Here is a 523942-nt window from a genome sequence, read left to right on the forward strand (position 1 = left end):
ATGCCCCACAGACTTTCCTACAAACAAATCTCATAGAAACATTTTCTCAGCTGAGAGTCCCTCTTCCCCAATGACTCCAGCTTGTGCCATAAAAACCAGCACAATTGACTTCTTGCCAAGCTGACTACCAGTATATCACTTATCTATAACCTCTCCTCTCTTCTTCATCCCACGACCGCATACGCTGATATTAAATCAGCAACACAGTGTAAGATATTTGAATTTATGAAAGTATCACAGTCTTTAAGAGCTGAAACTTTAAAAGTTCAATCTTTTAAAACATCTATAGTATTTTTGTCAAAGTTCAAAACTTCTCTAAATAATGCAGTTTCTAAAATACCCACCATCTTTCTAAAATAGTCAAATCTCCCTAAAATTCCAAAATCCTTGTAAAATTCCAAACTCTCCTAAGTGTGTGCTCCTATTAAAAAAAAAAAAAAAAGTCACACACTTTCTTATTGGAATGCCCAGGACATTGTCACAATCATAGCAAAGAAACTAAAATCCAACACAGTAAAGCTCAGCCTCAGACTTCCGGAACTCATGATCTTCTGGTCTCCAAAGGGCTCCCCATTGCACATGAATGCACTTCAAAAAGGGTGAAGAGAGAGTTGCTGAGAACAAGCAATGTGTGTTGCTAAGAGCAAGCAGCTGTGTGTCTATGTCTGCCTCCCAGTGGAGTACACTACAGCTGTATTTTTACATGGACGTGAGGGGTCAAATTACCAACTGGGCCATCTCACCAACCACTTACTTACCATCTCGCTCAGAAAGCAGGAAATATCTAAGCCAATGACTAACCAGTGCATTTCCAGTCACTACTTTTATGGATCATAAACTTTTTTTTCTAATTTATTCATTGAAATTTTAATACATTTATACACTATATTCTGTGGATTGTATCTATCTACCATTACCTTTCTGCAACTTTCCTCAGTGCCCGCCCACTGTCTTCCCCCAACTTCCTTTTTTAATTAAATTTTTATTTTTTATATTAGTTACAGTTTATTCACTTTGTATCCCAGCTGTAGCCCCCTCCCTCACTCCCAATCCCACCCTTCCTCCCTCATCTCCTCCTTGCCCCTCCAGTGATAGGGGAGGTCCTCCTCCCCTTTCATCTGACCCCAGCTTATCAGGTCTCTCCAGGACTGGCTGCAATGTCCTCCTCTGTGGCCTCCTTGGGGGTGGGGGAGTCAAAGAGCCAGCCATTGAGTTCATGTCAGAATTTTTTTTTTCTCCTGAGGCCAATTACTACCTCATATGAATATTGTCTTGGTCATTGTTTTATTGCTGTGAAAAGACATCATGATAAAGGCAACTCTTGTGAAAGAAAACATTTAGCTGGGGGCCTGCTTACAGTTTCAGAGGCTCGATCTATTATCATCACGGCAGGGGCATGGCTGCTTTCCTGGCACTGGCTCAGTAGTTAAGAGCTACATCCTCCTTCTCAGGCAGAGAGGATAGAGGTGGAGGGAAAGGAGACACTGGGCCTGGCTGGGGCTTTTGAAATCCCAAAGCCTGCTCCCAGAGACACACTTCCTCCAAGGCCACACATACCCCAACAAGGCCCCATTTCCTAATCCTTCTAGTCCTTTCAAACAGTGGTGCTCGCTGGTGACTAAGCATTAAATACATAGGCCCATGGAGGTTATTCTTATTCAAACCACCACGAATATGAACTTGAGACAGGGTCTTTCTATGTAGACCACTGGCCTTGAATTCAGAGAGATCCGCCTGCCTCCACTTCCCAAATACTGAGATTAAAGGAGCCTGTTCAGATTGAAAAATTACTTCATACATAGATTTTCTTTTTTTACAATGTTAAGGTGTTGTGGCCAATATAAATGAGTGCTGGGCTACATATTATATATTATTAGCCCTAAGATTATCAGGGCAGTATTATCTAACCCATTATCACAAATAATAAAACACAGACACATGTTAGATTTTATAATTGCCTTATTTACCTTGGGCTGGGCAGATACTTCATGTACGCTGTCTCAATAACCTCACCATCAATCTCCTAGCCCCCCTCCAATGCCATCTATCTTAACCATCTTCATCTGGGCTACCTTTCATCCATGATCTTATAAATACTTGCTTGTGTTCTTCATCTGGCTGTTTATTTTCATTCATGCCATCCTTAGAGTCCTTCCTCCTCACCCACGTGGTTCCTTCTTCACCTAATCCATTGTGGCATTCTCTCCTCCTCTCTTCCTGACTGTTTCCCATGATTCTCCCATCCTCAAAAGCCTGGGAACCTTAGCCATGCCTATCCCATTCTGTCTTGTCCAGCTGTAGGCCACTTAATCAACCAATCAGGTATTAGGCAGGTTTACATAACAAGGATAGGTATATCTGAAGAGTAAACAGATCTTGAGGGCTAGCATCAGAACAACCCCCAACACAGAGGATAAAACCCTGGAACATCTTGCATTTTAGATAGGAGCTCTACCATTGACCTTTAAACTCCTTACATTTAGTTTTTTTATTGTTTTGTTTTGTTTTTCAAGTCAGAGTATCTCCATGGAGCCATGGCTGTCCTGGAACTCCCTCTGTAGACCAGGCTGGCCTCAAACTCAGAGATCCACCTGTCTTTGCCTCCTCAATGCTGGGATTAAAGGCATGCACCACCACTGCCCAGCTTCCTTGTACTAAATTTTTAAAAGCTGACCAAAACCTAAGGATCCCTTTATGTATATATAATAGAAAGAGAATATTTTATCATATGATCCCTGTTATGGCACTTTCTAGCTATGTAACTTCGGGCCAAACAAAACAAAAACAATATTCTCTGATCTTGTGAGGATGAAATAAAGGTACTTTACATGAAAATCCGAGAATCCCAGTACCTCTTATTTTCCACCTCACTTGATAAGAATAAATGAGTCTTATTTAATTTGTGTTCTTATATTCAACTAGATGAGCAATCAATGAACAAAGATGCTTCATTTCCTTTCCAGTTGTTCCTAACTCCAACTCTAAATTAAGAGCTACCTTAAGAATAAACCATTCCCTTAAAAGGAAAAGAAACTAGGATCATGTGGTATCACTGAGAGACCAGAGAGTCTATAGGGGAGAAACGCCCAAATGGGAACTTGTGCTCCCCCTCCAAACTGAATTGCATTTTAAAAAAGCATATTCGTGGTCCTTAAAATTTTATCCCACTTTTTAATCTAACCTTCCAAGGAGAATGAATTCTTGGTTCCTAGAATCATGTCTCCAGACTCCCTTCCCTTTCTTTTGATTCCCCTCATTCCCCAGAGCTATTTTAAAATCTACCATTTGTCAAATCCTAAAATACCACAAAGTCCACAAAATAGACTCTCAGTTCCCACTTAAATTTCCTGCATGCCTAGAGATACCCAGCTTCCTCAGCACTGTTTGGTAAAGAAGCTGTTTCCTCCAGTGTATAGCTTTGATACCTTTGTCAAAAATTAGGTGTCTAAAGCTATGAGTATTTATTTCTGGGTTCTGCATTTTGTCCCATTGGTCTATGTATCAGCTTTTGTGTTATCACCAAGCTGCTTTTGTTTCTATAACTTTGTAGCATAATTTGAGATCAGGAATCCTGATGCCTTGGTTATTTGACAGTCTGTTGTGTTTCCACATGGACATTTAGGATTTGTTATGAATCATTTTAAAGCAAAATATGCATGTGGATATGTCTGTATGTGAATACGTACAGATGTTCACAGAATCCAGAAGTCTGAGAGCCCCCTGATGCTGGAGTGACAGATAGTTGTGAGCTGTCCAACATGAGTGCTGGGAACTAAACTTGGATCCTCAGAGAGGGCAGTCGGGCTCCTAACTGCAGAGACATCTCTCCAGTCCCCGGCAGTAATTTTTACAATTCTGTGAAGAATATTGGGACTTTTCACATGGATCGCCACTCCGTAGATTTCTTTTAATACAGCTTTTTTCACAACATGAGTTCCACCAATCTAAAATATGAGAGGTTTGCCCGTCTTTTTGTGTTTTCTTTCATTCCTTTCTTCAGTATTTTAAAGTATTTTTCCTTCCTTCCTTCCTTCCTTCCTTCCTTCCTTCCTTCCTTTCTTCTTTTCTTCTTTCTCCTTCCTCTTCTTTCTTTTCTTCTTCCTCCTCTTCTTTCTTCCTCGTTTTTCCTTCTCTTCCTCCTCTTCTTTCCCCTCCTCCCCCTCCTTTACTTACGCCTATCCTAATCCTCCTCTCTGCCCCATTATCATCCTCACCGCTGCTTTGTCCTCTTCTTCTCTTCCTACAGAATCTTATGTGGTTCAGACTGGCTTTGAGCTTGTTTTGTAGCCAAGGATGGCCTTGAACTCCTGATCCTCTAGCCTTGCCCTCCAAGTGTTAGGACTACAGTCATGCATCACCATGTCTGAGCACTCTATTCTTTCTCATCCAGACTTTCTTTTCACCCTTAGCCCCCAGAGTGAACTTTTGTTCTGTCTTCTTACCGGGAATGCTGACATCTGGCTTAACTTGACTTTAATTATCCATCAAAACCAGGATATTTATTTATTTGGTGTGATGATTAATTTTAGGTGTCAACCGAACTTCGCAAAGGATTTCCAGACATTTTGACGGACACTATTTTAGGTGTATTTGTGAGGATGTTTTTGGATGATATTACCATTTGAATCAGTAGATTCGGTAAAATTAATAGTTTCTTTTAATATTAACAACTCTTATCTGATCAACTGAAGCCTGAACAGGATAAAAAGGTAGGCCTTCCTAGAAGGAAGAGTGAACACTGGCTTCTAAGTTAACCAAGTCCTCAATAGAACCAGAATCTGCTGGCATTCAAGCCAAGACTCACACCGTCAGCCTTCCTGGCTGTCCACCTTGTTACAAATGTTGCGACCTCTCAGTGATCATAGAGCCGATTCTTCTTAAGGATGTAGAGTTTACAGATGTGTAAGTGTTACATTGTGTAAGGACAGCAGATTGCCTAACTGCCGGCCCTGTGGTTTTCCGGTGAGCCTCACCACCGTAGTTAGTGAGGATAGGCTATTCATTTTGGCACAGCAGATCTTCAAAGTGTTAAGGCAGAAGAATGATGCCTCTCACCCTGGGAAAATGGCATCAGAAAGCCATATATTCTGTGGCTTCTAGTCAGTAAGGACTGGAAAATGTTGAAACTAGATCAATGGCTATCGGTTAAAATTAATATTGAAACCACCTTGATGTCTAAAGAACATCTTGGTGACCAGGGCTCTCGTTTGGAGGAGAAACTCAAGCATTGTAATACTTTTTGTTTTCCTGGATGATTCCAGTGCACAACCTGTGTCTGGTCTCTGGTGTTCTGAGATGTTATAGAATTCGCTCCTAACCGGAAGAAGGAAAATTGGCAGCAGAGAGGAGCTAGCCAGGGGAAGATGAAACCTTAATCCTTGCTTTAAAGTTTGTGTGAAGCTTGGCATTCTGCTTATCACAAATTAAATATCCACAAAAATATATTCAATAAAGAGTTTTGATAACTTGTATTATTAATATCAAATTGTCCATACTTCTGACTTCTTTCATGGATGCTATAGGGTTAAATCATATAATACCACATTGTTTTTTTTTAAATACCAAAAACAAGTGACTTTCTAAACTATTGAAAAGTCAGCCTTCTGTCAGTCCTGACTAAGTTCTTGGGAGAAGCCACATTCAGGGATTAAAACACCCAGACAACTTCTCGCCTACCGGTTCCTATCAGGCAACAGTCTCCCAGGCCTGAGAAATTTAGAGAGAGAAAGCAAGAAAGACATGGTGGTTCATGCTTCTAACATCAGCTCCCAGGGTGCCGAGGCAGGAGGATTACTGTGAGTTTGATGCCAGCCTGAATTCTCACATAGTAGATTCAGGTCAGCCTCAGCTACAGGCTGAGACCCACCGCAAGACAAAAACAACAAACCAAACAAACAACCACGTACACACAGAGATTAGCTGGCAGAGAGATGGAAGGTTATTGCTCTTGAGTGGCCATTAAGGTTCAATTCCCCTGCCGCATGCCTCTCCCTCCACTCGCTCAGCTCCTCTAAATGATTTTTCTGATTTGCAGGGCAGAGGAGGGGTATTCATTTCCTGTGTATTATTCCATTACTAATATCTGAAATCAGACTGGATGATGGCATATGCTGAGTGAAAGGGCAGGGAGAGTTGTGAGTGCGTGGCTTTGTTCTGTTGGATGCATGCTTTGCTTGCTCTGCCAGTAGGCCCAGTTCATCTGGCATCGTCTGCGACAACTCCCTCCACAGTAAGAGAAGTGTAAGAGAAGTGAGAGAGAAAAACCCCTTTTCATTTTTTCATTTTGTGTGCCAGCAGAGGAAAGTCTTGGGACTGATCACTTTTTAAAATTTATTAGGAATCCAGAATCTGAATTAGGATGCATTTCCAGGTCTTTCCTAGGCTGTTCCTCAGCTAGCATTCCCATGAAAATGGGGGCTTCTTTCAAAGATATCCAGGGGAATCGGGAAGTGGTGCATCTCTAGCTAGACCCAGCAGGGTTAAAGAGATGTTGTTAGAACACACACCAACACAGGCTAGAGCTGGCTAAAAAAAAAAAAAAAAAAAAAAAAGGAAATGGTATAAACTCAGCTACCAATGAAGTATACCCTGAAGAGAGGACAAGCTGCAACCCCCCTCCCATGCTAGCCTGCCTCTGACTTGTTTGGAATAGCAAAGCCCAACCCATCAAAGAAACCAAAATTTAAAATGGTGAATGGTTGACAGGAGCTGTGTATCTTGTAAGTGATCATAGAATTCTATTTGAATGGATAAACATTGTTGGCTAACTGTTTAGACGGCCATTTCAGAGGACCCATATTTCACAAGACAGAAGCCTACCATTGCTGCCCAAGCCATTAGCTTCAGAAGGAGACGGGAAAGTGGCCTTTAGTCAGATACATTTTGCTGTCCTGTGTTGCCCCACCTCAAAACCTTACCATACTGTTTAAAACCGCCATTCTGCAGGGCAAAAGGAATGTTTCTTGTGTACAGAGTATGTTACTATATGTGAACACATACAAAATATCTTAGACACCATTAGCCAAGTATGTTAACAGATTTGCTCCATTCTCCTGTGTCCTAAGTATTGAAGCTAGTTTTCTTAGTCACTATATGCTTGGCTGCAGAAAACAAATCCTCGTGAGTCCCTGGCCTTATAATACAGCTATATCCACTTGTACTAAATATTTATTTTCTCAGATTTTCTAGGAGTTACTTGAGTCTATTTGAGCTGGTTTTGACCAATCAGAATAAGAGGGAATTGTCAGGGTCACCCTGGATAACGGTTTGCTTTCTGACAAAGGGGATAGATCTTCCAGCCGCCTTTCTGAAGGTGTTTCTTTTATTCTGTCTGTGCTATTGATGTTAGTCTTGAAGCTGAGGCTTGGTGGTTGTTGCCCATGAGATGACAAGTGTGATGGAAGACAGAGAGAACATCCAAATGCTGACTAAGGGCTGACACGGCGGACTCGCTCAGCCAGCCTTCAGTTGCCCACAACTACACTGTTGTTTTGTAAAAAAATAAATATTTTAATACAGTGTTTTCAGATCTTCTGACACTTGCCACGTAGTCACTGTAACTGCTGTCCTTTTAGGACCTAACGTTTTACTGCCATCATTCTGCAACAGACACGATCCCCTTCAACCCGCCTCGTTTTGTCTTTTTACTTAGTTTGATATGCTTTTTAAATGGGTATTAGCCTCCTTAGGAAAAGAAATAGAATTTCCTTTCCATAAATTCTAATAACTCTTCCCTGAAGAGCTAACTAGGTCTGTAGCAACATTAGCCTTGGACAGGGTGTAACAGTCATTTGCAGTGAGTGAGTCTGGTAAGCACTTTGCACCTGCAAAGCTGGTGCCATGCACACAGTAATGTATTGTTTCCATGTTGACGAACAGACAGTGCTGTGTATTTTTTTCTAAAATACAAGTTTTTACTTGACTTCAAATTTAACAAAGTGCTTTCACGTGTATTAGTTGAACTGAGTCTCACAACATCACAAGGTGTGTATTATTTTTAGTTCTGGCTTACAGATAAGGACAGGAAGACTGGAGGAAGCGAAATGTCCTCCTCTTCTAATTCAATTCATAACTCTTAGGTCTTGGATTTACATCAAAGCCTATATTCTTTCCGCAAAAGCATGCTAAGAGGAGCAGTCACTCGAAGAGCTCTGAGTTCCCTGCCTCTAATCTTCAGCCCACACATCCCAAAATGTATTTAGCATGTTATAGTAAATGTCCTTAAATGTAAAAAAGTATGTGATGTACTTGCCAAGTCAATACCAAGTCATATAGTCTAAAAAGAAAAAAAAAATCAATGTAAGTTTGGGTAAAACTGGCCAGGAAAAAAAAAAGCCCTAAAAGACCTCTAAAACAGACCTCCAGTGCTCATTCCTCTTAATGTATTATTGCCTCTATCATATAAGGGATTAATCACCCAGGTCATAGACCCTCTAACACATCAGCTACTGATCTAATCATCCACAGATCTAGAAGCATTCTCTTCTCTCTCTCTCTCTCTCTCTCTCTCTCTCTCTCTCTCTCTGTGTGTATTATTTATCATGCACCCATGTGGAAAGGGAGCTTGTGCTTGTGGGAGGCCTTGTCCACATCGTGAGTCCTCCTCAATCTCTGTCTGTTTGAGAGAAGATCTCCCACTGACCCCAGAGCTGAGCACTTCAGCTAACCTGGCTGGTCAGGGAGCTTAGGGACCCTCCTGTCTCGTTTCCCCAGAGCTGGGGTTAGACGCATGAAGAGCAGCACCTGGCTGGGGATTGAACTTGGGGCCTCCGGTTTGCACGGCAAACATTTTACTACTTAGCGATCTCTTAAGCGCACACGCAGTCTATCTTCTCACAAGGTTGCTTTGGATGTTCAGGGTTCTCTGTAGTTTCAAGGAAGAAACACTGAAAGCAGAAGACGTGAAGATTTTTCTCCTTCTTGAACTAAAGGAAAATTTAAGAGAGAGAAAAGCAATCCGTTTTCTTTTTCACTGGTAATGGCAATTTCTAGGCATAGCTTATCCATCTTCCACAGGGAATTGTCTCTTTTCCAACCGCTTTTCTCCTCCTGCTAGGCTGGCTTAGCCACACTATTGCCATCTTTTACTGCATGCCTTTGGAGCTCACCATGGCACCCACATCACCCAGGGCAGTAAAGAAAAGCACGTGCACTGAGAACAGCTAGACACCTGTCAAACAGCCTGAAGAGTAAAAATAAAGCTCAGAGAACCCCAATATTCTGTGTGAATTTTAAAAAATATTTTAAGATGGAAATTCATATTCCCTGTGCACAGAGCAGGGCCTGGAGGCCATAAGGTGCTGAGCAATTAGGATGCCCACACAAGATTTGTCTTTTGAACGCGCTCGGTCCATTCACACAAACATTCCTTATGATAGCATGCTGATGTAAGAGTTAGACAGAGGGCTGGAGAGACGGCTCAGAGGTCCTGAGTTCAGTTCCCAGAAAGCACATGGTGGCTCACAACTGTTTATAATGAGATCCGGTGCCCTTTTCTGATGTGCACGTGTACAAGCAAACAAAACATTGTATACATAATAAATAACATTTTTTTTTAAGTTAAACAGACATTTGCCCAGTCAGGGAGCAGCTGTCTGAGCAGAAATGCTGCTGCAGGGTTCCACTGGGGAATCTCCGGTGAGGCTATGGAAGCTTGCAGACTCGACCCACGTCTGCTGGGTCCTTCAGCTCTGGCAGGCAGGAGGATGGCACTGATGGAGGTCCAGAAGGTCCTCCAGAGCACAGGCCAATGGCTGGTGCTGGCAGGCAGGTCTATGTGGGCCCAGCTGTGACAGTTGAGCGGTCACTGAAGCCAGGGCACTCGCAGGGTCTCAAGTCCATTTTCCAATGCGTATCAACACAGAGGGTGGAGAAGCCAAGTTTAGGGGGCACAAAGGTTCAATCCTAGGGACCCAGGGTTGTAGGTGAGATTAATATTTACTATTGATGTATCCTCTGGTAAAGCTGCTGTTAGTCCTAAACAGCTGTATACCCAAATCACCACACAGAGACTGGGTTTATTTAGTTAACCTAGAACACAATGCTGGGCAACAGTTACTCCCTCCTAAACCTCCAAGCCCTCGTAGTTTCCTAACATTTTAGATTTCACCCATTATACTTGCTTTTACAGATATATTAGGTCCAATCCATCTCTCTACCTCTTTCCAAGATCTCTCCAGCTCTGCTCTCCAAGCTCTCTTCTGCTCTCCAAGCTCTCTTCTCCCCCTTTCTCCTCCCACTCATTTCCTGCCCTCTGGCTCCTCCCATTGCACAACATTGTGTCTAGTTGCTTTATTTTGACCTATTTACACAAAGTTGAGACAGGATGCTTAGAATAAGTATCACAATGCACTATCTGGATTGAAACCAGAGAGTTGGGGGGGTGAGAAATCAGCATTTGAATGAACAAGGACAACGTATATACATTTCAAAAAAACATTGTACCAACAACCTGGATTCCAATTTTTGTAGCATCTTGTTGGGAGGTAGCTTTGGGCTCTCAGGGCCCCCAGTTTGGGGCTGGCTTATCTGCACACCAACACCTCACTGGAGTTAACGGCATAGTGAGGCCTGTTCTGCTCTAGGCTCACCTGAGCTGCCCAGCAACCTGCCAGGGACTTACTTCTGAGACCCGTCTCTTACCAGAGCTGCCTAGTGGCAAGCTCAGACATCACATTATTTCGTGTCACCCAAAATGGCTTTTGACTTACTCAAAGTGGTTTTTAAGTCACACAAAACGGTTTTTTAAATTATGTTCCTAACACCTGTGTTTTTAAATTAAATTCATTTTCATTTTAATGAATTCAATTACTCTAATAAAGCAAGAGTTTGAAACTAAAACACATGTGAATCGTGACTATGAAAACAGGTGTGTTAATGGTGACAACAACCCAAAATGTTCATACTCAGATTTATTTTAATACTCTACTCAAATTTATTTGGTTGATCAGGCCTCCATTTTAGAATTAAGAAAAGACAAATTATTAGAAAAAAGTTTAGACATTAAATAATCTGAACAAACTTCACAAACACCAGGTAACTAGAAAGCTAGAAAACCCAGGAAACGAAACTACAGGCTATTCAATATCCTTAAACAACATGGAGAGCTGCTGTCATAATGTCAGAAATGGAAATCTGGTTACAAATAGAAACATGAAAAAAAAAACAACAATCAAAAACCTGGGCGAACATGCTTTGTAAATCTCTCCACCATGTTTTACTTCCGGTGAAGAAGCTCATGGAAAGGAATGGGGCTGTGAACATGAGCATTCCTGTTCCCCGACACTATGGGTGAAGGGCTTCCATCCATTTACACTCAACAACACATCCTGTCTCCACCAGGCGAGATCTGGGTAGTTTACTGCAACCTACACCTGTTTGACTTTTTATCTCTTCCCCGGCATCTACCATAGTTTATTTCTCTACATCTGAAACAGCTAAATAACATGCTGGCCAAGTCAAGAGGGGGGTTGTGAAGCTAGCAAGACAGGGATTTATCCAATTTTCTCAAGGACATCTTTATCTGTGGGAAACATTTATGAAACATGTAAATATATGAAATTCAAATAATTTGGAGCTTTACACTATTATTGGCTAATTGCTACAGGGAAAAATCCATCACTAAATGGTTGAGGCAGGGTTACCAATATTTAAATATACATGTGCATTTTAATACTGGGATCCTTCTCTCTAACTTTTGTCCTTAAGTGGAGCCACACTTAAGTTTCTGTAACACCTGCAGATAGTGTGCTTCTAGCTGAAGAAAGGAGACATCATCATCCTAGGGAGGCCCTAAGTATCTCCTGAGCCCCTACCATGCCTGAATGACAACTTGAAAATCTTGAGAAGTTACCTTCACCTTGAAAGCAGACATTCCATCTGGCTCCATTGCCAGAGATGTGTATCTGCGGGAAACGATTTTGCCCTTTTAGGCAGCATAGCATGAATAATTTTTAAAGGCCTCATACTAATATTTTATTCTGATTTCTAAATATAACTGCTTGTATTAAGTCCATGTTCTGCCTCAAAATCTATTGGGATTAAGATGTGGAGAAAGTTTAAAGTCTTGGAGAGATCACGGATATAAGGCACATACCTTAACATGGTAAAGACAATATACAGCAAGCCTATAGCCAACATCAAACTACACAGAGAGAAACTTAAATCAGTCCCACTGAAATCAGGGACGAGGCAAGGCTGCCCACTCTCTCTGAATCTCTTCAACATAGTACTTGAAGTCCTAGCTAGAGAAATAAGACAACTAAAGGAGACCAAAGGGATACAAATTGGAAAGGAAGAAGTCAAAGTATCATTATTTGCAGATGATATGATAGTATACATGAGCAACCCCAAAAATTCAACCAGAGAACTCCTTCGGCTGATAAACACCTTCAGCAAAATGTCTGGATACAAAAATAACTCAAAAAAATCAGAAGCCCTCCTGTATACCAAAGACAAAAGGGCCAAGAAAGAAATCAGGGAAACAGCACCCTTCATGATAACCACTAATAATATAAAGTACCTAAGTGTGACTTTAACCAAGCAAGTGAAAGACCTGTCCAAAAAAAAAAAAAAAAAAACTTCAAGTCTCTGAAGAAAGAAATTGAAGAAGATATCAGAAGATGGAAAGATTTCCCATGCTTATGGATCAGTAGGATTAACATAGTGAATATGGCCATCTTACCAAAAGCAATCTACAGATTCAATGCAATTCCCATCAAAATAGCAACTCAGTTCTTTACAAACCTTGAAAGAACAATTCTCAACTTCATATGGAAAAAAAAAAAAAACAAACCTCAGAATTGCCGAAACAATCCTATAGAACAGATCATCTGGAGGTATCTCCATCCGTGATCTCAAGGTGTACTATAGAGTAAAAGTAATAAAAACTGCATGGTACTGGCATAGAAACAGAATGGTGGATCAATGAAATAAAATAGAAGACTCAGAAATAAACCCACACACCTACAGATACTTGAGTTTTGACAAAGAAGTCAAAACCATAAAATGGAAAAAACACAGCATCTTCAACAAATGGTGCTGGTCTAACTGGATGTCTACATGCAGAAAAATGAAAATAGATCCATGTTTATCACCCTGCATAAAACTAAAGTCCAAGTGGATCAAAGACCTCAACATAAAACCAGACACACTAAATCTATTAGAAGAAAAAAAAATGGAGAAAAGCCTAGAACTCATTGACAACCTCCTGAACAGAACACCAACAGCACAGGCTCTAAGATCAACAATCAATAAATGGGACTTCATGAAATTGAAAAGTTTCTGTAAAGCAAAGGACACTCTCATCAGGACAAAATGATGGCCTACAGACTGGGAAAGATTCTTCACCAACCCTATATCTGACAGAGGACTAATATCCTCTGTATATATCTAATATAGATATATAGAGGACTAATATCCTCTCTATATATCCAGAATATATAAAGAACTGGAGAAGTTAAAAAGCTACAAATTAAATAATTGAATTAAAAAATGGGTTCCAGAGCTAAACAGAGAATTCTCTGTAGAGGAATATAAAATGGCAGAAAAACTCTTAAAGAAATGTTCAACAACCTTAGTCATTAGGGAGATGCAAATCAAAACGACCCTGAGATTTCCCCTTGCACCCATCAGAATGGCTAAGACCAAAAACTTAAATGAGAACACATGTGGAGAAAGGGGAACCTTCCTCAATTGCTGGTGGGAATGTAAACTTGTACAACTACTTTAAAAATTAATCTGGGCTTTCTCAGACAACTAGGAATAGTGCTACCTCAAGATCCAGCCATACCACTCCTAGACATATATCCAAAATATGCTCAAGTACACAACAAGGACATTTGCTCAATCATGTTCATAGCTGCTTCATTTGAAATAGCCAGAATCTAGAAACAACCCAGATGGCCCCCAACTAAGGAATGGATACAGAAATTGTACATTTATTCAATGGAATACTACTCAGCAATTAAAAATAAGGAAATCATGAAGTTTGCAGGCAAATGATGGGAGCTAGAAAAGATCATCCTGAGTGAGGTATCCCAGAAGCAGAAAGACACACATGGTATATACACACTTATAAGTGGATATTAGACATATAATATAGTATAATCATACTAAAACCTGTATACCTAAGGAAACTAATCAAGAAGAAGGACCCTGGGTAAGATGTTCAATCTTCATTCAGAAAGGCAAATGAGACAGACATTGGAAGAGGGAGAAAATAAGGAACAGGACAGGAGCCCATCACAGAGGGCCTCTGAAGGACTCTACCCAGCTGGGTATCAAAACATATGCTGAGACTCATAGCCAAAATTTAGACAAAGTGCAGGAAATCTTATAAAAGAAGGGGGAGATAGAAAGACCTGGAGGGGACAGGAGCTCCTCAAGGGGAGCAACAGAACCAAAAAATTTGAGCACAGGAGTCTTTTCTGAGACTGATACTCCAATCAAGGACCATGCATGTAGATAACCTAGAACCCCTGCTCAAATGTAGCCCATGGCAGTTCAGTCTCCAAGTGAGTTTCCTGTTAAAAGGAGCAGGGGCTATCACTGACATGAACTCAGTGGCTAGCACTTTGATCACCTCCCCCAAAGCAGGGAACAGCCTTACCAGGCCACAGAGGAAGACAATGTGGCCAGTCCTGATGAGACCTGATAGGCTAGGGTCAGATGGAAGGAGAGGAGGACCTCCCTTATCAGTGGACTTGGAAAGAGGCATGGGAAGAGAAGAAGGAGGAAGGGTGGGATTGGGAGGAAATGAGGGAGGGGGCTATAGCTAGGATACAAAGTGAATAAAGTGTAATTAATATAAAAAAATAAAAAAATTAAATTAAAAAGATGTGGAGAAAAGTGTTTGTGGTTTGCATTGACACTAAATTGTGTTGCTGTGAAACGCCATGCCTGATAAATAAAACAACCACCACCCAGGCCCTCGTAGTCACATGTCTTCCTCCACGATTGTTAATTCTGCCTTCTGCTTAAGCAACACACATTACCAAAGCCCCAGAGTGAATATTCGTTACTTACTTCGTGTGTCTAAAGTCATCAATGGTTTGTGATTCCATAGATGTCACTGTCAGCTTCATATTAACAAGTTGACCAATGTCTCGTTTTTATCTGAAAACATTGCTATTCTTCTCTGTGGTTAATATATGATTGGGTCATTCACGTGGTCATGACACAACATAATAAAATACACACACTTTTATTCTATAAAGTGTGTCCTCCCCTTGGAAAATTCTTAATTAACTCTTTTTGTTTCTCTCTAACTGTCCTATATTACGCAGCTCTTTTATATGGTGTTTGGCTTGTAAATAATTGTCCAAGTGTTCTCGGCGTAATTACAAGTGCTGATGTGACTGTCCGAGGGAGCAAACAATAGACACACTCATAAGAAACTGATGACTAGATAGCGACAGAAGAACGTGTCAAGGGGTTCTTTTTTTCATCACAGCACAGTTCAGGAGCAATCAGAGGCTGGAAGAGGGTTAGGGAAGAGCCGGATTCTGAGTTCCAGGAATCAGCACTCAGGTGCACTGTCAAAGAACGGGAAATGGCGGTGCGAGGGAGGACTTCATAGACTGTCACGGAGAGCCTAAAGCTGGCCAGCGAAACTTCAGAAAGACCGCAACTTGATCATATTCCTCAGGGACACTCAGTCTAGCACCTGAAATTCTAAAGTCCAGACAGATGAGATTCTACCTCAGGTGAATGATGGTGGAATGCATATATATTTGTGTAGTTATATATATATATGTAGATATATGTAGTTATATATATATATATATATGTAGATATATGTAGTTAATTTTATTTTGCACAGGGCGTAAGCACTTATAATGAGTAGTGAGAGTGATCTAGAATAATATTTAGCAATTAACTGCAGACGAAATTAACCTTTAAAGTGATGGAATTTGGAGTTGGGGAATGTGGCTCAGTGGTAGAGCATTTGCCTATCATGTGACCAAGTCTAGGTTCAATCCCTGCCACTGCCATCACGAAACAAAAACAGTAAATTAAAAGTCCAATCTAAAATACAGGGTTTTAAAGATTCTAAAGTTCTGTCTCTATTACGCATAAGAGGCAAATCCAGGAAGGTCATATGATTTTCTTAAGGTCCTGGGATACATTTGAGGATTCTGGTCTCTGGATTAATCTCACTCTTACATTTCATGATACTGCTTTTCAGCCACTGATCTTAGGTGTTGGTTTACAAATTTGAGATATTAGACACTAATAAGCTTGTAAGATCTGTGTGAACAAAGGAAATTGTGGATTTGAGATAATCTTACAGAAAATCCTATTTTTCAACATGTTAAAAATGTTTTAATGAGGGAGGGAGGGTGGAATTGGGAGGGGACGAGGGAGGGGGCTACAGCTGGGATACAAAGTGAATAAACTGTGATTAATTTAAAAATAAATAAATTTTAAAATGTTTTAATGAAATTTAACAAATAAGTTTGAACTTTAAAAAAAGTGCAATTGCCTTATTTTCTATTTTATTTTACTAAGTGTTCAGCACATGCAGGTTGTGGCCTTATGTTTGGGAAGCTAGCCCAGTAAATAATTCAGCTGATAAATATAAGTAAAGGGAGGGAAGAAGAGAAAGACAGATCCAAACAATAGCGCTGATGGTGGCTGTTAGTTAGTCAGGGCTGCCCGCTGACTGTCCTCACAGACTGCCCAGAAGTGTGTCTAGTAACCAGTTCTGAGTTTGGTGGAGATGACCAGAGGAGCCTTCACGCTTCCTCCTCAAAAGCATGCCCAGGAGGAAAGCACTCTTTCGGTTTTTAGACAGCGTCTCACTGCATAGGTCTGCCTGGCCTAGAACTCTCTATGTGAACTAGGCTGCCCTTCACATACAGAGATCCACCACCTCCCTCTGCCTCCCAAGCTGTGCGATTATAGGCATGCTCCACAATGTCTGGAGAAACAAGATTAAAACAACAACAACAAAAACCTGGAATTCTTACCTAAACCACTTAACCTGAGACCAGCACCGAGATAACCAATGGAGAGCATTCTACCAAAGGAAGTTTTAATCCCTTACAAATACTGATGTGTGACTGCTGCTGAGGGCTTATTTTACACTAACAGAAAGAAAACCAACAACCAACAGCAGCTAAATGGAATGAACAATTCTTGCCAACCTGAAGTTGAGAAGGAAAAGTTCAAAGATAAGAATCAGAACAGTTATTTCTTCAGAACAGAAATCTGAGCATAGACTCAGGCAAGCTGTCGTATTGCTGGTACATGTCTTGACAACAATGACTGTGGAAAAGGAGCCTTGTTATCTGGATACACGTGCTAACGGATGACGTGATGAAACCATGACATCAAACCATGTGTTTTGATGGGGGAGGGGCATACAAGAAAATGCTAATAATTGGCAATTCTGTAAAGGGTTTAAGTATTCTTTGAACTTGAAAATTTTTTAAATAAAAGGCTAGAGGAATTGTTGAAAGCTCTGTGGATGCTCATTTGTCAAATAAAGTATTCAGTGGGCGATGAATAAAATGAGATCCTCATACCTTTCCCTGTAACTTATTACTGGCCCTTGGTGACCATCAATAATAACAAAGCCTTTAGGAAGCATTTTATAAACATGACATTTAAAGAAATGCTAAATTAGTGACAGATTTAGTTGTGTGTGTTATAAGGAAGTCTCTCTGGAGTTGTTTCAGATTTCAGCTTGCAGAACCATGCATGTTAGAGATGGTGTGTAGGAAAACACCCAACCTCTACCACTGCAGGCCCCTGAGGTCCCTGAGCCCGTTTCGGTGCCTCCCAAACGTCATGTCATACTCTGTCCTCTTCTAATGTAGGTATGTGTTTAGCAGGCAGCATTTTTTTGCCTCTTCCCCATGCCGTTCAAGAAGAGGTTTCTCCTTTAATAAGAATATTAGAGTAATCTGGCATGGATGATCTGGCATGGTGTGTGTGTGTGTGTGTGTGTGTGTGTGTGTGTGTGTGTGTGTGTTGGTAGATAGCTGGGAAGTTTTCCTAGGCTAGCTAAAGTAGTAGAAGGTGGAGAAAGCAACAGACTTGGCAAAACAAGACAGAAAAATAAAAAACAGCAGCTGCTGGCTAATCAATTTATGAGGAACATGAAACAAGATTTAGTCTACCCAGAATGCCACAGAACTTTTTTTTTTCCCAGCTTCCTTTATAATGGGTAGTGTTTTTTTGTTCTTGTTCATTGACAACAATCTAACAACTGTTTTCTTCATAGATTCGACCAATATTCTGTAAAGAACTAAGTAGACATTTTTGAGTTGTTCTTTAACAGGAATTATAGTAATCAGCTTAGTATAGGTAAATCAAGGCTTTTCCGAGGAAGCTGGTGACAGGTTTTTCTCAAGTATCTAGCATTTGAGAGTCATGTGGAGTCTTGAACAAAACTGTGGGTTTGTTTGTTTATTTTATTTCCCAGTGAAGGAAAAAATAATGTTTTGTGGGCAGGTATCCATCACTGTCTGCTACAAGAATGGCAATCAAGTACCTAAATATTTTAGTGGTTGTGGAAGGGTGGTCAGAAGGCAAAAATTATTCTCACAATATCATTTGCATGGGTAGGCAATTGTGTGTTACAAACTGATCCTGAAGGCAGTCTTGGGAGCATGATAAGCAGTTGTGTTTTAATTAAGTTGAATTGGGAACATCCTTGGAACATCAAGGTATGATATTTAGGAAATATTTGAAGTTCTACATAGAGCACTGTATTGCATTTATAGAGATCTGAGTACCATCAACATAGGCTCAAAAATTCAAACACCATGGGGCAGCAGATCACGCTGGATGATCGATGGCGTGAGAACAGGGGAAAGTGGAGAATGTTGTAAGATGCAGAGAAGGGTTGCATAGGAACGTCTGTTGGGCTGGTGTCAGAACCTTGGAACAAGGTAAGCGTGTGACAGACACTGTCCAGTGTAGAAGTCCAGCTAGCTTCAGTGTGGAGATGTCCTTAGACTTCCCAATGGCCTCGGGGTACTAAAGGTGAAAGCTGTCAACAGAGAATGGAACAGAAGGTGAGGAAACAAAATGAGTGGTATAAACTGGCATCCTGAGTAGTTGGGTTAAAGAGAGAAACGCTTAGGCTAGGGGTAAAGGACCAGTCAAAGAAAGCTGTTGAAGGTGGAAGACAGAGCATAAACCACAATAGGAAGTCTGCGACATACCAGCGCAAAGAGACAGAGAAGCTTGAATGACAGGGTGCGGAATTCTGGGGAAGCGGTACATTAGAAGCTACTGCTCAGTGGGTGAACGTGCAGAGTTAAAGAGAAGGCCAAGCCTGCCGCGCCTCCGTCTAACCTCTGCTGCTGACAACACAGCTTCAGTGTTCACTGTTCAAGCCAGTGGGGTTCTGCCCAAACCACTCTGAGGCCACGGGGCTGTCACAGGCACCCCATCAACCAGCGCTAGCTGTACCCCAAGTAAACTGCTCGGAGGAGTGGCAAGGTCTGGGCTCCCGAAAAGCCAATACGGAGAGCGGGCTGGAACAGTATCAGCAGAAGAGTGCTCAGCGGAAGCGCGGTCAGGGAGCTTGACCCTGATACAGCCAGAAAGAGGAAGTCCTCCCCACCACTGCCAGGCGTGAGGTCGCTGTGAAAGCCTGCGCTGTGCTCTGCCAGCGCGCGGAGGTAATGGGCCTTCCGAACCTCTCAGGGGCTGAGACACAGAAACCTCTGTCTGCAGAAACTTTGAAACCTAATCTACTAAAGACAAGATGTGACTTCCTGGAGGGAGGTGCACACGGGCGACTCTGGCCAAGGAATTTTGTCAGGAAGTAGCGCAGCCCCACCGGAAGCCAACCCAGGAGGGCGTACTGAATTAACGTGTGGGAATTACCAAGACTAGCGACCCTCCCCAAGTGGACAGAGCCTGATAGGAACGAATATCCAGGGAGAGCGGGAATCGAACCATCCCCCATGAAGACGCACCGAGGGCAAGAGTTCTTCTGTTTCTTGTTATTTGAGAGATCTTGGCCAGAGAATGGGACACTGGAATGTGACACTATGCAAGAATTTCAGATACATTTCTTCCTAACTTTCATGCCTGTCTTTAGTATCCAAAAAGATAACATCAGTGTCATCCAGACCAAGGTCTCTGATTGCATTCCAGGTGAGTAATCTTGAATAAGAAATTTAATGCCTCCGAGGATCCTTTTCTTTAGCTATAAAACTAGAGGTGGTAAAATGCCCTCGGTGGTCAAGTGAGAATCAAGGGGACTGACGAATGTGTGGCCCGACACTAAAAATATAGAATGTATAGTATAGCAGTCTGAGCCACTGCAGCATGCGGTAGTTTACACTATTGCCTTACGGACGCAGTTACCCTCACCGTGCAGGAAAGGGAAGTTTTAGCAGCAGCCTGAGAGCAAGCCTCAGTGTGTGTCACTCACTACATATCCTTACGACTGAGCTGGGAGCCTGGCACCTGAGAGATCGTCAAAGAATGGATCTGTTACCAAAATACATGCTGCCTTCTACTTTATGGTGCTTCTACCTCAGTATATTTGGGATAGAATTGTTTTTTGTTTGTTTGTTTGTTTGTTTGTTTGTTTGTTTGTTTTTTCCTGAATATATACTTCTGGTTTAGTCCATATGCAAGCCCTCCTGCCTTCACTCTATCAAGACTCACTTTGTATCCACTGCCATGCTAGGAACTTGGGATATAATATTGCAAAAATGGGCAAAAGCTTTGCCCTCATAGAGTTTGCATAATTAGAAGATCATAAATAGGAGAATCTAATTTAATAACTTTATAAATAAACCACTAAGGAGAGACCCCCTATCTGTCTGTCCATCCCTCTGTCCGTCCATCCGTCTGGATTGGGGGTGGGTGTAGGGCAGAGGTCAACCTCAGGTACTGTTTCTCAGAAACAGTCTACTTTTTTTGAGACAAGGACTCTCAATGGGACCAGAGACTCACCAGCTCAGCTAGGCCAGCTAGACAGTAAGTCACCAGCATCCTCCTGTCTCTGTTGTAACCTCAGCACTGAGATTACAAGTAAGTACCATCGTGCCTGAACCTTTACATGGTTTGGGGGACTCAAACTCAGCTCCTTATGTGTGTATAAGTATATCCATGTATGCCAGTAACCGCAGCATTTGGGGGCCTGAGGCAGGGGATCAATGACCAGTCTGGGCTACAGTGTAAGACTTAGACTCAAACAAAACAAAAACAAACAAACAAACAAACAAACAAACAAAAATAGAAGAGAACAAAGGGTGAGGGTGAAGGAGGGGAGGGGATAGAGAGAGAGAAGGAGAAAGAGGCAGAGAGACTGGACCAGAGAGAAGACCGACATTAGTCAGCATAACAAAAGAGCAGTGAGGCCTTAGACAAAGGTGTTGGAGAAAGGGCTGTACAGAGAAACCAATCAAGGATAAGACTTGTGTGGTTAGAACTGAGAAATGCAGTGTGTGGTGTGCTGGACAAAGCTGGAAAGGAAAGATGCTCAGAGCTTGCAGAGCCCAGAACCTTCACTGATACCAACACAGCTCACACATGGAATGGTGGCGCCATCTTTCTCCATAAAGGTTCTGACCTTAGCCAAGAGAAGTGAAGGCAGGCCTTCGTTTGCCCATTCTCCACCTCCCTGTGTTATTATTACCAGATGGCCACGAGGCATGATGGCACGATGGCAGAGCTCTCCTAACTCGTGGAGAAATGGAGGAAAAAGACAGCATCATTTATAACCACAGAATCGCACAAACCAAGCAACAGGCACCATAGCTCAGAAGCCGGCACAGCTAGCAAGCCAAGCTGAGTTCCCTCCCGGCATGCTGATTCAGAAGCTGCTCTTGCTGGCTGTGTTTGATTCTTCCCTCTCGGGGTGCATTCCTTTAAAGATGTTCCGAATTTATTCTTATTGTGTGTGTGTGTGTGTGTGCGCGCGCGCGCGCGCGCGCACAGGCATGATGGGGAAGTCAGAGGACAACCTTCTGGGACTGTTTTCCCCCATCCTCGCGGGTTCCAGGAATTAAGCTCAGGACTCCAGGCTGCGCTGGAGCACCTTTACCTGCTGAACAACCTCACCAGATTATGTACTTTAGCAATGCTGATTCTACTGCAGATGAAAGTAGGAAACTTATATGCATAAAAGCAGGTTCTTTTCTTCAAAATCATGTCTTTCATCACAGTGAATGACAAGATTCTAGGTTGGCTGACTGGAAACCAGTGAGATGACCTTGTACAACCCAACTCACTTTAATAAAAAATAACCTACATCACGTAAACCTTTTCATTCACTTAACAAGTGTTATATAGTGCTTAAAATACGCTGTAGGCTTTGCTGGTCCGTGACATACATAAAGATAAGTAAATCACAGCGTTTGGCCTAGAAGAGCTCGTAAGACAAATCACTGCAGCTTCTTGCCTGTACCAGTGCTGTAACCCGGAGCCACTGTGTTTTCTGGGAGCCCAAAGGACAGTTCGTTGCCCTTGGGAAGGGGGATGAGGGGCCAGCAGGCAGAAGGCCTTGAGGCCTGAACTGTAGCTCCCAGCAGGAAGCTGTGTTCTCAGTTTGGGAACAGGAGCAAAGCTGTGCTGTAGAGTGTTGGAAGTCCTGTCTGGGGAGATGAGCCAGGAACAGCAGACAGACTTTATGGCCTTCATAAAGCAATGATGGAACCAAATCAATTTCTTAAAACCGGCTTCAAAGCTCTAGAGAGACCAAGTAGTATCACAGCTACTTACTATTTTTCTTTTAAGAAATTGTGGATTTTCATGTACATTCATTTTGAGTGTTTAGAAGTGATTTTCAAATATCATCCAGATCAACACTAAACAAAAACAGCAATGAAGTCTCACTTTTGTGTGTGTGTGATTTATTTTTTATTTTTTATTTTTATTAATTACACTTTATTCACTTTGTATCCCAGCTATAGCCCCCTTCCTCCTCCCCTCCTAATCTTACCCTCCCTCCTCCTTCTCCACCCATGCCCCTCCCCCAGTCCACTGATAGGGGAGGTCCTCCTCTCCTTCCTTCTGATCTTAGTCTATCAGATATTATCAGGAGTGGCTGCATTATCATCTTCTGTGGCCTGGTAAGGCTGCTCCCCCCTCAGGGGAAGGTGAAAGAGCAGGCCAATCAGATTATGTCAGAGACAGTCCCTGTTCCCATCACTATGGAACCCTCTTGGACACTGAACTGCCATGGGCTACATCTGTGCAGGGTTTCTAGGTTATCTCCATGCATGTCCTTGGTTGGAGTATGAGTCTCAGAAAAGACCCCTGTGCCCAGATTTTAATTCACTTTACATCCTGGTTGTAGCCCCATTCCTCCTTGCCTCCCAGTCCCACCCTCCTTCCCTCCTCCTTCCCCCTTCCCCCTTCCCCTTTCCTCTATTCCTCAGAAAAGTGGAGCTCTCTTTCCCATACACCCCAGCTCATCAAGTTGCATCAGGGCTGAGAGGTGTCTTCTTCCCTTGTGGCCTGGCATGGCAGTCCTGCCAAGGGAAAGTGATCAAAAGCTGGCAGGTGAGTCTGTGTCAGATGCAGTCCCTACTTCCCTTTCTAGAGGACCCAAATGAAGCCTAAACTGCCCATCCACCACATCTGTGTAGGGGGCCTAGGTCCAGTTTGTGCATGATCTTTGGTTGATGTTTCAGCCTCAGCAAACCTTTCTGGTCCTGGTTAGTTGGCTCTATTGGTCTTCTTGTGGACCTCCTGTCACTTCCAGGTCCTTTTCTCTTTCCTCCCACTTTTCCACAAGACTCTCTATGCATCACCCAATGTTTGGCTCTGAGTCTCAGCATCTGTTTTGAGGTACTGCTGGGCAGAGGACAACTCTTATAGGCTCCTGTCTGCACACTTAGCAAAGTATCCTTTATAGTGTCAGGGGTTGGCACTCTGATAGGGTAGGTCTTTGGCTGGCCATTGGTTGGACATTCCCTCAGTCTCTGTTCTAGCTGCTCTATCTTTATCCCTGCACATCCTGTAGGCAGGGTAAATTTTGGGTCGAGGCTTGTATGGGTGGGTTAGTGTGCCCCTCTCTGTTATGAGCCTTATCTAGTTAGAGTATGTCTTCTTCAGTCTCTATGGCCTCTGCTACTAGGAGTGTCTGTTTGAGTCCCCCCATATCCTCCCAGGAGCCTACCTTGACTGAGGTCCCCACATTGTCACAGAGATACGCCCACCCTCAGTTTCTCTTTTCTCTACAGGCCTTCTGTCTGCTCTCCCCTGCTCTCCCCACATCTGATATCTACCTTCATATTTCTCTGTGCTCCTTCTCCTACCTTGTTCCCTCTCTTCAGCCACTACCTCTGTCTATCTATTTCCCATTCTGAGTGAGATTTAAGCATCCTCCTTTGTATCTTCTTTTTACTTATCTTCTTTGGGTCTGTGCCTTGTAGTCTGTTTATCCTGTACTAATATGGCTAAAATCCACTTTTAAGTGAGTACATGCTCCTTTTATCTTATCAGACCACCATGGATTAAAGCTGGATTTCAATAACATAAGAAACAACAGAAAGCCTACAAACTCATGAAAACTGAACAACTCCCTACTCAGTGATCACTGGATCAGAGATAAAAGAGAGAAAGAAATGAAAGACTTTACAGTATTCAAACGAAGTCACAACATGCCCAGACTTATAGGATACAATGAAAGCAGTGCTAAGAGGAAAGTTCATAGCACTCAGTGGCTTCATAAAGAAACTGGAGAGATCCCAGACGAGTAACTTAGCAGCACACCTGAAAACTCTAGAACAGAAGGAAACAAACATCCAAAGAGGACTAGACAGCAGGAAATAATCAAACTCATAGCTGAAATCAATAAAGTAGAAAGAAAGAGAATAATACAAAGAATCAATGAAACCAAGAGCTAGTTCTTTGAATGATCAACAACATAGACAAACCCTTAGCCAAACTAACTAAAAGGCAGAGGGAGAGTATCCAAATTAACAAAATCAGAAATGAAAAGGGGGACATAACAAAAGACAATAAAGAAATCAAAAAAATTGTTAAGTTTTACTTCAAAAGCCTGTACTCCAGAAAATTTGAAAATCTAAAAATAATGAATTATTTTCTTGATAGATTTCACCGAGCAAAATTAAATTAAGATCAGGTAAACAGTTTAAACAGTCCTATAACCCCTAAGGAAATAGAAGCAGTCATCCAAAGTCTCCCATCCAAAAACAGGCCAGAGGCAGATGGTTTTAGGGCAGAATTGTACCAGATATTCAAAGAAAAGCCAATACCAATACTCCTCAAACTATTCCACAAAACAGACACTGAAGGAAAATTGCCAAGCTCATTCTATGAAGCCATACTCACCCTGACACCTACCTAGCCCACACAGAGACTCAACAACAAAAAAAGAATTTCAGACCTATTTTACTCGTGAATATTGATGCAAAAATACTCAATAAAGTACTCGAAAACTGAATCCAAGAACACATCAATTACATCATCCACCATGATCATGTAGGCTTCATCCCAGGGATACAGGAGTAGTTCAACAAATGAAAATCCATGAATGTAATCCATCATATAAAGAAACTCAAAGGAGTCTGGCTTTGTGATTTTTTTCATCCCCTGTTTACTGAGGTCTCAAATGGGAGTGCAGTATAGAAACCACAGAATAACTTCCTTATGCAATCTATGAGTTAAGATAATTTCACCCAACTAAACTAGTAGAGGTTACACTTAATTAGAGCACACTGATTAGGGCATCATGTCACATGCCTGCTTTGAACTTTGAACTTTCTCACTGGACCTGACCTAGACACACTGTCTCACCTCTCTGTGCCCATTTTTTATCCATACAATGGAATTAGCACATTTAAACACTTAAAAAGTTGAATTTGGTATATTTTTATTATAGTTGTATTTATTATATATTGTATCTTTATATTATAGTTGTTAGTGGACAAACTAAGACATTTCATTAACTGTCTGCTGCCAACTATTACCAACATAAAGTTCATCCTATCGGAGGGTAAACAGAAAGAAAGACATCCCACTAAGCGGTTATAAAAATAGCAGAAGGAAGCAAAGCCTATTTTTCTCACGAGTTAAGAAAAATGAAGATGGTATTTTTTAAACTATGCAGCTCTCAAAATTCAGCATATTTAAAAATCCCCTAGGAGGTCTCCTGAAACTGAGTCCTGACAAGCCCTCCTGACCACGGTCAGGGTCTGACGTTAGGTATGACCTGGCTTGCTCGGTGACACAGGGTCTCACCACGTACCGATCTGGACTTAACTCTTGTCCCAGCCTACTGACTGTTGAGTTTGAAGCATGTGCGACCTGACTGTCTGGTAGCTACTTCCAGAGAATAGGAACACTGTTCTCCAGGTAGTGATGTGAGCCATCAGCTGAAGGCTTCTGTTACTCCTAAGCCCAACTGAGATCTGCAAATCCTAGACTTGATCCTTTTCCTTGTTCTCTTGGCTCCAATACATTGCCTACATTCCGCCAAGGAAAGTTCTGAGACAGGCTGGTTTACTTCCTTTAGGAATGAAGAAGAATGACTTTTCACCTTTTCATTTTTAAAGAAAAGGTGCAGTGGCTTCTATCAACAGCAGACATGTGTCACAGAGCAGGAAAGGGTAGTCTCACAGCCTTTCTGGGTTGTCTTGCTGCTGTTCCCCTACGTGTGTGTGTTTGTGTGTTTCCTTATAAAGCTAGGCTAAGAAGTGAAATGGAGAAATGAAATAATAGGAGCAAAAGATTTCCTCCCTTTTCATTCTTCAACAAAGCTTCTTAGTTTGGGGGCTAGGACGTCCTAACATTTCACATACATTATCAAGCAGAGGGGCACTCAGGGAAACCCTGACCTTTGGACCCACTCACTCAAAGAGCCAGCACAGAGCTGACGCTAAGCTAGTCTGAGACATCCTATTTTACTGAGGGGCCAACGTTTTCTCCCTGGTAGGGCAATGCCCTATCCCTCCTCCTGCCTCCTTGAGGTGGGCCACTGGGCCTTTTCCATTCCCTGGGCTGTACCCTACTTTCAGCACACACCTCCCACAGCCCCATTTCCAGGCAGTAGGAGACTCAAGGGTCCATCCCTGTTGCTGGTAGGCTGATCAAACCTACTGAGACAGCATCCTGGCCTGCCTGGTTTCACTCTTTCCCCGATCTGCTCAGCTCACTTTCCTGTTGCCAAGACTGCTCTTTTCTCCCGGCTCTGAACCAGTGAGTGCCCTGGGCAGGGGCCCAGCCTCTGGAGCCATGCCCAGTGCCTGGCCCGCTGCTTGGCCCACAGCCCAGGAGTTGTCAAGAGTGTGGCCTGGGTATGTGTCCTTTCAGCTGCCTGTCCTATAGGCCTCTCCTTGGGGTGGCAGTGGGGGAAATATCCATCCTTGTCATTTTTAGCCTACCCAAAGCTTCTTCTTGCCCTTGCAGTGGAAGTGGGCTTGATGTGGCTACAAGCACCACCTAATCGAGGTACGGGAACTTTTAAAGGCATGGGGGGATTCATTGTGAGCCCTCTAGCGCTCATAAAATGATTTAGAGGGCTTTGGGGGCCCTGAGTGGTAGATTTTCCAGGAACCACAGCTGAATGTAGCCTCAGTTTACAGGCCTATTTTAGAACTTCTCCTCCCTTGAAATCCTTTGGTAAAAATAGCCTTTCTGATATTAGGGAAATAATGGCTAGGCTGGGCCTTAAACAGCATATAAGTGGCCATTGAACCTATCAATCTGTGTCCCTAGGGTGGCACCCACCATTTCACAGCCACCTACTGGAGCTCCAGAGGAGGCCTGATGGGACAAGCGCAGGGGTGGTAGTGGGGTGCTTCAGTAAGGACAGATGGACGTCGAGGGCATGGCCTTGAGAAGGAGCCAGCGGCCAGGAGAAGATTGACAGGGCTCCCGAGCACAGAGACTTGCACAATGTGTGTATCTCCAGGGTTGAAAGACTTGAGGAAATTATAGGAAATAAACATACCATGTGGCCACTAGGTGGGTGGCCTTCGCGCGTGCTGCAGATCTCAGAAACTGCAGCTACGGCAGGCTAAGCTTCCCCGTATCTGATTCCCAGGGGCAAACTTGAACTGAGTTAGTGTTGCTTATTAACAAACCAATGCTTCTTTTGTTTCTTTCCTAAAAGAGGCAGTTAGCCTTTCAGACAGAAATCTATATGGAAAAAATACTTTCCCCAAAAATCATATGCAAGAGAGCCAGATTTCATTCCTAATCGGGACTTTTCATTTCCAGCTGTGAGCGGAGTGAGATGCCTAGTTTGGGTTTTTAGAAAACAAGTCTAGCTTGCAAAAAAAGACAATTAGAAAAAAAAAAATCTCATTTTACCTATATTCAGCAATTTTGGAAAGAAAAGCACTATAGCACCCCCAAACACGTCAAGTGCTCACAAATAATTGCCACCATGACTTTCATGATGGCCACAGTGAGAAGACAGTTCAAACTCTAAAGCCACAGTGTCACCTGACTTCTGCCCGTCTAACAGTCACACGTATCAGTTCCCACAGGAAAGAGCCCTGAGCACAGCGTCGTGGGCGGCAGGATTTATCTAATCCCCACTTTTGCAATGGGCTGGAGATACTTTCCACATTCCACTTTTCAAAAGTCACTACAAATTCTTTAGGTCGCAGGAGTGAAATTAAACATCCTGCCATGGGTAACGGGAAGTGGAACCACGGCCCTTAGCCCCGCGTGCAAAGACTAGCTTCGTTCCAGCCCAAGTCCTGCTGAAAGAAGTCCACCTTGTAAACTTTACACTCTTTATGGACAAACAAAGTTCACGACAACTTTACGGGGGAAATGGTGATTCCATGTGGTACTAAAATGTCGAACTACAGTTGTGATTAAGGGTTTGCTAGTCAACTTCGGATTTTAGAATATTTCTTGTTTAACTTTACCATCTAACACATAAACTAATCATGTACTAATAAACTAATCATAGGTTTGTTGTTGATTTTTTTAACTGTAGCAGCAACCCTGGACATGTAAAAACATGTTATGGGATATTGGACAGCAACAGACCTCAAGAGCAGCCAGAATAATCTCGGATTAAAACTGGCATCAAGTCTCAAACAAGCGCGTTCACTCAGTAGATAGCACTGAAGCCTGAACTGCTTATGGAAGAGAACAAACACAGAAGCCACGCAGTGCAGAGCAGCACACAGACCACAGTGTGCACAGGTGTCTAAAACACAGACTGACGGTCCAGAAAAGCGTCCCAGAGAAGCAGAACTCTCTGCCTTCCTTCCTCCAACCCCTTCCTCACTCACATCCCGCCCCCTCCCAACAGCTTTCATTCTGACCCAAATTTGCTAGCTTATTGAAAACGATTCTACCTTCCTCATTACAAAACTCATTTGAAGTAAAGCTGCAGAATTTTGAATTTAGAGTATCAAAAATTATGATCTTAAAAGAATGGATTTGTGATCATTTAAATTCACATGTTATTTCTTCTTTGTCTATTTGGTGTTTAATGATACAAATCTAGCCTAATGCCTAGGAAACTTGTCTTAGCAAGCTAGGCAAAAACACAAAACAAAAAACCCACAGCCTCGCCTCTATCATGGAAGAAATATGCACAAGTGTTAATTTTATACAAACAAGGTTGAAATGGGCGGGGTCTTGTGATTGACATCCATTTGTCACTTTCATTGGAAAATGTTATGGATAGCTTCCAATACACTTAGACAAATTTAGATGAATGAAAGTGCTGACTAACGATGCTATTATCTGTATACCAAATATAAATGAAGCCTGAAACCCTGTGTGGGTCACTTGACCACCAAAACAAGGGAGGAGGGGAGCTCAGGAAACTGAGAAAGAAATGTGTTGAGATGGCAAATTAATGAACAGAAATGGCATTCAGACATGTCAAAAGATAAAACAGATTTAGTTTTTGGAATGAAATCTAAATCTAGTAAACAGGGCCAAGTCTCATGAATTGCAAAAATTACATCATGTACAATCATTTTAGCAAGAAATGTATTTTAACCATCAATAGCTAAAGGTGGTTATTTTAGGAGAATGGAGCCAATACATTTGTTTTCCTGAGGCAGGCAGGGGCAATATTGAGCTACTCCTGAACTTCATTAATATTCATTAATTTGTAAAGCACTTTGGTTAGCTTTGGCTATTATCTATATAGATACTTTGCCCTTAAATAAAAATAATTACAATAATTTCATTATTTAAAATGTAATTAGCATGAAACTAAAAAACCCTACATTTTCATTAGTGGACTTTATTCATTGGAGAGTTTTGTTTTGTTTTTTTTTCCAAAGGATTCTGTTCTAATTGAATTCCTGGGGTAAAATTCTAATAATCATACTTACTAAAATAACCTAAATGTAACCAAAATTAAACTGAAAATACTTTTTAAGTTTTTTTTAAATTAATCTCCACTTTAAGGAATACCATAGTTGGCCCAGTTCGCTCTGTGAAGGGACCCGGTTGTCTGACGTTGTTTTGCACTGCATCCCCAAGTCTTTCCCAGAAGACTGTCTTTTCAGGTCCAGTGCTTTCCATCCCGATGCACGGTTACTGATATTTACCTTAGAGTAACCAAATCCAGATGCGCACAGAGCTCACTTGCTGTAAAAAGAAATTGTTTCCTTGTGCTCACTGCTCCCACTCTTGAGGAGAAACAGAAAGCTATGAAAATCATCCTTGTACAGCTAGGAAATTGCAGACAGAAATGCAAAATAGTTTTATTTGTAAATAAACCCAACTGTATGAACCACTTAATACTTTATTCTGCCAAAGCCCTTCGGCTTTTATAAATCAGGCTTTTTACACTGTGACGGATTAACAACCAGGACAAAATATTCATGCATATGCAGTTAGAGGTGGGACCTTCCACCTCTCCTTGATTCACAGCATCCATTGTTTACGTGTTGAGTCACATTTGTAGATTATGAGAAGACAAATAAATAAGATTAAAATATAACCGGGAGAAAATAAGTCTGAATTACCTGAAAAATTTTAAAGCATGGCCAAGGGGAAAATTCACTATAGGAAGCAACTACATTCTTAAGAAGGCATGCCCCTCCCCCCAGTTTTGGGTATGGTATATATGTGCGAGACCACACATGTGTAAGGGCATCCTGGCATGACTGGCGTTAAATCCATTTATTTACTTGTTTGGCAAGAGTAAATTCCAATCATGAAACATACCTCAGCTATCCAGAGTCTTCAGTTTTGGCATTCTGTTGTCTCTGGTTGTTACTTGGTTTTGGTATATGTCTGAGATAAACTGGACCCTGGAGTCTAGTACAATATCCCCGTTAAGGTTAGTTTGAAAAGCAGGGAAAATGTCTTTTTGTTATTGAAGATACACGCCTACAGGCTAATTTTTCAAAACACATAGTCATTAAGAGCAGACCATGGAGAAGAGAAACTCAGCTCCTGGCTCCCTAAGTGGATTCAGCTTCCTCCCCACTCTAGCAATGCTACAGTTGGATAATTCTCCTCAGAGATGTTCATTTCCACTCAAGTTTATTTTGGAAGCCGGGGAACAATACTGCTGTGTCCTTGGTGGCTACATCTCCAGTGCAAAGAGCCACGATTTGCGCTGCCCACTGTTGAGACACGAGGTCCTTCAGTCGCCCACGTATAATCTGGCATTGCAGGACGGCCATGCAGTGTTACACCGTGTTCTGAGGTCCTGGGTTTGAACACGGTGGGTCCTAGCCCTTGGAAATTATATCTAAAGTTAGAATCAGCAAATATCACCAACCTCGCTGGAGAAACTGGATCCCAAACAGATCCACTTGAAGAAGGCCCATTCCTCTCAACTCTTTCAGGCCCACCAGCCTCAGCAGGATGGAGTTAATGGAAGAGAAAGGGTTAATCCCAGCTGCCCTGTCCACTCCCAACTCCAGCTTTAGGGGGGCACCAAAGCATCTCAGCAGGGAGCAACTGCAAACCACAAACACCAAACCAGGTGCCTGGCAACTTCTACTAACGCGGGTTGCTGGCCGAGGAAGGAGTCCGAAGTTTGGACAACCGGCCGGGTATCCGAACGGACCCACTAAAGACAGACACGGTCATATCCCAGGATTCCCCTTGAGTGGCAGTCCAAGTCTCAAGATGCATTTTATGACCTCAATGCCCTTTATTCCGAAGGAGGTTTAAACGTCCTGTGAGAGCGTTAAGGCACAGCGGGCATGGGGTGGGGGTGTCTCCCCTGCTTTGCCTGGCCACCGCTTCCACATAACCTTTGTGGCGGGGTTAGGATGCAAAGCCACCTTTGCCCAGGTGGTGCAACCTCAAAACAGGCGGAAGCCAACAGGCTGCAGGACCAGCCTGCCGCTCGGCCCAGCTCCCTCTGCAAGCCCTCCGCAGCCCCGTCCCCACTGCCCTCCCGGGCCGGCCCCTCCCCCACCAGCCCCCCAGAAGCCCACAGGGCTCTCAGAGCCCAGCAGCGGTCCTAACAGCACCCCAGCCTTTCCGGGAGAGGGGGGATCGTGACATCACGGGCAGGTTTATTTGGGTTTGTTTGTTTGCTTGTCGGCTCGATTAAATACTCGTGGAAGGTGAACGTACCCCACACAGGAGAAGTTTGATGTTGACAAACTTCTGGTGGCAGCGAGACTGTGTCAGCACAACTTCCGGGATAATGAGAGCTGCTTTGCAGGGAGCGCGGCGGCGGCGGCGGGAGGCTGCCGCAGGACGGAACAGCAAATGCTATTCAGCCCGAGCAGTTTCAAGTCGCCCGAGCTGGGGAATTACTGTAGTCGAGCTTCGGCTCTTACCATCGGCGCTGGATCTGGGCGCGCGTTAGGGGGGGAAGCTGCAGGCACAGGGCGCCGAGAGGGGAGCTTTCAAGTTACTTTGCTCCTTGCCTGCACCCGGCAGAGGCTCGCAGGCGGCGTGGTAACTGCAAACATCTTGTTCCCTGCTTCTTTGGGCGGCTGCCCTGGAACCAACCAACTTTTCTCTCCCCCAAAACTCCCTCTTTGTTTCAAATAGGACTCTCCAAAATTTATTCTTGGGAAGACTGACAGCCGGGGTCAAGAAACAGCTGTTGAAGTTAATGTTTCTTCCTCCCACTTCGTCTGATGGTTGTGCCCTGCCAAGACAAAGTGAGAGGCACTGCCTGGTGGCTTTTTTAGACAGACGAGCATTAGCCACCCCAAAAATTTTAAAAAGAGGCAGGGAGGGGTGCGGGGGGTGCATTTTCCTGCCTAGCATACAATCTGATCAGAAAGGCAACAGCATGTGCCTTTCAACTTGAGTTGATTACTTGCTGAAAAGATGCAGCAGCTTTTAGTTCTGAGCACTTCGGGCATGAGGGTGGGAATGGAGGTGGGGGTGACTGACACTTTACATTTCGGTAAAGGGGGCAATGCTTTTTTTCTCCTCCCGCCAGACCCACTTGACCCTCCAGGAGAGATAGAATGGCGTGGGGAAGGGGCAGAGGAGTAAGGTGAAGTCACATTGCAGCCCTGGAGGTGGCAGAGAACTTGACAAACCATTTTTATTCAGAGATGACCATAACCCAGCTAAGGATGCCATCCCGTCTTAGAACCTCTTGGTTCATCTTTCAGACCAGGCCTGGCTCCTCTTCCTTTCCTTAACACAAGCTAGTCTTTACCCCAAAGGTATCCTAGAGCAGACGCCTTCCGCCTTCCGCCTTCACCTTCAGCGTGCTGCACTCTCCAGCGGGACAGTGGTGAGGGCTGTGAAGGGACGGCTTAGGAGCGTCCTCCTGAGTTGTCTTGCCCTGACTGAGCAATGCCTGCCGAGGATGGGTGAACTTGAGTCTTCCCACGCAAGAGAACTAACCACTCTGCCACATGGCCTGTTCTCTGCTGGGAATGCTGGGCTTATTGGGTCCAATCCTGTGAAGACACAGAAGGCCCCTCCACATCACCACATGGCAATGCAGCACCATCACAGACTGCTATTGCATCAGCCCCAGGGATATTTTAGGAAGCTCTCAAGCTGGGTCCAGCAAGGCAGGCATCAGGACCATGCTGCCAAAACCGGAGCTGCTGGACAGGTGGCCGGTTGCCTTCTCCATCCTCCTTCATCCGGGCCTTCTCCGAAGCAGGCGGCTCTGCTGGGGGTCTTCCCCACCCTCTCCTGCCCAGCTCCCAGACGCCATGACCACTGTTTCCTCCAGCCCCTTTGCTGGGTGGCAGCTCTTCTCCCTCGGTTCCCCCTATGACACGCACTCAGGGAAGTCTTCAGGAGTATTTGTTCCTGTTGTAGTAAGACAGCGGGCTGCGCTTTGAGTCACAGCCCCACACACGTAGCCCCCAGCATGGGCGCCCTCACAGCACGGGCTGCGTTGACTTGGGCGAACTTTTCCCATTCCCCCAACTGTGCCTCTGTCTCCCAGGGGTCTAGTACCAGGGTGGTGGCGGGGAATCAGTACGCCATCAGCAAGTGCCCCTTCTCCTGGGCCCCGCTAAGGCCATACAGCAGCCAATTGACTTAAATTTCTTCCGCTGTTTTGTTCTTCCTCAGAGAGGTGGCCTTAGCACTTAGGAGGGTTGAGGAAGGCCTCAACCAATGATTCTGGAGTTGTCAGTACCTACTGCTAGCTCCTGTCGTTTTATTGTGGACCTCCTTTGTTTGTAGGATGACAGACACCACCCTCCAGTGTGGAGGCCTGAGACACCCCTCTTAGAAAGGCTTCTTTGTATAGAAATGTACCCTCAGGGCAAAGCAGGCTCAGCTCCAGGAAAGGCGCAGTACTGAGTCCTGGGTCTGACCTGGGGGTGGTCCTAAGGCTTGGAACTGTGAGCCTCCAGACACAGAGCTTCTGTCTGAGGATGGGGTTGTTGTACTTTGGGGGAGGGCAGAAGAGGGGAACTGTGAAGGTGGAGTCCTTCCCTGAACTGTCCAAAGAACTCCATCGGCAATCAGAACACACCCATTCTTTAAGCTCTTCATACCCAGGGGCCTAAATCTGGGCATCCCAACTTGGGGTGAGGTTCGTACTCTCTCTCTCTCTCTCTCTCTCTCCTGGAACTGACCTTACCATCCCAAGTGGGGTAGCCTTGAACTGCTTTGAGGATCTCATCTGCTTTTGATGGTTTGGGGATAGAACAGTTATTCCAAAGATGATGATGAGAAGACTCCTAATTTACCACAGAGGATATAGGATTTAAATCAGATAGTATACTTAAGGGATTTACTGGCTAAGTGTTTTTTCAAAAAAAAAAAAAAAAAAAAAGAAAGAAAAAAAAGGGGGGGAGAACAATCTACTGTGAATGAAGTACAGTGAGGTCAAGAATATAGAAATTTAAGTCTGGGCTTGTTTTCCTCCCTGGATCTTTCAAATGTTCACTTATACTTTCAAAAAGAATAGTAACCAGAGTGTGGCTTGATGGACATTTTTAGCATTAATGGTTTTATAATGACAGTTGTAAAACTGGAGAGGTATGCTCTCTTAGAGACTTGGGCTATGCCTGGATTAAGGGAGAATGAGAAACACCTAGTGAGAGATGATGACACAGTGAGAAAGGCCTGAGTGCAGTCTCCACAGAACATACATTAGATGTGGGTGCTCTCCCTCTAGTCCCGTGAGCTGGAGTGTTAGTGCCGTGAAGTCGGCACCGGGCTTCAGCCCATGCTTTTAAAAACATTTTCTCACAGAGGAAGAGCATGGAATTGAAGGGAGTAGAAATGAGGGCAGCGCTTCAGATGGCATTTGAGATTACAGAAAGTGGACAGAAATAAAAATGAACCTGGAACTATGGCCCTTTTTACTTTCTAAGTCTAGGCAGGAGCTTAGCGTTGAGCGAAAGGGCTCCCTGTTATTTCTGTGTTGGTTTCTCCTCTAGCTACCCCATCCACACTCCAGTTCTGGTTTTGGGCAGAGCTGTAATTGTCCTTTGTATGGGATCACATGAAATCCTGTGCTGGTTTGCTAATGTGGGAAAATGTCTACTGCAGAGGCGAAGACCACCAAACTAGTTTCATTACTACCCAAGGTGCACTTAAATTCAGCCCTTTAGTGGTGGGCGACTGGCCTGGCTCACTCTTCCACAGTGCTCATTAAAATGTTATTTACATTTTACAATATGGTCTCAAGCCATAAGTTGGGATTTTTCTCTTGGCAAAAAGAAACAAATACTTCTGTGACATCCGGGCTGCAAAGTTTTAACTTTTGCTATGGTCCTGATGGTGGCTTGCAAATCAAGGTCATAGCCTTTCAGGGAGACCTTCCTCCTAGTTCAGCTCAGAAGAGTTGTAGGAGAGGCAAGAGCACACACAAATTCTGTGCTCACCTGAGGATGCTATGCAGCCAAAAAGACTTTGACTTTTCTCTTTGAGGTGAATTTATGGAAAGAACAAGAATCAACACTGATGGAGAGAGCACATCTTCTGTGTAGAACCTGCATGTATGGTGAAGGCGGGGGCTCTCCCTGCACCTCTCACAGCCATCATTACAGTGACGCACATCCCACTCTCAGGGTTAACCATGTTCTCTAGATTCTTACCTCAACAGGTCAGATCAAATTAACATTTTAATGATGTGTTTCTGGCAGTGTTCACGAGGAGGATACATTTTTTAGTGTAAGGCAATGGAGCTAAACAAGTTTTGTTTTGTTTTTAATGGATCTTTGCTGGCTCTGGAAATGAAGTTTCCTTGAGTTCTGGGACACTGAAGATTTTGCAGTATCTATAAAACTACAGGATGTTCCACCTTTCTAAGACAAGCTTTAAGAATTACGGCAAGAGGCAGTTTGAGAAGGCTTTCTTGATGTCCTCACGAAGGATGAAGATCAGAAGCCATTTCTCAGATGGCAACAGGCCAAACATCTAAGCCCTCTGTAGATGCTTGACATCTGGCCACGTCTCGTCACAGGCCGGTCCTGGATGTGGCATTCTCGGCTGAGTTTCACTGTCTGCCGGTAAGGGGCATGTGTGGAATAGTAAATGATGTAGCTCAGTGTTCCATTAGAATCTAAGGGGCCTCGGGACAGTCTCAGGAAGACGATGTGGGGGAAATGCATGAGGACGGCATCGCCGTTCCCTTGTCACCTGCCTGGTGACACCGGATGGAAGGGCCTCCTCTCTCCTGGGGCTTGTCACTCCTGAGACGGTCTGTCAATGAGCCCTTTCTTAGGAGCACGATGGTGGACCTCAAGGTCAACCTCATAGAATTGTTTTAAAAGAAAATTTTAGGAGAAAGCGACCAACTCACTGACCCAACAGAACTTTTATTACAAAATAATAATTTCAGACTCTGGCAGTTACACAACGCAGTCAACTTACCAAGGTGCTGACTCCCCTGAAAGATCTTAGTAATTTAAGACTTTTTGTGTCTCTCTAACTAACAGAGGCGTCTGTTCAAAGAAGATATCCCAGGCTGCGTATAAATATGTGAATATGCAGAATCTTCAATTTCACAAAGATAGTCAGAGACCATCAACTTCAGATATCTAATTGTAATCTAAATATAAATATAATTACACAGTCATCTAAATATAGTCATGCAAATTAATAAATGTCAGCACTTTTGGGACTAAGGAGAGAACTTTGTTTGTTTGTTTGTTTGTTTGTTTGTTTCATTGGTTGGTTGGTTGGTTTTTTTCAAGACCATTTTTCCCCAAAGAAATAAACAAAGTATCTGTTCACAGGATTTACCGCATATGTGACAAATAGAGATGCTACAGGATTTTTCTTGAGAAGTAAACATCAGATGGATGGCTAGGCCCATTCATTAATCAAGTACTTTGTTCTCAGATAGTAATGCTTTGCGTCCTCACGTTGGTTCTAACCTAAAAGTTATCATTTCACACTAACCCTTGGGGTGTCTATAAAACATTATAGTTTTCAAAGCTATGTCTTCACCTTCTCAGATATAAAAAGGAGAAAAGATGTAAAAGGGTTTGTACTCAGTGTACACAAATTATTTTCACACATGTTGAGGGCATTTAAAAAAAAAATCTTTCAAGACAGTGACTTTCAAGACAGTGGCATTTTCTTAATGGGGATTATGCATGTACTACTCCCAAAGACCCAGAACTGGCCATTGCACGAGAATGAGAGACTACGGAGTATAAATGGAACATTTATATTAGGCTAGCTCTCCCCAAAGCTATCATAGCAGAAGGAAAGGTGCGAAGATCACAGCCAAAGGCAGGAGCTGTCACGGTGAACTCATGGCAGTGAGATTACATGCACACGAGCAAACCACCCAAACCTCAGGCATGGACGGTCTAGCATAGGCCCACAGGGAGCAGCACAATCAGGAGGTGCGGTCTGGCTGGAGGCGGTCGGTCTTGTTCGGGAAGCACGTCACTGGGGGCGGGGCTGCTGATCCCCTGTAGAGCTTACGGCTCCTTCTCCATCGGCAATGGACTCAAGCCTCTGAGCTGTAAGCCGGCTCCAATTGAATGTTCTCCTTTATAAGAGTTGCCATGGTCTTGGGGTGCCTGCACAGCAGCAGACCCCTTTCCAATAGGGGAGGGGAACTCGTGCAGTTCTGCCGTGGAAGGGCTGCCCTCACCGAGGAGGCCCGGAGAGGCTGCCCATGGTCCAGCAGATCATGCACGTGAGCAGCACCGAGAGGACCAGGTGCAGCACAGGTTGCTGGAGGGGAACCAGGATAGGGAAAACGGGGGAGGGATGGGAGGCGAGGGGATCGGGACACATCCGATCAAAATACGTATGGGAAATTCTCAAACAAAACAAAAAAATGAGTGCATCTAAGAAGCAGTTTATTTTCATTTACAAGAAGTGAGGTCACAGGTTATTATGTTTTCCATGGCTGGGGTGGTGAACTCAAACCACTTTTCAAACTAAAACGAGTCTCTGATGAACTAACACACGTAACGAACTTTGCCTCATGAAAAAAGAACTTTTAAATGAACTCTTTCCTACAAATGCTTCTCTTTTGGAATGGGTCACAGATCTAAATTATACTACAGAGTAGGCAAGCGGCACTTTCCTTGCATTTCTAAAATTCTAAAGAACAACTTGGCCCACGGGAGTGCTACAGGCATACAATGTGGCCACAGTTGGTGTTGCTGGCGCACGTACCTGTGATGAGCCTACCTACCGTTGAGGTTTCTGCGGGAACTTCGCAGAGGCCACTTGTTACAGCTGAGTACAGAGCCGGCGGCCTCCGGATTGTTGGCTGGGTAACAGAGACGTGCTGCCCGGTTCATGCTCTTCAGCTCTGCCCGCCAGGGATCCTTTCCGGGGAGGCAGGAAGCCTAGCGGGAGCTCATGGTGGAGCTGTGTCTGTCAGTGGGTAGAGCTTGCCCCAAGTTTCGCTCCGCAGCTGCTTTCCTCTCTCCAGGGCTGACCTGCCTGGCGAAATGGATAGCAATCCTGCTATCCTGACAAACGGATAGCAAAAAAAGAGCGTGTGCTCAAGAGTAAGGATCCCGGGTTCAAATCCCGATTGCATCGTAAGCGACCGAGCTGCGCTGATTTACTCTCAGGTTCCCCACTCCTAAGAGGGGCAGAGAGAATAGAAACTCAGCATCAGGCCTCCTGAAACTCTTGTGGTGCTCTAGATGGAACTGTAAGTGGCCTTTGAACCAGTCCCTGGATTTCGCTTCCTGTGGAAGATCAAGGATCTCGTTTTCACTCACCGAGGAGGCTCAGCACCTGCGGCTCCAGCCTTGGAGCAGGATCTCCACTCGGCGGGTTCTAAGACTGAGGAAGGGCCGCACACTCCCCGGACCCAGAGCCTCCCAGCGGCGCTCCCAGCATGGTGAAAGCCGCAGTCTCACCCAGTGTCTGCAGCTTGGCCGTGGTGAAACACCTGGGAGACGGAGGGATCCCTGGTTTGACCGGCGCACAGCCTATTTTTCTTATCTTGGTGTTTACTTTTTTGCTTATTCTTTCTCTCCATTTCTTTGGCTCTCTCTCTCTCAGATAAGCCATTGAAAAAAAATACTCTTAACTTATTTTACTCTTATCTTATTTTAAAATGTAAATGCTCATTAAAAATGAGGCTACCCAGACAGGCCCTCTTCCTTGCCACACCAGCCAGAGTGGCCACTGCTCCTTTGCCGTTCTTTCAGGTCACTTCATTTGCGAGCTTTAGTGTTTTACCGCTGTCCATAAAAGCGCAGTTAGACTCTTCACTTGGAGCTGGCTTTTTTCTGTAACAATACATTGTGAATGGCTTTTCATGTTCACATACGCTGCATTCCTTGCCAGCGATGCACAGTATAGAAGTTTCTTGTTATTCAACTATTCATTACCGTTACCCGAATCCCAGTAGTTGCTAACTTCTACAGGGAAGCAGAAATTAGTCATAACAGGAAAATGTCCAGTAATGAACTGACCACTTACTAAATTACCCCCACTTGAATGGACCCCTTGACATAATTCCAGCATCTACCCCCACCTTCCTAGCTAATTCTGAGATTGCAGAGGTTGTAAGCATCCCATAATAGGATGTAAATAAAATGCAGTTCAGTTGCAGTGCAAAGTTGCTAATCATGCAGAGGATGCAGGATGTTATGAAGCCACCTGAAGTGGTTCTGGACAAGCGTTTCCTAAGCAAATGAGTGTCTGGCCGTGTTGGGCCCGCTCACAGTGAGAAAAACAACATGATGTTAACAGAGCGCATGCTTCCAAAGGAGACTCGCTGGAGTCTGAGGGGGCTAGACGAGGCTCTCAGGAAACCGGCAAAACCTCGACATCTTCTTCCAAATGACCCCAGTCTTCTGCTATAAAAGTCAGTATGAAGTGAAGGGTGTCAAATTTTGCTACAAAATACCTTTGTTAGGAAAATTTTCCTCCACTAGATCAACGCTTGAGTCGTTCTAAAGGAGTAGAGTGTTGTTTAGGTAGAGTATATGTTCAGTTTTGTTGTATACATTCTTCAAAGAAAAATCATGTCTAAAGATAAGTAAGATAATCTTTCCTTTTATTTTTCACAAAACCAGTCAACCCTTTTGTCCCCAACCTTATTTTGAGATGCTAGTCCCTGTTTATTAAATTTTCGGCTTTCAACAGTTGTATTATTGCAAGCAGGAGCAACAGACGCTGAAAACAGGGCTCCTCATGGACTAATCAGATTCTCCAGGAGGCTTTTGGAAGCAGGATTGACCACTTTGCAGGAGGAAGGCCTCCGGGTGGTTGAGCAATTCAGGGGACAGACAGGCTTGCTGAAGGAGACAGGCAATGGGCTTTCTCTGGTTCTAATCTGGCACATGGATATTTGGACCCAAAGGCACTGAAAAATAAAAAAAAAATAAAAAGACATAACTTCATCTGTGTCCAAGATGGTAAAGTGAGTTAAATGTAGTCTCTTGGAATTGGTTTTAACAATTACAGACTGATTAGTATTTGAATTGTTTCCAGGATTAACTGCTACCATCCATGTGGCCATCAACAACTCTGTACGTGGATACCTTGAGGCAGCTCTAAAGATGTATCAATGAGAGAAATTTCTAGATGTATAAGTCCTGAATCAGGAACAAGCCACACTGAACTTGTAATAGAAATAGCAATGGCTTTACTATTTTTCTTTTCTTTTTCTTTCTTTCTTTCTTTCTTTTTTCTTTTTTTTTTTTTTTTTTTTTTTTTTTTTTTTTTTTTTTTTTTTTTTGAGACAGGGTTTCTTTGTGCAGCCCTGGCTGTCCTAGAACTCACTCTGTAGACCAGGCTGGTCTCAAATTCAGAGATCCACCTGCATCAGCCTCCCTTGTTCTAGGAGTGAAGGTGCATACTGCCAGGCCCAGCTACTATTTACTGTTACCTGCAGAACCTGAGACTATGTTTATCTATTTTTTTCTCCCACATCGCTCTCCATGAGACTATTACTAGTTTTTGGTGAATCATCTGGCAAAAACATATGCCTATCTGCATTGGTTGTGTGTGTGTGTTTCATGCCAATGATAAATCCTTGATCCATAAAATGAACTTTCCCCACTGCCTGTTGAGACTCTGGAAAGTTTGCATGTTGGATGTAGGGAGAGATCAGTTCTTCCGGGCAATGAGGAGTTGAAGTTGAGTCCCCATTCTTCTGCCTGTGTCCCTCTTTGAAGCGGTGTGGTAGTGGCCTACTCAGGATGAAGTGTGCATAGCCAGTAGGGGAAGAGGGCTGGTTAGCTTTGCAAACTCCTGGCCTGTGTTGTGAGAGCCGTGAAAGATCTCAACGTGATGCTGGTAAAAGAGGAGTGGACGGATTCTGTCTTTGGATGCTCTGATGTCACTAAGCCCACACTTCTCACTTTGGGATTCTGCTCACAGAAATGATCAGTTCTCTGGCTATAAAAGATTATCTTATCTATTGATCTATTGAGGAACTGAAATTTGAGAAAAATGGGGGGGGGACTATTGCATGTTTGTCACAAGTCATCAAATGCTGCTCTGTAGTAATGTCCATTTTCTATGTTTTATATAAAAAAGAAGCCACAGATTTCTCAAAAATATTAAATGTAGACTTAGTGCATGAGCATTAGGCTTATAGCACTTCCGCTTTAAGGCATACACCCAACTTTGGTGAAAAGAGACACTTGGACACAGCAATGTTATCTAAGCAGCTAAAAGAGAAGAAACCTATATCCACTCTAAAAATTAAAGTCTGCAAGCAAAACAGTGGATGCAACCGAGAATCTGATGAATAAATGGATAAATAAAATTGCAGTATATACATCTGATGCGATAGTGTCTGCCCTTAAAGAAGGCAGTCCTGCCACAGAACCAACAAACCTTAAAAACCTTACACTGAGGGAAATGAGCCACTCATGAAGGACAAGACACTGTGTGAGCCTACATATAGGAAGTACCTAGAATAATCAGCTTCATAGAGACAAGGCACAGCATGTGAGTGACTCCAGGCTCGGCAGAGTTGGAACCTAACAGACAAAGTTTTACCGGGCAAAAAGGACAAGTTCTGCATTCGAATGGAGAGGATCATTACACAGCAATGTGAATACATGTGCTACCACAGAACGGCAAATGATTACAATGGGAGTTTCTATCTTATTTGCTTATTTTGATACTTTTTCTTTCTTTTCATTTTATTTCATTTCTTGATGATGCGGGTTCACACCCAGGATGCAAGCTGATACCAGGAGTGTGCTGTATTTTTAGACCTTCATTCCAATAAACTGAGTAAAAACGTAAGTAACTACTGAACTCTGGTGATGTAAGTACTGAAGTGTTTAGGGGTGAAATGTGCTGCTGAGAGTATCAGAAGCGGGGATGAATTGACTGAAGCAAGCTCAAGGCCCTGGGTTTGGTCCTCAGCTCTGGAAAAAAAAAGACAAAAGAATTAAAAAAAAAAAAGAAAAAGAAGAAGAAGAAGAAGAAGAAGAAGAAGAAGAAGAAGTTTCCTCTCCACCCTGCCCAGTGTGCTAGGAATAAAATCCAGGGCCTGGTATTTGTTAGGCAAGCGCTCTGCTGCTGAGCAACATTTCCAGTGAATTTTCTCTTAGTCAACAGTGACCTGGGAGAAATGGCTTAGACTAAAACACTGGCAAATGAAAGATTCTTTTTACGACAAATGCAAATTTTGCTCTTGTTAATTATGGGAAATAATTTTGTCATGGCAAGATCTTTCAGCTGGGTTAAGGAAACGGGACCTATTTTTGTTTGTTTTTAATAACTTTCAGATAAGGACATTTATTAGACAAGAATTGGACAGGTATTGATTCACAACTGACTCCATGATATTAAAAATGAAGTCAATATCACTAAAGTTGATAAGCATCTCTCTGTATACATGGAAGGCTCAGGTCACGGTTCAGCTTTTTCTTCCAGGACCCGAGCATGTTCGAAAGGAAAGAACCTCAGACTCCTCACAAATGGAAAAGGTGGTGCCAAGAGATTGGTGCCATGACAAGCAACTTAGGACCTTTGAGAGATGATGGTCTCCTGACAAATACGAGCTCAATGTAGAAAGAAAGTGAAGGATAAATAGCAGCCCTTTGGGTCATTAAAAAGTAAACAGAGAAAAGCAGCATCCATTTTGTCCTCAATCTACATTGCAGGCATGCAAAGACAAATATATCATAGAGGTATGCAATTCTCCTGTACCATCACATTCCTATGGCCTTGGAGAAACATGCGAAGGTTCATAGGTACAAACTCAATGCCTAAAGGGCAAGGGGGTAATGCTAATGAGTAACGCAAGCAACCCCAGTGGGGCTTGTGGCTTCTCAACCCTGGCTACAGGAGGAAATTCATCCTTACTCAGCTGGCCTACAAAAGTCACATCTGTCAGGTTTTTCCCTTGTTTTATCCTTTCACTTGCTTGTCACAAAACAATTATACACAGTGGGATGTTTCTACATGTGTAAGCTGTATTAAGGAGCAGATCAGAATAATTAGCATACTCACTGCTTTAAACCTTTATCATTTCTTGGTAATGAGAACATTAGAGATCATTTCTTACAGATATTGCTATAAGTAGATGATATATAGAGATGATATAGATACAGATATAGATAGATGTAGGTATAGATTTAGATCCAGACATAGATGATAGAGATATAAATATATCAGCCTTTTAAGAGCAAAATACAACTTGTAGTTTTATATAAGTGAACATTTTTGATGTGGGCTAAGTTTTGCTAATTTTGAAAAATGTTGCATGTATCAAACAAAATCCTTTGGTGTGCTGGGTGGCCCCTAACATACACACCCAGCGTGGGACAGAAAACTCTTGGAAGTGACAACCGCCAACAAGATCCAACTCTGCTTCTGTGTTCACATTCACAGTCCTGTTCCTCCTTTGTAGCTAAGGGGAAAGAGTTGTCTATACACTCATCATTTTTTTAAATTTATCTGATTTTTTTTTCCATTTTTGAGACTGGGTCTCACTGTGTAGCCCTGACTGGCCTGGAACTCTCCATGTAGACCAGGCTAGCCTCAAAGTCACAGAGATCTGGCAGCCTTTGCCTCCCACATGCTGAAACTAAAAGTACATAGTGCCAGGTCCTATCACTTTAAATAGGAAACAATTAGCTAGCTGTTGGAACCTTTGCAAAATCCATACGGTTCATGTCTTGAAGGTTTGCTTTAACCTGGGAGTACAGATCAGTGGTAAGTGTGTGTTTGGCGTGAACAGGGCCATGGGCTTCTTCCTCAGCACCCTTACAAGCCACTTTGTATCATGAACATTTGTACTCTTCCAAAAGATTAATTGAAAAACATTATAATAATTTTGGAACCCTCAATTTATTTGTTCTTAATAATCCCAAAATGCATGTGTTTTGAACCACATACAGATTTTCCTTCAGGACAATTGCTATCATTTATGAATGCCACCTCTCCATCATTTTCACTCCAGGAAGACTCACACATTTAGTTTCTTAATTCTTGAATGCTGTTCTGTATGGATGAGAGAACAGGCTCAGAACCGTAGCATATCTTGCCAAAGTAGTAGATGTTAGAGCCAAGAATCAAGCATGGGGGGTGTAAGGCTCCAAGGCCTACTGCTCTTTAACCCTTTAACACTGCAGCTTCTATAATTCAGTGTAGCCATGCCATTAAGACCCCTGGGATGGGCTACAAACACTATTGTCTCCATAATGAACTTGCAAGACTATGTTCTTGGTAATGAGCTTCTAACAAAATCCTACCTGTATGGTTACGTATCTTAAAAACAAATAACAACAACAAAAAAATAAGCTTAATTACCGACATGATGCTTGGGTCCATTCTTAGTGTGATGTGTCCAAGCTGCACAGTAAACTATGGAGCTGGGGGCAAAAATTTTTGGCTTCTTCCCCTTCCCATAATCCTGTTCCTCCTTCATATTTCTCCTAGATGTTTTTTACACATCAATACACATTATATACCCATGTAAAATGTGCATAGCTATGTTCTATAGTAAATAGATTCACAATTCCGCCCAGATATGTCAACAGTCTCCAGCCGCATTCCTACAACTTGCCAGAATTTGTGGACCTATTTGAAACCCACAATGGCTATGTTTATGTGGTCAGAAAACTGGGGATGGGGAAGAGTTCAAGACCAGGGTGGGAGACTGTGAGTGATGAGGAGGCAAGGGACGGTGCCAAGATCATGAGATAACACTGTAGTAAGAGACAGAATGGCGTGGTTGGCAAACCTGGCTGCACAGTAACATCACCTGTGGAAATTTAAAAAGCCCTCATCCCTGGGCCCCAGTGATGATTAATTACTGTAGTGTTCCTAGGACTGAGCCCAGGTATCAATATTGTTTAATATCTCTTCAAGTGATTCTACTGTGAGCTATATAATCATGGAGTCCACCTGGATCTGGGATCGGGTCCCAGCTCTGCCAGGTAGCTACTTGCTCTTTGGAAAGTTAGTGTTCCTGTGTAAGATGGGGCTAAGGCTCTCAGCTCTTCATAGGATTGGCGTGAGGTTGACCTAAATTAATGTTTCCAAGGAAAATCTGTGGAACTGTCCTGGGCACAGTGAGTGCAGTTTAAATGTCGTTTCTCTTCTGCTTTCTGCGCCTTGGAAACTAGCAGAGAATGTGATTTCTTAGGTCCTGGCTCTTAGCTTTTAATCAGAAGGTGCAGTCTGCCTGAGCTCTGCCTGCCCTCAGCCAGCGTCCATGTGAGCCCAGACACTGGGCCGCTGGTTCGGGAATAGAACCATCTGCATTCTCGTAGATGGGAGAGCAACAGCCACGTCTCTAGGTTGTGGACAGCGAGGGAGGGTGGCTGCACACAGTCTGGTGATCCTTTTAGACCCTCCCCTGACACCCTCTCGCCACAGGGATTACCTGTTGCCTTTTATATGTGCTCATTCACCTCTTGTGCTCCCCCTCCTTTAGACAATAAGTCTGTTTACAGGCAGGGATATGCTTTCTGGGATAGATTATCAGTGAGATAAGGATGTTGAAGAAGAAATATGATGTCCTATGTGGCTCCTCAGGCAGACAGACAGTGCTGTTCCCCTTCTTCATACCAATATCACTGTAACCCCAAACACCTTCCCTGGCCACTGTTTCGTGGACAAATGGAAAGAGTGCTCCTCTTTCTGTTTTTCCAGCAGCAGTCAGCACTGTTATAGAAAGCTGATGTGGCAAGGACAGAGGCTGGTCCTACAGAAAAATGGGCTTCCCAAGCATAAAAGTAATATTTTATAGAAAATATTTCTTTTTTTTCATGCCTACAAGGGCAGATGGATGGGAAATTTTTAATTAAACTATTTAATTATAATCAGTAGCAAAGCTTTATTACAAATTTTATGGTAGTAATAATTTGAATAGTTTTATATTAATATTTCTGTTTTTTGTTTATTTTTCTGTTTTGTAACTGTTGTTTTACTTTGTTTGGTTTTTGCATGTCCTTTTTTTGTGCTTCCTCTGTTCAGGCTTAGGACTAGCTTCTGGAAACTAAAGATCTTTTAATCTAACACATGTAGCATATTTAAAGCCCTTGCTTAATTAGTAAACAAAACTAACAGAAGACAACACCATAGCAATAACTACATCCCTAACACTAAGGTGCATCAGACTTAGTCCTAAAATACAGAGAGAGGGTCAGCATGACCAGGTCACAGCAGTGTGGCTTGACATAATCTTAGTACCTGGGATGCTGGGACAGGAAGATTCTGAATTTGGGGCCAGCCTGGGCTGTGTAACCAACCCCTGTCAAAAAAGCAGAAGATGGGAGAAAGAGAAAGACAGATGGGGGAGGGGATGAATGGAAGAAAAAGAAAGGAAGAGAGGAAGGAGAGAGGGAGGAAAGGAAAGTGAGAGAGCTGGTGCTGCATTCCAGAAGTGTCAGAGGTGGCAAGCATCCAGATGCTGGAGGTCCTCTAACTCTGCTTTCTCCTGGCTGAGCATTCATCACTGCTAACCCAGGGACGCCAGGATTGTAAAGCCTTACAAGCTTGAAGTAAAAATAGCCCTAAAAATAAAAATTATTCCAGGGAAGTATGGCCATGGTGAGGTTCTAATAACTGTTACTTACATAAATAGATCATTTTATTGGGCTGGTGAATGATTCCCTTGTGTCCTTCAGAAATGCTCTGTACTCTTCAATGGTGGCCACCTCAGCAATTACAGAAGAGAAAGTGAACTCAAGGTTTCTTGTCAGTGAGCTCAGCCCAATAGAGGGCTCGGGGGGCATTGCTGACCTTCCCAGGAAGGCTTCCAGCGTGAAGACTAAAGAAGCATGGCACAGACACACAGCAGTATAATTCAAGCGACTAAAATAAACTCAGTGAGCTTGCCTCATCCCTAAACACTGCATACATTTAAGTGCTATTTTGACAAGAGAGCATGGCGGCTTTTTAAGAATTTAATTTTTCAAACTCTGGTACAATTCTGTTCTAACAGCATCACCCTGTGTCTGTGTTGGCTCCTAGTGAGAGCATTATTAAGTGAATTGAGTTATTGTTCTGTTCAAATGACCTGTGCATTCAACAATGTGTGCTGGGCTCCAGAAAGAAGTGTTTTATGTATTATTGGGAGATGGCCATCTGTGGCACAAACCAGGCCTCCCAACATGCAGAAATGCTGCGAGATAGTTTATGTTCGGTTTTATCTATGATCTGAATTCCATTTATAAGCTTTTTTCAGCCACTTGTCAACACTGTTCACTATAGCAACACTGAAAATGGCCAGAAATGAACAGATTTATCAAGGCTCTGTGAGGTTGGACGGTATGTTTCAATTATTGTATATTGGATTTTTATCATACATTTTAAATTCTGTCCATAAAAATAGTAACAATGTCATAAAAATGGAAGCAGTTTTCTTTGATCAACTTCCAATTATTATAAGTCACAAAATGAACAAGCTAAATTTCATGACTTTTATTAGATAATGGGTCTCACATTATATATGTATATTTTAAATATAACATTATCTGCCGATGCCAAGAAACATGGATTAATTTTTTTCAAGTCTGAAAAACATCCCCCTTCCCTTTCCTGCATATGTAATGGAACAGCATGGCAATGTGTAAAATTAAAATTTAAAATTGTAGAATATATTTAAACCATACCCTCCCAACCTTTCACTATCTTTTTAAAAGTAAACTTTTGATAAGGCTAGGGGCATGTTGGACCAAATACATGTTTTTATTTAAAGCAAATATACTCAAGTTATCCCTGTCACAGAATTAAAAGATTTTTAGATATCTTTTGTTTGGTGCTTTTATTGTTTCTCTGATGCCTCTGTTGGTGTTAGGTATTTCTTCTGTTGTAGAGTATTAAATTTTCCAATGGAATATAACTTTTACAGCTAAGACTTCCTTCCTACCATCCTTCCTTCTCTCCATTCTTTCTATTGTACAAAATCACATTTATGTTGAACACATGGCATTATAACTGAAATGAATATAGGTTTGGATTTCATCTGTGGAAAGGGGTATTTGTGAGAAAAGACTGACTATATCAGTAGACAGATGGAGAGGTTGGGGACCTTCAGGGAAGGTCCCTGGGGTCACCTTGATCAAAGAAGGCGGGAATGGTGGTGGCATTATTGCATTATTGCATAATGCCACCTACCTCCAACTGAGAGCTGAGGGCTTCCTCTGCAGCTCCCCTAAGTGTGCAGGGAAACTGAGTCATTTGTTCTTTGCAGCAGCCCCATGAAGGCAGGCGATTTCATCTTTGCATGGAGAACCAGAAGCTTCCGAACCGGAGATTTGCCCATGGCCATTTGTTAAGACTTACTTTAGACAGGTGTGAACTGCTGAGACTGGAAATGGTAGAACAGGTGGGAGCTCTTCCAGGTGGGCAGGAAGTCAGGCCACGCAGAAGCCTCTGCCAAAGAGGGCTGTGGCAAGCAAGCAGCACATGCACACACACACACACACACACACACACACACACATACACACAAACACACACACAAACACATACCACACTCACCCCCAGCTTAAAGTACCCAACTAGATGGTTCCGCTGTTCCCAGAACTGGCTGTGCCCCGGAAAAGCTCAAGTTCCTGTATCTTCTCCTACCTGCTCTTTTCTGGTGTATTATACTTCTTCAGGTGGGAGTATTTTCATTTGGTTGTTTGATAATTCACACAATGACATGGTTCCTGTTGTTTTGAGACACACGTTTGCAACATACACATCCTGAATCCCAGGTTTTTGCTGTCGCTCTTTGGGCATCCCCAATGGAAATGAATTTGGTGCTTCACCCAGAGAGGTTAGCTGGCAGCCCACGAAGGCCAGAAACAGAAGGTTCTGTACAGCAAGGACAACATTATACTTAACATTCTGGGTTTCAGACTGAAACATCTGGAAAGCATTGGTTGGGCAGAAGCGAGTGGAGAACTGGAGCCATGCTCCAAGATGCCGGGTCCATGATGGCACAGAACCCATGAGAAGGAGGCCTGAGGGTTCTTGGCAAGGCCAGCTTAGGGCCATCATACGCCTCTCTGAACTTTATCTTAGAGTGACCTTTGTGTGACCCTGAGGTTTCGGAGCATCAAGAGCTGGACAGCCCTTATGGGGTCTCTCAAGCAACACAGCTTCCCATGGCTTCTCTTTCCCCGTCTCCTCCACTTCCTTTAATCATAATGTGGATACTGCTTAGGGGTCGCTCCTTTGCTACTGAAATCCAACTAAAAAACTTGAGGGAAAAAAGGAGGGTGGGTCGGGTAAAACATGGTGCTAAGAGAGGAGCTGGGACAGAAAGATACTGGCAGAGAGCCCACAGAACTGAAGGAGCAGTTCCCAGCTTTACCCACAGGCAGCAGGGTCCTGTCCCCCTCCCCCCCGCCCCCATCTGTCCTATTGCCTTTAGCCTTTTTCTTCTCTCATGCACACTCCTGGTGAAAACAAGATGCCGCTGACATCAATAACATTCTGTCCACTCTGTAGCCAGGAACCAGGGCCACCATTCTCCACCACGGATAAAATTTAGAAATTTCCCGAGGTAGAACTCTGATTGGCTAGGCTTTGGTCACGTGCCAAAGAGATATTTGTCAAGGGAATAAAGTCACTTTCTTATCCCTGAGACCCAGAAGCACATACTAAGATTCTAAGCTTATCCTGGGTGGGGAAGGTGGTTCCCTAAAGTAGAGCAACAATGCTTCAAGCAGATGATAAAATAACATAAAAGCTGCTGGCAGGACCAGAGATAAAGTTGTGCAACTCTAAAAGTAAACCAGAAAATGGGGTTGTATGTGTCTGATTTCCCAGGGTTGCGGAAGGACAGCCTCTCCTACAATCCCTGCTTGCTCTTAGGCCATTGGCTGATCACAGGCATTAGAATTCGAATGCTTTGCCTGAGTCCTTTAGTCACTTCCACCTGGCAGCCACAGTCACCACTGGACCCAGCAGCTTAAAATAACTCAAAGGCTTTACAAAATGACACTGGAGGCTTTCTTGTCTTTATAGTGTGAACTCTTATTTTGTGGTCCCTAGATCAGCAATATGCACCACCTGCAAATTTGAGAGAAGTGGAAATTATTAGTCCTTACCCCAAACATGCTGAAATCTGAAACTAGGGATGATGCCATCAGAGAGAAGGAGAGAGAGAGTCTTCAAACATATCTGACAGGGTTTAGCCTTTCTCTACCTTAAGCCACTTTTTCACATTTTTCCAGCAGCCCCTGTCTGGATGGCTTTTCTGAACCATGCTTAAATGAAGACCACTGGCCAGTCATCACTGCCTGCCTTTTAGCCGGCCTCTTGCAGGTTGTTATGATATATCCGTCCACTGTTGCCTGGACCACTCTGGTGGACGCTGGTAGAACCGGAAGGTGAAAAGAACGGTAGGTAAGACTATGCTGTAAGATTCTCTCATTAGATTAACGCACAGCACTGTACTGCTGTGTGTGACAGCCGGTTAGATGGCACCGTAGCTTCCCTTAAGTAAGCTTCATTTCTGGGTGTGTCTTTAGGATGATCACATGACATCAGTGATGGTCTCAGAAGAGTGGGTTGTCCTCAGCATGAATGATCTGTTGAGGACATGAATAGGTTCAAAGGTGGAAGAAAGAGGGATCCCACTCTTTGCTTTCTGCTTGCTCACATGACTCGGCATGGGTCCCCTCCTGGTCTAGAACCAAACTGGGATTCACACCAGCAGATCTGAGCCTCTCACTTGCAGGAAGGAGATGACAAAACTTCTCAACTTCCATATTCCTGGGAAACAATTCTTCATAAGTCTCTTTATTCACACTTATATCTAATCTATGTCTTTTGACCTACCAACCATCTGTCTGGATCTCCTATTGATTCTGTTTGTCTGGGGATCCCTACCTTACATGACATGTGAGTGAAATGTATACTCATGTGGTGAGTAGGGTACCTAATTTCCATCGTCACCTTGACTTAGAATCACCCAGGGGACACATCCCTGTGCACCTGTGAAGACGTTTCCAGCTAGGTTTTACTTCAGAGGGAAGATGGCCTGTATTGTAGCAGCAGCATGCATGGACCAGACTCCAGGACTTCATAGAAAGGGGACAGGGAGAGAGCAAGCCCAGCACCGGTGTGTCGCTCCCTTCCTAACTGCAGGCCCTGTCTGAGCACCGTTGTCATTCTCCACTGCCATGCCTTCCCTAATGATGGGCCGCATCCCCAAAAGGAGTCAAAACAACCCCTTCCTCCCCCCTTTTCTTTTTTGTGACACTAACAAGAAAAGCTGTCACCAACAAATACACGGACACCTCTTTGTGTGAGCTCCGCTCCCTTCCTGTGGCCCCAGAGACTTCAGCACGAACTCCTGGAGGAAGCTTGTCTTCCCTGCATCTCCAATGGGACCTGAGGAAACCTCAGGAGACTGGAGGGAAAATTGCACCCCAAGTGCTTTCTTGGGTTGTTTTCCTTCCTGGGGAGGTAGAAATCTGAGCTCGTGTTTTTTCCAGAGCATATCACGGAAGTGTCTAATACATGAACTGGTGCTAATGCATGAAACCTGTGCTGCAAACCCTCAGTGCTGACTGCTGACCCACTCATTCGCCACGTTATTTTCTCTACACATCTACAAGTCCTTAATATTAAAGTGGAAATACTAAAATATTCCCACTCAGCCAAAACCAAGTATGTTAGGTTTCAAAGCTCTATATTTACGGCATGAAGTCATCCAATATAAGTAATATAGATGCACATTTCAGTAGTGTAAAACTATTAAGAAGCCATAGATCATAAATTTTTGTTGCATGCATTCAGTGTGTGTGTGTGTGTGCATGTGTGTGTGTGTGAGCCATAGCACATGCGTGGAGTCGGGGGATAGTTTGTGGGGTCAGGTCTCTCCTTGCACCGTGTGGATTCCAGCACGAGTGAACTCAGGCTGTCAAACTTGGCGGTAAGTACCTTAATATGCTTTGTTATCTCTACAGCATTAGCAATTATTACTATTCATAATAACCACCATATTTTTATTATTATACATCTGAAAACAAATGAGTTTTAATTTTTGTTCTTAGAATTTTCTAGATGCAAAGCCCTGTGTCTGCTCATCTAATCTAAAGCATCACCTTTAAACTGATACTGCTCCTGCCAGGAAGGAGTTCTTACTCCAAAGTAAAGGGATTTGCAAGCAAGGATTCACAACAGAAGTGCCACCCCAGCCTTATTGGTGCAATTGCAGAGTGCTGATTTAATTTAATTACACTGTAATTTAATCTCTCCTGTTCTCAGCGAGCACATTGAGGACAGTGCTGGAGTGGCGGCTGGGCCTCTGGTCACTAGTAGATGAGGTTTGTGTTCCTAAGCACTACCTACGAATGGGAACTGTTTCTTGGTTGTTGTTGATGGTGTTTTTTTGTTTGTTTGTTTGTTTTTTAATCTTAACCTCTGAAACATTTAGCTCATGTTAAATTTTTACATAAAATAATAGCATTCTTTTTCAAGTCATCCATTTGCATTTTCATAAACAGAACAGGACATTCCAGAGAACAATTTAGCACTTATTGGCAAGACCAGTGATTCAAGCTTTCTTCTTTATAATAAGAATTAAAAAATAGCAGCTTTTCCTTCCTTGGTTGTATCCCTAGTCCCCAGCCCAGGCCCTAAAAACTGCCTAGAAATCTGTTGTCTTGGCTTCTTCAGTAATTCAAGGAGTAAAAGACAGATAGGACTTATGCCAGATTTCACTTTGTAGTGAATTATTTAAAATAGTTTAAAAGGATAAATATGCTGGAAATTAAATGTGACAGACTGTTAAAAATCGCCCAAGGCAATTTTTAGAACTCCTAAGATTTCCATTCTACTACCTTGGGTAAGGAAAAATGGCGAAGCTGATAACAAAAGAAAGTGGGATGGGATTTAGCTCGTTAAGAAGGGCTGGGTTTGAAGCTACGGTGGGCTCTGTGGTGGGCCACCCATGCTCCAGGCCTTCAGCACCAGGGCTTGTCTTAGGGTGGTCGGCCCTGCAGCTCACAGCTGCATCCCTCCCTAGAGGCGGCTCTTAGCCCAAATGAACTGTCTTGCTCAGTGTTAATGCTTTTCCCTTAGAGTAACGGACACCCAACAGCTGGTTCAGGAAGGGTATCCTGTCCTACCTTGCTCCCTTTGTGTCATTTGGGAACTGCTTTGAGAAGCCATGCGCTTTTAGACACCCAGTAGGACTGGCTGAGGCAGCAGAGCTCAACACCTCCTTCTGCCCAGCGCTGCCTCCCCACCAACTATTAAGAACTGCTTTTCAAAGCACTCTCAATAAACCTCCTGCAGCCAAACCGTCAGCATCTCAGTCTGTTCCTGTGGCTGGGGCCAATAGCAAGCATAGACTTCCCAGGAACCAACAGACAGGACCAAATGACGGAAGAAAACAAGCAGAACTTATTTTTATTTCTGTATTTTTTTAATTGAAAAATATTCATACACTATATTCTGATCTTACTGTGGTAGGAATAAACACGAGTGCTGTACTCAGTACATGTGAAGCATTCAGTAGATTGTTGGTTGGCTGTGGGGACGGTGTTGTACAGCACATTTCTAGAGCATACTCGCGTCACCTAACTGAACCTTTCTGTCTGTCTATTGGCACCGTCTCTCCTCCCCAAGCCCGGGTAATCGCCACTCGATCTTTGATCTTTCTGGGGGTGACGACTTTAAGTACTTGGCCATAATCACATGGTACTGTCTCTCTGTGTCCGGCTTATTTCAGCATAATGTGTCCATGTTTATTCGTGCTGTTACGTACAGAAGAATATCCTTCTTTTTAAAGGGCTGCATAGGCCAGGCCTGGAAGCGAAGATCCCAAATCCCTGCTGCTCTGAAGGCTGAAGCAAGTTCAAGGCCAGACAGGGCAGTTTAGTGAGACACTCTATCAAAACAATAAGTAAACAATAAAATTAAAGAAAAGTAAAAATAAGTGGCCGGAGAGCTCAGTGTCGGATGATGTGGGTAAGTGCAGGGAGCTGGGGCAATCCTCAGAAGAGAAATGAGGCGAATCAACACGAGAAAGACCACGGGGGGGGGGGGTGTCCGTGTTTGCGCCAACTGAAGCCGGTCTTCTCTGTATTAGTACTTAGCACCCACCGCGTCTCTTAGTTTCCCCAGACTATGCTCCCATCACCCGGAGAGTGCTCATAACCTGTCTGAAACGTTATTTCCAGCCTCACGGAAAACGCATAGACTGTCCCTTGCTGTTTTCCACAGCGGCTGCAGGCTCTGCTTTCCCAACAGTATGCCAGCACTCCCATTTCAAGGAGCTACTTCTGCACTGGAAGGCCATCTTAACAGAAAGCAAAATCCCTGTAGGTTTTGATTCTTAGCTTGTGCCTCTTTTAAGGCTGCTTTGCTACATTAAAGTATATACACCAGTGCAAATTAGACACACATCCATAGCATTAGTTTCTGACTGAAATTCCCTGTGAATAGTCCAATTTGTTTATAATCTAACCTGTTAGTACTATTCAGATGGCTTTCAGTTTTGATGATAATGAGCTCATTTTCAAAAACTTCACAGATAATAAGATCATGTGATTTCAAGAGCTTAAAAGTGAGTTATCGACCCAGGGTGCACCTCATCTGATAGTTACCCATAAGCAAGCGGAGTTACATACAATTAGCTCCTCATGAAATCTATTAAAACTGTACTTTTTGTTTTTGTAATTGCCTAACGGGATAGGTCACAGTCCTCTGTGTAATGATTATATGCACTGTGATCAAGACTCGCAGCTCAGTTTTCATAGATAACGTACGTTGTATGGGTCTCGTTTAGAGGCTGAATGGAGTCTCTCATCTCCTCGTTCTTCCTCATTAACACTTGTCCCAGGGCAACTTGAGCTGCCTCCGTGTTCTACTGTTACCTCTGCCAGGGAGCACCCAGCATAGCTGCCCGGCAGGAATGGCGGGTTCGCAACACTGATGCCCAAAGCACGCAGTACGAAGATTTCGTGAATCATTTTATTTTCACAAACCCAGCTGGCCAGGTCGCTCTCTTCCCATTGACGTCCTGCAGGCATAGGTTTATGGACTCCCCCGGATAGCTAATTACCCCAGTTTTTACAAATGATGAAGAGACATACATTCCCTAGACCTCCTTGTTATTTCAAGTCTGGGGCCTCCAACTTCTGTGGCGTTTCCTGTAGAACACAGCACCTCCCAGCAGAGACGGACCACACGAGTTAGAATGCTGCAGAGAAAACGCCCTGCACGGAAATGAATCCAAGCAGCCTCTCTCTGTCTTTTTGTAATTTGATATTAAAATAATGACTTAACATTTTAATGTGGCATAGTTGACAGTGCAGGTTTGTGCAATGAAAAGATAATTGCTATAACGTTTTAAAATATTTCATTATGGCACTTTTTAATAATAAAAAACAGTAAAATGCTTTGCATTTTAGACTGAGTCTAAACTCGAGTAATCATTCTTATTCAAATAACAGGATGTAGAGCACACATATACCCATGAACGATTTGGGGGAACTATGAATATACATTAAATTTGAAGAGTACAGTTTAGTGTATAAGGGAGAAAAACCCTAATGATTTCACAGGAGAAATATTTACTGGAATATCGTGTTACCTTAGTTTGTAGCATAATGGTCTCAGAGGGAACTAGTGAGATTGTTTTGATAGTGAATTTATTACATTTTTTTGGGGGGAGCCTGGGCCTGAGGGATCTTGTTGAAAAGGGTTTTGTGATCCCTGAAGCTATGAGGAACTTTGGCTTCTCCAAGACAAGGTCTCCAGAGTGAATGAATGTCCTTGGAGACTCAAAACAGATGCTGCCCAGGGGGAGCAAATGTTTCAAGTCTGTGTCAACTCACCAAGAGAAGGGAGCCCATGGCACATAATTCTCTACTGTCAAAAATGCAGCCTCTCCTTTAAGAATGCACCCCAGCATTCTTTGTCCCTCCCTCAAATGCTCACGCACTGCTATTGAATGCCTTGGGCTGAAATCCACATTCTGTCCTTTTCTGGTCATTTAGCCTCAACCCTCCTGCATGAGTTTCCTCATTTGCAAATAGGACTTGATCTACAAGTTGTTTTTTAAGGATCCACCGGGAAACATGCATTGGCACACAACTAGACTCGCAGATGGCAGACGCACCAGCTGAGTCTTATCTCTGTGTCCCATGGAGGGACAGGGCTTGTGACACTCCTCCTAGGTTCACCTGGGGACCTAGGAGGAGGGCCAGTGTGAGGCCAGAGACATACTCTGTGTTTTGTAAGCTACTGTGTGTCCTGGACAAGAAGATGAAACGGAGTCAGTGTGCACCATTGTCCCCAGGGTAGCAGAGAACATTCCAGGATGGCATGTTAGACTTCTTTTTTTTTTTTTTTTTTTTTTTTTTCATCAATTACACTTTATTCATTCTGCATCCCCCCATAAGCCCCTCCCTCCTCCCATCCCAATCCCACCCTCCCTCCTCCCTCTGCTTGCATGCCACTCCCCAAGTCCACTAATAGGGGAGGTTCTCCTCTCCTTTCTGATCTTAGTCTGTCAGTTCACATCAAAAGTGGCTGTATTGTCCTCTACTGTGGCCTGGTAAGGCTGCTCCCCCCCCCAGAGGGAGGTGATCAAAGAGCAGGCCAATCAGAGTATGTCAGAGGCAGTCCCTCTTCACATTACTATACATGGCCTCAGGGAAGCCATGGGCTCGGAGCAGGAAGAAAATGCTGGTCTCCCGACTGCATTTGCAGGAATCTTCCTGGCCCCTTGCCTCTGTGGCTCTCCTCTACCACTTTGCCGCTATTGGTAAGCGAAGGCCCATCTAGCTCTAGAGCCAACCTGGTTCTTATTCAGAGAGAAACAAGAAGTCAGCCATGCTGGTGACTCTGCATCAAGATAACCCAGAAGTATCTTCCTTCTAGTATCTATGCCAGTTCTAAGGATAACAAAACTAATGCTAATAACTAGCATTGAAAAAACCTGTGTAGCCAGAGCACTTTCTGTAGTCTCACTCGTTTTTATAAATACTCTACTGTGCGGTGGCATTGTTAATATTCTCACTTATAACCATGGAAGCTGCCACAGAAGAAAGCCAAGCATCCCAGCCAAATCCATATGAGAGTAGGTGACAGACACGATGGCGGTTTGAGGTTGAGCCCTAGCAGCTGGCTCCACACTCTTCATGATTCCTCTGTCTCAGCCTCCAGCCCATTCTACTGTGAAATGGTGTCCCCAGCTTTTCTGCCTCTGATTACTCCTGGCAATGAGCACCCTGTGGCCCTAGGTCCTTGCCACAGATGTGCTAGCAGCTGGATCTCTGGCCAGGAGAGCGAGGTTCTTAGCCCAATCCTCCCCTGGTTTTGTTTCTCTGCCTCGAACTCCTTCTTGGGTTTCTCCTAGCACCTGTCTTGGACGGTCTCCAGTCCTAGGCTTCCCTCCATTCTCCCCATTGCCCATGAGGACCTATCCCTCCAAGACCATTTCTTCATTGGATGTCTCAAATCTGGGCTCCCAGTCCTTCAGGCATGACTCTGATTAAGAACCAAATCTCCTTTCTTAATAGTTCCATGCTGGCCTCCCTCTACTAGGCCTCCCTGGTTTGGGAGGGCAAAGCCTTGAACTGCCAGGGATTTCCTCAATACCTGTTTGACACTGCCATTTTCATGATTGCTATGTTTCTACTTCCTTCCGGAACACCTGGGTCTGAGAGAAGGCCATGTTCAAGGAGCTCCCATCTGAGCGTTCTAGAAATACATAGAGCAGGCAGACAGCCCTCCAGAAAGACGCTCCTGGGGCCTAGTGCCTGATAGGATCTGTGCTTACAGACAGGCTTTTGGGCCTGCTAAAGAGTGAGGATGGCTGGAACTCAAGGTCCTGCCTGCCTTCAAGGTTGTACCATATCACTGATAGCAGGTTTACCGCACAAGGAAACGATAGCTAGACATTTTCCTGTTTAATGTGCAAGCTACTGAAATGTCAAGTGTTCCATGGTATTATTAGATAGGTAAATTAAAATTAGCTGCATTTTAAAGTGCTCCTAAAACAGGAAGAGAGTTAAAGCACTTTTTGGTCATGAAAACAAGTATTTGATGAATAGGTTTAAATACACACACACACACAGAGTACACTGTCTGAAAAATAGAATGTTAGATATTTTGAGAGACAACAGATTCCTAACTACCCACATGTCTCAGGTCAAGGTCATCTCTGACAAGAGACAAAGGACCAGAACATCGCCACTGCCTGAACCCACAAAGACAGCCTGCAATGCTCTTACAGACATCTAAAGATGAAAAGGTGTAAGTCTATGTGGTTCAGCTGGAAGAGTACAGGAAGGCTTGTGAATGGGGCTGGCAGAGTCAGAACCCATCAGGAAACACATGTTTAGACTGTGATTTTTCTATGAAAAAAAAGATTTTTCTATGAAACAAAGGATAAATGGATGATCAACAACAATAAAAGATGTAGAGTAAGTGGTTCCTGGGCTGTCTTGTCTGCCTGTGTCCATCTGTATGTTGTGCATTGTATTTGTGGTGTTGAAAATATCCTGATTATGTAAATGAGTCTTACAAATTCAAGAGGAGGGATGCTCCTTCAACAGACACCAGGTCAAAGGCCGTGTACATACAACGAGCTGAGGAGAGACTAGACATGGCAGCACACAGGGAAAGACACTTGCCCTCAAGCTGGCTTGCATTTTTCAATGTTGTTGAGATGTTCTCTTTCTCATATCACATCGGCAAAGGCTGAGCGTGCCGGCACTAGTGTGATCTTCTGAGGTAAAATGATGGAGTCTTTCTTAGAGGAGGGGACTGCTGTTGCGTGCCAGGATTGTAAGTGTTCTTTTTGTTTTGTTCAGTGTTGCAGATAGGAATTTATCCTAGGAAAAAGCCAAGGCTCATGATATTCCTCCCCAGATAGTGTCTTTGAACAAACATACAGGTCACGAGCTGGAGAGACGGCTCAGTAGTTAAGAGCGCTTGCTGCTCTTGCGGGGGACCTAGGTTTGCTTGCAACAGCCACACAGTGGCTCACAATTGTCTGTAACTCCAATTCCAAAGGCTGACACCCTCTACCAACCTCAGTGGCCATCATGTATGCATGCCATCACTCAAATCCATTAAAAAAACAGTAAGAAATTCATATAATTTCAAGTAAATTCACGGTTCAAGATAATAGCAAACGAACTTAGCATTAGGGTAGACTCAGTTCTGTATTATCACGTATCACTTAAGGACAAGACAGGTTTTGAAAGATGTGTCAGTGTTGGGCTATTTTGTCAGTGTGTGGACATCACACTGTACTTTCAAAAGCCTAGCCTGTGCAGTCTATTACACCAACAGGCTGGATGAAATGTGTACTTATGCATGTGGTCCTTTTTATGTCAAGCCTACCAGCTTGATTTTCATATGACACAAATAGTTGGTTCACTCTGTATGAATGGAACACAACCCGAATCACAGCTGGCAGATACTAGAGCTGCGTTTGCTCACTTGAAGGCTCCCCGCTGGAGCTATCAGGACAGACGGCTCTTCACAAAGCAGGTGTTATTTCCTACACGAGACACTCAGACCCACCCCCAGGCTCGCCCAATTGCATACTTCTGATAAGGCCCAGAAAAGGATCGTGACAGATGAACCTAAATGCAAATCGCACATGGGTGTCTTTCCTCCTAGACTCAGATCTTTTACACAATGACTAATGCTGTAGACAGGCTGTGGCCAGCAGGCAGACGGTGAGTCCTGGATGTTCCTTTTTGGTTGCAGAGTGACACAGCAGGGACCAGGCCTTCAGGAATTCCCTCTGAAAACTGAAACTCCATGGTCCAAAGCAACTTTCTCTGACCCCAAGACTGAGGAGTCTCAGCTGCCACCAGGTTTACTATGGGCAGGGAGAAGGATGAGGCTGTCTCTGTGCTTAGAATCCAGTTAGCACCGAGAGCAGGCCACGCTGCTCTAGCATTGACCTGTCCTTGACTGCCCTGTAACCTGCTTAAATGATCCCGTTACAGCTTCCTCCTGGGGCCCCATAAGGATTGCCTCCTCGCTTGAATGTTGGGAGCAAGACTATGTCACTCCATCGTTACATAAGGAAAAGCACTGTCCTTGGCTTTCTAAGCTCAAAAGTTTAATCTTCCGTCCCCAGAGTCTGAATTCGTGGTTGATTAATTCACATCAAATTCTCACTCTTTCAACAGTCTTCTCCTTTTCATTCCAAATCCATATCTCAAGGACAATACACAGAAATTAATTTTTGAGGTAGAATGGGAGAAATTGTGTTAAATTCCTTTGGAGAATTAATGTGGAGCTAAATATAATTTTTCCCAGTTTTGTGGTGCCTTTGCTTGGGTTTGTCCATAATATTTTTATTTTAATCTTTGTTCTCTAACTTTTTGGGAAACTATTTTAATTTGAATTTTTGAAAGATTTCAAAATAATGTTAATAAAGGGGGAAAGTATCTGGAACACAGAGAAAGTTACTTATATTGGATGATCACTGTTGAATGGGCTAGATTTTCAGTAGGGCCATCAGAGATGTCCTTTTTGTAATGAGTAATTCAGAGTTCTAGAGAAATAATCTAGTTAAATTTTTGATAGCAAATCTTTGATTTGCCCCACACTTAAGAACACATACAAAGTTCTCATGAATCTAGAATAATTGTGGAAAACTGTTTGACACTCTGGGTCCTCATCCTCACGGCCAGTGTGTTCAGTTTGTGAAAGTCGAGGGCTTGCTTACCACCTCCAAGTACCCCCAGAACAAGGTGAAACGATGAACACAAATTTAACTTTTAAGCTGGAGAAGTAGCCTCATTTTCTAATCGTTATGGTCTTGATCACCACCATCACCACCACACCTCAGCCAAGGTCAGGTTGAAGTTTTTCCTCCTTGCCTTTGCCTCAGTAACCCCAAAACCCTCTCTTTGTAATCTCTCTCCCATTGCTCCACCTTCAAGTCCTGCCTCTGTCTTCCAGATTAAGCAGTCTCATGGTTTACCAAAAAGATTCATTTCCTCCTCTAAGTTCCTTGGCCATCACAACAGTCTCAGAAATGCCCAGTGTCAGTGATGACAGAAACTAATCTTTCACCCTGCTGCCTGTTGGCTCGTCTCTGTGTAAATGCCTCCTATTTGAATGGAGCGTTTCTTCAGAGGACAAACTTTGCTGATAATTCGGCATCAGCAGCATCTGTGCTACGTCAGGTCCTGCTCTGGAAAGCTGCACTGAGACTGGCTTGCTTAGGCGGCCCGCTGAGGTTGACGGGGCTAGAGGTGAGTGGAGATAAGCCATCTCCATGTGGAACGTACTCCTGCCCACAGGGATACAGTCGAGAACACGTATGTGTCACCCCAGCACAGTGTCTCTCTTTGGGGGCTTTCCACACTCCTCTCAGGCCCTCCGGAGTCCTGCCACGTCTGTTACCAAGAACCCCAATTCCAACAAGTGGCTGGCTGACCTTTGATATGAGGAATTCCAGTTTGTAGGTGTTTAAAATGCATCTCAATTTAGAGAATTGGTTTCAAGTCTTTTTGACTACACTTTTCTCCTCCAGCTCATAACTGTGGATTACACAGTCGCCGTGTGCCAGCCTCTATGCCAAGTAGGTTACATATCATCTTTACCAACATCCTGCAATTTATAAGATCATGATTTTATGGTTGAAGAAAATGGTTGTTGGAGGAGTTAAGAAATTATCCTCAGAATACAAAATGTAGTGACAAAGCCTGGGTTTCAACCCAAGCCCCACGTTGCTCCACACCACTAGAGACCTTTCCTAAACCCAAGTGTGGTATCCCACAACAAAACATTTCATTCCTCCATAAGTAATCTTTCTTCCCTCTGAGCTCCAGTCATGACAAAGGAAGACTGCTGTGCAACTAAATTGTTTTATGCCAAAGTATCACATACAAAGTTCTCACACTCATACCACACACATACATACATAAAAACACTCACTCACATTAGACACACACATAGACACATTCACACCACATATACACTCACATCACACTCATACACACATACACACATTCACACACACTCACACTACACATTCACCCACACATCACATCACACACTCACATCATACACACACATGCACACACACACTCTTTCTGAAAAATAGGAGGTTAAAAATGTGAAGTCTGATTTGTGCTGACCTTAGGTTTACCTAATTGCGCTAAGTGGCTCAAAAGTATTGACAAACTAAGATATAGGCCTTGGCTTCTGGACGGGATTCCAGGTTCATTTTAATATAGCCTCTTCAAAAAGCTTCTGGCCTTTCCAATTAGCCAGAGAACACTGGATGCTTTGTGTTCAATACTCTAAGTTCAGCCACTAGAGGAAAAGTATGTATTTTTGAGAAGAGAACTGCAAAGGCTCCTGACAGAGGAGGTTGCATTGACAACATTTCTCCGTCTCTCTCTTGGCAACCCCATTGAAGTCTGCTATTGAAAAGTTTGAATCATATACATTAAGAATATGTAGCTAGCATTAACTCTACCTTTGAAAATGGCTTATTTTAAATTATATAGGAAATGTATAACAACTGTAGGATTAGTAAAGGAATTAATACAGAAAGTAAAAAAAAAATCATCTTTATTCCCAGTTCATCTCTCCCCCAAATAAGCCAAATATACACCTATGTATGTATCTCTTTGTGTCATATATATACAGATGTGTTTTAGTTTCTATGTGACTAAGTTTATACTAGACACAAGGGGAAATTCACCTGTTTGTTAAGGCATCTTGAAGATGCTTTCTGCCACACACGGAAGCACACCTTGTTCTTTAAATAGCTACACAACAGTCAATTGCAATGGATACATGGTTTCTATGGCCAATTCTCAACAGACAGATTTGGGTGTTTCCAGATCTTTTCTCTGTCACTGGCACCACTTAAGTAAACAGCATACCCTGTGGGATGGTATCATACTCTTCAAATGTTCTTCCTGTACAGCATTAGAATGAAAGGCATCTTTGGTACAGCGGGGAAAGGCAATAACAACTGTGATAACAGTAAAGCCAGCGTTTAGTGAGTGCTTGCTTTGTACCAGGCACCTTCTTTCTGCTTGTCTATTTAATCCTCTCAAGAAACTCTGAACGCTGCCCTTTAGAAAGCTTGCATTCTCGGGCAAGGTCTATAGTCACTGCAAGCCTCAGTTTCTTCCTTGCTCTTTAAGAAGGCAAGCACACTCTGACTTTGGTTCCTGAAAGCTGATTGTGTGCCTACCTTCCCTACGTGTTCAGATGCTGGTGACAAATAAAACTGTGGTGCAAGTATTCATACCATGGAAATTGCCAAATGCTACATTTCAGGGCTTTTCCAGGCCGGTGAGCCACCCCAACCCCAATCAGTAGTCTTCCTAGCATGGTCATCCTAGCCCCTCCACTGTCAATGTATTCTGTATGGTTTCCACCTACCAATCTTCACATTCAAATTTGGTTCCTCCACTCTGGTGGATCATTCTCTCTTTCCTGTCTCCCCAGGCACAGCTCTTTCCTTCACCTCCACCTTCATCCTAAAGTGAGGGATGAAAAGACGGAAGCAGAAACTGGTAGTGTGATGCTGAATATGCATTGCTGAGCATGTTTCCCAGGATTCATTGAGTAGTGCAAATTCAGTAGAAGGGTTTCTGTGGGGAGGGGGTACTTATATCTGTACCCCATGCCGATTACGGGAAAGAAATAATCAGAGTATGTACAGGTTTGCATAGATACTGGGTGGAACTAGGGAGTATCACTTCAAGGCTCTGGGTCTAACTATGCAATATCAGCTACATTTATGTGCAGCTTATATCTAACTTTAACCAATTATTGGTTGGTAAAACACAAGTCACACAGCCAATGTTCTGATCAGTGAAGAGGAGATGGTGAAATGGCACTGACTTACAGCACTGCAGCAGTCAGGTGTGGAAGTTACTCTGAAAGGTTTTGTCAATGACAAAATTTCAACAATGTATTTCCCAGAACACACTCTGGCCATTCAGCAACATGTGGCTGTTTACCACAAACAATGCTTGCCACGAAGGCTCGGGCAGGCAACCAATGCACTGTGCTGAAGACACTGTGCATGCTCCACACGATACTCCCTTTCCTTGGTTAAATGAGGAGGCTGCGGTAGTTCTGTGACCTGCCTTCGCAGAGCTGCACAGGTAGCTGTCGACAGAGCAGAGAGCAGGACATAGGCTCCACAGCCATTCTTCAGGCACGTTCTTTTTCTTTGCAGTGCTGTGGCTTAACCCGAGAGCCTTCTGACCAAGCAAGCGCTCCACCACTGAACCACATTCCCAGCTCTTCCTGGACTGTAATCAAAATGGATAGCATGACACATAAGTGCAGGAGGAGGCAGAACTCCGTCATCAGTAAAAAGATTCACAAGCACACACATTCTCATCAGTTCATCAGTTATTTTAGAAAACAGCTATTTTTACATTTCAATGGTATCTACTATAACATTTATTACCATTATTGTGTTGACAGAAATGCCCCAGAATTTTGAGAATAATACCCCATTCTTCATTTCTGCAGAGCATGGTGTCTAGAGACAGAGTCCACACAAACAAAAGCGCATCCAGTGTTTGTTTGTTTGTTTCAAGACAGGATTTCTCTGTGTAGCCTTGGCCATCCTGGACTAACTTTGTAGACCAGGCTGGGCTCGAAGTCACAGAGATCCACCTGCCTCTGCCTCCCTGAGTGCTGGGATTACAGCCCTGTGCTAGCACGCCTGGCTGTATCCAAATTTTTTAAGAGTCTAAAACTAAAATATTTGAGTACAACTTTATGGTCAAAAAGAAAGAATTACAACCACAAACAGCTTTTAAAATCTCAAATAATTTACAGCATGCTAGAATACAACATTTTGAATCTGGGAATTTTAAAAAGAGCACCCAATTGAAAGCTTGGTTAACATCTGTAAATTCTGCCTGTATTAAGACTTATTCAAATCACCATAGCTAACTTTACGTGTCCACTTGACTGAACCATAGCATCCAGATATTTGTTCCAACACCATGCAGGTTGTTTCTGGTAGGTATTTTTTAATGAGTTGTGCATTTAAAATGGTGGCCTTTGAGTGAAACGGGTGACTCTGGATACCATAGACTCCCATCAATCACACCTCCCCATCTCAAGAAGATCTAAGAAAGGACCACTGCATGGACAGTTCTTTCAGGGTCTCCAACTTTCTATGCACCTTCTAATTTTGGACTTGCTGGCCCCCAAAGCTGTGAGTCAATTACTAACACCCCCCACGTACACCCATCCCCACAGACCCACTCTGTTGAATCTGCTTCTCTGGAGAGCTCCGGCCCAGCAGGGCCATCAAACCCAGCAGTCGACGGCAGTCGAAGGTTTTCAGTATTGCAGGTCGACAGCCTGCACCCAGCCAGAGTGAAGCCATCTTTTTCTACTTTAGTCTCCCTAGCTATCCAGCAGTGTTCAGCTCAGGAAGGCATTTCCTGAGGGAAAACTAGACCATGGGCCTAGTTCTACCCTGAACTCACCCACTGTCCTACACTTGAGGAAGCTAAATTAACTCTCCTCAGCTTTCTTGTGTATATTGGAAATTTCTGTGTGGAAGATTTTGTTTTATCTACAAAGTACAAACATATATGTGTGTGTGTATGTGTGCACATGTATATATAGGCCTAAGACACAGACATTGCTGCCTTCACATTTGCATAGGGTCAGTTAGTTCTGCACACGAGTGCCCATGGAGTTGTAATTAGGGGCAGTGTTTTGTTGTTGTTGTTTTTTTTTTTTTTTTTTTTTTTTTTTCCTTTCTAAATTCATTGTGAATATGTTGGGACTCATTTCCTGGGGGATTCATCAGTTGAGATATCTTAGACCTTTGGCCGTGGGCCATAAAACACACTTGACTGAGTATGATATAAATACCTTCCAGTCCATTGATGTATTGATTTGTTTTCATTTCGCTGTCTCTGTGTTCCATACACATCCATCTCCGGGCTAAGCTCCCGGAGAGCAGGGGCCGGCTTGGAGAGAGTCTTCCTGAGGAGTCGAGGAGCCAAAAGAGGGAGGCTGTGTGCTCATTCTGTACCTAAGGGGTCTCAGGCATGTAAGATTTTATAGTATGTAAAAGGGAGCATAGGCTGGTCTGATCTCTGCCACACACACAGATGAGAAAAGCCGAGCCTCGGATAGAGCATCTTTGTGGTGGTGTCAGTGTAGGAAGCGTTTCCTGCTGTCCTTCCTTGTCTAGGTAAGCTGACTATTGGTTTGTTTGTCTCCCTGAAGCTATAATAGCATTATGACACACACTGAGTCCAGCCTAGGACAGGACAAGAGACATCACTAAGGGAAAGGGAAGCAAGTAACAGGGGGGGAAGGGAGCAGACAAAGATATTCCAAAAATGGTCATTTTGAATCTAAATGATGCTGAGCAGTGTTGAATGTAAAATTTTAGTCTTTTCCTCCCTCTTTTGAGTAGAACTGGAGCAAGGAACCAAACTGCTTTCAAATTTCTAAGATTGCTCTTCACAATATGAAGAATATTTGACCTTCTGGCCTGCGAATGCGCAGTGAGCACACATGCACATGTTCGTTATAGACACTAATGCATGACTGAAACAACTCTCAAGGGCCATACTGGCCCTGCACCACACACAGGTACCACTTCATTGCCTATTCTGTTCTATTACTTTAAAAACAAGTTTGTGGATCCTATAAATCAAATTCATGGCTGTCAGTTAAGCACATGAGGAAAACCACAGAGATGTAGTAGAATTATTCTGTGACTCATCTCTGCTAGTTGTTCAAGGTCATGGGGGGTCCGAGATTTACCCCACAGCGACTGTGCTGAGACGGGGCTGCCTGTGCTGGCTGGTCCCGTCTCCACTTCCTCCAGTCTCCATGGGGCTGAGAATCATGACCCAGCACGGAGCAGGAAACAGAACGAAAGCGTGTTCCTTCACTGACTTACTGCAGCCCCTCCCCAGTTCTGAGCCTTTTTTCTTTCTGCTACTCATTTCTCACAGTTTTCTTCCTGATAATTTTACTTTGGAGCACTCTCGTTGAAAGGAAAATGAAAGCAAATACTCTTTCCATGAGACTTAATGAGTCTTTCTGCCAAGAAATGCTTCTCGCCCAGGAACCTGGTTTCCCAATTTTCATTTGACCAAACTGGACAGTATTCCCTTCAACACAGAATCCTCTCTCTGTGTGTCTGAGGCTCTCATTAGCGCTGATGGACAGCACAGGGTGGGAAATTCCCTTCCTGTTTCCTGTTGTGTTCTGTCCTGCTCGTTCCTGTGGATTCCTTTCATCCCTCCAGCTGAAACAGGGAAAGGGGTTTGCTGGATGAAAATGTTCACTCAGGATGCACCAGCCCCAGCCAAGCCAGGCACTTCATTACTTCCTGTCTCGGAACTCCAGCGGCCCTGTCTGGTCTCGAACAAAGAGTTCTTTCCTGTCTCAGCCTTTGCAGAAACGATCTCCCTTCCTGGAAATTCTCTCTGTCTCTCTGTCTCTGTCTCTCCACATAGGTACCTTTCATTTATCATTTGGAGTCAGTTTAAGCATCACATTTTCAAGGTTTCCTGAATTACATCCTCAAAAGCAGGTCTTCTCCATTGTTCTCTGTGTGGCCAACCACAATCAGTTAACTTTACTTATCTTTTTTTCCCCTGCCCCCTTCACTATAACAACAGTTCCCCAAAGGCATAATCACGTGAGGCAAGTCCATTGCCCCCTTTTCCATCCTCCGAAATCTCACTGGCCTCGTGATAGACATGCTCTTAGCAGTGGCAGGCACAGAGCCAAGCTGAGGCTCTTCTGTAGCTGAACTGATTTACTTGTCCAGTCAGTCAGTGATGCTTCGTGAGCACCTGCTTAGTTCTGCCTCACCGGATGCTGTTTCTATGGGAGCTGGGGCGGGGGACAGGGAAGGGCCACTTCCTCCATGGTGCAGCCAGCCATCTACAGAGAATTTGTCTGCTGGAAGTCCTCATCAGCTTCCAGATACTTCTGGCGGAAGTCTGTGGCCTGCAGTCAGGGGAGCAGCACTGGGCCCTAGTACAGGTCCCCTCTTCTTCTCCATGTCTTCTAACTCTCTTCTTCCACTGGAGGCTTTGCTCACCAAACACGGGAAAGCCTCAGCACGAGTGGCAACAGACATGATTCTAATTACTTTCTGTGTGTGTGTGGGTGTGTGTGTGTGTGAGAGAGAGAGAATCAGTAACGACAGTGGCTTCTGCATTTCTCACAGAGAATTGTAGCAGGTGTATTTCTAGCTAGCTGCTCAGACATTCTTGCTAGCTGCTCAGAGCTTCTGGGTTCTTCCATGTGAGGCTAGTTTTTCCTAATTTGTGATTTCAACCCAGGTGCAGCAAAGTCAGGGGTCAACCCAGTCCTGTTCTCTAGGACAAGACTCCATAAGAAACCCCCACTTTGCAGGTCATGTTGTGTCCGGCATTGCCGACAGTGATGGGGATGTTACTTGCTGTCGAGGCACTAAAAGTAGCTGGGCGGGGCAGCCACGGCCAGAATCCCAGCGCTGGGAAGGTGGAGGCAAACGGAGACGTTCCCAGTCTGAACTACAGGAGAGCCTGCCTTGGAAAACAAAAAGAAAATAGAAAGCAGAAAACCTTCAAAGTGCGGAGCAAGAAGACGCTGGGCTGCAATGGTTGGGCTGTGCTAAGATCCTCTGGATGGGGCTGACCGAGAGATCATAGCTGTTTGAAGGGCCGGAGAGAAGTGTGGAGTCTTGGCTGTGTTTATTATTCTTCTGATTCCACATCTCGTCAGTGTCGTCCCCTCTGTAGTTTGTGCCCATGGGGCTTACTGTTGAGGTTCCCCTTGGAAGCTAGGGAGATAATTTCTTCTCCTCTAGAACTTTGCTGCTGTTTTAATGCTTTGTGCTCCAGTTTCTTCATCTATAAAGTGGGAAATTAGCAAAATTAATGAACCTTTGTCTTTTATAAAATGTCTTACAGAATAAGTGCAGGGCAAGTAAAACGCTATGGAATGCTAGCATGTTGCTAGTGTTTTAAACATAATTTGAATTTTCCATTAATTAGAATTAGTTCTGTGTATTAAAAAAAAAGACCTTTCCAATTAGATCACTGGTGTGCAACATGAGTGTCTACTCCCTTGTTTTGTTTGACTTTTAATAAAATGGGTTTCTACACCATTTAGGGTAAATTTCTAATTTGAGTCTTCCTTTGGCCAGTTTCAAAGAAATAGTATTACCTTAGTCTCTCTAATTATTCTTATTTGTGCTAGAAAATTTTCTTTGATATTATGCCTCATCTCATTATTGAAAATCGCTTCACAGTTGAAGGTTAATAGCAATATTTATTCTAGGTAATGTTACAATGTGCTTTTATAATACAAACAAATAAACTTTCATTAAACTACTATTTTAGTGAGTCACATTTTATTTTTATTCTGGATGCATGATGCCATTCCCTTCCCTTATGAATGAAAATTATCCTGAATGCCACTTGCCCAAAGTGGTAACAAATTACAAAGCTACATACATTTTAGTTTTCTCGTGAACAAATAGCCACCTGGCTCTAATATTGAGCTGTGTACTAGTGCTGTTTCTTCATTTGTGAGCCTGCTAGCCCGCTATAATCCATTTTCTACTTGAAGAGTGGATCTGTGAGACCCTAGGTGTGCTCTGAATCTACATATCGCTTTGTTTCTAAACAACGTCTTTGGAACACTGTTTGTCCTCCTCTAAGTATCATCGAGAACATAACCAGCCACAGAAGACTGGCCAGAATGCCCAGTCCTTGCTCACATGATGACACCGGATGTTTGGAAATCAAATGCATTGACTCTGAACCTTGGAATCCATACATTTCTAGAATCACCCAATTTTAGTATGATTTCTTTTGACTGAAAAAGGCCCTTCGACAAATAGTGGGGAAGTCTGCTTATCTCTCTCCCAACCTAAAAGAAGTCCACCAAATCAGTCAAGGACAGGTTTGTCATCTGTCCTCTGTGATGTCCATCATGTCCCAGACTCCACAAAGTGGGACTACAATCCTGGGAGCATGTTTCAAGGTGAGGTTTGAGAGACGGCCGATAGCTATCGATCTGGAAGGCCTTGATAAGACAAACTCTCTAATATTTGCCTGGACTAAGTTTCTCAGGATGTTTCTAAATCCAAAATGGTAATTTGGGTCTATTTATGTCAACATCTTTCTTTATATAACACAGTCAAATAATCAGCCTACTGATAATCTTTATGTCTGGACAGCTACAAAATCAGTCAGTAGTCTGGATGGTACAGAGTCAAGTAAGAATCCACTATTTGTTAAACCTAGGGAGAGAGAGATGTAAGCCTAAGGGGAAGTCGTCTAAATGTTTAGCACCATACCATGGTCATAGATGTGAAAGTCAGTACTATCTCATTTTTTGGGAAAATGGTAAAGTTATTGACTATATTTAGCTCCATTCTACTCTTAGGAAGAAGAGATCCTTGGCATGCTTGTCTCATGCATGTTGGTACAAAGATACCAACCTCAAAACTCTACTGGCTGCCACTGAGCTGTGAGCAGAACATGGGAAAAGAAGGGAACTATGGCCCAGAAAAGAGCTCTCATGGCAAATCTGGGATGAGGGATCAGAATCAGATAATGTTTAAAGGAGACACGTGTGACAATGTGGTGATCATTTTCTGTCATCTGAGAAGACAATGGGAACTATTGAATGAATACCATTAGACGTCCATTCACAAAGCTTCCATACCGTCTTTACACTCATGCTACAGTCATAACATTGAATGGAGTAAGATGTAATCTACTCAAGCAAAGAGCATCGGCCAATAACACAACATTTGCTTACATTTTAGGGAAGGAGACTGAGGGAAGCCTCACGCTACAGCCACCTCTGGCACACACTCAAGAACTCTCCACTCAGCATGACCTCTCCCCTCCCCATCTCATCATGAACTGTGCTCCAGTCATAGACCTTACTTTCTTTCTTCCTTACAGCGTAATGCTTAGCCTTCAGGATCCAAGCTCTTCCTCCACCTCTTAGTGACAATTTTTTGTTTTGTTTTATTTTGTTTTTCAAGACAGAGTTTCTTTATATAACCTTGGCTGTCCTGAACTAGCTTTGTAGACCAAGCTGCCTTGAACTGCCAGCAATCTGCTTGCCTCTGTCTCCCGAGTGCTGAGATTACAAGCATGCACCACCAAACCTGGCTTCTTAGTGGCAATTTTCGAATATCCATTTCACTAGACTTCTCCAGTGTCCCCAGACTTGCATCCACATGCAAGTTTTAGCACAGAATCCTTATCAGTGAGAGGGAGGGAAAGTCAACAAGAACAACCCACCTCCAATTCTTGCTCACATACATTTTCTATCCATGGGGTCTGATTAAAGTTCCTGAAGTCATTGCATGAAATGATAACAGCGACAGAGACAAAGCTAAGCTTAGAGTTTAAGATCCCCTAAGTCCACACTTCCACCGTGGTTGAATAGTCTGGGGTATTTTTTTTTCCCTGGGGATGTAGGCAAGTAAGAGGGCTGATCCTTGCTGAATTCTGCCTCCCAAAAAAGGTAAATCTACATAATGACCTGAGAGTTTCTCTTTCCAGCATCTGTTCCATGTAGGCTGTTGGGAGCTGAACTTGTTTGGAACTCCACAGAGAGGCACAGGAAGACAGGATCTTTAGAAAATGTGTGCTGACTACATGCTGGGGTTCCCCTGACCTCTTAGCATTTGCAAATTACAAAGCTTTTTATACAAAGCATTAATTGTCAAAGCAGATCTATTAGGATGAATGAAGGAAGGCTTCCATAACATGCTACTTAGAAAACTTAATAAAAGGGGTTGGTGTGTTTTCCCCTAAGTCCCTTTCTACATGGGCCTTTAGGTAGAATCTTTCTTTTGATCCCATCACTCAGGAAGACCTCGGGCTTGTACCTGCCTGCTCTGAATCCTTTGCTAGGCAGGGTATTTTGCACTAAGCTTGATACCGGCTAGAAGTTTGACTTACCAGATCTGCTTTTAACAAGGCAAGCCTCTTCCTACAGAGGGATTCTCACACCATCTGCAAGAACATAGAATCTTTTCCATATGTGCATCTTCCTTATTATTTGAAAGGTAAGAGTGTGCTTCTGTTGAATTTAAGTATAGATTCAGATTCATCTATTTCTCAGATAATTAAGGAGTCTTCTTTAATGTCAGGCCGTGGGCTAGAAACTGAGGCCATGAGATGAGCCTGACCAGATAGGTGCCTGTCGGTGGTGAGCTGACAGTACAGTGGGGAAGAGGATTTAGAAAGCAAGCCTTAGCCTCGAAGCCTTCGTGTGACTCTAAGGTATGTGCTGACTGTGGCGAGAACACTCAGGGGAAGCCCACCTGCCTGCTGACAGGCAAATTTAGGAAAGCTTTCTAGAGAAAAGATCCTTACAGGAGCGGCCGGTGCGATGGTGTGGGGCCTTGGAGGAAAGCAGAAGCGCTCGTGGGAGGAGACTCCGAGTTCAAGGCCTGTGGTAGGAGGGGGAGCGCAGCTTGTGCCCGCTACCTCATTTATGATGGGGGCACAGTAGAAGGTGTCGCGGTTGGCTGAATCACTCATGTGTGAGGAGGGTAACAGAGTGTTGGAGGCCAGTCAGTTAATGTACTTAGATTTTGATTCTTCACAAGGAGCTTTACTGGATGCAATACAAACCCAAACCATACAAAATAGCCGTGTGGTGATTGCTGTTTTGGTTGGGTTCAAAGTGCTAACAGCCCCAAATGGCCAGGCTCCCCCGTGCTCGGGGTCCTGGAAAGCCTCGCATAGCAAGCAGACTGGGTGGTAAGGGAGAACCCCACAGCCTGAATGTTTTGGTTTTGTTCCAAAGCACTTCCTTTCATTCTGGAAAACTTTGAAGACAGTATTAGTCCAGCATCGTCTAAAGCCACAGTTCCATTAATTATGCATCTGAAGTTCTTGGTGGCTTCTTTCTTGTCAGGCATATGAGTCTGAAGGAACAGACGAGATGATAACTCTTTGAATAAATTATTATAAAATATTTAGCTTCAAGGAAAATACCAACTACAATAATAATGTTAAGTGTCCAACACTAATTTTGGACTGATTTCCTGTATAATCTACAATATTCCAAAATAGTTTTATCTATTTTGGAATCTACAAAATTCCAAAACAATTTTAAAGACTAAACTTCCTATAATTGGTAATTTGGTTCTTTTTCAATAGATAATAGGTTCTACCTAACAAAGCTGTGATTTTTTAAAAATTCTGTATCAGAAAAGAGATTGGGATGTGCAAAATAAGTTCATGTCAAATTTTAGTTTGTGTATAAAACTGTTAAAACTAACAAGACAAGTATAGTGGCTCATGCCTATAATCCCAGCATGAGGGCACTGACACAGCAGAGCTGAAGTTCAAGGCTAGCCTTGGCTACAGTGCGAGATATAAGTGAGCTTGGACTACGTAACAAGACTCTGCCTCAAAAACCAACCAACCAAACAACAAAACACAGCTACATACCACACACACTGACACACAGAAGCACACACACACATCTAGACACACAGAGGCAGACATACAGAGACAGATACACACAGCTATGTACACACACACAGAGAACACAGACACACACACACACACAAAACATAGAACAGACATGACGACAGAGAGAGAGAGAGAGAGAATGTGTTAAGTGCTGGCATGTAATTACTGTGTACCAAGTGCAGTTTTGCTTTCACTTTGCCATTTGTCTTCAAATAGACCCCGGTCCTGACCACTATTAGCCTTAATTCTCACTACTAACAAGGCAGCCAGGAGGCTATCCTGACTTGCCTCACAATCTGACTAAGCACCAGGGCTGGAATTTGAACCTGAGACTCTATAATACAGAAGTCTTTTGTTGTTGTTGTTATTGCAAGGGTAGCTGCTTTTAAGTGATCTTGGGGCTTTCAGTCCCTTCTTTTAGACTAGGTATTGGATATTAACTTTGGGAGACAGCTAAACTGTAGACAATACAAGGAGACTAGAATAGAAACGATAACTCATCCTTGATAATCCCATAATCCCCACCTGTGTCAAGCTGTGGGTTGTTGTCACTGAAGCAAGTCTGAGTGCTTCTGCCAGCACCAATTTTTTTCTGCAGTGGAAAAAGTATAGTACAATGATAAGTAGCAGCTTAGCTTTGAATTCCCAATCTGCCATTTACTAGCTGTCATTTACATACTTACATAAATATGCACACACACACACATACACATGCACATACATGCTGCTAAGTTTCAGTGTCCTCATCTCCAAAATGAGGATACCTTATCTACCTTGCGGTGGTAGTGAAGCTTACATAGTCAGCATCCGTGGGTATGTGCCAAGTGTCAGGTGAAGAATGGCTTTAGTTATTGTGAAATCTGCTGCCTCTAATGCTAACACATCAAAATAAAAGTCGCCACAGGTTCAAAGGATGCAATAGGTTTCTCAGTCCTGGCACAGCAGTTTGTATACAGACATTTCCTCCTCAAACATTATTCACTCAGCCTTTCTGAATCTGTGTTTGAGTTTAAGGTCAACTGTTGGTTCTGGTAGTCATGATTAGGCGGAGGGTTTGCTGGCTCAAAGTGCCTTCTCAGAAGCAAAAGCGTGTCTCTCAGAGTCAGGTGTCCACTTGGCTCTGTTTCACACTCAGAACCACATGGCTTTTTAGTCACAGGTCATTTGCTCGACTCCTGGAGTCCACAGTTGCTTCACACCTGCTCAGAGCCCTGTCTGCTGGATTGAACTCATGCCACAGGCTCAAAGATTATATTTGCCTTTAGAGCCCAGGAAACAGCTTGGCTTTCAGGCCCGACACCACAGGTCTGAGTGCAGTGCTCACTTGAGTCACGCAGGCAACAAGTTTATCCTCTTGCTTATTGGTTTGTCAATTGATTGATATTTAAAACTTGAGGCTTCTCAAGATCATCCAGGCTTCCTTCTCTGGCAATCCCCAGGGCTAGGCGCTACTTACAGCCTAGAAGGGCCCCGTAATTCCTCTGTCACATTTTTTGAGATACAGCAGATACCACAGAAGCTTCGTTTTGTAAGAAATAAATCATTACAAGCCATTTTCAGCATGGAGTGTATTTATTGCTCACCAGAGAATCCCAGACAAGCAGGAAGCACTGGGCCCTACTCTCCTTAGCTGGCATCTGGCACCTACTTGTCCCAGTTCATAGGGTTAAAAGCTACAGTCAGTTGCTACACAGCTGAGCAGACATAGTAGAAGAGAGAAACATTGGTAAGGTTTTGTGTCCTGAGCCAATGGGACAGGGAATTTGGGGAAGAGGCAATAGTAGATAACAGGAAGGTTATATATCTCCCCTAAAAAACTCAGCCAATGAGAATTAGAGAGGGCAGAGAAATTTGATTAGAAATATAAAATCCACTATTTTATGCCAAATTGGCACACTAGTCATTTTTGCCTTTTGTCTGGGCTAACCCCCAACTTCTATAGAACCCAAAATAAATTTCTCTAGTTTTTGATGTTCTGAGTCTCCAGTGATCTTATTATGAAATGAGGATCATTATTTCTCACAAATTTCAAGCATACAATTCATTGGCAATTATTAATATATTCTCAAAATTGTGAAATAATCACTAGACTGAATAATTCTTTTTTCATAATCCAATCATTTAATAATGAGCTATCTCTACCATTTACCTATCTTTCTGAATACAGTGAATCTTCCTTTTCCAAATACATGCACACAATGAGAGAACAACCTTTTCGCTTAGTATCAGCTCACCTGTGTCTAACTTGCTGGTGTGAAAACTCCTGAATTCTGACTGGACGGCTTGCTCTTCGGGCTACTTAGTGCACACTAATGTAGGACTATTAATACTGACCAAGTTGCCTTTTTTTTTGGATGTTTCCTACCACGCTCAAGAGTGAACGGAATGAATGAGATGACTGTGAAACGCAGATTCCTCCTCACTTGCTCACGCTCTCTTCGCACCTAGCCCTTCTCTTGGTGAGTATGTGTAACACACACTCAGAAAAGTCTCCTTGCAGGGTTATAATCAGTCTTCCCAACCTCACTGCGTTTGATATTCTTATCAAGTAGCAGTAGAAATGTCCATCTCCGCATTGTTCTCATGGCAAAGGTCTCCCATTTGGCAAGAACCAAGTATTTTTTGTCAAGAGTTATAAGGAAGCTGAGGGCGGACGCCACACTAAATAGCCTTTTTTTAATTATGTTTATGCCTTTAAATTTATAGTGTTTTCAATTTTTATAAAGTCATTATGGTGCTCTTTTTAAATATATGGATTTCCATTGCACTGAACCCTATTAAACAAACAATATTCTAGTTTGTATCGGACCCTCTCCTTCAGCCACTGTAAGTCCTGAATTGCTGAGTGTTGAGCACTGTGACAACCTGCGGTAGGCTATCCCCAAAGGGCCTTCAGCTGCCTCCATTCTAGCTCCTTAAATGAAGACTTCATTCTGTGTCACAGACACATACTCACACACATACACAAAGGATCCCTAAAACAGAAGACAAATGCATACATAGTTTATGTATAAAGAAAACGTCATGGATCACTGGTGTCCATGTAGAGTTATTTTTCATTTGTAACACAGTATTTATATCTGCATAATAATACGTATGTTTGAACACATGATGAGAGCCAGGAAAGCACCAGCCAGTTAATGCTCATATGGACAGAATGACACTGGCAGAAACAGCCCTTCTCTTATTGGGTCATATTAAGGCAGTGGTTTTGGGACTCTCTGGGGAAAAACAAGACTCTAGAATACGTCAGATCAGGCTACAGTTTTTCCTTCCTTTAAATGCTGATAAAAGATACCTGAAAAGAATGAAAGCCGTGCTAACAGCCACTCAGCAATGTTAATGATGTCATTACTGTAGGCAAGAGCATCTAGCTTAAAATTTTCATTAAATTCCATCAGAAATCGTTCAGATGCTCTGGTGTTGTTTATCACGCACGCATCCAGATATTTGCAGCTGCTAGAGACCATGTGGTTGAGTGTCTCATGGTCTGGACAAAGGTCCCTTGCTCTCTTGGATGATGATCAGTATAGTTATGTGTGCAAATTCCCTTGCAACAGAATCAAATGAGCATTGAAATTGTTACATATTGCTAGCCCTCCATTGTACCGAATACACCTGAAATATGCAAGTTATTGGCTAAAGTTGGGATTTTTTTTTAATTGAGGTTTTCATCATGATGGTATTTATTGTAAGGGGATCTGAACTGTAATATAACACAGTTACAGTCATAAATATAATTATGAGTGTGTGAGTGCTGAGGGAATACAGCAGAGGAGATTAATTAGAGACAGGTAGTTCCAGCACTTCCTTCTCCAAGGGCTTTGGGCTGATGCACGGGGAAGTCTTGTTTCTCACCAGATTTCTCTTTACCCCTAGGGACTCTCCTACACCAAGAGCTATAGACAGAAGGGGAGGTCTTTCATCTGCTCTCAAATCAGAAGGACCCTCTGTGCCGTTCGTAGGAGTCTCATGTTACTCCTTTAAAACTGCCACTGGTACTGGAAAATACTGTCAAACTCCCAAAACTGTATTAATAAAAAGTATGTTTAACAATGGACCTAAAGAATTATGAAGCATGCGTGGGTGCTGACAGGGCTGTTGCTGGGACACGTGGCCACTCTCATGTGTCTGCTCACACATGAGGTCTTATATTCGAGTAGGGATGTGACACGCTATCACTTTCTGTCTCTTGGACCCTGTAACATTTTATGGTTTCACATATTTAATCAGAGTCTCCTAATGTTGAAGAGCAGGTCGATTAGCAGGCATAGGATTTGCGTGTCAGTAAGTTATCTGAATAGATCTAAACAGTATGATCATCGCTGACACTAAAACTAACTCAGGGACATAAAGGCGGGCGCTCTGATATTTGCTGATACCATGAAGGGATGCAATGGACTCCAACAGCAGTTAGAAACTCCTGGACGACTTGACTGCAACCCCTTGATCTCAAGGTGTAACGGTGTATCAAGAAATATTTAATTGCCACCAACAAGATACATGACAAACTAGCAGGGGCTCACATTAAGCCACAAATGAGAACTTTGTGCTTGCAGCTCCCAGGGTAAGATGACCAAGCACATTGCCCTGACCATTAACTGTCCTGACTGTAGCACGGGGAGGGGGGGGGAGGAGGAGGGGGAGTGGGGCGGTGAGTCTCTGCAACCCCACAGGAGTTCCTTGAACCCTTGGCATTTTGGTGTCCCAGGTTGGCTTCCTCTAACTTGCATGTGAAAGCCTCACAGGAGGGTGTTTCAAATGAGCAGTTTCCAGGTAATCCTGCCTTTAGGAGCAGGGACTTTCTTAAAACTCAAGTCGATATTCTATCAGTACCAAAGCACAATCAGTGACTACTGAGAGTTGGAAGTCATCATCAAGCAATTCCAATCATCTGCATAGTTACAGTGCCAGCGAGCACTCTTTATACTACTGGAAAGGTGAAGCACGCTGAAGCACACAGCGAGGAAAACCTTGGGTGGGATGTAGCAATCCAAGTTAAGAGGAGGAGTAAGGGTGATGTGGGGTCCAGGGCTTCACACAGTCATTAATTGTCGTCATGTGATTCAAATGCTCATTTCTTAAATCCTCACTCCAGACTGAGGTGTCCTCATTTCAGCTACAGATAAGTAGTAACGACAACAGGGGAAGGAAAAAAAAGAAAAGAAAAGAAAAAAAAGAGAAAAGAAAAAAATGAGAAATGAATAAAAGGAAGGAAAGGGCTAGGGTTGTTTGCATGTGATAAAGGATCAACAGCCTGTTGTTTGAAGTCGTCAAGAACATTTCAACTGTGTTTTCCAGCCCCAGACCCCAGCAGAAACCCCACCCGAGGCTCCAGCAGCGTCACTGCACAGACAGCCTGGGAAACTTTCACCTTCAGGATGACAGCCAGGCTACAGAGCATATCACCCTGAGGGTCGTCCCTGTGACTACAAAGAACCAAGGGAACTTGGTCATTTTTTGGCGTTTTAATAACACTGATGCAAAATGTGAGTAAAATTACAGGTGCCAGTTCCCACTGCAGAGTGCTGATAAACAACTCCCCATTTCGCAGTGGCTGGTCACATCTGGAGCCTTTAGGGATGCGAAAGTACTGGAAGGATTATTGCAAAAACTTAAAGACACTTTTGCTGCCATTACTTTGTTTTTAACCTAAATTAGTGGGGTTTGGGGAGGAGAGAGGTGCTTTTTTTAGAGAGCTGTAATGCTTATATCATACACCTATTTAAACACTAATCAAATAGCAAGATTTGAAAGGGGCTTAGGTATGGACTAGTTGCTTGGAAACTTTTCCAAATTGACCTTAAATAATCAGAGAACAGAATAAAACTATGGAATTGTGGATTATGGTTCTTAATAATGAACACTATCAAATTCTTCAGTTAAAATAACCTGCCTGGACTTGCTTGATCGTTGTTGATAAGCTCTTTTATAATGTAATCAGCACGCAATGTGGACAGTGTCAGAGTCAACATAAATAAGAGAGCACGGTTCTTATTCACGCAATGTGGACAGTGTCAGTCAACATAAATAAGAGAGCACGGTTCTTATTCACCATGGAGTTATGGATTTTGATAACCACAAACATATGATGCAACATCTTGGGAAATAGTTGATATTTAGACTTATTTTTGAAGAAAGCTCTTCTTTTAGTATAAATATTTCTTTATGCCTGCTGTCTGCTTTAAGGTTATTTGGTCTGGAGACAGAACTAGGGACAGATGATGCCGACACTGGGTCATACCCTTCATGATCTGTGCGTTTCGCCTCAGCTCTCTTGAAGACTGATTACATACATGTATACTTAGTCATGTTAAATCCTTTCACATGCTTCTCTGTCCCCCACCCCTTTGATTGAGAAAGCAACAATACAAATCCTCTGACAGAAATCTGACATAGCCACTGGAGTCTGGCTGGCAGGATCCCTTCAATGAATGCACATGCTTTGCCATGGTATGACATAGAATGACAGGAAAGCAGATGTTTGCAACAATTTCGGTGGACTATTACAGGACTTATTTATAAAACAATACTCATTTTGGACCAGCAATATTGCTCAATATTGCTTGAACTGGTTTTCAAGCCTGATAAGCTGAGTTCAATTCTCAGAATCTACGTGTTGGAAGAAGAGAACCAATGCTCTCAAGCTAGTCAGTGACCTTAATACACACACGCACACACACCACACTAAATGTAAAACTATGTCTCTTAAAAAGAACACTTAAGCCTGGTAGTAGTGCAGGGAACATAAGAGATTTTATCCCTGGACACTGAAGCATTTCAGTGTGCTCAGTATGGGAAGCATTCTCTACTTTTTTTTCTTCATGTAAATGAGCGGAGATGCAATACATGTTGATCTTGAATACATTTGGTGAAGAAAAAAAGCCGCCCCTTTGATTGTGCATCGCTAGTGCATGCAGACACAAGCACACACTGCCTTGGATGTGAAACGTCAGATGTTACTTCACTGAGAAAGTAATCTGTCGGCCAGAACATGCCAAAACGAACGAAGAAAGGCCTGTGTGGCCTGCCCTCCGGCCTAGTCTGCTGTGGTTTGAAAGGTCCTCCCTCTGTAACACACATGTTGAAACCCTGTCTTTCAAGGTATTAGGATTTGAAAGATGATTATTCAGGAGCTGCTCTGAGTGAAAGTACACCTTGAGAAAGAGGGGTGGGGGAAGGGAGAAACAGACAGACCAAGAGAGAACCCTAGAGAGCTTGTTTGTCCTTTCACCCTGAGAGAACAAAGTGAGAAAATTCCGCCCTTGAGGAGGGGACTCTCAGCAGACACCAAGTCTACCTGCACCCCAGATCTTGGAACTTTCAGCTTCAGAACTCTATGGAATAATTCCTGCCATCCATATGCCACCCTGTCTCTTAGACTTCTTTATCAGAGCACAAACGTACTGTGAGAGAGGAGAAGCATAACTTGCTGTGTGCTTATCGTTCTGGGGATGATCCCCATATTCCTCAGAACAACCTGAAAAATGAAACATCACTCTCCCTAACGTGGAGATGAGGCCCTGAGACTTCACATAGCCAAAGCCAGAATTTCAAGAGGGCAGGTCGAAACTGCTGCTTTTGATACAATAAAATCTACAACACCCCTGGGGATGACCTTTTCAATTGTGGTAGTGTTGTTTTAGCCAAAGCTTCCCTGGTTGCCAGGAAAAGCAAGCCACTCAAAAGAAGTTAATTGTGAAGTTAAAATGGGCCATCTTCTAGCCAGCTTGGGCGGGGGGCGCCATGGACAGGCCTGTACAGTCCTTGGACTGGACGGAGGGTTACACCACGCTGGACTGAGGACCACTGACTGAGGAATTTCCTGTTTCTCTAGCCACCGGTGATTTGCTTTGCTGTTTTCTGTTTGTCTCCACCTTCTCCATTGGCTTCTGCTGACTTATCGGCATGATCACTGTTGAAGGTCACTGGAGGTCTCAAATTTTTATGACCACCAGGTTGCCATCTGAAAAAAAAAAAATCTTGAGTTTCTTCAATTCAGGAGAAAAAAAAAAACCTTGATTTTTCAATGCTATTGAGTGTCTCTGGTCAGGTGTCCTCTATAGCGGACACCACTAATGTCCTTGTGAAGAGTGGCCATGCCTACCTCTCTAGCAAGGCTGCAGATCCAGGCAGCTCTTGGAGGAAGGGGTCCTTGGTAAAGCAGGCACTTCAAAGACATCTCTACCCTTAAATATGACATATTCAGATATGGTCTTGTTATGAGAATATCTTCATATCTTCTTTGACTTAGAATCATTTGCCTTCATTTTGCTCTTAAAATTATGACCAGTTGGGTGACTGTCCTGATGTCATTAGATAAAATAAACTAGACAAAAAGCCTAGGCTTTCTATCATAGCAGTGTGCATCATCTTCCAAGGAAATGCAGAGAACATTTGAACGAGAGTTGTCTTGTTTTGCTTTCAATCTACAGTTTAATTTACACTTAGTACTCACGAATGCACTTTTTAATTTGAAGCCACAGTAGGTATTGGCTTCTCTTCACAGAACTACGTTTTTGTGTTTTACCTAAGATTGGTGCTGTACTCTATTAGAAGTTTGTAATGCGCGTTCCTATTTTGCTAGTGTGTGAACTTCCAGGAATGACGCACACCATGAACAGTGTAAGTAGGGTAGAATGTTTGAGGCTGAGGAATGATTGTAGTTCAAGACTGAATACTCCTGAAGGGAGCAGTGGGCAGCAGAACCATCTTTCCAATGTTTAGAGAAAGTGAGGTGCATGCCTGTCATCTCCGAATCACTGCATCTAAGCTGGCCTGATCTACTCACCAGTTTCTAGGACGGCCAGGGTTTCATAGAGATTCCATGTCTCAAATAAATAACAAGTAAATGAGACGTATAGTTATATAACTTTTTTTATGTCTCCTAAACTTCAAACTAAAAGCTGCGAGGGGGTGGGGAGAAAAAAGAAGGAAAGAAAGGAAAAGAGATATAAAGAGAATGGAGAGTTATCTTCTTTGCCTAGATATAATGTAATTCCACTGTACTAAACTTTGTTAAATTTTCCAATGCTTAAAGAGTAGTAGTGTTTGAAAGATGAAAGGAATTTGTTGCTGTCCTCAAGAAAACAGTCTGATACAGTGGACAAAATAAAATGCATCCAAATATAAAGCATTTCTTTATTCTATTCATAATGAGCATATCTGTTGGCAGTGGTCACTGTAGCAAGAAATAGATGGCAATTTTTCATTGAGGAACATTACAAATACATTCCTGCAGTGCTTCACATGCCTGGAAAAGTCTCTGGAAATGGACCTTAAATGGTTACACAGTTAACATTCAGATATGAAGGAATTTGGGAAAATAGCAACTGTTTAAATATTAAACATCAAATTTTCCTTCTTTCAAAGGACTAATAACTTAGCAATAAAAATTGTCTTTGAATCTTGCCATCACAAGGTCTCAGGCAGGCAGTGGATTTTAAATAAAAATGTGCAGACAGTTCTTATTTAAGTAAAATTAACGGCTGAGCCAAGAGGAATGAATTAGTCGACTGCCCCAAACTCACCTTGGCCAGACAACACCCCTCCTCCCTGGCAGTTTCTCCTCTGTGGCACTGACTGCAAAGCAAGCTGCCCAGGATCAATGCTGTCAGGAAAATGCCTCCACACAGAGGCAAGGCCCTAAGCAACTTCTCCTGCAGCTGCTGACCTGACCCTCGACGGTTAAAGAAGAAGCATGCAGCCATGAAAGTGGAGCAGAATGTGGCTATGGAATCAGAGGAAGGGTAACAATGAAGGAGTCACCCTTGGGCATGAGAACAATGGGCCACCCAAACAAGAAAAGCCCCTTTGTCCGTGGTAATTAGGAAACATTTTACTAGCATGTTAGTAGACTCACCCATGGGCAGGAGGGGAAAGAGAAGGTGACCTGCTAGGGATCTAGACTCTTGTAGAGTCTAGAGGCTGATTTCTAGCTCCCAAATGATGACACTCTTAATGCCCCAGAGAAAGAAGACAGATCCCAGGAAAAAGTCACAGATGGAGATAGAAAATGGTTCAACATACAAAACTCCTATTGTCCTGCAAGAATAGGACCAGAGTTAGGATCCCCAGGATCCATGTGAAAGCTAGGTGGGTGTGGCAATGTATCTGTGACCCTGACAGTCCAGAGACAGAAACAGAGGCTTCATACCACCCCTCTCCCACCCCGGAAAGCTAGTTAGCTAGACTAGCCGAAAAGGCAAGTCTGAGTTCAATGAGACAACCCGCCTACATCCATGTAAGATGGAAAGCTACATGAAGATACTCAACATCAACCTTGGGCAGGTGTGCATGCACCCACACAATATGAACATGCATAAACACACAGGCATCCACCGCACACACATGCAAGAAAACACAGATTAAAAAGTGGCAGATGGTGTCATAACCAGGAGTAACAATCTAAAAAAACAAAACAAACAAAACACACAAAAACATGCTTCTATTTTTTAACTATGCTGTGTCTCCTGCTGAACATAGTAATACTGATTGTCAAGAAAATGTTCATAGGGAAGGCATCATGGCATTATAGAATCTTGAAACTCAAGATAACAGAGAGTTCTGGTCAACCCATGTTATAAATAAAGAAAAGGAAAGTCAGCAAGATGCCAGAGCTCCTGAGATCACAAGCAAATTATAGACAGAGAATTAGTAACAAAAGATACCTTCTCCTAGATGTAAGGACAATGCCTTTCCACTCTCAGCCCACTTCACTCTGGAATCCATCAGCTCTAGCCAGAACACTTCATCCCCATAAGCCAGCTGAATCTGAACTGTAAAACTGGTACAACAGTAAATGGCGACTTCTACAGAAAATACAAATCTCTCTGAAGATCATCTTAGTTTTGCACATGATATAGCCATGCCCCTGCCGGAGTCAGAGATCCTCAGTTGCTCTTACTTGGGTGAGAGAGCAGCACAAATGGCCATTTTCCTGGTGTTTTCAACAGCAAGAGTAAGGACCTCAAAGGGTCTAAATGGCCTCGTAGCCAGCACCGTTACTCTGTCTTCCCTCCTTTGCTTGATGAATACAATCACAATGGTACACAGGAGGAAACAGGATGGAAGTGGCGTCGCTGGACCTGGTACTCATGGTCCGCTCTATCCTTAGAGAAGATCATCTCATGTTCTCATCTTAAAAAGAAGCAGAGCGTGCAGAGACTGCCCCTTTTTATTTTAAAGACATGTGAAATCTAAGTTCGTTCGCTAACTAAGGCAAGAACTGTTATGATGTTGCAACAGAGCCAAAGGTGGCAGCACATTAGATATGCCACACGGGATGCTGAAACGAGTTTTAAAACAGGGAGAAAAGCACAGTTCTCTCCAGAAGCAAAGAAGCAATTGGATTTCAACAGACCTAACTTGGATTTTTATTCTCAAGACTTACATTATGAGCTGGGGGCATGGCTCACGATAGAGCACTGTCCAGTACTCAAGAGGCCTTGGGTTCAAACGGGCTAAGCATGACCATACACATGTTTATTTATGTATTTTTTGCTTGTAGATTTTATTTTTTAATTTTTTATAATTTTAAAATTTTGGTTTATTTACTTTACATCCCTCCTCTCCTCCCCCAGCACAGCAAGTCACATCAGGACTGAGCATATCCTCATCCCCTGAGGCCAGGCAAGGCAGCCCTGCCTGGGGGAAGTGATCCAAAAGCAGGCAAGAGAGTCCATGTTAGAAACAGCCCCCCCTGCACTTGCCAGGTGCCCCACATGAAGACCAAGCTGCCCATCAGCCACATGTGTGCAGGGGCCTGAAGCCCAGACCATGCATGCTCCTTAGTGGATGTCTCAGTCTCTGTAAGTCCCCATGGGTCTGGCTTAGTTGTTTCTATTGGTCTTCTTGTGAGGTTCCTAGCCCGCCCTCCACTCCAGGTCCTTCCATCTTTCCCCCAACACTTCCACAGGACCCTTGGAACTCAGTCTTCATGCCCTCCCCCCCTCGTTAGGAGTCTCAGCTAGAATCACACCCGTATTCTCCCAGGAGCCAACCCTGTCACAGGACTTCAGCTTGACAAAGAGATGCCCCACCCCTTCAGTTTCTCTTCTTGTTCCCAGCCCTCTCACCCCCCAGTGATATCACAGGTTATAATATCAACACTCAGAAGTCTGATGGAGGAGGATCTTGAGCTCAAGGTCAGCCTCGTATAGGGAGATGATATCTAAAAAAGAGAAAGAAAAAGATTTACATTATTCTCAGTTTTCTATAAGTTACATGGAATTATGAAGACCTCAAAGACAGTGAAAATGAGACTTTATCCAAGTAGATGACTTAGAAAGGCATGCTAGATCTGTGTGTGTGTGTGTGTGTGTGTGTGTGTTTTCTGAAGACCATTTAATCTTTAGACTTCTCTCACAATTTTACCTAAGGTTTACTTTTACACATTAAGAACAGGACATAAAGAAACAGTAACTGATCCTGGATTCCACCAGGTACAACTTGGACAGAAATCAAGGTCTGTTCAGTTCCAGGGACACTTTTTTTAGTGCCCATTTCTTTGTGAGAAATGGGGTAGCATTTCTCACACAGGGGTGGTTCTGAGCCTTAGTCATATTTTCTTTCCTCTTTTAGATTTTTTAATTGATTTTTTTTTTGTGACTTTCACACATTGTTTCCCAATCCCACTCATCTCCCAGTCCTTCCATATCTGCCCTCTGCCCTTGCAACCTCCCCCCCACAAAAACCAAACATGCATCTTGAAGAGGAAGATGTGGGGTGTGTCATACAGACCACTCTCTTGCCCAGCTTTACTTGCAAATGTTCATTGCAATGAATCATTGGTTGGTTAGAGGTCTCTGGTTTCTAGTACATTATCAATACTAGAACCTCACCTGTTGTTGCCCTGTGTCATGACGATCCTGCAGCTTTGGATCTGCTGGACACACCCTCCATGAGCTCCAGCTCATAGATGGGGTGGATGCTGGGACAGGCCAGCTCAGAGCCCTAGATCTGAGTCTGGGCGGTAGCTGGGTTGGTCACCCCACCAGCTCTCTCATGTTCTCACCACCGGGGCCAGCTTTGCCCAGGCACCGGGCAAGGCCAGCCCTTCTGGTACTGCAGGCAGCGAGGGGTGGTGCGCTGTGGGGGCTGCTTCTACCTTCTGATAGGCAGACGCTCCAAGAAACACACACCACAACGACAACGACAAACCCACCACCTCTTCTTTACAGTGTATCTGCTATTGAAAGATACTTTCTTCCCTCATACCCAGATGTTAGGAGAGGCAGTCTCCTCCTTAGAGGCTCTTCTCCTGCAATGTAAATCATCAAAACATTGAAAAGGCCAAGAAGAGCAGCAAGTGGTAGGAAGTGATGAGCCCTTGCAGCCACCATCAAGCAAATGCTGTCAGTACACAATCACATTTCTGTTTCACTTGCTTTTCCTCTTGTGCCCCTGGCTCCATGCTCCAGCTTTTCTAGACTCAGCTCTTCAAAATCCTGCTTAAAAACACATTTCCCCTCTAGTCACATCCCAAACCCTTTTCTACATCTTTTTTCCCTTTCTTCCTGTTCTGCATTCCTTAAGCCCAAAGCATGTTAGCAATGATAGAATCCTTTCTGAGCACACAGTAAGGATGCTGGGAAAGCCCACACATTAACAACTTGCTCCCAACCTCTCTGAATGGAAGGTCTCTAAACTCAAAAATCCTGTGTGACTCAGAAGACTTTTCAAAGATCCATGTTCTGGAAAGAGAGCGAAGTTATTACTAAGAATGTCTGGTTTATCGTTGGGAAGAAAAAGATGCATAGCTTTCATCTCTCTTTGCTCTGAGCCTCCTTTCTAACCCACCCGGGTTGGCTCCACAGTCCTGTGGTCCAGGGCTCTAACGGAATTTTGGGGGAACTGAGGGCCAAAGGGGAATCAGTTTAACAGCCCAAAGCAGGGGAGCCAGCACCGTGGCCTTCTGCACCGTGTTGATCCTTTGGTCTGATACTTGTTTTTCGTTTCATTTTCTTTTAATTATGTTCACTCCATATCTGACCTGAATAACACCATTTTTTTTTTTTTTTTTGGTTTGTTAGTTAATTTTAATGATACCAGCACATTGTCATTAGAGTGGTGTCTCAGGTCATAGTATATTGCAGAGAACAGATTGTTAATTAAATGGTAATGTTTTCTGAGTTTGGATGTGATTCCTAAAGTTAACAGCTATTAGTTGCCTTGATGTGGCAAAAAGAAAAGAAGAATCAGTGCTCTGAGAACCACTGTGTTTGCAGGCTTCCCCAGTAGAAGCAGATCACATACGCTGCTCAAAGCAGCAGCTTTGCTGACGAGGCACTGACATAGTTAAGAAAAACCATGAATCACGAGGGGCCAGGAAAATGGTACTGCCCGGCTTACATTCAGAGGCAGCATAATTTATAAAGCACCAGGACAGTGGGAGGTAGGCTGTCAGAAATGCTAAGTTCTCTGTGGAATTATTACATTCTCTCTGAAAGATTCGATGTCACTGGAACGAGGTAATCTGGGGGAGCTCGGGGGTTCTGTGCAATTGGGAAAAGTGCAAAGATACTTGGAAATGAAGCCAAATTTCTTAGCAGTTTCCCCACTGGAAATCAAGCCCAAGGTCTTATGAAAACAGGCTTTCTTTTCTAGCATCAGGAGAAAATACTGCAAAGATGCCTATGGCACTTTGAAACTTCCATAGTCACCAATACCAGAAAGGTCAGAGCTATGCAGAAACAGCATCGACTGTGCCTTTCAGATCTATGTCTGCTCCTATACTCTTTTCAATTATTTAAGATTGGATATTGTCTACAAGTTCAAAGAATAGAGACAACAGAATAATTAGCAGTATGTGCTGATGATGTCAGCAAACTTATTTCAGCTATTATATTTCTCATTACTTTTGATGACTACTAACTTGTAACATCATCTAGTCTTTCCTTAGGACTCTGTTAAGTACTAAGTGCTAAGTACTGTGATAGGTACTTTGCATGGGTTATTTTATTTAACTCTCCAAAAATGGAAATGCCACCTGCAACTTGGAGACTTAGAGAGACCTAGCAGTGTGCCCAATGTCACACAGTGTGTTAGTGGTGAAGCCTGTGTTCCACTTCCCGTAGCTTTTTATAAATGTATCAGGTTTTAATCTAATAAAAAAGATTAAAATGACTAAATCTACTTGACATTTTGGAATGGAATATGATTCACCTTGAAGAAGAACACTTTGGATTTTGGCATTGCAAACTGGCTATTTCTTTTTCAAATCATTTTTATACAATTCCTGTCTGCTCCCTTATGCTGCCGTGCATGCATTCTCTGAATACGGATGACATCACTGCTGTTAACAGCTCCACGGAATGTCCCTTGAATAAAACGTTTATCCAACTTTCAGAAGTGGTATCTGCACAGTACTCCCAAGCCTCCCTAACTACCACCGGCTCACGTCCACCTCCTCAGCTCACCCAGGGTATCTGGAAGCAGAGAGCTTTCTTCTCATGGATCATATTATGTCTGTCTAGTACCATCTATTTCCTTCCAAGTCCACTGTATCCACTAAACAGGTGGCCCCATTCCTGAAGCATTTGTAAGGAGACTTCTAATGGTTTCTATGGCGATAAAATATGGAAACATTACTTCAAGCCATTTAAAATGATAATTGGCTGAAACAAGTACATGTATTTTTGTTTCTTGCCTGACTATTGAAAGGTCCATGGAAACTTGGTTAGCAGTTTGCAGAAGCTTTTTCCTCCTCACTTTTGGGTATCAGGCAGCAAGCTGGTCACAAACATTGATTTCATGATGAACGGCTGCAGAGCAATTTCTCTAGCGGAGTCTTTGGTGGCAAGTATTGCCATTTCGTGGGTACAGAGCGACCCAAAATGACCCGTCAAGCCCATGGGTAAGCTTAATGCAGCAGGCAGGCCTGTTCTTCAGGCTAGCAGCTAGGCTGTCTCTCTTCTGAATCAAGTATTAGAAGAGAGTCTTTCTCATTGCATATGATGCCAGAATAAACAGAGTTTCCTCACAAGGGAAGCTCTTTGATTCAGTCCCACTCAGCAGAGGGTCGTGGATGTAGCGGGCCACTGTGGGAAGGGAGCAGGCTTCAGGCTCGCCAGAGCTGGATTCGGGGCTGGGAGCCCCTGAAAACCTTATTTACCCGCTTTCATCCTTTCTTGACCTGAAAATTCAAAACAATAATGCATGTACAGTCGGGGTGTTTTAATCTAATACCTACATGGTCCTGTGTTATTTTATTCATCATGGTGACCAGATACCTGATTAAACAAATAATAACTGGAGAGAGGAAGAGAGTTCTTAGCGCATGGCTTGAGGGGAAGGACAGTCACCTTGATGGGGAAGGAATGCTTCCAGTGCTCACTGCGTCCGCTGCCACTCACTCATGTCCTACCTGACAAGGAAGCAGAGGGAGCAGGGTGGGCTATAAATCCGAAGCTGGTCCACAGCGATCTACCTCCTCCGCCAAGGCCACACCCCAAAGGGCCCACACCCTCCCCAAACAGTGCCACTCTCTGGACCAAGTGTTCAAACACACAAGCCTCGGGGGGACGTTTCTCACTCACACCTTGATGGAACCTTTCTTGCGGAATTCTCAGAAGCCAGAACCTGTTCCAAGTGAGTCATGTCCCTCACCTGGGTTTGCCAGGACACGATAAGGGAGTCCTGTCTAATACATTGATTTGCCGAAGCATGCGCAGCCATTCATTTGCCCGTTCTTCGCCCCTCTTCCTCCTACGTCATCAGCTCTCCCTTCTCATTGGCCAGTCCTGTTGGCAACTCATCTCACTCTACCGCTAGTGTCGCGCAATCTGGAAAAGCCGGATTCTTCTCAGAGAGTAGAGAAGCAAAGCTACGGAACAAATGTCAGAATTCTGCCAGGGAGCAGGAGGGGAGTTGTGAACACACACAGTGAACACACACCGTGAGTGCTTTGCTTGGTCAGACATAGTATTGAACTTAGTGCTTAGGACCTAGGAGAGGCTCCATGCGGCGGACACACCAGATGCCCCTCTGCTAAGCAGGGATGTGGAACGTAGTGATGAATATGATAGGACCCTCCGCCCGGGAGCCCTCAGTGTCAAAGTTATGACAAGTTTTGCTTCAGATTCAGTCTGTGTTAAGTACCTACATCATCATTAAAACGATAAGCACAAAGTCTGTTATTTTGCTCAAATATCCTATAGTAGAACATTCACACGACATGAATGGCAAATTATATTTTCATTACATATTATATATAATTACATATTCCAGAGGACTTAAGTTCAAAACAAGCAGGGAACATTTCATTAAAAGGCAACAAAACAAAATCACCAAAATTAAATTATTCACGATACATATTGATTAATATGAGATATAGCAACAAATGCTATTTGTGGATTCCGTAATCGCGGTGCAATCAACATCCATACATTTTGTCATCACCTTTGCCTGTCATTTCACACATGCTTGGGTCAGAATGGTATAGAAATCAGTTTGCTTATTCCTTCCTTCCTTCCTCTGTTCTAACTGCCATTCTATTACAGCCTCAAATAGGTAATATTGGGTCTGAAATTAGCTACTTAGTAAGTGTAAGGTGTAACAAGTTACTTAACTTTTCTGACCTTCAGTTTGAAATCTCTTAACTGAGGCTGAATGTAATAGTACCTTACCTTATGGTCTATGGCCTTATGGTCTATGGCCTTTTGGTCTATGGCCTTCTGGTCTATGGCCTTCTGGTCTACGGCCTTATGGTCTATGGCCTCATGGTCTACGGCCTTATGGTCTATGGCCTCATGGTCTACGGCCTTCTGGTCTATGGCCTTCTGGTCTACGGCCTTATGGTCTATGGCCTCATGGTCTACGGCCTTATGGTCTATGGCCTTCTGGTCTACGGCCTTATGGTCTATGGCCTCATGGTCTACGGCCTTCTGGTCTATGGCCTTCTGGTCTACGGCCTTATGGTCTATGGCCTCATGGTCTACGGCCTTATGGTCTATGGCCTTCTGGTCTACGGCCTTATGGTCTATGGCCTCATGGTCTACGGCCTTATGGTCTATGGCCTTCTGGTCTACGGCCTTATGGTCTATGGCCTCATGGTCTACGGCCTTATGGTCTATGGCCTTCTGGTCTACGGCCTTATGGTCTATGGCCTCATGGTCTACGGCCTTATGGTCTACGGCCTCATGGTCTACGGCCTTATGGTCTACGGCCTTATGGTCTATGGCCTCATGGTCTACGGCCTTATGGTCTATGGCCTTCTGGTCTACGGCCTTATGGTCTATGGCCTCATGGTCTACGGCCTTATGGTCTACGGCCTCATGGTCTACGGCCTTCTGGTCTACGGCCTTGCCACCCTGAGTGAACAGTCTCATCTAATCGTATCCACATGACGGTGTTGTTGTAGGGACCAAATAAAGTGATGCATCTTCAACACCCAACAGAGTCCAGCACAAGTACACTCAACAAATGATATTATTATTGCTGTTATTATAGTTGTTTATTATTGCCTTCATATCAATTCATTATTGAAACTGGATTTTATGAGCTACAAACAGGAAATAGTTTCAATTGTTTTGAAATTCCACTGCTCTTGAAAACATTCTTTCTGATTTCACTTTGCTCCTGCGTATATTTTCTTGTGGCGTTTGGATATTAAACAAGAGCCTTACTAACAGAATTTTCAAAGTCTAGATTAATTTAAAGTAAGACTTCCACTTACCCAGGGTGAGGTCATTCCCTCAACTAGGTGATCATGCCAGAGGGTCTGCAGGATTGAAAGGAACCTCATAGACTCGGATCCTTCCTTAACCCACTTTGTCCCTCCTTCTCAGTCGGCTGCTTCTGGCTTCTTTGGGGCTGACAGTCCAGAGGAGACATGGGTGGGAGATGCAGCTGGAGAAGAAGCCAGCTGCTGCTCCCGGGACCTCTGTGGTAGTCTGTCTGTCTCTCTAATGACCTCCATCCTGACAACTATCCAGTTGTAAGTGTTCTTTCTTAGAGCAGAGCTGTGGGCTCTAAGACCTTTGTACTTCCTTGTGAAGGACATTGAACACAGCAGAGTACATCCTAGCACTAAAGAAGACAGAAGCATGTGGATCATGAGTTAAAGACTAGCCTGAGCTATTATACAAATTGAAATAATATCTTTAAGTGTCAAACAACATAACCTTTCCCCATTAAAGCAATATTCTCTCTGATTCAGGTTTGACCATGGAGTCCAAATACCTCCTCTGTGGTTTGGTTTTTGAGAGGGAAATTCATCCCCTTTCATTTTCACACTCTGAAGGAACCCATTGATTTCTTTTCTGCCCTTGCCAAAGCCCATGCCAGAGCCTGCTTCTTGTTCCTTAGAGTCCAGGAGCTTTTGGTGTGAGAGGGGACAAAGCATAGATGCCCTCCCTCTTCACATCTTCCCTTTAGTGATTCTCTAACTTTTTTCCTAGAAAATGAGGGCAGTCAAAACAAAGCAAAACCCCTAGCTGGCAGATCATGCATGAATGTGTTTAGCAACAAACTTTAGAATGTGTAGCTGTTCCTGCCCATTGTCCTCAGCCCTGGAGCTGCAGCGGAAGCCTGCAGACTACAGGAAAGGCCCTATCCAGCATCTGTTACGTTTTTATTATGCCTGAATTTTTACAAGTGTTTTGATTGGTTTTCCTGCCTCTATCCCCACTGTTTCACTCCTTCTCATGCATAACTGTTAGATTAATTTTTTTTAAAATATTGGTTCTTGTCTCTCTCTCTCTTTCTTTCTTTCTTTCTTTCTTTCTTTCTTTCTTTCTTTCTTTCTTTCTTCCTTTCTTTCTTCTTTCTTCAAAGATTCATAGCTTGGTTCCCATCCGAACAGCGCCTTTAAATAGTAAAGGAGTTCGGGCTACATAGTGAGACCCTATTCCAAAAACAGAGGGAGAAGGAGAGAGACAGAGACAGAATGAGAAAGAAACAGAAAGACAGACAGGTACACAGTGACAGAAAGAGAGACCCCAGACCTCATGGTTGCAGTTTCTGTAGCTGTAAAGTTTAATGCAGTATTGGATACTTCAAACTACGTTTGTCAAAAGTAAAGTCCCTCAGCTACACATAGTAACTCTATTGTAGTATAATCAGAGACCCCAAGGCATAGACTGTATCCCTTTAATTTCATATTCCCTTTACAGGTGGCCTATTGCTGTATACTCCCACATTGCTCAGGGCTGGTTTATTCCAAAGCCACATTCTATATCAGAAACCATGAAGTGTAAAGTCTAGAAACTTAGAGTTTCAGAACGCAGTGGACACCTAACTCGCCTTTCCTATTTTATGCATACAAGACTCAAAAAGGTGGCGACTCTCCTAAGTACACCAGGTTATTTGAGAGCCAAGGGGAACTGGATTCCTCTGGACTCCCATGCCCAAGCTGGCTGCTGTCCCACATGCAAACCACTTTCGAGTTAGGCTTGTAGTAGAGAAAGTTATCTCTCACTGCAGTGGAAAGAGAATACTTGCTCTAAATCTGGGGTTAAAGCCAGGTGTGCTAACACATGCCTGTAATTCTAACTCTCAAAGCTGAAGCAGGAGTATGCCCTATCTGAGGCCAGCCTAGGCTACATATACACTATCTCAAAAGTGTAATGAAGCTGGTGTTAAAGCCTTCTCTAGTAGTATGTAGGGAGATTAAATACTAAAAAGAGTTCAAGTGGATTGTAAATTTGTCTCAAGATGCTAATGAATCTTTTGAGGCACAGGGGATTTCTTGGAGAGAACAGGTTAAGGACAACATGAACCAAATTATGTTAAATAATAATGCATCAGGAAAGAAGATAAAGAATAAGGACAGGAAGGATGTCGGCCAGCCCAGGGCTTGGAAAATAAAGATGGAAAAAAAAATCCAGGAAATGGAGCAAGCAGGGAGACTGGAGGAAAACATTGGCTAAAACAAAACTCCCCTAGACTAAAAACTTTAGAAAGTTTAAGCACTTTCTTAGACTATGTTGTGATCGACACTCATGGCCCAATAATCTTTACTTGAAGCCTCTTACATACACACCACTGGACACTAAGAATTATGGACAAAGCAGTTTGCTCATGCTAGGAGATGAGGGATAACAGAGAGTGGAGGAAGAGACTGGTAGGTTGACTAGCAGAAGAATGGTTCCCCAGACATGTTCATGTCCTAATCTCAGGAACTTGTGAGTGTGTCTTTTACAGAGTAGAATTAAGATCACTAATCAGGGCTGGAGAGATGGCTTAGAGGTTAAGAGCACTGGCTGTTCTTCCAAAGGTCCCAAGTTCAATTCCCAGCAACCACATGGTGGCTCACAACCATCTATAATCAGATCTGGTGCTCATGGAGGCAGAATACTGTACAATAAATAAATAAGTAAATCTTTAAAAAAAATCACTGATCAACAAAAATGAGTTCCCTTGGCTATCCCTGGCTTCCAGAGGCCACCTGCATTCCTGAGTTCATGGCTTCCATAGTCCAGTTTTAAACCAGCAATGCTGGTGGCATCATTCTCACGCCCTGATCATTCTGGTCTCTTTGCTTCCCTCTTCACTTTTAAGAGACCTATGTGGAGAAGATAAAGGACATTCTCCCTCAAGCTTGGGGAGAAGGAAGGGGAGGCGGTCCTGTTGGCACTGACTTTAACCTCTGAAGTCAATGCTAAGCTTGCAACTCCAGAACTACAAGATGACATATTTGTGCTGTTTCAGGCACTAAATCTGTGGCTTACAAGACCAATAAAAAGCTAATAGGCCTAATTTAGGTTTGATAAGAATTTTAGTGCTAATATTTAGCCCCAAACTCTTCAGGTCCCTTGTTTTTCTGGAATCAGTCATGTGACAAGGCCAGGTATGGTTGCTAATCTCGGCTCTACACAGCTGGCCTGAGCTTACTTCTCACATTCTCTCCCATGTACCTCTTCATGGATGCTTTTCTTGCTCATCTGGAGCACTGGGGTCCCAAACTTGCTTCTTGTGCCTTTCCTTGTTGCTTGGAAAGCTGTAGCTTCTTTGACTTGTGTGCTGCATGACAACCAGCTTGCTAATAATTAGTTGGGTCCTCAAGATCTACCTCCCACATTATCATTTAAATCCCTGAGGCTCTCTCAAACTTCCCCTCAGAGCTTTCCCAGTACTTTGTTCTTAGCACTATTACAACCACTTGTGATAACTTGCTTACAGCTTGGTCATCTGAGTGTATCTCTTAATTCATTGTGTTGACTAGAAGCTCCTTTGGGGCATAATATATATTGTCTTTATATCCATAGAAAATCAATCTTTTTATATCATAGATGCCTAGTTCATTATTGTTGAATAAGGTCATACAGTATTTGTTTATACAACTTAATTAAAGTGGAATACATTTTAGTATATACTATCAATGCCTACCTACCTATCTTGTACACTTTTTGAATGCCATGATTTACTAACATCCCCAAATAATGCTTTCATATTTTAGGGTATCATTCAATCTTCAATGAAGTAAACACAAATTTTGTTGTACCTGTGACATTCCCTGTTTACCTCTGTTGTTGTCCCTGACTTATTGATGGCACCTCTTTCCTTTCAAGAGCATCATCATGTGAATGACGTCATATGACATCATATGCATGTCCAATCAGGTGATGGCTAAACTTTCTGAGGGCACAGGTTACAAAGAGAGCTTCCATTATTTCTGGGAACGACAACTGGAATCTAGTCACTCTCGCCAAACACCCTTTTGGCTCCAGTTGGCATGACTCTTTATTCTGTCATTTTATTCTGTCTTTATTCTGTCATTAGACACTAGATGTGCCCCTCCTTGTCTCTGTCTCCTTACATCTCTGCTTCTTGTCCCTGGCTAGGTGATCTGCAGTGGTGAGATCTAAGGAGGAAGGAAAGCAAAGAAGGCAGGGTAACCCTCAGATTGGCTGCTCATTCCTCACTCTCACTGTTCATGTACTCTACCTCCATCATTCTGTTCCTGTGTCTATTCCCAGCACTCTACTCTCCATTGTTCTGTTTCCTCTTACCTAATAGACGGCGATACTTTATATGTCCCAATGCCCATAACCAAGTTTAGCCCCTCATTCCACAGGAATGACCCCTAACCTGTCTCACTTCCAGCCTAAGTCACTGCTTCATATGAGAGTGTTTCCCAATGTCTCATACCACAATTCAACATATTTCCCTGCTGCAGGTCTGGAAAATGTGTCTGGGGAGCTATAGATGGAGGCGTTAAGATCTTTTACTCAATAAAAGATTGCAAAAGTCAAAGAAGATTCACAAATTCTTGATGGAACCACTTTAAGCATTTTCTTTCCTATGGAACTTCTTAAAGTCTTTAATATGCAAATTTACAACACGAATCTCTGAAGAGAGAGATATGTGATCTGCTGTATTTCATACACTTATTTGACCTTGAAACTTTTTCCTTTGAAAGTTTCTTAAAGGTATATCATTCCATGAACACATTAACATGTAGGGGATTAAGTGTCAGTTCCTACGAATTGACACAGGGATTTGTGTGGACACAATTCTAGGGATACAATGCTGCTACATTCTGTATTTCTTGCTCATGGCAGATTGCAAAATGGGTAGGGGACCAATCCAATTAAAGACTGTAAGTATAGGTAGGGGGCATAAGGATGGGTGGGACTGGGAAGAGGGCAGGGAGGAGGCTGGGACCAGGCTGTAAAGTGATCAAATAAATAAATAAATAAATAAGAAAAAATAAGGAGATACATGATCAAGGGGATGCCTTGTAAAAGCTGGTACTGATGAATGTGCGCTGTTAAAATCAGAGAGGAGAAAGTAGTAGCGTGCAGCTGTAAGTAGGGTGACTATAGCAATGCACTGTGCATTTCAAAGTCCGAACAAGACAGACAGAGGGCACACGCCGTCATACCAGTACCTGGGAGGCTGATGAAGGGCTGTGAGTCATAGACTGTTCTGAGCTATGTAACAGTAACCCCATTATTAGCAAGAAATGCTAGAAGAAAAAGATTTTCTTTTTCTTTTTTCTTTTCTTTTCTTTTTTTAGATATAAAACATGGTAAATATTTGGCATGTTTATCCTCATACAACATAAATATGTTGAAAAAAACATATTAGTCTCTTAATATGGTCAGTTTATTTTGAGATAGGTCTCAGTATATAGCCCAGGCTGAACTTGAAATGATGACCTTCCTCGCGAAGCCTCCGAAGTGCAGAGATTGTAAGCATGTTTCACTGTGGCTCAGATAAAATACATAATTCTTATGTTTTGTGTTTTTATGTTTAAATTAAAAATACTTTTTAAGAGGAAAGAAAGGCTAATCTCTATCTGATTTCAGCTTTGTGACCATTAGCTGGGAATTTCTGCATAAGGGTCGATCATGTGTGTCTTCTGCTTTTTCAAAATCAGCGTGGCCAATGGTGCTGCTAAAGTACAAATAAATAAAGCCTTGCCCAACGTGCATCCCAGGCTCAGCGTGCATCCCAGGCTCAACGTGCATCCCAGGCTCAACGTGCATCCCAGGGTTCTTTCCTTCTTCCTTCTTCTTCTTCTTGTATTATTATTTTGTTTTTGTTTTTGTTCTTTGGAGGTGGGATAAGGTGGTAGGTTGGTCTTTTTGTTTGTTTTGTTTTTTGAGACAAGGTTTCTCTGTAGCCTTGGCTGTTCTGGACTTGCGTTATAGACCAGGTTGGCCTTGAACTCACAGAGCCTGCCTCTGCCTCTGCTGCCTTTGCTGAGATTACAAGTGTGTGCCACCACACCCAGCTGCATCCCAAGAATTTTAAGAAGATAAAATTAAACAATTAAAAGAAAGAATTTTGGGAACAGTCAGGTTTTTTTATTATTATTTTTTATATTAATCACAGGTTATTTACTCTGTATCCCAGCCGTAGCCCCCTCCCTCCCAATCCCCCCTCCCTCCCTCATCTCTTCCCTGCCCTTTCCAAATCCACTGATAGGGGAGGTCCTCCTCCCCTTCCATCTGACCCTAGCTTATCAGGTCTCTTCAGGACTGGCTGCCATGTCCTCTTCTGTGGCCTAGCAGGGCTGCTCCTCCCTCAGGGGGGAAGGGGGTTCGAAGATCTCACCATTGAGTTCATGTCAGAAATAGTCCCTGTTCCCCTTACTAGGGTACCCACTTGGATACTGAGCTACCATGGGCTATATCTGGGCAGGGGTTCTTGGTTATATCCATACATGGTCCTTGGTTGGAGAAATAGTCTCATGAAAGACCCCTGTGCCCTGATATATTTTGTCCTTGTGGAGCTCCTGTCCTCTCCAGGTCATACTAACTCCCCCTTCTTTCATATGATTCCCACACTCTGCTGAAGGTTTGGTTATGAGTCTTAGTATCTGTTTTGATACACTGCTAGGTAGAGTCTTTCAGAGGCCCTCTGTGGTAGGCTCCTTTCCTGTTACTTGTTTTCTCCTACATCAAGTACATATAAAAGTACTATGTTTTTTTTTTTGTTTTTTTTTTTTGTTTTTAAAGCCTGGTGGCACAAGCCTTAAAAAATAGGTTTTTAAAATTTTTATTACATTTTATTTCTTTTTATTTTTATTTTTAAAGTAATTTATGTGTATTTCAAGGTGTGTGTGTGTGTGTGTGTGTGTGTGTGTGTGGTGTGTGTGTGTGTGTGTGTATAAGTCAGAGGATAGCTTGAAGGGGTTGGTTCTTTGCTTTCACCAAGTTGGGCCCAGGAATAAAATTCAAGTCCTGCTGAGCCATTTCACTCACAGGCTCATGTTTTTGAATTGGTCCCTAGTTGGGGGAACTGTTTTGAGAACTGTTTAGGAGGTGTGCCCTTGCAGGAAGAGGTGAATGGGGCCAAGCTTTGAGACTTCAAAAAGCCTCAGGTTTTTTTGTTTTGTTTTGTTTTGTTTTGTTTTGTTTTGTTTTGTTTCGTCTCTCGCTTGTGGATCAGGACCTGAGCTCTCTACTGCTCCCGCACCTTGCCTGCCTGCCTGCTGCCATGCTCCCGCCATGATGGCCATGGACTCACCCTCTGACACTGTGAGCACTCTAAAAACTCTTCTATAAGTTGCGTTGGTCATGATGTCTCATCAGAGCAACAGAGAGGTAAAGGACAAGGATGCAAATCCATAGAAAACTTCAACCTTATTTGGTTCAAAGCAATTTCATCTAAATTGTTTTCCCCAATATATAGAACAATTCACACATTTCCATGGCAACTTTCGTTTTCTTCCAGGCATGTCCAACACTATGTCCAACACTGTGGGGCCAGGGTAGTTATAGTGCATGCAGGCCTTATATTAAATTGTAAACTTACTTAAAACATTAAGATTTTTGTCAATTACATTTATCTGTGTGTTGTGGGGCAGGTGAGCAGTGTGACTATGGAAGCCGGCCAGAGCAAGAGTGAAGTCAACACGTGTCTAAACCCCGAAAATCTCACTTTGAGACAGGCAAGAGTAGGACTGTTCCCTCCCTGTCCTGGGCCTGCATATCCCGGCGCATGTAGTCTTATGAACCCCACCTCTGCCACCTTTGGGGTGATCACATAGCCTGGTGTCAGGGTTACAGGTTAAACTTCCTCTCCTCTTTCAAGGGCATGTCCAGCAAGCACCTGGAATTCCTCTTCATGGGAACATTCTTAACACCCCAGCCTTAGCCAGTGATGTACACTCGCCCTAAAACTCCTAACCATCCCTAAGGTTTATATGGCCCTTGTCTCACCCTTCTCCCCAATAAAAAGAGCTGTTTCACTGAAGGCTGTCTCCCCCATCCCCAACTCATGCTGACCAAGATCCTGCTTAATCCACCCATCCAGGCTAAGCTTCTCTCCCTCTGGTCCAGCTCTATGCACAACACGCCTTAAGAGAAAAAGCAGACCAGGGCGGCAGCATGTGAGTGTGCACAAGTGTGTGTGTGTGTGTGTGTGTGTGTGTGTGTGTGTGTGTGTGTAGCTTGAAGGCATTGTTGATAAGAACGGACACTATAGCTCTGTAGCCATTTTCTAATTGGATTACTTGATTTGTTGCTTTTTAACTTCTTGAGTTCTTTATATATTCTGGATCTTAGCCCTCTGTCAGATATAGGGTTGGTGAAGATCCTTTCCCAGTCTGTAGGCTGTTATTTTGTTCTGACAACAGTGTCCTTTGCATTACAGAAGCTTTTCAGTTTCATGAGGTCCATTTATTGATTGTTGATCTTAAAGCCTGTGTTGTTAGTGTTCTGTACAGGAAGTTGTCTCCTGTGCCAATGAGGTCAAGGTTCTTGCCCACTTTTTCTTCTAACGGATTTAGTGTGTCTGGTTTTATGTTGAGGTCTTTGATCCACTTGGACTTTACTTTTGTGCAGGGTGATAAATACGGGTCTATTTGCATCCTCTAATGTAGACATCCAGTTAGACCAGCACAAACAGGATAGACATTGGAAGTAGGAGAAGACAAGAAACAGGACAGGAGCCTTCCACAGGGGACCTACTTGCCAGGGTATTGAAGGAGATACTGAGACTCATAATCAACTGTTTATAGAAGAAGAGGAAGACAGAAAGACCTGGAGGGGACAGGAACTCCACAAGAAGACCAACAGAGCCAAAAAACCTGGGTCCAGGGGGCCCTACAGAGACCGACACTCCAACCAAGGACCATGCATGGAGATGACCTAGACCCCTGCTCAGAGGAAACCCATAGGCTGCTCATTTTCCAAGCGGGTTCCCTAATAAGCAGTAGAGGGGCTGTCTCTGACATGAACTTAGTGGCTGGCTCTTTAATCTCCCCGGGGAGAGGGGGGTGTCCAGCTTCACAGAGGAAGATGATGCAACCAGTCCTGATGAGATCTGATAAGCTAGGGTCAGATAGAAGTGGAGGAGGTCCTCCCCTATCAGGGGACTAGGGAAAGGGCATAGGGGGAGAAGAGGAAGGGTAGGTGGGACTAGGAGGAGATGAGGGAGGGGGCTGCAGTGGGGATACAAAGTGTATAAATTATAATAAATAAACAAACAAACAAATAAAAAGATGGTAGTATCAGAGGCTGGACAACCACGTGGCTTCATGGAGAGCTGGTGCATCAGCTAAGAGAAAACTAGGAACGTAAGAGGAAGTGAGATCCTCAAAGTCTAGCAGACTGGATGATCAGGATAGGTCACTGACATGTTGAAGCTTTAGCTGTTGTCTGAATGGCCTTGAGACAGTAGAGTTGGGGAATGGTTCTCAGTTTCTGGAAACTTGGGATCCAAAATTGTCAATGATCACTTGAACAAAGTGTGTGTGTTGGGGTATACCTCTGTTAACAAAACCTAAAATGCCTCCTGTTGCATCTGTGAATCACAGATGTTTCATGGATGTCTTTGTCAGAGTTTTGTTACTGAGAAGAGACACCATGACCAAGGCAACTCTTACAAAAGAAAGCATTTAACTGAAAGCTTGCTTATGGTTTCAGAAAGCATGGTGGAAAGCATGGCAGCACACAGGTAAAAATGGTGCTGGAGACCATCAGTTCATAGCTCTTAGCTGCTATGAACTGATCCACTGGCTGAGAGAGAGAGTCTGGACTTGGCATAGGCTTTTGAAATCCCAAAGCTCACTTCCTTCAGTGAGGCCACACCTCCTAATCCTTTGAAATAGTGCCACTCCCTAGTGACCAAGCATTCAAATCTATGAGCTTCTGGGGGCCATTCTTGTTCAACTCTCCACATAGAGACAGAAAAGAGAAAAGAGCCAGAAGAGTGGAAACACACAATCAGCACTCTTTTTCAGTCTCCATTTCACCTGTGATTGGGTCATTGGGCAACAGGAAGTAGGTCTCTTTCTTGACCCCTGCAGCTCCAGAATTAATCCATTAAGCCATCTTTTGAGGTATTTTTAAACTCTAGTCAATCTCTTGATTTGGGAACTAATTTAGAGAAGGGGGACTCTAGGTCATCAATTAGCATATCATTTATCCAGAAGACTCTGATATGTTAAACCTAGCAATTAAATTTAATTCCTCACTCTATTTGCTTTAGAAATGGGACTTGTAACAAAGATGAGTGCTCTGCATCTATAGAGCATTGGAAAGGAATCTGTGCCGCTTATGTCGTGGCTAGAGTCACGGGCAATGGTGAGGAGGAGGATGGATGAGGGACTGCCTCCTCATCCCTGACTTCAGGGGTGACTTCAGGATGAGTACTTTCTCAGCAATGACTCAAATTGATATCTGACCTAGAGATTGTTATTTATTTTCTGGCTGTTTTTTGTTATGTAAATGCACTTTGGGTATTTTTTCTAATTTTATTATTTGATATGAAGAGAGTAGTGATGTTTAATGAACAAGTATGGCTTACTTGAGTTTTATTCATATATTAATACTTTTCTTTGATATTTTTATTTTTAAACACAAAGGACCTCTGAGTACATCCCAGGAGCAAATTCATGAGCCTGAATACATGATGAACTATTTATTTGTCATTTCCTGTATGTCAAATCCTCTTGTCTTTTTCCTTACCCACCATGATTTTAAAAATGATTCAGAACATGGCTATCCTTTATTCATCTGCTTCGGGTTCTACCTACCAAGTCTAAAAATTAGAATGAATTTCTCAGCAGTGAATTAATTAAGCATTCGCTGCTCTGCTAGCGGAGGAAGAGTCAACAACAGAGAAACACACCGAGAAGTGTGGAGGGATACAGGTCACTTCATCTTCCGAAGACAAAATCCTGTGGAAGAAACTTCGTGGTGCTCATTAACAGAAGCCTCCACAGGCTCATGGAAGAATAGCAGCAAGAAGAATTCCAATTGCTTTTTCACGAAATCTGACCCAGAGTTAACAAAGAGAATTGCAAAGCTTTTGCATATGCCATTTTAGAGAGGCATGTCAATCTCTTTTCTTTCTCTGGTGTTGCTTGAATAAAAAGAATTATTGAAACTGAACTAGTTCAGGTTTTTATAAATCAAGATGTCAACAAATGCAAGCATTTGTCTGGTGACAAGTTTCACTAGACAAATTGTCTAGTTTGTCTAGTAAACCCAAGTTTCTAGAATAAAATTAACAGCCCCCCCGCCCTCCTTTTTTATTTAAAACTCTACAATGAATACATTGTTTATTTTTGAGTAAGGATACCACTTAAAGAAGCTCTCTGACAGGTTTTCTATTTTTATTTAGCTGTTTCACAACTCAATTATAATGCTCCTTCCACCTAATAATTAGCACATAGCATAGTGACAAGCCCGGAGACCCTGGTCTTTCCCTGTCTTGTGCTGGTTACATTTTCAGATTGTTCTGGGGAGCTGAGAACAGGGCCTGTGTAGGTGAGCACCGCTCCCTGCTGAGCTGGCAGCTTGCCTTTGCGCAGGAGTTGAGGGTCGGCTCTTGGAGAAGGGCCCAGCCATAGGCCTGAACAGTGACTCCCTGCCATCTGGAACAATCCAGACACAAGCAAGGAAAACTTGAATGGCTCCTCTCTACCTCCTCTACGGACTCCATAACTCAGGAAATATAATGCCTACCCCTGGCCACTTCTTGCTTAAGCCCAGAGCTCTGCATTTTTTTGTGTGTGTTTCACTTTTACAGTTACAAGCTCTCCCCTCCCCCGACACACACACACACACTCTGCTGCTTACCACCTTTTGAAAACTCTTATGTATGAACACTTCCCCACAGAAGGACTCAGGCCTCTCCAAAGCATTGGTCCCATGTTCTTCCCCCCTTACCTTGTAGCAAGGTCACCAGTCAGTGACCTTCAGTCACCCAAGCTACCTTGCTTTTAGGACAATTGTTTTGGTAGAAATGGAGTCTCACTAGACCTATTTTCTGGCAAAGGTGGCATTGGAGGTGCCAGGCTGTGAAGGACAGTAGTGGTGGGGGTTCCAATGTGCTGCATGCGATCCAGGGTAAGCAGCAGTCTTGGTGATGGCGGGAGAGGGCCAAGGTGTCGTCCTCTTGCAATAATGACATATACAGTATATGTCATTTTTGTTAAGATTTTTGTTACAAGTAAAACTATCATAGGCATTTAGTACAGTTGTTCCTTGAGCATACACTCTCTGAAACATCACAGCATTTAACTTGATTTGTTGGTATTTTTTAAGCTCTTGAGATGTGATTTTCAAATACATTATTTTCCATAGAAAAGTAATGTAGCTTGTGAGCCATAAACTCAAAGACCAAAATGTCTGTGGAAAAATACCTAGCACAATTACCCTCAGGATATTTTGGGGATACCTACAGATTTGTATTTAGTTTAATTATTAAAACGGACCCCTTTTTCCATTCTCTTTCTTCTCCATCCTCTTCTCATATACATGTTACTGGACTAATTTGATATTTCCAGCCCTAGATAAACAACCTGGACAGAGTGGAGTATGGTAGTAGGTGTGTAGGCACCAATGACGAACTCCTAGCAGGTCTGGGGGAAGGAGTTACGATAGGATCCGTGAGGAACCTCCCAGCATGGGAAGGAGGAGGGGGAGGAGGAGGAGGAGGAGGAAGTAAATCATCTAGACCTATGGGCAAGGAGGTGGCCCAATCCATAAAGTGCTTGCCACGCAATCATGAGGACTTGAATTTGATCCCCGTAGACAGGTGAAAGCCAGGTTCTGCTGAGCACACTAGAAGACTGAGGCAGCTCGCTCAGCTCGCTGGGCTGCTAGTCTAGCCAAACTGGTGACCTCCAGATTCAGGGAGTGACCCTGTCTCTGAAAATAAAGTGGAAAGCCACAGATGAAGACATGCAGCATCAACCTCTGACCTGCACATACCTGATCATGCATGAAAAAACGCACAAAAAAACCCAGTGACTAATAAGTTTTTAAAACTGAATCCTGTTTCGTTATTCTCTGTCATAATTTGAAATAGATCAATCACTTCAAAATATGTCATTGGAAAAAATATGTAAGTCATTATTAACCCATGGTAATGTATCGTGTCCACCCTTGACACTATTGAAATAATTTGTAGACCTGGAATATGACAGTATGGTTGTAGATTAGTAAGCCCTTTCTTTGCAAGAGAGACTATCATTTTCCAAGAAAAAACACTATCAAATGTTTTCTCAGATGAAGGGTGCAATATAATTCTATTATCATTGCATTACAAATTTATGGAATTTAAATCAGTTTGTTTGAACTGTGTAGATAGTTGGAGGGTTGAGGATCCATGTGGTCAGTGCTAGTACCAAGTCACAGGAATCACATATAAAGGTCTCCTCTGCCTCTGCTTAGCTCTGTTATGATGTTGCAACAGACTGGAATTCTAAACTGGAATGGGGCGTTCTTTCTTTGTCCTATTAGTTTTACACATTATTTTCCATTTCATCAGGCTGTATCATAATTTTGACAAGAAAGCATTTTTTATGAATATAGCTCAATTATTAGTATTTGAAGAAAACGGTTAAGTGTTTCAGGAAAGGTCTCCCAGGTTTGCCTGCGATTGTCTGATGATGAAGCCACCATTTTTTCCATTAGGTTAGAAATGTTCTGAATCCCGTTATAACATTCCTTCTAATTGCAGGACTTCCTTGTATTCAACGTCAATTCTGCCATCTCTATCATCTAGAAATGTAAGGAAACAATATTCTCATATCAACATTAATTTTTTTGTTTTCTTCTTTTAATGTCCACTAGAATCTTATTAGTAGTAAATTATTTTAAACCTGATTTTGAATTCTTTTTGCAGCACCGTTTATGTCTCTACAGTTTTAAAATAGCACTTCTAAGTATAGGAGAAAAAGCCATCTGGCCAGAACAATCTAGATACAGTTCTACCAAGACCAGGAATACAGCCTGGTTCTATCTTTGAGATCAATCAGAGCAGGGGTGTGTGGATGTGTGCTGGGGACTCACACCATCCCAGGGGCTGCCCAGCTGCTGAGAATCACTTTTTCACAGACTACACTTGACCCTGTACATCTCAGGTCTGATGGCGAGCCTAGGTGAGCAGGCCTGGCTATTGTGTCAAGGGACAGGACTCTCAGTGGACGCCAGGTCCTGCAGAGACATCCGAAGACTACTTTAGTCTCTGTCAGGCCTATACTGCATTTTCCTGTATTTGACAGGTCTGTTTCCTTGACCTTCCTGTCCCAAGGTGGAACTTTCAGACACAATGCATTCAGGTTACTCCAGGTAGAGGTAACCTAGGAGCTGCAAGCTTCTCCAATCAAGGTCTGAAAGAGGTAAGCCAGAACTTTGAAAGATTCCCTGTCTTGTCTTGATTCTTTCTCTTTCTTTTCTTTCTTTCTTTCTTTCTTTCTTTCTTTCTTTCTTTCTTTCTATAAAATTCTTTCTTGTTTGGTTCCTGTGTTGATTTTTTATTTGTTTTCATTTCTTTGGTGTTTGTTTCAGGGAGAGATTTGTAGGAATCTCTTTACATATTAAAAGATTAAGGAGTAAAAAGTTTATTTCTTTGTCTTCTGTGGTTAATAAGATAGATTCTGTAAAGTATATTTGGCTCTTTCACAAAAAATAATTAACAGCTAAATAATGCATATGTGCAACATAACTTGTGAAAAATTACTGGGGATCAATCTTTTGAGAATGAAGTTAATTGAATAGGGGCAAGTGAGATGAGTAGAGGTGCCTGCCGACAAGTCCGACAGCCTGAGCTCTGTCCACGGGGTGGAAATGAGAGCTAAGTCCTGAAAGCTTGTCTTTGACTCTCATAGGTGCAGTGTGTGGCAAAGCCCAGAGGTTCATCACACGCGTGCGCACGCATGCGCGCACACACACACACACACACACACACAAACACACACACACACACACACCCCAATAAATAATGAATAAGAATTTTTAAATGCGATTGAAGGAAAAAAGTTGGTTGACCAGTCTTGGCCTAGCCCTTTACAACCTTCTCCTCTAGCACAGGATCCTTCATCTTTCACTCCTCACTCCTCCTTGCCAGGTTGCTTCCTCAGCAGTGTGCATATGGATCTTTTAGTAGTTTTCCTTCTGTCTCCATTCTATTGCTTCTTCTTGTAGTTTTCAAGCTAATTTTTTTTAACTGCCAACCGAATCAGGGCATTCTTGAAATCTGCTGTTGCCTCCTTCAAAGCTCTTCAAGGACTGTTTCCATTGCCCTTGTACATAGTTTCTCCTGAAGCTGTTTTTCCTTCCTTTCTGGTTTGATCTCCAGGATTAGCTCTCAGTCACTCCACTTCTGGTGAAATCTGGAATGTGCATGATGTCTCCTGCTTTTGCAGACACTACTCTTTTTCTTGAAAAATTTCCCTCACTCTTATTATTTTATTTAGCCGCGAGTCAGCCTTATTTTTCCTTCAAGGTCCACTCAAGCCCTGAGGAAGCTCCAGGCAGAGAAGCATTTCTTCACGCCCTAGAGTACACGTTGCCACCGACGTCTTCCGTTGTGCTCATGTGATCATATTGAATTTATAGTTAACTATAGTTCTAAATAGACTGTGAGTTCCTCAAAAGGAGAAATTTCCTCTCTGTGTCTTCAGCATTTATTGTGGTGCCCAGTCCTAATGGGTATTCAGTACAGATTTGTACCTTTCTCTAAGTTTCTTTAGAACAGAAATGTCTATTTCTTACAGTTTTGTATCCTCTCTGCTGTTTAGCAAAATACCATAGAGCTCAGTGCTGCACACTACAACTATTTGTTGAGTGTTCCAATGAGCAGGGTAACTTGAGAAAAGAAAAGTCTGAAGTGTTTATTGACCAGAAGCCTTGAGATATGTTTGTTATTCCACTCCGGAGCAGACACTGAAGCCATAAACTACAAGCTAACGTTAGTCACAGGAAAGCAACTTTGCCTGTGCACCTATGCTGTTGTGATATTAACTATGTAAATAAATATTCTGATTGTTCTTTTGGGAGAAGATGATTATTTGATGGACCGTCTCGTAGTATTTGTCAGCTTCTTAGGAGGCTTCACCCACTGCTTTGGCTGATTCAGTGAGGAAAGTATGTCTAGCCAAAGATAAGAAAGAATTTCTTCACTGGAATCCAGACCAGACATTTTGGCAACTCTCTCTTTGTAGATGTGACTAGATGACACCAAAATTCCCATTTTCATCTACTAGCCTGTGAAATCCAAAACATTACGGTGAGCAACTGCTACCAATACAGAAGCTGTTGAATTTGGTATTGTGTTCACCATTGGTTGCACAGAAAGAAAGAAAGAAAGAAAGAAAGAAAGAAAGAAAGAAAGAAAGAAAGAAAGAAAGAAAGAAAGAGAGTGGACAGGAAAGCAGACATCTTGGGCACTGCTGGGAAATATCATTTCCTGCTCTTCTGTTTGTTTCCCTGGGCTGAGAAGGTACACAGAAACTCAGTTAAATAAAGGCAACACAACACACTCTCTCTCACACACACCTCTTTGTCTCACTTTGTCTCTCTCTGTCTCTCAATCACACAGAGACATTCATTCGCACACACTGCCCTGTCTCTGTCTCTCATGCACACATGCTGACACACACACACACACACACACACACACACACACACACACACACACATTGTAACCGGTTGCCAGAGACAGCGAATGGAATGCTTCCCAACATCCTGGAGTTCATAGCCGTGCAGTCCACACAAATGGACTCATCTGGTTGTGTGTGGCGACTGACCCTGCAGGCTGTGACCAGCTCTGCTGAGGAAGAAAACACCCACAGCTACTTATTGAACAGTCAGATTGTACCAAGCTCTGGGCTAACCCAGTGTAAGAAATTCCCATATGACCCTCAGAACAACCTTAATACAAAGGTAGGAGGGTCGTTTCAGCTTGCAGCTGGTGAAACTAAGGCACAGAGAGGGTTAGAAACTTGCCCAAGAGCACATAGCTGATAATGATCGATCCAAATCCATGTCGCTGGGGTTCAGCAAATGGAGCTATAATTTAATTCCAGAAACATTAGCGAAGCACCTTCCCCCAAAACAAAGGACAAATTGAAGCAGGGATTGTGGTTCCTGGAACCCGGGACTTTGCTTCTGCTGGTGCCCCCAGCTGTAGGTACACTGCAAATGTCTGGGAACGAATAGGTAATTTGCAAGTGCAAGCAGTAGGAAGGGAGGTTTCCCACCCCATAACTACAGTCTGCCAGAGGCTGCAGGCACTAAGAGGTCAGCCTGAGTAAAATCCGAGGGGGTAGACACTGGCCTGTGAGCAGTACAGACAAGAGAGACATGATGAAAGTGTATTAGCAAAAAAAAAAAAAAAATCTGCTGACTGTATGCTGCCTGTTTCCTTATTGTCAGCAACACTGAGTCCCTTTGGAACTCCAAGCAAGGTAAATCTGTGACTGAAAATAGGAGGGAATATTTTTCTCTCTTATGTCCTGGAACCCCCAAATTCTGCTAAATCAGTTTAGATACTGGAACAATGAATTGGAGTCAGAATCTTTAACATTTAAGTGGGTGCTGACATTTTCTGTCCATTTTTCTTGTTTTTAAGAATGTAAAAATCTTTGGGCTGAAGGAGTAGGTAAAGGCCTGGAATGATTGTTGGAAACATGTAAGAGAGCTAGAGTCTTTAGAATCATTCATTCATTCATTCATTCATTCAATGCATAGTTATTTATTGAGTGCCATTGTGTGCTAGAAGCTGTCCTGTATCTTAGGGTATAAGGACCCAGTCCAAGAAGAAGATCACAGAACTGTTGCCTCCATAGAGTAATTCAGAGCAGAGACATTTCTGAGAGGAGACATGACTATAAAGAGAAGGAAACAAGAAGGAATGACTGTGGATCTGGAATTAGGCATCTTTTAGGGACTTTCAGAGGAGATATCTCTGGAATTAACATTCCAGGATTCTTGAATAATGAGAACAAGCAGAGGGGAAACAGCTAGGGCAAAGGCCCTGGGGCTAGAAACTGGGAAAAGAGGAAGCAGGAACTCTTTTGCTGTTAGCCACATTCAGAACTTTGAAAGCACATCTGAAGTAATTCCTGCTCAAATATTACGCCAGAAAAACATCCCAACCCTTAACTATCTGATGCTCCTCTTTCTCATTATTAATGTTTGCTCTTAGTAAGTAACTTAAAATTTCTGTCTTAAAAATTAATTTAAGAATTGCTTGGGGTATAAGCTGCCAGATAACAAAAATGCAACCATAAAGGTCATAGATAACAGGTAAAAAACATAGATGACAGGTTCCAGATCACCTTGGTGAGGGTGGCAGTGGGGAGGTTTGGAAACGAAAGACTGAAAATCATGTACTATTTATTATTTTAATAAATCTGTCTTGATGTCAATATAATCAAATGTTGCCACAAAATAATGGACTCTGCTGTTACCTAAATGTTTAGGCCAAGCACTGATGTTTGTTTCCAAGACAGGAGACATTGATCCTTTCACTAATAGAGAATTACAAGTTTATTGTGCTAAGTAACCAAAGTTAATTTCATTGTTTGATTTGATGGATGTTGGTGTTGTCGAGAGTTCAGAATGGTCTGGGTCTGGAAGACCACAAGGATGATTTTTTTTTTTTCTCCTTAATAGGCATCCTTGGAATTCATTCTAGGACAAAATCAATACGAGGAAAACTTTGAGATACTTAGTGTCCAGAATCTTTCTGTGGGCTCCCTGGAGATTGGGATTATTTGGCACAAGATTGCTCTCCCTTGAGACCAAAATGAGTCTGAGGCCAGACAGTGTGAGAGTTGGATGGGGCCCCACTGGGCTGGAAAGGCAACAGGAAATGTGATGAAAGGAAAAAGACAGCTATAACAATAGAAGGAGGAAGTGAAGCCATAAAAACAAGAGAAGGAGGAAAAGTATCAGTGAATTACACAAAGTCCAAGAGGAAAGGAAAGTCAGACAGAAGCAGAAAGCTAAACAACAGACGTCCTCCGGGGAAGACTGCAGCCTGCTGACTGAGGTCCAGGGCACTTGGTCTTTTTTATTTTTGCCAGTCCCCAGAGGAAGGGCATCTATTGACAATGATCTGATGAATAAATGGACAGAGAAATGCACAGCTTTCTCTGTTCCTACATGGAACGTGAATTGAAGACTGTCATTTTCAGGCTTCATGTACTACAGACAGCACAGGCACACAGATGTAAGTATGATCAGCTGAAACAAGGAACAAGATTAAGAGTGCAGAGGAGAGGGGACTGTTTCATTCAGTAAAAGAAGAAATGCATCTCCTTTAAATATGGAAAGAGAAACAGACAGCTGCCAATCATTTCTCCTTCAATATTTCATAGCAAGCCACAGTATGTACTTCACTGTAGTGAAAATGAGAAGGAATAATGAACTTGCTGAAGAATGGGGCTCTGAGAAAGCAGAGTGACTCAAGATTCTTGCCCAATCAGAGGACCTAACTTCAGGAGCTACATCCGATTACACTACTGAAGCATTAGCTTCCACATCTGCATCCTGCATTCAGAGATGCTTGCCCTTCCAGAACATATGATACATAATGGAGTACATGTTACAGACATGTTACAGACCATGTTACAGAGGGTGGTGGGCACGGTCTGTGTGACAGATTCCTGACAGGTCATGATAAGGCACCCTGGGTGGAAATCACAATCCTGTCATTTAATAGTGTGTGAAAGACTATTACCAACATAATATCTACCTTCAGCTAGGGATGCAGCTCAGTTGGCAGAGTACTTGCCTAGTTTGCACAAAGGCCTGTGTTTGATCTTAGTAACATATAAACTTGGCCAGGGGTGTGTGTGTGTCTGTAACCTCAGCCCTTTGGTGTTGGAGCCTATTTCTTGATCAGAAGTTCAAAGTCATCCTTGGCTACATACTGAGTCTGGGGCCAGACTAAGCTATAATGAGACCTTATCTCAGACAGAACAAAACACAATCATACAAACAAAAACCTAACCAAATGTTTGAGTTAATACATGGGCTACAAGAATGGAATTTCTTGCATGGTTGGGACATAGAGTGTTGTCAGCAACTGAACTTTTTTGGCTTACAAAAATAGAGTTTTCCAATGTAGTATAGTCCCACTAAACTTTCTTATTTCTTTTTACATTTTGTGCATTTTTCAAGGTTTAGAATAAAAAAAAAAAGGGGGCGGGAAATAAGTGAGAAAAACAGCTGGGAGAAGGAAGGGCCCAGAGGTGGAGGGCTGTGCACAGAGGCCTGGAAGGCCTGCTGGGGCCTCCTCTTCCTGCCCTTCTCACAGCCTGTGGCACTCTCCAGCACTTCCCAAGTTTCCTGAGAGAACAGTGTGGCATATATTCCTTGTGCTAGAATGGCAAATACTTCTCTGAAGAAGAACTCAATCCTAAAACAGAGCTGGCTTCTCCTAAAAGGATACAGGTCTCTGGCCAGTCCACCCTGAACACTGAGGATGCAGCTTAGAAGGGCTGCAGGATCCAAGGCATAGAGAATGGAAGTAGTATGAGGATCTGGAGTTGATGTCTCCAGAACGGCAGGGAGATGTCACACCTGAGTTCCTCCTTCTCTGTGGAAAAGACCACATCTCATCCTGGACCAGCAACTTTCCTCACCACAGTGTACTTCAGCTATCTTGCTTCTGGAAACGGGACCAAACTAAAAAGCCAGGGGAAAAAGATACAGCACTATGGTACTTCCTAATTTCTGGGAACTTTAGGATCAAACATGGGATCAAATAAGACTATCTGGGAAGCCAGTCCTTGTTAGAAACTTCCCTTCATCCAATGAGTACAAACAGCATGAACTGTAAATCAATCTTCACTAGTGCAAATGGTAAGTTTCTCCTCAAAGAACCAACAATTCTAAGAGTTCAGAGTAAGACAATGTAGGAAGGAATTAAGCCCTAAAATGGAAATGTATTCCATCTTAACTTTCTTAATCTAGGCTCTTCCAACCAGAGACCCTGAGAATCTGGGAGTAGCTTATAGGGACTTGCCCTGCTATTGTCAAAGCTTAAGCAGCAAATGGCAAGGAACACCTCTTCCCCACCCACTACTTTAGAATTTAGGTTCAAGAGAAAAGGTCCACAGGATCAGAAAACGTGATGACAATGAAGTGATAAAAATTGTCTAACTATACCTATCCCTGTGTCACCTAAGGCGCATGATAATCCTGATGAGTGGCAATCAGCGCCACAGAATGGGTCCAAGTCCTCCGAGCTGCCAAACTAGGATACATAGGATACCACCCAAGTGTTTTGGCTTTTTTTTTTTTTTTTTTTTTTTTTTTTACTCTGAGACAGAATCTCATGAAGCCCAGGCTGGCCCTGAGCTACTGATTTCCTTGCCTCCCACTTCTGAGCGCTGGGATTACAGTCATGAGCCACCACACCTGGTTTATGCAGTGCTGGGAATCAAAATTAGGACTTCCTGCAGGCCAAGCAAGCCTTCTACCATCTGAGATACACCATAGCTCTTCAAACACTTGTTCGAGAACCCCTAAATACAGTATTTAAAGTGCTCTCTGCATCTGGCATATCTGTCAAGTATATATGACCAAAATAAGATTGTTTAAGGTAAACAGAGTGTATTTGTATCTTAGTAGCCCCTTATTCTCTTCTGTTTGGTTGGCTGGGTCTTTGTTCTTTTGAGACAGGGTTTCTCTGTGTAGCCTTGGCTGTTCTGGACTCACTCCCCAGTGCTGGGCTCACTGGCGTGTGTCATCGTTCCCAGTTTATTCTTAAACTATAAGGAAGTAAGTGAAATGCATGGGTGGGATAACTTCCTCCCCACAGAGTCCCATTTCCAACAGGAGGGAGCGCACTGCCGGGAGGCGACGCAGTCCTGTCGACACTGGGGCTCTTGTTAGCTCTGTGCACGCCAAGACACGGTATTGGCAGAGCGTTACTAGGTTGAAAATTATTATGAAGATTAGAAACGCACTAAGAAAATACAGTAACGCCACTGAATCAAGCATACTCTCTGGCATACTTCCTATTACACAACTCTCAACATTTAATGACAAACTCCAGCTAGCAAACACTGTAACACTTGGAAATTATTTTGCAAAATGGGCTAAAGTGTATGAAATTGCCATACATGGTAGCACAGGTTTTAATTAAAAAAATTTCCCTTATCTTCAGGCTGTGTGTAATGTTTTGTATCAGGGATTATTTTATTCCAAGTTTCTAGCTTTCAAATGTTTGCTGATGTTAAGAAAGACTGGGCAAGGGCTTCAGGGATGGCTCAGTGGTTAAGAATGGCTATCGTTCTTGGAGAGGACCCAAATTCAGTTCCCAGCACCCGTGTCAGGAGGCTCACTTGTAACTCCAGCTCCAGGGGATACAAAACCTGGGGGAACTATGAGCATCTGCACTTGTGTGGGCATAGCCACGTGCAGACATATCTATTGATTAAAACTGAAATGCATATTTTCAAAAGGAGAAGAGCTGAGCGCTACAGAGAGGAGCCACTGGCCAGGGCAGAGCTCAACCCTCGCCCTCCAAACCCGCTGCTGGATGTTTATGAATATGGAAACCGGAAGTTAAAAACCCGAGCAATAGGCTGAGTAAACAGTCACTGAGAGTCAGATTAACAAATGTTAAAGCACCATCACCGTGTCAAATATTAACTGGGGCCCTTTTTATCTCATTCTTATCTGAAGAACCGAATTTGCACAGTATTTAAACTGCTGTCTCCCCCACGCCCCCACAAACACACATACACACACACACACACACACTCGCTCACTCTGGTCCATGGCATTTGACTACTTAGTGAATCAGCCTCTAGTCTATTGCTCCAGAGTGAACTTTCGTAAGGGAGTCTGAGTGACAAAAGCCTGAGTTTGCTCATGTTCCTCTAAGAGAGAGAGGTGTGGCTTTGTGGTCTGGAAATGCTCAGCCAGGAACACGGGGTTCTCATATTGGAATTAGTTTTGTTTGTTTAGTATCTCAGAATATGCTGACAAATTTTTCTCCGGACTCGCTTTACTCGGCTTAGCTAGAAGGTTATAAAATCTAATTTACTGGGATATGTTGGGTGCTAATGAACAAATTAAATGTTTTGAGATAGAAAAGGATATGAGAGCAACTGAGATATTTTTATAAACTGGCTTTATAAGAAAAAATAGAACAGTTTTGTCCTTTGGAAAAATTACCCCTGCCCCAATTTCAACTTCATTGTTAAAATATTCTTATTTTTCTAAATAAATATTTTCAATGTTAATTTTTAAAGTTAACATACTAAGTGTTTTACACAGTGCAAATAAATTCATTATCAGTTGCATTTAAACATAAAAAGTCAGTCTCTTTGTTCTACATGACACAATGAAATCCTTCCAGTGTTCTGTGACTTGTGAGAAAAAAAAAGCATTATAAACCTTAATGTCTTAGGAAAAAATACTGGTATAAGAGAATTATAGAGTCAATGTAAAGGAGAAACAGGGTTGCTTGTTTTAAAATGATGAAGGCTTCTTAGAATAAGATTCAGCTTCCAGAAAGAGAAAATTGTGCAAATGTGCCCAAACAAAATAGGGTGTATGTGTAGCAACCTAATGATTATCACTGATGTTCTATGTTTAAAAGGATAAAGCTTAAAACATTATCCTCAAATGTAAAGGCTCCATTTTGGTTGGCTAAACTGGTCAGTATTTCCCTATTGAAATTCAAGTTTCCTAAAATTAACCAACCACTTATGGGTTTTAAAAAGTCTTTCAAAGTGTATCATGATTCTTTACATCATGAAGCTTTCAATTTCCAATCCCTTCCGTCTTTTCTAAAAAAGGGAACAAGATGCTTGATCTTCAACCCTATGTCTGGGATCTCAAATTTGGCTCTGAATATGTGTTTCAAATCTCATTAATTACAATATCCGTCCCAAGAGGTACAGCTGCAAAGAACACTCTTTGTACTCACAATAATTTGAACGAGGGCAAAGAAGCATTTTATTTACAGGTGTAAACATTAAGAGAGAAGTGGCACAGTGCTGGCTCAGGTAGCTGCTGAGAGTTTTAACGATAATGGATTTGATTACGTAAGTTTCAAGGTCACCACATCTAGGCACACATGCATGTAAAAATCACTTATATTTCTTGGATGCTAACAGTCTTACAGTGTAACTCTGACATTAATTTGCCAAGTTCTGAACTAAGACCTTTTAACATTTTATTCTTTCTAGATATTAAGACCGCATGGGTCTGGTTTCTATATCATACTGTGCAGATCTGTAATTTAATTTTTAAATATCAGAAAATATGCCATTAGCCACAGGACTTTCTAATGTAACAAATTTGGGTAAAAACCAATCACATGAACAAATTACAGCAATAGATATCAAAAGTGTCTCTAGTTTTCCTTTTTCATTTTCTTTTCTCTTTAGGACTTACCAGGGCAAGCTGCTGCTCTGTGGTCCTGTGTTATCAGGACAGGACACTGCCACCCACCATATACTGCCATCTTATTAAGGACTCTGCCGGCTTGGAGGCGGAAAGTCAAGTGCACTATAAAGATAACTGAGTGCCTTATGGGAGGAGGGTCATCTGCAATTTACCAGGACAACCTAACATCTGGGTTTAAGCTCCGACTGGCCATCCAAAGAAGCAGCCCTAGTTGTAGGAAGAATCATTTGGGAGCTGAAGTATGGAAGTGCTTGGGCCCTGCTCAAGGTTGCGTTGGTCATTCCTTAAGCAAACAAGCACACACAGATAAGAGAAGCTCAACACCAGTTGAAGACTAACAGTCTATTCTTTTGTTTTGGTTGCAATGGGAATCTTTCCCTTTTCCAGGTGTAGGGAAAAAGTAAGCTCCTTGTCACACAAACACTTGCAAATCGAAAACTACCTGGCAAGGCCATCTCTTTTTTTGCAAATGCCCCCCAAATGACCTACCAAGTAGCAGCACACCTGGCCAAGGCGGCCTCATGGAGGCTTTTCTGCTTGACAATAGGTGGTGACTGCATCTCATCTCATTGGTGGGTGCTTGATTTACTGTCCGACACAATCGTCTAACTGGTATGCAGCACAAGGGGATGGTGAGGAAATATAGGTCCTTGTGAGGTTAACCACCTTTGGTAGAAAAACCAAAACGTTTCTGACAGTTGTGGACCTGAAAGCGGTTCAGCCGTTGCCAGAGGCTTCTTCTCGACAGTATTCTAAGCAATATTCTATACGCAGTATGCCATTTGTAATGGAATCTTAAGACAGTAAATATTTTCTGGGTGAAAGCTAACAACTCCTCTAGGCTAGTAGCAACTTTATATATCTATCTGAGCATTTTGGGCAAGATTTTTGGAAGAGAGGATTGCTGGCTGTCCTAGTCTCATTTCTTCCAGTTCTTCACAGTCCATGTATGCGATGTGCACCAAATCGCTGCAGGTTATTAGAACCAGAATGGAGGACATGCAAGCCACGTCTCTGCCACCATTGTGGGTCATTTGAAACAGAAAGGGAAGTTTTAGAGTTTGAAATGGCAAATTATTTCTCTTTGGAATTAATCTAGTTAAGCCAGTTAATGTAGTTAAGCCAATGTCACCTTTCATATTTCATTCTTCTTTTATTGGCTTGTTATCTATTCTACAGAAATGTGTATTTTTAAAACCATGTCTGCCCCCTATTATTTTTGTCATTTAACTGTATTTTTTCTATTCTTCTTTCTCCCTTTATAGTTCACTTTCCCTAACACCAGAAGAAGTCCGTCCTCTTAATTTTCCTGCAACCTTTGATTAATATTTGGTTGCCAAGCCGGTTTGATTCTCTACCTCTTTCCCACTCAGTGCCTTTCCCTAACCTTCTGCTGCTTTATTTCTGTCACCGGCTATCAAAACCCACAAACTCCATTTCTTTCCTTTCCATCTATCAGTGCTTCTCCATATGTATTTTTATGATCCTACTGCTAAATGCTTGGAGTTGTTTGCAATAGAAAGGTGTGCTTCCTCATTTGAATGCCATTTCCTCCCCCCAGCGTAACCGTTCCTTCCTCCTCTAGTCATCCTTTTCTGAGGTTTCCCTGTCCTACCCCAGTGGCACCTCTCTCTTCCCCTGTCACCTCCCATTTAAAGCTCATCTCTTCTCCCAACCCGACTTCCACCCTGTCTGATTTTACAGCCAAGGATCTCCGACAAAATAAAGGATGGAGTCTATCAGAAACCAGGTTGCGTGTTTCTTGAGAAACTTTTGCGCATTCACTGAAATGAGATTAGGGACTTGGATCCAAAAATATTCTCGGGGACTTTTCAGCTCGGGCACGGCTTTGCACCCCTTGAGCTCTGCGGCCTATTCTGCTGGGCAAGTCACAGGGCTGTCAGGGCCTTCTCTGATCCTCTCCAGTCCAGGGGTCAACCTGAAATGACATTGCCCACCCGAACTATTAAACCAGGCTGAGGGGAGAACGCCTGGGCCCCGTGCCGGCCGATCTGTGCCCGGTGCAAGGGGCAGGGCCACGGGTCACCGCGACCCAGGGGTCGGTCGCTCGGCCTCTCTGAGGGTGTGCTCCCCTCCTAGGAAGGAGGCCACACCAGCGTGGGGCTCCCTGGGGGTGCAGGGCTCGGGCCCGGAGCCAGCGACACCAGGTCGGCGGGCAGCCCGAGAGCGAGCGGGGTGCCTCGGGCGTGGGCAAGGGACGCTCGTCCGGCCCCCGGACCAGGAGGTCGAGGGTTCGGGGCGGGCGTGCCCGGCCGGCCGGCCCTCCGGGAGCCGGGCTGGGCGCCCCCCCTGCGCGGGCGCGGGGTCGACCGCGGGTGCGGGCGCGGCGGGGCGGGGGAGGGGCCCCCGGGGCCGCGGCCGCGGGTCTCTCCCGAGCCCGCCGGGGCGCCCCGCAGTCTGGGGCCGCCGCGGCTCCCGTTCCGCTGCGGCTGCCAGGCACTCCAGGCCGCACTTTCCCCTCCTCCCCGCGCCTTCTCTCCAGTGAGGAGCCGGGCGCGGGCGGCGCGGGGGGCGCGGCGGCGGCGGAGGGAACAGCCAGTTGTTTAAAATCCTTCTAGAGCGGTTTCTAATTCCCCGCTAGCGCCGGGCGCGGAGGGGGAGGGGGAGGGGGCGGGCGGCGCGCGCGCGGAGGGGAGCGGGAGGGCGGGGCCGCCGCGCGCTCCGGCGGCCGCGGGGCGGGGCGGCCCGTCAGTCTCTCGCGTTGCCGGGGCGCGGGGGGCGGAGCTCCGGCGCGGGGCGGCCAATGGTGGGGGTGGCTGCGTGGGTCGCCATGGGGACGGGGCCGTTCCCGGGGAGGCGGTGATGGGTTGACAGGTGCGTGACAGTGGAAGCTGCTCTCGGCACAAGCATGTACGGCAAAGGCAAGAGTAACAGCAGCGCCGTCCCGTCCGACAGCCAGGCCCGGGAGAAGTGAGTGTCTGGGCGCCGCAGCCCGCTCCGCCCGGCTGGCGCGCACGGCCGCCCGCCCCCGCGCGCTCCGGGCCCCGGGCCGCGCGGCCGCCCCGCCGGAGGGGGCCCGGGGGCGGGCGGCCGGGAGGGGGCGCGGAGCGGGGCGGGCGGGGGGCGGCGGGCGGGCGGGCTCGCGGCCCGGGGCAGCGGCCGCCTCCACGGGGCCCCGGGGCGGGCGGCGGGCGGGACGCGCGTGGCGGGGTCGGCGGCGGCCGCGGAAACTTGTCCCGGCGGCTGCGGGGAGCCGCCCGCGGCGCGGCCTCCTGGCAAAGTAACTTTGCGGCCGGGGTCCGGGCGGCGGGGCCGGCCCGCGCGGGCTGCGGGGCGCCGGGGTGCGGCGGGGCGGCCCCCGGGCGCGGGGCGCGGAGGGCGGGCGGGCGGGCGCGCGGCCCGGGGCGGCGGGGCAAGTTTGGGAGCGGGAGCCCCGGGTTCCCGGAGGGCGGGCGCGCGCCGGCCCGGCGGCCCCGCAACTTTTTGAGACTTGCTGCGTCCCCGCCGAGCCCCGGGGGCGGTGGCCGCGGAGGGCCGGGGCCGCGAGGCGGAGGGACCGGGCGCCCGCCGGGTCGCGGGAGACACAGGTGGCAAGTTCGCGGGGCCGCGGAGGACGCCCGGGAGCCGGGGAGCCGGCGGCCGCACTTGTAACGGCGACTGGGTCGTTGCTGAAAGGAGCGGGTGGTGGCTGTGACACTGGGGAGGAGCCCTCCCCCTTCCCGTGTGCAGATGTTCGGACTGATTCCCCGGAGCTGGGGCTGCGCCGAGGGTCAGACTTGCCCTGGTCGTGGAACACACGGTCCTGCCGGGGGTCAGACTAGGGAAGCCAGTGGATTTCGCAGAGCTACTTTGGGTCCCTTGTACACGAAAGGTAGCTTCGTAAATAAAAACACAAGGGTAGCCTACCGAGTCTCCCTCCTTGCCTTAGGCAGTTAGGCTTCCCCTTGAAAGTTTGTTGTGCCCCGGGGAGGGGAACATTTTATAATCCTTGTCTTGGCAGCAACACATACACACACACACAATTCCCGTAGGATTTAGAGGTAGCAGGCCTTGATGTAGGAAAACAAAACACAACAACAACAAGAACATTAATGGAGAGATGCTATTGGTCCCTCTGCCACTGATATTTTTAAGATCTTGCTGTAACAAGGAGTATATAAAACAGTGTTTATTGCCTGGTTAAGAAATTGTAGTTACTGGACTTGGAGTTTTAAAATACTAGTTTGTGCTTATTAATCATCTGTCTGTAATATATCTGATACAGACAGCTGAAGGATGATGAGATACGTGGATTTCACGTTACGGGCAGTGAAGGAATTGTGATGTATTGAAAACAGAATCTTACTGGGACTTGACTGAATTTGGTATTAAAGTAATTTGGGTTTTACCTGCACTCCCAGAAATGGCTGATATTTAGCAGAGTCGATTCTATAGTCTCATGGCTTAAAACAAAACAAAACAAAACAAAAACAAAAATAAAATTGATTTTCAATGCTGATACAACAAGGAATTTCGACTTGGTATGTTTTGGTTCTTCCTAGCTCTAATTCTGTGATTCTGTCAGAAAAACAAGCCATTGCCGCTTTACTCTCAGATCTGCCAAACTGAACACCAAGTAAGATCAACTCTTAGGAGCAAAGTAATGAGGGTTCTGCTAGATGGTGCTGTTTGATTTAAATATTTCTTCTGTTTACTACGTTGGCAGTAGGAATTCTTAACTGGCTTTGCCTTATGGGCTAGACAGGTGAAGAAGCCACTTTTGGAGAATTGACAGTGCCTGTTCTGGGTTCATTGTTTCTGCATTAATTCCTAGCAAATCTAAGACAAACATTAAAGCACACCCTATTTTTACAGAATCAGTGTCATTTGGATGGGAGAGTTGATCTGATCACTATTGTCTGTTACCGACATGGGTATACTGAGTACAGAAGATAGGAAACTTGAAGTTGCCATTAAAGGTATGGCAACGGATTTTTATTTTTAATTTTTAAGTTGGCAGATTTTAAGAGGTAGCTGAGAGATAAAGAATTGTCTAGTAAGTGACTTAGGACTTCTTCAGTCTTCAAAATCACAAATAATTTTTTATTTCAGTAATAAGTATGAGTGCATTTTAATAAAACTATTCTGCAAAATGAGTCATGAATAATGGCAAGCAGCACATGAACATAGTTTTATGATCAAGAGTCTTTTCTCACAGAGCTTCATAATGGATGCTGCTTATCTGCACTAAATCTTTGCTTTCTCTTGCAGCAAGAGATCACTACATAAAATACTTGAAATTAATTTGTGGCTTGTATAATTTCTAAAATTTTGTTTTGTAGTTCTGAACATAAAAATTGGCTAGGGTCAGGTTAATACGTGTATTTTGTTTTACAAAATGGACAGGTCAGGCCTACTCAGAGGTTTACAGTAGGTTCAGTTAATGAGAGTGGCTCAACAACCATGGAGGAAGGTGGGATGTTTACTTAGCAATTCTAATTCTGTCCTGTTAGATTATTGCCACTGGCTTAGTTCTTTCCTTATCAAATTGATCAAAATGGTAATTAAATAATTGTGTAATTAGTTGTTTATATTTAGCTTTCCCTATAATGTTTCTTGAGTAGGAGACAATACTTTTTATTTCTTAAGCTTTTTTTTTTTTTTTTTTTTTTTCTGACGTTAAGAACCCTGCCTTCTAACACTGGAAGTACCAGTTTCTTGCTGATGAGCCTTTCCATTGTGAGGACACACAAGGTTGAGTTTTGTATTCTTTAACTTAGTTTTATTTTAAAAATATTCCCAAACAATAGTACAACAGAAGTAACTTGTTTTTAGCCATGTGGATGCCAACACTATGTTGAGAGTTTCGTGTTTATTTTCTCCTTATTCATATTTTTTCATATGTTTTTTCCCAACAACCCTGATAGGAGCTTAACCGCTCCTTTGCTGAGGTAACATGACAGAATCCCCGTCTGATTAAGTAACTACCCAGGGATAAGATACTTGAAAGTAGGAAAGCCTGGTTTGGAACAAAGGTTTCTCCAACTTTGGCTCTTGTTATTGAAACCGAAAGACACACTTTCAGTGCCCAGGTTACCTTCCCTGTCTCTGACAGGGGGTCACCGATGTAGAGAGCGAGCATTACATCTTTAGAGATTACAGAATCAAGATTTGGTCAGCTATCTCATCTTGACCATTGCTGCATCCCTGTGCTCTTGGCTTTCCATGTTGGCAGGTTGTAATTATGTATGTAATGTGGGAGGCACAGAACATTCAGAGAAGGAAGTTAGAGTCCTAAAATCATGAAGAATCCTTGTCTCTCTAGACTTCCCAGAGATTTTGTTTGATCGCTGACAATTTTAAGTTAAATATAATAGTTGTGAGCAGTTTCTGTATGGAACTTTAAACCACATTACCAATAGTGATGAGCTTATCAATACTGATACTGTTTTTCTTGTTGTTGTTGTTGTTGTTTTGTTTTTGAGGTGGGTCTCATGTAGTCCAGACTAGCATCAAGCTCAAGCATGACCTTGAACTTTTCACCCTCCTGCCTCCACCTCACAAGTACTGGAAATGGAGGTGTGTGCCACCACCCCCACCTTTATGGGAGGCCAGGCAAGCACTGCGGCTTCTCACTTGGTAACATTCTGTTCTGATCCTGACAGAAGAATTTGCTAAGAACTGAAGATGGGCACATAGCAAACAGTGATTGAACACAGAAATGAAACTTCACATGGGACAGTGACAAGGAACTTCGGTGTTTACATGTCAGTTCTTATACTTGCAAATTCTGAGATGAAATTTGCTGTATGCTCCTTTAAGTGGTTACGACAGGAAGAACATTTAAATGCTACTGAGGTTGAGTTTTTAGGGGTTCGTGTCTGCCGCCCATCACCTTCTCCTCTCATCATCAAAACATACATACCAAGCAAAAATTATAAGTCTTCTTCTTTTCCTTTCTTCTCTCTCTGAATTAGAAACTTGTTTGATGAACAGTTGACACAATCTAATGTTGCTAGTTTACTCTTTTGGGAGGGAGGTGCTAAGGGTCAAATTCACAGCCTTGTTGCCTGCAAAGCACATGCTCTTCCCTCCTGACATCCCAGTTCACAGGGTTTCTAAGACCATTGAGAGATCTTTATGGGAACCAAACATACCCACTCTCCTTTCAGTTTCCGCCATGTTTCCTCTAACATGACGAGTAATTTGGATCTGAAATGTCATTTTAGCTGTGAAAAAAATTATTTTGATTGATGTCTTTTATTTTAGGAAAAGAATAAAGCCCCTGGTTTTTAAAGGAATGAATCTAAAGAAAGAATTGAGATGGTCAGTTACAAGATCTCCCCCATGTAACTCCAGCTGGCCTGGAACTTTCTAGGTGGTCCAGGCTGACCTCAGGCTCACAGAGACCCACCTGCCTCTGCTTCCCAAGCTTTGGGACTAAAAGCGTGTGCCACCAAGTCAGGCAAATTTAAGTATCTTATGTAGAGATTTATTGTAATTCTTGAAAATAATATTATAAATACTATATACTTTAAGAGCTAGCAGCAAATATGAAAAGTTTACTTTCATACTTTCAAAGCCACTTTGCCCATAAAAACAATTCAGGATAAAGAGAGAAATCATTGAATTTGAGTCTGTAGTAATGTACCAAATGTGGGTTATATCTCTAGTTGCTACTAGAGAACAGAATTGTATTGTTTAAAATAAGACCATCTTCTGGATGCCCAGGTAGAGGCTGGCCTGTGGTTTCCGTTCTACCCTATAGTTTACAGTTCCAAGTAAGATTTAAATTTAGAACCTTCCCTCTAAAAAGCATGGAGATAACCATATATTAGTGTTGGATCGTAGGATCAGGACCCACTTACAGCCTTACAACTCTGAAACTATCTTGATGCATATGCAGTTTAAGACACACAAAGTTATAATTATGTTTTGGCACACATGGGATTGTTCTATACTCCTGCGCATTTACTGCTTTGATGCCACCGTGAGAATTACATTAGGTATATGCACACTCAATCCTTGGTAAACATATGTTAAAATTTAAGTTTATCAAGAACACATTTTAAAAAACTGGGCTTAAAACAACTTTAGAATAATATGGATTTTTCAATTTTGGAAGATAGTTTTGAATAAAACTTAATTGAAAATATTCCCATTCTAAGAGTGCTTATCAGATTTTGAATGTATTTTATATCTGTGACAGCCATTTGACAACATTTGCTAAGTTGACGGATGATGACTACTACACTGACACCACATACACACTAAAAAGATAGCACAAGGTAAAGATGGCGGCCCACCATGCTCTTCGCAGAAGCTGTGCCAAGCTGGCAGCATTACTCATTGTGCCACAGTATGGCAAAGCAGGCTCATTGGGTCACAAAAACGAGTTTTTTTCATGAAGGTTTTAGATTCAATGCTGGCCATGATGGATGAGCAGTGATTTTTGTCAGAGTGAGTTACTAGCTAAAGGATTCCCAAGAGTGGAGATATTCATATTTTCAGATAGTTCCAAGAGCAGAAACTTATCTGAAGCAGCCTAAGCAGTGCTGACGTAGTGGTGTGTCACCTGTCTATTTCTGTATCATCTGTGCTTAATCTTTACAGTCCTTTACCTTTTAAGAGATAAACGCAGTTGATACCATTTTCTGGTAATAATGATTTTCATGTTTTGCTTTAAGAACCTGATGATTGGATGTCACTCAGGACCCTACCAGCCAATGAGGAGCCGTCATGACACTTTACATCATTATTGAGCCAAAGTGCTCTTCAGCCAATGATCTGGGAAGATCTTATTTTATATTCTGTATTAACTTTATGTTATAGGCATGATTTAAAAATAGTTCAGCATTGTGGAAACTGAAGCACAGCACTTTATTTGTTTTCCTATTTTTAAATGTTTTTGTAGTTGTTGCTATTGATAAGTATAGTTTTAATTACTAATACAGTTTTAATTTTAATTTGTTGTAAAATCAAGCCATATTAAAATACCAACGAAATATTTGTGATGGAAGGCAAGAATGGAACATGAAAGTTGTTCACTTAAGTTAGAAGAGTTGATGTCAAAGCTAGCCCCTGACACCATGACTTTTGTAAGTGATCTGATACTTGTCTGTTCTCTAGTTTACATACTTCAAATCTGAGATTAAAACATGAACCAAAAGCTACTTTATAGATGGCCCAAATGTAAGTGAAAGACTTACTGTGTAATAAGTTATCTTACATAAAAATTAAAATGAGTGCTCCTGCAAAATTACAAATAAAGGCTGTGTACATTACTGTCACAGAATGCCCACTGCTTAATAGTAACGAAACCAGCAGTGCTCTGATTTGACTGTTTTTTTCACACTCTGCCCTCATTTCATTTTACCCTCTGGAAATCCCACAGGCCCACCACCATGTCCTACCTCTTAATGAAACAAAAGAAATTTAAGAGTTTACACTGTTTTTGCTTGTAAGTATCAAAATAGGGTGTAGAAAATGGCTAAAAGTCAGTCCCTACCCCACAGCATCTGAAGTAGTAATTCAGGTGTCGTCATGCAGAGTTGAAGGAAGTAGTTCAAGAACAGGACAGCTCAGGACCAGCTTTTCTGTGGCCCCTGCAGTGTTTGTCATGGATGGAATAGGTCTGCTGCATTGCTTCTTGTAAAAAGTGAAAGGCAGGAGAAGGGTAAGTGTTTTTTCTGCATGTTTCCTCGGGAAGGAAAGACTGTTGTGAACTGGGAGATCACTAGAAAACGTAAGGCTGTCCTCTGACTCCGTGGCTGATAGAGGTAACAGTCTCCCGGCACTGTTGATGGAGTGAACAGTTGCCTTCATCTCTCCCCACTCCCTGAACAGCAGGAGGAACCGGGAGGCTGATAGAGAGGGTAAAGCGAGGCTTCCTTTCTCGGAATGGTAAAGTTGATTGGAGTAATGTGTACTAGTAAGTAAATAAACAAATGTATTAGGCAATTTTTGGCCATAAAAGTAATAAAATATGTGGTTGTGATAGAGAAAAACTGGAAAGCTGTATTAGAGTAGGTAGCCACAGAGGAGGCTTCTTGGAGAAGAAGACGTTTAGACAGAGACCAAGTAATTGATACTGAAAGGAACAGTCAAGTCAGGAGGATTTCACGCAGGTCTGAGCTACCGTTAAGGAAATGTCTGCCTAATTGTTCAAGGACATATAAAGTGTGAGTGAAGAAAGTATACTCAGCATCCCACCCCCACCCCTAACTGAAATGTGAATCCAGCTGGTACAGTCTCCCTGGGTGGTAGGGGTGAGGTTCTCTAGTCTCCCAAGCCCTGGGGGTGTGTATAGTTGTTCCTGAGGAAAACGGTACTACTTTTACAATGATGACGTTTTTAGAGAGGAAGGGCCAAAGTTGGGGTTGGGGAAATAGCCAGGTCTATGAAGTCCTTGCCATGCAAACAGGAGGATCTGAGTCAAGTCCCCAGTACTCGTGTAAAAAGCTGGATAAGGTGGTATGTGTCCCATACATAATCCCAGTGCTGGGAGGCAGTGGCAGACTGTCTGGCCTACCGAGTGAGCTACCAGCCAGGGAGCAACCCTGCCTCAAAAACAGGGTAGACAGGACCTCCTGAGGAGTGGCACCGAGTTTGTCCTCCAGCTGCCACAGTCACATGTACATGCGTGCACACACATACCCGTGAACGTGCACACACGCATTATCACACACACACCAAACAGGTTAGTGAACAGTTAGGGCTGTTGGGTTAACAACAGACGGTACAATTGGTACAGCCACTTTAACCTTCCAGATAGGGTTGGATGATTTCTTAACAACTCTCACCAGCCATTTTTGTTACAAAATTAATTTTATGTGTTCTGTTTAGTTTAATGCCTCATTTCTTTGTTATATTGACATTATATGAGGACAAGATGGCCTGTTCACCAATGCATTCCACTGTTCGTGTAGCACAGTGCTTGGATTTATTATATTTCTGGCATAAATAAATTAAAGATGCAATAAATTTCAAATATCTCTTCCTCCAAATATCTAGCTCATTTTCTCCCAAGTTTTTAGTGTTTGATACTAAAATTACATAATTTTTAAATATTAAAAATATAAAGGTAAAATAGTCTTTCTTTGAATTTCAGAGCTGGGAAAATTACCTACTGATAATGAATATATATGCTTATTTTCACAGAAAAATTGACATAATCTATACAATAAAATTTAATGATATAAGTAAAGTTGTGTTTTATATTTTTTAAGTATTTTAACATACTTTAAATTTTCATTGATTATCAAGATTTGTAAATGAAAATTAAATTAGCTAGGATAATGCAAATAATATGTTACAGAGCGAAGTTATACCTACAAATACATGCTTTTACTTTTTAACTAGCATGTACAACCTGAGTCCTAATTTGACCATTTTGCTTCCAGGGCTGGTTTTCCTTCCACTAGAAGTTGGCTACCCCTTTGGGGGATGAATGAAGGATTAACCATCAGTTTGATTCAACAGAAAATCATAGGTCAGGTGTTACTTACAGGTTTATCAGTACTTTGATGAAAAGAAAAAAAATAGATATTATAAAAATATGCTAAACACTATTTATACAATTACATAATTTCAAAACTGCCATGTCACAAATAAAATGAAAAAAATCTGATTTAATTCTTTATTTTAAAAATAAAATTTACATACAATATACTTTGCTCATGTGATTTTCATCCCATAACTCCAAATCCTCCCTACCCACCCAATTTTATGTTCTCTCCCTCAGAAAGCATAAAAGATCAAATTTATCAAAAGATCATAAAAGATTTGAAGCGCAAAACAAATAAAAAACTGAGGCAAAAAAAAAAAATGAAACAAAAAACGTACACATAAAACTATAGAGTCCATTCTGTGTTGGCCAGCTGCTCTTGGGCAGGGGTCTGCCTAGAGAGTGGTCAGAATATACCCAGTGACACACTGTTGGAGAAAACTGATGTTGCCGTGTTGGGAAGGGGACTTAGTGTCTGCTTCCCCTTCACCATGCTGGATTGTCTCCTTTGAACCTGTGGTTCCCAGTCTCTGTGAATTTACATGTGCATCAGTCCTGTGTCTGAAGAGGTTTTTTCCTCTGGCACTCACCACCTCTGGCCCTTACACTTTTTTTCTGCGTCGTCTTCTGCATAGATTCCTGAGTTTTGAGGAGAGGAGTTTGGTGAACACGTCCACAGAGAGCTGAATGCTCTAGTCTCTCGCTTTGTGCACATTGTCCCGTTGTGGGTCTCCATGAAAATGACCTCCTACTACAAGAAGTTTCTCTGAGGAGGGTTGGCTGATGCACTGGTCTGTGTGGAGAGCTGTCATTGGACTTATTTATTTTGCTATTCCTTTAGGAGAAAAATAATAATAGGTGTTCCCACAGGCCCATGACCTGCATAGTCTCCTCTTTTGGCCACTTCAGCATTACAGGTGGGCTCCATCCCATGGAAAGGGCCTTAGATACAGTCACAGGTGGTGAGGTACTTCCGTAATATCTTTGCCACGATTGCATCGGTGGAGGCAGCCAGTGTTGTAGGCCTCTGGGTGATATTGAGGGTTGCTTCTCAGCTGGCGCTTGCAAGTGCCTCCCAGCACCGTGGATTCTTGTCAGCAGGGTGGAGCTTCTAGGCAGGCACCAGCTTAGTTTTTCCATTCTCTGTGCTGTAAGTACACGGTGTCTCCAGCACCAGGCTCTTTGTGTCAGGCTGGACTTGGTAGCCAATAGCCTGTGCTATCTGAGGAGTATCTATGGAAACCCACAAATCTGGTTGTTTTTAATTTTATTTTTTTATTATTAGTTACATTTTGTTAACTCTGTATCCCAGCTGTATCCCGCTCTCTCATTCCCCCTCCAATCCCACCCTCCCTCGCTCACCTCCTCCCTGCCCCTTTCCAAGTCCACTGATTGGGAGGCCCTCCTCCCCTTTCATCTGACCCTGTTTTATCAGATATCTTCAGGACTGGCTGCAAAGTCCTCACAAATCTGGTTTTTATCTGTTATATTTTATATTTATGTCTATATACTGTTCTTACATAAATAGATAGATGGAGGGTTTTGATCAGGGTGGTTTTGAACATATTGTTTGTTTTTGTTTTCTGAGATAGGGCCTTGCCATACGGTTCAGGTTTAGACTTGAACTAGTGTTTTTCTTGCCCCTGTGTCTCAAGTTCAGGAATTATAGGTATGTATACTATATCTGTTTAGTCTTAAGAGTTCTAATTTATGAAGACATAGACAATTTTTTTTTCAATGAACGCTTAGCCATTCATCTTCCTGTTATCAGTTGTCTAGAGAGCTACAATAGAGGTACTGTGTTAGCATTTAGGGGAATGAAGATTAGCTGCGCTCATTGTTTGGAGAGGTTCAAGCCAAGGTTACCTGGCCCTGTGCAGGTACACAGAATCAGGTGGCAGGAGTGTGTGCTGGAGAAGTTTCTTTATCTTAGGCTGGAAAGGAAATGGAGGATATGCAGGGCTTGGGGACTAGGTATAGCTGACTACTGAAAGGTATCTCTTTCTTGGTAGGCTGCACCTCCTAAAATTTCCAGAACCACTTGGAACACCAGCTGCAGACAAGTGTTCAGCGCGTGAGCCTGTGGAAACATTTCATGATCAAAATATAACACATACCTCTCTCTCTAAAAAGGAAGGGAAAGTTTTTCAATATAAATGATCGATACTCTCTTTTACTATGGTATATAATATGCAGAATGAAATCTACCATTTTAACTAGTTTTCGGTATGCAGCTCTGTGTCATTAATCATCTTCACATTGTTGAGTAGAAATCACCAGGACTTTTCATCTTCCCAAGCTGAAACTCTAACCACGAAAAAGTAACTTCCCAGTCCCTTTTCCTCCCAGCATCTGGTAGCCACCACATATTTGTCTGTCTTTGTGAATCTGACTATTCTAGGAGCCTAGTAAATGGAATCAAATAGTATTTGTATCTGGATTCCTTCTTGCTTAATCCTTACAGCAACTCCTGAAGTAAATCTCTTTCTGATTTTAAAGGGGAAACTGAATCTCCAGGGATGTTTATATGCTATCCCAGGACACCCAGTGAATTGTGTAGCCTGTATCCAAACTCTGTTGCTCATTTGAACCATTTTTATTCTTTGTTTGGCCCAGGAGACGAAAACATTGTATGTGTGGTGGGAATGGGGAAGTGAGAAAAAGCCTGGGTTTGTTCTGGTGGTGGCATATCCACCATGTTTACTTGGGATGGGACCTAATAGAAAATACAGGAAAGGTTAAAGATAAGAAGCAATCTTTACCTGCCAACAGGGTGCATAGAATCATATGTTTAGCTGGCCTCTGAGGCTTAGCAGCTTGGGTATGAATGATGATGAAAAGAAAGATCCTTATTAGGGCTCAGACATCATTTTTTCTATAAGTCATGACAAGTTCACTGTTATGTTACTTTGTGAACTTGGAGTAAAAAATAAATAGAAAATTAATAGCTAGAAAAGTCTGTAATTATGAGTTTCCTTTATTGTCTCTTTCAACAAGCATATGGCCTGTTGATTTTGTTTGTTTGTTTGTTTGTTTTTGAACAAGGGATTCTGGGAAGTTCTGTAACCATACTGAGTCTGTTATTAGCCACTCCTCTAGAAACAAGTACTAGAATAAAAACAATTCCTTTTTGTTTTTTTTCTCATTATATACTATTTGTTGCTGATTAAATTTATGAGATAGTTACGATGTACCAGAGCATTTAAAGCAAGAGCTGTTAATAGGAAGCTATTGCAGTGTTTCAGTCAGTATTTTAAACCCTGAATTAAACTTAGTGATTGATATTATTCTTTCATTTAAAATTCTGATAGAAAAACTTGTATGAGGCATCTGCCGTAAATACCCATCACACATATATGTAATGGATAGTACACAGTTCACTTTGGGAAAAGCTTGCTAATTCATTTTGAATTCAGATTGCAGCAAGTAAGTTATGTGAATTGCACTTCAGGGCCAGAAAGATAATATAGGCAACTTTTTCTTGAAGCATTTGAAGATGTCAATGGAGTTCCTTAGTGTGGTATTAAAACTGGTTAAAGACCTGATAGAACAGCAAGTGTTGTAGCAGTGATACCAGCTAACAGGTTGTTACATTTAGGTCCGCAGCAGGATGGATTCTTCAAAGGGACATTGAAATATGTTTAATGAAGATATGTGCAGGATTAACACCTCGGAAGGGGAGCACCAGAGGTCAGCAAGGAGAGGCTTACTATTCCTAGGTCTGAAGGGTCAGTGAGACAGCTATGAATGTGGTGGGAGCTCGCTGGAGAAAGGGCAGCCTCCTGGAGCTGGGATTCGGAAAGGACCCCTGCCCTGTTAACCAAGCTGGAGGCCTAGCAGGGCTGAGCCTTCTTTCTGCGGCTCCTGCTCATCTCTGGACCCAGAGATCAAGGAATTTGGTGATGTATAGTCCTTAGGGATAAGCCTCCCAGGTCCATGGAAGGGTGGAAATGTGAGAGCAGTCTGAGGAGATGAGGGAAGCAGGTAGCTCAACAGTCAGTCTTTACTATGTTTTTAACTCTGGAACAAACCCTTCAGTTCTTTGTATAAAATAATCTTAAGGCTCCTGTCCTGTTCCCTGTTTTCTCCCTCTTCTGATGTCCATCCTCTTTGCCTTTCTGAATGGGGATTGAGCCTCTCAGCCAGAATCCTCTTTCTTGCTTAGTTTCTTTAGGTGTACAGATTTTAGTAGGTTTATCCTATAGTATATGTCTAGTATCCACTTATAAGTGAGTATATACCCTATGTATCTTTCTGCTTCTGGGATACCTCACTCAGGATGATCTTTTCCAGTTCCTACCATTTACCTGTAAATTTCATGATTTCCTTGTTTTTTATTGCTGAGTAATATTCCATTGTGTAGATGTACCACAATTTCTGTATCTATTCCTCAACTGAAGCACATCTGGGTTGTTTCCAGCTTCTGGCTATTACAGAAGCCTACCACAGAGGACCTCTGAAAGGCTCTCCTCTGCTCAGATGCTGAGACTCATAGCCAAACTTTGGTCAGGGTTCAGGGAATCTTTTGAAAGAAGGAGGAGATAGTAAGACTTGGAGAGGACAGGAGCTCCACAAGGAGAACAATAGAACCAAAAAATCTGGGCACAGGTTTTTTTCTGAGACTGATCCTCCAACCAACCAGTTCTCTGACATGAACTGATTGGCCTGCTCTTTGATCACCTTCCCGAGTGGGGAGCAGCCTTACCAAGCCACAGAGGAAGACAATGCAGCCACTTCTGATGAGACCTGATAGACTAGGATCAGAAGGAAATGGAGGAAGACCTCCCCTATCAGTGGTCTGGGGGAGGGGCATGGATGGAGAAGGGGAAGGGAGGGTAGGATTGGGAGGGGAGGAGAGAGGGAGCTACAGGGGGGATACAAAGTGAATAAAATGTAATTAATAAAAATTAATATTAAAAAAGAAAAATGAAATAAAAAGTCAATTTTACCGAATTAGCATTTAAAGTGTCTGAGTATATATATTTTATGTGTTTTGTGAGATGGGGAATATATTAATCTTGCTTTCTATTATCTGTTTCTTTATCCATTAAGAAAAATAAAAAAGTACTCTGTCGTCATGTGTCAGCTCAGTTATGTCTCCTCAGTCAGATCAGTTAGTTGAGGCGTCTCAGCCGGCCAGTGTGCACACTCTTCAGAGGGGCTCACTGTCAGCAGTTATTCCTGCTAGCAGGCGCTACGGTATGTGAGCAGAAGGTTGAGGGAGGCTGAGGAAAGGTACTGTGGCCTAGAGGACAGTCTGGTGGGGGCTGGTCAGTTAAAGAGACTCTAGAGACAGAAGCATGTACACAAACATGAAGACACTACAGGGGACTGGTATACAGTCTCAGTTTACTGTGCTAGGGACCCATGGACCTGAAAACCTTTGGAAGCTCAATCTTTTATATGATAGGATATGTCTCCATGGAATGTCCCCACAATCTCTCAGGTATTTTCATCTTTAGATTACTTATATTATCTAGTGCAATGTGAATGATATGTCATAGTTGTTATATTGTTTCTGGAATAATGACAAAAGAAGTCCATATAGATGCTGTAGTTCTGAGTGTTGTCACTGTGAGGTTGAATTACAGACACAGCAGGGCCAACTGTACTTGGTAGTTTGCTGTAAAGTTGCTGTGATTAGAGGTACCAGAGATGAAGTGTTTGGCAAGTTAAAGTATTTCGATTACAACCATAAATGACAGCTTGATCTATGAGATAAGGAATTTTAAAAAGAAAAGCTACATCATGAAATGTAGAACAATAGCTTTGGAAGAAATGTGGAGAGCTGGGTAAGGGACAGCTGTGATAAGTGAGCTGCTGTAACAATGCAATTTCATGTGCTTATCTTCTTTATACTTTAAAAAGTTTATTATATATATATATTAATTACATTTTATTCAATTTGTATCCCATCTGTAGCCCCCTCCCTCAGCCCCTCCCAATCCTATCCTCCCTCATCTCTTTCCATGCCCCTCCCCAAGTCCACTGATAGGGGAAGTCCGAGTCCTCCCCTTCCATCTGACCCTAGCCTATCAGATCACATCAGGAGTGGCTGTATTGTCTTCCTCTGTGGCCTGGTAAGGCTGCTCCAAACTCAGGGGGAGGTGATCAGAGAGGCAGCCACTGAGTTCATGAGTTCAGAGACAGCCCCTATTCTCATCACTGTGGAACCCACTTGGACACTGAACTGCCATGGGCTACATCTATGCAAGGATTCTAGATTGTCTCCATGCATGGTCCTTGGTTGGAGGATCAGTCTCAGAAAGGACCCGTGTGCCCAAATATTTTTGTTCTGTTGCTCTCCTTGTGGAGCTCCTGTCCCTTCCAGGTCTTTCTATCTCCCCCTTCTTTCATAAGATTCCTTGCACTTTGCACAAAGTTTGGCTATGAGCCTCAGCATCTGCTTGATACCCTACTGGGTAGAGTCTTTCAGAGGCCCTCTGTGATAGGCTCCTGTCCTGTTCCCTGTTTTCTCCCTATTCTGATGTCCATCCCGTTTGCCTTTCTGAGTGAGGATTGATCATCTTACCCAGGATCCTCCTTCTTGCTTAGCTTCTTTGGGTGTACAGATTTTAGTATGTTTATCCTATATTATATGTCTAATATCCACATATAAGTGAGCCTATACCATGTGTGTCTTTCTGCTCCTGGGATACCTCACTCAGAATGATCTTTTCTAGATCCCACCATTTGCCTGCAAATTTAATGATTTCCTTGTTTTTAATTGCTGAGTAGTATTCCATTGTATAAATATACCACAATTTCTGTATCCATGCCTTGGTTGGGGGGCATCTGGGTTGTTTCCAGGTTCTGGCTATTACAAATAACCTGCTACAAACATGATTGAGCAAATGTCCTTGTGGTGTACTTGAGCATCTTTTGGATATATGCCTAGGAGTGGTATAGCTGGATCTTGAGGAAGCACTAGTCCTAATTGTCTGAGAAAGCACCAGAGTGATTTCCAAAGTGGTTGTACCAGTTTACATTCCCACCAGCAGTGGAGGAGGGTTCCCCTTTCTCCACATCCTCTCCAGCATGTGTTGTTACTTGAGTTTTTGATTTTAGTCATTCTGATGGGTGTAAAGTGAAATCTCAGGGTTGTTTTGATTTGTATTTCCCTGATGACTAGGGATGTTGAGCATTTCTTCAAACGTTTCTCTGCCATTCTATATTTCTCTATTGAGAGTTCTCTGTTTACAAAACTCTGTACCCCATTTTTTAATTGGATTGCTTGATTTGTTGCTTTTTAACTTCTTGAGTTCTTTACATATTCTGTATATTAGCCCTCTGTCAGATATAGGGTTGGTGAAGATCCTTTCCCAGTCTGTAGGCAGTCGTTTTGTTCTGATGACAGTGTCCTTTGCTTTACAGAAGCTTTTCAGTTTTGTGAGGTCCCATTTATTGATTGTTGATCTTAGAGCCTGTGCTGTTGGTGTTCTGTTCAGGAAGTTGTCTCCTGTGTCAATGGGTTCCAGGCTGTTCCTCACTTTTTCTTCTAACAGGTTTAGTATGTCTGATTTTATGTTGAGGTCTTTGATCCACTTGGACTTTAGTTTTGTGTAGGGAGTTAAATATGGATCTATTTGCATTTTTCTACATGTAGACATCCAGTTAGACCAGCACCATTTGTTGAAGATGCTGTCATTTTCTGTTGTATGGTTTTAGCATTTTTTGTCAAAAATCAAGTATCCATGGGTGCATGGGTTTCTTTTTATTTGTTTATTTATTTATTTAGACTAGTAAAGTAGAAGTTTCAGGGAATAGAACACAATGGACTCAGGGGCCTCAATGTATAAGAAGTAGGATTTTAAAATGGCTTATATGTTTTAGTTGCAGACACTGAGGAAGGAGGAAGGAAGGAGGCTGGGAAGGTGTAAGGAGGGAGATGTTCAGCTCTAGAGCTGGAGCGTCTGGGGGAAATTATATATTCAGGACTTTGAGTTCAGAGGGTAAATCTAGATTGAAGATGCTGGATTCGAGAGGATAGGGTCAGAAGTACTCATGTTTTGAGCATTGTTTCTTCTGATAGTTGAGTTCTTGTTGCTGATGAAGGAAGCCAAGGCTTAGGTAAGCTTAGTTGTCTCACAAACCACATTTGTCAGAGCTGGACTGCATGCCCAGGCTTAGCTTCTTCACTTAATAACTTCCTGGAGGTATGGGATTCAAACAGAAATTCTACATTTATCTTTAGTGCATAATTTGATGAAGCTTAACCAAGTGAATGAACACGCAAGTGTGAGGAAGCACCTGCATAAAGAAAAGCCCCAGGAGCATCGCGTACTTTCCTAGCTCCCACGAGTATAGATTATTGTCGGCCTTTTCAGGGCCCAGGCTTCCTTCTGGTACGTGTCATTTCAAGACATGAACAGGGGAGTAAATTGGGAATGTGGAGGGAGAAGGGGAGGAAATATTTAAAATATTTAAAAGGCAGGTAGAAAGAGAGATTGAGATTTACACTGAAAAAGATGATCAGCAGATAGAAATGAGGAGAGCCAGGCATGGTGGTGCACACCTGTGATCCCAGCACTTGGGAGGCAGCGGCAGGCGGATCTTTGTGAGTTTGAGGCCAGCCTGGTCTACAAAGTGAGTCTAGGACAGCCAAGGCTACACAGAAAAACCTGTCTCAAAAAACCAAACCAACCAACCAACCAAACAAAAACCCTAAATTGAAACTGCTGGCTGTGCCTACCAGTTAGTAGGCCATCAGTGTTTAAACCAAACACATTATGGAAAAAATAACTTAAAAAATACAGGTAATGAAAATTTTTTTCTTGTGTTACCATTTTCCCCAGGATTAAAACATTCTATCCCTCAGGAAGCTCCCCAGGCAGGAGTTCAAGAGAGCTTCCGGAAGTCCCTGAAACAGACGGATTTCATTAGACCCCCTTCCTGTCAGGGTAAGCTTTATTGCTCAGCTTTTATTAGCTGAGCTGCCAAGAAGACTCTGAGGCCAGAGCAGCTGCCCGGAAGAGGTTTAGGTCAGAGTCAGGTTGGAAGTCCACTCTTTATACTGTAGAGCTGCCTGGAGGCGGGGCGATGTGCTCCAGGTTCCCAGCCTTTGTGGGTGCCGTTCATGTTGAGGTGGGCCTTGGTGATGCAGCTGTTGTTGAGATGGTTCTGCTCCCGTAGGTACCCCACTAGAACTCTTTGGTTCGCCAGTTGTATTTTGGCATTCTCTGTACTCCGGTTTGTAGTGGGTTCCCTGTCTGAGGAGAAAAGGCGTATGTGCTGCCCCTCTCTATCACCCGACAGGAAGGAAGAGAGGTCAATAACCATGGGGCCTTTCAGACCACTGTTTTTACATCCACCATGCCTGGGAATTCTAAAGTATTGCTTAATGAAAACAGAAACAAAACAACCCAAAAGCCGCTTAAATAAAATCCACCCTTTATTTTAAAGTTTACTTATTTTACTATCAAGCAACACAGTTGCTTGTGCAGTAAGCCTTGTGAAGACGTGAGTACTCAACAGAAAGGACGGTCAGATGAGGAGGCCCTCAGGTGGCCTATGTGCTTGCGTCCTGGGACTGCAGCTTTCTGACAGTCTCATAGTTATCATCCTTAGGCGTATGGTCTTTTCGCTCTTCCCTGCTTCAGTCAGAGCACATGCAGCCAGAGTGAGCCCTACTGGGGTGACAGAGAGGACTAGGACAAAGCAGTGAAGGCCCCAAAACTGTGAACCCCAGAGGAGCCCGGTTTTATTTGATGATTGTCTATAGTTCTGGCGAGAGAACTCAGGGCCTTGAACATGTTAGGCAAGTGCTCTGCACTGAGCCGCACCCTCGAGCCTGAGAGCCAGCTCTTCTGAATCTCACGCCAGCTATCTTTCTTTCTTTTCTTTTTTTTTTTTTTAAATATAGTTTATTTATTTTTACTTCATGTGATTTGGTGTTCTGCCTGCATATATGTTTGTGGGTATCAGATCTTGGAGTTACAGACCCACATCTGTGGGTCCATCATGGCAGGTTGTGAGCTGCCCTGTGGATGCTGGGAATTGAACCTGGGTCCTCTGGAAGAGCAGTCAGTGCTCTTAACCACTGAGCCACCTCTCCAGCCCCACCAGCTTTCTTAAACACACCTTTTAACAAAGGCGTACTTTAAGGCCAGGTTTGGTAGTGCATAGTAATCTTACAGCATTCAGGAGGTGGAGACTGGATCAGGATTTCAAGAACAGCCTTGACCAAATGGTCCCAGGTCAGCTTGGACTACAGGAGACCTTGTCTCAGTGTCCCTCCCCTCACAGGAAAGTCAAGTAAAAAGTGTGTCTGAGTGAGGGGAAGAAGGTAAGAAAAGTTAACACACAGGATTATGGCAGGCCAGAAACAGAATGGTCATTTTCCAAGTTCCCACTAAATACTTCCCTCAAAAGCAAAAGTTAAAAAAATGTTGAAATTCTGTCATCCATTTCCATTAGGTATTTCTTCAGGATCTTGCTGTTTGCCCCCAGTGCTTGGCACAGGAGACGGGTGTGTGGTGTGGGCTTGGGAGACACCACAGCCCCCCCCCCCACGAGCCAGATCCTGTGAGAAACAGAGAGTTCAGTAGTGCTGTGGCCTTGGCTCAGGGAGGGGCCTAGGGAAGGGTCTGAGCACTTCAGAGAGGAGCCAGCTGCAGCCTGTTTTGGGAAGCCAGGGGTTAATATAGAATGCCTTCCGAGGCTGGTGGGGCCCACTCTGAAGTTCTTAAGTAGGCAGGGACCCAGAAGTTACCTTTCACCGCCCTGAAAGCAGGAAACCGCATTGTTAAGTAAAAGCAACCTCATTTTATCTGGTGTGGTATGACACAGGTAAATGGTAAATACATTTGTCATCTGCAACAGTGAGAGTTTATGCTCGGAGGGAAACAAATGCATTGCATAGGTTTACTTTATTCATCATGAGTTTTCTGACAATGATAAAGCTTCTGTTTTGTCGTCAGTAGTGATATTTATATTATGTATTGTGAATAACTGGTAAGTGTCAATTTCCTACTAAGCACTATTTTATTGTTTGAAGGGATGTTTGAATTAAAAAAACGTAAGGTCTAAGTTAGAAGAAGTTCTGTGTCATTAAAGTACAGAATATACACTTAATTCATCCCTTGACTGAGTAGAGGTTTGAACTGCAGCTGAGAATATTTGGGCTACCTTTTTATATTGTTATAAAAATACGACAAGTTCAGTTGTATCATCTTATTTAGTACAATGTGTAGTGTCCAGCAGGAGACAAAGCTCATGCTCACTGCTCTTCCAAAGAGAACACATGTAGTTATCGTTAATAACTTAATAACTTAGCATGCTTATATTCTCTTAAAATTAACTGTAAGAACGTACAGATAATTCAGTTTTTTTCCTGAGTAAGGTTGTATGTTTGTTTGAAAGACATTCCTCAGAGGACAATGACTTTGATGTGTTTGGTGAATTAGTGCTGACAGGAGAGGCAGCAGTGCCGCTGTTTTCACACCGTCTTCACTTAGTACAGAGTATAGGCCCCGTTTAATTAGAAGACATTCCCACTCAATTTCACCAGCTTTCTAAGTCATTTCCTATGCAGAACAGTAGGGTTTTTGTGCACAGTCTCATTACTTTGACTGTCCTTTTGAAATGTGTTACTCACACATTTTCTGTATGACAGTGGCCATTGTCACTCAGAGTAGACCCGAGAGACAGATATTAAGTGAAGCTGCAAACTAAAACTGAGGGGAAGAATGTCATAGTCTTGCTTTGCCAGCCCTTTAAGACATTAGATATTTAAGGTTGTTGTTATATTGTCTATTCTAAGTTTTCCTTGGCTATCGCCAGTGGAGAAGCCGCACAGCAAATTAAACATTGGCGTGTTTTACCCATATACTTAACACAGTATAAAAGGCAAAGAGACAGCTGTAGCTTGTCTGTGTCATCTACTACTTTTCTTATGTATCTTTAACTTAACAAAAACAGGGTGTTGCGTCTAGTCAGAAAACGCCATCCTTATATCTGTTTACTAACACGTGGACATTTTTGTTTGGGGATAGGTATAAGGCTGATAAGGCTGTAATAAATTTTGGTTTCCTTTTTTTCTTTGACAGAGTAGAGAATGGTTTCATATTTTTTCTAGAAATGCATAGATATAAACTAGGTTTTAGTAAGCTCTAGCTAGTACTTTGGGCCTGTATCCAGATGGGAGTCACTGCTCTCACTGGCCTATGGGAGAGCTTGTGCTAATTGTGTGGTCCAGGGGCTTTATTTCCAGCTGATGGTGTTGGTGAGACTTCACACAACTGTCACTTACTGTAACTAAGAGGGATCCATTTTTCAGCTGTTCGAGTGTCACAGGAGCCCTGTCTTTTCCTTTATGCCTGTTTATTACTGTGACCTCCACACTATTTCTTTCCATTCAGTAGGATCTTGGGGTTGTTTTTCTCTACCTATGACTGATAGGTTTTTATTTTGCAATTGACATAGAAATGAACTTATACAACAGACATTGTCTGTTATTGAGGGATTATGGAGTACTTATCTTGCTCAATGAAGAAAGATTACAATACTTATGTTTTAAAATGTTATAAATTTAAATTTTTTGAAATTATGCAAATTTAAGAGTTTCACTACTTTAAATTATTTTCTAAGAGCCCCTTCTAATGGTGAGAAAATTATTTATTCAGAACGGAAAAATTTTTGACATTTTTGTTTTTTTTATAATGTTTTTTATGTTTTTAAATTATAATTGAATCCTTTCTTCTCCCCCAAGTCTTAAATATGATATAAAAAGAGAAGTTCTTCAGGGCCTGTCTCTGACATGAACTGATTGGCCTGCTCTTTAATTACCTCCCCCTGAGGGGGAAGCAGCATTACCAGGCCACAGAAGAAGACAAGGCAGCCACTCCTGATGAGACCTAACTGACTAGGATCAGAAGGAAGGAAAAGAAGTCCTCCCCTATCAGTGGACTTGGGGAGGGGCAAGCATGCAGAGGGTGGAGGAAGGGGGGGATTGGGACGGGAGGAGGGAGGGAACCACAGGGGGGATACAAAGTGAATAAAGTGTAATTAATAATGAATAAAAAAATAAATCTGAAAAAAAGAGAAGTTCTTATGAAAAACAACAGAAGAGAAAACAAATAAATTGTCCTTTTTCTGGTGGATAGAATTTAGAGTTTCATTGAGTAAATTAAATTTGTGGGATTCCACTTAATCTTCACTTTTGATAGGAAGCTGAGCATGTAAAAACAAAACAGTTTAATTTAAAATAATGAAGGTGTTGTTTACAGCATAGTACACGGAAATACAGAAGGCTGAAGTGCTCTTCTCTGCTTGTGTGACACTACACTGTAAAGGTAGCTGCTGAGTTTATCAAGAACACTCACTCAATGTTTACATACTGAAAGAATTTACATAGTTTATGGGTCATGGATCTTTATTTTGAAGAAGGTAAATTATAGTTTTCATAGCTAAAAGCACCAAAAAGAATTAAAACATTGTAGATAAGATGGTAATGCCATTATTTTAGAAATTTAAGTTTCTGAACTACTGTTATGTTTTGAGATGTCTTTCCACTTTGAATGTAGTGTTTTAAATGCTCACACTTTTCAGTTCCTGTAAGTGGTATAAGGGTCACTGTGGCTACATATGCACTGTCAAATCAAAGACTACCTTGTAGACCATGTTAAGACCTTGAGCCTAGCACCTCAGGTCTCTGCAGGGCTGAATCCGCCAGCTTTTGTTAACCTGCTATGGTAACTGAGATGGGGACATACTTTTCATTATCCATTCAGATCTTATCTTATTACATTACCAACTGTATATAACTAAAAGCAAGTCAAAACAAAACAACACACACACACACACACACACCCTAATCTATTAGATATTATCTCTCCCAAAGATTCTGCAAACAGGTGGTTTATGGTTCTTGAGGGAGAAGAGAAAGTGTATCCTCACTTGGATGGTTATCTCTTCTAGAGATTTATTGAAGCTTAGCAAAGAAAATGATATCAGTTGAAGTCTACTTGGATAAGATAATTAACCTATTTTTAAGGTTCTTATTAAAATGGTTGCTGGAGTGCTTGAAGCAGACAAGCCATTTTGTCTCAGAACTTAGTAACTAGCTAAGAACTCTTTCCTCCTACTTGGCATAAAGATAATTTTCTAGGGAATGAGGGAGCAGATACAGCTGGAATACAGAGTTAATAAAATGTAACTAATAATAAAAAAAATAAAATTAAAAAAAAGATAATTTTCCACTGGATATTGCCAAAGATTCATTTGGCTTAGTACCTTTGTAGACTTTGAAAGTACTGATAGGCTCGATTACTTTTTTGAGAGCAACACTTCCATCCCAAGAATACATAAGTGACTTTTCTCTAAATCTGTGGTCACCTAAAAAAAGATGAAGGACAGGTGTATGAGATTTTTAGTAAACTCTTAAGGTATTTTAGGTAATAGTTGAAAAAAAATGTTAGCTGATAACTCCATTATTTCAATGCTAATTTTATGACCTCTGATTAGTATTTATTGAATGAATCCATTTTGAGTGATGGGGGAATCATTAGGAAGTTCTCAGTTTGTATTCAGTCTTGAGAAAGGTGTAGACATATGTAGATAAATATTTCTAATAATTTATAATTAACATTTTGGTGCATAGTAGTAGGTGGAGTAGGTACAGCTAGGATTTAAGGTGCTTGCTACATACTTTGCTGTAAGCTGTTGCTTGCTACATACTTTTCTGTAAGCCAACAGCTTTGTGACGGTGGTAATATTTCCCCTTTTTGTAAGGTGATGTGACAAATTTGGAGATGTCTATTGACATTTGCTGAAACTTAGCTCAGAGTAACAGACTTGTGATTTGAATTTAGTTCTCTCAGTAACTACAGGTAGCACTGTTTTCATTCTACTTTTTGCCTCCTAAATGAATGCTTATGTTGCCTGGAAATTCACTTCTGATGAACACTTTGTTTTACCAATGGTGCTGGTTAAACGAGGTGTTAGTATAATAAGGTGCTAATTGAATGGTGTGCAGAGTAAGTGAAAAAGGAGTTAAAGAGGAAAAAGGGTGTGTGCTGAAGTCGGCAGGGAAACTCTTGGGACAGCTGTGGGAGTTTGCTTCCTTCAGCCAATGCTATGGAAGCATTCTGAATGCTGGACCTGGTAGGATATGCAGGATTCAAATAAAAATAGAGTAAGACAGACAGAGCATAGTTCTTCTGGAGAAACAAATTATGAGATGTTTAAAAGTGTGCTCATCCTGAAAGAAGCAAGGAAGCCTAGCGTGAGCAGAAGAGAGCTTCTCCACTGAAGAACAGCAGGGTATTCCCTGGAAAAAGCTCATGAGGGTGATGGGCAGTATTTAAACCAGGTAGCATTTCAACTGCTTCGGTGGTTGCCAAGAACAGTGGCACTGTGGGACTACATACTGTTTTAGGAACCTGAATCCCAGCAGCCACGTGCAGGTCACATTACAGCAGTGGAGCCTTGGTGCAGCCGGAGGTGCTGGCCTGCTCCCTGGCGTGGCTCCGGCCTCTCCGCGTGCTGGGTTGGCAGTCCGCGATTTTGGACTACCATTCCACTCTCTGCAGTTAGACTTCTGGAGTCTCGTTTCTTGCCTCTATTGACATTCATGCTGACACGTTTGGAAGACGCCTGTGTTTTTAAGAGAAGGTACTGTGTGGCACATGATACCTTTATGTGCCTTTAGCTCCAGCTTTTGGCAGAGGCAGGCAGGGAGAGGCCAGCCTGCTCTCTGTAGAGCTCCAGGTCAGCCAGGGCTACACAGAGAGACCCCCATCTAAACAACAAACAAAAGGAAACAAAAACAAAGCAAAAGGTTTAAAAAAGCTACGGTGGCGCACATGTTTATAATTTATATAAATAGTGTCTTGCTAAAGATTTTGCAGTTTTTTTCCCCTTGCAACACTGTAAAGCAGCTGGTATAGGAAACTTCAAGTACTTTAATGTGTGGAGAAAATGCTCTAAAAATGTGTTCTCCAAGCTCAGTGCTTACAAGTCAGCCAGTTTTCTCTTATAACTGGTTTCAGCTGCTCCTGCCCCTGGCACCCTTTCTGGCACAGCCCTGTGTGACAGACGTTATTATTCTGAAGCGGGTCTGAGACTTTTCAGTGTCTAATGCTTACTAACACTTCTGTGTGGGTCTTTGTGTATGTACTTCCTAAGTTGGACCTGGTGGCTTTTCATCTGGTCCTCAGTTGCCTGTAATGTCTGTCGATTTGTATATACATATGAGGTAGCGGGGATGAGACTCACTTAGAAATTGAAATTTATTTTTCATATGCACTTTAAGCATGTAACCTAAAAGGTAATTTTACCCAGTGGTTTTAGTATAGCTGCATTTTGACATTAAGACATCACATGAGACACATATGGAAATATCTGGTCACAAAATATGTTGGTACTAAAAACATTTCTCATTTTGAGGAACTTCAGATTAAAGTTTTGTTTTGTTTTTCTTATTTTATTTTTTTATATGGTGGTGTTTTGCCTGTATGTACGTCTGTATACCACATGTGTGTAGTACCAGAGGAGGCCAGGAGAGCGTGTTGGGTCTTCTGGGACTGGAGTTACATTTGGGTGGTTGCTGGCCACACAGGTGCTGGTAGTCACAGCCAGGTCCTTTAACGGTGCTGCTGCCTCCTCTCCAGCCTGCGCAGCTCGTGTTTGGGCTAGGCGTACTCAGCCTGTGTGACCCTGGCCTCCACTAGCTGCATCTCTCTTCCCTTCCTTTTCACTGACTTTTCATTACATTCATTCATTCATTCTTGAGTGTGTGCATATGTATGTTTTCATATGTCACAGCATGTGTGGAGGTCAGAGGAGAGCTCACGGGAGACAGCTCTCTTCCTTCACCCTTCACCATGTAGGTCCAAGGACTTGGATTCCCCTTTGTCAAGCTTGGTGGCAGGTGCCGAGATGGCTGAGCCGTCTCATCTGCTTGGCATTTGGTGCTACCCTCCCCGTTCCAGTCAGGTGTTGCAAGTTTCTGTTGTTACGTCAGTGCGCATCTCCAACAGTCAGGGAACTTGATTCTCTGCACAGCTTGTCTGTTACTGCTTCCCTTGCTATTCTTCTGTCTAGAAACCCCGTATTCAAACAATAGCTCACCGTGCTCACGCTTCTGCCCCATGTCATGGCCCAGGAAGAACTCTATGAGCACCTTGAAGTCTGCTGTAGCCCTTCCTTTGTTCTGCTTTATATTAATACATTAATTGTATTTATTTGTTGACCTCATTTGATCATGTTCTTGAAAACAGGGAACTTTCCTCTTTGTAGTTTTGTTAGAGCTGCATCCCTAGTACAGAAACCAGTAGCTGCTCAATAATGTTCACAGTGCATTTGTTTTCTTGGCCGTCATTTGCTTTGCCTTTTCTCATCCTCACAGGGTATCCATGAATATGAGAAACAACAATTTTTATTGATTTTAGATGTTGAATGTAATGTGTTGGTTTCATTTCTGGTGTCTTCCTTTAGTAAGAAATCTTAATTTTCACCTGGTTAAGTCGCCACATTGCAACATATGAATTAGCACTTCATGGCTTGTTTGTGTTCTGTAGAAAACTTTGTAATGTGATATCACAAATCCCTTGCATTTTGTTCAGCTTGCTTTACAGTTTCATTTCTTATGGATAGGTCTATAATCCCATGAGAATTTGCCTTGGTATGGGTAATAAGGTGTGGTGTTTAGTCTCTCTTGGAGAATGCTGCAGTTGGCACAGCTGCTGAAGTAGAGCCCCCCCCCATGGATCCTTTCTCACAGTTTATCCAGCAACCCTGCGTTTAAAAAAAAGTTATTTTTATTTGTGTGTATGTATATGTATATGCATCCGACTCTCTAGAGTTGGAGTTATGGGCAGCTGTGAGCAGGTCAGTGTGGGTGCTGAAAACCAAACGTGGGGCTAAAGAAAGAGCAGCAAATGCTGTTAGCCGGTGAGTCATCTAGCCAGCCGCTCGGGAAGACTCTATCTCTGAGTATTGTATTAAAAGTGTCAGGAAATGGGTATTGGTGGGTTTAAATGAAACTGTCAAAGGTATGTCTATACTTTGGTGGTACTTCTTTTCTAGACAAAAAGGAGCAGCAATTTATTCCTTCAGCCTCCAGAGTCGAACTTGTTCTGCTTATGTCTTAAAAAAAAAACAACAAAAACAAACATATGTTCTATTTGTTTATGTGTAGATGTGTTAGTGTGCACGTGTATGCGGGTGCCCTGGGAAGCCAGAGGGTGTAGTTGGAGTTGGAGACAGGGAAGGCTGTGAGTCGCCTGACATAGTGCTGGGAATGGAACTCAGCAAGTGCTCTTCATTGCTGAGTCACTCCTCCAGCCTCCATTCATCTTATACACACGTACAGCATGTATAGGAACACTGAAAACAGAATACAAACACAGATACGGGGACTACAGGTAGAAGCAAAATAGAGTAGGGGAAAATAACTTCCTATTCCTTCAACAATAATCTTCTGGAAAAGTTCTTCATAAGGCAAATAAGGTGTGTGGAAATATTTCAGGTTCTACATCAAACATGGTCTAGGACAGTTACAACGATGATTGATTATTAGCCATAGGAATTGGAACAGCAAGTACAGATGCTCTGACCAGCCATCATCAAGTAATAGGCTTCATGTTGTTGTGAGAACTATTCAGGGTTAATTAGGATGGGTTGTAGGTGTACTGTTGTTTTACAATGATAGTGTTTTTCCTGAGTCAGATATAAGATAGTTTATTTTCATTTAGTTTTATTTTTAAATTACTATTGTAATATTTTGTTTCATAATGAATATACTAGCTAGCAATCAGGCATGTGATTATGAAAATAATATAGTTAGATGAAACTTCTTAATGTTGTTGAGCTATATTTGTATATATGCTTAACCTGATCCGGTTTTATTTTTACATGAAACACACAGTGAAATGAATGATCCCAGTAAAAAAATCAATATGGAGGTTTAAAACTTTTCTCTGCCTAAACTGCTACTGTATTGAATGATGACTAAAGGCAAATTGTGAATTCTAAAAGTGAATAATTGATAGCATTTTAAAGTAAAACAAAAATTTCATTTAGAAGCTTAGATGTGAGGAGAAAGAGGAGAAAGGGGAATGTCTAAGCAGCTTCTGCTAGATGATAGACACTAATGATGCCTTGAAATCTGGGGACATTTTGTGTGTGTTCCTTTTGTGGCATTTTTATGCAAATATTTAAACAGTAGCTACTGGTGTCACTTGCAAAGCTTAGCAGATGTGAGCCTCTAGTACCAAAGTTTTTATATTTTAATGATTCTGATCCAATAGTGTGATTTCTTTAGTTGTAGCAAATAGTTACCTTTTTGATGAACTTGGATATAGATTTCAAGTTTGGATGTAAATGGTGGAATCAAGGGAAGACAATTTGTAATGACTACTCTACTGCGTTTTCCACCAATTCATGGTAGTGGTGACCCCAGGTGGAGGGAGGGTTGCTCTCAGGGAAGAAGGCCGCTGTTCTTTAGTTGGTGGCTTTTGCTTTGGCCAGAGCTCATGTGTGGCAAGGGTGTGTGAGCTCTGGCCACAGAGGTGCAATCTGGGCATGTAATTATATTTTTATTTCCTGTCATTCATAAAGCTGTGGCATTTTCAAGTCCCGCTGTGCGGGGACACTGCCCCTAAAGGGCTAGCTAATCCCTACTGGTAGCAGACGGTTCCCTGTGGCACCTGTGGATGTAAGGCTGCCCATCAAGAACTGCCAACTTGACTGAGCTCGCACAGGCTGAGCTGCTGTCTCAGGGCCTGGTGCCAGGTAACAGGGCCAGGACTCACCGCCGGAGCATGTTGGCATTATTTGAGCTAGCTAGCCCTAACCTTCTTACCTCACCCTGATTTGCTGTTCCGGCATAGATAGCGTGAAGGCGAGTACCACACCTCCCTCGCGGTCCACCTCCTGACTGACCCTGAAGCTTTCTAGGCAGCCTCGGGTAGAGTGGCATGCCCTTTCCTCTTGGATATAATAGGATAGCCAACCTTCCCTCCCCCATCCTCTCTCCTTCCACTCCTGCCCTATCTATCTATCTATCTATCTATCTATCTATCTATCTATCTATCTATCTATCTATCTGTCTGTCTGTCTATTCAAATTTTATTTATCTTTTTAAATGTAAATTTTTATTAATTACAATTTATTCACTTTGTATCCCTCTTGTAGTTCCCTCTTTTCTTCCCTCCCAATCCCACCCTCCCTCCTCCTTCTCCACCCTTGTCCCTCCCCCAGTCCACTGATAGGGGAGGTCCTCCTCCCCTTCCTTCTGATCCTAGTCTATCAGATCTCATCAGGACTGGCTGCATTGTTTTCCTCTGTGGCCTGGTAAGGCTGCTCCCCGCTCAGGGGGAGGTGATCAAAGAGCAGGCCAATCAGTTCCTGTCAGAGACAGTCCCTGTTTCCATTAGTATGGAACCTACTTGGACCCTGAACTACCATGGGCTACATCTGTGCAGGAGTTCTAGGTTATCTCCATGAATGGTCCTTGGTTGGAGTATGAGTCTCAGAAAAGACCCCTGTGCCCAGATTTTTTTTTGGTTCTGTTGCTCTCCTTGTGGAGCTCCTGTCCTCTCTGGGTCTTACTGTTTCCCACTTCTTTCATAAGATTCCCTGCACTCTGCCCAAAGGTTGCCTGTAAGTCTTAGCATCTGCTTTGAAACCCTGCAGGGTAGAGTCTTTCAGTCTGTGGCAGGCTCCTGTCCTGTTCTCTGTTTTCTCCTTCTTCTGATGTCCATCCTCTTTGCTTTCTGAATGAGGACTGATCATCTTACTCAGGGTCCCCCTTCTTGCTTAGCTTCTTTAGGTGTACAGATTTCCTATATTATATGTCTAATATCTTCTTATGAGTGAGTAAAACCCTGTGTGTCTCTCTGCTTCTGGGATACCTCACTCAGGATGATCTTTTCTAGATCCCACCATTTGCCTGCAAATTTCATGATTTCCTTGTTTTTAATTGCTGAGTAATATTCCATTGTATAAATATACCACATTTTCTGTATCCATTCCTTAGTTGGGGGCCATCTGGGTTGTTTCCAGGTTCTGGCTATTACAAATAAAGCTGCTACAAACATGGTTGAACAAATGTCCTTGTTTTGTACTTGAGCATCTTTTGGATATATGCCTAGGAGTGGAATAGCTGGATCTTGAGGAAGCACTGTTCCCAACTGTCTGAGAAAGCACCAGAGTGATTTCCAAAGTGGTTGTACAAGTTTACATTCCCACCAGCAATGGAGGAGGGTTCCCCTTTCTCCACAGCCTCTCCAGCATGTGTTGTCACTTGAGTTTTTGATCTTAGGCATTTTGATGGGTGTAAGGTGAAATCTCAGGGTTGTTTTGATTTGCATTTCCCTGATGATTAAGGACATTGATTGAGCATTTCTTTAAGTGTTTTGCATTTTTCTTGTCATTGTTTTCTGCTATTTTTCTCAGCTTTTATATGTGCTCTTCTTTTTCAGTTATCACTTTATTTCTGCTTATTTCCTTTAGTCCTCAGAATTCTGTGTCCATTGTATATGATGTACAGTATAGTCATAATTTATATAGTATATGATTTACCGTATAGCCCAAGTGAAAAACTGATAGTTTCTTTTCCCACCCCCTCTTTGTGTGAGTTCCTCAGACATACTTTCCTGCTGAAAACATGTTGCTGTGAGGGTCTCGTGTGCTTTCCTTGCCTTTTAAAGGAATCATTTCTCAGTAACTTAGTAATTTCTGGAGAGAAGAAGGCCGTTCATCACAAACAAAACCTTGTAAGTAGAGTTAGAAGATGGCTGAGCCAGGTGAGGTGAGCAGCAAGCTTCAGCTCTGGATTTCCTCTCAGGGGCCAGGACCATGTAGGCCTCCATGACTGGGTCTGGTGCCTTTATATAGACTTCACGAACAGTTGAAGTGCAGGCTTTATATTTTATGGTTGAAGAGATATCTGGGGAAGTCCTAGGGAATGTGGAGAATGAAAGAATAAAAAGAAAGATAAATAGAACTATGAAGCTTGTTTTGCTCAGGACAAAGTGATTATAACAGTATAAGAAGATTAAAATCAATGGAAAATTGAAATGCGTAGTAAGTTTTACAGCAAAGTTCCAACTTCACACCATTGTGCCCTGTGCTGCTCCTGGTTACTTATTTCAAAAATGGTTTTAATTGAAATAGAATTACATTACTTCCGTTTCCTTTTCTCCCTTCAGTCTGTCCCAGGTACTCTATGTCCAGCCTTTTCTGTGTCCTCAAGTTGATAACCTCTTTTTCTCAGATTGTTAATGTTAGTACATACATAATGCATGCATACACACACACACGCGCGCACGTGCGCAAATACATCAATACAACCTGCTTATTCCATTTTGCTGCTTCTGTACAATGTTTCAGGGCTGACCACACTGCATTGACAACCAGTAAGGGACCTATCTCTGCGAGAGGCGAATTCTCCATCTCCCAGTAGCTGTTTGTTGCCTGTTAATCTTTGTCTAGAGATGAGACCTAAAATTTCCCCCTTCACAATGTCGCCATTGCTGTGGTCCTGTTTATGCTGTCCTTTCTAGGAGAGAGTATTTCACAGCAGACTTTGTGTTTTGGCTCCTATGGTCTTTCTGCCCCCTGTATGTAGTGTTCCCTGAACTTAGGTGCAGGAGCTGTGATATAGATGTATCCATTGTGTCTGGTTTCCCCACAGCTCTTTACTTCTGCATTGTGTCTAGTTGTGGTTTTCTGTGATTTTCTGTAAAGAGAAGCTTTGTTGATGATGGTGGTGGTGATGAGGCTTCTCATCTGTGGGTATAAGGGTGAGATTTAGAATGTAGTAAGGAGATATACTGCTCTAGAAAAGTGGTGTAGTGATTCCTTTCTAATGTCCATGACCTCATTAGCCCTGGGAAGCTGTCTAGGTTTCCAGTACCCAAGCATAATTTCAATCTCACCCCAGTCAGAATGGCTAAGACCAACAAAATAACTGACAACAAATACTTGTAAGGCTGAGGATAAAGAGCTACCCTCATTCACTGTTGGTGGGAATGCAAATTGGCACAGCAACTCTGGAAATCAGTATAGAGAATTCTTAAAAATGAACAATCAATGTACCGTGTGACACAGTTATACCACACTTTTCATGTGCCTAAAAATCTAGACAGCACACACCATAGATACTTGATTGGCAGGCTTCACTGCTGCTTTATTCCCAATTGCCGGGAGATAGAGACAACCGAAATGTTCTCCAGCAGATGAATGATAAGGCTCTTAAGTTGGTACATATACACAATGGAATACTAGTTAGCTACAAAGCAAAGGAAGTCCTGATGGGTGCAACTTGTAAGGTAACCTAGACTCAGAACGACAAACGACACATTTGTCACCTGTGGCTCCTAGCTCAAATCCTCAGATGTGAGTACACAGTGTGGAGTAACCACAGAAAACAGGAAACTATAAAGGGACCGTTGGGGTGTGCGTGTGTATGAGTGTGTGTTGGGTATGAGAGGGCAGTATAGGATGCAAGTGGTATGAAGAGGGATATAGAAAAATGGGAGGTTCCCATGGAAGGAGGGAGGGAGGCCAGTACAGATGAAGAGGAGGGCTGAGGACACATAACACCAAAGGTGTTCTTTAAGCCTCACTACTTAACTAGAGCCATGCACGATGTGTCTGTAAACACACGACACATAGCTGTAGACCTGTATGTGTATATAGGATACTGTGCACACACATATATATACATACAGATATCTTAGAGGAAGCTAAGGCACTTGTGCTGACAGTACTCTCCACTCGATTCACAGACTAACAAAATCCTTAGGACCAGGCATAAGAAACCTTTCAAATGGTTGGTTGGGGTCATCTCAGTGACTCCCCAGACAATGCAGAGTATCACTATAGCCTTTGCCTCTTGTTTTTGGGGCGGGTCCTGATTACTGAAGATGGCGCACACTTTGGATACAGAACTCAAGATTGGAGCTGGATATGACTCGAAAAGCTTCCTTCCTGCTGCCTAGATTCCAGTGTACCTGCGCAGTCTGCCAAAGGGATGGGGCAATTGAACAGGCCTACCTAGTTGTAACGTCTAAGGACCACAACAGTGATCAGCATGATAAGACATTTGGAAAGATGTAGTGAGTGGCAGTGGTAGCCAGTAGTTAGTGTCTTATTGATTTCTATTAGTAGGATTCAACCACACTTACTACTGACTTTTGTGTACTGAGGAGCAAGGGGAGAGACGAAAGTAAATTGTGGTGTAGCATATTAGTACTGCAGTGGCGATCTTTCATATGTGGCAATGCCACTGAAAAGTTCAAATGGGAGTGACAGATTTCACCACAGAGGCTCTGAGGTTGATGACGGTTCAGGTTGATGCTAGAGAAAGAAACGGCTGGTTATGGTGTAGTGATTGGGAAAGGTTGGGTATAGTTGGAGGCCATCTAAATAGGAGGTGCAGAACCAATGAGGTGATGTCAGAAAAAAGACTGTCTGGGGAAGTAATGTTTGACTAACAGGTTCATTCCTGCATATGCTTAGTTTTCAGTACTTACCGATATCTAGGCAGAAATGGTACTTGATCTCAGGTTTAAAAATTATTTATTTTGTTATATGAGTGTTTGCATGTGTGTGTGTGGTGCATGCCTAATGTCCGTGGCCATCAGATGAGGGTGGCGGATTCCCTGCGTTGTGGTTATAGGCCAACATGTGGATGCAGGAATCAAACATGGGATCTGTGGCCCAGCAGCCAGTACTTTGTCTCTTGACTAGATGGTTGATTTTATACACATAAACACACAAACACGTGCACACACACTCACACACATGCATGCATAAAGTTAGATTTTAGAATTCTGAATGCTAACACACAGATAGGGATAATAATTATTTTCTCAACGCAAGGAACTGTGCTAGTAACAAGGGCCAAACATTAGATCAAAGGTGACCTTTATGTACTTTCCATTCTCCTAAGGCACAGACACAAAAAATTGCAAATCATTTTATTAAAGAGATTCTCGCCTTAGCTCCAGAACTCCAGTGTTGTCCACTCAGGGGCCTGTATATGTAGAATACAATAAGCCACGTGATGGTCTTCCTCAGGACAGGAGTTAGTCAAGGAGTCAGAGAAGGGAAGAAAGAATGCTTCCCATCAGGAACCAGCATGTGCCATGAGTGAAGGCGAGAAAGAGCCAGGGTGGGAGCGTGTGACCTGAAGCTAAACATGGCGCCAAGGATCCCATTGTGTAGGGCTTCACCAGCAAGGCTGTGTTTCTCAACAACCATTGTGATTGTGTGATGGGAAGTGCCTCCATACAGTACAGACCCTTGAGGAGCACGTGAGGAGTCTAGCCTGGAGATAGTAGTGCTGCTGACAGTCGGAAGAGCAAAGTGTAGAACAAATGAACTTGGTAAGTGTTGTTTATCAGGCTGTCATATTGTTACTGCAGTCTTCTGGAGAGCAGAGGGGAGGAGAGGAGAGAAAGGGAAAGCTAAAACCTTGTAGTTTCCCAACACATAAGGCCTGGGCTGAAGGTTAGGACTCCCAAAGGACATACAAAAGTGCTTGGCAGGAAAGAATCAGGAAAAGATACAAACCAAGAAATGGGAGTTTGAGAAAGAAAAACTTTTAACTATCCACATCAAGGAATATGTAGAAAAATGACTACGTGATGGTAGGGTGTACTACAGTTTAAAGGAATATTTATAATATTAAACAATGTTATCTTTTTGTTTGTTTGTTTTTTTGAGACAGGGTTTCTCTGTGTAGCCATGAGTGTCCTGGCAGAATGTAATTTTTATGTTAGTGATATAATATTAATTTTAAAAGAAAGTGCTATAGAAATTTTCAGATACAGTGTCAATGCTTAAGTTTTGTTTAAAAGAACATTTACATATCTTATGTGCATATTGCAGCAGAAATATTCAGAAACAGTACATCAACAGTTTTATCTGAGTGGAAAATTTGTTCATAGTTTTTTGTATAATTTTTAAATTATATGAACATATATTAATAACTAGAAAATTTATTTTATTTTTCTCAATGTTTTATATACATCTAACCCATGTTTTATAAGCACATTGTTTTTAAAATGCTGATGAAATAGTTCCTTGAGCTGTACTGGAAAACTTTTGGGTCTTTGATTATAATTTTATCTGTAAGAAAAGTCTACCCTCAGTCATTTTAGCTGATTATCTTGGTATTTGCAGCCGTGTTTCCATATAACAAGGCTATATTGCTGCTACCTGAATTGTTTTAGATTGTCTTGATTTTCCATAGAAGAATATAAGAATTTTGTTCCCTTTCTGTCCTGTTTATAGTACACACATTTCTTGCCAAGCACAGATATATTGACTTTGATTTGAATAGTTTAGTTTACATTATTATGACTGACTGCTATTTTTAGCCCTCTTGTGTATTCTGTGACCAAGTTTTCTGGTACAGTTTTGCTACTGGAATGTAGCTGTTAGAAAGTAGCTTAGGTTTTATGTTCTGTCATTGTTACTTACTAATAAACACAGTTCTGTTACATTTATTTTCCAGTGAGGTGGTTCTCATACTCCTCTCATGCATCCTAGGATATGCTAGTTGCTCTTTTGGCTTTTTGCATAGTTGTTATTTTTGATCTCTGTCTTCCTCATCAATCTATCATCCTAATGACCCATTTGAAGTTTTTCTTGTCCTGGATCCTCTCATAGCCAGAATTCCACCACTGATGAGCTACCTTAGAAAAATCTGTGTGTGAGGAATACCTTATTTCTGATGTGGTTTCAGAAATAAGAAGTGAGGTTGCTTGTCCTTGCACCTTTGTCTGGAGTTGACACAGGTGACCATGGTAGGTCATGTGGCATCCTAGAAGCAAGAGAGAGAAGAGTCTGTGATGGCAACAGCCCATGCATGAGCCTTCAATGGCCTGTTTAGGCCTCATCTCTTAAAGGTTCCCTTATACCCCAAGAATGACCCAAGTGAAGTGACCAAGTCTTTGCCATATGGTGACAAATAGGTACAAGCTGTGGTAGCGCTCTTGTCACCTGTTTTTCCTTCTGCTGAGTACTTGCTGTGAGGGAATGCTCTCCCTGGTGGCAGCCTAAGTGCTTGGTGCCTTGGACTGACACAATAATTTCCAGTTCCAGCAGTTTTATTGGGATAGTTCTTTTACCTAATTTGTGTGTTATAAGTCTTATTTTCGTTGACATAGGATTTTGGTCTAGGAGTTGAATTATTTGATCTTTTCAAGTATTATGCACTTAAAAAATTGACTTTTCCGTATTTGGTGATAGACTTGGTTTTATCTTTTAAGCCTTTGTACATTAAAACAATGCTCTTGTTATTGGATCTATTCTTAAACATATCACTCTGTTCTTGTTTAAGGGTTGCTATATTCTTTCCTCGCTTTGAGAATTATTAATGATAGATTTTAGAGATGCTCTCTTTCTCTCTCTCTCGCCTATTTGTTTCTTCTTAGACCTTTGATTTGCTTCTTTTAACCTCTCTTCTTCTCTTCCTGTCTGCTCTTTACTGAGTGGTGGTTTTTCTTAACTTGTCTATACCAAAGAATTCTGAGACATTACTGGTAGTTTGACATCTTTGGATGAAGCTTGCATGTCACTTTAGGGTAATTTGGCCAGGCTATTTTGTTGGCGGGGGGCGGGGGGAGCCTCTGATGTCCATATTTTTAGGTCTTTTATTTTAGACCATTCAGATTTCCTGGAAATTCCTGGAGGTGTAGGACTGACCCTCAGTACTGTGGTATCCAAATCGCTGCAGAAACAACTTTTCCTTGACTTTGTTCTTTTAGTGCATTGTGTACTTGACTCTAATACTATCAGGTCATTGAGAAATCTCCTCTAGAAAAGGACCCTGCTCTCCTGCTGGGATGGGACACCTTGCTGGAGTAAATTCTAGGCAGGGAAAGGAATGGAGAATCCAACAGTGTTTAGTTTAATATAATTTAACCAAACCTTCTGCGTATATCCTTCTCTCTTGCTTTTGTGATTTACAAATTCTGTCAGATAAATCTAACCCCATTTTCCCTCATACTCTCGTAGAACTCTGCTTTCTTGGTCCTGAGAAGTAATTTATGCTCATTTATCACTGTGCAGTTTCATCTTGTGGAAAGGAGTGTCTTCTTGTCTTCTTGGGGCATAGTGCCCCAGTAATTGTGTTATCAACCCACCTGTTTTACCAGAAATTTGTTAACCTCTATGTTTTGAAAATATGACAAATAAGGCCTTTCTTAGTCTTGCTATATCGCCCATAAAGCCTTATTGCTAATTGAAAGCTCTTTTGTTAGTTCTTTTTTTAAATTTTTTTAAAAAATTTTTATTAATTACACTTTCTTCACTTTGTATCGCCCCATAAACCCCTCCTTCCTCCCCTCCTAATCCCACCTTCCCTCCCTCTTCTCCACACATGCCCCTCCCCAAGTCCACTGATAGGGGAGGTCCTCTTCTCCTTCCTTCTGATCTTAGCCTATCAGGTCTCATCAGGAGTGGCTGCATTGTCCTCTTCTGTGGCCTGGTAAGGCTGCTCCCCACTGAGGGGGAGGTGATCAAATAGTTCTTAACACTGTCTTACCTATCCATATACTCTGGCTTAGCTTAAATAAACATCTTACTTCTTATTTTGACCATCACTTTTGATATCTTACCTAGGGAGTTATTGTTTACTGATAATAGATAGTAATCTGAAAAACATCTGGAGATTCTGGAAGCGAAAGAGAGAGGAGGGCTGGAGCGTGCAGCTCCGGCCTGCAGTGGTACTTGCAGGTGCTGTGCTACGGCCTAGCGTACAGCTGGGCAACACTGAATTTAGGCTCACAGATTAGCTCCTTTGAGCATCAGGCCAGCTTGTAAAATGGGGCTGGCTTATTGTCTGTTACAGATGAGGAAACCAGGGTATAGAAATACTACATAGCTCCTTCCTAGCCAACTCAGCACAACAGGAAGTGGACAGGGAGCGGAAGAGTAAACACATCCTGGGCTGGCTGCAGAGCTCCCAGATGTTAATCCCTGTCTTCTCTGTGTCCTTGTGCTGTTGGCAGGCTTGCTTCTGGTGGCTATGAAAAGGGTTTAATTTGCTCCTTTATTTGTCTATTATTATTTGTTTCCTTACACATTACTTATTATATAATCTGCAAACTTAAAATGTAACTTTTCTTTTGTTGATTTGTACTAAGGAGAAGTTGTCTCAGACTTTTCTGGCACATCCTAAAAGGTTTGCCTTCTTGCCTGCTTATCAAGGATGTATTTCTGTGATCCTCTGCAACAGAGCTGTCACTGACATCAGGTTTCCAGTGCTGCCTTCTTGTGATATTGTTGGGCTTATGGTAACACTCTGGCAAAATGGTGGCTCTAGAAAAATGTTTCTTTCAGGTACAATCAATTGTTATCTTGAAGGGGAATTGTTCATATTGTGGTATTTTGGAACAGGTATTTAATTCGGAACATATTAAATAATTAGCTGTTTAGTCTTTGAAAACATAGCATCTCTTGATTTAGTTCTGAGGAAGAAACTTAAACACAGTATCTACTTAGCTCACACCCTCCATTAAGACATAATACATAACCAGCTGTATAGAATGAACCTCATTTCACTCTGTAGACTTTTAACTACTTCAGTTTATGCCTGAAAAGGATATTTGTCATTTTTATTGTTAGTAAATTCGAACAAATTAAATATACTCTTACTCATTAGTATACACGTATAGTGATATACCTTGAATATATGCATTTGCTTGCCTTGTTCAATAAATTAAAAAAAGTTATTGTGCTGTTAAAGTAACTACATGGTTATTTTAGTAAATCTAGAAATTTTATTTTATTTTTAAAATTTATTTTTTAAAAACTTTTATGTATTTATTATTTATTACAATTTATTCCATTTGTATTTCCGTTGTAACCCCCTCCCTCGTCTCCTCCCAGTCCCACCCTCCCTCTCTCATCTTCTCCCATGCCCCTCCCCTAGTCCACTGATAGGGGAGGTCCTCCTCCCTTTTATTTGACCCTAGCCTATCAGGTCTTATTAGGACTGGCTGCATCATCTTCCTCTGTGGCCTAGCAAGGCTGCACCCCTCAGGGAGTGGTGATCAGAGAGCCTGCCACTGAGTTCATGTCAGAGACATCCCTGCTCCCCTTACCAGAGCACCCACTTGGAGACTGAGCTGCCTATGAGCTACATCTAAGCAGGGGATCTAGGTCCTTAGTTGGAGTATAGGTCTCTGCAGGATCCCCTGGGCTCAGATTTTTGGCTCTGTTGGTCTCCTTGTGGAGCTCCTGTCCTCTCCAGGTCTTTCTGTCTCCCCCTTCTTCCAAGATTCCCTGCACTCTGCCCAAAGTCTGGCTATGATTCTCAGCATGTCCTTTGATACCCTGATGGGTAGAGTCTTTCAGAAATCCACTGTGGTAGGTTCCTACCTTGTTCCCTGTCTTCTCCCACTTCTGATGTCTATCCTGTTTGCCCTTCTGAATCAGGATTGAGCATCTTCCCTAGGATCCTCCTTGTTGTTTAGCTTCTTTAGGACTATAGATTTTAGTATATTTATTCAATATTATATGGCTAATATCCACTTATACGTGAGTATATACCATGTGTGTCTTTCTGCTCCTGGGATACCTCACTCAGGATGATCTTTTCTAGTTCCATGTATTTGCTTACAGATTTCATGATTTCTTTGTTTTGTAATTGCTAAGTAGTATTCCATTGTATAAATGGACCACAATTTCTGTATCCATTCCTTGGTTGAGGGAAATCTGGGTTGTTTCCAGGTTCTGGCTATTATAAATAAAGGTGCTACAAACATGGTTAAACAAATGTCCTTGTTGTGTACTTGAGCATCTTTTGAATATATGCCCTAGGAGTGGTATAGCTGGATCTTGAAGAAGCACTAGTCCTAATTGTCTGAGAAAGCACCAGATTGATTTCCAGAGTGGTTGTACAAGTTTACATTCCCACCAGTAATGGAGGAGGGTTCCCCTTTCTCCACATCCTCTCCAGCATGTGTTGTCACTTGAGCTCTGGATCTTAGCCATTCTGATGGGTGTAAGATGGAATCTCATTTTGATTTGCATTTCCCTGATGACAAAGGACATTGAGCATTTCTGTGTTTCTCTGCCAATTCTCTGTTGAGAATTCTCTGTTTAGTTTTGTACCCCATTTTTAATTGGATTATTTGGTTTCCTGGAGTTTAATTTCATGAGGTTATTTATTTATTTATTCTGGATATTAGCCCTCTGTGGGATGTAGAGTGGAGGGAAGATCTTTTCCCAGTCTTCGGGCTATAGTTTGTTCTGTTGATAGTGTCCTTTGCATTACAGAAGATTTTCAGTTTCATGAGGTCTCACTTATTAATCATTGATCTTAGAGCCTGAGCTGTTGGTGTTCTGCTTAGAAAGTTGTCTCCTGTGCCAATGAGTTCAAGGTTCTTCTCCAGTTTTTCTTCTAGTAGATTTAGTATGTCTGGTTTTATGTTGAGGTCTTTAAACCACTTGGATTTTAGTTTAGTGCATGGTGATAAATATTGATCTATTTGCATTTTTCTACATGTAGACATCCCACTAGACCAGCATCATTTGTTGAAGATCTGTCTTTTTTTCCATTGTATGGTTTTGGCTCCTTTGTCAAAAATTAAGTGTCTGTAGGTGTGTGGGTTTATTTCTGGGAGACAAGCTACCATGAGGTGTTCAGAAGAAGGTATATTCTTTTGTGTTTGGGTGAAAGGTTCTGTAGCTGTTTGTTAAGTCCATTAGATTCATGACATCTGTTAGTCATTATTATTTCTTGTTTTAGTTTCTGTTTTGTTGACATGTCCTTTGTTGAGAGTGGGGTGTTGAAATCTTCCACTATGAATGTGTGGGGATTGATGTGTTGTTTAAGCTTTGTTAATGTTTCCCTTACAGATGTGGCTGCTCTTTTACTTTGGGGCATAGATGTTCAGAGTTGAGCTGTCATCTTGGTGGAGTTTCCTTCGATGAGTATGAAGCATCCTGGGTGCAGTTAGCCTCCTTGGGCTGCAGTTTTCCTTCTAGGGTCTTCTATAGGGCTGGGTTTTTGGATAGGTACTCATTAAATTTGGTTCTGTTGTGGACTACCTGTGCTCTCTTAGGGTTTGCAAGACATCTACCAAGGCCCGTCTGGCTTTTATGTTCTCTGCTAAAAAGTCTGGTGTGATTCTGCTATTACATGGTGTTTTTCCCTTGTGGCTTGTCATATTTTTTTTTTTTTTTTTGATCCTATACATTTAGTGTTTTGATTACTGTGTGGTGGGAGAATTTTCTTTTCTGGTCTAATCTATTTGTTGTTCTGTAGGCCTCTTGCATGTTTATAGGCATCTCTTTGTTTAGATTGGAGAAATTTTCTTCTGTGATTTTGTTGAAAATATTTTCTCGTCCTTGGAGCCAGGAATCTTCTCTTCCCTCTATTCCTAGTATACTTAGGTTTTGTCTTTTCATGGTGTCCTTAATGTTTTGTGTCAAGTATTTTTTAGTTTTCACATTTTATTTAATGGATGCATCAGTTTCTTCCATTGTACCTTCTATACCTGAGGATATCTTCTCCATCTCTTTATTCCGTTGTCAGTGCCTCTGTAGATCCTGTTTTCTTCTTTAAGTTCTCTCTCTCTACATTTTCTCAGTTTGTGCTTTTCTTATTGTTTCCATTTCCGTCTTCAGGTCTTGAACTGTTTTATTGATTTCCTTCACATGTTTGTGTTTTCCTGTTTTTATTCGAATGATTTATTCATTTCCTTTCTATAGGCATCTCTACTGGCCTCAGTCTGTTTGGCTGTATCTTGTATGTCTTTATGGATTTTATTTGTTTCCTCCCTTATCATCTTCACAAGCAGAAATTTAAGGTCATTTTCTTGTGTTTGAGTTGTGTTAGGGCATCCAGGGCTGCTTGCCTTCAGATAACTGAGTTTCAGAGATGCCATATTGCCTTGGCTTTTGTAGATTGTGTCTTTATGCTGGCTTTTAGCTATCTGGTTGTCTCTGGCATTGGCTGATAGATTCTGTTGCCTGATGGAGTCCTGTGGGGGTGGGGTGCAGGAAGAGGCCAGGGCAGGAAGCTGGACATTCCTGAAGGAGCCTTCCTCAGTCAGACTGGAGGAAAATTCTCAGGGAATTGTCTTCTGCTCTCCCCAGGTGTATGATCCAGTGGACTAACTGGACCCCTCAGAAGCCCAGGGACTCTCTCACTAGGGGAAATCTAGGAGACTTCCAGCCACTGACTTTCTTGCTCTGAGGTTAATGAGCTGCACCTGCCCACTGTGTTTGCTGGCGCAGCCATCTTGGAGAACTGGCAAGCCCAGAGGTTTCGTCAGTGTCTCAAGGGAGTCGGGTTGAGCGTTAGAGTGGTGTCGGTGGTTATTTCTGTGGCTTCCAGGTGTCAGAGGCCTGAGAGGAGAGCTTGAAGAGAGAGCTGGAGGAGAGATCTGGGAACCAGGTGGAGAGATGGACTGGTCCTAAGATATCACTAAAAGCAAGTATAATGTGGGAAATCTAAATGTTAGGAAACTATGAGGGCTTGGAGGTTTAGGATGGAGTAGCTATTGTCAAGCATTGTGTTCTAGGTTAACTAAATAAACCCAGTCTCTGTGTGGTTCTTTGGTTATACAGCTGCTTAGGATTAACAGCAAGCTTTACTAAAAAAATATCAATAGTAAATATTAATCACGGCTTATAACAGAGGCCCAAGGTTGAAAATGTGTTCCCTATGTCCTGGAACGCAGCAGGTATTCATGGGCTGGAGAGGGCACCATGAAAGCATGTGGCTAGATGCTGGCAACTGAGCACTGGCAGGAATTTAGGAACTTTTTCTGGGGATTAGCTGGATGACCTGAGGTTAGACCTGCTTTTTTCCCTATCCTTGGGGTCTTCTGTCACTTGGGAAACACAGTTGCTGGTGATTTGGTGCTCACAGTTAGGTCTGTGGGTCCTTGTGCAGTCCTGCTGATCAGAGATGGTGTTCAATCGGTGCCACCATCTTGGATCTCCACCCTATCTATCTTTCCAGTCATCCAACACGCATATCTATCTATCTATGCACACACTATCTTGTAAAAAAATTATAATTTCTTAAGAGGGTTCAGTTATATTTTGTGCTCTTTAATCATTTTATGATTTTTTAAAAGATTATTAACTTTTAAAAGCCCCACATATCTTACTAGATTAATATAAATTCCTGAATGATAAAAAGTGTTAAATATGTTTCCTAGATTTTTTTTTTTATTTCTTATGGAACCAAACACAATAATATATGTATAGTACGTTCATTTTTTTCTCTCTCCCTCTCACTATGTCTGTCTCTCATGCACACACACATATTCGCTGATAATTGGCTAGTAGAATTGGTGGGTATATAACTGAATGAATTAATATTTTAAATTTTGTGTATGTATGTATATACGTAGGTAGATAATTATATATATGTATTTAATCTTTTTTGATTAGTGTAAGAGTTTTCCAAGATTTATTCTATAAAATATACACATACACATATAGTCAAATACACCTATAGTCAAATACATTTAGAAATGTGGCGTGTCTATGTAAAAAAAACCCTTAATATATTAGCTCATTAAAGATTTTGAAAAAAGAAACTAGTAGTATAGCATTTTCAAATGTACGAAATGCTGTATAAAACTGTGTGTATGTGTGCGTGCCTGTGTTTATATGTGTGAAAACATATATATACATACATATATATATTATATGCTTCTCATTTGATAAGTGGTAGAACTAATCTCATGATACAGCAAGAAACAGAAGCATTTGAAGCTGCTTTCATGATCCATTATAGAGTTGCAGTACATTTATATTTTAACTAAAGGCCAAGTTGCCTCCTTGATTACCTGGGTACCACTAGTATAATGCTGTTGTGGACAACTGTACTCTTCTGTTTTCCTTGTGTCTCATCCTAGCTTTGTGCTGGCTTGTGTACTCCCTTACTGTTCCTGCCCAGTTTCTCCAGCCTCTACTTCTTTGTTTTCATCCTTAAGGAACTAAAGTAGCTAGAAAGCTTAATACTCAGCATTCATTCACTGTAGACATTAAATTGGTCAGTTTTGTGTGATGTATTTATTATACAAGGAAATGTAATGTTATTCGGCATCAAATTCTGCATCTTGAATTACAAAGAAAACATTTAAAATCCAGTAGAAAGGAGTTGGTTCTGTTTGGCTAATAGAAAAACAAACTGTTTAACCACCAACTGAAAGAGAAATTGAATTTAAACAGTTGCATTTAAAACAGTTAGTTTTCCATCCCCGACCTCAAGCTGTACTACAGAGCAATAGTAAATAAAAACTGCATGGTATTGGCATAGAAACAGAAAAGAGGATCAACTGAACTGAATAGAAGACCCAGAAATAAACCCAAACACCTATGAATACTTGATTTTTGACAAAGAAGCCAAAACCATTCAATGGAAAAAAGACAGCATCTTCAGCAAATGGTGCTGTTCCAACTGGATGTCTACATGCAGAAAAATGAAAATAGATGCATATTTATCACCCTGCACAAAACTAAAGTCCAAGTGGATCAAAGACCTCAACATAAAACCAGATACTCTAAATCGGTTAGAAGAAAAAGTGGGGAAGAGCCTAGAACTCACTGGCACAGGAGACAACTTCCTGAACAAAACACCAACAGCACAGGCTCTAAGAGCAACAATCAATAAATGGAACCTCATGAAACTGAAAAGCTTCTGTAAAGCAAAAGACACTGTCGTCAGAACAAAATGACAGCCTATAGACTGGGAAAGGATCTTCACCAACCCTATATCTGACAGAGGGCTGATATCCAGAATATATAAAAAACTAAAGAAATTAAACAGCAACAAATCAAGCAATCCAATTAAAAAATGGGGTATGGAGCAAAACAGAGAATTCTCCGTAGAAGAATATAGAATGGCAGAGAAACACTTAAAGAGATGCTCAACATCCTTAGCCATCAGAGAGATGCAAATCAAAAGGACCCTGAGATTTCACTTTACACCCAGCAGAATGGCAAAGGTTAAAAACTCCAGTGACAACACATGCTGGAGAGTTTATGGAGAAAGGGGAACCCTCCTCCCCTACTGGCAGGAATGTAAACTGGTACAACCAGTCTGGAAATCAATCTGGCGCTTTCTCAGACAGTTAGGAATAGAGCTTCTTCAAGATCCAGCTATACCACTCCTAGGCATATATCCAAAAGATGCTCAAGTACACAACAAGGACATTTGTTCAACCATGTTTGTAGCAGCTTTATTTGTAATAGCCAGAACCTGGAAATAACCCAGATGTCTCTCAACGTAGGAATGGATACAGAAATTGTGGTACATCTACACAATGGAATACTACTCAGCAATTAAAAACAAAGAAATCATGAAATGTGCAGCCAAATGGTGGGATCTAGAAAAGATCATCCTGAGTGAGGTATCCCAGGAGCAGAAAGACACACATGGCATAGACTCACTTATACATGGATATTAGACATATAATATAGGATAAACATATTAAAATCTGTACACCCAAAGAAGCTAAGCAAAAAGGAGGATCCTGGGTAAGATGATCAATCCTCACTTAGAAAGACAAATGGAATGGACAGGGGAAGTAGGAGAAAGCAAGTAACAGGACAGGAGCCTACCACAGAGGGCCTCTGAAAGACTCTACCTAGCAGTGTATCAAAGCAGACACTAACACTCATAACCAAACCTTTGGCAGAGTGCAGGGAATCATATGAAAGAAGGGAGAGTTAATATGACGTGGAGAAGACAGGAGCTCCACAAGGACCAAATATATCTGGGCACAAGGGTCTTTTCTGAGACTGTTTCTCCAACCAAGGACCATGTATGGATGTAACCTAGAACCTTTGCTCGGATGTAGCCCATGGTAGCTCAGTAACCAAGTGGGTTTTCTAGTAAGGGGAACAGGGACTATTTCTGACATGAACTCAATGGCAGGCTCTTTGACCTCCCTCCACCCCAAGGGAGGAGCAGCTCTGCTAGGCCACAGAGGAGGACTTTGCAGCCAGCCCTGAAGATACCTGGTAAACCAGGGTCAGATGAAAGGGGAGGAGGTCCTTCCCAATCAGTGGACTTGTAAAGGGACAGAGAGGTTGATGAGGGAGGGACGGTGGGGTTGGAAGTGAATGAGGGAGCGGGATACAGTTGGGATACAGAGTTAATAAAATGTAAGTAATAAAAAAAAATAAAATAGTTGGTTTTACCTTTTCTCTCTGGAAGAGACTATTGCATTTCCCCTTGGGCCTTCCTTGATTACATGCCATGTTGGCTGGTCTTCCAGAGTCACCATACAACAACTAAATTTTTTGTGTGTTTGATGGCTATTAAGATTATTACTCAAGGTGCTTGAGGGTTTTCTTGGTTGCTGGTGCTACAACTACTAAAATTATTTTTGTAAAACTGTGTTTGTTTCACAGTTTCTCTCTTAACCTGGCTATCACATAAATAATTGAGACTTTTACGTTTGTTTAATAATAAGCTTCACAACACAATAACTGACCTGTTATTACTCTATTCTTAGCCCTTTAAGCTAATCTGGTTTCCCCTCAGCATGCATCCCAGGTGTGCTTGCACTTTGTAGCTTTTCTGCTCCAGGTTGGACCTTTCCTGTGGCTGAATTCCCTTCTTCCCTGGCTGGCAGGAAGTCCATCCCTATTCTCTCAGCAATTGGCTGTAAGCTGCTTTATTGGCCTACTGGGGACAATTGGGGAACTTTGAGACAGAAGATTATCAGAACAAGGATAACAACCAGATTTGGGAGATACAAAAATCAGCATTTGAATTACACAATAACCTTATGTCTACATACATCAATGTTTTACCATGGTGCCATTTGTTTGTTTATTTCAACCACTTATTAGTATCTTCAACATAACCAATGTGTTCCAAAAACTCACTTTACCTCTAATTTTAAAATTTCTATTAAGTTATTTAATTAGAAGATATGTCAGCACTGATAGTTTTGTAATGTAATAGGCAAACTGCCTTACCATATAATCCTTAATTAAATATTGAAGTACTTTAACAAGGTTCCCCTCACATAAAGAATACTGAATAAAATATGTACAAAAAAGAATGAAAAAATCCCTATTAAAATGATAAGCATATTTCTTTTTTGAATTTTTAGTAACTAGTGGGGAGAGTGGGCAGTGTCTCCTCTTATCCCAGGTATTGGAGTTTAGGTGTATTAAAGTTCAGCCTCAGTGAGGATTCAAAATTCTTTTACTGCCCACTAGTTCAATATAAGACTTGAATGGCAACTTGGAATAGGTCACAGATCTTAGCTGGCTGAAGGCTATGAAGATACTATGCTACTGTTCAAGGGGACGTAGTGGAAAAGTGGCAAAAATACATTTTGGTTTTAATTCCCATATAATAAAATGACAGAAAGCGGTTATGACCCAGTTTGAGTTGGCATTAATGTTGTCTGACATAGGGACACTGGATTTTGGGATGGAATACTGGCAAAAAACTCATTCTCAGATGTGTGGATGAAAGGGCAATCTGACAGGCGTAAATTCACAACACTAGCACACTGTATCTCTGCAGAGCGTATTGTGCTGGTTTTACGCTTTACTCTTCAGATGCCTGTCTGAGAGCTTCCATTGTGTGGTTTCTCTGGCGGTGTATTTAAACTCATGTATAAACAGGACTGAGCACTAGCAAGACTATGTCAGTAGTTTTGTTCCTCTTCTAAATAATGGAAAATCTTTTTGTTATTAAAAATTAATGGTATTGATAGTTTTAGTATGCCTTATTAGTTTCATATAACTTTGTTTCTGAATATCCCAATTAATGGTAGTTAAATTCAAAGTTTAATCTTCTGTGAACAATGTATTTTTTCCCAGAGTTTCTATTAATTGGTGTGCAAATTATTTCCCTAAAATATTTTTGAGATCAGCTAGGTTGATGGGAGGAGATTACCTTCAGCCTGTCTGTGTAGCCCAGGCTGGCCTTGAACTCATGACTTTCCTACCTTAGTGCTAGGATGATAGGCATATGCCACCATGCTCGGTTGATGGGCTTGTTTTGGTATCATCAAGGTAAAGGCCTTAGGAAATAGCAAAGAATCTATAGGTTTAACTTAATTTGAGATACAAAGTACAATGACTCTAGAATTAGACTGAACTTTCGTGTTGTTTGTTTTTATGTAGAACCCTCTTCCTTAACTTTTTTAATGGGAAATAGTTTCTCTAAATGTATTTCTTTGGCTTTCTTTTTTTGTCCAGCTTCATGTACTGGCTGGGTAGATTGATGGCGGGTAGAGAGGCGTGAACTCTGGAACCCTGGACTTGGACATACTAGGCTTTAGCAGGCTTCATGTTGGGCTGATTTTTTTTCTTTTATTATACATGGAATGTACTGCCTGTGCCATCATAAAGGAGCAGCTGGAGGTCAGGCTGGATTGGCTCTGGTCAGGCTCATTATGTACAACCACTGTTTTGTGCTACATTAGATCACTGAAGGCTTTCGTAACTTGTGAGAGTACATTTAGGCTTCTTCCGTTCTGCTCAAGCCACTTTCATAATGTGGTCAGGCTTACCGACTTGTTACTATGTCCAGAATATCCACCATAATATAATCATTCATTTAGCCACAATGTGCCAGATACTCTGATCTATAGTTCTCCCAACCCCAAAGGCTTGCTAGTAGGCACTTCAGTTTCACAGATAAGAAGTAGTTGCCGGGTTGGAGAGATGGCTCAGAGGTTAAGAGTACTGCCTGCTCTTCCAGAGGTCCTGAGTTCAATTCCCAGCAACCACATGGTGGCTCACAACCATCTATAATAAGATCCAGTGTCTTCTTCTGGCGTGCAAGTGTATATGCAGATAGAACATTGTATACATAATAAATAAAATATGTATTTAAAAAAAAAGTAGTTGCCATGCACTCTGAATCTATAAGTGTATGTGTACCTTGTTACAGTTCCTTCTTGACTTGATAGGCCAGGGTCAGATGGAAGGGGAGGAGGTCCTCCCCTATTAGTGGAGTTGGAAAGGGTCAGGGAGAAGATGAGGGACGAGGGTGGGATGGGGAGGGAATGAGGGAGGGAGCTACAGCTGGGATACAAAGTAAGTAACCTGTGATTAATATAAAAAATAAATAAATTAAAAAAACAATTCTTTCTGTGGAATCATCTGTAATTCATTAAAAATATAAATTTAAAGACCTTTTCCCAGTTTTATATTTTAAAAAGCATTTAAAATATTTTATTCGTTTTTTTTGCAAATTTCATACAATGTATTTTGATCATATTCATCCCCTCCCCCAACTCTTACATCTCCCTTCATGTTCATTAAATCTCTGTCCCCCTTCCCCCTCTGCCTGCCCTGTTGCTCTCTCCCTCTCTTGGTGTCTCTGAACAGTGTTGAGTCCAGCAGTGTTGTTTGAGTACTTCCAGGTCTGCCCTGACTCGTAGCTCTTCAAAAAGCTGTCAGTGTTCATTATCCCTCCCCACATCCTTCCTCTACCCTGCCCTCCTATCTCTTACTCTATTAATGCTTCATGTTCCATTTCCCCTTTTCCTCCTATAAATTCTATTTCCTCTTTTTTGAAAGATTTCCTCCTTTCTCTTGGCTCTTTCATAGTTACCGAGCCTCTGTGAAGCACACACATCCACATATGGCAGAAACCAGTGGAGTTCTGTCTTTATGGATCTAGGTCCCCTCACTCAGGAAGACTGTTTGCAGTTCTGACCATTTGCCTGCAAATATCATAGTTATATTTTCTAACTGCAAGAGTAGTCAGTGCACTTAACTGATGGTCCATCTTTCCAGCCCCCAGTCAGTTTTTTCTTAATAGTTTGAATTATAAGTGAGTATATACCCTGTTTTTCTTTCTGCTCCTGGGATACCTCACTCAGGATGATCTTTTCTAGATCCCACCATTTGCCCGCAATTTTCATGATGTCCTTGTTTTTAATTGCTGAGTAGTATTCCATTGTGTAAATATACCACAATTTCTGAATCTATTCCTCCATTGATGGACATCTGGGCTGTTTCCAGGTTCTGGCTATTACAAATAAAGCTGCTACAAACATGGTTGAACAAATGTCCTTGTTGTGTACTTGAGCATCTTTTGGATATATGCCTAGGAGTGGCATAGCTGGATCTTGAGGAAGCACTGTTCCCAACTGTCTGAGAAAGCACCAGATTGATTTCCAGAGTGGTTGTACAAGTTTACATAACCACCAGCAATGGAGCAGGGTTCTCCTTTCTCCACATCCTTTCCAGCATGTGTTGTCACTTGAGTTTTTGATCTTAGGCATTTTGATGGGTGTAAGGTGAAATCTCAGGGTCCTATAAGATAGGATAAACATACTAAAATAAACAAGATAAACAAGAATGAGGTTCCAGGGTAAGATGATCAATCCTAACTTAGAAAGACAAATGGGATGGACATTGGAAGTAGGAGAAAACAAGAAACAGGACAGGAGCCTACCATAGAGAGCCTCTAAAGACTCTACCTAGCAGTGTATCAGAGCAGATGCTGAGACTCATAACCAAACCTTGGTTAGAGTACAGGGAATCATATGAAAGAAGGGGGAGTTAGTAAGACCTGGAGAGGATGGGACCGCCAAAAGGACCAAATATACCTGGGCACGGGGGTCTTTCATGAGACTGTTTCTCCAACCAAGGACCATGCATGGATATAACCTAGAACCCCTGCTCAGATGTAGCCATGGCAGCTCAGCATCCAAACGTGTACCCTAGTAAGGGGAACAGGGACTGTCTCTGACATGAACTCAGTGGCTAGCTCTTTGACCTCCCTCCGCCCCCTGAGGGAGGAGCAGCCTTGCTAGGCCACAGAGGAGGACAGTGCAGCCAGTCCTGATGAGACCTGATAGACTAGGGTCAGATGGAAGGAGAGGAGGACCTCCCCTATCAGTGGACTTAGGGAGGAGATGAAGGAGGTAGGGTGGGATTGGGAGGGAATGAGGGAGGGGCAACAGCTGGGATATAAAGTAAATAACCTGTAATTAATATAAAAATAAAAATTATATAGAAAAATAAAACTAAAGCTCACATCCATAAAAGTAAATTCATCAAAATGAAGTAAAAATGACTGTTCTTTCCATTGAATAAAAAGTAAAAAGAAAAAAAATTAAATTGGGATAATAATAGACAGTGATGAAAGAAAAACACCATTTATTTCTAATCTTTTGAAAGTCTACTTGGTCCTATTTTACTCATTTACTTTTTCTACCTTTTAAACTCACACATTAAATTAGTTACTGGATTAATAATTTTGGCTTCCTGTTTTGTGTGTATTTTGATTAAGAAGTGACCCAGTTCAGAGAGAGGTCCTTTCTCAGCTGAAGAATTAACCTGTTTTTACACATCTTCCACTGCTTTTCAGCCCTGTGAGTTGTCACAGGGTAAAGATTGCTGAGCATGTAGAGGGTGTGGTGCTGTAAACATCCTTCTCCAGGGCAGAAGTAGTAGGGAGCGTTGGCTGATCTGGGAGGTCCTGGCAAGTTTTAGATTTTCTTTAAAAAAGCTTCTGTTTGTCTGTCTGTCTATCTATGAATTGAAGAATGGCTATCCAAGGTTACTTGATTTTTGCAAGAATAACCCCTCTATCTTCCATTTTAGTCAGTAATTGTTTATTTGAACTGTTGGCACTGATTTTCCTGTTTTGATCTCTATTCTTCTCAAACTATTATGTCGTCATGATAAGGTCTTCATAGTTGAGGCTAGGTGTTATGCTAGTTTAACTGGCTAAACTGACATGCACTGGTATCCATAGCTCCAAAGCTTAGTAACGCGTACTTGCTATGCTTGGTGGTAGACTTTTATATGACATGCTACTGCTCCTTTGTTTTATTTTCAAGCTGTTCCTGGCAGAGTAAGATTATATAGATTTGTTGGTCTCTGTTTTGAAGAATTAACTCTGTCTTTTACATAAGCTGTGCTGTGGGGTTTAGCAAGTGCACGGACAGTTTGCATGAATGCCTCTTGTTGTGTTAGCTAGTTTTTGTCAGCCTGGCACAAAGTGGAATCACCTTGGACAGGGGAACCCTCAGCTGACGAATTGTCTCCCTCTGCTTGGTTTACCAACATGTCTGTGAGGATGTTTTCTTGATAAATGATTGGTAAGAGAAGGTTCCGCCCTGGGTGGTGGTCCTGGACTGTTTAAGAAAGAAAGCTGAGCATTGTGCAGAACAAGCCATTTAGCAGTTGTGGAGTGCCTGCCCTGAGCTCTTTCAGTGGAGGACTGTAATATGTATTCCAAATACCTATCCCCAGTTGTCTTGGTCAGAGTTTTATCACAGCAGCTGAAAGAGAAGTAAAAGTTCCTTCTCACTTTCATTGTTGCCATAGAGCTCTTCCTATTGATAAAAGCATTGTTAAACAGAGGGTAATTTTGGTATTCTTTTTTAACATCTCATAGCTGAGTTGAACCATTGTTTTTAAAATGGTATAAATTAAGAAATTTAGAAATAGGTGAAATATCCATGTTAAAAACTTTTTAGGTGCTTATGGTATATTGCAGATTGCGTTACACCATCAATTTTGTTGCTTACATATAATATGAAAGATTAAGCATCTTGCCACAAATCTTACCTTATTAGCTGTAATCCGATTTCATGTTGGGGCTTTATTAATAGGTTAAGATTGCTTTTTTGTTGTTCATTCATATTCTATCGGTGATTGTCTGAGTAGCTTTTTAATTTTTATTCATTATAGTTTATTCACTTTGCATCCCCCCCGTATCTCCCTCCCTCCTCCCCTCCTAATCCCACCCTCCCTCTTCCCCACCCATGTCCCTCTCCCAGTCCACTGAAAAGGGAGGTCCTCCTTTCGTTCCCTCTGATTCTCATCTATGAGGTCTCATCAGGATGGGCTGCGTTGTCTTCTTCTGTAGCCTGGCAAGGCTGCTCTCCCCTCAGGGGGAGGTGGCCAATCAGTTCATGTCAGAGACAGTCCCTGTCCCCATTACTATGGAGGCTACTTGGATACTGAACTGCCATAGGCTACCTCAGTACAGGGGTTCCAGGCCATCTCCATGAGTGGTCCTTGGCTGGAGTATCAGTCTCAGAAAAGACCCTGTGCCCAGACTTTTTGGTTCTATTGCTGTCCTTGTGGAGCTCCTGTCCTCTCCAGGTCTTACAATCTCCCACTTCTTTCGTAAGATTCCCTGCACTCTGCCCAAAGTTTGGCTATAAGTCTCAACATCTGCTCTGATACCCTGCAGGGTAGAGCCTTTCAGAGGTCCTCTGTGGTAGGCTTCTGTCCTGTTCCCTGTTTTCTCTTTCTTCTTCTGACGTCCATCCTTTTTGCCTTTCTGAATGGGGATTGAACATCTTAGGCAGAGTCCTCCTTCCTGATTAGCTTCCTTAGGTGTACAGATTTTAGTATGTTTATCCTATATTATATGTGTAGTATCCACTTATGAGTAAGTATATACCCTGTGTGTCTTTCTGCTTCTGGGATACCTCACTCAGGATGAACTTTTCCAGTTCCTGCCATTTACCTGCAAATTTCATGATTTCCTTGTTTTTAATTGCTGAATAATATTCCATTGTGTAGATGTACCACAATTTCTGTATCCATCCTCATCTGAGAGACATCTGGGTTGTTTCCAGGTTCTGGTTGTTACAAATAAAGCTGCTACAAACATGGTTGAGCAAATGTCCTTTTTATGTACTTGAGCCTCTTTTGGATATATGCCTAAGAGTGATATAGCTGGATCTTGAGCAAGTACTATTCCTAGTTGTCTGAGGAAGCGCCAGATTGATTTCCAGAGTGGTTGTACAAGTGGTTGTACATTCCCACCAGCAATGGAGCAGGGTTCTCCTTTCTCCACAACCTCTCCAGCATGTGTTGTCACTTGAGTTATTCATCTAAGTGATTCTGGTGGGTGTAAGGTGAAATCTCAGGGTCATTTTGATTTGCATTTCCCTGATGACTAAGGACGTAGAACATTTCTTTACCTGTTTCTCTGCCATTTGATATTCCTCTATTGAGAATTCTCTGTTTAGCACCCATTTTTTAATTGGATTACTTGATTTGTTGGAGTTTAACTTCTTGAGTTCTTTATATATTCTGGATATCAGCCCTCTGTCAGATGTAGGGTTGGTGAAGATCCTTTTCCAGTCTGTAGGCTGTCATTTTGTTCTGACGAGAGTGTCCTTTGCTTTACAGAAGCTTTTCAGTTTCATGAGGTTCCATTTATTGATTGTTGCTCTTAGAGCCCGTGCTGTTGGTGTTCTGTTCAGGAAGTTGTTTCCTGTGTCAGTGAGTTCAAGGCTCTTCCCCACTTTTTCTTCTAACAGGTGTGTATGGTTTTATGTTGAGGTCTTTGGTCCACTTGAACTTTAGTTTTGTGCAGGGTGATAAGAATGGATCTGTTTTCATTTTTCTGCATGTAGACATCCAGTTAGACCAGCACCATTTGTTGAAGATGCTGTCTTTTTCTGTTGTATGGTTTTGGTATCTTTGTCAAAGATCAGGTGTCCATAAGTGTGTGGGTTTATTTCTGGATCTTCTCTTTTATTTCATTGATCCACCATTCTGTTGCTTTTTTGTTTGTTTTAGTTCTTTTTTATTCTTTTTAAATTATAAAGTGAACTATTTTTTATTATTAGTTACATTTTATTAACTCTGTATCCCAGCTGTATCCCGCTCTCTCATTCCCTCCCAATCCCACTCTCCCTCCCTCATCTCCTCCCTGCCCCTTTTCAAGTCCACTGATAGGGGAGGACCTCCTCCCCTTTCATCTGACCCTGTTTTATCAGGTATCTTCAGGACTGGTTGCAAAAAATATGGAATGCTTCACGAATTTGCATGTCATCCTTGCGCAGAGGCCATGCTAATCTTCTCTGTATCATTCCAGTTTTAGTATATGTGCTGCCGAAATGAGCACACCATTCTGTTTCTATGCCAGTACCATGCAGTTTTTATTACTGTTGTTCTATAGTACAGCTTGCGATCAGGGATGGAGATACCTCCAGAATATCTTTTATTGTAGAGGGTTGTTTTAGCAATTTTGGGTTTCTTGTTATATCTGAGTATTTTTAATGACCACCTCTGCTTTCTCGTATCTTTAATATTTGAGAAGAAGTGTGTTAAAAAGAAACTCATCACAAAATTAATTAGGATAATAAAACACAAATACAAAGAGTAATTTTGTAAAAAAATTTTAAATTTTTTTAAATTTAATTTTATTTTATTGATTACACTTTATTCACTTTGTATCCCAGCTGTAGCCCTCCCTCCTCCCCTCCTGATCCCACCCTCCCTCCCCCTTCTTCACGCATGCCCCTCCCCAAGTCCACTGATAGGGGAGGTCCTCTTCTCCTTCCTTCTGATCTTAGTCTATCAGATCACATCAGGAGTGGCTGCATTTTCATCTTCTATGGCCTGGTAAGGCTGCTCCCCCCTCAGGGGGAGGTGATCAAAGAGCAGGCCAGTCAGATTATGTCAGAGGCAGTCCCTCTTCCCATTACTATGTAACCCGCTTGGACACTGCCATGGGCTACATCTGTGCAGGGGTTCTAGGTTATCTCCATGCCTGGTACTTGGTTGGAGTATGAGTCTCTGGAAAGACCCCTGTGTTCAAATTCTCTGGTTCTGTTGTTCTACTTGTGGGGTTCCTGTCCTCTCCAGATCCTACTATTTCCCACTTCTTACATAAGATTCCATGCACTCTGCCCAACAGTTAGCCATAACTCTCAGCGTCTGCTTTGATAGTCTCCAGGGCAGAGCCTTTCAGAGGTCCTCTGTGGCAGGTTTCTAGGTTGTTTCCTTTTTTCTTTTTCTGATGTCCATCCTCTTTGCCTTTTGGGATGGGGATTGAGCATTTTAGTCAGGGTCTTCTCTCTTAATTAGTTTCTTTAGATGTACAGATTTTAGTAGGTTTATACTGTTATATGTCTATATGAGTGAGTATATACCATGTGTGTCTTTCTGCTTCTGGGACAGCTCACTCAGGATAATCCTTTCCAGGTCCCACCATTTACCTGCAAGTTTCATCATTTCCTTATTTTTCATTGCTGAGTAATACTCCATTGTGTAGATGTACCCCAATTTCTGCATCCATTCTTCAGTTGAGGGGCATGTGGGCTGTTCCAGCTTCTGGCTATTACAAATAAAGCTGCTACAAACATGGTTGAACAGATGTCCTTATTGTGTACTTGAGCCTCTTTTGGATATATGCCTAGGAGTGATATAGCTGGATCTTAAGGAAGCGCTAGTCCTAGTTGTCTGAGAAAGCGCCAGATTGATTTCCAGAGTGGTTGTACAAGTTTACATTCCCACCAGCAGTGGAGAAGGGTTCCCCTTCTCCACTCCAGCATGTGTTGTCGCTTGGCCCTTCTGATGGGTGTAAGGTGAAATCTCAGGGTCCTTTTGATTTGCATTTCCCTAATGGCTAATATTGTTGAGCATTTCTTTAAGTGTATCTCTGCCATTCAATATTCCTCTACAGAAAGTTCTCTATTTAGCTCTGTTCTCCATTTTTTAATTCAATTACTTGATTTCCTGCTTTTCAGCTTCTTTACTTCTTTATATATACTGGATATTAGCCCTCTGTCAGATAAAGGGTTAGTGAAGATTTTTTCCCAATCTGTAGGCAGTCGTTTTGTTTTGATGATGGTGTCCTTTGCTTTACAGAAGCTTTTCAGTTTCATGAGGTTCCATTTATTGATTCTTGCTCTTAGAGCCTGTTCTGTTGGTGTTGTGTTCAGAAAGTTGTTTCCTGTACCAATGAGTTCTAGGGTTTTCCTCACTTTTTCTTCTAACCGATTTAATGTGTCTGGTTTTATTTGAGGTCTTTGATCCACTTGGACTTTAGTTTTGTGCAGGGTGATAAATATGGATCTATTTTCATTTTTCTACATGTAGACATCCAGTTAGACCAGCACCATTTGTTGAAGATGCTATGTTTTTTTCCATTGTATAGTTTTGGCATCTTTGTCAAAGATCAGGTGTCCATAAGTGTGTGGCTTTATTTCTGGGCCTTCTGTTCAGTTCCATTGATCCATCATTCTGTTTCTATGCCAGTACCATGCAGTTTTTAAGACTGTTGCTCTATAGTACAACTTAAGATCAGGGATGGAGATACCCCCTGAAGATCTTTTATTGTAGAGGATTGTTTTAGCAATTCTGGGTTTCTTGTTATTCCATATGAAGTTGAGAATTTTTCTTTCCATGTCTGTAAGGAATTGTCTTGGCAATTTGATGGGAATTGCATTGAATCTGTAGATCGCTTTTGGTAAGATGGCCATTTGTACCATGTTATATCTGCCAAGCCATGAACATGGGAGATCTTTCCATCTTCTTCTGATTCTTTCTTCAGAGACTTGAAATTTTTTTCATAGAAGTCTTTGACTTGCTTCGTTAATATTACAGCAAGGTACTTTATGTCATTTGTGGCTATTGTGAAGGGTGTTGTTTCCCTAATTTCTTTCTCAGCACTTTTGTCTTTTGTATACAGGAGGGCTACTGATTTTTTTGAGTTAATTTTGTATCTGGTCACTTTGCTGAAGGTGTTAATCAGCTGTCAGTGTTCCCTGGTTATGTTTTTGGGGTCACTCATGCATACTATCATATCATCTGCAAATAGTGATAATTTGACCTCTTCCTTTCTGATTTGTATCCTTGATCTCCTTCAACTGTCTTATTGCTCTAGCAAGGACTTCCAGAACTATGTTGAAGAGATATGGAGAAAGTGGGCAGCTTTTTCTTCTCCCTGATTTCAGTGGGATTGCTTTATGTTTCTCTCCGTTCAGTTTGATGTTGGCTCTAGGCTTGCTGTATATCGCCTTTACTATGTTTAGATATGTGCCTTGTATTCCTGATCTCTCCAATACTTTAACCATGAATGGATATTGGATTTTGTCACATGCTTTTTCAGCATCTAGGGAGATTATCATGTGGTTTTTTTCTTTCAGTTTATTAATGTGGTAGATCACATTGACAGATTTCCGTATATTGAACCACCCCTGCATACCTGGGATGAAGCCTACTTGGTCATAGTGGATGATATCTTTGATGTGTTCTTGTATTCAGTTTGCAAGTATTTCGTTGAGTATGTTTGCATCAATATCCATAAGGGAGATTGGCCTGAAATTTTCTTTCTTTGTTGGGTCTTTGTGAGGTTTAGGTACCAAGGTGACTGTGGCTTCATAGAATGAGTTTGTTAATATGTTCCTTCTGTTTTTGTTTTGTGGAATAGTTTGAAGAGAATTGGAATTAGCTCTTCTTTGAACGTCTGGTAGAATTCTGCACTGAACCCATCTGGTCCTGGGCTTTTTTTGGATGGGGGACTTTCAATGACCGCTTCTATTTCCTTGGGGGATATAGGACTATTTAATTGATTTACCTGGTCCTGATTCAGCTTTGGTAAGTCAAATTGATCAAGAAAGTTGTCCATTTCATTTAGATTTTCAAATTTTGTCGCATACAGACTTTTCAAGTAAGTCCTAATGATTATTTGGATTTCCTCAGTGTCTGTCATTATGTTCCCCTTTTCATTTCTGATTTTGTTGATTTGGATGGTGTCTCTCTGCTTTTTAGTTAGCTTGGCTAAGGGTCTGTCTATCTTGTTGATTTTCTCAAAGAACCAGCTCTTGGTTTCATTGATTCTTTGAATTGTTTTATTTGTTTCTAATTGATTGATTTCAGCCCTGAGTTTGATTATTTCCAGCCGTCTACTCCTTTTTGGTGTGTCTGCTTCTTCTTTTTCTAGGGTTTTTAAGTGAGCCATTAAGTTGCTTGAATGCACTGTCTCAAATTTCTTTTTGAATGCACTTAGTGCTATGAACTTTCCTCTTAGCACTGCCTTCATTGTGTCCCACAAGTTTGGGTATGTTGTGTCTTCATTTTCATTGAGTTCTAGGAAGACTTTAATTTCTTTATTTCTTCCCTAACCCAGCTGTCATTTAGTAGCAAATTGTTCAGTTTCCATGTGTGTGTAGGCTTTTTGCTATTTCTGTTGTTACTGAGGTCCAGCTTTATTCCATCGTGATCAGACATGATACAAGGGATTATTTCAATCTTCTTGTATCTGTTGAGGCTCACTTTGTGACCAACTATATGGTCTATTTTGGAAAAGGTTCCATAAGGTGCTGAGAAGGTAAATTCTTTTGTGTTTGGGTGTAAAGTTTTGTAAATGTTTGTTAGGTCCATTTGATTCATGACCTCTGTTAGAGACATTGTTTCTTTGTTTAATTTCTGTTTAGTTGACCTGTCCTTTGTTGAGAGTAGGGTGTTGAAGTCTCCCGCTATTAATGTGTGGGGATCTATGTGTGGTTTAAGTTTTATCAATGTTCCTTTTACAAATGTGGGTGCCCTTGTATTTGGGACATAGATGTTCAGGATTGTGATATCTTCCTAGTGGAATTTTCCCTTGATTAGTATGAAGTGTCCTTCCACATCTCTTTTTATTAATTTTGGTTCAAAGTCCACTTCATCACATATTAGAATGGCTACTCCTGCTTTCTTCTTGGGTCCATTTGCTTGGAAAGCCGTCTTCTAACCCTTTACCCTCAGGTAATGTCTGTGTTTGTGACTTAAGTGTGTTTCTTGTATGCAACAGATTGCTGGGTTTTGTTTATGCATCCATTCTGTTAGTCTGTGTCTTTTTATTGGAGAATTGAATCCATTGATGTTGAGAGAGATTAATGACCAGTGGCTGTTAGATCCTTTGATTTTGATGTTGGCTGTGGTCATCAGGTTGTTTGTTTGGTTTTAATGTAGAGAAGTTAGTTATTTCCTGTGTTTTCTTGAAAGTAGCTAGCTTTCTTGGGTTGTGTTTTCCCTTCTAGTGTGTTCTGTAATGCTGGATTTGTGTGTAGGTATTGTTGAAATTTGTTTTTGTCATTGAATATCTTGTTTTCTCCGTCTATGAGGACTGAGAGTTTTGCTGGGTATAGTGGCCTGGGCTGACATCTGTGTTCTCTTAGGGTCTGCATGATATCCGTCCAGGCCCGTCTGGCTTTTATAGTCTCTGTTGAAAAGTCAGCTGTGATTCTAATAGTTTTGCCATTTTATGTTACTTGGCATTTTTCCCTAGCAGCTTTTAGTATTTTTTTTCTTTGTTCTGTGCACTTACTGTTTTGATTATTATGTGGCAGGAGGATTTTCTTTTCTGGTCTAATTTATTGGGTGTTCTGTAGGGCTCTTGTATTCTTATTGGCCTCTCCTTAATTTGGGGAAATTTTCTTCAATGATTTTGTTGAAAATATTTTCTGGGCCTTGGAGCAGAGAATCTTCTTTTTACTCTATTTCTATTATTCTTAGGTTTTGTCCTTTTATGTTGTCTTGAATTTCTTGGATGGTCTGTGTCAGGAATTTTTTAGATTTAACATTTTCTTTGACAGATACATCTATTTCTTCCATTGTATCTTCCACACCTGAGATTCTTTCTTCCATCTCTTGTAGTCTATTGGTTATGCTAACCTCTGTAGTTCCTCTTTTCTTCCCTAAGTTCTTTCTCTCCACAATTTCCTCCATTGTGTTTTCTTTAATTTTTCTATTTCTATCTTCAGATCTTGAGCTGTTTTTTCGATTTCCTTAACCTGTCTGTCTTTTCCTGTTTTTCCATCAATTCCTTCAGCTGTTTGTTTCAACAATCTTCTGTTTCTTTTATTTCTCTCAGTGATTTAAGCATTTCCTCTCTAAAGGCCACAAACTGTTTGGCTGCAACTTCCTGTATTTCTTTACGGTTGGCCATAATCTGTTTGAGTTTATCTTCTTCTAGGTCTTTACGCATTTTATTTGTCTCCTCTGTTATCCTCTTCATGAGCATAGATGTTAGGCCATCTTCTTGAATTTCAATTATGCTGGGGTGTCCAGGGCTACTTGCCCCTGGATAACTGGTTTCTGGAGATGTCATATTTCTCTGTCTTTTGTTGGTTGAGCTTTTACGCTGGCCTCTACTCATTGCTATCTTAGGTGTTTGGAGTTAGTTTCTGGTGGTTCCTGGAATCCTGTGGTGGAGAGAATCCCTTTGGCAGGAAGATGGTTTTTCCTGAAGGAAGCCTTCTCAGCTTTTTGGATATAGTCACTGGACGGCCGGTGTCTTTCAGGAGTTGCTGCTGCTCACCGCAGGCATAGAGACCTGAGTGGTAACTGTGGTCCTTGTCAGTCAAGAGGACTCTCCTCTCACCCGGAGAAGTCCTGAAGACAGCTGCCCTGTTTCCGGGTTTCTTGCTGCAAATTTAGTGATCTGCTGCTGTAACCTGTGTGTCCTGTGATTTGGTCAGTTTTGTTCGGGGTAACTGGTTGCCTGTTGGAGCAGTATCTGGGGGTTGATCTCGGGGATTCCGGGCTTCTGTAGGTCTGAGGTTGGGGCTCTGTGCCCCAGTACCCAAGCAGTAATCTGTGGTGGGTGGGTACTGCTCTCCTGGTAACAGCAGGTAATCTGGCACACAGCAGGTCCCTGGGTTGGGCAGGTCTGAGGGCCCTTTTCTGGGGATATAATGGGTGGCCTAATTAAATTTTTTATTTAACATTATTATTATTTTTTTTATGCAGTGTATCCCGATCATAGTTTCTCCTCACCCAACTCAAGATCCTTTCCAACTTCCTGTCTTTCTATATCAACACTTTCTTTCTCTTTAGAAAATCAACAGGCAAACAAAGCAAAGAAATCTAGAAAAAAAATGACAAAGAAAAAGCACAAAAAAACCCACCTATACAGTCATAAAACAACGTAAAAAGTTATAAAATTGGAAACCATAATATACAAACAAAAGATCAGTAAGACAGAAGGAAAAAAAAGACCAAAACAATATGAGGCAAAATGTCTATGAAAATATTGAGTTCATTCTGTGTGTTGGCCTTCCACTGCTGGGCTTAGGACATAACCTTAGGTGTAGTTAATATATACAGTGAGATTCACTGGAGAGAACTAATTTACTTTTGGAAGTGGATGCTAGGTGGAGATACCTTCTTGGTTGGGGTGGGAGCATATGTCTGCTTCCCCTCTCAGAACTGGGGCCCTATCTGACTTGAACCTATGGTAATGCATTGCATGCGTCCACACTCAGGGTGAGTTCATATGGAAGACACAGTTTCCTTGGTGTGATCCATTACCTCTGGTATAGTCTTTTGGCCTCCTTTTCTGCAAAGCTCCCTGATTCTTGAGGGAGGAAGTTTGAAGATTTAAAGATATCCTGTTAAGGACTGACTGTTTCACAGTCTCCCACTCTCCACACATTTGCCCGGTTGTTGATCTCTGCTTTAGTTCCCGTATACTGCAAGAGAAGGTTTCACTGATGGTGGCCGAACAAGGCACTGATCTGAGTATAGCAGAATGTTGTTAGAAGTCATTTTATTTCTATGTTCCTTTAGCAGAACAGTAGTATTTGGTTTTCCTCTAGGCCCATGACCTAACTTTCTCAGGTTCGTGGCCTCCAGCACAGTGTCAGGCATGGGTTCTAGCTTGTGGAGTGGCCTTAAATCCAGGCACAAGTGCTGGTTACTTTCATAAGGCTTGTGCCACTATTGCATCAGCTTACCTTGCAGGCTGGTCACCATTGTAGACCTCAGACTTTGTGGGTTGGTTGGTGGTTACTCTTCTCCCCTGGTATTGTACAGAGTATCTTCTAGTTCCATGAGCACTAGTGAGGACGGGTGACGGCCCTAGTTAGGCAGCAGTTTAACTTCTCTTTGTTCAGTGAGGTATGTAAGTGTTGTCTATAGCAGTAAGACCTTACTGTCAGTTTGTGAAGAGTAGCCTTGGCAATGGAGAATTTTTTGGGAGTTTCCATGGAACTCTTTTAGGCCAACAACTTGTTTAGATGAAACCCATTCCTGGCACCAGAGGTTTTATTTGGTGGGGAAAGATGTCCAGTTGGGGCATTGTCTTCCTTGTTATTGGTGACTCCAGTTAGATTTCTTTCATACATTGCATATATTTTAAGAAGCTTCTACAGTAGTAGGTTTCCATATTTTATATGATTAAATTTTAGAAAAATAGTTTTACTTTAAGGGCCAATCATTGGGGTTACATTTTTGCACCATCAGCGTTTACTCAGTATGTTGTGTGTGTGTGTGTGTGTGTGTGTGCATGTGCATGCATATGTGTGCAAGAGAGGGAGAGAGCGCATGTGTGTATGAGTGCATGGTGTATGTATATGCACGTGCCCATATGTGTAGAAGCCAGAAAACAAACTGGTTATTATCCCTAAAGCACCATGTATTATTCTTATTTTGTAAACTAGAGCCTCTCGTTGGTCTGAGCTTATCAGGTTGTCAGGTCTGTTAGGCGGGCCACTGTGCTGCAGAGATCCAACTGTCTATGCATTCTCAGCACTGAGATTACAGGCAGATGGCTCATTTTAAAAAAAAAATAAATTTAATTTATTCATTTTATATCCCAGTCGTAGCCCCTTCCCTCCTCTCTTCCTGGTCTTACCATCCCTCCCTGTTTCTCCAATCCCCCTCCCCCACTCCTCATAGAAGAGGAGTGTGTCCCCCCCTCCCCCCATGCACTCATCAGGGCTGTAGAGACTGAAGCTACAACCAAGGACCGTGCAAGGACTGGATCTACACAGATGTGGCCAATGGGCAGCTGGGTCCTCCCATGGGTTCCATAGTAAAGGGAATAGGGATTGACTCTGATATGGACTCTGTTGCCTGCTTTTTGATCACTTTCCCCTGGAGGGGCTACCTGTCCCTCTTTTTTTTAATGTTGGTTCTGGGAATTGAATTTAGGACCTCACGCTTGCAAGGCAAGCACTTGACTAGTAAGCTGTCTTTCCAACCCGGTATGCTTTCTTACCTTAATGCATTATCTGTATTTAGGAGCTATATATACAAACAGTCCAGTATTACATCAGCACATTACCTTGTGTATTTTTGCAAGGTTTATACTAATTTGAGGGTTTTTGGTGATGTCTAGAAAATTATAAAACAATTATAAAAATTAGAAAATTAGTAAGCAAAAGTTGTCTCCCCCATTACTTTGTTTTTCAGTATCTTCTAAGCAGTTCTGAAAACAAGGCCCAAAATGTTTGTGCTGGTATTTTTAGTAGGCAGTCATTACTCTTACCTGTTGGGGCATAATATCTTGAAACAGTGGTTTTATTTCTATTGGTATTGGTATCATTAAAATAGATGAGGAGGTATTAACAGAGCATTGAATGTAACCAGACACTAGGTTGTAATTGCAATAAATGCTGTCATAGACTGTTAGAACAAAAGTGTTTACAAGCATATACCTATTTAAGTGAATAAAAACTAAGAACGATTAATCAAGACAATTTGATCTGGAAGAGTTTTATACTAAATGAGCCTTTTTTTGTATGTGTGATCTTGTGTTTGCAAAACAAATTCCCAGACCTCCTCTCCTGTATTTTCCTATGGGTTCATTAATAGGCATTTATCACTTTATCTTACAGATTTATCAGTTAATGATAACTGGATATCAGGTTTCAATTGGGTACACCTGTTTTTTTTTTTCCTTTACAGACAGAATATGAACTATGCTGCCCTTTTCAGCCGTATAACTCACTGTGTAGCCCAGGCTCATTTTAAACTTTCGATCTTCATGTCTCAGCCTCAACTAGCCCCAGACTTATTTTTTGACTTGTAGTTTTTGGTCTTGTATAAATTAAAATTGTTTAAAATTATCCTCCAGTTAGCTCATGAAACCTGAAAGATACAGAGGCTTCTTCCTTTCTGCTAAGTGGAATGCCTTATATTTCCCCACAATTAACACAGACACCAGTTCATCATAAATGGGAACCCGTGAGTCTTTTGGGCTTCCTAGTCCACCCTCTACTCGTTTTATTTTTCCCAAGGGTTGTCTAGTGTTTAAAAGTCTCAAACAAAGGATGAATTATATGGTGATGAGCAGGACATGCAAGGTTCAGCAGTTTATATTTTTATCTTCTTCTGCTTTATATATTTTAGTGTATGAAATAGTAACAAATAACTTTATTTGCTCATCTTCTTTCAATGTTTTAATGGGCTTTCTTTCAAAAGGTGAAATGGTTGGTATCAGAGAAAGCATTTCCTGATGGTACCCATTAATATGGCTGATCACAAGAACTAACAACATGAGAACACTTTAGAGAAATGACTTAGCTTTAAAAGCAACTCTGATAACAAGAGCCCAGCCCTGTTTGGCTTCTGTTCTTCCTGTAGTAAGAGGTCTTTCCATTCTTTCCCATTGCCAGGGAGAGGGATTTTCTTCCTCCATCTTCTGTATCAATGGCAATGACAAGAAGGAAGTAAGAGTGCATAACAGTCATAATGAGAAGGAGAGATGGGCTCTGGGGAGTTAGAGGATGGATGGAGAAGCCAAGAGATACTTAAAGATCATTCTTCAGATAGAGAATCCTTAACACCTAGCAAAGGAAAGATCAGACTTCAGGGGAAATGAGGTAGATTGGAATTTAGTGCTAAAAACCATTCATACTAAAGGAATGGAGTAGAATATGTCATATGTGCATGTCGAGGCATCCAGGGAGAGTGGTTAACAGTGACTGTAAGGAGATGAGAATCTCTGCAGTCCGCCCAGGTTGGGGCTTGGATGCCCAGATCCTGTTCCTACATGGACATTTGCAAGTTGGGTCTTCCTGCACAGGGCAGCCTTATACTGGTGCTTCCTTTTCCACCAGCAGTTTCATAGGAAGGTATTTAAATGACACTAGCACACATGGGTCAATGTTACTCTCCAGTATTTCATCGAAATTTCCCTTATGTATATAATATTTAGAATATTTTCAAAGATAAAAATTTGTTACTTAGTAAAAATTTAAGATCATAGAAAATATAATCTCCAGCAAGCAGAAAAGCATGATTAAGTAACAAAACAACAGAGTGCTAATTGAACTTTATCTAATCAAAGAAGTTCCTAGTAATAATTTTAATCTAAAAAGAAACATGAATGAGGCTTGTTGTCATATACCTTTAATCCTAGCAGGTGGATCTCTTTTTGGAGTTCAAGGCTAACCTGGGCTTCATAGTGAGTTACATAGGCCTACGTAGAGAGACACTGTCTCAAAAACCAAACCAAACCAACCAAACAACACCCCTCAAAACCATGGTTTCTCATGGATTGAAAACATCTACAAAAAGACAACATTAGTAATATCTTAATGTTCAAAATTCATATCCAATTTAAAAAGTAAACATTTAAAATTAACTACCTAAAAGACTAAATCACAATAATTGTGAAAATAATAATACCAGAATAAGAAATATTAAGTGAAAAATTAAAGATGCTTTTTCAGTTTTATCAAATTGATTTTAGAGTTAAGTAATTCCCTCTTAAAGCCAGTTTCTATTTATAAAGTAAGCTTACCAAATATATGTGAAAGTGCCATGAATTTAGTAAATACTGTGTTTATATAGGAATGTTCTGGCTTTGATTTATATTAAAAACCCAACAGACTTTAATTAGTATTGACTGTACCTAGAATTAATTTCTGTTTCTGTATATAAGACACATATATTTCAATTTGTGATGTTCATTTTGTGACATTAAATGAGAATGTGGCAGGTAAATGTAGCTCCTTATTTTAATGCACTGACTAGTAGAATTAAAATAGTGAGTGAGGCTTTTTGAATTCTATTAAATCTCAAATGGATTAATTGCTTTTGTTGATATTTGGATTTGTTACACTAAAGTTTTGTTACTCTAAAAATTTGAGAAAAATGAGCATTATTTTTGAAAGGCTCCATAGAAGACTAATCAGGGTAGTTTTGGATTATTCATTGAACATTATTTTAAAACAGCTGAAATAGTTTCAAGATTAGAAGCTATTATACAGGAAAGTCTGATCTGTACAGTATGTGCTGTAAGGAGCATATCAGTGGTTAAGAATGCTGGTAGAAAAAATAAAAAAACAAAACAAACAAAAAAGAATGCTGGTAGCCCATCTTATTGGACAAGAATTTCTTATTGCTTAGGTACTTGGAGACCCACATGTCCAGTTTTGGAAATAGCTAATTACTCCATAAAGTATAACATCTTTCTGTCTCAACTCAGAAACAAAATAAGTGGGTGCAGTCATGGTGCTCTGTGCAGTTGTCAGGAGATTGCCTCTCCTCTCTGCTCTTCCATGGATAGAGAGTAAATGTCTGTGGACATTTATTGGTTACAGTATGGACACTTGATACAAGCTTGACATTCACCTTTCCTCTTTTTACCACTTAACCATTTCTTTTTAACTGTATTATAGAACACATGATCTAGCTACCAGCTTCTCTATCCTCTCTCCTTATCCTCTAGTGACATCTTTTTTACTCTAATTTCTTTGAAAGGAATATTTTAAGTTTTAAAATGAGTGAAAACAATAGCAGATGTTTTTAGTTTTAATACAATATAACCATTTTTTTTTCTTTTTTCATTTGTGTGTGTGTGTGTCTTGCATCTAAAAAGTCATTACCATAACCTGGATTACTCAAGTTTTCTCCTATGTCATACTTTGGCTGTTTTGTTGTTTTACACTGTACATTTAGGCATATGGTCCGTTTTGAAATGTTCTTAAGAGAAAGATTTGTGTTTAGATTCATCAGCTATGCATGTGTGTCTCTTTGCTCAACTACTGTTTGTTGAAAGGTCCTCTGCCTCCGCATGTTGCTGTTGTTTCTGGCCGACAACCACAGCCGCAGCGATAGACCTTCTCTATGTTCTTTCTTAAGGAGAACTTTCCTCAGGATTTTGTACTTTGTCGCATAAATCCTGCATGTTCTTTTTTTTTTTTTTTTTTGGCATTTTAACTGAATTATCTCAGCTTTTGAATACCAATTAAATGGTATTGTGTTTTTAATTTAAAACTTTTCTTTTTTATTCTAGTCTATAGGAACTCATTTTTTTGATTGCTGATTCTGTATTCTCCAGTCTCACTTCAGTTACTTGTTAGTTGCATTAGTTTTTTTTTCTCTCTCTCTTTGTTATGACTTTTTTTTTTTTAGAGATGACTGTGCCATCTGATTTGTTTGATTTGTTTCTAGTTTACTTTTAAATTCATTTTTTTTGGTATACTGCACTAGCTAGGAGGTCTAACATAGTATAAAAAAAGCAATGGTGGAAAAAGGATCCTTGCTTTGATCCTTAGTTTAGTGGGAAACTTTAATTTATTTTTCTCATTAAGAATAATGTTAGGAGATAGGGAGGTGGTTCAAAGAGTGAGAACATTTTCTGTATAGCACGAGTGTCTTAGTTACTTCCTTACGGCTGTAAAAAGACTCTCTTACAAAGGCAACATAAAAAGAAAACATTTAATTTGGGGACTCACAGTTCCAGAGGGTAGTAGAGTCCATGTCTATCATGGCAGGGAGAATGGCACCAAGCAGGCAGGCACTGGAGCAGTAGCTAAGAGCATACATCGATCCACAAGCAAGGCAAGGGGAAGGCCTTCTAACTGTTAACAGCATTGTCTTTTGAGAACTCAGAGCCTGCCTTTAGTGGCACACCTCCTCCCATAAGGTCACACCTCTTAATACTTCCCAAATAGTTCCACCACCTGGAGACCAAGCATTCAAATATAGGAGCCTCATGGGGCTATTCTCATTTAAACCACCACATTCCACTCCCTGGCCCTAACAGGACTGTGGTCAAAACAGTGCAAAAGTATCCAGTCCAACTTCAGAAGTCCTCGTAGCCTCTCACAGTCTCAACACAGCTCAAAAGTCCAAGGCGTTTTCAGAGACTCAAGGCACTCGTTTACAGGGATTTAGGTTAGTTGTAACCCCCGTAAATTGAAAAAGCAAGTTACATACTTCCATATGTATTATACATTACCATTCCAAAGGGAGGAAAGGAGACATAGTGAGGAAATACTGGACCAAATTAAGACAGAAAACCAGGAGGGGACTCTGTAAATACTGTAACTCCATGTTCAGTGTCAAAGGACTTAGATAGCTCTGCCCTTCAGTTGATGGCAACACACTTCCTTCACCTGGGCTGGTTCCACATCCTGTATGCGGCTTTCCTTGGCAGGTAGCCCACAGCTCTGATGTCTCCGACACAATCCAGGCATCACCTTCAAGCTTCATGGAATGGCCATCCTGAGTCTTGATATGGGATGGTGGGGTGATGGGGACTCCCCTGCCATACATGTGGCTTCAGTCTCTTCCCTTAACCGAGGAGGAAGATCCCCCAGCTCCTTTACCCTTATAGCTCTACTTATTAAAGTTTATTTTAGCCACAGGCAGCTTCTTAAGACAAGGGCAGAAGGCAGCCATGTTCTTTACCACAAGAATGGTTTCTAGGTCAGTTGCTAATATTGCTCCCCTCTGAAACCTCTTGATCTGAGCCTCCATAGCTCACACTGTCCTCAGCGCTGCTGTTGTTCATGGTCCTCCTAGGAAGGCCCATTAAACCTTGTTCCCAGAATTTGCTTTCCTAGTCTGAAATCACAAAGCCTTCCACATTCCTCCAAAATCCCAGCATGGTCAGCCTTATCATAGCAATATACTACTCCCTGGCACTAACATCTCTGCCTTAGCTTCTTTTCAGTTGCTGTGAATAGAAAGCATGGCCAGGGCAACCTGTGAAAGCATTTAATTGAGGCTCACAGTTCCAGACAGGTGTAGAATCTATGACCATCGTGGCAGAAAGCATGGCATCAGGCAGACAGGCAGAGGAGCAGTAGCTAAAGAGCTCACATCTGACCCACAAGTAGCAGGCAGGAAGAGAGAGGGTAAGGGGAGAGCTAACCAGGAATGGTTTGGGCTCCTGAAACCTGAACGCCCATACCCAGTGACATCCTCCCTCCAGCCAGGCCGCACCTCCTAATCCTTCACACTCATTTCTACCAACTGTGGACCAAGGGTTCAAGTTTATGCACCTGTGGGAGTATTCTCATTTAATTGGAATGAAACCCCAGCTTCATTGATGATCTGAGTTCAAACCCCCAGATCTGTGTAAAAAGCTCTTTGTAGCTGTTACATGTGCCTGTAGCCTCACTGTTAATTGTGTTGGTGCACTAAGATGGGGATACTGGGACTTCCCTATAACTCTATGTTCAGTGAGAGATTGTGTCTCTGAGGTGTATTGTGGATCATGAGAGAGTAGGACACATATTCTTTTCTGGCCTCTCCATGTGTACATGCGGTCCTCTTTTGCACACATGTGTGTATACACCGTGCATATACCCTAACAATGATCATTATTCGTTATAGATTACTCTAGATTCTTTTTGTAGGTTTAAGTCTTCTAGTCGTAGATTGCTGAGAGTTGTTATAACGATTGATGTTTGATTTTGTCAATTGTTCTTTGTACATGTTACGGTCATTCACTCTTCCCAACTTCGTGATGTTGACAGTTTGTTACCTTGGTTTTAAAGGTTGCATATCTGGAATAAATCTCAGCTGTGCTTTGTAATTTCTTTTATGCATTGATGGATTTGATTTGCTGAAATTTTGTTGAGTTTTATATCTATTTGGGAAAGATATTATTCTGTAGTTTTCTTACAATGACTTTGGTTTTCAATATTTGTGTAATGCTGGCCTGTTATAAGTTATTTATTTATTTATTGGTTTTTGTATTATGGAAGAGATTATAAAAAGTTGGTATAATGTTTTTGTTACCATCAAAATACCAATACAATTCTTTACAGACCTTGAAAGAAAAATTCTCAACTTCATATGGAGAAACAAAAAACCCAGAATTTCCAAAATGATTCTGTACAACAACAGCTCATCTGGAGGTATCTCCATTCCTGACCTCAAGCTGTACTACAGAGCAATAAGTAATAAAAACTGCATGGTATTGGCATAAAAGCAGAAAGGAGGATCAATGGAACCGAATAGAAGACCCAGAAATAAAATCACACACCTATGAATACTTGATTTTCGACAAAGAAGCCAAAACCATTCAATGGAAAAAAGACAGCATCTTCAACAAACGGTGCTGGTCCAACTAGATGTCTGCATGCAGAATGATGAAAATAGATCCATATTTATCACCCTGCACAAAACTAAAGTCCAAGTGGATCAAATATCTCAAAATAAAACCAGATACACTAAATCGTTTAGAAGAAAAAGTGGGGAAGAGCCTAGAACTCATTGACACAGGAGACAACTTCCTGAACAGAACAGCAACAGCACAGGCTCTAAGAGCAACAATTGATAAATGGGACCTCATGAAACTGAAAAGCTTCTGTAAAGCAAAAGTCATAGTCATCATAATAAAACGACAGCCTACAGACTGAAAAAGGATCTTCACCAACCCTATATCTGACAGAGGGCTGATATCCAGAATATATAAACAACTAAATAAATTAAAAAGCAATAAATCAAGTAAACCAATTAAAAATGGCGTACAGAACTAAACAGAGAATTCTCAATAGAGGAATATCGAATGGCAGAGAAACACTTAAAGAAATGCTCTATGTCCTTCGTCACCAGGGAAATGCAAATCAAAATGACCCTGAGATTTCACCTTATACCCATCAGAATGGCTTAGATGAATAACTGAAGTGACAACACATGCTGGAGAGGTTGTGGAGAAAGGGGAACCCTCCTCCATTGCTGGTGGGAATGTAAACTTGTACAACCACTTTGGAAATTAACCTGTCACTTTCTCAGACAATTAGGAATAGTGCTTCCTCAAGATCCAGCTATATCACTCCTAGGCATATATCCAAAAGAGGCTCAGGTACACAACAAGGACATTTGCTCAACCATGTTTGTAGCAGCTTTATTTGTAATAGCCAGAACCTGGAAACAGCCCAGATGTCCATCAATGGAGGAATAGATTCAGAAATTGTGGTATATTTACACAATGGAATACTACTCAGCAATTAAAAACAAGGACATCATGAAAATTGCGGGCAAATGGTGGGATCTAGGAAAGATCATCCTGAGTGAAATATGCCAGGAGCAGAAAGACACACACAGTATATACTTATATAGATCTATGAGATAGGATAAACATATTAAAATATGTGCACTAAAGAAGATAAACAAGAAAGAGCACCCAGAGTAAGATGATCAATGGGATGGACAGGGGAAATAGGAGAAAACAAGTAACAGGATAGGAACCTGTCACAGAGGGCCTCTGAAAGACTCTACCTAGCAGTGTATCAAAGCAGATGCAGAGACTCATAACCAAACCTTGGGCAGAGTGCAGAGAATCATATGATAAAAGGGTGAGTTAGTATGACCTGGAAAGGACAGGAGCTCCACAAGGACAAAATATTTCAGGGCACGGGGGCCTCTACGAGACTGTTTCTCCAACCAAGGACCATGTATGGATATAACCAAGAACCCCTTTTTGGATATAGCCCATGGTAGCTCAGTAACCAACTGGTTTACCCCAGTAAGGGGAACGGGGACTATTTGTGACATGAACTCAATGGCTGGCTCCTTTACCTCCCCTACCCCTTGAGGGAGTCTTGCTAGGACACAGAGGAAGACATGGCAGCCAGTCCTGGAAATACCTGATAAAACAGGGTCAGGTGGAAGGGGAGAAGGACCTCACTTAGCGGTGGACTTGGAAAGGGGCAGGGAGGAGATAAGGGAGGAAATGAGGGAGGGGGCTATGGCTGGGATACAAAGTAAACAGCCTGTGATTAATATAAAAATAAAATAGAAATCTAAAAGAAAAAAAATGCCTTGTTAAATTGATATAATATCTTTTCTTAAATATAGAATTTACCAGTAAATACATCTTGACCAATTGCTTTCTACTTAAAGAGTTTTGAATTATCAGTTCAATCTCTGTAACAGATATAAGCCTATTAGTATTTCATGTTTTCTGAGATTATTGATATATTCTGACTTTCATGTGACTGGTAGCCTATTTTATATAAATTTCTCCAAGCATCTGTGAGTATAGAGCTGTTGATAGTATCTTACATTATCATTTTAATGTTCATAAGACCTGTCTTGTTTATTTAAGGTACCAGGAATTTGTGTTTCCTGCCCCCCCTTATACCCACACCCACCTTGGGTTAGCCCTGCCAGACATTTATGAATTTTGATTTACTTTTTGCAGCAATTAGATTTTGTGCTTTTTTTTTTTCTTCAATTTAATTGGTTTCAGATCTAATTTCTGGTATTTTTTTTCCTGCTCACTTTGGATTTAACTTGCTATTTTTTTCTTTTTTTCTGCTTTCCTATGATGTGAGTTTAGGCACTTGAGTTTAGCTACTTCTTCATGTCCCATGTAATTATGTGAGGTGTATTTTCATTTTTGTTAAGAGTATTTTACAATTCCTTTTAGGAGTTTATCTTTGATCATATGATATTTGGAAGTTTGTTATTTAGTCTTCAACTGTTTGGATCTTTTCTGTCTTTCTGTCACTAATTTTTGATTTCATTTTTCTGTCAGTTAGAGCAGGTAGCGTATTGTTTTTGTTCTTTTCAACCTGGTGATGATAGTGTAGAAAGTGTATACCGGTAATAGCCACGTGAGCTTGAGAAGAAGCACTGTCTTCTTTTGTCAGAGGAAATAGCTTGTGGTTGTCTGTTATATCTAGTTGGATAATCGTGTTGAATCCAGCTGGGTGCTCAGGGGTTCCCTGTTTGCAGGGACTGCCTATTCCAGATGCAGTGATGCGAAAGGCTCTTCTGATGGTGGATTCATCTGATTCTCCTGCAGAGCTCAGGTCTTGCCTCATGCTGTGTCACTTTGTTGTTAAGGTTTGTCCTAAGCCCTGATAATTTGCTCCTAGTTCTGTTATCCGAAAACAGTGTGTGTGTGTGTGTGTGTGTGTGTGTGTGTGTGTATTGTTTTGAGAATTTTACACATGGGCGCACTATATTTTTTTAATCATTTCTTCCTGTGTCTCTTCCTTTACTCCTTTTCAAATTCATGATCTCTTCTTCTATAATATTGTCTGTATGTCTGTCACACACACATACACACACATACACACCCTACTGAACCGTTTAGTATTGCTCTTATGTACATGTATTTAAGGCAGACCACTTGGTATTACTTGACTTATCAGTGGGCTCATCCATGGAAAAGACTTTTTCTTCCATTCTCAGCAGCCATTGATTGCCTGTAGCTCTTCATATAGGACTGGGACCCTGTGAAATATCCCCTGCCTATGTTGGCATATTGACTAGTGTTGTCATTATTTTGGTCTGGTTATTGTTGGGATATCATGGTTGCAGCATCCTTGTCATGTCTAGAAGGACTGTCTCAGAGCATGGTCCTTTGGTTTTTACCATTTTCCTGTCCCCTCTTCTCCCATGTTCCCTGAATCTTAGGTGTATTGGTTTTGCTATAGATGTACTGATTGAGGTTGAAGAGTCCATAGTTAATTATTCTCTGTATTTAACCATTTATGAATCTCTTTAGTAGTTTCCATCTGCTGGAAAGGAAAGCTGTTTTGATGAGGAGTGAAAGCTACACTTGTTTGTATACCTGGTATTTGGAATATAGCTACAAGTTATATTAGTGTAGGAAAACGGCTTGCCCTCTGGACCTCTCCAGGCATGGGCAGCTGGTTGGGTTTACAGTACAGACATGCATCTTCCCTGGTTACAGCGGTGGATAAGTCCAATGAGACAGTTGTTGGTTACTTCTAAGATGTAAGTGCTGCTGTTGTTCAAATGTTTACACTTTACAGCTAGATAGGACTATCACTTGTTGCTTTTATCGGTAGCTTTCATAACACCTCTCCATACCAAGACAGCTAGTCCTCAAGCTCTCAAGGAAAGCAAGGGCATTGGCAACAGCCTGTTTTGTTTTGGGCATCTCCTTTACACCCTTGGCCAACAATTCAGTTGGAGGTTTCTGATGCCTAGAGCTTGAGGGGACCATTATCACCCTCTCTTATGCAATTCCATTAAAAATTATTTCTGTACACACATTTATTACATGTGTATTTTAAAAATAAGCTTCTAGGATTTATGTTTCCCCAGGGGTTTTACAGAAATTCTTAGTATGTATTATTTATTTAGCATCTGAGTAGTATAAGTTTCTCCAGCACTTTACTTCTTATCTGCAAGTTATCTTTACATTTCAGATGTTTTTCCTCTGTCTCTCTCTCCATCACTCTTTCCCTTCTCGCTTCCTGTTCCTCAAGTTTCTGCTCAGGAGTGCTTTGGGAAATTGTGGTTCTCTGTTCGTGCTTCTTTACCTCATTGGTTTTTTGGGGAGTGACCTCATTTATTTTCTACATCTAAATATAACTTGCTTTTTCAGGTTGCTTGATTTTTGCTGTTTGTTAGGATAAAATGACTTTTGAGCTTCTTACCTGTGGGACTAGAAAGAAGATACTCCATTGACAACTTTTTATGCCTTGACTAAATAGGTTTCCTGTCAGTTTTACAGAAAAGGAAGAGCACCTAAAATTTATCATAAGACACAGTAGAATTAAAAGTGGAATAATTTTTACTGAGACTAAACAAACGGGAGAAATAATAGAAGGCTATAATTTTTGCCTCCTATGTTAATTACTGACTGACTCTAAGTAAGTTTTGACCCGTCCCATATTTACCCGTCCCAGTTTTCCTCACTGGGTTGTGAGGGTTAACGGGGCAGTTTTTCCTCCTTTTCTTTCCTTTCTTTTCCTCTTCTCTGTCTTTCCTTTTCCCACTAATACCGTCAGGTGTCAACAAACTTGCTAACTTTGCAAAGATATTTTAGCCTCTAAATCTAAAAATAAAAAAACTTAAGTGTTGAACTTTGCTCTAGTTTAGCAAAACCATAGTAGAGGTCCAGCCTTCACTGAAAAGGTGGACCTTAGAAGAGTTGCCCGGCAAGCATCTTACAGTCTCTGCTGCAGAAGGGGCTAAAATTGTGTGTGTGAGAGAGAGGGACTGTGTGTAAGACTGTACATATGACTGAAGGAGAGTAATTTATCAAGGCTCACAGCATATGTGTTACTCTGATGTTTGGGAATTTCCATTGTATTTCTCCTAGGTAGGTGGATGCTAAAAAAAGACTGCTTAATAAGAAACTAGGCTGCACATTTGTCTGTTATTTGATCTGCAAACAATTGTGCTGTTAAAATTTGCAGATGTTTAGGACAGTCATTTAAGGAAGAAATACTTTCACTAAATTATTTTCATTGTATTTTTAAATTATATTTTGATATACCAAGAAGACACTGAAATGGCATAGTGATCTGATTAATACCATGAACTTATTATAACACATTTTCTATTTCAATGACTTTATAATTGTCAATATTAGTATAATTTATTCCTTTCAACTGTTTTGGGAGAAAAGTACACTTTAAAATTATAGTGTTGATTAGGTTAAGAGGATTTAATGAATATGGGACATAGAAATGATCTGTGCTGAAGAGCTGACAGCTAGGGGAGTTTAGAAAGAGCGCATGTGCTTACAATTGGCAGTCTATTTTAGATAAGCACATCATAGTGATGTACTTTTAACCACTTGTTAACGGTAACTCTCCATGCCCTGTGTTTTCTTGCTAAACTAGGTGACTAGGAGTCAGTTGTATATTCCTTGATTGTTAGGACGAGGTTTTTTCTAAACATCTTTTTTTCTTACCTTATGTTAGTGTGGAGACCTTGGCTTACTGGTCCTTAGTGAGTGGGAGGGAATGCACAGATATTCTTTGGAGACACAGTTTATCTTGTTTGAGGGGTGCAGGGTAGGAGGATTGGTGAAAACATCCTTAATTTAGGCTCAGCTTCTGTGGGTTCAGTTTGCTACTGTTTCCTTTACTTGGTTACGAAGTAACATTCATGGGCAGTATAATTTTGACAGGTATAGAAATGACATTTTGTAGTGTTTTCCTATGTAAGGGACTGAGCTTTAAGACTTTCCTAGTCTTGGTTCCTAGTTTTGAAGGAAGGTGTTTGTTCCCTCGGCTGTATTTTAGTAAGAAGTAGATTGTCTGTTTTAATACTTAGCATGTTGAATTTAAAGTAGATCAATACCTGTCTTTTTTTAATACCTCTCTGTCATTCTGTACAAGCACAGGTATCCATACCCACGCCCCAGTTTTTGTTTTGTTTTGTTTTTTTTGTAAAGATTTTTCTAAAGTGTGTGTGTGTGTTCGGGTGTGAGTAGCCAGGTGTGTGTGCGGAGTGGAAGTCAGAAGACATGAGATATCCAGAGCTGGAGTTCAAGGCCTTTGTGAGCCTCCTGAAAGAATAAGCATTTCTGATCACCTACTTGTCTCTCTAACAAATCCGCAGCCCTGAATTTTTTTTTTTAAAGCACAGATTTTTACCGTTTTTTTTTTTGTTAGTTTTTTTTTTTTAATTGGGTTTATCAATATGCTTCAGAGTGCACTATTCTTTTGGAGTGCCAAATATGTTAGTTATTTCCTTGGTTTTGTTTTCAAATTTGATAATTTTGGTGGAATTTTTTTTTTTCTAAAGTCATTGGGCTTATTTGGTTATTTTCATCTGGATTTTGGAAATGAAGACATTTTAGCTTCTTTTCTTTTACTGACATAGACAGTCATGGCTGTAAAATGCTTTTTGGTATAGCTGACTAGAAATTAATCTATTATGTAAATCCATTTTCTCTCATTTGTTCTCTTTATCTATTGATTCTTATATATAGATCTATTTAAAATTTTTAGATATAAAAGTTATCAATTGGAAATATTTCATCTAAATTTGAAAACAAAATTTGTATCTTTTAACACTGATTTTTTTCATTAAGTTTTTACTTATTAAATATATCTTTTCACAATAATCTAAATATTAATCAGGAAATTCCATCTAGATAAATATTTTTTCACTTAAAATTATACAGAATACAGCTTCATCTACTGTAAGTTGAAGCAAAGTAAAAGATAATCACTACTGGCTAATACTTTCATATGTGAACATATTTCATAAGCCATAAAACACCATATGTGTTTCTATTTACCCTTGTATAAGAATGACGTTTTTCTATTACACCTTGATAATGTAGAAATAAATCTCAATAACAGAATAACTTTTTTTTCAGTTTATTTACTTTATATCCCAAGGGTGGCCCCTCCCTCCTCTATTCCCAGTTTTTCCCCATCCCCTTCTTCTTTCTCCCCCTCTTCCCCTTCCCCCACAAAAGGGGAGCCTCCCCACCCCCTATCAGTCCTCTCCAGAACATCAAGTCACATCAGGACTGAGCATATCCTCATCCCCTTAGGCCAGGCAAGGCAGCCCTAACTGGGGGAAAGTGATCCAAAAGCAGACAATAGAGTTCGTGAATTACAGAATATTTTAGGAACTTTTGTCGTTACTTTTAGAAACAGAGAGGATTTTAAGTGGGCTACCATTGTAACAAACTGTAGATAATTCATTCATTTTATTACTCTTAAAAAAAATCCTGTTTACTCTCTGTTTTTCCGTTAATGCTGTTTCCTCTCTCAGTTAAACGTTTGTTAAAGATTTCTTATAGCCTCTTTCCATATTAAAATCTTGATTTTGTTTTTACTGCCTGCATACCCATTGTATGCTACACTTTATTATTTGTCTTATTTTTAATTGTATGTCTTACCCATTAACAAGTCTGAAAATAGGCAGGATTCCTGTTTTTTTTTTTTGTTTGTTTGTTTGTTTTGTTTTGTCTTAAGTTATAGAAGTCTAGAAGCTTATTAACTGTTGATAGTGGTTAGTATAGTAAATGTATATTTATAGTTTCTTAGGATATTGTAAAATAGTTTTGTTTTTAGTCTTATCAAAATAGCTTTATGCTACTAACTTTTAAAGCTCTGTTGACATACATTTTTTGTTAGTGGTTCTAAATTCATGTTTCATTACTTTATCCAGAGTGGTTGCTTCAGTGTTGTCAAGGGTTGGGGTGCAGTTGACCCATTGCTGATTAAGGACCTGAGTCTGACACTCCCTTCACTCACTCCCCCACCCCACGAGAAACAAACAGTTGGGTGTGGCTATGTGTGTTTATAGTCATCATGCTGGGAGGTGTGGACAGACACTATCCTGACATCAGCTGGACTCGCTGACTGGTCAGCTGTGCCCATTTGGGAAATCAGGCCATTGTGACCCTTTCTCAGTAACAAAGCGGGTGCCTCAGAGGAGCGATGCCCAAGGCTGTCCTCTGACTGCCACATGCATGTATAAGTATGTCCCACAGCATGCAGTCCCTCCAACTCTATGTGTACGCATAGTATGTTATGTGTAAGTAAATTATTTTTATCTTCTAAAAATTCAGAGAAAAATTGCCGATGTCTTTATTAAGGTTGGGTTTTTCTTGAATACCTGCTCACTTCCTTCTGTGGTATTAAAGTTCTGAACTCTGTCTACAAGTTTAAAAATTTCACTAGCTTTTAATTTCGAAGTGTTTTAATTATATCCACCCGTCCTTCCCGACCCAGCAAACTTTCTGTGCATTTTGTTTTTAAACTCAATTTGAGCTGTTCATAAATCCTTGGATAGATTCTTTCTTGCACAGGGATTACAAACACACATGATCACACCTGTTTATTTTTTACATAGTAGATATTGTTTGTGTGTGTGCATGTGAAACACAAGCTCTCAGTCTTGCATGGCAAGATTGCAGTTTGCCAATTGAACTCTGAATCCTTGACAACTCTGAAGCCTTCCCCTGGAGCCTAGTGAACTTACCAGGGACTATACTCCTAAAGAAAACTTTTTGTCCTCCTTCTCTCAGCAGCTATCAGTCTGCAATAGCCCCTCTCCAAAGTGGGGTTTAATCTGGTTAGGGCTTGCACAGGTCTTGTGCAGGCTGTCACAACCTCTGTGAGGGCATATGTGCAGCTGTCCTGCTGTGCCCAACACTTTTTCCTTGCAGTCAGTCATCTGTCACTTGGTTCTAACACTTTTTTGTCCCCTCTTCCTTCATTATCCCTGAAGCATGGCGTCCGGGCCTATGATATAGGTGTTCCACTTAGAGCTGAGCATTCTGCAGTTTCTTATTCTCTGCACCTTGACTATAGTGCATCTCTGTTAGCACCAGCAAAGGCAGATAGAAGCTTCTCTGATGAGGGTTGAGATGCACTGCTCTGTGGGTGTAACGGTAAGTCATTAGTGCTCTGCTTAATGCTGTGTCCATTTAGCAGATTAATAGTCATGGGGTCTCATCTAGGTTCTTGACCTGTCTGGCCAAGCACGTCCGTCTGTACCCTGGAGAGTTGGGCACTGGCATTTCTGCGATGTGCTATGAGGAAACTGTTCCAGAAATCCTCTAGAGAAAACAGAAAGGGGATTTTGAGCACTAGCCTTGCCTAACAGCAATGGGAGTATGTATGCTTAAGTGACAGTGATATTGAAGAAGGCGTAACTAGGTACTTGCAAAATGCACCATAGGTAGCTGAGCACTGGGGCTTGTTCTTAGTGTGTGTTTAGACATTCTTCACGCCTGTTCATGACATCTTGAGTAATATTCTACTGGCTGCTGTGCTACAGTTATTTTTTTTCCCATTCAGCAACTGAATGTCATGTTTAGGTAGTTATCAGTAAAGAAACTGTGGACAGGCGCTTTTGTGTGGACATAAAAGTTCATTTTATTTGTAAAATATCAAGGAGCACAAGTACTAGGGTGCTTGTTAAGAATTTAATCAGTTCCCTTAATTATTTTCTTTAGTTTTTTAAGATTACATTATAATTACATCACTGTATGAAGCAGCGAAACTGTCCCCTAAAGTTGCTGCATAGTTTTCTGTCCCCACTACTAGGCTGTCTCTCTCCCACCTCGCCAGTGTTTAGTATTGTCAGTGCGTTACAGTTAACAGTGCTTTAAGTGACTTACTTCCCCTTCTGTTGACCTCACTGCAAAGTTGAAGTTAAAAACCTCATAGCATCTTTTGGATATATGCCTAGGAGTGGTATAGCTGGATCTTGAGGAAGCACTAGTCCTGATTCTCTGAGAAAGCACCAGACTGATTTCCAAAGTGGTTGTACCAGTTTACATTCCCACCAGCAGTGCAGGAGGGTTCCCCTTTCTCCACAACCTCTCCAGCATATGGTGTCACTTGAGTTTTTAACCTTTGCCATTCTGATGGGTGTAAAGTGAAATCTCAGGGTCATTTTGATTTGCATCTCTCTGATGGCTAAGGACATTGATCATCTCTTTAGGTGTTTCTCTGCCATTCTATATTCCTCTACATTCTCTGTTATCTCTATATTCCTCTATATTCTCTGTTTAGCTCCGTACCCCATTTTTAATTGGATTGCTTGACTTACTGCTTTTAAATTTCTTTAGTTCTTAATATATTCTGAATATCAGCCCTCTGTCAGATATAGAGTTGGTGAAGATCCTTTCCCAGTCTGTAGGCTGTCATTTTGTTCTGATGACTATGACTTTTACTTTACAGAAGCTTTTCAGTTTCATGAGGTCCCATTTATTGATTGTTGCTCTTAGAGACTGTGCTGTTGGTGTTCTGTTCAGGATATTGTAGGTGTTGATTAATATTTACTATCGATATATCTTCTAGTAAAGCTGCTGTTAGTTCTAAACAGCTGTATAACCAAATCACTACACAGAGACTATGATTTATTTAATTAACCTAGAACACAGTGCTGGGCAATAGTTACTCCATCATAAACCTCCAAGCCCTTATAGTTTCCTAACATTTAGATTTCCCACATTATACTTGCTTTTAGTGAAATCTTAGGTCTCCAAGATCTCTCCCTAGCTTGGCTCTCTCTCTCTCTCTCTCTCTCTCTCTCTCTCTCTCTCTCTCTTCTTGCCCTTTCTCCTCCCACTCATTTCCTGCCCTCTGCCTCCTCCTCTCTTTCCTGTCCTCTGGCTCCTCCCATTGCTCAACATTGAACAAGGACATTTGCTCAACCATGTTTGTAGCAGTTTTATTCGTAATAGCCAGAACATGGAAATAACTCAGATATCCACCAATGGAGGAATGGATACAGAAATTGTGGTACTTTTACACAATGGAATTGTGTACTTTTACACTACTCAGCAATTAAAAACAAGGAAATTTGCAGGCAAATGGTGGGATCTAGAAAAGATCATTCCGAGTGAGGTATCCCAAGAGCAGAAAGACACACATGGTATGTACTCACTTATATAGACCTATAAGATAGGATAAACATACTAAAATATGTGCACCTAAAGAAGATAAACAAGAAAGAGCACCCAGAGTAAGATGATCAATCCTCACTTAGAAAGGCAAATGGGATGGACAGGGGAAGTAGGAGAAAACAAGTAACAGGACAGGAGCCTTCCACAGAGGGCCTCTGAAAGACTCTACCTAGCAGTGTATCAAAGCAGATGCAGAGACTCATAACCAAACCTTTGGCAGAGTGCAGGGAATCATATGAAAGAAGGGAGAGTTAATATGACGTGGAGAACACAGGAGCTCCACAAGGACCAAATATATCTGGGCACAAGGGTCTTTTCTGAGACTGTTTCTCCAACCAAGGACCATGTATGGATGTAACCTAGAACCTTTGCTCGGATGTAGCCCATGGTAGCTCAGTAACCAAGTGGGTTTTCTAGTAAGGGGAACAGGGACTATTTCTGACATGAACTCAATGGCAGGCTCTTTGACCTCCCTCCACCCCAAGGGAGGAGCAGCCCTGCTAGGCCACAGAGGAGGACTTTGTAGTCAGTCCAGAAGATACCTGATAAGCTAGGGTCAGATGGAAGGGGAGGAGGTCCTCCTCTATCAGTGTATTTAGAAAGGGGCAGGGAGGAGATGAGGAAGGGAGGGTGGGATTGGGAGGGAATGAGGGAGGGGGCCACGGCTGGGATACAAAGTAAACAACCTGTGATTAATATTAAAAAAATAAAAATTAATTAAAAAAAAACCCTCACAGCAAGCTGCCAACTTCAGAATGTCCTAGGATAACAATACTTAATATTAAAGTATGGTACAGATTTTTACTTTATATTTTCAAATATTTTATTAGTATTTTGTATTATTTTCTCTGTAGCAGTAACTACATTTTCAATAATTTGGCCAAGTCCTTTATTCACAAGTCATTTGCATACTTTTTATTTTGAAGCTAGGATCACTTTTTTGATGGGAAGAGGAGAGCAGTTTTCTTACTTTCTAGTATTGCTATACACACACCATGATCAAATGAGCACACACACACACACACACACACACACACACACACACACACTCACACACTGGTAGTTTGAGAGTGTCCCCTATAGATTTGAATGTTTAGTCACCAGGGAGAGGAACTCTATGAAAGGATTAGGAAGATTAGGCAATGTGGCCTTATTGGAGGAAGTGTGCCACTGAGGAAGCCATTTGAGGTGTCAAAAACCCAGGGCAGGCCTATTCTCCCTCCCCCCACTTTCTCTCTCCTTTTTTCCCTTCTGCCTGTGGATCTGGTGTCGTGTGTGCTGTCATGCTTCCTGCCATAAACTGTAAGCAAATTAAGAGCTTTCTAAGAGTTGCCTTGATCATAGTGTCTCTCTACAGCTAGAGAACAGTGGCTAAGACACAAATATACATATAACAGTTGCAATTAAAGATTAAGAGACTACGAATTTGACACAGAGGGATTAGAGGGAAGGGGAGAATGATATGTGTACAGTACTCATATACGAAATCCTCAAAAAAAAAAAGTTTGCATTTCCGTATGGGGTCAGACAGGAGGGTCCCGAAAGCTTGTTGCTCACCCAGTTTAGGTGAGACAGTGAGATCCAGCTTCATTAGACTCAGTCTCAGAAAGGTGGAGGGGGACAGGTGAAGACAACCAGTGTGAGCATTTGTCCTACACATGTACATGGGCACACATACCTGTGCATATATGTGGACACACATGCTACATACATATACCATCATAGAAAATAAAAGTCAAGAACAATGAAAGCAGATTTTATGAAGCTAGATGTTTATTTTTGCATAAAGAATAAAATCTTGGTTGGACATTTGATAGTGCACAGCACAGAACATCTTTAATATCTGTCAGTGTTGACTGACAGTTTGGTTTTATAATTATCAATGTTGAGAGTATCACCTCACATACATAGTACAAGTGTCAGAAGCATGCTCCGGCCATTTCAGAAATTGTTGGAAATTATTTTATAATACTAAGTCAAAATTTATTTAATTTTTTTATGAAATTGAAAGGAAGTAACTGAAACATCAGTTCTTAAAACCAAGCATTCTAACACAATAAAAATCCAAAAATAAACAAGCTTGATACAAGATACCAAATGATGCTAGGAAATAGGAAACATTTTTGTTCTTATAATTCAAACCATATGATTCTAAAAGCTGTAGAAACTGTGTTTCCCTTCATAACAGGAAGATCTGGAGTCAGGGTGGGGTTGTTGGGAGAAGTGTCTGTGGCACGGTGTATGGCATGGGGAGAGGCACAATGCCATGCTCTCTGTGGCACGGTGTATGGCATGGGGAGAGGCACAATGCCATGCTCATGTTGCTCAGAACCAAGCCTGAGGCAGCCTCAGTAACGCCTGTTCTACTTTTTAAATACACTTTAAATGATTGTATATTCTGAAATCTGTTGTCCAAATCTCTTGTTCCGTATTCACTTAGATAACGTGGTTTGGGGTCACAACCCATAGCTGAAAAAGCCAGGGAACAAAAGGGCCAGATCTGGTCCATTCGCTCCTCCTGTGTGGAAGTTTAGACAGACTAGTTTTGGTGCTAAAATACTGAAACGAACTCAACTACAGTAAACTTCTAATGTTACATGTCACTGTTGGTCTCTGGACACATGGCAACCTGCTCTCTGAGGATAGCATCACATCAAAGAGATCATGGCTGCATTTGTGTATTTTGAGATTCTGCAGCACATAAGAGCCTGAGAATTCCCTTCAGTTTGAATAAGAGTAAGTGCTATTCTCAAGCTCACAGCTCAGCTCACAGATTGGATGGCAGCTTTTTTCTGCTTACTAAATGCTGTGTACACCTGTACTGCACAATGCACCGAGGACCACTTACAAGAGTCGGTTTTTTTCAGTCACCCAAGTGGATTCCAGGGTTTGAACTCAGATTGTGACACTTGCTTCTGACACTTGTCATCAGATTCTGACACTCAGGTCATCAGATTGAATACCAAGATGTCTGGGCCGTCTTGGTGGCCCTGGATGGAAGTTTTATTTAAATTTTATGAGTAATTATCTTTGCACAACCATTGATTAGTTGTTTAAATTAATTCTTAATGGTTTTATCTTTGCACTTTGCAGTGTTCCAAAGTTGTTATTAAACATGTAATTTTTAACTTGCCTATCTCAGCAGGCAAGTGATTTCTGTTTCTGGGCACACCTAATCTTGTATTGCTTGCTTCTGTTCTCAGCATGAAACAGTTGCAAAACAGAAAGACACACCTTTCATTTGTGTCATTTTCTGTGCCAACTAATACTGAGAATATGAGAAATAGATGTTTTTAGTATGACTTAAGGAAAGCTTGGTTTTGGCATTATTGTGGTTTCACAGTTTTTGACACTTGAGATCTGTTTTTTTTTTTTTTTTTAGCCTAACTGTTAATGATGAGGAAGTTTAAAAAGACAATGTTAGAAACAGATTTCTAACTTTTCACACCTCCTTAACACCAGGTTGCAAGTGCTATTAAACATTTGATCAGGCCGATGGAGTTTCACTGCTAATAACTAACTGCTTACAGTCGCATGAGTAGCCTTTCAGTGGCTGGCAAATGCCACTGTACTCTGCCTGTACTCTGACAAACTATTGGCGTGTCATCACCCAGGAGTTACATTTGGACACTGATATGTGTCATTGGTCAACACTGGGATTATATAGTCTTAGGAGGGGAAGTGTCTTTTCTCCACTCAACATGAATTTGATAGACACATAGTATAATTTGTTCTTTTTGAAAAATAATTTAAAAATGTAAATTGTGATTATCATAAGCTCCTCCCTCCAGAATCTTGGTGGTATGGATGACAGGTCTTGGCTGCTTTGAAGCAGAATAGAGACAATGAGAGGGTTGAGTGGGTCCCTCTTTTGGCTCTAAGGAAGATGGGATGTGTAGCTTTACTTGAGACGATTCAGGAGCTCTTGGTGGAAGGTATTGGTCCTGATGGTCAAAAGTGGTATCCTCATGGAGACTGAGCTCATAATCGGCCACATCTGAGCAGGGGTTCCAGGTCCTCTCTATGCATGGGCCTCCATTGGTGCATCAGTCTCTGCAGGACCCCCTGGGCTCAGATTCTTGGTCACCTTGTGGGGCTTCTGTCCCCTTAATGTCTCTTTATTCCCACCCCTCTCTTCCTCCATCAGACTCCCTGCACTCTGCCTAAAGTTTGGTCCTGAGTCTCAGCATCTGCTTCAATCCCCTGTTGGGCGAATCTTTTCATAGAACCCTTAGAGGGCTGTACTCTAACAAACTTTTGTCATTTTATCACCCAGGAATTACATTTGGACACTGATATGTGGCATTGGTCAACACTGGGATTATATAGTCTTAGGAGGGAAAGTGTCTTTTCTCCACTCAACATGAATTTGATAGTAGGCTCCCATCCTCTTTCCTGTCTTCCACTGCTTCTGATGTCTATCAGTCTCCATGTGGATCTCTGAGTGAGGGGAGCAGGGGCTGTCTCAGTCATGAACTCAGTTGACTGCTCTTTGATCACTCACTCCTGATAATACGGTCTTGCCAGGCCACAGAGGAAGAGGATCCAGGCAGTCCTGATGAGACTTAGCAAGTTATGGGCAGATGGCAATACTGGAGAACTCCTCCTTTCAGTGGGTTAGGGGTAGGGGATGGGGGAAAAAGTGAGGACTGGGGGAATTGAGGGAATGGGCTTCAATCTAGATGTATAATGAATAAATTGTGAAGAAAAAAAATTAAAATTAAAAATTAAAAAACATGCTATCCTTTGGTAGTATTCTTTGAAAATTTGGTATCCATTGGCAGCATTCTTTGATGATTTAGTGCCTGGAATCTGGAGGCATCAATCAGGAATAAGCAAGAACTGAAGACACAAAGCTAAATTAAAACAGTAAGAATCAGGTTAGGGTATGATGTCTCCAAAACAGTTTGTTGAACTCTCAAAGAACTGATCCTCATTAGTCATTGAGAGGGGCAGAGGATGCTGAAGGAAGACTCCCTTGTGAAGTGGGTGTTTGAGATCCCCTTTGAAGAGAGAATGTTCGGTCCTCACTCAGGGGGTTTACTGTTTCATGAGAAAACCTGTTCTTCAATGCTTTTCTGGTCACTGATACTGGGATTTAAGGTCTAAGCATGGGAAGTGAGAGATTTTTTTAAAAACATAGACCATAGAATACGACTACTCGTGACTTTTATAAAATGTCCTTCAGAAAACAGCCTGCGGTCCTTTGAGAGTCCCTCATCTTGCTCTATTTTTTTTTGAAAAAGAGTAAGAAAGAGGGAAATTCTTAGTTCCTTTTGATGTTTTTTAAAAATAAAAATAACAAAACACATGAAATATACAGTAATGTATGAATTATTTTTTTTAGTTGTCTTTTATGTAGAGATTTGGAATTAACAGGAAGGCATTATCTCCGTAATGTCCACATAGTGGAAATGTACATTATCTTATTGAAACCAGATGTTAAAAATATTTTTATGAGCTCTGAGAATTTTACTCGTGTGTTTTAGTGATCTGTCCCCATCACCTCCACCCACACCGCCCGGCTCTGCCTCTGCCTCTGCCTCCCTCACTACTTTATGTTGTCTTTCTAAAGAAGTCACCAACTGCACTTCTAGCTGTCCCTATACTCAGGGACGCAGGGCCACCACTTACAGAAAACTGATTCTGTCCCCCAGAAAACAGCAACTATCCACAGATCCTCAGAGATGGGGTTTGGGGAGCCCCTCTCTCCATACTAGAAGGTTGACTGGGTTGATCATGTGCACGTAGCAACAGTTGCTGTGAATTCATGAGTAAAACACTCTTGTCATGCTAAGAAAACATTGTTTTGCTCTAGTGCTTTCTGGCCTCTGGCTCTTATGATCCTTCTGTCCCCTCTTCCATGATGGTCCTTCGTAGAGGATGTTATGCAGATCCTATATTTGTGGCCGAGCACTCCACTGACTCTAAGTTGTGGGTTTCTATTCTACATTAACCAGCATCCATAAAGAAATATTTCTGAACAATCTGGGGTTGAGAGATACAAATTCATAGGGCAGCTGGATGCTATGATTGTTTAGCAGAGAAATATTAGTAGATTCAGTCTTGGGACCTGTATGCCTCCCCAACTCTGAATTTTTGGGCACAGTTACAGGTGTTTCCTCAGGTGAAGTGGGCCTTAAATCCAATTAGAAAGTAGTTGGTTGCCCATGATGTTTGTGGCACCGTTGCACCCATGTGCAAGCCCAGCCATATGGGTCATTATTGTATTCACAGCTGGGTAAGACAAATGATGACCTTTCTTCTACTAGCCTCGGCAGCACCTTTTCTAGCACTGTGAAAACTAGCTAGCAGGGTGGATATTTTTGTTGTCTGTACCACTTGATTTCCTTATGTCCTGTGACCAGTGTGCATAGCAAAAAGACACAATTGTAAGTGTTCCGAGGAGATGCTATGATAAAATTGGCACCTAAGTGAAAATCCTACATTTCTGCCCTTGAATGCCTTGAGAGGACAAAACCAGTGATTCCCTAAGTGCCTTATATATGCCTGATCTAAAAGAAGCGATTAATTAATCAATCAATCAATTAATAAGTATTTGCTGGATACCTACTCTTTTTTGGGGGGGTTAAGCAGTGATAGAAGTCTATTTTTAATTATTTAATTATTTTTATTTTTATTAATTACAATTTATTCACTTTGTATCCCTCCTGTACTTCCCTCCCTCCTCCCCACCCTCCCTGTTCCCCACCCATGTCCCTCTCCCAGTCCACTGATAGGGAGGTCCTCCTCCCCTTCCCTCTGATCCTAGTCTATCAGGTCTCATCAGAAGTGGCTGCATTGTCTTCTTCCCCTCAGGGGTTTGTGATCAAAGAGCAGGCCAATCAGTTCATGTCAGAGACAGTCCCTGTCCCCATTACTATGGGGGCCACTTGGATACTGAACTGCCATAGGCTACCTCAGTGCAGGGGTTCCAGGCCATCTTCATGAGTGGTCCTTGGCTAGAGTATCAGTCTCAGAAAAAACACCTGTGCCCAGACTTTTTGGATCTGTTGTTCTCCTTGTGGAGCTCCTGTCCTCTCCAGGTCTTACTATCTCCGACTTCTTTCATAAGATCCCTGCACTCTGCCCAAAGTTTGGCTATGAGTCTCAGCATCTGCCTCGATACCCTGCAGGGTAGAGCCTTTCAGAGGCCCTTTGTGGTAGGCTCTTGTCCTGTTCCCTGTTTTCTCTCTCCTCCAATGTCCATCCTCTTTGCCATTCTGAATGGGGATTGAACATCTTAGCCAGAGTCCTCCTTCCTGATTAGCTTCCTTAGGTGTACAGATTTTAGTATGTTTATCCTATATTATATGTCTAGTATCCACTTATGAGTGAGTATATACCATGTGTGTCTTTCTGCTTCTGGGATACCTCACTCAGGATGATCTTTTCCAGTTCCCACCATTTACCTGCAAATTTCATGATTTCCTTGTTTTTAATTGCTGAGTAATATTCCATTGTGTAGATGTACCACAATTTCTGTATCTATTCCTCAACTGAGGGTTGTTTCCAGATACCATCCGGATTGTTTCCATCTCCTGGCTATTAGAAATAAAGCTACTACAAACATGGTTGAGCAGATGTCCTTGTTGTGTACTTGAGCATCTTTTGAATATATGCCTACGAATGGTATGGCTGGATCTTGAGGAAGCACTCACTGTTCCTAGTTGTCAGATTGATTTCCAAAGTGGTTGTATAAGTTTACATTCCCACCAGCAATGGAGGAGGGTTCCCCTTTCTCCACATCCTCTCCAGCATGTGGTATCACTTGAGTTTTTGATGTTAGCTGTTTGGATGTGTGTAAGGTAAAATCTCAGGGTTGTTTTGATTTGTATTTCCTGATGATTAAGGACGTTGAACATTTCTTTGTTTCTCTGCCATTCGCTATTTCTCTATTGAGAATTCTCTGTTTAGCTCTGTTCCCCATTTTTAAATTGGATTACTTGATTTGTTGCTGTTTAACTTCTTTAGTTCTTTATATGTTTTGGATATCAGCCCTCTGTCAGATATAGGATTGGTGAAGATCCTTTCCCAGTCTGTAGGCAGTCGTTTTGTTCTGAGGACAGTCTCTTTTGCTTTACAGAAGCTTTTTTTATTATTATCAGTTTTTACAATTTATTCAATTTGTATCCAGGCTGTGTCCTCCTCCCTGGTCTCCTCCTAATCCTACCCTCCCTCCCTTATCTCCTCCCATGCCCAACCTCCCTCCCTCATCTCCTCCCATGCCTCTCCCCCAGTCTACTGATAGGAAAGGTTCTCCTTGTCCATCTGATCCTAGCCTTTCAGGGCTCATCAGCACTGGTTGCATTGTCTTCCTCTGTGGCCTGACAAGGCTGCACCCCCCAGGGGGAAGTGATCAGAGAGCCTGCTGCTGAGTTCATGCCAGAGAAAGCCACTGCTCTCCTTACTGTGGACCCCACTTGGATACTGAGTCTATTGGCTACAGCTGAATCAGGGTTTTAGGTCCTTGGTTGGGGTATCATTCTCTTCAGGACCCCTGAGGCTCAGTTATTTTTGTCTCTGTTGGTCTCCATTTGGAGTTCCTGTTCCCTCCAGATCTTTCTATCTCCCCGTGAGGTAACCCAGAAGCAGAAAGACACACATGGTATATACTTACTCATAAGTAGATATTAGACATATAATATAAGGTAAACATATTAAAATCTGTACTCCAAAGAAGCTAAATAACAAGGAAGACTCTAGGGAAGATGCTCATTCCTTATTCAGAAGGAGAAATGTGATAGGCATCGGAAGCAGGAGAAGACAGGGAACAGGACAGGATCCTACCAGAGGGCCTCTGAAAGACTACTGATTTAGGTATTGAAGCAGAGGCTGAGACTCATAGCTAAACTTTGGGCAGAGTGTAGGATGCATTAAGGTACTGGAAGTAAATAAACTCAGTCACTATGGTCATGGTAGTTTATTGTAGGAGATAGGGGTCACTTTTTTTTCTAGAGCTATAATTCTATATGGTCTCTACCTAATTATGAATATATAACCCAAATAGTTTTAAAATTATAAATAACAATTATTTAAATTTCAGGCTTTGTTTATTTGAATGATTTTTCTTGCTAAATAAAAGAAGGCAGCAAAATGGAAACAGAATAATTTGTCATCACTGAATTAAAATAAAATGAAGGATAATTTAAAAATATTAAATTTTTAATATTTAACCATGAATCCTTGATAGGATTTTTCATTCATCAGAGTAGTGTCAAGAGAAAGAGTTACATCTACTTATTGCAGTGGCCTTTTACTACAAAACTGTTGTTTTTATATATTTAAATTATATTTAAGTCATTAACTTAAACACTCAGTTTATATATTATGAAAAGTACTTAAATTTCTGAAATACCATAAAAAGAAAACAAAAATGTTAGTTCAAAGCTTATACCTTTCAAATATTAGTAAATTTAGTATTCTTAAAATTATCCTGTTTGGTCAAGCTGGATCTTCTTGTTGCTCTGGTATGTTTGGTGATCTTGCTATGTTGTGACTTACCTGGACAGATGGAGAAATGTCATTCTCTATATCTTGAAATAGTAGTCTTCAGACGTATCTTTTATTGCAGAATCTGTCTGCCAGAACTGTACTGGCTGGTTTTATGTAAGTTTGACACAGGCTAGAGTCTGAGGAAAGGAGGGCAACTTAGAAAGTGGCTTAATTAGTGATTGATGGGCGAAGGCCCAGCCCTGTGTGGGTGGCACTGTCGTAGGGCTGGTGGCCTGAGTTCTGTAAGACAGCAGGCTGAACAAGCCATAAGGAGCAGGCCAGTAATTGGTACTCTTCATGGCCCTTGAATCAGGTCCTGCCTCTGGTTTCCTGCCCTACTTGAGCTCCTGTCCCGACTTCCTTCAATGCTGAATAGTGATGTGGAAGTGTAAAACAAACAAACCCTTCCCTCCCCAAGTTGCTTTGATCATGGTGTTTCATCACAGCAGCGATAGCCCTGAGACAAGATCTCTTAGATATTCTTATTTTAGTGTTTTCAGTGCTGTTATTTGGGGGAGCTATTGGGAAGTACAGAGTGTCTGTATCTAACGCTGAAAGCTCCTGCTACTCGTGTGGGCTTCAAAAGAGCAGGGAGCACAGGTCCCCGAGCCAGAATTATAACAGAATTCCTCTGTGGATAGCAGAAGCAAAGTATTCTTCCACTTGAAGGACTGAGGAAAGAGACTCAAAGAAACTTTTTCATTTTTTAATTATTTTTAATGTGAACACAAGATCCATAAAAGCAGATGCACAAGGTGAATTTCACTTTGGACACAGTCAGTACAAATGATGGGGAAAGAGTTGTGCTTTGTTCTCACGGTGTCTGTTCCCCACAAGCCCATCATGCACCTCTGCTTCATTTGGGCTCCTTCACATTTCTCACAAGTGGTAAAACAGCCTTTCCCTTGGCCCTGTCTCTTGCCTGGTGGGCTTTATACCCAGGGCATTGTAAGCCACAAGAAACTTCAGGAAACTGCATTTCTTCTCATGTATCAGTCAGGCATCTGGCCACAAGCGGACAGATTTGAGGCTTCACATATATCCAGAAAAATATTCCCCTTTCAAAGCGAAATTCCCTGCCATAGTCAGTGCATCACATGGGTGTGGCTCATGGCAGGGCACACAGGAGATGTGTGTTCAGTGGGTGTTCAGGGGCACTAGTAGGAATGTTTGCTTAAACTGCAGGCACATTGCAATTCCTGTATTCCCTGGGGTGTGCTCTGGGTGAGCCGCCTTGCATGTGAATATGGCTTCCGAAAGAAGCTGCTCCATCCGCCATGCATGCTAGCTAGGAAGAGCACTAGGCAGTGGCCTGAGAGCGTATTACGTTCTCAATTGCACTATGTACTCACTGCCACTGACACGCATTCATCTGTGAGCAATTTTGTGAATGCTTTCTCGGTGGTGCTTATGGTTCTCAGAAAAATACTTGTTGATTTTGAAGTGGAGAAGTAGTTAAATGGACAGAACAACTTCACTTTCATAAGATTTCTTTTTTTTTTTGCGACTGATGCTTGGCATGTCTTCATGGGAATGAAGAGCATTATCACTTTTGCAAATGCCAGAGTCTTTAATGATCAAAATTCCCTTGGCAAGAAAAGTGGTGTAGCCATACAGAATTGTGGTTATTGTTACATTGCATTGTTTATGGTAAACCTGGTTCAGTATTGGTAAATATACTGCAGTGAAAGCTGAACTGTTGTGAGATATCTGGGCATCTGCCCAAGATATCATTAAAATACTGCCTTCGATTCATTGGGTTTGTGAATGGTATTTTAACAGCTCAACTGAAATTGAGCCAGTTTAAAAGTTCTGAAGCCACAAGATAAGGAGATAGTATAAATGTATAGAACACACTCAACATTCTGTATTTGAATAATAAATTTATATGTAATTTTGTGTTAGCCTTTAAGCTGTAAGTCCCTAAAAGATTAATATATTAACTTTGAAGTTTGCATAATGCTGTGATTAGCAATACATATGAATACCTTGTAAACTAAAATATTGATTGGTCTAATAATCAAATCTAAAGATGAAGGTAGAAGCTTCTAAACAAGTGTTAAAATTGATTCAAAACACAAGTTTTGAGCTGGGTATATACTTAGGTGGGTTAACAATACACTTCACCAAAAAGGTTGAAGGTAATAAAATCCAATCAATTCACATATTTTATTTATGAAAGAAAGTTTTACCTTAAAATGGAATTTAGGAATTATTAAATTTTGGTTTTAAACTATTTATTATATTAAGTATAACAAAGAGAATATTTGGACATTGAGATGATTGAAGAAAACAATATATGTGTAATTTTTTTTAAAAATAGAATACCTTGTATAATTAAATTTCTTTCTGAACATAGACATTCTTATTGAAAGGTTGTGGGCAAAGGTTTATTTTCTATCACTGTTAGTGTGTAAGTATCTTTAATGTAGAATGATGTGTACAAAGTAGATCTTAAAATAGCCTCTCAGTGAATGTTTTGTCTTTTTCAGGTTAGCACTCTACGTATATGAATATCTGCTCCATGTAGGAGCTCAGAAATCGGCCCAAACATTTTTATCAGAGGTATGTTTTATATATTTTCTGCATTAAATTTGCTATATAAATGAATGCAAATATATTGGAATGGTGGTTTATATAGTTGTTATGTAGTAAGTGCTTGGTTATCATTTTGCATAATATAATCTTTGTAGATTTTTATGTAAGTACTTTTAGCATCACTAGATGCCTTTTTTTGTGTGTAACTCAACCAATAACATCCTAGTAACTTCTAACCATTTATTCCCTTAGAAAGTTAGCTTAACATGGCAATAATAATCAAGAAAGCAAATTTGCTTTAGAAGCTTTCACTAGGTCTGAGGAGATGGCCCAGTTAGTTTAAACTCCAGAACATACACCAAAATCTGATGGTGGTGTGGGTGTCCATTTCTGTTTCCAATGGTGGTGAAGACAGGCAAATAGATCCCTGGTGCTCACTGGCCAATCATCCCAGCCTCTTGTCTCAAGTAAAGCTGAATGAGGGCCAGTGAGATGGCTCTTTGGGTAACTTCTTGTCAACATGCCTGATGATCTGAGTTTGATCCCTAGGACACAATTGTGGAAGAGAAGAGGCTCCCTATAAGTTGTCCTCTGAGTGCCACACAAATGTGGCAGCTTGTGTCCACACACGCACGGACACATACATGGATGCACACACACATTAATCCTCATTCTTGCTTGTATTTCTGACAGTATGCTATGTTAACATTGTTTACAATTCTTATAATGTGGATTTGTTTGTTTTGTTTTTTTTACATGAATAAGAGTTGATTTTTCTGAAACATTTTTGATAATCTTATTTTAAGCAGTGGGCGTGCTCTCTTCCTTCACTGTCGTGGTTCACTGTTATTGTTAGAAACAGGCTGACCTCCTGCGTGGCATCCCACCTGCCTCAGCCTCCCGAGTGCTGCGCCTCCTCCCCCTTCCAGCTCTCAGCCTGATCTTCTGTGCAATAGAACTCTGGAAGGATGTGTGGATGCTCAGTTCTCTTACTTAGTGGGAGTACCATGCACCAAGGTGTATTAATTTATCATTTCGAGTTATTATGAGAAATTTGTAAGACACATCACATTTTTGCTATTTTTTAATGGGAACATAATTAACTTGGGGTCACACAGGTTAGTGAGTATGGAACTAGAATTCAAATTGTCTGTTATTTCCAGAGTCACTGGTCTACACTTGTGTGTGCAGGAAACTCATTGCTGATATTGCTTCCAGTGAGGGATAGCTTATTAGTGATCCCTTTGCTCTCAAACAAATGAATACATTAACACACAGCACTATGACCCTGTGGTGGCCATTCTAATTCAAACCACCACAAATACCAAGTAAGGAAATCAAAGACACCAAAAGATTAGAAGACCTCCCATGTTCATGGATTCTCAGTCTCAGTATATTGAAAATGGCTGTCTTACCAACGATGATCTTCAGAAGCAAAGCAGTCTCCATCAAAATATAACAAAGTCCTTCACAGAAAAAAGAAGGAATGCTAAAATTCATAGGAGAGCATATAAAACCCTAGATTGTGAGAACAATCTTGAGAACAAAAACCAAACAAACAAACCAAAAAACAGTGCTGGAGATATTAAAGCACACAATTTCAAGTTATATTATAGGTCTGTGATAACAAAAATACCATGGTCCTGGCACCATAGATAGGTAGATCTATGAAATACAGCACCCAAAAATTAAATCCCTAAAGGTACAGTCACTCTCATTTGATCATCATGTAAAAAAAACATACATTGAAGAACAGGAAACCTTTCCAAAAATGGTGCTGATAAATTTGAATCCATACACAGGGACATGAAACTAACTTCCCTGTACCCTGCAAAACTCAGCTGCATGTGTACCAAGACCTTAATCTGAGAGTTCAATGCTGTTGCATGCAAGTATCAGAAAAACAGTCTGAGTCAGAGGATAGATAAAAGTGTTCTGTAAAACTCCAGAATTCAGAAAATAACACCCAAGAACTGTCAAATGGGATCACCTGAAATGAAAGAGCTGCTGTATAGTAAACATTCAAGTGAAAAGATATCCTGCAAACAGGAGAGAAATTTACTGGCTGTACGTGTAACAGAGGTTTAATATCCAGAGTATGTGAAGACCTCGAAAACTGCAACACCAAAAGATTCCCCAAACACCTCAACTAATAAACAAGCTAATGAGACAAATATCTCAGAGGATGAATCACAGATGGCTAATATCATAAGAAAAACTGTTACATGCTTAGTAATCATGTTAGAACTACCCAGAAATGCTATGTCACCCTAGAGTGGCTAAAGACAAATTTAAAATTCTAGCGAGTATGTGGGTAATCCGGAACCCCGACACACTACTAATTGGAATGCAAATTAGTCCAGTCACTGTGGAAATCACTATGGAAGTGTCCCTCAGAGCTAAATACAGAGCTAGCGTGTGGTTCGCTGGACCCTACTGCATCTGTGCCTGTAGAGCTCTAAGTCAGCGCACCGCGCAGGCACTTGTACCTCCCCGTCTACTGCAGCACCATTTGTAATAGCCAAGTCATTTCGGCATCCGTAAATGGAAGGATAAAGAGAACATGGCAATGTGTGCAGTGAAGTTTTATTCAGCCATAAAGAAGGATATAATCCTGTTATTTTCTGGGAAAATGGATACAGCTTGAGATCATACTGAGTAAAATAAGCCAGACTGAAAAAGGTAAATATGTTTTCTTTCATTTGCAGATCCTAGACTTCATGTAGGATATAGAAGAGTGTACACACACACACACACACACACACACACACACACACACACACCATTAAAGCAGAGGGGAGCCTGGGTAAGGAAATAGACTAGGTTGTAGGATGGGGAGGAAGATGTGGTCAAAGCATGTGATATACTTAAGAGAAATTGTTTTGATGCCTAGCACTCTGCACAATGGAATACAGCAGCAGAGAGGAGAAGGAGGGGGTCATATCAAAGGAGATTTTATCCCTAGTTGTAGATTATCTACATTATATCATTGTTTGTATCCCTTTATGATTGTTTAAAAACAGTAGAAAATGCATTTTCTTGAGTGTTCTGAATTTAGAAATGGCAGCTTGGAGTGTGTGATACTACTTTTCTGAACACATGCTAAGGTTCTTGATAATTTCAGTTGGTTATATTTCAATAACTCTCTTTCTATTCCCTTACATTGTAAGTGTCTGTAATATCTATTGCTTGTGTTTGCTGTGTTACAAGGCTCTTCTGGACAATGCTCAGTGATTAATCCTTCTCCTAAATCCTTCTCGTCATGTACTTTAGATGGCACCACTTACTAGGAAAGCTTTCTCAGGGCTGTCTGTCTAAGGTGTTATTGCAGCCTGCAGGGACCCACACAGGAAGGAAGTTTTCCCATTAGCTTCTTGACGAGTGAGCCCATGGAGCTTACAGTAAGAGAATAGCATCAGTAGCTCTGTACTTGGGTGTCCATGTTACCTTGAACCTTGACTGTAGACAGGACGGAGAGGAGAGAAATGCCTGATTAGTGTTTCAGAGCTCTGCCCTGCCTACAACACACACAAACTTAGAGGGTGCTCACTGGAGAAGGACTGTAACCAGCTGTGTATGACTGTTCTCTGAGCTGTTCTTTTTACATTGTTTCTATTATTTTTGTAGTTTCCGTGTTTTTTTCCTGCTTTTGTGGACACAATAGTTAAATATAATCTCATGTGTACATGGATATGTCATTGTCTATCACTTGATGACCTATAGTAATCTGGTATTTGAGCCCTAAGCTCTCATATTGTAGGCTCCAAGTCTCCCCTGTCACCATGAACTTTAGTGGAGGTGCGTTGGCTGCTGCTTGTGCAGCGTTTTCTTGTTCCTGTTGAGTATTCCAACCCATTCTGCTACAGCAGCTCATCCCTTCTCAGTGCCCACAGTTTGGTTCCCTGCAGAGTTTCTAAGCTCCATTAACTCATTGCTTTTGGATGTAAGAGTTTCTTACTGAAAGTCAGGAAATAACTAAAATGACTAAGGTTTTTGTGGACAGGAATATTGGTTAGAAACAACTGATACTGGTTGTGGTTTTTGTTTTTTTCCTTTTGCCACAGAGAATTCCCACCAGCTCTTCTCCTGAGGCTGCACTTTGCCTTCTGACTTGTTGAAGCCCTGCAGTTTTCTGTATTGTCTGTTACAATTCCTCCCAGACATCCTGAACTTCTTGTTGAAATATAATTTGTAACTTAGAAATACTGTTTTTCTTACACAGAATACTGAATATTTTGGGTTTTATTTGAAATTCTTTCTTTTTATAACCTCCAATGATGTTTAGAATAGAACCCCAAACAAAAACAATGAAGAAACATTGATGAGTTTCCCCCGTTGAAAAGAAGATATGTGTGTGTGTATACATAAATAATACATAAACTCATGCATATGTGTGCATGTATATGTCTTCTTTCTAAGCAAGGTGGAGCTGCACTGGGGCAGCTTATGGAAGGCCATTAACTCATTCGTCTGGACTGTGCGGTAGGCTCCCCGCAGTCACATGTCACTGTGGAGGCCTGAGATGTGGCAGGGACACCTGGGAAATGCTCTGCCAACTTAATTTAAATTCGGGAGCCATACGTGACTAGAACAGAATGGTTTAGATTATTCACCCCTAAGCACAGTCAAATTTTCCTTCTATTAAATTTCTTTTGTTTCAATATTTAAGCATTTTTACTTTAGGTGTATTTCTTTTCACTTCGTTTGACATGTGGACGTATTTATTAAATACCTGAGAAAATTAGTGGGGCAGCACATTCTATCTAGATTAGAAGTCTCAGGGATTTTATTTGAGAACGAATTGGATACACCTGATATTCACTCAGGGACTGCTTTTATCCTTTATGTTAAATTTTTAAAAATTGGTTCATATTCAAAAAGTATGAAAGACTTTAGGAAAACATAAAAAGGTTTAGGGCCCGTGAGCTTGAGACTATTGGTGCACTCGTGGAGATGTTCTTGAAGGGGCTTCAGTGTGTTAAAAAGGTGCAATGGTGCCAAGGCCAGAGGTGTTGCTGGCCGGGCTGAGGAGACAGAATGGCTGGTAGGTGTTTGTGACCTGCATGAGGGCTTGACTCCATACGCTCCTTTCCAGTCTCATCAAAAGCTGCATTTAGAAAGGACCCCTGGGCCCAGAATTTTAGGATCTGTCGCTGTCCTTGTGGAGCCTCTGTCCTCTCCCACTTCTTTCATAAGATTCCCTGCACTCTGCCCAAAGTTTGGCTATGAGTCAGTATCTGCCTCAATACCCTGCAGGGTAGAGCCTTTCAGAGGCCCTCTGTGGTAGGCTCCTATCCTGTTCCCTGTCTTCTCCCTTTCCAATGTCCATCCTCTTTGCCTTTCTGAATGGGGATTGAACATCTTAGGCAGAGTCCTCCTTTCTGATTAGCTTCCTTAGGTGTACAGATTTTAGTATGTTTATCCTATATTATATGTCTAATATCCACTTATGAGTGAGTCTATACCCTGTGTGTCTTTCTGCTCCTGGGCTACCTCACTCAGGATGATCTTTTCCAGTTCCCACCATTTACCTGCAAATTTCATGATTTCCTTGTTTTTAATTGCTGAGTAATATTCCGTTGTGTAGATGTACTACAATTTCTGTATCCATTCCTCATCTGGGCTGTTTCCATACCACTCATGGAGATGGCCTGGAACTCCTTACACAGAGATAGCCCATAGCAGTTCAGTATCCAAGTGGCCTCCATAGTAATGGGGACAGGGTCTGTCTCTGACATGAACTAATTGGCCTGCTCTTTGATCACCTCCCCCTGAGGGGAGAGCAGCTTTACCAGGCCACAGAAGAAGAAAATGCAGCCATTTCTGATGATACCCGATACACTACGATCAGAGGGAAGGGGAGAAGAACCTCCTTTATCAGTGGACTGGGAGAGGGACATGGGTGGGGAAGAGGGAGGGTAGGATTAGGAGGGGAGGAGGGAGGGAGATACGGGGGGGATGCAAAGTGAATAAACTATAATTAATAAAAATAAATAAATTTAAAAAATAGCTGCGTTTAGCAGAGCCCGCCTCTGTCCCAGTGCTTAAGTCGGTGGTTAGCCGGGTGTCGTCAATTAGAGAACTGCAGGCTCAGCCGGAGCCCCTATTGAAAAAATATGTGGAGGAAAATCCCAATGCCGACCTCTTCCCTCTACACTCATCCTCACACATGTGAACACCAGGCACGCGTGCACGCTCGTACACACCTGTTGCTGTGTCCGGAGTTGTCAGCTGCATCTCTTTTGGAGCCAGAGACCTCTGCCTGCTTTGATCCCCTGCTTGTATCTCCTAAAGACAGGGTTCAACAGGAGAGGCTAAGAAATGTTATTTCCAGACTCTCAACCCTAAGTGAAGAGTGCTGAATACAGAAAGGTGGCGCTGGAACTGAGACATAGGTAAACTGTGAGTGCCAGCATGCTTTGAGGACATTTATTTATTTATTTATTTATTTATTTATTTATTTATTTATGTTGACTTGTTTTGGTTTTAGATTTGAGACTGAATCTTGCCAACATCCCTGGCTGACCTGGTACTTGCCATGTAACTGAGGTGGGCCTCAAACTCCTAGAAATTTGTGGAGGAATGTCCTGTGTGAATGTAGCAGCTGTCAATAAAGAGCTGATTGGCCAATCAGCTGGGCACAGTGGAAGGCAGGACTTCCTGGTAGGGAGAAAGAAACTCTGGGAAGGGGAAAGAAAAAGCTTTTTCACCAGGAGATATGGAGGAAGATACACGTGTTTGTGGCCGGGTGGCTGGGTGAGGCAGGATGGACGGGTTAACTCAGGTGAGAGAGTTTAGAGCCTGCACAGCCAAGGCCTAAGTGTTGAAAGTTTAAAAGGTCTTGGTGTCTTTACTTTTGTGGTTCAAAGACCGCCCTAGGGCTTAGCTAATTTTTCTTTACTAGGAGACACATCCTGTCACATACAGAAGCTCTGTTTCAGTCAGCTGAGTGCTAGTCTTATAGAGGTGAGCCACCATGCCTAGCGAGTACCAGTATATCTAGAAATAAATATGTGTATTGGCTTTTTGGTTTTTGACACAAATTTTATTATACATATTGTTCACCACTTTCATTTTTTGTTTCTCTCATTAGATTTAGAAACTTAGGTTTCATTGATTAAAAAATGTCAAAATTCTTTCATGGCTGTAGAATATTTTCTTCTCATGATCTATTATAATTTAGGAAGCCCACAATAGGTGGCCATTTAGTTTTTCCTGTGTTTTGCAAATGCAAAAAAAAATGCTTAAATGAAAAACATAAAATATGGAAGTATGTAAAGTGTTACACACTTAACAATTTTTATGTATTTATTTTGTAAAGCTTTGGGGATAGTTTTTAGTTTTAAATGGGCGACCGTTAAGAACCTGATGAAGAGTAAATGGGCCCTCACCTTAGAAAAATAAATATTGTCTTTTTATTTTTTTTTTGCCAACTGTCAAAGGCTTCCTAATCCTGTAACCCAGTTATTGACCCAGATTTAAAATAAAAATCTCTGATATAAAAATAGTAACTAGACATGGTTGAAAGGTTTTCTTTACTGCTAATATTACTTTTCTCCTTTTCCTCAAGTGAAAATGGATTGTAGTTTTACACACACGCACACCCACCCTACCTTCAAAGCCAATCCCGTATTTTCATGGGATGTTTGATTAGTCTTGTGAGGCAAGTTCTCTATCCAGCAGACCTTACCTGATCGTGTTTATGGGATGGTCCATAGGAGCATTGCTGTATGAGATAGCATGTAACATGTGCCATTAGCCATGCTTTACAGCAGTTCACATGCATTTTGTTCATGATTCAGTGTTTGGTTCTCATGTAGAAATGTTCAGAATGATAGGATATAAGATAGAGCCAGCATAATCACAGACAGTACCCCCATATCCAAAATATGGCAGAAGAAAAAGTTTTGGGACTTCCATGGACGTTATAGTTGGATAGAGATTGTAGTTGGTTATGTAGTAAGAAGAGAAGTGGGTATGATATTTGAAAAAGAAAAGCAGAGAAGGAAAATACATACCAGGACTGGAACAGAGGAAGAAGTAAAACCCAGTAAGGACAGAGAACTTGCTGGCATAGGTGTCATCCAAGCACAGAGATGGGCCTCGGGCCCACAGAGCAGCACTCAGTGAACAGACACACCCACCTAGAACAAGTGTTTTACCATGTCAGCCAACACGGGCAAGTTCTGCGCATCTGCCGACATGCTGAGTACTAATGCTGGATAGCTACAACAAATGCATACATGAACTAATTTTAAGGTGGAAATGATCCATTACCCCTTTCCCGAAGATAGCTGTAAATTTGGTCTGATTTATTTAATATACACATGCTCTGTGCACATACACACACCTTTGCTTTTAAGAAGAACCTTTTCCTATTGTGCATATCGTTCTCCTTTCATCTTGCTAAACTAGCAGACCACACCCTTTCCTTGGGGATACAGCCTGTTTGTGTAATGGCCTCACGCTGCTCTGGGAACATAGGTATCACACTTGGCATTACATTTGCTACTGCTATTTCTCAGGTTGTTTCCGATGTTCATTTCCCCCCAACCATTTGCCCCTTTGTGAGAGGATTTCATTCTCTTCATAAGTAAGCTCTGTGGGCTAGTGATGGCTTAGAAATAGCAGTATCACTCAGTATGGAAACATTTCTGGCTTCAAGTGTTGTTCACTCAGTAACTGTAAAAGAAAGGCTTCTATGATAGGCCGAGCTGCTTCTGGCCCAGACCTGTATCTGAAGAGGGAAAGATGGACTCTAGTCGTTCTCTGTAAACGATGTTACCCGGGTGAGAGCAGGACATGTGATGGATTTGAGTTTCTTTAAGGAATAATAAGATGTAATGCTTTAAAAACACAGTTTCTCCTCAGGCTTTTTTTTTTTTTTTTTTGCTAAAAGGCTGCATGACTACAACAGGCAGCTTCTTGGGGTACATTACCTCTGATGTGCATGAAGGAGACCGAGTCTCGTCTTACCTCAAGTGCACCTTGCACTGAGTCCTCGTGTAATTTCACTTTGTTTTTAATTAAGAACTGGCTGTTTTATTTCATGAGCATATTGTGCAAAGCCACAGCAAACTGGCGTGAAGTATGAGAACAATATTTTGAAAAACTTGTTATTTCTAAGATTGAGTTAATTCTAGTGATCAGAATATTACTGTGTTTGGGGCATATTTGTGATCTTATGCCCGTTCATGAAGACTTAAACCAGCAAAGAGCAATAAAACCCATAACAGGTGGTATGACAAAAACTTGAGAGAGCTTGGACTAAATTATATCTAGTAGGACTTGAGAGTTTTATTTCTCATCAATCTTAACATTTTTCTTGTGTGTGTTTATGAACCAATGGATATAATAAGTAGCTTAAATGATCAGATACAAGGAGACAAAAATATACAACTTCTTTTCTGTTACTACTTAGGAGAATTCAAATTCAAATTTGTCTTATGTTTATATGATACATTTGTGTTTATGCACATTTAGTCTTCCCAACTTCATTGATTTCACAATTTTTTACTTAGCTTTCTTATGATTGGTTTATATGTATATATTTACTTTTTTAAATAAAGACATACTTGTTTATTAGTTGTTTACCTTAAAATTCCAATTCATTTACATATTATATACCTAAAAATTCTAGATTAAGGTAGCAAATTAAACAAAATTTTCTCACTTCTAACCTCTGTCCATCATAGTCAACTGTATAATTTGAACCTCCATTCTGAAGCTGTGGAACGTTACTTATGCCTTTAAACTCTATCAATTACGTTGTTGTGGACTTACACAGTATTTAAAAAAAATGACAGATTTGAAACTACAAAAACTGTTATCTTTGTATCCTCTTTCATGGCTCATCTATTTTTATGTGCATTTAATCCTTCCTCATTATCCGATATTATGCTGTATCTTCTTGTTGAATGTCAACCTGTACTCACAGGGACAGGTGTTTCCACTATAGGCGGCGTACGAGGGAGCATGCATTTCTTTTTTTCCGAATTTGGGTGACTTCATTCTGTATTATACATTCTAAGTCCACTGAGAATTTTTTTTCTTTTATTAATTTTTTAGTAATTACAATTTATTTACTTTGTATCTTAGTTATAGCTCCCTCCCTCTTCCCACCCTTCCTCCCTCATCTCCTCCCGTGTCCCTCGCCCAGTCCACTGATTGGGGAGGACCTCCTCCCCTTCCCTCTGACCCTTGCCTATCAGGTCTCATTAGGACTGTCTGCATTGTCTTCCTCTGTGGCCTGGTAGGCTGCTCCCCACTCAGGAGGAGGTGATCAAAGAACCAGCCACCTAGTTCATGTCAGAGACAGTCCCTGTTCCCATTAATAGGGTACCCACTTGGAGGCTGAGCTGCTATGGGCTACATCTGTGCAGGGGTTCTAGGTTATCTCCATGCATGGTCCTTGGTTGGAGTATCAGTCTCAGAAAAGACCCCTGGGCCCAGATAATTTTGGTTCTGTTGCTCTCCTTGTGGAGCTCCTGACCCTTCCAGGTTTTTCTATCTTCCCCTTCTTTCATATGATTTCCTGCACTCTACCCAAAGTTTGGCTGTGATTCTCAGCATCTGCTTTGATACTCTGCTGGGTAGAGTCTTTCAGTGGCCCTCTGTGGTAGGCTCTTGTCTTGTTCCTTATTTTCTTCTGATATCCATCCCATTTGCCTTTCTGAATGAAGATTGATCATCTTACCCAGGTCGTCCTTGTTTAGCTTCTTTAGGTGTACAGATTTTAGTATGTTTATCCTATATTATATGATTAATATCTACTTATAAGTGAGTCTATACCCTGTGTGTCTTTCTGCTTCTGGGATACCTCACTCAGGATGATCTTTTCTAGCTCCCACCATTTGCCTGCAAATTTCATAATTTCCTTGTTTATAATTGCTAAGTAGTATTCCATTGTATAGATGTACCACAGTTTCTGTATCCATTCCTCAGTTGAGGGACATCTGGGTTGTTTTCAGATTCTGGCTATTAGGAATAAAGCTGCTACAAACATGGTTGAGCAAATGTCCTTGTTGTATACTTCGGATATATGCTTAGGAGTGGTATAGCTGGATCTTGAGGAAGTACTATTTTTAATTGTCTGAGAAAGTGCCTGATTGATTTCCAGAGTCATTGTACAAGTTTGCATTCCCACCAGAAATGGAGGAGGGTTCCACTTTCTTCACATCCTCTCCAGCGTGTGTGTTGTCTCTTGAGTTTTTGATCTTAGCCATTCTGATGGGTGTAAAATGAAATCTCAGCGTTGTTTATTGCATCTCTCTGATGGTTAAGGACGTTGAACATTTCTTTAAATGTTTCTCTGTCACTTGATATTCCTCCATTGAGAATTTTCTGTTTAGCTCTCTACCATATTTTTTAATTGTATTGCTTGATTTGTTGCTGTTTAACTTCTGTAGTTCTTTATGTTTTGGATATTAGCCCTCAGTCAGATATAGGGTTGGTTAAGATCCTTTCCTAATCTGTAGACTGTAGTTTTGTGCTGATGACAGTGTCTTTTGCTTTACAGAAGCTTTTCAATTTCATGAAGTTCCATATATTGATTGTTGCTCTTAGAGCCTGTGCTGTTGTTCAGGAAGTTGTCTCCTGTGCCAATGAGTTCTAGGCTCTTCTAACAGGTTTAGAGTATCTGGTTTTATGTTGAGGTCTTTGATCCGCTTGGACTTTAGTTTTGTGCAGGGAGATAAATGTGGATCTATTTGTATTTTTTTATATGTAGACCTCCAGTTACACCAGCACCATTTGTCGAAGATGCTGTCTTTTTTCCATTGAATGGTTTTGGATTCTTTGTCAAAAATCAAGTATCTATAGTTGTGTGGGTTTATTTCTGGGTCTTCTATTTGAGTCTATTGAGTCACCTTTGTATTTCTACACCAGTGCCATGTAGTTTTTATTACTGTTGCTCGTAGTACAGCTTGAGAGCAGGGATGGAGATACCTCCAGACAATCTGTTGTTGTACAGGATTGTTTTTTATCAATTCTGGGTTTTTTTGTTTTTCCATATGAAGATGAGAATTGTCTTTCAAGGTCTGTAAAGAATTGTGTTGATATTTTGATAGGAATTGCATTGTATCTGTAGATTGCTTTTGGCAGGATGGCCATTTTTGCTATGTTAATCCTATCGATCCTTGAGCATGGGAGAACTTTCCATCTTCTGATATCTTCTTCAATTTCCTTCTTCAGAGACTTGAAGATTTTTTCAAACAGGACTTTCACTTGCTTGGTTTGAGTCATACTAAGGTACTTATGTTATTAGTGACTATTGTGAAGGGTGTTGTTTCCCGTTCTCAGCCCTTTTGTCTTTCGTATACAGGGGGACTACTGATTTGTATTCCCTTGTATCTCCTTTAGTTGTCTTATTGCTCTAGTTAGGCCTTTAAGTACTATGTTAAAGAGATATGGACAGGTGGGTAGCCTTGCCTTGTTCCCGATTTCAGTGGGATTGATTTAAGTTTCTCTCTATTTAGTTTGATGTTGGCTATAGGCTTGCTGTATATTGTCTTTACTATGTTTGGGTATGTATCCCTGATCTCTCCAAGACTTCCAACATGAATGGGTGTTGGATTTTGTCAAATGCTTTTTTGGCATCTAAGACAGATAGGTCTGAAGTTCTCTTTTTTTGTTGTGTCTTTGTGTGGTTTAGGTATCAAGGTGACTGTGGCTTCATAGAATGAGTTTGGTAATGTTACTCTGTTTCCATTTTGGGTAATAGTTTGAAGGGAGTTGGAATTAGCTCTTCTTTGAAGGTCTGGTAGAATTTTTTGCTGAAACCTCTGAAACCCTCTGGCCCTGATCTTTTTTTTTTTTTTTTTGGAGGGCAGACTTTTGATGACTGCTTCTATTTCCTTGTGTGATATAGTTAGGACTATCCAACCTATTTAACTGATCTTGATTTAATTTTGGTAAATGGACTCTATCAAGAATATTGTCCATTTCATTTAGATTTTCAAATTTTGTGGCATATAGGCTTTTGTAGTAAGAATGATTGTTTGGATTTCCTCAGTGTCTGTCGTTATGTCCCTCTTTTCGTTTCTGATTTTGTTGATTTGGATAGTTTCTTTCTTCCTTTTTGTTGTTTGTCTAAGGTTTTTTATCTATCTTGTTGATTTTTCTCAAAGAACCAGTTCTTGGTCTCATTGATTCTTTGAATTGTTTTCTTTGTTTCTAAATCATTGATTTCAGCCCTGAGTTTATTTACAATCGTCTACTCCCTGGGTGTGTCTGCTTTTTTTCTAGGGCTTTTTGGTTAAGTTGCTTGTATGCGATGTCTCAAACTTCTTTCTGGAGGCACTTAGTGCTATGAACTTTCCTCTTAACACTGCTTTCATTGTGTCCTATAAGTTTGGTTAAGTTGTGCCTTTATTTTCATTGAATTTTAGGAAGTCTCTAATTTCTTTTTTCATTTCTTCCCTGACCAAGCTGTCATTGAGTAGTGAGTTGTTCAGTTTCCATGTGTGTGTAGGCTTTTTGCTATTTCTATTGTTATTGTGGTCCAGCTTTAGTCCATGGTGGTCAGATAGAGTACAAGGGATTATTTCAATCTTTTTGTACCTGTTGAGGCTTGCTTTGTGAACAACTATATGGTCTATTTTGGCAAAGGTTCCATGAGGTTCTGAAAAGAAGGTGTATTCTTTTGAATTTGGATGAAAATTTCTGTAGACATTTATTAGGTCCATTTGATTTAGGGACTCTGTAAGTGCCTTTATTTCCCTATTTAGCTTCTGTCTAGATGATCTGTCCCTTGGTGAGAGTGGACCATCACTCATAAGGTGTTGGGATTGATGTGCGATTTAAGCTTTAACAATGTTTCATTTAGAATTGTAAGCCCTCTTGTATTTGGGGCATAGATGTTCAGTATTATGATGTTCTACTGGTGGATTTTTCCTTTGATGAGAATGCAATGCCCCTCCTTATCTTTTTTGATTAATTTTGGTTGAACATCTATTTTATTAGATATTAGGATAGCTACCCCAGCTTGTTGTCTGAGTCCATTTCCTTGAAATACATTTTTCTAGCCCTTTACTCTTAAGTTAGCGTTTATCTTTGTTGCAGAGAGGTGTTTCTTGGATGCAGCAGAATGTTGGATCCTGTTTCTGCAACCATTCTGTTAGTCTGTGTCTTTTTATTGGAGAGTTGAGTCCATTGATGTTGATAGATAATAGTCACCAATGAATGTTCCTTTCATTGTGGAGTTGGTGGTGTTACTGTGATTCATTGCTTATTGTCTTTTAATTTTTGTTGTGAAAGTTGTCTGTATCTTACATTTTCTTGGGTATAGTTCTTTTTGTCGGATTACAATTTTCCTTCTAGTATCTTCTGTAGGGGGCTGGATTGCTGTATAGATATTGTTTAAATTTAGTTTTGTCATGGAATATTTTGCTTTCTCCATCTATGTTGATTGAACACTTTGCTGGGTGGAGTAGTCTGGGTTGGCATCTGTGGTCCCTTAAGGTCTGTATGACATCTGCCCAGGTCCTTCTGGCTTTCACAGTTTCTGTTGAGAAGTCTGGTGTGATTCTGATAGATCTACCTTTATATATTACTTGGCTTTTTTCCCTTGCTTCTTTTAATATTTTTTCTTTGTTCTGTAGATTTAGTGGTTTGACTATTATGTGATGTGAGGAGTTTCTTTACTGGTCTAGTCTATTTGGTGTTATGTAGGCCTCTTGTATGTTTATAGACATCTCTTTCTTCAAGTTGTGAAAATTTTCTTCTATGATTTTCTTGAAAATATTTTTTGAACCTTGGAGCCTAGAATCTTCTTTTTCGTCTATTCCTATTATTCTTAGTTTTCTTCTTTTCATAGAGTCCTTAATTTTTTGGATGTTTTATGTTTGTAACTTTTCCGATTTTACTTTTTCTTTGAGAGATGTACCAATTTCTGCAAGTGTATCTTCAGTGCCCGAGATTCTCTCTTCCATCTCTTGTATTCTGTTGGTGATGCTTCCCTTTGTGGTTCCTGATCTTTTCTCTAAGTTCTCCAGCTCCAGGGTTTTTCTGTTTGTGTGTTCTTTATTGATTCTAAATCTGTTTTTATGTCTTGCACCATTTCCTTCATCTGTTTGAATGTGGATTCCTGTCTTTCCATGATGGTCTCTATTTTTTTTGTTTGTTTCCTTTCTATATGCCACTACTTAGGCCTCTGTTTCGCTGTATTTGCTTGCATTTCTTTGAGAGCTTTGTTTTCTCCTTATGTGCCTCTAATAACTGGATAAGCATAGATTTGAGATAATTTTCCTGTGTTTCCAGTGAATTAGCATATCCATTGATTTTCAGGGGTTGCTTGTGAAGCCATGGTATCCTGCTTTTTTTTTTTTTTTTTTTTGGATATGTTTGGATGTGTTCTCGTGTCAACCTCTAGCCATCTGCTTATCCATAACCTTCACTGTTTGTTCCTGGAGTCTGCACTTCAGACTGGGTCTGTCTGTCTCTGGTGTCTGGAGTATTCTTCAGGAAGATGAGAGAGGTCCACTGGTTTGATAGTGGATGTTGGTATTTCAGCTGTAGCCTAGGGAGGAAAGTCTAAGGCACATGTGTGCAAGCACAGACGTGTGTGTAGGTGTGCCTTTTGGGACAGGGTGCTATTGTATATAGATGCCTGGAAAGGTGGAGCTTAATTGCAGGAGGTGGAGCAGGTGCTGGCACTTTGCAGGCGCAATGCTCACGAGCAGATGCCCTGAATACCTCGGTGGATACAGGTGTGCAGCACTGTCCTCCTGGTATTCAGATCTGCGTGGGCTCTAGGAATTGTTTGTCTGAACTGCACTGGGAGACCCATTGAGCAAGGGCTTCAATGTTGAGAACGCTGTCCCAAGGATGCTTCCCATAGTGGGGGTGTGGATGGGAGGGATCTGATGTCTGGCTGCTAGTGTAGAGGGACCCTGGTTCTGGGGCTCTGAGAGCACTCGCTTCTCTCACAGGCACACTCATTCTCTCACAGGCCTAATAGAAAAGCACACGGGTTCCCCCTGTTATCTACTCTCAGATTTGGGCCCGCAGGAGCAAATGAGAGTGTAGGTGATCTGTCAGCTTAGTGTTGTCCACTGTTTAGCCACTAGGCAGGGAGGCCTGTGCTTGTGGTAGCTGCCTCTGCAGTCTCAGTACCTGAGCACAAAGGTTCATGCTTGGCTTAGCCACTGCCAGGGGGCTGCAGCCCTGGGAAGCCGGCCTGTGCTGTCTCAGTCACACAGCGTGGAGGCTTGTGGTTGGGGCAAGGGGAAGTGCAGGGGGATTGAGTATTCGCCACTCCCAGTGCCTTGAGATGTCCACGGGTGACCTGGATCCAAACGGTCTCAGCTCCCAGGTTGTCCCCTCTTGCCCAGGAAGCCTCAATGTCAATGTTCTGGCTTCAGCTGCCCCTCTACTCACCAGTTTTGGATCCTGTGCCCCTCAGTACAATGGTGCCTGCTAGTTGCTGCCATCTTGGACTCTTCCCCCTCCACACACACACACACTGATTTTCTTGCAAATTTTGTGAGTGCACATTTTCTTGAGAGCTGTATAATATTTAATTTTATTTTCATCTGACATGTATTTTCATTTATTTTTAACTAAAATAGAATTACATTACTTTCCCCTTTCCCTTTCTTCCCTCCACTCCTCCTAGTTACCCACCCTAGAGCCCCTCCAATTCACTCCCTGCACTCACATTGAAAGCCTCATATCCTTTACGACTTTTACAAAATTTTCATTATCCATTTGCGTGTTGATGTCTAAGTTTGTTATATTTTCTTGCTATAAGTAAATAGAGCCTCAGGGAGCATGGCCATGCAGATATCTCTATGTAAGGAAATAGAGTTCTCTGGACATACTCCAGGAGTGGAATAACAGGGGCATGTGACAGTCCTATTTTTAATTCTTTGAGGAACCTCCAAACTGATACCTATAACGGCTATATTAGTTTGCACTCCAACCAGCAGCAAATAGCTCCTTTCCTTACATCTTAACCAACGTTTGGTATAAGATTTCTTAATGCATTCTGACTGGGTGAGATGGTATTTTGTAGTTTTATTTTGTATTTCCCTGATGACTATAGAAGTTGAACACTTTTAAAATAGTTAGACATTTGGGTTGTTTGTTTGTTTGTCTGTTTTGTTTTAACTGCCTGTTTATTTCATTAACCCATTTCTTGACTGGCAGTTTTAGTTTCTTGGCATTGAATTTCTTTTTTTTTTTCTTTTCTGTAAAGTATGGATGTTAGCCCCCATCTGAAGTGTAGTGTAGCTGGGGAAGTTTTTGTCCCATTCAATGGGCTATTTGCTCTAATGATAGTTTCCTTTTAATGTCATATAGTCCCATCTGTTGATACTGGGTGCTCATTCATTCCTCTGCTAATGAAGTCCTATTCAGAAAGTTCTTGCCTTCCCCAGTGTCTTGAAGAGTATTACTTATGTTTTCTTCTAGAAGTTTCAGCATTTTTATTTTCATTTTTGTTTTAAATTGAGTTTTAAACTTGCCTTGATCTGCTACCTGCTTGTTCACGTAGCCTCAGTATTCTCTCTTAAAACTTTTGTTCTTACTCTAACAGTATATTAGAACTCTCTTAAATATGTTGTAGTCTTCTATATTGGTTTATAATTACCAAAACAACAGATTTTTCTCTCTAAGCCAGACTCTACTTTTATTTCTAATCACAAAAATTATAAAGCCTCCCATTAAAGTACAAAGACTGTATTCTCCTCCACTGCAGTGCCAAGTACTCACCCGTCTAGCGAGTGTGAGCAAGGTCCACCTGAGATCTTCCAGCAGTACAGCACCTACAGTAAGCTCAGAGTTAGCTCAGAGACCCATCAGACCACCTACCAGGAAGCTGAGCATCTGGCAGGGACCACTGGGAAAGAGGATGGATGTTCAGCCTCCCTCTCCCAGGCCAGAAAAACATGCTGATAGCCAACCACAGGTGCTTGAATCTCTAGTCAAGGCTCAGCGCAGAGTACAGGGGTACTGGTCTTCCTTCCTTCAGCTCTGAAAGGAGCAGGCTTCCCCGACGCCTATTTTTAAGAATACAGCTTTAACTACAACAGAAGGATCACAAGCATTTGTTTAGAAGTCTGGCTTTCAAGAGATTTGGAAATGTCACATGTTACTTTTCACTTCTGGGAGGAATCGCAGGTTTTTGCTGCTGTTTGCTTAGAAACAGTCTTGGTCCGTTGATTTGGCAGTGGAGGGAGAATCAGTGATTGGATGTCTGTGGTAAAATCTGAGATCTCTTCCTCTTCAGAGTTATGTGCCTCGAGTCTCCTACCTCATCAGAGGCCAGGCCAGCTCCCTGAACCCCAGACGACCTGGAGCCAGATCAGAGGTCACACACATTGACAGAGCTCTAGCCCAGAACTTAGGCAGAAAAGCCCTGCTTGACCAGAGGCCATCCAGACCATCAGATCAGAAACCCAGCCCCCAACTTGGATGTATATACTCTATTCAACTACAGGCCACTCAAGCAAAGAGAACAGAGAGAAAACAGAAATCAAGGCACAAAACTCCCACCCAACAAAGACAAGCACAGAAATCAGCGCCTAGATCTACAATCACCCTAAACCCAGATGTCTAGATACCAGTGTCAGAACACAACCAACAACAGCCAGGGCAATATGGCACCACCAGAACCAAGACATCCTGTGACTGTTCCAACACAGCTGAAGCACAGAACAATCAATCAATCAATTAAAGATAAAACCTTCAGACCAACTTTATGACAATAAAAGCGGTCCTTAAAGAGGAAAGGAATATAAATCCCTTAAAGAATGGAGGAAAATATTGAAAAATTGAAGGAAATAAATAAATACATCCCTCAAAGAAAATGTTAAATCTAAAAAGCCTTCCTGACATGAAACATCCAGGAAACTTGGACACTATGAAAAGACCAAACCCAAGAATAATAAGAATAGAAGAAGATTCCCACCTCAAAGTCCCAGGACATACTTTTAACAAAATCATAGAAGACAATTTTCCTAACCTAAGGAAGGAGATGCCTGTAAAGGAACAAGAAACTTACAGAACTTCCAAAAAGATTGGACCAGAAAAGAAAGTCCCTTACCACATAATAATCAAAACACAAAATGTACAGAACAAAGACAGACTATTAAAAGCTGCAAGGGAAAAAGGCCAGGCAACATATAAAGGCATGCCTATTAGGGTTACACTGGGCATCTCTTTTCTTTTTTCTTTTTCTTTCTCTTTTTCTGTTTTGTCTTGTTTTTCGAGACAGGGTTTCTCTTGGCTGTCCTGGACTCATTTCACTTTGTAGACCACGCTAGCCTTGAACTTACAGTGATCCACCTGCCTCTGCCTCCTGAGTGCTGGGACTAAAGGCGTGTACCATCATGCCTGGCTTACACTAGACATCTCAATGGAGACTCTAAAGCCAGAGGGTCTGGACAGATGTGCTCCAGACTCTAAGAACCACAGACGGCAGCAAAGACTATTATACTCAAGCAAAACTTTTGAGCATAGGTGGAGAAAACAAGATATTCCATGATGAATTTAAACATATCTAGCCACAAATCCAGCCCTACAAAGGGTACTGGAAGGAAAACTTCAACCCAAGGAGGTTAACTACACTAACAAATACAAAGGCAATAAATAATCTCACACTAGCAAAACCCAATAAAAGAAAACACACAGAAACATATCACCACCACCACCAACAACAACAATAAAATAACAGGAATAAATAACCATTGGTCCTTGATAGTTTCAGTATCCCAATAAAAAGACACAGACTAACAGAATGAATGAGAATATAGGATTCATCATTCTGCTGCATCCAAAAACCATACCTCAACATCAATGATTACCTGAGAATAAAAGTCTGAGAAAAGATTTTCCAAGCACACGGAACTGATCTACCTCAAGAACCAGCCATACCACTCCTGGGCATATACCCAAAGATGCTCAAACCATGTTCATAGCAGCTTTATTCACAATAGCCAGAAACTGGAAACAACCTAGATGTCCCTTAACCAAAAAATTATGAAAAAAAAAAAAAAGTGGTACATTTACACAATGGAATATTATTCAGCTGTTAAAAAAAATCATGAAATTTGCTGGCAATTGGATGGAAATTAGAAAAGCTCATCCTGAGTGAGATAACCCACACTCAGAAAGACAAACATGGTATGTTCTCACTTATAAGTGGATATTAGCTGAAAAGTCAAGGATAATCAATGATACAGTCAACAGACCCAGAGAAGCTAAGTGACAAGGAGGGCTTAAGTGGGGACTTAAGGATCTCCTTGGGAAGGGGAAAAAGATTTCAAGCGTGATCTGACGTGGATGGAGATGGGAACATAGGAATTGGGTGATGGGGGATGCAGGAAGAGAATACTGGGAAAGATGACTGAAATTGGGGGCCATTTCAGAGGTGAAGTGTAATCCAAGTGCAATGGAAACCAAGAGGGTGACACTAGCGAAGACTCCTAACATTGGGAAACACAAAACCTGAACAAGCCATCCTCTGTAACCAGGCAAAGTCTCAAGTGAGGGATTGGGACCCAGCCACAAAACCTCCAACCTACAGTTTGTCATGCGGGCAGGACATTCTGGGACTAGAGTGTAGATAAATCATCATCAGAAACTGAAGAGACTTCATCCAGCAACTGGCAGAAGCAGATGCAGAATCCCACGGCGCAGTATTAGGTGGAGCTTGGGCAGTGCTTTGGAGGAGGAGGAGGAGGAGGAGGAGGAGGAGGAGGAGGAGGAGGAGGAGGAGGAGGAGGAGGAAAGACTGAAGAAGCCAGAGGGATCCGGGACACTACAAGAACACAGCCTACAGAATCAGCAGACAGGGATTCAAGTGGGCTCAGAGACCAGGGTGCCTGTAAGGCTCTGACCTAGGTCCTCTGCACATCTGTTAGGGTTGTGAGCTTGGTGTTCCTAACAACTAGAGCAGGGGCTGTCTCTGACTCTGTGGCCTGCTTTAGGGACCCTTTTCCTCCTATTGGGTTGCTTATTCAGCCTTGATGAGAGAGTATCTGCATGGTCTTATGGTAGCATGTTATGCTGTGTTTGGTTGATGCCCCTGGGAGTCCTGCTCTTGTCTGAGGGGAGGGGGAGGGAGAGTGGGTCTTGGGAGGTGGGGAAGAATATGTGCCCTGTCTAGAACGAGTTTGTAGTTACCCAGCTGGCTCCAGAGGCTTCCTCCTGAAACCAAGCAGGACACCTATAACCTTCTGCAGTAATCTGCACATGTGCACTTCGTGCTCACTTCTTTCTGGGTATTATGGAGCGTGGGGACATGCAGAGAGGGATGGGGCTTCCAGTGTTCTGCACTTCCTAAGCTTAACAAATTCTCAACAGCTCCTCTGCACAGCCTTCTGTTCTCTGCTCAGCCTCCAGTGTCCCCACAGAATGCTGTCCACTTTTCTCTGAGAGCAGGCGCTGCTGTGACCAACTGGTGAAGTGTTTCCCTAGGAAGGGAAGATCCTCAGGGCCTGGAGTCCTTTTTTGCTTACAACTAACTTCATTTTCTTCCTGGTTGTGCATATTAAGATGTATTACACCATTCTGATTAGTAATCTAAATTTTGATTAGCATAAATGTAAACACTTATTTGTTTCTGTGAGACACATTGCTTGTTGTTTGGTGTAGAAGACAGTGACACTTGAGTAGTTTCTTGTGAGAATGTCCTTCAGGGTCAGAGAAAATCATTTCGCAGCTAAAAGTTGCACTGTTTCTCTATTCTGTGTTTTAAGTGATGTCCTGACCAGCTTAATCCTTTGCAGCTGGGTGGTTACTACTTATTGTATAGATGAGAACACAAAGCCAAAGAAGAACCTTATCTTTTTCTTTGCTCGCATAGCAAGGTGTCGAAATCTAAACTTAATGTTTATAATTCCTTCCGCAGAGAAGGAATGTCATTTATATATTCTTTCATGTGGTGCTGTGTTGTGCTGGTATTAGCCAGGATCCTGACGTGCTAATTAAAAGCACACTAAATACATCAGCAGAAAGAATATAATATAGGCAAGCAACTGCTCATTTAAAAAAATCATAGAAGGAACATTTTTTATATATGCATATATATTATATATGTTACATAATATTACATATTATATATAATATTATATATTATATTTTATATAACATATAGAAAATGTATATATAATCTTACATCCCCATAAGAAATCATCAGGGCTGAAAGGTCAAACTGAAGGTTTTGGTTATAAAAGCATGGATAAGAGATTTTGCATAGCCGAATTTTTGGCGTCCAAGGAGAGAGAAAGCTTTCTTGCCCTCAGTTGCTTCAGGAGCTCAGAGTAGCCACTGGAAATGGACTGCAGGTCTTGAAGAGAAGTTGTTGCTCTCAATTGTGTTTGTGCTTCCTAGTGGTCAGGAAAAACCTGGTCCACTTAGGCTAGGAACAGGTGGGGCATTTGAGCTGCTGTCTTCACTCTTGGCTGCTGGCGAGCAGCCCTGCTGACTGTGTTAACAACTCCCTCCCTTTGCTACTTTTCGGTCTACTCCCAGCAAATCTGTGTCCAGAAGAACGTAACAGGAGGGTAGTTAATAAATGATTAAGGTAGGAAACACATTCTTAGTGTCAGTTTAATTAATTAATAAATTAATTTAATTTTGTTTGCGCATGTTGTGCCTGCACATCCAGTTACCATATGTGGGCAAATGCATGTGCTATGGCATGCCTGTCGAGACAGAGGAAACTCAGTGGAGTTCTCTTCTGTAGCCTCTGTGTAGGCTCCTCGGATTGAACTCTTGTCACCAGGCTTGCACAGAAGATGCCTTTCCTGGCTTAGTCACCTTTTAAAGACTATGGACAGATAATTTTGGAGCACCAACACATGATAAACCAACAGTTTATTAATGAACTGGTGGGAAGCAAATTCAAAATAATTATGGCAGCATCTTTTCACACACCAGTCTTATAGTCACTGTGTGAGAGGAGTCCTTGAAAAACCTGAGCAAAGAATAATGGGAAAATGATAAGAACCTGAAATCTCCATTGCATTTCAAATGAGAAATATACTGCTTGCTAATGCATACAGGTAGAACTACTGCATTTAAATTATTTATTTATTTTTCATTTTAGATAAGATGGGAAAAAAACATCACATTGGGGGAACCGCCAGGATTCTTACATTCTTGGTGGTGGTAAGTATCTTTTTCTTTCATTTTTACTCGATGCTGCATTTCAGTAAGCTTTTTATGATCCCCTACTCTTGTTTTCTTTTTCGTTTTTTAAACTTATGAACTACAAGGTATTATCTGAAAACAAAAACAACCTCAAGACCAACAATCTGTATTTAGTTAAAGATATTATTGACTCAAAATAGAGTTGGAGCTCGTATCTAGTATTTCAGCTGTGCTCGCTGTATTTGTTTGTAGAGCTGCTATAAGAAATACCCCAGGTTACAGTGAAGCTTATTCCCTCAGGGTTGTAGAAGACAGAAGTCCACAGTCAGGGTGCTGTTATATCATCCAAGGAGGGTTGTCCTGGTCCTTTGGAGGCAGTGAATCCTTGCATGGTGGTGGGAGAGAGGGAAGGCAAGATATCTGTGTTTATTCTTGCAAGGTAACTAATCTCATCATGAGGGTCCTACCCTCATGATGTCAGCTAAATATAATTATTTTCCAGAGACTCCACCTCAAAGTACCATCACACAGGGAGTCAGGACTTCAGCATCTGAATTTGGAGAAGGTACAATTCATTCCATAGCAGTTTCCTTTCTTGTCTCGCTGTGGTGATGAGGATGGCACTTTCCTTGGCTCTTAACATACTAACTAGCTATAATATTGCTTTCTGTAAAGAGGGCTGAGAGTTGTCACAAGGATAAATCAGTAAATAGGCAGTTGTATGTGTTGGTATGCTAGCCACCTAAACTTCTTTGAAGGAGGTCAGTGATCATATTTAACAATAGGCTAGTTGTATCTTAAAATGCCAGCTGCTTGCCCCAACAAAGAATCCATTTGCATGAAGGGGATAAGTTACAAATAATCAGGCACTGAAATAAATTTGAGGTGGAAGAGCATATTCCTAAGAACAATTTATTGATACAGTGATCATCAGTTACTGTTCAAAGGGTTTTTTTTTAAAGTTTTGCCTTGAAGAAATGTTTTTTAAATACCTTTATATTTATTTGTATTTCTGTAATATAGTCGAAGCAAATTTTTGAAAGTTTTATTTGCTCATGAGGCTTTGAGTAAACATCTCTTTGAAAACTTAGTAAGATGTGTTCGTTTCATATTATCAATAAGCACTCAATAAATGACTTGTATGTGCCGTGTAGTATATTTGACACTATGGACATACACATTACTATCTTCTTATTAATTAAAGTCTTTGGGGAGAATAAATATTTCAATGGGCACCAAGAAAGAAGTGTCTTATGGGGCAGAGGCAAATTACTTTATAGACACATACTGCATACATCGACTGGAGGACTTGCTGTTTAAATTAAGACTAAGTATTAACAAAGAGATACTGAGAAACAGAAAAAGGAAATGTTTTGATAAATTATACTATCTTCAAGAATCTAGAGGTCAAGGAAAGAGAAAGCATGGTTTGTAGAGAGAATTGACAGTTTCAGTGTGTTGGAAATTGAGGTGAGAGTGACTTAGGGATTGGGCTGTATTAGCGAACTGGGAGTTTGAATACAGTTATAAAGACAGTCCAAGCAGCTATGTTTTGCGTAGGAGAGCAATCATGTCAATATACATCTTTGTAGTATCAGCTCCATAAAATAGAGAATGGATGGAGCTGGAATAAATCCAGAAGTAACAAACTGCTTCTCAATATTTGCAGGCAAGTGTACAGAATGGATGTGTGGCCAGGGCATAAGCTACATGAGTAAATAGAGCGGAAGCATATGGCCGGTGGGACGTTGGCAGAACGTGCTGGTGCTTGCAGCTTCCCAGTGTGTGAAGAGTACATGCTTCCAAGAGGATGTGTTGAACAGGCAGTTGGAGTATGGGTCTGCCGTTCCGAGGAGAGGAAGATGAGTAAATGATGAGAGCAGAGAGAAGTGTGCCTTGTACAGAACACTGCATTATTAGTTAACATTTCAAGAGGAAGAGGAAGAGGAGACTATGAAGAAGATAAAGCTCCTAGAGGGGTAGAAGGAAAATCAGTAAAGCCTGTGGCAGAAAAGCCAAAATAAGAGAGGGTTTTTATAAGCAAAGCAACAGTTTGTTGGCATCATTGTGCCGGAAAGCTGGAGTCAGCAAGAAAGAATGTGTCCTCCTGGAGTCAGTGAAAGGTCATTAGTGACTGACTCATGGGAGTGCTGACTGAGCTTGACTGAGAGGCTGAGGGTGGATACTGTGAGCCCATTCAAAGGCATTGGCTGTGGTGAGACGAAAGGGCTCCACCTGGAAAAGGGTCAGTTTGGGGAGTTTTTATTTCATATGGGAGAGTGCCAACAGTTCTGATGTTCATGCAAAGGAGGTGGCAGAGGAGCAGAGCTTGGTACTACAAGGGTAAGTAAGGTGGAGGTGAGAAAAGAGTATATAATCACACAGCCCTGAGACACCAAAGAAAGAGGGGTCCATCTCCGTCACTGCGGTATGAAAGGAGGTACAGGAAGCTTTGGAGGTTTGATGGTACGAAATTCGCTTCTTATTCTCTGATAGGATAGGATTTCTGGTGAGGGTGCTGGGGGTAGTGGTTGTGGTAGTGTATTTTTAGAAGGGAAATCATTTGAAGTATTTCTATATAGACTAAGGGGGATGAGAAAAGTGAAGGGAGGGGGGTTGGGGAGATGGGAGAGGAGAGACTAGAAACACAGAAGGCCTTGCTAGCTAGTTCATATTGCTGTGTGCAGTCGTTGTGACACCAGTGTGCATAGATAGCAGTGTGCATCCCACAGCGCAGTCAGTAGAGTAGAGCTGGGAATAAGCTAGGGTGGCTGGCTCTCAGTCTCTCTGTCTTCGCATCTCTATCAGAAGCATTACCTGTTGCCTGGCCACTCATTTTCAGTACCTTCTTTAAAGGAAGGAAACAAAGTCCTCTTAATGCCAGGCATATGGTTTCCTTTGTACAGTATTTATTAGTCTTTTAACTCTCCAATAGAGGCATGTCTTAGTTGAAGTTCTGTGGCACTGGAACCACACTTGGTCAGCTGTGGGTGTGGGGTATGGGTTTCTGACAGACAGACAGTGGGTATCTGTCTGTCACACACAGCAGGAGCAGGTGCAGGCCTTTGTTTGAACCCTGGTTCCTGTAATTGGACCAAGGTTCACTGCAGTTGAGCAGGGGCATTGTACTGTTCTGGGTTTAAAGCTAGTCTCTTGTATAATGCTAAAACATTCAGAATTGTGATTTGATTGGTGAGTGATGGATTTAAGGTATTTAGATCTAGACTATCTTTTTTTTTTCCTAGTAGAGGAGTTGAGCTCAGGGTCTTGTGTGTACCGGGGAAGTGCTCTTTAGCCCTAAATTCTTGTTTTTTTTTAAATTGTTTTTATTAATTACACTTTATTCACTTTGTATCCCCCCATAAGTCCCTCCCTCCTTCCCTCCCGATCCCCCCCTCCCTTCCCCCTTCTTCACGCATGCCCCTCCCCAAGTCCACTGATAGGGCAGGTCCTCCTCTCCTTCCTTCTGATCTACCAGATCACATCAGGAGTGGCTGCATTGTCATCTTCTGTGGCCTGGTAAGGCTGCTCCCCCTTCAGGGGGAGGTAATTAAAGAGCAGGCCAATCAGATTATGTCAGAGGCAGTCCCTCTTCCCATTACTATGTAACCCATTTGGACACTGAACTTTCATGTGCTACATCTGTGCAGGGGTTCTAGGTTATCTCCATGAATAGTCCTTAGTTGGAGTATGAGTCTCTGGGAAGAGCCCTGTGTTCAAATTTTCTCGTTCTGTTGCTCTCCTTGTGTGGTTCCCGTCCTCTCCAGATCTTACTATTTCCCACTTCTTACATAAGATTCCATGCTCTCTACCCAACAGTTGGCCATAAGTCTCAGCATCTGCTTTGATAGTCTGCAGGGCAGAGCCTTTCAGAGGGCCTCTGTGGCAGGTTCCTAGGTTGTTTCCTGTTTTCTTCTTCTTTTGATGTCCATCCTCTTTGCCTTTTGGGATGGGGATTGAGCATTTTAGTCAGGGTCTTCTCTCTTAATTAGTTTCTTTAGATGTACAGATTTTAGTAGGTTTATACTGTTATATGTCTATATGAGTGAGTATATACCGTGTGTGTCTTTCTGCTTCTGGGACAGCTCACTCAGGATAATCCTTTCCAGGTCCCACCATTTACCTGCAAATTTCATGATTTCCTTGTTTTTCATTGCTGAGTAATACTCCATTGTGTAGATGTACCCCAATTTCTGCATCCATTCTTCAGTTGAGGGGCATGTGGGCTGTTCCAGCTTCTGGCTATTACAAATAAAGCTGCTACAAATGTGGTTGAGCAAATGTCCTTATTGTGTACTTGAGCACTGTAGGAGTGGTATAGCTGGGTCTTGAGGAAGCGCTATTCCTAGTTGTCTGAGAAAGCGCCAGATTGCTTTCCAGAGTGGTTGTACAAGTTTACATTCCCACCAGCAGTGGAAGAGGGTTCCCCTTTCTCCACAACCTCTCCAGCATGTGTTGTCACTTGAGTTTTTCATCTTGGCCATTCTGATGGGTGTAAGGTGAAATCTCAGGGTCTAACTGGATGTCTACATGTAGAAAAGTGAAAATAGATCCATGCTTATCACCCTGCACAAAACTAAAGTCCAAGTGGATCAAAGACCTCAACATAAAACCAGACACAGTAAATTGGTTACAAAAAAAAGTGGGGAATACCCTAGAACTCATTGGTATAGGAGAAAACTTCCTGAACAGAACATTAACAGCACAGGCTCTAAGAGCAACAATCAATAAATGGGACCCCATGAAACTGAAAAGCTTCTGTAAAGCAAAGGACACCTTCATCAAAACAAAGTGACTGCCTACAGATTGGGAAAGAATCTTCACCAACCCTTTATCTGACAGAGGACTAATATCCAGTATATATAAAGAAGTAAGGAAGCTGAAAAACGGCAAACCAAGTAATCCAATTAAAAAATGGGGAACAGAGCTAAACCGAGAACTCTCTGTAGAGGACTATCGAATGGCAGAGAAACACTTAAAGAAAAGCTCAACCTCATTAGCCATTAGGGAAATGCAAATCAAAACGACCCTGAGATAGCCCTAAATTTTAAGCTACCATTTAGACACTATCAAGTCTTCTTATCATAGATATCTGTTCATATTGGATAAGTGGCTTAAAAGAGTGAGCTTTTAGTTTTTCTCTTATTATTTTTTATGCCTATTTCATTTTTGCTATTTCTTCAATAAGTTAGCTTAAATCTACAGCACAGTGTTCGCAAGTGACTTCCAGCACACTCTGTTCTATACCTTAGCTTTTACATGAGATATCAGAAGAACAGCATTTAACTTGCCCTTGTTCCCCTTTTTCTTTGTGACTCAGGGATTCAGAAGAACACCTTGGCTTCAAACATTTAAGTGACTTAACTGGGAGATATCAAATTAATTTTAATAATTGGCACATACATATTTTTGACTTAAGTTTGTTGAACTTAAAATACGGCATATGCAATATCTTAAATTTTTTTAGATTTTAGATTTTTCTTCATAAAACTATCAACATGCTCTTTCCAGCATTTGCTTCACACACATGAGCCATTGATGCTTCACAATTTGAAGTCAAGGGGTCTTCTGAGAACTGACAAAAGGCTTAGATTTACTCTTCTAGAAAAATGCCTGACTCATAAGCCTTCCTGATCATTGTGTAAAGTGAAACTTACCAAGGGCTGAATTCAAATTCAGCCGATGTCTGGCCATCTTATCTTCAGAGTTTAGAACTGCGCCTTGTGGTCTGATGAAGGAAGCACACTTGTATTCATGTCACCTTTGACATTACCCAAGGATGCTGTTGGTGCTGTTAGAGTCAAGAGTTTGAGGACGTAGAACTCTGCTGGTCAGTGGACCAGTGGTAACTTAGTGATTTCCTGTCACTTTTAAAAAGGATTTGAAGCTGGAATTGTCTTTTTGTTTAAGCCTGCTTACCCAATACTTAGGAATTGCAAACTATGCCTCCCTCCAGAAAATCAGTGGTGGGCTAGATAAACAAGCCAAACAAACTCTAACAGAAGTAAGGATTGTGGTTTCCACAGAAACACAGGAACAGCACTCACAAACATTGAAGAGTAAGAAAGGGCATGGCAGAGGAAGGAAATCAGAGCTGAACTGAAAGTTAGACAAGGGAAAGTATCACGGGCAAATCATAGCTACTCTAGGATTTCAAAAGGGGGTTCGCTGAACACTCAAAACATAACAGGTAATTTGAACTAGTTGCTGTTGAGGTTGAAGTGGGAAAAGAGTGTACATAGCTAAGAAAAAAGGCAGAGGCCAGATTAGGAAGTTGTAGTCTGCGGAGGATTTTGGAGTTAACGCCCTAACATTTTAAACAAAGTGGATGTTGTGACTTGTTTTGCGCTTTTAGACAAGTAGTGGGCATCAACATGGAATGGATTCAAGGTGAGAACAGACGTAGATCAATGTACGATTCTTGTAGTTGTTAGCTGGCAAGTGACAAGGAGAGCGATCCTGGATAACAATGTCAAATCATTTTGAGGTGAAGAGACAGGTTTCTACCTCTAGATTTGAGAGATGGGATGGACAGTAAGGCCATTAATGAGCTAAAGAAAACAGGACAGTGGGCTTTAGAACAGAGAGCATGCATTAGTTTGTATAGGTTAAATTTTGAGGTGCCCAGTTACAGATATGCCTGCAAGAGTGAGTGGTCTGTGTCTTTAGCTCTGAGGTAGCTTCATAACCATGTGGTATTTAACAGCATAGACCAAGCATTCAGAGATAAAGTTACCCAGTAGGACAATACAGGGCAGGGCTTGGGGTCAGGTGGGTGAAAAGATGGCTGGCAGTCATTGGGGTGTGCCTTTCAAGGGCCATCTTGAACCTGGACTCTTCTCTCTTGCTGCCTCTGTAACCTCTCTCCCCTTTCTCCTTCCTGGCTGTCTTGTGCCAAGCAGCCTCCTTCACTGCAGCAGACATCTTCCTTACCATGCAACCTCAGAGCTAGGGGCCACTGTTGAGACCTTTGAAACTGGGATCCGAAATGAGCCCTTCCACTTTTAAGTTGATTTCTTTGGGGTATTTTGGTGCAGTAATGAAGAGCATCTTAACATATGGTAATATGAAATTTAGAAGTTTTTGAGATATTTTGGTACAGTAATGAAGAGCATCTTAACACATGGTAATATGAAATTTAAAAGACCATTGTAATTAATTTTTCCAGCTTGAGTGTTAGCTAGAGTAGTTTGAAGAATAAGATGGTATGTGTAATGTTTCCAGAGTTATCACAACTAAGAGTGAAAAGTCAAAGACAAGAACAGGAGAGGTGGGATGTGTGGAAGCTACACAATACACATGCATACACACACACAGAGACACACACAGACATAAACACACACATAGACACAGAGACACAAACACACATAGGCACACACACAGACACACACACAGGTACACACACAGACACATACATAGACACACACAGGCACAGACACACAGACACACACAGGCACACACACCCAGGCACACACACACACAGGCACAGGCACACACAGACACACACAAGCACACACACAGACCCACACAGGCACACACACAGACATACACAGGCACATACAGACACACACACATAGATACACACACAGACACTCATAGGCACACACACACAGACACAAACAGGCACACACATACACACACAAACACATACAAACACACACACACACTCTATAAAAGAAATGAGAGCCGGTAGCCTTGTCGAGGAGAGGGGCTTGTGCTCTGGAGGGAAGTGGATGATTTGAACCTTGAGCCTTACTGCTGAGCTGATCTCCCCAGTCCCTTGTTTGTCCCTTTTTAACCATGGTAGAATGTGCAATTTTCCAAACTTCAGGTGTTACCTTCTTCTAGAGCAAGTATCCTTGGGAAATTAGCTTTCTGTTTGTATTTGTGACTAAATGTCCCTACTTCTTTCATTAATTATAAAAATAAAAATTCCAAGAAATTTTCCTCTGAGGTAAATATCTTTTTAAAACCATGGGATTTGAAAACACAGGCTTAAAAAAAACATTACATTTGGTGGTATAATTTAAAAACTTTTAATTTAATATTTTAAATTAATTAAAATTTAAACTTAATTTAAGCATTTTAGTTTAATAATATAAAAATGCAAACTACCATTTAAAATAATCTTAGGTCTATGAATTTATATTCTAAAATATGTAACTGACTAGTAAGATTATCATAAGAACTTAGTCCATTTTACCTGACAGCTGAAATCAAATCTTAGAGTATGTCTTCGCTCTAATGATTTTAGAATGTAATGAATGACAGCAGATATAACTAAGCATATCCAAATACTTGGGTGAAAATAGAAGCATAGCACTCTCGAGCTGGCCTGCTGGAGAGGAGTATTGGTGACTGGCTGACTGGTCCTTACTGTTGCTGTGCCTGGAGAGTCAGGGAATCACAGCCATGCAGTCAAAGATGAAGACAACCTAGGTAGTACCTGGGACATGAGGACCGGTGTGGTGAGTACAAGATGGAAGAGACCAGAAACAAGATTTAAACAAATAAGCAGTGGTTTGCAAAATGCCACTTAGTTCATGCTGGCTGTCTGCTGCTGGGCGTGCATGGGCCCACCCCAACGAGATGCCAATAGAGAAACCTGACGTTTCCTCTGCAGATGTGTCCGTTGGAGATGGCTGGTTGTTTAGGAGTGGGAGCCGGGTCTGCTTCACCCCTCAGTGCTGAGCATCTGCGTGGCTTCAGCCCGTGCTGGGGCAGTGCCCGCCCCACAGCTGACTCTCTTGTGTCACTTGTCCTAACAGGCTGTTTCTTTGAGTCTGTATCTCCTCTGGCTCTTAGGATCTCATACTCTGCTGGGGAGGCTTACCTTTGAGGTTTTTGCTAGGCATCCTAAATTTTTCATTTCTATCTTTGATTTAGTCTGAGTTTTCTTTAATGATCTCTTTTCTACTTCATATCTTCAAAAGTTTTTTTTTATTACATTTCACAGTTTTTTCATGCACTTCATTAAGGGATTTACACATATAGTCTGTAAGATCCTTGGACACATTCATAACTGCTGTTTTGAAGTTCTTGTCTTAAGCTATTTTGCAGTTCTCAGGGCTGCTGTAGTAGGGTTCTGGTGGAAATGTGTTGTCTTGGCTTTTCATGTGCATGTTTCACTATGGTGTGTAGCAGTGGTGACTGAGATGATTCTAGGTTTTGATACTGGGTCTCAACGTTCCTCTCTGTATCTTAGCAAGGTGTGGTGGCTGTGGACTCCCTGGTAGAGTTCAGGGACAGTGGGTGTCATAGAGGAATAGAGGTGGCTAATAACGGGGCTGTGGTGAAGAGCTAAGGGGATCCAGTTCATACCAAGAGGCAGGGTCCCTAGGTTGTTGAGGTTGTGTTGGGAGCATGGGCTTCTGCAGTGGGAGAAAGACTATATTTTGAGGGACAGGGATGAAAGGGCTGGGGGCCACCCTGTGTCTGTACCAAGTATTAGAGCCTCTAGGAAATGAATGTGAAGTGGGTGGAGGGGGACCCTCAAGCAGGCTGCTATAGGGCTGGCATTGTTAACGGAAGTGATCGAAATGGAGGCTAGGAAAGAGAGTACAAATCACCTTCTCAGATCACAGCCTGGTGTGGCTACTGGGGTTCCCATATAGAAAGTGTTTCTAGGTACCCTCTGCAAATACGGAGGAATGGAGACAGAGCTGGGAGGTTAGTAGAAAGGAACAAACCTGGGTTCCTGCCAAGGACGAGTGGACTCCCTAAGGAAGGCAGCAGGGTTATTAGTCTCTGCCACAGAGTGGATTCTCCATCTTGCAGTGTCTCTATGAGTTGAGGCACATTTCTGTATAGTGTGTCACGAGGGGCAGTTTGCATGCTGAATTGCTGATGACTGTGTAGGAAAGGACTCAGGGATGTGCTCCTTCTGAGTTCTGTCTGCGTTAAGGCATCCTTGGACCACAGGCAGCAGCAGAGAAGCTGAGGGTTTGGTTATTGTGAGATACTGAGGAGCAAAAGTAAGAGTGTGAAGGTTACAGGCAGGATAAAGACTCATGGTATCGTGTCTTCCCTGCTATTTTTATATGCTGCTCACACAGCTGGATCTGTGTAAACCTGTCCATCCTCAGAGCTAGGAGTCCTGAAACTTGAACTCTCAGTACTGTAGGTAACTAAAAAGTTTAAGCTCAGGTTTCTCACCAAGTAAGTCTACCATCCTAGGAAATTATTTAATTTCTCTTAGGTTTAAATGAAAAATGATGCTAATAATTAGGACCAAATGCAGGATTGTGAAATTTAGTATATGCTATTTGAATTTAATACAGATTCAATGGATGACAACTTTTTAAACTTTAAAATATAAATTTTTCATTATTTCAGGAGCACTATAAGAATTTATAAAAATGGAAAAAAAATTAATACTTTAAAAGTTACTACTTACTGTTGGTGTGAAAAGTACCTTTGGTCTTGTGCATAGTTTTGTTCAACAGAGAGTGTGTTAGCATGCTTTCTGGTTGTGCAACAAATGCCTGAAACAGTCAACTTAACAAAGAGAAAAGCGTGACTTTTTGGCACCATTTTGGAGGTTGTGGCCTGTGACTTATGGCTCATCTTCTTTGCACTGAAAGTAGCTCACCATGAGGGGAGCACAATCTGGAGCAACCACTTGACCTGATGGACATAAAGAAGCTAGAAGGTGGAAGAGCAGGGTCTGGTGTCTCACCATCTGCTTCAAGGAGTCTAGAAGACACCCTCTTTTAAAGTCCCTCCCCATGGCCCCACACCCTGCTCCCTACAAAACAGTGCCAGGCTGGGCAAGCTTTAACACAGGACATTTCAGATCCAAACTGTTGCAGGAATTATAGATACCTAACATTCATTTCTGTATTTTGGGCCACTCAAAGAGAAATGACTTACCTAACTGTTCATGTTTGAACTTATAGAATGGCTGTTGTTTTTTTCTTTTTCTTTTTTCTCAAAAAAAAAAAAAAATTCCACAAGGATTTTTTTTCTTGTTTGTCTTTTAATTTTTAAAATATCCATTTTTAGAAAGTTCAACATACAGTTACTGTAATTAAGGTTCTATCTTCTGGGCCATGTGTAGCCTGTTCATTAACTGTAGCTCCTGGAAGCCGTCTTATTTCCTCTGTTTGCTTCTCATGTTAAGGTAGTTAAGTCACGCTTCAGTCATGTTTTTGAGATAGAAGTGAAAACTGTTTTGGCGAGAAGCATAAATTAAGGGATTAACTTTGTTTCCCCTTCATTTATACTGGGCAGATTTTAATAATAAATCTAATAAATGATACCCAAATATTTTATCAATTGGTAAGTTTTGCTTCTGTTTTATTATAGCTTTGGCTTCATTTATAGAATTCACAATTTCCATTTGTTTCTCAGTGATAAGCTCAATATGTACATCCAAAGCATTAACTACCATGCTGAGCTCACGCCATACCAAAGGTAATGCTTGGCTTTCCAGCTCCTTAGCCTGCAGCCCTCAGGTTGTGGAGTCTGTCTCCACAGAAGTCCAGAGTCTTGTGCCATTAGAGCTCTTGGGAATCCAGGACCGTGTTAAGGGATCATCGAAGTAGCTCACAGTAAGACCCCTGCAGGACGGGCAAATTAAGTATCTCAGTGAATCTTCCTCTGAGAGATAAACTCAATGCCATTGTACCAGCCCAGGGGTATTTGTGTATTTTAATGATTTATGAGATACAACTTTCATATTTTGAAAATTTAGCAATTGATCAATTTTCAGATCAACCTATCACTGTTTTAAGATTCAGACATGAATGTGCAATGGATGGTATGTCTTTTTTTCCCATGGGCTATATATGACATATATAATCCAGATAAGATTTTAAATATTACTAGAAGAAAAAGTATTTTTCAGTTCATGAAGGATTCAGTAAAGAGCTCTGGCTGTAATGTCCTTATTTTCTAAATTATGAAATGAGACTATAAAAGTTAAGTAGTTTGTCTACTATTCCCAAGTCAAGCATTGCACCAGTGCCAAATGTGGAGTAAAATATATCAGGTCGCAGAAGAGGACAGTGCAGCCAGTTCTGATGAAACTGGATAAGCTAGGGTCAGAGGGAAGGGGAGGAGGTCCTCCCCTATCAGGGGACTTGGGGAGGGGCATAGGAGGAGATGAGGGAAGGGAGGTGGAATTGGGAGGGGAGGAGGGAAGGGGCTACAGCTGGGATACAAAGTGAATAAACCGTAATTAATATAAAAATTTAATTAAAAAACATATCCTTTGATCTTCCAGTTGCATTTTTGGTATGTTTTATGTTGTTAATGTCAGTTGTTCCCAAATATTAGGGTGACAAAACATGATTGAGCCTTATAAAAAGATAAATATCTTTCCTACCTGTAGTTATTAGAGCTCAACAAACACAGTTATAAAGTAGATGATGGCTTTTTAAAACATGCATAGTACTGAAGTTTTCCCTACTGAAGTTGGTTTTTAAATGCCATGATTATATTTTAGATTATTATAGACTTAACTATAAAATACAGTTTCTAAAATAAAACAGCCTACTTTATGAGCTTTCTTTGACATATTTCCTTCTATCTTTTCCTGGCCTCCCTTGATTGTATAATCTTTGGTTCCATAGAGTAGACAGGTGGATGTGTGTGTCCTAGTTTGCTTCTCTGTTGCTGACCAGCAGCTTGGGGAGGAAAAGGTTTGTTTGGCATATGCCTTAGGTTACCATCAGTCCACACCAGAAAGATCAGAGCAGGAACTGAGACCGTAGAAGAATGCTACTTACTGGCTCATTCCCTCTGCTTTGCTCAGTTATCTTCTTATTCAGCCATGACCACCTGCCCAGTACGGCCCTCCTACACCAGTCATTAATTCAGAACACGCCCTGCAGATGTGCGCACAGACCAGTGGGAAGGAGGCAGGGTCTGTGCTGAGTCTTCCTCTTCCCAGGTGGCTCTGGTTTGTGGCAAGTCGATAAAACTAGTCAGCATAGTATGGGGAGAGTTTATACTTAGCTGAGATGCTCCAGGGTGGCTTAGAGCGGGCTTGCTAGAGTCAAAGTTGTGTGGGACAGGCACATGTTTTTAGGGATGCATTTTCTAAACCGTTATTAGAGAAAACCACATTTCTCTAAAGTAACATGTATAATCTTATGCTTATGTTTTATTAACTTGTTGATTATCTACAAACTTGATTTTGTAAACTTTTGATTCCCCACTAAATTTGTTAGGGTGAAAACAGTGTTAACATTATAAGATAAATATTTATATGTGTACATCAAAGTTCTTAATAGTTTTTAGGACATTTTCAGTGAGAGCAATGGTTGTGTAATCTGGTGTTTCAAATGTGATATGCCAAGAGAGGTGCATTGGCACATGTTCTAATCTCAACACTGGGAAGGCAAAGGCTGCAGGATTAGGAGTTGAAGGTTGTTGTTGCTTATATCTAGGCTAGATGAAACTTTATGTTAAAAATAGTTACAGAATAAAATTACAAAATAAAGTTACAGAATGACATTTGGCAGACAGCTCAGGACAATTACTATGGAATGAAGAAGATTTGAGAGTAAGAAATCCCGAACTGCTTGTCATGCTGCTGTGTATAGTACTCTGTGACTGAAAGCACTGCTAAGTAAACTGCTTTCAAGGTTTTTCATTTCCTTGGGAACCTGAAGGCGGGCAATCACAGAAGGGTGTACTTGATTGCCCACCTTACCCACGTGGGAGTCTGGTATCTCTGAATCTCTACGAATCTCATTCTTTTTATTTTGCTGGGTTCTGGGGAAGCCACAGACAGTTTTAACAGCTTTCATTCTTCTAAGAATCTTGAACTTAACTTACTTTTTTTTTTTTTTAATTTAGAAATTTGTTAATCAACTTTTTTTTTTTTCAGTGCAGTTTATTCAGGAACCTTGAACAATCCTCGGACCCTGGGGAAAGCCAGCCCACAGCTTAAATAGCCTCTGGGTAGCCAACCCCAGCGTGCCACGTGGGCAATGCAGATAGGTCCACATACATGGAAGCAAGCCAGATCCTCAGCCTTAGCCAAATGTGGAGTTGTTCGTGACAGAGAGCACTCACCATCGGAAGGTGGAAGGCGGAAACCAGCTCCTTCTTTAAGGCGCGGCATTACGCAGCTCTCTACAGTTCCCCCTTTTTGTTTTAGACGCATCAGGCAAGAGTAGAGGTCTGATCTCTGATATTAGAAATTAACTTACTTTTTTCTTCTATTGTACGATTTTAATAAGTCGGAAAAATAGCATTTTCTCTTAATTGAAAAGGGACCATTCGTGAGGCACTGAATGGCGACAGCGCTCAGTGGTTTGGGCCATCTTCTCAAAGGCAGCCCTGCTGCATTGATAGTCTGCATTACACGGCTCACAGTGTTCTTCTGTTGGAAGGACCAGGCAGACTCAGTGAGGCTTCAAAGGTCAGAGGTTACCCCTATGCCCTCACACAGACTAGTTTGATACGTAATGCATCCTTGCTGTACAGCAGACATGTGTTTGTATTGTATGATTTAATCTCAAAAGTCAAACCATGAGGAAGAGAAGATTGTTTCTGAGCAGTTAAGACAAGTTCCTCTGGGTCTTTCGCTGCAGGTAGGCTGCAGCAGGCTGGGTGTGGCTATTTGAGTTAGTGTGCCTTTACTTTGTGGGTGTAGAAAAGTGGCATAAAATGACTTAAGGGACCTTTGTTCGTAAGCGGCCCTCACAGCTGCCCACACTGTGCACATGCTCAGGGCTGGAGACAGCTGGAAGGATGACCAGGGCCTCTTCTTTCCTCTTGCTTTTTTCTCTCTTTCTCTTTTTTCTTTCTGTATAATTTTTGAATTAGAGCAGTAAAGGAGTTGGGATGTTTGTTGTATTTTCAAAGTTATTAACCTATTTTGGTAATTGAAAAAGGAAAATCAGAGATTTTAAGAAAAAATCTCATTTGATTAGTGTGATGTGCTGGTTATGGTAGTGGCCTGTGAGCCGAGCAATAAGATTGCCTTGCAAAAAGGAATGACTTTTTTATTATTAATTATAGCAGGACATCGTTTATATTTTTATTCTCCTGGGAGCCTTGACTGAAGCATTGTTTCAGCTAATTGTCAGTCGTGTGAACAGCCAGTTATAAGAATGAAGGTTTCTAACAACTTATTCATAAGAGTCTAATCCTCAGGACCAGCCAAAGTCACATTGTTTTAAAATTACTTTATCCTTTTAAGACAATGCTTAACAGTTTAGAAAAATGTTTAGGTAAAATGAAGTTACGTCATGAAGAAACCTGTCTGAACTTAAATCTTTCAGAGTAATACCTGTCCTGAAGAAGAGTTTATAAAGAGTTAAGTGTCTTATGTTTGTTGACTTGTGGTTTCTCATCGTATCATATTAATGAGTTTTCAATGTTCCGTGATTACTTTTCAGTGTATTTTGGGATCTCTACTGTGCAGCTCCAGAGAGACGGGAGACGTGTGAACACTCAAGTGAAGCAAAAGCCTTCCATGATTATGTAAGAGAACATACACTTTGAAAACAAAATTTCATTGCCAGTTTTTTTTTTTTCTAACCACTGCTCTTAAAAAATGTTTAACTTATTCCCATGGTACTTTTATATCATAAAAAAAAAATGGCTGCTAGTTTAAAAGGTCCATAGAAAATGATGTTTGATTTTGTGGAAACTTAGAGAGTAGGAATAAATCCTAATTATGAAAGGTACTTGTCATTAGGCACGTATGACTTGTAAAATCTCAGATCTGTGCAGTCATGTGTTTGCAATCTTGTAATCACAGTCTGTCTGAGTTGTCTCTTTGGTGGGGTGGAGGGTGGGGAGGAGATGCTGGAGATCAACCCCAGGGCCTCACACATGGTAGGCAGGTACTCCACTACTAAGCTACATACTCAGCTCATGAAATTTCAGATGTATATAAATGAAACAGCACTTCTTTATTTAAAAATTTATCTTAAGCTTCATGTAAATGATAAGCTCTTTTGCACAGAAGACAAAAACTACTGAATTAAAAATAAAGACTACTTCTTTTACTACTTCTCCAGAATTCTTTTCCTCAAATATAATTTATTGGAATTAAATATTAAAGAAGAGACCAAAATATTCCAGGCAAAATAAAAATATACTTTATTAAAAATCTTAAAGAAAGGCAGCAGACTTCTCTAGGCTTAAGCATTCTTTATAAATACTAATCCCACTTTAGAACAAGTTATATCGAAGGAAAAATTCTTTAGGGAAAAGTTATATATAAGCTAGTCCCATGAGGGATCTCCTTGTAGAGCTGACCAGAGAAGAAATAGTGATTGAACCTGGGATGGAGGAAATTCTGCCTTACTTTTCTGAAACTAGTCGAGTCTGAAGCCTCACAAATACCTATGGCACATGCTTAACGTAACCAGATGGATACATGTCCTGATGGTAGAGTGAAACATCATTCTGTGCAAAAATCTTTAAAGATGAGAAGCAGGTCTCAAAGGAGAAACATGCTTTGTTCTTCTACAAGAAAAAAAAATCAGTTAACAACTAAGAGGCTTGTCTAGAAAACGCAGAAGCCCTAAGACAGTGGTGGGGGCGTGTGCGGGTGGGGGAGGTTAGGCTGTTGGCTATGTGGCTGCGCCTGTGCCTGGCTGATGGCTTGTTGTGGCCGCTTTATCTGGTACTGGTTGCCTCCTCAGCTCCTGGGATGAGGAGAGGGGACATCTGTTGCTGAGCACAAAGGGAAAGGGAGAAATAGGCAAATCATCAGGGCTCCGAACACAGTGTTTACCTCAATGGTGTTGTTTAGCCTTTTACACTTGTGCAGAGACAGAAAGGAGAACAATGCTTCAACCATGAAGATTCCAAGGAATCTGCATAGAGTTGGATCCTTCATCTCTTCTGTTCCTCACACCAATGGAGACACATGCAGAGGCTGGTGTTACCGTTAAGTTGTAAACCTGCCTTCTAGTTTTTACAACTGGAAGGCATTAGAAAGAGCCAGTTCTCTGTTACTAAAGAAAATTTAACGTCTCAGTTTATAGTTTAAGAAACTCATTGGGACCAGAGAGATGGCTCAGTCACTGAGAGGAGTCACTGGTCTGAAACTGGCCTGGAGACCCTGAGCCTTCCTAAATATGGCACACTTCGTTCATGTGTTTCCCGATGGCCTTCGTCTCGATGGGTATTGAGTTTCTTACCTAATGAAATGACTAGGTTCTGCTAAGTAAGCAGTCTCTAAATAAGTACTTTTTATGATATTTTTGAACTGTAAAGCCATTAATGGAAGCATCTGAAGTAGTTGTTGACTGCCAACTGACCTGGAGTGAGAATACACCTCAGTGATACATCCGAGTGCACGTTCGTAATGGCATTTCTATAGTTTTAACAAAGCTGGAGAGTCGCTCTGACTGTGAGCGGCACCATCCCAGGAGAGACGGTGACAAGCACAGACCACTTCAGTCCTGTCCCCACAGAAGGACGAGAGATGCACTGTCAGGCACAGTAACTAATGACACTGCAGCTCATACATAGACTGCCCAAGTGTGCACCTTACATAAGTGCTTGCTCTGAGTGCAGTGGAGGAAAGGAAGTGGGAGAAATCTTTGCAGGTAATGAGGAAGATTAGGCATTGCCTGTGAGAACACTGTAAGCGGACATGCCCATCTAGGGCTGTTTGTATGTCAAAAATGACACAGTAAGGTGTTTTAGCATAAATAATGTTTCAAAATTATATTTACTGAGTTTATAGATTTCTTTTAATATGTACCTACCCATTCAAAGCCAAAGATAATTTTCATGAGAAACATTAAATGCCTACTTGTGGTTGCAGAAAAACATGTCTCCATTGAAGTTCATATTTCATTTTGACAAAAATTTTAATTGTCCATTTTAAGAAGAGAAATAAAAACTTACCAAAAAGTAAAAATGGTTTTAAGGAACTCTCCTGGATATAACATTCGTAAGCACTATATATATGTGTAAATTACACAAATTATGTAAGCAAAACCTAAAGAGATAAATGACCCAAAATTTGAGAAGATAATTAGCATTTTAGAGGGTAATATTCATTATTTACCTTTTTAAGCTTTTATCATTTCATTTTTAAAAGTAGGATCATTTTACTTCAATCAGGTAGATAAAAGCTAAGAAAAGATGAGGTAGATTTTAATCACCTGGCAATTTACAGATACAAGTAAGTTTATTCTAGAGTCAAGAAACAAATTTGTTTACTCTAAAGAATTTAGACATTGAAGAGAAAATATAATTCAGAATGCTTCCTTGGGAACTACCATAAATCATCAAAAAACATTAATTATAATATGAAATGATTGAATAATAGGCTCTAAAAACCATGACCTATTAGAATGTTAGCAAGATCACTCTGCTCGTCCTTGCCCCTCTTCTGCCCCAAGTCTTTCAAGCTCCTTGTATACACAAGACATAAACTGTACTAATCTGTTTCAGGAAGTGTACTATACAAGAATCTGGAAATACTGGTGAAAGTGTCTATAATCAAGTTAAGAAAATAAATGAGTTTCTAAAAACACAACAATTATAATTATAGACACTCAAGAAGCCCATGTGAACGCAAGGATGATCGTCACAGCTGTGGCAATGTGAGGCACTTGCTCTTATCTACCTGTTGTTTGGAAAGTCAGTCTCTAAGTGAGTTCAGCATTTCCTACAAAGCCTCTGTGATGAGCAGTAGGGCAGCTCTTTCCACACACACTGTGGGATTAGTTTCTTGTTTTAAAGATTTACTTGTGTATGCATGTGCCATGTGTGTACAGGTGCCAGGGGGATGTCAAACACCCTGGAGATGAATTTACAAGCCATTGTGAGATACCACACACACACACACACACACACACACACACACACACACAGTGCTGGGAACCACACTCAGGTCATGAAGTGTGTTTCTAAGTATAGGTAGTAAAATTTCTGCCTGAAACATGGAGTTATTTTTAAGAATATTAAAACTGTAGCAGTAGTTTAAGGTAGTTGATCCAGGGCTCAGATAAAGAGGAACCAAAGAAAGAACTAGGGATAGTACTGCAAGGAAGCTGTTCTGATGGTCTTGGAAAGGTTAAAGCCCTGAATTAGGATGCTGTGAAAGACTTTGAAATTAAACAGTAAATTGATAAAACAGGTCTCTCTCTCTCTTTTCTCTCTCTCTTTCTCTCTCTCTCTCTCACACACACACACACAGAGAGACAGACAGACAGACACACACACACGCACACAGAGAGAGAGGTACAGATACACACACACATATACACATGCATACACACACAGAAACAAACAGCCACATTTACACAGTATTTGTAGTTAGGAGCTGAAATTTGTGATACCATGATCAGAATTGCCAAACTGAAAAGATCATACAGAAGATGAGTTAAGCTGTAATAATGGAACAATTTAATGAGAAACACTGAGGCCTGGGGAGGGAAATTTAAGAAAAATGCTGAGATTTCAGGAAAGAATATCACTCAGTCAGATGGGTAGTGATACAAGTCAGTGCGGGACGCTGATAAGTCAGCGCCACAGCTGCGTGTCCCGTTGCGCAGCTCTCAGACTGTCCCCGTGTCAGGGTGCTCCCAGGGGTTCTGTATCTCAGAGCACTAATACAAATGGTTTGTGTATGTTAGGCCTTGGGTCCCTTGACCTTCAGAAGGTTAATGAAGCAAGCTGTAAGCTTCAAACTGTATCAGTGCCTGAGTGGTTTCTATAGGCTCCAGCTTTCGTTTCAAAGAAGTCATGTATTACATGGAGCAGGAGAGATTCAAATATTGGAGGAAATGAAATGCACCCAAATGGCTTGTTTTGAACCTTGGAATAATAGGTAGCAAGATCTCAGTATATTAGCAATCTTTCTTCTTTGCAACTGTTTTAGGAAGCATATATTAAACTGTCAGTTAAATAAAGAACAGCGTAAAAATGTAAATTATGAACAGATTCATAGACAAAGCATATTATTAGCTTTTAGAATATATTCCTTAGGGACATAAGCACACTTAAAAACTAAAAATATACATCATGTTCTATTTTGTTTTTCCTTATTTAATTTATACTCAATATAAATTGTTGAAGGCAAGAATACCTGAAATAATGTCCATTCTGCCATAGGAACATTGTAACAGTGTATATTACTTCTGTTTCCTTCCTTCCTTCCTTCCTTCCTTCCTTCCTTCCTTCCTTCCTTCCTTCCTTCCTTCCTCCCTCCCTCCCTCCCTCCCTCCCTCCCTCCCTCCCTCCCTCCCTCCCTTCTTTCCTTCCTTCCTTCCTTCCTTCCTTTTTTCTCTTTTTGTTTCTCTTCTCTTTTCTTTCTATACTTCCCTCCCCTTCCCTCCCCTCCCCTCCTCCCCTCTGTTCTTCTTTTCTTTTCTTTCAACTTGGCATAAGCCAAAAGTGATCTAGGAGAAGGAAAGTTCAGTTGAGAAAATACCTCTGTCAGATTGGCGTGTAGGCATATGTGTGGAGCATATTCTTAACTGATGACTGATGGTGTCAGATGGCCCACTGTGGTTAGGCACTGAGAAAGTGGTCCTGGGTGCTGTAAGAAAGCAGGTAGAGTAAGCATCATTTCTCCATGAACTTTGCATCAGTTCTTGTCTCTAGGTTTCTGTTTTGAGTTCGTGCCCTGTGTTCCTCAAGTGCACCGTGACATGGGATACGTGAGCCAAACAAACCGTGTCCTCCACAACTTGCAAGAGAGGGTGCACCAGAGCACTTTCATTATTACTTTCCCCCGCTTGTGCTTGATTTTTTTCTTTTTCTCCTTTGAGGCACAATTTCTCAGGATAACTGTCCTGGAACTGGAACATGCTTTGTAGACCAGCCTGGCCTCAAACTCACTGATATCCTCCTGCCTCTGCCTCCTGAGTGCAGGGATTAAAGGTGTGCGCCACCATGCCTGGCTGCTTATTTCTATCTCACTCCAATCCCCTTCATTATCATTACTTTAGAGAAGGTAAAGTATTTGGAGCTGGCCATATAATGATATGTCAAGGAAGAAAAAAAAAATTGAATGTCACAGACCTGTTCAGAAGCCTTTAATGATTAGTTTCTCATGAGATTGTTCATTTCCTGGGCTCCCTGAGAAACTCAGGAGCAGCTACATGTTTGTGTTCTTCTAGAATATTCAGGCTTATCTCATCAACATCTTTGAGTTTTTAAGAACAGATGTTGCTTAGAGAACTTTGTGCGTTTTCATACTCACGGTTAGCCAGGCAGCACCTAGACTGTCCTGTGTAAAGATGCGCACCTCTCTGTCAGTGCACATCCAAAGATCTGTTGGCCTTGTACTCACTTTCAAAATAAAAGTGGCTACAGACCTTCTTAGATGCCCACGTGTTCTTCCAATGGCTTCTTGGTCAATAATGGATTCTTTTCAAAATCAAGTTGTATTTAACTAGTCATCAACATTTTATAAGTTCCAGTGGGCCTCAGTAAACTCTCTTTTTAAGGCAATGAAACAGAGGCTTTGGGTGTAGCTCATTGATAGAACATTTGCCTAGTATGCAGATACTCATTTTATTATCTTCAGCATATTTCCTGATCTGTCCCTTCCCACTTACCCTCCCGTGGGAAGAGGCGAGTTTGCTCTAGTCCTTCAGATCAGTTCAAATTCTGCCTCTTTGGTAGAGACCTTTATCTTCTCTCAGTTGATTCCCTTTTTGGCATAGAAATGTGAGACTGGCTTTTAATATTATCAATTTGTTGTGTGTTCAAACCACTAAAGTAAGGTGTTTTCGCATTTCTGTTTTTTAATACACACAGAGTTAAAGTAATACAATGTTTCCTGCTCATACAATATTTGGAATGATAAATAGGTTCATTTTCGAGTTCAGACTACCTGTAAATCATATGGCAACACTAAGCTGTTATATTAGAAAAACATTATCTTTTTTGTATGTGCTCATTATATTTTGCCAAATAGATATAATAATAGAGTAGAAGCCATAGACCAAATTTAGAAAGTTTAGCTAGCATAAACGTTGCAAGACTCAGATAGTCTTATCATTTTTATCCAAAGAGACTCCAATAATGAATAATTGTTGCAATTTTCTACTCTTTTAGGCTTTTTGAGGGTGTGTGTGTGTATGTGTGTGTGTGTGTGTGTGTGTGTGTGTGTGTGTATTTTTATGTTTAAATGCCAGGAATTGAAACCATGTCCTCCCTCATGGTAAGCAATCATCCTACCACAGAATTCTATTCCCAGCTCAACGAGATGTGATACTCGTTTTTAAATACATACTATTATCACATTAGAATAATTGTTAGGAGTAGCCTTACTGGTTGTCATGTTGAGCTTGGCCTTTAATATCAGTTGTATGTTCTTACATTTTCTAAAGATAAAGGCAGTGATATTTCTAAAGATAAAGATACATGCTCTCTATATTGTGGTTTTGTCATTCCATCATCCAGAAAATCTGATGCCAGACTTCTCTAAGCTAACTTTTAATGATTCTCTTATAATTACTAGAATGTTAATGACCCTGAGTCAGGAAGGGCCCTGTGCTTCCATCCTTCCCACTGGGACACTTGCTCTGTGGCTGTATCTTCTTGGAATTATCCCTCTCAAAATACAGGGCACAATTTGTGTTAAAGATCAGGCTGTAGGTCCAGGCTACATGCTATCAGTAGGTCCACCCTACTGCATATCAGAATAATTACTGACCATTCACATTCCATGCCATTCCTTACTCTTCCTAAGGCTTTGAATGAGAATATCTATTGATTTTGTTGATTTTTTTTCTGAGTTATTTAGGCATTTCTGGTGTACTGAAGGCTTGATATTGATGCTTTTTAGTCATGGCTGTTTAGTTTAAGCAAAAAAGAGCTCAAGTATAGATTAAGAACTTTACAGGGCTGGAGAGATGGCTCACTGGTTAAGAACACTGGCTGCTCTTCTAGAGGACTGGTGTTCAATTCCCAGCACCCACATAGCAGCTCACTACTGTCTGTAATTCCAGAATCCAACACCCTTACACAGACATGCAGGCAAAACACCAGTGTACATAAAATAGAAATAAATAAATTAAAAAAAGAGCTTCATTTGCATCTCAGCTTTATTTATTTATTTGGCTCTGACTTTGGATTCATGTTTTTAAAATTTTTTTTTTCCTGAGACAGGATTTCTCTATGTAGTCCCCAGCTGTCCTGGAACTGGCTGTTATAGGCCAGGCTGGCCTCAGACTTACAGAGATCTTCCTGACTCTGCCTCCAGAGTGCTGAGATTAAAGCAGACATCATCATCCCCAGCAGGATGGATGTTTAGTTAGGAAGTGACCTGTAGTCCTGGAGAAGGAGAAAGTATGTTTTGCTTTGGAATGGGATTCAGAAATAGTTGCAAGAAATATTAACAGATCTCATACCATTTCAAAAATTTGCCCTCATACTAACACCTTACAAAATACTAATATAATAATTATACTGGAATGTTAACCTTGAAATAGTCTAATGTTTTATTGGAAATTGTATGCTTACGTGTACTTCAGTATATGTATTTAAGCTGATGTGACGTTTATCATAGGTTATATTTTCAAATCTACCTACCCATCAACAGACAGAGCAAGTATACCTACTGTGGCTTTTTTAATGTCTACAGCTGCCTCGTTAGTCTGTTATTAGTCAACGCCAGATTTATACTAAAGTGTATAATGATTGCTTTTTCTGAATTCAGGATTTATCTGTTAATAAAGTAAAGAATGATTACATTAGTAAAGGCTGCTTTCAGTGTAGGTCTTGTTTTTCATCTCTGTGCAGGGGTGGTTCACAGGGTAGGTGCTTCATCTGCACGTCCTTAGGTGTTTAGGTCAGAGTGAGGAACCCTTTACTTCTGTGCTGAATACACAATTGTTTTTATTCTCTGCTGTTAAGAACATTCAGTCCAAATTAACCGTGGACGTCACAAGGGAACCATTTATTAAAGAAAGGAGGCTTTCCTGACTGCTCTGATATTTATTCATTTTACTATTTTGTTGCTATTTATTTATTTTGCTTATTTGTTGTTAAGAAAAATGAGCAAAATAACTTGTTATAGAATTTAGTATTTTTATTTAAAAAGTTTGTGTTTCAAAAGTTGATTATCAAGTTATTTGTGGCTTTTATCTTTTCCTGTTTTTCTTATGTGTGCAGTTCTTCCTTACAGGAATTCTTTCCAGTAATTCTGAATTATATAAACAATGTCAAAACCATTATAGAAGGTTGGTGTGAATCTTCTTTTGTAACTAAAATGTGAGCAAAAGAAACCACATTGTTAATGTTTTGGGCCTGAAGTACATGCGGTGCATGCTTGTGGTCACGGGAGCATCTGACGGCTGGGCTGCAGCGCACTCATCCAACACTGACTCTATACATCTCTTACTTAACACAGTTTGTGCCATCGCAAATCTGTTTTTTACTTTTTTTTTCTTAATTAAAAGTCTGTTTATTGAGGTTTCAAAGCATAGTAGTAAGTGCTAAGAAGATAACATGGAAACAGAACTCCAGGCCCTGAGGATCTTCCCTTCCTAGGGAACACTTCACCAGTTGGTCACAGCAGCGCCTGCTCTCAGAGAAAAGTGGACAGCATTCTGTGGGGACACTGGAGGCTGAGCAGAGAACAGAAGGCTGTGCAGAGGAGCTGTTGAGAATTTGTTAAGCTTAGGAAGTGCAGAACACTGGAAGCCCCATCCCTCTCTGCATGTCCCCACGCTCCATAATACCCAGAAAGAAGTGAGCACGAAGTGCACATGTGCAGATTACTGCAGAAGGTTATAGGTGTCCTGCTTGGTTTCAGGAGGAAGCCTCTGGAGCCAGCTGGGTAACTACAAACTCGTTCTAGACGGGGCACATATTCTTCCCCACCTCCCAAGACCCACTCTCCCTCCCCCTCCCCTCAGACAAGAGCAGGACTCCCAGGGGCATCAACCAAACACAGCATAACATGCTACCATAAGACCATGCAGATACTCTCTCATCAAGGCTGAATAAGCAACCCAGTAGGAGGAAAAGGGTCCCTAAAGCAGGCCACAGAGTCAGAGACAGCCCCTGCTCTAGTTGTTAGGAACACCAAGCTCACAACCCTAACAGATGTGCAGAGGACCTAGGCCAGAGCCTTACAGGCACCCTGGTCTCTGAGCCCACTTGAATCCCTGTCTGCTGATTCTGTAGGCTGTGTTCTTGTAGTGTCCCGGATCCCTCTGGCTCCTTCAGTCTTTCCTCCTCCTCCTCCTCCTCCTCCTCCTCCTCCTCCTCCTCCTCCTCCTCCTCCTCCTCCTCCTCCAAAGCACTGCCCAAGCTCCACCTAATACTGCGCCATGGGATTCTGCATCTGCTTCTGCCAGTTGCTGGATGAAGTCTCTTCAGTTTCTGATGATGATTTATCTACACTCTAGTCCCAGAATGTCCTGCCCGCATGACAAACTGTAGGTTGGAGGTTTTGTGGCTGGGTCCCAATCCCTCACTTGAGACTTTGCCTGGTTACAGAGGATGGCTTGTTCAGGTTTTGTGTTTCCCAATGTTAGGAGTCTTCGCTAGTGTCACCCTCTTGGTTTCCATTGCACTTGGATTACACTTCACCTCTGAAATGGCCCCCAATTTCAGTCATCTTTCCCAGTATTCTCTTCCTGCATCCCCCATCACCCAATTCCTATGTTCCCATCTCCATCCACGTCAGATCACGCTTGAAATCTTTTTCCCCTTCCCAAGGAGATCCTTAAGTCCCCACTTAAGCCCTCCTTGTCACTTAGCTTCTCTGGGTCTGTTGACTGTATCATTGATTATCCTTGACTTTTCAGCTAATATCCACTTATAAGTGAGAACATACCATGTTTGTCTTTCTGAGTGTGGGTTATCTCACTCAGGATGAGCTTTTCTAATTTCCATCCAATTGCCAGCAAATTTCATGATTTTTTTTAACAGCTGAATAATATTCCATTGTGTAAATGTACCACTTTTTTTTTTTTCATAATTTTTTGGTTAAGGGACATCTAGGTTGTTTCCAGTTTCTGGCTATTGTGAATAAAGCTGCTATGAACATGGTTTGAGCATCTTTGGGTATATGCCCAGGAGTGGTATGGCTGGTTCTTGAGGTAGATCAGTTCCGTGTGCTTGGAAAATCTTTTCTCAGACTTTTATTCTCAGGTAATCATTGATGTTGAGGTATGGTTTTTGGATGCAGCAGAATGATGAATCCTATATTCTCATTCATTCTGTTAGTCTGTGTCTTTTTATTGGGATACTGAAACTATCAAGGACCAATGGTTATTTATTCCTGTTATTTTATTGTTGTTGTTGTTGGTGGTGGTGATATGTTTCTGTGTGTTTTCTTTTATTGGGTTTTGCTAGTGTGAGATTATTTATTGCCTTTGTATTTGTTAGTGTAGTTAACCTCCTTGGGTTGAAGTTTTCCTTCCAGTACCCTTTGTAGGGCTGGATTTGTGGCTAGATATGTTTAAATTCATCATGGAATATCTTGTTTTCTCCACCTATGCTCAAAAGTTTTGCTTGAGTATAATAGTCTTTGCTGCCGTCTGTGGTTCTTAGAGTCTGGAGCACATCTGTCCAGACCCTCTGGCTTTAGAGTCTCCATTGAGATGTCTAGTGTAAGCCAGGCATGATGGTACACGCCTTTAGTCCCAGCACTCAGGAGGCAGAGGCAGGTGGATCACTGTAAGTTCAAGGCTAGCGTGGTCTACAAAGTGAAATGAGTCCAGGACAGCCAAGAGAAACCCTGTCTCGAAAAACAAGACAAAACAGAAAAAGAGAAAGAAAAAGAAAAAGAAAAAGAAAAAGAAAGAAAAAGAAAAAAGAAAAGAGATGCCCAGTGTAACCCTAATAGGCATGCCTTTATATGTTGCCTGGCCTTTTTCCCTTGCAGCTTTTAATAGTCTGTCTTTGTTCTGTACATTTCGTGTTTTGATTATTATGTGGTAAGGGACTTTCTTTTCTGGTCCAATCTTTTTGGAAGTTCTGTAAGTTTCTTGTTCCTTTACAGGCATCTCCTTCCTTAGGTTAGGAAAATTGTCTTCTATGATTTTGTTAAAAGTATGTCCTGGGACTTTGAGGTGGGAATCTTCTTCTATTCTTATTATTCTTGGGTTTGGTCTTTTCATAGTGTCCAAGTTTCCTGGATGTTTCATGTCAGGAAGGCTTTTTAGATTTAACATTTTCTTTGAGGGATGTATTTATTTATTTCCTTCAATTTTTCAATATTTTCCTCCATTCTTTAAGGGATTTATATTCCTTTCCTCTTTAAGGACCGCTTTTATTGTCATAAAGTTGGTCTGAAGGTTTTATCTTTAATTGATTGATTGATTGTTCTGTGCTTCAGCTGTGTTGGAACAGTCACAGGATGTCTTGGTTCTGGTGGTGCCATATTGCCCTGGCTGTTGTTGGTTGTGTTCTGACACTGGTATCTAGACATCTGGGTTTAGGGTGATTGTAGATCTAGGCGCTGATTTCTGTGCTTGTCTTTGTTGGGTGGGAGTTTTGTGCCTTGATTTCTGTTTTCTCTCTGTTCTCTTTGCTTGAGTGGCCTGTGGTTGAATAGAGTATATACATCCAAGTTGGGGGCTGGATTTCTGATCTGATGGTCTGGATGGCCTCTGGTCAAGCAGGGCTTTTCTGCCTAGGTTCTGGGCTAGAGCTCTGTCAATGTGTGTGACCTCTGATCTGGCTCCAGGTCGTCTGGGGTTCAGGGAGCTGGCCTGGCCTCTGATGAGGTAGGAGACTCGAGGCACATAACTCTGAAGAGGAAGAGATCTCAGATTTTACCACAGACATCCAATCACTGATTCTCCCTCCACTGCCAAATCAACGGACCAAGACTGTTTCTAAGCAAACAGCAGCAAAAACCTGCGATTCCTCCCAGAAGTGAAAAGTAACATGTGACATTTCCAAATCTCTTGAAAGCCAGACTTCTAAACAAATGCTTGTGATCCTTCTGTTGTAGTTAAAGCTGTATTCTTAAAAATAGGCGTCGGGAAAGCCTGCTCCTTTCAGAGCTGAAGGAAGGAAGACCAGTACCCCTGTACTCTGCGCTGAGCCTTGACTAGAGATTCAAGCACCTGTGGTTGGCTATCAGCATGTTTTTCTGGCCTGGGAGAGGGAGGCTGAACATCCATCCTCTTTCCCAGTGGTCCCTGACAGATGCTCAGCTTCCTGGTAGGTGGTCTGATGGGTCTCTGCGCTAACTCTGAGCTAACTCTGAGCTTACTGTAGGTGCTGTACTGCTGGAAGATCTCAGGTGGACCTTGCTCACACTCGCTAGACGGGTGAGTGCTTGGCACTGCGGTAGAGGAGAATACAGTCTTTGTACTTTAATGGGAGGGTTTTACATAAACATATTACTTATGTATGTAATATATATATATTTAATTAAGAAACAAAAATAGACTCTGGCTTAAAGGGAAAAGTATCTTTTATAAACCAATGTAGAAGAAAGACTAGCATATTTAAGAGAATTTTCATATATATTAGTAGGGCAAGAGCAAAAGTTGTAAGAGAGAATCCTGAGAGAGGTGAGCTAGCAGGAGAGTTTCGAGACTCAATAACTTATTGCTAAGACACAGCATTGTGTGGCATTGTCCAGCCTGTTCCTGAAGTACTCCTTTTGTTCATGTCTCCTGAGAGCTAGGAGGAGTAGTCTGTACTACAGCCTCGGCAAAGAAAGAAACAATTAGGTTTTTTAATTCCCTGAGGTCAAATTGTAGTTAGTTTGGATTTTGTGTTCCATGCATGTAATGTAATCAGATTTCATATTTTTAAATGTTCTGTCAGCCATTAGTGTTCAGCATGTATTGAAGGAAACAAACCAAGAGAGAAGGGTATAGAAAGAAAGACACAGTAGGAACTGTGGATTCTCCTTTTAGAACTCTTTGCTGAGAGCCTGGTAATTCTTTCTAATCTTTTCCCCTATTGCAAATATATGGATCCAAAGTATTTCATGAGATACTTGTTGAAAATCCCACACTGATGGGGAAAGGAAGCCCTTAGTTTTTGGTTCCTGAAACTGAACCCAGGACTTCATGCATGTTCAGTTCATTCTAGAACCACCAGCCGACTGGTGTCAATTCTTTTTTTTTTAATTTTATTTTAAAATATAGTTTTTATATTAATTACAGTTTATTCACATTGTATCCCAGCTGTAGCCCCCTCCCTGACTCCCTCCCAATCCTACCCTTCCTCCCTCATCTCCTCCCATGCTTCTGCCTCAGTCCACTGACAGGGGAGGACCTCTCTCTTTCCTTCTGACCCTAGCCAATCAGGTCTCTTCAGGACTGGCTGCATTGTCCTCCTCTGTGGCTTGTTTAGGCTGCTCCCCTCTCAGGGGGAGGTGATCCACGAGCCAGACACTGAGTTCATGTCAAAGACAGTTCCTGTTCCCTTTACTAGGGAACCCACTGGGAGACTGAGCTGCATGGGCTACATCTGAGGGGCAGTTCTAGGTTATATCCTTAAATGGTCCTTGGTTGGAGTATCAGTCTCAGAAAGACCTCTAGGCCCAGATTTTTTGCTTCTGTTGCTCTCCTTGTGGAGCTCCCGTCCTCTCCAGGTCTTACTATCTCACCCTTCTTTCTTAAGATTCCCTGCATTCTGCCAAAAGTTTGGCTGTGAATCTCAGCATCTGCTTTGACACACTGCTGGGTAGAGTCTTTCAGAGACCCTCTGTGGTAGGCTCCTGTCTTATTTCCTGTTTTCTCCTTCTTCTAATGCCAATTCTTTTTTATTCTGGATTCATCACTTATCTTATGGACCTCCCTCCAACTTTCTTTAGAAGGGGATTTTAAGACTCTTAAGATTGCTGAAAGCTGTGGGTGGCACAGATAGAAAGCATCTTTGAAGAACAGGGCTGCATAGAAATGATGACTTAATGACTGTTTTTTTTTTCTTTTTTTTTACTTTTCACCCATAGTAACATTTATTTTTAGCAAGATTAAGGTGGATGGGCTGTTTTCATTTTACTGAAAGACATATATATGTATATATATTTATAGTTCTTGGTCAGGGCTTGGGTTTTCGTTTTTTCATGTTTTTTCTTATCTAACTTCTGATTTCACCCTCTTCTGTCCTAGTTCATAGATATCCCTGTTTTATGTCCAGAATTTTCTTCTAGCAAAATACATCTTTTTACATTAATTTTTCTTTATTAACTGCCCATGTAAGAGCTTATTTGCCTCTGATTGATTTTTTTTATGTACTTTTAAAAATCTTCCCTCTGTTCATCCCTTCTTTCCTTCCTATCCTTCTTTCTCCCAGTATATTAATTGTGTAAGTGGTTTTTGTTTGTTTGTTTGTTTTTGTTTTTGTTTTCAAGACAGGGTTTCTCTGCATAGAACTGGGTTGTCCTAGGTCATTCTGTAGAGCAGGCTGACCTTGAACTCACAGACATTCTCTGCCTCCTGGAGTGCTGAGAGTATAGGCATGCAACACCGCACCTGTCTTGTCATTAGGTATTTAAAAGGAACTTTCTCCAGAAGTTAACTCATTTGTAACTTTGAAATTCAGTTGCTACATAGCTGTTTTGTGAGCAGGCAGATCCTGATCATGTACTAACTCTCCCCCATTTAAGTCTGCTTAGTGCTTGCCCTGTGCTCTATAAGATGAGAGACTTGTCACCTTCACTCTCTGTAACCTTGTTATACAAAGCCTGGTCGGTGCACTAACAGACCCAAGGGATCTTGGAACCTCTTAATGACTCATGCACATTATGCTCTCTGTTATTATGGAGTGCGTGCTTTAATGTTTTAAGAGCCAAGATCAAACACCATCTTTACAATCTAGTGATAATTGTGGACAAGTTATGTTCTGAGTTTCTTTCCCTATATGTGAAATAAGGAAAATAATACTTACATAGAGAGTCACTGACGTTAGTGCTCCATGCCAAGTTTTGTGTATAGGGTACCTGGTATGTGACATAATGTGTCAGTAATTTGGTTTTCATCAGATATTAGAAACCAGTGTATTCTGCAAGTACATGGTGGCAAGGGCAGAAAATACTGTTCTCTGTGGCTCCTGCCTCCATTGCGTTCATAGATGTGGTGCTTCAGGCCCTCTCTCTTTCCCCTGCACTCCTTTCCCAGTGTACATCTCTATTGATTTCATTTCTACTATCACTTTTTTTCTCACATGGATACCTTGGCATGTTTTCTTGTGTCATGGATGTTCTGTTTATATATTGACATTCTACTTAGCATTTTTTTTTTTTCCTGTTTCAATCTGCTTTTCTTGTTCTGGTGCTGGGGATGAGTACAGAATCTTGTCTGTCTTAAGCAAGTTCTCTACCACTGAGCTAAATGAATCAGAATGAATAATTCATTTTTCTTTTGGCTCACCTCCCCCTTATTAAGAACCTCAAACAACCCTAATGAGAAACGAGAAGAATAAGAACAATGTACTTATGTACAAGGATGAAATTGTTGCATTGGGTACAAGACTGATACCCTAACAGCTTCAGAGGCCTCCAGGACCTCCATCTTCAGTGGTTTGCTAGAAGGACTCAGAACAGGGAAGCCACCATATTGACTGCTATGCTTATTAGATAAACAAATACAAAGGAAGAGAGGGAGAAACAGGTAAAGGGCATAAATCTGGAGGAAAGAGGTAAAGTATAGAGGAAATTGAAAGAAAGCCAATGGGGTCATGTCCTCCAGTTTTAAACACCACATTGCAACATGGGAGGAGGACTGTGATGACGTGCATGACCCTGGGTCTGCTGCTCACCTGAAAAACAAAGCACACAAACAAAACAGCAGCAGAAACCCTACTGCTTGTTGCTGAATTGATAATTGCCTGGTTTGTGTTGAACTCTCCCGGCCTGTGTGCCATTGGTCTTGGTACCCACACCAAGGAGTCAGGTCCTAGAAGGAAAGTGGAACAGACCCTCTTGTCTGCCTAGTCCAGGCGTAGTGTGCCACCTTACCATCCTCTGAGTGACACCTACCGTCCCAGTGACCCGATGTCAGCCCGATTCCAAACCTGCATGTACGCCTTCTGAACAGGGTGTCTCCAGCCTCGTGCTTTCTCTTGTGCTCTCACTATGGTATGACTCAGGTTCACATAGGAAAGTGTGTATATTCTTTTTTTTTTAATTTTCATATATTCTTATATAGGAAACAATCTTTCTTGATATTAACAAGGGAGATAAATAATTTCATTTTACTTGCTGCCTATCCTAGAACTATCTAGTATATTATAAATGTATTAATTATTTTCTGAATGTGAAAAATTTAGTAAATTCTTTGATTTTTCTGAATGCAACATGTATATTTCAGACACTTCTAAGTAACGTATTACCATCTGACGGTAAACAAACCTTCAGTAATCCTCTGGACAAAGCTTAAAAATTTTCAGATCAAAGTTTTAACTGTTGTGGTGCTCACTGGTAAAAACAAAACAAACAAACGACAACAAAAAACCCTACTACTTGTTGATGAGTTGATAGTTGACTGATTTATGCTGAACTCTCCAGACCTATGTTGTATGCAGAACATTTTGAAGGTATAAGAAATTAGATGTATCAATAATATAATTACTGCAATTCACCTGCATCAAACTAGTTTTTGAATATAGGAACTATTGAAATATAGTTATATATCATTATTATATTAAAAATTTCAAGCATAGCTATTGCTCTGTTTAGTGTCTTGTATATTAACCCTAATTATGCAAACAATTTGTGATTAAGAGACTAGAAAATAACTACAAGTCGACTTTGCAGAAATGACAGGAACATCTGGTAGGTAAATATGAACCAAAATGCTCCATCTTCTAGAAGGTTAAGAAACTCTTTCTTAGAAATAGTTTTTGTAGGCCAAAAAAAGCGTGGTAATGCATGCCTTTAATCCAAGCACTTGGGAGGCAGGTGGATCTCTGAGTTCCAGGTTAGCCTGGTCTACAAAGTAAGTTCCAGGAGAGGCGGGGCTATACAGAGAAACCCTGTCTCAAAAAAAAAAAGAAAGAAAGAAAGAAAATGGTTTAAAAAAGGAAAAGAAAAGAAAAAAATAGTTTCTGTTTGTATTTTCAGTAATCTTATATATCCATCATAGTTGGATAACTATTAGGACAACAATGACAGCCATATTTCAGATGAGAGCTGTATGAAAATTGTATTAATTCATTTTTGTCTTCTTCTGTTTGCTTGATTTTTGAAAGAGTTTTGTGTTGCTTTGGCTGGCTTACAAATCCAAGACATGACTTTGAACTCCTGACCCTCCTGCCTCCCTTTTGCCCAGCCAGTATTTTGCAAGCATGTGCTTGCAAAATGTCAGCCCGATTCCAAACCTGCATGTAAGCCTTCTGAACAAGGTTTATACAGTTTATACAGTGCTGGGGACCAAGGGTTTTGTGCATTCTAGCAAACATTTTACTAGCTGCATTCATATCTCCAGATGCCCAGATGGCCACTTATTACTGTTATGGGAAGATGCACATGTGTAGCACCCATGTTTATGGCTCATGAATTAATGTTCAGAGTTGTTCCTGTTTGCTAGTCATTCATTTTCATGAATATATGTTAAACCACAGTAGTGATAGTTTCAATTTGATGTGTGTTCACTACCACATTTTCAGTCACCGTTAGAGATTCTGTATTCTAATTTGTGTTACTATATGCCTTCTAAAAATGAAAAGTAAATATTACATTTTTTGCTGGTGAAAGCTGAGTAGAAAAATTGATATTTGCATTAGGCTCAAGAAAGGTACTTTTGGAAGATTATTTTCATGAGTATGATATGAGTATTTATTGGTCATTAAGTTTCTTAAATTATTAAAATAGATATGTATCCCCCTTATGAAAAAATTTAAAGCAAGGATATCATAAAAATGTTGCTATTTTATTATTTTAATTTTAGTATTTCTTTGAAATTTATTTATACTAGCATCACAGATGTCAGCTGCAAACAAAGGGGAATTACTTTTGTTTTGAGAAGCTGGATTTTCCTAGCCAATAGAGCCAGGGCTTCAACCTAATGCTCAGGTAAACTGAGCTTATACACCAAGGGGATGCTATTTGAGGCTTGTTTAGAAGCCTCTGGAAAAAAAAAATTGAGCGAGTTCTGAGGCCTTCCCTAAGACAGAACTTCATTACTGCTGCTATTGCATTCTGTTTTATCCTGGAATATCTTAAAATTATGAGTTTATTTTTTAGAAAACATTTCGTGTTGGAATTATAGTTAGAACTTATAACTACAATGAAGTTCAGGTTGACTGAAGTATTTCTTTTAAGATTTAGGTTGCATTTTTATTCACATAGTTACTTGAAAGAGAGCCAGTCATATGGTAAGTACTGAGCTCACAGCGCATAGAAACTCCATTATGAAAACAAGACTGTAGTTTGTGCTAAGCTAAATGTCTTTCATATATAGTATTTTTGGAGGTGGGAATATTTATTTTCACATGCATAATGAAATATGGAGGATAGATGCAAGTCTAATTATGATGTTTTATAACTCACGTACAAATAGCCTGAGTATCCTGGAGAATTTTTATTATTATTATTTTGTATGGGTTGTGTGTATATGTGCTTGTGTGTGAGTGTGTGGGTGGTCCACATTTCAAGTGTGTATGTGTGCATGTAGGATATTGGTGTCTTTTTTCTGTCACTCACCACCTTACTGCTTTGAGATAGAACCTAGTGCTCATCCTTTTGCCATTCAATTATAAATGGCCATGAAGCTCTGGGTCTGCTGTTTCTCTTTCTGGTGCTGGGTTTACAGGCAAGAATGACCCTGACCCCAGCTTGTGTGTGTGTGTGTGTGTGTGTGTGTGTGTGTGTTTAGAATATGGTAGGGATTTGAGCTCAGATCCTGACATACAAGCAGCAAGTCTTGTTTCCCACTGAGCCATTTCCCCATTTTATCTGGAAGTAATTTTATTCAGGATTTTTAATCTGTCCATGTTTTGTCTACAGCTCATTACATGAAATCACATGTAGAATTTTGCATTAGATGTGCCATTTTGGCATTAAGAAAGTTTTAGGTTTGAGAACGTTTTAGATTTCAATTAAGGGCCAGTTAGAGCAGCCACAGCAGAGCCTCCAGCTGCATTATTAAGTGCTCACGGTGTTATCAGGTTAGACTAGACACTTATTAGTCATCTCCAACAGGTAGACATTACTAGTTCTTAATTTACTCTGAATTAACTGGCCCCAGATCAGACATCTTGTAAATATGGTTCACTTGTGATTTAAATCAGTTAGGCTGAACTAAGAGTAAACTAGAAACAATTTTAACTATAAAAACAGCATTTAGATTCATAATTTCCTTTAGTCAGCAATTATATGTGTCCAGATTATTTATGCTACCTCATTTATAATTTTCAAGTGAGAATCAGAGGACCCTTGAATTCTAGAGCCACTGGAGACCTGTACTGACACTGTTCTGTGAAGCGTATCTGCTCTTGCCACACTGAAATCCCAGAGAAACTTAGTAGTTGGAAAATGTAGGTTACCATGACAAAGCCCACACTGACCTATCCTGGTGGCTAGGAAGTTATTTATAATCATTGTATGGTTAATTTCAAATAGTTTTATATCCTTTTGATGTATACTATTTAATGAAGATGAAGGAGGGAAGCAAGGGGATAGAAAGTCATAAGGGGGAAAGAAGAATGAGCAAAGGAGACTGCATGAATGGAGAGAAGATAAAGAGCAAAGAAGAGAAGGAGAATAGTCAGGAACAAGCAAATCTTATAATATGGGCAACAAATTGTTTTAAAACTGATTTATATAGTAAATGAAAATTGTAAAAATGATCAACAGACAGCAGTGAAGAAAAGGGAAAGTGTCAACCTACTTTAGGTCTGGTTACTGTTCACTCTTCCTGACTTCTATTCCTGGCATCTATTCAAATAGTGTGTTCTGTTTTGTAGAATAAGAAAGCACTAATAGAATGCTGTGTCCTTTTTAGTTAGTATTTTTGTTTCTTTTCAATGTACAGAAACTAAAATCTCAGAGTTTCAGTGGTTTGTGAAATATTTGAAATATATATATTTTTATTTTAAGTACATTGATGTTTGAATGCATGTATGTTTATGTGAAGATGTCAGATTCCCCTGGAACAGGAGTTACAGACAGTTGGGAGCTGCCATGTGAGTGCTGGGAATTGAATCCGGGTCTTCTGGAAGCGCAGCCAGTGCTGTTAACCACTGAACCATCTCTCCAGCAAAAGTAGTATATTTTATCTTAACCACTTTTCCCTGATATACACTGCCCTTTTACAGTACAAGTAGAGTGTGACATTAGAAACTATGCTTTCTAGACTCTGTGTGGTGGTTCACTGTGTAATTCCAGCATATGGGAAGCTGAAGCAGTAGATGTTTCAAGAGTTCAAAGCTAGCCTGAGCTATAATGTGAGACCCTGTTTAAAATAACAGTACAGTGTTTATAATAAAAAATGTTGGAATTATTTCTAACCTGCCTATAACACACTTGTTATAATAATATTCCAAACTAATACTTTTCATGTATTAGACAAGTCCTAAAATCTAGACCTTATTATTTGGGAATAAAGATAGACATGAAATATCCACTCTGAACTTTCCTGGAAAAGCCTGGTTCCTAGCAGGCAGGTGATGAGAGCTATCCATTGCATTAATCCTTCCTTGCGTTAATCCTGGCCTGGCATCGATTGGCAGTAATATAAATTTCCGGAAGTGTTGGACCTTGTTGGGGGAAGGATTAGTCACTGCGTGTCTGTCAGTGGACTGTGTCTTTCTCAGGCCTTGTCCTCATCCTTTGTTTTGTGGCCACATATCTCTGCTTCCATACACACTCCACTAACCCCCTCCACCACTGTGCTGAGTCATCCCAGGTTCTAGCAAGAGAGCAGGGAATGAAGCCTCTGAAATGCTAAGCCAGTATAAAGTCTCCCACCCTTAGCTGTTTCTCTCAAGTATTCTTTCATGATGAAAAGATGATCAGATTATCTCTGTACATAATTGAGAACAGCCATTCATTAGCATCAAGCAGATACTAAGAAAGCATTATTGACCTAATCATCAGGAATTTTGGTTGACAAAATCAAAATGGTGGTCTGGGGCTCCCTGGAGAACCTGTGCTTGGTGTGCGTGAGTTCCCAGGTAAGTTCTTTGTGCTGCAGAAACAAAACAGACAGCATAAAATGGTAATGACTTTGTGCTCTCGCAACTTGGTGTTGATGATCACTTGAGGCTGGAGAAGTTGAGGAGAAATTTTAATGCAATACAAGGTACTTTATGATAGAGTGATGGGAAGTATTTACAAAATCAGTTTCAGAAAGATAGAGCAACCTCATCATTAAGTTCTGAATATAAATAAACATATAAAAACCTAGTGTTTCAATACCATGTAAGGAAGATGCTAAATGAACTAAAATTATTTCTACATGTGTATACAATTTTATGTATCAATGTTAACATACTTGAATAAATGTTTTCTTTTTATTTTAAAGATGGTTAAATGAGTCTCAATTCCATTAGCATATTGTTTATGTCATATGATTACACAGAGATAATTATCAGATCTACCCATATGCCTGACACTAAAAAAACAATCTGCCCTTAGTAATTATACTCCATTGTCATCAATTCAAAATCATTATGACAAAACAATTATTCTGTGATTATTAATATTTATATTAAACCTATTAGACATTGTTTTGAACATTGTAAAGAAACAAGAAAAAAGATCATCTTCTGAACATTTACAGCTGTATAAAGGTAATGAGTTATGGCAATAATTAGCATTTAGTTTTCATTTAGACATTACTAGGCAGGAAAATGTAATGGGAAGCCCTATGAAGAAGTACATTTATTAGCCAAATCATATAACATTTTATCAAGAAAACTGAATCGTATTTAAGATTTCAAAAAATAGATTGCATTTGACAAGTAGAAATAGGATTTAATTATTTTTTTAATTTTTTATTAATTACACTTTATTCACTTTGTATCCTCCCATAAGCCCCTCCCACCCCCTTCTTCACGCATGCCCCTCCCCAAGTCCACTGATAGGGGAGGTCCTCCTCTCCTTCCTTCTGATCTTAGTCTATTAGATCTCATCAGGAGTGGTTGCATTGTCATTTTCTGTGGCCTGGTAAGGCTGCTCCCCCCTCAGGGGGAGTGGTCAAAGAGCAGGCCAATCAGATTGTCAGAGGCAGTCCCTCTTCCTATTACTATGTAACCCACTTGGACACTGAACTGCCATGGGCTACATCTGTGCAGGAGTTCTAGGCTATCTCCATGCATGGTCCTTAGTTGAAGTATGAGTCTCTGGGAAGTTCCCTGTGTTCAAATTTCTGGTTCTTTTGCTCTCCTTGTGGAGTTCCTGTCCTTTCCAGATCTTACTATTTCCCACTTTTTACATAAAATTCCATGCACACTGCCCAACAGTTGGCCATAAGTCTCAACATCTGCTTTGATAGTCTGTAGGGCAGAGGCTTTCAGAGGCCCTCCGTGGTGGGTTTCTAGCTTGTTTCCTGTGATGTCCTTTCTCTTTGCCTTTCGGGATGGGGATCCAGCCATACCACTCCTAGGCATATATCCAAAAAAGGCTCAAGTACACAATAAGGACATTTGCTCAACTACGTTTATAGCAGCTTTATTTGTAATAGCCAGAAGCTGGAAACAGCCCAGATGCCCCTCAACTGAAGAATGGATGCAGAAATTGTGGTACATCTACACAACAGAATATTACTCAGCAATGAAAAATAAGGAAATCATGAAACTTGCAGATAAATGGTGGGACCTGGAAAGGATTATCCTGAGTGAGCTGTCCCAGAAGCAGAAAGACACACACGGTATATACTCGCTCATATAGACATATAACATAGGATAAACCTACTAAAATCTGTACATCTAAAGAAACCAATCAAGAAAGAGTACCCTGACTAAAATGCTCAATTCCATCCCGAAAGGATTTAATTATTAGGAAAAAACAAACAAACAATGAAGCATTTTGGAGCCATATGATGGGTAAAGGATGGGACTGCTTTAAAGGGAAATAGGTTTTCATGTGACTTTAGTATATATTCACAGAGAAAGAAAGTAAATCATCATAATCTGAATGCCATGTAGAAGAACTTAGATTTCTTCCTGAAAGTATTAAAAAATGAACTTTTTTTTAAAGATATCACTGGATAAAAGCAATACCTAGAGGCTAATGAATTGTCAACAAGGAAAACAAAACAGCAAAGAGTTTAGTGGACATTGTCAGAGAAAGAAAGCAATTAAGCATGGGTTTGAATAGAAGAAAGAATAGAAGAAACCTTATCAGAAATAGAATCATCAAATGAATCACCAAAGCTTTTTCTTTGACTTTGACAGGTCAGGGTGATATTTGTGTATCTTTAAGACATTTAAATTCAGAGTGAGAGAAAGATGGTAAAAATGTCCAAATGCACACGCTCAGGACACTGGCAAGGCCTGGTACCTGAGAGGGTTTGGGGAGACACCCTGTCCTAGTTAGGGCTGAAACACCAAGACCAAAACAAGTTGGGGAAGAGTTTACTTGGCTTATATTTTCAAATCACTGTTCATCACTTAAGGAAATTCAGACAGGAACGCAAATAGGAGCTGATGCAGAAGTTGTGGAGGAGTGCTGCTCACTGGCTTACTCCCCATCATGTGCGCAACCTACTGTTTTCTAGAACCTAGGACCACCAGTCCAGGGATGTCATCACCTGCAATGGTTGAGGCCCTCCCTCCATCAATCACTAATTTTAAAAATGGCCTACAGGTTTGCCCACAGGCTGATTTTATAGGGGTCTTTCTCTCAGATGAGGCTACGTCCTCTGAATGACTCTACCGTGTGTCAGGTTGACATAAAACTAGTCAGCACACATCCAAAAAATATAAAATAAAGAAAAAGAAAAACTGTTAGCAGAGTACAAATTCCATGCATTAAGAAACAAGAAAAGGATTAACTGATGAAGGGCATGACTTCATATTAAAACTGAGCAGATCGCATTCAGGATTATGCAGACTTACGTCCAATTTCCATTTTACCTGCTTCTGCCCTTGCTCACTATAGAACAGGTGTGGGAGTATTTTGGGTATGAAAGCTGTGCCTTCTACTGTGGTTTCAGATGGCTGACCATAAGAAAAGGCACTGGCCCCCTCAGCACATGCACACATTATGTAACCAAATAAAAACTTTCACAAGGAACAGAAGCTGTCAAATAGCCCCAAGACACTACCTTTTTGCCAGTTTCTGTCCAGACCACTGTCAACAACAGTTCTCAAATTAATTAAAACATATGGTTATTAAATTCATACTTAACACGGTCTATAAATTTACCTCCCTTGCACCAAAGACATTGCAAATATAACTTTAAAATTTAAGAGATACTTTCTCTTAATTTCTGATTGTTCTTAACTTGGCATTGTGTTGTGGGACACCCTTTTTTAATTAAATTTTTATTTTTTTATATTAATTACAATTTATTTACTTTGTATCCCAGCTGTAGCCTCTACCCTCATTCCCTCCCAATCCCACCCTCCTTCCCTCATCTCCTCCCTGCCCCTCGCTAAGTCCGTTGAAAAGGGAAGCCCTCCTCCCCTTCCATCTGACCCTAGCTTATCAGATTTCTTCAGGACTGGCTGCATTGTCCTCCTCTGTGGTCTGGCAAGGCTGCTCCTCCCTCGGGAGGTGGGTCAAAGAGTCAGCCATGGTCAAAGAGTTCATGTCAGAGATAGTCCCTGTTCCCCTTACTAGAGTACCCACTTGGATACTGAGCTGCCATGGGCTACATCTGAGCAGGGATTCTAGGTTATATCCATGTATGGTCCTTGGTTGAGGAATCACTCTCAGAAAAGACCCCAGATATATGTGTCCAGATATGTTTGGTCCTTTTGGAGCTCCTGTCCTCTCCAGGTCTTACTAACTCCCCCTTTTTTCATATGATTCCCTGTACTCTACCCAAGGTTTGCTTATGAGTCTCAGCATCTGCTTTGATACACTCCTAGGTAGAGTCTTCCAGAGGCTCTCTATGGTAGACTCCAGTTCTGTTTCTTGTTTTCTCCTACTTCCAGCGTCCATCCCATTTGTCTAAGTGAGAATTGATCATCTTACCTTGAGTCCTCCTTCTTGTTTAGCTTCTTTAGGTGTACAGATTTTACTATGTTTATCCTATCTTTTAGGTCTAATGAATGAGTATATACCGTGTGTGTTTTTCTCCTTCTGGGATACCTCACTCAGGATGATCTTTTCTAGATCCCACCATTTGCCTTGTTTTTAATTGCTGAGTAGTATTCCATTGTGTAAATGTACCATAATTTATGTATCCATTCCTCAGTTGAGGACATCTGGGTTATTTCCCCATTCTGGCTATCACAAATAAAGCTGCTATGAACATGGTTGAACAAATGTCCTTGTTGTATACTTGAGCATATTTTCGAAATATGTCTAGGAGTGGTATAGCTGGATCTTGAGGAAGCACTATTCCTAATTGTCTGAGAAAGCGCCAGATTGATTTCCAGAGTGGTTGTACAAGTTTACATTCCCACCAGCAATGGAGCAGGGTTCCCCTTTCTCCACAACTTCTCCAGCATGTGTTGTCACTTGAGTTTTTGATTTTAGCCATTCTGATGGGTATAAGGTGAAATCTCAGGGTCGTTTTGATTTGCATCTCCCTGATGGCTAAGGATGTTGAACATTTCTTTAAGTGTTTTTCGGCCATTTGATAAGTGGCCGAAATTGAGAATTCTCTGTTTAGCTCTGTACCCCATTTTTTTAATTGGATTGTTTGATTTGTTACTGTTTAACTTCTTGAGTTCTTTATATGTTCTGGATATTAGCCCTCAGTCAGATATAGGGTTGGTGAAGATCCTTTCCCAGTCTATAGGCTGTCGTTTTGTTCTGAGGACAGTGTCTTTTGCTTTATAGAAGCTTTTCAGTTTCATGAGGTTCCATTTATTGATTGTTGCTCGTAGAGCCTGTGCTGTTGGTGTTCTGTTCAGGAAGTTGTCTCCTGTGCCAGTGAGTTCTAGGCTCTTCCCACTTTTTCTTCTAACCGATTTAGTGTGTCTGGTTTTATGTTGAAGTGTTTGATCTACTTGGAATTTAGTTTTGTGCAGAGTGATAAATATGGATCTATTTTCATTTTTCTACATGTAGACATCCAGTTGGACCAGCACCATTTTTTGAAGATGGTGTCTTTTTTCTATTGAATGGTTTTGGCTTCTTTGTAAAAAAAAAAAAAAAAAAAAAAAAACAATCAAATATCCACAGGTGTGTGGATTTATGTCAGGGTCTTCTATTTGACTCCATTGACCCACCATTCTGTTTCTATGCCAGTACCATGCTGTTTTTATTACTATTGCTCTGTAGTACAGCTTGAGGTTCGGGGATGGAAAACTAACTGTTTTAAATGCAACTGTTTAAATTCAATTTCTCTTTCAGTTGGTGGTTAAACAGTTTGTTTTCCAGACGATCTGTTGTTGTACAGGATCGTTTTGACAATTCTGGGGGTTTTTTTTTTGGACACCCTTTTTCTGCAGAGACACAACACAGGTCTACTTTTCCTAGACTGGGATACCACAAGAGACCAAAATACAGTTACCATCAAAGTCTAGCTTTGTGAACCAATGGGTCTTATTGGAGTTACTTACAGGAGAATGGGTGAAGGGTACTTAGAGGAGCAGAAATAACTGGCAAATAACTGCATCAGCAAAGCCCACTCCAGCATGGCTGACAGCTCACAAATCTGGGACCCTGCAGCCCTTTGCATAGCCTGTGGCAGCTCCACTTGTTCCACAGTGTCCTTTCCAGTTGCTTCCACTGGCTGGAGCCTCTCCCGGCAGCTCATCTGCTCCTGGTTCCTCTGGGCAGTTCAGATGGTCTCTGCTTCTTCCAGCCTGCTCGGCTCCTCTGAGAATGGATCTCAGGGATCTTTTCTGTATATATGCTCTCGACACTGGAGTGGCCTGGTGAAGCTGGTGGGTTTCAGAGACTTGCAGAGTTAGCTTTGTGTTTATTTTTTCTTTTAATGAGCTTCCTGCAGGGTGGAATGTCTCAATCTGGGAGGAAACTTCTCCACAAATCAGTTCAGTGGCAACTTTTTCTGTAAAGGAATTAATGTTTTATAAATGATAGTTAATGTGTCATTAAAGCACACTATTTCGTAAAGATTACAGAAGAGCTCTGTAAAACCAAACCAAACAAATAAAAACAACAAACAAAAAACAAGCAAACAAAAGAACAAAGTATGTTCTTTTGCTTTCCACTTAATTTTTTTTTTATATTGTGGTAGGGATGGGATTAAAAAATGGGAAATGTAGCTTTTTTGCAGGTTTAGAACTTCATGTATTTCAGCCAGGCATGGTGGCACATGCCTGTAATCCTAGCACTCAGGTAGGCAGAGGCAGGTGGACCTCTGTGAGTTCAAGACCAGTACAGGACACCCCAGACTACACAGAGAAATCTTGTCTCGAAAAACAAAATAAAAAACAATCAAAAAACCTTTCTTGTATTTCATGAAATTTTAGTATGATGCAAGATATTACAACAGAATTGCATACATTCGCTACCATTAAATATATGTAGGTACTCTGTGGAGAACACAAATTGGAGTTGATGGGTTACAGAGTTGGGGGAAGAAGGAAGGGAGGCAGGAAGAAAGTAGGGGTAAAGGAAGAAAGGGGAGGAGGTGAGAGAAAACAGGAAATAGCCAAAATAGGAAGGTGGGATATATTTTGGAAGATTTGGGTCCAAATATAGCCAAAGTATATTGTCATTCTCAATAAATGAATAAAATATTGTAATACAATGGATTTGATCTACCTCTACAGCTTTTCAGTAGGATTTAGCTTTATGAGAAACAAACAGATTTTGTAGTGGAGAGAAGAAGCAAATAGTTATGGTAGTTTATCCCAGACAGTGGAGGACTGCAATAACTATGTTTAGTTTCAGCTCCTGGGCATTACCATAACTCAGTAAGATGGTAAACAGTGCGGGCAGGATGCATATTGGCTTTCCTTGTTAGTTACAGTTTCAACTTTAAATATTGAATTTTATTTTAGGAAAGAAAAGTATCTCTCTGTCTAGTCTCAGATCCTGTATGCTTGGCTTCCTAAACTGTATTGTGTTTATGTGAGAGTTGTATAACTACCAGTAGATTGTTTATATGTCCTTATCTATTTTAGTCAAAAAAATGAAAATTTTCATGCAATATATTTGATTATGGTTCCCTTCCCCCAACTCCTCCCATATTCCCCATCTACTTTTCCACCCACCCAAATCCACATCCTTTTTTCCTCTCTCTCATTAGGAAACAAGGAGGCATCTAAAAAAAAGTAAATTAAAAATAATATAATAAAAGAAGAAAAATTGTAGTAGATGTTTTAACATATCTGTGTCTTGTTATCAGTCTTAGTGCAGTTTCAGACCCAGGAAGCCTCCTTGTGTGTAGATCTGCTCAATGTCAAGGTACTACTAATGAAGGAAAGCCTGTTAGCTAGGCTCCTTCTCTAGAAATCCCAAGTGTGGATGAGGGGAAGAGGCTTTTTAATGCAAGACAAGGACACACAATGACACCATATGGTAGCACCAAATGCTGGTTTTATGGTTTTCACTTTCCGCTTTCACTATTATCCCAGTACACTATTAAACATAAAATAAAGATAATATTCACATATAATTATCTTCATTGTGACGATCTTAAAAATACTAATAATCTCAGGTTTAAAATGAAAGAAAAAGACAAGTAACAAAATGTATACTATGTTTTACACTTGTAGAACCAATTAATTGAGGTATGCAATTCATAACTCTGATTCTTGTAAGTGTGCTAATGGGTTTGTTACCTGATGCACAGCAGTTGATCACAATTCAAACTCTTATTGTCTGTTCTTTAAGCAGCAGAGAAAAGGGAAGAGTGCACAAGGTTGGCAGTAAATGATATAAAAAATCCCCACAGAGCAGAGATCCGGAGCTGAAGTAAAACAGGGGCAGATAATCCTTGAGTGCTACACAGCACAGAGGCAGATCAGGGCTTGACTGACATCCTGAGTGAAAGGGTTGACTAAATAATCTGAAAAGTCACTTTCAGCTCTAAGGATCTGCTGCTTTACACCTTGTGCTTTGGTGGCAGTTGTACTGTGTTAGCAAAACCTGATGGATGAAGAGGAAGGCTCTGAAGAGCGGGAGGAAGTCTCCCTGCAGCATTGCCGTGAACAGTTTCCCTTTTAGTTTCCAATTATGTGGAAATGTGGCTTATATAAAGGGAACTGTAAACGCTTCATTTATATTTCTAGCAAATAACTGTGTCCCTTCTCACTTTATTCCTGTTTTCTTATTCTGAAGTTTTCTATATTTTGCATATAGTCATGGCAACTTAGTTTCTTAAAGTCTATTAAGGAGTTGCTTTCTAATTGATGCTTTCTTGTTCTAGCTCATTATTAAATAATGGGAGATATAAGGAAGTCAAAGATAGAAAGGTTTAACTTTTTCCAAGTCCTGTCCTGGAAGTTTCAGGTTGATTTGAGTGATAAGCTTCGGAACAAGCCAGTCAGAAACATTGTCTTCACAGCAGTGATTACTCTCCAGAGGTGGATATGTAGAATTGGTTATAGGGAAACACAAATACTGTTGGGCTAGGAGGGTATTTAGTGGTGGAGCATTTGCTTTACTTTATGCAGCCGTGTGTTTGATCCTTGGTGCTTTAAATAATATTGCCAATGATTTTTAAGGACAAAATATTACCTAATCAAACACAATTATCATATGAAATAATCTATTATTTTAAAAGAAACATATATGCTTGGCATGTTGGTTATACAAGGTTCATGTAGGTCACAGGATGTGGGGGATGACATAATGAGGCTCTTGGCCTCATTAACAGTGTCAGCTATGAGCTCTGTCACATGGTGTGAGGCAACAAAAAATGGTTGGCTACTCCCCTAGCATTTGTGCCTCTTTGAACCAGTGGATGTAGCTTGCAGGCAGGTCGCTATTGTGGGTTACATGGCTCATCGATGGGCAAGAGGAATGATTACTTTTCTGCTGTGGCAGCCAGTTTAGTGCCTTCCAGCACTGTGAATACTAGTCAGTAGCTTCTAGCTTGGCACCAGCTGGATTTTTCTCATGTTCTATGACAAAAGTATATGATGTTTTCAACAATAGGATCTTAACTGTCATATTGTGGAGGGCAACCAGCAGCACTGACAGTAGCCTGTACTATTTGGGGGTGTGTATAAGCCACTTTGTCTAATGACTCAAAGAGATGTGACTAATTCCTGGTACTGATGGTTTTTCATTGGGTAGCATATGATGTCTAGCTGGGCTGTTACTTCCCACACTATTTAAACACATTTTATATATTTCTATATCTTAAGAAGCTTCATTAATGTTAAAACATTAAACATTTGAGGAACTGTCTTAGAATGCCATTTAGATGGCAGTACTTTATTCTTTTGCTGACATTCTCAATGTTGTTTAATTTATTGAATATATAAAACTCTATTCTTAAAAAGATGTGTGTATGTATGCATGTGTGTAACATGTATGCAGGTACCCACAACGGTCAAAGAATTTGTTGGCGCCCCTAGAACTGGAAATAGAGGTGGTTGTGAGCCACCTGAGGTAGATCTGAGGCCTGAACTCAGGTTCTCTGCAAGAGCAGCAAGTGCTCTTAGCCATGGAGCCAGCTCTCTAACACTAACCCTAGTGGTTTGTTTTAGGCTAATCTCTGAAGTTTTATTTACGTGTTTTCAGAGTGGATATGGTTTATTTGTATTTTTTATTACTATCTTTTCTTGTACGTTAGTGTTTTTTGTTGTATTCTAGATGCTATTGACAAGATAACAAAGGCAGCTCAAGAATTTTAATGGCAGTTCAAAAGGATTTGCATTTACCCACAGCCAGGTCCAAATCCAGGGGCGTTAATTTTTCCTTCCTGTTAATGGGGGTTTATTTCTGCTTTCACACTTACTCCCAGATTACAGCCCTGTGATGTTCTAAGTTGTACTAGGTTTTATTTCTTCCATGTAGAATTTGAATCCTAGTGTTTGTCTCTCTGCATGTAAGTTTGTGAAACTTCTACTCCCGTTCTCAGGCTCTCAGCCATGTTTGATACTGAAAACAAGCTGGAGCAAAAGTTGCCACAAAAGCTGCATGATCTGAATTAACTTCCCCTGTACGTATGTCTGTGTTTGTGACTGAGATGCTTAGCTTCTTCTGCATAGTGGTGCAGCTTCTTACATTAACCCCTTCTGAACTCGACTCTGGCCATAGAGCTCCTGCTATGTTAATCATTTGTAATATACCAGTTCTCGTCCCCGCCCAGGAAAGAGGCTGCAGTGGGGAGACAAAGTAAATAAACTGTAATAAGTAAGCTTAAATTTATAAATGTATATATAAATGTATAAATAAAATTAAAATTTGAAAATTAATTAGGTATTTATTTTAAAATCATTAGTTATTAAAATGATTAGTTATTTATTACATTAATCACTAGTTGTTTTTCCATCAACAAAAACACCAAAATCCTAGCAGGTAGGTCCAGACATCTTGACCTAACAGTTTACTAGTTATTTGAAATATCATATATATTAACTAATTATAGTTACTCATAAAATTTGAGCACCCGTTTGGGATTCCATTGAACATATCTACTGTTTCACATTGATTTTCATTTATTCTGGTGTCAGATCTGGGAAGTTTCTCAAGCTTGTACCTCACAGAGTATTCCGTAACTGCTGAAAACTAATGTGGCTCTCTTGACATTTAAGATGTGTTTTGAGAGAGTTTGTATATTGTGGCATTAGCACTTCAACTGTCAGGAGCTTGTAGATTTGACACCATCTTATAGCTCCTAAATTCTAGGGTCTCAAAGGGAATATGCTTTCTCCTAGAAGAAAACTCAAGTATTGTAGACACTGACTGATCAGACATTTGGCCTAAGTTTTTTGTTTGTTTGCTTTATTTTTATAATAAAATAATCAAATGATGACTCTTTTAGAACACTGTTTTGGAAAGAAGAAATTTTTTTATAACACCAATAACAGCCTCCACTAAATTGCTGACATTGCTCTGGCAGTAATGAGCCAAAGAGTTCCCTTTATTATTTTTATAGAGCCAGAAGTTACAAGAATATCAAGCAGATGTCCATGAAATACAAGGTTGTCCTATACCAAAAAAATAATAATAATAACCAAACCAAACCAAAACAACAACAACCGTGTTTCTTGTGTGTTTTTCAAGGGCTGACCGTTTGGTGTTGAATAACAGTTGATTGCTTTTCCCAGTGAAGGCTTTTCTCCTGCTCTCAGCTCTCCTTCCTTCTTTACACAGTGCTGAGCCTCATGGCCTCTTCCCTGTCCATGTTAGCATGTGTGTTACTGTGGTCCTTTTCCAGCTTATAAGTAGACAGCCATATTTGTGAAACTTGATGGCTGTAAGCTTCTGACATTGCCAGGAAGCACACTTTCACAACATACTCTCTGACCCTGCTTCCTCTCTGCTCCCTTAGCCTTAGGGTAAAAGTTGTTTTGTAGATGTACTCATTAAGACTGGAATCCACCACTGCATTTTGCTTGGTTGCTATCTTCTGTAATATTTTCTGTTTGTTCCTTGATGAGGAACGAAGGCTGTAGTAATATCTGGGTATTTATGATTAGTTAGCGATTCTGCTTGTTTAGTATAGTGGGAGTTGTAGACTCTGCTTCAAGATCTACTACTTACTAGCCCTGTGTAGTTGGTTAGGTTTCTAGTACCAGGCATGATTTCCCTCTTGTTGAATAGGTTTTAAGTCCAATTAGAAAGCTGTTGGTTACCACCAAAGTGTATGTGCCACTACTGCTCCCTTAGGATTATTTGCTGTGCTGGTTGTTGTGGCTCATTGGCACTGTAGCAGCATAGGACTGTTGATCATTTTCCTTCTTTAGTACCTGTAGTATCATGAAAGCTAGTCCTTAGGGAGAAAGTATTCAAGCCAGTTCCAGCTACAGGAGGCTCTGGGCACTGTGTCTGAAGTGTGTGATGTCTTTAGCAATTGAGATTCACCTTCTCCCTCTCGAGGGCCACCAATGGCAGTAGCAATAGTCAGTAATGTTTTGGGCGTCTCTTGCACAACCCTGATGAGCAGTTCAGAAGAGGGCTTCCCATTCCTGGTGTTGAGGTTTTTGTTAGATAGTCCTTGGCTCTTGGAGGTAGCATTGTCAGCACAGACAGGAAATTTTCATTTAAAAAAATTACTTAGGGCTTCTCTTGCTGCAGTGAAACACCGTGATCAGAAAGCAAGTTGGGGAGGAGAGGGTGTATCTGGTTTACACTTAGTGAGGGTTAGGGTTTCTATTCTGAGGTGAGGCACCACGACCAGAAGCAAGTTGAGAAGGAAAGGGTGTGTTTGCCTTACACTTCCTCATATCGTTGTTCATGGAAGAAAGTCAGGACAGGACCTCAAGCAGGGCAGAACCTGGAGGCAGGAGCTGATGCAGAGGCCGTGGAGGGCGCTGCTTACGGGCTTCTGCCTCGTTTGTGTTGTTGCTTATTATATTTATATTTATGTTGCTTCCGTTTCCTAGCTGTTGTGAGCAGAGCAGCAGCGACCATGGCTGAGCAGATTTCTGTGGAATTGGAGTACTTTGGGGAAGAGTGGTATAGCTGGGCCATTTGCTGCACTTGTTTTTAGTTTTGGGGAATTATGCTTACTGATTCCCAGAGTGGATGACCAGTGTTCAATTCCACCAATAGTAAATGAGGGTTCCTTTTGCCTCATATTCCCTCCAGCATTTGTTAATTGTTTTGTTGATTTTTTTACTCTCCTGACTGATTATAAAATACCAAAATTGTTTAGATTTGTGTTTTCCCAATTTCTATGAGATATGAACATTTTTGGAAATATTTCTTAGCTGTTATTTTTCTTCTTTTAAGAACATTCTGTTTAGGTCACAGACCCATTTACTGAATGTGTCATTTGTTTTATTGGACTCTGGTTTTTGAGCTCATGATATTTTCTGGATAGTAGTCCTCTGTCAAATCTATAAATGGAAAAGATTTTCTCCCATTCTGTGGACTTCCTCTTCACCTCATTTTTTTTCTTTATCTCTGTAGAAGCTTTTTAATTTTATAAAGTGCCACTTACTGTTTTCCTTAATTCTTGAGCAAATAGAGTTCTATTCAGAAAGTCCTTTCCTAACCTACATCATGTAGGTCCTGCCAATGTTTTCTTCTAGCATTTCCAGTGTTTCAGGCTTCTCATTTAGTTCTTTGATCAATTCGGAGTTGCTGTTTGTCCAAGGTGATAGATACAGGTTTAATTTCATTCCTCTGCATGTGGATATCCAGTATTCCCAGCACTGGATGTTTAAGGCATGTTCTTTTTTTTTAATTTAATTTTATTTTTCTTATTAGTTACATTTTATTAGCTCTGTATCCCAGCTGTATCCCACTCCCTCATTCCCTCCCAATCCCACCCTCTCTCCCTCATCTCCTCCCTGCCCCTTCCCAAGTCCATGATAGGGGAGGACCTCCTCCCCTTTCATCTGGCCCTGTTTTATCAGGTATCTTCAGGACTGGCTACAAAGTCTTCCTCTGTGGCCTAGCAGGACTCCTTCTCCCTTGGGGGGTGGGGAGGTCAAAGAGCCTGCTATTGAGTTCCTTTCAGAAATAGTCATTGTTCCCCTTACTATGGGAAACCAATTGGTTACTGAGCTACCACGGGCTGCATCCGAGCAGAGGTTCTAGGTTATATCCATACATGGTCCTTGGTGGAGTGTCAGTCTCAGAAAAGACCCCTGTGCCCAGATATATTTGGTCCTTGTGGAGCTCCTATCCTTTCCACATCATACTAACTCACCCTTCTTTCATATGATTCCCTGCACTTTGCCGAAGGTTTGGTTATGAGTCTTCGTATCTGCTTTGAAACACTGCTAGGTAGAGTCTTTCAGATGTTAAGGCGTGTTCTTAAGCATATGTTTTTCTTATCTTTGTTTAATAGACTGAAATGTCTTGTGCCCATTTTTGAGTGTTTTGTTTTCTCTTTTGTCACCATGCCTGTTTTTGTGCCAATACCATATTGGTTTTTGTTACTATGATTCTATAGTACGTCTTGAGAGCTGGAGTAGTAATCCTCCAGCATTTCTCATTTTACTAAGGATTGTTTTGGCTATCTCAGACCTTTGTTTCGTGAATGTTATGATATTTTTTTCCTATTTCTGTGAAGAAACTGATGGGGATTTTGGTAAGAATTCCATATAATCTGTTAATAGCTTTTGGTTAAAAAAAAATAGTATTTTTTTAATCCATGGACAGCATGGAGAGTCTTTCCCTTACCTATAGCCTTCATCTCTTTTTTTTTTTCCCAGTGATTTAAAGTTTTTATTATAAAGGTGCTTCTCCTCTGGTTAGTTTTATTCCTAGATGTTTTTCTTTGGGGCTATTGTGAATGGGAGTGTGAATGTGAGTATGGCCATGATCTCTTCCTCTGCATGTTTGTTTGTACTGAATAGAAAAGCTATTAATTTGTGTAAGTTGATTCTGCATCCTGCCACATTGCTGGTTTTTTAAAATTATTTCTAGAATTTTTCTGATTAGATTTTTGAGACCTCTAATGTATAATATGTCATCTGTAAATAGGGATATTTTAATAACTTATTTTCTTTTCTTATTTGTATCTCTTTTAATTTCTGTTTGTTATTGGTCTCATTACTACTTTGAACACAATATTGAAAAGGAGTGGGGATAGTGAATATCCCTTTCTCAATCCTGACTTGAGTGGGATTGCTTCAAGCTTTTCTTTATTCAGGATGTTGTTAGCTGTGAGTTTCTTATGTATTGTTCTATTGTGCTGGGGTATGTTCCCTCTAGTCCTACTTTCTCTAGTACTTTTATCATGAAGGCATGTTGGATTTTATCAAAAGCTTCTTCTTCTATTGATATGATCACATGACTTTTTTTTTTTTTTTAATCACAGGTGTCCCAGCCTTAGCCCCCTCCTTCTTTCCCTCCCAATCCCATCCTCCCTCCCTTATTTCCTCCATGTCCTCTTCCAAACCCACTGATAGGGGAGGTCCTCCTCCCCTTCCATATGACCCTAGCCTATCAGGTATCTTCAGGACTGGCTGTAATGTCCTTATCTGTGGCCTACCAAGGCTGCCCCTTCCCTCAGGGGAGAGGAGATGATCAGTGAGCCAGTCACTGCATTCATGTCAGAAATAATCCTTGTCCCTCATACTAGGGAACCCACTTGGATCCTGAGCTACCATGGGCTACATCAGAGCAGGGGTTTTAGGTTATATCCACGCATGGTCCTTTGTTGGAGAAACAGTCTCAGAAAACACCCCTGTGCCCCGATATATTTGGTCCTTGTGGAGCTCCTGTCTTCTCCACGTCATATTAACTCTCCCTTCTTTCATATGATTCCCTGCACTCTGTCAAAGGTTTGGTTGTGGGTCTCAGCATCTGCTTTGATACACTGCTAGGTAGAGTCTTTCAGAGGGCCTCGGTGGTAGGATCCTGTCCTGTTACTTGTTTTCTCCTACTTCCAATGTCGATCCCCTTTGTCTTTCTAGGTAAGGACTGATCATCTTACTCCTGGTCCTCTTTCTTGTTTATCTTCTTTAGATGTACAGATTTTAGTATGTTTATCCTATCTTATAGGTCTAGTACCCACTTATTTTTTTTTCACTTTTATTTATTTACTTTTCATTAGTTTAAATCTGGGAAGGGTACAGCATCACACGGATTCTGTGTCCAATGGCCTTTGCAGGAAGGTTCCTTCAGAATTTGGCGTGAACCATGTCACTGTTCCCATGGGCCCGAGTTACTTTTCCCCAGATCACTCTGGTTTTGTTTGCCTTGCCTCCAGGAGTCACTGTATTGTTTTTTGCTTTATACACATAAGCACATCTCTTGCCTAGGTAGAATCCTCTTTCATCTCAGGCATAAACATCCACACTTTTAAGAAGAGCTGCATGCTCTCTTTGGCTCCGGAGATCTCGCTTGTAGCCAGCAAAAATGGCCTTGCACCACAGCCTTCTGGACATATCTGCTGCTTGGAAGTCCTGCTCCAAGCAGGCCTTCCCATGTGCCACGATGGTGGAGAGAGGAAGGCAGGGCCCCTAGTACCCAGTTATAAGTGAGTCTATACCGTGAGTGTCTTTCTGCTCCTGGGATACCTCACTCAGGATGATCTTTTCTAGATCCCACCATTTTAAGCCCATTTGTATGGGTTTTTGTTTGTTTAATTGATTTGCTTATGTTGAACCACCCCTGCTTTCAGGGATAGCGTCAGCTTGGTTATGGTGTATAATTCTTTTTTATGTATATCTGTGTTCTGTTTGCAAGGGTGTTTTTTTTTAGGGTGGGGTGGGGTGGAGAGGGTGGGTTTTGAAACAGGGTTTCTCTATGTAGCCCTGGCTATCCTGAACTTACTTTGTAGGCCAGGCTGGCCTGGAATTCACAGAGTTCTACGTGCCTCTGCCTCCCCAGTTGCCAGGATTATAAGTGTGTGGCACTGCACCCGGCTGTTTGCAAGGGTTTTATCGAGCATTATCGAGCATATTTGAGGCTATCTAGTGGTCTTCTCTCTTGTTGCTGTGTGAAAAGGCCATCTTTTGTGACATTGTGGACCTGTGGGGAGAGGAAAAGAAGCTCTCATTCTCTCTTCGCTTTGAACCGAAGTTTCAGGGTAGGTCTGGTTGTTGAGTCAGAGGTGACACAGAAATGATAATAATATGTGTATAAATTTTTGTCCTAGAATCCTGATGTCCTAGTTATGTGCCTTAGTCTTTGGAGCTGGTATTGTCTTGTTAGCGTGGTATTTTAGAGATGCTCGAAATGACGGAGGTTAAAAGTGCTCCAGTCCTCTGTGCTGTTTATATAACTCCACCTTTGTTGAAAGGAAAAGGCGGTGCTTTCGCTCTGAAAATACAGACTTTCATTCATTCCTCTTGAATAATTTCTAGCCTTTCTTTTCAGCAGCAGCAGAGCACACTGATCCTGTGGCTCAAGCAAAGCCTTGCTGCATTTGTAACGCTAGTGAGCAGCTTCTTTACTGCTGGACTGTACTTGCAGATTTGTAAATCCAGTGTAAATAAGCTCCCTTCATAATGGCCATTAAATCTTCCTTCTGGATTATCCATGGAGCCATAATGTTTATTGACATGCCTTCCTGTGATGTAGTTCTTAATTGGGAAGCACATCTTACAAGAGAGTTACAGCTTCCGAATAGGATAATTCCTGTGGTTTGAGAGTTTCACAAAGGAATTCATTGGCATTAGCAACCCAAACAGATTTATTTCTTCTTAACACTTGTCCCAGAAGCTCTAAACTATTGCTATAAAACTTAGAACAGGCCTGCAGTAACTGCATTCTGTAGTTACCCAGATTTATTTCTAGGTTAATTGGTTATTCTGTATTTTCCCAGAAAGCTATGAATTATATTATTTAGAATATAGATGTGTGGTTAGCCATCAGAACTATATAAAATGCAAAATAGTAGAGATGAAGACTGATTAAAAAAGAGTTGGATGCATTCTTCATTAATGTCTAGTGTGGCATTGTATTTGGAGACTCAGTTGGTAAAATGTTGCTATGCCAGAGCGAGGACCTGAGTCCGTATATTGATATAGCCACTGCCAGCATGAATGCTGGAGTGGTGGCTTCTGCACTTCTGTAACCCCAGTGCTCGGGTGTAGGGGTGGGCCAAAGACAGGTGGGTCCCTTGTCTCAAAAACGAAGGTGGACAGGTAGAGAACGACCCCTGAACCTGACCTCTCGGCCACGTATGCATGTGTGTGCTCACACATATACTACACACGCACAAAATATTTAGTAACTTACATAACTAATCACTTCTTTGGTGTATAAAAGCTAGAAAACACAGCAGAGGCTAATGATTTGCTTTGCAGTGGGTGGCTTACCATGGCCAGCAGCTGAGAACTGTTCATTTCCCCAGTAGGTAACTTCTGTTTGTAGTCATGCATCACTAAAATCTGCTGCTGTCAAGTTTCTAGAGACCTCTGGAAGGAAAAGTTGCGTAGAAATAAGAAGCATGCAGCCCACAGGATTTCCAGCAGGTCACATGAGGAAATGTTCTATTTCTTCTTAGAATATTTAATAATTAGAAGAAAAATAAAATCAATAAAACAATTCTATATTTAAAATAAAAATGAAGTATATAATGTAGAAGCTGACTAGTTCTTTCAGTATATTTCACGACTATAACAAATTTCCAAATTGTTTTTATTTTTACTTCTTGGACAGGACTTTGAAGGAGAATGTTGACTAGTCTGGCTGCATAAGGGGCTAAAGAATACACTTTGTCACTTGTATCTGCACCTTTAGTAACTGGCAAAAATCATCAAAAAGAAGAATACAGAGGGATTAGCAAAGCATTGTTTAAAATGTGGAGGCTTGAGTTGTGGGTTCATGACATAATGCAAGAGAGTGCTTTATTGTAGTTGGAATAATTGAGCAGTCATCATGAAAAGAAAGTGCCACACTAATGCTAGTGGAGACCGCTCTACAGGGTAACCTCAGCCAGGGCCCTTGTGTGTCCTATGTAAGAGCTCTGAGTTTTCCACCATCTAGAAATATGTCAAGTACTTGCGAATTTAAGGACTTGAATGTTACAGCAGGGACAAGAAAAAAGAGAAACAAATAACAAAGAAAAGCCCTCTCAAAACAGAACACCCTTTCAGTGTGTCATGTAGTACAGGTCCATAGTGGCAAAGGGCAGGACTTTGGGCAGGCATAGTTGAATGCACAAAAGTTTCCAATATAGATCGGATGGTGTGAGACAGCCATGGCACTGCGGCGGTAGTGACCAACTTAATTAATTGCAATAAACTCTATGCTTGATAGCTTCCCCTGGAGACCCTGTATTGAGTGGCGTTGGTAACACTGTAGTGCTTTTCAGGAAGTTTCTGTGGAGCTTCCCCCTTCCTTTGGGTGATGCTGCAGTAGCGTGGCTAGGCTAATAAAATGGCTTCAGGTTCCAGCTCATCTGCTTCACCTGCAGAGACCCTGAAGGAGGGAGCCTGTTAGCACTCTGAACAGCCTGCACACAGTAGCCTAGTGGTTTGGTGAGCATGGTTAGTAGAGCAGTGATTGATTCAGACATGCTGTTATTGCATAGCTTTCCCTTCTTGCATTGCTATTTAATGACTGAAAAATATAAGTATTGCCCAGAGTACTTTTCCGGGAATAGAAAAAGTTTCTTTACTGCGTGACTTTTTTTTTTTTCCTTTTTATTGGAGAGTCTTACTATATAGTCCAAACTCATGATCCTCTTGCATCAGTTTTCCAAGTTCAGGAATGACAGCCAAACCTAAAGTGACAGCCTGGGTCATCTAATGAGGCTTTGTCTGGGAAAAAAGAAAGTAGCACTTCTTTTAATAAAGAAGTATCTGTAGGCTCATGATTTCAAGTACATCAACTCTGTAATTTCAAGGATTTGAACACTTCATGTTCCTGGTAAGCCAGTTACTTGAGACATTATGTTCAATTAATAATTTCAAACACCTAAAGCAATATTAAAAGTAGCTATAATGACTTCCTTCTTCTCCATATCTGTTTGTGTATATATATATATGTGTGTGTGTGTATATATATATTATAATTTTTTAACTTTCTAAAACTCTATAGGTTTTTTTTTACTGTTTTTTTATTAAAGCTGAAAAATTCATAGCCACTAAAAAGGTTATTTTGTCTTGTTCTTTTGATATGTAAGTAGCACATCAATTAAATATAAAGTTTTACTAACTCACCTATTCAAAATGATGGTTTTTAAAACTTACAAAGTCTTTGCTTTTATTTTGTGTGTGTTAATGTTTACATGCACATGCGTATACAGCACACATGCGCCAGCTGCCTTTGGAGGCCGGAAGTGCATGATGGCTCCCCTGGAGGCACCATGCGGATGCTGGGAACGGAAGCCAGGTCCTGTGGAAGGGCAGCGGCCCTGAGCCTCCGAGATGTTTCCACAACCCTTAGACTCACATCTTAATAAACACTTTAAATACAGTCCAGTCATTGGAGTTTTATCTTTAAGAAGGCTTGGAACTCGCCAGCCAAGGGTGATAGAATTGAATTAATTCTGAAGACTGAGGCTTGTTTTCCTAAACCACTTTATTATATGGTGATTATTGCCATAACAAGGCTTAATTTGGTGTCACTTTGAATTTAGGCAATGATATCAAACTGTGTTAAAGGAAATTCTCTGGTGACTAGACGCGCTCCTCGGCAGCTGTTGCGTACCTGTGAGAAGAGTCTTAAAGACCTGTTAGCAGAAGCAACGCGACGTGCTGTTTAAACACCACGGGATTGCTGCCTACTTCCACGTGTAGCCCCCGAGTTCAGCTGTGCACTTTTTTCCTGAAGGACTTTTCTGAGACAATTCTATGGAACAAAGCAGATTTGGCATGAGGATACAGCATGAGAACCAGTATAGGAGAAAATAATTTCATCTGGTTTTTTTTGCTTTGTAATGCTAGGCAGGTTTACAGGCTTTCTCACGCTGTTAATATTAATAATACTGTATGCGTACATATAAATACACTTAATGTAAATGATTTTTTTAAAAAGTTAACTGTAATTATCACCCTCATTCCTAGTGTATGTTTATTAAACTGTTTCCCAAATACAATTAAATTTAAAAGTAATATTTAAGGGCTAGGAAGATGTCTCAGCAGTTAAAGCGCTTTCTGGGTAAGCATTGAGCAAACAAACAAAAATCCAGAAGAGGTATGCTTTATATCTCAGCAAGAACATAGGGAGCTCAGAGCTAGTGTGTGATCTCCCAGTTCAGTGAAAGACCCCCTCTCTCAAAACAAATGAGGTGGAACACAAGAGAAGACACAGGCAGCGTGCGTGCACACACACACACACTCACACACACACACACACACACACAGAAATGTTTGAGATGTCAGTATCCAGAGGCCAAGGACATTTTGATATGATATGACTATTTTATGCCTAGACTACAGGGCATCCTGTGAGAGCTCATAGAGATATATAAAATAAAGAATTATTGCCATTCAAAAATAAAAATGAAAGTTTACAAGGCATCCATACTTTCTCATTTCAGAAAAGTCATTAGATAGTCTTAAAAGCACCTGGTGACCTTACAGCATTTTGTTTCTTACTCTGAAGACCCAGTTTAGTGGCATCTCACACTCTGTGTCCTGTTGTCCAAACTTAGCAGTTGAGATGATGGTTCCATCTCTGTGCCTCTCCATCCCTCCCTGGTTTTCTCTCTCACCCAAAATGTTTTCTTGTAGATTTGTGTGTGGTATGTTCATACATATAATTCTAAGTCTAAGTCTAGCACAGAGGCTCTTGTGATGTTTACACAAGACAAATGTGGGTTTATTTCTAAAGAAAACATTTAGCTTGTCACACGAATATAAAATGAATTTTTAAAATGATTTGCTTATCCTGTGCTGGTCTCAGACTCAACTGTATAGTTGAGGATGAATAAAGCAAAATTTTAAATATTTGTGTATTTATAATTATACACTTGTTAATCATTAACTTTTGGAAAATTGCTCTACAACATTTTATAATGGTAGTTACGTTTGTAAGTAATCACTTATATTACTTCATCTAACCTTCTATCTGAATAGTAATGGGCATCCCCTGAATAACCCATGGGACACAGTAAATAACCTTGTTCCTGCAAGGACTGAGTTTTGAATCTGAATGTTATATGCACTAGATCAGCATCATAAAAGCAGTGCTATTTAGTAAAGTTATTTCTCAAAGTTTGAGCCAGAATTAGTAGGATAGGAGAGTGCCTTTGCCAAAGCCCACAAGTTTTACCTGTGTTTTATAATTGTCACTTTCTTTACCATGGGTGACATCAGGACTTTTATTTTCTGCTTTGATTTCTCTCTGCTAAGTGACCAATGCAATGAAAATATTATCCTGAATTTAATTATAATATGAAGTGAAGGTTAGCCTTTCTTTGTAACCAGATTAAGAAAGATATTGAGTGTAGTAGCTAGAAACTTTTGAAACATATAAGGTATTATACACTTAAGGCTCACTCATCCACATTCATGTTATCTCTTTATTAAGATTGATGTTTATTTTAATCTTATTTTTAAAGTGTCCACTGTAAAGTATGTACTATTTTAGGTGCTTTTTTTTTTTTACTGTAGTTTGGTTATTATAACAACATATCTGATACTGAGTAATTTATAAAGAAAAGAAGTTCACTTTTACTGACAGTGCTGGGAGCAGTTGTGGAGACTGGGAGTCTGGAGGACCTTCGTACTATATCATCACATGGCATAGGACATCACATGTTGCGACAGAACAGGTGTGCCTTCTCAAATCTCCCTTCTAAATGGACTTGATTCCACCATGGTCCCCATATCACTACCCCTTCTAATCTTGAATATTGCCAAATATCTCACTTCACATGCCATTTACATGGGAATTTTATGATTTTCCAACAGGAACTTTTAGAGAACATAGTTCAACCATAGCAGCTGCTAAGAGCACATAGAATGTTATTGCTTCTTTCCCTATCTGTCTGCCTTTCTTTTCTTTTGTTTCTTTTTTCTTCCTTTCTTTTTTTCTCTCTCTCTCTTTCCTTCCTTCCTTTCTCTCTCTCTCTCTCTTTCAATATGTATTTATTTTATTTACATGGGTGTTTTTTCTGCATGTATGTTTGTACACCAGAAGAGGGCATCATGGAACTACAGTTATAGATGATTCTGAGCCACAATGTGGGTGCTGGGAATTGAACTCAGGACCTTTAGAAGAGCAGTTAATGCTCTTAACTACTGACCCATTTTTTCCTTCCCCTTATTTCTTTCTTAATGGCCTTATGGTCTACATGAAGGCACACTCAATTATAATGTGACCTAATAAACTTATAGTAGAAGTAGGCATAATTGTCATGAGAACACAGATACATTTTTCATTTACGATGGAGTTATAAGACTTTCATATACCTATCAGGTACTTTGATTTATTCATTGGAGCAATGCCTATCAGCCAATTTTAATTGGATTATTAGTTTTTGCTGCTTAGTGGTAGGTTGTCCATGCATAGGTTGGAGATAAACTCACTTATAAACCATTCTCCCCTTCAGTGCATTGCCTTTTCACTCTGCTGATTGCACCCTTCACTGCTTTCTTCTGTTTAGTGTAGCACTGTCCATTTAGTGTGGCTTTTGTTGCCTATATTTTCTGTTATATCCATGGAATTAATGATGGCCTCTATTGTGATTGCCCTCCACCACCCTCCATGTGCTTCTAGTACTTTTACATTTAAATCTTCAACCCAATCGGTGTGTGTGTGTGCCTGCACGTGGGTTGTGCAATGTGTGCCCGTGATTGTCATGCGTGGAAGTCAGAGAACAGCTTTCTTTCAGGAGTTGGTTGTCTCCTTTCATCGTGGGATGTAGGATCTTGGGGTAGTGCTTGGTCTCCAGGACTTTGTGGCAAATGCTTTTACCAGCTGAGCCTTCCTCACTCCTAGTCCAGCTCTTCTCCACTTGAATAGCACTTTCCTACTACTACTGTGAAAGTGCTCCCGCTGAGTGTCCCTGTGCTTTTGCTGAAATCATTTGACAGTATCTGTATGGATTTATTTCCAGGCTGTGTTCTATTCTTTTGGTCCACTTGCCTTCCGTTTTGGATGATTATGTTTTACTTATAGTATCATTCAAAAAACAATATTTTTATTTTTTATAAAGTCTAGCTCATCAAGGCAAAGGTCACAGATTATTATTTCTATGTTTTCTTTCTGGGATTTTATGATCTACTTTTACATATTGTTGTGTTACATACTAAGTTTATGTATGGTATAAGATTTTGATGGAGATTTTTCTTTATTATTTTTGGTGTATAACTAACTAGTTTGGCATTGCTTAAAAAGACTCTCATATCTCCTGTAAATAGCTTGAAAAAATATGAAATTATATTGATACTGGTTTCCTCTTTGTGAGCATTGTAATGAACAGGAAAGGACCACTTTTTCTTGTAAAAACTGTAGTTGTGCTTAATAGTCCCACCCTTCCTTAAACGGGAGTACAGTGGGTTCTGCACTGGAGATATGCGGAAAGTAGTCTCCTGATGCTCCCATTCTCTACACAAGTAGCTTTGTGGGGTTGGCTAGACACAGTAATTACTTGATAGTGCTTTTCGCTTCACATATGAGCACATATCAAATGTCATGTACCTTAAATAGATGCATTTTTATGTGTTATAATGCAAAAAACATAGAAAAGAATTATCTACTGGAATTCTTAATGAAAACAACTTATGACATGTAATTTCATAATCATGTCTGTTAAAAACTGTACCTTTATAAAGCCTGAGAGGAACTGTTCCTAGGCCTTTTAGTGCTGTGTCTCTTTGGGTAGAGGATGGAAAGAGGAAGGGAAATGGAGAGGAGGGATGGGCAGTTCCCCATGGTGACTTTCTACCCTACCAGTCTGGAATGCTTCTGTCCCCTCTGGGGTTCTATAGTGTCTGTTTTCCCTACAGAGTGATTGTTTCCTTTGCTCTGGCAGGACCTGTTTCCCCTGGTGCTACCCTCTTCGCATGTCTGTTGTACAGAATGATAACCACTGCTCAGTTCCTTTCTAAATACACATCAGGCCAGAGAACTAAACAGTAACTTTTGGCTTGAGGGAGGAGATGATGTTTTAAGACACATGACAATTACTCATACATTTGAAGTTTTGACATCTTTTTACTTTTTTTTTTTAATTACAGTTTATTCACCATGTATCCCAGCCACAGCCCCCTTTCCCATACTCTCCTAATCTCACCCTTCCTCCCTCCTCCCCTCCCATGCCCCTTCCCTAGTCCAATGACGGGGAGGTCCTCCTCCCCTTCCATCCAACTGCAGTCCATCAGGTCTCATCAGGACTGGCTTCTCTGTCCTCCTCTGTGGCCTGGCAAGGCTGCTTCCTATCCCCCCCCCCCCCGCCCCAGGTGGAAGTCACCAAAGAGCCAGCCCATGAGTTCATGTCAGAGACAGTCCCTGTTCCTATTACCAAAGAAGCCTCATGGACACTGAGCTGCCATGGGTTACCTCTGTGTAGGGGTTCTAAGTTATCTCCATGCATGGTCCTTGCTTGGAGCATCAGTCCCAGAAAAGACCCCTGTGCGCAGACTTTTTGATTCTACTGCTCCCCCTGTGGAGCTCCCACTCCCCCCAGGTCCTTCTGTCTCCCCCTTCCTTCAAAAGACTCCCTGCACCCAAAGTTTGACTATGAATCTCAGCATATGCTTTGCTACCCTGCTGGGTAGTCTTTCAGAGGCCCTCCATGATAGGCTCCTGTCCCGCTCCCCATCCTCTCCCTCTTCCAATGTCCATTTCTCTTGCCCTTCTGAATGAAGACTGAGAATCCCACCAAGGGTCCTCCTTCTTGTTTAGCTTCCTTAGGTGTACAGATTTTAGTATGATTATCCTATATTATATGTCTAATATCCACTTATGAGTGAGTATATACCCTGTGTGTCTTTCTGCTGCTGTGATACTTCACTCAGGATGATCTTTTCTAGATGCCACCATTTGCCTGCAAATTTCATGATTTCCTTGTTTTTAATTGCTGAGTAGTAGTATTCCATTGTGTAAATGTACCACAATTTCTGTATCCATTCTTCAACTGAGGGACATCTGGGTTGTTTTCAGGTTCTGGCTATTACAGATAAAGCTGCTACGAACATGGTTGAGCAAATGTCCTTGTTGTATACTTGAGCATCTTTTGGATATATGCCTAGAAGTGGTATAGCTGAGTCTTGAGGAAGCACTATTCCTAATTGTCTGAGAAAGTGCCAGATTGATTTCCAGAGTGGTTGTATAAGTTTAGATTCTCACCAGCAATGGAGGAGGGTTCTCAATTCTCCACATCCTCTCCAGCATGTGTTGTCACTTGAGTTTTTGATCTTAGCCTTTCTGATGGGTGTAAGGTGAAATCTCAGGGTTGTTTTGGTTTGCATTTCCCTGATGACTAAGGATGGTGTGCATTTCTATAAGTGTTTCTCTGCCATTTGATATTCCTGTATTGAGAATTCTCTGTTTAGCTCTGTACCCCATTTTTTAATTGGGTTACTTGATATTTTTGCTGTTTAACTTCTTTAGTTCTTTATATATTCTGGATATCAGCCCTCAGTCAGATTTAGGGTTGGTGAAATCCTTTCCCAATCTGTAGGCAGTCCTTTTGTTCTGATGATAGTGTCCTTTGCTTTACAGAAGCTTTTCAGTTTCATGAGGTCCCATTTATTGATTGCTGATCTTAGAACCTGTGCTGTTGGTGTTCTGTTCAGGAAGTTGTTTCTTGTGTCAATAGGTTCAAGGCTCTTCCCCACTTTTCCTTCTAACAGGTTTAGTGTGTCTGGTTTTTATATTGAGGTCTTTGATCCACTTGGATTTTAGTTTTTGTGCAGGGTGATAAGTATGGATCTATTTGCATTTTTCTACATATAGACATCCAGTTAGACCAGCACCATTTTTTGAAGATGCTGTCTTTTTTCCATTGTATGGTTTTGGCATCTTTTGACATCTTTTTTTTTTTTAATTAGAAATAATATGAATCTGAAAGTACTGTAATTTCTTACTAAGTCTGAAGTATGCTCAGTTCACTATGACACATTATATTTTTTAGTAAAATTTCTTGCCATTTTGGTTTTCAATGGAAATACTTTTTTTCAGTTGGTAATTGTTAGAATTGTGTTGTATATGTTGAAGGCACAAAAGAATTGAATGATAGTTTTGCTTTTTTTTAAAAAAAAAATAAATGAAAGCGTCTTTGATAGTTTTAGGTAAGTAATAGCAACTGTGAACACTGTCAGAATTTATTACTTTGACAAACAATTTTAATAATCTTTTGAGGTTTGTCTGAGGATTTTGATTTATGCTTTATCTAAAAATACTGACACATTTACATGTTTGAAGGGAAGAATTATTTCTATATGCTATGTATCAAAATGAAAACATGATTTTAGAAACATGCCTATGATATTTGATAAGGCAAATTAATTTTGAAGTTCAGAAGTGCACAATTTAAAGGAGGAATTAACTTCCACTGTTTGTTACACATATGTCTTATAAACATCTTCTTGAGAGCACTGAGACTTTTTAACCATTTTTTTCTATAGTTGTAGTTATCGCAACAGTGATTAGGGGTCCATATGTCTCATTTTGGCTCCACAGTAAATAGAATTTTTTGACCATTGGTTTGGTGTTGAGCTTTTTGTCAAAGAGAGAGAAAGGTATCCTGAAAAACAAACAAACAAACAAACAAACAAAAAAACATAAAGTAAAGCACAGGCTGAACTTTTTTAAATAGTGCAGGCGGCTCCTCTAAAAGTAGGTGGTGAGTGTTTAGAAAGCCATGTGGGTCACAACAAGGGGAGTCAAAGCTTAGAAAATGTCTGTTACAAATTTGACTTAAACTTGCAACATTATGCATTTTGACAGAATGTATATATGAATGTTCATGTTCATGCAAATAGCATCATTTTCTCTAGGCTTGAGAATACTAAATCTCAAGTGTAGACTAATTATGAACTTACAGAGTTGTGCATTGAATGTGTGTTCCTCAAAATTGAAGTCTTAATCCTAGTGTAATAGTATTTGAATGTGGGGCGTTTGGCTGATAACTGGAGAGGCTTCATGGTAGGGTTAACTGTGAAAAAGGAGAAGGGGAACTCTGTGTCTGCTGTCTGCTATGAACATGTGCAATTAGAAGATGCCCCTCTAGAATCGGGAACAGAGACCTCATCAGCCAGCAAGTCCGCTAGCAACTTCCCCCTGGCTGTCCTAGCCTTCAGGTCTGTGGAGATGGTCTGTCATTGAAGCCACCAGGTTTTAGAATGTGCTACAGCAGCCAAACTGACTTAAGATTTATTCAACAAAATGAATAAAGAATATATAGATACCCTTAGATATATGCCATTATTGAAATATGCATCACCTAGGGGAAAGTACAGAAAGCTATAGAGCACACACACACACACACACACACACACACACACACACACACACACGGGGGGGGGAGCATGAGAGCTATCCACTCCTGTTTACAACAATAAACTGTATAGCCTTTGGGGGGAAAAGTGAGAAGAAGAAATTCAGAGAATTGGAGATTTAGAAGCTATTTAACATCTATTGCTAAATGAAAAAATGGCTAGAGTATGTGTTAATCTAATACTTATTTTTAAAATTACATGAAAATTTTAATAGTAGTTAGTTTTGAATGCTAGGTTTATATTCTTCAATTTTTGCTTTATACAGTGACTCATGTGTTATTGATGCAACCAACTCATATTATCCAGACAGAGTATGGAGGCAGGGTCAGTCAGTGTGAGGAGAATTTGGCTGTCACACCACTCCAGGACTTGGAAGAAAATGCTGGTTGGTCACATAAAGCTAGAGAACATTTCTATTTATTTATTTATTTATTTATTTATTTATTTATTTATTTTTACAGCATCTTCCTACTTTCTAAGAACACTTTTAGACCTTTAGTTCTTTATATTTAACTAGCACTTATGTGTGACTGGTCTCCTGAAACACCTCACAAAAGAGCATGCAGTTAACCAATTATGTATTACATTTAAGAATATTTAGAAATATTTCTATTTCCAAAGACAGAAATAGGACATTTTAGTTTATGGAATTATTCTTAATTTTTTAATGCAATGCTTCATATTAATGGTTGATCTTGAAGTGAAAATTGCAGTAATTTTGCTATAAGTAGAGTCTGTAATGTAGATGTGGAGGGCTTTATTCTGTCAGCAGCCATTACCATGTGCTACAAAAAGGCAAACAGATTTTATTTGGGCAGAAATAAGTTGGAAATGACAGAAAATAATCTCCTCAACGGAGAACTGTTATTAGCCAGATGAAACTTTGAGTAGGCTCACTGTGGAAGCGTATTTCAACATCTGCACTATGGTACTATCCAGACGCTCGCTGTAAAGATCAGTGGATCTTGACAAGCATTGAGCTGATTTCAGTGCTACACTATTTTAAGAATCCTTGAAAAATAAGAGAAGCTAGTTTTTAACAGATTTTATCTAAGTTAATATGTTTTATTTAAATTAGTATGAATGTTCTCTTTTCTCCAGATAATACAAAATCAGTTGTTGATCACAGCTGAAGCTTGATATAAAAACTACTGTCTTGCCTGTAAGCCGTTATAAAACTATAAATAAATCAATCACACCTTATTCCATTCCAGAATACTCATTTAATAGACATGACTCAGTAGTTTAAATGTTGTTCTTAGGAGGGGCCTTATGTAATTTTACATATAAAAACAATTAAATCAGTAAAGAATAAGCCTCAGAACGCACTATATGAGCTGTATATGCACTGTTCTGCAAGCAGAATGTGAAATTTGGACATGTGTTAATGAAATATATAAATGATAGTTTTATAGTTCTAAACAAAAGTAATCATGTATTTAAGTTATACCCATATAACATAGACATGCATGTGCGTATGTATATGGGGGGCTGTGTGCACGTGTGCAAGAAGGGAGAGAAAGACATTTAACCTTTCCACTGCTAAGAGATAATGGAGTAACTTGAATTTAACAAAACTTGAGGAAAATATATTTACAAGAAATGTCAGGTTAATGAAATGTGTTGAATCTGTTGAGTCATGAAATGATTTTGTAGGAGATGGTAGCAGTCCCTGTGTGCGAGTGCCCAGAACAGCCTGTGCTGGGTACGCCCTCGTCCACAGGCGTGCAGGTGTCTTACCCAGACCTCATCCCACTCTTCAGGTTGGCTGTCATCATAATAAACATGAAATTTGTTTTTGTTGCCTATACCAGCACCCTCTTATTAAAATTTTTAATTAAAGTGTTTCTTCTTTATTCAGGAAGTCTCCAATGACATTTGAGGAAAGGAAGCTTGTTAGCTTCCTTCCTGACTAATGCAGCTTTTAGTTTTTATTGAAATTGTGGTCTCAGCCAAAAACCAGTTGGTGGAAGGAAGGAGTCATGAATGAAAAGCAGAGGGAGAAAAGGCAGGAAAGGGTTGTAAGAAGGAACAGAAGAGGAAATCAGAAAGCTAATTATGCAAACATTAAGTCGTCATCAAGGGTCTGGCTAAAATGCAAACCCTGTCATCTCATTCCCTGCTCCTACACAGGTACATGAGAAGCACACATGATGATGATGTCACAGAATTTCTACGTAGTTGAAGCATGATGATTTTTTTCTGTTATGTTTTTTATTTTTCATATAACAACTAGAAAGTAGCCATTTTTATAAGTTTCTTCAGTTTTTTTTTTTCTTTCTTCAATTAGTGCTTTGAGAGCTTTAAATTCTATATAATGTTTGAGCATAGTCAGCCGCCCCCCCCCCCCAACCTTTTCCAGATCCACACTCCTTCCCTATTAGTCTGACTTTATGTCCTTTAAAAAACACCCTGGCCAAAATCTTCCTGGACATGTGGTCCTCCACTAGAGGAGGGTTAGCTTTCCAAGGCCTGTACTGACCCTCCTTAGGACATTGGCCCTTCCTAGCAGCCGCCAGCCGCCAGGTGGCCCGCAGTCACAGTAGGGTTAAGCTCGCCCCTCATGCTGGGACTTAGGAGGCCCTGGCTCTGCACAGCTCTGCATGTGTTCTCACCGCGACTGTGGGCGTGTCTGTGCAGCAGCCCCACACATGCACCTTGTCGCCACCCACTGCCCAGGCTCTCACACTCCCTCCACAACCTCTCTTCTGAAGTGACCTCTGATCTGGGAAAGGATGCGATGTGTTTGTCCCTTAGGGCCTGTCATTCCACAGTCTCTCAGTCTCTGCACTGGCCAGGCGTGAATCTTTGCATTTCTGATGCGGCTTGATAGATGAATAGATAGCTATGGTTATTCCAAGTAAAACACACACACACATATATATATATGATGCAAAGATAATATTCACAGATGAGAGAAACTTTGTGATATTTGTCTTTCTGGGTTGTGTCACCTCACTTAGGATTGTTGCCAGCTATCCATTTACCAACAGATTTTGTAATTTTATTTTTATTAATATCTGAATATTGCTCCTTTGTGTAAACAAACCACATTTTCATTTTCATTTATTTCTGTAAGTTTTGAAGTTTATTTCAGTGTAATATTTGTTGATAATCTGTTTGATAATATTCTCAGCACATAGCCCAGGCTGGATCTAAACTTGTGGTTTTCCTGCTTCAGCTTCCCATGTGCTGTGATTATGGGCATATCTTGAAGTCCAACTCTGTCTGTTGATTTTCTGAACATAGAAAATATTCTACTGAAACAGGAGTTTGACAGAGGGTTAGTAGGGAAGTGAGTGGCAAATTCTCAAGAGGAGTGCATCAAAGTCCTGCTTACGTGATTGGAAAACAGACTAAATAGAAGTGTTTGTGTACCAAAAATATGAAAAGTAAAATTTTGATGCCATGTAAAAGCTCTGTAGAGATGGATTTTTAAAAAAACACAGATCTCAGGGGTAATAAAGCAGCTCCTCCTGTGCCATTTTTAAGGTTGAAAGATAAAAGTTATAACCTTTTAAAGGATTAAGTACTACAAGTGGTAGGTGATACATAACCTGTTCATCAGATATCAGGTGTTGGGCCCATCTTCACAGCTCTGTTTTAAGCTCTTTTCTGTGTAAATTGAGGGGGAAAAACATCCAATGTTTTGGAAGGTCCTCTCTCTCTCCTTTCCTTTTAAAATAAATTTCCTTTCTGGAATATTCTTCTGATTTTTAGAAATAGTCTCCCATCCTTTATGATTCATGTCAATATTCTAGCTGTCTAAAGGAAAATGGTCTGTGAAAGGTAATTATAGACAAGAGTCATGAATATGAATCATGTGTTCATTTCATCAGGGCTGCAGATAGCCTTATAATAGAGTGGGGAGGACACCTTTCTGTCAGACCGTGGGCGAGCCGAGACCTCCCTGTCTTCCGTGAAGCTTGGCAGCTGTGCAGTGTGGTTATCCTTGCCATCTCTCGAACTGCTAAGGTGCTGTCACCCTGGTGGTCTGTGCCTTCCCTCAGGAGCTGTGGTCTGTAGTCAGTGTCACCCTGCAGACAGAGTTAGACCACGTGTTAGGCTTGATAGCATGTCCAAGTGGATGAAGGGAAGTTTACAAGATAGGAATTGATTTTCTGTTTTTGTGTTGGTTATAACTATTAAAACTATAACTGTTTGAGTCATCCAAATCTGCATTTCTCTTCTGCCACCTTTTTTGTCATGTAACAAAACAAAAGTGTAACCTGGACTTTGCCCTCCTAATCTCTACAGAATGTCACTGGGAAAGGAATGAGAACAAGGTCACAGGTGTCCACAGCAGTCTATTCCTACTTTTGTAGCTGGTTAAAGCTTTCAGGGAATTTGGAAGATCTTGATGCGTGTTCCTTTTAAACATCTGCTAGAAATGGTAAAGGGTAGGAAGGCATCACTCACACTGAACTCTGCTTTCTTTCTGATGACTGTTAAGTTTTTTATCGTAAATTATAACACTAATCGTGTAAAAGTTCAGAATTAACTTGATATACGCTTATCCATAGTTCTATGGAGTATAAGTGAGGAAGCAAATCCTGAAATTACATCTACATGCTTATGTTAAAAAGTGTTCATGTTATCATGTGTGTTAAAGAATCAAATTGTCCCATTCCACATAGATAAAACCAAGAATTGTTCCAAGGTTTTACATAATTTGTGCAAAGTGAAACTAAATCTAGTTCCTGTCACTACCCACCCATCTGTGTGCCCTCATCAAGTACAGCTTGTTCTGTTCATATTCCTGAGTATGCAGCCATACATTGGCAGCTACTAGGACCTACTAGGATCACACTTTTTTTTTTTTTTGAAGGATCACTCTTCTTCTCCCAGTAGTAACTAGCCCCTCAGCTCAGATTGGGATTTCATGTCCACCTTCCCTCTCCATGGAATTTGTCTGGCCTGACCTTACACAGGTCTTGTGCACTACTGTGTGTTAATATGTGACTGTTCTGTTGTGTAAAAACCACTGCTTTGTTGTAGTTATCCACAGCTTCTGGTTTTACAGTCTTTTTACCCACTCCTCTTCTCCAGTGATCCCTGGGATTTAAACCACTCCTCTTCTCCAGTGATCCCTGGGATTTTTACAGTCTCTCTACCCACTCCTCTTCTCCAGTGATCCCTGGGATTTGGGAGGGAGGCATGCTGTACGGTGCCATTTAGCACTGAGCACACCATACTCCTGGTGGGTGTATATTGGTACCTGAATGTACTGAGTTGTTTACATGTGGACTGTTTTACATGTCAGTGACAGTATACTAATGAGCTTAAATAAATGATCAGTAAAAAAATCTTAATAACAAACTTTTAACTGATCAAATTTTATGCAAATAACTCAGTTTTCTTTACATACATACTACCAAATACCATTTATACAGAGGGTTTTGAGGTATGTATTTTCTTTGCAAATGGCTACAATATGGGCCTGGAAAACAGATCTATATAAAGCAACAACAATGGTAGCCAGACATAAGATGAGTCCAAGAAGACTATGGAAATAAAATCCCCAAACCTAGATTCAGATGCCTAGATTCAGAGCACATAGTGAATTTTTTTTTCAGATTAAGAAACTAGAATTAATTTAGAGACTTGTAGACAAATTGACGTGCCTGTGTCCTGCAGTCCAAGTGTTAGGTGCCTGTAACCATCAGATCTTTCTTGGTAGCTATGGTGGTATCTAGAGGCACTGCCAGCACCCTGTGTTGCTTTGGAGACATTGGCGGACCCCCTGACTAATAACTTGTAGGGAGGTACCCGTGCCTTGCACCTTGAGTTTCGTTTTAATAACACATGTCTTCTGGGGCAGCATTCTCCACCTACATGAAGGAATTCTTTCAAACTCGTTCTTCTTTGTCCCACTTTCGGCTCTGAGTTGGATTTAAAAATTATCTTAGTAACTGGTGGCTTCATATGACTTTTTAAAAATACATCCTTAGTTTGGTTGACCACTCAATACTCCCTCCTCTTCCCAGCCCTATCCCCACTTAATCATTTAATTCCGCTTTTTTCATTTCACATACATTTCACTATCCCTTCAGTTATTTTAGTAAATTGGGCTTTGTCGTAGTTAAGTTTCCATTGCTATGGTAAAACAACTACCAAAAGCAACTCGGAGAGGAAAAGGGGCTCGTTTCATTATTTAAATTCTTTATTAATTACACCTTACTCACTTTGTATCCCCACCCCCCCGTGGTTCCCTCCCTCCTCCCATCCCAATCCCTCCCTTCCTCCACCCTCTGCATGCATGCCCCTCCCCAAGTCCACTGATAGGGAAGGTCTTCTTTTCCTTCCTTCTGATCCTAGTCAGTTAGGTCTCATCAGGAGTGGCTGCCTTGTCTTCCTCTGTGGCCTGGTAATGCTGCTTCCCCCTCACGGGGAAGTAATTAAAGAGCAGGCCAATCAGTTCATGTCAGAGACAGTCCCTGTTCCTATTACAATGGAACCCACTTGGACACTGAACTGCCATGGGCTACATCTGTGCAGGGGTTCTAGGTTATCTCCATGCATAGTCCTTGGTTGGAGTATCAGTCTCAGGAAAGACCCCTGTGCTCAGATTTTCTGGTTCTGTTGCTCTCCTTGTGGAGTGCCTGTCCTCTCCAGATCTAACTGTTTCCCAATTCTTTCCTAAGATTCTCTGCAGTCTGCCCAAGGTTGCCCATAAGTCTCAGCATCTGCATTGATAGTCTGCAGGGCAGAGCCTTTCAGAGGTCCTCTGTGTCAAGCTCCTGACTTATTCCCTCATTTCTCCTTCTTCTGATGTCCATCCTCTTTGCCTTTCTGGATAGGAATTGAGCATTTTAGCAAGAGTCCTCCCTCTTGATTAGTTTCTTTAGGTGTACAGATTTTAGTAGGTTTATCCTATATTATATGTCTATATGATTGAGTATATACCATGTGCATCTTTGTGCTTCTGGGATAGCTCACTCAGGATGATCTTTTCCAGATCCCACCATTTACCTGCAAATTTCATGATTTCCTTGTTTTTAATTGCTGAGTAATATTCCATTGTGTAAATGTACCACAATTTCTGCATCTATTCCTCCACTGAGGGGCGTCTGTGCTGTTTCCAGCTTCTGGCTATTACAAATAAGACTGCCACAAACATGGTTGAGCAAATGTCCTTATTGTGTACTTGAGCCTCTTTTGGATATATGCCCAGGAGTGGTATAGCTGGATCTTGAGGAAGCGCTATTCCTAGTTGTCTGAGGAAGTGCCAGATTGCTTTCCAGAGTGGTTGTACAAGTTTACATTCCCACCAGCAGTGGAGGAGGGTTCCCCTTTCTCCACAACCTCTCCAGCATGTGTTGTCACTTGAGTTTTTGATCTTAGCCATTCTGATGGGTGTCAGGTGAAATCTTAGGGTCATTTTGATTTGCATTTCCCTTATGACTAAGGATATTGAACATTTCTTTAAGTGTTTCTCTGCCATTTGATATTCCTCTATTGAGAATTCTCTGTTTAACTCTGTACCACATTTTTTAATTGGATTACTTGATTTGTTGCTGTTTAACTTCTTGAGTTCTTTATATATACTGGATATTAGTCCTCTGTCAAATATGAGGTTGGTGAAGATCCTTTCCCAATCTGTAGGCAGTCATTTTGTTCTGATAATGGTGTCCTTTGCTTTACAGAAGCTTTTCAGTTTCTTGAGGTCCCATTTATTGATTGTTGCTCTTAGAGCCTGTGCTGTTGGTGTTCTGTTCAGGAAGTTGCCTCCTGTGTCAATGAGTTCAAGGCTCTTCCCTACTTTTTCTTAGTGTGTCTGGTTTTATGTTGAGATTTTTGATCCACTTGGACTTTAGTTTTGTGCAGGGTGATAAGTATGGATCTATTAGCATTTTTCTACATGTAGACATCCAGTTAGACCAGCACCATTTGTTGAAGATGCTGTCTTTTTTCCATTGTATGGTTTTGGCATCTTTGTTAAAAAACTGGTGTCCGTAAGTGTGTGGATTTATGTCAGGGTCTTCTATTCGATTCCATTGATCCACTAGTCTGTTTCTATGCCAGTACCATGCAGTTTTTATTACTGTTGCTCTATAGTACAGCTTGACCTCAGGGATGGAGATACCTCCTGAAGATCTTTTACTGTAGAGAATTGATTTAGCAATTCTGGGTTTCTTGTTGTTCCATATGAAGGTGAGAATTTTTCTTTCAAGGTCTGTAAAGAATTGTATTAGTAATTTGATGGGAATTGCATTGAATCTGTAGATTGCTTTTGGTAAGATGGCCATTTTTACTATATTAATCCTGCTAAGATATGAGCATGGGAGATCTTTCCATCTTCTGATATCTTCTAATTCTTTCCTCAGAGACTGAAAATTTTTTTCATACAAGTCTTTGACTTGCTTGGTTAGGTTCACACCAAGGTACTTTATGTCCTTTGTGGCTATTGTGAAGGGTGTTATTTCCCTAATTTCTTTCTCAGCCTTTTGTATACGGGAGGGCTGCTGATTTTTTTTTTTTTTTTTTTTTTAGTTAATTTTGTATCCAGCCACTTTGCTGAAGGTGTTTATCAGCTGTAGGAGTTCCCTGGTAGAATTTTTGGGGTCACTCAGGTATACTATCATATCACCCACAAATAGTGATACTTTGACTTCTTCCTTTTCAATTTGTATCCCCTTGATCTCCTTCAATTGTCTTATTGCTCTAGCAAGGACTTCAGGAACAACTTTGAAGAGATATGGAGAGAGTGGGCAGCTTTGCCCCTGATTTCAGTGGGATTGATTTAAATTTCTCTCCATTGAGTTTGATATTGGGTATAGGCTTGCTGTATATTGCCTTTACTATGTTCAGGTATGTGCCTTGTATCCCTGATCTCTCCAATACTTTAAACATGAATGGATGTTGGATTTTGTCAAATGCCTTTTCAGCATCTAAGGAGATGATCATGTGGCTTTTCTCCTTCAGTTTGTTTATGTGGTGGATCACATTGATGGATTTCTGCATATTGAACCACCCCTGCATGCCTGGGATGAAGCCTACTTGGTTGTAGTGGATGATATCTTTGATATGCTCTTGGATTCGGTTTGCAAGTATTTTGTTGAGTATTTTTGCATCAATGTTCATAAGGGAGATTGGCCTGAAATTCTCTTTCTTTGTTGGGTCTTTGTTTGGTTTAGGTACCAAGGTGACTGTGGCTTCATAGAGTGAGTTTCGTAGTGCTCCTTCTATTTCTATTTTGTGGAATAGTTTGAAAAGTATTGGTGTTAGCTCTTCTATAAAGGTCTGGTAGAATTCTCCGCTGAAACCATCTGGCCCTGGGCTTTTTTTGCATGGTAGACTTTTGATGACAGCTTATATTTCCTTAGGGGATATAGGACTATTTAATTTATTTACCTAGTCTTGATTCAGCTTTGGCATGTGGAATCGGTCAAGAAAATTGTCCATTTCATTTAGATTTTCAAATTTTGTGGCATATAGGCTTTTAAACTAAATCCTAATTATTGTTTGGATTTCTTCAGTGTCTGTGGTTATATCCCCTTTTTTGTTTTTGATTTTTTTGATTGGATGGTGTCTTTCTGCCTTTTAGTTAATTTGGCTAAGGGTTTGTCTATCTTGTTGATTTACTCAAAGAAGCAGCTCTTGGTTTCATTGATTCTTTGAATTGTTTTATTTGTTTCTAATTTATTGATTTCAGCCCTAAGTTTGATTATTTCCAGCCGTCTACTCTGCTTTGGTGTGTCTGCTTCTTTTATTTTCTAGGGCTTTTAAGTGAGCCATTAAGTTGCTTGCATGAGATGTTTCGAATTTTTTCTTGAAGGCACTTAGTGCTATGAACTTTCCTCTTAGCACTGCTTTCATTGTATCTCATAAGTTTAGGTATATTGTGCCTTTATTTTCATTGAATTCTAGGAAGTCTTTAATTTCTTTCTTTATTTCTTCTCTGACCCAGCTGTCATTTAGAAGCAACTTGTTCAGTTTCCATGTGTGTGTAGGCCTTTTGTTATTTTTGTCATTGAGGTCCAGCTTTAGTCCATGGTGATCAGATAGGATACAAAGGATTAATTCAATCTTCTTGTATCTGTTGAGTCTTTCTTTGTGACCAACTATATGGTCTATTTTGGAGAAGGTTCCATAAGGTGCTGAGAAGAAGGTAAATTCTTTTGTGCTTTGGTGAAAGGTTCTATAGATGTCTGTGAGGTCCATTTGATTCATGACCTCTGTCAAAGTTTTGTTTCTTTGTTCAATTTCTGTTTTGTTGACCTGTCCTTTGTTGAGAGTGGGGTGTTGAAGTCTCCCACTATTAATGTGTGTGGGTCTATGTGTGGTTTAAGTTTTATTAAAGTTTCTTTTACAGATGTGGGTGCCCTTGCATTTGGGGCATAGATGTTCAGGATTGTGATATCTTCCTGGTGGAATTTTCCTTGATGAGTATGTTGTGTCCTTCTCTATGTCTTTTGATTAATTTTGGTTGAAAGTCTATTTTATTAGATATTAGAATGACTCCTGCTTGTTTCTTGGGTCTATTTGCTTGGAAAACCATCTTCCAGCCCTTTAGTCTCAGGTAATGTCTACCTTTGGGACTTAGGTGTGTTTCTTGTATGCAACAGATTGTTGAGTCTTGTTTATGCATCCATTCTGTTAGTCTGTGTCTTTTTATTGGAGGATTGAGTCCATTGATATTAAGGGAGATTAATGACCAATGGGTGTTAGATCCTTTGATATTGATGTTGGCTATGGCAGTGTGTTTGTGTGTTTGGCTACTTTTTGTTTCGCTGTAGTGAGGTTATTTATTTCCTGTGTTTTCTTGAAAGTAGTTCGTTTTCTTGGATTGTATTTTTCCTTCTAGTATCTTCTGTAACGCTGGATTTGTGTGTAGGTATTGTTGAAATTTGTTTTTGTCGTTGAATATCTTGTTTTCTCCATCTGGCTTATTTCATTTTATATTGAAGAACCAGCCTTTCTTCATCTTAGATTTACAGTATATAAGTCATATATATATATACATATATATATACAAACTTATAGACTTATATAAGTCTTTATATCTTATATATATATATGTCTCACTATATAAGTACATGTACATATACATACATCTATATATTTTATAGTAAATACAAACTAGGTTCATTTTTTGTAATGACTAAACCTCTGTCTTGGAGGATTGGGCTGTGCCCTAACTGTAACCTTAACTACAAATGGTTATATACTACCTGTTTCAGGAATGGCAATCATGTCTTTTTTTCAAAAAGTTGTTTATAGCCATAGTGCAACCTTACCTCTGATTGAGAAGGTTGTCTGACCACCTATGACTGACAACCTCGCTGTGCCCACCTTGCAGCCATGCCTTTGTTTCGGGAGGTTGCTGGGACTAGCTTGTTATGACGCTCTGCTCCTGCAGCCCTGCCTAATTTTCCTGTCAGACCTCTCATTTGGAACCCCCTACCCTGAGCTATAAAAGCCTTGTTTTCCTCACATCCTATGCTGACCTCTGGAACCTTGCCTTCATTGGAGTGCCCATGAACATGAATAAAAAAAGCTTGCTTTAATTAATTACTTCTTTTAATGATCTTGGCCATGATGATGTGAGTCAGTGGTCTGTCTTCTCCCATTTTTTTTGATTAGCACCATCTCTTGTAATCCATTGTTAAGGAAAGTCAGGAGAGAAACTCAAGGTGGGAAGCTAGAGACAGAAGTCAAGGCAGAGGCCATGGGGCCTGTTGCTTACTGGCCTGCCTCTCGCGCTTGCCCAGCCTGCTTTCTTGTTCACCCCGGGACCAGCTGCATAGGTCTGGCACCACCCGTGGTGGGCTAGAGCCTGCACACCAGTCATTAATCAAGGAATTGCCCCATAGAGTTAACTACATGCCAGGCTGATAGAGGCCTTTTCCCTATTGAAGCCCCCTCTTCCCAGATGACCCTGGCTGTGTCAAGTGGACAAAACAACAACAAAGAACAAAACAGAACCAGGATGGGTTTCAATAGAGTAGCAGGCTTCCATGTGTCTTTTATACACTGTCATCTGTACTCACCGGTCCTCCCTGCTCTGGACTTTCACTTTGCCCATGACCTGTCCCTCCTCTTCACTAAGCACCCTCCACCCCTCACTCTTCTCCACTTTGTTTCTTTAGGCAGAAGTAACACATTGGATTTTAACTTAAAACATTGTTTTCTTTTTTAATTTATTTTTGGGGTGTGTGTGTTTTTACATGTACTGGTATCCAAGCTCTTAGCTGGCATAAGAGAATGGTAGTACTCTTAACCCCCTCCCTCCCTGAGCCAACTTTCCAGCCTCACAGTTTTCTTTATTAAGAACTTGAAAATGGTATCATAATCTCTGGATGTTTCTTCATTTTTCTTGTTTTTTTGTTTGTTTGTTTGTTTATTTTGTGTGTGTTTTTTTAACATATTGGTTTAGAGCAGTTTTAGAACAGTTCACAGAAACATTCTCATTACACACTGCCACCCAAATTATTCACAGTTCACATTCCCCACCCGTGTTTTTACATTTGTGAATATACATAGAGTGTTATTTTCACCCAAAGGCCATATCTTCTATCGGGTAGACCTTGGGGTTGCAGAAATTCTGTGTTTGGGTCATGTGAATAATGATGTATGCTCCCACAGTAGTACGACACAGCATAGTTCTGTTGTTGCCAGTGTCCACCGCTCTGCATGTTAATCCTGGCCTCCAGCAGCTCCTGACAACCAGGGAGCTGTCCATTGTCTCCTTTAGTCTCTCCTAGATTGTCATATATTGGGAATCAGTATGCAACCTATTCATTTATAATGTGCATTTAAATTTCCTTCCTGGCTTTTCTGGGCTTGATAGTTCTTTTTTAATGCACGGAATGAAATCCCATTGTCTGGAACACAGTTTATTCAGCCATTTACTTACAGGAGGGTATCTTGCTTGCTTCTCCTTATTCACAGTCATGGATCAAGTAGCTGCAAACATCATTGCACAGGTTTTTATGTTTCAACTTTATTTGTTTTTGAATTGGTTTGGTCTGGCTTTTTCAAAACTGGGTTTTGGTATATTGTGCAGCTTGGCCTAAGGTGCTGGGTTTAGCTCAGGTGTTTGGTGCAGGCTTTTGTTGAGGAAGCAGTTTCCAAAATAAAGATAAGTTTTTAGTTATGTTTGTAAAAGCAAGGAGATTGGTCACTGGACTGTGGGAAGAACACATTTACTTAAGAGTGCACAGCTGTCTTCAGGGAGGCTTCCCGGGTTCACATTTCAGCAGCCATCAGTTAGCCTGTGCCCGCATCCTCCTTCCTGTGCCTTGGCCTCATTGTGTGCTGCTGAATAGACTGCTGCCACCCCAAGAGCTACCTGTTAGTATAAAATCCCAAACTGAACTCCCTCCCAAGCAATTGGATTATAAGCCCGTTTAGTCTTTGATTTCTGTTTCTCCATCTTCATATTATCAAATCTAAGAAGAGACTTCTTGTCTGGACAGGCTCAGGGTGCCAGTTCCTCAGGTGCTCACTGAAAAGTTGCATGGTTGCTCTTGAGAGCCCAACAGGCTTTACTGGACAGTAGGAGGTGGACTTGGAAGTTCTGTAGCTGAGCCATAATTAAGGCTACATCATGAACAGTTTTTAAGGAATTGTTTATATATTTTTGTACTAGTTTATCAGGCATAGTTTTAAAAGTGCCTTCTGCTGGTATGTGGCTCTCTTTAATGTTTTGGTTGTGTGTTCCATAAAGGAAAACATTAATTTTAATGAGCCCCTACAATGAGTAAGCTCTTTCAATAGGGTGAGTAAACTCACCCTATTGGCCCATCATCGGAACCACATCTAAATGGTCATATGGGTTGTCTTCTGTTATCCTCTTGGAGTTTGAATATTTTATAGTTTTGCCTTTTACACTTAGTTCTTTGACATATTTCAAGTTAATTTTCATGACAGTTATATGTGCATATATGGTATTTCTTAAAGTATAGTGTCTGACATTAAGAAAAATTCTCAGTTTTTGGTGCCTCACATACTGCATTTATCTTTATTATTATACTAGTCCATATTTATTATACTTTTTGTAGGTGCCCAGTTCTAGGCTGTTCTTTTTTATATTCTATTTCTCCTGGCATTTCTGTTGTGGAAAGTGTTAGACTCACAGCCTTCCATCAGCCATGTCTAGTCTGCTAATACTCAAGGTAGAAGAAACCTTGATACATTTCCTACACTAGAATGAGTTGTCTGTGCTTTATCCTCTAAGAAATAAGATAGGGCCATTTGTTTTAAAGTCATTTAAAAATGACATAGACGCATTTGTGCTTATAAGTAAATATCAGCAATCTACAAATATAAGCATTTTGAGGAGGAAATAGTAGAGCTACATAAAGATAGACAAGTAGAGATGCTCAAATAATCTTTATAGAAAAGAATAATGGAAACCTTGGTTATTGTGTAAGAATGACAGAAATGTAAAAAATATGGATTTATCCACCTGTGTTCTTCCAGACATGCTTCACAAATTGTGATGATCCACTGGCCTGTAAAACATCTATGAAACATATATCAGCTAAACTTGATGTAAAGGATGGTCACAATAATAGGTAATATTCATTGATCCCATATTCCATGCCAGAACTATTCCAGCTGCTTTCTCTGAACTCATTCATTGGCTTCTGAGCTCAGTGCTGTCAGCGTGTCCATTTTATCGGGAAGAAATCATTGCAGAGCTTCAGTAACGGAAGTTTCACACAGGCTTCACATTCTTGTCTTGCTTTTAACTGTATCTTTTACATTGTGCTGTATTATGTGAATCTTGACTTGGTCATTTCTTGGCCCTTTTTCAGTTTTTAAATTAATACCAATATCAAAATATAAAACTGTTTAAATACCCATTGTCTTTAAACATTGAGAGGCCTTGAAAGTTGAGTCTCTTTAACAAATCCAGAGTTTCTTTAGAACTCCAGTGTTGCTCCTAAGTTTCTCCAGAACTTCAAAGCTTCTCTAAACCTCAATGTTTCTGTATAAATTTAAAGGCTTTTGACTATGGACTCTCATTTAAATATATATATATATATATATATATTCCCTTTGTTTCCCAAGAGGGAAGAATAGGGCACATTTATAATCAAATTAAAGAAAACACAAACTTGAGTAGTATAAGAAGTTCAGTGCTGACCTGCTGGGACTCATGGTCCTCTGGGCCACTGGACTGGGCTGGCTTGCCATGCCCAGCACACAGCTCTTCTCATAGGCTCAGGCAGGCTCCACTCCCCAGCCTCTGCTGTCCTCCTTGGCAGTCCCACCGTCCTGGCGGCTCCAGCTTGCTGGGCTCTCAAGCTGCCCCTTCACTGATAACCCCTCCTGCTATGTCTTCAGGGTCTAACCTTTGCACATGTCGCCATGCCTCAGCTAACACGTTCATTTCTGCCTCATGACTTTTGCCATACACATTTCTAACCTGACAACCCAATGCATTTTAAATGTTAATGCCCCACTTTTTCTTCTCATTCTTCTGGCCTCTTTTTACTGTTGGGGAAATTTCCCCATTATTATTGAGGTTCTTAAAACTTAATTCAGTTCCTGTGAAAGTGTATTTCTCATTCTCTCATTGGATCCTGTATATCTTGATATTCAAGAATTTCTAAAAACAGTCTCATCTCTTGTCCAGCTTGGCCCTGATTATGAAGGAATTGATTTTTGTCTTCTTCAGGTTAGTAGTCATTGCTTCCTCAGGCCTTGTTAGCATTACTATTCTAATAAGAAAAATTTTAAATCCCTATCTAATGTATTTGTTTTTTTAAGATTTAGCTTAACCAAAACTATTTTTCATGAAACTAGTTCAGTATTGGACTACTTGCTTCTTCCTGTGCATGCTTACAGGGTCTTTAGACCATCTGTTCCACCTTCCTGTGACTTCAGGGGGCCTTTTGCCTGTTAGGTGTTTGCAGAGGGTTTAGCCTGCTCTTAATGAGGGGCAGAGAGGTGACAGTGCCTCTGCTAAGGCATATATACCCAAATGGTCTGCTAATATATAAGAACATAACATTTTTATTGAAGCAGTAACATCACTACTACTTAGACAATTACCTCTCTAACCTACGTGATGCTTATCCTTTTCAGAGGTCTCTCCCTGCATTATACTTCAGTGCTGCTAAATGGCCAGAAGGAGCACTGCATTGTTGGTTTAGCTCTAGCTCCATTTTTATCTATGTAAAGTGCCAAGCCCAAGGTAGAAAGGGTGCTGGAAAAAATGTGCATGTTCTGCTTGTGGGAATACTAGCTTGTCAGTCGTGGTTACAAATCCGAGTTTCCATTCACTTACTGTGTCAGTGTCCAGGAGGCCACTGTGATCTTGAGTTTATTTGTGTCTTTACAGTTTTGTAGTAACTCTTAAATGCATTAAAGGTTGTAATTTGCTTATGGATTTTTCCTTTTATTGAGTAAAAATTCTTTCTATACCCACTAATTTTTTGCCTTAATTTTTATTTTGTTAAAACATCTAATTTGATTTAGTTGAGTAACCTACTATTTGTGATTTTACAGTGAAACAAATTATTATTTTATGGATTCATTTATAAGCAGTGTTTAAAACCATGTTCACTTAATGGCTTGCTATGACTGAGTACCATATATCAGACCGTGATCTTAAAAATGAGTTATATGGTTATTTTTCAGTACCTCGATTCTTACTCCAATGAAATAATTCTGCAAATCACTGGCATTTTGTATGTAACAACATCATTGAGTCATGCTCATCATCTATGGGAATGTTAATGTGAAGGCCATATAATTTATCCATTACCCTTCATTAGTAAATGAGAGCAACAAGTATAAATTAAGTTGGCCTCTGTCTGTTTTCTTCTAGGAACTTAATATACTTGCCTGGTGTAAAATATGCTAGTCTAGAATTTGTGTACCTACTGATTCTGTAAATGACGTAACACTTAGTTAAGTAAAAAACAGTGTCAATATAGTAAACGCAAGTTTAGTTTAGCCAACTTTCACCATCTTAGTGCCCAGAATGAGTTCTACAAGAAAGAAAATTGGCCTGTCCTTTAGGACAGTTATCAGATAGAAAACAGAAACTTTAAATATAATGTGCCAGGCAGTACAGCATCGTAATGCAAGGTTTATAGAAGCATAAATCCTGATTTATTGTTTGCTGATGTGTAGATCATGACACTAGAAAGGGGCCATGAGAGGAAGAAAAGACCTTTGGGTGGGGGTGGGGTTACTGAAGTATATGTGATGTGAAGTAGATGCTGGGCATTGTGGGGAGGGGACAGTAGAGGGGCAGTAGGGGTTGCACAGGGACAGTGATGCAGGACGGAGAAGAGCAAAGTGTGCATGAAAACACCATAATGACAGCCATTACTGTCGTCAAATTAACTTAAAACAAGGTTAAAGCCACTGCATGCTGCAGTTTGCCATCATTTCAATTCAGCTCTGTTGCTCTTTCTTACTGTTTCTCATGTTCCCGTAGACCCTGCACACACGAGCACTCTTACTTCCTCATTCTTTGCAGTGGGTAACTGTCTTGACTACTTATCACCAACTCTTCCTTCACATCTCAGCCCAAATGCTTTTTCTAGACCTCTTTCTTCAAGTGCACCTTCGCCTTTGTAACTTTTACCACACCATCAAGTACACTGAGTATAACCATCTGTTCCTTTTTTAAGACTGTAAGTGTCTCTGAACAAGAGAAGGTTCTGCTCAAGCAACATTACATGTGTGGTGTATGCAAAGTTTATCATATTTAAATGTGTGGATGAGCAAAAAATATCAAGCCCCAAATGGACCTGAAATACAAAAGCCTAAAGCACCTTTTGCCATCATTAAAAGTGTCACGTTCCTAGCCAGGCAGTGGTGGCACACGCCTTTAATCCTAGTACTTGTGAAGCAGAGGCAGGCAGATCTCTGAGTTTGACACTAAGCTCGTTCTACAAGAGTGAGCTCCAAACAGGCAAGGCTACACAGAGAGACCTTGTCTGGAAAAACCAACCAAGCAAGCAAACAAACAAAAACCCCCAAAACAAAAATAAAAAAAAAAACCTTCACACTCTTACATTTAAATTCTGGACCCACTTTTTTTTGGGGAGGTTGAGTTAATTTTATTTATTTTGATTTTGATATGCATGCCTGGAGCTCTCTATGTAGAGCAAACTCAATGTTCCTCCTGCCTCTGCTTCCCAACTGCTAAGAATACTAGCATACTCTACCACACCTAGCTTTTGAGCCAATTTTATATGAAGAAAATGCCATTTTTATGTTTCTATTAAACAAAAATCTTTCACCCAACCTTATTCCACTGTTTCCCAAGAACTATACCAAAACAAAACAAAACAAAAAACTACTTCTAAAAGAGAAAGTAACCCTTTTTCAAGATCAAGACTTTTCAGCATGAGATTATCATAAACAATGTGATATAGTGTATAAAGACAAATCCAAAGCATTACTCTAAGCATTTTAGGTGGTAGCCTGAGGGGTGAAAAGAGCCCGTAGGATCCAGTGTGACAGTGTAGGGGCAGCTCCTTCTGCAGCTTAGGATTGACTGGATGTGTTTTATAGCTCCAGCAGCTATCTCTGTTGGGGCCCTTAAGCATCTTCATGAGGCTCACAGCCGTGCATCTCTTGCAGGTTCACAGGTGAACATCAGTGATTCCTGCAGAGCCCTCTAACATAAGGTTAGAAAGAGAATCATAGAGAAATTTGATAAAGTAGGTTTTAGCTACTGTTCCACAAGAGTCTGTTTTTAAAACAACTCAATATCACACTTGAAAAACGCTGAAACAAGTTTGACAGTGGTGCTACATGCCTTTAATGCTAGCAGAGGTGGAAGCAGAGGCAGAGGCAGGTGGATCTCTCAGTTCAAGCCAGTCTGGTCTACAGAGTGAGTTCCAGGACAGCCAGGGCTGTTACACAGAGAAACCTTGTCTTGCAAAGCAAACAAACATAAATAAATAAATAAATAAATAAATAAATAAAACAAAAGAAAAAAAAACAAAACACCTTTATTTCTGTGTTCTAAAAGGGAGAACCAATTATTGGTTGAATTTTCTGTTTTCAGTCAGATTTGTATATTCAGTTATATTTTGTATAGATATGATTTATTTTTAGGATATTTGTTAACATAATTTAAAGCTGTCTTTTCACAGATTAAAAACCTTCCTATGCAGTTTTGCTTTATCTACATGTTCATATGTGCTAACCTATGGTGCTTGGTTTTGCTCTGTGAAGCAATTAAATAATCTAAAATCCAGTAGCACAGATAAGAACCTACCACCATGCTGAGAGAAATGGTGAGGCGCATGCTTGCACATGGTAGCAGTCTCAGTGATTTAATTACTATTTTAGTTTGGAGTACACAGAAACAAGTACTTTTATTTGTGTGCCCTTTTGTAAGTTGCCTGCTCTGTCCCCTTTAAATAAACATTTTTTAAAACTAAGTAATAAGATTTTGGCTCATGCTATTCTTGGGTTCCTTTTTCATGTATACTATATATTGAAAAATGTAGTCAGTGATAGAAATCTTCTAAGTTATTATAATAAAATAATGTAATCTTTTTCTTTAAAAATCTATTAAATTTCTTCTTGATCATGTTTACTGATTTCTGATTTCTTCTGGGTAAAACTTGAAGTAATTAATAGTTATATTTTATTTCAGATCTGTGCTAATGGTGTTGTTAAGGGAAAGAGATTATTAGCTTTAAATTTCTTTCTATGAGTTTAATATTTGTGTGTGTGTGTATAAAGAAAAACATGTTTTTAAGGAGATATACTTTTTTGTTTGCTTGTTTGTTTATGTCTTGTAGCTATAGTCTTACCATGTAGCCCAGGCAGGCCTTAAATTCTATCCTCCCACCTCAACTTTCGGATTTCTAGGATTATGGGCTGGCAGGTACTGCCGCACCCAATAGAAATGCCCACATTATTAATTGCAAACTAAGCCATAAATGGTCAGTATTTAAAATGAGTACTATGATTACAATTTTGGAAAAAAGATCAATATGGGAATAAAAATGTCAGTGATTTAGTTCATGCTATTGATACAGAACTGTAGCTCACAGTTGTCATCTGTTCTATAATAACGAATTTTGGGAAGAACTTCTGTCGAAGGGCTATGGGAGTGTTTTGGATTCTAAGACAAGACCACTCTAGGATGATGGCCTAAGCAAATGAAGGAAGTCCAGCAGCAAACCGGTGTCAGGAAGTGTATGTGCCTTGGACATCATCTCCCGGCACATGGTGGAGCGAGCTGGGCCAGTTATCATCATCATGGTGTAAGGGGAATGATGGAAAATGTCCTGCAGGTGGGAGACCTGTGTGGATCAAGCAGACATGGCTGCCTGATGTAGGTAGAACTATTGGTGTCCAGGCCTCTGGCTGCAGCTCTAGTATGAGTCTAGTTCTCCATTCGTTCTTTCTGAACAGATGTGAAGAAAGAACTATAGGATACTAGTTTGGGCCTCTGGGACACTCAAATGCTAGTTGGTAGAAATGAACCATCCTGGTACATAAAGGAAATGGACACTGTTCCAGCGACGGAACTAAGATCAGGTCCTGCTCACTCTGAATCAGGATGTAAAGTGAAAACAGGAACCATCAACACAGTGAAACCAGCTGGTGTGTGTGTGTGTGTGTGTGTGTGTATTCCTGCCCTAGGACTGAGGAGGCTAGACAGCATTGGTGAGCTGGTCATTACAGTCAGGAAGCCATTGCTTTGTAGATGACTCAGCTGGCAGCTATAGAAGGAGATGCTGCATGTGGCATTCTTCCCTCTAAGCTCTGCCACTGTTCCTGTGCAATGAAGAAAAATAACTGACCTGAGCAAGATGCAAAGCCAGTCATAAAAGTGTGACACCAGGTAGACCACAAAAGCAAGTGTGGTTTAATGTGGGACTTATTTTTGTTTGCTTATTCTTAACCAGAACATTGATTGAATGAAAATTACATAATTAGGAAACATATAGTTGACAATAGGTGAACTACAATAAATCCCAGAGATCTTCTGCATGTTTTCCCAGAGATCTTTAGAGTAGAGCTGCTTCCCTTCTACATGTTTCCCGGAGATCTTCAGAGCTGCTTCTCTTCTGCATGTTTTTGAACAATATTTTTCAGAAATAAAATAGTAATTTAGTGATGGAGATATGGTAGTTTTCATTTCTCCCAAAGTTCCTTCCAGATTTGAAAACCAATAAACCTGCATCTGTAGCAGCCATTTAGAACAAAGTCAGTAGCTTAAAACAGTCCAGCCTTGCCTGCTTGTAGGCAGTATACCAAAAGTCTAGGTTGGCTACACTATAATTTCTATACATTATAATCTCTACACCCTCCCCCCATTTCATAGAAATGAAATTCATGTATGAGCCTCCTAGGCAAAAGTTAATAGATGCACAAGGAGAAATGGACAAGCAATAGTTGAAGGGTATGATATCTGTTTCAATGAAAGAATAAGAAATGAAAATTAGGGAATATTTAAAGATCCAAAGTTAACAAATAAAAGTATAGACAGAATTGTAGGCTTAGATTTTTCACCAAACCTGCTTTATTTAGGGTTCTTAAGCAACTTTACCTTTCTTCCAACCTCCTCCACCTCCCAACCCCCAACTTAGGTAGAAGATTAGAGGGAAAAGGGCTGTAGATCTCTTTTATTTACTTCCTGCTGATCAGATGGGTCATTAGAGGATTATCAGACTCAGGGTGCCAGCAGTCTAGTCCAAAGGCCAACACAGAGTAGCAACATGAAGTCAGGAAAAGCTGCAAGACCAAGTTAGATTGCCCAAAGAAGTTCTGTAGAACGTTTCTCTCTGCAAAGTCAAGTGTTGAAGCACAAAGATCAGCTCAGTGATGTCGATCCCAGGTCTGCCTGGGCCTCTATATGTGTCCTCTACTCAAAGTCCGTTCTCAGCTGGCCAAAGTCACGCCCTTGCATGAGAGCAAAACATTACGTGCCCTCTCACAAGCCAACCTGTGCAAAACATCCCATGACCAAACTGAGCCCAGAAACTTCTGCTTCATAGAATATTACGTTTTATCAATGGAAAATCATAAAAATATATTATTCAACAAACTCTTGAATATTGGAGTTGTATATATGGCTACAATTGGGAAACTAGAAAGGAAAAACTAAAACATCCAACCATTTTTGTATTAAAGTGTCATCCACAAGGCTAGATATTGTTCTCATTTTTCCCCCTCATTTATCTAATCAGCATAATTTTGGTTTCTAGTTATTTCCATTAACTAGCAAAATAAAATTGTATTTAGATGATTTTTAAAAAGTAGTAAGCACCAACATCAGACCTTGCAGATACAAACTAAGATAAATTCAGCAAAATTGCTTTATAGTCTTTATTATTAAAAGCATAATAAAGTTTATTAGTTAATATAAGATGTTTGAAAATGGACAACAAAGTTTAACAAGTGGAGTAAAAATAAATTGTTTTAAAATAAACATTACTAAAATAGAAAAAAGCAAACTAGTAGAACAGATTGTAGCAAAGATAATGAAGAAATTGATAGTTTACTTCAGGGTAAAAAAATGCAAACTGTTGGGACAAGGTCTGCAGTGTAGGCGGACCACATCTGTGACAAGGTCTGCAGTGTAGGTGGACCACATCTGTGAGGCAGTGGCCTGATGGGGGCCACTAGGGGCTCTGCACTGTGTGGAATGGGATTCATCTGCACAATAGAAGAAGCTACGGCTACAACATTTGGGCTCTCAACAATGAGAGTGAAGAATTTGAGGCCTCTAAAACTAAGGCCCACAAAGGGACAGGCCTCTTTCCTGTTTTCCCACCAGCAAAAACTTGATTCTTTGTGAAATCTGGAGGATTGGAGAGCATGTGTAGCTGGAATGCTGTTCCTCTGGCTGGAGGCCTCTTATTATGGAAGAAAGGGAAGACAGACTTCCGTGGTCTCCTAAGCAGTCTCCCTCTATCAGAAAAGGCGAGCTTTGTAAAGAATGTAAAAATGAAGTGACTACGAACAATTCCACATTTGGCTAAGGCTGAGGATCTGGCTTGCTTCCATGTATGTGGACCTATCTGCATTGCCCACGTGGCATGCTGGGGTTGGCTACCCAGAGGCTATTTAAGCTGTGGGCTGGCTTTCCCCAGGGTCAGATGATTGTTCAAGGTTCCTGAATAAACTGCATTGAAAAAAATAAAAAATAAAAAAAAATAAAAAAAAAAGAAAAGTGATAATCAGAGGTTGGTGAGTGTAGGAGTTTTGAGAGACAGGGAAAGATTGGTTGATGGTTGCTAAGTTACATTTGTGTAGAACAAGGAACCTTGCTTTTAATTTTTTTCTTAATGTAACTCTCTGATAATAATGCAGCATGCATTATAGATTCTAGAGAAAATTATTTTTAAATAGCTTAGCATCAAATAGTAATAAATATTGGAGGAGACAGTTTGGTTTAACTTCCTCTAACCATAATATAGTAAATAACAATAGTAAAACATCCTACTCTACAAATGTATTTAGGTTTTTATTTTTTATATATCCATTAAAATAAATTTATTTTTAAATCTGTTGGTGAAATAACTTCTCACACTGAAAAAAATAAATAAATAAAAATAAAAAGCATGACACTGTGAAAACAAACAAATAAACAAAAAAAATGAAGTGACTATAGATGAAGTTAAGTGTGTCCGTGAAAAGAAATGTTTGAAAAAAATTTTAAATGAACGAATTGTCACCTGTATAAGTAGAAAATATAAAAGGAACAATGGCTCTGGTTCTTTCAAAAAATTTTCTAGCATTCAAGAAAGTTGTTTTGTTTAAAATTGTGATTTTTGTTTTTTGAGACAGGGTCTCACCATATAACTCTGACTGGCCTACAAATTGATATAAAGACCAGACTAGCCTTGAACTCAGAGATCTGCCTGTCTCTTCCTTTGAGACGCTGGCATTAAAGATGTGTGCCACAGCACCAGGTATATTAAAAAAATTTTATTGTTGTATATTTTAAAATAATACTGTTTACATTACATTGAGGTATATAAACCATTTAGTATTATTATTAACTTGCTTTGAAAACTAAAAAAAAAAATGTTTTTAAAGGGCAAATGTGATACTCATATTTGAAAAATACAAAATAGTAAAGAGCATGTCAGACCTGTCTGAGTTAGAACATAGTTATAGAAGTCCCAATGTTCACCAGCAAATAGCATCCAATACCTATTTCTAAAGAGTTCTTCTGAGGATCAAGCAGGGTTTATCTCAGAATATGGTGATCGCTTATGACAGTTATCAGTACGTGTTTGCTTATATAGTGTTTCTCAGTAGAAAACCAAATACATATTAAGATGAAATGAAAAAAAAATATTTTCTTCTTCCTGATTTCATTGAGAATTGTTTTCTATAGGACAAGACATAAATACAAAGATTTCTTAATATAGTAAAGCTATCTTCAACCAGGAACAATTTAAGTGTCCCTTGAGTTATAATTTACATGGCCACATAGCTGCTACCAGCATTTTAAGATTTTCTCTAAAATGCTAGTATATGGCTAGTGTGTGTTGTGTTGCCATGACAAAGTATCCAAGACCAGAAATTCAGAAATACAAAAATGTGTGTCACAGGCTGGAATTTGGTAAATCTGAGACTGAGCACTGCCACCTAGTGGTGGGACGCTCTCTTATTTAGGCAGGGCGGAGAGCAGAGAAAGAACTCCCTCCGCCGGTTCCTTCTTCAAAGAGAGTTCCACAGACCTTACGCTCCATCACTTCTCAAAGGTGCTACCTCTTACTTCATTTGCATTGACAACACACGAATTTGGGAAGAGACATAGCTGAAATCATAGAGGCTTAAAATAGCACAGATAACAACAGTGAAAACCAAGAAGCCTGTTTCTTTAATCTCCTTTCAACTTCTAAGTCATATCTCCATTTTATTTTGGCAGTTATTAGTTTACAGTCTTACATATTCTTAATATTTTTCTGTTCTACCAAAAATAGCTTTTACATATTGATTCTCACTATAGAATTAGAAGTTGGTTCCCTAGCAGTTTTAGTAAATCATGTGAGCAATTACTGAGTATGTAAACCCTTAATAAAAGCTGATTGTGTTTTATGAGAGAGTAAAGCTTTTTAGCTTCCTGTTTACTCTTTTGAAACCTCTTACACTTATATGGACCTCCTTCTCTTTGTAGTATTCAAATAGCAAAGCTAATATTTGATAAAAAGTGTATTAGGATGCACATATCTGAAAAAAATAAAGTATTGAAAACATACAATTGAATCAAGTGAAAAACACAATAAAATGACATGGTTCATATCTGAATAGAAGTGTTATATATTCTATTTAGTTACAAGAAATAGCCTCAAACCATATTGTATGTTTTCTTTTAAGATAGGAGGCTATTGTAAAAATCAACCCCAAATAATTATGGAATGAAGATGTCCTTTATTATTGTAATTATTATTAGTTATTACCTGAAGTGTCTTTATATTATTATCTTTTATTATATAATAAAGATATCCTTTATTATAATATAATAAAAAATATATTTATAAATATAATATAATAAAATATCCTTTATTTTATCATTTTGGAGGTTGGTTTTTATGGTAGCATGATCCTCTAGTGAGAATTCATGTAACTCTAACAAAGCTGACCCTTTGCAGTAGTTTAAGTGTAATTAAGCCATGTACTCTTGTTATGCACCTGCACAGACCTCTACATACTTCTGAGTCACACCCAGTTATAACTTCTCTTCATTCCTAGGTCATCAGTTAAATTTGCCTCATGTTTTAGAAGCCAACATGAAACAAGTTTGTTCAAGAAATTCGGAATTTTTTCCTGCTAGAAGCTTTAATTCCAATAGCTTGATTCTTTACAGATTCAATACTTACACTATTTAGTATATACTGTATATAAATTAGCATGATATTTGGAGGATTGTTGTTGGACAGTACTGACAAAACCCATTAGTATACATCTGTGATGTTAACAGAGTAGGACCACTGGGCGCCTGAGGCTGAGTCACATAATGTGACGACAGGAGTGAGCGTGCGAGTGAAGCCTAGCAGCTGTGGACGAGCACTATGGCTCAGAGCATGGGCAGCAAAGTAAAGCTGAGGCCCAGCACTTGTGCCTTGCAAAGTTTCTAGTGTTGTATTCTTGTGTCTTTAAAAGGTGGCTAAAAACTATCGCACACCAAACAACTAACTAGCTCTGCTATGTGACATAAGCTGTCTAGATGTCAGACCCTGATTTTCAGGCGACCATTGTGTGTGAAGCATGGATGTTGAAAGTGAAGACTCCCCACTCGCATTTTTTGTACAATGAGAATTCGGTTTGTCTTGAAATGTAAGGAGGAAAGTCACACAATAGTAGAAGGTGGGCATGGTAGCATACAGTTGTAATCCCAGCACTGGAGAGTCAGAGGCAGGAAGATCAGGGCTCACAGCCCCTTTTCAGGGATGTAGTGAGTTCTAGGCCAGTCTGGACCACGTAGAACTACTACATGAGACACTATATGAAATATAGAGAGACAGACAGACAGACAGAGACCAAGAGAGACCAAGACAAAGACCGAGACGGAGAAAGACCAAGACAGACAGACAGACAGAGAGAAACAAAAACAATGAAAGGTTCATTTGAGCCTTGTTTCCCCCAGAACTGCACTCTCAGACTTTGAGAACTGTCAGCTCTGTCTCTCCTCTTTACTGTGAGGGGTCCACCCTGTTCTTCCTGTTCTGCTTGGATTAGATCACAAATAAATATTTTCTCTTTTATTTGTTTTGTTTTATTGTCTTTTTTTCCCCTTAAAGCAAGGGTTTTATTTCTGTGACTAGAGTGAGAAAACCAAGAAAGTGAGTATTTTCCTAAACTTTAAAATAAATTTAAGGTCACAAAATAAACATTCATAAAGTGTACCACAAAAGGAAAAGTTAGAAATACCTGTAGACAATGTAGTCTGGAGAAAAACAATCCATCAGATACTTAACTCTGAATTTTACTTTTTTGTTACTACTTTCTTTCCTTTTGGTACAAATGAGCCTGTTTTATTTTTCTACTGTAGGAAAAAACTTACCAATATACTAGAGCAACTAGAAATGATGAGAAAATACATTTGAATTACACAGTCTCAAGGAAACAGGTCAAATCCTAGACCTGGCTATAATTGTATGTATTTAAGCTAACAGGGTTGTTGATTGTAAATTTAACCCCCAACAGTGCATTAAAATATTGTGCAAATTTAGTTAAATGGAAAAAGTTTGCTTTTTCTTTCTTTTATTTTCTTTCCTTTTCTTTCCTTTTCTTTCTTTCTTTCTTTCTTTCTTTCTTTCTTTCTTTCTTTCTTTCTTTCTTTTTCTTATTTTGAGACAGGGTTTCTCTGTGTAGCCTTGGCTGTACTGAGGCTGGCCTTGAACTCACAGAGGTCCACCTGCCTCGCCTTCCTGAGTGCTGGATTACAGGTGAGCATCCGGCTTGCTTTCATTTTTAAAAGATCACGTGCACCAGTGTGCAAGAGGAAAGGAAACAGTAGCTGGTAAGGGCTGCGTCAGGAGAGAACACTGCGCTGCGCATCTTCCAGAGAATGTCCATGTACTTAGTTCCTGAGACACGGCTTCCTCTCTGGTATTCATATCCTTGGCTGTAGTTAGTTACATTTGGATTCATAAGTAAGCAGTATTTCACACAATCATATTTCAGTCTAGACGCCCTTGGGAACTGTGGAGATCATTGGTCTCAATAACTTGAGGTGCTGTGGAATAAACACGTTTTATTTTTAAGCCAGGAACTGTGCCCTGGTGTCTTGTGTGGGCAGGATGCACTGGTGTTCGCAGAGAGCAGGGTGTGGAACTGTGTGCAGAGCTGTGGCGCCTGCTTGGACGTTTTCACAGCAAAGCTGTGAAGTAGCAGCCTGTGGTGCCCGCTGTCTCCCTGCTATCTTTGTAGCAAAGTCACTCAGAGTCCGCTCCTGCTGCGCTGCTCTCAGTGCACTCCAGACCTTACCCCGGCACCTAGCTGTGGCCTGCACTTGACCACAGTCTCTCTCCTTACTCTCTTTATCCTCAGCTCTATGCACTCAGCTCTCAATTCCACGTCTGCATGAGGTCATGTAGTGTCTTAGTCTCTGCCCTGCTCTATTTGAACTCAGCATAATGTCCTCCAGGTTCATCCATGCTGTCACCTTTTTTGGGGAGCTAAATAAAATTCCATTGTGCATATAGGCCACATTTTCTGTATTCATTCATCTATCAATGAACATTTAGGTTTATTCTATACTTTGGCTGTTATGAGCAGTGTTACAGACAAAATAGGATGCAGATGACTCTCCAAAACAATAATTTCTTTTCTTCTGGATATATACATAGTAGTAACATTGTCAGCTGATGTAATAGTTCTGTTTGTTTTTTGATTTTGTTTTGTTTTATTTGTTTTTTGTTGTTGTTTTGAGGAGCTTGAATGTTTTCTTCCATAAAGGTAGTACTAGTTCACATTCCCATCTGGTCCCTTCTTGAGTATTTTAGGACTTTAAATGTGTTTAATCAAATTGAAAAATAAAATTCGCCAAGGGCAGTGGAGCACGCCTGTAATCCCAGCACTCAGGGAGGCAAGGGCAGGTGGATCTCAGAGTTGAGGCCACCCTGGTCTACAAAGTGAGTCCAGGATAGACAAGTCTATATTTAGAAACCCTGTCTTGGAAAAACCAGAAGGAAGAAAGAAAGAAAGAAAGAGAGAGAGAAAAAGAAAGAAAGGGAGAGAAAGAAGGAAAGAAAGAAAGAAAGAAAGAAAGAAAGAAAGAAAGAAAGAAGGAAGGAAGAAAGAAAGAATAAAGAAAGAAAGAGAAAATGCATAGTTACATAATAGTTTTATGTGAACATGATATGTATAAAAAAGAAATCTATAACCATGATTTGCCTACAAAGAATCTAAACCAAAGGTTTTGCTTTTTCATATTCCCGTTTAAGGAAATGCTAGGATTTCATGAAAAGTTTATAGATGAAAACTTTGAATTTTTCAATCTGATATTTTCAATAACTTGTATGAGGCCAATGTCTTCAAATTTAATTTAATTTTTTTTCTGTAATTTCCTATATGCATTTTCATCTTCACCACCTTATACTTTATATTTTGGGTAATGATTATAATGTATTAAAAGTGAATAATATATGGCTATCTGTAGGCAGAAAATTAATTATTCTTGTTTATGACATTTAAGTATGATCTAAATAAAAGGTCTTTCTTCTAACCCCTGTGATCATCCACACAGGCTTTTACCTATTTGCACACTCATTGCTAACGTTTGCCATTTCAAGTGTTTGTACCTTAAATTGAGCATTTATTTAACCTTTTATCATCGGTCATATTGCTGTTGGCATTTAATATATGTTCAAATGTGTCATCTTGTGGAAGATCTTTGTCTTCGCAGAATTTCTCGAGGCCTGTAAGAGCCACTGACACTGTTTGTCATATGGTTGTCTCAGTGCACTTGTGCAGGGGGAGTCAGCAGCCTTCACTCCCAGGAGTGCACAGTAGCCATCCTAGTCGTCTACCAGCCTCGCTCCTGTGCCTTCTCTGTAATGATGCAGATCTGTCTCTCCTTTATTCTTTGCAGAGTGCTGCAGCAGCTCCCAGCCCCGTGCTAGGAAACATGCCCCCAGGAGATGGCATGCCAGTAGGTCCTGTGCCACCAGGGTTCTTTCAGGTACTCAGAGACTTGACTAGGATGTTAAGGCGTAGGAACTCCTGCTTGGTGATGTTTACTGATAACCATAGGATGAGGCTATTGTAATTCTTCTCGTTTGATTCTTAAGGTAAATATGACACTGTACAGCCAACTCTTGATTGCTCACACTGCTTATCTATTGTGTTTTCCTTCATCTGTTGTATTATTTGTTTTGGTTAATGTTAAACCATTTCATTGATCTAGAAGGAAAATAAATCAAAATGCAAATTAGAATAAGTTCACTGTGGTGCATACTTTGGGGGAAAAGACACTAAAGATGTTCATTTTCAACTGTTTGTACTTCCTTAGACTAAGAATAATCAAGATTTGGCTGTATTTTCAAAAGTAGCCAAGTCATTTAATAAAAATTAGAGGCTGTATCAAAATATTTGAAATCACCTTTTTGGTTTTCAGCTGTAATATTTATTAATACACTTATATAAAATTAGAAGATCACATTTCAACTGTGTATTTAGCATTTTAAAATTTCAGTACCTGCTCCTTTTAGTAATGACAACAATAATTTTAGAGCTTTAATTCATTATTTTTTTAATTTTATAGATCTTTACCTTAAATCTGATAGAATTCTAACCCAAAACATACATATTAATATAAATTCTGAAGACTTTTTTATGTACTGTTAATTTTGTAACACTCTTTGAGATAATTAACAATTTCGAAGTTAACAATTAGAGGTGGGAGACATTATAGGAACTTGTATCTAACATACTATCTTGATAATATAGTAGGTACCTATAGGCCAAATTGTGGTTTATTTTTAATTTCAGAATCTTTGATAATCATTGGTTAGTAATTCATATCATTATTAAGGTACTTACAATGATGAAAATGGAGAGATTAAATTGCAAGTAATTTTGCAAAGTAGATCTGTAGAATTAAAACATCTCAATTTGAGCCTCGAACAAACCCAGCACTTTTAGGGCATATTTATTTGCTTAGCTGCTCTTTATTATTACTTAAACAATATGAAATATTTAAAAGTCATAGTAGAGCCTCATTCTGTCTTAAGGCCCCTAAGTATAACTCTGGATTATTAAAGTCACCAATTATGCTAACATTTAATAATTGTTCTCTGTGTGCTATGCTTTAGTTTAGTGTACATGCTTTACATAGACCCCCCAATTCCAACAACACCCAAAGATTGAAGTATGGGGTGCTATGATTTTCACGGTGTAGGTGGAAACACCAAAACACTAATAAGTGACTTTTACCAAAACTGACAGCGCTGGGACTTAAATCAAGACAGTCTGGATTTCTGCCACTGAAATTACCTTTGAGTGTTGACTGTTACTTGTGACATATTTCCAGCTCATTTTATTTTGTTTTACACTCTTAGTTCTCTTGCTGAAGGTGGGTTATAGTTAGGGAGAGTTTTGTCTAATAGACAGCTAGGAGCACTTCCGGTCACACTGTTAAAGAGAATGTTGGTTGGGGAAGAAGTCAAATTCTTGCACTATAAAATAATGCCAAGATGGATAAATCCATATATTTTCATTTCCACATTTGTCAGTTAATCCCTCCCCTTGCCTGTTTTCTTGTTGGAAGTAGTCAAAATAGCTTGAACTTCCTTTTAATTATTCTGATACAATTCATGATTGTGTATTACTAATTCCAGAGACTGCGATGTCTAAAAATCAGCACATAGAGTGTACAACTTCCTGAGGCTCTTTGTGTTACCAAAAAAGCAGCCTTAAAAATGACAAAGTGAAGCGAAAAGTTTTGTGATGGCCAAGAAGAAAGAATGATTAACTCCAACAGAGTTGGACGTGAGAGAGAGTTAGAAAAACAGCCCAGCAAAAGAGGCGGAGGAATGGCATCTCAGAAAGTGGCCCTTAGCCAAAATCTGAGAGTAAGCAGTGCTGAGGGGTCCAGGATACACACAGAAAGTGCAGAAGTGGAAGTAAGGAGTCCTGCACACAAAAGGGAAAGGTGTGCTCTCTGGGCTGCTGAGAAGATCCTGAAATGGCATGTTAAAAGCTGAGTCAATTTAGCACACTTACAGGAACCGTCGGGTCTTTGAGAAGGACAGTGACCCAAATGTGCAATTGATTCAGACTGCTTAGGCTGCAGTGGATTCAGATTTTGTTTGGGTGTCTCCGATAAACAGGTTTACAACACCTCTGATATCAGACAGCCCAGAGTATGGTGATTGAGAAAGGTAGTGAGTTAAGTATGGAAGTTTTGAAAATAGACATATTAAATGGGTAGAATGTGTTCGTATAGCAGATCTGATCACTACACTCAGTTTTGGGAAAGGTGTAGTCAGGCAAGCATTGTCAAAATAGGAACTGTACTCCGAATTAGGATCTCAAGATGAATGAGGAGGGAGGTTAAGGGAGCAGAGAAAAAGAACAATTGAGGAAAGACAGTTCATGACAGGAACCCAGAGGGAAAAGAATAGAAACATCTCCAGATAGCTACAGCTTGACTAGGTGCAGGGAGAGTTGATGGCGATGCAGCCGCGAGGGCCTGGAAGGTGACACAGGGCTTGCACCTGATCTTAGAGACTCAGGAGCTATTAGGAGGACGCCTTTGCATTTGCATCTTGAAGGGGGAAAATCATTTCAACTAATATTAGCCAGAATTGAGTTACAGAACAGTAAGTCTAGAAGAGGGGGCTGTGTAGGAGCCCAGGAAAGAGTCTTTCTGACAAGATCTGGGACAGTAGTATTAGAAGGAAAGAAACAGTAATTATGTTTGAAAAGCCTCATTTGATTGCCCAAATTAGACATGAAAGGGTGAAAAAAATGCAAGAATCAAGGAAGATACTGCAGTTCCTATTTTGGATATCTGAATAATTGTAGTGTCTTTATCAATGTAAAGAAAAATAGATGGAAAAATCTATATACATTTGAGTTATTTTTATTAACCCAGGAAGACTGTTTTAACTTACCTCAAGGACTTTTCTCACCTATTCAACATTTATGTACACCCAGTAGATTAAATTGTTCCCCAAAACACTGAAAAATTCAGTCAAATGCTAAAGAGCTGATATCTTTTAGTAACACAGTAAAGAGGTCTGCTGAGGTGTTTCCTAACCAGTCAGCGCTGGTGTTCTCCAGTGCTGGACTGTGCTGAGGTGTTTCCTAACCAGTCAGCGCTGGTCTTCTCCAGTGCTGGACTGTGCTGAGGTGTTTCCTAACCAGTCAGCGCTGGTCTTCTCCAGTGCTGGACTGTGCTGAGGTGTTTCCTAACCAGTCAGCGCTGGTCTTCTCCAGTGCTGAGGTGTTTCCTAACCAGTCAGCGCTGGTGTTCTCCAGTGCTGAGGTGTTTCCTAACCAGTCAGCGCTGGTGTTCTCCAGTGCTGGACTGTGCTCCAGCGCCAACGTAGGCCAGCACACGTTGTTAATGAGCAGTAGCTGCCTCTCATGCATAGAGGCACGATAACGATCAGAGGCCCCAGACAGTCAGACTTGGCAACAGAATGCCAGTTTCTACCTGTTTCCACAGACGTTTTCCTTTGAAATGGTCGACATCTAGAAGAGTCAGAGAAGGGAATCATTTCAGAGTTTACAGATGAAAACGGCTGTTCAGCACGGCCACTGCCCAAGGATTGCTCTAGGAAAGGCTACATTGCAGGCTGCTATAGCAGGGTAGAGAGGTTCCTCCTGGTGCCTGGCTCCAGCAGGCTCCTTAGCAGGAGAGCCGGGTTTTGGAAGAAGGGAGCTTTGCAGAGATCAGGAATCCCCAGCCCAGAGAAGCACTCAGCAGCTTCTGCCCGCTCAGCTGCTTGTAGCAGCTGGATTCCAAACGGCTGACCCCTTCTCTTGCACTTCCCAGTTAGGGAGAGGCTGAGTTACTTCAAATACTCAAGGAGAAAGGCAAAGCTTATGTGGGCATAGCTGGAATGTGAGTCAGTAATGAAGAGATTAAGTATTAGGATGGCATGAATGAAATGAATGATTTACAATTAGTCTACTGGGTCCAACCATGAGTAGTTTCCAGTTGTCCTCACTGTGAAAATTACATTGAAAATAGTTCTTCTCAGTACACAAATGTAGTTCTTTTACTCCCATTTACACTGAAGAACAAGCCTTCTCTCTCTTAGGTTTAACTTAAATGTATTAGCAAGTAGTGTTACTACAAGTTGTAAACGTATGAGTTTAAAACAAATGCAGCCACCTTTAACCCTAAAATCAGAACTGTGATTAGTACTCCAGTCATTTAACGTGTCCATTATGTTAAAAAGTCTGTATAGTATTTGAGATTTCCGTTCCCACATTGCTCGTTTTTCCTGTCATTTTGACAAAATCCCTGACAGAAGAAACTTAATGGAGGGAAGTTTATTTTGGCATGGTGGCGGTGGCCGTCCAGTGCATGGTGGTAGGAGCTTGCTATGTTTCTGTTTACATCTTAGTGGACCAAGAATTGGGAACAACTGGACATGGTCATGGACATTATAGAACCCAAACTTCCAGCAACCCATCTCTGTCAGGCTGACTTTCCCAGTGTTCCATACCTCCACAAACAGCGCCACCGCTGGGCAGAAGATGTTAAAACACATGAGTCTAGGGGAGCATTTCTGAATCAAGCCATAGCACCATTTAAATTTTGTTTTTATTTAAATGGGAACTTCTGTTACTTAGTAAGAGACCAATTAAGTGAAAGTAGTGGGATTAGTTGGACATGCACAAAGAAAGTATCAATTTAATAAAATAAAGCCATCTATTTACTGGAATCTGTCAGAGGAGTGATTAGCATAAGAAAGCCAATAAATCCTCAGTGACACCTGTTGTTGAACCAGTAGATGATGTCAGAGCCAAGTTCCTAAATCAAGACATCAGACTGATTGGGCCCAGAGCAAAGGCAGTAGGACTGTCCAGCAGTTTCAAGTTTGGTTCTAGTAGAAAAAAATACAGTAGTGTATCAATAATCTTGTGCAGCTTAATTCAACAGTTTTGTGGTATACTAAGATACTTTAATTAAGAATGGTATCAACCTGTAGTATAGCTATATTTTTATGTATAAATATTCATTTATTAAAAAAAAACAGGGAAAGGCTGTTAGTGGCTGCAGCCTTATTGACATAGGCAGCAGTATTTCCTTGGACCATTTTAGTCATTCTTTTCATTTGTATATAGTAGTCAAAGTAATTGAGTAAATAGTCTTTATAAAATAAAGGAAAAATAAACATTCTTTTGTGTTTTAAAAAACTAGATTTATTAATTTTGCCTGTTACCTTGGAAGAGTCAGTATTTCTGTGAGTTGTAATAAATACTTTCCCATGACTTGTGATTAATTTGTAGAATATTTAAGTAGAAGCTATTTCATATTCTGAGAGGCAAGAGGGTGTCATAGTTTTTTTCTTCATGTTCTTTACTGCAGAAAACTTCCATGATGGAAACTGAACCTTACTTACCACACTAGTAACTGAACACATCTTTTATTGAAAAGCATGATATGATCTTTTACTAGGTACTAATATACATCATATCTGAATCTATAGCTAATATTTGATTTGAATGTCCATCAATCAATAGACTTGTTCATTTTTGCTGTGTGTTACATTTTCCTACAGTTTTTCTTAATACATTTGCTATCATATTGTCACTAAATCTTTAGCTTCCTTAACAGAAACTGTTATTATTAAAAACTAAAGATATATTGATGTTGGGTTGTAAAAGTGGCTTTGGTGTGATTGCGGTTGTAAATATGTGTTGGAAGTAGGTATGCTAAGTCACTGAGTTCCAGGACCAGTACTCATCCATAATTTTCATCTGCTTTGACCAGAACTCCGCTGTGCTAGAGACGCATTGCCACAGGATTATCAGTCCCTTTACAGGATCGGGCAGCAATGGTAAAGCTGCTTTGCCATCTAGTGGCAGTGTAATGGCGTCTCCATGTTAGCATCTGTTTCCCAAAGATTCTATTTTTAAGCAAACTGCACTGTAGCAAGTAGTAATAATGAAAAAGAATTGAAGGAAGGAAGGAAGGAAAGAAAGAGAAAGAAAGAAAGAAGAAAGAAAGAAAGAAAGAAAGAAAGAAAGAAAGAAAGAAAGAAAGAAAGAAAGAAAGAAAGGGAAGAAAGAAAGGGAAGAAAGACAGATATGTAGTAGGCCTTTTCCTGTTTCTTCACAGGGCTATTGACTGAAAAAGGCTCAGTATAAATGAAATAAGCCAGCTGGGGGGCTCACAGGAAAACAATATTGTTAGTACTTTGAAAGAAAAAGAACTCTTGTTTTTCTCTTAAGACTGAAAAGAAAGAAAAAATTTTACAAGCTCTGTATTAAATGTGACTTGGAGGCAAATATGTATTTACTTGATGCCTGCAAATAAGGCCTGGGTTAAGAAGATGGCCTTATCTGTGTCATGTGCTCTGCTGTTCTTGAGTCTTCCTGAGTCAGCTGCAGCAGCGTCAGGACCACCAGCAGCTAGACATCCACATGCCAGGTCCTTCCCTCCTCATCTGGGGACTGCTCTTGCTATTGCACTTTCTTCCAGTGACCCCCCTTTCCTCTTTTTCTGATGCTATTTCAGAAACCAGTTTTTGGAAATAAAATTCTAGAGACAAGCCTGTCCTACTCTCCAGAAGTTGTCCGTGTTAGCCTAAATCTTAATGAGCCAGCATTTTAGTTATTATATCTTTCTTCATTTTATTGAGTAGGATAATGGAAATACCAGGTATAATAAACATTAAAATACAACATCTAATATTGTACATACATACACACATAGTTTTAAATTTTTAGATAGTAGAAATAGTATTCCAGGGTTAAAGCCACCAGATTTGTGTAATGGAAGGCAGGGAATGCTGCTTATTTATTAAAGTTCAAACAGTAAAAATTAAATTTCCTAAAAATCTGATTTTGAATATTAGAGCAAGCCATTCCCTAGTGCAAAGATAAAATAAAAACACCTGAAGATGCAGAGGTGCCCAACAGGTGGCTGCTGGCTTTGGTAATGCTGCCCTGCCATCTGCCCATAGCTTACCAAGTCTCATCAGGACTTCCAGGTTCCTCTTCCTCTGTGGCCTGTATCACCAGGGGCAAGTGATCAAAGAGCAGGCAACCAAATCCACTTGTTAATCAAAGTATTTAATAGTTATAGTACTTAATAGTGAGTACTTAATAGTTATCCTGGCCATCTGAGACCAGTGTGGTTTTCTTGCCACTTTTTGTTATTCCTGAAAGCCAAGGAATCAACATATATGGGGTAGAATTCTTAGTTTCACAGTTGTTGGGAAAACACTGGCCAAGGCAGATGGCAGTATGTGCTGTGCCCTGGGACCACGATCTCCTTTGCTCTTTCAAGATAGGGTCAGGTGTGTTGCTCAAGCTCACACCTGCTCCAGGCCTCTCACCTCAGCTACCTTAGAACTGCAGCACATGTTTGTGGCATGAACCCCTGGTCTCTTTCTCCCCCTCTTCATTTTTCAAATTTTCAACATCTGATATATGAGTGAAACTAGAGTAATTTATTAATGTGCATGTTAAAATTTTTATTGCTTTTTAAAATTGACATATGAATATGACTATGTTAATTTTTATAAGACAATAAAATTTATGTTCATATTAGTATACTATTAGGTAATATATTATCTTATATTAAAATCTTATATTAATATATCTTATATTAAACTTACTAATATATGTTTATGTAATATATTTGTATATTATATTATGAAATATAAGAAATATATATTTATATAAGATAATTTATATTATTTTATGCAATGTTCAAACTAGGGTAAAATACCTTTATCAGATATTCATTATTTTCTTCATGGTGAGAGAGTTCAGATGTTGTAGAGCTTTTGTGACACTGATTTGCAGTAACCTGCAGTCTACTCTATAAGCCAACATGCTTTCTTTTCTCCTCAAATACAGCTCAGTACCTGTTGGGCAGTTTTCCCCATCTCCACTGCCCTCCCCACTTCATGCAAAAATCAAAGTACTTGCAACTTTAATCTAGAAATCGTAAAAATGGTATAGGTTTATCATGACACACACACCCCATCCCAATATCCAGAACCAGCTCTGGCATGTTCCTTGACACTTGAATTATACTTCTTGTTGGATTTTCCTCCTTCTTTTCCCTGTCCTCCTCTTTCTTCTTTACTAATGAGCATGAATTCTTTTAACTACCTCCTGCATGGTAGTTAAAAGAATCTCCCAGTGAGCTATATCTCTATTCTTCCTTTTACTCTTTATTTTGAATAGCATCTCACTGCATTGCCTAACCTGGCCTCTAAAATAACATATAACCTAGACTGACCTGAAACTATCAGAAATCCTCCTGCCTCAGCCTGCAGACGGCTGGGATTACAGGTGTGCACAACCATATCTATCTCTTGTGTTCTGTTTCATTTGTGGTTCTGTGAGTGGAGCCCATAGCTGCAGGAATGCTAGGCAAGCGCTATACTCCTAAGCTCTCTCTTGGCTAATTTTTTAACAAACATCAATTTCTATTCATGGACATTTCAAAGGACACTGCCGAACCAATAGAAATGTCAAGATATTCAAGATATTCAAGAATATTGTGTGTGTGTTTTTAAGGAAAAGTTAAAAGTGTTGCTTAAATCTTAGCTTCTTAAAAAATTTATACAATACACTTTTATTATAATTTTCAGTCTCCCTGAACTCCTCCCAGATCCTGCCTACCCACCCAACTTCATCTTCATTCATATTCTCTCTCCCTCTCCCTGCCTCTCAGATCAGAAACAGAACAAAAATACCAGAAAAAAAACAACAAATCAACACAAACCCCAAATCAAAAGATACAAAAAAGAAAAACACAACAAGAGCAAGAGAGAAAGAAAACCAGCATACAAACACAAAACAAAAAGCACACAACAAACAAGTATGGAGTCTGTTTATATTCCCAAGTGTCCCTGGGCACGGGGCCCGCCCGAGGGTGTTGTTGGTGTATGCAGGGTCATTCCATTGGCAGAAGCTCATTTTCCTTTCTCTAGCAGGTGTCAGTTGCAAATAGATTCGTGGTTAGGGATGGTAATTTGTGTCCATTTCCCCTTCCTGGACATGCTGGACTTTTGACTGGTTTCAACTTCTGCAGGTGTAATATATGCTGTTACAGTCTCGGAGTTTCAATTCCATTGTGTCTGAAAGATGCCATTTCATTGAAGTCATCCAGTGAACGCCTCTGGGTCATATAGTCCTTCTGCCTCCCCTTGTGCGTAGATCCACGAACCTTGAAGTAGGGGTTGATGAAGACATCTGGTTTAGTACTGAGTGCTTCAGCTGCTCTCAAAACAAGTTTTTCTGATGAGGCTTGAACAACACCTCCTCAGAATTTGTCACTAGGAGTCATTTCACTGCTATGTTCTGTTAAGAGAATAATAGGATTGGGTTTTCTTCTAGGCTCATGACCCATCTAATCTGAGGTTCTGAGTCATTTTAGTAGTATTATGTCCATGTCATCGAATGGGTCTTAAATCCAATCAGTAGTGGTTACTTCCCTAACATTTGTGCCTCTGTGGCACCAGTACATCTTGCAGATAGGTCACTGTTGTAGGTTGCAAAGTTTGTAGCTGGTGAAATTGGTGATTACTTTTCTTCTCTGGTAGTGTACAAAGTACCTTCTAGCACCATGAATACTAGTCTAGTCAGGAGGAGTGAAGCTCCTTCTAGTTGGGCACCAGCTCAGTATCTCCGTATCTGAGGACATAAGTTGTGCCTTCAACGGTAGGGCTTTGCCTTCAGTTTGTGGCGAGTACCTGAGAGCCTTGCTAGCAGCCTGTGATGTTTGGAGGGGTCAGAGGGCCTTTGTCCAACAACTCACCAAGATGCAGTCCATTCCTGACACTGGAGTTTTACTTGGTGGTATGAAATGTCTAGTTGTGGCACTGTCTCCCAAGTACATGGAGAGCCCATTTAAATTCCTTTCATATGTGTATATATTTCAGGTAGCTTTTCAGAAGGACCGTAATGTTAGTTTTCCTCATATTCCTTCTTTTACTCTGCCCATTTCTACCTCCCACATAATCTTTCTGCTCTTATTTCTCCTTTAGACTTTATAACACTCTACTTGTTTCCCTTCCTAGGATGATCTCCTGCTCTCTTACTAGCTACCTAGCCTCTGTTGTTATTCATATTGAAACATATGTCTAAGCTTGAAAACTAATACCCACATATAAGAGAAAACATGCAAAATTTGTCTTGTCTTTTGGGGTCTATGTTATCTCACTTAGGAAAATTGTTTCTAGCTCCATTCATTTACCTGAAAATTTTAGTTTTTAAATTGAGTCACCCTATCACTCTATCCTAAGCTGTAAATCTCAGTTGTTTATTTTCATAATCATACATGTATTAAAGGCAATTGGTCTGTTGTTATCTTAGTACCACACAACAAAAAAGTATGTGTGTGTTTACTTATAGATATAAATCAACTTAAGTGAATTACTAATTTTTTACAAAATGTTGTTCAATCATTTACATATATATGTATATGTTATGTATATGAGGACAACACAGTCCTCATGCACAATCCAGAAGTCTGTGGTAATGCCTATATGCAGTGTTTGTATGATAATAAAAGCTTGGGAACTACTCATCTTCTTGAAAAGACTCATAATCATAATGTAAGTGACCAATTTTGATGTTTAGAATAAATCCATAAATAATCATCCTGCTTGTAACTGCTGTATGGGATTAGCTTGGCAGAAACACATCAAAGAAACTAGATCTGAAAAAAGAAGAAAGAAAGAAACTGGATCTGTTATTACTTCACAGTTATTTTAATTAAGTGTTGATAATGACAGAATATCTAAGGTGCATGGAAGATAAACCACACTTACACTCTTCAGTGGAATATGCCAGCACACGTATGTCATTTGTGAGATACATTAGTTTAGTGCTGGTTGGAATTAAAATGCACTAATCAAGAGTCTTATTCACTGGGGTGTCAGTGGTGTCTGGTGGGGATGTTGTTGAAAAACAGAAAAGAAACTAAACACATGAAGATGAGTAAGTTGTAAAAAGTCTTTAGAGTCATTTATATATAACTTATGCATTATTAATTTTCTATAGTAAACTCAAACATCACACAGAATTATAATATAATTATAATAGAATATAATATAATATAATTGTGATAATTATAATATGTAAACATCTGTATAAGTATGACTAAGATAAAATAAGTCATACTCCACTAATGATTTTCAAAGGAATATTCCCTAATAGTATTTATTATTGGTAACATATGACTTCAAGAGTTAATATATTTAAGTTTAATAAAAACTTACTTGCTTTGATAGTCTGTAGGGCAGAGGCTTTCAGAGGCCGTCTGTGGCAGGTCCCTAGGTTGTTTCCTGTTTTCTTCTTCTTCAGATGTCCATCCTCTTTGCCTTTCTTTTTTTTTTTTTTTTAATTTTTTTTTCCAATGCAGTTTATTCAGGAACCTTGAACAATCATCTGACCCTGGGGAAAGCCAGCCCACAGCTTAAATAGCCTCTGGGTAGCCAACCCAGGCGTGCCACGTGGGCAATGCAGATAGGTCCACATACATGGAAGCAAGCCAGATCCTCAGCCTTAGCCAAATGGGAATTGTTCGTGACAGAGAGCACTCACCATCGGGAAGGTGGAAGGCGGAAACCAGCTCCATCTTTAAGGCACAGCATTCCGCAGCTCTCTACAGTTACCCTTTTTTGTTTTAGACGCATCAGGCAAGAGTAGAGGTCTGATCTCTGATATTAGAAATAAATTGGGACTTTGTACCGATGTTCGTTTAGGTGTCATCCACCCAAAGAGCATCAGAAGCAGATGCTGAGCCTGATGGCCAACTGTCGGGCAGAGTGAATGGAATTTTATGTAAGAAGTGGGAAATAGCAAGAGCTGAAGAGGACAGGAACTCCACAAGGAGAGCAACAGAACAAGAAAATTTGAACCCAGGGAACTTCCCAGAGACTCATACTCCAACCAAGGACTATTCATGGAGATAACCTAGAACCCCTGCACAGATGTAGCCCATGGCAGTTCAGTGTCCAAGTGGGTTACATAGTAATGGGAAGAGGGACTGCCTCTGACATAATCTGATTGGCCTGCTCTTTGATCACCTCCCCCTGAGGGGGGAGCAGCCTTACCAGGCTACAGAAGATGACAATGCAGCCACTTCTGATGAGAACTGATAGACTAAGATCAGAAAGAAGGAGAGGAACACCTCCCCTATCAGTGGACTTGGGGAGGGGCATGAATGCAGAAAGGGGAGGAAGGGTGGGGTCGGGAAGGGAGGAGGGAGGGGCTTATGGGGCGATACAAAATGAATAAAGTGTAATTAATAAAAGTTAAATAAAAAAAGGAAAAAAAAGTTAATTAGCCAAAAAAAAAAAAACTTACTTGCAAGTAAAATATAGAGTAGGAATCTACATAGAAAGGATCATATAAAGAGAATTTAATTAACAAAATAGATATACAGCAATAAAAATAGTATTGTTTTAGGCTCCTCGGGACCAAGACATATAGACACTTAATCATCATATGATTAATAAATTAATAAAGTTATTCAATTAATTAATTAGATGTATTATTTATTTATTAATAAATTACATTTTGACTAATTTTGTGGCATATAAACTACATTAAAATAACCTTTTTCTTTTTTCTTTATTTTTTGTGTCTTTTTTTATTAATTCAATTTACATCTCCGTCATAGGCCCCTCCCTCCCCTCCTGCCAGTTCCACTCTCTCTCCCACACCCCTCCCCCTGTTCCTCAGAATACGGAGCCCCTCTACCCAGACACCCCAGCTCATCTGTTCACATGAGGACTGGGTTCATTTTCCTCCCCTGAGGCCTTGTAGAGAAGTCCCCTCAGGGGGAAGTGATCAGAAAGCAGGCAACATAGTCCATGTCAGCGATATCCCCCACTCCCCTAACTAGAGGGCCCACATGAAGCATAAGATGCCCCAGACTTATCTTATTGGGGCTATGAATTATTGTATGTCAATCCTGTACTATATGGCTAAAATCCACTTATAAGTGAGTATATACCATGTGTGTTTTCGTTACCTCACTTAGTATGATCTTTTCTAGTTCCATCCATTTGCCTGCAAATTTCATGATTTCCTTATTTTTAATGGCTGAGTAAAATACTATTTTTCTTATGTATCTTTTATGCTAAAGACAATATATTTTAAGAGGACAAAATATTTAATATTCTTAGTGAAATGTTGAGTGTTAGTGGGAAAAGGTGTGTTGTTGAACAAAGGTTTGGAAGATGAGACAAGACTGATAGGCTTTTGATAAGCTGGAGAGATGGCTCAGTTGGCCTGAGAGCCCGAGTCCAGCGCCCAGGGCCCGTGCAGACAGCTGCAGCTGCAGCACACTGTTGGACCTCAGCACTGGGGAAGGGAAGGCAGGGAGAACCCTGGGGCTTGCTAGACGGCCTTGCACATGTGGGTGGTTCCAGCAGCGAAAGAGCCTCGCTCAGAACACTGGGCAGCTCCTGAAGAGCATGCGTGGTCGTTTACCGGCCTCCACACGCATGCACAAAAAGTAAAATGAATTCAGATAAAATGCTTCACTGTAAAAATGTTAGGATCCCATTTATGAGTGCTAGATGAGACGAGCAGCCAGGTGGACTGCTGGTCAGGACTGTTACCTTTTCTGGTGACCTGGTGTTCCGGGACTGGTGGTGAAAACTGAAAGGCAGAAGTAGAAAACAGAGGACCTTTTTAGTCAACCTAAATTGTGACCCATCTATCTATTGTCAATATAACTCTGGGGTATCTTTTTGTTCTTGTTCTTACTGGGCTCCTTAGAAAACAGTAATTTATCTTATTTAGGCAGCACATTTTTTTCCCATCTATACATACTTTGCAGGTATATTCTGACCAAACTAGATATATTCTCCCAATGGTATGCTCCATTCATTACAGTATCAGTAGGTACTATGTATTTTTAACAAGACAAGTAAATTGACCAGGTGAGATTTTACACAAAGCAGCCAAGCGTTGTTTCACTTCACTTAGTGTTGAGTCCATCAGTGTTGTTCATGACTCAGCTCCTGGGATGCATAGGAACAGCTAAATGCTGCTGGTGCTCTTCCTGTACCTCTGCCTGGAAGGCCCTGCTGCTCTGCTCTCCCGGAGAACCTTGTGAGCTGTCATACTCTTCTAATCATACCATGTCTGTCCACTACAGCCAGTGTTTATCTTAAAAACAAAATTAAACATGCCCCAAACTATATATAAAAACTAGATGGATGGATGGATGGATGGATGGATGGATGGATGGATGGATAGATAGATAGTCAAAACTACTTAAAATGTCGAAGGAAAAAAGAGGAAGAGCTTGTTAAGTTGTTTTATTTCAGTTGTGGCATTTATTTTTTAGTTTGGTGAATCAAGACCACGTGCTGATTAGTCTTCATGTACAAATGAACTTGCTTACTAGAAATACTGCTGCCAGCTCTTCCTGTTTGAGTGGCGGCTCCGGGAAAGCACTCCTCAGTGGGTGGATGGTCACACATTGCAGGGCCCATGAGGAGCTGCTGAGTCAAACAGGTTTTGTGGCCAGTTAGTTATAAGAATGAATTGTGTGTACATTCCAGTAGCAGAGTCAGGTAGGAACACTAAAATTCCCGTTAAGAAGTTTGATCTTTGGCATCCTTTTATATAAAAAAGTTGGTTAATAAATTCTAAAAAGTAAAGCCTCCTGTTTTAAAATGTATCAAAAAGCATAATAGAAAAGATTATATAGGTCATTTTATTATAAATGTAACAGGAAGGATAAGGAATAAATGATAATCAGAAAAGCAGTTTCAAAATTCTAAATAATTCTTGGTAGAATAAAAAAAATAATCCATTAAAAGTTAATGACATTTATTCTTAAATAAATTTTGCTTCTAAGTGACATAATTTTATTCTTTGAAAGACTCCTTGCTGTAATGAACCTGTTTCTGTTTCTGTTAGGTATTGTCATTTTCCACTTTGTCATCACATAGTTACTGATTTTTTTTAATAGAGTATATTTGTATTTTACTTACTTTCCATTATCCTATTTCCTTTAGCTTTTGTCACTTTGGGCTGCTATAATGAAAAAGTTGTAGATTAGGTGATTTAAGCAACGAACTTACTGTTCAGAGTTCTGATGCCAAGAATATTCAAGGTCAAGGAGTTGGGCTGAGGATAGTTCAGTTAGTAGAGTGTTTCTGTGGTAGTCATGAAGCAAGTTTAGCGCCCAGTTATCCTGACATGGTGGCACACACCTAAAACCCCAGGAGGTGGAGGCCATAGGATCCTAAATTCAAACTCATCTTTAGCTCTATAGCAAGCTTGAAGCTAATCTGAGCTATGAAGACCCTATCTCAAAAAATAAAATAGCCGAAAATCCAAGCAGCCTTGTTATTCATTTCCCTTCTCAGTGGGCAGATAGTCATTTGCCCACTCACAATGGCACAGGAGAGCAGTTTTCTCTCTGTGCCTTTTTTTCTTAAGACAGCAAACAATTCAGGAAGCTCTATCCTCCAGAAAGATTCCATCTTCAAATAATTTTGCATTGGGGATTTGGTTTCATCATAGGAATTCTGTGGAGACACCCAAAGCACATGCTAATAGTAGAAGCATGCAGAGAGAATATTGCCTACAAGTGCAGCTTCCCTGTGAGACTGCAGGCTAGACTGTCATGCATTACAAAGAACCTCATCCCATATGTGTGGCCCAGTTTGGAAACTTGGAAAAAAATCATTGTCTATATTTTCAGTCACTGCATGTTTGATCCAGTAAGGATGACACAATATGGCTTTCAGGGAAGATAACAGATTAAAGTCTTATTTTCTTTGAGCTTTCATTGGTACTTGACATTTGCTGAAGAGAACATTCTATTTGTTCCAATTTAGAGGACTGATACACAGAACAATTTTCCAGAAAATTATTTCTCAATTTAATTATAAGATTGTGAGCCTTGGTGAATTCCAAGGAGAGAACAGTGATCTTTATGCACTTTATTCACTGACAAATCCAAGCACCTAGAACCTGTGCCCCTGTGAGTGCTTGGTAAGTGACAGGACAAAGAAGGGATTTCATTTGCACCACCCTCAGATTAATAGTTCTCCTCTCTTGTCCCCTGGCTGGCCTTTGATGTCTCTTAAGAAACAGCACAGTTGTTTGTTGGAGTAGTTCTTCCTTCTCTACCAGTGTCTTTCTCTTTTGAAACGTGAAGATTGCTCCAGCTCCTTGATGAAGATGCCGTGTGCCTTTGAAGCACGTCCCTCTGTCCTCTCTCCACTCTAACATGGGTCAGATGTCTACACTGCGCAGTACACTAACCTTTGTCTTTAAGAGCAAAGTGGAAAGGACTTATCCCAGAATCCAGAATCCCTTGTTTTATAAAGGATTTAAAAATCGTGTGCCCACCTTCTCCATGTTAAGGTTAAGAAAACTGCAACCCCCAGAGCTCATAGCTCAAGGCCATCCACTAATGAGTGACACTGCAAATACTAGCACTGAGCTCTTGATTCACACGCAGAAACATTAAAAATAACTTTTCCCAGGGATTTGATGTCCTACTTAAATAGAATACTAAAATGAAAAAAAAAAATCCGCCTCAGATAGAAAGAATAAACTTATTTTCAGAACTAAGGAGTTTTTGAAGACCATGTTTGTCCTAAATTACAAACGCAGAAAGTACCAACATATCTATTAACATGTGCAACTAATATTTCTGAAAGATAATCTCTGGCCTCGATCAGTGTTGTATCAGAGTTTAAATTGACTTCCTACTAGTGAAGTCCAGGTACTAGCGTGGCCGTCTCTCACCTGGCCCAGTGCAGACATTGGTGCTCCCGTGCTGTGTTTACCTTATGTAGCTTAGCATTATAGTTAGGACATAGATGGCATCTACCTATGTTATAGTCAGGTCTGAGCTGAACATTTAGAATTTATTCTTGCACCAAAGCATTCTCTATAATTTAGGTAGAAATATTTTAAAATGTAAATTAGCTAGATCTTTATGTCCTGTGTGCTCTGCGGAGATACTCAGCTTTGTAAGATCCTCCCATCCGCACCCTCTGCCTTCCTCCCTCCCTCTTTTCCATCCTTCCTTCTTTTACCAAAACACAAAGTGAATTTTTTTGGAGGACTGCATATGAGGAAATTAACTGTCTAAACCAGAATTTGTCTCTCCCAATGTAAGATATTACAATGACGTGTACTTCCAAAGCCAGCCCTACAGTGACGCCAGTCCCCCCAGCAGCCTCAGTAACTTCTGTAAGGTGGAAAAGTACAACCTCATCCAAATACGGTGATTCATAATCCAGTCTATTAGAGATCAAATAATCCGTGAGATTAACGCTGTGGCATCTTTTTACATTAGGCTAATATGCCAGTCTCAGGTACTGTTTCAAACAAGGCGCTTAATAGTTATTTATTGCAGCATTTGGCATTTAGTGGCATTTTCACATTTTGACCTATGCTCCATTTTATTGTGATTTTATCATAGTAGGAATTACTAATAAGCTACTTTTAGTTCTCCATCTTTTAGTAAGTTGATAGTATACCTTGGATTTGTGAACACATCATGAAGCATCACTTTGTAAAGAAAGACAACTATTATGAAAGTAATAATACAGTATCTGATTGTTATATTTAGATTAAATCCAGAATTTAAAATTTTAATTGTGTAAGTAAAATTGGACGACTTAGAAAAGAAAGAGAACAGGGCTAGGATATTGGAATAAGCTTCTAGCTGGCAATAATAGATCATTTTCTTACCAATTCACTTTAGAACAGCTTCTCCAGTGAAGAAGAAAGTTAGCTCTGGTCACATCTCTGAAAGCGAAGCCTTTTTTATAATCAAGTCTGTTAAAACAGGCGTCGGCCTGAGTTTCAGCAGCTGGAGGCAGCTGCTACCCCCACAGCCCACTAGCCTGCCTGATAAAATGACCTCCTGTGAGCACAGTGCCACAAAGTGCAAGCTGCCTGTCCGCCATGACCTTCATTTCATTAGCTTCTTACACTACTGAGCAGAACACAGAAACAAATCTGCATGGCAGAAATTTCTTGAGATTTTATTGCTGTGGACCAACATTCTTAATTATAAAAGACATAAATTCAGTGCTCAGTTATGTAAAATGTTATAAACTGGATATGCAAAACTTTATCTACTTGCTACTTATTAAATTGATTCTCAGTATATATTAAACTAATCTTAATATTTTAATGACTATGCAGTTCATTAAAAATAAATATTTACTTATATGTAAAAAATCTTATATATAAGTAATTATATTAATATATAAATAAGCAAAATTATAATTCTGCTGGCTATTAAAAAGTATAATAAAATAGAAATTTTGAATAATTTCATGACATTTTAGATATGAGCACCCAAGTAGTCAGGTTTTGGACACTCACCAAATAGGCTCTGGCTACAAGGACACTCTCAGGTACTACTAAAGGATTTAACCCAGTTTAGAGGAACCCTTGATTCGTCCAGCAACATAAATTAATGTGACTTTTAAAAGAAGACCATATAATACAATCAAAACATGTAAAGAAGTTTTACCTTTGAAATTTATTGTTAACCTTATAATAAACTCAGAATGGGAAAAGACCAACAAAGTATTTTTGACTATAGACTACCCCTAGAAAGCAAAACTCTTTGCAGTCTTATGTAGAACAGAATTAGATGGGTGAAATTTGATAACTTTAAAATTATTAGTGAAGACCGATAATTATTTATAATTTATTCAAAAGTATACACACAGAACCTATCTTGTATAATAAAATAACCACCAAGCCTCCTTTTCAGACATTTACTGGGATTAATTTACCTGTTTCTTTATCTTGTCTTTGGCAGTTAGATATCATTATTTTAAAAATCATATTTTTAGTTGCTGCAGTTAGTCATGTTTGGTGCTTTCACATTTCCTGTGGAAAGTTCCCAGGTGTCAGGGTGAATCTCCTCTGGGAGCTTTTACTGAAAACAGCCACATAGGAGAATGATTGATGTATGATTTGTTTTTAAGATTTGTTTTACATTGTTCTGATTTTTGGTTTGTTTGTTTGTCTTCAATAGCCCTTTATGTCACCTCGGTACCCTGGAGGCCCAAGGCCCCCATTGAGGATACCTAATCAGGTAAGATTTACATGCTACTTCAAATTTTAAAAAGATTTTGAAAATATCACAAGTGTTTCTTTTTATATAAAAATCTAACATCATCTGTTATCCCCACTGATAGCTGCTTCTGGGAATGTGTAATCTCCTTGAAGGTTGCATAGGCAGCCTTTGCGCTGACTGACTTTTTGTTAAGTTTTGTTGGAACACAGAAACACATGTATCCACATGCTTTATCCGTTACTATTTACACAGCTTTAGGAGACATGCTGTATGTAGCTTGCAACACTGCAAGGTTTACTACCTCCGTATTTCCAGAAAATGATTGACTCACTTGTGGAGCTAACTTCAGTAACTGTTGATCATCCTCTAGGTGAAATTTCCTATAATTTCTTTAGTTTCTTTTCATGTGCTAGAAAATTCATGTACATGTGCCTTGTCACAATGGCATGTCAGATAGGGAATTAGATGCTTCCTGAAGACAAAGTCTAAATATTTAACAATACATGTTTCAGTTTTCAATTTCAAGAATTTTAAATTCTAAGTATTTCAATTTCATGTTGTTTTTAACAAAGATAAGTTATTTACTAAAGGGGATAAAGCACCTTTTTATTTGTCAAGAGTTTATAGTTATCATACTAAAATCTGTGCACCCAAAGAAGCTAAACAAGGAAGAGGACCCTGGTAAGATGATCAGTCCTCACTCAGAAAGGCAAATGGGAAGGACATAGGAAGAGGGAGAAAACAGGACAGGAGCCTACCACAGAGGGCCTCTGAAAGACTCTACCTAGCAGTGTATCAAAGCAGAGGCTGAGACTCATAGCCAAACCTTGGACAGAATGTAGGAAATCTTATGAAAGAAAGGAGAGTTAGAAAGACCTGGAGGGGACAGGAACTCCACAAAGAGAGAGAGAAAAAAAAATCTGGGCTCAGGGTCTTTACTCCAACGAAGGACCATGCATGTAGATAACCTAGAACCCCTGAGCCCTGGCAGCTCAGTCTCCAAATGGGTTCCCTAGTAATGGGAACAGAAGGTGTCTCTGACATGAACTCAGTGGCTGGCTCTTTGTTCACCTTCCCCTGAGTGGGGAACAGCTTTACCAGGCCTCAGAGGAAGGCAATGCAGCCAGTCCTGATGAGACCTGGTAGGCTAGGGTCAGATGGAAGGGGAGAAGGACCTCCCCTATCAGTGGACTGGGGGAGGGGCATTGGTATAGAAGAGGAAGGAAGGGTGGGATTGGGAAGGGACGAGGGAGGGGCTACAGCTGGGATACAAAGTGAATAAACTGTAATTAATAAAAAAATAAATTAAAAAAGAGTTCATAGTTTTGTTTTGGATGTGGGTAGTGTGCATAGTTGTAGTACAATAAAAAAATTAAATGATTAACAGTGTGTCAGTTGCTCAGTCATGTGAAGACTATAGTTTTCTCTCAAAATGAAGTAAAATCATTTTAAATTCCCTTTTCCATTTTTGCTCTTTATTTGTGCATTTTTTTCACCTTGAAAAACAGAACAAGAAGGTTGCAATTATTAATTCACTTGTCCCAACAAAATTTTGGCTCTCTTATCCATTTATACTGAAATTACGCTGAGCCAGGCATCGTGGTGCATACCTATAATCCCAGCACTTAGGACTTTGAAATCTAAACAGCGAGTTCCATAGCAACCAGAGCTATGTAGATAGACCTTCTCTCAAAAACAGAGGAAGGAATAGAGGGAGGGAGGGAAGAAAGGAAGGAAAAGAAATGAAGGAAGGAAGAAAGGAATAGAGAGAGAAAGAGAAATTATGCTGTGGCTGCTTCAGGGAGGTCCAGCACCCGGGCTTGCCTCCAGATGGGGCCTGTGGAGTGCTTCAGTGCCTAGCAGTCCTCACATCAGCAGCTAGAGTTTTTCATTTGCAGACAGGATGTGCATGCAGTTTCATGGATCAGAAAACATGCCATGAAAGAAGGTAGAGAAAGTACACAGATGCCAAGAGCACCAACATGTGGGAATCTTATTTTTCTCTGTAGATGAACCTGGATGTATCAACATTTACTTATATAGGAGTCTGAGTCTTTTAATTTTCATTTTTAAGAATAAAATCGTATACTGTCTGTTGGTTTAAATGTTTCAAATATTCCACCCATATAGATAGATAGATAGATAGATAGATAGATAGATAGATAGATAGATAGATATTGATATAAGAGAGTCCTGAAAATCTGAATTAGGAATCTGTGAATCCTAGTATAAATATATTATTAAAATACCTTTATTCTGAATTAGGAAACTGTGAGATCCTAGTATAAATATATTATTAAAATACCTTTATTCTGTAGAAATGATGACACGATGATGCATTTGTTAGAATTATATTCATTTGATGCCATTTCATTGTCATGGGACAAGCCTGAGGACAATGGTTGAATTCCCAGAACCCATCTAAAAGCTGGATTTAGTGTTGGACAGGATTAGCCTGGTCCTGACACTCTAGAGACAGAGATACGGGAATCTTCAAAGCAAGCTGGCTGGCTAAACTAGTCCAGTCAGTTAGCTAGCTCTACATCCAGTGAGGGGCTTTCCTCAGTGAGAAAGGCGCAGAGCAATCAAAGAAAACACCTGGCCTCGACCTCTCTCCTCAGTACATATGTGTGCACATGTGCCGTCACACACATGAACTTATGTTACAATATGCATACACAGATGCTATGAATGCATACAGAAGATCCTGTGTTAAGTCTCATAATCTATAGAATTAACAAAATAAAATACAAACTGAAGCAATCTGTATTTACAGAGATTGTTTAAATACTTTTGACAAAATGTCACCAAATAGCCCAAGTTGACTTCAAAATCTTGATCCTCCTGCCTCATCCTCCTGAGCGCTCAGGTTAAGATGGAGTCTGGTATTTGAAAGCTCGAAAAAATAACCATGTAATCACTTTTTTTAAAGAAGTAATCAGAAATAGAATATAATACTTGCTGTAAGGGTGTTCTCCTCTAGAATCTGACAACATTCATGTTGATACATTTTTAGACATTACTTTCTTTTACAAGTGGCTCCTTTGTACCTCCTGCCATACACACTTTCACTAAATTATGTTAATTCAGACATAGAGTAACTTTCATTTACACTATTTTTCAACTAATCATATCAAAAACTAAACAATTCAAAACTAAAATGATGATATGTTTAATATATTTAGGAGCATGAACTCTTCAAGCAAACATCAGTTTTCAAGTTGGCTATTCTTAGTTAAAGCAGAATTAGCATAACTTTTTGTTGACAAATTGTAATGATGCCTATTGAGCAAATATATTAACATATTATACTTATGTTTCATTTAAGTTGATTGTAATATAATGAAACATTTTCTTGTTAGTAGACCACACAAAGTAGAAACAAATAGTGAAGTGTCCCCATTCAGTGGTTCTGGTGGTTGCCCTGCATGTGTGAAAGGCACTCTTTAATGGACAGGACTGCTACAACTTATGTTACTAGTTCTAAGGTTACGTGTTTAAGTTTCCCTGAAGTATTTTATGGTTCTGCATTAAATATACAATGTCTTCTTATTGGTTTATTGATAGGATTGAGTATTTGGAATAAGCCATGCTGCTACTTTGTTGGAAAGCACAGAAGTAGGCAATTGTGTCTAAAATGATGAACGTCAGGTAACAAAAGTATACAATGGAGTAGAAAATAAATGTGTGTGAAGAGAGTCATGAAACAAAAATTAAGTCCACAAGTGTACATCGCTCAGTTTTAGCTGGACCGACTCAGCTCTCAGACGGTGCCCCCTCCGTCACTGAAACATCCTTAACCTGAAGTGACGCAACTCTTTATATTTCTCATGGATAAACTGTCTGAACAGAAAAGCCAACACTGTTATGAAATCAAAATAGTGCAGAGACTATACATGCATGAGGGACACCAAGAATAAGCTAATGTCTATAGATCCCTGGAATTGCTTTCATCCTCGCCATTCTTAAAGCAGATACAGGAGTTGAGATTGCTTGCACAAGACGCTAGTGTCCATTTTCTATGCCATGGTTAAATGTGATACTCTAAAAACAGAAAGTATCTGCACATAGTATCCAAGTCCTCAGGAATTCCTGTGGATTATCAGATGAGCACTTGAAGAAAGTATGATGCAAATAGTGAAATCATATACATATATTAAGAGATATGATGTAGAATAAATCTACTGGAGTGCTGCTATGACTACTAACCAATGTAAGGAAGAAGGCATAAATTATGTAAATACATCATTGCAGCCTCATTTTTTTACAAGCTCTTTGTCCCCGTCACATATACTCATATTGTGAAAAGAGATCATGGACCATATACTTTATTTCTGAGTTGTCAGGTTATGAGTGATTTTTTTTATTATTTTATTTTATTTTTATAAATTACAGTTTATTCACTTTATATCCCAGCTGTAGCCCCTCCCCCCATGCCCTCCCAGTCCTACCCTCCCTCCCTCTTCTTCACCAATGCCCCTCCCCCAGTCCAATGATAGGGTAGGTCCTCCTCCCCTTCTATCTGACCCTAGTCTATCAGGTCTCATCAGGACTGGCTGCATTGTCTTCCTCTGTGGCCTGGTAAGGCTGCTCCCCCATCAAGTGGAGGTGATCAAAGAGCTAGCCCCTGAGTTCATGTCAGAGACAGTCCCTGTTTCTATTATTGGGGAACCCTCTTGGACACTGAGCTGCCATGGGCTACTTCTGTACAGGAGTTCTAAGTTTATCTCCTGGCATGGTCCTTGTGTGGAGTATCAGTCTCAGAAAAGACCCCTGTGCCCAGATTTTTTGGTTCTGTTGCTCTCCTTGTGGAGCTGCTGTTCCCTCCAGGTCTTTCCCCCTTCTTTCATAAGATTCCCTGCACTCTGCAAAAAGTTTGACTATGAATCTCATGAAATTGGCAGGCAAATGGTGGGATCTAGAAATGATCATCCTGAGTGAGGTATCCCAGAAGCAGAAAGACACACATGTTATATACTCACTGATAAGTGGATATTAGACATATAATATAGGTTAATCATACTGAAATCTCTACACCTAAGGAAGCTAATCAAGAAAGAGGACCCTGGTAAGATGCTCAATCTTTATTTAGAAAGGCAAACGAGAGAGATATCAGGAGAGGGAGAAAACAGGGAACAGGACAGGAGCCTATCACAGAGGCCTCTGGAAGACTCTATCCAGCAGGGTATCAAGCAGCTGCTGAGGGATTTTACTATTTGAAAGCTTGAGTGTTTCTGCAGTTCACATTGAGCAGGCAGTATACTTGTGACTCGAGAAAACACTAACTGTGCACATGGAGAAATGAAATGTTATTCTTGGACTAAGACTAACCTTTTAAAATACGTAATACATGATTCTTGTAACGGGATGGAGACAGATGAAATGACACTAAGGGTAAGTGACTCCTAAAGAGACTTAGGACTTTTCAGATAAGTAAGAACCGACTGACATTTGACACAGAGAAAGAGATGTTGAGACAGTTGTAATTCCAGCTCTTGAGAGGCAGAGGCAAGAGGATTATCATGAGTTCAAGGTCAGCCAGGGTTGCATAGTGAGATCTTGATGCATAAAACAAAAATGTAAACATTTACTTAGAAATTGAAGTTTTACCATACCACCATGAACCCAAGTTGCTTACATTTCAGACCGCACGCTCTTCATAACATGCCCTCTTACTGAGGACAAGCATGCTTTGTGCATCTTTTATAGGTATTTTTTTCAATCTTTGTAAAACATTTTATATGTGAAGCTTGGCTTTTATTTAGTGCTGTTGGTATGAAATATACCGTTTCCTGCTGCATAGAGAGCAGTCCATTGTATTGAGTAAGTCACACCCGCTGTCCTGCTGCGGCTACGAAGAGTCTGCACATCTGCCTTCAGATAGTACACCTCTTCAGTGGAAGCGGATGGCTGTTGGCAAACTGCGTTCAAAAGGCCATTCTCAACCACAGAATGGGAATTACAGTAATCATATTTGAAATTGTTATTTAAACAGCAGTAAAAGAATATTATTTCCTTATGATTTTGAATTTATATTGGAGTATATGAATTTTTTTCAACTATTTTTTTCCTTGTAAGGCAAAGGAAGCAGGGAAAAAAGTATAGTATGTTTGGGGGAGAGTATGTTCTCCTTCCAACCCAAGAAAAGCTTACTCTGTGAATACAACATGGGCTTCCCAGATCAACACATGATTGTATTAAAGTTTCGGGTGTAGTGTGCACCTCAGAAGTAACATGTCCTTACCTTTCTAGTCATTTTATTTTAGATATATATTTTTTTAATTTTTTATTTAACTTTTATTAATTACACTTTATTCTTTTTGTATCCCCCCATAAGCCCCTCCTTCCTCCCCTCCTGGTCCCACCCTCCCCCCCTTTCTGCATGCATGCCCCTCCCCAAGTCCACTGATAGGGGAGGTCCTCCTTCTTTCTGATCTTTTTTTTTTTTGTTCTTCTCAATGCAGTTTATTCAGGAACCTTGAACAGTCTTCTGACCCTGGGGAAAGCCAGCCCACAGCTTAAATAGCCTCTGGGTAGCCAACCCCAGCGTGCCTCGTGGGCAATGCAGATAGGTCCACATACAGGGAAGCAAGCCAGATCCTCAGCCTTAGCCAAATATGGAGTTGTTTGTGACAGAGAGCACTCACCATCGGGAAGGCGGAAGGCGGAAACCAGCTCCATCTTTAAGGCGCGGCATTACACAGCTTTCTACAGTTCCCCCTTTTTGTTTTAGACGCATCAGGCAAGAGTAGAGGTCTGATCTCTGATATTAGAAATAAATTGGGACTTTGTACCGATGTTCATTTAGGTGTCATCCACCCAAAGAGCATCAGACCCGTCTGATACCTTTTTCTCAGAGGCGGGACCTGGGGCATCAACCCGCATGCAATCAGACTTGCTCTTCTCTGGGTCCAAAGCGGCTGACCCTGAGTGCAGTGCTTAGCCTCGCATCCTGAGCGTAACATTTTAGCTTTTTATGGTAGCCAACCATGCTTGGGGAGACTGTCCTGCTTCAATGGCTGTAAAGGCCTGAATGGTCATGGCTACATTACGCTGTTGTGAGACTCTAATCTTGCATATACACCACAGGCAAACCAAGGAGACCAACACCAGAAGGCCTGCTAACGCTCCCATGCCCGCCCATTCCTTCAGATGATTCATGGCTGCAGCAATCCATGATGATAATCCTGTGGCTAGTCCTGCGTCCACTCTGGTAGAATTTGCCGTAACAATGGCCACTCTCAGCTGCTCCATCGTAGTATCGAATTCTCCAGTCCAATTACCTAAAATATAGCTAGACAATTGTTTAGACAGATTTGCAGCACAGGGAAAATTCTCATGTTGTATGCTAGTGACACAAAGTCCAGCATACTTCCATTGACAGCCAAGGTGAGCGATTTGCCATAGGGTATCAATTTGCTCCTGCACGAGGTCAATCCTCTGATTGAACACCATCAAGTCTTCTTTTAGAGATATATTTTTAAAAATGAATTGTGGCATATTCAGTTAGAAATATAATAGTATATACAAAATATGTCTCAGAAGATAATTGAGCAGATATTTGTTGAGGTTTATAGATATGGGCACCATTCTCAGTGAGGTCATAAATGGGTGACTAAACTAATTATCTTTTTAATTAGTATACAAAGTATTAGATACCATAAGTCATTTTTAACAAAGCTGTTCATAGTAAACTGTCTATCCCTCCCGTCTCCCCATCCTGTGCTCCTGACCCTCCCTTGTTGCCTCCCACCCCATTTTCTTTGTCACTTTCATGTCCTGTGTGTCCTGTTGCTCATCCTCAGACTTCCTTATTACCTATTTTACCCTCTTTGGGGCTCCTTTATAATATTTGTTATGCCTGATCCATATTCATTCTCTCTTTCCCCTCCTCTCTGTCTGTCTGTCTCTTTCCCTTCCCCCCTTCTCTTTTACACACATGCACACACACGCCTCCACCATGCCCACACATGCCACATCACATGCTTATGTACACATACATTACAGTCCAGGATTCATATATGAGGCAGAACATGCTGTTTTTCTTTTTGAGTCACCTCAGTTAACATTATACATTCTAAGTCTATCCATTTTTCCTGCAGATTTTCTGATTTCCCTTTTCTTCACAGCTGAGTAGTACTCTGTTGTGCATATGTACCCAAAGATGCAAAATTGGAAGTGAGGATCTTGTCTAAACTACTTAGAATTTAAACTACTTAAATTGTACATGGATAACTTCAGATGAGTCTATTCTTCTGTCAATGGACTTCTAGGATGGTTTATCTCCTTGCTTTTATGAATAGAGTAACATAAACAAGCTATGTAAGAATCTCCGTGCTGGGATGTGGACCCTGTAGGTGTGTGCCCGAGAGTGGTGTAGTTGAGCTGCACAGTAGTTACAGCTTTCCTTTTCTGAGGAACCGCCACACTGAAGTTCATAGTGTCCGTCTGAGGCTCCACGCCATCGACATGAATAGACGTTCCTCTTTCCTTACAACCTCACCATGATTTTTGTTAGATTTCTTTGTGATGGCCGTTCTGATCAGAATGAGATGGTCTCTCAAAGTAGTTTTAAATTGCTTCCCCTGATGACTAGGGACTTTTTTTTAAAAAGTTTTTTACTGACCATTTGTGTTTCTTTTGGGCTGAAGAGATGGCTCAGTCGTTAAGAGCACTGTCTGTTCTTCCAAAGGACCCAGGTTCAATTCCCAGCACCCCACATGGCAGCTCACAGCTGTCTGTGATTCCAGTTCCAGGTGGTCCAACACCCATATACCGCACATAAAATAAAAATAAATAAATTATTATTTTTTTAAAAAAAAGGATAGTACTGAGGACAACAGACTCATTATGTATTTGATGTTCTGTTTTTGTTTTTGTTTTTTTGAGAACTGTTGAATTTATGAGCCCATTTGTTGATAGACAGTTCTTTATAAATTCTAAATATTAGGCCTCTTTGTACAAATGAGGCTTCTGTACATTGTTGTTTCATCTCTAGGTCCTCTGTTTTGTTTTACTGGTTGGCTTCTTCCAATCCCTGGGTGAGGCAACTTTGTTAAGTTGCGTCCAGTTATGCTCTTTCTATTTAGAATGGTTTTAGCTCTTCGTGGTAGTCTTAGGTAGGTTGTCTTCTCTTATGATATAAAAAACATGACCTAAAGCAGCCTGCGGAGGAAAGGCTTTGTTTGGGGATGTCAGGGTAGGAAGTCTGGCCAGGAACTGAAGCAGAAGCCACAAGAGAGTGCTGTGTGGTAGCTTGCTCCTCATAGCTTGCTCAGCTTTCTTTCACGCCTAGGACCAGTCCAGGGGTGCAACGACATATAGCAAGCTGCCCATCGGCCATCAATTAAGAAAATGTACCACACACTCCTGCAGGCCAAACTGATGGAGGCATTTCTCTGCTCAATGACTCTAGGCGTGTCAAGTTGACATAAAACTAGCCAGGACAACTGACCTCTTGTAAAGTTTACACACAAACTCATGACTATTCAACGAGAACCCTCTTTTTCTTCATTTGTATTCAAGATGGCATAACATTGCAATTACAATATAAAACGTCCCAACTTCCAAAAGTTCCACAGCCTTTCAAAATTCAAATTTTAAGGTCTCTTCAAAGTACCCAAAATCTTTTTCAAAGTTCAAAGTTCCTAGAAAATACCCAAAGTTTCTCTAAAATATCCAAGTATAAAATATTGTAAGTCTCTGAAACCCAAGGTCTGTCCGCTGTGGACCCCTATAAAATAAAAATAAGTTACGCACTTTCCTAATAATAAAAACAGCAGAGCAAGAACTGGCCACGGCCACAGTCAGAGCACAGCAGAGCCAGACTATGAGAGCACTGAGAAGTTCAGTGTCTGACTCCTAGGGTTCCTCCATCACTCACACTCTTCCAGGGCTCTTCTAAAGGCCCTGTTTCTCCTGCTCTGCCTTGTTACCACAGAGTGTGTCCTCTAAATTCCAGGTGGCTCCAGCCTGCAGCACCTGCTATCTTTGGCAGTTGTCCTATGGTTCTCACATCTCCAATGCTGGGCCTCCATTGCAGTGGGGCTGCCAGCTCCAGTACCCTCTGATGGCCTCTCCTCGGGGACTGTGACCTCCTATGTGGTTTCAAGCCTCCACCTTTCTCCGTGAGCCCTCTAAGCATATGGTTTCTATGGAAACTGGGGTTGTGCTTTCACTGGGGGCCTCTCCTGACAACTGTAGCCCTGCCACACAGTGCCACGCCTCAGCTCCTCTTCATGCCTTTAAAGCCAGTGCTATCTGGGCAGCTCTTGCACATTTCTAAGTTCAGCCGCCAGCACACGTACAGCCTTGGCTAACTCTGGACCACAGCTTCCACATGCTGGTCCTGGAGAAACACTTCCACGTTTTTCCTCAGGATTGCTGGTCTTTTCTTTTTCTTTTTTTTTTTTTTTTGGATTGTTTTTTTTTGTTGTTGTTGGTTTTTTTTTGTTTTTTTTTTTCAATGCAGTTTATTCAGGAACCTTGAACAGTCTTCTGACCCTGGGGAAAGCCAGCCCACAGCTTAAATAGCCTCTGGGTAGCCAACCCAGGCGTGCCACGTGGGCAATGCAGATAGGTCCACATATATGGAAGCAAGCCAGATCCTCAGCCTTAGCCAAATGTGGAATTGTTCGTGACAGAGAGCACTCACCATCGGGAAGGTGGAAGGCGGAAACCAGCTCCATCTTTAAGGCACAGCATTTCGCAGCTCTCTACAGTTCCCCCTTTTTGTTTTAGACGCATCAGGCAAGAGTAGAGGTCTGATCTCTGATATTAGAAATAAATTGGGACTTTGTACCGATGTTCATTTAGGTGTCATCCACCCAAAGAGCATCAGACCCGTCTGATACCTTTTTCTCAGAGGCGGGACCTGGGGCATCAACCCACATGCAATCAGACATGCTCTTCTCTGGGTCCAAAGTGGCTGACCCTGAGTGCAGTGCTTAGCCTCGCATCCTGAGCGTAACATTTTAGCTTTTTATGGTAGCCAACCATGCTTGGGGAGAATGTCCTGCTTCAATGGCTGTAAAGGCCTGAATGGTCATGGCTGCATTACGCTGTTGTGAGACTCTAATCTTGCATATATACCACAGGCAAACCAAGGAGACCAACACCAGAAGGCCTGCTAACGCTCCCATGCCCGCCCATTCCTTCAGATGATTCATGGCTGCAGCAATCCATGATGATAATCCTGTGGCTAGTCCTGCGTCCACTCTGGTAGAATTTACTGTGACAATGGCCACTCTCAGCTGCTCCATCGTAGTATCGAATTCTCCAGTCCAATTACCTAAAATATAGCTCGACAGTTGTTTAGACAGGTTTGCAGCATGGGAAAAATTCTCACGTTGTATGCTAGTGACACAAAGTCCAGCATATTTTCATTGACAGCCAAGTTGAGCGATTTGCCATAGGGTATGAATTTGCTCCTGCACGAGGTCAGTCCTCTGATTGAGCACCGTCCAGCCTCCTTTTAGCTGAGCATTGATTCCTTATGTACACTAAGGCGTGAGCCGCAGTGGCTGGTCCTTTCTTAACCATGGCTAAGTCTTCAGTTCCAGTTAGCCAGTACCGACTGCCCCAATAAAGCAAAGTGCAGTGGAAACCACAGCCAAGTCTTCATCTCTTGCTGGCCAGAACTTTTCATTTAAAATATCACTCAGGTGGCCAGGTTAGAGCCTGCACTTCCTCAGAAACATCTCAAGCCAGCTCTCCACTGCCTTTGCTATCTGGGTCTTCTAAGCTCCCGGACAATAGCCTGCTGAACTCTGAGCACAAACATCCCCAAAATATGTGGTTGGGTCAGGTCTGTCACAACACCTCATGAACCTGGCATCAATTTCGTTTTAATTAGGGTTTCCAATGTGATAAAACACCATGACCTAAAGCAATTTGGTGGAGGAAGATGTCTATTTCACCTTACTGCTTACAGTCTATCGAGGCTGGAACCTGGGAGTGCTGCTGACTGGCTTGCTCTCCTCAGGGATTGTTCAGCCTGCTTTTTCCAGCAGCTCAGACCAACATCCCAAAGTGAGCTGGGCTGGTCAATCATCAGTCAAAAACTATCCCCGTAGACAGCTATGGGCCAGTGTAGGGGGGTATTTTCTCAGTCGAAGTCCCTCTTCCCAAATGACTCTAATGTATAGAGTTGACATAAAACTAACCAGACTACTAACTAACTGATCTATTGTGATTGTGTACGAATTGTTGGATTGCTTTGATATAGTTCTGTGAAGAATGACATCAAAGTCCCAATGGGAATTGCATTCAATCTGTAGAATATTTCTGGTAAGGTAGCTATTTTCATGATATGTATTCATGTTATTTGCTGATCAGGACCATGAAAATTCTTTGCTTCATCTGGTGTCTTAGTCAGTGTTCTGTTGCTGTGAAGAGACACCATGACAAAGGCAACTCTTATAAATGAGCAGTTTAATTTGGTTTAGAAATTCAGAGGTTCGGTCCACTATCATCATGGTGAGAAGAATGTGAGTGTCCAGGCAGACATGGTGCTGGAGAAGGAGTTGAGAATCCTGCAGCTTGGTCCTCAGCCAGCAGAAGGAGACTCTGTTCCACACTGGCTGGAGGCTGAGCACAGGAGACTTCAAAGCCCACAGTGACACACTTTGTCCAACGAGGCCACACCTCCTAATAGTGACACTTTCTCTGGGCCAGGCATTCAAACCCAGAGTCTGTGTGGGCCATTCCTATTCAGAGCACCACATTTAGGTTTGCTTGTTTGTTTTTTTCCTTCATTTTCAGTATTTTGAAGTTTTCAGTGTAGGGGTCTTTCATTTCCTTGATTTTAGCTACTTTGTTAGGGCTATTGTGAATAAGATATTTCTAAATTTTTTCCTCTGGGAGTTCATTGTTCATACTTATGATGTTAATGAGTTTTGATTTTATGTCCCAAAATTTTGCTTAAAATGTTTCTTCGATACAAAAGTTTCCTGGTTGATTCTATAGGAGCTTTTAAGTTTGGGCTAGCTTACCGTATCCCTTTCTTATGTTTGTTCCTGTGTCTTTTTTTTTTTTTTTTCAGTGCAGTTTATTCAGGAACATTGAACAATCCTCGGACCCCGGGGAAAGCCAGCCCACCTATTGCTAAGACATAGGACACTGTATTGAATAAGAGAGTGGAGATGGGTATTCCTGTCTCATTCCTGTTTTCTGGGGAAATGATATCCGTAATTTTCCCTTTTGGTAAAATATTGGTTAGAGGTTTGTTATATTATACATGGCCTTAATGTGGTGGGCCTTTTGCCTCTTTCTGTCAGTTTATCTGAGGGTTTGTCAGTATTATTAATTTTTTTTCAAAGAACTGATATTTTTTATTGATTTGGTGTGTTCCTTTAATTTCTGTCCTAATCTTTACTATTTCTTGCCATCTGCTGAGTTTGGAAATCAATCTGGTGCTTTCTCAGACAATTAGAAATAGTGCTACCTCAAGATTCAGCTATACCATTCCTAGGCATATATCCAAAAGATGTTCAAGTACACAAGGACATTTGCTCAACCATGTTTGTAGCAGCTTTGTTTGTAATAGCCAGAACCTGAAAACAGCCCAGATGCCCCTCAACTGAGGAATGGATTCAGAACTTCAGGTACATCTACATAATGGAATACTACTCAGCAATTATAAGCAAAGAAATCATGAAATTTGCAGGCAAATAGTGGGAACTAGAAAAGATCATCCTGAGTGAGGTATCCCAGAAGCAGAAAGACACACACGGTATAGACTCACTTACAAGTGGATACTAGACATATAATACATGATAAAGCTACAAAAATCAAGCTAAGCAAAAAGGAGGACCTTGGGTAAGATGATCAATCCTCATTCAGAAAGACAAACAGAATGGACATTGGAAGAAGGAGAAAACATGGAACAGGACAGGAGCCTACCACAGAGGGCCTCTGAAAGACTCTACCAAGCAGTGTATCAAAGCAGATGCTGAGCCTATTAACCAAATTTTGGGCAGAGTGCAGGGAATATTATCTCCAAAGAGGACAGGAGTGCCACATGGAGAGGAACAGAACCAAAATATCTGGGCACACGGGTCTTTTCTGAGACTGATACTCCAACCAAGGACCATGCATGGATAGAACCTAGAACCCCTGCACAGATGTAGCCCAGGGCAGCTCAGCATCCAGGTGTGTACCCTAGTTAAGGGGAACAGGGACTCTCTCTGACATGAACTCAGTGGCTGGCTCTTTGATCACCTCTCCCTGTAGGGGGAGCAACCTTGCCAGGCCACAGAGGAGGACAATGCAGCCAGTCCTGTTGAGACTTGATAGGCTAGGGTCAGATGGAAGAGGAGGAGGATCTCCCCTATCAGTGGACTTGGAGAGGGGCTTAGGAGGAGATGAGGGAAGGAGGGTGGGATTGGAAGGGATTGACAGAGGGGGCTAGCTGTGTAGCTGTTCTTGAATCCAGAGATTTCCCTGAGTTTTTCTAAACAGTTCTCTTTGTTGTTGTTGTTGTTTTGTGAAACAGTTTCTTTTTTGGCTGTCCTGGAACTAGCTCTATAAATGGGACTGGCCTTGACTTTATAGAGATCTGCCTGAAGCTTGCAACACCACCACCGGCCCCAAACCAAAATCTTACATGAAAGATGTACAAGGATGAAGTTCATAAGAGAAATGAGAAATTGAAAGATCTTGAGAGAGACTCAAATGTATTATGTAGTTGTAGAAGCTTAAAAGGAAATGTTTAAAGCACAATTTATAAATAGTTAAAATATTTCATTTTATTTTTTGTTTTCCTAAATTTCTAGGCACTTGGGGGTGTCCCAGGAAGTCAGCCGCTACTGCCCAGTGGGATGGACCCAACACGACAACAAGGTAACTAAAGTAGACGTGAAACTCATGTGCTGAACTAGTGAGGAAATTTTCTTTTCTTTCTTTTTTCTTCCTTTCTTTCTTCTTGTCTTTTTTTTTTTTTTGTCTTTTACTCTTTTGAGACAGGGTTTCTCTGTGTACCCTTAGCTGTCCAGGACTTGCCTTGTAGACCAGGCTTGCCTCAAACTCACAGAGATCCACTTACCTCTGCCTCCCAGAGTGCTGAGACTACAGACATGGGCTACCAGCCAGCACCCAACTGAGGAAATTCTTTAAGATCTTCATTGGTATGAATAGTCCGTGATTTTACCAGATGCATTTTCACAGCAACATGAATAAATGGTTTACATTTGCTAACTCTTAATTATGCACAATAGCAAAGTAGAGGTGCTGACATAAGAGATAGAATAATAAAATCTCTAAAATCTTGTATGACTTCTGATAAGTAGGAAGTTAAATGATTGTGCATTTATCAGCCCGTCTTCCTTCTTCAGAGAGAGGACTTAGTGATGATAGTAGACAAGTGTATGAAGTAACAAGTGACTTCATCAGCTCAACAGTCCCAGTAACCTGGTCCTTCCTTGGGGGTGTTTAGATGCCATGGATATCTAAGGCTGTATTCCAGGAAGTATTGTCCTAAGGAAAGAGGAGCAAAGGCTGTGAAAGAAGTATTCAACACAGAGAAGGAAGAAAATTTAAACCAAGAAAGCAATAGATATTATGGGGTAGGTGATAGCCAGAGCTGGAAATGATGGTTACAAAGCCAAAATCAGTTGGTGGCAATGCTCTGATGTCTACCTAACAAGAGGGTACTAGCCTCTAGTTTAGCGCTCATAGCTGTCCTATTGCTAATCGCTTCACACTTCCTTTAGGACATCCAAATATGGGTGGACCAATGCAGAGAATGACTCCTCCGAGAGGAATGGTGCCCTTAGGACCACAGGTAAATATAATCAGCACTGAGAGTGAGACACTGGGCTGCTGTCTCCTCTGGTACAAGGGCACGGTTTGCTGGGTTTTAGCACATGCACTGAAGTATTGACAGACCTCAGGCGCTGGTGGCACTGGACACATAGATCTCACTTAAAAATTCTGAAATGAAAAGCACACCTGCGTATATGCTTTATGTTATAAATAGCTGTACATTTTATATTATAAAAAAATTACAAACGATAGTATAAAAACTTATCTCTGACTAGTAATATCTTCCTGATGACTTTCAGTCACTGTTTATTGTGTTAGTAGGAATACTTCCTCTTCAAAATCAGATAATAGTTTATTTTTTCCTATTTGTTTTAGCAGTACCTTTTTATCTATTTCTATTAATGTGAAGAAAATAAAGTAACTTGGTATAAATTTACTTCCAAAACTATAAATACCAATAATAACACTAAAGGCTAAACCACACAAAATAGGATTAAAGAAGATTGTTAATGCCATACATTTAAACAATAACCAGAGATGTGCTCATGAATGGGACAACAGAGAAAGTTGAAGTGAAATCATTTGGAAGGGCAGGAATCTCATGACAGGCATTGCATATCAAACCTGTCAGACAAAATGTGTGCATAATTTCCTGAAAGATAATGAAAAATAATTCCTACAGCAGACATTTGCTGTGAGGCTGCCACCTCAAAGCAAACTGCCCTGTCTCTTTAAATCTGTATTGTGGAAACTGGCTCTGGGATGGTGTTTGCAGCTTTCTGTGTCGACAAGCATCTATACGTGTTTGTTTTGTTTGAGACAGGGTCTCACTGTGTAGCTCTGGCTGGCCTGGAACTCATTCTATAGACCAGACTGACCTTGAACTTACAGAAATCATCCTGCCTCTCCCCTGAGTGCTAGGATTAAAGGCCTGTGCCACTGACCAGTCCTCCCCCCCCACCTTTTCACTGATGGTTTATCACTTCTGTCATTTTTTACCATAAGATATATGTAATAAAGCCATTTCTGGGAACAACTTAAGTCTGAAACAAAGAAATATACTTATCATAATGGTTCTTGAGTGCTGTGAGTTAAGCAAGTGCATACAGAATATATGACCATGTGGTTAGTGTGTAGTGTGTGGGGGAAGACATAACTATGGTCAAGCCATATTTATAATCTGTTTTGATCTAAGGACAGCAGTAGCAAATGATTTTTATATTGATATCAATATACTTTCAGTATAAAAGCAAAATCTTTATTTCATCAGAAAAAAATCTTCTAATACTATATCTGGAATAGTTTTCTTCCTTTCTTTTCTATGAGTCACTTAGCTTACGTAACTGTGTCCTTAAAATTAGCAAGTTCCATGGGATTAATGGAAAAAGTCACTTAAATTGAACACCTATTTCAATTTTCTCTATAATTTTGAAGGGTAAATAAGTAAATCACACACCTATACTTCCTGAACTCAGGAGGCTGAGGCTACACTTACTATGTATCAGATATCTTACTTGACTGTTGAGTATAAAAATATTAATGAAATAGGATCTCTGTCTTCAAGGTACATACTGTTAAAGGAGAAAATACAACTGCATTTAGAAAGGTTATTATCTAATACTAAATCTCTAGAAAACAAAATATGTAACCTTGTCTAGTTTTCAGCGATTTATCACAGAAGAGAGAAGTGATGCTTTAAAGTTGAGGATGCATGGGGAGTGAGGGGTAAACGGTTTCGTTCTGTTTATCAACAGCCATGAAAAATGATTAACAGCTACAGTTTTTAAGTAGAAAGAGCCATGGTTTAATTCATCAAGCACACTGGTGCTTGATGTCATTTTATTCTACAAAAAGTCTAAACAGAAATTAATATTGCCATAAAAGTAAGGAAAATAAGATTAAGAGAATCAGTGGCCCATATAGAAGAGTAGCTACTGTGGTACACAACTGCAATTCCTGCACTCAGGAGGCTGAGGCAGGAGGATCTCAAGCCCAAGGCCAACTGGACTGTGTAGGAGACCCTGTCTCACAGAGGCAGGCAGGTTATTGTAGAGACCGTAATGGCAATAGAGATGCAAGTTAATATATTTCTCTGCCCAGAGCTCCAATGGAATATTGGATTTTCTGAAACTCACAAAGAAGGAGAAAGGTAGCCAGACTTCTTCATGAAGCACCTGTGCCTTACTTTACCATATGTAGTTTTCATTTCCATGACGTTTGGCTCTGAAATCCCTTGCTAATTATTACCCGTACTATCACCATGCTTTGTGCAAAGATTAACACAATTATCTGCCCTCTTAACTGAAGACTCCTCTTGCTAAAAATGATTACCTTAGTGCTCACAAACCCGAGTGTAAATAATATTTCCTTAATGTAAAAGTGAGTAAGCAGAGGAGCAGATGGCCAGGTGGTTTATCTATCAAGTATGGCATTCTGTATAGAGTTAACGGAACGGACCTTTCCATTGATTCATTTTCTCGTCCTCTTAACACCTCCTCCAAAGTGTTCCTGTAGGATGAGCTAACATGATTATGAAGGTCTAGCTTCTTTAATTTGGAAAAATCCAGTAGACTCAAAATAAAACTGTGAGAAGTTGGAAAATGTTGGACATGAAGGCAGAAAGCATGGGTTGGGGCTCGGTTGTGAGTAACCTTATGAGGACATACTGAGGCGTTTAGGCTTGTTTGACAGGTCATCTGGGCCATCATAACTGTGATTAAGAAAGTGGCTGTGATTAAGAAAAATTGCTTGAGGAAGTATACAGAGGAAATTGGGGAAAACCAATTAAGATGATGCAGCTGCCTTCACACTAGGAAGTAGAACCCTGTGTCATGACCTTTCGCTGTCAACAGAAACTAGAAGTTGACCAAGTAGGAAGTTTTAAAACAGAAAAGACATCAAGGAACTTCTAGAAATTACTAGCATGGACTATTATGTGGTAGGTGGTGCCAAGAGACTAAAGGAAGAGTAAACGTGAAGAACTTGGCCACACCCAGACGATGTTGTGTATTTCTGTTTGCTGAGCATGAGGTGGTAGCCAGGCAGAACCTACCACTGTGGAGGTCAGCAATTTAGGAACTTGGTGAGACCTGATAAAATAGACTCAAAGTCTAGTGAATAAACAGTATTTGAACAGATTGTAGCAGATAAGATTACCTGTGACTGTGTATTTATTGAAAATAATACTGTAGCTAAAACTTGAGGAAAAGCAACATTTAAACAGTGAACAAAACCAAAGAAGTCAGCAATGTAACTGGAATGTTCTCACTCAGAAGACGAGAAAGATGTAGAAGGCAGTGACTGTGCCAAATGTGTTAACGTGATAATCAGAAAAGTAGCATTTGACCCTTATTGTCAACTCAAGTAAGCTAATATGATATGCATATAAAAGCATTAAACTGCCTTTCATCGCCTTCAATGCACAAGTAGGTATTGCCTGAAGTTTATTGGGTCACATAATTCATGTTTTCAGTATGCTTTAGTTCTCATGTAGTTTGGGTATTTATACATAGTGCTTTCCATATTGGATATCTTACTCTATGAATAGAAGCTTATATTCAACATTCTTGGGTTGGGTTTACCTGTTGTATTTCTTTTCAGACTTTATGAAATTGATCTTATCTAACAGTTTCAAACCTGTTGAATGAAAATTTTACCTAAAAACATATTTTTGGACTTATGAAATGTTTATTTGAAAAAGTAACTAATGTACAGATATTAGATAACTAAAAAAATATGCCAAATGTTATAATTTTGATCATACCTTGATCATTTAACAAGATCCAATGATTTTCCATATTCATAGAATTTTTAAATGGCATGGACCAAAGTGGTTGTGTTAAAATAGAAGCAAAAATACAAGAGTGGACCCTTCAGAGAATGAATTACACAGGCCTTATCCAATCAGGAGTTACGTAGGGAAATCATTAACCTGCTCTCCTTTCTTTCCCCCCTTCTCTTTGGTTTTGTTTTTTTGTTTTGTGGTAGTCTGACCCTTGGTTATCATTACAGAACTATGGAGGTGCAATGAGACCCCCACTGAATGCTTTAGGTGGCCCTGGAATGCCTGGAATGAACATGTAAGCAAAATGCTTATTACTCTGTTTAGTGAAGTATTCTGTATTCTGTACCTCAGTGTCTTTACTGTATGAAAATGAACTAAACATGAGTGCAATTTTTGCTTCATTTTCATGACTTACTATCATGTTTTTCTTCTTCCTACGCAACTTTTTTTTTCATTTAGGTACCATTATCACAACTTCTAGCCTGCTGCTTTTTTAATAATTATGTATAGATTCATATAGAATCTATATAACACTATGAAGAGATGCAGACACCAGAACCATGCACTAAATCTACAGAAGTTAATAGCTGAGAAGTTAATCTTTATTCATGTTAATAATTCTTTGCATCAGCTGACAGAACAGTTAGTCTCATAAACATGTGTCTTCATTTGTGTCACTGGGACTACTTTCAACACAAACAAAATCCTGTGTATTTGAAGAGCTATTCACAGTACAGAACTGATTCTGCTGGAAAACTCAAGTGTACCTGGGTAAGGAGTAAACTGAAGATGTCTGTTTTACTGGAATGTCCTTTCCAGTCTAAAAAGAGTCATTTCTGTATAATGCAGTTCATTAAGGAATTTTTATTTCTTTCGCATTCTCCAACCTTCCCTTGAAGGCCTGTGTACACTAGACTCTGTTCATGAGTTCACCAGAGGATCACTGATGTGATGTGGCCTACAGGAGCCTCGTCAGTGCTCCATGCAGACTTAGAAAGTTCTCCTCAACTTTCTTTCCCGTCTGCCTGTTTTTAGCTCCTTATGTATTAAATGAAACAACTCTGCTATCATCCAGTGGCATGAAGGCATACTGTGAAATAAGCTCTTTTGATGTATGCAGGGTTCTTTTTTTTATGCTTCTGAAACCATTTTCATAGGATGCAATTTCTACTAAAACTGAAAATAGGTTAATAAGTAGATACCAGCCAGACTCAAAACTAACAGAACAGGGAGGAAAGTAGGTCAAATTTTCCTATAACATCTTTTTACTTTTGAAATAAAAATGGGTAGACATGAAGTCTTGCTCTTCTTGAACTCCTCAAAGGCTCGCCCTTTTATTAGTGGTTGCTACAGAAGGGTAGAATATTTTGTGCGTATGTCAAAAGCTGGAGCTCCTATCAGTAGGGCAGAGAAATACATGAAACATAATTTTAGATTCTCATTTTAAAAGTCAATATATTTTAATAAATTTTGAGTATTTTGATCAAGCAGGTTGCCACAAGTGATAAGAAATATATCAGCACCATTTAGTATAGTAATCTGCTGTGTGCTTAGCTGCACAGCCAGCTGGATGTAAACCTGCATTTGCTGGAACATAGTAACTTGAAAGAGTGAAACAATTACTTAAAATTACTTATCCTTTCTTCTCATGTGTGTGCTTAAATGTTTGCATGTGAATGCTCTTAATTCCCTAGACTATAAAGACTAAAACTACGGCTGAAGTTCTTATTAGGATTTTGGAGGGTGCTATTTGGACTTCTTAAGTAGTCTTGATAGTTTGAAATAATTTATGAGATTTTACTATTGATATGAAGTCCAGTTCTTAAAAAGTATGAATTCTTACACACTTACTCCCATTTTATGTTGTATTCCCTTTTATTTTGGAGTTTCCTATCATTTTTTTTTCATTTAAATTTGGATTCTTTCAGGCACAATGAAAAAATACATATGTATTTTGGCGTAATAACCTCTGGCATGGAAACTTTCCAACTAATGAAGTTCTAGTCAGAGAGGGTAATAGTTGCGTTGCTGTCGTTCCCAGCAATTCAAAGGCGGACTGGGACAGAATAACACTGTATCTTCATTACACTTGTAAAACAAATTGAATTAAAATTCACACCATTATTTTAGAATCTTTAAAACAAACATGTGACACCCTTCAGAATTTTTGAATGGCATTGGTGGCTTTCTTCACGCCATTTTACAAAGAAAAAAGCAAGAAAGCAAATCAGCAGCTAATACCTGGTGTCCCGTAAGCTTCACCCTGCCCTGTTTGCCCAGCTGAGAGGATCAGGGTTGGGAGTGAGGACAGGCAGCAGGGACCTGGGGGATGTTTCTTTACTTAGCTTTCCTTCTCATTTGCCATGAAAATATAACAAGAGCGAGGAAAAAAATCCCTGGCCACCCCAGTAATTAAAAGCTATATTCCAACCAGCCACCATAGCTTTCAATTGCAGAATTAAAAATTCACAACAAAAATTTTGTTAACTTCATTAATGAAGGTTAATGAAATGAAAATTGGTCACTTGTAACAAAGGGTTTACAGTGGTGGGAACTTGATACTTCTGTGTTCTGAACTCGGGACACACTGACTAACATCACCCTTACTAACATTCAAAGGAGAATTTCAACATTTTTATGACAGTATCATGTATTTACAAGTAAGCACCCCATATTAAGTGGCTTACAGTACAATTTACAAAGTATGGCCACGTGTCAAGATTTTCGAATGCATTGTGGACTCCATGGAAAAGGAGCACCAGGAGCAGAGCACATCTGCACCGAGAAGCTGAACCTCCACAGGGGCCTGCAGCCTGCCCCGGCAGCCTGCAGCCCTTTATTGGCAAGGCTCTGCAGAGAGCTTCCTTACAGGACTCCTCAGTGGGCATGTAAGCTGGGGAACTCCACAAGAGAGGCCTGTAGAACTCACCAAGAGTACAGACATCTTTTACATTTCCTTCTCTTTACTTTCAAACAAGGCTCATCTGCCTAACTTTGATTCAGAGTAATGTCTGTGACACACTCGTCAGCTCAGCTTCTTGGTAATTACTGAACTTACTGAGTTGTTCTTTAAAACCACTAGGTGTTTTATTCAGCACTATTTGTGGAACTTTTTAGTGTATTTATATGAGCTTATATGTAATTTCCTATAATATTAAAATGAAATTTAATACGAAATACAGAATTTGAGAAATATCTTCTCCATACACTGTTTTAAAAACGCATTGACTTTGCGTCAGGGCTGCGCATGCCACGGCATGTGTGTGGAGGCCCGAGGAGAGCATCCAGGCCCTTCTCACTTTTCCCATGTGGGTCTAGGGGGCAGAGCTCAGCCCAGGAAGCTCAGCAGCAAGCGCCTTTACCTGCTGGGCCATGCTCTGGGCCTAGTTCCCACAGTCTTAACTGATCATATTCAAAGCTTTGATATTATTAACCAAATGCCATCATAATACCTAAACCTTTTTGTGGTTTAAATATTTTCTAAGTTGTTTCAAGACAGATATTTACCTGTTTCTTCACTCCATTGTATTTAGCATCAGACAAACTATGTGGCTAAGTCTTCCTACCTAAAGGTTTTACTTGATGAACATATATCCCACTTTGCATCATTTTATCTCCATTAGGACACTGAATCCTATATAGAAATCATCTTTCAAAAGTGTTCAGTAAATTTCAGAAGTATTCAGTAATGAATTATAAAATCATCACCCCTTTGTCATCCTTATCATCAGCATCACCTCCAGGGGAGACTACCAAGTGCATTTGGAAAGAGCCTAAGGGGCGTCATCCATTCCCCTCTGTCCCCTCGGGAGAACAAACCAAAGCTGAGTAGTTGTAGGGACCCCAAGCAGACACTGCCAGTACAGTGGGTAACTTGGACAGTGTCTTCTTTGCACGTGTGTTACCTTAGACTCAAGATTCCAAGACTCTATGGACTTTTTAAAATTAAAACATATTCACTGCCTTAATGAGTAGGAAGAAAAAATTCAATAAACCTAATAAAAGTAGAGTTTTGAAACTAGTCTGCTGTTCACAAAACAATATTTATTCAAGTGCGCTTAACACCACAGTCCAAGGATATGAATTCGATTTAATTAACTGGGCATTAATTTTGTTTATAGGATATGAAATATAAAACAGCCTCCTGAATTCTAAAATGAAGTAATATACTGGCATAGATTATCTTCTTTCATTTCAAGACTTGCTTTCTCTACTATCTTCAACTAAAATGATAAACATATGCATTTTATAGCAACATATTTATAAAGTTTTAATCAAACTTATATCATATATGATACAGTAAATTATAGTGACTGATTTTTAGAGCTGTAATACAGAGCATGTCCATTTAAAGGCTGCGTGCTTTCCTGGCAGATGACAGTACTGAGGGCTTAGTAACTCAGTTGCAGCCTTGTATGGTAATGGCCAGGAGCTTACTGCCAGACTCAGTGCTTCCCAGGGGCACCTAAGTCATCATCCGCATTAAAAGATGTGTTAACATATATTTTCATATAATTTTAAAGGAGGCAAGTTTAGAGAAGAATTACTTGTAATTTAAGAGTATCATTTATGTAGTTATTTTACAAACTGTCATTTTGAATGATATACAGGTGGCTCATACTCATGTCTTAGATTATATTTATCTATATTTGATCCCTTTTACTCTAGAACTGGTAAAATTATTCGGGACCATATATACACTGCTATAAGTGGTTCTATTTTTTGTTTATGAAAAGTAAATATTAAACTAGCTATACATGAAGCTTTTATTAAGTAAGATTTTTGCATTCAAGAAAAAAACATTTAGATGACTGAAACGATTTCAGTGCTTATATAGAACCATGCATGGCAACTGAATAACACACAATTGTTTTCTGCTTTACTCTTTACGTACTGTGGAACCACTGAGGCACAGCTTGAAATTTAATCTGTCATATCATTTTATAGGGGTCCAGGTGGTGGTAGACCTTGGCCAAACCCAACAAATGCCAATTCAGTGAGTATATATATTTTCACTTTGTAACATTTAGCAGTGAAAAGACTATTGCTTTTGAGAGCTTCACAGTCTGTTGTGTTAAGCTCTTAAATTAGTTGCTCAAAAGTAGTTTGTTTATATTCTTTTAGAAAAAAAAGTATCTAATTTTTGAAATAATTTAATTTTTATATTTCAATATGTAAAATGTGTTCTATCAGTTAATAGATTTTCAAAAGTAAAGATAGAACTAGTGGGTGTAAAGATAGTTTGTATATCAGTCTATGCTAAGCATTAGGTTTGATCTTGTGTGACAGTTAATAAGGTCATTAAGTTGCAGATGAGTCTCAGTTAGGGGAACTGAATTCCTATGACGATGTGTTTGTCAGACCAACCAGGGTCACATTTGCCTGTTAGCTAAATTGCCACTGCTGCACATCTGTGTATCTGACATCCTGGGACTTTTTCTTATATTCTGTGGCAGTGGTTTAATGCATTGTTTTCTCTTCGTGAGGTTGCAGAAACACATGCACAGGTTGAAGACTGAACTGTCAGGTTTTAAACTGAATGATTTTAGCGTTACCATCTGGAGCTGGTTTTCTTGTGTTTTAGTAGGTGTATGCCGTAGCGTGCTGTGCACACCGGGCGCAGACGCCCGAGCTACGGTAGTGACGGCAGGCAGCCTGAGCTTCCTGTCTCAAGTCCAGGGCACTAACAGGGGCGGGGCAGGGGGCGGGCTGTGCGCGGGTGCTGCCACTCACTGGCGGTGGCCTGAATGTTAAGCAAGTCTGAAACGTGGCTAATATTTAAGGTTAATTCAAAACTTCAAGAAAGTGGAAAATAAGATGTGTAAGGTATGTAAAAATCACTGTAGAGCCATTGCTGTTTTCAAGCAAAAGCCAAATTCCTTCCAGCCAGTTAAATCATTAATATTTTAGAGAAAAGATTAATTTTCTATAATCTTATTTTCTTTTGGTTTTAGTAGTCATGACATTTGGTAAAGAGAAAGATGTTTTCTACTTGGGCCTTCAGTGAACTATTCAAATCTTTCTAAAATATTATTTTGCCAGATTGTGTTATAACGTGGACAGTTTTAGTTGCCTCAGGAGACTTGTCCTTTGCTTCATGCTCTTCTCCTGAGCTGGTTTGTCCAAGACTTTGCCTTGAAATGGCAGCTAACCTGTAGACCCAAGAACATTTCTTTTGTCTATTAAAATACCCATTAAATGTAGAAAAATACCGTTCTTGTTTTGTTCCTAGGTGACATGGAAATCTGTGACAGCCTTCCTAGTACCACAATCTAGAAGGAATCCCTGTTGCTACCATTTTTGATGAAATTCCATAGAAAAGTGAAGTCCACACTTCACCTTAAGCTTAGCGTCCACATAGCCGTCCACTGCAGGTAGAGAGCCATGGTACATGTCCATCAGCACCTTTTGATGCACACCTGAGAGGACAGCCAAAGCTGCTGAGGAGCATGGATGGCATGTGGGGAGGTGACACAGGAAGAGCTGTGTTGTCCCTCATAGTTTATTGTCCAAATAAAGTGTATTTACTAGAGGCACAGATGAGAAGTGACTCCCACACTTGATAAATTCAGATGTGAGCCCTCATCTCTTCAGGATTCATCCGAGCCGCGTGGGTGGAGAATGTATTCGCCAAGTCAGTGGCCCTGAATCATCCTAGACCCTGAGAAATACTAGGAACTACAGTGGAAGTGGGCAGTAGCCTGCTCTGTGACCAGTCTGGAATGTGTTTGGCCAGCACAGATGTAGGGGAGTACGGATTGAAAATGGTTCTCTCTGTTAACGTATACACAAACAAAAATACACAGAGCACAGAGCACACATCAAGAAAACAGAGACGTCAGGGGCTTCTCCAGAAAGAAAGAAGCCATCACCCTGAGCATACAGAGGAGCAGTATTCCTCTGAAAGTCAGTGAACAGAATAAAGAAGACACTGTAGACAGTGGATGGCTTTCTCAAAGGGAGGAGCTTCCACAAAACAGAATAAAAAGAGTGAGAGGGACTTCTCTCCCCCAAACACAACTGATTAATTTTTAGTGATAATTCATGTATTATTTTGAATTCTAAGTTCCTTGGACTTTTTGTACACATTATCTAAGACAAATGCCTTTCAGCTGATATCAGTGCAGTATGTGCCTGCCTCCTCAGGGAACATAGGAAAGTGGGCTTTTGGAGTGTTTTTGTTTGTTTGTTTGTTTGTTTTTTAAAGATCTTTTTAAATATGACTAAGCTTTCCCCTATTATTTTGGAGTAATTTCAAGTATCTAGAAGACCTGGAAAAAGGGTGGAGAAGATTTCCATGTGCCCTGCTCCAGGCCTCATTCATTGTGTCTTACTCATTGGCTGCAAGAGACCACCCTCTCTTTCATAAGCAACTCTCTGTTTTGGCTGTGTTTCCTGAGACTTTGCTCCTAGGTCTTCAGTATATCTCCTAAAACTAAGATATTATCTGTCATAGCTGCAACACAGGGCTCAGAGTCATGGCACTGACCTCGACTAATGCTGTTTTCTAATCTACAGGTCTTATTTTAATTTTGTCAGTTGTCTAAATAATATATTTTGTGCCACTCATTGGCCATCCTCCTGGAGTGTTTCGTCTGAAACAGCTCCCCGCTTGTGTTTGTCTCTGTTACCTTGCACTTGTGCTGACTGTAGACCAATTGAGAATGTCCCATAACTTCTTTTGTCTAACCCCTTCCAGGATATGGGAGGAGCTCTGTGTTTTCCTCGGAGCACCATTGCAGGGGTCTGCTGGTGGACCTCTCTGGTCAGCACTGGTCCTGCCATTGTTTGGCTGAGTTGTTGCTTGTACAATGTCAATTACACTAACCTTGCTGTTTTTTCTCTGTTAATATCCATATAAAACCATACTTGAAATTGTGGTAAATGCTCATTTTCTTCCTTCTCTTCAGCAGCCATTTTTGGCATCTGTTGATGATTCTTATCTATTTCCCATTGTGTGGTTCACCAAATAGATATTTTCCTTTTCTCTTTCTTAGTTGACTTTTTACTAGGGCAGAGGCTCATTCATTCTGAAAACACCCAGTTTATTTCTTTTTCATGATACTTATTAATACATACTGGTCGTGCAGATTAATGGACTTTCTGTTCATTCATCACGTCTACTCTTCAAACGTCTATCCTACCTTTTTTGTCACTCCTCCAGCCCCTCCCTAGTCTTTAATATTCTTTTTAAAATACTGGTTTATGTTCTAAGAGTTAAAAAAAATGGTCTTTTTCCCCTTACCCCTGTTACTTTAAATTACATGAAGGCTGTGTGTCACCCCAGATTTTTCTGTTTACAGCTTCTAGTTGAACACACACACACTTGCACATGTGTCTGAGTGTATGTAAGAGCAGCACATGTATGTAGAGGTCAGAAGAGCCCATTGGAGCCTCTGGAACTAGAGTTACAGCACCGTCTGTTATTGAGCCCTTTCAAATAACTTGTGAGATGATTCTCAGTTCTCCAATCCTGCCTGTTATGGTCGACACTACCCACAACTTCCTTTGCCATGTCTTTGCTGAAATTTTGCAGTGGTCTACTTGAATTCACCTTCCCTGGTTCCTGTAAAATCACGTTACTAAAGCATGCATTTGAACATGTCTGTAAAACCTCTTATTTCCTATAGCATGCATTCATTCCTGGCCCCGTCATGTAGCCTTATCATTCACTACCCAGCCCATAAGCCCTAGAGTGTAGCAGCCATAAAAAAAAAAAAAAAAAAAATCTCTAACATTCCCTGAATATGTGTGCAGTCTCTCGTTTCTTTTCCCTCCTTCAGTTCTTCTCCCCATCTTTCCTCATGTTATACTGTCTGTCTTTCTCTGTATCCAGATTTCCAGCTCACAAACATACCCACCACCTTCCATTGTATGTCTGTCTCTTTTGATGGAACATTTGGCTTTCACACCACACTGTCACATCCTGCTGGCAACTCTCAAGAGTGGAGGTTCAGTTATGTGCCAGGGGTAGATGCCCAAATAGTGAATCAGAATCAGAAAACAGAAGAATGCAATGTACAAAGAGTACATATAAGCCGAAATAAAGCACTTACGATGGAAATAAATTGCCAGCTAGATGAGATAACACTGTTTAAAGTAATTAGGAATAATGATTCCGTCTCACCTGTAAAAGGGATACTGAGGGGTTGGGGGATGGCAGGCTGGGCTGCTGACTTGGAGACTAACAGAAAGGTGTGTCTTCTCTGGGATAAAAGATGTGATTTTAAATCTGTAAACAATGGCATGCTGACGTGGAAATGACGGGAGGGCCAGGTATCTACTCGGGATGGCATAATAGCTCTGAAGGCCAGCTTTCAGAGTTTTCCATTCAGAAATTTCAGGAGCTGTGTATTGAACCCCTTTGGTAACTTAAAATCTGTTATCTAGGAATATTTATACCAAAACAGTGGGTAAAGACTACAACTCAAGAATTTTTCTTCCTCCTAGAATTTCCTAGGCTTCTGTGCACATCTCTTCATGCCAGGACTTCTGCAGAGGCTGAGCCAGGAAATGGAAGGTGTTAGCACAGAGCAGTTACAAGTGCAAAGTGTGATTGTATTTGTGACCTTATCCTTGCTTTGTGCCTTCCTCCAGTAAATCTCTGTTGTAAACAGCAGGTAACTAGCATATGATCAAAGAAACAGGAACCAGTTTTCTAGTCTTTAAAAGAATGAATTTAAGATATCTGAGAGATGAATAAACTGCAGCAGAAAGGAAAATGCAGAGGTAATTTAGTAACAAACTGACAAAGAAATAATTGACTAAGAAAACATTACAGAAGTGTGTAATGAAAAATAATCTGACAGGAATACAGGATAAGTTTTGTAAGCATGAGGAGCAAGAAAGATGTCAGGCAAAGGAATTGTCCAGATCTCAGTACAAAGGTTCTGAGCTCTCACAAAGGAAAGAGAAATGTTATAAAGTTCAGGGATGTAGCATATGGTGAATAACAAAGAGCCAAAAGATGGTTAGATTGTATCTCTCAGGTTTGTAGAAAGGTGTTAGACAGTATCAGAGTAGGAAAACACTGAAGACATAGGGAGATGAAGTTCATTCTAGGAATTGATACAATGTTGGCTCTCCAAAGGACAAATATATGTATTTAAAGCAATGTGTTTAAAGAGGTTAAGTAGTAGATCAGACTGAAAAAGGCACAAGAAACCAAAGTCATGCATTCTGAATCAAGTCCAGGTTTGATGCCATGAGAGAGCTTGGTACTTGGGGGGATGGAATCCTCTGCCCCTGAATAGTGACTGAGCCTACAGTAGCTGCAGTCTGTTGGGCTCAACCCCAAAAGACACAACAAAAAAAAAAGTAGAGGCTTTGGCGATATGTGGTCTGTGCTTACAGAAAAGAAGGGCACCAAACAGTGAGGAGAAATACTTTTCAAATAGCCTCATATTAAATAGTTCCAAAATCATCAAGTATTTTAATGGGAAATTTGTAGTTTACATACTTCCTTATTTATGATTTCATATTACTATGTGATATAGCAAGTTTGGGGGCTATTCAGAGTAAGGGAACCACAACATTTTCACCACTCAGAAGGTCTTATTCTGGCCTTAACTCTCTTATTCCAGGAAAACAAATTACTGTCTTTTCTCAGAATAAAGCATATGGACTGCATCGTGCAAGTGAGCTAGTGGGCTTGTGAAAAAGAAAATGTTTAACTTCTCCTATTAACACCCACACACAGGGGTTTATTTTAGAGTACACTTTTAATTCTTCACTTCACTAAAGTTATCAGAGTGTGGTAGATTAAAGCCTTCTTATACCCGGAAAACTGCCTTTTGTTTTTCAGATCTTATCGTCACAATTTCTCAGGCTTTGGACATCGTAGTCAGCAAATCCCTTTGAACGTATTGCATTATTTTAATGCTAACTGAATGGGGAATGTGAGGCTTGTCCGGTGTTGTGTGGAGGTGGAAGTAAACTGGCCCTTCACATTTTACGTTCTCTAGATGTTTTGTCTGCACAGGATGCTGAAATGTCTTCGGTTCCTGGCTTTAGCTGCACAAGTATATCTCTTTCTATACAACTGACCTACACCAATATCATTGGGAGCTCTAATTTTGAATTCTTCTTGACTGAAATCTACATTTTCTTGTGATTTTAATGTACTGTTACAGTTGCTTGGATATTTTTGGCACTTTCACACTTAAATTGATAAAAGAGAAGTCAATTAATTTAACTCATGTGGTCCCATGAATGAAAATATGTTTCTGTCCTGCTCATGTTCTAGATACCGTACTCCTCAGCGTCTCCTGGGAATTACGTAGTAAGTACATTTGGGTTTGTTTGCTCGAAAGAACTGATGCCACATTTTATCTGAGCAATGGAATTGTTGCCCAGATGTTAGGAAGAGCCCCTGTGTATTGACCAAGGGGTGAACATCTTGAGTTGTTGCATCTGCCAACCTCAGTACATATGTTGATGTTCATTAGTGAAACCGTTATCAATCTGTCTAGAATTGCCTTGAGTACTCTGCTTTACTTTGGCATATGTTTCTGGAAGCTACTACAATACTCTCTATCCAATCACAAAGAGAGCCATTCCCAGTTCTACAATGATATGCTTGAATTCACAGTTCTTCACAAGAAAAGCACACGCACTCCCTCCCCAGGCTCACTCATCACACATAAAGGCCAAGAAAACATAAAATGTTATCCCAACCGCAAGTGGGATCAGACTGCAGAATAAAGTAATAATTTGGAAAGATCTGTTACATTTTTTCTATTCCTACAAATTGAAAAAAAAGAGGCTATTTCTGTATTACTACCTAATATATGTTAACTTTTCTTAGTAATTCAATATAAATCTGAAGTCAAATTAGCAAAATTTAGACTACCTCTTTAAAGTCACAAGTGACCCTTTGGTCATCACCCCTCTTATGATCTTGTTACATCCAAAGACTACCGTAAGGGATTTTTTTTTTTTTTTACAAAATTTACAAGAAATTATTAACAGAGAAGGAAAGATAAAAAATAGTAAAATAGAAACCCTTTCCTAAAGTAATTTTCAGAAGTTATAGGCAACTAGAGTGCAGTAAATAGGAGAAGAAAATCAATGAGCATTTTAACCCCCCACAGAAATACTGTTTTTTTGCCATAGTGAGAAACACACGCTGCTCTGGGCCTGTGGCCTCAGTGCTCATGTTCCTCTAAGCTATTCCAGCGGCCTCTGATTCTTGACACTGCTTATCTGAAACAACAACAACCAAAAAGAAAGAATGAAAGGAAGGGAGGGAGGGAGGGAGGGAGAGAAATAAGGCTAAAACTCTCTCTAAAAGTCACTTAGTAAGCCTGATAATTTTCTATTAAATTATATATATTTATTTTAAAAGAAATCTTCGTTTACTTAGTGGGAAATGCACACATTATTTGAACTAACTGGTAGGCTGTATGTGTACACCCAGAATAACATAAAAACATTAAGTCTCTAGAGATTTAAAGTTACCATTATGCATACAGCTCCTGAAAAATTCTGGAACATTGTCTAAGCTCTGGCTTTAGTTGTCAGAATTGAGTGCAGGTGTACCAGGTGCCTGTGCATAGCTGGAGCCGAGCCTCCGCAGCCCTGCAGTGACGTCACAGCGCCTTTCCCGCTCACGGGACCGCTGAGGCTCACGGAGAACAGACACGCGTGAGTGGCTCAGCAATGTGGCTCTCTAAGTGGGTCTCTCTTAGATATTCTATGTGAATGTCTTTGTAGTTTTAGTAAAAGCCACTGACACAAATGTAAGAAAATTACAGCAAACAAAGTACACATGAATTATTCCTATTTTGTTGATTTGTGAAGGCCCTATTAAGGGGTTTCTCCTTGGTCTCATTATAGGTGATGAGATTAAGTCATGAATAATAAACCAATGATAGAGGCTCATTGTTTTTGGAAAATTGTCAAAACAGTCTCAACATAGTTAAGCTAAATTATGTTTTACATAATATTGAGATGATTGTGCATCAAAGAAATAAATTATAGAGGAAATAGATTTGCTTTGTATTTTAAAATTAGATTATTATAGAGATAAGTATAACCTTTTCTGCTTTTCCTTATATTGTTTAATGAAATGCTTTATTTCTACTGAAATTTTGTGTGCTTTGTTAGGGCCCTCCAGGAGGCGGAGGACCGCCAGGAACCCCCATCATGCCTAGTCCAGCAGGTACTGTAACTGAACTAGCGACACAGCCATTTTACCCAAGGATAAACCGCAGAATGTAGAAATTGGTTTTGAAATGAACTTAGGAGTTTTCATTGTCTCAGCACAATTAAAGGGGGAGTAAGTGGGAAGAAGTTTGGTTCTCAAACAGCCCTGGTATTATTAAGCATTTGGAAATTTATCTTGGTATGGATAAAGAATTTAATCAGCGTGAGCAATGTGTTGGTTTCTATGCATCGCCCAGGAACCTAACTTACCTAGACACCCCTTAAAACTGAAAGGAACCCATAGTCCTGAACTCAGGATAAAATCACAGGAGTGAAACATTGTGAGACACTGACTATGAGGCTGGAATAGCAAACTGAGCACCCACATAACCTCTCATCTTGCCTGCAGTGGACGCGCTTACAGTATTGCTCACCCTATGTCTACAGGAATTTAGTAGTTAACAAATTTACTGAAGAGTGGCAAAAGATTTTTTTAATCTTCTGAAATAAGATATTCTTCAGCGTATCTATAATAATTTAACATAATTCTTTCAAGTAGCATTAGCCTTTTTTTTTTCTTGAGAATTTAGTAGAGTATTAAGCACATTTGGAGACAGTAATTAGAATTCAAATTGTCAAAGATCGAGCAAATTATAGAACATGTATCAAGGGCTGTTAGATGGTTCTTAAGAATTGACTCTATAATCTGAATACTGTAAATGACACAATCTAAGATTTCTAAACAAGGATGTTCATTTAATGTTCTCAGTAGTTAAACAAACTAATTTTCATTCCTACTCCAATATTAGTAAAATTATTAAATTTCAAAATAAGTTCAGGCATTTAGTGTTTCTTGTTAATAAAATAGATGAGAAAAGTTTATGATTAAAAATAGTTTTAGTAAGGTTCACTGTGAAGTCAAATATTCTTAAATATGTAGATTTAACTCTAAGATATGCAGATGTTTAAAAGTCATTATTATCAATAATAGCAGTAAATAACTTTTTATTCTGTGTTTTTATTTAAAACCAAATTTGGTAATACAAAATGTTACCTTAAATTTACTCATTTCTCTCTATCCACAAATATGTTTTCATCTTTATCTTCACACTGAAAATGAAGCAGAATCCATCAAAGAGAGTTACAGGAACTGATGGCCTCCACTGCATTCTGTTCTCACATTGCAAAGTTAGCGTGTGATTTGTGAAGGTAGCGTGTGATTTGTGAAGGTAGTGTGTGATTGTGATTTGTGAAGGTAGCGTGTGATTTGTGAAGGTAGCCTGTGATTTGTGAAGGTAGCGTGTGATTTAGGAAGGTAGCGTGTGATTTGTGAAGGTAGCCTGTGATTTATGAAGGTAGCGTGTGATTTGTGAAGGTAGCGTGTGATTTGTGAAGGTAGCCTGTGATTTGTGAAGGTAGCGTGTGATTTGTGAAGGTAGCGTGTGATTTGTGAAGGTAGCGTGTGATTTGTGAAGGTAGCCTGTGATTTGTGAAGGTAATGTGTGATTTATGAAGGTAGCGTGTGATTTGTGAAGGTAGCGTGTGATTTGTGAAGGTAGCGTGTGATTTGTGAAGGTAGCCTGTGATTTGTGAAGGTAATGTGTGATTTATGAAGGTAGCGTGTGATTTGTGAAGGTAGCGTGTGATTTGTGAAGGTAGCGTGTGATTTGTGAAGGTAGCGTGTGATTTGTGAAGGTAGCCTGTGATTTGTGAAGGTAGCGTGTGATTTGTGAAGGTAGCCTGTGATTTGTGAAGGTAATGTGTGATTTATGAAGGTAGCGTGTGATTTGTGAAGGTAGCGTGTGATTTGTGAAGGTAGCGTGTGATTTGTGAAGGTAGCGTGTGATTTGTGAAGGTAGTGTGTGTGTGATTTGTGAAGGTAGCGTGTGATTTGTGAAGGTAGCGTGTGATTTGTGAAGGTAGTGTGTGTGTGATTTGTGAAGGTAGCGTGTGATTTGTGTTTGTGTCGTTAGAGACTAGAGCCTAGCTTCAAGCAATACTGAGCATAGCAGGATACGTCATCTAATCACCTTTCCAACTGTGTCTTGCTGGCCTGTTTGCACACTTCGTAGAGTCATCCTTTAGCAGTTATTGCTTTAATAGTGAGCCAGTGTCCTCAGCCCGTAGATGACTTTATTATAATGCTTTTCCATGAACCAAAAGGAATCAGGCATTTCCTAGAAAACTACTCTTATTCATCTTGGTGATTTCCTATCTTGATGAAATTATATTTTCAATTAGTCTTAAAAATGATAAATTCATCTCTTCATCATTTAAATTCTATAATCCATTATTCTTCCACCAAAAGTAAGGATAAAATCCATTTAAAGTTTTCATAGATTTAAAGAGAAATCCAAAAATTTCTGAAATATGATAGAATTTTTTAGACAGATTAAGTGCAGTGAATCTGATTTGTTGTTTGGGGCACACAAGCTAAGTCCTTCTGATGAACTCCTGAGGGCCATGTGTGAGCAGGCTAGCTGAGCAGAACATTAACTGATCAAGCTATGACGTGTGCACTCAGAAACCCTGGCTCATACTAGGAAGAACATTTGCTGGGCTGGAAAGACTGCTCAGCACTGGCTGCTCTTCCAGAGGTCCTGAGTTCAATTCCAGAAATCACGTGGCGACTCAGGACCATCTGTAAGGGGTCTGATGCCCTCTTATGGCGTGCAGGTGTACAACAAAAAACAGAAAACATATACATAAAATTTTTAAGGAAAGAAAGAAATAGCATTTGAAAAAAAGAAAGAAAGAAGAGACTAGCATTTGAAATGTGTCTTGGTTGACCAGTTTCTAGAGTTTCAGTAGGTGTAACTGGTGAGAAGATGCTCAGCAGGAGAAGGAATAAAATTGTGAAGATGGGCAAGGCTGGTACCAGGCAGGAATACGTAACCTAATATGACAGAAGCATTTCCTAGCTGCGGACATGAAAAGTCGGAGGCACATGTAGGTTGGTATTCAAAGAGAGCAGCCTGACGGGGTACAGCCTGGTTACTCGGTGCTCAAATGTCCTCCCCTTGAGAAGTCATATCTGGCTGAGTGTGCTGACACACACCTTTAATCCCAGCGCTTGGGAGCCAGAGGCAGGGGGATTCCTATGAATTTGAAGCTAGCCCGATCTGCATGGTGATGTCCAGGATGGCCAGATATACATAGCGGGACCCTGCCTCAAAAGTAAAATCTAGTACTGAGACTCATATATCACTGTTAGTAAAGGACCAGTGAGTAACAATTATTCTGTGATTCATGCGAAACCACAAGCCAATTAATGTCTAACAGGTAGCCACACAAAGGGGTAGGAGAAAGTAGATCTCTCTGTGGTCACTACTATGAAAAAGCGCATTTTACCCTTTCTGTTGAACAATACGAAACACAAATTTTCAAACACTTCATCATTTTCAAAATAAAGATCTAGTGTAATACAGCTAAGTAAACTTTGTAAGAAAACAGAAAACTGTATTTCATAACTAATACTTCTTCAATGTAAAATAATGGCTTTCATTTTGGGTTTTACTTCAAAAATATATGGAGATATTTAATTAGAATTAACTAGTACGCATGAAGTATAAGTCTTAGAATAGTATAACATCTTGCAAATATATAGAGAATACATTGCAGTTATTTTAATAAAGGACTGAGAAAAGTTGTCAAAAAGTTGTTGAAGCCCAAATGTGGTGATTTCATTTCTGTAACTCAGTACTTAGGAAACTGAGACAGGGGGATTGATATGAATTCAAGGCCAGCCTGGGCTACATCATAAACAAGACTGTCTCTGAAAAGAGGAAAATGATAGTAGAAGAATCTGGCTTTCGCTCCAAGCAGGATAGTTTCTCTCTTTAGTCTTGTTAGAATCTCACTTTTGAAATTATGTCAGAATAGCCTACCAGTTTTATCCTAAAATTCAATTATTTTAGGAAGTCTAAGAAACTTCTGAAAATTGGAAAGCTACTGAATTTGAACTTTAAAATTAATAGATATATATGTCATTTATGAATTAAAAATAACCCATGTTTTGTGATAGAAAAAGATTGCCTGTTGTTGAGGGTTTTTTTTAAGTAATATTCAGTTGACCTAAATTGCTGAAATGATTACCCTGTCATCATGTTTCCAGTTTCTGACTTTGGATCAGTAAAGCTTGCGTCAGACAGCTGTAAGCAGAGCAGAGACTGTCAGTCAGGCCTGTGCGGCTGGCAGGTTCTGTGCACACCAGCATCAGTTTTGGTTATTATTTTGTGATGACGTTGGTAGAGATAATTATTAATTAAGTCATGTTTTGTTTCAGATTCAACCAATTCTGGAGACAACATGTATACTTTAATGAATGCAGTACCTCCTGGGCCCAACAGACCTAATGTAAATACAAGTTTTAAATGTATTTGAGCTATAATATAGTAATAGTATAAATAAATTTAAATATAGTTATAAATGTTATGCTTACATATAAGTACATAGGGTAGCTAAAATTGAAAAAGTCAGCAAATACATTTTTTCCTGTTAAACTAATTAAAACCTACATGCCTATGGTCTTAGAATCTTTTAAAATATTAAATTCCTTTTACAGTTGCAGAGGCAGCGGAAAGAGTAGAATGTATTGCATTCACAGGCTATTAGGCTTGCAGATCTAAACTCCTTGTTAAGAGCTGAGGTTTTATATTCCATTCAGACAGTTTCTGACTCCTTAGTGGTATGTATGTATTCCAGATTATTGTCTAAAAGATCAGCTCATGCTCTTTTATTTAATTGCATTCATTTATTTAGAGTGACTGAGTGTGTGTGTCCGTGTTTCTGCTCCTAAGCATGCTGTGGCATACATGTGGACTGTTCTCCCCATCCACCCTGCAGACTGAACTCAGGTTTCAGAGCTTAGCTGAGCTGCCCCTCCTGCCTGTCTGTGCCTGCTGAGACACTCGGGCGTAAGCAGCAACAGTGTCCTACTTCTGGGAAGAGTATGACCGTGTGACCTGTATGCTCATAGTCACACGTGGAAGCCGCATTTCCACAGAGCTTGTGGCATTCAGGCTTGTCTGGGTAGTTTCCCCTAAGCAACCCAGCCTGCCTGCCTGTCTTCCTCCCTTCTGCTTGTCCTTTCTCCTACGCCTTCCTTTCTTGTTTACTCTTCCTTTCCTGTTTAGTCTTGAATGGTTTGTAACCCTCACCACTCCATCTATACACACTAAATTCAATACTGCAATTTATATATGATGGAATATGATTTGAACTTGGGAACATTTAAAAGAAAAAGCCGACTTCAAAAGGTACTTACCTTCAGAAAATAAGATGATGATAGGTTGTCAGGCTTCAGCTCGGACGTGGAAGAGTTCTAGAGAAGGCAGGTGGAAAGGGCTGACTTGCACCTCCATCACAGCTGCTGCTCACTAAGATGTCACTGGAAAGGAAGGCCCTGGGGCTTTAGAAGTGTGACTTGAGTGGCTGTAGAATGTCTGCACCAAGCTGACGCAGCGCGCGTGACTGACAAGAGTTTACCATGCAGCTATCCCTAAGTGGCTCAGTGTGTTTAAGATGAAGTTACTCCCTGTGCGCACTCAAGCGATGACTGGTTGCCTACCAAGAAAGAGTTGATTTTGGTATCACGATTCAACATAAATAGTCTTCATGATAACTCAGTAACATCAGCAACTTCTTAAGAACTGCCATGATCGTATGAGAGGAAATGTGTCACCATCAAGGAGAGAATGCTGATCTCATCTTCGTGTAATGGCCATGCTTTCCAGTTAGGCATGTCTCCATGAAGGGAAAAAAAAAAAAATGGACAGAAAGGATTAGCCTGAGCATCTAGAACGTAGAGATAAGAGAAGTAGGGCAGGCAACTGAAGAATCCACAACCTGGAAAAGTATACTGAAAAGTCTCTAAATCTGGAAAAAGTCAGGGCAATCTCTGTAATGTTAATAAATAATGTTAAAATCATTTTCCCTGTGATCACAATTACTTTCTTAATTTTTAAAACAGTTTCCAATGGGCCCAGGATCAGATGGTCCCATGGGCGGATTAGGAGGAATGGAGTCCCATCATATGAATGGCTCTTTAGGTAAGGCTTTTACACTAGCTGTGTAGGATAAACTCAAAATAAAATGTTAATTGTCTGCAAAGCTCTTCCTGTCCATCAGGATGATGATGTGATCCCTAGCGCATTGGGTAGGAAGACTGGAGAGCATTTGAAAATCAAGAGGGTGGGGCTGGAAAGATATCTCAGTGGTTAAGAGCACTGGCTGTTTTTCTAAAGGACTCAGGTTTAATTCCCAGCACCCACATGGCAGCTCACACCTGTCTATAACTCCAGTTCTAAGGAATCTGACACCTTCACACTAATGCACATAAAATTAAATAAATTACTTAAAAACAATCAAGAGTGTGAGGATTGTTCTGAGAAACCTGCCCCACAAGTATTGAACCCACCTGGGAAAGCCTAAGTATCTTGTGGCCAAAGGAGCACTGTCCCACTGGGCATGCTCAGTGCTGCCTGATGCAGAGAGTGCATCTATCCTTCCCACAGGTGTTTTTGTCTCTAGTCTGTGAACATAATAGCAGAGAAACCAGCTCTCTTCGATAATTTCTTAATTTTGCTTTGTATTTTAATGTTTGCCTCATTTTAAGATGACATTAGTAGCCATGCTTTGATAATTGCCTTCCGAGACGTGATGTGCACCTGCCTTGAGGTAAAGCCAAGCTCAAGCACACCGGTAGTTAACAGTGTGCTTCATGTGTGACGCCTTGTAGCATCTGGAACCAAGTATCTGTAAGAAGAATAAAATATTTACAATGACAAGACACAGAGAAAAGTAAACCAAACTGACTGGCTCTCTTAACACACTGTGTTTGTGAGTAGAAGGTAGGAAAAACAATGGGCTTTTAATCGTAAGGTAGTCTAAAAGCTGACAGTGATGCCAACAGTTGTAAAGAGAGCCGCTCACCTAGATCCAACAAGCCATGCTTATGCAGTTCTGTGTATCTGGGATTTCCTTCTCCATACTCGACTCTCTGAAAGTCTGTGTTAACTTGAGTGATTCAGAAATTATTTGTAATGCATTGATTGGCTTTTGTGCCTTTTAAGACCCAGATTTATTTTTCCTAGATTTCAAAATGTTGGTTCATTTTATTTTTGTTAACATGAAGTGTCTGATTACGTTATCAAATAGTCACATGTGATCCTTTAAAGCTAGAGAGAATTTAACATTCAAGTCCTGTGGGACCCTGCCGCACACCAGGTGCATAGCAGGCACACATCACCACTAGCTGCCGTAGTGGGCGCCACAGAGAAGCGCACACCCCTCACCCCGGGATGTTCAAGTGGGCGCCACAGAGAAGCACACACCCCTCACCCCGGGATGTTCAAGTGGGCGCCACAGAGAAGCGCACACCCCTCACCCCGGGATGTTCAAGTGGACAGCACTGTTAGAGAACTTGATATCTCAGGGTATTGCTCTCTCAGTCTGTCAAATTGGAGAATTAGTCAAGAAAGAGGGTGTTTGGTCATGGTTAGAAAGCTTTTGGTTACATTATTACTAGAATCAAACTTCCAAAAGAGTTTCACAGTGGCTGACATCTGCTCATTGTTTTCTTTAGTGAGCATCACTGTGCGCATTAACATGTAACAGTGTACCCTGTGTGCGTTCACTGTGCAATAGTGCTGTGCCTTTCTACTCACAAGTGAGTCATGCTAACCCTCGCGCTAATTACACTTAGTAAATTCTGTTATTAAAATGTTAGAGTATTTTACACTGAGGTTAATTGTTGAGAGTAAAATACTTCAAATGAAGCTGATTCTGTAACAAAGTTATGAGTAGTTACTGCATATATAATCCCATTACCCATGTCTCTCAAAAGCCAGTATTGAAATGTAGCATCTTGAGGCTATGTTTACTTTCTATTGTATATATTGAGTGCTATCTATTTTCAATATTAGTGAAAATATTTTTAATATTATAGTAAAATATGGTTCAGAATATTGTCAGATCCTTTTAGAAATATACATTTAAAATTTTATCAGATATATATCCTTTTCATTAAAAGATACAATCTGTATGTATTAATAAGCACTTACAATTGTACGGGCACGTGGACGATGTCTCTCCTCAGCAGCAGTGCTGTCTGCCGGCAGAGGCAGCTCACTCCCCATAGGTGGCTTCCCTTTGTAAGCGCTGCCTTACCTAATGAAGGTTATCTTCTCACACTTTGCCGCAGGCTCAGGCGACATGGACAGTATTCCCAAGGTAAGTGATGTGTGTTCTCTGACTTTGTCTCCATTTTATGACATGTGGAACTCGAATTCACTAAGTGGGTATTACTAATATTTTGTTCTTCAATAAAATTTTGAAAGTAGAAGTTCAGATGTGATCACTTAGCAATTAAAATATGAATATATATGATCTTTGGGAAAGGGAGATATAAGGGACTTGATCGTGTTCTGATGCTACAGAGTGAGCAAGACTGACGGCTTGAATGATCTTTTGAGAGGCTGTAAACGTGTGTCTATGGCAGTGTGGCAGAAAATGCACGGGAGAAGTGGGCTGTGCGTGGCATGAGGACATTGCATTTGTATGTCCTTTCAAGCCTTCTTCAGACAGTGTTGACATCTGCAGTCATTATTCCAGTTCTCAAAATGGTAGGAAAGTAATTAAAGGAAATTATATTAACACACGGAGAAAAGTAAATGTCTGCGTTTTTCCTCCTTCAATTATTTGAATATCTAAAATTAATCTTTTTGGCAAAATGCTTTACATATTTATTAAGAATAACTTCTAAATACTTCCCAGATCATAATGAAATTAAAGTAGTTCTCTGAGAGTCAAATATATTTAAAATGCTTGATGAGAACTAAAATTAGCTAACACTAAATTGCTCCTTTCAAAGTCTGCTTTAGATCAGTAAGTAGAGAAAGTCATTGAAGCACAACTATGCTTTCAGTTCTACCTATATTTGTATAATAATGTAAAGTTTCTGGCACCACAAAAAATAAAATAAGATTGACTGAGCTAAACCTTCAGGCCTAAAATATTTTAAATTGCAACTTTGGTGTTGTACCGAGAGTATCTGGTTGCCTGGCCATACAAGTTCTATGGACACTTGGATGAATATATTTAGAAAATACTAGAGAAGTCTTCTAAAACTATTTATTTGTAGCAAATACTAACTTGCCTCTGAGAAGTGATATTCAAAGAGTCTGTTTTCAGAGCAAGAGTTCCTGTGTAATTCTATTAAACCCCTCTCCATGGGAGGTGCCCTTCCAAACGTTACAGACTGCCTGTCATAGGAGGGCATTGGTTTCGAGCTGTCAGAACTCTCCCCAGTTACCAGGGAAACGTTAAGGTCATGTTTCAGGAGTGCATTCTTGTACTTAGACTTGCTTGAAAACAAACGTCATCTCTATCCTCAAGCGGGTTCTGGTCTTCAGTGCATGAAGAGCAATGTGCCGAGGTGGCGTGCTGAGCTCTAACTGCAGAGAGAAGTAAAGCTAAGATCAACACCCCTGGGAAGCTCTGTGCAGCTTCTGGCGTGGGCCACCAGACAGCGTGCGTAGTTTAGAGTGCACCGTAAGGACACGGAGCGCACACTTAAACAGGGTTTCACAGAGGCCCGCCAGCTCCGTGCGGATGCCTAACAGTGCTGCTCTGTCTTGGAGCAAGCTCCTAGGAGCTCTCCTGTTAGCTCCTGGAGGGGCTTCTCCGCTGCTCTGCTGATCCCGCCCTCCTCCGCAAGCACACAGTGTTCCAGGCCGGAGGTGGCTCCCGCCTTAACGATCTTCTTTCTTCCTTAGGACTCACATAAAAATAATTGAGAGAGCATTGTCTCTAAAGTGCACAGAGGACTGAAGGGAGATGTCTGCTAAAGCAGTGACCTTTCCAAGTGTGATTAGTGAAATTACTAAGGGAGTTAGCCTCCATCACGCCTTGTCTGTGGGTAGGCCCCTTCATCAGCCTCATCCTGGGAAACTTTTTTTTAAAACTCTTTAGACTTCTCAAAACTCTACAAACTGAGGGTGAGGAATTGAATAAATGTTGGTTCTGGGTATAAGAGAATAGTTGCCATAGATTATTTAGGGGTTTTGCTTGTTTTCAAACTTTCACTTGAAAAAGAGTTAACGCTTGTTCTGGGCAGAGTGTGCGGAGGAAGCTGGGCTGGCGCCGCGTTTGCCCTCAGCGCAGCGCCATACTGTGTTTGATAATAAATTGGCTGTTTAAAACAGTGCAGGAGGGAAATGAAAACCTTCAACAATGACTTCTTTTCTGGATCTTGTTCACAGAATTCGCCCAATAACATGAGCCTGAGTAACCAGCCGGGCACTCCAAGGGATGACGGTGAAATGGGGGGGAATTTCTTAAATCCTTTTCAGAGTGAGAGTGTAAGTATTTCCTGACTGTGTTGCTGTGCACTGCAGCCCTGAGCTCTGCTGGCAGCATGGGCGCTTAGAGCTGTTATTGGTGATGTTGATCTTCTGAAAGTCGGGCGTCTTCAAGTGCAATCTTTTATGAAAAAGGGATCTAAGAGACCTTTTTATTTATGTGCAATTACCAAAACCATAATACTAATTTTCTTGTCAAGAACATCCGTTGTCATGAATCATGCTAGAAATAGATTCCCTCTTTAATGTGTCCTACGTTCTAGCAAAATGCATAGGTCACTGCAAAGCCAGATCTGTTCGTGATTTCGTTATAGTAAGACTGTGATAATAATCTTGGTGTGTTGTTAGGCTTTGCTGCAGTGAGGGTCCCATTTGTGGTCTGCCAGTCCGAGCTTGAAGCCTGTGGCATTTTTAAAGTGCTACTACAGGGTTATAAGTTAATGTCATAGCTGTAGGCAGAGCAAACAGCGAAGTTATAAAGTTTATTTGTTTACTTAGCAAACAGTTTCTAGGTACTTATGTGTTCCAGGACATATGCTAGATACTGGGAGGACTAGTGACAAGATGTGCCTGTCTCAAAGAGTTACTGTGTAATGCAATAATATGTAACCATTACTTCACTCTAGAACACTTACGGATTTTTTTAAGTTTCCTAGAGCCCCCTCAAGACCCAATAGACTTAGAATTTTTGGGAGTTAGGCTGGGGCTAGGTAGCTGAAAAGTCCCAGTGAGTGATGTCAAGGGCTGTTGTGTGCCGGATTCATTGAGTTGGATGATAGAAAAAAATGTTCCAGAGCACAAGTGAGCTTTCTCAGTGTACAACCCATGAGTGTGTGAGACTACAGAAGGTTCACACAGGCATTTGCTGCTGCCGTGCCACCCAACTCAGCCCTTGCCAGAGCTGCCACCATGTGAGGTGGGAGCCATGGCAGTCTACCTTAGTGCCGTGATCAGTGCCACATGGAGTCCGGCTTGGCTGCTCTGTGGATTCTTTTGTTTCTTGGTCTCAACGGAAAGCCTGTGCTGGAGATAAAGCTGCCCCTCGGTTAAACGATAGGAAAGTGTTCTCTCTGCTCGCTAATTTGCTTTATGTATATGATTGTTGAGGGCAAAGAAAGTAGATAAGATTATATGAGAAAGTTTGGCTATCGTTGAGTAAGCAGGAGAAAACCACATAGTTTTAGTCACATATGAATTCCAGGAATTATGCTTTTAGAACCCTGGTCACTGGATTACCTCAGGAATGTGGACAAATCAGTCATTTTCAATGCTCACTTTATCTAATAAGACACATTTGTCTCCTTTTAATTCTTCCAGCAGTAACAATGTCATTTAATGAGGTATATACACGTCAGTTCAGTTCATTTATTGTGCTGTATATACAGTCTTAGGTAGGAACAAAATATTCCAAAGTGAGGAGTATAACATGTCCTTGAAAAGGACAGTTCCAGTAACATGTTCACATGACTAGCTTATATCAAAGTAACATGTATACATCCTGTAATGCACTAGTGACAGCAAAGGGATGAAATAAGCAATAACTTGATTAACGATGGACATGTTGGCGATAAAGTACCCTCCACCAACAACCGTGGCCAAACTAGAGGGCAGTGTGTTGTCAATGACCTTTCACACCCAAAATCGCCTCAGATGCTGCCTGTGATGGGCTCATTAAATGTTCTGCGAGCAGCAGCCACCGCCATGTAGGTGGTGTAAAATAGGATTTATAAATCAAGAACTTACTGGAATAAATCATAAAGAAATACATTTTAAAACAGTTCTTTGGAGTGTAGTTTGTTTTTCTTTTTTTTTTAACTTATTAAACACAAGATCTAATGAAGTGAATGTTTCCGTGTGTGTGTGTGTGTGTGTGTGTGTGTGTGTGTGTGTGTGTGTGTGTTTATGATAAGGCCTCCCGTTGTAGTTCTAGCTGACCTAGAACTTCTATGTTAACCTGGCTGGCCTTGAACTCACAGAGATCTGTTTGCCTTTGTCTTCCAAGTGCTGTCTTATGTGCTTTTACATAAAAAAGATTTGGCTGAATATTTGTTGCTACAGGACTTAGAAAATCTTATTTTTCAGAGTTGATTGATACTTCTGTTCTATAATCATCAACACTGAGAATGAATTTCACACACGTGTGATAGAAGATAGCTGATGTATGTTTAGGACCATCTCATAAATTGTCTGTGAAACTCAAGCAAAAGTCCAGTTACTCATTTTTATAGCAACAGGTTGCCAACTCAAACAGCAGTTTTTTTTTTTTTAATTAGCGATCATGTAGCGATTATGATCCTAAAATATACTAACTTGATACTTACATGCTAGTGAATGACTGGAGGAAAATATTAAAAATTTTTGTTTTCCATAATTATTGTATTTTAAAAGCAGAAAATTTTGTATATATGGTGAAAACGAACTGGTATGTTCTGAGCTGAGCTGCTGCCTGGTGTGGTAGCACAGGAACTGCAAAGTCCACGTGGCTGCTCAAAACCAAGGCCTCAGCCAGCCTCACAGTGCGCCCCGCCTGGCGCTCCAGAACTGCCTCACGCTCAGCACACGTTCGCTTTTGACTTTGCACTAATTTTTGGTTACTGTATATTCAGAAAAAGAATTTCCTGTTGCTAAATCCCTGCCGCGTTTGCTTCCTTGGCCCCACCTGGAGTCACAAGCCAGAGTTTGTAAAGCTGTGAGCCCAGGTCATGAGCAGGAAAGGCAGGGCAGTGGAGAGACACTGAGCTGCAGTTAAGCAGAAGAAATAAATGAGAGATAATGATAATATACAGTGTATTCCCCAAAGGCCAGGAGGGAGGACCTTAATGTCTTCACTGCAGAAAAATGCATTATTTAAGGACATAGGTATATTTAGCCCCATTTGAACTTTCTATAATATAGTATGAAAATATTACATGGTGATACATGAATATATTGTGTCACTTTTTAAATTAAAATATTATTAATAAATGCTAGGGTTGATATAAATTGGGTATTTCAAAGGTCAGAGGAATTATTAGTTAGAGATTGGAAGTAAACGTTTTGAGGTAGTTCCACGTGACTTTAATGAAGGGCATGAACAAGAGGCATCCTCTCCTCACTGCTCATATTTGTTGGTGCTACTGTTCTTGACCCTTACAAAGGTGACACAAACTAGGGGAGCAGAGAATCACAGAACAGAACTGTGAGCAGGGTAAGGCCTGCTCACGCTTACCAGCAAGCTGTGTCCAGCAGAAGAGCCAGTCCTCCTGGACACTTAGAGCAGGAGGGGCTGAGGACAGCTGGAGCAGCCCAGCTGCCCTGAGCTCGAAAGGAGGTGCAGTGTCAAGTCAAACTCCTGGCAGAACTGAAAATAAGCCTCCTGGGTTCTCCTCCTGCCTCTGTCCTGGCCCCAGCAGGAGGGATCACCAAGGGAAAATAAGTGGATAGCAGCCAGAGACACTGGGTCACCACCCTGGCTGGTGGTTAGAGAGACTGAACACAGGGCGGGGGCGGGGGGAATGATTGACAGCCCCTGCAGGCAGGAGGAGTAAGTCTGTGCTCAGTCATGCTGGCTGTGCCGTCCTCTGCTCTGTCTAGTAAGGAGATGTCACTGTAGCTGGTGTTGTTATCTGTGTCTTCCTTTATATTACCATGGGTTTTATTGTGTAAGGATTTCATGTATGCATATAATGTGTTTTGATCAAATCTACCCCTTCACTTCCCTCTAATTCTTTGTTGTCCCCCACCCCCACGTTCCCCTGCCCACTCTGCACTCAGTACTGTCTCTATGTAAATATTACCACACATTTTGTTTATATATTTTACAGTAGGACCAAGCAGTGAAAGGAGGGGGGAAGATAGACAAGAGATTCTGTGTTGACAGACATTGGATTGAAGGAAGTGATAGAACTAGGGATCTCCAGTGACTTTACTTGCAAAGTAACTGAGAAAATGTGGAACTTCTTAGTGCATTCAGAAATCCCAGTTCAGATGTTCAGAGTCTAGATCCGAAGGCTGAAAGCTCATGTACTTGAGCAGTCTGACTTTGAGGATCTGTCAGTCCTTCCCTAGAAGTTAAAGCACGAAGAGGCCAGCGTAAGAGGAACGACTCTGTGGAGTTTACTGCATACTCGATAGTGACCAATCTCTTCCTCCACACTACTTCATTAATTACATCAAAACCAAAAGGCCAAAGGCCAGAGCCAGCACAGCACGCATGATTGGCAGAGCAACATGAACAAGACTCTTTCAAGAAGCAAAGCTGCCTCCTAGTGTTCAGAGGCTGTAAATATTTGGTTTTGAAGGTGCCAATACAAAGAGTTCAGATGAGAAGTCAGCAGTTGGATTAATTTGTTGCATTAATTTGGAAAACTGTTTCCTTGTGACCTTAGTCTATAATCAGATGAGTGTGTGTGCTGTTAGAACCATGCTATTAAATTTTGACAGGCTGGTAACAGCCCTCCCACTCTCTTCTTCATTGTCTAGTTCTGCTGTGGCTTAGTAGTCACATGAACATTTGAGTCATTTCATGTTATATTCAGAGAAGAACTATTCCTTACTATTTTGCTCATTAAGAAAACAAAATATTTATAGAAACCGAGACTTAGAACATGGTGTGATCTAAAGTATCCTTCGGCCAAATTTTATGTCTGATTCTGTGGAACATTAATTAGGTGGTAAGAAGGAAAACAAATGCCATGAGTTCATACTAGGACTTGCTATCTCAAAAACAGATAAAATATGTATATATTTAAAGTAATAGTTTTATATTTTCTAAGACAAACAAGAGTGCTGTCAATAGATAAAGGGGCATTTTATCCTCTGAGGAAAACCAGACTAGCTGAATAGTTTCAAACAGTGCAAGCTGATATCACAGCACGGTGGCATAAACCTCACTGTGTGTCATGTGTATTGATGTAACAGCACAGCAGAAACGGAGTGAGCCCACACGCCGGGAATAGCCTGTCTCTTAGTATGGACTCACTCTCCCTCCCGGGAAGGGGTGGACTGCTTCCTCAGCACTCTGAAGAGTGTGATCCATGGAATGCTCCTCTTTGTTTGCATTCCAGGAACTTTTCTAGAGTGTCATACTTCCCTTTAGTTTCATTTTCTTGAAATAGTTTCAGTAATAGAAAGGGGACAGTGAGCAGTCTACGCCTGAGGAGAGCACGTGACATGGCGCAGGCATGAATCTGTTGTTCTGTGCCCGAGACAGTCACATGTCAGTCTGCAGCTCTGTGTGCTCTGCCGAAACTAACTTCATTAACTTCTTGTAAGCTCTGTGTGGTTTATTTCTTGGAGCTGATGCCTCGGTCCTTTCTGACTGAGCCTCACCCTCAGTTTCTCTGCACCTAATTTTTCCCCCTCAATTTCTTTCATGGACTTCTTCTAACTTCCCGATACATCAGCAATATTTTTCCTTTCTGTAAGTTTTCTCAAGACATTTTGTCTACCACATTTTAACAGCAGCTAGCAGAAAGGGATCATAATAGCAATAACACACTTGACAGAAGACCATGTGCACATGTCCATCATTGGGCCATGTCTATTAGCATAAACTGTGTTCATATTTTATAATTCCCCCTAAGGCTAAGTGATATGTGGGTGAGCTGGAATGCTACTTAGGAAGAAAGGATTCCAGAGTGTCTTAGATCCAGACCACCCAGGCTGCACATTCAGTGGAAGGGTCCTTGGCATTTTCTGAATCATTTCCTGTGAGGCTCTGCAGGAAACATCCTTCCTTGAGCTTTAGGTCACTGACACATACCACTCCACACAGCCTTCATTTTAAAGCGGTGCTGGTGATCTGGCCATGCCATTTACATATTTGATTAAAGCTAAACACATGGACATTCTTACTTCTGAATGTTCAGTGGCTGTGTTTCAAGACCTTAGAAGCCACACGCATATGGACCTTATGCTGGCCAGGACAGAGTAGATGTACTCCGTCATCACGGGTTCTTATAGCAGCTACAGGAACTGAGGAAAGCCTGGGCTAACCGTGTCCATGCCCACTGTGCTGGCAACGCTCACCCTCCAGTTTTCTTACTGCTGGTTTTTGTTTCTGATGATAACTATACTCTACAGTTTATATATAACTATATATAGTTTTCTTACGTGACTGTGAGTAATATATTGCATCATGCTGAGGTCACTGGTGATCTGAAACCGTGCGTGTCACATTGCCATGGGATTGGGTGTGTTCCCTTTTCAGCACAGGGCAGCTCCAAGAACTTCTTATACATGATAGGTGGAGTATGGTTTGGTTTTGTCTTGCTTTTTTTCATCCTGCTTTTTTTCTGAGTTAGAATGTATTCTTGATATTTTTTATTCCTTGAGATTATAATACAATGACATCATTTCCCCCTTCCCTTTGTTTTTATTGTCCATTGCTACATATTATCCAACGTAGGAGTCAGTTAAACTACTTAACTAACTTAGCTTCCTTGTACCAACACAGAGATGAGGCTATTGAGTGACAGATTCTCCTTGGTGGAAACAGTGTTCTGGGGGTTATGCCCTGATGACTTGTGGTTTAGAGGACAACACCCTGTCACGCATGTGCTCACTTGGGGACCTCTTCTCACTTCAGTTCATCTGAACCTCAGCTCACACCTGTAGTCCATCCCAGCTTGCCTGGAATTCCCATCACCTCCTTTCTACCAACTTTCTAAAAAGTTACGTCCCACTGCCCACATAGCCACAGGTCCTTACGGGAATCCCCATGTGGAGCCTTTGGACTTTGGACTGTGCCCTTTGGACTTTACCCACCTCTCATCCAGAAATGCTTTCATTAGTAGAACACTGAAAGAAATTACCCTTTGAAGTGTTTTTGCAGGTTTTCCACCAAACACTAAGATATTGCAAGGTTCACATCTTAATTTAATTTAGAAACCATTTTCAGCCATAGCCTGTTACGTCTGTGAGGAGTGCTGGTCTCTACTAGATGGTCCGGCACTGTGCTGTCCGCAGCGGCAGCCTCACCCCGTGACACTTGTCAGCCTCATCATACTGTTGTGCTGAGTCCCTGTTTTGTGCACTGCGTTAACCCCAGAGTCCTGGCCGTGTGTGCACGCACAAGGCATCTGTGCTGACACATTGGAGTATCTGGTGTTCCCGTGAGACTCAGTAGAGCTGGCCATTGCTCTCTTGTGCTTCCTTGCCCTGAAAACATGCTGAGCACTTTCTGTGCATCTAATCAAGTGTAGAGTTGGAGGATTTGATAGTTAATCTTCCCCAGACTCCTTGGTGTTGTCAGAAAAGCTGTGGTAAAGGTGGGAAGGCTGAGTTCAGGGAGTCCCCCATTCACTCAGCTATATGTAGCAAAGGCCTCAGACTCTCTTCACTGCGATCCTTCCTTGCACTAAAGTTGCCCAGAGTGTTATAAGTGTCTGCAGAATCGTATCCTGACTGAGGAGTGTCTGAGGACTGAGTAATTATCTAATTATCTAGGTCCTGGGGGAAAAAAAATCAGACCTTGTAGAGGAAATAATTTAATTCACAACTAAGTGAATCCATATAGACTTCCTCATTACAGCTTCTCACTTTCCTGAGGTGAAAGGAGCATGCCTAAATGTCATAGAAACTAAACTTCGCCATCTCTCCCGCATCGCCACTAACCACTGGGTTCTTCTGTCCCTGCAGTACTCCCCCAGCATGACCATGAGTGTGTGATCCATTGCTGCGTCTCCTCATGAGAACCCTCGCGAGTCAGCCCTTCACAGAACTACTATGGAAGAAAACTACTCATCAGTGGACAGTTACACAAAGGAGTCTCAGTCAGCCAAACCGACCGTTTATTCCTGCTCTCTCCCAGATGTGAGGAAGAAAGCGGATCCAAATGTGATTCAAACAACTGTATGGAGTGGCACAGTAGAATTGCCCTAAACTGAACTGCAAATGATTATCTGTGTATGTATATGTGTGGGAAAGAGAATGTATCGTATACGCACATCTGTATGCACACATACGCATACATGCCTTGACCCACAGGACATTGTAAGACATTATCACATGACATCTTAAGTAGAAGTAAGTAGGGACTTTTATTCCATCCTTTTTTTCACGTTTACATTTTAATTATTAAAGGTTGCTCCTACCCTTCCCTGAACTATTTTGTGCTGTGTACATCACTGCTTTATATAAGTTATTTTTTAAGGTGAACTCAGATGTTATGGTTTTGTAAATGTCTGCAATCATGGATAGGAATAAAATCGCTTATTTGAGAGCTTTCACTCACGTGTGTCTGGTGGAAGTTGCCTGTGAGCCCAGAGTGTGCCGAGTGCAGAGGCACCGTCGGCCTCCCGTCCCGCCAGGTGCTAGCCCAGTCACCTTGTGCGCACAGAACAGCACTCTGTGCCTGAGGAAGACACCCGTCAGCAGTCAGCCGGGGCCTTACACACTGTGCTTCCGAAATAACTGTTTTAAAGTGAGTTCTTGCTTGATGTGTTTGTCTTAGATGAGGCAGAAATCATTCAGTAACTCAAATTATCTAGACAGTAGCAATACAGTGACGTGTGTGGTCATATTTTTAGCACCGCATTTTCTCCTTAACATGATAAAATCCAAAAGTGATAACAAAACCACCTGATTGAACTTGTGATTTCTCACAGGGATCTAGAGCTAAGTTTGTAATAATACACAGTAAGAAATAGTATTGTTTTTATTCAGAATTCCTATGGACACTTCCACAGAGACATGAAAACACACAGTACACTGACTTGATTCAGGTCCTCATCCCCAGAAGGAAAACAGTCTCAGGACACTAGAGGGTTCCAGGGAGTTTTTGTTACGCAGTGGCTTTCTTACTGGGTCCCTTTTCTCTCAGGTGTCCCTGCTGCCTCTGCTCGGTCCCTTTTCTGTATGGTGTCCCTGCTGCCTGGTGGCAGAGTACATGTCCTGTCTGCTCTGCTCTGTGGTCAGAGGGCTTGCGCGAGGAGACAGATTATCTGTGTAACTTGTGTTGACTGCAGCTGGCTAGCTGTCCACCATGTGTCTGAGAGTTTAGAAGGGAGTAAAGAAATAGTTCTTAATTATCTCCCATATGAGAGTACCTTGCTATAGACACTTCCCAGATCTTTGAGATTACATTTAATCCTATATCCAAACACCAAATCCTAATAAGAAAAGTATAAGAGTTTATTATGTATCTAAAAGATAACTCTGTGAGCCTTTCTGTTGTCATTGAGATACAGATAACTACTGATCACTGCCCTGCTTGGAGAAGGCACTGTTCAGTCTCATGAGAGAGGACTCCTCCCTTTCCTTTGGGACTGTAGCATAAGTGAAAATGTTGACACTGTGTTTGCCAGCTCTTGGTTCTAGATGATTTCTTTCTCTCAAATCCACAGCGATTCTTTCTATCTGAAAATTTAAAAAAAAAAAAAAAACAACTTTTGTTGGCTGTGCATGCCAGCGTTGCTGGGAGATCAACAGAGGTTGAAGAAGATGGAGTAGATTTACACTGCAGATCTAGACAACAATATAGGAGCCATAATTCATAGCACAATGTAGGCCTACAATGCACCAGAGAGCAGCCTTGAGCTGGCAGGCTGCCGGGCCTGTATCAGACAGTTGCCACAGAAAGTCCTTTCCTGTGTGCCAAAGTAATCTGAAGATGACTGTGTATGTTCACCTGTATCACCAAGAACAGTTGCAGCTTTTGCCTTCTGTGATGATCATACAAAGCTCCAGTAAGATCAGTCTCATAATGCTGGAACTTGAAACATTTGCTCGCTCTTCTATCCATCATTACTGATCTTTTATTTCTGTCATTTATGTTCTGAAAGAGAAAGTAAAGTTTCTTATCTCTCTCTCATACACACACATACACACAAACATGAACCTAATTTCATTTGCCCTTATTTGGGAATAGTTCTAGAATATAAATGATATAAATGGCATCATGTGCCACTTCTAACCTGTGTGGTCAAAGATAAAAAGGTAAAATGGTTTTTTGTTTTGTGTGTTTTCAACATGTAGCAGTCAATTTATTATTTCTTGGAATCCAGATTTAAAACACCTATTTCCAAATTGTAAATTTCCTGAAAAACTTAAGAATCATATTTAAGACAAAACTACATTCACAACAGGAAAATATGATAATGCTTAATTTTTACAGCTAGGTAACTTTGTTACCTGGGCGGTAAACAGTATCACTGTATTGATTTTGTTTAAATTTTAATGATTTCACCTTATTATTTTTCTGGTAAGAGTGTCTAACATTTTCTTATACATTCCACAACTGTTGGCACATTTGTGTTGTCTTGTATATGCTGCTTGCTAGGGTTATTTTTGCACATTTCATCTTATAGTAATGAAATCAGCAATCCTCACCTACATTAAACATGACATGCACGCAAAAAAAAAAAAAATTGAGAATAAGTAGTAGGTGTAAGCATTATTTCCTCTTACTCTGCTTTGTCCTGCGTGGCTCAGCGACGTTGAAAACGCACATCAGCCTAAGTTGTGCATGTTTCTTAAGCAGCTGACTCTCTTCCAGCGAAGATGCCCACTGCGAACAAAGGCCTGTGGGCACACTGACCTCAAACCACAAACCTGATGGATGAACCAGCACTCCTTCCAAATGTTCCCAGCTTGGGCTCCACTGCTAGTGAACAGAATTTTACAGCCAGCATCTGAGGTTAAGATTTCTCAGTTGCCGAAAGACTAACAAATCATTTCTGTTCCCTTTCGGCTGTGGAAAGTGCTCAGGAACAGCTGTCCCTACAGAAATTAAATGGAGAAAAGTTCTTCCATTTCTCCTTTCATGATTCTGTAAAGTACCCGAACTCCATTGCATTTGAAAGGGCCATTCAGGTGAGCAGCCTTCGGCCTTGAAGCGGGCGGAGTAAGTGGATTCAGTTTGGTAGATGAGTAGCCCCACAGCCCACCTACACCTCTTCTCCATCTCTTCCCGGGAATGTCACCTCAGCAGGCAGAGCTTTGCATCTTGTCTGCTTTCTCCACACCTGCCTCTCATCCTGGGAGATAAGAAACACAGCTTGAGCATCTTCCCCTCCTCAACCTCGGCGCTTCCATCCCTTCATAGTATACATAGTGCTTGGTGGTGCTTTCCCGAGGAAAACAATTGCGTTTTCATGCTTATTTATCACTATTCGTCATATGCAGGGTAAGGGTCAGAGCTACGTGATATCTGAATGTAGTCTCGACAGCTTCCTGTTTCTGAGTGTTGGGTGCTGTAGTTCTCTTTCCTGGAGACATTAACTGAGGCAGACAGCCCATGAGTACATGTGGGGAGGGGACGAGTGACGTGAGGACACAGTTGTCACATGTTTTGCCAAATAGGATTGGTCCTTCGTATTCCTTCTTGGTGGACCAAATGTCTCTGATATGAGAAGCAAAAACCTATGTTTGCTTAAAATAGTGCTTCTAATTTTAGGCATTTGCAAGTCTGAGAGATAGTGGAAAAGTAGGAGTGGTGAGCCATTGTTAATGCCACTTCAATTCTGCATGCTACATGTGTGCTTGTTGGGGGCGGTGGCAGAAAATTTCTCAGAAACCCCATTCCTACCGTGATGATGTTTTATACCGCACTGTTGACAAACAGTGAACAATTCTTTCTTGTGACTCCTTATTTCAGTAGTAAAGTAGCTGGTAAAAGTTATTTGGGATGGAAAGAGAGTGACACAGCACTGTACTCTATGGAATGTCTATAAGCAGGAGTAGCCCCAGGCCCAGATTTAGCTTCTTCGTACTGGTCTTGTCAGGAATTGTGATTACAGCTTCCCGATGTACACATTTATGAGAACTTTACCCATAACTCAGCTTGAATGAGCTACTGATAGAAACACACCTGAAACCTCTTTAATTACTTCACTAGACTCTATTGTGAAGAGAAATGTTCAGTTGAGTGGGTCTCCCAAGAAAATTTCCTATTTGATTTTCTCTTGGTAACTTATACAAGCTGTTTTCTTGAATAAAAGGATAATTTCTGTATGGAGTTTAAATTTATATGTGAATATTTTTGCTGTCTACATTTTAAAAATGAAATACAGTACTAAAATGAAATATATAAATGTTACAGCATTTAATGTGGGACCTGGTGTTTTCATGTATCCATTTGCTATGTATTATTAGGCCAAATGTTTGATTCACTTTGATTATCCCAGTCATTGGAATCTTATGATCTGCTTCTAAAAATACTTGGTGTTTCATTTCTAAAACAAGCTAGGCTGTTACTGTGGCAAAGGTAAGTATTAATATTTCCTGAAAAAAAAATGATACACATTTGTTCCCAATTACTACATTTACTGTCTCTTATGACAAGTGGACTTCTGCCTCAGCTGCGGATGAGATTTAAATCCTTCACAGTACTCCCGAACTAAGTTCCTTTCAAGTCTCTTTAAGATTGTCAGTTAAATGTAATCAATCACCCATTTGTTTGAAAACAACTTACATGATTTCACTAGAGATCTAATTTTTGGCAATACTTTAGAAATTTCTTGATAAAGCACTAATTGAAATCTGTGTGGGGATTTAGAACAGACTTCAAAGTGTTTACTTCCCTTGCATTAGGACAATACCACATGAACTATATGGTAGGACAAGTAATTTAAGTACATGTTGTTGTTTCAGACATGAAGAGAAGTCCCTATTCATAAAATTCTTCATTCATGGTGGCCAAACAATTATTGAATTGTTTAATCTGTGATTTTAAGAATTTAAAATGTTTTTTACTACATGTGTTAAATTGTTACCTATAATGTCTTCCTGGAAGATAGAATTATTTGTAAGATTTTTATAAATGCACAATTTATGTATAAATATAATTGAAATCTGGGTGACTCAGTATACTAGTCTTAATTCAGTAACGGCCACCAGGTTCCTGACACACTTGTAGCCATAGCGCCTGTGCGCATATATGTGTGTGCACAAGCAAATTTTTTACATTTATTCTCAAGTGAATTTACCACTTAATGTTTTCGTAAAAGTACTTGAGCTGTCTGCATAATGGAAAAGTCACCATAAAGCTGTATATAAATTCCCCTTTAATTTGACACGTCTTCACATTTAATTTATAAAAATACAGCTTTTCATTTACAGTTTCTACCCTTTTATTTCTATCCTTTACTTCAGTACTTATTGGAAAAGTAAAGGAAATTATTTGTATGAAGACGGCGCAATGTTTCCAGAGGGAAAAGTCAGGCTTTACTGTGGATATCAATGCACAGAAGTGAATTGGGCACCTACCATTAATACAGTTCAGGAGTCTGTAGAGGCAAAGGGTCTGCATGTATCTGAGAAACCTTTGAGTGGCTGGTTCTGTGTGGTCAGGGAACAACCTTATGTTCAAATAATATTACCAAATAGTTGTTAAGGAATGAGGTTTTAGTATTTTATTTCAGGTAAAACTACTTACAATGTCAAAAACGGAGGCATTTGTTCAGATGATTCATATAGTACTTTCAACTTTATGACAAACTATTCAGATGGTCACTTCAGTTCACCAAAAACATCTGCCTGGAAGGTTTTAGAGTAGATTCCCCATCCTGAGAAGGAAGAAGACTCCTAATGCATTGAGAAGCCATCCTGGGAAAGTCGAGTAAGTACATAACTCAACCTCACCCCTCAGGAATGTACTAAATCTTTGACCCAATTGGGATAGTTCGATTTGGTGGTGTAGCACATTTGTGCATAATAGTCAGAAAGGATTATAAATCTCGGTGACCAGACAGGGTAAATCAAAGGTTATGTCTTTGGCTTATGTCTACAAAGTCATTTAGCTTGTCAGGTGATTTTTCCTCCCAAAGGGTCTGGATGTCTGGAGGCTGAAGGGTAGACAGAAGGCAACTGACAGGTCCTTGACTTCAAAATAGGTGGAAGTCGGATAACCAAGAATGGACCTGGAGTGTGTTACTTAAACTTTCTGGTTGTCTGCAGGTGGTAGGGGCAGGGTAGTGGCTGCACAGATAGGTAACAGCCTGCAGAGTGTCAGCTGCTCCTGAAATGAGGTAGCACACGGTGAAATTCTGGAGGAGGAAGAGCGGCAAGGAGGTGCACACCCGGCCCAGGGCAGCACAACCAGGAAGTGTTTGTGCCCATGGTTTAATATACGAAATGTTTAAAGTGAAAATACTCTTTACGACAAAAGGGGGGGTTAACTCTTTTACAAGTTTTATGTCCAGCACAATTTGATGAGAACGTATAGCTTTTTAGAAAACTCTACAGTCAGAAGACAATATGCATAGGAATGTCGTTTGAAGATTATTCTTTTGCATAAGTTTTGGACTCTGCTTTTGTCCAGCTACAAGTCTAGAGAAGAACAACCTCACATTTTTCACCCCAAACCTGCATTTGCATTCACAGCTTTTCTGAGAATAGGATGGAACTCTTAATGTGAAGAAGACATTGAGAAGGTTACTCCCAAACATGCTTCCAATAAAAGCGTTCCCACACATTCTGTGACTAGCATCAGTAGATAAGGAAGCCAGCATCATTGACTTATACATATGTGTGTATATACATAGCTTTTGCAGATAAATGCCTTATGGATTGAAAACTCAAACGTATCCATTGTCCAATCTTTTGCATTGTTGTTGGCCATTATTTACTTACAGGTTACACACATACTTAATGGTCTCAAGACTTAATAGAACCGACGCGTCAAGCGTTGGCAGTAATGCTGGCTTTAAGAACTCAACAGGCAGGGCTGGAGAGATGTCTCAGTGTTTAAGAGCACTGAGAACTCTTCCAGAGGACCGGAGTTCAATTCCCAGCACCCACATAGCAGCTCACAACTATCTGTAACTCCAGTTTCAAGGGATCTGACACCTTCATACTGATGCACATAAAAAATAAATAAAAATTTTTAAACAGTTCTCCTTAAAAAAACAAAACAAAACAAACAAACAAAAAACTCAACAGGCAGTTGCCAGTCAGGACTTAAATATTTACTTCATTTTCATTTACAGTACTTACCTACACACTAGTCTTCATTCAATAAATTCTCAGAGTGCTGAATGTAAATTAAAAAATACTAAATACCTAAAAGTATATTTGCCATATATAAAAGGATTCAATGCAAATGAAAGCATTAACAATTGTATGCAATCCAGCTCTTCATAAAAGCTTCCAAATTAATGTGGAAATGCACCATGAAATGTTCAGTGTAATGGTTATTAAAACATTTGTTGAATCAAATAACCAAACCAAAACCAGTGTTTTGAACAGCTAGTCATGAAACTGCCACAGACTTCCGGCTCAGACATGAGACACACACCGCCTGCGCCTGGCCTTCCCGGGAATGCCTTCCTGCTGAAGAGGAAAACTGGTGCTGTTGCTTTCTCCATGCTGATTTTTACTATGGTCCCAAACTTTGTGATGTAAATTTTTCAAATACAAGCAGCAGTAACTAAAACGTTTCAAATCTATATCCAGAAGAAAAGCCTAGAAGGAAAAAAAGTTGGGAAAGTGGGTCCTGAAGGGAAACTTTCAAAATGGCTAACTGCTCTGCAAAGAGGAAACAGATGCACGGTGACTGACGAGTTTCAGCTCTGGAACTGTTTTACCTCACAAATTAAACTCTCATTCCTGCATTCGTTTAAAGGATGATTATTGATTAACATATTCAGAAGATGCCTAAGGTTTAAGACAGTCATTAACTATTGGATATAGATTTTTATTCTGTGTGATTCTGTTAAAAGGGTATATTAAACTTTCTTCAGACTTAATGAAAAAGATGTGGGAAGACTGCTTTGGGAGTTGTTTGAGGAACTGATTGAATTGAAAGCATAGACCATGTAGTTTGGAATGTAAACAATTATGAAATTAGTCTTTTATTTGAATATCTGTATTCCCCTGATCCTTTGAGCCATGGCATTGAGTAGTGACACTGGCTGTGTGGTTTCCTTTGCCCTTTACAACACAGAAGGCTCAGTCTCATTAATCACCAACCAGAAGATGGAGGGATGTCACTGCAGAAGACCAAGAATAGCCGTGTGGTTGCAGAGATGGCTCCTCTGTTCTTTGAAGAATTCTCTCTCTCTCTCTCTCTGAACTTGAGTAACACTCTGTTTCCTGAAGCCAAAACTTCTGCAGCCTGCCTCTCAAGGACTTCTTCTCAAGTCACATTCATAGCCAAAGAGGCTAAATGAACCTGGATGGAAGGATAGTACCACGGAAACTCCAAAAAAGGGACCAAACCTCATTTTCTTTTCACTGTGAGAACATCACATATAAAAGGCTCTCACTGGCCAGGGAACAAATTAGTAATCCAATTATGCATTGTCTTGGTTAACTGAACTCTAATGCAAAGAAATACACATTTTGTGAGGGCTCACTTCCTTGTCCGTGTCTCCTCACTTTTCTACCTTATCTCTGCTCAGTCTTGTTTTCTGTGGTGCCTGCAGTTGGTTTTCCAATTGAGGTATGATATAGAAATATGAAACAGATAATCCACATTTGTAATTTCTTCACTTGAAAAGATTCACATGGCTTGAATTCGTTATTTCTCTACAATGTGATTTAGGCACTAATGTGCATGAAATTCTGCTTTTATTTGCAATATTTGCAAGACAGAAGAAAAAAAATCAGTCCAGGTCTTTGTTGGGAAAGTGATGGTGTTGTTTCTCCATCACTTTCCTGCCCTGCGTTGTTGTATTTGATCAAAAAGATCCCATTTCTCCATCATCTCAAACATTTTAAGATGTTTTCTTTGGGACTTACAATTTCGTCTCTGCCTCGAGATCTCTGAATGTGTGCAGTCAAGCCAGTTGACAGCAGTCCTCAATTGCTTCTCACTCCTGCAGCTCCCACTGGTCCCCAGGGGCCTATTAAGGAGAAACGTTGGTAAACACCTGCCACTGGAGAGGCAGCAGGTGGCTCCTCTGATTGGTGACATATGTGCACAGCTCATCTCGATAGAGGCAGCCCCACTATGCCTCCTCAGCATCGTTCTCTGTGGCTTTCAGAGGCCCATGGAACTCGTCAGCTGTAGGGAATTTTACTTCTGACTTACTATCTTATTTTATTAAGAATTGTACAGGCTGTGTTTTGACAGTCTTTTATAATTTATCAAGCTATCTGGTTTTAGCAGTTTTGAAGAAAGAGGCAGTGTTTATCCCGTTTTCATTGTTATTGTTGGCTGTATTCCATTATCCACTAATGTTTATGTCGTAACTGGGTGTCACAGTGTGTGGTGTATTATCTGTTAATATTCAGTAGAAATTGGTAGGAGGGTAAATAGCTCTTTATCTTCAACCATGGTCTTGTGGTAAATCATGATCCCATGTCTACCTCTTCAACCAGCCGTGCCTAAATATCATTCACAGTAAATGCACCCAAGTCTTTTAAAAACCTGCAGACACAAACACAACATAACCCCGTTAGCCTATAGACCTACCTTGTCTGAGTTGTTTCCGTAAACAAAGTCCACCCAAGCATGTCAGTGCACAGTTTTTAATCCAAATACTTACCTATTTAGTTATTCACATGCCTAATGGATGGGTGAGGGGCAGAGGGAAGTCATAACCAGTTGTAACTGATTAATTTTATGGCTTTCAAAGAGTAAAATAATAAGCACGTGCCTAAGGAAGACAATTATAGTCCAACATATTTCTGAGCGCTGTGTATTTGGTGGTTGCATACAATGATTAACAACTTGCATTGTAGTAACTGCTCTTTCATAAGGAGGCAAATAAAATGAACTAGGGACTTGGGTTACTAAGATGCTGTGACTTCACTGTGTTCTCCATGATTCCCACGTGTGCTCAGAGGCTTAGAAGAAAACTGAGTTGGGTGGCAGAAAGGGCAGGTACATGCACACTACACTCTTGGTGAGCAGGAGAACGGTGCTATGGGCAGCAGAAGGCACAGAAAAACACACACCTTCTCCCCCAAAAGCTTGTGTCTTGGAAGTGTTTAAGAGCTGAAGGGTTTGCAGCTGCATGGCAGTGAAGGGCCAGCATCAACATTAAGAGCAGTACATTATTTCTTAAGTTCTGGCCTGGGCACAGGTTGTTTCAGTTTTACTTTCAGTCATTCTGGGAATGAAACCCAGGGCCTTGTGTAGTGGAATGTTAATTCAGGACTTGGCTGTTCCGGCAAGAGATTACATCCAAAGACCTTCCAGGTCAGTGTGATTGGGCTGGAATACAAACATGCCTTTAATCCCAGAAACAGAGGCAAGCAAATCTGAGGCTCTATTCCACGTTGGAATAGAGCAAGTTTCAGGTAAAGAAAAAGCTTAGATCCAGTTGTGGTTATACACACCTTGAATCCCAAGCAATGAAGGTAAAGTTGGTTGTAGAAGAAAGCATCCATGTTTGAAAGTGATGTCTCCTAAGTGGCAGAAATAGTGATGAATCAGAGAAAGACTTGACAAAATAGGATATGCCAAACTCTCATGAGAAAAGGGAGGAAAGGGAAGGTACTTAAGGGGCAATACAGAGAGAGAGGAGGAAATTTTACAGAGACACTAATAGATGGGTTGCAGAGAGAGAAAATTGAGGTGAAGACCAGTGAGCCAGAGAATGAGAAGGAGCCAGAAGATTAGTGACCCTGGCTAAATAAGCCTGACTAACTTCGTGATGGACTCAATTTTCTTGCTAAATAGAACAGGCCTAAGAGTTGCAGAAAACACACACACACACACACACACAGAGAGAGAGAGAGAGAGAGAGAGAGAGAGAGAGAGAGAGAGGGAGGGAGGGAGGGAGGGAGGGAGGGAGGGAGGGAGGGAGGGAGGGAGGGAGGGAGGAAGGGAGAAGGGCAGCCAATCAGAAACAGCCAAGACATCTGGCCTGGGGAAGATAAGGTTTGAAAAGCACCTAAGTCCTGGCCAGAGTCAGGTAGCCTCCATGAGCACCAGCCAATCCCAACTGAGATTATGTAGCCACAGTAGGAATCTGCCTGTCTGGCTTTAAAAGAGGCATTCGAGGAGTTAGGGATTTAGCTCAGTGGTAGAGTGCTTGCCCAGCAAGCGCAAGGCTCTGGGTTCGGTCCTCAACTTCTGGGGAAGAAAGAAAAAAAAAAAGACAAAATAAGAGAGGCATTCGAGCTCCCTCTAGGCGCTGCCACCAGGTTGTGAAGGTGGTAGCCCAGCATGCTGGACTTCTGTAGAATAAACGCCCTTTGTTACTTGCCTGCTGCTTGGATCTGGGATTGTTCTATCGGGCATACTCCAGACCCTAACACCTGGTGCATTGGCTGGGAAGACACTAGAGCCCCCTGCTCAAGTAGTAGGGTGTTTAAGGGGAACCTTTGACTTCCCCACTGATCTGTAAGTGAGTTAGGAGGGGCTCCCCATCAGAGATATTGGTTTATGTTTTGTGTTTCTTTGTGTTTACATTCTTGTTTCTGGTGTCTACGTTCTTGTATTTGGTTTTCTTTTGCAAAGGGAGTTGGAATTCACTCTTGGGGTTAGTAGACATGCTTGAAACCCCCTGGTCTAAGGTGATGGAATATGTTCTTGCCTCCTCTTTGAGAGAATTTGAGGTTTCATTGGTTTTGGTTTGGGGGAGAGCTTGGAAGCTCTCAATTGGTTTGGATCCCTCTTGATAGAGGATGAAGCTCTCCATTGGCCTTGAGTTGCTCTTGCAGAGAATGTGAAAGCTCTTAATTGGTTCTAGATTCTGTAAGTGGTACTGCAAGTCTCTGAACTACCTGGGGAATGTCTGTCTGTGTCTGTTCACGAATGTCCTTGTCCCTATTGTTTTTCTATGGTGTGTCTTCTTGAATTTATTTAACCATGGGTAAAACCTGAGTTTAGTTCTAGGCCAATAGAGCCATGGTCATGCAATCCTGCCCACCCAGCTCAAGCACACGCCTCAGGTCCCTGGTGGGCAGCTGAAGCCATGCTCCACACGGTCAGCACTGGAACTCCTTGAGCCTCCGGTGGGAACACTAGGGACAGCAGGCACGATGACGGGGTAAGGGGCAGGCATACACTGCTGCTGCCACCACTGTAGGCAGGAAACCAAAAGCAGCACAGAGGGGTGGGAACACCGCTGCGCTGCTGTGCTCCTCGAGCCTGAGGCAGGAGGAGGGAGCTTCAGTGATCACTGACGACAACCAAATCAGGCGAATATAAGTTTATTTTACAGCCTTGGCCATGCTAAGTAAGCACAATGTGGTAACATCCCAGCCTACAGAAGAGACAGTCAGAAAACTGCTAAAGACTCTGTGTTTAACCATTATGCTATCCCATGTCACTATTAATCTGTATCCATGAACAGAAAACAAAATTTAATCTATTCCAAACAGGAAGATGTAGATATATTTCTAATGTGGAAGATTTGTAACTTCTGGTCAAAATAAAAAATAAATAGTTTTAAAATGCCCTAAGATGTTGACTATCAAAGTTGAATTTTTAATTTGAACTATTCTCTCTTTAAAATATTTTCATTTCATTTTATTTGTGTGTATGCGTGTGTGCATGTGTGTACACAAGCACAAATGTACATGTGTGTTTCCAAGGCAGTCAGATTCATGAGAGATCCTATGGAGCTAGAGTTACAGGCAGCAATGAGCTACCAGATGTGGGTCCTCTGCAAGAAACACACATGTTCTTAGCTGCTGAGCCACCTCTCCAGGCCTATAAATTATTCTAAATATTATTACTTAATGTTTTAGTAAATGGGCTTCAAAGATAGTTCTTAGAAAAATGTCTCATGGGTGCAGTACATAGGTCCATGGCACTTTCAAAAATTCCAGGTCGGGATGGCCATCCTCATATAATCTCAGCATTTGGAAAGTGCAAATGAGATGGCTGGCATAAGCCACACACCTAGAGTAGCCAAATCAGCTCTGAGCTCAAGTGAGAGACAGTGCCTCAAAACTCAGAGTGATCAATGGAGACTTCTAACATCACACTCTGGCCTCCACATGCTCACATACCTATAAAAACTCGTGCGTGCATACACACACATCACACAAACCCAAAATACAGAATAAAAACAATAAAACTCTGTTGGTATAATGTTCTTGTGGAATGTATACAATTCACCCTTGTTCATTCAAATGCTGATTTATTTATCCCAATATCTGGTTTCAATCTGGACATTGCATTGTGATGCAATGCATTACCTGTCTCAAGTTTGTATAAACATTCCACCATTTGTTCTCTGGAATTGTCAATAAAACAACAAGCCAATGCTGAGCAATGGAGAGAATAGGGTCTGGAGGGGAGAAGAAGGAAGAGAATGAGAGGAGTCAGAGAGGGCGATCAGCAGGACAGGACTTGGAACCATGAGGAGAGATGAACCGGACCTAAGATATGACTAAAACAAATATAATGTGTGAAATCTGAATGGGAGGAAACTATGTGGGCTTGGAGGTTTGGGATGGTGTAACCATTGCCCAGCATTGTGCTCTAGGTTAATTAAATAAATCCTTGTCTTTGTGGTGATCTGAGTATAAAGCTGGTTTAGTAATAACCACTATTTAACTAAAAGATAAATCAATAATAAATATTAACAATCAACAACAGAACCCCTTCACCCCTTATTAGAAGAAATGCCATAGCATTACTTCTAATTGTGGTGTCACCACTTGGTCCCAGAGAGGATACTGAGTTCTTGCTGGGTCCCACTTTATTCCATTCTAAAATAAGAATATTGATTTTGAATTATCTCTCAAGCACAAAGACTCAAAGATGTAGCAGTGACAAAGTATTTCTACTGTTGTAGGCTGATATTAATATTTACTGTTGATATATCTTTTAGTAAAGCTGCTGTTAATCCTAAATAGCTGTATAATCAAATCACCACACAGAGACTGAGTTTATTTAGTTAACCTAGAACACAATGTTGGGCAATAGTTACTCCCTCCTAAACCTCCAAGCCCTCATGGTTTCCTAACATTCAGATTCACCCATTACACTTGCTTTTAGTGATACATTATGTCCAGTCCATCTCCACGAAGTTCCAAGATCTGCCTCCAGCTCTCTCTCCTAGCTCTCTCTCCCAGCTCTCTCTCCTAGCCTCACCCTTTCTCCTCCCATTCATTTCCTGTCCTCTGGCTCCTCCCATTGCTCGACATTGTGGCTAGTTGCTTTATTTTGCCCTATTTACACCAAGTTGAGACAGGATGCTTAGAATAAGTATCACAATGCAATATCTGGATTGAAACCAGAGAGTGGGGGGAGAAATCAGCATTTGAATGAACAAGGGTAAGGTGTATACATTTCAAAAGAACATTATACCAACACTCTACTTACTGTTATCATGTTTGATAACAGTGGTACTATCTCTGATGCTGTTCATGTTGAAGGACAATGCTATAAATATCTCCCAATGTTAGCAAAGAATGATGGACATTAGATCCTCTTTAGTTTAGAAATAACAAGTGTCGAGGCCTATTGTTTTCTGAAATTTTTCTAACATTGTTGACTTTACCCTTCTATATCAGTAATTAGTACTCATTAAAAGTTCCAAAAATGTCAGAGCAGGGCAGGGGAGAAAAAACAAACAAACAAACAAAAACAGAACTAAAGTCAACATGGCAATTTTCTCAGACAACTCGAAGTTTCTAAAGAAAGAAGCTAAGAAGTCATGGCAAACATGATTACAATTATCCTATGCCCAAATGGGTTAAATCAAATCAATATTTACCAAGAAATTTAGACATGATTAATGTCACACTCTGCCCAAATGAGTTAAGTCCAGTAAATATTTACTAAGAAATTTCATAATAAAATGCTAGTGTATAGGCCAATTTTTGTTCCCTTGATCACATCAGTTTCACTGCATGTAGCAAAATCAAAATAAACTTAAAGGTTTTTAATCTAGACTCTAAAATTCTGACCTTATGAGTAAAGGATGGTATTGTTAAAATATAAAATATAGTTTATGAAACCATGTTGTTCATGTGAAGATACCCTGCTTCTCCTTTTATTTGCAAGAGCTTTCAGTGCCCACCTGGAGGAAGAAAGTCACCATACTAATATTACTGCTGTTGCAATGAGATTTTAATGACCTTGAATTCAAATTTAGAAAAAGAAGAAAAAAAATGTGCAAAAAAGAATTTAATGAGAAGGTTTTGACTAAAATGCCTAAAGCTTAAGTAACCCATTATTGGTTAAACACTAGCCTTCGTATAATCTGACAATTTTGAATTATGGGAAGGGGAGATGGCAGTTGCCAGGTAGCATGAGAGATTCTGAAAATGATTCTTTAATAGTCATTTTCCATGATCTTTGTTAGTCTGTGGTATGTGATGGGCATTTCCTCTTATGTGCAATTCATTCTAAATCATAATTAAGGTTCTTGTAATAATATTTTATTTTGGGGGTGTGGCTTTTCTAATCACCCACTATTGCTCCCAAATTAATGAGTGAGAGATTTATTAATAAGCTTTAAGCACCATAATCAGGAAGGTATCATTTTATATTAATCCTCTATTCCCCAGACATATGCCCCAATTTACTTGCAATATTGGTCCTCCCTGGGTTGTTTCTGCTCCATCTGGTCAGTTCTGAACCACCAAGGCTTTCTTCACCTCTTCTCCCTTCCTCTCTCTCCTGGTCTCTACCTAAGACCCCAAGACCAGGAATGGAAGCTCCACCTACCTCTCTTCTGCCCAGTAATTGGATGTCAGCAACTTTATTAACCAATCACAGATAATTGAGGGACAAGGTTTACACAATATTGATCATGTACGTGACAATGCCATCGTCCAGACTGCAACCATATTTCAGGGCCCAGAATTCAGCATTTGAATACACAGAGCACCAGAACAGCCCCCAGCATGTTCTACACTCTAAATATGTACAAGTTTATAACATAGTGTTGTATTAGATTGACTGTATAATTGTGCTATAACTAAAATATTATATATATGAAGAGAGAAATGTCTGGAATCAAGAACATCTTTAAATGTAGTTTTCACCTTTTATGGTTCTTTAAAAGGTTATCCCCATGTCCTTTGTGTTTTCCCATGATACATAGATAAACAAATAGATACAGACAGACAATACAGACAGATAGATAGATAGATAGATAGATGATGGAAGGATAGACAGACAAATAGATAGACTATGAATAAATTTACCTATTTTAGCAAGACTTGTATTACCATTTTGAATACAATTTAGAACAAAAAATATTTCATTTACAATTTTTTAAATGTGATAATTAATTTAATTAAAATTACATAGGAACTAGCTAGGCAATGGTAGCATATACTTTTAGTCCCAGCACTCAAAGGCAGAGGCACACAGGTCTACAGAGCAAGTTCCAGGACAGCTAGGGCTACATAGAGAAACCTTGCCTCAAAAAAAAAAAAAAAAAAAAAAAAGACAGGAACTCTTAGGATGTTTTCCAAATGATTTTTGAAAATAGAAGTTCAATTATGCCAATATTATGAAGATAATAAATAAAAATAGCATTAAGTATCCAGAACATTCTTGTCCTCAGCATTAAATGATTGCAGTTTCAGTCCCTGTTACTACCTGCATCCTATGTGTGACTTTGAACAAGGTACACAACTCAGAATTCTGTGTTCACTTTCTCAAATACAAAATCAATATTGTTAATAGTACCCTACATTAACCCTGCAAGAATTGTATCAAGTACATGAAATAATCAACACAAATCACATATTCATAATGATAAATGTTGCTATAAATGTTAATAATAATAAAAACTAATTATTCCTTTTTACTTAATTAATTAATTTACTTTTCATCCTAATCACAGCTTCCTCTTCTCCTCTCTTCCTAGTCTTTCCCTTTCATCTCCCCTCCCTCATCCTCCCATCCTCCTATTCTCCTCAGAAAAGGGGATATCAGAAAAGAGGCCTCCCAGGATATCAACCTGCCTTGGCAATCCACTTGCAGTAGGAATAGGCAATTATTCTCCTATTGTGGCTAAACAAGGCAGCCCAGTAGAGGGAGAGGGTCCCAAAGGCAGGCCATAGAGTCAGAGACAGGCTCTACTCCTGCTGTTAGGAATCCCACATGACGACCCAGATGCATAACTGTTAAGTACATGCAGAGGGCCTAGTCCATCCCATGTATGCTCTCTGTTTGGCCGTTCAGTCTCTATGAGCCCTTATGGGCTCCGGTTAGTTGATTCTGTATGCTTTCTTGTGGTGTCCTTGACCCTTCTGGCCTTCAATCCTTCTTTCTCCTTTCCCATATGATTCCCCAGTAGTGTTGGTTATTAATATTTAATACTAGTTAAACAGTGGTTATTCCTAAACCAGCTGCATGCCCAAATCACCACACAGAGACATGATTTATTTAATTAACCTAGAGCACAATCCTGGGCAATAGTTACTCCAGCCTAAACCTCCAAGCCCACATAGTTCCCTTCCATTCAGATTTCGCACATTATACTTCTTTTTAGGCATATCGTAGGTCTGGTTCATCTCTCCTCATGGTTCCAAGTCCTGTCTCCCTCTCTGATTCCTCTCACTCTCTTCCTTCTTCTCCCCTCCAGACCAGAATGTCCCACCCTATTCTCTCCACTGTTCAGCATTGGCTGGCTGTTTTATTGGCAATTACAGAGAACAAATAGTGGCATGTTTACACAAGCTTGAGACAGGTGATGCCTAGAATAAGCATCATAATGCAATGTCCAGATTGAAACCAGATACTGGGGTAGAGAAATCAGCATTTGAATGAACAAGGGTAAATTGTATACATTCCACAAGAAGATTATACCAACATCCCAACCCCCACCTAATTTTTGGCTGTGGGTCTCTGTATCTGTTTCCATCAGTTGCTGAGTGAAGCCTCTCAGAAGACAGTTATACTGGGTTCCTGTCTACAAGTATGTCAGAATATCATTAATAGTGTCAGGGATGAGCTCACTCTCATGGCATGGCTCTCTAGCTAGGCCAGTCATTGGTTGGGCAGTCCTTCAATTTCTACTCCATCTTAAGCCCTGCAATTCTTTTAGGAAGGATAAATCATGGGTTGAAAGTTTTGTAGCTGGGTTAGTGTCCCAACTTCCCTCCACTGGAAGTTTTTTCTGGTTACTGGAGATGGCTGTTCCAGGCTTCATATTCCCCATTGCTAGGAGTCTTCGGTAGGGTCATCCTCATAGATTCCCATGAGTTTCCATTGTGATAAGTTTCTGGCTCATCCCTGAGATGCCCTCTCACATCATTTCCAATTCTCCCTCCATCATCACCCAACTTGATTCTTCCTGCTTCCCTCCTCACCAAGTTCCTTTCATCCATCCATCTCTGATGTCTATTCTATTGCCCTCTTAGTGAGATACACACATACACAAACACACACACACATCCTTGTTACTTGGCTTCTTTGGGTCTATGGACTGTAGCATGGTTATCTTGTGCTTTATAACTAATATCTACCTAAAAGTGAATACACATAATGTGTCTTTCTGAGTCTGGATTACCTCACTCAGGATGATTTATTCTAGTTCCATCCATTTACCTACAAATTTCATGATGTCATTGTTATTAATAGCTGAGTAGCTTTCCATTGTGTAAATGTACCACATTTTCTTTATCCACTCTTCAGTTGAGGGACATCTAGGTTGTTTCCAGTTTCTGGCTATTATGAATAAAGCTGCTATGAACATAGTTGAGCAAGTGTCCTTGTGGTATGGTGGAGCATTTTGGGGTATATGCCCATGAGTGATATAGCTGGGTCTTGGGGTAGAGCTATTCCCAATATTTTGAGAAACTGCCAAATTGATTTGCAAAGTGGTTGTACATGTTTGCACTCCCACCAGCAATGAGGGTTCCTCCTTCTCCACATCCTCACCAGTATGTGTTGTTGCTTGAGTTTATCTTAGCCATTCTGATGGATGTAAGGTAGAACCTCAGAGTCACTCTAATTTGCATTTCCCTGATGACTAAGGATGCTGAACACTTCTCTGGGTGCTTTTCGGCCGTTAGAGATTCCTCTAGTGAGAATTCTCTGTTTAGATCTGTACCCAATTTCTAACTGGGTTATTTGGTTTGTTGATGTCTAGTTTCTTGGTTTCTTTATACATTTTGAATATTAGTCTTCCTTCATATGTATGGTTGGTGAAGATCTTTTCCTATTCTGTGGGCTACTGCTTTGTCCTATTGACAATGTCCTTTGCCTTGCAGAAGCTTTTCAGTTTTCATGTTGATCTTAGTTAGCTGTTGATGTTCTGTTCAGGAAGTTGTCTTCTGTGCCAATACATCATGGCTATTTCCCATTTCTCTTCTATCAGACTTAGTGTATCCCATTTTCTGGTGAGGCCTTTGATCCATTTGGATTTGAGTTTTGTGCAGGGTGGTAGATATGGATCTACCATATGGATCCTATTATATGGATCTATTTGCATTCTTCTATATGCAGACATCCAATTAGACCAACACTAATTGTTGAAGATGCTTTCTATTTTCCATTGCATAGTTTTGGCTTCCTCATCAAAAATTAATGTCCATAGTTATGTAGGTTTACTTCTTGGTCATTGACTCAATTCCATTGATCAACCTGTTTGATTTTATGTCTGTACCATGTGATTTTTATTATTGTTGCTCTGCAGTACAGCTTGAAACCATGGTGAGACCTCTAGAAGTTATTTTATTATACAGAATTTTTTTAGCTGTACTGGTTTTTTGTTTGTTTTTTAATATGAACTTGACTGTTGTTCTCTCAAGGTCTGTAAAGAACTGTGTTGGAATTTTGATGGGAATTGCATTAAATCTGTGCATTGCATTTGTAAGTGGGCCAGTTTTTACTATGTTAAGCCTACTGATCTATGAGCATGGGAGATATTTTCATCTTTTGGTATCTTCCTCAATTTTTTTCAAAGACTTGAAGTTCTTGTCATAAAGGCTGATAGCTATGGTGACACCTCCCCTTAAAAAAAATGAAGAGATTTGGAGCAAGTGAGCCATGGGACCAGGGGCAAGAGTGAAGTCAAGATGTGTCCAAACCCTGAAAATCTCACCTTGAGAACAACAGGAATAAAGATTGCTCCCTCCTTATTCTGGGTCTGCGTGCACATAGCCTTGTGACCCCACATTTGCCACCCTAGAGGAAGTCACGTAGGCTGATGGCCAGGTTTCAGGTTATAACTTCCTATTTCCTTATAGTGACATGTCCAGCTAGCCCCTGGACTTCCTCTTCATGCAAATGAAGCATTCCCAGCCTCAATCTCAGCCAATGATGTACATTCACCCCAAAAACCTCCACCCACACCCCTAAGGTTTATATAGCCATTATTCCTGCAAATAAAGGAGAGCTGTTTCTCCCCAACTGCTGGACTGAGAGCCTGCTCACCCACCCAGCCAGCTCAGCTTCATTCCTTTAAGTCCAGCATCTACTGACAGCTGTGGCTGGATGCCCTGGAAAGAAGCAGAGGCCAGAAGGTCTCCTTCTATCCCTATTATTCTTAGCTTTGACCCTTTCGTCATGTTTCAGATTTCCTGGATGCTTTGTGTCAGGAACTTTTTAGGTTTAACATTTTCTTTGAGCGATGAATTTTTTTTCTTTTATCATACCTTTCATTTTATTTTTCCTTGAATCAGTGGACATTGAATAAGAAGTCGCTCAGTTCCCATGGGTTTGTAGGCTTTCTGTTGTTTCTACTGTTGTTGAAGTCCAGCTTTAATTCATGGTAGTCTGATAAGATACAGGGGGTTATTTTAATTTTCTTTTATCTGTTGAGACTTGCTTTGTGATCAAGTATACGGTCAATTTTGGAAAAGCTTCCTTGCGATCCTGAGAAGGTATATTCTTTTGTGTTTGGGTGTTTGGGTGAAAAGTTCTATAGATATCGTTAGGTCCATTTGATTTATAACCTCTGTTAGCTCCATTATTTCACTGTTTAGTTTCTGTCTGGATGACCTGTCCATTGGTGAGAGTAAAGAGTTAAAGCTTGTCACTATTAATGTGTGGGGTTCAATCTGTGATTTAAGCTTAATGCTTCTTTTATGAATGTGGATGCCCTTGCATTTGGGGCATAGATATTCAGAATCAAGATGTCATCTTAGTGGATTTTTCCTCTGATGTGAATGAAGTGTCCTTCCCCATCTCTAGATTACTTTTGGTTGAAAGTCTGTTTTATTAGATATTAGAATAGCTACTCCAGCTTGCTTGTTGGGTCTGTTTGCTTAGGAAATCTTTTTCCGGTAGGTGTAAGGTGAAATCTCAGGGTCATTTCGATTTTCCTGATGACTAAGGATGTTGAGCATTTCTTTAAGTGTTTCTCTGCCATTTGATATTCCTCTATAGAGAATTCTGTTTATCTCTGTACCCCATTTTTTAATTGGATTACTTGATTTGGAGAGGATGTGGGGAAAGGGGAACCTTCCTCCATTGCTGGTGGGAATGCAAACTTGTACAACCACTTTGGCCAGCAATCTGGTGCTTTCTCAGACAACTAGGGATAGAGCTTCCTTAAGATCCAGCTATACCACTCCTGGGCATATATCCAAAAGAGGCTCAAGTACACAACAAGTGTGCCATGTTCGTAACAGCTTTTTTCATAATAGCCAGATGTCCCTCAACTGGGAAATGGATACAGAAATTTTTACACAAGGGAATACTACTCAGCAATTAAAAACAAGGAAATCATGAAATTTGCAGGCAAATGGTGGGAACTAGAAAAGATTACCCTGAGTGAGGTATTTCAGGAGCAGAAAGACACACATGGTATATACTCACTTGTAAGTGGATATTAGATATATAATATAGGATAATCATACTAAAATCTGTATACCTAAAGAAACTAAGCAAGAAAGAGGACCCTGGGTAAGATGATCAATCCTCACTCAGAAAGGCAAATGGGATAGACATTGGAAGAAGGAGAAAACAGGTACAAGACAGGAGCCTACCACATAGGGCCTCTGAAAGACTCTACCCAGCAAGGTATCAAAGCAGATGCTGAGACTTCTAGCCAAACTTTGGGCAGAGTGCAGAGAATCTTATGAAAGAAGGGGGAAAGACTTGGAGGGGACAGGAGCTCCACAAGGAAAGCAACAAAACCAAAAAATCTGGTCACATGGTTCTTTTCTGAGACTGATACTCTAACCAAGAACCATGCATGGAAATAACCTAGAACACCTGCACAGATGTAGCCCATGGCAGTTCAGTCTCCAAGTGGGTTCCCTATTAAGGGGAACAGGGACTGTCTCTGACATGAACTCGGTGGCTGGCTCTTTGATGACCTCCCCTTGAGGGGGAGCAGGCTTACCAGGCCACAGAGGAAGAAAATGCAGCCAGTCCTGATGAGACCTGATAGGCTAGGGTCAGAGGGAAGGGGAGAAGGACCTCCCCTATCAGTGGACTTGGAGAGGGGCATGGGAGGAGAAGAGGGAACGAGGGTGAGATTGGAAGGGAATGAGGGAAGGAGCTACAGCTGAGATACAAAGTGAATAAACTATAATTAATATAAAAATAAAAATTAAATAAAAAGAAAAGAAAATCTTTTTCCATCCCTTTACTCTGAGGTAATGTCTATATTTGTTGCTGAGGTGTGTTTTATGTATGCAGAAAATGATGATTCTGTTTTCATAACCACTTTGTTAACCTGTGTCTTTTTATTGGGGAATTGAGTCCATTGATGTTGAGAGATATTAATTACCAATAATTCTGTTATTTTGATGTTGGTGGTGTGTGTTTCCCCTTCTTTTGGTTTTACTGGTGGAAAATTATTTATTTCCTTTGTTTTCTTGCATATAGTAAACCTCTTTTTATTGGAGTTTTCTTTCTAGTATCTTCTATACAGCTGGATTTGTGGATAATTTTTGTTTAAATTTGATTTTTGTCATGGAATATCTTGTTTTCTCCCTCTAAAGTGATTGAAAGTTTTGTTGGAAGAAGGAGTTTCCTGGGTAAGATGATCAGTCCTCACTCAGAAAGACAAACGGGATGGACATTGGAAGAAGGAAAAAACAGGAAACAGGATAGGAACCTACCACAGAGGACCTCTGAAAAGACTCTACCAAGCAGGGTATCAAAGCAGAGGCTGAGACTGTTTTTTTTTAACTTTTATTAATTACACTTTATTCACTTTGTATCCCCCCATAAACTCCTCCCTCCTCCTCTCCTAATCTCACCTTTCTTCCCCCTTCTCCACGCATGCCCCTCCCCAAGTCCACTGATAGAGGAGGTCCCCCTCTCCTTCCTTCTGATCTTAGTCTATCAGATCTCATCAGGAGTGGCTGCATTGTCATCTTCTGTGGCCTGGTAAGGCTGCTCCCCCCTCAGGGGGAGGTAATTAAAGAGCAGGCCAATCAGATTATGTCAGAGGCAGTCCCTCTTCCCATTACTATGGAATCCACTTGGACAATGAACTGCCATGGGCTACATCTGTGCAGGGGTTCTAGGTTATCTCCATGTGTGGTACTTGGTTGGAGTATGAGTCTCTGGAAAGACCCCTGTGTTCAAATTTTCTGGTTCTGTTGCTCTCCTTGTGGAGTTCGTTAACCGAACTTTGGGCAGAGTACTGGGAATCCTATGAAAGAAAGGGGAGATAGTGGGACCTGGAGAGGACAGGAGCTCCACAAGGAGAGCAACAGAAGCAAAATATCTGGGCACTGGGGTCTTTTCTGAGACTGATACTCTAGCCAAGGACCATTCATGGATATAACCTAGAACCCCTGAACAGATGTAGCCCATGGCAGCTCAGTTTCTAGTAAGGGGAACAGGAACTGTCTCTAACATGAACTCGGTGGTAGGCTCTTTGATCACCTTCTCCTGAGGGGAGAGCAGGCTTACCAGGCCACAGAGGAAGACAATGCAGCCAGTCCTGTTGAGACCTGATAGGCTAGGGCCAGAGGGAAGGGGAGGAGAACCTCCACTATCAGTGGACTTAAAGAGGGGAATGGGAGGAGATGAAGGTGGGAGGGTGGGATTGGAAGGGAATGAGGTAGGGGGCTATAGCTGGGATACAAGGCAAATAAACTGTAATTAATATAAAAATAAAAATTTAATTGAAAAGAAGTTTTGCTGGACGTAGTAGTCTGGGTTGGCCTCTATGGTCTCTTAGACACTGCAAGACATCTGTCTGGGCCCTTCTGGCTTTTAGAGTCTCTATTGAGAAGTCGGGTGTAATTATAGTAAGTATGCCTTTAGATGTTACTTGGTCTTTTGGTGCATCTACTTGATGTTCTAAAAGCCTCTTGTGTGTTTTTAGGCATCTCTTTAGGCTAGAGAAATTTTCTGTGATTTTGCTGAGAATATTTTCTGGACCTTTGAGCTGAGAATCGTAGGTTTGGTCTTTTCATAGTGTCTCAGATTTCCTGGATATTTTGTGTCAGGAACTTTTTAGATTTAACATTTTCTTTGAGCGATGAATTTATTTCCTTTATCATATGTTCTATACCTGAGATTCTCTCTTCCCTCCCTTGTGTTCTGTGGCATCTGTAGCTCCTGTTCTATTACCTAGGTTTTCCATCTCCAGGATTTCCTGTTTGCTTTTTCTTTATTGCTTCTATTTCTGTTTTCAGACCTTGAAGAGTTTCATGCATTTTCTTTACCCGTTTAATTGTATTTTCTTGTATTTCTTTTTTTCCTCTTTTTTAATTTTTATTAATTACATTTTATTCACTTTGTATCCCCCCATAAACCCCTTCCTCATTCCCTCCCAATCCCACCTTCCCTTTCTTGTATTTCTTTAAGAGATTTATTTATTTACTCTTTAAAGACGTCTATCATCTTCATAAGATTGGATTTAAGGTCATTTTCTTGTGCTTCACCTGTGTTACGAAATCAAGGGTTTGTCGTAGTTAAATAGCTGGACTTTGGTGGTGCCATATTGCCTTGTTGATTGTGTTCTTATGCTGGCCTTTAGCCATCAGGGGTTTGTGGTTATTATAGGATTAGATGCTGAATTCTGAGTTTATCTTTGCTGGATGGGTGTTTTTGGACGTTTCCTTCCTTGTTTTTTGTTTCCTCTCTGTCTTCCGGCCTGAGTGGTCTGGGGTTCTGGTGACTAGCAAGCAGGACCAGCAGGCTGTCTCCCCTAGGGTGTTTGTGGCCTGTGTGGCCTCTGGGGTCCTGAGAACCAGCATGGACTGGGTCCTGGCGCCAGCAGGCCGTTAAGAAAACAGGCAGCGTTGTGGGGCAGGAAGCGCAGCATGGGAACACAGTGTGCAGCTACTGCTATGGGGTATGCCTTCAGGCAAGTTGGCAGACAGGGCCTGGGGGGGTGGGGGAGGCTTACCTGGTTGTTTCTGGTGCTGGCAAGCCTGCAGTAAAGAGGGCAGCCTTGTGAGGGTGGGAGATGGAACGAAGGGTTTGGGGTACAGTTTACCACTGTTGGATATGCCTTTAGGTGAGTTGGCTAGCAGGGGATAGGGATGGGGTAGGAGGCTTACCTGGTGAGCCCTGATCCAGGGCTCCAGGAAAGCAGGCAGAGCTGTGGTAAATGTAACACAGGATATGGAATGCAGTTTACCACAGTTGCGGCTGCTTTGGGGGAGTTGGTGGGCAAGGGGGAGGGGTTGTTTCTTACCTGGTGTCCCTGATGCCAACTGGCCTTTGGAAAAGCAGGCAGAGTTGTGGGGTAGGAAATGGGGCACAGAGCCTGGGGTTCAGCTCACCAACCTAATTATTCTTTTGTATGCTTTAAAATATTGAAAGAATTAATTTTAGATTATTCTAAGCTTAATAAAATATTTATGACCTAGACCAAGTCCCAAATTACACACACATATTTTTTTCTCAAATCACTGAGTAAAGTTTTCTCTTCTAAGGTTAAGAAATTAAGAGTTTTGCTCTGAACTGCAGCTTATGAGGTACATGGTCTGACCAAGAGGTTACAACGTTAGGGCTTCTTTTACTCAAAGACCTTCTGGCATTTTCTAGTACTAGATCTTAAAAATATTTCTCAAGATTCATACTATGCATTGATTTAGCTTTTAAGAACCATATCTAGTCAACTTAAGTTTTTTATTAAAATCTGTGATAGGATAAACACCTCATTAGAAGTCTCAAAGATCCTTAGTTTTTATTACTTTGCTCCTATTTAAGGCAGAAGAGCTGATCCACAAGCCTTGGTTGCTCAGTTCTTCCTGTGGAGAAATCCCAGCTGCAGGCTACACATCTGTATTCCGGCTTTGCCCGCTGGGCTGGTGTGAGAGGTAATGAAGACAGTGAGCCATGACACTTGAGAAAGTCACAAGTTTTCTTTCTGGTGTTGATTTTGGATTTTTTAAATTAAAATATAATTCCATCAAGACAAGCATGATAAATGCACAAATGCATACACAGGAACACACAATCACCCCACCCCATTCCTTTTTCTCCTTCCAAAGCCTCCCATGTCTTCCTTCCCTCTGTTTTCTCACCTTTTATTCTTTATTATTACACACACACATATGTAATAATAAGACAGAAGTTGGGTTTTGTTGTTGTTTGCATTTGTTATTTTATTACATACATATATATATGGAAAGTATTTATATGGAGATATTTATAAGGAAATAAAAATACAAATATAAAAAATATTTAAATACAGCCCACAGGGTCTGCTTGATGTTCCTTGTAGGTACACAGTTCCAGGGCTGACCACTTCATACTGGATAAGCAGTTAGACTGCTCTTCCCGAGGGCAGAGTACTTCTGCTCTCAGAATCCCTTCGTTGCCTATGGTTCCTTATCTAGAGGTGGAGCCCATGGAATTTCCCTCCTTCCACTTAGCAACTCTATTGTGTTGTCCCTGTTTGGGTCTTGTTTGGGCAGCCATATTGTTGAGGTAGTGTGGGGTAATAATTCTCTGTTATTTTGAAGAGATACAATCTCCCAGCTGATTTCCTGTTCCTCTGGTCCTACCCTTCTTTGGAAGTATTTCCTGAGCCTTGAGTGACTAAATTGTTCTATAAGTGTATCCACAGGGACTGGTCACCCTCTGTCCACCCCAGGGAGTTGTTCTCTTCCTTTTGACCAGTTGTGGTTTTCTGTAATTGTTTCTGTCTGTTGCAGAAGAGAAGCTCCTTTGGTGAACGTTGGGAGCTATTCCTCTTTGTGGGCATAAGGATAAGTATTTAGAACGGAGTTAGAAATTATGCTGGTTTAGTAAAAACTTATAGTTTAAAAAAGCAAACAACAACAAAAAAAAACCCTCCAGCATTGGGGGAAAGAAAAAAAAACAGTTATCTAACTTGTCTGGTGTTTTCCTTGCTGCCTTCAAAGTTAAGGCATCACTTTCTCAGAAAGCTTGCCAATGACCCTCAGCTTGCTGTTTTCTTCATAAAGATTAGTCTATTAAGCATCTCATTACTTTGTCCATGTTAGAGTTAAGGAAACCATGGGCTCTTGTCTGCATCCCTGTGCAGTTGGGAGTTTGGAGGCTGTAGGTGGGAAGACCTCTGTGGTTCGATTTCCATCACTGTTTTCCAAGCATCTGCCCTTCGGTATGAACTTTGAAGTGGCAGGGACATAGCACTAGGGCCATCTAATATGAGCCTTCATATATACGGCAGGTACACCCACACCTAAAGCCATTAAACTGGTCATGACAAACCCCAGCTCTTGGAATCTGGCACTTGGCACTCTTGTGGTGCCACCCTTGATCCTGAATCTCCACACTGATGGAGACTCCTGCTAGGCTCCTAGTCAATGCTTTGGTATTGTTCACTCTGTGCACCAACCAGCAGAAAACTAACTAGTTTTAGTAAGTTTGTTAGTGTGGTCAGTGTTGAAGAATAAAAGGGTGGAGGTAGGGATGAATCAGAGAGGTTCTCTGATAGGAGAGAAGAGGGGTAGAGCGTTTGCACAGGGGTAGGATGTGGAGGATGATGCAGGGATAGCACGTGGTGGTTCCTCCAAAATACTTCCAAGGAAAGGTGGTTTGCTACTTCTTTTTCCCTTTCCTGTCCCTCCCCTCCCCTCCTTTTACTCTCCTCCCTCTTCTTGTCTCTTTTCTTTCTTTTTCTACTTTACATCTTGACCTAGAAGATCTTGGAAATTCTGACAATGTTTGTAACAGCAGCACAGAGCAGATATTCAGCTTCCTACAATAGAAAACAATTGTTCACCAAACATCACTAGCCCAATAGCTAAGTGGACGGTGTAAAGCTAACTAACTCAGTTGCATATTTTGCCAACTTTTTACTTGGTCACATGAATATGCATCTTTTTAAGATAAGAGGACGGAATATGTTTTATTTAACAATTTGCTCACTTCATTTATAATTGTAAGCATCTAGACATGTGGAATGTGGGCCCTCATTTGTGCTCTCACCATGGATATGCAGTTTCTAAGAACAGGCCTTAAATGGAGAGAATGTGTTTTTCCCTGAATGTCTGGGCTGGTTACTTTTACTAACACTCACAACATGGCAGCTTGTAGTAACTAATGAATTAAGATTTTAAAAATTGTGTCAGAAATACAATGGCTTGGCAGGGAAATGCTCACTCATGGTCTCTCATGCATTTTCAGGCAGATGTCAGCTGTCTGAACCCTTTCTCAAGGCTCAGCTGAGATGGTTCAGGAAAAGCAGCTCAGATATAGGGACTAGATGCTGGCTATCAGCCCCTGCTGAGGAGAGGCCTCTCCCATGCCACTTTAGCAGAATGGTGCTGGGTAATTCAACTTCTTCTTCTTTCTCCTCCTGCTCCTCCTTCTCCTCTTCCTCCTCCTGCTCCTTTTCCTCTTCTTCCTCCTTCTCCTCCACCTTCTCCTCCTCTTCTTCCTACTTTGAACTTTATTTATTTAGTTGTTCCCATCCTCTCCTCCTGGTTTCACCCTCCCTCCCTATTCTCCCTTCCCCTATCCCCTCCCACTCAGGAAAGCCCCCCCCCCACACACACACTAACTCACCCCAGAACTTCAAGTTGAATCAGGATTGAGCATATCCTCTTCCATGTTGGCCTGGCATGGAAGCCCCATCAGAAGGAAGTGATCAAATACATGCAACAGAGTCCATCTCAGAAACAGCACCCGCTTGCTCCCCTTACTAGGGTACCCCAAGAACACCAGGTTTCTCATCGGGTATATATGTGTAGGGGGCCTAGATGCAGTCTATACATGGTCCTGTGTTGGTGCTTCCGTCTCCACAGGCTCCACTGAACCCAAGTTAGTTGGCTTTGTTGGTCTTCTTATGAAGCTCCTGTCCACTCTGGTTCCTTCTATCCTTCCCCCAACTCTTCCACAAGGCTCCCTGTCATGTGCTTGTTTGTCAGGCTGCTGTGTTATTGAGTTTTCAGCAAGAAACATGTTTTCACCCTGGCCTTCATCTGGAGACAGAGAAAAGCAGGATGTTTTGCCAAGTTCCTTCCCTTTTGTTTGTGTGAGGAGCACACAGACAGGTGGTTGAAGTAAACAAGTGTGACTTCTTGATGAACCCCTTCATTGTATTGAGGTGCTTTGCTCTAATTAAAGAAAAGGTGTTGTGGAATAAACCAGGTGTGACAGTTTCTACTGGCAGCCCTCTCAAACTGACCTCATCTGTAGTGTGTTATTTTTTTTTTCTTTTATTCTTCACCCCCACTCAGTTCCACTCTGCCAGAGGACTCCGGCACCCTGTGCTCCACCCAATCTTTAGCTGTGAGTCTCAGCATCTGTTTTTATCCTTTGCTGGGTGGAACCTCTCAGAAGACAGCTATGCCGGGCTCCTGTCTGCAAGCATAGTACAGTGTTGTTAGTGCCGGGGGCTGGCTGTCTCTCATGGGGTGGGTCTCAGGTTGAGCCAGGGGTTGGTTGGACATTTCCTCAATCTTTGCTCTATCATTATCCCTGCACATCTTGTGGGCAGGGTAAATTTTGGGTGGAAGTTTCTGTGGGTAAGTTGGCGTTCTACCTCCCCCATTAGGAGTCCTCTCTAGTTAGAGGGTGGCCTGTTCAGTCTCCATGACTACCCCATCCCCGGCTGCTATTAGCACTTTCAGCTAGAGTCACCCCCATATCCTCCCTGGAGCCTACCCTATGGTAGGTATCCAGCTTATCTCAGAAATACCCTCTACATTTTCTCTTCTCTCTGCAAGCCTTCTGTCCTCTCGTCCCTGCTCTTCCCATAACTGCTCCCCATCCTTGTTTTTCTCCTTACTCCTGTTCTGTCTCTTCAACTACTTCTGCTGCCTATTCTATTTCTCCTTCTGAGAGAAATTGAGGGTCCTTGGTTCCTCTTTGTTACTTAGCTTCTTTGGGTTTGAGAATTATAGTATGGTTATCCTGAACTATAAAGAAAGAGAGGGCTCTAGAGAAACAGGCCAATGTCTTCAGCCTTTTATCATCAAGTCTTGGATGTAACTTGGCATGAGTTTCAATGCATTCAGACTTTGCCAGCCAACCCAGACCCACCCTTCATAACATCACAATCATCACTAGTCTGCCCACTCCAGCAGCAACCCCAGCAGAGGCTTCCCCAGTTAACGCACACTCTCTGATCAGAGGTCCACCAGAAATGTCAGGAGGCAACTTAGTCAAGAGTCCTTATACAGTTTTTGTTGCTATAATCCTGGATCTAATGTAGGTCCAAGTAAACTTTCTAATTCCAGAAAGATGGAAGCCGAGCCAACTTGATGAGAATCTTCTCCAAATATCCAACTTCAGCCTTAGCCAACGAGACGAAAAGACAGAAATTTCCTGCTTTCATATTACAGTCTTGCACACAGAGAGAAAAAGTGGTGGGGGTGGAGGGAAATCTAGATTCTTCGTATGGAGCAAAACATACTATTTGTCTGGCTTCTGGCATTCAACATGATGATCTTGAATTTCACACATTTTTCTGCCAATGTGCTTCGTTATAGATGATGCTCCGTTGTGTGCATACGCATACCACAGTTTCTTTGTCCATCACCTGTTCATAGACTTCTAAGCTGATTCTGTACCTTGGCTACTGTGTAGTAATGCACAGCAACTATGAGTGCTAGATCATCACTATTGTATCCTGGCATATTCCTTTGGCTGTATTCCCACGGGAGTCAGAGCTGAATTATATAGTGGTTTACTCTTAATTTTGAGGCATCTCAGACTGATTTTATAGTGGCTGTTACCAATTTATATTCCACCAGGACAGCATTACAAAAAGAAGCTTTCTTACATCCTCACCAGCATTTCTTTTTCTTTTGTTTTGTCTCCTTTGTATGATATGAGATTGAATCTCAATATAGTTTTAATGTTCATTTCCCTGATGACTAAGAATAATTAATATTTTTATATGTATTCATCATTTGTAAGTTTTCTTTTGAAAACTGTTCAGTTCTTTTGCCTGTTTGTTGGTTTGATGATTTAGGTTTGAGTTGCTTGTCTTTCTGAGTTCTTTATAGAGTCTAGATGTTAATCCTCTCACCAAATGTATAATTGATAAAGATTTTCTCCCATGTTAACTTTGAATCCTACTTTGCTGAAAATTTTTATCATATTGAAGATTTTTCTGGTTGAGTGGAGTCATATCATCTGCAAATAGAGATAAATTGGCAGTTTCCTTTCCAGTGTCTTCATTTCTTTCTCTGCCTTCTTACTCTAGCTAAGAAGTCAAGCACTGTACTGAATAGTGATGGAGAAAGTGGAAACTATTCTAATATTTCTTACTTTACAGAAAATGCTTTCAGTTTCTTCGCATAATAAAAGCCAAATTTGGCTTTTATTATGTTGATGTGTATTCCTTCTAGTCCTAGTTTCTCGGAGGCTTTTATGATAATATGTTGGATTTTGCCAGAGATTATTTTTTCTGCATCTATTCAAATGATCATGTGATTTCTCTTTCTGATTCTATTTAAGTACTGAAATACATTTGTTGGTTTGCATATGTTGAACCATATTCGCATCTCTGGAATGATCCAACTTGGTCATGATATGTGATCTCAGTGTGTTATTGAATCCATTTTGCAATACTTGTATTAAGAATTCAATGCCCTATAATCATAATGAAAACTACTCTATAATTGTTTTGTTTGTTTGCTCTATATTTTTCTGGTTTTAGCATCAGGGTAATACTAATAACACAAAATGACATTCTTTCCCTTCCTGCTTAATGGATTCTTTTGAGAAGCATTGGTACTACCTCTTCTTTAAAAGTCTAATAACATTCAGCAGAGACTCCATCTGATTCCATCATTCTTTGTTGAGAGATTATTACTACCTCAATCTCATTTTCACTTATTACTTAAATTGCTTATATCATCTTTAATTTGGAAGTCGTGTGTTTCAAGCTTTTATCTGTTACATTTCCTCTGCATTTTCTCCCTTCTTGGAATACAGCTTTTTGCAGTGTTCACTAATGACCTTCTGAGTTTGCTGATGTTTAGTTTCCCAAAGAACTAAGTTTGCTTCATTGATTCTTTGTATTCCCTTTCAGTCTTGAGTTTATTAATTTTGTCCCCAATATTTATCATTTCTTACCCTCTAATGCTTTTAGATTTGGCTTATTTTTCTTTTTCTAAGTCTTTGACATACATCATTAAGTTGTTTATTTTAGATATCTCCTTTTTTTGTTAAATGAATGCACCAATAGCTATGAGGTGCCTTGTCAGCACTGCCTCTGTGATACTCCAAAGATTCCAACTACACTTTCACTTTCATTTGACTCTGGTAACTTTAATTATCTTTTTTATTTCTGCAATGTTTCATTGGTCATTAAGAGTATGAGGAGCAACAGAACCAAGAAATCTGGGCCCAGGGGTCTTTTGTGAGACTGATACTCCACACAAGGACCATGCATGGAGATAACCTAGAACCCCTACACAGAGGTAGATCAGTATCCAAGAGGCTTCCCCAATAATAGGAACAGGGACAGTCTCTGACATGAACTCAGGGCCTGTTTTTTGATCACCTCTGCCTGAGGGGGGAGCAGCCTTACCAGTCCACAGAGGAAGACAAAGAAGCCAGTCCTGATGAGATCAGATAGGAGGGGAGGACCTCCCCTATCAGTGGACTAGGGGAGGGGCATAGGAGAAGAAGAGGGTGGGTGAAATTGGGAAGGGATGGAGGAGGGGGCTACAGCTGGGATACAAAGTGAATAAACTGTAATTATTAAATTTTAAAAAGAATAGAGTGTTCCTTGCCTCTTAGAGGCACTGCTGGTGTGGCTGCTGTGCTACACGTGTGTCAGTAGGTGACAGAGAGGAGAGAGGCTCCATGTCTAAGCTCAGTTTCTAATCTGTAAATGTCTTAACGATTAGTAACTTAACACTCTCTGAAAAAAGCAAGCGTGAGATGACCACCAATAAAGCACCACGGTGCCCAACAGGGAGCTAATGCCACCAATCTGATACTTGCAGGCCTGGGGGAGCAGACCATACCCAAAATGAACCCTGCCTGGTGCCATGATGCTTGGGTAGGGCATAGTACTGAGACCACTCCTGAGATGACCCCAGACACTCAGAAACCCTGGGCAAGTAAAATGGTGGAGAAACGGGGGAAAAAATAGAAACAGAAGGATGTAGGCACAATGAAGAGAGGCAGACCTGGAGACTCGAGGGTAGGGGGGAACAGCCTGATGTGAGTAGCCAGTGAAGCCACCTGGGACCATGCTAGGTCCTGGCCTGTGCTGCTTCAGGGAGCCATGTCTGGGTCCATGTACCAGCAGCAGCAGGGGGCTGTCACACCAAAGGCCGGGCAGACACCCCTGTTCTGGCTGCAGCCCAGGGAAATGTTGGTGTCTGAGGGCTGTGCAGCGCTGGCCCCATTTCTTGCGTGGGCAGTGGGGAAGAGCTGGCCCTAGGGACATGAGAGCAGCAGAGTTGGCTCTGGCCCTAGCAGCTGCAGTATTCAGGAGAACAGGCCAAACACTGAAGAGACTGTAGGTGAGCCAACCCAAGGGTCTGAGTGTGGGCGAGCTGGCCCTGCCACTCAGCTTCTGTGCAGTGGCGTGGGAGAGGGAGAGATGCCCTCCTTGTCCTTCTCCCCTTGTCACCTGCAGCAGGTCATGGAGCCTTGCCCTGGGGTCATGAGATCAGGAGAGGTATCCCTGCCCCTCACCAGCTACAGCGTGCTGGAGAGCAGACCTGAGAAGCTCAGTAGAGCTGACCCTGCTGTGTGTGTGCAGGGGGAGGGGAATGTGTGGGAGAGCTGGCCCAGCCTCGTGCCTGCTGCAAGCGCTTGGGAGAGCAGGCCCTCTACCTCACCTGGGCAGCACAGTAGAGCTGGCTCTGACGGTGTGGGCATGGATGATCAGCCTCAAGGGAAGGAGAGTGGGAGAGCTGTTTCTGCTCCTTGCTGGTACCTCATTGGATGGCACAGCTGGGGCAGGGCAAAAGAGCTTGCCCTAGAGGCGTGGGTGTGGCAGAGCTGGCAGGCTGACCAGATCACACACCTCTCAGGCCCAGATCCAGGGCTTTGAATTGGCCCACCCTGTGGATGGAGTGCTGGAGGGCATGACGGGAGCTACAGATCCCAAACTACCAGGTCTCCATGACACAGGGCAACAACTGGGTATCTGAGAGGAGGCCGGGGGAGGTCCCAGCGCTGAGAGCGCGGGGAGCCAGAGGCCTGTACTAGCCCAACGAGTCAAAGCAATGAACACTTGCAAGCAAAGAAGTGTAGGCAAAAAGGAGTACTGTGGGACACACTGCAGCTTTCACAACAACAACAAACTTTTTTTTTCTGCTGGGGGTGTTGCAAAAGTGGAGAGTAAGTATGAGAGGGCGAGATTTGTGGGGTTGGGATGTACGGTGTGAAATTCACTAAGAACCAATAAAAAGTTATAAATAAATTTTAACGAGAATGTACTTGTATAGTTTCTTTTGCTATCAATTTCTAGTTAGTTACATTCCACTATGATCTCACTCAGTCCATTATCTCTATTCTTTCACACTAAAGACTTGCTTCATGGCCTCCACTGGGACCTAAATTAGAGAAAGTCCCATTGGCTGCTGGAAAGAACACAGATTTCTGTAAGTGCCTCAGTATGTTTTATGTATGGTGCAGACTGATTCTGAAATTTCCTTGTTGACTTAGTCTGCATGGCCTACCTGGGCAAGACTAGGGAATTAAAACCATTTTGTCTTTTTATGCCCCTTTATGCCATTAGTGTTTGTTTTATGAATCCAAGAGCCTAAGCATTTGGTGCATTGATACTAACACTTGCTATGTCTTCCTGAGGAATTGTGTCTTGTATTACTATGTAAGGTCTGTCTTTGTTTCTTCTGATTTCTTTCATTTGAAGCCCACTGCTTCAGGTATCAGAAAAATGCTAGCTTGTTTGGGGCTTTTGTTTTCATGGTATGTTAAAGCCTCTGTCCTTTAACTCTCAATTTCTGTATGTCTTTGCCAGTGATAAGTGTTATTTTAGAGAAAAACATAGTTAGGTCTCTCTCTCTCTCTCTCTCTTTTTAAGAAAGCAGCTTTTAATAGAAGGTTAAGCCTATTTATATCTAAGGTAAAAAAAAACTCTATTGAGATGCTTAAAGAATATTGTAGTTTTATTGGTTGTTTTCTGGTTGGTTGGCTTATTCTCTGTTCTTTAGGGCTTTTGTTAGGGATATATGGATTTTCTGAGTTTGCCTTTTCTCATCTGACCCATCCCTGTGTTCTCATGACTGAAACCATTGTTCTTCCTCTGTGTTTGTGAATCTTTATTTTCTGCAGGACTGGCTTGGTGGTCATGCATTGCTTTAGCATGTGTTTTTAAATGCCTCTATTTATCTGTTGCTTTTAAAGCATAACTTTGCTAGTTATGGTAATCCTTTTTGGCAGTTATTTATCCCCAGGCCTTGAAATATAATGTTCCATGCTGTGGGGGGTTCTGTTGAGAGTTCTGTTTCTATGCAGTGTTTGACAGGGTGAACTGTTGTTCTGGGCATTTTAACTACAATGTATCACGTAGAAATCTTCTCTGGCTATGAATTTTGGGCATTCTAAGTTACTCTTATTCTTGAAAGTCCATTTCTTTCCATGAATTTGGGTTTTCCTCCCTCTTATAACTTTATTGAATTTATTTTCTATGTTTTTAGTTTAGATCCCAACTCCTCTTGATTCTCATGGATTTAGAGATTAGACTTAGCCTCTTGGTTTTATCATAGATATTTTGGAGGGTGTTATCATGCCCACTTCTTTATATTTCTTTACTGACACTTGGATGTAGTATTTTCTTCACTTTGTCTTCAATTCCTTGTAGTTTTCCTCTTGCTTTTTCTAATCTGTTGGTGGTGTTTACCACTGTGATTTATTTGATCAATTGAGTTTTTCACTTCTAGCATTTATTTGCTTTTTTATTTTTCAAAACCTGTTTCCTTGCTTAATTTGAATTCATGCTGCTAATCTTTTTTCCCTTTTGATCCTGATTTAACCTTTCCCTCCTCTGCCTGGAAGTATAAGATAAAATGTTTCCTCCCCAAGATGCTGTTGGCAATGGTGTTTTATTACAGCAATAGAAACCCTAAGACAGGAATTGGTGCCAGGTATACCAATATCAGGGGTATGGCTGTGACAGACAGGATCAGGCATTTGGAGAAGGATTACAGCAGCATTTTAATTTAATTTAATTTAGTGGCAAAAGCTATTAAGTTCTCGGAGCTCAGTGTGCTTTCTGTGGGAACTTAGGAGATAAGATTGTTGAGAACAGTGCATGTGATGGAGGCCTGGTTTATGAAGACTCCACAGGACCGTTTGTGTGATGGTTCGTATTAAGAATATCGGACAAGAGGCCAGGACCAGTGAAGTGAAGCCTTTGTTTTGCTGAGTCAACAGCTATTTCTCATCTATAGCAGTGTTTAAAAGGAAACCAGTATTACTGAGGCAGAATCTTCTTGGAAATGTTTCTTCAGAGTTAACATACAGAAGCTGTGGTTCAGAGTGGGCCAAGGCTGTACCTTATGCTAGCCAAACTTGGTAATGTGTAAGAGCTTCCCTGGTGGTACTGGTTTCAAAGGTGTGAAGAAGTCCTGGAGAGGAGCTGAGTCAAGTTGACTAAGGGTCAGTTGTCCTGATTAGTTCTTTGTCAGCTTGGCACAGCTAGAGTTGTTCTGGAAGAAGGAACTTCAGTTGAGAAAATGGCCTTTTGGAGCCAGAGGGCATTCTTGTGAGGCATTTCTTTGATTAGTGGTTGACAGGATGCCCAATCCATTGTGGGTGGCGTCACCCCGTGTAATAGGTGCTGCTGGATTTTATAAGAAAGCTGAGCAGGCCAGTAAGGCCAAGTTTATGGCTTCTCCATGGCCTCTGTATCAGTTCCTGACTCCAGATTCCTACCTTGAATTCCTGCCCAGACTTCTCAGAATGATGGACTATAATCTCCAAAATAAAATAAACCTTCTCCCCCACAAGGTGCTTTTGGTCATGGTATTTATCACGGTGATAGAAACCAAACAGTGTTTTTACCATAGGTATAGAACCTCAGTGGACTTACAGGAAACATGAGGGGCCTAACTAGGGGGCTATCTCACAGAATAACTGGTTTGTGAACTGTAACAGTTTCAAAATCATAAAATGCAAAGGAAAATGTAATTGTGTGTGACTGAGGGTGATTTAAGAAACTTGAAAGCTTGCTGCTAACACACGAGCTTTACTTAAGCAACGCCGAAGCTTGAATGGGCTTGGAGGATTAGACAGTGACCAGGAGTGAGTGGTAACATGCTCATTTGATGGTGTGTTTGATGGCATGTTACAACTAATAACATGTCGTTTAGAAAATTTCAAACTAATACTTTTGGGATAATGAGTCATCAGATCAACAATGTGCTCTCCAATGGTTCAGAGGAAACAAGCTATTTGCATAGGGCTTCCAAGTTTTCTGTAGGTTGAGACTAACTATGCACACACACTGTTGAAGGAGATAGTCAGAAACAGTGTGTAACCTGAAGAATTACACAAATCCGCCAGTCAGTTTCCAAGCGTGCTGTGTATTACCCCATTTCCCATTTCCACCTCCCATTTCCAGCACATCCGCAGGGCCTATCTTCCAACTGCAAACCCTGTCAGGAAAAAACTTCATCAGCAGACTCGCCCGAATGCTCCAGACAAAGCAGGCATCCGAAGGGCATGCGCCGAGTGGCTGACGAACGAATGCAGTTGGGTGCGAAGGTGCAGCAGGACCTGGGGAGCCAGGCAGAGCAGAAGCCCTTCCATGCCCTGCACTTCTTAATTTGTGTGCCACAGACCTTGTGTATGGCTCTCAGCCCAGCTGACACAGAGCCAGGTCTTTCCAACTAACTCCTAGTCATGTGTTCTTACACAAGTTATCACAGTTTCCATAACTATAAAATAGGGATTTTTAAACATCGCATACACTTTTATAGGAATATGTGACACGTTTCAACTCAACTCACTGAAGAGACACTGCCTATGGGATGGTTTTGAGTATTTAAGGCCTCTCAATAAATAATAAATCACACTGGTCATGATTATTATTCTTTATAACAATAATTTCTATAATAAATAATAATAAATAAATAATAAATCACAATAAATAAATAAAATAATAAAAATAATAAATCTCAATAAATAATAAATCACACTTGTCATGATTATTATTCTTTATGACAATCATTTCTATGGTCTCTCCACACTTCATAAACCGGGAAAACATCCATTTTACAAAAGCAGAAGTCTGATAGCGCTGACTGACTGATGTGTGCAGAGTAGCAATGGGGACAGGAAGGTTCAACTCGGATGCAAGCACAAAATCTTTCCAGACCAGAGTCTAGATCTCGCTCCCACATCTCCAAGGCCTCCGCAGATCATAAATGGCCTTTGTTAAACAAAAAACAGTTTGTTAAATGCTGCCAGGTAAGCCTCATCCCTTTGATGAACTACCTCTTACACCAGCAGTACCAGGATTTAGTGCACAGCAGAATTCTGTGGAAGGTTTGGAAACTCCAGCTGGTTGCTTCCACCCTGGAGCTCCTGACCTGCTAAGCCTCCAAACCACCAGAGAATCATGAAACCCAGTTAGGAAGGCAAGGAAAGGCTGTGGGCAGGAGACGGAGTCCTGTGGTGTCAGATCAAGTCGACTTAGAGCAATGGGAGAAAAACATGAACCAACTCAAGCCTCAGCTTGGGGTTTGTGTCTTGTGGCAGAAGGGCCTGGCTGCCTTTCCTGTTATAGCACAGTGCATGTTTCGGCTGCTTCCACTCTCTCCCTGTCCACATTGCCCCAGCACTCACTGCTGGAGGCCTACTGCCAGCTACCTGTATCCTCCTGTCTGCTGAGGCAAAGCTTCTGGAACAGGCACTTATCCAGGGAGCACACAGGTAGATGAGGAGGCCTTAGCTCAGGTGCGTCTGGGAGGGACACCTGGGCCATGGTAGCAGTCTGAATGATAAAGGCTTCCGAGGCTCAGGTATGTGGATGCTTGGTCCCGGTTGGTAGCACTGTTTGGAGCCTTGCTGGAGAAAGTACTGCGCTGGAGTCAGGCTTTCAGAGTTTATAGCCTTGCTATGCTTCAGTTCACTCCCTCCTGCTTCCTGCATGGAGATGAAGAAAGCAGAGAGAAACCCTGCCTTGAAAAACACAAACATAAACAAAAACAAACAAACAAAAAAGGTTTGGTTCTGTATACTGTTCATCGTCAAAAGACATCTATGGATACAAATGGACACATGGTGGGGCCTTTCTTCAAATAATGAAGTTTTTCTACCAGGGTATTTGAGATAGAAAATATTCATACATGCAGAAGACATTTCACTGTGAAAGGGAAAAAAAGACCACTGAGGAAAACAAAAAGAAGAGACGTTTCAGACAACTGAGATGAAAATTAGTGTGACTCTAACAAAAGAGATGAAACTAGTGAAGGCATTTAAGTGAGAGTGGTGAGTAATGAGTAATGAGACACAGGGTGGGTCTGTGTACTGTGCAGACATCGCTCTACAGACATCTACGGACACAGCTTATTTCAAATGGGAGTTTGGGAAAATGTCTTCTTTTATTTAATTTTTTTTTTGAGACAGGGTTTCTCTGTGTAGCCTTAGCTGTCCTGAACTCACTTTGTAGACCAGACTGGCCTCAAACTCACAGAGATCTGCCTGCTCTGCCTCCCCAGTGCTGGGATTACATGCTTGCTCCACCATGCCTGGCAAAAAAAAAAAAAAAAAAATCTTCTTATACCTAAGCTTAAACTTTCATGAAATGTCTAAAGTTGGTAAGAACTCAAACATGCAGTTGTGCACAATTCAATATCAGCATTTCGACTTAGCACCCTTTATTCAAAGTAACACACCTTGGCCCACAGATGTTTTACCTCTAGTACTTTAATTTCAGCAAGCATTTACAAATATAACTCGCTCTGTCATTGCTGTGTCACAAACGAGCCCTCACATCACACTGGCGTGCAGTTCTAAGCAGTACTGTCTCATTTACTCAGGAGTCTGCGTGTGTGCTGAGTGGCTGTTTGCAGAGCTGCGGGCTACAGGGATCCACCAGCCACATGACCCAGTGTGTGAATCCAGGCAAATGCTGATTGGTCGAGCTCTCCTTATGGCAAAAGTCAGGTGCTCCTGAGACTACAAGGAGTGTCCATGTGTGAAACCTGGTAACTTTTTCATCCCAAAGCAAGTCACATGACCTAGTCCAACATCAGTGACAAACCTCCCCTACAGTTGTCAGTGGATGGAATGAATACTCGCTGAACAATGACCTAATCCGGGACCTAAATGGTGATCGCCATTACAGAAGACAAATAAGAAGGTGCTAAGAACGCTCCAGGCGTCTTCCGAAGGGGGTTTGCCGCTCATGGTGTGGACACGGCCACCTAGGGAAAGAGGCCAGCTTGTTGTAACCGTTTGAATTGCTCTTAAAGTCACTGTTGGAGCCTGGAAGTGTGGTTCATTTGCTGCACGCCAAGCACTCAGGCAACCCTGGGTTCACTCTCCCAGCACTTCACAAATACGAAATAGGGGCACATGCCTGTACTCTTACACTGCGGAGATACGGCAAGTTCAAATTCAGCCTGGGCTACATAAAACCCTTCAAAAAAAGAGCCCTTTTTATGCTTTTTATAAAACCTAACGTTATACTTGCCTAACGGAGAGCACTCCATGTTTATTCATGCTTGTATACTCTGATACTGCCTAGATACAAAGAATCCTAAAAACCGTCGCCTCGGGGCTCCCCTTCTCTTTGGTTTTTGGATCTGCTTGTATTTAAAGGGGAGGCGAAATCCCCAGGGTCGGGCTGCAGAGACCATCACTGTCAGCAGCGGCTCTCCCAGAGGTTTGGCTCTCAGCTCTGCCGTCAGGCTCTCACAGCTGCCTATTCCACCCAGGTGGTCCCGGACCTCTAGCCTAGGGGCTGGGGTGGGGACCTGCACGCAGGAACATAATACACATAATTTAAAATAATAAAAATAAATCTCTAAAGGCCCAGGAATCCTTGAGGCTCCTGGGCTGGGGTTGGTGGTCAGAGCCTAATGCTGAATGGGCAGCACCATTCCCAGGAGTCACTGGGGTCCCAGCACTGGCGTCCAGCCAGCTTGCCCTGATGTTTCAGCCAGCAGCAGAAAGCCACCTCACCTCTGCAGGCCTCCCTTACCATCCACGGATCCCCTAGAGGGTGTGCTGCATGGCGGCTTTCATCCCAACACTCAGAGTTTGGCAGGAGGATACTACGAGTTAGAGGCCAGCCTGGTCTACAAAGCCGACCTGGGACAGCCATGGCTGAACAGTGAAACCCTGTCTAGAAAAACACAAACAAAGAACTGCCTTGGAAAGCCAGTGGCTGAAGCTCTACAAAGATAGCAGCTGTTGCCCAGAGTGTGGGCCTGACTCTGACGCAGGGTCCTAGATTTGTCTCCCACGAAGAAGGCTGCAGCGGAGGTCTTTGGGGACTTGTGACCACTGGCAACAATATGACAGTCTCTCTTCCTGTATTTTCTAGATAGAGCTCAGAATGTTGCCTTCTCTAGTTGGGTGACTGACGTGCCGACCCACTCCAGCCTCCCACGACAGTTCGTTTGTTTTTAGTTTGTTTGCAGTGGAATCAATTTCCTAACAAAATGATCTTTGGAGCCGCTATAATGTCCGAAGAACCTGAAGGTAGAGTTTGAACAAAGGCGGAGCTGTAAGTGTTGCAATGCCTAGCAGGGGGAAAAATACAAAAATACAAACCGACCAGGCAATAAAGCCCGGCAGCCAAACTCTAAGCCGTTTGCTCCCCAAAGGTTCTGCCCTCTCCGGAGTGCTTGCAATCCCTTCCTAGGCTCCCTCCTTCGCCAAGGTCTTCAGAAGAGCTGCCGGGCATTGAGACAGCACCTGTCTCCGCCTCTCCGGCTGGTGCTTTCGGACCGGGCAGTGTTCCTGACCTCTCACCTCCTGCACCTGGCAGCGGCGGGCGGCGCCCTTTGGAGCGGGGCGGGCCCGGGGAGCCGGGTGGCCTCGGGCGCGCGCTCGCTGGCCCTCGCAGCCCGGACATGGAGCCGAAGGTGTCTCCCAGCGAGGTGCTCATGAGCCAGGCCGTCCAGCCGGCGCACGCCGACTCCCGCGGCGAGCTGAGCGCGGGGCAGCTGCTCAAGTGGATGGACACCACCGCCTGCCTGGCGGGTAGGCGCGCGGCCCACGCGAGGGACTGCCGGGCGGGGCGGGCTGCTGCTGGAGGCCAGGGCCGTGGTGGCGTCCGGGGCGCTGGAGCTGGGGATGCGCTAGGCTTGCGTGGAAGCCAGAAACGGCCTGGGAGAAGAAAGGAAGGGAAGGGAAGGGAAGGGAAGGGAAGGGAAGGGGCAGTGTTCCCAGAGCCCACGCAGTTAAGTATTGCAGTGGACACAGGAGTGATGACTAAGACAGTTGCCGAAGGCAACAGAGACCTGTGGAACTTCGCAGGACTCCCTTCAATGCACAAAACAAAGTGAAGATCCCCTTCCCCACAGACTTTGTTATATAAATCGCTCATATCTTACACTCAACCATATTCAAAATTCTAAAGATTGAGTTCATTGGCCAAGTAGAAGTGAGGCTGGAAAAAGTGTTCACGCTGCAAGCATGAAGCCCTGGTTCCCCTCCCAGTCTCATGCACACACACAAACTTGCATACATGCACACATTAACAGATTTTCTTGACAAACAACTGTTTGCCGCCACAACAAAAGTGCTCTAACAGGACTCATCACAGCTCATGCTTTCATGGTGACTTAAATGCTTCCCTGGTGAAAGACCGCTCCTTTGCCATACTCCCTTCTCTGTTCAGGTTCCTGCCATCAACTTTTAGGTAGTCAAGGGAAGCTTGTTAATATTCTTGAGAGCGAACAAGTGTGCCGGAGTGGAAGGTCTAGGGGATAGTCTGTTATGCAGGGCTTGCACGAGGCCCTTGACCTCCACCCCCAGCGCTGGGAGTGAGGGTGGAGCAAAAACATCTAGGAAAGACTGAATGATGTACATGGCATCTCCAAAGTGACAATTCCCTAGCGAGGCTGTCTTGCCTACGCAAGAATCAAGATTAAAGAGGGTAAGCGCACATCCCCACCCCACGGAACTGAGGTCTGAGATCTCAGAAGCATGTGAGGCTACTGCAAGAGCCAGTCTGCAAATCAGGAAGAGAGCTTTCACCAGTCTAACGGGGCAGGTGTGGACTTTATAGCCTTCAGAGCTGTGAGAAACTAAATTTCTATTGTCCAAGCCACCCCAGAAAAGGCAACTTGTCAGCATTGCCATGATTTATGACCTGACTTGGACTGACTTACACTAGGGATGAAAACCTTGCTTTTGAAAACAGCACATTATAATAGAAACGAATTTCTAACTGAAAGCCTGGGGTGAACAGTCCGTGATGTCCTGCACACGTGCTGATTCCTCTCATCCTTAGATCAGTGATGTAAGTACAGCGCTGGAGACAAGTAAGCCCTGCCCGGCCTCCCTTCTGAAGGAAGTCTTTTGGTGTCCTAGTGCTGTCCTGTTTCCCTGGGCTCTGTGATCTACACACAGGGAACTTTACTTACTCCTCAGCTTCGGTGGCATTTCCTGTTTCCCCAGGGTTTGTAGTCTTTAAGTTCAGCCCCGGTGTTAATGTCCATTACCTCGGCCTGGTCCCAGCTCCGGGGAAAGCTGTGTTCAGATGAAAAATTAGAAAGGCTTCGAGTGCCTTGTGCCCCATCACACTCCTTCCGCTGCGTGAGCAGAAGTAATACTCAGCACAGCATGCGCCTCTGCTTTTCCTAGTGGATTAGTACAGTGCCAGAGCACCCCTTTAGTCACCTGTGAAGTTTAGCTACATTTTCAATGACAATCTTTTTGTTTGCTGATTTGTTTGGTTTCTATCTTAACAGTTTTAACAAGATTTTTAATTGGGTTACAACAGTAACAAAGCATCAGAAATATGAAGTTTACCCACATGTAAATAAAAGAAACAAGTATGGAAATGATTGGTATTGCTGATAATAATGGTGTCTAGTTCCAAGGCGACTGAATGCAATTGGCATAACAGTTTCTAGTTTGACCTGTTCTGAAACTCAGATCATAGGAAGACTGTAGACAACCAATCATACTATGCTTGAGTAGTTATATTGCTCTTGGTAGCTTTAGAACTGGTAATATTAGAATTATAAATACTAAAGAATCCTTATGATAGAGTTGGCTTGTGAAATACAAATAATGGCTGTGTTGGGCACTCTATGTAAATAAGAGACATTACATAGCAGGGGACATTATTCAAGTAAGAAGTGATTAAATCTGAAGAGTAGTGCAGAAGCAGATTTTTTTCTAGCATTGTTTCAGCCAGCATTCTGTTGACCAGCACTCTGTATGGTTGTGTTTCCTAAGATGAATATGGACCATGGCCATTTCCCCAAGGCACTGCTATGTCCCTCAAGCACTGCTAGATTCTAAAATATCTTCACAGTATTTAAAGAAAAATCGAACAGCTCCAAACACATTACCATGAAGCCCCATAGCTGCCAGTGGCCCTATTCTTTCAGTCTTTCCAACCAGATGCTTGAAACCATCACTAGGTCATGCTCAACCCCCATGTCCATTTTTGTTTGTTTGTTTGTTTGTTTGAACTCTCTCAAGACCACAACTTCTCCAAGCTGTTGGTGAATCTTTCTGAATGTTCACTTTTGGAGATTGCCCTCTGACTCACACACCTGTGCCCTCAGAAATCCAGGCCCCACCTTGGCATTCCCGCCATGCTGCTTATGGTCCACACATCCGATCGATAACCCTTAGAGTTTGGGACTTACCCAGGACACCTTAGAGGACTCTCTTGAGCGCAGCCCTTGCGCTGAACCTCCGCACGCCTGTGTGGCCCCGGCCCCGCCATCCTGCCTTGTAGGCTGCAGACTCTCAAACTGTTCTCCCTCTGTTCTGGTCTCATCTCTATAGTGCGTCTGAAGTGCACTTGGAAATTCCTAACCGCATCGTGTTGGACACTTTCATCTTTACCCTTTGTTTCTGTACAAATAGACCCTGTGAGCTCCTTGGAGGTCCTAGCAGGGGAACATGGCTACTCCTGTACCCTTGACTGGAAACCACTGGGGGAGGTTGTCCTCTTCAACCCTGTGTGAAGCTTTGGGAGGGACACATGTGGAGTGGAGAGACAGGAAGGGAAGACCCGCCTAGCCAGCCACATAGCCAGCCACATCAGCCCTGGTAGTCAATGGGGTGACATGCCGCAGCCAGACCTCCTTCACATCCCTTTTGTTTCTTTAGTTAGAAATCTACAGGTTTGCCAATTTGAATATCCAAAGGACAATATTTGAGGAAAACACATATGAAGAGAGGTGTTTTTAGAAAAAAGAAAGCCAGGGAAGCAGAGCAGCCTGCATGGAACCCTGCAGATCTCTGGCACACTTTGTATTCTGTGTATTTAGGGCAGACTCCAAACCTAGCAGAGAAGAGAGAAAGTGAGGAGCCATGCAAAACAAAAACTTCGTAAAGAGCCCATCAGAACCCACTGTTTAACGACAAATCAACAGTGGCTCAGAGACAACAGAAAATCCTTACATAGGATTAAGCAGGCAAGTAAGATTCATTCTTCAAAATCAGTCAAGACCAATTTATAGATGACATTGATGCTGGAATTAAAATTCAAGGACTGTTTGGCCTGACTACATTAGGGTTTACAGCTAACTGGTCATAACAGAGATCAGAAGGCAACGAACAATATCTAATAGTAACAATTCTAAAAGGATGACAAGCAAGAGTTTCCAGGCCCCATTCAGGGTCTGCTCTTGGCCTTCCCTTTAGCTCCATCTCACCCCTCCTTTTTACTGTCTCCATTCTAGCCATGGAAGCCTTCCTCAAGCTCACTGTAATCCTTCCCTGTCTGCCCAGCACCCTTCCTTTCTGCTCTCCTCCCACATCTATTTCACTCCAGCCTTTCCTTCAGATCTCAGCTCAAGAACCTTCACTTATTCCATAAGTCACAGGCTCCACGTTTTCTTTGGAACCCCGAACTCATTGTGCAGCCATTTAATCAAGCTCTGGGCTTTCCTTTACACTTCATGGAAATGGGGATCGTGTTTTGTGTTCCCAGCGCTGTGGAGAGGTGCTGGCCCAGCTTAGTGTTCAGTAGGTAGTAGTTGAAGATAAGAAAGAATGAACCCTAGTCAGCCATAGAATATATGGCTTATAACCACTCAGCTAACCTGTTTCCAAATTTCCTTAGGAAGTCAGTAATCTCTCTGAATATTTCTGCTGTCATTGAAAGTATGAAGGGTAATCGACACGTGAAAGCCAGGAGAATCTGCCCTTTTCAGTTCCTACCATCTTACTGGCACACAGTGCGTAACCACGCACAAAAGCGAGGGGCGGGGTCAGCCCCTCTCATGCCGCCATCTTTTCTTTTGCTTATTGGTTCCCGCCAGTGTGTATTGGGGACATGGCTGTTGGGGTCCACATGCTGTGATGCTAACTCTGAGAGCTTTCTCAGCTTCATCTGCCCAGCTCTTTCCTACAATTCCTATTTTATGTGGTCAAAAACCATGACAGCAATCATATCTAGTGAGCCAGCTGAGCATGGTGGCACGGGTCTGTAATCCCAGAACTCAGGGAGGCAGAGGCAGGCAGATTGCTGTGAGTTCGAGGCCAGCCTGGTCTACAAAGCAAGTCCAGGACAGCCAGAGCTTACACAGAAAAGCCCTGTCTCAAAAAGCAAAGCAAAATAAAACAAAAAAAGGCCAGTGAGCCAAGCAAGGTGATACACACCTGAAATACCAGTACTCAAGAAGCTAAGGCTAGCAATGGGGGCGGCAGGGGGGGTGGGGTATGGGTAGAGATCAAGAGAAAGGCCAGTCTGGGTTACAAAGTGAGTTCCTGGACAACCTAGTCGTATAGAAAGACTTTGTCTCAAAAAAAAAAAAAAAAAAAAAGGAAAATCAATGAAAATCTCTTTGGATTTTAACTGAACGCTTCTCAAAAACAAAGCTGGCAGAAACACACACTAATCTCACTTCCAAATAGCATAAATTCTAGTATTTTTATGTTAAGCAGAAGCAATAATCAAAGCAATTCTGATAAATTGAGTGCAGATATAGGCCAGTGTCCGTCTGTGGCCAGCGCCTCTGCAGCCTTGCTCCTCCTCTCAGTGATGCTCTTCCTCTAGAGCGTTGTTAGGTAGATGAATAGCTGTCGAGTAGGTATTGCTCCATGAGGAGCACAGCCTGCCTGCCTCCCGTGTGCACATTACATCTCTGACTCCCAGGGACACTCCCCTCTGGCGTGGGAGGTGATCTCAGGGCTCCCAGACTGAACAATCATAGTGATTAGTGATTTAAGTATATTCAGCTGCTAGATATCTGAGCAGTGGACATAGCTTTGATGTTTATTTAGAAAAGAAGGATAGCACTTGATAATAATGTAAAAATATTTAGTCATCCAAAACTTGCAGAGTTGTTACTCAGTTACCAGATTTCCTAAGTTAAAATTCAGAGAAAGTACAGTAATCTTCACACAGTTGAACAACTTCCAGAGCAGAGGCCTGCTTGGAAATACAGATCCCCGAAGTGGGCAGCGAGGTAACAAGTGATGTGTTACTAAGACAAGTCTACTTCAGTTTATTTCTTTGTCCTTTAGCTAAAACGTTAATCACAGCAATTAACACGGCATACTCTCACCTGTTTGTTTATTTTTCCGAAGCTGAAAAGCATGCTGGGATTTCCTGCGTTACAGCCTCAATGGATGATGTTCTGTTTGAAGACACAGCGAGGTGAGTGGCATTGCTCTTCCCACTTCCTGTGGATTTACAGGTTCGTTTGTAGCACATGCTTATTGCACCTTACTCATTTAGAGTCGATGATCATGTTTCTCAGAATACAAGAAGCACTGGACCCTCTCTAATGAGTTTTAAAAAATCCTGGTGTCCACTTGTAGTCACTAATCAAACTACAAATTCAGGTTTTGTTAAGTCTCAGCATTGTGTGTCAGGCAAGGTTGCGTTCTATCATTCATCCTCAGTGGCCTTTCTCCTATTTGGAAAGTGATAATAATCCGTATCTCTGTGTTGGTGTGCTGCAAACACTAACTCACGTGTGTAAGTAAAATAAATCATAAGGAGCGTTTTGTATGAAAGAGTGCTTGTCTTTTTAAATAAACGAACAGTAAACAGTTACATTGGAACCTGGTTTATCCTTTAATATGAAGCCTGGTAGCAAGTCAAACCTGTCTGCCTTTCTCAGCAGGATACCTAGTAGCTGGAGCAAAACCAAGGCCTGATTTTTAATATGAAATGAACGAACAAAGCTGCAGCCGGGGAGAAGGAGCTAGTTGCCCACCGCTGGCAAGCTGACAAAGTTAGTTTACTCTAGTCAACGATGCCATCGGAGATCTGAGAAGGACAAATCACAACAGGAAGTATAGTCCAAATGGCCTGTGTGTCAGTTAAAATGACTGAGACCTGCCCATTCCCTGGGTGGTCACCCCCCAGGCTCCTCTGGTGTTGATGGCTTTAGCGTGGGAGAAGTCTCAGGGTAGCATCAGTCTTAGGCCGCCAGGCCCAGCAGACCTGCCAGGCTTTCCTGGGAGGTAGAACTTGGGGGACTGAGCTTCTCTGTCTAGGCAGAGTAGGACACTCAACTTTGGTGTGTCTGTCTGCCTGTTTACAGTTTGGGCTGGGTCTGGCTGGCAAGGCGTTGGGGCAGTTTCCCCCAGGGTTAGCGTTACCACATGCGGGTGGAGTTGCTATGCCCCCTCGTCTTCTTTGGAGACCTTGGGGTCAGCATTAGGAGCTGGGGTCTGTCCTAGCAAGCTTTTTTGGCAAGTTCGAGACAAGTTCAAGTCCATCAGAACTAAGCAAACTTTGCTTGTTTTTAGTTACTTGCTTTAGGCTTAACCTTGAAAATGTATACAGAAGGCTAAATAAAGCTTGTCCTTGGAAATGAATTACATTTTTCACATGATTACAAGCATACTTTTGAGCATATTAAAGAATTTGATCATTTATAAGATGACTGAACATTAATTTGTATTTCCTAATTATCACTAATATTTTTATAAGAAGTTAGCAGCTTTAATAGGATTTTACAGTTTTATCCCTGTTAACTTTTAGTCTTAGAACTTTTAGTCTTAAATTATAATTGTTTAATTGAAGCTCTCATAATATCAAAATAAAACTTTAAATCATAAGTATAGCCCAGAGAGAGACTGGAAATTTTATAAAACCATAAATATAGCTAACAGAGAAATTGGAAACCTTATTTTGTTTATTTTTTGATTCTTTATAGTACTCCATTACAGAATATTATAATTTTGTGTATGACTTAGTTTATTCAAATAGTTAAAACTTAACAAAGTTAGCAAAGACAGAGAGGCTAGACAAATTTTAAGTCAATTATTGTTAATCTGAGTAGGCATTAGAAATTTATAAACCTTAGTTATCAAATATATTCTATTTACTAAACATATGCTGTTTTTACTTATAATCTTCAGGACAAAAATCATCATATAAAATTTTTTTAATCCACAATATCTTGGGGACCTGTTGTTTTCTCCTTAGTCTAAAGGGGAGATAACCAGAGTAACTATTGCAAGTTACTATTAGCATGCAATAGCAAATTAAGATTACCTATGTATAGATTTTTAATTATTAATCTTTTTGTTACAAGTTTTAAGCTATTTGTGGAGGGGATGGAATTTTATAGGTTTCCCCTTCCCCCATCCCTTACAATGGTCTTATAGATCCTGAGAGAAAGGAAGTTTACATTTTAGCAAGAGTTTTGAATATCTGTGACCTTGAATGAAGGAACAATTGGTAATCAAGAATCCAGCAAGGGAGGAGGAGTCAAAGAGCTAGGCATCTGTGATTACACTCAGCCATATGAATTTTCATATACTTTTTTTAAAAAAATCTGAAGGAGCATGAGATGTAACAGTAACAAATAAGTTTACCATTTGTTGTAAGAAATATTTTCTTGAGGAGGTGTCAGATAATGCCTGCAGCCTCTACCCAGTCTGTGTACCCTCTTTTCTGTCGTTGTGTTGGTGGACCCATCCTTAGTCTTAGCTTTTAGCCTGTGTATTCTAGTTTCTCAGAAAATCTTGAGGCTTCATGCAATTAATACCTAACTGCATACAACCAGCTGGAAGGAGTAACTGGATTCTTAGATGAAGGCTCAATGACCTTGCTTATCTCCCATTTTTGAAGGAATATTAACATTTAACAAGTCTAGCTCCGATTATTTTAAGCGAGCATATCTAGAGTAATTATTAAGAAATTTTAGATAGAAGAATTTATTTTATTTTATAACCAGTTCGTGTGTGTCTGCCGATGGAGACAGGCAAGGTGAAGAGCTTAATAAGTGTTCTTTATCTTATAATGTCATTAAATTGCAGAATAATATGTGTATTTGTAACCTAGAAGCCATTAGACAGAAAACTATAAAAAAACAGACATTTACAGGGACTCAGAAAATGTTGGCATCAGGTTGTTTGGTTTTCTTTATAGGTTTTTGTTTTACAGATTTTTAATCATATCCAATAAGCCTGAAAATCTTAAAGTACAGAAAGTTTCTATTTTAGCTGTTTCACTTTCTTGTTTTGTCCTAGAGTCAGATGGCCTTTTGACCTAGGAAAGAGATTTTGTAGGAAATTTTTAAACAACTATGCTTGGGTCAGAAGAAGACTCCAGAACCAGCATTTTAATAAAATAGAACATCATAAAACAATATTTTAATATTAACCGTACCCAAAAGACACCTAATCCTGAAAAACCAAATCCAGTGATCAGAGCTGGTGCAAGAAAGGCTTAGGGATACTAAATGCTGGGTGCAGGCCAGCTGCAGGGGTGCAGGGAGCAGCAAGCGGGAAATAGGACCTCGTGGTGCCTGCCAGGTCCGTAGGCCAGGGGCACCTGCATCTTCCCAGCCCAGCCGTGGCGGAGGGACCAGAGCCACAGCTCCTGGTCAGAGAGAGCAAGCAGGCAGAAAGAGCAAGCAGGAAAAAAAAAAGGGCCGTTCTTCAGAAGCAGAGCAAGGGAAAAGAATAGTAAACCGAGGGCATTGAAAAGGGCCTGATGTGCCTGCTCTGCGGGGCTTACATAGCAGGCTTTGGAGGAGAGGGGCAGAGAGGGGGCAAGAGAGATGAAGCAAACTCCTCGGGGGAGCTAGCACAGAGGCGGGCAGAAGCTCCCTGCCTCTCAGAAAATCCTGAAAATGTAGCATGCAGCTCATGGCAATTTGGCTGTGTTGTTTAATCCCTATTTCTTCAACAAAACTTGAAAACACAAATCCAACAGACAACCGAGAATAACAGAAAAAGTACAGCAGCACAATCAGGAAACAACAACAAACTAAGAGGCATGGTGGCCACCCTCACTCATACACCCAAACCAGAGGACAGCAGGGTATCCCTCCACCCCGGAGACTGGATGTGAATCCCATCAGGTCTCTTGGACTATCTGCACTCCAAAACAGAACAGAGCGACTCACTGATAAGTCCAAGCTTCAGAAGCAAGTTGGCTGGCAATTTTTATTTTCAATTTGAAAAATGGGGGGGGGGGGAGTTACACTCTGGGGTCTCCCTGGGCCTATCAAGTCCACTTTGGGCTTCCTGCCTCTGGGGCCTCTCCCAGGCACCTGGCCCTGAGTCTGGGGTCTCCCAGGAATTTCACAGGGACCTCCAAATGTTGTGGACTTTGTGATCACTGGGAATAAACCATAGACTTGATAAAATTATAATTCAAAGGTTTATTGATTAGCTGCTAGCAAGACGAACAATCTCTGAACCAGATTTGAGATTGTTGTGAAGGAGGAGTATATGGAATGGCTTTTAAAAAGAAAAACTATACCTTCACTACCTACACAAGCAAGTAAAAACTGTTCTTTCCCGCCAAGACAAATGGTTAAGGCAACTAAAAACAATCTTTGGGTATCTGCATTATCAAGTTACAGAAGAAGAAGAAATCAGTTCACTATAGCACAACAAGTAGATAGTTAAACTGAACGTTGTTGGGGGGTGTTCACAGAGTCAAGATTTCTGGGAACTGATCTGGGGACTGGAGTCCGAGGCAACCGCTGGTAGGTACCAAGACGGATGCCCAGCATAAAATTAAGCTTCTTTAGCCATAAAAATATGCTTTGGCTGCCCTTACGGAAAAGGGATTCAAGTTAGACAATGGTGTTGGAAAGGACAGGGTGGTGCCTCAGAAGAACGCATCGCTGAGCTGCCAGAGTAATCCCATCACACACACTCTTATCAGGGCCCTTTGTGGCCTTTCCCACATGCATTATTCTGAAACTAATTCTAGTCGTGATTTGTAAATAATTAATTAAATACCCCAAAATACTAAGGTTCTTTTTAAAAATCTTAACATAGCCACAATCATTTTATTTGAAATTACTCCAAAGAAGTCTCTTCCAGATAGTTAAACTCTCATGTTCAATTGCTTTCTATGTTTTAAGATTGCATTTTATTTTTGTTGTATCTGGTTTATCATTTAAAACATTTATAAGCAAATGTAGAAAATACATTTCACTCTGGGAAATTTAGTTTTTACCTCACTGCTTCCAAGGCTCCCTCCCCTGTCTTAAGTATCTACCTTCTTTATCTGATAATTATCCCTGTACATTAAGATATAAGTGAGCATTTATTCATAATCTTTAAAAAAATAAGTTCCAATATATTATGACACTTTCTCCACCTTTTCCATAAAACCATGCTAGAGCAGTGCAGATGGCTGTCCACACTTAACAGGTGCTTTGCTCTTCATGGTACAGATCACTGTGGTCCCCATCAGTAAGCACTGAACTGCTTCTGCTATTACAGATAATACTTCAATATATGAATATGTGTGTAATGTTTATGCTTTTGCTAGTGTGTTTTGGGAACAGATTCCTAAAAACAGAACTGCTTAGTCAAAATGCAAATGCATAGGCTATTTTCCTTATGAAGGTTTTTGCATTACTTTTATCACCTTCTAAGTTAGTTAAATTAATCTAAACATTAAGAAAAGTGGACTAAGGGAGGGGCATAGGGGGAGAAGAGGGATAGAAGGTGGAATTGGGAGGAGACAAGGGAGGGGGCCACAGCCGGGATACAAAGTGAATAAATTGTAATAAATAATAATAATTAATAAAAAATGCAAAAAAGAAAAGTGTGCTGAAATACTGATTTGTTCAGATTTCCAACACAATAATTACTTGTTTTAGGATTTCTATCTACCTATGTACATATGTGAATTCCTTCCTTCTAGTTTTTCTGCCTGGATTGCTGTAGATTATGAGAGACATAGCACATAGGGCCTCCATGTGTACATAAAGACATTGAGTGGATATGGTCTCTCTTCTGGCGACACCAGTTGATTTACCTCATAGACTGTCCTTAATATATCTAAACAAGTCTCTGCTGTGGTTAAAGGTTAAATTGCTGTTCTTTCTAGGAGCCAATGTAGGAGCATGTTTCTAGGGCTTTGAGCTCAGCTAAGCGCAGGGTTGGAACTCTGGCCCAGCCAGTTGCTTGCTCTATCAAGGTTTACACAATTCCTGCTGAGCGTCAAGCGGGAATCATATTGCGCACTCGGGGTTATCGCTCAGTGAGGGCATGCTGTTCACTGCGGTTCGAGGCCTTTGGCATGCTGCCTGATTTATACACAGCGCTCATAAAGCATTCCTTTGTCGCCGGTGTGGCCACACTGAAAAACAATACTCTAGGTACTGACTCAGCGGCCCTGACTCACTCATCTCAGCTCAGCCTTACTTCAGCCACCATTCGTCACAGCTCAGTGAGCAGCATGAACTAGAAGGACCACTGATTCTTTAGGAAAGCCAAATATGCAAATAAACCAGAACTGAAAGAAAAGATTTTAGATGGGGAAAGAAACCTTAAATATTTTCATTGCCTGAAAAAAATCAGGAAAGCAGAGAGGTTGAAGATTGAGAGGGGAAAGAGCTGACATGCTAGCTGGAAGGAGACAAGGTGATGGGTAGGACATAAATACAAGAATGCAGAGGAAGCTGTGACAGCGTGGCTCAGACGGAGTCAGGTGGGACGGGAGGCCAAGGGGCTTCCACTGGACAGCTCTTAACTTCCACTAAGATGAAGGGATCAGTGACCAAAAGACTTGACGGTAAAGTCCCATAGCAGTGGGGAGCTGGTGGGCTGAGGAGCAGCTCTGAGGACCCGCATCTACCTGGAACAGTGACCGATGGCCTGGTTGTTTCTATTTTTTTGTTACCTAATGTTTTAAAGTAAATATCAGTGATACAGGCGTTCCTGCGTGCTTGACGGGAGTCCCTACAGGAACAGGCTCTACACGTAAGAAGTATCTGTTGCAAGTAAGGTCACCGGGAACACTGTCTTCCCAGGAGCTCTTTTCTGGCTAAATAGGGGGAGTCTGTTAACCATGTAAGCGCGATGTGAAAGATTAACAGCTGTCCTGGAGGCCCACCTTTGCAATCAGCTTCACCCTCAGCTTTTGACGCATGGGTATTCTCAGCAGGTCAGGGCAGAATTGCTGTATGCCACATGAATCTCCAACTCTAAAATAAAATGTGCAGGATTGCTGAGACCTCCTTTCTTCTCATGAACAGGATTGGACAAATTATCACCATCAGAGCAAAAGTGACCAGAGCGTTCAGCACGAGCATGGAGGTGGGTGGTGCCCTGTGCGCAGGTCTGCGTGTTGGAGCTCGCGTCTCCATTGCTTTCAGAGCAGATAGGAGGACGCTTGGAACAACGCTCACAGCTGGCACAGATCCTGACCTTCAGAAGGCCCTTAAATCTGTGCACAGCTGAATTCTAAGGAGCTGATGTTCCCCAACTCAGGCCTGCCACTCAAGTTCAGCGTGATACCATGTACTATAGAAGGATGCACCCAAAGTTAACATGCAGAGGAAGGGGCATTCTTTTTGTGTTTGGCAAACTATGGAGTCTAGTTCTTGCTTCTTCTTACAATATAATTACCCAAACACTGTGTCTCCATCCCCTGACACCAACTTGCAATAAAAACAAGTCAATAAAAGGCCACAGATGCCTTTCGTAAATTGGTGTCTTCTGTGGGCTCTAAGGATGCCTTATGTTTAGTGAGGTCTGCCTGGAGGGAACTCAGAACATTCCTAACAGTGTGGGAGAGCTGAAAGTTTCTCCTCACAGCCCTCTAGTGTGAGGCAGTTTCCTCAGAAGTTATTCTGGTCTGGCTTTGTGAGATCACGTTGGGCATGCTCAGACTGGCATCAACCCAAAGACCCAAGAAGACCATATGCATATTTCCAGAATTCTCTCTTTATGTGGATATCTCGTTTCTGTTGCTCTGCCCAACAAGTTTCAGATTTCTTGATCTGTTTATTTCTGCTTCTTCAACTCAGTTAAATTAGGTTTCCTTTCCCTTATTGTTATCTAGGAATTATCTTAAAGATGAAAGGAAATACTATGTCCTTTTCATTTGTCTTCTACCCTGGGACATCGTTGCTCTGATCACCTGTTTCTCATATGTGGAAATGAAATAGTAACTCCCTGAACCCTGTCTAGCTCTCTGCTTTTTTCAGAGTGTAACTCCAGTCTTACCTACTCTTCCCTAGCCGTGCTGTGTCTCTGAGACACTTGTTTGTCACACACACCTCAGTCAACTGTCCTGGTAGCTGGTAGTGCCTGAACTTTACTACTCCAGAGTTGTAGCTATGCTTTTCTTGCTTGAGGTATTATTTTGTTCTTCCTTGTCTGTTTCTCTAACATGAAAAATTCATGTGGGTAAGGGTTATTTTTAGAGGTGAGGAATAATTGATATATATCTGATTCGTTATTATCCAGTTAATTTAAGATTTACCATGCAAATACAAATTTTTTTTAATTTTTATTAATTACACTTTGTTCACTTTGTATCCCCCATAAACCCCTTCTTCCTTCCCTCCCAGTCCCACCCTCCTTCCCCCTTCTCCATGCATGCCCCTCCCCAAGTCCACTGATAGGGGAGGTCTTCCTCTCCTTCCTTCTGATCCTAGTCTATGAGGTCTCATCAGGAGTGGCTGCATTATCTTCCTCTGTGGCCTGGTAAGGCTGCTCCCCCCTCAGGGGGAGGTGATCAAAGAGCAGGCCAATCAGTTCATGTCAGAGACAGTCCCTGTTCCCATTGCTATGGAACGCACTTGGACACCAAACTGTCATGGGCTACGTCTGTGCAGGGGTTCTAGGTTATCTCCATCAATGGTCCAGCAAGCAGCTTTAATTATAATAACCAGAAGCTGGAAACAACCCAGATGCCCCTTAACTGAGGAATGGATACAGAAATTGTGGTACATTTACACAATGGAATATTACTCAGCAATTAAAAACAAGGAAATCATGAAATTTGCGGGTAAATGGTGGGAATTGGAAAAGATAAAATTTTAAGTGACTTAAAGTGGGTCATGAATTATTGATTGTTTTTGCACATGGTGTTCCTGGTGAGGATGTAGAAACACGTGTACTTTATCATTACTCAGGGCTGCACTGAGATGCCCCAGGTTGTTATTACTTATCTGGCTGAGATATGAGGACAGTGTTTATTGGACCAAATATAAGCTCTTGTCTTCTGTGGCATGTGAGTCTGTGGAGGCAGCTTCAGGGTCTTCCACAGAGAGAGAGCCAGACACTGCAGCATCCTCACAAAATGCCCCAGGAACTACTGGCTGCCCTGGAAGAAGACAAGCGAGGAAACCAAGCTGCAACTAGCAGTTCTGCTCATGTTATCATGGGGTATAAAACCCAAGGACTGAGGCTTAAAAACAGTGACAATCCCACTCTCTGCTAGGCTGCCTGGAGGGAATTCACTAGTGATATGATTTTAAAATGCTTATTGCATCAAGACAAAGTTTCAAGAATTAGAATGCAAAACTTCAAATGTAACATGATAAATTTATAATGTATGTAAACATTGATGTACATCTCATATACATTTAATATTACACATATGTATGTGAGTAATATTATGTTGTGTATATGCAATAGGACATATGTGTAACTGGAAGAAAATTAACCTAAAAGTTAGTAAGTTTTCCTCTGTGCAGTGAGTTTGATACAGATAGCTAGACCCCACATATTTATTCATGGTAAGTGTGTGTGTTCCTACAGTCAGGAATACCATATAGTGTATTTGTCATAGTGTGTAGATCATCAGTGAGATAGCAGTATCACTTAAAGATACATTAAAATGCATATCTCATTTAAAACCAAAAGGCAAAGGTTGGAGAAGCACGTAACTGAATTTTGTGTGTTGCAGTTGACTCTGTTATCTGAGTGACGGTTTGTTTTCTTTCCTTCAGATCAGTATCAAGGTCATAGTACAGGACAAGTTCACTGGCACTGAGAAGCTTCTCTGTGTGGCTTTCTCCACGTTTGTAGCTAAACCAGTTGGAGAAGAAAAGGTACTCTTTTCTATGTGCACAGACTCCCTTCTTGTAAGGCAAGGACATTGGAATAACTGCTTCAGAATTATTATTTTTTTCTTGCTGTAACACTCACTTCCCTGTCTCAAGATTTTTTATTCATTGATGTTTATTGGAATTATTCTGTGTCAACATCATAGAACTGAATTGAAAGGAAGATCTTTTGAAAGGAATACCTTAAAGAGAAAAAAAAAGTACCAAATTCATGAAAAAGGAAAAACAGGATTTTAAGTTATCTGTGAGTAATATCTACTTCTCAAAAATATTGCTTACTGGGTTAATTCTTTTTTTGGTTATAGAGTTCAAAATTAAGTTGAACTTTTTTTTTTTAAAGCAGGAAAAATCTGGCAAGGAATTGAAAGTCATAGTCCAACCATTTTTTTAGACCTTCAGGAAAGTATCAAAGTTGCTAATTAGTGAAGTTTAAAAATAAACTTTAGGGCATCTGGGCTAAAAACATTCAGAAAATACTGAAAGAAATACTGTGTCCTCTTACACTGCCCAGCTCCTAGCCAATCGGAAGCCAGATCTTCCACAGTGTAGGATGCTGCAATTTCTTTTTGTTGCTTCTATTTAGAGAGAGAGTGTGTCTAGGGGTGATCAACACATTTGAAAAATATAATAATTCAAATTATAATGTAAGTTTTCCATTCAAGACTCATCAAAGAATAGGCAAAGCGGCTTCTCCTAAGCGCTTGCCATGGCCAGGCTGTTCGGCTCTCCTCAGCTGAGGGCTTTCTTAGAGCACCTCCTATAACAACAGGCAGACAAAGCTATGCTTCCACTGCAGCCAGCGAAGGTGGCCCTGACCACGCTCCGCAGCCACTGCAAACAGCGCCGCGGGCTGGACCACCCCGTGCTTGGCAGCAGCTGGCCCCGCAGCCCTCATAGGCCTCTCATTAAACGTGCTGCAGGCAATCCCCATTGCCCGAGCGTGCTGCTCCAACCTGGCATGCACATCTGCTAATTATCTCATCTAAAGCGATGAAAATCGGCTTTCTGGTCATGGTCCTAGTAAGTCTCTGACCAAGCAGCACAGTATCCTGAAAATCTGAGCAGTACAAGAGGTTTTGCCAATCTTTAGTTTCTTTTTTAATCTCTCAAAATTCTTAAACTCTTTCAGAATGAGAGTGTTATGGGGCTGGGTATAGAGTTCTCATCCTTGACAGTGTGACAGAGGGTACATCACCAGCCATTGCTTCATCTGGAAAAAGAGGCAATCTTGTCTTTTCCCCTATAGCTTCGGGCTTCTCATTCTGGGTTAAGAACAAGTGGAATTAGCACATGACAGAACATGCCAGACCCGTCTCCACAGAGACAAGAGCTGGCTTCCAAGAACCACTCTGGGAAGCCAGCTCCCTCCCAGTGCTACTGTAAGCTTCAGCCCTACTTCAGTGGACTACCTCAGTCAACATAAACTGTAAAGCACCTTTCCCAGATCAGCTAATGTTCCAGTTCGTACTTTCTCACATCACGTGGAGAGGCGTGAAAGGCTGTGATTGAGTTAGAACCACAAGAAATACCAGGATCTCTGTCCAAAGGGAGTTCATCCCAGGACGAAACTGGCAATGATTAACTAGGTTTAGCTCAACAGTTGAACAGGGCAAGTAATTAGAAGGCCTCACAAAACTGGACTGTGTGGAAGGAAGTGAGGCAGCAAGAGAGGGAAGGCCCGGCCACCACTGAGGCCTCACCTTCCAGGCAGTGCCGGCTCCCAAGCTCATGTTCAAGCACACATGTGTACTCTGTGGGCTTGGAGTCATCATGATGGATGATTTCCAGGGTCTTCTTTGCAGGGGAGCCAAGGTTCAAATTTTCCAGGCCACCTAATATATATTCTGCTGATCATGCAATCAAAATGTCACTGTCTGTCCACACATTCCTGACACGTGAGGCAGGCAGCGCAGGGAGCTTTGGACTTTAAACAGCACGTTAAGCGTCAATAGATTTTTTTTTTATCCACATCTGGGTAAAGGGTCAAGTTCAGACTGGAAGTATCTCAGAGCTGCCAAGACATTCCCCACACAGCTTCAGCACAAGGACATCGGAGGGGGAGCTGGAGCCAAAGCACTGCTGCACATGGGGTTTCTGGCGGACAGCTGAAGTGCTACACCGGCATATTGGTTCCTGTTTGCCTATTAGACACTGTTTTTGATGAAATTGGGATTATCTCTTGGTACAAGACAGTTTTCTCTGAAATCCCTTTATTACCTCCCATTGATGTCTCAATTTTGCAAAAGACAGAAAAAAATTATCAACAAAAATTCAGTGGAACTACAGTCCCACATCTTATTCGTTTTATAGAATTTTATATTCTGTAATTCCACTGAAAAATAAACAAAATAAAAATAAACAAGGATGGCTTTCAAATGAGAAATAACAAAGCCTATTTTGATCTTGTAAATGGAAACACCAATAGAGACTCCATTTACTTGAGTTAAAAAAAAAAACATATAGTACATTATCTAGCATCACTACATAATTTTTTATATGGTGACCAAAAGTCATGTTGCCAGCTTTGTAAATCACATACATTTCCTATTAAGCTGTCTCACTGATCCTCAATAAGATTGGTTGAAACATTAAATCCATAATATATCGTCTTCTTTTCAAATTGCCAACATTGTCATCTAAGGGTAAGAAAACCGGATGATTTGAGTAATGAATCGTTTGTCAAAGAAAATTTAAAAAAACATATGGTATGTCATATCTGCCTTTAGAAAATTGACATTGGGCATCTGTACTTGAAGGAGGCCGTGACTGACAGATCCCAAGATAAACTCTCTTCCTCCAGGTTCTCCTAAGACCGGTCGTGCTCCAGACAGAGCAGGAGCGCGTGGAGCACAGCCTGGCTGCGGAGAGAAGGAAAGTCCGATTACAGCACGAGAGCACCGTCAACAACATCATGAAGGAGAGCAGCAGGTTCGAAGGTAGGCCTACGCGCGGGGGGGGACGGCCTACGCGCGGGGGGGATGGCCTACGCGCGGCGCCAGAAGGCCCCGGAAGGCCCCGGAAGGCCCCGGGAGGCCCCGGAAGGGGCTTTCTCAGAGCGCGCGTTCTCACAACGCAGCTCGGTGATGCTAGGTCTGTTTTCAGAGCCTGGAAGCACAGAAGAAAAGGAATGGGTGTTCAGAGTGCACATGGTGACCCTGGCTTCTAGGCTGGAATTTCTCAGGGGAAAGTGGGGAACGAGAGATGAGGTCTTGGTGGTTATTAGAGTCCTTGGCAGAATGAAAGGGTAGTGACAGTTCACAGGTCACTGAGTACTTCCTCATTCAGAACTTCTGATTAGCCATATATATTCTCAACAGAGAAAAAATCTTAGCTGGAAGAAGCTGGAGGAAGACCCCATGATAAGAATGAAAGAGCTTATTAATATGTCCTCGTGCTTTCCACACTGACGCACGAGATACACTTTCTTAGTTTTCCGCCAGTGGTTTCCTGGGCTCGTCAGTGCTGTAGTCTCCTTCCAGCTCTGCTGTCTTTTTCTTTTATTTGACACCATCTCTAAACTCCTGAGAGAACATGGTACAGGAGAGGAAATGGAGAGAGCCAGCCCAGGGGTCTAGAGAGGCTCACAGACGTTCCAACTCCACTGACTCTGAAGGAGGACATAGAAAAAGAGGAAGGGGAAAAGGATGAAAGGGAGAAAGGCCAGGATAGAACGGGGAGAAGGAGGAGAACAACGTACAGTCAAAGGCCAGAGGCAAGAAGAGACAGAGTCAGAGGCTTGGAGGCTTCATGCTGACCAGGAGGCATGGGACCCAAGAGTCACAGGATCTCTGGTGATTTCAGAAGTTCTGAAGTCTGTGTGTATGTATCCAGAATCTTGTAGGGGTTTTCTTCACCATGTCTATTCGTCCCCCCACATCAATGTCTCAAGGATAATATTCCAACTTTTTAACTGGAGAACTCTAGAGCAAGAGTCCTCATAACGGAAGAGGCAACCCTGGGCAGAGCCCGGGGCTGCTCAGGTGATCTGGTGCTTGCTGGAAGAACCAAATGTGTGACTGGGGATGAGAGTGTATGCTGTCTTGTGGATATCTGGCTCCTTCACTCTTAGCATCAAGAAATAAAGGACCCATCAACTGCTTATTTCCATCTAGGACAGATGTATTACATGCCTAGCACATGCAAGGAACATGCAACAAGAAAGCAAAACAGATAAACAATGCAAGGTCTTGAAAAACTCATACCCTAGTGCCAGGCACATGAATGGTTTCAAAATAATGTTAGACAGTGATAGAAGAAATGCGAGGTCCAGATTCTGTGGCCCATGGGAAGACTCCTGAAGAGAAAGAGACTGCAGGAGCTGCTGCAAGAAGATGAGCTAGGAAAGATCTCATCGTCACTTAGTCTAATTTCTGTACTGGGCAGAGCAGAGTCACATGTTCAGTTTAGAATTACAGATTTTTAAAAAGCTTTTCTCATTGACCTACTTAAATCCCAACATAGATTATCCTACATTCTTTGCAGTGAGGCAACTTTTAACCTAACTCTATTGTAACAATTTGATCTTCATCTTGGAAATATTACTAACTTCTATGTCACTGATGACACCACAGGGCTCAGAGGCAGCTTTTCTGAAAGAAAGAGCAATGGACTCTGCAGTTTCAGGACGGGACAGGGCTTGTGGTCTGTGCACTCTCTGTTGTACGTCTCAGAAAGGCTGTTCTTAATTAGGAAACATATTCTGAAGGAAGGCAGACAGCTCGTGCTTGTTGAGCTGAGGGATCTATAATCCCACAACCTCAGACTGAGTGAGCTGTCGCCTTTGAGGTGCACAATGGAAATGAGCATCCTCTGAATATTAGGAAAGTTGATTCCAGCCTCTCTGTTTTCATAAGAAAAGTGGGAAAGATGACATTAGCTTTTGTAAAAGTCCATTGGAAAACGTTATTGTCCCACTGACTCACTACAGGGTGGGGGTGGGGATTAAAGTGTGAGCTATTCTGATTGCAGCTCTTCAGTACAAAATCAGGTCTTCAGGCATTGTCCTGGTCTATCCTTTCTGGATGTGCAGAATGAAAACAAGAGCTAGAATAAAATGACCCGAATCCAGGTCAAAGTTCCCTATCTAAAAATATGCAGTACAAATGTGAAATTGACCAAGCGTGATGATGAAACAACAAATTAAAAACATCCATTGACAACCATTGAACCTGATGCTTGGATTGCAGAATGCAGTCTGTTTACTTGATGTGGGTCTAGCCAGGTCTGTAAACCTGAATTGCCCTCTGGATCTGGCAAGCTCAATTTTTTCAATCTATTGGCAATTATCTACAAGACACACTTTCAGATAAAAGATACTTATTCCCTGTGTACTTCTGCACAGGTGTAGCTGATTCCTGTATGCATTCAACCTGACAAAGGAGCCGGTCCCCAGCTGTCCTTGTGTGTGCTGTGTACGTCTTCATAGGAAGCGAGTGCCTTTTTCTATAATTGCCTCTCAGAAAAGGAGAAACTGTTTATCTTACAATATTTCTCAGAGTCTAAGACCCTCTATTAATTTTGTCCTGTAATTATTTTATAACCATTTAAAAACAGATAGTGCATATTAGGGTAAGGAATTTAGAATGCAGGAGAAGACACAGTGTGTATCCTTCTCATCTGTGCTACCACTGTTAAATAGTCACTTAGATTTTTATCACCCTATTATAGATATTTTTAAATAAACAAAGTTAATGTTTTCTTCTGAATTAAAAAAATGCCATTTCGACAAGCAACATTAGATGGAAAGTATTGCAATCAGCACTAACCCACCATATTTTTAGAATTCATCTAATAAAATCAATTTTGTAATCAGCAGAGAATGGTGACCTGCACCTGAATCCCAGATACTCTGGCAGCTGATGCAAAAAGAACTCAGAAGTTCTGAGCCAGCCTGTGCAGCATAACAAGATCCAGTTCAGAAAAATCCTTAGATAAGTGAGAATAAGCAGAAGTTAGAAGAGGTTAGGATTTTACGCGTCTTTGAAAAGCACCCGGAAAGCAATCCAGTTTTGTTCACAGCAGTGTGCTGGACCCGGGGAAAATGTGTCTTCTGTGTGCAACGTGTCTCAGTGTTCAGATAAGGGAAAGCAGCGTGTCAGCAGTGGCCCAGGGACACCAAAGAAGCAGAGACAGGCTGTTCTAACCATTGCATTGACCCTGGGACCTGAAGGTACCCAAAGCACAGACTGTGGGAAGAGCCGGGCACTTGTGGACGGGTGGACGGGTGAAACAGGAACTCATGGGAAGCCGCAATCACCCCAGGACTCTCCATGAGTCCATTGCACGAAGCCCCCCTCCACCTCACCTTCTACCTAACCCCTTGCACCTGTTCAGAGAGCCCTGATAAGTGGCTTTCTGTCTAAGAATTAGCCCTGGATGGCATGAGGGAATCGTTGCCTTTCACAATCCAATCCCCAGCTCCTCTTCATGCAGGCGTGGTGTGGCAGGCCAGGAGCTCCCTGGGGAGAAGCAGAGCACGTGAACTTTAGTGTAATGCGGACCGTACTGTAGCCCTGCTGCGACCAGTGACGGCACATACAAAACCCACTGTGGTGGAGAGGCTTTATCTAGCTTCAGGAATTTCCAGATAATTTCCAGGCAATAGGCTTTCTGGTAAAAAATATCATGAGACTGAAATTAGTGAGACTCAAAGATCTAGAAGTGACACCAGATCCACAAAGTCTGAAGGGGGGGTCCAATAAGACCATTTTATATAAGACAATGACGATGGTGTCACAAGGCCACTGTAACATAATGAGTAAGACCGACTTGGAATGCAAGCTGGTGCTTGAGAGCTCGCCTGTCAGATGTGAGGTCTTGGAGCTCACATTACTTAGTTAGATGAGAAAGGAAAGAAAATCAAACGTGCGATTCAAGAACAAAGAGCTGATCTAGAAAGTCTGCAGAAGAAACAAGGAGACTGTCTACCCAAATACATAACTGACTGGTCATGGCGGCTGATGCTTGTAACCCAAGCATTTGGAAGGCTGCGACAGGAGAATCACTGCAAGTTTGAAGCTCTGAGATAAGCAAGACATAGAACAGATTAAGGCTATGTAAGGAGTTTCAGAGCAGCCCAGGCCTCAGAGCTAGGACTCCATCTCAAAATACAGAAACCCCACTTACACATATGATATATGTAAGACATATAAATGGCATGTGTCTGTGTGTGAGTGTGTGTGAAAGTGTGTATGTGTATGTGTGTGAGAGAGGGACAAAGAGAGAGACAGAGAGAGAGAGAGAGTAGTTAGAATGTAACATTCCTTAACTGAAGTTCCAGGGGAGGGATAGAAGAAAACAGTATGGACAATTAATTAAGAAATTGCAACAATATTCAACATACATATGAAAAATGTTGGACCGCATTAGTACTCAATGAAATGCAAATTGTAACTGATATGAGATACTATTTCACAGCTACTACACTGGAGAAGTTTGTGTTGATAATTGTGTTTAAGTGAAGGGGGGGGAAGACCTGTCACACGCAGAAGACAGTCTCTTGTGTGAGGCAGTATGACCTTGAAGCATTTCCTTGAAGCATTCTAAGAGTAGGGACCAGGATGTGGAAAGATTCCGCAGAGTCAAGTGCCCTTATTCATGCAACAAATCTTTGTTGGTTCTAGTATTGCAAAAAAAAAAAAAAAAAAAAAAAAAAAATTAACCTGGCTTATCATTGTGTGTGTATGTGCACACACACATATAAACATGTCATTTTATCTGTGGACACAGGTGTGTATGTAAATGCGTGCACATGCGTGTGGAGGCGGTCAACAGCAGTGTTTTCTCAAGCACGCGCCATCGTAGTCATTTTCAGACAGGGTCTCTCACTGAACTAGAAGCTCTCCAGCTCGAAGTTCAGCTAGACTAGGGCACACCCGGGGCCTTTCTTGTCTCCCCCACCCTAATCCGGGGGTTGTAAGGTCGCAACACAGCACCTGGCTTTCACACATGGGTTCTGGGGGATCAGCTTAGGTCCTCAAGTTTGTACAAAAAGCACTCTACTAAACAAGCTGGCTCCCAGCCTCGGTTACCCCATGTTTTCCTAGAAAGAAGGCGTCTGTGAAAGAGATCACTGATATGATCCAAGACAGACTGAAGTGACGTGGGAGGGGCTTGGTCAGAGGTGGGAGTGGGGTGCAGCAGACAGAGGGTCATGCGGAAATGTCCTGACCTTGAAGACAATTTCCTTCTTTGAAGTAACTGATTAAAGATCAATGTGCCTAGCAAAGAGAGGAGGAGGCCTGGCGGCCAGGTTGATGGTCACATAGGCTGGACCAGGACAGAAGACCTGTGGGTCCCAGGAAGCGTCTGAGATTTCACCCAGAGCAGTGGGAGCTGATGCCACATTTTTAGCAATAATCAACAGAAGGAAGGGGAAATAAAAGAAATAAATCATCAATTAGCTACAAATCTAAAAATCTGCTTGTGAAGTGAGGTAAAAGGTACCTAGGGCCACACTCTGGTCAACCAGAAGCGAGTGCTCCAGAGGCCCGCTTCCTGCTGACAGCAGCTGGCTTTCCATGAGCACACTGCCTGCTGAGCTCTGCTAACCCAGCATGGTCCCTGGGGCCGATCAATCTTTCTTCTCCCCACAGCAGCATGTATAGAGAAGGTATGCATGATAATGTGTGACAACAGTAGCATGACCAAGTGAATACTACTGTTTAGCACCCAGAGAAAATGGTTCCTCCATGACTGAGAGGGGAAAGACCTGTCTGTGAATGAAGCATTTGATTCATAAGAAGCAGAGGAAACGGGAAAAGGCCTTGCTGTGTGTCTTTTCTGCCCTGATGTACCCAGGAGAACATACCCATTCTGCAGTTTATGGGGTTCCACACCCCGTTGATAGCCTTCTGACTTCTTTGTTTAGAGGTCTTATTGAGGCTTAATTGACATGCTATAGATGGTCCATATTTAAAGCACACAGCATAAGTTTGGGCATAGCATTACCACCAAAATGGCTACCGTCTGTGCCCTGCCCAGTTTTAATCAAAATTCTGGTGTGTGTGCTAGACAGGTGGGGAACCTGTCTCTTAAAGCCTCCTCTTGATCTGTTAGCTCAATCCAGAACACCGGAAGTAGCTGCTTTTCAGATGAAGGCTGCTCTACAGAAACCACTCACATCCTGGTGAAGGGTTGTGAGGACAATGTTGAAAATGTCCGAGCTGTGCTTGCTTGGGAGAAAGTCCAGCCAAGGCGCTGGAGCTGATCCCATGGCCCCTGCTGTCACCTCACAGATCCCATTTGTAACAAAGAAGAAGGAACTGCCACCACCACGGGCACCTCCGTTCAGAGCATCGAACTTGTCCTCCCACCCCACGCGAACCATCACGGAAACACGTTTGGCGGGCAGATTATGGCGTGGATGGAGACGGTCGCAACTATTTCTGCAAGGTTCTCAGTGCTAGGTTGGGGGGTGGAGGGGCTGGGGGGATGGGCACAGGAGAAGTGGTTTGAAGTGGTTTTCCTTTCTAAAATTACACAAAGCCTGAGAAATGTCCACTTTGTAGCCTTTCTTACTTTGTGCACCAGTCCAGGCAAATTTTTTTTCTCTGAAGGAAAATATGGGCTTTTGATCTGTGGACAGGTTCAGTGAATGGGGAAGCTGAGGAACAAGTGTGGTCAGCACTGGCTGGCAGTTGTCATTGCTGTGCCCACTCCACACAGCACAGTGTCCTGGGACCTTTGTCAAAGCTGTCAGGATGAATATGACACTCAAATGACAAGAAGGATTATCTTGTTTTGGAGGGACTTCCATAGAGCACAAGACCAATGCCAAGGGACTAGCATCTTCCTGAAATACCCAGTTTGTTGGCAGATGGCTGAGGCTGGGAGCAGACCCTCTGTACACATGGTCCTCTGGAGCCGAAGAGTTCTTTACTCAAAACAGAGGCTGCTCACTCGTCCAGTGAAGCCATTCAACAGGTCAGGCCTTTTTGAGAACACTGTACAGGATGGTCATCTCCTCTTTCCTCTTCCCTTGGTTTCCTTCAGCCGCCTGTGTCATGGGCATCCCTTTCTGAAGTCTGTGGATATGTTTAAATTCCGGGGGGCATCCACAGTTGGGGACCGCCTTGTATTCAGCGCCATAGTCAACAACACATTCCAGAACAGGTAACGTGTGCTCCGTGTGCCGGTCAAGGGTCATGTGTGAACCACGCTCTTATTTCGCTTGGGAGGGGAGTGTGGGAGCTGCGTCACAATACCATCTAAAGACTTTTAAACTTTCCTCCGTCTATGGACACACACTTCAGTCTTCTGTTCTGCATATGGGACATCCATCTGGCACAGAATGGCTCCAGTTGGGGTCTGCTATCCTAACAGAGCTAGAACTTCTTCCTTTCGGCATCCATACTTGGCCTTTTTTATGACAGTGAGTCCAGGCTACATCCAGTTATTTTATTTTATTTTATTTTATTTTATTTTATTTTATTTTATTTTATTTTATTTTATTTTATTCTCAGCACACATTGAAAAGGTTTCATACAGGATTTTTCTTCCTTTGTAGAAGTAAAATAAATAGGGGGGGTTAGGTATCTCTGTTTTCTGCCAAACTTTAGCTCTTCATTCTTTTAAACCATAGAACTATTGTTTTAAAGGAAGAAAACATGTTTGAGCACAATTTAAGTTACCTTCTCCATGAACTAAATAATGCAATGAATGTATGCACACATATGGTCCCACTTGGAAAGGAAAGTGGAAACCTGCATTCCCACAATAGCCTCCAAGTGGATTTTTAGCAGTTGTACAGGTTTGCTACTTCAAAGGAGAAAGCCAGAGTGCTTGTCCTCTTGCTGCTTGGTGAGAGAGGAGGGTGCCCAGTGCTGGCCCTCCTTGCCCACCGCCGTGCATCCCCTTGCAGTGTGGAGGTTGGAGTGCGCGTTGAGGCCTTTGACTGTCAGGAGTGGGCTGAGGGCCGAGGCCGCCACATCAACAGCGCTTTTCTCATTTACAATGCCGTTGATGACCAGGAAGAACTCATCACCTTTCCCAGAATTCAACCCGTTTCAAAGGTCAGTTATCACCATGTAAGCATCAGTGATGAGACTAGTGAGCACAGAGCCCCATGCAGCTGCCCACTGCCAACCCCCTCTGTGGCTTTCGAACGAAGTTTGCTTTCTTCTATGCCTAAGTACAATGGGCTCTTCCCTCGTCTCTTCTCCCCACACCACTCTGGTTGTGATGGTGGAAGCCCCGGGCACACCTCTCTACTGTCAGGTGCTGCTGTGTGGCATCTGGCTCTCTGTGTCCCCTTTCTACATCTGCTGCTACACCTGGAGTCCTGTTCTGGACTGTTCTGGATGCTGGACCACATTCCTGGGAAACCTGTCTTTTTCATCCAGGAATCAACTTAGAGCTAACACTGACCTCCTCTGAAAACTCTACAATGAAATCTGTGTGATTCTAGTAGCAGAAATTAAAATACTCTCCACTTTGAAGAGGAAATGAAAATAACTTCCAAAGTTGTCTAGAAGCTCAGACCCACGAGGAAGTGTCACAGAGACATGGAACGCCAGCTAGTCTAGGGAAAGGATACCTACAGATCTCAGTGCCAAACTATTAGAAATTGATATTGATTGGCTGTACTCTTTTTTTTTTTTTAGGATGATTTTCGGCGTTATCAGGGAGCTATTGCACGAAGGAGAATTCGCCTAGGCAGGTGAAGGACTTAAAAGTGTGAGGATTCCATGGGCTTTTCTCTAACAAGCCTTGTTACAAAGAGCCTGGGGTCCCTGTTCTCACATCATGGGAATGGAAAGGAACTTCTGTTTCCTCTAAGTTAAAATTGTTCAGCCTGGGAGTTGTTATCCCTGGTTCTCCCACCAAAGAGCACGTTTTTTAAATGGCTAACTTCAAATCAAGAAATTATCATGGGTTATGCATTAAGCATAAGATGAAAATCATTACTTAATACTTATTTTTTTTTCAGGAAATATGTTATTTCTCACAAGAAAGAAGTTACACTCAGCACACAATGGGATATCAGCAAAAAGGTAACAACAAATTTATGGCTCATGTAAGGGTCAAGCAGGAACCTCCTTGTCTGCCAGACCCAGGCTGGGTTAGCTCACAAGGCGAGCTGCATAACCCTCCATTTCTAAATGATGCCAAACAAGTCGTCAGCCATGGCCATTCTACTGTTGGATTTGAACTCTGTGAACAGAACCCCAGTTCTGACCGCAGGATGCTGTGCCGCTCACTGGCATGGAATGTTTCAATCTGGTGTCCTGCCTCGATTTGCAATGAGTGGCATGCTTATAAACTCAAAGTTTTATAGAGCCAGAAGGATTATTGGAGGCTGGGGGTGACTCAGTGGTTAGAGCACGGGAGACTCTTCCAGGGGTTCCCAGTGTAATTCACCTACGCAGAGGCTGACAAACATCTGCAACCCCAGTTCCTGGAGATCTGATGCCCTCTTCTGGCCTTCGTAGGCACTGCACACATGTGCATAGACATGCATGCAAGCAAAAATATCCATATACATAAAATAAAATAAACATTTTTTAAAAAGAAGGATTAATCATTTAAACATTTTTGGCGCTTGACTCTAATGTGGGATCCAAGTTTACTTCTCACATTGTCAGAGTCACACTGAAAGGCATATGTCTTTTCTCAGGATGTCAGATTGACCCATACCCACTTGAGAGCATTCTCGCTTTGACTTAATATATACCTCCTCCAGCACTGGCCGTTATTGAAACAGAAAACTCCTGATCCCAAACCTCTATATTGAACCCATAAGTTTAATATTTTGTGTGTTTTAGGGATTTCTAAGTAACAGCAATGTGGAGGCTCTCAAAAATCTGGCATCCAAAAGCGGTTGGGAGATTACCACCACCTTGGGGAAGGTAAGTGCCCAGGCACTGTGCCGCTCCTATTCACAGCAAATTAAAGTTAGCGGTGGCCTGCCTCAGAGGGCTCCCAGCTGCTTTGCTCAAGGGGCGACAGTTTCTGAGAGGCCGACTTCCTTTAGCCCTGAGCCGTCCTGCCGGACGACTTAGAGCACTCCATATTGGCCCTGGCAGGCCTGATTCTCACACCCCACCTCTCACCTCTCACCTCCTCCTCCATATCTCCATCCACCCAAACTGAGGATCTTGATGAGCCAGGACAAATACTACTTCATCAATCCTCTCCCGACCAAATGAACTCTGTCCAGGAGCTCATTTTATCATAACTTCTCTAAGACTAACTTGTCTTTGAATTCTTTTCTGTCTTGTGATGTTTTGTCCACAGTTGCCATGAGTTGATATTTAAACCTGACATTGCAATTTAGGTTTTCAGTGATCTTTTTTTTTCCCAGACAATAAACCTTTAAGAAGGAAGCCTTGTCTTGATTTCTTTGTATCTCTCAGCAACTTTTACAATTTTTGCATATTATCAAATTGAAATAAGTGTATATTATTTGGGCCTTAGTTTTAGAATATTGGTGACTCTTGGAAGCTAATGCCCACATTTACTAGACTCTGAGCTCTAGGGGACACTTTGCTCACCTACTGTGTTCCCGGACCGTGGAAGGGCCTGGCACTAAGAAAACGACCAGGACTGCCAGCTTTGGGGGTATGCTTGCTATGGGCTGCTGTTCACTGATGGTAAAACAGCACCCTAGAAAACAGGATGACCATGTGTCCTGGCTGTCCTGGGACACTCCAAGTTTGCACCTGCTATGCCATCATAACCTCAGCCATGCCGTGGTATTTCGATGCAGGTGAGAGTCAGGCAGGCCTCTCACCTTGGAATCCAAGTAAATTTGAAGACTGCTTTCTTTGTCATTTTGAGCCCTGACTTTGACTTCTCCTTAGTGTTTCCCCTTTGTTGTTCTGTTAGTTCTCTGTTCTCACTACTGAATCTTTCCAGGGTCTTCCTTAAGCCCTTGAGATCTAGCTAGGTTTCCATGTCTACTGGGCTCAGTGATGCAGGAACAGGCTTAATAGCTAGAGTATTGGATTCTTACTATTGCTCATTAAAGGTGTCTAAATGCCTTCTTTTCTTTTCTTGATATGATATCTGCCCCTTTCTTTTTTTGCTAGCTTCTGAGCATCCCAACAGGTTTTATCCACCTCAACCCTAGCAATCCTACTATGTAGCTGGCCTTGAACCCAAGGTCTTCTTGTATTTTCCTCCCAAGGACTTGGATCCCCAGTGTGGTCTAATTTTTTGTTTTTATTTTCGATGTGATAGGATTTGAAATCTGATGCTTATAATAAAATCTGACAGTACTTCAGGTTTTAACACATATACAATATTTTATATATAACAGTAGAAATAACTAAAAGTAATACAAGAAGCAAAAGACAAATCTAGAAATGGCATATATGTGCGTGAAACCTGCTCAAGAATAATATAAGGTAGTTCACAAACAAGTGAGGTATTGTAGTGTTGAACCCACAGAAGCTAGGTCTGATTTGGTCAAGTTAAGGTACAGAAAGTCAGGACAACAACAATAAAGGAGCCAGAAAATGTGTGGTTCTTATCTCTTGGAGGCAGTGTCACGAGAAAAGATAAAGAGAGATTTCTAGGCAGTTCATGCTTGAGTTGAGTCCTCTCCATGAGAAACTACCATGAGGGGCCTGTCCTGATAGGAGTAGAATATCTCAAGTCTGAGAATATGGTGAAAACAAAAACGACAGATTGCCCAAAAATCTTCTACAGGGATCGTCTCTCAAAGACGCTGAAGGAGGGGACAGGTCAGGCTCAGAGTGCCATCTGCCTACCCTAAACCCTTCTCACCTCCAGTAACCGCCTTGGTGCCTCTGTGACTAGGGCGCTATAAAAAGTAGTTTTCTGTCCCTGTCTTAATCTCAATGACATACTTATCAATTGGTTAAAAATGTCTGAAATGTTTCATTGTAAAACCAACTGACATCCAAACAGATTTCAAGAGTAGAGTGTTATGATGAAATCAGTTCCACTAAGGGGCTCTGAGCAGACTCACTTCAGTGAGATTCGGCTGCTTATGTTGAGTTTTATCTCAGAAAATAAACAATCACCCCCAAACACTGGAGTTGGTTATGAATTAAGTCTACCTCCATTTCTACAAGCAAAGGGAATTTTTTTTTTTTGGATAACTGTTCTTGGAGAATCTTCCCATGAAGCCAAAGCTGGCTGAATTGGTTACTGTCTCCTGCTGTGACAAGACAGTGTGACCAAGGCAACTTATACAAGAAAATGTCTTATTGGGCTTATGTTCCAGGGGGTTGGAGCACACAATGACAGAGCAAAGGCATGGTAGGCTGTAGGAACAGCGGAGATTTCACATCTCACCTCAATTGCGCCGAGCGTGCACACAGCAAATGGCAAGGACTTTTAAAACCTTAAGCCTACCCTTAATGACACACCTTCTCCAACAAGACCGTGCCCCCTAATCCTTCCCAAACAGCCACCAGCCAGAGTCCAAGTATTGAAAGGCCACAGACTTACATGGAACAAATCATTCAAACCACCACAATGGCATTTCTTTGGCAAATTTGAAGAGAGCCAAAGTTGACCACTGTCTTTCTTTGTCTTCTTTGCATCCACGGTATTGGTTCAGGTAGCAGGATGGTGATGATAGAGACGTCTTCCTACCCTCTTTACCTTCTCGGGAAGAGTAGATCCCATTCACTCATCCACTGTGGCTCTTCGCACTGGATAAGTCAGTGAGATCCATTTATAAAGGTAGAACTTAACGGTCGCTACTCCTTTTGGCTCAAAGATAAAGTGTGTCTGAAGCTGGAGAGCAGCTTGCTGGAAATTGCTGGTTTACTTTCCCAGGGCTGTTACAATATAGGACTGCTCACTGGGTAAGTGAAACAATAGGAACCACAAGAGCCCCTTCTGAAAGGGACATTCTGAGATCACAACATAGGCAGGCTGGGTTTTTCACCTCTCACCTGGCTTCTAGAACTGTGCTGGTGAACCTTACCATTCCTTGGCTTGCCTTCATCTCCACACAGTGTCCCCCCTGTGTGCACATCTGTGTCTGGCTTCCCTTCTCTATAAAGACCAGTCATATAGGGCCTACTTTCCTGCAGTATGACCTCATCTAAGTGAATTATTATATTGACAAAGACTATTTCTATATAAAATCATATCACAAGGTATAAGAGGTTAGGACTCTATCAAAGGAGTGTGGGCAGGAGGGGACCATAATTCAACTCTAAGCAGGTGTCCCCCACATCCTGATTCACCAAAGCAAACATCCCCAAAGCAAGCTTGTGACCAGTTCCACTGACTCTGCTGTGCACTGATAGTCAGGCCTAGAGATGCCTTCAAGCTCTTCTCTGGGTTTTCACCAGTGGCTTCCTTTAGGTTCTGTGCTGACAGCAGCCTGGTGATTTCCACTTGATTTTGTTTGTGTTTCACAGTGCTCACAGTCTCGGCTAAGCCCTTCTTCATGGCTCACACATGGACCGGAAGGAATGCTTTACATAATAGTAGTTGCCGTCACTTGTTTGCTGCCTAAGCTACCTGTAGCCTTTCTTCATTCTCGCAGTATGATGACATTATGTTTAGATACAGATACATGTTTCAGCAGAGGCCAGGTCTTTACAGCTTGATTCTTTCTATCTTCCTGGTTCCTGTGGTTGGAGTTATAACCTCACATTTGTCTTCTCACAGCTTGTTGCCATGGGAATGATTATAAGATGGAAAATTTCAACACCCTGAAAGAAATGGAGAAAATGAGCAGAATAAAAATGTGCTCTTAGTGTAACACATAACTTATAATTTTCAAAAACAAACAAACAAACAAAAAGCCAGAAGAAAGTCCAGAACCACAGAAAAGGCATTAGTAATTTAGTGTCTGTCAAATGGCTCCTGCTTACCTAACTACATATTAGCCTTGGGATTCAGAAAGCAAAGAATTCTTTGTGCTGAAGAAGTATGTTCCAGGGATCCTTTTGAGAAATCAAGTTTGTCCTAAAGATAGTTGACTTGTTTCCTGGGTCACTTCCACCCACTAGAAGACATGCCTGACATCCTGGAAATCCACTGCAATTCAGTGTTGTCTCGAAGTTTTAGGGTAGAGGGGACACGGCCTGTTTAGCACCCTGGTGACATTTGGTTTTTAGTATGTGGAGGCAGGAAATATCACAGAAATCAAAAAAGAAAAGCTCTCGTTTTTTTGTTTTTCATTTAAAAAACACGATGCAAATTACTAACCCGCATACTATTGCAATGACAGCGAGCAAGAGGCTGCTTCAGCTTCTGGGCCAAGACGGGTGAGGTTGTTGTTGGCCACAGAGGTGCCTTACCTGGTGCAGGCAGGCACTCAAGACTGCCCACTGCTGGGTGTGCATAAAGGAAAATATGTGTGCATATGTATATTCCCCTTCTAATCTTTCATTCTGTCTTTTAGATAAAAATATACACCCTGGAAGAGCAAGAGGCCATATCTGTGAAGGTTGAAAAGTATGTTGGCAGTCCAGCACACATGGCTTATCATCTCTTGTCTGACTTTACAAAGCGGCCTTTGTGGGATCCTCACTACATGTAAGAACAAATTCAAATGTTTTTCTTAATCAAGCCTGGGGAAAGATAGCTTCAGTTAGAGTTATCTGCCCAATGTATGGCATATCAGTTCAGGGGTTTAGAGATGTTTTTGAGCTTGTTCTGCCTAACGTGCTGCTTGAGCCGTAAAAAGCAACAGTTATTCCACTCCTCTGCTCACCATCTGTATCAAGTTGGCATAGGTGGACAGCATCTGTTGTAATACTCCTGTCAATGTCAAAGTTGATATTGTCCCTGTTTCTGAGCTCCAGCTCAGACCGGCTCTGGAGCACCTGCATACTCCTTTTTTTTTTTTTTTTTTTTCATTACTCAGCCTCATTGCTCTTGAGGAAAAGTCTTAGTGAGACACTGCTGAGTTAGTGGTGAGCCCTACAGGAAGGCACTGCCTGCTGTTCCCCCTGGATGATCCCATCATGCCCTGTTCCCATCCAATCACTTTTCTCCCATTACTCTCTGTCCCATCATTCCTGGAGCTATCTCTTCCATTCTACTTTGCTGGAATATGGTTTATGATACCTATTCATGGGTCCCACATCTGCATATTTAAACAGTTTGGATAAAAATGGTGTGTGTATGTGTGTGTTGGGGGGTTGTGTATGTGTGTGGGGGGTTGTGTCAGCATCAAACATGTACAGATTTCCTACACTTCATTCTTTAAACAGTATAGTAGCTATCAACATACCGTTTGCATTGCATAAGTAATACAGAGATGATTTAGAGCATACTGAAGGACGTGCATATGTTATAATAAAAACACTGTGCCACTGTATACAAGAGACTGCCCTAGGGATGACTATGAAGCTCTGAGCCTTGGCATTGCTGCTGTGCAGTGACAGATTACTCTCCTAGCCTCCTAGGCTACAGAACACTGCAGCAACAAGGTACCTTTTAAATGATTCTCCCACAATTCTGTTCCACTTGGCATTCCATTTAAATTGAACATGAATGAATGGAGAAGCCAATGAAGTCATCTAAATTCAACTAACTTGTCTATCTACTTAAGACTCAGGGTCTGTAGAAGTATTTTCATTTAATTCACACAATAAACCCCTAAATTGTATTATCTATGTTTACAGATGAAATAATAAAATGATTTGTCTACCACAATTTGGCCAGTAAGCAGCGCATGGCTTAGCTTCACAGTTAGCATTCTTCTCAGTATATTGCATCTCTTTACCTGAGCACTTGGACTGGCTCTTTATCCCTCCTGTTTGTATTCAAAATGTTTTATTTCATCCTAGAAAAAAATAATTTTGTGAAACGAGTATTGCCTTCCCCTGGAGTTTTGAAGGAAGTGACCTTGAAGCCAGACCGCTGATACCTTTCTATCACTTGCAAAACTACTCCTTCTATGCAGTCTTCAAGCAGAGGCTATGTGGGGTGTGGAAGGTGGTAAGGTAGCTGTCCAGGTGAACACAGATGTCAAGAAGGAGATCATGCTAACAAATAAGCAAAGCGCATGGCTTATCCTAGCAGGTAGAAAGCATGTCCTTGGATGCTGTTCTTTTCACACAGATCTTGCGAAGTCATAGACCAGGTGAGTGAGGACGACCAGATATATTACATCACTTGCTCAGTGGTAAATGGAGACAAACCCAAAGACCTTGTCGTACTTGTGTCACGAAGAAAGCCTCTCAACAATGAGTGAGTACATTCAGCTCATGTGGTGCATCATGGAGACTAGAAATGAAAGAATAGGAAAGCAAGAAAGCCATCATGAACATTTCTAGTCTTCAATCATACTTATCCAGGTTTTTTTTTTTAATACATGAAACCTTAGTGGTAACTTTAAAATGCATTCATGTATTGTCAGATGTGTGCGAAGGACCCACAAGCATTCTAAAGCAGCTTTCTTCTGCTCTACATTGGCTAGAATCAGTATCTGAAAAACTTTTAAGACCTCTTGTTGTCAGTAAAGTCAGAAGAGGAGTGAAGACACCAGAAGTTGACTTAGAATTCACAAAGGCCTGCTGAATGAGCATCTGGGCTGGCTGTGTGCTGGGGCTGTGACCTAGAGTTTGAACACGGCCTTCCCATGTACACGGAAATCCAAAGAATGGTGTCTCAGATAGCCTCCCCACACATGTGGACTAACGTACATAGGTGCCCACTGTAACATCTTCTATTGTGCCAAGGATATGACAAATAAAATGACATCTATCCTACAAATTATGATAAGTCCACAACACACTGTGCCACCTCCACTGAAGATAAAGAACTTACGGGGTCACAAATATAAAAATGTCTCTGTTTATTGTTAGGTGGGAAATGAAGTTGTAGGCTATATTTGCAAAGTGACAATTTTCTAATAATCATGTGTGCATTTGCTAATGCTGCTGCATCCATTAATAAAATCCAGAGATTTTACCCTCTGTACAGCAAAGGGGAGGTGAGAACAGTCACCTCCAAGGCAGGGAATGGGACTGGAGCTAGACCAGGCTGAAGGGCCGCTTTTATTTCCTAGCCTATATATAGTCTTTAATGTTTGAATGTTGTGTTTCTTTTTAATTAAAAAAATGACAGGAAAGTGAAATCACAGCCCGATAGGGCACGGTTACACTTCAGTGACTGCATCCTTGTGACGTGTCCCCTACCTCTGAACATCTCTGTAGACGAGGCTGTGTGCTACAGACCACTCATGGTGAAGAATCCAGTTTCACAGCTCTCTTCTGCAGGGACAATTAAATTGTCCCAAAGACGAGGGATACAGCCAGGGCTGGAAAACTTGCCATGCAAGAGGCCCTGATTTCAATCCTCAGAACCACATCACTAAATTAATAAACTATAGAAATTTCCTGTCTAACAGCCATTCTCTCAAGGAGTTAGAACGTGTGTTCTTATCTTTCAGTAACATGTACATCGTGGCTGTGAAGTCAGTTTCCCTGCCGTCCATCCCACCGTCTCCACAGTACATCAGGAGCGAGGTCATATGTGCTGGATTTCTCATCCAGGCTGTTGATAGCAGTTCGTGCACCGTATGTGTGATGAAATATTTGTACCTTAATTCATCCTCCTAGATTTGGGAAAACGTCGTTTCCCCCAGATCTCCTATTCATCATTGTTTTATAATGTGTGTCCTCACTGACACTCTTTGGCTCCCTCCTTCCAGATACCTTCACCAACAGTTTCGGTCTCTTGCTTGCACATTCTCCGTCAATAAAAACTCGATATGCTGTGTTTTCTCTTTGATGCAGGTAGCATACCTGAACCAGATGTCAGACAGCATTCTCCCGTACTTTGCTGGCAATATTGGTGGCTGGTCAAAATCCATCGAGGAAGCTGCAGCCTCTTGTATAAGATTCATAGAGAATGCCACTCATGATGGACTTAAAAGCGTGTTGTAAACGGCCAACTCAGTTACCTGTAATTTGATTTCCCAGGTTTAATTCCAAGTGTCCTTAGCCCTTTCACTTGGCAAGCTTTGGGGCCAGACAGTGATTTAATACCATCCTAAGCAACAAGGAGTTGTGAAGATAGATATTGAATACCAAAGTCTTTTCTGGTGATTTGGATTCAAACTACAAGATCTCTAAAGCCCCATTTACAGACATTGGGAAATTGCCTGGATTCAGTATTGCATGATCTATAAAATTTTAATATAAAATGTGTTAAAACTATCACAGACGTCTCCAGGTTACAGACGCATAACGTGTATTCTGCAATGATGAGTTTATATAAAATGTGAAATGGTGGAGGGCTATTCGCCGGTGGGTGTTAACATTGTTCTGTGGGCAGCAGACACCTTTGTCAGGGGTCTCTGAGAAGATGCATTCCGTGTTTTAGACTTTAAATTAGAAAGCATTAAAACATAATGGAAGCCAATCAATTTCAGCAATAGGAACTATTTCACTCTTGTCATCTTACATACATTCTGGTTAGACGGCCAATTTAGTGTCTATTTCTATATATATGCCCGCCAAGCACCTGTAAAGTGTGATATTACAAAGAGGATATTAACTGAGTTCTTCATATCTATCCCATTAGCACTTTATCCCCTAGACGTCAACATTTTTCATTCTACACCCTGAGGTGTCTTAACTCCTGAGACAAAACAGAATGTGTCAGGTGGGCCTCCTTCAAAGGATGACTTTTACAAATTGAAGGAGATCTCCATGAGTGTTGAGAGCACAGACAGGTTAGGCTAAGCCGCTGTGAGCTCACCACATCTCTCCCTCTGCGTGCCGCCTCCTGCTTTTCCCTTGCATATCCTAGGGCTGGTCAGTTTTTATGTTTACCTCTCTGCCTCCTACATAGACCTACATAGACCGCATTCTAATTTTATAAATTACTATTTATATATCCAAAGAGTAGATACATAGAATAGAACATTCTAGAACTAAAATGACTTCTGGAAATAGCTTACATTCTAAAAGGTAGAGGATTAGTAATAAAGGGCTTGTATTACACTACAACTTGGTGTATTGCAACTCCAGACTTCTGAAATGAAGACCTGTAAGTGCTGTATGCACAGGCGTGGCCTCTAAGTGTAATGTTTGAACTATTTTCCTGAATAGAAACGGAATTCTTGTAATCTTAGCTGGCTCACGCTGAGACATAGGGACATTGTCTACTTCAGGTCCACTTTGTCTAGGGAGGATACTAACTACTTGGAGCGCTGTCATCTGTTCTAGGTTTGTTCCCATAACCACATACTTGTGATGATGTTTAGCTGCTAAGACAGAGATTTTTAATATCCTCTAATAAAATCAAGCCATCATAACAATGTGCTATAATAAAAGCTGTGAAGATGGGCTCCCTCTCTAACTATCTTACTGTGCTGGGCTAACCTTAATAGACTTTGAAAGATCATGATACAGGTCGTAGCTTGTCGTGGTCTTCCTAGGCTATTTCAAAACTAAGCCTTCTGTCCAAAACAATGCTACAAAGCATTCCAGTTGTGAAGCACAATAGTGCTCCGGTTTGCATTGTCTTAAAAACCTTTTCATGACATCTATTTGTTTTGCGTGTGTTCATCTGGTTGGTGGGCACATGACAGGACATTGTGGAGGTCAGAGAACAACCTGGGGGAGTTCCCTCCTTCCACCTGGTGAAGGAGTTCCCAGGGGTTGACCAGAGGTCGTCAGAGTGTAAGCCCCTTTACCCAATGAGCTATATTCGTGGGCCCTGTGTTTCTATTCATTCTACTGAGATCTTTTCGGCACTTCTATGCTTTGCAGTTTTTGCAAGGAATTGGAATGTACTTGTTTTATCATAGATAAGATGAATGAATGATACACAATGTTGGAAGACCTGCTATTTGGGAAAATAAAGCAGAGCAAGGGAGGACTGATTTCATGGTGCCCAGAGACTCTTGAGGATAAACCAAAGACAGAGAGGGAGTGACACATGGGCCTGCAGCCACACAATAGAGCCCACCAGAGGATCAGTCCTGGAAACTCCCACACAACGCTTCTGGCTCATTCTAGGAAAGCAGAGAACCAAGGGAGACTGCAGCCGAGTGAGAGATAATTAAAAGCTCAAGCCTGAACACTTAGCGCATAGCTAAGAGGGCGTTGGGGTGGAGGAAATAGATCACGAAGGACAGATCGTTAGGTATCTTAGCTCAGCCCAATTTCTATGCTCTCTGCTTCTTGATTGCATATTCTGTCTCATGCTCCTACAGTCATGCTTTGCCTGCGAGGATAAACTAGCTCCTCTCAAATGGTGAGCCCAAATTAACCTTCTCTCAGAAACTGCTTCTAGTCAGGATCTGACACTGAGAAAAGCAGCGAGTCCACATCCTTCAGGGGAAAGCTCAGATACGCTGTTGTCTATGCCACTACTTAGCTTTACTCTTTTTTGTATTTTTTTTAAATTAATATAATTTTTTATTTATTACAATTTATTCACTTTGTATCCCAGCCGTAGCATCACCCTCATCCTCTCCCAATCCCACCATCCCTCCCTCATCTCCTTCCATTCCCCTTCCCCAGGCCACTGATAGGGGAGATCCTCCTTCCCTTCCATCTCACCCTAGCCTATCATGTCTCATCAGGACTGGCTGCATTGTCTTCGTCTGTGGCCTGGTCACCTCAGGGGGAGGTGATCAAAGAGCCAGCCACTGAGTTCATGTCAGAGTCAACTCCTGCTCCCCTTATTAGGAAGCCCATTTGGAGACTGAGCTGCCATGGGCTACCTCTGTGCAGGGGTTCTAGGTTCTCTTCATGAATGGTCCTTGGTTGGAGTATCAGTCTCAGAAAAGACCCCTAGGCCCAGATTTTGGTTCTGTTGCTCTCCTTGTGGAGCTCCAGACCCTTCCAGGTCTTTCTATCCCCCTCTTCTTTCATAAGATTCCCTGCACTCTGCCCAATGAGTCTCATTGATACCCTACTGGGTAGAGTCTTTCAGAGGCCCTCTATGGTAGGCTCCTGTCTTGTTCCTTATTTTCACCTTCTTCCAATGTCTATGCCATTTGCCTTTCTGAATGAAGATTGAGCATCTTACCCAGGGTCCTCCTTATTGCTTGGCTTTGTTAGGTGTATGGATTTCAGTGTGTTTATCCTATATTATGTGTCTAATATCCACTTATAAGTAAGTTTATACCATGTGTGTCTTTCTTCTTTCTGGGATACATCACTCAGGATGAGCTTTTCTAGATCCCACCATTTTTCTGCAAATTTCATGATTTCCTTGTTTTTAATAACTGAGTAATATTCCATTGTGTAGATGTACCACAATTTCTGTATCCATTCCTCTGTTGAGGGTCATCTGGGTTGTTTCCAGGTTCTGGCTATTACAAATAAAGCTGCTACGAACATGTTTGAGCAAATGTCCTAGTATACTTGAGCATCTTTTGGATATATGCCTAGGAGTGTTATAGCTGGATCTTGAGGTAGCAGTATTCTTAATTGTCTGAGAAAGCACCAAATTGATTTCCAATGTTGTTGTACAAGTTTATATTCCCACCAGCAATGGAGGAGGGTTCTCCCTTCTCCACATTCTCTCCAGCATGTGTTGTCACTTGAGTTCTTGATCTTAGTCATTCTGAAGGGTGTAAGGTGAAATTTCAGGGTCGTTTTTATTTGCATTTCCTTGATGAGTAAGGATGTTGAGCATTTCTTTAAGTGTTTCTCTGCCATTCGATATTCCTCTATTGAGCATTCTCTATTTAACTCTGTACCCCATTTTTTAATTGGATTATTCGGTTCATTGCTGTTTAACTTCTTGAATTCTTTGTATATTCTAGAAATTAGCCCTCTGTTAGATATAGGGTTGGTGAAGATCCTTTCCCAGTCTGTAGGCTGTCGTTTTGTTCTGACGACAGTGTCTTTTGCTTTACAGAAGCTTTTCAGTTTCATGAGGTCCCATTTATTGCTTGTTAATCTTAGAGCCTGTGCTGTTGGTGTTCTCTTCAGGAAGTTGTCTCCTGTGCCAATGAGCTCAAGGCTCTTCCCCACTTTTTCTTTAAACAAGTTTAGTATGTCTGGTTATGTTGAGGTCCTTGATCTACTTGGACTTTAGTTTTGTGCAGGGTGGTAAGTATGAATCTATTTGCATTTTTTACATGTAGATATCTAGATAGACCATCTATGATGGCTGAGAGTTTTTCTAGGTATAGTAGCCTGGGCTGACATCTGTGTTCTCTTATGGTCTGCATGGTATCTGTCCAGGCCCTTCTGGCTTTCATAGTCTCTGCTGAGAAGTCAGGTGTGATTCTGATGGATTTGCCATTACATGTTACTTGGCCTTTTTCCCTTGCAGCTTTTACTATTTTTTCTTTATTCTGCATACTTATTGTTTTATTATGTGGTGGGAGAATTTCATTTCCAGATCTAATTTATTAGGTGTTCTGTAGGCCTCTTGTATGCTTAAACTCTCCTTTAAGTTGGGGAAATTTTCTTCGATGATTTTGTTGAAAATATTTTCTGGCCCTGGAGATGGGAATCTTCTTTTTCCTCTCTATTCCTATTATTCTTAGGTTTTGTCTTTTCATGTTGCCTTGAATCTTGGATGGTCTGTGTTAGGAATTTTTTAGATATAACATTTTCTATGACGAATTCATCTATTTCTTCCATTGTATCTTCCACACCTGAGATTCTTCTTCTATCTCTTGTAGTCTATTGGTTATGCTTACTTCTGTAGTTCCTCTTTTCTTCCCTAAGTTCTTCCTCTTCATGATTTCCTCCATTTGTGTTTTCTTTAATTTTTCTATCTGTATATCTTGAACCATTTTGTTGATTTCCTTTCCCTGACAGTATGTTCCTGTTTTTCCTTCAATTCCTTCATCTATCCTCTGTTTCTTTTATTTTTTTTTTTCAGTGACTTAATTAGTTCCTCTGTGAAGGCCACAAACTGTTTGGCTGCATTTTTCTGTATTTCTTTACGGATGGTCATGCTGTTTGACTTTGTCTTCCTTTATTTTCTTACGGATGGCCACAATCTATTTGATTTTATCTTCTTCTATTTCTTTACAGATGGCTATAATCTGGTTTACTTTATCTTCCTCTATATGCATTTTGTTTCCTCCATTAACCTCTTCATAAGCATAGATGCAAGATCTTCTTGGATTTCACTTATGATAGGGTGTCCAGGGCTGCTTGCCCCAGATAACTGGGTTCTGAAGATGCCATATTGCTTTGGCTTTTATAGGTTGTGCTTTTACACTGGCCTCTACCCATATGGCTGTCTCAGGTGTTGGCTTTTAGTTTGTGGCGCCTGCTGGAATCCTGAGGTGGGAACAATCACCTTGGCAGGAAGATGGTTGTTCCTGAAGGAGGCCTCCTCAGCTATATGATATGGCCACTGAATGGCCAGTGCTTCTCAGGAATTGCCACAGCTCACCTCAGGCGTATGATCCTGTGTGGTAACTGTGATCGTTGGTACCCAGGGGACTCTCCTCTCCCCAGGAGAAGTCCTGAAGACAGCTGCCCTGAGGCTGGGTTACTTGCTCTGAATTTTGTGGGCTGCCGCTCTTCCACTGTTTGCTGGGTGCAGCCCTCTTGAAGAGGCAGTAGCCCCATGGATTGGTGAGTTTAGCTAGGGAGACAGGTTGAGCGTTGGTGCAGTGTCTGGGGCTGAACCCATGGAACCCAGGCTTCTGCAGGTCTGAGGTTGGAGCTCTGTGCCCCAGTACCCAAGCAGTAACAGTGGGAAATGAGCCCAGCACTCATGCATGCAGCAGGAGGTCAGAGCCTGGAGCCTGCGGGAACCCAGAAACTTTTCTAGAGCTGGGTGTCCTAAAGTCAGACCTGCTATTTCCTCCACTATGGGGTTTCCTCCCAACAGGGAGACCCAGTCTGTGGTATTTTGGGGCCCACAGTTCTCTCTGGGATGGTGAATCTCTGGGCTGGCTTCTGAGCACCCACCAGACTCTGGGACCTTTTTCAGAGATTGTCTGAGTGACCTGAGGTCAGTCCCGATTGCTTCCCACACCGTGAGGTTTCCTCTCACCTGGGAAACACAATCGCTGGTGTTTTAAGGCCTGGAGTTCAGTCTGTTGGTTGCTCTGCAGTCACTACTGTCCTGCTCCTCAGACAGTGTCTTCCTGGTGCTGCCATTTTGGATCCCCCCCTTGGCTTTACTCTTATCAATCTTATTCATACTTATTTGACTGCTCATGCAATCAAATTAATTTTGATTCCATGTATGTATCATGTGCACGTGTGTGTGTGTGTGATGCACATGCAGAAGTACATCTTAACTTTCAAAAGCTGGGTCACCTGTTCCACAATGTGGTTCTCGTGCTAGCCACCAGGATGGCCTCTTATATCTCTTTTTGCATCTCAGACTTGGTTCCTCATACAATCTCACTTCTACTCAAAGGGCAACATTGAAGTTTGCTTTTGGTGATGTGTTCCATTTTATTTGTTCTCTGCGTATTATTTCAATGGACATAGAATCTTAAACTGAAAAAGATTTTCTTCCCACATCACAAGATGTTGTACACTGTCTCCTGGCTTCCATTGTTAATATGAGGTAGTAAATTTTTCTTCTTTTGTAGGTGACATGTTTCATCTCTAATACTTTCAAAATTTCTCCTTATTTTTTCCTTTATTGAAAAGATTTTTTTCTCACTTAATATATTCTGATTACAGTTTCCTTTCCCTCTACTCCTCCCAGTTCCTCTCCACCTCCCTTCCCATCCAGATCTACCCCTTCTATCTTTTATTAGAAAACAGGCTTCTAAGAGATAATATATGATTTGATATAACAAAACACATTGGAATTGGACACACACATACACACACACACACACACAGAAGGAAAAGAGCCCAAGAAAAGGCATAAGAAACAAATACATACTCAGAGACCCACTTGTTCACAGATTTAGGAACCCACAAAAACATGAAACTGGAAGCCAAAATATATACACAAATATATTATGCACATATAATATATTGTTCAAGCATGGGGACCTAAGCTTGGAGCTCCACTACCCTGCAAAAGTCACGCGTGGCAGTGAAATCTGTTACCCCAGTGACAGGGGTGGAAGACTGACAGAAACAGGCAGATCTCTGGACTTGATGTCGGCCAGGCTGGCCAAAATATCAAACTCCTGCTGCACTGAGAAATTCTTTTTAAAAATGACAGAAAAGGTAGCGAGCAGAGAAGATTTCCAATGCTGATCCCTGTACTTCACACGAACATTTGTACGAGCATTCACACGGATGTAAGTAAGTAGATAAATAAATATGTTCAAGAACAGTGGAAGGTATCCACATGCAAAAGGATGATACTGGACACTTATTACCAACCCCATTTACAGAAAGGAACATAGTTGAATCATAGATTTAAGTGTAAGTTGTGAAAACACAAACCTATCAAAATCACATACATACATTCAAGTCTCAAGACTTCTCATAAATGATTTATCAGATGTAAAAATAAAAGCATGGTATCAAAAGAAAAAGAATAACAAACTGGACTTGATCAAACTTCTGTGCCTAAAAGGACATCCTCACAAGAGAAAAATGAGCTCACAGAATGAGAGAAAACATGTCAAACTTTCAATCTGACAAGGCACTTGCATGCAAAGTACAAGGAATTTAGAACTTGATGGCGATAATAAATTTTTAAAACAGGGAAACTGTTTAACAGACATGATTTCACAGATGTCACACAAAGGTCTAGTAAACACATAGATGATGCTCAGCCTAGCGACTGCTCAAAGGAAGGCACAACTAGATCCTAAGAAGCGTGGGATGCTGGTGTGAGAGTGAAAGCAATGATCATATTTTGAATCATAACCACCCTTGAGATCATCTTTTCACCATTTCAGCCACACACATCATCTTTCTGGCAAGCTAGTTCTCTCCTATGCCCTCTAAACTGGTGGTAACAACTCAAATGAAGCACTCAGTAGGATTTAAATTAATGGTGAAAAGATGGGACTAAGGGAATGAAAAGCATCAGGATAAGGAAGGGGCCATTTCTTACATGGCTGCCTGTAGACACTGCCAAGCTAGCTGGAGAGCAATGTCTGAAGTGAATCAGGGAGGCTGTGCTTATGAAACAGAGGTAGGTTTGTCAAGAAAAGAACTTGAGAGTCAAGGCTAGTGGCTAGGAGCATAATTGTGGTGAGCAAAAGCAACGAGAAAGAAACTGAATGGATTACTCCAGGTGGATATGAGTTTGATGTATCAGTGGAGCAAGCAAATAGAGCTGAAACCGGAACATTAGTGATCCATGTACTCAGCAGTCGGTCACAGAAAGGTGTACAAAGGCCTGAAAGATGGAATACCACTAAGTCTCAGGGATTCAACAAAACATCCTGGTAATGTGATAAACATAGCTTTCTGATGTTTTCCCTCAATCAGCTTCACTCCTGACAGAGTAAACTATTAACATAAACCAAGTGATTTGCAGAAGACAAGCTGGCCACCAGCATAGCTGCATTGCAGACTGTTCAGAAAGCGTGCATTTCCTCTGCTCCTGCGAGGATGAGGGAGTCTGCACTCTTGCAGCATTCAGCACCCGCTCCAGCAGCAGGGCTTACAGCCCATTCTAAGTGGCACTCACTTCCTTAAGCAATGGGATGCTGAGCACTGTTTTGTCATCGCGTTTTCCCCTCACTGAAAACAATAGCACAGCTCCCATTAAGACTCGAACTGTTACGCTGTGCAGACATGAAAACAGAGAATGCATTTCTTTTCTTATTTGGTAAATATTTGGCTTTTGCGGCATCAGTAACTAATCACAGCTGCTTCCTTCAGTGACAAATGGATCCAATCAGGTAAAATTTCAAATGAAACTTGCAAACCACCAGTCATTCCATTATGCTGCACGATGACAGCGGCAGGGCTTGTGGGATATACGCATTAAATATGCATGTATTCATCAAATCAGACAAAGAAGCTAATGGGTTTCTGATTAGTGTTCTAACTCTATTATGGTGATACTTCCACGCACCCTGACTCAGCCCACAGTGCGAGCACAGCACTGGGAAGCCTAACACACAATCTGTCAGGCCATCTCTCTCTCAATACTGCACACTGATTTTTTTGGGTAGAACTTTTTTTCTCTTGAAAAACTGAAAGCAAAAAGAGCTGTGACACTGGAGTACTCTTCACTTTTAATAATAATAATTTCTAATTCTGTGTATCAAAACTAAAACAAAACCAAACAGATCCCTGTTTATCTCTATTAAGGCTTACAAATAATTCTGTTTCCAAAGGGACTCTACAGTGAGTACAATGACCAGACCAACATAGAATACAGCTGATACAATTTATCATACAGCTGATACAATTTTCAGTATGAAAAATTACAGATTTTGTGACAACATATAAATAGATTTCTATTACAATAAATTGGTACTCTGAATTAAGAACAACTAAAAAATATTTATTCACAAACTCAAAGCTATATGCTTTATGTAGGGGTGGTCAATTTTGATTCATAATTTACATTTATGGGGATGACTGTCACAACCAGGTATACAGTCAGTGATTAATGCCTGAGTTCAGCCTGTTAAAGTATGTTCTTAGCCACAGTGCCTGCAACCTCAGAACTTAGGACACTGAGCAGGATTTCCACTGTGAAGCCACCCTAGGCTGCACAGACTCTGCCTCAAATACAGACAGACACACAGACATGAGTCTATAGAACACAATCACCCTCAACGCCTTTGACAGACAGGATGCAGGCGACTTCCCAGTCAGGGTCAGAGTGCTGTCTGTAACCAGGCTTGCTTCCACAGGCACCACAGCCTTCGAGCTGAAGGCTCAAACTTCAGCCTAACCTGGAAAGTAACAGTGAGGTGGTAACTAAGAACAGTATCAACTCCTATCAAAAATTAACAACTTTGGGTACTTTCGTTTTAGGTTTCTGTGGTTTGGGCACATCCAGAACTTCTTCATAGTCTGCACTCATTCCCTTTGCCCAACGACCAACTGTAACGTTCTTCTCTGTAGAGGGGGTAAAAAGGAAAATCAAGTTATAAAACAACAGTAATCAAATGCTTCCACTTGGAGAGGTGTCAGCTTAGCAGAGGAACCAGTTTTGACATGAATAATCACAAAGAGAGAAGGCTCTGTTGCTGCAGAAAGCGAGCAATTCTGTAATTGATTAGAACCCTTGATTTCTGAGTACCACAAGCAATTTCTCATCCCAATTAGAGAAATGCAGCATCTACTTTGCAATGCACAAACTGATGAGAAAGCTCCTTCATTCTTTCCTAGAGTTCATCACTGAAGAGTCAATGAATTCCAAGAGCCCATAAACAGCAAGACTTAGGCGGCATCCATTTTAAATGCATAAGATTCCACCTGCGAAATTATACAACATCTGCTTGTCAGTTTTGTCATTTGGGAAGTGGCAATCCTCCCAGGAGGGAGAACTCAACTCCCACTTCATCACTTCAATCTCACTGCCTACACCATATAGAGATGATCTCCTAGACGTGACTATAAACAAACGCTCCTGGATTTGCATTTAAGCATCAGGGCAAGAAAGTAAGAATGGGAGGACTCCCATGAACTAGACTACATGAAATAAAAAGAAATGTATTTTTTCTCTAAGGGGTGTCCTATTGCCTTTCCTTACTTTAATTTTTGGTGTGTGTGTGAGTTCATGTGTGGGAGCATCAGGGCAAGAAAGTAAGAATGGGAGGACTCCCATGAACTAGACTACATGAAATAAAAAGAAATGTATTTTTTCTCTAAGGGGTGTCCTATTGCCTTTCCTTACTTTAATTTTTGGTGTGTGTGTGAGTTCATGTGTGGGAGCACATGCATGGGGAGGCCAGGATACAATCAGGTGTTATTTCACAAGCTCCATCTTCCTTGTATTTGAGACTGGGTCTCTCTAGCCTGGAGCTCAAGAGGCAGGTTACGTTAAGTGCCTAGCAAGCCCCAGGGAACCACCTCTTCTTGCCTCTCCAGTGCTCAGATTATAAGCATGCACCACTACACCTAGCTTTTTGGTCAGTTCTGGGGCTTGAACTCAGGCCCTCAACCTAAGCAACCTCCCCAAGCCTGTTTCTCTTTCTTTAGTAAAAGATTATCTCTATTCTACTCCTGACAAACTAGGGGAACAATGCTCTCTATATCCTTAGACATCTTCTACATGTGACAGTGAACACTTATAAAGCTTTTAATGACCAAGGCTAGTATTTAGCTAGGAAAAAAAAAAAAAAAAAGATTAGCAGCAGATGCTGTGTTGATAACACATTTTTAAAAAGTTTAACAGCTTTCATAACCATTTCGGAACATACAAAGCAAAGCACAAGCAGACACTCAGGCTTATAAATGCTGAAATTAATTTTGTATTTGAGTTTTATCTTAGGAATCAATATGGCTTTGCTAAGTAACAAAGGAAGTCCCAGCATAATTAATCACATTTCAGAGCAAACAGGAAGCTTGTGAGATGCTTTTGAGAATACAGTCCTGCAGCTTACCAGCTTGCTTCCCTGAGAACAGACCTGATGTTCAGGGACTCGGGGCTGTCACAGGACGTGACAAGGTCACTGGGTCACTGTCACAAAGCAGTCAGCAGTGCCTGTCTGAGTTATTACTCAGGAAGCACAGAGGGGAATACCTCGTATGGACAGGGGACTAGAGCTCACCTGAATTCTGATTTTCAGGGCAATCTTTCTTCAAGTGTTCCACAGAGCCACAGAGCTTACAGCCACCGCCTAGGGAGAGAACAGGGTCACTGAGTACAACAGCATCCTGACTCAGGGCTTGGAACCTCCAGGAGCAATTTTATATTTTATGTGGTCCCCACATTCCTGATGATTGTAAAGGTAGCTGGAGTCAGGAAGCTGGGTGGGTGCCATCACTCCTGTTACTACTACAGAATTTCAAAACACTAAGTGGTACCCAGCTGTTGCTGCTTGCACCAGATCTTCCAGAGAAAAGCAGAGAAGAGAAACCTGACAGCAGGCACCTGCCTAAGCTATGGCACAGAAGTCTAGAAAGGACTCAGGAAGGGCAGTCACGGTGCAGAGCCTTCACCTGGAAACAAACTTGTATGCACACACATTTTTGGCCTCTGAGGAAGATGCCCACAGTTTCTATCAGTTTTTCAGCAAGCCAGAGCCGCTCCCGCCTCCCGTGCCACTGCTCTACCTGCTCTCAGATGGGGAAGTCACTTTCTTAGGCAGCTCTGTTCCAATGCTTTCCATCTGTAGGTCCTGCTAACCCGAGAAAACACCCCCATCTGTCTAATTTAAGCAACATTACAAGATGGTGAGTTACAACTTGTGGTTTTCACAATAATCAGGCCACTCATAATATCATGCGTGTGTGAAGTGCCTCATTAGAACATGTCTCCATAGGATGCAAACCTGTCTCACATGTATGGGATGCACTCCTCTCGCTTTAAAACAACAACAAAATTATCCATCTGTCTAACCACACAAAGCCATTCTTGCTCAGAAGTCAACTTTCTAGGCCCAAGATTGTCCTTTATGGCTTGGTAAACACAGAAGAGGCCCTTGACTAATGCATATAACTTTAAAAAAGATGAAGGTCCAAGCAAAATCTAAGCCACCACTGACACTAAAGTGTGTAATTTCTTCAGGAGGCAAAAAAGATGCCAACCATGGAGGACTCACCAAGATACATTTTGATTTCAGAAACCAGAGAAAATTCATCCTAGAATCAATAAATCAAATGTCCTCATCTTAATTTCACAAGTGACAAACTAACACAAGGCTACAGCTGGTGAGTGGTGGTGACAATGACTCCAAGTGCTACATGGTTTTCCACTGGATCCTTGGGGAGGGGGACCTCAAGGCATGACACAGAGATACCTAGGACCTAATGGCACCAGACACTTCCAGGCAACACCACCTTCTGCAGGACTCCAGACACAGCAGTCTTTATCACAGGCTTATAATACACTCACTGAGCCAAAGACAGGAAAGTTACATGAAGCCCAGGTCATGAGTAAGGAGAAACTTCAGAAGCAAGTATCGCAACAAAATGGAACAGTGCACACCACACTCCCCTAGCACAGTGGCTTGCAGATGATATTAATGCACTGCACAGCTTTTCAAACCTTTTATGAATTTGGGATATCTCTCTGCTTCTGTTGAGCTCAAACATCCACAGACATTTAATATTTTTCCACAAATAATGCTGAAGCAAGGAGTTTGAGAAGTATGTCTTAGCTTTTCCAGATTTATTACTAAATAAAACTATAGTACATGAATAGTCCAGCACAGAACAATATTTGGTAAAGGCACTCAAGGTCTCATCTTGTCAAGAACTTATTAAAAAGCAGACAAACTGTCAGATCATAACTGTGCAATGGTGCTCACCATCAGCATAGACTCCTTTTCTATTATCAGGGCAGGACCTGGAGAGGTGTCCCATTTCTCCACAGACAAAACATTTTGCAAAAGGAAATTCACCTGTAAGAATTAATGTTCCCATTAATTTACTGTGTATATAACAAGTCATATGATTCACATCACTTTGAAGTACTGTAAACAGAAAACACGTCTTTTTACTGACCTGGCTATTTAACGGTCACCCTCCCACAGTACCAAGCAAGAACCTAAAAGAGAACATACCGAGAGCAGGGTCTACGCTGGCTCTGCACTTGGTGAGCTCGTGCTCCGTGGACCCGCAGCGGTAGCAAATGCCAGTGCCCATGTCCTGACTCTCGAGCACAGCTGGGCAGTCTGCAATCCCATGGCCAGGCTGTCTACAATGGAAGCACACCTGGGAAACAAAATACAAGTTTCCACACGGTAATACTACTCTCCTGCCTTTACCAATTTTTCATCAAAACTATATTTTGCATTTTAAAATTTAAAAAGAAAGCATCAGTATTGTATTCTGTATAAGAAAAAATTTTCCACATCCCCAAACAGTCAGGAGCCATTTCTGCCACAGGGACTTAACTGCTTCTGAGAATTAATTCCATCAGTCCATTACTATCAAACACAAAATTATAAATGGCTTTGCAGGAGACAATTGCTCAAATGAATCGAACAACTATGGGTCATACACCTTTTACTAAGGATGCCTGCACCAGAAAACAAAGGGCACATTCAGGGGAGGAGCCTCTGTAGAAGTCAGACAATGGCTAATTAATACTTGTATTTTTAAATTTCATAGTTGAATGAAGCTGGGCTCAGTTTGGCACTATGATTCAGGTCACAAGGTATGAGCTATCTGGTAGGTCCAGCAGGTATCTGCGTGTGGATGGCTGAGTGGAGCCTGCCCAGGAGCAAAGCTTCTTCAGTGCTGGGAGGCACAAAGCATTATTAAAGTGTGGATATTTAAGATATTATGGCATCTGAGACCCACAGTGTTAAGCATTGAGGAGCACTCCACCCAGCAAAGGCACTAATAAGAACAGGAAGGTCAGAAAATCACTAGAATAGCTTCCTGCTCACATAAACAGAACAGCTGGACCAACAGCATGGAAGAAAAACCCTTTCAGAAAGAAAAGGTCAAGCCATCCCCAGCCAAATCCTGTTATAGAAAGTCTCCTCCTAATGAGCACTCTGATCTGACATAAACAGGTTTCTGCAGGCCGATTGCTTCGAAACCCAAAGCTGTGACAATCCGGCACACTTGGTATCGCCTGCTTCTGCCACTTTATAGACAGAATACGGCGGGGGTTCCCTGAAGTTTCTGACTGCCATAAAGCGATGGCCCAGGTTTTATTCAGCAGGGGTATGGGACTGGATGGAAGAGAAGTGTGAGTGGAACCACAGGCTGTTGGTGAGGACAGAGGCCCCTGAAGGCATGGTAGACCGCACTCCGGGGAGAGCAACAGCTCACAGCGATGCATCTCATCTGGCTGCTGCAGACTTGCTGTCTCTAATAGTGACAGCTGAAGTAATTTGAAGACTCTGTAACGGTTGGTTGACACTGGCTCAAAACACCAGTATGTGGTGGGGCGAACTATGATCCAAAATAGAAGTTATAAACTGTGGAAATACTCAGATGCTAACAGAGCAACTCAGTAAATTGTGAGAAGAGGAAACCCATCTCACTTTGGTTCCAGGACGCGCCAGTTACACAGCGAAGGATGGAGATGTGTATTCACCACAGTTACACTGAGCACTGACCACAGAGCATCTGCTTACCCAAAACACCATCCAGACTACATGACTTCCAAAACTAGGTCTCTTCTGAGAACTGTGGACTACCAAAGACACCTAAACCATTCCAAGTCACTTAGAGGCCAGGTGAATTGCCTGCAATTCCTGGGAGGCAAGGGCAGGTGGTCATCCTAAGTCTGAGGCTAGCCTGATCTATATAGTTAGTTCCAGGTTAGCCATGGCTAAATAACAACACTCCATCTCAAAACAAGCAAACAAAACGGCCCTTAAAAAACCTAATGACTCTAGCAATCCACCTACGTTTAAGTAGAAAACAGCCAAGGGCAGCAGGATGGCGTTTAGACCATGGGACAATAGTAAGATGGGGCTTATCAGAAGCTAAGAAAACCACCAGCACTAATTTTTATTGCGTTAAAAAAAAAAAAAAACACTTAAATAAAAGGAACTATTTTCTTATAGTAAAAAGACTTTTAAAGTTTAAACATCATACTAAATAATATTAAAGTTTCTGTCCACATAGGTGGTGTATATAAAATACTCTAATTTGTATTATGATAACCAATATCGATTTTCAAAAAATTACAACCACCCATGCACAGTAAAAAATAGGAATTAGGTCTGGAGAGATGACCTGATGTGAAGAGCCCTGGCTGATTTTTCCAGAGGACTCAGGTTCAGTTCCTAGCAATGACAAGATGGGGTACAGGCTCACAGATGGGGTACGGGCTCACAACTGTCTGTAACTTCAATTCCAGAAGAACCAATGGCCTTTTTCTGGCCTCCTGAGCACCAGGCACATAAGTGGTACATAGACATACATGCAGGCCATACATGTAAAAAATTCATATGACCCACAATACACCTATACATATAAAATAAAAATTGACTTGACCCACAGCCAGACATTATGCAGAGAGGAAGTCTCAACTGGAGATCTCTATCTGGTCTCCCCTTGGAACTTGAGGAACCAAAGAAGAGAAGGAGGGGATTTGTGGGAACCAGAAGGATTGAGGACACCAGGAGAACATGCTCCATTAACCAACTGAGCAGGGCTTGCACGGGCTCACAGAGACTGAAGCAGCAAGCACGGAGCCTTCCCAGGTCTTCTGCGTATCTTAGGTCTGTTACCTTGTGTTTTTGTGGGACTCCTAACAGTGGGAGAGGGTGTGTCCATGACTCTTTTCCCTGCTCTTGGGACTCTTTTCTGCCTAGTGGGTTGCCTTGTCCAGCCTCAATACGAAGGCTTTTACCTTGTCTGATTGTATGGTGTTTGGTTGTTGTCTCTTGGAGGCCTGTTTTTTTCTGAAGAGAAATGGAAGGAAAGTGGGCAGGTGGAGGGAAGCAGGGAGCAGTGGAGGGAGAGGTCAGAATGTACTCTATAAGAGAAGACACTGTTTTCAATACTACTACTACTAATGATAATAATTTTTAAAAAACATGAAATTAAATCAGGGATTTAAAAAGAAAGCATCTTATTCTAGTCGGGTAGAATGTTATTGTTCAGGGCATGGTAGCACACACACTTTTTATATGCAGAACTCAGGCAGCAGAGGTGGGTAGATCTCTTTTGAGTTCAGGTCCAGTGGGTCTTCAAAGCCATACCCAGGCCAACCAAGGCTACAAAGTGAGACCCTTTCTCAAAAAAGATAGAAGATAAACGAACTGTCCTTTCAAAAATGTCTTTTAGAGCTGGGAGAGATGGCTCAGGCAGAAAAGCACATGCCACACAGGCATGACAACCTGAATTCAAGCCTCAGCTGCCATGTAGACAAGTTAAGTGTGGTAAAGCATAGATAGACTCCTAACACTGGAGAGGCACATGGGCCATTGGCCAGCCTGTAGAGTCTTACTAGAAAGTTCCAAGAAAATGAGAGAAAGCAAAAGACCCCCCATCTCAAAGACAAGACAGACGGTGTCTAAGGAGTGATGCCTGAGGCTGTCTGCTGGCTTCAACATGCATGCACACACACAGTCTTGCCTACTTCCATACATGTACCCTACACACCACACACACACACACGGCTTTTGGCTATGCTTGCTGGCCTATGACTGTATTCCATTTCCAAGAGGAGGATTGCTGTAAGCCTGGAAGCCATAAGCCCTGGCCGTGTAAAGTCAGGGTGTCTGGCATCTACCAACCAGGGAAGTTTCCTGCCTTGGCCATTGAAACCTGCCATTGCCAAACTGTTTTGAAGATGCCTTAACTTTCATGGAGAGAGGATGACAGGGACCCGACCTCTCCCTCGTGAATAAATACAGATAACAAGTGTACTACTAATATCATTTTTTAAAACCATGGAATTAAGTCGGGGATTTCCACTCAGGTAGAACGTTACTGTTCATATGGTAGCACACACTATCAGTGCAGTGTGGAATGGAGGGTAGAACAGCCATTCCTTTCAGGTAACAGCAACTTTGAACCTGTGGTATCGAGTAGTTTTTATCCGCAGCTATTGAAAAGCTGTTACTGTAGTGGTAGGACAAACACAGGTTTTGAATTCAGTTTGACTCTCACCTCTAGCACCTACCAAGTGGCTTTCATCAAGTCACTTAATCTAGATATACTTCTGTGTTTTCTGCCTGTAATATAGGAACACTATCATTTGTATAGTGTTGCTATGACAACTAACCAGTATACTAAGTATGTATGTATATATAATATACATATATATAATCATTGTACACATGTAAAACAATAGTAGGTATTATATATAATATATATATATATAATTATATATACATAGTCTTGTGCTAAGCAAGCACAAGACTTAAGAAGATGCCCTAGGACAGCAGTAATTGGGCTCTGTTAAAATACATACTGTGTGAGCAGGTGAACGACAGTTTCTAGATACGCAAAGAGGTAAATAACAAGCAGACATGATGACCTACCATTGCATTTCTCTTTGCTGCTTGTCTTTTTAACCGTCTTCCTTCCCGTCGACTGTCTTTCTTTAAGGCCAGTGCAATCTCTTCCCTCACTCCCTGGCTGTCTGCTGAGACCAGCTCTCCATTGTGAAGCATTTGTGAGTTCTGTTTCAGGTATTCCATGAATCCATTCACATCTTCATTCAAGTATTCTTTTTTCTTTTTGTTCTTCTTATGTTTTGTTTGAGGTGCATCATTTTTAAGAGACAGTCCACTCCCTTGATGTTTTTGCTTTGGGAAGTTCTGATTTGCTCTCTCCACAGACCCCTTCCTCATGTCCTCCCATGATGTTGCAGACAAGGGCCTCCTATTATTTGAGGTAGTAACTCTAGCCCACCTGGTCATGGTTTCATCAGGGCTACTTTACCAATCTGTAATAAAAGAGCAAGTAGTAATTAATTAAAAACCGAAGATATAGACAGGTCATTATTAACAAATATACGCATGTCTTAAACCTTAAGCCACCAACACGTCATTGAGGTATCTGCATGGACCACACGGTATTCTGCATAGACATTTCCCTAAAATAATTTTGGCATTGAACAGAGAAGTTGCATTCCAGTTGAAGAAAAAGATGTATATTATACTTGCTTAAAACTAGAAAGCAATTTGCCAACAAACGGTTTTTAAATTATAATCAAATATAACTACTTTGAGCGGGCCTCTCAAATGCTGCAGATTTCCTGGCTATTTCTTTTCCCACCTGTAAACCACAGTCTACTTGGCACCAATTTTCTCGCTTACTTTACCATTTCAATGCGACATCTTGCAAAGCACATTAGTAAGCACGCAGAAGCCTGTCCTGTAAGTTTGTCTTTACTTCTGCCCAGTAGTTGTATAAATTAAGGCAGTATATAAAGTGTTTGCAGCCCCGTGATAGCCTTCTCTTATTAATGAGGGCGCTGCCATTTGCAGTCCAATGGTTTTAAATCCCATTTCAATGATTCAAACTGTAAAATAAACTTCATGCTAAGAAGCTTGTTTGAATACCCTTAATAACTATGTTCAAATTTTAAGAAAGGACTCATTGAGAGTATAGATGGGCACATATTTTTGAAGGGGTTTATTTTAAGACAAATTATTTGGTTCCAACATATAACTGAGCATTTTGCTTTGCACGCTACCTAGTAATTCCGAAAAAGGTTTCTTTTTTTGAGAACATCAGACACAAGCAAAGCATGTGACTGTCACCGGGAGGGCGGACCCTCCTCCCGCACACGGACGTGAGGCTCAGGGTGTCAGGCGGGGGAGTCGGGAAGGCTGGACAGGCCAGGCATCCCCGAAGCGCACTGGCGCTTTTCCCTGCCCGCCCCCGGCAGCGCACCCCGTGGGCACCCTGGGCTCGCGAGGCCCGACAGCCCGGCGGGACGACCCCACTGCTCCCGTCTCCGTCCTCGCGACCTCCCGCACGAGTCCAGCCCGGCCAGCCGGAGGTGGCTCCGAGGCCCCCGCAGCCCAGCCGGCGGCGCCCGCGCAGCTCCTTACCCGACGAGAATCCTCCAGAGCAGCTGAGACAGCAAGCCAGAGCAGCCCGGCCCCGACGGAGCGCGGCTAAGGAGATCGGAAGTGCGTACGTCTTCCGCGGCGCGTCACTTCCGGTGGCCCCTGTTAGGGTTCCGAGAAGCGTCTTTCGGGAGGGTTCCGTTGGAAGGGGAGGCGAGCGCAGCTTGGTGGGCTGCATGGCGTTTACAGGGCGCTGCACTGGACTCCCGGGACGCGAAGATGAGCTCTCCGTCTGTGCTGTCCGGGAGTGTACAGTTTAAAGACGAAAGGCCTGCTGGGAGTGAGGTCTTCCTTTGAAAATCCCAACTGTAGTGAAACTGCCTGTGGGAGAGGCTCGCCAAAGGTGTCAGCGCTGTAGAAGTGTCACTGGGGTAAAATCTGAAAAGACCTTTGGAGGACCTGTTGGCCTAACTGAACATTCAAACTTGTGGCCAGAGTTTATTTTTAAAGAAAATTCTTGTCCTCCGTCCTGCCAGTCTCCCCAGAAAAGCACATACGGTGTGAAATGGCATTGTATACATTCAGTCCTCCATCCTCATGCTCTATCCGCTTCCCTCTGCCCCTCTGCTCTCCTTGCCTTTTGTCTCTACTGTGCCTCTTCCCTGTCTCCGCATTCACTGTGTTAGCCCAAACTGCAGCTCATCTGGGCAGGCGTTTTTGCGCCACTGCCTGAATTATTTTCGCAAGTGAACTTTAGAAAATGTAAATCAGAGTGCCAGATCAAGTCGGTGCCTTTCTGCTTAAAACCCTTCCGTCTTTTCTCACTGTTGGGATGATATTCAGACTCTTGAGCATGTGTTAATTCTCTGCCAGCTTTTCGTCAGACCTTTGTACAATCTCTGTCCTTTTTAAGCTCTAAACAAAGGGACCTTCCCCCATTTTCTTAAGTGACCAATGTTATTTATTAAGCACCAGGATTTACATATGCAGATCTGTTAGCATGATGCTCTGGTTTCTTCACTTATGTTCTGTTTCAAGAGATTTTATTCTTATCTAAGCCTTCCAACGTCCTCTCACACTAGATAGTGTGACAGGCTATGTTTTCTGATGACACTTTTCGCAGTGGATTGTATAGTAAATTTTATTGTATCTCATGTAATGATTCTCATTCCTTGCTATATCTCTTAGCTGGATAAAGAACTAAAATGGGCCCAGTTTTCCTTAAAGGAAAAATCAATATTGTGATTTGGTATGGTAAATGCCACAAATATACAAGAAAGTTAAAAAAAAAATACAAAAACAGTCCTCTAGCTGTTGGGAAATGAACTGCTTAAAAGATGTGTGATAATGCCCCTCGTATTTCAACTCAGGATGAGGCTTTATTTTCTGTGGATGCCTAGCCTTGAACACATTGTATACCACTAGATGGTGCATTTAACAACAACGTGACTTTTTAACGCTGACTTTCCTTGAAGATCTGATTCCTCATAGTGAGGGAACATCTGTTTTGATGAAGATTAGTAGTTGAGCAAGCAGGTCATAGACTAAGTCCTTTGGGATGCATGAGGAAGCAGTAGTATTCCGACTAGAAATAGCTGCCATTTACTGCATATCTACACAGTATCCTGGGAGGAAGTTATTGCTTTCTCCATTTAACAACAGGGAAATAAGCTCAGAGAGTTAAAGTCACTTACTCAAGGTCACACAGCCAGTAAGAAACAGAATAAAATTTTGATCCAAGATCCTAGTCTGTAGTTGTGTACTCACTATTTTGAAATAATGCAGAGCACTGTCTCCTTGAACTCACTATGCTATACTGAGTTATCTCTGCCAAGGTAAGACTTAAGGGGTGTATTTATTTATAATCCAAGAGATTATGTTTTTTATTCCCTTTTACTTATTGATATAAATGCATCAGTTGCATGTAAGTTAGAAAAAATTTAAGTTAGAAAATGTTGGGTGAGGCACCAAGGGCTTCATTATCAAGGGGTATGCTTTTTTTTAAATATTGTAAAGTATCTGTATTCTTCAGTGTTCTCTAGAGGAACAGAACTGATAGAGAATATATACATGCTATATAGGATAAAAAGGGATAAAAAGGTTTTAAGATTGCTTTGTATGTTTATAGACTTTGTATATATGGAAGCCACTATGAAACTCACACTGGACTTAAATTTAGACAAACACAGGATTTGTTAGAATAGCTTAAAGGCTGTAGTCCAGCTAGTCCAACAATGGCTAAAATTCAGTAATTGTTCAGTCTACAGGCTGGATGTCTCAGCTGGTCTTCAATATACATTGAAATCCTGAAGAAGTAGGCTCCAATGCTAGTGAAAGAATGGGCTTGTCAGCTACAGCAAGAGCAATCAGGCATAGGTGGCATAGCATGAGTGGCTAAATTTAAACCCATGATAGAATCTGAATCACCATCTTTCACTCTAGGAACCAATGGCAGCATTCAACAGCCATAACTGGGAGAATGGAAAGGGAGGGAAACTATGAAAACAAGTCCTCTGCTTCTGCATGTAAAAGACTGGCCCATGAGACACCGTGCACTGGACAAACTCAGAAGCTTAAAAATGAACTTAAAGCTTAAAAATAAAAATGGAACTGCCACCCACAAAACAAGAGACAAAGGTGACAGAACAAGTCTAAACACACCAATTGTTTTTTTTCTTGAGAAATAAAACAGAACTTGACGTATGTACAAAATAACATCCATCACATCCAGGATAAAATCTAAAATAGTTTGATACACAAAGAACTAAAAAAATGAAAGACTACCATGGGGGAAAAGAAAACAGCAGATGTTACCTTCGTTATCCAGTTCTCTAGAGGGAAAGAACCAAAAAAAAAAAAAAAGTATATATATGGGGAATTTTTGGATTGGTTTATATGATTGGATGTTGGTTTAAACTTGACATTTTGGGGGACCAGAGAGCCTAGTAGTCGTTTAACCGAATAGCCTCATGGCAGGGATGATGTGAGTAGTGATGGGCATAGTTTAAGGTTAAAGTCTAGACGCTTCCTAGAGACGCACTGGTATGAGCCTGCATGGAAAGGCTGAAGAAGGTACACTGTGCTGTCTGTGCTGATGGCTTTCCCAGTTCTTCAGCTACACTTTTTGCATGTGTGCTTTAGCTGATCTCTGATATACCGTGAAAACAGCATACTCAGTGGAAGGCAGAGTGGAGTACTTTGCTTATGACATCTTTTGTGGAATTGGTTCTAGCACTACTAGAATTTTATATATCTATTCCTGCCCAAATCCTTTCTGAGTGACAGGTGCTTGGTCACTCAGGTGAAAGTGACCAGGAACTCTTACGGCAAGACTAAGAGTTTCCAAGGCAGCCAGCTTTCTTCAAGAGTCATATGGAATGCAGACAGAGTAACAACTGGACAGGAAAGCTGGGACCAGATTCTGTCAAATTGAATTGTTCACATTTTTTTTATCACTTAGAGTTTAAGTACTTTAGTATTAGTTACTTTCAAGTTACTAAAAGGAGAAAAGACTTCTGTGATTTTCGTTTGTTTGTTTCAGACCATCATGTTAGAGAAAGCATTGTAGAGTATCTCAGTTTGTGGTGTCAGGAGTGCATGGTAGAACAGTTGCTCATGTCAGAGCAGATGGGGAACAGGAGACTTGAAAGAGCTCTGGGTTGGGTCTAAACTTCAAAAGCAGGCCCAGCTAGGTTCCACCACCCAAATAGTGTATGGATTACCAGAATAGCACAGCCAGCCCTGTTGGGTTGTTTCAGATTCAAAGCACGGCAGTATTGTAAAGTGGTGGAGTTGTCATCCTAGGTTTTATAGTGGACAATGTAAAACTGAGAAGTGGTTTTTGTATGAAAAAAAAGTGTGCCTAGTCTGGTGATCAGCACCCTCTGGACATTAATTAAACGCCATTAAAATGGACAGGAAAACAGCAGCAGAAGGTGAAAATGAATTATCAGCTCCACTGTTTGAAGCAAAAGGGAGATGTGGACAAGTGATGCTGTCACAGCCTCTCTCAAAACAGTCTGTCAATGTTTTAAAAGCTGTTTTAGAATCCTTGCAGTGAGGCTTATGGATAACCCAATTATGTGTTTCTTCACACACCTTTTTATAAATGTTATTCAATGAGTATGTGTTAAATTTAGAATCATTTAAAAGAGTTTTAAACCATAGGTTTTGATACAGAACACAAGAATTTGCAATAAAACACATACATAGACTTATGTAAAAGCCCATCTCCTTGCTTTACAAACCACTACATTTCAGAGAAGTGACTAATCTAGGACACAATGCTAGAAACAGAATTTTGTCCCCTGATATGCACAATATGCTTCTTATTTTCACCTACACATTATTGGTTTACTTTCTCAATAACAAAAGTCGAAAGACCACGTCTTAATTTCAGAAGTGGAGGTAAGGCTATCTGAAATTTCTGGAAGGAAAACCATTAGTGAAATTGCTAGGCAATAAGTAGAAATTGTCCCATTTATTTAATATATGCAGTTATATTGTCCCCAGAAAAAGTTTAAGCCCTTTCATATTCTTTGCTTTTAAATGACAAAGAATAGGACTGAAGCACTAATTGCAGAAATGATGATGTTGTCTAAGTGTACTCTCAGCCTCTTCTGGTATCTCTCAAAGTCAAGAGCCCAATCACGATTCATAGAAGTTAGCATGTCAAGTGCCTCAAAGGACTGCTCACACCTCCACATTTCAAGGAAGTGGGAAGATTGGCAAGGTTTCTTGCATTATCTGGAGTACTTCCTCTCCTCCTGTGTCTGAGGAAACGATACTGGGGATGAGCTATCCATTTACAGGGAATAATGGATTTCCATCAAGAAAAGGCACTTTTGATATCTGCTGTTTTCCAGTACCTTGTTAGGTGATAAAAATGAAACAACAGAGTCCTTGATTTTAATCAGCCAGCAACCTGTGAAAGTAAGAAATGCAGATGCACAAACCACAAGTAAGATTAAAAATGCTACATAACAACTAGTGAAAGATTTACAGTGATGGGATAGATTTCACATACATGGCTTATTCTTGGAATGATTTGGAAAAAAAAAACTAAATACAATATGTTGCAAAAACCAGAGAGAGGGATTAGGGAGGTACCAAGACAAGAACCCATTTTAAAAGGTAAATTCTCGGTGTTATTGTCTTCTCCAGAAAGCTGCATGCATGCTCACGCGCGCACACATACACACACATACACACACAGAAAGAGAGAGAGAGAGGGAGAGACATACCAAGAGTTATAAAGAGTCCAAGTAAGCACAAAGTGGCTAGAATGTCTAGCACAGATTTGGGAACTAATAAATAACCCACCTAATGGAAACCTCTGGATTAAAAGTATCAATTTATGATGTAGGATGACATAATTTAAGAAGACTGTAAAGTAGAATAGACATAGCCTTCCAAGACTCTGGCATAAAAATAAATGGGAAAAGAAGTCTCGTGCATATTTTAAGAAACACCAGAAAAATGGACCCAGTTGTGTTTAGATACATTCTGGGAGTGGGATGGTGAGGTTGTGAAGAACGGCAGGTAGCCCCTAGAGGAACCTGTGATCCACTTGAAAAGGCTGACAGAGATGCTGATAGGCCTATGAGGAGGAAATGAGGAGCTCAGCGGGGTGGCCAGTAGTGTGCTTCACATCACAACACCAGGTACACTGTGTGTGTGTGTGCGTGTGTGTGTGTGCTGCCTTCATTCTCCAGACAATGTGCTCTGGAGAGGAGAAAACCAGATTGGGGGACTTCATTAAGATCAGAGATACATACTTGTTGCTGTATTGGATACGTGTATCTATATTGGATACTTGTTTTTGAAACTGATGCTTAGAAGTACAGTTATGGTTATGGATGTAGATGTGTTTAGTGACACTTAACTATATGTGTAAAATGCGTAAGTGGTAAATGTGTTATGTCTATTTTATTCCTAGCAGTTAAACTTTTAAAGTTTGTTGTTATTTTTTAATCATGATTGCCATTAAACACAATTTTGCATTTTTATTTTATTTACTACTTACAAATCCGTTCTTAAATCTATGCTTCAAGTTTCATTTGCTTATAATTTTTTTCTGATCACAAAATTCATCAATGTGAATGTAGAATGTTCTGCTACGTAACAGGATTTTTAAACCTGTTTATTGAGCATCTTATGTTCTAGAACTACCTAAATTATGAATGATAAGACTCATTATTTGAGGAAACAGAAGGGATGGAACCTTAACTGACATTAAATTTGTCAAAACTCGATCAGGAGTGTGAATCGTGTTGCTAATGTTATTTTTATATAACTGTACTTTTATCTCTCTTTTGTAACACTATTATCACAAAAATAATTGAAACTTTTTCATATTTGTTTAATAATAAGCTTCACAACACAATAACTGAGCAGTTATTACTCTAGTCTTAACCCTCTAAGCTAATCTGGTTTCCTCCCAGTGTACATTCCAAAGATACTTGCACTTTGTAACTTTTCTTGCTGAGCTCTCTCTCCTGGTTCCTTCTGGACATCTGCTTAGGGCTGAATCTCTTACTTCCACCTCTTAACTCCTCCTCCCCTGGCTGGCAGGAAGTACAGCTCTATTTTCTCCCCTGCTCATCAATTGGCTGTAAGCTGCTTTATTGACATATCACGGGAAAATTAAGGAGCAGTGTTTACACAACATTGAGATGGGAAAGTCTCAAAACAAGGATTGCAACTGTTTATGGGGGACACAAATCAGCATTTGAATTATACAATAAATTTATGCCTACACTGTGCAATCCCAGAGGTCTGGCCATGCACCTTCCTGGGGTCATCTCCTGTTTCATTTTACTGTTTTCCAGGCAAACATGAGAATACATACTGATAACTACTACAATATTTCCTTCCCAAACTAATATACTGCCAAATTTCCTGAGGGAGCCTGGGTTTCTATCTCAAAATTTTTGATGAACGTAAATGCAGACTTAGAATGAAAAATATCATTAAAAAACATGATGGAAGCTGCAAGAGAGAAAAACAACATCACAGCAATGTAATGAGGAAATCTGAATCAGAGAACAGGTAAATGTTTCTATTTTTTAAATAAAAACGTTAGCAAAAAGATTGGTGTCTGCTTTCGGGTGTCTAATTTGACAGGCCATGTAAGTGAACACAGAGGTGCATCATGGGCAGTTTGAATGTGTGTTGCTTCAACAAAGTCAGAAGGAACTAAAACTTTTCACCCTTTTAGCAGAGAGAGACATGATTGCACCGCTAACCAATTTGTTGCCAAATGAAGAAAATGCATTTACCCTTCAATAACAACCCTCTTTTATTCATCAAAGTCTTCTTGTGCCTCGTTAATTTTAATGGTATAATCTAGCTCTGATTGAAGTGCACCTGAATGCAGTTACTACCTCATCAGCACTGATGAGTTCCTAGTAATTCAGGCTGTACCCACAGAGAGCTCACACATTCTGAGTTCCTCTTTACCTCTGCTCCACGCACGTCTGTATTGGCAGCAGCCCAGATTCTGCATTTTAGGAGCCCTGGTCTTCTTGTCTGACCTCACCTACATTGCTTTCCATTTTCCTAAACTGCTTTTACACTGAGTTTTGTGCAAACAAGAATTTGTATGTGTGTGTGTGTGTGTATGTGCGCGCGCACGTGCGAGTGTGTGTGATTATGCCAAGATTTGACAGTTTCCTTCCCCAAATCATCAGATTGAAGGCACATGTAGAATGTATGAGTCAAATGCATTTTTGGAGAGTGAAGAGTCTGGTATAGCTAATAACTGAATTACTAGGTCAGTGCATTTCTATGTAATTGTTTCATAAAACTAACTTTAAAACTCTTCTTAAATCCTGCCTTTATAATACCAGAATTTCATCTTTTTAAAAATTGTTCTTGACAATCCATGCATGTTGTCTTAGGGCTTCTATTGTGATAAAACACTATAACCAAAAGCACCCTGTTGGGGAAAGAATTTATTTCACCTTGCAGTTTATAAGTCCATCACTGAGAGAAGTCAGGGCAGGAACTCAGGGCAGAGACCTGGAGGCAGAAATAGGAACAGAGGCCATAGAGCAGGGGTTCTCAAGCTGTGGCAACCCCTTTGACAAACCTCTCTCTCCAAAAGATATTTACATCACAATTCACAACAGTAGCAAAATTACAGTCATGAAGTAGCAACAAAAATAATCTTTTGGTTGGGGGTCACCACAACATGAGGAACTGCATGGAAGGGCCACAGCGTTAGGAAGGCTGAGTGGGGAGTCACTGGTCACTGGCTCTGTTTTCATGGCTTATTTAGCTTGCCTTCTTACAGCAACTTGCCATTGGTCCCAGGCCTTCGTCCTTGTCAAGACAAAGCCTTCATTCTAAGCACAGAGTTTACTAACAATGACCAGAGTGCACAAAACTAGCAACTATAGCTTCTTCCTCCCTGATGTTTATAGCCAAAGATGGCTCACCTCCAGGACCTCTGATGGAGAGTAGCTAGCCCACTGCTGTGTGTGACAAACACACTGTGGTTCTAGGCTGGAGAGGTAGTGCACTCACCTCACCCGAGCTCGACTCTTCTAGACATGTGTCCTTTCTTCATTTCTAGCTTCTGATAAAGCTCACAGACCAAGCTGCACTGGACATGTGCTAGCACAGTCTCCGCTAGGGCCTGTGACCTCCTTGGGCTTTTGACCAAGGTTACAGTATAATCTTGTATTTATTTCCATGTATATATGTATTTATTTCCATGGAGTGGACAGTAAACCCAACTGGGAAGGAGTTGGTTACCCCCCAGACATGATGGCCGCTATTGCACCAGTGAACGTATATTGCCTGGCAGATTACACTGCAGCATGCGGGGTCCACAGCTTGGAAAAACCAGTCTCTGGTGTCTTCAATGATGATTCTGCTAGGCTCCAGCCCCAGAACACTCTGCAGGCAGGACAAACTGGAGGTCGAAGGTTTTGTGGCTGGATTGGTATCCCTCTCCCTTCACTTGAGGCCTTCCCTGGTTACAGAGGCTGCCTGGGTTGGACCCTGTGTCCCCCATTACTAGGGTTTTGCTAGGGTTACTCTCACAGATCCATGCAGTTTCCTTTGCACTAGGTTTCCAACACACCCCTAAATTGCCCCTCACTCCAAGTATTTTTTCTTTCCCTCCCCGCAGCCTGGTCCCTCCTGTTACCAACCCCATACACACGCAGTTTATTCTGTTTATCTTATTTATTCAATTTATTCAATTTCTGTTCTTCCCAGGGATATCCTTGCTTCCCTCCTTAAGCTCTCCTTGTTACATAGATTCTTTGGGTCTGTGGACCTTAGTATGATTATACTTTACTTTATGGCTAATATCCACTTAGAAGTGAGTACATGCCATGTGTGTCTTTCTGGGTCTGGGTTACCTCACTCAGGATGATCTTTTCTGGTTCAACCCATTTACGTGCAAATTTCATGATGTCACTGTTTTTAACAGCTGAGTAGTATTCCATTGTGTAAATGTACTTCATTTTCATCTATTCTTCAGTTGATGGACATCTACATTGTTTCCAGGTTCTGACTATTATGCATAAAACTACTATGAATATAAGTGTCTGTGTGATATGATAGGGTGTCCTTTGGGTATATGCCCAGGTGTGGAATAGCATGGGCTTGAGGTAGATTAATTTTCTTTTTTTCTGAGGAACCTCAATATTGACTTCCAAAGTGGTTGTACAAGTTTTCAGTCCCACCAGCAGTGTTGGAGTGTTCTGCTTGTTCACAACTTCGCCAGCATGAGCTGTCACTTGAGTTTTTGATCTTAGCCATTCTGACAGGTGGAAGATGGACTCTCAAGTCTGTTTTGATTTGCACTCATTTTCCTGATGGCTAAGGATGTTCAATATTTCTTGGCTATTTGAGATTCTTTTATGGAGAATTCTCTATTTACATCTGTAACTCACTTTCTAATTGGATTATTTAGTTTGTTGCTGTTTAGTTTCTTGTGGATAGATATTTTTGTCTTTGGGTAAAATGTTCTGTAGATATCTGTTAAGTCCATTTGATTTATAACCTCTGTTAGCACCATTATTTCTCTGCTTAGGTTTTGTCTGGATGACCTGCACATCAGTCAGAGTGGGGTATTGAAGTCTCTCACTATTAATGTGTGAGGTTCTTTAAGCTTTAGTAATGTTTCTTTTACAAATGTGGATGCCCTTGCATTTGGGGCATAGATGTTCAGAATTGAGATGTCATCTTGGTGGATTTTTTTCCTTTGATGAGTATGAGATTTCCTTTTCCCATCTCTTTTGATTAATTTCAGTTTGAAGTATATTTTTTTAGATATTAGAATAACCACACCAGCTTGCTTTTTGGGTCCATTTTCTTGGAAAAATCTTTTTCCAGCCTTTTATTCTGAAGTAATGTCTATCATTTATGTTGAAGTATATTTCTTGTATGCAGCAGAAGGATGGATCCTGTTTTTGTATCCGTTCTATTAGCCTATGTCTTTTAACTGGGGAGTTGAATCTTGATATTGAGGTATATTAGTGCTGTGTGATTGTTAATTATTATTATTTTGTTGTTGTTGATATTGTTGTTGTTGGTGTGTGTGTCCTTTCTTTGGGTTTTGCTGGTATGAGATTATTTACTGTCTATGTTTTTATGGGTGTGGTTAACTTCTTTTTTTCTTTATTAATTACACTTTATTCACTTTGTATCCCCCCGTGGTTCCCTCCCTCCTCCCATCCCAATCCCTCCCTTCCTCCACCCTCTGCATGCATTCCCCTCCTAACTCCACTGATAGGGGAGGTCTTCTTTTCCTTCCTTCTGATCCTAGTCAATTAGGTCTCATCAGGAGTAGCTGCAGTGTCTTCTGTGGCCTGGTAATGCTGCTTCCCCCTCAGGGGGGAGGTAATTAAAGAGCAGGCCAATCAGTTCATGTCAGAGACAGTCCCTGTTCCTATTACAATGGAACCCACTTGGATATTGAACTGCCATGGGCTATATCTGTGCAGGGGTCTTAGGTTATTTTCATGCATAGTCCTTGGTTGGAGTATCAGTCTCAGGAAAGACCCCTGTGCTCAGGTTTTTTGGTTCTGTTGCTCTCCTTGTGGAGTTCCTGTCCTCTCCAGATCTTACTGTTTCCCACTTCTTTCATAAGATTTCCTGCACTCTGCCCAAAGGATAGCCAGAAGCTAGAAACAGCCCAGATGCCCCTCAGTGGAGGAATGGATGCACAAATTGTGGTATATCTACACAATGGAATATTACTCAGAAATAAAAAAAAAATAAGGAAATCATGAAATTTGTAGGTAAATGGTGGGATCTGGAAAAGATCATCCCAAGTGAGCTGTCCCAGAAGCAGAAAGATGCACACGGTATATACTCACTCATATAGACATATAATATAGGATAAACCTACTAAAATCTGTACACCTAAAGAAACTAAGAGGACTTTTGATAAAATGCTCAATTCCTATCCAGAAAGGCAAAGAGGATGGACATCAGAAGAAGGAGAAAAGAGGGAACAAGTCAGGAGCCTGCCACAGAGAACCTCTGAAAAGCTCTGCCCTGCAGACTATCAGTGCAGATGCTGAGACTTGCGGTTAAATTCTTTGGGTTGGAGTTTTCCTTCTAGGACTTTCTGTAGGACTGGATTTGTGGATAGATATTATTTAAAGTTGACTGTGTCATGAAATACCTTGTTTTCTCTATCTATGGTGATTGAAAATTTTGGTGGGTATAGTAGTCTGGGTTGGCATCTGTGGTCTCTTAGAGTCTGCAAGACATGTCTAGGCCTTTCTGGCTTTTAGAGTCTCTGTTGAGAAGTGATGTAATTCTAATTGGTCTGTCTTTATATGTTACTTCACCTGTTCCCGTTTCAGCTTTTTAATATTTTTCTTTGTTCTGTATGTTTAGTGTTTTAATTATTATGTGGTGAGGGAACTTTCTTTAGTGGTCCAATCTATTTGGTGTTCTGTCAGCTTCTTATACCTTTATAGGCATGTTCTTCTTTAGGTTAAAATATATTTTCTGTGTTTTTGACCAGAGAATCTTCTTCTTCTATTCCTAATATTCTTAGCTTTGGTCTTTTCATACTATCCCAGATTTCCAGAATGTTTTTTTTTTCCCGTTTTTGTTTTGTTTTTTTCAAGGTTTCTATTATTTATTTGTTTTTTTGTTTGTTTTTTTTTTGTTTATTTATTTATGTGTAGCCTCGGCTGTCCTGGACTTGCTTCGTAGATCAGGCTGGCTTCAAACTCACAGAGATCCACAGAGCAGTTGGCTTCTTCATTTAAGAACTCGAGTGTCGACAATTGTTTAGATTTGCAGTGCAGGAAAAATTCTCATGTTGTATGCTAGTGACACAAAGTCCAGCATACTTTCATTGACAGCCAGGTTGAGTGATTTGCCATAGGGTATCAATTTGCTCCTGCAAGAGGTCAATCCTCTGATTGAACACCATCAAGCTTCCTTTTAGTTGAGCATTAATTCCTTTATGTACAACTAAGGCATGAGCTACATTGGCTAAATGATTGTTCAGGGTCTGAGCAATCTGCCCAGTATGACTCATGGCTAATGCCCTGGTGGTAGCTCCAACAGCCGCCAATGAGATGGTAGTAACAATGGTGGCTGTAGTTCCAAGATCCCTTTTCTGTCTGAAGAGAGTCATAGCGTGAGGGGCATCAATGGGCACAGGCACCCAGTGAGGCATGCGAGTAACCAGGGCATACCTAACTTTACTAGCATTCCAGCATTGGGCAAAAAAGCAAGTATCATTACCACAATTACTTGGCTCTATCTGGCTAATAATGAATAAAAATGGGGGATATAGACAAACAGGTGTGGGCTTATAGGAAATATTATGAGAAGCCTTAACCCCTCGTTGGAACATCCTGCGTCAGTTCTAGAACTAGCAGTGGTGGTGTCCGAGGTCTGAGTAGGTTCAGGAGACCATTGCCCCCAGGGGCGAGGCGTGCTCCATGCCAATTGACTAACTCCATGTTTTCCTCCAACATGGATTGCTGCAGCCATGAATCATCTGAAGGAATGGGCGGGCATGGGAGCGTTAGCAGGCCTTCTGGTGTTGGTCTCCTTGGTTTGCCTGTGGTATATATGCAAGATTAGAGTCTCACAACAGTGTGATGCAGCCATGATCATTCAGGCCTTTACAGCCATTGAAGCAGGACATTCTCCCCAAGCATGGTTGGCTACCATAAAAAGCTAAAATGTTACACTCAGGATGCGAGGCTAAGCACTGCACTCAGGGTCAGCCACTTTGGGCCCAGAGAAGAGCATGTCTGATTGCATGCAGGTTGATGCCCCAGGTCCCGCCTCTGAGAAAAAGGTATCAGACGGGTCTGATGCTCTTTGGGTGGATGACACCTAAATGAACATCAGTACAAAGTCCCAATTTATTTCTAATATCGGAGATCAGACCTCTACTCTTGCCTGATGCGTCTAAAACAAAAAGGGGGAACTGCAGAGAGCTGCGGAATGCTATGCCTTCAAGATGGAGCTGGTTTCCGCCATCCACCTTCCCGATGGTGAGTGCTCTCTGTCACGAACAACTCCACATTTGGCTAAGGCCGAGGATCTGGCTTGCTTCCATGTATGTGGACCTATCTGCATTGCCCCCGTGGCACGCCTGGGTTGGCTACCCAGAGGCTATTTAAGCTGTGGGCTGGCTTTCCCCGGGGTCCGAGGATTGTTCAATGTTCCTGAATAAACTGCATTAAAAAAAATAAAATAAAATAAAATAAAATAAAATAAAAAAAGAACTCGAGTGTCCATGGTTATGAGGGTTTATATCTGGGTCTTCAGTTCAGCTCCACTGATCAGCTTGCTTGTCTTTATGCCAATACCGTGCTGTTTTCTTATTCCTAAGGTTCTGTAGCCCAATTTGTGTTCAGGGATTATGATACTTCCAGCAGTTTTTTTAAAATCATTATTTAGATTGTTTTAGCTATACTGGGCCTTTTCTGTTTCCATGATGAAGTTGAAAATTGTTTTTAATTTTCTGTGAAGTATTGCATTGGACTTTTGATGAGGACTGCATTGAATCTATAGATTGCTTTCGGAAGGATGGTCATTTTCACTGTATTAATCTTACCAATCAGTGCACATAGGAGATCTTTCCGTATTCTGAAATCTTCTTTAATTTCTTTCTTTGATGTCTTAAAGTTTTTGTTACACAAGTCTTTTATTTGCTTGGTTAGAGTTAACCCAAGATTTTATGTTTTTTCTTTTTTAGGGCTCTTGTGAAAGGTCTTGCCTCCTTGATTTCTTTTAGTCTGTTATTTGTTTTTAGAAAGCTACTGATTTTTGTAAGTTAATTTTGTTTTTGTTTGTTTCCTTTTCTTTAAAAAATTTATTTATTATTTATTAACAATTTATTCACTTTGTATCCAGGTTGTAGCCCCCTCCCTTGTCTCCTCCCAGTCCCACACTCCCTCCTTCTTCTCTCCCTATGCCCGTCCACTGATAGGGGAGGTCCTCCTCCCCTTCTGTCTGACCCTAGCCTACCATGTCTCATAAGGACTAGCTGCATCCTCTTCTTCTGTGGCCTGGCAAGGCTGCTCCCCCCTCAGGGAGAGGTGATAACAGAGCCAGCCACTGAGTTCATGCCAGAGACAGCCCCTGCTCTACTTACTAAGGAACCCACTTGGATACTGTCTGCCTATGATATACATCTGAGCAGGGGGTCTAGGTCCTCTCCATGCATGGTCCTTGGTTGGAGTATTGGTCTCTGCAGGCTCCCGTGGGCCCAGAATTTTTGGCTCTGTTGGTCTCCTTGTGAAGCTCCTGTCCCGTCCAGGTCTTTCCATCTCCCCCTTCTTCCATAAGATTCCCTGCACTCTACCCAAAGTTTAGCTATGAGTCTCAGCAGCTGCTTTGATACCCTGTTGGCTAGAGTCTTTCAGAGGCTCTCTGTGATAGGCTGGTGTCCTGTTCCATGTTTTCTCCCTCTTCCGATGTCTATCCTCTTTGCCCTTTTGAGTGAGGATTGAGCATCTTTTCTAGGGCCCTCCTTGTTGCTGAGCTTCTTTAGAACTATAGATTTTAGTATATTTATCTTATATTATATTTCTAATATCCACTTATAAGTGAGTAGATACCATGTGTGTCTTTCTGCTTCTGGGTTACCTCACTCAGGATGATCTTTTCTAGTTCCATCCATTTGCCTGAAAATTTCACAATTTCCTTGTTTTTGATTGCCGAGTAGTATTCCATTGTGTAAATGTACTACAATTTCTGTATCCATTCCTCTGCTGAGGGACATCTAGGTTGTTTCCAAATTCTGGCTATTAAGAATAAAGCTGCTACGAATATGTCTGAGCAAATGTCCTTGTTATATAGTGTATATTAATTTTGAATCCAGCTACTTTGCTGAAAGTATTTATCAAGTATAGGAGTTTCCTGGCAAAAGTTATAGGGTCACTCATTATATACTGTCATATCACCTGCAAATAATGACACTCTGACTTTATTCTTTCTTATTTGTATTTCCTTCATCTTTTTCAATTGTCTTATTGCTCTAGCTAATACTTTAAGTACTATATTGAAAAGGTATAGAGAGGGTGACAACCTTGCCTTGTTCCTGATTTTAGTGAAAACACTTTGAGTTTCTACCCATTTAGGTTGATGTGGCCTTAGTGTAAATGTCTTTTGCTATGTTGAGGTATGACTCTTGTATCCCTAATCTCTCTAGGACTTTTGTCATGAAGAGGTGTTGGATTTTATCAAAGGCCTTTTCTGCATCTAATGAGATGATCATGTGTTTTTTATCTTTCAGCTTGCTCACATGGTGGATTACATTCATCAGTTTGCATACACTAAACCATCCCTGCATCTCTGGGATGAAACCTTCTTGATCATGATGGATGATCTTTTTGATGTACTTGGATTTGGTTTGCAAGTATTTTATTGAGAATGTTTACTTTTATGTTCCTAAGGGAATTAGTCTGTAATTTTCTTTCTTTTGGGGGAGGTATAAGAGTAATTGTTGCCTCATTTAGAACAGCAGGCAATGTTCCTTTTGTTGTTTTTATTTTACATAATAATTTAAAGACTGTTGGCATTAATTCTTCTTTCAAAGTCAGATAGCCTTCTGCACTGAATCCATCCGACCTTGAGCTTTTAGTTTTAATTGGGAGACTTTTCATTACTGATTCTGATTTACTAGTGATTATATGTTTGTTTAAATTGTTTATTGATTTAAATTTGGTAGGAGGTTTATATCGAGAAATTTATCTATTTATTTTAGATTTTTCCAGTTTGATGGAATACAGGTTTTTAGAGTATGTTCTTATGATTCTCTGGATTTCTTCGGTATCTGCTGTTATGTCCCCCTTTGTCTATAATTTCATTAATTTGGATATTATCTCACCATCTGTTAATTTGGCTAAGGGTTCATCAATCTTATTAATTTTCTCAAAATACCAACTCTGCATTTCATTCATTCTTTGGGTGGTTTTCCCCCTATTTTGTTGATTGCATCCCTGAGTTTGATTATGTCTTACTGTCTGCTCATTTTTGGTATTACTTCTTTTTGTTCCAGAGCTTTCAGGTGTGCTGTTAAGTTGCTAATGTGAGATCTGTCCCCCCCCCCTTTTTTTTTTTAAGATAGGGACTTAGTATTATGAACTTACCTTTTAGAACTGCCTTCACTGTATGCCACAGGTTTGTGTATATTTTGTTTTCATTTTCATTCAATTCTTAAAAGGTTTGGATTTCTTTCCTGATTTCTGTTCCACTCATTTTTTTTTTTTTAAATTTGGTAGTAAGCTGTTCAGTTTCCATGAATCTGTAAACATTTTATTGTTTCTGTTGTTGTTAAAATCCAGCTTTAATCCATGGTGGTCAGATAAGGTATAGGGTGTTATTTCAATTTTCTTGTATCTGTTGAAGCTTGCTCTATACCTGAGTATGTGGTCAACTTAGAAGAAAGTTCTGTGTGCTACTGAGAAGAAGGTACATTCTTTTGTGTTTGGGTGAAGTGTTCTGTGAATAGTGGCTAGGTTCTTTCGGTTTATAACATCAGTTACCTCGAGCATGTCTGTATTTAGGGTTTGTCTGGGTGCCCCATTTGTTGGCAAAAGTGTTGTACTGAAGCAGCGTTCTGTCAGAGTGTGAGGGTCAATAGGGGTTTAAGCTGTAGCAGTGCTTTTTTGTAAATGTGAGTGCCCTTGTGTTTGGTGCATAGATGTTCAGAATTGCAAAATTTTCTTGTGGCTTGTTCTTTTGACGAATATGTAGCGTTCTTCCCTATCTCTTCTGTTTAGTTTTGATTTGAAGTCTATTTGCAGATATATTTTAATATCTGACATTTTAGGCTACACAGGTTTCCTTCTTGGATCCATTTGCTTGGATTATCTTTTTTCCATCCTTTTACTCTGAGATGATGTCTACCCTTGATGTTAAGGTATGTTTTTGGATGTAGCAGAAGTATAAATCTGTTTTTTGTTTTATTTTGCTTGTTTTTTTTAACTGTATTAGTATGTGTCTTTTTATTGGAGAACTGACACCATTGATGTTGAAAGTTATCAGTGAGCAGCCTTTGTTGATTCTTGTTATTTCGTTGTTATGGTATAGGCCTTCCTCCCCATCTTTTAATTTGCTATCTGGCATTATTCTTTGTGTTTTTTAGGTATGGTTAACCTCTCCACTTTTAATTTTTTTTCAATCACCTTCTGTAGAGTAGAATTTATAGATAGCTACTGCTTAAATTTGGTTCTATCATGGAATGTTTTTCTTTCTCCATCAATTGTAATTGAAAATGTAGCCGGGTGATGGTGGCACATGCCTTTAATCCTAGCATTCGGGAAGCAGAGGCAGGTGGATCTCTGTGAGCTCGAGGCCAGCCTGGTTGCCTGGTCTACAGAGTGAGTTCCAGGACCTCCAGTTACACAGTGAAACCCTGTTTCAAAAACCAAACCAAAACAAAACAAAAAAGTTTTGCTTGCTTTTGTAGTCTAGGCTGGCATCTGTGGTCTCTTGAAGTTTATATGGACCATTTATGGATATAACCTAGAACCCCTACTCAGATGTAGCACATGGCAGCTCAGTGTCCAAGTGGGTACCCTAGTAAGGGGAACAGGGACTGTCTCTGACATGAACTTAGGGGCTGGCTCTTTGATCACCACTCTGTAAGGGGGGGAGCAGCCTTGCCAGGCCACAGAGGAGGACAATGCAGCCAGTTCTGATGAGACCTGATAAGCAGTGGACTTGGAGAGGGTCATGGGAGGAGATGGGGGAAGGAGGGTGGGATTGGAAAGGGGCTACATCTGGGATACAAAATGAATAAACTGTAATTAATATAAAGAATAAAAATTTAATTTAAAAAAAGAGTCACCATTGAAAAGTCAGGTGTTATTCTAATGAATTTGCCTTTCTATGTTAGCTGGTCTTTTTCCCTTGTGGCTTTTAATAATTCTTTTTTGTTGTCATTGTTTAGTGCTTTTATTATTTTGTTCTGAGGGGAATTTTTTTCTTGTTCAATCTACTTGTTGTTCTGTATGCTTCCTGTACCTTGATAGACATCTCTTTATTTAGGTTAGAGAAAGTTTCTTCTTTGGCTTCTATACAAATATTTTCTGCTTCCTTGACCTGAGTTTCTTCTCCTTTCTCTATTTCTATTTATTCATAATCATATTTAGTCTTTCATACTATCTCAGATTTCCTCGATATTTTGTACCTGGACCTTTTCAGATTTAACTCATTTTCTTTGACCTGTTTATCCATTTCTTCTATCTGTCTTTCATGGCAGAGAGTCTCTTTTCTATCTCTTGTATTCTGTTGGTGAAGCTTACTTCTTGTATATTTGTTGGACTTCATTTTCAGTTTTTCTTCTGTTTGGTGTAATTGTGGGTGAAATGGGTCCTGAGCTTTCATTTTGCGATTTGATTTGTTTTATGTGGTCTTGCCTCTTCTTTCATGATATTTGCAAAAGAATGAGTGCTTTGTAGTCCTCAATTATGTTTAGTTACTGGTTAATTTTTATCAATTGCTCTAATTATACTGCTTATCTTCACTTCCTTCAGTCCTCAAATGTTAGACCAGTGCATGTGTAATGTGAGAAACTTAGGCCTCGTGGTGGTGGTGCACACCTTTAATCCTAGCACTCAGGAGGCAGAGGCCGGTAGATCTCTATGAGTTTGAGGCCAGCCTGGTCTACAGAGTGAGTTCCAGGACAGCCAAGGATACATAGAAAAACTCTGTCTTAAAAAGGGGGTGGGGGAGAGAGAGAGAGAAAGAGAGAGAGAGAGAGAGAGAGAGAGAGAGAGAGAGAGAGAGAGAGAGAATCTAAGTACACTGCTCATGCATCTCCCTTCAGTGAAGGTTTTGTTGCCATGACGTCACATCTGTGGTGTTATAAGCATCCCTGTGTTGTTACTGGTTTCATATTAACATCTTTTTGTCATTTTGCACTCCATCCCTGTCTACAGGTAAGAGCTTCCACCTGCTGCCATCATCTGTGACATTGTCTTCTCCTGTCATTTTTTGTAGTTAGCTGCCTCCCTATCTTCAACTGCAATCAGAGCACACTTGTCACTACCTTTCTTGACCACACAGCATCCCCTGGCCTTGTTAAAGATATTGATTTGAGGACTGCAGAGACAGCTCAGTGTTTAAAACTCTTGCTTCTCTTGCAGAGGACCCAGGTATAGTTCCCATCACCCACACGGCAGCTCACAACCATCTGTAACTCTAGATCCAAGCAGTCAAGCACTCTCTTCTGGTCTCTTCAGGTACCCAGATGCATTTGGTACACAGACAAATGTGCAGGCAAACACTCAGACACATAAGACAAAAGACTTAAATATTAACTTGCTTTAATATTGAAAATTAATGAATTTTCTTTCAGTACTTAAAATTGTCATTCTACTGGCCTTTTGAAGGTCTACAATAATACTCATCTGCATTTGTAATATGTAATGTGTAATACTATAATATGAATTTTGCTGCTTTTAAGATAGGCTTTTTATTGAATTATCATTACTTTTATTGTGACAGTTAAGTGGGTTTTTTTTCTGTGTTTTCTCTATTATATTCCTAGAATTTCTCAGATGAATAGGTTATAATTCTTATGAAATTTGGATAATTTCAGCCATTTTTTTTTTCATAAAGCACTAACTGGACATGTCCACATCTCTTTTCAGCAAACTAACTAAACCTGCTCTTTATCAAAGCTAATAACTTATACTTTTATGCTAGAAACTTCTGGGATGGTGAATTGTAAAAACATTTAGACTATGATATCTGTCTGTGAAAGTGTTCATTGTTCACTCTGAGGGTAAGTTTCCTGGCTGAAGTTTGCATAGCTTTGTTGACAGGGTTGTTTAGGATTTTCCAACTCATAGGCATGACTGTTTCCTCCTAGGGTATGGCTTTTGCTTGAGTGTAATTGAAAGCCCACAATGGTCACTCACATCTTTCCATTCTGGCTGGTCTGAAGCCCAGCATCTCTTACTGCTCAGCTGCCTTGGACATGTTCCCTGTTCTCCACCTTCCACGGCTTGCTGTCTGCTAGCACCCTAGAGTTTTCCATGTACAAGAACTACTGAAGAGTCAGGCCAGGACTGGAGAGAAATTTCAACACAGAGGTTTAGGCACCTTTCTCAGCAGCACTGTCTTCTCTGGTACTTAAACCCCTGGGACTCAGACCTGCTTTCTACCTAGGGAGTCAAATCCAAGGTCAATTGCTAAAAATTCTTGTAAGCTGTCAGGGGACAGTAACACATTTACACACAACTATGTGCCTAACCATACAATTTTCATCACAAAGCATGGAGATCAGAAAGCAGTGGAAGAAGATACTTAGAGAGTTAAAGAGAAGAGAAACAGACAGTGTAGTGTTTATTGAGCCAAGTAATTAGGTTCATGCTTTCCAAGCTGTTACTTCCAGCCCTTTAATATATTCTAAATCAAGAGTGGTTTACATTTAGAATTTTTATTGGATGGAGGCACTGGGTATTGAACACAGAGTCTTGTGTGCATGCTAACTATATTCTTCAGTACTGAGCTATAACCCTAGCCTCTGAGAACTTCTCACAACTAGAAGACAATGAAAGGGTATTGGCTAGAGAATCGTAAGAGTGCATCTCAAATGCTAAGGTAAGTATTGTTGACAAAAACCTTTATTTACAAATTCACATATGCATGTAGTGTGTTCTAGTGTTAAACGTTTTTCCCATAGGTTGTAACTTTTAAAAAGCAGAAATTGTAGACACTGCTTTATTGCATGAATCATCATAAAAACTTTATAAGACAGAAATTCTCTCTGCCTCACAAAAAAGGTCAAGATTAAGTTTAAAAATTTGTCTTCGGGCATATATCAAAAACCTTGCCTGGAAGGTACAACTGCCAGTCAGTGCCCCATGCCAACCAATGCAATTACAGATACTGGTGTGCTGTAGCCTTCTTTGGTCTTGTTTTTAATATGTAAGAATATAGCTCCTTTGACAGCATTCCAGGAAGCACTGACTTTAGGTGGCTTAAGTTTCCTTTCCTCTTCATGTTGGCTGGAATAAACTCGTTTTTACATACAATGAGTTTCTCTTGTTTTTAGGATTGCTCTCTCAAACTAAATTCTTTTGGCTGCCTTCAAAATGCTCACAGGTTTTGAAGTATTTTATTTAGTCTGTGTGAAGAACAGCCTGTTTAGGGTGGGCTGCAGCAGCTCAGGAGAAAGGGAATAGTTTCCATCCCCAAAGAAAAGCACAGGGGCCATGTCTGGTGGAATTCCTGTTCCCTGACACAGGGAACAGGAATGCCCCCAACCCCAGGAAGGATTTCTCTGTAGCCCTGACTGTCCTGCCCTCTCTTGGTAGAGCAGGCTGGTTCTGGTAGATCTGCCTGCTCTGCTTCTGGAGTGCTGGGATTAAAGGCGTGTGCCACCATACTTTTCAAAAAGCCCCATAAAGCCTGAGGTAGTGGTGCAGGCCTTTAATCCCAGCACTCCAGAGGCAGAGGCAGAAAGATCTCTGAGTTCGAGGCCCGCCAGGTCTGAAGCACATGGTATCTACTGGTCCAGGACCATCAGGGATACACAGAGAAACCCTGTGTTGAAAACAAACAAACCCTGTGGTTCCAAGCTGTGCTCAACCTCAGATCACTGCCTACATGGATGCTGACTGCATAGGATCTTTGCCAAGTTGGGGAAATTTTCTTCAATGATTTTGTTGAAAATATTTTCTGGGCCTTGGAGGAGGGAATCTTTTTTTTCCTCTATTCCTATTATTCTTAGGTATGGTCTTTTCATGTTGTCTTGGATTTCTTGGACAGTCTGTGTCAGGAATTTTTTAGATTTAACATTTTCTTTGACAGATACATTGATTTCTTCCATTGTATCTTCCACACCTGAGATTCTTTCTTCCATCTCTTGTAGTCTGTTGGTTATGCTTACCTCTGTAGTTCCTGTTTTGCCAAGAACCAGTTGCACAGTGTGATTACATGGCTGGAAGGCATGGCTTCCAGATAGGAATTGAATCATTAGTTACAAGTCCTTCTACCTCGTCTTTCCCATGCAACATCTCTCGAATGATGTCCACCACAACAGATATTGCCAATGTGCTTATTTCTTGTGTCAAAAAGTATAACTTCTCAAAACATCTGCAAACAGGATCCTATCACTCAAATGCTTGGCAACTTTTGAGAGAAATGGGTATTCTTGTATGCAATGTTCGTGTGACTGTGTAATCTGTACATTGTCTAAAGAGGAGTCAGCAAAAGATATTAGATAGCTAGGAACAATTTTAAAGAAAGAGAAGTTATAGCCCAACCTCAGGAATACATGGTAAACCTGGTCTTAGTGAGTCCTTAGCAATGGAAGTTTCATTGTGTGGAGTAAAGCTACTCATGAACTCACTCCTTATGAGTCCCTGTCAAGCAGCCGTACAACTGAGGTGTGAGTGCAGGTAACTGAAAGCTTAATACTGAAGGTCTGCAAGCAAATGGACATCTAATGCAAATATCAGTGTGGCTAGATGGCCAAGAGAGAAACAAAGTGTATACAAAAGGGAGCAACAAAAAAGGAGAGCCGTTGTCTGGGATGCTGCTCCTGCTGGGCACCTTTCTTGATATAGGCAGATTAAATTAGGCTAACTTTTTTTTCATCCACAAGCACATGTTTCATGCCACTGTCTGTTTTTCAGCCTCTTTTTTTTTTTTAAATAAAAGAAACATCGCTGTACATACTTAATCTTTTTGGATCCTTCATGCTTATGGGTCTTTAGCTATATGATTTTGCCTTCCTCTATCATATTGCTCATAAAACCTTTCAGAAGATGGGCCACCATTGTTGTTGAGTTGCCCTAATAATGATAAGGGAGTATTTAGAGATGATGATGATGATAATAAAAATATTTCTTTACCTTTATATTTATTCAGAAAATACTTAAATGATGATTTGAGCACATATAAGTAAACTTTTCAGACACTACTTTTTAATACACCTAAAGACCCTATGAAATAGCTACAGCTGTTCTTAATTCATATAGAAGATTAAAGTATTCACTGTTGTGAGTGGAGAAAGGGCCCTGCGCCCCGCCATATGGCTGTAAAGCTAATGAGCTTACCAGACATTGTTTTTCTCTGCTTTGTTCCTCTGCAGCCAGAGAGTGTCAGCCACTGCCTGGGATTGGGGTTCTTCTCTATTCCTCAGCTGTCAGTTCAAGCCAGTCAGTCCCCTGCCCCATCCCATTCAGGGTGCTTAGCATGATGTCTCCAATTTTATCAGTGTGATTTGCCCTTTTCTAGCACGTTGTAATTTGCCACTCCAGAGTTAGAGGAGTGCCTCCTAGCACCAGCGCCATCGCATCTTTTTGCACTTGTTTAAGGAACATGGATAAAGACAGGAGAGTATTGTATCACTGGTTCTTTAATTGTCGTGTCTACAATGTTCAGGTTAATACTTGCCTTGTGTGAGGAACAGTGTGTTAGAATTTGTTATGTGAAGATGACCCCACCTCCTTCTTCAGGCTCCTTTAGGTTACAGGCATTGCAACAAGGAAGGAAAAGAATGTTACTACTCAAAATAAGGATGCACAACCTGAAGGAGTACAGGATTTGACTGCATGTTAATTATAATCAATCCAGTAAAAAGCCATATGGACTAATTTGACTATATGTCATTTGACTTTCAAATCATACTAAAAAACATTTTCAGAATTTCAGCTATCAAACTCTGAATTGTTTTGAGAGATTTATTGTATAAATGGACAATGGCCAGGCCACATCTGATAACAGAATTTTCATGCACAATTTCTAAAGCAACCAGTCTGATCTGGGAATCCAATTTGCAGAAGCTCTGGAGCAGTCAGTTCAGGGTGAACAGAACGTGGTCCGTGATTGACAGATCCTTAGCCCTAACTCAACCCCAAGAGGTAAAGTTAAACATTCTTCACAGACTTATGCTCTAGGTGCCTGCCTTGTCAGCCTGCTCTCCTGCCTGCAGCTGTGATCAGAGCACACCTGCCACTGCTTTTCCTAACCACAGAACTTCTCCAGGTCTCTGAGTGCTTGAGCTTATGCCAGGTACAACTGGCTGACTACTGCTGCAGCGTGTTCCGAACCGACGGCCAGCCCGTTTGTCCTCCTCTGTA

The 523942-nt window shown here is 41.1% G+C and overlaps 3 protein-coding genes, 4 long non-coding RNA genes, 2 other non-coding genes and 1 pseudogene across 19 annotated transcripts; 5 read left to right on the forward strand and 5 right to left on the reverse strand.

Annotated features, from left to right (window-relative positions):
* Positions 1-19577: 19577 nt before the first annotated feature.
* Positions 19578-22811, forward strand: LOC132652154 (uncharacterized). The gene is made up of 2 exons (XR_009589637.1): positions 19578-20118; positions 21617-22811. It is a non-coding gene; the product is annotated as an uncharacterized LOC132652154 (long non-coding RNA).
* Positions 22812-31408: 8597 nt separating this feature from the next.
* LOC132652401 (uncharacterized) lies at positions 31409-32917 on the reverse strand. The gene is made up of 2 exons (XR_009589940.1): positions 32476-32917; positions 31409-31622 (listed from the first exon to the last, which is right to left on the reverse strand). It is a non-coding gene; the product is annotated as an uncharacterized LOC132652401 (long non-coding RNA).
* A 44113-nt stretch (positions 32918-77030) lies between these two features.
* On the forward strand, positions 77031-78682 carry LOC132652155 (uncharacterized). The gene is made up of 2 exons (XR_009589638.1): positions 77031-77083; positions 78504-78682. It is a non-coding gene; the product is annotated as an uncharacterized LOC132652155 (long non-coding RNA).
* Positions 78683-120425: 41743 nt separating this feature from the next.
* On the forward strand, positions 120426-401793 carry Ssbp2 (single stranded DNA binding protein 2). 9 transcript variants are annotated; one of them, XM_060377761.1, is made up of 19 exons: positions 120471-120625; positions 122510-122613; positions 213921-213993; positions 237020-237081; positions 237566-237628; positions 252420-252504; positions 331385-331474; positions 350489-350548; positions 365305-365371; positions 366241-366311; positions 370280-370371; positions 375024-375072; positions 381322-381357; positions 383184-383238; positions 387508-387578; positions 389194-389272; positions 391426-391454; positions 393485-393583; positions 401204-401793. In XM_060377761.1, exons 7-19 carry the CDS (start codon positions 331421-331423, stop codon positions 401231-401233), a joined length of 792 nt encoding a protein of 263 aa, XP_060233744.1. In that variant the 5' UTR covers positions 120471-120625; positions 122510-122613; positions 213921-213993; positions 237020-237081; positions 237566-237628; positions 252420-252504; positions 331385-331420; the 3' UTR covers positions 401234-401793. The 9 variants fall into 9 exon arrangements, with proteins under 9 accessions (XP_060233741.1, XP_060233737.1, XP_060233739.1 ...); XM_060377762.1 differs by lacking the exon at positions 331385-331474; XM_060377760.1 differs by lacking the exon at positions 237566-237628 and having other exon boundaries at positions 120472-120625.
* On the reverse strand, positions 174833-174939 carry LOC132652663 (U6 spliceosomal RNA). Its single transcript, XR_009590241.1, has one exon. It is a non-coding gene; the product is annotated as a U6 spliceosomal RNA (small nuclear RNA).
* LOC110566847 (large ribosomal subunit protein eL33-like) lies at positions 289563-289929 on the reverse strand (annotated as a pseudogene).
* Positions 401794-434420: 32627 nt separating the features above from the next.
* On the forward strand, positions 434421-434554 carry LOC132652638 (small nucleolar RNA SNORA17). The gene has a single exon (XR_009590228.1). It is a non-coding gene; the product is annotated as a small nucleolar RNA SNORA17 (small nucleolar RNA).
* Positions 434555-439864: 5310 nt separating this feature from the next.
* On the reverse strand, positions 439865-445404 carry LOC132652404 (uncharacterized). The gene is made up of 3 exons (XR_009589942.1): positions 445223-445404; positions 440490-440765; positions 439865-440049 (listed from the first exon to the last, which is right to left on the reverse strand). It is a non-coding gene; the product is annotated as an uncharacterized LOC132652404 (long non-coding RNA).
* Positions 443424-481307, forward strand: Acot12 (acyl-CoA thioesterase 12). 3 transcript variants are annotated; one of them, XM_021663832.2, is made up of 15 exons: positions 443427-443834; positions 449358-449427; positions 456242-456302; positions 458948-459049; positions 461865-462000; positions 468301-468457; positions 469058-469177; positions 469926-470076; positions 470668-470723; positions 470994-471057; positions 471829-471912; positions 476403-476536; positions 478070-478198; positions 479403-479529; positions 479749-481307. In XM_021663832.2, the coding sequence occupies exons 1-15, from the start codon at positions 443705-443707 to the stop codon at positions 479896-479898; spliced, it is 1671 nt and encodes a 556-aa protein (XP_021519507.2). In that variant the 5' UTR covers positions 443427-443704; the 3' UTR covers positions 479899-481307. The 3 variants fall into 3 exon arrangements, with proteins under 3 accessions (XP_060233747.1, XP_021519507.2, XP_060233746.1); XM_060377764.1 differs by lacking the exon at positions 479403-479529 and having other exon boundaries at positions 443424-443834; positions 479749-480171; XM_060377763.1 differs by lacking the exon at positions 458948-459049.
* Positions 481308-489048: 7741 nt separating this feature from the next.
* On the reverse strand, positions 489049-499569 carry Zcchc9 (zinc finger CCHC-type containing 9). Its single transcript, XM_021663833.2, has 6 exons — positions 499431-499569; positions 497910-498316; positions 493515-493665; positions 493260-493352; positions 491559-491627; positions 489049-489900 (listed from the first exon to the last, which is right to left on the reverse strand). Exons 2-6 carry the CDS (start codon positions 498288-498290, stop codon positions 489782-489784), a joined length of 813 nt encoding a protein of 270 aa, XP_021519508.1. The 5' UTR covers positions 498291-498316; positions 499431-499569; the 3' UTR covers positions 489049-489781.
* Between the last annotated feature and the right edge of the window lie 24373 nt (positions 499570-523942).

The sequence above is a fragment of the Meriones unguiculatus genome, chromosome 2, assembly GCF_030254825.1.
Source record: "Meriones unguiculatus strain TT.TT164.6M chromosome 2, Bangor_MerUng_6.1, whole genome shotgun sequence".
Lineage (NCBI taxonomy): Eukaryota > Metazoa > Chordata > Mammalia > Rodentia > Muridae > Meriones > Meriones unguiculatus.

Coding starts and splice junctions, on each gene's coding strand:
- Ssbp2 (XM_060377754.1), top strand. CDS start 120,564: ATGTACGGCAAAGGCAAGAGTAACAGCAGCGCCGTCCCGTCCGACAGC. Junction 350,549..365,304: donor CATTGAGGATACCTAATCAG/GTAAGATTTACA, acceptor CTAAATTTCTAG/GCACTTGGGGGTGTCCCAGG. Junction 393,584..401,203: donor ATCCTTTTCAGAGTGAGAGT/GTAAGTATTTCC, acceptor CTGTCCCTGCAG/TACTCCCCCAGCATGACCAT.
- Acot12 (XM_021663832.2), top strand. CDS start 443,705: ATGGAGCCGAAGGTGTCTCCCAGCGAGGTGCTCATGAGCCAGGCCGTC. Junction 462,001..468,300: donor GGAGAGCAGCAGGTTCGAAG/GTAGGCCTACGC, acceptor GTCACCTCACAG/ATCCCATTTGTAACAAAGAA. Junction 471,913..476,402: donor TTACCACCACCTTGGGGAAG/GTAAGTGCCCAG, acceptor TCTGTCTTTTAG/ATAAAAATATACACCCTGGA.
- Zcchc9 (XM_021663833.2), bottom strand. CDS start 498,290: ATGACCAGGTGGGCTAGAGTTACTACCTCAAATAATAGGAGGCCCTTG. Junction 493,666..497,909: donor CAGCAAAGAGAAATGCAATG/GTAGGTCATCAT, acceptor TTTGTTTCCCAG/GTGTGCTTCCATTGTAGACA. Junction 493,353..493,514: donor CAGCGTAGACCCTGCTCTCG/GTATGTTCTCTT, acceptor TAATTCTTACAG/GTGAATTTCCTTTTGCAAAA.